The following is a 458,940-nucleotide window of genomic DNA, read 5'->3' as shown; positions in this document are numbered from 1 at the left end:
GCCCTGAAAGACCCTAAGGTAGCTATCTTCAGAGGAAAATTGGAGGAAAAGCGCTGGAAGCAGCAGTGAACCCCAGAGAGGGGGCCGCATCTACTGATTCTGTGCACTCTAATGATAAAGACTCAACTGGCAGAGATCGTGAAAAAGAAAGTGAAGACATCATCACCACTATTCCAGACTCTCATGCCAGGCCATGGAGCACTGGTAGATTTATTTCAATGGTTTTATATAGTGCTACTGGACCCAAGAGTATCAGAGCACTTTACAAGGATGGTGAACATAATGAGATAAAATTAACAATTAAGCGAAAAAGAGTTACAGTATGCTAATGCATTCAACAGGGCTAAGGGGGCAAAGAAACAGAGATAAAATTAAGTGGAAAATGAATATTAAAAGTTAGGAGAGAGAGGGGGTGAAGAGAGGGGGAGTGAGAAAATGAAGGGATTGAGAGGGGGTGGGAAGAGAAGTGGATAAGGGAAGAGAAAGGAGTGAACATGTGTTGATGAGTATCTCACAGACCTGCTCCTCTCCGTGTAATGCTATGACAGCATCAATGTTGATGAGGAGGTCTTTGATAGCAGCACACCAACCCTTGTTTCTGACATATATATAATGTCCACACCAGTGACATTGAGGACTTCGCCTACACTTCTCCTTTTGATGTTGAGTTATTCCTTTTTAGGGCAATCTCTTTCAATCATTGGTTGATGTCTTTGGTTAACCTAAAAAAGATCAATAACTGTATTATCAATGTAGCCATTTAGGGAAACGGCGGCAAGAGGATTGGTGGGTAGGAGATCAAAGTTGAGATATTTATCTCAGTTTATTCTTACACCAGATGTTTAATGGGCTTCATCAGGGTAGGTTTGTTTGCTCCGGCGATGCAAACACAGGTCAAGTGCATCTTTAACCCCCCTTCCCAACTTCTTCCAAGGCCTATGATGGTAGCAATTAACAGTTTACTCTTACACCAGATGTTTAATGAGCTTCATCAGAGGAGGTTTCTTTGACACCAGTGCATCAAGACCCCCTCCCCTGCTCCATCTTCTTCCAAGGCCTATGATGGTAACAATGTACCACGGTTTTACTTCGACAATGAATCTCATCACTACTGCCCACCCATACTCTGCCTCATACCCCCTCTGAGAGATGTAACAGGAAGAGGAAACCCTTCTATCAATCCGCCTACTACCAGAGATTTTTCGACTGATTAATTTACTACTTGTACTCTCACAGCACCAGCCATATCTCCCGTTAGATCCCCTCCAGTAGACGACATTGTCACTTTTCAAGGCCTTTTGTCAAGGGGTGTATATAATGTCTGTGAAGCCAGATGCTCAGCTTACGGTCTATCGTTTACTGGTGCTTCCCTCTTTGGGTCTAGCACATGTAATTCGGATCTAACACACAATACATATAATGAGCTGGAAAGTATTCAAAGGAAGCAGAAACTTTAAAAGGATAGGTTTCGAGGAGAAGTTGTTCTACCGCTCCCAGTACTGGTGCAGGGCTGAGACTCAAGATAACACCGGAGACAATGGCTTCAACCCCCTCAATGTTTCTTTTACCCACAGCCACACCGTCAGCAAACCCATCAGTCTCCGTGACAGCGATGACCTATTCGAGGATTTGGACAGCAGCAGAAGAGGTCTTCCTCTTTGGGGAGATTCTATTCCCAAAATCAACAATGAGGCATTCACTCCTACTCTGACACTTGTTGGGTGGGGAGGGGGTTATTACAAATTACTTAAAGTGGAAATTACAATTAACAAATATGTTCTTCATATCATACAGAAGGGCTATGCACTGGAGTTAATCTTCCTGCCACTGTTAATCTCTCCAAAATTAGCAGCAGCTTCAATAAGGTCAGAGCCTTAATTCGAGTGGTTGATAAATCCACATTCTGCAGAGCAAGCACTGCATTATTTAAACACCACTGCCTGGTTTTTACACCTACACATTTTTTCCCCAAAAAGTTTTTTATAGCACGAACTTGACCCGAAATCGGGTATCAGAGCACTTTACATGAGTTCTAGTTGGGTTACATGAAGACACATTCATTTTTGTTAGGCACGGGGAGATTACGTTTTGCCCAGAATCACATGATGTTGAGCGGCATTGCCGAGACTCGAACCCGACTCCCCAGATTTGAGGTTGACAGCCCTAGCTGTTAGGCTACATTCTCTCCCCCACATTAGCCACCAAACATTAGTGTTGTCTCCAGTTCAGGTCCTCTGTTACCTGGGAGTGGCACAGGACAAAGAAAGTGGTAAGTGTATCCGTTGGAGGGAACAACTATGTTATACTGCTGCTGCTCAGCCTGAGTGTCTGTGTGTATAGAATGTTGGTGAATGGAATGTGCTTGTGTGTGAGTGTCAGTTGGAGATGGGCTGAGCAGCAGTTAGGCTGCCCCTGGTGTGGTTCTCTTCCCTATAACATCTACTTGAATAAGGATACATGAAGATACTATTTGGAATGGACCCTATTTTATTACAACATATTTTGGCTACGTTTTATGGAAGAACCTACGTGTACAAGTTGAATGAACTACTACTCAAGGAAAGGGAACCCTTTTAGAAACTACAAACTGCGTACCTCAAGAAGCTGCCACCCCTGAGCCCCATCAGTGACCACTCCACCGGTCGCCCCAGCCCGTAAGTGCCAGCTTTTCTTTCACTTTCTTCCCCTACCCTCCTTTTTTTGGAATATTCCTGTCATGCCGCCTGCCTGTCCCACTGCTTGCCTGTCCTGCTGCCTTCAAAGAGGTATCGCTGTTTTGTTCTGGTACAGTGCCACCAGTGACTTCCACAGCAGTCCTGCAGCTACAGTGACCTCTAGACCGTTCTCTACCAAGATTGCCAGATTCTGCTGTACATGTTTTTGTATCACTGCTGTGTGAGAATTTTCCAGCACTATGCACATCTGTCCCTACATATCTCCACTGTTGTGATCAGCCTTCTGATTGTTGTTGCATCACAAGTTTCAAATATTTGGCAGCCCTGAGGAATTAACTCAACCCTAATGTGTTAACTACCACGGTGAGAATGTTTATTAACCCCTGTGACTTTTCCGAGACTGTCGTGGCAACCCACACTTCAAAGGTTTATGGAAAGCCACATGCACTTGGGTTATTTGTTACAGCATATCCATGGGAAGCTGAGATGCCATTGAGCAACTTCAAGCCGTTACTTGCGGCGGTACTTTTATATTCAAACTAAAATGCCTCCTATACCTAAACGCAAGTATATCTGTTAAGCTTTCTTGTCTTTTAAAATTCTGCTTGCACACCTTACCGTCCTGTTGGTGCCGCGCGCAGGAGCAACCGGAATCCTCTGTGATGTATTTGCACTCAACTGCCACCTGCCTGCATTAACGTACCCTTAGCCACCTGTCTCTCCGTAGTGCTGCGTGCCACCATATTTGGATTGGAAACAGCAGACATTTAACGTGGCCTATATGCATGTACTTTAACCCCTTGGCCACGGCGGTAATTCCGCTGGGGGGGGTGGGGGGGCCGCGCGGCGCCGCCATGCTCGTGACGGAACCACTCCGTCACAAGCCACGGGCGCGCACTGCTTGTGACTGAGTGGTTCCGTCGGGGCCCCGTCTTCTCAATTAAACAGCCACGCAGGTGCAGAATTGACACCACGTAGGCAGGGCGGCTGCGCCGTGACGGAACCACTCCGTCACCAGCACAGCGCGTCCGTGGCTGGTGACGGGGTGGTTCCGTCACCAGCACAGAAAGGGTTAATCTTATGCTTGACAACCACGTTTGTTTCCTCGTTTTACAATAAAGTTAAACACCAACTTAAAGGAACGTTGTCGCTATTCAGCAGCATGAAATTACAGGTACCTGTTCCTCCCTGTGCCCCTGCGAGGTGCCCTTCTGTTGGACTCACTCCAATTTTCCCTGTGCCCTTGGGAGCCGACTTTTCATAGAATCCTGTTCTCGCCAGTAACTTTGTTCTGTCATCGCAGGTCTGGAGTGCTTGTCTTGACTTCAGGTGAGTTGTCGCTCATCAGACTTTGCCACCTTTTCCACTAACTGTATCTGCTGCACTTTAAGATTTGTAATTTGTATTTATATAGCGCATTATCACCAACGGTCTCTAAGTGCTGAGAGAGAGGAGCCTGCTAAGGATTACTGGTGGGGAGGCAGTACTTTACTGTGTGCCCCATGCTTCCTTGAAGAGAATGGATTTGAGTAGTTTCCTGAAAGGAAGCATGGAGTGTTCCTTTCGGAGGTTGTCAGGGAGTTTGTTCCAGATCTGTGGGATGATGGTAGAGAAAGCTCTGCCTCCAAGGGATACCAGGCGAGAGCGGGGGCAGACTAACATCCTGGCTTCCGAGGATCGGAGTGCTCTCGTTGGGGCATAGTTGGTTAAGCCCTTTTTGATGTATTCCGGTGCCTTGCCGTAAACGGCTTTATGAGCAATGCAGAGGCCCTTGAATTTTATCCTTTGCCTGATGGGAAGCCAGTGAAGGTGGCGCAGGAGGGGGGATTCAGCTCAGCGTCAACCTGCAATTTCATTAATTGGATTGTCCTGCTTCTCCATTCTCCCTAGTGTTTTTTTTTACTCATTAAGTACACCTGTAAGGACCGATTTTATTTTTCATCATGTCATTTGATGTTGAAGTGTGCATTTTACAAATGTTCCTTGTGGAGCATATTTTCTTCTTGTGTTCATTGCCTTCTTCTGTAATGGCTGTGACTTTTTAATTTGTATGCTCTAGCAGTTCATTTTACTGACTGTGTCTTCAATGGTACCTGTTTTTTTTATTGCATAATGATTGTTGGGAACTGTGCAGTTAGTTGTAATGATGCTTCCCACTTTTACGTGGTTATGGGTTAGTGTTGTATAACCACCCATTGTAGTACGGTTTCTTTTCAAGTGCTTAGTATGCGTGTCTGCATGAGTCAGATTTGACATTCTGTTGTGCATTTACTTACGTTATATGCATTTTTCTTTCCTAATGTACATTTACCTTAGTCCTGTGTGGTGTCCCTTCCACACATCACAATCCAACTTTTTGTTAGGGTTGAGTTTTTCTGCTTGGTCCTTTCATGTTACATGCTAATCTACATTTTGCTAAGTTTGCTACCAAGTACGCCATTGGTTACAGGATTTATCATGATTTGTGTCATGCGTTTTGCATGCTTCTGCTCCTGGTGTTGCTTTCTCCCATGTTACGTGGTTATGGGTTAGTGTGGTATAACCACCCATTGTTGTACGGATGTTTTGGTTTCGGGTGGAGCCGCTTTTCTACACATCACAGCCCAGCGTTTGTTTGGGTGGAGTTTGAGGTTGGTGATTGCAGTGCTCTGTGTAGAGCATTTTCTACACCTCACACCCCATTCTTGTGTTGGGGGAGTTCCTTACATTTTAAGTCAATTGATGTGTGCTTGAGTGGTTACGTGTAGACTGTTTTCTACACATCTCACACTAACTCTGTTAGGGGAAGAGTTTTGCGTGCCTACTTTATGTGCATTTACTTTCGTGAATTCCCGGTTGCTTCTTGCTTTCGTCTATATGGCACTTTTACTCCCTTGGATGTCAAGGTTTCCTTTGCTAGATTTGGGTTTTTCCCTCGCACGTCAGGGTTTGCGTTGGGAGTCCTTTTGGTTCTGTGTGAAGCCCCTTCCACACATCACACCCCAATTTGTTGTTGTGGGAAGTTTGCTATACTTGACTTGTTTCTATGTTCTGTGTGGAGATATTCCACGCTTGCATACGTTTTTTTCTTGTTGGTTAGTTTTCTTTCACACTTTTATTGGTGGTTCTCTTGTGATTCTCGTGTTTGCCTGGCCAGCTTGCCAAGATCCTAGTATTTGGGTTGGTCTGTAGTACAGCAGTGAGGGGCTGCTCCTGGTGGGGCTCTCTTCCCTATAACATCGACTTGAATAAAGATACATGAATATACTACTTGGAATGGACCCTATTTTATTACAATAGTCTATCTATGATTTTACAGAAATATCACCAGTTATTGCAAGTTCAAAATCCAACAGCACAACAGTTCTCATCTTTCCTAGGATCGTGACAATGTATTTTTCTTTGCCCCCAAACCCAATTACACAGGCAGTTTCAACACTGAATGAATGACCAACAGCCCCAGTGAAAAGGCAGTTTAGCTTGGACATGTAATGTTGATTTGTCTTCCAGAGTCCCAAAAATGGTGGTGGAAGAAAAATAACCTTCTGAATGAGGCTCCTTTCCATCAAACGCTGGCGACACACAACATTCTGAAAGATGCCTCTCAGATCAGATGTGGTTTCAACCTGCAACATGTTGCTGTTCAAGGATTGTGGTCGGAAAAAGCAACAACTGTATCGTATCAATATTCTGGAGCCAAAAGTAGTGCATCTGGCACTGAAAGCTTTCATCTGGTCATTGACGACCTATTCAGCAATTAAGGTTTACCTCACTGCCATTAAATATAGGATGGGCCCCTTACAACTGCAGCGATAAAATAATTGTTGGTGGTCTTGAGGAAAACCTTCCCTACCTGTCCCCCCCACCCCCTCCCTTCAACAAGGCAACCGTCGCCTCCAAGAGATCTTCATATAGTTCTGACAAAATTAATGACTCCTTGTGTAGAACCAATACCCAATCTCTCCCCTGTTCTTTTTTTAAGTGATCCCCTTTCTGAAGCGGAGAGATGTTAATTCCTTAGATGTTACAAGAGTTTTAAGATTCTACTTAGACAGAACTTGAAAATTTTGCAAGACAGATCAGCTATTAAATTAGTGACCTCTCTAAACACATTGTGTCCACCAAGCAAACTATTGCTAAATGAAGAGTATCCTGCTTTGTCTGTTGTTACCAGCTTGTCAATAAACGTCTCCCTGGTAAACTTAGGGCACATTCCACATGAAGCAAGGTGGCTACTGTGGCCTGGCTGTGAAAGGTACCTCTAATAGAAATTTCTAAAGTGGCAACTTGGAAATCGATACATATATTAGCTAGACACTACTGATATTTTAGTAGGTCAAGCAGCTTTGAAGTAACCTTTTTGACCAATGTTGGTTCTTATACTGGTACTTACCTGATCAGTAGTGTACATGTTGTTATTGTTTTCTTATTAACAGCTGTGTTTGGGGTATAAGCTTGTTAGTCAATTCTATATTTATGATTGTTAGTGATGCAGATGGAAATGTTACTTGTAATCCTAGTTCTGTATCGTAGGTATCTTCCCTGAAGTCTCATACAACCATCTCATCGCCTGGCGTGGCACTGTGACCAGCAAGTATACATATTTGCTACTTTAAACAATACCCTTCAAAAAGACCTGGGGCTGTGAGGCAAACTGCCAGTACAGTGAATGCTGTGAGATGGAAGCTGCTGACTCCTTAAAGGAGCAGTGCATGGTTTTCAGCTTATGTACTCTTAACCTGACGGACATCTTTCCTACATTTCTCTCTCCTCAGGGAAGGGAAACGGATTACTGGAGATACTGTAGTACATGTCTTTCACTTAGTTGCTGCAGTATTGTCTGTGTACTGCGTAAAACAGATGTTTCTTTTTAAAGACAAATTCAGCAACAGCTACCATGTCCTCATTTGTAAGAAGATGTGACCAGAATTCAGAACTTTGAGGTGCTACCTCTTTATTCTTACATTTTACTACTACGTTCAAGACAGAAGTATTCCAGGGTCATTGCATCCAGGCTGGATTATTCTCTGGTTATTACTTCAGTGAGGATATCTACAGTGTTGAACTAGGATTACAAGTAAGTAATACTTCATCCTCTGATATATTTTTAATCAGCCTGTCTGGGTGAGTTCCAAAACACATTCTGCCAAGAAAAACAAAGTAAGCTTGCGAATAATGATATGGATGCCCTGTCCAGGTGTGAAGCCTAAAATAATGTCCAATTTCTCCAACAAATGTTTCCTTCATGGAAGCCAGAGCAATGTCAGAGAGAAACTGGAACGGTTTGTCAATGACAGCAGTGAGATCCATCTTTTAAGGGGAACTGCAAATTAGGCTTCAGTGAATTTCAAAGAACATCTGCCTAATGCAAAATTATGCTCAATTAACCCATTATACCACATATTATAATTAGAGTTTTTTTCCTGACAAAAATCCCACCGTGGACGAACTGAACAATGCAAACTAACAGAACTCGAGCGTCTCTTGGCACTTTTTAATGCATTTTTTGGAAAATTTATTTAGCATTTTTAGGTTTCGCCTGGCGAAAAGCTGCGCAAGCGAAAACTTTTGTTTACCAGTATGGATGTTCGTCCCGCCTCTGTTTCCCATTGGATAGCTCCATAAATGGACGCTAGCCATTGGGAAACAGAGGCGTCTGTCATTCTCCGAGGCGACTCGTGGGCGTTTCTGAGAATTTTTCTCATCCGGCCCCTTTGGACACGTCAGTGCGGCGGTGGGCGGGGTTTATTTTTTTTTGTCTTTCCGTGTTGTTTTCGTCTTTTCAGGAGTGCCTTCAGCCGGATTGGTGTTGTTTTTATTTGCGTTCAGGTAAGATGCATTTTGTTTACATTTTTTTAATTGTTTGTTTCTCTACTTTGTGTGTCTCGTTGCTGCCCCGTGTTGTGAATGTTTTGCTTTGCACGGTATGCTCCTCATTCCTGTCTTTCTGTGCGCTCTCGCCCCCGCCCCCCTCCGCGCAATGCCAGAGCTTGTTAGAATGGCTCCTTTGCCTTTTCTCGCACTCCTGTTCCCCTCACTTCTTGCACTCTTTTGCCCCCCAATCCAAGAACTTTGCGTAACATTCTGTCAGAGACACTTCCAAAAGACTCCTTTGCTCACAACAGCCGTGTCTAGTCTGTGTGTGTAAACTTTAAATAAATAGATTGATGAACAGGCTCCCAGCGCAGCACAATACAATCCTGCAAATGAGGCAAGATTGTATTGTTTACAAGCTCAGTGTCCTTATGCTGGACCGCTCGAATTGCCTTTAGTCAAATGTCTTTTTGTCCATTTCTCTTTTTGTGTGTTACTAGTGATGTTAATACGAATGTGGAGATGAATATAACTGCTTTTTACGTTAATGGGTGTTTTCTTGAGAAGGCCAAAGCTAGTTTCACTCTCTCCCTCCTTATCTCACCCCCTCCCTTCTTCTCCGCCAAGTCCTCCCCCGCCCCCATGCCCTCCCCACTGTCTTTTTTGCACGCCCCTTTCTCCACGTCAGACCTTATATATGCGTACATGTTTACATACCACTGCCTCCTACGTATATACATGCTCCTCATTCCTGTGTTTCTGTGTGCTCTCGCCCCGCCCCCCTCCGCGCAATGCCAGAGCTTGTTTGAATGGCTCCTTTGCCTTTCCTCGCACTTTTCCTCCCTTCTCATCAGCTTTAATCATGCTCCTTTGCTTGTACTTCCCTCTCTCTTATCCCCCACCCTTCTCGTCACCTCTGCTGGCATTCTCCCCTCACTTCTTGCCCAGTTCTTGTCCCCCCTCCAAGAGCTTTGCGCTACATTCTGTCTAGTCCTGTCTGTATCCCTGTGTGTGCACGTTGCTCTTCTCTAAACTCGTATGTGTGCATGTCGCCTGACTTATTACCCATAGACTCCATGTACAGGCCCCTTTCTTCTAATTGCACGTCACACCCTATTACATGCGTACACGTTTACATACCAATGCCTCCTACGTGTATACATGCTACTAATTCCTCTGTTTCTGCGCGCACTCGTCACCACGACATGCAATTTAATGAAGGACGCACAGCAGAAAGAGCATAATGTAGACACACAGAAACACCGTTTACATACTGGATTTATAAAACCACCAAAGCGCGTCCGTATCCTCATTAGCTACCAGACCCCAGGCAGACACGATTCATGCTCTTAGATCAGCTTCTCTCTCAGAAGTCGGGCATATTATTGCCAATTTGTGACGCTGTACAAAACAGCCAATAAGCTGACGTGCAGCTAGTGTTTGTGAAATATTTCAATAAAGGGCGCGGAGATGCCTTGGTTATTTTAGGACATAGACTTCTTTACTGTTTGTGTGTAAAGTGCTTTTAAGCTGCGCCATGTTTGATATTTATAGTTTTGGTTTTCCGTTATAAATATGGGACAGTAAGTACTGGAATCACTTATAAAAAAAATGAACTTTTTAAACTGCGTTCGTCGATCTGCATACCTTTTGGCTACATCAAAAATGTTGTTTTTGCCCACTTTAAAAGTATATGGAGAAAGTGGCTATCCTTGCACATCATGCCCCCTTAGCCTCACTGGAGTTATTCAAATTGTTTGCATGTGTCTCTGGCATGGCTCCCTGTTAATTATGTCCTTCACGTTTGCGGTTCATTGTACAACTAAGTGTGTGTGAACTTATGAATGCATGGATTGATGAACAGGCTCTCAGCGCAGCACAATACAATCCTGCAAATGAGGCAGGATTGTATTGTTTACAAGCTCAGTGTGCATTTGCAGGTCCGCTCACATGGCCTTTGGCCAAATGTCTCTTTTTATCCATATCTTTTCTTGTGTGTTACTAGTGATGTTAACACAGATATGTGGATGAGTTTAACTGCTTTTTACGTCAATGGGTGTGTCCTGACAAAGCCAAAAGGCCAAAGCTCGTTTTGCTCTCTCCCTCCCTGTCTCACCCCCTCTCTTTTTTGCAAACAAGTCCTCCCCCACCCCCCTTGCCCTCCCCACTGTCTCTTTTGCGCACACCTTTCGCATTTTTTCACGTCAGCCCTTATACATGCGTACACGTTCACATACCACTGCCTCCTACGTATATACATGCTTCTGATTCCTGTGTTTCTGTGCGCTCTCGCCCCGCCCCCCTCCGCGCAATGCCAGAGCTTGTTCAAATGGCTCCTTTGCCCGCACTCCCCTCCCTTTTCATCTGCTTAAATCAGGCTCCTTTGCTTGTACTTCCCCCTCTCATATCCCCTGCCCTTCTCGTCATCCCTGCTGGCATTTCCCCCTCGCTTCTTGTCCAGTCCTTGCCCCCCTTCCAGGAGCTTTGCGCTACATTCTGTCTGGAACAATTAGATGAATCCCATCTTCCTTGCTTTACTATTAAACACTACTATAGTTGGGGAATGTGGCTCTGGGTGTGTGTGTCTGTAGCTCTAGGTGTCTATGTGTGTGGCACTCTAGGTGTGTGTGTAGCTCTGAGTGTGTGTGTGTGTCTATGGCTCTAAGTGTGTGTGTGTGTGTCTATGGCTCTGAGTGTGTGTGTGTGTGTCTAGGGCTCTGAGTGTGTGTGTGTGTGTGTCTGTGGCTCTGACTGTGGGTGTGTGTGGCTCTGACTGTGTGTGTGTGTGTGTGGCTCTGGGTGAGTGTGTGTGTGGCTCTGGGTGAGTGTGTGTGTAGCTCTGGGTGTGTGGCTCTTGGTGTGTGTGTGGCTACGAGTGTGTGTGTGGCTCTTGGTGTGTATGTGGATCTGTGTATGTGTGTGCCTCTGGGTGTGTGTGTGTGTCTGTGGCTCTGGGTGTGTGTGTCTGTAGCTCTAGGTGTCTATGTGTGTGGCACTCTGGGTGTGTGTATGTAGCTATAAGTGTGTGTGTGACACTCAGTGTGTATGTGGATCTCTGTATGTGTATAGCTATAAGTGTGTGTGTAGCTCTGGGTTTATGTCTGTGTGTGTAGCTCTGTGTGTGTCTGTAGCTCAGGGTGTGTGTGTCTGTAGCTCTAGATGTGTGTGTGTGTGGCTCTAGGTGTGTGTGTCTATAAGTCTAAGTGTCTTTGTATGGCTGTGGCTCTGGGTGTGTGTGTGTGTATGTGGTGCTCTAGGTGTGTGTGTGTGTGGCTCTGGGTGTGTGTGTGGTACTAATTGCTGTCTGCTGAGCTTGTCTAGGTGTGTGTGTGTGTGTAACTCTGGATGTGTGTGTGTGTCTATGGCTATAAGTGTCTTTGTATGGCTGTGGCTCTGGGTGTGTGTGTGTGTAGCTCTGGGTGTGTGTGTGTATGTGGCGCTCTAGGTATGTGTGAGGCTCTGGGTGTGTGTGTGTGGTACTAATTGCTGTCTGCTGAGCTTGTCCGTAGAGTACAATATCACAGTTGCGAAAGATTAAGCTAATGACAATGTAAATAACAATAACATTTATTTATCTGTATTCAAAACTAAATCATAAATACAAATTTTAACATTTTCAATGCCAATAGCTCAAACTATTTTCAAAGGCGAAACCATTGCATTGTAAATGCTTGTTGCTTTTACAATTGATGTGAGGATGCTTTCAAGCTATATAGTCAATCCTTCATTGTAATTTCAACAAGAAGCAGGCACGGACTCCTTAAAGGTGTGAAAGTTTTTAATTTATTATTTTCCTCATTTGTTTTGTGCAAGTGCATGTCCCTGACTCGTTTCGACCGCACTCAAGGGGCCTTGATCATATATAGAGATCACATATTGAGTGTGTGTGTGTGTGTGTGTGTTTATAGACATATATATATACATATATTCCAAGTTCCTCATTTCTTCCACGCGTCCCTTGACTCAGGAAAAAGACGATGCGGACCCGATTTTGCTGATGCTATATTTTATTTTACTGTGTGCCCTGCACCAACCGCCACATATATATATCTTTAACCTGATGACAAGCAGGAAAATCAAGGCTGTCCACATCATGAAAGTCCTGCATCCGACCAGCCGGTTGTACATTTTCCCCACATCTCACTTACCTGAATGCAGAATGATGTATTCTGGTCTTTGCAATCCACGGCAACAACGGAGCAGCAATAGGTGAGAACATTCTGTTTGGGGCGGAGCCTAATTCACATGAACACTTAAGGCGCAGGACTCATACTAACATTTGTATCGATGGGAGCCTCCTGTTAACTTGGGCGCTGAAGAAGGCATGGATTTGCCGAAATGCATTCGCCATTTACATCGAAATAAAGAGGCTTCCTTTCTGTTCCCCCGTGTGGCCTCTACTCTTTTCGAAAGGAGGAGGTTTTTGCCATATGTGTATATATATATGGATATATATATGGATATATGTATATATGGATATATATATGGATATATGGATATATATATATGTATATGGATATATGTATATATATATGGATATATGTATATATATATGTATATGGATATATGTATATGGATATATGTGTGTGTATATGGGTATATGGATATATATATATATATGGATATATGTATATATATATATATGGATATATGTATATATATATGTATATGGATATATGTATATATATATGTATATATGTATATGGATATATGTATATGGATATATAGATATATATGTGTATATGTATATATATGTATATGTATATATATGTGTATATGGATATATGTATATATATATGGATATATATGTGTATATGTATATATATGTATATGTATATATATGTATATATGTATATGTATATATATGTATATATGTATATGGATATATATGTATGTGTATATATGTATATGTATATATATATATATATATATCTGCATATATATACACACTCACTGGAACAACCCCAAAGGTTACAGTAACGTTATAGTTAGGCTTAAGTTTCACTTGTACAAAATCAGTGAAATTTAGCCATTATAGTTAGTGAGCTAACTATAACGTTACGCCACTACAATGCACTGCTTATGACCTCACATATTACATCATTTATGACAAGGTCGGTGACTGAGTGTTTTTAAAAAGTTTGTGTGTTAAATATATACACCAATGTGTACTGGTGAATCAGTGAGTGTATGAGGGCCTGTTTGGATGATTCAGTGGGTGCGTGACTGACTGTATAAGTAAGTGATTATGTATCTCAGTGAATGTATGGGTGAGTGACTGGTTGTGTGAATGTCTGTATCTGTCAGTTGGTGTCTAAATGGCTGTATGAGTACATGAGTTTCTGTATGGATGAGTGATTGATTGAGTACCTCTATGGCAGTTTGAGTGTCTGTGTGGATGGGTGAGGGTGTGTGTGACTGCCTGTACGGATGAGTGAGTCAGTGGCTGTATTGGTGAGTTTTTTGAGAGAGGCTGTATGGATGTGTGTGTGTGTGTGGCTGTGTCAGTGAGTGAGTGCATGTGTCAGTTGTATATGAGTGACTAACTGGGTATGTGAAAGGCAGTATAGGTGAGTGATGGGGTATGTGAGTGACTGTATGGGTGAGTGTGTGCTTGTGTCAGTGACTGTATGGGTGAGTGAGTACATGTTAGGATCTGTATGCTTGAGTGTGTGTGTGTGTGTATCTGTATGGAAGAGTAAGTGGCTGATTGACTGTATGGGTGGGTGAGTAGGTGTGTGAGTAACTTTATGGGTGACTGACTCAGTGTATGAGTGGCTATATGGTTTTATGAGTGGATATGTCAGTGCCTATATTATTGAGTGACTGGGTGTATGATTGGTGCTGTGAGTGAGTTGATGTGTGTGTTGATTTATGAATCAGAGATTGGCTGTGTAAGTACTGGTATGGGTGAGTGAATGAGTTTGAGAATGGTAGTGTGAAAGTTGGAGTGGGTGTATAAAAGGTTATATGGGGTGTGAGTGGGTGCATCAGAGATTCTGTGGATGATGTCATCAGTGATGTATTTTGAGATGTCAACATTGATGCCACTGACCATGTCATGAGTGATGTAATATGTGAGGTCCTAAGCAGTGCATTGCGGGGGCGTGAGTTATAGTAAGCACACTAATTATAAAAGCTGAATTTCATGGGTTTCGTACAAGTGAAACCTGAGCCCAACTATAACGTTCTTGTAACTTTTGTATATTTCAGTACATTTAAAAAAAAAAAAAATTAAGTAGTCGTGTTTGCAGAATGGTGGAGAAAAGGGGGCTGGGCCTCTGACCAGCTCCCAGGAACCCACCTATGTAGGACTTGTAGGAGATACCAGGAGGGCATCTTGGTCCCCAAGGTCTCTCAGGAGTAAAGTGGACTTTGTACCCCAACCAGTAGTGCTCCAGGAGCAACGTTTGCAGAGCGGTGGAGAAAGGGTGCTTGACCTCAGAAGACCTCTTAGCAGTCACCCCATGTGGGCCAATTGTGGCCTTGGGGACCCCATCCCCTGGGGCCTAGCCTCTGTACTGGGGGCCCATGTCCTGGAGTCATTTTCATTGGGGACCACGGATGAAGCCTGACGGCATTCTGCTGTAGCCAGCGATGCTTTTAGACAGAGGGAGCTGCTGAATATGCAGCTCCCTCTGTCCAAAAAGGGCTGCGGGGCAGGTTGTAGGGCCCCCCCCCATATTTTTTTTAAATAATGGATGTGCCCCAGGAAAGTGGTGGTCCCTGGGGCAGCAGGTGAGCGGCCCTGCTCTCCTGCATATTATTACTGCCCCATGAAGGTGTTGGTCTATGGGTCTGCGGAGGGAGGCCATAAGGCCTACCCGCTCCTTACTTAAAAAAAAAATCTGTGCGCCCTGGGAGGTGGCGGTCCCCAGGGCCGCGGTAGAGCCGCGCGGCTCCCCCGTTCATAATTTTCATTTGCTGCCACGGGGAGGTGGTGGGCTGCGGGGGGCCAATTGCTCCCCCTCCCCCTGCATTTGTACTGTTCAGCGCCCTGGGGAAGCCTTGGAGGGTGGCCCCATGAGCCCCCCCTCCTTCATTGTAATGCCCCTGGGATTTGGCCTTCTCGAGGACTTCATAAACAAACATTGGCAATGCCAATAGTTATTGCATTTGCGAGAGTTCGAGGTATTAGTGTTGTAAATGACAATTACTTTTTACCCATGTGTTTTGGTTTGGAGTGGATGTATGTGGTATGGAGTGGAATTATGTGAGTTGAATTTGGAATTGTTATTTGTGGAATTTTGTCGGGGTGTTGTGGATTTGTGTAGTGGAATTATGTAGCATGGTGAATAGATAGTGGTGAGAGCTGTACAAAATAGAGAGAGGACTAGATGGTGTATGCATAAAGTGCTAAATAAACTCCAAACCGAGGAGCAGAAAGAGTGTGAGAGAAAGAAGGGGAGAGCAGGCTACAGAAACATAAAGAAGGCGTGCCTGTGTACGCAGAAGACACCCCGAGAAAAGGAGGAGAGTGTGGCATTGAGGAATAGAAATCTCGAAAAGGCATGGGAAAGAAACTGTGCTTGAAGACCTGAAGTCAACCACATAAGCGAGCCGGGAAAAGTGTGGGAGAGACCAAGAGAAAGTGTAAGAGAGAGAGAGGGGGACTGGTTGTTCTACCCAAAGAAACCTTTTTAGCCTCAAAGTAAGGCAGGTCTTCAGAGAGGCAAGCACCACCCACCAGCTGTTTGCCGGGCACTGAGGATGACCAATGGACCGAGAGAGGCATGTGAGCTGACAGAGAGCGCAAGGAAAGAGACAGGCTGTGCATCTCTTCCAGTTTCCGAGTATAAGTGAGAGCAGCACCAAGACGAGGAGGGAGGCGAGGGGTGGACGAGTGGAGAGTAAGAGGAGGAACAGGAAGGCAGCATGTGTCAGCAGGCAGTACAGAGAGGAGACCCGTAGTGTGAGGGTAGATGAGAGGGGGCAGTGAGAGTGCGAGATGAATGGGCAGTGGGAGTGTCATGGAGAGATGAGAAAGGCAGTGCGAGTATAGGGGAGAGATGTCAGGGTTGGTGGAAGTGATAACCTCTGAATTGACAGTAAAAAAAAGGGGTTGTGTGTCTGCAGCTTGAAGGTCACCTGCAGTTCGGCAAGGGTCTGGGGTCTGCTGTCTGCCTATCCCTGGGCCTATCGGATCCAACGATGCTGCACTGCTGGCACAGCTAATTATCCCTTCCTGTGAAGTTTACCCCTTCCCTGTCTACATCTGCTATAATCGGTGCTGGCAGTAGTTTTTTTGTTTTTGTTTTTAACACCACTAGTAGTGTTAAAAACAAACAAGCATTGAAAATGCAATAGGTCTCGCAATAGAAGAGTTTAACATTTTTCATTTTGCAAATAGATGAGTGGCGTTGCGTGGATGAGTGGCGTTGCGTGGATGAGTGGCGTTGCGTGGATGAGTGGCGTTGCGTGGATGAGTGGCGTTGCGTGGATGAGTGGCGTTGCGTGGATGAGTGGCGTTGCGTGGATGAGTGGCGTTGCGTGTGTGAGTGGCGTTGCGTGTGTGAGTGGCGTTGCGTGTGTGAGTGGCGTTGCGTGTGTGAGTGGCGCTGTTGTTTGAGTGGCGCTGTTTGTGTGAGTGGCGTTGCGTGGTTGAGTGGCGTTGCGTGGTTGAGTGGTGTTGCGTGGTTGAGTGGTGTTGCGTGGTTGAGTGGCGTTGCGTGGTTGAGTGGCGTTGCGTGGTTGAGTGGCGTTGCGTGGTTGAGTGGCGTTGCGTGGTTGAGTGGCGTTGCGTGGTTGAGTGGCGTTGCGTGGTTGAGTGGCGTTGCGTGGTTGAGTGGCGTTGCGTGGTTGAGTGGCGTTGCGTGGTTGAGTGGCGTTGCGTGGTTGAGTGGCGTTGCGTGGTTGAGTGGCGTTGCGTGGTTGAGTGGCGTTGCGTGGTTGAGTGGCGTTGCGTGGTTGAGTGGCGTTGCGTGGTTGAGTGGCGTTGCGTGGTTGAGTGGCGTTGCGTTGCGTGGCTGAGTGGCGTTGCGTGGGTGAGTGGCGTTGCGTGTGTGGCGTTGCGTGTGTGGCGTTGCGTGTGTGAGTTGCGTTGCGTGTGTGAGTGGCGTTGCGTGTGTGAGTGGCGTTGCGTGTGTGAGTGGCGTTGCGTGTGTGAGTGGCGTTGCGTGTGTGAGTGGCGTTGCGTGGGTGAGTGGCGTTGCGTGGTTGAGTGGCGTTGCGTGGTTGAGTGGCGTTGCGTGGTTGAGTGGCGTTGCGTGGCTGAGTGGCGTTGCGTGGCTGAGTGGCGTTGCGTGGCTGAGTGGCGTTGCGTGTGTGAGTGGCGTTGCGTGTGTGAGTGGCGTTGTGTGTGTGAGTGGCATTGCGTGGTTGAGTGTCTCGTCTTCATAAACGTTGGACAGAGTAGCGGATTGCCTCGTTGACAAAGGCCACATAAATTAGACAAACGGAAATCCAGGTAAGCACACACTGACACGGGAACTGAACAGAAAAAGACAAGCATGCACATGCATTAAAGGACATACACACAAGCCTATGAAAACACATACAATGCTAAACTAAAGCACTAGTTAGTCAGATGAGACGATATGCAAACCTTCTTTACACAGTAATCCCGCACCAAAATTAAATAGCAGGGCTAGATTTTCCTAGAGGTTAGAGAAGCTATGTGGCCTTTAATTGAGATAGATGGCCGCGTATGACAACTCCATGTTTGTTCTGGAGTGGTTTATTGTCCCAGGAGAGCCGCAGAGTCTCATGTGAAGCAGAGGGTTGAGGAGTGTCCGCATTTTGGCAGCCCCTTTATAACAAGCATGAGATGGGACCCGAAAACACTGGAATGAGAAGGGGCTGAAAGGAGCTAGTGACAGAGTTCAACTGGAGGAGAGGTGGGCAAAAACAATGAAAAGGTGGACAAGGGAGGAGAGAAGGAAAGGTGACAGAGAACTGCTGGAGGAGCAAAGAGGAGAAAAGAAATGCGACACTACGGGCAGGGGAGGGGGCGGAGCGGGTAAAAAAAAAAACAAGACAGAGGGAAAGGCAGATAAGGGGAGGGGGGAGGAGAAATGCGACACGGCGGGCAGGGGAGGGGGCGGAGCGGGGAGAGGGTGTGAAAGCAGCAGGGGACTGGAGTGCGGCTGAGGGAACTGATGTGCACGCGCTTTTAAGCTCAATGAGCATGCGCATTGAGCTTAAAAGTCACGGGCACTGCAAGGAATCGCCACGATTCCTTGCAAGTTAGTTAAAGAGTGGTTAAGCCCCAATAGTCTCGCAAGCTCGATGCGCATGCGCATCGACAGGCGAGACCTAAAAAAGAACTACTGCTAGTGCCGATTATAACAGATGTAGACAGGGAAGGGGTAAACTTCACAGGAAGGGGTAAGACCACTCCACGATAAACCACTTCTCCATGCACATTACCACTGCTTTTAGTGACCACACATACCTCAAGTTGCAATGATCTTTACTAGAGCGGCAACATGTGCCAGCCAGTTACAGGTGGCATTAAGTTTTGTGATAATGTGATTACAGCTGTTTTCACCACCAGGGCTACTGTAACAGAGTGGCTTTCCCTATGGGCAGGTATTACTAACTTTTGCAGCTGGTGGCATTTTATCGCTGGTGTGAAGACCAGGCACGGCTGGCACTATTCACTCCAATTGCGAATGAGGCCGGTTTTGTTTCTCCAGTTCAAGGCCTGGCTTTACATCACAGCTCTCGCCAAAACCTATTGTTAGCAATTCTTTAAAATGTACATAAAGCGGGCTTTGGTTGCGCCAAGTGCAGTATTTCTGTCTCACCCCATGCTATATGTTGTTTGATGGATCATTCCACCTCCTATGGACATCTTGAGTTACACTGCACTAGGGGCTATTTTACTTCTCAAAAGTACTTTGAATCATCATCATAATTATAGTTTTTTATACTGCAGCACACATTTTTTATGCTTTAGTCAGAACTATTACAAGCTAGTCCAATTGGCTTTGCCAGTGTTTGTTTTAATTCTCCTATGGCTTTCATTTCTTAGCACTTTTTAGTTCCTGGGCTGTATTTGTAAAGAGGTTATTTTATCAGGTAGTAGGTTCCATTTGCTTACAAGATCATTCCACCACTAGAGCTGTGTGGCCTCATTTTATATCCGTGGCAAGAGAGGGTACCATGTCGTGGTGAATCCAAATTGTAATAAAAAGTCAAAAAATTACCTTTTCCCATGTGTGCTCCAACAGGCACAATTGTATTTTGCCTATAGCAAAGAACCCCACCCCTATAGCCAATAGAAATTTAAAATGTGCCCCACCTTACCTTCCTGTCTAGCCGACTAGATGCTCAAGTTTGGCGAACTATTATGCAGCTTGCCTGGTGTGGTATGAGCATTTTTGCAAAGCTCATTATATTAACAAGGAATCCTCTTCATTCCCTTATTCCTGCTGCCTTGTTCTCACCGTTCTGCGCTTTGAGGCGCCCGCTGGATGTATTAAGTACTTCATATGGGACCAACAAAGGGAACCATGCCAATGGTATTCTGGATTTCCGATTTGTTGGACAGGCCTGGTTCCAGGTAAGTGTCATAGCAAGGGGGGAAGGGGGCGGCCTGCCCCGGACGGCACACGTTTTGGGGACGGCGACCTCCAGCCCCCACCACCTTTATGCAGCCACCGCCTGCTTGTCATCGCCTAACTCTAGTATACTCTTGTCTAGAGCCAACTTAGTGGCCAAATTGCAGCAGCAAGCCAGGCAGACCACACCAGCATGTAGCAGAGATGACTCACAGCACCACCACTCTCCGGCGTACCATTGGCAAGGTTGGGGCTCTTATCTTCCAACTGACCTGGTGGCACCTTCCGGCCCTAATCGAAAACCACCCCTACTCTCCATCGAGTCCATGAGCAGGATGGGAGGCAGTAGAAGTGCACCACAGGAGCACCTGCCTGAACCAGTGTGACACAGGCACACAGGTATGGTAAGAGCTCTCCACCATTGCATCATCTTGGAGGGTGACAAAAGGCTGCTCTACGGGCGAGCACTCCAATCATGTCAACTTCACACAGCTGTGCCGCCTCATTTCCTTATGATCCAAGGTAGTGTCCTTCACCTGTTGTGGAATTATGGTCCAACAGGACCCCCAACAGTGTGGGTGGGCTTCCTGTACCATCGGCAGTTCATCCTCAGTGCTAGTGACCTCTGGCAATGTGACCTTCGTCCACCAATGCCTGGTGTATGCTATACGGAATCCACGGAGGAACCTTCCTCCTCTTATGTCTCCTCACTGCTTCAAGCCCAAGAAAGCGGCCAAATAGATGTACACCACATAGGTGTATGCTTCCTCTTTTGGGATAACCTGTAGGGCCTGCTGTCCGCCTCTTAGGTTGCATCTTCCTTGGATTCTTCTTGTGTGTGTTGCATTAAAAGTTGTTACCTGATTTTTCTTTTCTTGATTTTATTTATTTATTTATTTATAAAATTTCTAGAGCGCACAATTACCTTACGGTGTCTCGGCGCTTGAGTTCACTAAGATTGCAAAAGGTTCCTACTAAATCTATTGGTTAAAAAGCCAGGTTTTGAGATGTTTCCGAAATATTAAAAGGGTTGAGCTCGGGGGGAGGAGCCTAGCTCGCGACCGAGATGGCTGCGTTTTAGCTCGGCTCCGTTCAACCGCCTGTTTTCTTCGATTATCCTGTATTTCTCCTGCCCCGGGAAGCCCTCCTTGCTGTGTTTCGGTATTGCGGACACTTTGCGGACACTTACCCGTTGCTCCGGTGATCCAGGGTGCTGTCGATCCTGTGCGGTGGTCCCGCTCGGAGCCTTCGGGGCGGACTGGCCTGGACCTCCTTGCAGCGACGGGACGTGACGGAGCGCGATGGTCGGCCCTTGCTGGCGCTGTGGATCTGGTTGCGGAGGCTGATGTGCGAATAGCCCGGCTGTGCCCGTTGGCGGACCCGACTGGCCTGGGCCTTGGGGTGCGGACGCTGCCTCCTGCGGGAGAGCCTCCTCATTTATCCGGCTTGGTCCCCCCTTTGTTCCCCGGCCCGGCTATTTTGGATTTTCCGCCCGGGCTCGGAGAACGGGGCCAGCGGCACGAGGGGGCCGACGAACATCCTTCTTCTGGTGGGTCTCCTTCCTGCCTTGGGGCGCCCTGCCGCAGTTCGGCTGACCTCCTTTTGCTTTGGTGTTGCTCCGGCCGGGGCCCCCGACGACCGAGGGCTTGCTGGGCTCCTAAGATGGCGGCCGACCCTGGGAGTCTCTGCCGGGCCTGGGCGAGCACTGGGGGCCCGCCACACGGCCCGGATGTCGGATCTTGTGAAGGGTTTCCTGCACTTCAAGTTGTCCTGTATGCACTATACTCCTGGCGGACTTCCGTGGCTGCGCCTGTTTCCCCTGTGGAGGCGGACCCACTTTTCGAATTATACGGGCCCCCGTCGTCGGATTTGGCTTCCTCGTTGCAGGGTACGGCTGGTGTGCTCCTGGTCTCTGTGCCTCCGGCGGAGACCGCATCCTTGGGTTGGAGACTCTCCGACGCCCTTCGTCGTCCTGCTTTGTTGCCTCGGCCGCTGGTCTGCGGTCCGTTTGCATCCTGTCCAGGCCTCGATGATCCTTTCTGTTTCTCATCGCGTCGGCTCCCCGGCCGGGGCGCCTGTGCCGACCCAGCTGGGCTTGCCTCGTTGGACCTGTCCTTAGAACTGTGCCTGCGGTGCGAAGGTTGTACCGTAACTTTTTTGTATCCTCCGTATTTTCTTTCACGTTTCTTCTCAGGACTGCCGCTGGATTTACTCCTGAACCCTGTGTCCCTCGTCGTTTGGACTTTGTTTGTTTGGATGATTACAACCTTGGACAAAAGCGGACAGGGCTGAAATGACTTATTATATGCGGTAGTCTTGTTTTTGATCTATGACCGACATGTGCTGTTGTGATGTTGCGTAACTTCGTGGGACTCCTGAAACTTATCCTGATATCGTTAACTTCCCGTGGGCTCTGCCTCTCCCCTTTTCACAGGTGGTGGGATGGTTGCAGATAATACTGTTTTTTCGCCCTCTCCCGTGTGTAATGTTCCCTCCTTTCCCTGGCCCTTCTCTTTTGCCTTTGTTTCTACCTTGTTTCTTTCTTCTATATTTCGGGTTCTATTTAGGGCGACAGACACGCTGCTGGGGGGTTGGCCGTAGCCTTCTGCAGGGGTGTAGGGTGGGCTTGTGGGGTGGGTGGGGGGGTCTGTTGCTGTTTTTGGGGGGTCTTTTTCCTCCTTTTTTCTCCCTTTTTGGTTCTATGGCCCTTGTGTATCCCCTCTTTCGGGGCTCTGTCTCGTCGTCTGTCCCCCTGGTGTCTTTCTGGGGTATTTTTCCGGTATCACGATGATTGTGATTTGCTGGGTGTGTTTTCTTTATTTTTAATGTCTATTTTGTACCGGGTTATTGTTTTCCTGTTTCGTCGCCCGGGGGCGGGTGTTTGGGTAAGAGTCCCTTCCTTTTCCTTCTTCCCCTTTCCCTTCCCCCCCCCCTTATGTGGGGTTCTCTTCTTATATTGGGGGTACGTTTCGTATTGTTTTTGTATTTGGGTCCTTTTCTGTGTTGTTCGGTGGGACGGGTGGTAGCTGCGGTGGGCGGGCATTGGACGATGTGTGCAGTGGCCTTTCCTCATGTTCGTTGTTTTGACCGGTGCTTATTGGTATGCCTATTTCGTATTTGTTTCTCCTGTTTTTTTACGATCGTTGTGTTGCTGCCCGCCGTGGCCCCACCCCTCTGGCTTGTTTCTCGGCCCGCCATACTCCTGAACTCCCTAACCCGTCCTTTTAAAAATAAGAAAACTACCTTTCTAATTCTTTTCTCCTGTGACTGCTCTAAGATGCTTGTTATTTCTCCTGTTTCTTTGCCTTTGTATACTGTGATACTCTGTGCATTGCTCCTGACATTCGGCTCTGTGGTGGCCAGCCCGGTGGGTTGTAGGCCCGTATTTGTGAGCTCTCTCTGTACAATAAAGGTTTTCAAAAAAAATAAAAAATAAAAAATAAAAAATAAAAGGGTTGAGCTCGATTTAATGTAAATTGGAAGCTTGTTCCACAGTTTCGACGCAGCCACTACAAAGCGTTTATCTCCCCATGTTGCTTTCGTAGTGCGTGGGATGTTTAGCAGCTGGGATGCCGAAGAACGTAGGGATCGATTGGGTGTATAGACACTGACAGATTTTTTTAAGAAATCTGGTCCAGTGTTCAGTGTTTTGTAAATAATGCACAAGGCCTTGAACTTTGTGCGACATCTAATCGGCAGCCAGTGTAATTGGCGGATGATGGGAGATATGGATGAAAATTTAGATGTGCCGGTTAAGATCCTTGCAGCGGCGTTTTGCACAAGCTGTAATTTGTTCAGGACTTGCTCCTGTGCGTTCAACAATAGACCATTGCAGTAATCCACCTTTGAGAGAACCAAAGTGGACATTAAGGTTTTACCTGTGTTAGGAGGTAAAAAAAGGAAGTAGTTTCTTTACCATTCTCAAGGTGTAAAAGGAGGCTGATACTACTGCGTTAGCATGGCTGACAAAAGTTAGCCTATCATCGAATAAGACTCCAAGATTCCTGACTTTTGATACCGGTAGGGGAGGAGCTCCCAGCTCTAATGGCCACCAGAATGGGGACCAGGACGGGGTCAATTCACCAAATAGCATGACCTCCGTCTTATCGGAGTTTAATTTTAAGCAGTTCTGGTCCATCCAGGTGCTAATCGCTCTCATACCATCCTGGAAGTTTGCGGCCACTGCTGCTCCATTTTTGTAGATAGCCAGGACTAATTGAGTGTCATCGGCGTATGATGTCAATCCAATGCCAAATGACTTAATCACCCTCGCCAAGTCCGACACATAGATGTTAAAAAGCGTCGGACTTAGCGAGGAGCCCTGGGGAACTCCACAAGGCAGGATGAACTCAGGCGAGTTTCTGCCAGGTGGGAGAGAGAATGGCCGAACCAGGTGACCCGGGCCCAGATGGCTAGAGCACTTGCAACTTTTCAAAACCAAAATGAGGGCCACATTGCCCCAACAGTGGAAAGGGGACTGACCTAAAGTAGCAGTCTTAGGGCAGTGCTGCTTCTCAAACGGCCAGTGGCAGTACTATGGCTTACAGTCCAATTTCAATGTGTTTGCGGTTTCAGAATCCAATAATTGTTTGAACACCTTTGTTGAAGGGTGCATTTTAAAACTTATTACAACGGTAAGGTTAGTAAAAAAAAATGGAGACTAAGTAAAGACTGTTTAATGGGTGGTGGAGGTTTCGACAACAACCTCAATATAAGGAAAACAGTATGGTAAATTGCACATTTTAAGATAAATTAGGCTAACCGCAGTGGTTATAATTTTGTTGGGTGCAAAGATTGAGTTACAGGGGATTATTGATTGTGTATCTGCCACAGGGAATTTGGGGGAAAGATTTGACAATTGTAATATTTAAAAGACAATGCTACGAGGCTATTAGATAGAACTGGATATGATAAAAATAGCACTCAGCTGAGAGATTTTGAGGGTTTATCCAAAAAATGTGTGAGAATGGTGTGGAAAATCATGCAATTAGGGAATACGAAGCAGCAGCTGGTGATGTTCTTCTGCCTGCAATGACTAACACCAGTAGAATGTGATGTACTATCCTTTGACAGAATTCAGTAATCCGCGTGAAAGCTCTAGGTGTACAACAGCAAGTGTTAGGCTTTCTTTTGATAATATGTAGAGTGGTCGAGATGAGAGCCTTTATGTGCTGCTGCTTCTGTGCCCACGACCATTTCAACCTGGTAACCTTTGTAAATAAATATGTGCAGAGGATGACTCGTGTGCCCTTTGGTTATAGACAAGCATATCTGCTGATACCAGTAATGTCTTACTCGATTGAAGTTATTTGTTGGTTGTGAAGTGATAAGTCTGAGCCAGGTCACATTAGAAGAGAGTTTCAATTGCTTCCTGCCTAGCTTTCCTTATTTTTGCCTTTTTACTTTAGTTCAAAAGCTAAACAGGCTGTCCTTGTCAAACATCAAAGGTGTTAAACAAGAACGACTTTTTTGTCATTAGTCACTGTGCTTCTACCATTACAATTGCTGCCACTTCCATTGATACCTTGATGTTTTGATGGTAGTAAGTAAGTAAAATATCTTTATTCGATTGTTTACATATAACAATCATAAAAGTACATTTCATAAACATTTAAACACGCAATAAAAATTATAAGAAGAATGATATCACATGGACACGAACACAAGCGGGATTACAAGGTTATAGTTAAAAAGAGATAAAAATACAATCAGTAGCAAAATTAATTAACCTTCCATGCTTTTTCTGTATTTAAGTGCTAGTTTTAAAAAGCTACATACAAATATAGTACATTCACTGTTTAACATTTGGAGGTAATAAAGTGCTGGTCTGATTTGTACAAAATGCAACTGTTTAAGTAAAGGTTTTAAAAACAGGTTACGGGGAACTGTATAATACGGACAAAAAAATAAAAAGTGTGCCAGATCTTGCGGAGACTTATTGCCGCAGCCGCAAGCTGGCAACACTTGTCCTCTATGTGCCCCACTTGGTACAGCTAACAATAGATGGATCATATCGAATCGAAACCTTGTCAACAAAAAGCGATCATATCCCGACAAAGGCCAAACTAGGTAGGGTTCCATACGTGGACACGTTTTTGTGAGATCCTGCATTCTCACGCTGTTTTTCTTATACTCGCTCTCCTCCCTCGCCAAGTGCCTGGATAACATAAAGGTGTTCTTCACATATATTACATCAGTTTTAGTTATTGTCTCAGGGGCTAGAAAAAGATCCAGCCGACTTAGTTCAAGGAGACATCTTCTAACGTATTTTATCCACGGGATCTTAAACCTCCCATCCCACTCTAGTGCCTCTTGCAAGATGTTTCTGGTGAGGGGTATATCTATGGTTAACCAGCTATTTAGCCAGCATAGCAAGGGATTCACAGCTATCCTATCACTTAGATAGGGCATACCAAGTTCCTCGTGAACAGAAAAGTTTGCCGTGCCCCTAGGTAGCCTTAGGACTTGCTTTAAAAAGTTATTTTCAGTGACATCAAGGGCATCTAAGGATTCAGACCCCAATATTTCACTCCCATAGCACGCGACTGCAATGCTTTTGGCTTGGTATAGTTTCAAAACAGCAGCCACCGGTCTGTTACCCATTTTCTTTGCAAAGTCCACTATTGCTGCATTTGCGCGCACTACCTCACCCTTTTTCTTTTGAATTGCTGGTGCCCAAGTTAATTTATGGTCGAAGAGGACACCAAGATACGAAAAGGTCTTGGTTGACGGTATTTTTTCGCCATTTACAAAGTGGGGGTATATTTTTTTGGACCTAAACCTGTCATCATTGCAACGGATTTCGAGTTGTTGATGCTCAGGCCTCGGGAATTCATAAATGCGAAGAAAGAGTCTAACAAGGTTTGAAGACCAATCGCCGTTCTGGAGATTAGGACGGCGTCGTCCGCGTATAGCAGGACGGGCACGCCCTTCCTTCCTATATATGGATAATCTGTACCAGTTTTTAGTAAGTGCTCCTCCAGTTCATTGATGTAAAGGTTAAAAAGAAACGGGGCTAAGATGCACCCCTGCCTAACACCCCGATTTATCCTAAAATCCCTGGTTACTTTCATATCTTGAGTATAACGGACGTTTGCTCTTGTGTCCGAGTGGAGATCAGCTAGAAAATTAATAAGGTTTTGCTCCACTCCCATTTTTTGCAGGACCTCCCAAAGCCTGCCTCTGTCAACGCAATCAAAGGCGGACGATAAATCCATAAAGGCCATATAAATGGACCCTTTTCTTGCCATGGTATATTTGCCGTTTATTAAATACAGGTTCAGACATTGAGTTATCGTAGAATGACCTGGTCTGAACCCGTATTGTATGGGCGACAATATGTTGTTTTCGTTGGCCCATGCTATCAGCCTATTTAAAATGATACCCCCCCACCACCTTGGCAACTGAATTAATCAGCGATATAGGTCTGTAACATGTTGCACTACTACGGTCGCCCTTCTTGAATACAGGCACTATGGTCGAGGACCCCCAGGATTTTGGGCAGCCAATTGAGATTCCGGCATTTATTACTGCAGTAAGAACTGGGGCCCATAAATGAGTATTTGATTTAAATAAATCCGGAGGAATGCCATCAGGACCAGGTGCTTTATTGCTAGTTAAACCCTGAATCCCCTTTTCTACCTCCCCTACTGTAAAACACAACAATTCTTCAGCAGAAGTTTTAGAAACAAAATCCGCTTGTGGCTCGTCACTTTTAAAGATTGTACTATAATGTGATATCCACTCTTCCTCGGGTATGTTAGTCCCAAGCGTAGAATTGCTGGGGTCATCAAACAAAGGCTTGTTTATGATGCTCCAAAACTTGGAGCTATTACCCAGAATTGCGGGGGCACACAAAGATTCCCAAATGCCTGCTTTCACTTCTTTTTTCCGAGCTGCCAGGACTGTCTTATATTTAGTTCTCAAAGTCTTTATAAGAACAGGATCTCTTGGGATAGCCTTAAGTGCTTTTTTTAGATTTCGTCCGGCCTTTGAGCATGCTTGATCAAACCATCTTGGTTGGTGTACATAGTGACCCTTCGCTGGTATGGTTAGCAATTGTCCAACTCTGTCAACCACAACGGAAAAGGCGATTAAGGTCGCTTCTGGCAAGATGGTAGGAGAGACACAAAGGCCTAATTCTTGACCACAGCTGGTATTGATTGAGCTGTACAAAGTGTCACTATTGACCTTTGACCATTTCAGACACCGATTTCCGTTTATTGGTTTTAGAGAGCCACAATCAGTCCGTGGCTTCCGGTGTTCAAAGATGCCTCCTCCAATTTAAATGGAAAGAGGATTGTGGTCACTGAAGATGCTTGTTTGTTTTTCAAAATCGGTCACTAAATCGACAAGATCTCTCGAAAGAAGAATGTGGTCTATGTAAGAACCGTTTCCAGATCCTTTATACGTGGAGACATCAAAAATGTAAGAATCCTCCGACATGGACATTGCAGCAGTTAAGTTCCTGTCATCGGTTAAGTTGTTGACGTAGGTGCCACGCGTCGAATGGTCAAAATGGAAACCAGACCTGTTATTACATCCTAAGAGGCCAATAGGTGTCATTACAGGATTGCCACATGGATGCGCATTGAAGTCTCCAGCAATGAGGGTGCTTCGAGGCAGACTTGCTGCTTTGGCTTTTAAGAAGTTGTCGATGGAGAATGTTACACTCCCTGTTTGGAAGTACAGCATTATAAAAATTAATGAGGGTGAGTGCCCTTTTACCACTCCTAAGCACCAGGGCTTGGAAATGTCTGTTATCAGATGCTCTATTTGAAACCTGGCAGATAAGTGCGAGGCTGATGTAAATTGCCAAGCCCCCCTTTGATCTTCCGCTGTTCGACGGGGCTGCCGGTTGAAAAAAACTTTGGAAGCCCTCAATATGTACATTTACATCATCCAGCCATGTTTCTTGGAAACACAAAACGGTATAGTTTTTTATATATGCCATCCATATTGGGTCATTAACCGTGGCAGCCAAACCAGCTACATTCCAGGATAAAAGTTTTATAATGCGTGGTAATGTATGGCCTAGACCTACTACCTGGGGCTTGTTTATGGGTGGAGGTATCACTTGATCCCCTCGATCAGTCATTGTGTCTGCTTGCGTTTCGTTGGTGGTAGATAAAAGGTTTGCGTCACTAAGGACTGTGCAATAGACTTGACTGGAAGGATGTGAGAGACTGCGCCCATTTAGAATCAGCGTGCTCTCTGATTGGTGTACTGATGGAACTGCCTTAGATGTTTCGCCTGCCTCTTGAATAGAGATATGTGTACACTCTAGGGTAGTGCTCACTATTTTATGGGAAAATGCTTCCCTATTTGGTGACTCAGGAGGGGTAGAATGGGGGGGCAAAGATACGATTTGTCAGTCAATCTCATCCAGATAGTCTGGAGCATAGAAAGCGTCAAATCTGTTTGAAATGGGAACCCCGTATTGCATATTTAGATGATGTGGGTATGAGTAGTACTGCTGTTGTGGGCGAGATAAAAACTCCCTTCTCTCTTGTTGTCTTATGGGATAGCTATTTAGCCTACTCGGCCGTGGGGGTTCCTGCCTATAATTAGTGAAGTCCATTAAGGTGGTTGGGCCATACGGCCATGTGGTTTCCCTGGGTTGATAATCAGCTATTGGCTCGAGCAACCCCCCCTGACCATAGGTTGGCTGTAATTGTGTTATATTTTGGCTAGGGTTATTAGAAGGGTAAAAATAGCTCAAGTCCATAGTGCGGATGAGACTGTTGGTCACACCGCTTTTCCAGCTGCTAATAAAACTAGCTGCACAACTGTCACCAAAGGTTACCACAATACAATCACCCTCAGTCGATTTAAATCTGGTTCCCACCCAGTCTACCCTTCTCACATGTGAAATATGACCATTTATATGTTTGGGAATCGGTCTATGGGTTGTCAGCCAGTGGCTCACCTTGTTTTTTAATTCCACTTGAGATTCTGCCCTCTCGCCCGCTAGTTTAGGTACTCCAATCATAACGATGGTATACAGGCTGGATTCAGGTGGAAGATTTATATGAAGTGGTCTTTTAGCTACCACCGGTTTTAACAATGTATTACCTGTTTGGTTTGTAGGTATACTCTGGTTACATGTTTTAATTTGACTCAATGGATCTATATGGGTTGGTGCTAGTTTGACCGGGGAGCTCTCGGCGGCCCATTCACATTCCTCAGTTTCAATGTCAGGTAAAATTTGGGCATTACTCAAAGTTGCAGCCACTATGTGGGATGGATTAACTCTTCCGTCTAAGATTTTTTCAGGTTTAGTAGGAGGGTTTTTTTCCTGACAAGTTGGCAAGTTTTGTTTGTTGACAGTATTATATGTGGCTTTCTTTGCCCGTGCGTTTTTAATGCTAGTTGAAACGAGGGAACTACTAGCTGATACAAAAGTAGAGGTTGATTGTGGTGCGTTCAATATTTTGAGTAAGGTGGAGGATGCATCATTTTGGGCCCTTTCAAATTTCCCTAATGCCTTCTCGATGTTTATAACTCTCTCACTAATAGGCAACAAGAGAGACTTAACTAGGGTTTCTAGTTCACCCAAGAGTAATTTATTATTTATCAGTGTGTGATCTGTCTGATCTGTGTGGTGTATAGACGTGTTTGTAGGGACTGTCTGCTCTTTACTCAAAAGCGGACCTGGATCTTGACTGGTTATAAATGGACATGGGGTCACTGTTTTGGAGGCAAGTTTGGCCAGTCTAAATGTAGACCAGATGTCCTTGGCTGAGTAGCGTTGTTTAGCCTTAAGCCGAGACATTTTTTTGACTAAAGATGTTTTTTTACTTCGTGTTCCATTACACCTAGTTGTGTTTTTTATCGCATGGCTTATTCCAGGGGCAGGTTTTGTTGTTATGGATGTTAAACCTCCCGCAGAGGGGGCCCCTGGTTCTAGATGGACTATGGGCGACAAACATGTGTTGGTACCATTTTCGCTGAGCAGCAAGAGACTATTGTCCCTGCTATTGCCTGTAGAGGGTATAGACAGGGCTATTGGTGTGTTGTCTCTTGTTTGGGGGCTAGGAAGCCCTGTAAATGACAACATTAAAATGGACTCTTGAGAATTCATTGTATTGTCCATAGTGTTGACGTTTTCGGTAGTATGTAAAGAGAGGTCCGGAAAACACATGTCTGGAGTTAGTGAGAGGCGTCTTTCTGAGTCCTGGATGGCATCCGCCACTACATTGATCGTTTTCTGTAGCATTAGATCGATAGCAGTTATTGTGGGAAGAGGGGTATTGGGGACATTTTTTATTCTAGTTGCAGATCTCGTGGCCACAGGGGTATTTCTATTTTTAGACATCTTAACCTGTTTTTTTAAGTCTGGCAATAATAATTTACCCCTTGTACATAGACTGGGATGGAAAAAATACAAAAGATCACCTTGGTTGATTTATACGGCGCAAAATATCTGGGGGGTTGCACCCCCGTCCTCCTCGGTCCCCTGAGGGCCAGCCCTTTGCCCGGGCTTCTCCCGGTCGCTCCCGCGCAGCGGGGCTCAGCTGGTTATTTTGAATGGTCTGAAGAGGACAAAGGGGGAGGAGCCTGCAGGGAGAGCTGCCCAGGTGGCTTCAATGAGGGCGGGCGGGCGCTCCTGGGACAGGTAGTCCTGCGCCTCCGCCTGCTCGCAGCCCTGCGGGTTTTGGTGATAGTTATTCCAGTCCGGTTTCAGGAAAGTTTACAACTGCTTCCCAGACGACGCGGGACCCGCATAGCGGGTACCGCTAGTTGCTGCCACAAACAGAGGGAAAGAAGGTCAGTTCCGCTGCCTCAGACAAGGTGCTGCCAGGAAAATGCTACCGAGGTGATGGTAGATTTAAGCACCCGGCTTCACAGAATCGCAGTATCTCTCAAATGCTTTCATTGGAGCACATTTTGAGGCTCGACAGCCCTAATCGCTTCTCAGCTTAAAATGTCTAAATTACATCCAAGGTGCCTGACGCTGCCGTAATAATATCCACATTTGTAAAGCGCACAATCACCCGTTAGGGTCTCTAGGCGCTGGGGGCGCGCTGGGGGCCGTCGGGAAGATTAAGCAAGCTATTGCCCAGAGTCACATGGTGCTGGGCTAATCTGCCGCCGGTGCCGGGGATCGAACCGTGATCCCCAGATTCCGGAGTCAGTCGCCCTGGCCGCGGCGCCACACCTCTTCCGTAAGCCTCTATCGTTTAACTCTGGTCTGGTTCTGTTTGCATTCCAAGCTGGAAGCACAAGTTGTGTGGGTGCTAGCGACTGTACAGTAAGCCTTGCATTTCCTTGTGCTCTGCTGGGACCTCATTTCCCATCAGGCAGTGCAGGATGCTTGTCACTGGCGGTCCTCAACGTTCTGAACAGGTGCAGCATCGAGCCTGAGATGGCACATTGCCTGGGTCGCATGCACGCCAAACCTTTTCGTAGAGGTTGCCGTCTGTGCACCTGTCTAAAACATAGTTAATTACCAGCGGCGAGGCTGCTCCAACCAACAGTGACCTGCTAGGTGATGGCTACTACTTAATACTTGGAACACCAAAGAAGCACCACAAATGGGTCTCCAGTAGACCGCAGTGGGACTTTCAGGATGCTGACATGAATAAGTCAGAATGGTGTCAGAACTTGCATGTTCCCTAATTCATCCACCTATACGCTCACCTCAGTGGTTTAAGCATCCATCCCAGAGACCTATGTTTAGCCTGTGTATCATTCATGCCTTAACTCTACATATTCTGTGACCAATGAAAGCTAGTACCAGTCTGCCCTGCCGTATCTGTACTGCGACAAATGGAAGACTAAATGTATTACCTTATATGAGAGAGGGTAACTTCTTTTGGTAGTGTTATATTGTCCCAGTTATGTGAGCAAGTTAAACATGCACTGCTGCTGCCCACTTTGTACCTGTCCTCCGACAGGAAACGCTTATCCTGATGCTGCTCTAGCTGTACCCATCCTATGAAGTTGGGATGCTGGCACTGTTTCTGCCCAAGGTGTGCTTGTTCTATGAAGAAGTTGTTTCCAGTGCTGTTATCCCATCTTATAAAAACACAAGGGATATTTGTAATGCTCTTGCATAACATTCACAGACCAGTCAGAAGATTTTGTTGGACCAAGGGCAAAAACTAGTTGAGGGGAGCCTGATCTAGAGACCCTAGTTTTAATCACAGTTTCCCAGTTTGACCAAACTGTGTGATCCTGGGCAATTACTTTTCTTCCCTCTGCTTCCCTCTGTGACATCACATTTGAGAGCACCTTGAAATAATGAAGTTCAGGATGTGCACTGAACATAAATCTTCTCTTATATACAGTTTAATTGACAGTAATGTTGCTTTTTCTATAACAGCAATAAAGGCCTTGTATAGGTGGCACAAGACAACTGACTTACCTCTTGGGTCACTAATAAAATTGTTCTCAGGGAAGGAGGAAAGCATGCGATACCCCATCAAGGAATGGAAATGCACAATGTCTAGACAGGAACCCTGGTTTCAATGTTAGCTTCCAAGCTTGACCATACAGTGTGACCCTAGGTGATTACTCTTCTTCCCAGTCCATCCGTTTCCATGAGCATCACATCTAAGAACACCTTTAAATAATTTAGTTTAGGATGCTCACTGTGGAATCTCTTTTGTGTGCGATGTAAAAGACGATATTGTTGCATTGTCTATAAAAATAAAGGCATGTATAGGAGAAACAACACAACTGGCCTGTCGCAGCAGCAATGTAGAGGGTCACTAATTCTAATAAAGATCACTTAGTGCTGTGATATAATCTAAGGTGCTAAAGTGGAACTATCCAAAATACACTTTTTATGTAAACGTTTGTACTGCAGTTATACATAAAGTGGCAGTCAGCAGCACTTGAAGTAGGACAGTTAGTCCGGGATGAGCTAAAAGCTGTGCTCAGCCGCCACAATGCTGCTTTTCCAGACAGGATGCATCATGCAACAAAGACGGGGCTGCACAGAATTATTAAACCCAGCCATCACTGCCTCAATACAAGTGGCCAACTGGAGCTGGTACTAAGGCAAGAGATGCTTTTGTGTTGGGTGCGTGGTTCGCAGTCTCGGGTCCTATGAACTTCTGCTTCCTATATCAAGTCAGCTTCAACTGTAGCTTGGCTGCGTGAGCGTACATTGTTTCATACCGCAGGGTATGATTATAGTGACTTACCCTACAGAACATGCTGCATGTTAGCCTTGCCAAAATCACATTGTATGTTCTCTCCAATGAATGGGGATGGAGGTAATGTGCCCAATTGCCCACCCATACCCCTGTTTGAGGCTGATGAACATGCCCTATGAAGCAGGGACTGGTTCGCAATCTTTGATTTAAGATACCTATATCTCTAGGGTAGACGCCTGACACCACAGGGGCAATATTCCAGTACCAAAATATGTTGATGGTAAAAAAGGGATAGGGTCCCTTGCTCTGTCCTCCTATTTTTAGTCCTATGGTAGGGAGACACCAGTGAACAACATTGTAACTCACCCATATACCATTTTAATATAGGCATGATAGTTTAACAATGGCAGAACATAAATGTTGGCATAAGTGACCTAGCCACATCCAAACTAGGGAACCCATAACTAGGATACTTGCCGCCAGTGAACAAGAGTGCAAGATATGGAACCCACTATTGAAGAATACCACCCTCGGTAGGAGAGTGTTCAGCATCCTAGAAGAGTACATCAATGTTATGTCAATTCGATAAGAGGTTTATGGGAATCATATAACAGTCTTTAACTTCTTTCACTCCCTCTTTAGTGTGTTAGCTATTTGTGTTGTTCCTGTCCTGTACATGTGAGAGAATCATGTTCTGCTACAGCCACCTGCTGTTAACTTATTACTTGTGTTATGGACCTTCATTGTGTTGTGAAGCTCGGTATAAAACTTTTGAAATTGCTAAAACTTGTTTTAATGAATGATGTGAGTGAAAGAGTAAACCCTCACAAAATGTGTGCGCAGTTTACTTTTGGATTTAGACATGAAACCAGCATTTTTTTTTTAAATGGAGTTGGCAATTTTGTAAAATTGTAAAACATAGCTGACAAGTGGCCAATTCTGGTATTTGAGCCAACAGTGCATTGAATGCGGATGGGGGGGGGGGGTGGAGCCCATGATGAAACTGTTAAAAGCAAAACGACAAGCTCCACAATGCAATAAGCTGTTTATTAAAAACATATATGATATCATCTGTCTTAGCCCCAAAGCACAGTGCTGAATGTGAACAAAAAAATGGTTCCTGCCTTTCTGCTTTTGATTGCAGACGTTCACTGGTTAAACAGCCCAGTGGGTGAGGGGACAGAGATAGCATTTCAGATGCAGATTCCAGTAATTCACTGCTAATGGGTTAACATTAACACTTCTTTGAAAAACTGTAAAAAGTGTCATTTACCACAAGAATGTGAGAAATCACAGTTTTCATGTCTAGAGGCTTGCAGAAAGGAAAAATAATATTCAGATTCCACTATTCCCGAACAATTCCTCGTCCTTGAACTTAGTGAGATTTGATGATGCGCTTACAACAGCAGTGCAAGCAGTACATGCTGCAGGAGCTGCCTCGCAAGGGCCTCTAGTGGTCCAAAAAGTCAGGTCTGGTGGCTCAGTGAATGAATGAATCCACCCCAGGGAGCAATATTTGACAAAGCCATAGGTTCCAATACCGGCGGGTCCTTTCGGCCATTCATTCTTCTTAGTTCAAATAAGAAATGCCACTGATTTGGGTAACAATAAGCATCTGTTATTTCAGTGCCACGGTGAACATATGCTTTCCAAATACTTATGTTGTTATGTAAAGAGGCCGCGTAGGCATACAGGTCCTATGAGCAGGGCTGTTTGGGCTCATGGGAACATGGAACGCTCCAGACTGAGCTGCAGTTGACAGTAACTACTTACATTCACTGTGCTAATTACCTTTATTGCCTTTCTTGGAGACTACTGCTCTATTACTCTATTGAGGTGCCTGGAAAATGTAGGCTAATATTGACTAAAATTGGTAGAGTAGGATTTTGGGCCATAAAGTATTAGCAAAGCAGGTACTATTCACACTTTAGTCACCTTTCTCGTTTTGGTCACATTTCCTCTCCCACGTGTAGTAGCTGAGTAGAACTCAATACAAAAGCAAATCCTTCCTTCCCCAAGACAGCTGGATTTCCACGGTTTATAGTTCACCAGAACCTGGTGGTCTGATTTTTAAATGCAACTCAAGAACTCCTTGTTGTTGATCCAAGCTAAACATGTGATGTATAGTAAAGCCTGATACCTCCAGGAAGTACAGCCACGTGATTGTGCCAGCTGGGTTCTACCAAAGGTTGCTCAGAGTTCTCCAGGGAGAAATGTGCCTTTATAAATGTCCAATCAATACCCGCCAACAATATTGAACGTTTGTAAACCATGTGTAATGTCTCATTGGGAATACTATTGGCTACCGAAACACGATTCGGACATGGTGCTGGCCCTGACTTCTTCCTTGCCATCCTTGAATCACACTCTTTTGTGAAATTGGATCATGCAGCAGGTCAGAATGGGGTGCTTGCTGTGCTTTTTAATGAAAAAAACTCATCAGCTTCAAGCCCATAATTCCACCATTATAGCATCCTTTGAATACTCGATTACTGTTCAACCGCTCAGCTAGCAAATATGTGACAATTTTACTGCAATAACATCGCCCACCCAAATTGGACTCAGACTTTGTAGGGGAACTTTTATATGTGTGCTTATCTCTCATTTTATCTAATTCTAAATTGATAATTTTGGATTACTTTAATTTCTGGTATGGTGATCCCAAGGACAAATTGGAATCAGATTTAACATCTGCTTCTGAAGAGATGGGTTTTCAACAGAAATCTCTACTGGCCACTCCAAACAAAGGACACATCCCAGCTTAGCATTTCATCAGGCGGCTGAAATTGGTCCAGTCACAATCAAGCTAGAGGATTGGTCAGGAAATTGCCTAATTACGTTTCATTTAGAAGCAGGTAGACAGATTAAGAAACATTAAGCAGCACACCAATACAGTATCATATGGTACTTATATATGGTATTTTTGTCATATGCTAATTACTAAGCCTTGACGTCGGATCAGTTTACTCAGATTACCACTAGGGAACACAGTTAATGGCATCATAAGGGTAACAGCCACCAAATGGTATACTGGTACAACAATACACCTTTTACCTGGGTTGACGAATTTGCACCAGTGAAAAAGTCAAAGCACAATTGTTCCAGTAAATAACAGCCACCTTGCAAGAAGAGCTCCATCTCTTTCCGGGCAATGCGAGAAGAAGGAAGCAAGGTTGAAAAAAAGACTGAAATGATCCTACCAATTCAGAACTGACTGTTGTGTCAAAAATGTATCCTTGTCTGAAGGACAAATAAAATGCTTCTGTGAACAGATTAGAGTTGCATCTAATTCCACAAAACCCCCATTTAATGCCTCAATAAACACAGCTAGCCTTAAGTCTCTCATTATCACTCCTGAATTTCCTAACAATTACAATAACACTATAGAGGATTATTTACTATCCAAACTAGACCAGATTCAGAAGTCAATCCCCACATCTGATGTAAGTCTGAAATCTAATTTGGATATAATCCCTCCTTAGCAATGTATAAAAGCTTCGACTTTAGAGTGCTCTTCCTAGCTGAAATTACGTAATTCATAAAGTGCCTAAATCCTGCTTTTTTGTAAGAGATAGCTCTACCCACAAGTTTAATCAAGAAAGACTTTAAGGTTTGAGCTCCACTCAGCAGGCTGAATGTCAACAACTCGTTGAGAAAAAAAGTGATCCCAGTTAATCTAAAAGAGTCATAGATTTTACTCCTATTGACAAACTCTGGTCTCGATGTACTTGTAGTGAATGAGCCACTTTAGTGGTCTGATGATCTGTGATGACCCTCGATCACCACCATTGTGAACTGACTTTAGTGTGCTACGTTACTTTAGCCTTAATGTAGGATGGTCTTGCATTAGAATAATCTTGCCAAAGAATAGAAGGTATGGGATTTCGAGGTGCAGAGTTGTTGGTGATGGTGCACACATGTGCTCCATAGTGGATACTGAGGGATTAAGTGCATAGTGTTATTTGAGTTAGGTGAATTATGACTTTAGCCTATTGGCTTTGACGTGGTCTAATATCATTCTGCTTTCCAAGTAGTAGAGGCCTATACTTGAGCAACTCCATATTCTAAACTACAGCCATCTTCTGAGCCTCTGTGGGTGAGAGGTTATATTTTAGATTACATGTGTTGTCCACCAGTAGCGAACCAGACAGGACCGGTTCTTATCAGGTGGAATGTGCTCTCTTCGTGCCGAGTCAGAGCAAAACGCTTGGCCAGCTGCTTGTTGTGCTCTTGATACGAGGTGGTACAGGAATCCAGTGAGAACTATGGGCGGAGTTAGCTAGAAACTTCGATGGAGAGCTGCATTCTATATTAGAGAAAGGGGGTCCGAGAGAGGCAGAGAAGCTGAGATGGTGAGATGCTGAGAGATGCAGAGATTCGGAGATGCAGAGATGCTGAGATGCTGAGATGCTGGTCTGGTGTTTTGGCGGTCTGATGATACATCACGGTGCAGACGTGCAGTCGTGTTTGTGCAACAGAGAGTCCGACCCAACCAGAGAGGGAAAGAGAGACGGACCCTTCTTCAGATGACCAGACGCCTAAGATTATGGTGAGGTGTTCCAGGTGTACTTATTGTATCTAACTATGCTTTTATTTTCAGGCTCTATATATATGTATGTGTTGATGATTGCTACTAATGTTTACTGTGATGTTTAGTCATTTCTTTCTTTGGTCATCCTATTATCATGTAATAAAGAAACCCTAGAGCATATCATTTGTTTGTATTCCTTGTGAGGGAAGGTCGGGACCCTTTTTTACCAAGTACTTACAGAGGGATGGGCGATTCCCCTCTAATGGGTAATTGTTGATACGGGAGGGAAATCGGCTCCCATCAGGGATGTCTAGATTACATTGCTAGGAGGAGCGTGTGCTGTGTACCCTCTCAGATAGAGAGGTGTTGTGACTTGCTCTGCGTACCCTCTCAGATAGAGAGGTGTTGTGACTTGCTCTGCGTACCCTCTCAGATGTGGAGGTGTTGTGACTTGTTGTTATTTGCGACCTCCTCAGCAATGGTCTTATATGTTGTCAGTGTTTATTCCTTTCTTGGGTAAGTATTGTGAAATGTGGTGTCTTTCTGGAACCTGAGAAAGGATGTGGTAAGTAAGGACCTGGTGACTGACAGAAGCACCAAAACATACAGAGAAGTAGGTCATTACAGTACTGGAGCCAAAAAAACTATTATCCAATTTGTATTACTCCCTGGCTGCTGAAGGCTTTTGAGGATGCAGCTGCAATCAGGCTGCAGGGGTATATTACGTCAAACTACATCTACAGCCCTGTTACATGTTCAGTAACATGTTGAGTTTGGTGGGTTTGAGGGGCCCATTACTGAACAGACTGGATAAGGTGGCGGGGGTTCAGGGACCTCCTTGAAAAGGCTGGATTATTTATTATCAGGACAAAAACCACGATTCAAAGTCTGTCAGGACTCAGCCAAGACCACTGCTGTTTCTCTCTCTTATTTATTGTATATGTTCAGCTTTAACATTTGTTTCTTGTTAATCTGGGTTTCACTTTTCAAAATTAAGCAGACGGCAGACAGATTGTGTTTTGTGTTTTCATGATTCTGCAGTAGATTGATTTAAAGTTTCTGAAGTCTTTTCAAACATTCAAAAATAGGTGTGCGATAGATGGTTGGTACGAAAGAGCTCTAGCTACCACTCAATTTGAGTCAGTGAGGTTGAAAGCCAAGGCAAAGATAAAGTATAATTTGAAGAAATTTGAAATCGGAAGCTAAAGAGTAAAATGGATTCATCTTAATCTTTGAAGGCAGAATTTAGTATAGATAATTTATTGGAGGACGCAATTGAATTAACACTGGTGTGCGCTGACAAAAGAGTATGCATTAGGAGCCAGTGATATGCTAGAGTCTAGCATATTGATTGATCTTTTATAAATAAAACTATATTTTAAAATTCTAAGGTTGAATATTTTTTATTTGTGAATTAATTGAACTATTCAAAAATGTGTGAATTAGTTTGATCTATATGTGAAGTTTTTCTATATTTTTGTGTATTGTTTTGAGGTTCAAATCATAGATGTTGCTTAGGCAGGGGTCCCCGTCTTCCACTAGAGGTTCACTGGGGGTCACAGAAATCATAAGGTCAAAAGCCTTGCCAAGTACCATGTATCAGGGGTTAGACCAACGCAATTTTAATGCAGATGTCCACAGCACTAAAATGAGTTAATCACGCATTATAGCTCTTGCACCCCTGAGCCTGAGGCCCTGTTGAGGCTGCATATTAAAAGCAGCCGGCGTGTTTTAAATTGGTTTGCTGAGACATGCCTAAGCTGCTGCTGCAACCGAGAGCACATGCATGGGCTGGGAGGGGACCGGAGATCTCTGTTGTTTTTTTTTTTTTTTTTTACAGGAAGACACAATATTTTGTCTTTCGATCATCAAGCCTGGCCTCATTGTCTCTGCGCAGACCAATCGGTCAATGACACAGGGTGAGTCCAAGGTGCTGAATAAACAACTACAGCCAGATGACCATTTCCGGACGGCACTGAAGCCCTCATGTGGATTGAAGGGCACCTTGCCTTGATTGTTGAGGTATTTCCTCTCTTTGCTAAAACCCCTTTCCCCCCGTTTTGTCTCCAGAGGTTAAGCATTGTAATTGATAGTTGTTTAACTTTGCAAACGAAAGGTGGTTGTTGGGAGGATACGTGCATCTGCAGTGACTACAGCAATTGGGAAACATTTGTTTAGTGCCACGAAAACACCAGGGGGGCAGATTTACAAGTCCCTTGTGCCACTTTTGCGTCACTCTTAACATGGGAAAAGTGACGCAAAAGTGGCGCAACAGGCTTGTAAATCTGCCCCCAGGTTAGCAAATCTTTGCTTATCCCTTTGTGAGCAGCAACTCCAAATTTGTAGGATGAAAACAAATACCTTATGTGAAACAGAGGAAACGTAGAATAGAATCACCCACTCACTAATTACAGAAGTGAATGGTCCATTAGGCGATATCCATCTACAGCATACAACTGATGTTTTCCACAAAAATGTAACATTTTATTATGTTCTGCTTTGCATTGTCCCTCCTTACATCCCAGTGATTCAAACGGTTTAATTCAATCGCTCAGGTTCATATATAGGAACTTTCTGCACACATAATGACATATGACACTGCAGTTTCTTTCTAGGAACGAATACCTTGCAGACGTGTGATTGATGCAACAGAAACCTTTTTTCTACTTCAACTTCCGCACTGGGTCCATCAAACAATCTTTTTGTGAATTTGTACTGAACACAGATTTTACACTATACCCATATAGGCATTGGTCCTCTCATGAATGTTTCTAGGTCGTATGAGGGGTTAGACTTCAGGATGTCCAAACCACAGTTAGCCACCTAATGAGGACCATTGGTTAGTGGGCAACTCACAAGATCGGAATGCAATTGAAACAAATTACTCTCAGAACCCTGCTGTAAATTTAAAGTATTGCAGTCGATAGACCCAACCTCCTGAAGAAGTTCATTCTAACCAGAATTATACACATTTAGGGGAATATTCACAATTAAATGTCGGAGCGCGGTGTTCCTTCAAAATTAGTAACACCGCACTCCCAACATTTTATTAATGCAGGGGTGTGCCGTATTCCCAAAAATATGACGTACCACAGTGTTTCCCCTAGCATTGCCTAGCGGCAGCACAGGCCCCCTTGCACCGTGTTGCAAGGAGGCCTGCGCATCAGGGGCGATTGTTTATGTGCAGGAAGGAACACCTTTCTGCACATAAACAATCTTTAAAGGTGATTTGCTTTTTCTATGTGTGCTGTAGAATGCAGCACACATAGAAAAAGCAAAATACGCCTTCCTAAGACCAGGTTTTACCTGGCCTTAGTTTTTGGCGCTGCCCCATCCTTGTAAATATGGGACAGCGTCAAAAAAGCAATGGGTGTTGCGGCGGAATGTCCACTGCAACACCCATTGCATGCCCCTTTTACGGTAAGTGAAGTGTGAAAAGGGGCCTTATATACAAGGCAGCGTTAAGCCGCTGCTTTGAAAATATGGAGAAAGGGATATTGGCTCCAGAACATCCCTAAAAATGATGTCTGGTGGTGATATCCCCTTGTAATTAGGCTTCTGCAGTGGCAAAACAGAATAGGAGAAGCAGAACTTGATGCTTTGAAAATAATCTATGACTATCTCTATTACACATCTAGAATTCAATACTAAATAGCACAATTTAAAGAAAGAACATCAGGACACAATACCAGACGCAGGCAAATTTTTATAAATTGGTTATTGTATCAATCATCCAAAATCGATGCATATAAGGAACATTTTAAGTAGCTCAGTTAGAATGCCAATAACAGAGGATTGTTTAAGCATTGTAGATTCCCACTATCAATGAAGGCAGGAAGATGGTTAAAAGGAGGAAAAACCTCATTCAGGAAAGTGTCAAAGGATCAAGTTATAGTCCTTTAGGGAAATGTCAATGAACATGGGAAAAGAACAAGAACTGGGAAAGTTCAGATTTAGTATCTCACTAAATCTATCCAAAGTTCAGTAAGAAAGTTCACTGGAAAAGAAAAATCCGAGCATTGAGTTCAGGTTGTCGGCAAGGAAAGAAGTCCAAATCGATCAGCATTTACTGCAGCAGCTGAAAAAGCATCCCAAGTCGTTGACCAAAAAAGTAAAAAAGTAAGAGACCTCCTCTGTTTGCGTCTCCAATCTACAACTCATCCTTCACACATACTCCTTTTGGGAGGTCGTCTTTATAGTATAGATGATGCAGTTGTGACATCAGCGATCGTCCCACAGTGGTCATTCCATTGTGGGGTCATCTTCTGTTTGTCAGGTACCTTTTGCTACTCCAGCATTGTTTCCCAAGTCAGCCATGAGAAACCATTGTCTTTGCCATCCTCACAGGTTAGTTACAAAAAGAAAAATGTATTTGTAGCTTCTTCATGGGTACAGACCAAGGAATGGTTCCCACCAATTCACCCACACACAAGATATAAGGCTTCATTCATAGTCTAAGTGTTACATTAGCCAGGAACAGTTAAAGCAACATATGAAAGTTCATTTATCTCGGCCATAAAATAATGTAGCCTAAGCAAGAAAATTTCAATGCATTGAAATTATCTTCTTTTAGTGAATCAACTCTTTAATAACTATTCAAACTATAAGAAAGTAAATAAAACGTTTCAAATAAACAATGAATAATAGTGTTGTCAGTAATTATTATATAAAAATGAACGATTCTAAATATGGCCTACTCATATGAATTTCAAACGTAGCAACATGTAAACTAATTCTAAAAATCATTATAACAAAATTGTTTTCATTAATATATGTTATTTATGATGTTAGGCACTTATACTTATCAAGCATGCAACCTTTATCAACATTGATTTACACCAATGTTGAGTTTGTGAAAACACTATGCAATTGAAATCAATAGAAATGCCAAACTTCTCATTAGTCTTCACAACATCTTGTTATTATTATTATTTGATTAATCCTACTGCTTCTAGCTAATCAAGCGTGCTTTTACAGTGCTGACAATTCAACCGTTTCTCTTTTTCTGTGGTGTTTTCCGTCAACCTGTTTAAGGTACATGCTGTATTTTCTGTATCAAATCTAGATGAATATGTCATGTAAAGAATAATCAATATCTTTGCTTTTACAGGATCATTAAACAAATCTTCCAAAATATTGCCAATAAGCACTTATTCTCATGTGCAGGGCATCAGGCATTTGTCAGTTTGTGAGCTGGGCCCCAGGTTGTGAAAAGGTGACTGGTTTCCGTGGATACCAAGTAATCCCAGCCTGGGCCCTGCTTGTGTACTTTATGTTCCACGGGCAGTTACAGTGATCGAGGAGAACCAGGCTGCATCCTGCCATTAAGCTCTAAAGCACTGTTTTATGTCATTGCTTTTTTTAATCTTCAGTTGTCGAAGTTGTTAAAGCTGTGCAAATTTTAGGTGGCAATTTACTTGTTTGAATTAATAATTTTAATCATGCTTATAGTCTTAACCAATTAATGAATAATAATGCACTTGAAACTATTTAATTGTTTGGTTTAGAAGTGTGATTAATAATTGAGTATTGTAGCTTAAGAGGTGGAGCAATGGATAATGGTTGATCTTTCCCAATATTCCTATCTGTACAACAGATCGACCCCAATGACACTCCCGCCCACAACTAGAGTAGTGTTCATAGTTTGGCGACATCCTTTTCAGCGGATGGGGTGGTGGGAACGAATCACTAGGGAGACCCCATAATGGCACAATCTTCTGTTTCCACAGATGGCAAATCTACAAGGCTTTGGGCAATGTGACCGAATAGGGATCTCATCGGTTGGAGAGATAGTACAAGGGTTGGTTCTTAAATCATTCCAAGACCTACAGGGTGAATAAGTGCTACACCATAGCCAATTTTATAAATACCTGCAGCTCTGTCACGCCATACACCCATACATACATGACCCCAGAGGGGTGGCCACATCCACACACCTTAAACTCATACAGTTCAAATACCTTGGGAATTGGGGGAATATCTACAAGCAATACCTGTTTTTTCTAGGGCTCACAGTGGCTAAACGGGACATTGCCAGAATGTGGAAGGCTGAAACACCGCCCAGTATCGGAGCTTGGAAACGAGGCATGGACTAATATGGGGCTGGAAATCCCAGTGTTCATAGCACGTGGATGCCCCCAGAAGCATAAAAAAATTGGCAGAGATGAGCTGACTATAGAGGTCTGCCATTGGAAGCACTGAATAAAGCTCACCGACCATCGGATGACAAGTCTATGGTGGGGGAATGCGTATCTACAGATAAGGGACAAACCAGGATTTCTACTTAATGAAGATGAGTGGGATTTTGGACGGGTGCGGGGTGCTTGAATGCATATTGTTTTATGTTTAGATTAAGTTTAAAATGGGGCATTTGAAGCATTACAGCCATGTTTGGAGACACACTATGCGACATGTACAAACTTGGTATACGACAATCATCGGTCCCACTGTGCTGGGCATTTCCAGTTTTTATTTTATTAAATACCAATAAAATGTGTGTTTGAAAAAACAATAATGGAGTATTGTTATGACACATTGTTGAGTGAGACACCATTTATTTTAAAATGGATGTCGTTTTTGGTGTTAGCTCCTCTTGCTCCCATCTCTGACCTCTACTAATCAGGGACCCGCTTCAAGTAATCTCTCCCACAGTTTCCAAAGAAGATAGAAGTGTTGTGATGCAAGAGGGGATATTGTATTAGAAAGCATGGATTGTAAATGAAGCTTTCCATTGTGTACCTGTTGTATAATTTTGAAGGATTTCTGCTGAAAGTTCTGATGAAGACGTGCCAAAGAACATAATTCTATGAACTATTGTTTGAGAAATGTTTCATATTATGTTGTACATCTCTGGAGTGTAGTTGCTGAGGTAACGGGTGGAATATTTTGCTTATCTTCAGAAATGGGTTAAATGTAAGAACTTTATTATTTACGTAGTTGTTTCTGATTTACCAGTGAGACCATACCATGATCATGCCATGCTGAATTTGCAGTTTATTTATTATTATGCATTACCTGTGTATAAAACCCCTTGGTGTTGCAGGTTCATGGGCTATTTTCCATTTTCCAGTTGTAATTTTTTATTGAACCAAAATTTTACAACCAGGAAGCAATGCAATAAAGGCAGTAGTAAGCAACATTGAGCGGTACAGTAATATATGGGGGAGGGTAAGGGGTGGAGGGAGAGTAGGGGGAGCAACGGGAGTGACAGAGGGGGTACAGGTCACCAGCGGGGTCACTGTTGCCAGCCATTCGCCCTGGCGCTAGACGCCGGACCCCGGCCACTGAGAGGTTCGCCACAAGCAACCCTCCTGATGGCATCAGTGGTGGGGCCAATGGCCGGAAATATCTCTGAGAGGGGGTTGAGGGGTTGGATGTCTGAGAAGGCTGTTACCCCAAAACTGGCCCCATGATGCTTGTTTCCGGTCCAGGGAAGACCTGACCTGGCAGTTTGGGCTGGACTGTTCCCATGAGGAACAGGGTCAAGACTGATTTGCATATGGCTGGGTATGGCAAGGTGAGCTAAACAGCGATAATGGATTCAACACGGATCTGTGACTGGGGGTGAGTATCTGAAAAGTGTTAGCACTCCATCCCTCACCTCCTTGTGTTTGCTTTACTTTAATTGCGCTGGAACACATTTAAAAGTGTTTTCTATTTATTTTTGATATTTGAAGTATTTACAGATACGTGCTAAAATAAGAACTTAGGTGATTTTGCTTATTTTTCTACTAGCTGGGACATTAAAATACCAGTAGTGCTGGTAGAAAACCGACTAGGTTTCAATCTTAGTACCACTACATCGTAGCTGCAAGGCCCAGAGAAGGGGGCCCCCTCGCCTAAGCTTTGAAGCACTATACTATATGACTATGAGGAGGGGCAGTGGAGGAGCACTACACCAGGGCCGCTTGGCCCAGGCAACGGGCACCTCCCCGGGCCTCACAGTCATAGTGTAGTGCTGTGAAGCCCAGTAGACGGGGGAGAGGTACTCAGGGGCCCTCCCCTGTGCTACTCAACACTGGGTCATTGGTGTGACCCACAGGGAGAACGGGGTACAACTACACTTGTTACAGCAGGTGCAGGGGCACTGAGGCACATTGAACACTGATAATTGCTATATTTTACCACATCAACAGCAGTCAAAAGGTGCCACTTTCCTTGCCTGCGCCAAGGCCCATGGCATCCTTGCTACACTAATGGTCCTCTCCCCTATGCCTCGCAGCACTCCACCATGGCTGCGAAAGCCAGAGGAAAGTGGCCTCTCCTCATGGACTCTCAGTCATGGAGAGTTTATAGTGAGGAAGGTTCCCACTGCAGATAGCAGCATAATGTCTAGCCAACAAATTAACAAGGAGTGGCAAGCCAAGGGTCTAGTTTGTCTCTAAGAGGCTGTCCACAAGCCGAGTCATGTACATGTTTGCCATGTTATTGGCGCAACAAAAATATGACAGATTCTCTTCAAAATTCAAAAAGTGTATTTAACATGTGAAAGAAAGGCATTTATTAAAAGTGATCGTTTTTAAACATGAACTTAGAAACGTTCATGCCCTCTGCCCTACTATAAGTCAACTAAGAGGCAAGTCAGTTGTCTGTACACCTTATATTTGCCCCAGGTTCCTATTACACATGGGACAACATCATAGTTGAATAAATCAAGTACAAGAGAGGTCATTGTACATCATATACCCCGAAATCATGCATGTCAATATGCTTTTATGTGGTAATTAAGACAAGCACTGGCAAAGCCAATAAGTCTTTCATACAGAAGGTATTGGCTTTGTCAATGTTTTTTAGGCATGTTGTACACCAGAGCCCTGCAGCATGGATGAAAGTTTAAAAAAATGAAGAATGTGCTACACCGCTTTTTTTTCATTCGTGACGAGGGATCCTGGGAGGCAACATGGAGGGAGGGGGAGGCAGCACAGAGTGTGGGTGGGGATGAAAAAAGCAAAATGATGTGACCAGTAATGTCCGCGTTATAGCACTTTTTTAGGTCGAGCAGCGTAGTCTGCTCAAGACCTTTTGTTGGCCGTATCTGGGAATGTGGACAGCAATGTGCCACGCGCTTTTCCTTTCCAGTTTTCACCGCGGGAGCGCGCCTCTCAGACGCGCTTGCGCAGACACGCACACACAGCCCCTGCTTTCGCTTGGCTTGCATGCTAACACGGCGCACACACACACAGCCAGCCCCCACCCCCTGCACACACACAGGCGCGCACATACGCTGCCGCCCCCCTGCACACACACACACACACACAGACACACAGCCACGCATGCATACACACGCACGCATACACCCGCCGCAGCCCCCCCGGTCGCCGCCACCGCATACATACAAGCGCACACCCCCCCCCCGCCCGCCCCACTTGCCGCCAATCTAAACTTCTGCAGCCTCCGCGGGGCTCTCCCTCGGGCATGGGAGCCCCGCGTCACCAGCACTGCTTCTCTCCGTGGGGAAGTCCCGCCCCATGGAAGGTTTCGGTTTCGCGCACGTCGCCCTGCCGGACTAACCATGCTAGCACGGTCAGATTGCGCTAATTGTTTTCAGGTCTGCGAGTGGTTTGACTAACTGAGCTACCGACTGAGAGTAAGTGAGGGCATGGCGAGTAAGCTAGGGAAGCGACTGAGTAAGCGAGTGGAGGAGTGAGTGTATGGCGTGAGTGAGCGAATCAGTCATTGAGTACATGAGGTTAGCGAGCGTGTGAGCATGGGCTGAGTAAGGAAGTGAGTGGATAGCTGGAGCGAGGGCACAAGGAACAAATTGAAGGACTGAGTACTTGGATGCGCTGACCGTGGAAGTAAACACCGCGATGGTGAGACAGCCGACGCCGTGTGTGAGTGACAAAGATAGTGAGGACATCGTTACTAAACGGAGGAGCGAGAGGCGCTAGTATCACTAAATATGAAAAGTGAACTACCTCCAGGCGCTGGCTGGTTTAACTGAACAAGAAAATAAAGCCGCAGGTTCAGGGGTGCAGGCGACAAGTAACCTCCCTTTGCGTTCTAAGGAGTGACTGCCATGCGCGGGAGTTCAGAGACGAGTCCCTCTGCTCCTCGTGCCCCGTTAGCTGGGCGTGGTCCGGCCCTTTATCACTGACATAAAAATGTTTTGCCACCTTAAAGCACCCGCAGCCGCCGAGCCTCCTCGAAGCGCCTGACCTCAGAGCGGAGACGCGGTGCAGGCAGATCAAGTCTGCGAGACTGCTGCAGGGAGGGGCGTCGGCCTGCTCACAAGCCCTACGCCTGCCCCTGTGCTCACTTCAAAGCTGAGGCACCTTGATGCGCCGGATGAGATCAAGGCACCTGCGTGTTTCCAGACCGTGCGAGGCGCCAACCGTGCCGCACGTGGGATCGCAGCAAGTGTATGTGGGGGACACCAGCGCTATGCGGGAAAACTACAGCGACAAAACGACATGTGCCCCATCTGTCTGCCCATCTATCTATCCACCCATCCATTCATCTGCCCATTTACCCCTCTGTCCATCCATCCATTCACACCTACATCCATACAAATGTTCATCCGTTAGCGTTTCTGACCGTCTGTCATAGATGTATTAGTGTTCGTATTCATGCATTCATCCAGCATGCAGTCTCATTCCAGTGTTTGTCATTGTTCCGCCCAGTCTGCAATATCCACCCATGCAGCCAAACAAACCGTAGTCTTGTGTCTGCTCAGCCATTCTGCAATTTATATCAATCCATCATTCAAACATCCATTCAACATGCTTTACCCATTCTGCCTGACCAGCTCTTCAATCAACAATATCTATCCCTCACGCCATCAGTTCATCCATCCAACCATGCGTGCAATATGTAGGATCGATCCAATGTGGTGTTCTGTAGGCAGTATGGACAATCTACCCTATCCACCCAATCAAACATCCGTCCGTCCATCCATCCATCCATCCGTCCGTCCATCCGTCAGTACATCCGTCCATCCATCCATCCGTCCGTCCATTCATCCATCCATGTATTCGTCCGTCCGTCTTTCCATCCATCCAGCCATCTATCTGTTCATCCAGTATGTAGTATCCTTCCAGACAGTTTGTCTGCTCTTTCTACAGTATCCATCTAGATGTCAATAAGCTGCACCAACAAACCCACCACATCTGGTACCCTTTGTTCAAACTACAAAAACCATCCGCATAGCCAATAAGCAATATACATCCACTCTGTCTGCTCTCTGGCCACTCCATCTATCCATCATCCCATCCATCCATTTACTCATCCTATCCATCTATCGCCCTCACTCTATCTATAGCCCTCACTCTATCTATAGCCCTCACTCTATCTATCGCACTCACTCTATCTATCGCACTCACTCTATCTATGTATCGCCCTCACTCTATCTATGTATCGCCCTCACTCTATCTATGTATCGCCCTCACTCTATCTATGTATCGCTCTCACTCTATCTATCGCCCTCACTCTATCTATCTATCTATCGCCCTCACTCTATCTATCTATATATTGCCCTCACTCTATCGCCCTCACTCTATCTATCGCCCTCACTCTATCTATCTATCACCCTCACTCTATCTATCGCCCTCACTCTATCTATCGCCCTCACTCTATCTATCGCCCTCACTCTATCTATCTATCGCCCTCACTCTATCTATCAAATGGTTAAAATAAGTTCTTCAATGTTTCAAGCTTTTTTACAAATGTCACAAAAAAGATGTTAATATTTCACTTCTGTTCTTGTATTTTCATCACAATAAAATACACTGAACATAATCACAAAAGTTGTTTGCAAAAGTTTAAGCTATTGCCATTACAAATTACAATAACTTTGATTTAAGTATTAATTATTAAAAAAAATAAAAGCCATTGTTATTTGTAATATCAATACATCCAAGTCACGTAAATACAACACATATTGCATTACAAATGCTATAGGTCTCACATTTGCAAAAGTTAAAACTATTGCCATTTTAAATGACAAAGCTATTAATTTCGCTATTTTCAAAACCAACACATAAATAAAAAAATTGTCATTCACAATACCAATAGCTCAAACTTTCCTAATGCGAGACCTATTGCATTGCAAATGCTTGTTTGTTATGGGGTGGGTGAGGCAACACAGACAACGGAAGGAGGGGGGTAGGTAGAAGCAAGGCAAAATGGACCTGAGAGGGAGTGTGGTCACAAGGCAAGACAAACATTGGGAGAGAGGGTGGTAACAATTCAACACAGTCAACGCATGGAGAAAGGGGAAGAGGGTGGGGGCACGCCAACACCGGAGAAAGGGAGCAGTAAGGGATGGTGGGTCTGAGATAACACAGACAAAGAGAGGAGGAAGGTACTATTCAAGCAGTAGAGAGAATGTTGAAAGGCATAGATGGTCATATAGTCCAAGAGGTGCAGGCAACGTCAACGCCATAAGCTGCTTTCAGAAACTGGAAGCCCAGAGCTCACCAACGGAATCTATGCACCAACTATGTAACTAGTGCATCTGGAGCAAACTTACAAAGCGCTATACAACAAGTGATGTGATGATGGTAATTCAATGATAGTGGAGGAGAGCTCACTGATTTCAGTGTTGGAATTATCCTGAAAAACACGGATGGTGTATGCAAAGGATGGACTTACGGGGAAGATACACAAAGCCTATACATAGGTTACCGGTGAGGAAATAGTAGGAGCATGACAACTGGTCCAGTGGTGGCTCTCTTGGAATACCCAGGGAGCTGAGAGAGTTTATTGAGAGAGGTTCTGATTGCGAGGACTGTTTAGTTTGAGAACCATGCATAAGCCGCATTACCCTTGGAGGGCATTTAGTAAAGTTTGTAGAGTTCCCCTGGCATATTGTATTGATGCAACTTTTGTGCTCCCAGTCCTGCTGAGGGCGACCTATCTGAGCAAATGTGTAAGAGTGAAGCAGGTGGGCAGGATCTAGATGGGGTGGCGAATAAGGAAACTGAGTTTATTGTTAGCACGAGTTTTCAAAATTTCGTAGGTGAGGTGGGCTAACTGACATACCTTTATTTGTTTGGGTAGTGCTTCTAGGAAGTGGGGAATAGGTATTTTGGGATTATAAATGGAAGGAGATTTCTTTTGTCACTATGTCACTTCCCTATCCCATTGCTTTCCCCATTAGGGTTCTCTTAGTTCTGTAGGTGTTATATGTGTTGCTGAAGTGACTTGATATAAATGTTTCTGCATTTAGCACAATCATTTTTGGGGTGGTCACCTTACCTCGTGAATAGGGATGAATTGTTATGCAGAGACTATATGGATGTGGCATGACTCTTTTGTTTTCAAATTAAAAAGAAATGATCTACACCTAAATAGTGTATTTATTGTGGGGGTTGGGGTTATGACTCTCACACAATGATTGGGGCATTCAAAATTAATTGGACGCAGGACTCTTTCACTGATATGGAGTGTGGTACCGGAAGCCATCACTGGAGTTTTCACTTGTCCAAAACTACAGATGCCATAAAGGCGGGTCATCATGGTAGAGTCATGCCCAGACACGAATCTGATAAGGAGTTACATGTTGGTCACAGAAACAACAGACACAATCAGCCTATGATGCAGCAGGTAGGGCGGACTAACAGTCACCACAAAAGCACAAGATGTATTCATGTAACACATGCAAATATCTACCAAGTATTTTCAACCTTTATGAAGTGCTACTTGGTACTCATTTCCTCTGACTTCTGCAGGTTGAAATGCTGAGTCAGACCCGCTAGGATTCTAGCTTGCAACATACATGTCACATGAACACACCTGCAACATGACCACTGGGGCAATAATCTACATCCCAACTGGGATAAGTCAAGCTCGCAACCTCTGTTAGGTGATGCCCACCTGCAGCCATTCACAAAGGGCACACAGGCCAAGTTTGCCTCCTCGCTCTATGCCAACAGAGCTTCACATGTTCAGTTTCAATTGCCAACCTTGTGTCTTCTGGGAGTTGTAGTTGTGCTTAGCATCCTTCGAGCCATTTGACAGCAATGAGATTTAACAGAGCAGGCCTGGGCATGGTGCGAGGCGAGAACTCTTGTGCCAATAACCACACATGGATAATGCAGGGGCTGCAAAGGCCTAAGCTCCCCTCTCTATAGTAGAGGCCAAGTTAAGGGTACTGAACACAATGTATACAAAACCTCTTGCCAGACCTATCTAGTTTACCAATTGGTTGTAACTCTATTACAAGTTTCAAATATACAGCATATTTGAAACTTGTAATAGAGTTACAACCAATTGGTAAACTAGATAGGTCTGGCAAGAGGTTTTGTATACATTGTGTTTTCTTTTTCCCCCTCCTCTTGGACCTTTAAGCAACAGCGGGTACCTTAGCTCAATAGCAAGGATACTGAACACACCAGGACACATGTACCATCAAAATGAGGGAATGGCTAGAATAAAGGGGATACTATGGCCCTAAAAATGTACTACGAGAACCAGCTGTGTGGAAAGTGCCTGTACGAAACTGCAGGTTGGCACAAATAAATCCACAACCAGTGAACACAATAAAGAAACGGTGTCTAATAACCTAGTCATTCAACAAAAAATATGTATTTAATTAATTAATTTAGTTAAAGCTGAAACAATACAAAGACAAAATCCCAGTACTTTGAAAGTACCAAGTGGGCAGGCAACGACACAGGATGGAGAAATGAAAAAAAAAACGATGAAAAAGAAAGCAACATAAAAAAAGAATGTACCTCCGTCCGAGCGTGGTCAGCAGAAGGACACTATGAAGAAATGAATTAGTACTTGGTCCACGATCCAGGGACGGGACAGACACATGAGAAGGAAGTGAACAATCAAAGGCAAGGAAATGAGAGTGATATAGAAGCCAACTAATGGTAAGTAATGGGCGGGCTCTAAGCCCCCTATAAGCGAACAAAATGTTTTGCAAGCGAGAGCGTGTGTGCTGTCTCGGGCGAAACCTAAGAAAGGAGACAGCCTGAAATATAATGTTTGCTTGGGGTCACACACTCTGGTCAAGTATCTCTCCTGTTTTACATCAAAGGTTATTGTTTATTTTTAATTCTTGAGGCATGAGGTTACACCGTGAGGTGGGCACACAGAACATATAAAATATGGGAAACATCCATAACAACGCGGGCATTACCCCGCACTGCTATTACAACACTGCTATTACAACGCAAGTCGTTACAACGACTTGCGCTGGAGGGCGCTGTAGGATAGGGAATAGTTTAATTTTCTATCCAACACCTTCCCTACTGTCAACGTGGGCTGGAGTTGGAATAGAAAATTAAACTATTCCACTATTCAGCGCCCCCAAACGCAAGTCGTTAACTGCGTTGTAATGGCATGCGGGGTAAAAGCCCGCGTTGTAATGCCGTACAACCATAAAATATCAGCCTGTTTTGGGCTTGAGGGTCCAAGGGAACCTCAGGCTGTGCCAGAGTCTGGGATATGGCTCAAGCTGTTAGCGGCTCACCCATCTTTACTAGTGCCCTGTGCATAATGTCATATCAGTTAATATTGTTGAAGCTTCCTACTACAGATGTCAGCATTACCGCCCTGTGCATAGGGTCATATCAATTCATAGTGATACCACTTCATACTACTGACTGCACCACTACTGTCCCATGCATAATGTCATATCAGTTCATAATGATACAGCTTCCTACTTCAGATGTCAGAACTACAGCCCTGTGCATAAGGTCATATCAGTTCATAATGCTGAAGCTTCCTACTGCAGACTGCAACACCACTGCCCTGTGCATAAGGTCATATCAGTTCACAATGGTACAACTTCCTACTTCAAATGTCAGCACTAGGGCCCTGTGCATAAGGTCATATCAGTTCAAAACGCTGTAGCCTCCTACTACAGACTGTAGCACTACTGTCTTGTGCATAAATCCTTAAGCGTTCATAGTACTGCTGCTTACCTGGTTTGGATTGCAGCACTACTGCTCTGAGCAAAGACTATAATTTCACTGTGCTGCAGCTTGCAAATTAAACTGCAGCATTACTTCATTATGCAGGCTTTATGTTCATGCTACAGTATTGAAATCATGCAAGCCTATACGTACTGCCTTACGACTTGACTTTATGAAGCTGTAGTTTCATAACCTGGATTGCAGCTATATTGCCCAATGCAGGTGAATATAAACATTTGCCACTCTATAGCTTCCCAACATAAACTGCATAAAGGTTGACAGTTCCACTACTCTGCAGCTCTCATATACAATCTATACTAGACCTTATCCTATAAAGTTGATTTTTAGCCAGTCTTATGTATTCAACCTACAGCACCCAGTATACTGGAACAAAGCTAAACTTGGTGCTGCTGGCCTAAAGCCACCCCATGTTGCTGCAAGGTAACAGCTGTGTTGCAGCACTATTTATATTTACAGAGATGCCATCTGTCTGAGAGGAGAATGAGCTTCTTCGTACTATTGTGCAACCAGACAATACATAGTAACAGAGAGTTGACACCATATATATCACCTGCAACGTGTCTTGTTCATGGAAAGGTCACTACATAAAGGAGTGAAGACTATCAAATGATAAGAATGAGCTGTTGGCTGAGTTTATAAATTTAAACATGTTTGTTGTAGGTTTGAATCTCAGCGTGGACAACTTACGCCTTCCATCTTTCCCAGGTTTATGAACTAAGTACTTGAAAGTGGAATGATGACACCTATTTTTTGGCTTCCAAAGACAGTTTCCCCAGTACTAAAACAAGTATGTTACATCCTCTGACCCAAGTAAAGAGCTACTAGAGATCTCCTGAAGCCAGCATTCCAGTGCTCCTTCAGCCCTTGTATGGAAAGAGTGCAAGACTATCTCACCCACAAGATTGTTGATGTCTTTTCACATCTGCTGCCACTGCTGCACACGGAGATACACATCTTGTAGCACAGCGGAGAAGCTGTAAGAGGCATCTCTCCTTAAGCTTAGTAATACTCTCTTTGCTTTACTGTAAGAACGACTCACTCAGACGTTGGCTCTGGTGCTCTGCCTCTCCTTCAGGTGCTCTGCTCAGAAGGCCTTTATTACTCAGTTTCCATCCCTTACATGGGACTCACAGCCATGATCCAGCACTGCAATACCCAGGAGAGGGGGTGAAATATACTCTGGAACCACTTAATTGTACGTCTAGACTAATAAGTAGTATTATACATTTTAAAGGCTATGGGGGTTGGTGTTATGGGTCTTGAAGCCATGACTAAGGGCACATGTTGTTAAAAGCTTTTAGCTTACATATAATTCTATGTTAGAACCTTCACATTTAGCAATGTAAGTTTGGGATGGAATTCCCGGAACATTAATCATTGTCAGAGAAAATCCTAAATAATAATGCTTTGATTATACAGCACACTGTTGCCTTTTTTCTGGGTCTCACCTGTGCTTTATGTCTTTGAACTAAAAAGGTAATCATAATAGCACTCACAGTTATCTCATTAGATCCCATTGCTTAAATTGACAGTCACTTGAGAGATGCCTTCAGTACAAGTCAAGCTATTGTCAACTGTTTTGTTTACTTTCATATATTTCTTTATCAAATATCATCCGTACCACCCACCTCACCTTGCAATATGTATCTGGGAAGCCGATGGCCATTTAGGGATTCCTACAAATTACAGCACGCCTCATTGAGGCCTGAAGAAATATGGCCACTTCACCCCACCCATTAAACTCCACAGGCTCCCCATGCCAGCCAGCACCACCTTCAAAACCAGCTTCATCATCTACAGATACATCATGAGCAGCACCCATGCTTACCTGGATGACAGGCTTACCATTTTGGGTGTTTCCCAGCCCACCCACAGCCAGGACATCTTCAGTAGGAGAAGAAAGAAGAAAACAAGACATTTTTCATCTGTGCACCGAGGATATGGAACATTTCCCCGTATCCCTCTGGATAGCACCAACCTAGTTCCAATTTAAGTTGCAGCCGAATACTCGCCTCTTTAAAGAACACTACGCCATGATGCAGTAACAGTGCAGAAACCAGCTAGCCCATCTAACACACATTGACCACTGCCTTTCCGTTAGGTTTGCAGTATATAAATGCCACATAATACATAATAATGTACTAACCTGGAAAAACACTTCTTTAACATTGGAGTAAAGATATACGTTTTGTAGAAACCTGATCTAAGCCTTTCTACGCAGTGTGCCTAATAAAATGGGTTTTCACTTCATACAGCTTTAAAATAGATGTTTTTATTTTATTAGGGCTATTATTTATGTTTTATTTTTCATTGATAGCTGCATCAGGAACGTTGCTTGTTGCAAAGTCGCTTCAGCAATTCCAGGGGTGTTGTAGGGAAAGAATAGTAATACATTTTATAGACACATACACACAAATATAAAATCCCAAATCCCAGAACATACATTTCAGGTAAGGGATAGTTTTAAACCTATGTCAGTAGTGAACTGGCCTAGACTAATACTTGGGCGTGCTGTAAAAGTTAACTGTGGGGTCTGCAGAAATAGGTGACAGTGCACATTAGTTTTAGGAAACACACATAAAAGATGCACAGTCAATTTAGCTGCACTGAAACCCATTAATAGATTTTAATTGTTTAAAGACTCAAACTTGACAGGACATCAACAATTAATACAGACGTCACAGAAAAAGCCAACACACTTCTATCTCTTAAACAACTAGAGGCGGACAGTAGAAACAGTTTTTGCAATATAATGGAGCACCAAGTATAGAGTGTTAAAAAGGGTGGATTCTGCCTTAACGGTAGCCTGATGAGAATATGTTAAAGTCAGATAGGCTGGGTTGGACCCATTGACGTCAAACATGAGATAATCACTCAATTCAATTCAATTCAATAAGCTTTATTCGGTTCGTATAAAAAAACAACATTAAAAGCACATAAAAAAATACATCAGCATCTATATCTATATACTACTATTATAAAGAGAGAGCTGAAACATTTGAGGCGGGTAATCTCAAGAAGTACAGCACCAATCACAACACCCAATACAGCATTCTAAAGGGGAGTTGCAGCAGATGGACATAGGCTATACATCTGGCCACCATATACATTACAAAGGTCAAACAACCTTAGGGGTAAAGTAGTCCCATGTGGGCGTTGGCGTTCTGCTGTCAGCGATGAGCGTGTCAAAGTAGCGGTGGACGTCTCAAACTACACTTTGTGGGCGTCACCGTTGTCAGAGGGGCCTGGCCCAAAACAAAAAACGATAAAATATGCGCGCACATTTACGCTCCATTACTGATACTGATAACACTCACAGTACTTGCAAAAAAAGGGGCGCGGCTTTCAAAAGCGCACTTTTCACTCAGCGCAACATTCACGCCTTTGTGGGTGTCACCGTTGTCAGAGGGGCCGGGGCTAGCATAAAGAAAGGGGCGCGGGTTTCACAAGCGTGGTATTTCACTCAGCGACACATTCACGCCTTTGTGGGCGTCAACGTTGTCATAGGGGCCGGGGCTGGCATAAAGAAAGTGGCGCGGCTTTCACAAGTGCGAAATTCACTCGGCGCCACATTCACGCCTTTGTGGGCATCAACGTTGTCAGAGGGCCCGGCCCAAAACTAGAAGCAATAAATAAATGCCCGCCGATTTCACAGTGCTAGCCCATTCACGCTCCATTATTGATAACACTCACAGTATTTGCGGCGGAAACAGAGACAAAGCTTCACTCATTTATGAGCCTCGTCGTTGTCACAGGGGGCAGGCATAAAGAAAGGGGCGCGGCTTTCACAAGCGCCCAATCACGCTCCATTACTCATAACACTCACAGTACTTGCGTCGCGAACAAAAACAAAGCTTGACTCATTTGTGTGCCTCGGCGTTGTCACAGGGGGCAGGCTTTCACAAGCGCCCAATCACGCTCCATTACTCATGACACTCACAGTACTTGCGGCGATAAGTAAAACAAACCTTTCGTCATTTGACAACCTCGCCCGCTGTCAGAGGGGGCTGCCCTAAAAAAAGGGAAGCGGCTTTCTCAAGTGCGGAAATGAAACCAAAAATGTTGTATACCGTGAAATCTTACAATAATTTGGAATTTAATATTACAAACATTGCACACATTACATTTCATTCCCGGACAACATCGGGACAGGCTGCTAGTATAAATATAAACAGCACTATACACAATGATTAAAAAGCGAGCAAAATATAGTTAAAACATCATGCTCTTCCTTGCATTGATCGATTTGAGGATGAAGGTTGCAGTAAAAAAACATATATCAGCTTCCTGCATAATAAAAATCAACTTCATTGCTTCTTCCGTAGTGAAAGTACCATATTTTATAAACAGTGGTTTTAAAAAAGTAATGCGATAATTCATATAAAGATCACATATAAGAAGAAAGTGCAGAGTGCTTTGTTTAGTGTGGGCATCGCAAGGGCATGGACAGACCAGATGTTGTTTAAGTCGTGGGAAAGATACCAGATGATGGACCAGCCCGAATCTTAATCCGGTAAGGACATATCTATGTGAAATTCTTGTCACCTGGCTTAAATATGTCTGGAAGCCTTCGTAGACTGAATAGCTATTATAAAACATGCAGGTTGTTAATTGCCCATTATGGCTCAAGCGCCTCTTAGTTCCATGTAACAGAAACCTGTTCCTCATTTCTGCTTTGGGCAGCGCAGCTGCAGCATTAGGGTCATCCAGAATGTTTAAATGAAAGACTTACTTAAAACTATATATAATATACTTCAGCCAGGGGATAATAAGACAATTATCCAATTGAAGGCCATATGGATCTCCAGATCAGTAGGGGCCTAAAAGCTATTAGGTCCGTCAGGTAGCTAATCCCAACTTCCCTGTGGATTAACTCTGTAGGAGCTGAAGATGGTAAACAGAGCAATTTTTTAAGGAACTTATTTTCCACTATTTGTAGACTATTATCAGGGTAATTACCCCACCCCCCACTCCATAGAGTGCAATAGAGGTGCATCTTGACTGAAAGATATGGGTCATGTCACTGATACGTCTATCCCCCAACTTGGCTGCAAATCTAAAAACACCGTGGACACTTTTTGCCCGGACATTCAAAATCTCATGTGACCATGTTCTGTCTCTGGCAAAGGTAATTCCTAGATAACAAAATTTGTCCACCGATTGGATTTTCTGTCCATCTATAAAAAAAGGATTCGATTTTTTACGACTATGGCCACATACCATGGTATAAGTTTTACTCGTATTAATCTGCACTTTCCTCTTAGATATAAAAACAGCAAACCTATCTATTAGCCGCTGAAGGCCAATTGGGGTCCTGGATAGCAGCACGGCATCATCTGCATAAAGCAGTACTGGAATTTCATCACCATTTGCCTGTGGGGAATCGGATTTTACTAATTTGAGCGCTGCGTTCACCTCATTAATAAAAAGAGTAAAAAGCAGAGGGCAAGGACGCAGCCCTGTCTGATACCACATCTGACATTAAATTTGGGGGTACATTCCCTCACTAGTCCCATACCGTACAGAAGTCTGTAGTCTTTCATAAAGCCGTGCCAAGAAATAAATTATAGACTCAGGAGCCCCAAGCTCTAAAAAAGTATGCCATAAAATAGAATGATCCACTAAATCGAACGCACTGCTTAAATCTGCGAAGCATAGGTAAAGGGAACCTTGCTTAGCATAAGTGTATTTCCCAACTAATAAATCTAAATTAATACACTGTTCAAGCGTTCCTCTCCCTTCCCTGAAACCATATTATGTATTGGCTAAAATCCCATTGTCTTCCACCCACTCTTCTAGTCTAACGAGTAAAGTCCTGCTCATGATTTTGATAGAGGAATCTAGAAGGGAAATTGGGCGATAAATTTTAGCAGCCGATTTATCCCCCTTCTTAAAAATGGGAATAATAATGGATTCTCCCCATGTAGGGGGAACTCCATCGGTTACTGCGGCATTAAAAACAATAGTTAGTAAGGGGCCCCATAAAGCTGGTGCAGGTTTATAAACATCAATTGGGACCCCGTCCGGAACCTGGGCCTTGCCTCCCTTACTGGATCTAATGCCTTGTTCCATATCTTCTAGTTATATTTAGCGGAACTATAGGCCAGTACTAAGATTAGTAGGTTTGACACTTGTATAGCTACTAGATTTAAAAATACCAGAAAAATGGGTTACCCAGGCCTCGCTGCTAACATTGGACATTAGTTTAGGGACCACCTCGTCTTTTAGAAAAGGGGAATTTACTGTCGCCCAGAACAGTTGGCAGTCTGAGGTCTCAGCAGCCTGTGTAAGTTTATCCAAGGCCTCCTATTGCAGCTCTTTTTTCCTCTGTTTGAGTATAATTTTATAATCTGCTCTTAATTTTGTTACAAGTGTCGGGTCCCTTGGACTACTTGCCAATGCCTGTTTTAGCTGAGAAAGTGACGAGGTGCAAGCATGGTCAAACCAACCCTTGTTATGAGTAAATTCCTTATTAGTGGACTAGAGTTAATGGCATTATTAATTTTGCTAAAATTCGTTAGAATCAATGCAGGCTCACGATTAACATGCAGATTATCATTTATCTCCACAGAACACTCATTAATAATATTTTTTAGCACCTTATCCGCATTCACCCCTTTCCATTTTATTCTTGTGCCATTCGGTCTATGTGGTTCAATATTATCCATAATTACTGTAGAGATTGCAGACCTATTTTCCCAAATTTCAACTATCAAGATAATACAATTATGATTGCTAAATTGGGATTCTACAATCCTGGGAGTGGTACACATAGGGATGATATTGGAAGATACCAGACATGATCAATAATAGTATTTGAATTTCTGCCTGTAAAAGTGGGGATTGGGTGCCCCATACCATCTCTAGCACATTGCATAATATCAAGATCATAGTCCGCCATAAAGGTATTTAAAGACTCGCCATATGAATAGTGGGGGAAGTGAATATCATCCTCTCCCATATCACTTCTTACCCCACAAACCCTTGTGGTAGACATAGGGCATAATGGTATATTAAAATCCCCAACCCAAATTAAATAAAAAATAACATCCTCCTCTGAACTTAACTGATCAATAGCATACTCTAGGTCCGTAACAGCTTTAGACCGTGAGCTATCAAAGATGGTATTATAAAAATTAATTCGAAGGACATCCAGGGCGTTTTGTTGAAAAAGCCAGAGGATCTGTGAATGAGACCGATGTTCAGATGCTTTTTCACTTCTATTGTCAGGCTCGTTAATAAAAGAATTAACAGGCCCCCCTTTGCTCTGCCGGCAACAGAACTCTGGGCTGGTAGGTCATACGAGGCGAACCCCTGCAGGCTAACCAGTTCCGTACACCAGGTCTCTTGGAGGCAGATGATATCATTGGATATAAGAAAATCCATCTAACCCAACATTTCCCTCTTTTGGGCCAGCCCAGCTATGTTCCAGCTAGCTACAGAGAGAGCTTTAACATGACGTATAATTCCTGGTTCTGTTGGTTTGGCCATATTACCTTCAGAAAACACCCCTTTCTCTGGGCTGGGGTGTCTTTCAATACATGAAAATATAACATTCTGTGAATTGGCCAAAACCACAGATCCCTGACCCACTATGTTTTCGGCCTCGAGTACATTGATCCCCCAACTGGGTTGAGCGGTGTTACCTTCGAAGATCACCCCTTTCTCTTGGCTAAGATGTTTTTCGCCATAAGGATATATAGCATTACGTAAATTGGTAAAAACCACAGATCCCTGTCCCACTATATTTTCACCCCCTAGTATGTCGATCCCCCTACTATCCGCCATATCAGTTATACGGCCGTCCGGGGCCTGTCAATCATTCTCTTCAAGAGAACTAAGGGGTTGAAACCGATTGGATACAGGTAACTCAAACATAGGCTTAAATGGTGGAACCCTGCTAGTTGTTTGTCCGTCCTGTATTATCCCTCTAAGGAAAGCCTGCTTTAGGTGGCTATAAAAGAAACCTAGTGGGTATAAAGAGGCACCCTGTTCATCTACTGGTAGAGCTGCGGCTCTATTCAGGGAAGTCCTTGCATAAAGTGGGTTTTTAAAATTAATAATAACACAGGGAACCCACAGTGGCGATTAAGCCAGTGCACCGTTTTATTTTTGAGTGATTCATGAGTTTCCACAGATGTCGGATTAATGGGGGGACGTTCACCAAGACTGCCACATATGGTGAGCAGTCTGGGGGTAGTTTAATTTTGCTAAATCGTTACCCTCCACTGGCACACTTTCTGTCTGGGTTCTAATCTCCAGCGTACTCTTCTTTCTGCCGATGTTTGAGTTACTATCGTCCTTTGTGTGGTTATTCCCTACCACAGGCTTATTAAGGCCTGGATGGTCTAAACTATCCACCATAACCATATCGTGGGCATTAGATTTGGTCCCCAACCTCCTATCGGTACCACGTACCTCTTCCGGTGTTACTATTATTCGAGTATTACTAATACTTTGGGGGCAATCAACATGTTTATCATTCATTGTTTTAAGTAGCTCATTATGGATTATCAATTCCCCACTTAACCTCGTGACTTCCCCATTAAGTGTATCAATTTTGTCATGCAATGGTTTTAAATATATTTCGATTTTAGTAACCAGGGCGTTAATAATCTGATTGACCTGTGCATCATTTAATGCCCCAGAACTAGCTGGTTGCTCTCCTACATTAGAGGCAAGGGTAGATTTTGATTCTTTACCATTGTTATTCACCCCCGTTTTGACTGGGGGGTTCCTACATCCCCTTTTCTTTCTTGTGGTGGGCACCTCATTATCAATCGACAAACAGGGGGTATCTCCACACTCAAGAGCCTGTGGTGTTAGGGCTACCTCGGCACAATCCGCGTTTTGTGTGATACCTAAACTAGAGGGATGACTAAGCTCTACAGAGGGTTCAATCAAGGTTACGAGAGCCGGCAGGCTACCTACGCCTAATGAGAGTCGGCGTTCGTCCCTATTGATTTCAACATTAATGGCACTCACTGCCTTCACAAGATAAGTATCAATGGTAGCACCTGCAGGCTCAACATGGGTTTTAAGTCCTTTACGTTTTGACATGACTAAAATTGCTTATACAGCAAAGCAAAATAATACATAAAAAATCCACAAACACAAAGCTTATTGTAAAAATTATACTAAATAAAATTATCAGGAGTTAAAAACACAGTCGGCCAGGTTCTGATGGCCTGTAGGAAATCCTTTGCCCAAAAAAGAGGGAGTATACTAGTTGATGTTAGGCAAACCAGTTACTCACAGTCACAGCAAGCTTGTCCGTAGGGGCACGCCAAAAGTGGGGGCAAAGAGATGTGGTCCAGCCCAGCCTCAGGCAGTCTCGGATGGGCTCAAACGGGCCCGCCCTTGGTCCGGGCGTCGCCCAGCGTGCACCCGCGCGCGTCCCGCGGGGCAGGAATAGCAAGATGGTTAAATCCTCCCGGTGATGTTGAGGGAGGGGCTACAACACGGCTCTCTGCCCCGCTGGCTCCTGGGGCGTGTGGTCCTGCAAGAATGCCCCCGCTACAAAGACGAAGCGTCTCCCACGAAACGGGAGTCGCGAGCAGTATTTGAACCTCCCTTGATGTTGAGGGAGGGGCTACAACACGGCTCTCTGCCCCGCTGGTTCCTGGGGCGTGTGGTCTTGCAAAAATGCCCCCGCTGCAAAGACGAAGCGTCTCCCACGAAGCGGGAGTCGCGAGCAGTATTTCAACCTCCCGGTGATGTTGAGGGAGGGGCTACAACACGGCTCTCTGCCCCGCTGGCTCCTGGGGCGTGTGGTCCTGCAAGAATGCCCCCGCTACAAAGACGAAACGTCTATGCAGAAGAACAAAACATTTTTTCTATGATTATCTCACCCTTATTCTGAGAACTAAAAGAAAAACACACAAGAGGGGGCTTGTGCTAAACATGGACATGGACATGTACACAATTACGTGTTTTGGCTGTATATTATCTGCTCAGCTTGCTATTTACATCATAAACGAATTTGTAACCAGTTTTTTCGTAGATTTTTTAGTATAAATACTACTGTGTGTAACCCAGCACTTCAAATTTCAGACTTTGGTGTCTTTTTGAGACTGGATGATTTTCCCAATTGATTGATTGATTAAAACCATATTATAGTGTAAAATTATTTTGTCTTACTTTATTAATAGATTTTTTCCTCCAAGAGGGGTTAACAGTTATTTAATGGCATTACTATTCATTTATGTTGTGTCTTGAGTATTGCCATACCTCCTTTCCTTAGTTACACCTTCCCTACTGCTCAGCCAGGATGAGTGCTGGAGTGCTTTGTGATTTAGTGGAATGCTGAATGCTTGGTGATGTCATGGAATGCTTGGATGGCTGGTGAAGTACTGAGTGTCATTTGGAGCATGCAGGCTGAACAGCAAGGAGGCTGCTCCTGAAGGGGCTATCTTCTATATACTTATCTACTTACCTGAAACTTACCATCTTGATAACCTGTCACTATGTCTCAATAAACCATCTGCACTTCATTTACCAGAAGAACGATTTAATGACAGAACCTGTGTGTTGTGGAAGATAGACTGTATCTTAACTTGCTGAAGAAACTGGAACTAAGGATCCTGAACCTTGAAGCAAAAGGAACACCCTGGTTAGCCCCATCAGTGTCCCTCATTACCTGGACGGCCTGTAGTCTGGGGCCTTTGACCTTCTTGACCTCAATGGACTTGATAAACTGATGTCAGCAAGCCTGCTTGTCTATGTGCACCAATGTGCTGAAATAAATTTCAACAAGTTGTGGAAGAACTAGGAGTTGCTGCAAGTGTACACAGAGCCTTCTTACTGAGGCAGCAAGAGCAAATAGCAGCATTCATTTTTAAAGAAATGGACAGTGTTTCTTTGTCATTACCTCACAGCCTGCCTCGTGCTCATTACATACAATTTGGATGAGGCATCTGCGGTGTTTATTTTGTAACATTTATGTGATTTAATGGCATCGAATTGGTTGTGAACTTTCATTATTTTTGTATTTGGTCTGGTAGTTTGCAGAGAGATATTGCTGTAATACTATTTGGTCATTGACAAAACTGGGCGACAGTGAGAATGGGTGGCTGTGGTAATATTATTCTTTTCCATTTTACTTTATCTGTGATGTCATTCTTAGAATGGCTATGTGTCTTTAGAATGTTGCTTATGTAATGGGAATGTTGATGTGACTTGTGTTCTAGATCAGAGAAGCGGTTGGAGCTGATCTGATCTAGACGCTTTTGTTTGTGCTCCAGTGGGTCCTAGGATTTAACTTAAATAAATCCTTATTTAAAACATATGTTGCCTCCTCCGCTCTTTACAGTGGCTTTCTGAGATCTACAAAACCTTCTACCTAGAAAGTCTTTGATTTAATTTTAAGCGTGTGCTTTTTTTTTTTTAAATCTGCACTCGAGCTTTGATGCCCAGCCAACTGACTCGCCATTTGTTCATGGCTTGAGCGTGTAACCGCGAGCTCAGGAGGACAAGAGCTGTGGCATGGTCTGCGCTTGGAGATTTCATGGTGGTAAGGCTCCCCCACTACAGAGGATTAGTAACATCACACAGGAGGAATTGTACTGATGAGCAACTTCAAGCATGCGCAGTTCAAACGCCACAGCCATCCATCTCGTGATGGGTGTTGTGTGGCACCGCGGTGAAGGAGATCTCGGCAGTGCACGTGGGAACGTTATCTGATTTCCCTATCTTCGGTCTTTCTGTCAGCTGTGTGGGGGTATGTAGAGTCGCCGCTCAAGTCGTTCACGCTGCGTGATGACGTAGCGTGAACGTCGGCCATTTTGGGATCGCGCTTCCCGAGCACGATCATTCGGGTGCCGGAGCTGTGTGAGGTGAACACGCTCGGCGCTCTGTGTGCGCAGAATAATTAACAAAGAACCTTGCTAATAATTACCAAGGCCTCTGTCCATCTATGAATAAAGAGTATCTTTACAATGGCGACGAGGTGAACTGGAGCACGACAAGGACCCACAGGGAAGAACCACTCGAACCTTGATCATCTCCCCACAGCACTCTCACAGGTCAGAGAGGCCGTTTGAGCAGGCTGCATTATTGGACAAGAGGGGGAACGCGCAGGGAGGCACACAGAGCGCGGCAGAAGCGGTTTATCATATGCAAGCACATACTGGATGTGGAACGGAGGCGCGAGGGGCACTACTGTGACAAGCCACGTGCTAGAAGGATGGCAGGGCATCACAGGCGTCACATTCTGCTAGATTACCCGGCTGGGTAGTAGCACTGGCGGATCCAGGGGCCACAGACAGTGGTGAAGAGGGAGATACCCGGCCCCGACCGGGCGGAGAAGAAGAGAACAGCGCACCGGGCAGCCCTAGAACCCAGAGCGTTGCGCCAAAAAGGCGGGAAACCATGTGCGCTCAATCATCCTCGGCGACGGCGCCGGTTCCATTCCTACCGAAACCAGGAGAGCCCCTAATGAAATGGGAGGACTGGAAAGAATACATCACCAATTACATTGAAGTCCTGGAGGAAGAGAATGAAGAAGCCTTCACGAGCGTCAGGAAAAGGAGAATTTTACTGCATAACTTGGGCCCAGAGGGGATCAGGGTGTTCAAGAACCTAGTACCCAAGCAGAGACAGTCGAGCGACGATGATGTGTATGCGCATGCCCTAGAAGAGCTCGATGAACATTACCGACCGGCGGTCTGCGTGTCTATAGACCGATACAATTTCCAGCAGCGGAAGCAAGAACAGAGCGAGTCTATTGATGAATATGTAGCGGCACTGAAGAAGTTGGCATCCACGTGTCAGTTTGGCGGACTCCATGATGATTTCATCAAAGACCAAATAGTGATGCATACGACAAAGAAATCGGTACAGGACAAACTATGGTCATGCGGTGACACCACGTTGAAAGAGGCGATTGCGATGGTGAAGAAGGCAGAATTGGCACGCAGATGTGCGGACGCGGCAAAAAGGGAAATGGCGGCAAAGCCCATGGTCAACAGGATAGAGGACGAAGAGCCAAAAGGCGGGAGCAGGAACACGAGCTCAACCTACAAAGGACCCAACAAGTGGCAAGGAAAGCCAGGCCCGCCAGGGAGGCAGGCGAAAGGAAATAAGTCATCATGCTACCGATGCGGCAGCTGGACCCACGAGGCGAACGACAAAAGGTGCCCGGCCTTCCGGGCTAAGTGCATGTTCTGTGAAGTGATGGGACATTACGAAAAGGTTTGTCGGAAGAAAATGGCCCGCAACACAGTGAAATTCGTTCACATGGACCAGGAAGATGGGGAAGGAAGAAACCAAGCGGAAGAGGATGAAATATTATGCATAGAGGACCAAGTTCTGAGTGTAGGCACCAGGAGATCGAACAAACCCGTGCTGGACATGTTGATAGGTGGCGTGATGATAAGCCTCGTGGCGGACTCAGGTTCACCGTATACGTTAGTACAAAGGGCAGTGTGGACAGAGAAATTCATGCCCCTTCTAGGCCCACATCTGGAACCACCGGACATCAGACCAGTCACATACCTGGGAAACCGCATCCCTATAGCAGGCTATCGACCATTAACATTTGAATTCAGAGGACGTAGCGCGAACTGCAAACTATATGTGACGGAGAAAGGCCCATCGGTACTAGGCTGGATGGATCAGGGAGATTTAGGCATCAAGCTGGACCCTGGCGGAGCAGTGCAGGTACTACTGACGGAACCAGAACAGTGACCAGACATGGAAAAATGGAAAAGAGACTTTCCCAAAGTTTTCGGTGGAAGAGTGGGGAAATTGGAGAAGTTTTCGCACAAAATCATCCTCAAGACGGATGCCACACCGGTGTCGCATAAGGTGAGGAATGTACCGATAGCTGTGAGGGAGGCGGTGCAGCAAGAGCTGCGCGACTTGGAAAGAAATGGCATTATTGAACCCATCACATGTGCGGAGTGGCTGGCCCCCCTGGTGGTGGTGATGAAACCAAACGGCAAGGTCTGGCTGTGCGTGAACCAACGCGAACTAAACAGAAATATCGTAGTAGAGAAGTTTCCGCTGCCCCGCATCGAGGAAATGCTGGCGAAGACCAAAGGAAAGAAATGGTACTCCACCATCGACTTGACGTCGGCGTACCACCAGATAGCATTACACCCGGAGAGCAGGAGACTGACATCGTTCATCACCCCTTTCGGATGCTACCAATTCTGCAGGATGCCATTTGGGCTAGCAGCGGCGGTCTTCCAAAAGCTGATGCACCGTCTCTTCAAGGATTTGGAAGGGGTCCAATACTTCCAAGACGACATTTTGGTCATGGGGAGCGATCAACAAGACCACGACGCCAAGTTGACCAAGGTACTGAGGGTGCTGGAAGACAAAGGGCTGACCGCTGAGTGGGAGAAATGCCACTTAGGCATGGCATCCGTCACCTACCTGGGGCACGAAATTGGAGAACTAGGGGTCACACCGAAGAAGGAGAACGTAAAAGCAATATGTGATGCCCCGCCGCCTGCTAGCAAAGAGGAAGTCAGGTCCTTCCTAGGCATGGCCGAGTATTATAGCAAATTCATACAGCATTTCGCATCCAAAACCCATCACGGATGTTGACAAGAGAAAAGACGGCGTTTGCATGGACAGAAGAAACTCAGAGGGAGTTTGAAGGCGTCAAGAAGGATGTGACTCAAGCCATACCCCTCCGAGGGTACGACCCACAGGGGCGGACAGTGGTAACAACGGACGCCAGTGACAAAGGACTCGGCGCAGTCCTTATGCAAGACAGAGGTGGAGGAGCGATGGAGACCCTCAGTTTTGCGTCCAGAGCCCTGACAGACACTGAGAAGAAGTTCAGTGTTATCGAAAAAGAGATGCTGGCAGTAGTTTGGGCTTTAGGAAGATTTCGCCAGTTCCTATGGGGCACAAGATTCCGGCTAAGAACAGACCACAAGCCATTGGTGCGGGTCCTCACGTCCAGTGGGCATGCGAGTGCCACCCCGAGAATAGTGAAAATGACTCTAAAATTGCTGGAGTATCGCTATGATGTAGAGTACATTCCGGGCAGCAGAAACAAAGTCGCCGACTATTTGAGCAGGGTGGCAGCAATGGAGTTAGCGGAAGAAGAGAAGGAAGAAGGGGATGAAATGGTGGCATTGATGGAGGACCCAGAGAATGTAATCAGCAACCAAGAATGGCAGGAAGCATATCTGGCGGACAAGAACCCCCAAGAAGTAAAAGGGTACGTCACAGGAGGATGGCCGGAAAAGAAACATCTGAGCGGAGACATGAGAAAATACTTTGAAGTGAGAGAGGAGCTCTCACTTGGCGACAAGGGAGTCTTCATGTACCGAGGGGACAAAGTGGTACCACCAGAAGGACTTGTCCCCAGACTATTAGCAATATTGCACGAAGGCCATTTAGGAATCGGGAAGACCAAACTGAGAACCAAACAGGGTTACTGGTGGCCAGGCATGGACACGCAAACGGAACGACATGTAAGGGAGTGTAACCAATGCCAACAAGCTGACAAGACCATGACACCATTGAGGCCGTCCATAGGAAAATTCGACACACCGAGGAATCCATGGGAAGAACTCTCCATTGACATTTTGAGACCCATCCTGGACGATCAAGGGACCCCTAAATACCTATGTGTCCTAGTGGAAAAATACTCGAAGTGGCCAGAGGTACATGTCAATGAAGAGATGGACACGGATACCATATTAAAGTTCCTCACCACCATCTTCCTCAGAGAAGGCATCCCCAAATTTATATTAAGTGACAACGGCCCGCAATTCACTTCAGACAAGTGGTTAAAATTCATGGAGAGAAATGGAGTCTGCTCCAAACACACGTCCATATATCATCCGGCAGGGAATGGACAAGTAGAACGGTTCAACAGAGTCCTGATGGGCTCCATCCAAGCAGCCATCATGATGGGGAAGGACTGGGAGAAGGAAGTGCTACATATGATATGGGCGTACCGCATCACCCCCACGGGAACGGGGTACAGTCCTTTCCAGATTCTTAGAGGAAGAGATCCATTTACAAAGGACAATATGGCGTGGAAAGACAAGGCGGTGACCAGTAAGTGGTCTCCGGCGGTAGTACAAGCAAATTTGGAAAAGGCCCAGAGAATATATTCGTAACACTACAAAATAGAAGAGGAATGTAAAGGACACACAGTTGGAAGAAGGAGAATGGGTGAGAGTCAAACTGGCCACACTTCAACGAAAAGGGGACAGTAAATACAGCAGGCCGCTCCAAGTTAGAAAAGTATTTGGCCGAGCAGCTAGGTTGAGTGATGGGAATGTGTGGTCCCAGGATTGCATGGCTCGATGTAACAAAATAGTGCAATGGGCCCCGGAGGCGCGAGAACCAGAAGTGATGGACCACGGCACATCGGAAAATGATACAGACAAACAGGAAGGAGAAGGGGACAGCACAGAACTAGGATCGGAACCAGAAGGCGGAGGTACCCCATGTGCGAACATTACAAGACGAGTAGAGAAAGAGCCAGTGGACAAGGAGAGAGTGTTGGTCCAAAAAGATAATGAGGCGGAGTCCAGAATACAGGGTGAGAAGGAAGCAACATCCACTCCGGTAAGGTGCACCAGAGGTGGGCGTTTGGTGGTGAGACCCTCCAGATACCGGGACTATGAAATGGGCGATGGGCTCTAAAAACTCCCATAGACGATGTTACTTGTTTGGACAAAAAAGGGGAGATATGTAGAGTCGCCGCTCTAGTCGTTCACGCTGCAGGATGACGTAGCGTGAACGGCGGCCATTTTGGGATCGCGCTTCCCGAGCGCGATCATCCGGGTGCCGGAGCTGTGTGAGGTGAACACGCTCGGCGCTCTGTGTGCGCAAAATAATTAATAAAGAACCTTGCTAATAATTACCAAGGCCTCTGTCCACCTATGAATAAAGAGTATCTTTACAGGGTACCGGTGAGGTCATGTCATTTGACACATTCTAGGCCTCGTAGGAGTTAAAGCTGGTGTGCACTACAAGGGGAAGTCTGAAAATTATTACCAAAGTGTTTGCTTTGCAGTTCAAGTCTGTATCTATTACTGAGGGTGAAGTGGATTTTATGTGCATTTTTTATTGTCATACAAAATGATCTCCTGTTGCCAGGATTTTAGAGGAATGTTTGATGAGGGATTGCTCACAAGGAGGAACTAAGAATGGTTTTGTGACTGTTAATATTTGCCATCCCATGTGTGCTGATGATGTTCTATTACATTTATTTATTTTTTACTCTGTATGGTGGTGTACGGGGTATGCCATTCGGATTTTCCTGCTTAAGTAGACACTAAATGCGGGTCTAAATTTACTGATATGCTGCATGCTGTATTGCATGCTGAGAGGTTATTTTTTGATGCTAACATTAATTTCCTGCCTACGTGTATTATGCCATGCTTGTGTTGTTCTCTTGAGTTTTAGCCCATGTCTTGTAAGGCGTGGCATGTGTTATGCTGAATGCTTGTTGAGTCATGTACTCTGACATGGGGTTGTATATCCTACTATGCTTTGCATGTCATGTGTGCTTAATAATTGTGTGTGGGGTAGGGTTGTTTACCCTGGTATTGAGTTGTAGGGTCATGTACCCTTGTGCTGTGCTGTAGGGCTTGGTGTACCCTAATGCTGTGTTGTAGGGTTGGGTACTCTAGCGCTGAGTTGTAAGTTATTTCTGAGATGTACGGTCGAGTACCTTAGTGCTGTGTTGTAGGATTGTCTACCCTAGTGTTGCGTTGCAAGGTCATGTATCCTGCTACAGAATGAAGTGCGGGTTGTAGGGTTGTGTATCCTAGTGCTGAGTTGTAAGGGCAAGTACCTTAGTTCTGTGTTGCAGGGTTGAATACCCTAGTGCTGCGTTGCAGGGTCATGTATTCTGGTACAGTATGAAGCGCGTGTTGTAGGATTGCGTAACCTAGTGCCGTGTTGAAGGGTTGTATACCCTCATGCTGCATAGCAAGTTTGTGTATCCTGGTACAGTATGAAGTGCGTTGCCTGATTCTCTTGTGGTTGTCAGGCTTACAGTGTGGGTTGCCTAAGACTCCACGTCCTTTCTGTTTACGATATGCTTGTATCAATAAGTTCCCTAAGGAAAGGGGATGGGTGTGATTTAATGTATTTAATGCTTTAGGAATGTTCTTTCAATTTTTGGTGACTTTAATATATTTAATGCTTTAGGAATGTTCTATTAATTTTTGGTGACTTTAATGTATGTAATGCTTTAAGAATGTTCGATCAACTTTGCATCTTTAGCCTTTTTGAATTAACTTTTCGATAGGTCAGCCTATGAATTAGGTTTATATGTAATCCTTTTGCTCTTTGTATTGGGCATTGAGGTATGCACCTGAGATTTTATGGGCACTTAAACCAGATAGCTGTGGGCTAGAGGATAGTGTCCGCGAAAAATTGCAAGCGGAATCCCTGTTGGTGAACAGTCACTTGGAGGGAGAGAGGGAGAGAGGCAGAGGGCCCAGAGGACCTGAGGACAGCCCCGAGCCCCCATAGGAAACGGTCTGAAGGTAGCGGTCTTTAATACGCGCTCCTTACAGAAACATCACCTCGAAGTGTTCTCCCTTCTACAAGAGGGCAACATCAATGTCTTGGCACTTACGGAGGCGTGGCTGGGGGACACTTCTACCCCTGACATGGTGGCAGCCCTGCCTGCTGACTATGACGCGGTCTGGCATAATAGACCAGGAGACTGCAGGGGAGGGGGAGTTGCGGTTCTGTTCAAAAAGAGCCTCACAGTTACTAAAATACTGGCAGATAACTGTGACAGCGCTGACATCCTGGCAATATAAATCTTTTTGGAATCATCCTGTTTCATACTGATAGTAGCATATCGTCCCCCCCCAGACCCATCCCTGACTTTAATGAGAGTTTTCTGGAACTCTTGTTCAATCTATGCTCCAGATACAAACACCTCCTAGTAGTGGGGGATTTTAACTATCACTGGGACAGGGCGCATAGAGAACCTGCGGAATCTTTATTTGAGTCAAATATGAGCTCTATGGAAATGGTGCAATTAGTAAACGGACATACCCATATTAAAGGGCACAAATTATATCTAATTTGGTCCTCGAAACCGCTGGCACAGATAACTGATATCAGTCCTTGTGCCTGGTCGGACCATTCGCTGATGAGATGCTGGGTCCCCATCAGTGGTCGAAGTGGGAAAATAAAAGTAGGGGAACTGTGGCTGGCCCGTCACTTCTACTGGCCCGTCACTTCTACTGGCCTGTTCACCGCTCCTGCCCTGTTCACCGCTCCTGCCCCGTCACCTCTCCTGCCCCGTCACCTCTCCTGCCCCGTCACCGCTCCTGCCCCGTCACCGCTCCTGCCCCGTCACCGCTCCTGCCCCGTCACTGCTCCTGCCCCGTCACTGCTCCTGCCCCTTTCACCTCTCCTGCCCCGTCGCCTATCATGCCCTGTCGCCTATCATGCCCTGTAGCCTCTCCTGCCCCGTCACCTCTCCTGCCCAGTCACCACTCCTGCCCCGTCACCGCTCCTGCCCCGTCACTGCTCCTGCCCCGTCACTGCTCCTGCCCCGTCACTGCTCCTGCCCCTTTCACCTATCATGCCCCGTCGCCTATCATGCCCCGTCGCCTATCATGCCCTGTCGCCTCTCCTGCCCCGTCATTGCTCCTGCCCCGTCACTGCTCCTGCCCCGTCACTGCTCCTGCCCCGTCACTGCTCCTGCCCCGTCACTGCTCCTGCCCTTTCACCGCTCCTGCCCTTTCACCGCTCCTGCCCTTTCACCGCTCCTGTCCTTTCACCGCCCCTGTCCTTTCACCGCTCCTGCCCTTTCACCGCTCCTGCCCTTTCACCGCTCCTGCCCTTTCACCGCTCCTGTCCTTTCACCGACCCTGTCCTTTCACCGCTCCTGTCCTTTCACAGCTCAGGCCCGGTTACTGCTCTAGCTCATGCCGCATCACCTCTCCTGCCCTGTCAACTCCCCTGCCCAGTCACCTCCCCTGCCCAATCGCCTCTCCTGCCCTGTTGCCTCTCCTTCCACGTCTCCTCTCCTGCCCTGTCACCTCTCCTGCCCCACCACCTCTCCTGCGCCATCACTTCTCCCTCCCAGTCACTTCTCCTGCCCAGTCACTGCTCCTGCCCATCACATCACCTGCCTGTCACCTCACCTGCCCCATCACCGCTCCTGCCCCGTCACCGCTCCTGCCCCGTCACCGCTCCTGCCCCACCTCCCCTGCCCCGTCACCTCTCCTGCCCCGTCACCTCTCTTGCCCCGTCACCTCCCCTGCCCCGTCACCTCCCATGCCCGTCACCTCCCCTGCCCCGTCATCTATCATGCCCCATCACCTCCCCTGCCCCGTCACCTCCCCTGCCCCGTCACCTCTCCTGCCCCGTCACCTCTCCTGCCCCGTCACCGCTCCTGCCCCATAACCGCTCCTGCCCCATAACCGCTCCTGCCCCGTCACTGCTCCTGCCCCGTCACTGCTCCTGTCCTGTTCACTGCTCCTGTCCTGTTCACTGCTCCTGTCCTGTTCTCTTCTCCTGCCCCGTTCACCGCTCCTGCCCTGTTCACAGCTCCTGCCCCGTTCACCGCTCCTGCCCTTTCACCGCTCCTGCCCTTTCACCGCTCCTGCCCTTTCACCGCTCCTGTCCTTTCACCGCTCCTGTCCTTTCACCGCTCCTGTCCTTTCACCGCTCCTGTCCTGTTACTGCTCTAGCTCATGCCCCGTCACCTCCCCTGCCCCGTCACCTCCCCTGCCCCGTCACCTCTCCTGCCCCGTCATCTATCATGCCCTGTCACCTCTCCTGCCCCGTCACCTCCCTGCCCCGTCACCTCCCCTGCCCCGTCACCTCTCCTGCCCCGTCATCTATCATGCCCCATCACCTCTCCTGCCCCGTCACCTCCCCTGCCCCGTCACCTCTCCTGCCCCGTCACCTCTCCTGCCCCGTCACCTCTCCAGCCCCGTCACCTCTCCAGCCCCGTCACCTCTCCAGCCCCGTCACCTCTCCAGCCCCGTCACCTCTCCAGCCCCGTCACCTCTCCTACCCAGTCACCTCTCCTACCCAGTCACTTCTCCTGCCCCGTCACCTCTCCTGCCCCGTCACCTCTCCTGCCCTAGTGCCTCTCCTTTCCTGTTACATCTTCTGTCTGGTCACTGCTCCTGCCCAGTTCACTTCACTCCCTGTAAAACATTGACAAAGGTGTCAAGTTCCCCACAGTACTCTGCTTGGGGAAAGCTCCTCTCTTATCACCAACTCTGATCTCACTGGCTCTTGATATGCTAAAGCCAGAGAGCAGCGCGTTGTCATTCTAAAGGGGATAATCGGCCTCAATTGGAATGACAATGGGCCTCCTCGGTCTGTGCAAACTCAGGGAGGGGCTGCTGCAGCCTCTGGATTTCAACAGAGAAGTGCGAGCAGCCCCTGGAAGCGGAATGAAAAAAGTTATCGTTTCAAAGTTGGACTATTCTTGCCTTCCGGGACGCTTTTTTGAAAGCAAGAAGTAGGGGAACGGACTGAACAATTTTTCAGTAGTAGGGGCACGCCGTGCCCTTCCGTCCCCGCCCACTTCTACCGCTGGTCCCCATGGATAGCCACCACCTCTGTGGAGGAAAGTTAGGCTATGGAAGAACGTCGAGGCAGATTCCTTAATCGCCTTACTCCACTCTATCTCCGTCTCTGTGCTAAGTGAGGATAACCTGGATCACAAATGCACAGCCCTGTTCTCCCGATTATGTCAGGCCTTTGATTCCTTGGCGCCTGAACGAAAAGAAAGGGTGAGAGATAAAGGGAAAGGAGCCCCTTGGTACGATGAGTCCTTAAGGGAAAAAAAGCAAATCCTTCGCCAAGCCAAGAGGAGGTGGAGACTTAGGTACGATCCATTAGATATAATAACCTATAAAACTCTCCTTGGCACATATAAATCAGCTATCCTAGGTAAGAAGGCAGCATTCTATGAAGCTAGGATTAGCTCGGCGGGAAACAAACAAAAGGAGATCTTCGCAATACCGAAGGAACTGAGCCAAAAAGGGGACAAAAACACGATGGGAGACTTGCCGACCTATGACAACTTCCAGGAGTTCTTCCTTCAAAAGGTTTGGGATATTGTCTCAGAAATCACCACAAATCCCGTAGACCTCAGTCTCCTGGACCAGCACGCCCCCCCCCCCCCCATGCCCGAGTAGCCAGCTGGCTAGCTTCCCAAAACTTGACCAGGCCACTTTAACCATAGTGGCCAAACAGACTAAGTCAGGCTCGCGAATGGACCCCTGCCCGCCGAGCCTCTTTTAAATGGCCCTGCCGGGAGTGGAAAAGCAGGCCCTGGAACTACTTAACGAGTCTCTAGATCTAGGCTATTTACTGATGGAGCAAGGATTCGCACGTAAAGCGACTTGCTTGGATCAAGAACCTAAAATATCATTAATGAAATGTAATCAACCTGTTCGTGTTACTAATATTGCACATTTTACATTACACGGGGTGTCCCAGTAATGCTTGCCTATGTGTTTACTTATCCTAAAATGCTTGCCACTAAAATGGCCGCTGCTTAGCGGGAATTTCGTCTGCGCATGCGTCGGTCACACTCACGTGACGTGACGTACTCGCAATTCTGGTGGGAAAACTTTGCGCTTGCGCACTAGCTTTAAAATGGCCGCTTTGTGTTCTCACATGCCGATGCTTGCCTTGCTGCTTTCTGCACTGCTGTTCGTCTTGCACTAACATTAATGCTATAGTTAATATAAAGTAAGGGGAGTCATATAGGGATTCCTGGTATACAGTGTATTCATTTATTTCTATGTTCTAAAATGTTTTCCTTTACTTTTCATGTGGCGAGTCTTTTGGGCCGGGGAGGTGTATGAAACCCCATCTTAGAAGTCCCTACTGCGCATGTCACCCTGGCAGAGGGAAGAAAACCTTGTACCAGTGGAACCCAGCCTGCTGGCAGCCACAGTCAAGATGCTCATGAGAACCGACCTGTGACCCAGCAGGACGAAGCCGAGATGTACTGCATTTTGAAACAATTGTAATAAAATCTGTGTGCACCATTGTTAGGTAGAGCACATATCCTGGGAACTCCAAATTCAATAGGCGGTCACAAAAGATGTAAATTGGGGCTTGTAAAAGTCTAATCCCGGTTGGTGTGTTGACCTGTCCTACTTGAGGACCAATCGAAATTGGGGATTCTTACACTTGCAACATTTGGAGGGTGGTACACTGACCCGAAAACAGTATAACTAGCCTAGGTTTAGCTAGAGAATTTGTCCGACTTGTCCGAATAGCTGACCTGTCACTGACCCAGCGCACTCAATAGGTGACTGATACAGAGAGCTGCGGAGCACTCTGTCCGTAATTTCCATAGACCCAAGCGGGGTTTTAAGAACCTTAAGTGCTGGCGGAGCACTTTGCTGGGGAATTCGATAACCCAATCAGGGTTCTGACTAATAGCTGCAGAGAGGGTGTAGCGCAGGCGTTGCTACCGAACTGCGGGTGCTGGTCTTTCCTTGATGGTCCTGTCCTGATCCTAATCTGGTTTTCCTGTCCTGTCCTGGGGTGTCCATTCTGCACCTGCTGGCCTACTGGCGACTGTCCTTCCTTGGGGGTTCTCCTGTCCTTAACTGACCCGTGGCCAGGGTTGGTCTTCACACTGTTCTAGGTAAATATAACGCTGGGGGAACCTATTCTGCATCCTTCATTCTTTTTTGCTTTCATAAAGACGTTTTCTTGCATATTGATTTTCCATGCTTTCCTTTTACACTGACAAATGAAAAAGTCTTACATTATAGTTGTTATACTAGCATGTTCCAATTTTCCCTATCCTTTAAGTACGTTCCTGCATACAGTTCATGAAATATAGATGTTCCTTTTTCTTTACCTTTCTTTAGCTAAATGAAATGATTGCTCTGGAATATTAGCGTGTTCTACTTTTACCTTCCCTATAGATACATGTTACCTTTGAGTTTCCATAGACTGACTAAATTCTCGGGCTTTGCCCACTTTAGAGGGGTATACAAACTGTGACATTCTAGCATGTTCCTTATTTTTCCCATCCTTTAGTCACTTCACGTCTAGTCTAGATTCCTAAAAATTCTTACTAGCATGTTCCCTGTTCTTACCTTCCTTTAGAGTCCTAAATGGTTGGTCTTCTTTACTTCCTATACGGATATGTGCTCTTTATAATCTTAGTTATTGACAGTTTACTTGCTGTAAATCTTATGCTTTCTGATCTTGATGAAAGCTAGATAAAGGTTTTAAAACTTCCTGAGTCTGTGGTTATTATATGGGTGCCAATAGAGTAATTAGTATTTTTTTTTGTATTTTGGTGTCTGCCTTTCTTTTAGAGCTAGCTCCCTGATCCATTGTGGTCATTAGGTACCCGTAACAGTGGCGTGGTAGGTCGGGTACATTGGAAATGAAATAGGAAGGAACAGGGTTACTGGTAGTAGAGTGTAAGGTTACCCGATTAATAAATATGGTAAATTGAAAATGTTTGGGCCCAATACGCATATGGTAAAATTATAATCGGGTGACCTGCGCGCACTATCATTACCAGCAATGTTGAAGGAAGCAAGGGTCACTCCCCTTTTGAAAAACCATGGGGCAGATGCGTCAGCCTTAAAAAACTATAGGCCCATCTCACAGCTCCCTTTTCTTGCTAAAATACTGAAACAACATGTCCTGAAATCTATTGCAAAATATTTAGATGACCATCATCTGCTCCACTCCAGACAAGCGGGTTTCAGGACACATCATAGCACTGAGCTGGTGATGGCGTCGGTGCTGGACGAGCTTAGAGTCCGAGCCGATAATAAACATCCGAGTGCCCTGATTCTTTTAGACCTGTCAGCAGCATTCGACACGGTCAGCTATGACATCCTGCAGTGCCGTCTGTCGAATCTGGGCATAAAGGGGCAAGCATTTCAGTGGCTAAGATCCTTCCTGACCAACCGCTCCCAAAGAGTTCAAATGGGTGAGCAGATGTCGACTTTGGGCTCCCTGACCCGTGGAGTCCCCCAGGGCTCTGCCTTGTCTTCACTCCTATTTAACATCTACCTGCAGCCCTTGGTGGAGGCGCTCACAGGCAGGGATTGCCAGGTCTTTAACTACGCTGATGACACCCAACTCCTGGTCCGTCTTGAGCATACCAGCCAGGTACAAGAATCAGTGAGAAATCTTCTCAGGTTCACTGTTAACTGGATGGCAGCCAATTCGCTAAAAATCAACCCGGATAAAACCGAGGTGCTTATTGTTCCAGCCCAAAATAGCCCTTGGTGTGAACTGTTCAGGCCCTCAGTACTAGGTGTGGCACCGACCCCAGTACCAGTAGTAAAGAGCTTGGGCTTGAAGATCGATTCCGATCTGTCAATGTCTAGCCAGGTATCGGCAGTGGTGGGTATCTGTATGGGCCTACTTAGGCAATTACGGAAACTTGTTCCACTCCTCTCCACTGCGGTCCTACAATCAATTGTATCAGCTACGGTCATCTCCCGGCTAGACTATGGGAATGCCATTTACTTAGGCATCCCATAGAAGCTATTGAGGAGGCAGCAGGTGGTACAAAATGACGCAGCCAGGTTAATTTTTAGCCTCCCTAGGCGTACAAGAGCTACCCCTCTACTGCATAAACTGCACTGGCTGCCTATTGAACAGCGGGTGCACTTTAAGAGCTTGTGTATAGCCCATAAGGCCCTACATGGAGATGCGCCAAAATATATAAAAGACAGAGTACAAAAATACGTGCCGGGACGGGCTCTGTGTTCCTCAGAGGCCTGTAGACTAGCCTCCTCTAGATACAACCTTAAGACCAAAGGGGGCAGAGCGTTTTCGGTCCTCCTGCCACGGATCTGGAACGACCTACCAGAGTCCTTGCGCAAGGAATCAGCCCTGCTCCCCTTTAGAAAGTTGTTAAAAACCCACCTGTTTAGAGAAACACTGACATCTGTTTAATCCTCCGTCCGGCAGTCATGCAGTGCTCTGCTCCTTCTGTGGTATTGGGTTTCAACAGACCTACATACTCTGCAAAAACTCTCGATACCTTAGAATAGAAGTTGGCACGGAAACTGAAAATGCAAAAGACAAGTTTATTAAGACCCCATGGGGCGGTGATACAATCCTACAGCACCCTTCGCAATGCAAGAAGTACCACCCCGAACATCGGTGCATAGCTCCTTTTATACAGTTTACAGGAATGCAAGAAATAGGCGGTTCACACTTTATACGACTTTAGGTACATATAAGGGCATTTTTGGAACACAGCCAGCTTGTGGGAGGAGTTTAGTACCACTGGTCAGTTTGGAGAACATTCCTAAGCAGTGACCGATCATTAACCTTGAAAGCCCGAATACGCATGTGCATGCTTGACCATTACTAAAAATAGCCTGTTGCTGGGCAGATCAAATGGCCATAGGGAGAGAGAAAGGACAAAAGGGCATGCTGACCACGAGGTAGCGCATTCACTTAAAATGGAAGTCTGTAATACAAAATGGCCTCCAGAATATAGTCAAGCTAACAGTGAAAGTTTGTGTAGCTGAAGCAAATGCTAACCCAATCGCTGTCAAATTACGACAGACGGCCCTTTTAGAATTTAGCTGAAGCTACCTCATATCTGAAGTAATCAGGATGTTCATCATCAATATTAATCAACATTATGTTTGTTATTTCATTGCCGATCATTTGCTCATTTTTGGCAATAGCTCGTTTGGACGGAATGCAAGTGGTGATACATACAGAGCATAGCGTAGGGCCACATTGGATACATAGGCAAAGGAAGAAGAGTATTCCAATAAAGATACAAAGAATAGTCAATAGTTTCCAACCCCAGGTACTAAGCAAAGTCCAGAACCAACTTGAAAATGTCCATGTATCATTTTCGGGGTGGATTTCAGCAGCAATCTTATGTAACTTAGAGATAGCATCGTATACAGAAGGCGAGTTGTCAGGAACGTATACACAACAACTACTACCGATGATGCGACATGCACCCCCACAATCAGCCAATACTACATCTAGAACCATTCGGTTCTGAAGCGTCACAATTCTGGTAATTTGAAGCTCCTCAGTTAAGTTCCCTAAATCGGAGGCAGTTTGATTAGCAACAGCTTCCACAACACGTTTTAGCCGTCTTATTTTTCTACTATTTAGGGCTGCACCGACAAATGAAAACAGGCCTAAATTGAAGTCAACATATTGTTGTAGAGAAGTATCCGTCTGATCAACATCTTCAATATTTAACGTCCTTTTAACTCTATTCAGTATAAAATCGTGGTATAGCACAAAATCATTGTGGTACATGGGAAGGGCAATAAACACAGGGGGTAATACAAAAGATATGTAGCAGGTTCCTAACCACCCAATAGGAAGGCGGTGATAGCCCTTATTTCCACAAATAAAATAAGTATTACGTGATGCTACAAAAGCAATATTATTTGGTGAGTCAAATGCTAGAGTAGTAGTACATTCACTTTTCCCTACTGGGATTGTACCTTTATTTCTTACACAAAGATCAGCTTTTGCTTCAATAACTGTAATCACAAATAAACTAGACATATTCACAGTTCTTAGATTAGAAAAAATACGGGGTATAGATACATTGTCCGGTCGATATTCTTCCCATTCAAGTTTAGTTCCTTCTGCTTGTGGGTAACCATCTTTGTCGTTATGACAAACTTTATTAAGTCGGAAAAGAAGTCCACCTTTTGTCGGCCATCTCAAGGTGAAGAGGAGAGTGTACCAGGCGTTGCAGGAGCCATTATGAGAAAACGGAAGGGGAATAAGTGGAGTTCCTCCTTTCTTTTGATGTCCCGGCAACATTCCACATACCCAACAGTTTGTTGTGTTAGTCATGTTGTGGGTGTGGTGTAGAATTTGGATGAAACTGTTATTCAAATAAGTTTGTCTATGTCTCTCTTCATGATAAGGCAAGGTAAAATGAAAATGCTCAGATGGAACTGGAGTGGTAGGCAGCAAATATTTTCTCACTGGGACCATTCGTTCTACGATCCAAGCTATTACTGCTATCAATCAATCAATCAATCATGCCATTTGTATAGCGCACTACTCACCCGGGAGGGTCTCAAGGCGCTTGGGGGGAGGGGTATGCTACTGCTCGAACAGCCAGGTCTTGAGATGTTTCCTGAAGGCGAGATGGTCCTGGGTCAGCCGAAGGTGGATGGGGAGGGAGTTCCAAGTCTTGGCAGCCAGGTAAGAGAAGGATCTTCCTCCGGCGGTGGCTCTTCGGATGCGTGGTACGGCTGCGAGGGCGAGGCTGGTGGACCATAGCTGGCGGGTGGGCGTGTAGAAGGTCAGGCGGTCGTTGAGGTACTTGGGGCCCAGGTCGTGGAGAGACTTGTGTGCGTGGGTGAGGAGCCGGAACGTGATCCTCTTGTCGACGGTGCAGGTTCCTCAGGTGGCTGGAGATGTGGCTGCGTCGGGGGACATCCAGGATGAGTCGGGCGGAGGCGTTCTGGATGCGCTGGAGTCTTTTCTGTAGCTTGGCTGTGGTTCCGGCGTGGAGGGCGTTTCCGTAGTCCAGTCGGCTGGTGACGAGTGCCTGGGTGACAGTCTTCCTGGTCTCGGTCGGGATCCAGCGGAAGATCTTGCGAAGCATACGCAGGGTGTTGAAGCACGATGAGGAGACGGCGTTGACTTGTCTGGTCATCGAGAGGGAGGGGTCCAGGATGAAGCCCAGGTTGCGTGCATGGTCGGTTGGCTTGGGTGCAGTGTCCAGGGCTGGGGGCCACCAGGAGTCGTCCCAGGCGGAGGGCGAAGATCCCAGGATGAGGACTTCCATCTTGTCCGAGTTCAGTTTCAGGCGGCTGTCCTTCATCCACTCGGCGACATCTTTCATCCCTTCGTGTAGGCAGGTTCTGGCGGTGTCGGGGTCTCTGGTGAGGGAGAGGATCAGCTGGGTGTCGTCGGCGTAAGAGATGATGTTGAGGTTGAGGTTGTGCTGGCGTGCGATGGCTGCGAGAGGTTTCATGTAGATGTTGAAGAGGGTGGGGCTGAGTGAAGATCCTTGCGGGGCGCCGCAAATGACTTCGGTGGCCTCGGAGCGAAACGGGGGGAGGCGGACTCTTTGTGTTCTTCCGGTGAGGAACGAGATGATCCACTCCAGTGCTATCTCTTGGATACCGATGTTGCTGAGGCGCTGGACTAGGGTGCGGTGGCAGACCGTGTCGAACGCAGCGGAGAGGTCCAGGAGGATGAGGGCCACTGTTTCCCCCTTGTCGAGCAGGGTCCGGATGTCGTCGGTGGCTGCGATGAGGGCGGTCTCGGTGCTGTGGTTGGCTCTGAAGCCGGACTGCGAGGGATCGAGGGATCCGTTCGTCTCGAGGAAGGCGGTCAGCTGTCTGTTGACGATCTTCTCGATGACTTTAGCAGGAAAAGGGAGGAGCGAGATGGGGCGGAAGTTTTTGAGATCGGTGGGGTCCACTGTAGGTTTCTTCAGGAGGGCGCTGATCTCGGCGTGCTTCCAGCTCTCCGGGAAGGTGGCGGTGTTGAAGGAGGCGTTGATGATGTTCCGGAGTTGGGGTGCGATGGTGGAGTCGGCCTTGTTGAAGACGTGGTGTGGGCAGGGGTCGGTCGGTGATCCGGAGTGGATGGTGTTTATCGTGCGGGCTGTGTCTTCGGTGGTCACCGTGGTCCAGGTGCGAAGGGTGGCGGTGGGGGGCGTTGGTTCGACGGTTGGGTGCGTGGGTGGGGCGCCGAAGCTGTTGTGGATGTCGGCGATCTTGCGGTGGAAGAACGAGGCGAGGGAGTCGCAGAGGTCTTGTGACGGAGTGATGTCGGTGAGATGTGCTCCTAGGAGGTTGTGGAATCAACTTAAGCTAGAGGATTTGCACCACCTTCTAGCGGAAGATCCGTTGGGTCCACTGGTAGATGTTGAGGACGGGTATGACCGCTTCTGCTCCTGGACTACCAGGGCTCTCGACACTCTGATTCCTATTACATCAACTAAGATCAGTACTAGAGAGTCGAGCCCCTGGTACGACAGTGCCCTGCGTGCCTTGAAGAGGGCCTGTAGGCGGGCTGAAAGAGCTTGGCGAAAGACATATGGGGCCGACTTAAAAGCTGCATATGCCGCATCTACCAAGACTTACCATCGGGCAATTTGCCGAGCTCGGGCAGCTTATTATGCTGCAGAGTTTCGTTGCAGCCCAAACCCGTCGAAGACCATCTTCAAGGCCGTGAAGGATTTGGTAGCGAAGCGAACTTCCTCCGCAGTGGTGAGTTCTATCTCCCACTGTGAATCCCTGGCTGCTTATTTCCTGGGGAAAGTTCAAACAATCTATCAGGCATTCCCTGACACAGGGATCGACTTGGGAAGTTCTAATGCGACACCACATTCCACCACCCTACTTTCCTTTCCCCCTCTTCCCCTAGACGGGTTTGACAAACTCGCCTTGCGAGTTAAATCTGCCTCCCCATCCGACCCAGTTAGGTCTGCTCTGTTTAGAGAGCAGGCCTTTATGGGGCGCACTGCGGTGTGTTCCCTTGTCAACCTATCTTTGGAGACAGGGGTGGTTCCAACTAAGTGGAAACAGGCGGTGGTGTCTCCCATCCTCAAGAAGTCTTCCCTTGACCCTTCCAAGCCCGAGAACTATCGACCCATCTCGTTGCTGCCTTGGCCGGCGAAAATCACAGAGGCCCATGTCAACTTGGCCCTGTCGGAGTACCTCACACGAACTAATGCCCTCGACCCCACACAGAACGGCTTCCGTGCTGGCCACAGCACGGAGACCGCCCTTCTTGTGATGGTGGAACATCTCCGTGCGGTGCTGGATGCTGGACAGACGGCGGCGCTGATACTGTTAGATCTCAGCGCCGCTTTCGATACCGTCTCGCACAGCATCCTCCTGCATCGGCTCGAGGAGATAGGTGTCGGTGGACTGGCCCTGCAATGGTTCCGCTCCTACCTTGGCGATCGTTCCTTCTGTGTTTCCATCTCTCCCTTCAAGTCCAACTTCCAACCACTGGCCATGGGGGTCCCACAGGGGTCCTCGCTGAGCCCCACGTTGTTTAATCTTTACGTGAGACCGCTAGCTGATGTCGCGAGGCAGTGGGGCCTAACATTGGTCTCATATGCCGATGACACACAGCTGGCGGTTACTCTCAGCGGGGACGCAGAAGTGGATGCCCCCAGGTTTCAGGATGGATTGAAGGCGGTGGCAAGCTGGCTGACAGGAAACTGTCTCCAGCTGAATGCCACTAAAACAGAGGTTATGGTTGTCGGTAGGGGAGCGGAACTTTGGGGTGACCAATGGTGGCAACGTGAGCTGGGACCATCCCCGGCGCCGGTCCTGGAGCTGAAAAACCTGGGCGTGTGGATAGATTCGGGCCTGACTTTTGTAGGGCACACTAAAAGAACAGCGGCTTGTTGTTTCGGTCTGTTGAGAGGCTTAAGACCTGTTCTTAAGTACTTTGATGCCCCAACTAGACAGCTTGTAATCCAGGCTACTGTCATCTCTCGCTTGGATTACGCGAGTTCCCTTCTCGCCGGGGCCAATCAGGCCGAACTTACTCGATTACAACGAGTACAAAACGCCGCAGCCAGGGCAATCGTCGGCCTCTCTAAATTCTGTTCGGTCGCGAATGTTCTCCGTTCCCTACACTGGCTCCCAATACGGAAGCGGATTCTTTTTAAGATACTCTGCCTCGCCTTTAAGATCTTGAGAGGCATGGGTCCTGAAATATTGTCTGGCTCTCTTCTCTTTTATGTCCCTACGCGCACTCTTCGCTCCCAGGGCCAGGCCCTGGCGGTAGTTCCCAGATATAGGCTTTGCCGTATGGGTGGCCGTTCCTTTGGAGTAAAGGCGGCATCAGCTTGGAACTCCCTCCCGGTGGAACTGCGCCTGTTAGAAGATCTTATGGCTTTTAGGAAAGCCTTGAAAACATTCCTGTTTTAGTTTTTTTACCCTCAGTATGTGCTATGTATTTAAAGTGGTCCTTTTGGCTCTTTTAGCTGTGTTATGTTTCTCATGCTATTCCTCATCAATGCGCCAGGACGCTCCTTAGCTGGAGTAGCTGCGCGCATAATAAAAATCTATAACATAACATAACATAACATAACATGTCGTTGGTGCCGGTGCTGGGGTTGGAGAACTCCTTGACGATAGTGAAGAGCTCTTTGCTGTTGTGGGTGTTGTTGTCCAGTCGTTCCTTCAGGGATTTCTTCTTGGTGGTGCGGATGAGCTGGTGGTGCTTGCGGGTAGCGTGTTTGAGGGCGGTCATGTTGTCGGTGGTCCGGTCGAGGAGCCAGGCTTTCTCGAGGGTGCGGCAGGTCTTCTTGGAGTCATTGAGGTCGTCGGTGAACCAGGATGCCTTCTTGCTTCTGGGTCTGCTGGGAGGGTTCTTTAGTGGCGCGAGGTCGTCGGCGCAGGCGGTCAGCCACTGTGTGAAGTTGCGGGCTGCTTCGTTGGGGTCCGTTGTGTTGGCGGGTGGGCTCTGGCTGAGGGAGGTGGTGAGCTGGTCTGCGGTGATCTTGCTCCAATTCCTGTGAGGTACCTGTTGCGGGTGGTGGTGGGTCGTGGATCTTTTGAAGCTGAAGTGGACGCAGCTGTGGTCGGTCCAGTGGAGTCCGGTGGCTTGGCTGAAGGTGATGTACTTGCTATTACCACTATTGTAGAAACAAAAATCACAGCACCAAGAATTTTCTTATTTCTCATTGTATTAAGTGCCATAGTCTCAAAACAAAATAATCAAAATAAAGCTAATAAAAAAAATGAGTGCTGAGCCCCGAGGTTGCCGCTGATTTCTTCTCCGAGATTCAAGACGGGTGTCTCTACACTGGGCAGAACTGATCCCCCCCTTGATATTCTCGGCTTCCGTTTTCACAAACCTCAGGGCGGTAACTCAACCAGTCTCCCACAAAACAACTGCTTTTCTCGATCGAAGATTATACTTCGCTGCACCAGAAACAGTGTGATCCGGGAAGGCTTCCTCAGATTCGCTGGGCGTAGTGGCTGGGCTCTTCTCTGAATCCAAGATCTCTCGATAATCAGACAACACAGCAGGATTCACCAGATCCGGAGAGACACGTCGACAATGAGTAAAATGCACCCACCGCTTCTTGTTCGTAATTCTCACTGCTGTTCGGGTCGTAAGTAACACTTGTTCAGGACCGCGCCATCTTGGCTCTAGGCTGCTGGACCTCTCAAATGCTCGGACCATCACGTAGTCCCCGGGTCGGAGATCATGAGCCCCTCCGATAGATTTATCTGGGAGCGTTTCTCGAACCTGTTGATGAATAGAAAGTAAATCATTTGTTAATCGTGCCAAATAATCATTCATCATTATACAGGGCACATCATGTACTGAGCGGGGCTTAGGAACTCCCCAAATATTCATAGGCCTCCCAAACACCACTTCATAGGGTGTGAGGCCAGATCGAGAGTGTGGTACTGATCTAATAGACAATAATGCTAGGGGCAGGGCATCCGGCCATTTCAAAGACGTGGATGCCACGATCTTTGCTAGCTTCAAATTCAGAGTAGCATTATATCTCTCCACCAAACCTGCTGACTGCGGATGAAACACAGCATGGAATTTTTGTTTTATCCCCAATCCTTTCAGGATGTACTCCACGATCTTTCCAACAAAATGGGGGCCATTGTCATTCCACAAAAATCTACAAACACCATATCTCGGGAAGTACTCCTTGATTAACACCTTAGCTGTTGTCAAAGCTGTATTGTCCTTCGTAGGGTAGGCCTCTACCCATTTACTGAAGGCACACACCCCCACTAAGACATACCTAAGATTATTACAGCGTTCAAGCTGGATGTAATCCATCTGTAGTACTTCAAATGGTGCAGTCGGTGGAGCGAACCCTCCTTTAGGAGTATAAGTCCCTTTGGCAGGATTGTATTATAAACATATCAAGCAGGTCTGCACTACTCTCTTAGCCGTGCTGGCAATCTCAGGATGCTCACAAACTCGTGTAAGTAATTTGGTAATTGCAAGAGCTCCAACATGTGCCAGCCCATGTGTAATTTGAACCATTGCTTGCAAATAAGCAGCAGGCAATTTCCATCTCTCCATATCTTTGCTACGCCAACAGCCCTCATCATCCAACACTCCTTCTGTTGCCCAGCTTGTAAGTTCTGCTTCGGAAGCTGATTTCTGTATATCTAATATTTCCTCTCTGGCGTCGTGCCATCGCTCAGCCTGTGATTTCACCACATACATAGGAGAGACATTCTTTAACATTGCAGTCTCTCGCGCTGTACGGTCTGCAAAGGCATTTCCTTGTCCTATTTTATCTGTCACCTTTTTATGTACACTGCATTTAACTATCGCTACTTTCTTTGGACATAATAGTGCATTCAGGAGATTGTGTACTAACTCTCCATGCATGAATTGCACTCCATGCGAAGTCAGAAACCCTTGTTCCTTCCAGAGTAGGCCAAAATCATGCACTACTCCAAAAGTGTAACGACTATCAGTGTAAATATTTACACATAATCCAGCACTTAGCTCACATGCTTTCGCCAGAGCTATCAGTTCAGCTGCTTGGGCCGATTTTTGCGGTATGCGAGCTGTCTCTACCACTGTCTTAAGTGTTGTGATTGCATAGGCTGCGGAAGTCGTACAATCTGGCAACTTTAAACATGATCCATCAACCCACAGTTCCCCATCTACATCTGGAAGTGGTGTATCCTGTAACTCAATACGGCCCTTTGTTTGTTCTTCAGTCAGAAAAACACAATCATGTTGTCCTTTCTCTCGGGACTCAGAAACAGGATATGGCAATAACGTAGCAGGGTTCAAAGTGGTGCACCTCTTCAGTGTAATATGTGGCGCCAACAGCGTTAACTCGTATCCTGTTACACGAGCACTAGTTAAATGCTGTGTTTTCGTCTGGTTCAATAAGGCGTCTACCGCATGGGGCACTAACACCAACAATTTGTGTGACAAAACTATTCCCTCACTCTGTCGTATAGACACTGCTGTTGCTGCAACTGCTCGAAAGCACCCAGGTAAACCTCGTGCTTTAGGATCAAGTACTGCTGAGAAGGTCGCTGTTTATCTCCGTGGGTCTGCACTAAAACTGATAATGCGCACCCATCCTTCTCGTGTACATATAATGTAAAAATCTTTGTATAATCTGGTGTACCTAACACTGGTGCAGAGCAAAGGGCCTGTCTCAATTGTTCAAAAGCATTCTGACATTCATCTGTCCATTCAAGAGGAGTTGGTGTATTTTTAGACAACAACGCTAACAAAGGTTTTATTATTTTTATTTTTTTTTTAAAACCTTTATTGTGCAGATGAAGCTTACAAATACGGGCCTACAACCCATCGGGCCGGCCACCACACTGTATTAGCACGTAAACCAGGAAAGAAGCTCCAGCGGGTCTCCGAAATAACAGATGCAATAAGGTGAGGCAGAAAGCCACAAGGAAACCACCATGAGTAGGAAAAGTGAAGGTTAATTTTATAATACAATAGGGTGAATAGCAGGAATAGTGCAGTCATTAGGGTCCAAAAGTCTGTGGCGGGCCGTCAGCAAGCAGTAAAACAATACACAGCGAATTTCAAAAAGAACAGCCATATTATAGCAGGGGCAAAACGTAAGTCCCACATCTGCAAGCAAGTCCAACCACTGCCCAGCGCCCACCCGTTGCTACGAAAATACGCAGCAATACATAAAAAGGAAGTCAGGATTGCAATACAAAGAGCCATCCGCTACATCAACCCAAATAAAGGGAGAAAGAAGGGGAAAAAAAGGGGGAAAGGACATCAAGAAAAAGGGTAGAAAAAACAGGGAAAGGAGAACGCGGCACCACAGCATGCGCCCCTTGGCAAGCAAAGCATACAAAAGAAAGGGCTAGCCTATGGAACCGAAGGAAATAGGGATTAGTGGATGCACAATGAACATCGGAGGCAGGGAGATCATAAGGCCCACGCCGGCAAAAACACCCCAGGAGGCCTACATGTAGACGCAGCGTCCAGAAAAGAGGATACATAAGAGCCATAGAACCAAGAACAAAGAAAAAACAAAAAGACAGACCCCCCCCCACCCACCCTACCCTGCACCCCTGCAGAAGGCTACGGCTTACCCCCCCAGCATCGTGCCTGTCGCCCTAACAGGAAACCCGAAATATAGAAGAGTCAAAAAGTAAGGAAGAAACCACATAGGCAAAAAGAGAGGAAGGGGAAAGGAAGGGAAAAAAAAAAAAGGGAAAAAATCTCTAGTGGGAGAGGAGACACATAATCAAAACTATCAGCTCCCAACCCCCCGTTCGAACACATTTTAGATCCCACGAGAAGATGAAGTCATTTCAAGAAAAACAGGCACCAGGAATATGAAGAAGAATCGATCATACACGTACAGCTGCAAGGTGGTCATCGGCCATACCACGAAGTAATAGTCCGGCGGCACAAGTGCAACTCACCCCTGTCCTCGTCTGTCCAGTGCCATAGGCACAGAGTGCACAAAGAACCCGAACATGAGGGGCCAGAGGTGAAAAGCAGGGATTCCAATCGTCGATATACCACACAAGTTAATAGCGGCTTCGGACCGGATGAACAAGAAAGGACAGCAACAGCAGCAGGCAACTCAAGCATAGCTCCGCCGACCAAGGGGAAAAAGTCGCCCCGGTGAAACAGTTACAGGATCTCCGCTCGGCAGGTCGAGGCAAAAAAACACCGGGAGACCCGGCGAGACAGTCCCGGACGGATCTCGGCTGGAGGCCCTCCAGTACTTCCACCACAGGGAAGAACTCCTGACGATACAAGGCAGTAGGCATCTGTACGTCCAAACAAGCGGTGGCCCCGGTGTCTTCAATTTCCAGGAAGGACTCCGCAGCACACTGAAGCGGTGGAACCGCACACGCAGGGGACGGCCCAACGAGCCCGGTACCAAGACCACCATAACAACAGGTACAGTCATGGACGCACGCCAGGAACACAAGGCGGCGAAGACGTCGCCAACCGTAGGCTCACCTTTACGGTATTCAGCAAACGTGCCGTGCAGCCAGCCGATGTCGCCATCTCCAACTGGGCGTAGATACAGGGCACAGGCCGCCATCTTTTTAGCCCGGCGGGGCCTCGGCAATCTCCGACCCCAATCCGGCCACCGGCGGGGCTCGATGAAATCCAGCCGGCAACAAACAATGGAACCTCCAGGGCAGAAAGGCGGACCACCAGAATATTGAGGCAGCCGGCGCCACCGACCCACAGGCGCCGCCCGCCAAGACCGGGCGGAGGGTTTCAAGATGGCCGGACAGGAGAACAAAGGGGAGACGAGTCGCCCATGCGGTCAACCCCCGTCCGCGGAAGGCAGCGCTCCACCACCAGGCCCCGGACAGCCAGACCAGGCCCGGTCAGTCGCCACCGGTCCAACCGCACAGTGGCCGCTCCGGCCGACCCCACTCCTCCACCAAGGGGTTGGCCCCGGCGCTCCGCCCCGTCCGGGCGCCGCAGACGAGTCCCAGGCCCGCCCGCCCCGGAGGCTCCGAAGCGAACAAGGGCACAGCTCAAGATCCGCGGCACCTAGGATCATCCAGAGCAGACGGTAAGTGCCAGCAAAACGTCATAGTTCCATATTCCATCAAATAAGACTTTTCGGGGCAGGATAAGGCGCAGGATAGGTAGTGCAAGCAGGAAAGTTGACGGAGCCGAGCTACAACGCGGCCATCACGGTCGCGAGCTTGGCTCCTCCCCCAACAAAGGTTTTATAATGTGTAAAAATCCTAATATCCACTGCCTGCAAAAAGACGTCAGACCTATAAAGGCACGAACATCTTTCGAAGTACAAGGAACTGGTGTGTCTAAAATTGTTTGAATTCGATCTGATGTCAATGCACGTCCCTCCTTAGACAGAAGATGACTGAGGTAGGTCACCTTTGGTCTACAATATTGTAATTTCTTTCTCGAAACCTTGTGATTTTTCTCGGCAAGGAAAGAAAACAGGGAGAGAGTACTCTCCTCACATTGTTCATGCGTATCTGCTGCTAACAGAATATCATCAACATATTGAATAAGAGCCACTCCAGACTGTAGTTTAAAAGAATCAAGCTGCCTTTTCAAAGCCTGACTGTAAATACTAGGACTTTCTGTATAGCCTTGAGGAACTCGACAAAATCTGTATGATCTATTATTTAAAGTAAAACCGAAGAGATACCGGCTGTCAGGATGAATGGGGATCGAAAAGAAAGCGTTTTTTAAATCAATGACAGAGAAGGTGGTGGCTGTGGGTGGGACCAAAGTAAGTAAGGTAGTAATATCGGACACCACAGGATATTGGGGCACCGCAATCTTATTAACTTCCCTCAAATCAATGATAAAACGGTAAGTCCTAGTGTCTGTATCTTTCTTTAGAATCGGAAGAATAGGGGACTTCCTCTACCACTCCTACAGCAATCAAGTCATTTATAATATGGGTCAAAGCAACTTCACCTTCTCTAGGGATTTTATACTGTGGTACACGAGGCAAAAACACTCCCTCCTTTACAGTGATATGTACGGGAGGGATAATCATCTGTCCTACATCAGTATCAGAAGTGGCCCATAAGGTACTTGGAAGGGAGGCTAACACATCGACTTCCTGAAGAAGACAAGTTCTTTCAATCTCTGGGTAATTCTCATTCAAAACAACCCGCACCCCTTCAGGGGCGCAGCGTATGGTTGCTTGAAAATACTTAAGCATATCAAGTCCCATAATATTATCTGGTGTATTTGGAGACAACAAGAATGGACATGGGGCAGTAAACTAATCAATGTGAAATAGAAGAGGCTGAGACAATGGGCTAAGGGAAGGTGTTCCATCGAACCCTATCAATGTAATCGTTTCGCCAGACAGGGGAGCCCTTGGAACCAATTGTTTGGACAGAGCACTACAAGTAGCTCCTGTATTGACCAGAAACTGATCAGTACAACCCAAAACATGCGCTGAAATATATGGACCCCTTTGATCTACTGGTACTTCAACCGATTCCATACCCCATCCTACGCAATCCTATGCATACGTATTATCCTGAACCTCAGAAGACTCACCCTCAGCTATCTGATACTGATTCCGTCGATCAAAAGTATTATAGTCAGCCTGACAACGACCCCTAGCTTCAAACCTACCGCAATCCCTCGCTCCACCCCTCGGTCCTGAATAACTATTCCGAAACCTATTATTCCCTCGACCACGCTGAATACGCTGTTCTCGAAGCACCGGACAATCTGAAAGCCAATGTCCAAACTGTTTACAGTATGCACACTGATCTGTAGAGATATCAGAACGGGAAGAAGGCGAGCCAGAAGACCCACGTCTACCCCTATCATTTCCCCTCGGCTGCGTAGCGTAAACCTAAGCCAACATCACCTTCGCCTTCAAATCTTTCGTCTTTTTATCACTACTTTCCTTAGCCTCCAATTCCTGTCGTTCATAGTACTGAGCCATAGTTAGAAGAGAAGCAGGAGTTGCAGTGGTCCATGAACTTTCACTAGCCTTTAGACGCTTTGCAATCTCCGGTAGGCTACTTACTTATCAACAAACAAATGCCTGCCCGTGTCTTCTGTTAATAATTGACCACTGTAATCATGAAACGCTTCCTCGAAGCGCGTTAAGAAATCAGAGACTGATTCATCTGGCTTCTGTTTACAAGAGGCCAACATCGTCCAATCAATCTTTTTGGGAGGAATGAGCGTTTTTAATTTATTCAAAATAGCCGCTGGAAGGTCTAAAATTAATTGACATGGTTTCCAAGCGGGTTCCCTATCCAAATCGGCCTGTGCTAGGTCCCTCCAATCAGCCCCTAAAATCTGTCGATCATCAAACTTACGAATTGCCCTCCACATATCGAGAGGCAATATTAACCCAAAGAAAAGATCAATATCAACTAATGTCATAACACATGAAGAAATAGCTCCATCTACTCCTTCATAGAAAGCTGCCGGATTTTTGCGCGGATCAGGCAAAGCATTTTTAAACGCCATGACATACGCTCTATTCCAAGGAGTATAAACCCAATTATATATGAAATAACTTTTCGAATCCGCAGACAATTTATTATCATCTGTACCTTGACCTTTGGGAGGAACATACAAAGGCGCAGCTTCTCGCATAGGCATAACATGAACTGTATCACTCTTATCTGCTCCAAAGATAGGGCACTCCCTGGATTCAACCGTCGATCCAGACGCAGGCGAACCCGATGTATTTTTCAACGTCCGCAATCGTAACGTCACGTCCCGTAGCTGAACCAGTCGCCGGAAGAAACCATCTGCTTCTACAAGAACAAAAACACCTTTACGTACATTTTCACAACCAACTGCTATATCCTTAGATTCCAACTCAGATGAATACTTTCTAAACCGTTCAACAACTTCTTGCCCTAAATGTTCCAGAAAATACAATTTCTCTTTTTCAGACCACGTACGCATACAATCGTCAACCTCTGAAATAGAAATAACATCAACGTTAAGTTTACGAGCCATCCCGCGTAATTCCGCAGATCGAGCAGTAGTAAGCATAGAACGGGTATCTCTCTTTTTATCCTGGTCCGTAGGTGAATCAGAATCCACATCCGGGGCCGTAGGCATAATATACGGAAGCGGGCAACAATCTAACAATGAGAAATCATCAGATTCATTAGTAAGGACAGGATAAAGGGAACGTCGAATAGGAAACTGATCGTTAATTTGTAAATTACTCTCCCGTATCTCCCTATCTTTCTGGTCCTGTAGTTCCTTATCCTGTAGCTGTAAAGCTTTAACGTGGGCAGCCTTTCGCTGCTCCTTGTCCGCCAAGGCTTGTTCACGCTTCATCCGTTCACGCACCGCGTTCTCCCACATACGCACACAATCAAACATATCCTGTTTAGACCTGCGCTGAAACAAACACTGCTCCACATACTGAACCTTTCGTAAATCAAATGACCCATGTAGTGGCCATTGCAATTCAAGATCGGCCTTCGTATATTTATGCCATAATGTACTATACATAATAGGGGGAAGGCCAAATTTTATGTACATTTCACGATTAGGTGTTCCCTCTGGGGGAGCCGGCTGAGATTCATTTAATCGATAACTGGTACCCTTTCCAAGACAGCACATTCCTCGGAGTGTGCTAAAAACAGGCATGTCAAAAATATCACGAAAACGTGATATTGCACCAAGTGGCACTTAAAATGTTTTACATATGATGCGCCGTTCAAACAAATACAAAGTCAGAGAAATATCTCTACACATTACCTGCCTATGTGAGGTGCACTCCACATATAATACAAATCATAGAACCAAATGTTAGCTAACTCAAAAAATCCAAAAAGCCACAGTAAGTGTCAGTAGACTACCTTACCAATCCAAAGCTTACCAAATATTCCAAACATCCAGGTTCCAACTGCCAAGTTCTTGAATCGGCCAAACGGTCACTGCACAGCTACCCAGCGATCAGGATCTCAGTCGAGGACCGGCCCCACCTGGAAGGTCACGTCGGAAGGAAAGGAAAAAACACAGTGGGTGCCAGGACACGGGTCACTCAGTGGCAGCGCGCGTCCAGGGCGAGTTTCCAATCCTTCGTCACGACCAATCCTTCGGGCATCCGAGTCGCCGATGAGTCCCTATTCGGGCACCAATTTGTGGTATTGGGTTTCAACAGACCTACATACTTTGCAAAAACTCTCGATACCTTAGAATAGAAGTTGGCACGGAAACTGAAAATGCAAAAGACAAGTTTATTAAGACCCCATGGGGTGGTGGTACAATCCTACAGCACCCTTCGGCAATGCAAGAAGTATCGCCCTGAACATCGGTGCATAGCTCCTTTTATACAGTTTACAGGAATGCAAGAAATAGGAGGTTCACACTTTATACAACTTTAGGTACATATAAGGGCATTTTTGGAACACAGCCAGCTTGTGGGAGGAGTTTAGTACCACTGGTCAGTTTGGAGAGCATTCCTAAGCAGTGACCGATCATTAACCTTGAAAGCCCGAATACGCATGTGCAGGCTTGACCATTACTTAAAATAGCCTGTTGCTGGGCAGATCAAATGGCCATAGGGAGAGAGAAAGGACAAAAGGGCATGCTGACCACGAGGTAGCAAATTCACTTAAAATGGAAGTCTGGAATACAAAATGGCCTCCAGAATATAGTCAAGCTAACAGTGAAAGTTTGTGTAGCTGAAGCAAATGCTAACCCAATCGCTGTCAAATTACGACACTTCTTTTAAGCGCTTAGAGACCAGTGGTAATTTGCACTATATAAAAATAAAATAACATAACATAACATATTGATTCTGTCAAAGGTTTCCCTACGGGAAGGAGATATGTTTTGTCTTGGGTGTTGCCATACATCTTTTCCTTAGTTACACCTTCCCTCCTGCTCAGCCAGAATGAGTGCTGGAGTGCTTGATGATGTTGTGGAAAGTGGAATGCTTAGATGCCTGGTGAAGTGCTGAGTGTCAGTTGGAGCATGCATGCTGAGCAGCAAGGAGGCTGCTCCTGGTGGGCAGTCCTGCCAAGTACCATGCAAAAGGCGTTAGACTAACGCATTTCAGTGTGGTGCTGCGCATCACTGCACGGAAGTGCATTGTCACGCATATGCAGGTGTCCCAGCTGTCACTAAAAGCGCTGCAAACTAGTGTGTTAGTGTAGCAGTTGGCGGTGCGCCGCCCGTGGTATGTGCACGCTGCTCCTACAGGATTGGGGCACGAGCTGCACAGCCGAGCTATGGCGCTGGCAGTCTCACTACAAAGTATCTATCATTTTGTGCGGTGCCGCGCTGCTCTGAGAGTCACACAGCCTGATATCATTAGGTAGTAGTGCCCAATGGCTGCCAGAGCGGGGAGCTTGTATGGGAGGCTACTGGTTTGCAGGCTGCGGCACAGGCCGCAATCTTGGCGCTCAGCTTTCAGTGTTGCCTGCTGCTCACAATGGGCTCACTGCGCCGCTGTGGCTGTAATATTATACTCTTATTATGGGCGGCTAATACATTATTGCTGAGCCCAGGGAGAGAGTTGTCACTGAGTCATGAGACTGACCGTCTGTCACAGTGACCAGTTGCAGCGGCTGTCCGGACAGACGAGATGAAATGAAGACACTTGTCAGCCTGGACTAAAACAGAGCGGCAAAGCAAAAAAGATGCCGGTGGAGTGTGGCTCCCAGCCTGAGCCTGCTGCCTTGCAGAGCCGCCACCATCAGCCAAGCTGCCTGCAGTGCTGCTAAACTCAAGACCAGTAAGTAGGTGCCAGCCACTGCCGCCCACCCGGGTGTGTGTACTGTCAATGTGTTAATAATAACACAAATTATTTATTTCCAATGTTGCGAAACAATCTATTTACATCGGATTCCCTTTCTTTTAGGCCTCATTATGAACGGACTAGAGATAATACTTTCTGCCGACTCCAAGCACAATTTTTTTTTTTTGTAATGACTCTGTCTGACATTTTTGTTGATTCACCTCATGCACTTTAGCCATTAACCCTTTGAAACAGGGGCGGATTGGCACTGCGGGCACTCGGGCATGGGCCGAAGGGCCGGTGTCTCAGTGCACTCTGTGGGCGGGTTTTCCCCCTTTGCCAGTCCACAGAGAGCACTGACAGGGAGAGGAAAGCAGCTTCGCTGTGCGGCCGGCCGTTCAGCGATGTTCAGCTGTGGCCTCTCCTTGACCCCCTGCCAAGCAATCATGCTGATGGTGGGCTGGGGAGAGGTGATTGTGTGCCTGAATCGGCCGCCCAGGGGGCCAGGTGTTGCTCAGGCCTATTAGCCATTTTCACATCGGCCCCTCTTGGGCCCACGCAGCCCAGAATCAGTGCTTACATTAGTCCTCGCCTACAGCCCTTCTCATTCTGGGCATAGTGGGCGAGGAAGAATGGGTCTCACTATGAGGGCCAGGTGATGTGGGGAACTCGCACCATCTTTACGTTAGCCTCCCCCAACTCCCATGGATGGCCCAGAAGCCGTGTTTTTGCTTCAGCTCCTCTCCTACTACACCATTGCCCTGAGGCAGTAAAGGGCTGGGGAGGGCTGAGTAATTTACAAATAGCTGGGGCCTCGCTGTTTTTCAGGTGCTCCTGCGCTGGAGGGCTGGGGAATAATTTTTTAAGAGAAAGGGGCCTTCCTGTTTTCAGGTGCTCCTGCACTGGAGGGCTGGGGAATAATTTTTTAAGAGAAAGGGGCCTTGCTGTTTTTCAGGTGCTCCTGCGCTGGCGGGCTGTGGAATAATTTTTTAATAGAAAGGGGCCTTGCTGTTTTCTGATGCTCCTGCGCTGGAGGGCTGGGGAATCATTTTTTAATAGAAAGGGGCCTCTCTGTTTTCAGATGCTCCTGCGCTGGAGGGCTGGGGAATAATTTTGTAAGAGGAAGGGGCCTTGCTGTTTTCAGTTGCTCCTGTGCTGGAGGGCTGGGGAATAATTTTTTAAGAGAAAGGGGCCTCGCTGTTTTTCAGGTGCTCCTGCGCTGGAGGGCTGAGGAATAATTTAGTAATAGAAAGGGGACTCGCTGTTTTCAGGTGCTCCTGCGCTGCAGGGCTGGGAATAATTTTGTAATAGAAAGGGGCCTCGCTGTTTTCAGATGCTCCTGCGCTGGAGGGCTGGGAATAATTTGGTAATAGAAAGGGGCCTGGCTGTTTTTCAGGTGCTCAGCTTGTAGGACATTGTCACCTTGGCCCTGTGTCCTTCCCAATAACAATATCCTCCCACTTACATTCCTTGTGTGTTTCATGAAAGGGCACGCCCACGAATGTGGGCCACGCCCAGCAAACGTGGGCCACTTTTTTCGTCAGTGCCCGGGCCAAATTGTGATCCCAATCCGACCCTGCTTTGAAATAGTCTGCTTTCTTCCTACAAGCACCACGCAGATAACATCACTTTCTGCATTATCATTGCATCTCGTGCCTTCCACTGCATGAAGTAGCAGTCTCGCAGTATGACTGTTATGATCAGTTTTTAGCTGCTTCCCATTAGCACACTTTGGCTCAGCGACTTTTTAGACTTTCAGTTGCTTAACCCCTTGCATGCTGATGACGGCCCCCATCGGTCATGCACTACGGTGCTCGTGTGCTGATGACGGCTGGGGGCCGTCATGAACCCGCCCACTCGCGATTTTGCCGCACATGCGCAGAATCGCGGCAGCGTGCAAGGGGTTAATGGAGTGTAATTTCTAATATTTATATGTTTCACTTGTCTTTATTGCTTGATTTTTCTCACAAGAGTGTCACTCCTAGTAATTGAAAACTTAAAAGAACGAACGCGCCATGCTGGCCCTGCTGAGAAGAGCCGCAAAAGCACAGATATGACTGGCTTCCAATAAACTGTTACAACGGGCGTTGATTTGGCTCACACAAGAGAGTGTCACTCCTAGTTGTTGAAATGTCACTCAGAAACTGTCACACATAGGATTATGAAACCTGGGCAGCTATGCCAACGGTGGAACTATCTTCTATATACTTATCTACTTACCTGAAACTTGGCATCTTTTTAACCCGTAACTATGTCTTAATAAACCATCTTCTACAATCAACTCTATGGCTACCTGCACTTCATTTACACATAAAACAATAACAGGTATGCAAATTAGAAGGGTCTCGCATATTCCCAGTCTGCCCAGGGCCCCACAAATCGTAGAACCGGTCCTGCTCTTAGAGACGAGGGTCACCCTTACGAAAAGACACTCGACATAAGTTTTTATATTTCTGTAGTTGCCTATGACCAATTTTACCTTGTTAATGAATGTCATTGTGATGTTTCTCACCAACAATCCCTATTTCCAAGATGGCAGCCACTAGCACACAGAGTCAGACTTCAGGAGCATGCGCTGCCTCCACTAGCGTTTCCCGTCTTTTATGTCAATGGTGTACCAACAGTCAGTTCATTTTTGTGTGTGAGCCACGTGACCGAAAGGCCACCTGCAGTCAGAAGTGCAATCACATGATTATGAAACGCCTGAGAGATTTGATTGGATGTGCTTTTGGTCACGTGAAGGATGACGATTCCCGTTCCCAAGAGAAACAAACATGGAGGCCGTGTTTCACGAAAAAGTGAGTCCCGGGAAAAAAGAGTGGGAGGGACGGAATGGTAATAGTGAGGGTCTCTTATGTACTCTTCGGATTCCAAAGATGAATAGGGCGGGATCGGGTTTGACCTTCTGTAGCAGTAATATTGCTTCCAGTCAGAGTTTCTACCCTGCCGAGGCAAAGCTCTTACCCTGCAGCATAACCAGCGTCCCTTTTCCCTACTCTGCGGTAACACACACTACTTTATATTGGGCAGGCTTCTCCTTCTAACATAGATACATACCTCATGCCGTTGTTCCAGAACAGTCCTCCACGCCACATTCAATTTCTCAGGAGGTACTTTGCCTCTTTGCATCAAATATTCTATATGCCACCTGTATTATTGATTAATACTTCAAAAGAAACTGTGGTATTTTGTAGTAGCGACAGGTGAATGCATATCCTCTAGGTGCAACCCCTCCATCCAATCCCGTTGTCCCCGTGCACTGTCACGTGGGTTTTCTCTCCAAATATGCATTTTCCGTTTTTCTCTTAAATCAGAATTAGATATCTGCCAAAAAGCCCGATTTAGGGGAAGACCACCGCTTTTAGTCCCAAGACGGCTTTATTTTATTGGTATCCCACCTAAAATCTCCGCTTCAATGTAAGTCAATGGGGCAAATCAGCCCCCACCCCCCATTTTTCCTCAAAACCTTCCACTTACCGACTTCAACTTTGGCGTATATTTTAAGATTTTTTTCTAAACATGTTTTTACAATAATATACCAGACTTGCCACAGAGTGACCCATGTTATGCATCATCAATTACCCTTTAGGGTTTCCGACAGGTTGACTTCTACCTCCTAACTGGGTGTGTTAGACCAGGGGTCTCCAACCCCTTATGTATTAAGAGCTACTTTTGATAAATTAAAAGTATACCTTGCTAGTAATATTTTTAGTGTTGTTATTGTGACCATATCAGACATGATTGCATTAGTACCAACCACCTCATGCATGCAAGATTGTCGGTAGTGATCACCTCACTGCATCAGGCGGGGTTGTTAGCAGTAATGTGTAAACGTCTTTATGAAATTGAAATGTCTTTATGTTGATAATGTATCACTGCCGTGCCCCTGGCTCCAAGGTAATAATATGAGTAATAAGCAATGCAGCTGGAATTATGTAGTAGGGAAGGGCCACATTTTGTGGCAGGGCTAAGTAAACTATGCGGCATGAAAAGGCAAAGTATGAGGTGTAATGCGGCACAATTTCTGATAGTATTATTTCATTATTGTTTCTTTTTTACACTTGTTAACACTGTCTGGTCATTGTTTGTATCCCATGAATACCAGTTTTAACACCCAAATATATCAATAACCAACAGAAATGTGACCAGTTAACCTTTGCAGAGAGTCTTCCACTACACAGCAACTGTTTTGCTGTTTTTTAGTAACTTTTGAAGTAGTTTAATTAGAAATAATTTTTCTTTGTTAAAGTCAGAATATTATGCAGCCGGTGATGAATTATGTGGCAAATGCGATAAATCTATAATTATGTTTAAAAGGCAGCAGCCACAGAATTGCATAATACCAGTGTAAAAAGTTTCCCAAACACCACATAATGGATCATTTATATATCGGCTTTAAATATATTTTGCAAATGTAACCATTTTTCTCCAAACATCAGCTTCTGAAAAAGCACACCTTTTCCTCTCAAATACAAGATTTTCAATGTTAGTATACTTACACTCAGTGCTTACAATTAGATATAAAAGTGCAAGTACTCACTTTTGACAGTGCCTGTTTGCTCTTGGGAAGTAACCATACTCTCCCATTGAATGTATTGCAGCCTTGCTGAGAAATGTTTGTATTCTCCTTTTCTATATGAAAGAAGTTTAGGTACTCTGCCCATACGGGCCCATTTAAAGCACTGCTTACATTAATTAAACCAATGAAAAGTGTGTAATTTAGCAGGTTGTGTTGCACACAGAAGAATTACTTACAGGTAGCTGGAGAGCTATCAGTAGTTCACAAACTACTCTGTGTTAGATATTGACCCATTACACAGTAAGAATACAATTTTCTTATTGAATGCAGTAAACTTTCAAATTTAACATCAATATGCACAATACTGATGAGATGAACTTGTAGCGTAACTTATGTTTATCATTAAACACCCAATAAAAATGTCTTTATTGATTGATTAGTGAGTGTCAGTCTAAATTGTGCTCGATATAAACCGCAAGTTAATAATTTCTTTCTGTGATTACATTTCCATACTGGGTATTGTGTTTATCGCTTTCTAGATTCTTAAAATGCAAGTATTGGGGATTGATTATGATTTTGTTTATGACGCAATGCCTCAATATGCTGTTAAAGTGATCCTTTTGTTATGTATTGAGCATCATTGATAGGTTTAGGGTGGCTTTAGATCATTTCTTATTATATTTCTTAATGCCCCAACCATCTCTTCGTGTTGTTGCACTATGGCTTAGGGCGTCAGAACCTTTGCCGCATTTCTGCGTAGGGTGACAGTTTCGACTTCTGATCAATGTAGTTCATTCTTCAGCCAAATTTTTAAAAAGCATTTGCAATGCAATAGGTCTCGCATTTACGAAATTCTCTTAAATGTGAGATCTATTGCATTGCAATTGCTTGTTTGTAAAAGCAGTCATGCAGCACTTTTACTTCAATGTCAGCCATGCCCCTTTCCTTAGACGAGCCGCGTCTAAAGAAAGTGATGCAGCCGCCATTATAGTGAAAGCGCAGTATGGGGCACTTTTACAAAAAAAAAGCATTTGTTGGTCAAGTTGACAAACAATGTTTTGGTAAATGCGCCCCATGCCGCGTTTTTACTTTAATGGCAGTTGAGCCCATTTCCTTGCACGTGGCTTGTCTAAGGAAAGAGGAGAGCCTGCCATTGAAGTAAAAGTGCGGCATGGGGCAGTTAAAAAACCCAGAAAAAGGTCTAAAATAGTAAAAAAAGAAAAAAACATGCGCCTGTGTTCGGCGCCGCAAATAAACTTTGGTTTTGCTTTGTACGCCCTAAGTTGGCAGGGTATGCCCAGACGTGGGTCCCTTACTCACTTTGCCACTGGATTCAACCTGGCCTGGCTGATGACAGCTGATTAGCCAGAAACCGGTCCCAGGATGCTTGTTTCTGGTCCAGGGAAGACATGGCTTGGCAGTTCGGGCTGGACTGTTCCCGTGAGGCACAGGGTCAGACTGATTTGCATATGGCCATGTTTGAACTGGGGTGGCAGAGGGAGCTAAAGCATGATGATGGATTAAACCCAAATCAGTTGACTAGGGTTGAGTGCTTGCAATTTTCAACACTCCGTCCATCATCCCCTTTGGTTTTGCAAATAAACAAAAGGCACGGCAGCCAGTGTATGAGCGTGGCGTGCCGTGGATAACAAAATTTCAAGAGTTGTGGGAAAGCGTGTCACCATTTAAGGAAATAGTGCTCAGAGGCTGTAATTAAAATCTAGCGAGTAACAACACGGAACATTTTGGCGTCCTCTTGGGAGGTTACAAAATGAGACAAGGCGGTACTAAGGAGGGATGCCTAAGCCTATTGACCAATGAAAATCCACAGTTTCGAAAGGACAATAACAAAAGTCAATTGAATATGTGGGCGGAGAGTGAGCGGAGCCTAAAGTCCATCCCTGAACACAGCATGCCTCGCAGAGCAGCGCATGCACTACCCAGGCTCGACCTATAAAGGGATGGTGTAAAGGAAGTGCCACCTTTTATGTGGTTCACACTCACAATTTAAACAATCTGTTTTTGCTGACTGTAGAACTCAGTGGACTTTACACCCCCTGACCAGGAATAAAGTGTATTTTATCCCGCATTAAGCATGGTTAAATCAGCATAACCCTAATTTTCATTTTTAACTTACCTATAAGTCCCTAGAATGTGGTACAAAGTGTACGCAGGGTTAGTAAGTTAAATGCTACTACTGATAGGCAGCACTATTTGTGGCTTTCACTACCATTGCAGTTTATTTTATTTTTATTTTATTTTATGTTCTTGTATAGCGCAAGAATCGACCCCTTGCGAGGTATCTCCGCGCTTTGCTCGCAGGATGGAGTAGTTGCTATAGAACAGAGAATGTGGATGAACACTGATGTTTAGAAGTATTTAGTCTTCCTGGAATAATACAGTTTTTAATTTCTTCCTGAAAGAGAAGTGATTGTCGGTTTGTCTGAGGTCAGCTGGGAGGTTGTTCCAGAGCTTGGGCCCTACCAAACATATCTTCAGGCCTGCCATTGTAGCCTGACTGGGGCGGTTTAAAATCTGTAATCCCGCTTGGCAAAATAAGCCTTTTTGACAGGTCTGAACCATATATATATATATACATATATATATCACCCTAAGTAGGCCTTGTAGCCCATAAAGATGGGTGCATGCTAATTAATAGTAGGACTTGTAGAAGTTAATGCAAAGCATTTCCTTACTGCAAAGGTATTTTCACTATGGTTAGGCTGGCTGTTCCATAGAGAAACTCTGGGGTGCTCTATTACCTTTAATACTGCTATCTTTGACTAAAAAACAACTAGACATTTCATTCTTAAACTCTTTGTAATATGTACTGAAAGCTCCATTGACTAGCGAAGTCAGATTTGTAACAAATAATGATATCCTTTCCTTGCTGAACGCCACTGGAGGCTAATTTGCAGGAGCCTCCAGCTACAGCCCTCAGAGTGCTCAAGCAATTTGAATGAGGTGTGAAAACTGACCCCAGAAGAGACATAAAGGTCTAGGTGTGGGGAGGTGTTTCTGTTTCTCTGGCAGGATGACTGTGTACAGTGGCCAGGAACTTAATTGACTTCTTAGGGGCTTCCCCGTCATAGGCAGATGTCAGATGACACCTGGACAGGCCCCTTCCTTTGTTCACCCATTCAGGTAGGCTCCAATTCCAGTGGGGAGGGAGCTGACCCCAGGATTGGTTTGAAATTACCACAGAGGAGTGGGCGCCTATTTACATGAACACACTGCTGGGGTGTAATCTTCATAAATAGTGGTTCTCATTGGTATCATCTATACAGTTTTCCAATAGCCAGTGAAGTCACTGTATGCATTTAATTCTACTATATTTCAATAATTTCAATATATGACCAACACTCACTAAAGTGTTATTAAAATCAATTTTGATCAACTTTTCAAATCAGTAGACAAAAAGAATAATATTGGAAAACACGCTCATAACACACAGTAAACAATGCAGACAACTATTTTGTGGATAAGCCTGTTACAAGTTTATTGATGATCCAATTTAGGTTAGCTTACGAACGACACAGGTGTGAGTGGTGAGTTCACAGAACAGCAGACATCCATCCTGAGAAAGCTCCAGCAGTCCTGTTGGGTCTATCAACACCAATGCACTGATGTGTGTTACAGCTTATTAATATTGAGTGGGTTGCTACCCATATCTTTTTAGATGGAACCTCCTGAAAGGTTAGAGCATAACCAAAGTCAGTCTCCACAGTTGCTTATGATTCCAGCTGTCCCTTCAAGGAGTAACGAGCAATGTCACATGACCTCATTTATTTATTTATTTATGGGTTTGTACCGCGCTAGAATCGACTCCCGTAGGAGTATCTCTGCGCTCTTGCAAGAGACAGACCAAGAATGAAGGACAAAAGAACTAGGGAAGGTGCTAAAATTGGAACAGAAAAGTCTTTAACAGTTTTCTAAAAACCAAATGGTCCGTACAATGCCTGAGGGACTCGAAGTTTATTCCAGAGGCATGGTCCAAGATAGGAAAGGGCCTTTCCACCCTGTCTTGCCCTTCCCTTCTGACGGTGGGAATTTGAAGAAGGGACTGATTACTGGAACGAAGGGTACGTACTGGGTTGTAAGGGGCAAACTTATCCGCCAGATACGCAGGGCCCAGGCCTTGTATGCCCTTATGGACAACACAGCAGGTCTTGAATTTGATCCGTTGGCGGATCGGCAACCAATGGAGTTTTTCTTGCAAAGGTTGTGATGGAGATCTAGGTGGAGCATTTAGAACTAACCTTGCGGCCGTATTTTGTACCACCTGGAGCCTACTAAGTAGGCTATCATTTGCTGAAATCAATAGTCCGTTGCAATAATCCAGGCGGCTGAGCACCAAAGCCTGAACAAGGGTTTTCCTGGTTGTATCTGGTAGAAAGGGAAACACTCTTCGGAGTAGCCCTATTATATGGAAACAAGACCCAGCTGTTTGGATTACGAGAGCGGCGGTGAGAGTCAATGGCTGTCGGTCTGAGTATTTTCCCATCACGCGCGGGACGCGACAGGGTTGCCCCCTGTCGCCCTTGCTCTTCGCGCTCTATATGAAGCCATTCGCTCAACGCCTCCGAGACAATGTGGCCATCCACGGAATTCGATTTGGCGCCGAAGACCACAAGGTGAGTCTTTATGCCGATGATGTGATCCTTTCGCTCACCCAACCTCATTCTTCGCTACGGCACCTCTCCCACGAGCTCCGGGAGTTCGGGTCGGTGGCTGGCTTCAAGGTCAACTTCCTTAAATCCCAAATCCTCAACATCTCTGTGCCGGAGGCGGAGGTCCGCGATCTGCAGAGAGACTTCGACTTCCAGTGGGTTCATACGGACATCCCTTACCTGGGAATTCGTTTGGCGCCCACGATCCCTCAGACTGTTGCCCTTAATTACCGGTTTCTGATCGAACAGACAGCCAAATCGGTCTCGATTGGTCCCGGTTGCAGTTGGCCTGGTTCGGTCGCCTGGCGGCGATAAAGATGACGATCCTCCCGCGCATCCCTCTACCTCTTTCAGATGTTGCCCTTACGCCCCCACCGGGGGAACTGAAGAAACTGCAGAAGCTGCTTACCACATTTTTGTGGAATCACAAGCGCCCACGGGTGACGTTCGCCCGGGTTACGTCTCCCCGTGCTGAGGGCGGTCTGGGCTTTCCTTGCATAGAGGCTTACTACCAAGCGTCGTGCCTGCGTTACATCCTTGAGTGGAACAGGCCACTGTCCAGCAAGCATTGGCTCTTCATGGACCAGACTGTGGCAGGCCGCAATATTTGGCGCGAGCTATGGCTCCTGCGTAAACACAGGGCCTGGGGCTTGTACTCGTCACCGGTCACCTCCCCGACAATGGACATCTGGGATCGGCTGGCGCGCAGGAAAGGGTTGGACTACCTTCCCGTCGCCTTTGACGCCAATTGTGGACAACCCGGAGTTTCCCCGGGATGCGCTTCGCCGGTGTTTCAACGCTGGAGAGAACAGGGTTGTAAGAGGGTGGGCCACCTCTTCAATTTGGAGGGGCTGATCCCGTTCTCCTCTCTCCGTCGAGAGTACTTTGATCTGCTTGAGTCGGATGCTTTCCCTTATTCACAGGTCGCTCACTGGGTCACACTACCCTCTAACGTGGCTAACATGTCCCGTCCCATGACGAAGCTAGAGCGCTGGGTCGTCTGTAAGAAGGACGACCGCAGACTCATCTCTGAACTTTATGCATTGATTCTTGCGCATCCGCGTACACCGCGCACTAAAGCGCAGGTTTGGTGGGAAACGGAGCTGGGCAGCCCGCTGACTCACAAGGAATGGGATAAGGTGCACTATCGTGCCCATCACACTGCTACTAATGTGGGCGGAGCCGAATCTGCCTATAAAATGGTATCCTACTGGTATCCTACCCCGCCAGGATCCACGCGTGGAATCCCAGATGCCCGAGTCTCTGTTGGCGGGGCTGCGGTGCGACGGGCACCCTTACGCATTTGCTCTGGCACTGCCCCAAACTGGTGCGCTATTGGCAGGCGGTCCTGGATGACGTGGACAACGCATTCGGCATTACATTTCCCAGGGCCCCGGAGCATGTCCTGCTAGGCTTACCACACCCTAAAGCGTTCCCCTTGCGTTCCCTGCGCGGTAGGCAGATAGCCCTAGCTTTATTTGCCGCGCGCCTAGTCATCCTTGCGCAGTGGCGTTCCCCTGATGCCCCTGACCCGAGAGATTGGATTAGACGACTGTGGCTACTGCTGGGTATGGAAAGGCTTTAGCTTTGTGTGGATGGTAAGGGAGAGACCTATGCGAAGCTGTGGGAACCATTCATACACTTACTGTTGCGAGATTTGCGAGAGGTAACATGCCCCAAATTCTTGCAAATCCTGCAGCTTATCCCGCTGGAACCGGTGAGGGCGGGTTCCTAGGGAGAGTGGGAGGGTTTAGCGGGGGCAGGGAAGCGGGTGTGGCCAGAGACGGTGACACAGGCAAGGCTGATGCGGAGTGGGGTGGCGGGGGGTGGAGGGGGTTTGTGGTGGGAGGGGGTGGGTGGGCCTCTGTTTTCATGTTAAGTGTTTGTGTTTTCTTTTCTACAAAATGCAGTATCAGTCCGAGACTTGGCCGCCCCATTTGGCCACTGGTTTATCCTCGCCGGATCGCCCTCCGGGATGTAGACCCTATGTCTGTGTTTATGGGTTGTCGGAAGATTCTCTGCCGGCCGATGGATGTAGGCAGCCCAGCTGTGTTGAATGCTATGTCGCTGCTCAATAAAAAACGTTTGATTCTAGAGAGAGACCTTGGTCTATCCGAACACCCAGGTTTTTCACCACCTGCTTAGGGCTGGGGACGGGGCCTAGATCTATGGGCCACCAGTCTGGCGTCCACAGCAGTGTGGCATTCCCAAAGAGCATTACCTCCGTCTTTCCTACATTGCATTGTAGGAAATTTGAGGCCATCCATTGCGAGACCGCCTTCATGCCTTCTGAAAAGGACTGTTTCACCACCGAGCTAAGTGACTTAAAAGGGAAGAGGAGCTGAGTGTCATCGGCATATGACACTGGGATGAATCCGTATGATCTCATGAGGTTGGCCAGGTGGGCCACGTAGATGTTAGAGTGTAAGGCTCAAACATGAACCCTGTGGCACCTCCTTTGTAAGCTCTACAGATGCGGATTGGACGGAGCCCATACTAACGCACCGTGTATGACCCGATAAAAAGCTCCTCATCCAGGCTAGCGCCAAACCCTCAAGCCCCACCTCTTCCAAACGGCTGAGCAGAATGTCGTGTGATATCGTATCAAACGCTGCTGACAGATCCAATAGCACCAAAATCATCGAATTCCCCTTATCCTGGGACATTCGGATGTCATCTGTCACCGAGAGGAGCGCTGATTCGGTGCTATAGTTTGGCCTGAAACCAGACTGGGAATAATCCAGACCTCCAGTTCGCTCGACAGATGGATGTTGACGTGCTTTTCAGTTAGTTTGCTCAGGTACGGAAGGAGGGATATGGGTCGAAGGTTGGACAATTCCGTCCAAGGGATGATGGAGTTCTTACGGATGGGTCTCACCTGATCCATCTTCCACTCTTGTGGTACCCGCCCCTCGGAAAGGGAAAGGTTGACAAGGGACTGCTGGAGGTTGGTCACCTCCCCGCTTCCATGAGAACTGCTCTCATCACGTCCCTGCTTAAGCCTGGGAAGCCTGCTTCCCACTGCGATTCCTATAGACCCTTGTCGCTATTAACTTGCGACGTGAAGATCCTCGCTAAATTGATTGCGACGCGCATAAGTCTCCTACTACCGAACCTCATACTTCCGGATCAAGCTGGGTTTGTCCCAGGCAGAGCGACGTCACACAACCTCCGCACCTTCTTCTCGGTCTATGACTCTGTCCATGAGGACTTGCCAATGGCGGCCATCTTCTTGGATGCCACTAAGGCGTTCGACTCCCTCGAGTGGGATTATGTATTCCGTGTGCTTGAGCGTATGGGCTTTCCTAATATTTTCATCTCCTGGATCAGGTTGCTGTATACACGTCCGGTAGCCAGAGTGCTTATTAACGGGCAGTTATCCCCAGAATTCCCTGTCTCCAGGGGGACTAGGCAGGGTTGCCCCCTATCCCCGCTCCTGTTTGCCATAGCCACGGAACCCCTCGCTGCTAAACTTCGCCAACATCATCGGGATCGCGCCCTACGGTGTTTTCAGAGGCAGATTCTCATCTCAATTTATGCGGATGATATTACACTCTATGTTCGCCGCCCGGATGAGAATCTGCACCCCATGCTCAGAGAGCTTATCCGATTCGGGGCCCTCTCTGGAGTGCAGATTAACTGGAATAAATTGTGTATCTTCCCACTCACTGCCTCTACACATAAATTTCCATTGGAATACCCACTTACCTAGTGCGAGGGGGACTTCAAATACCTGGGTATACAAGTAGAAAAGGATAGGGAGACACTCATTCGTGCCAATTATGGCAAGGTGATGGATAAAATCGGTGACAATATTTCCCGGTGGATAACCATTCCCCTGTCCATGGCTGGGAGGGCCTCCCTAGTCAAGATGGTAATACTCCCTCAACTTCTGTATTTATTTCTGAATATACCTTTTCATCCTGGTGCGTTCTTTTTTAAGCTGCTGTGTTCGGAGTTGCTCAGGCTGGTTTGGGGTGGGAAGACGCCCAGGCTTAAATGGGAGGTCCTCACCAGGCCGTACTCGCAGGGTGGTTTCGGGGTTCCTGATTTCGAGCTTTACTATCGAACTGCCCAGGCCCATTTCGCTTATTTCTGGGTGCGACAACCTAAATACATGCCACAATTGGCGGCTGAACACTGGCTAGCGCACCCGACGCCGATCGAGGGAGCGCTTTTCTCCCCAGTAGAGGGTAGAGACAAGACCCCAAACACAGTCCTCAGTACAGTAACGGCGTGGAATACTATTAGTTCAAAACTTGATTTACAGCTGATATACGCCCCCTACTGCCCCTATCGTACCACCCACAACTGCCACTATTACAGGAAGCTGGCTTTCAAAAGCTATTGACAAAACTCCATGTTCACACGTGGGGCGACCTGTACAGAGATGGTACTTTCCGCACCAAGGACCAGCTCTATGAAGGGATACAACCGACGCCACTAGAAGTCTTTTATTATATACGACTCAGACATGGTTTGCAGGCTATTACACCTGATTTCCCACACGAACCTCCTGTATTACTCCCTTTACAACATATACTTCAACTTGATAACCCCAACAGGCTTGTCTCCACGCTTTATAGATCGGTCCGCGCCAATGTGGACTACGCTACGTTGCCTGCTAGGGAGCGGTGGGACCAGGAGTTATCCGTACCCCTTACGGATACACAATGGACATTTTGTCTGCAGCAAACAGAACGCATTTCCTCCAGCAGTAGGTACAGGATTATACACTATAAATTCGTTCACAGATTATATTATACGCCTGCGCGTCTGCATAGATTTCAGCTGCGCTCTACTGACACATGTGACAGGTGCGGGGCTCCAGGGGCAGATTTCCTGCATCTTGCGTGGGACTGTGCTCATGTACACCACTACTGGGATTAGGTCTTTCGGGCACTCTCCAAGATGATAGATGTGACAGTGGAGCCGTCCCCGGTGTTGGCTCTGCTGGGCTATGTCGAACCACTCCAGGCGGCCCACCGCAAATACGTGGTGATGGCCCTGCTATTGGCCAAACGTAGAGTAGCCTGCAGGTGGGGAAGAGGAAGGGCGCCCAAATTTAAGGAGTGGATGCGGGACATGGTGTACTGCCAGGAACAATTACACATTTACGCTGAACTGCTACCCCCCACTTCCAGACCCACTGACATATGGGCCCCATTACATTGCTATTTGATTACCGAATCCCCGCTGGCTGGTGAGGATTAAGGTTTGGATTCTGGGAAGTTGCGTTGATGATCACTTAACTTGAGAGGATGTAGGGATATATCAAGTAGCTGTGAGTTCCGTTGCTGCTGTCGTAGCCCCCTTCCCCCCTCCCCCCTCACCCCGTGCCCCCAATCATTGTGCCCCTTCGCTGCCCCACTTGTTGACTTACTTCGGTGGGTGGTGTTATGGTGTTAACTACTCTTTGCTTTAGCCGTAGGGGATCCGCTGGTCAGCTCACACGGCATGATGACTAAGTACGGCCTACTTGTGTACCTCATTCCATGTACTGCATGATATGACTTTGCTACCCCCTTTCTCAATCACATCTCATGCTGGCGTTGGATGTAGTCACGCCATTCGGCTGCACACATGCCCCTCTCTTTATCGGACTGGGTGATTGCACAAGTTTACGTTACTACCAAATGTTTACAAAATGCAAGACGAATTGATATGCTTATAACACATTTGTACTTGTCCATCAGCCGATGTTTTATCTCTATAGAACTGCTTATGCTGATTTATGATTGTCTTTATTATTACTGCTGATTGCACCGATGGCGGCCAGCCTCCGGGTTGTAGGCATTACGCTGTGTACCCTTGACAGCACTTAATAAACGTCTTGAACTTAAAAAAAAAAAAAAAAAAAAAAAAAAGGTTGACAAAGGACTGGATCATAGGACTGAGTGATCTGATGGGGATCCACTCTTGATTTGACCAATAAGAGTCTCCACCTCACCCAGAGAGGCAGCAGGGAACTCAGTGAGCCTGATGGAATTAGCGGCCCTACTCTTCTGAGATGGCAACAAGGGACAGCTCGTGGGGAGACTCGTATTAATGATTTTATCATAAATCATGTCTATCTTGTTGGTAAAGTATAGAGAAATATCATCACATAATTGTTGTGAAGACAGGTCAAGGCTCTCTCAGGCCGTAGGTTTGGTAAAAGATTGGAGAATCCGATACAAAACCTTGGGGGCGTGCCCGCCTTGGTAAATTGTGAGGCAATAAAGTTCTTTCGGGCCAGTCTGATGTTCTTATGATATGAAGCCAAGGCGATGTAATAGCGTTTTTTAGCAATCTCAGAATGGGATGATCTCCAAGTCTTTTCTAGCTTCCTGCAGGCCTGTTTGTGGGAGCGTAATTGGTCAGTAAACCAGACTTCCTGCCGTTGTGTGGGGCGCAGCTTGCATAGTTTCATGGGATCTATGGCGTCCACCGCGGTGGAGGTGGCAAGATTATATTTAGATAATGCCAGCTCAATATTATCAGAAGCTGTAATTCGGGGTTCAACAAATGTCTCCTGAAAGACCTTCCTGAGATATTTTATACCACTGTCTACGCAACAGGGGGGGAGGTGGGGGCCGTTTACTAAGTTTGGTCATGCCAAGCATGGCGAATTCGATTACAAAATGATCGGTCTAGTTCACCTGTGTAGGAGGATTACACTCAATCATGGAGGAGTTGGACAGATTCATGTCTAGTGTGTGGGCGGCAGAGTGGGTGGGGCCCTTATAATGCTGTGTTAATCCTAATAGTGATAGATCAGCTAGAAGGGACTGAGCCTCTGCATTGTCGACCAGATCACTATGCACATTAGAGTCCCCCAGCAATAAGAAGTCATTGCCAGATTTAATGTGCGGGGCCAATGCTTCGACTAATGAGATGGCAAAGGTCATACAAGGGCCCGGAGGGCGGTAGACCAAGGCCCCTCTCCAACTAGCCTTTGTGGAAGTATTGATCCTAAAGATCATTAGTTCCATATTGGCGGAACAGCTGCTATCCAGTATGGAAACAGTTATCCCACTTTTATAAACTATGGCGATACCTCCGCCAGTTTTAATAGGTCTGTCCAATCTCACAATTTTATATCCTTCTGAAATACCCAGAGTGATTGCAGGGACAGAGTGGGGCTTCAGCCACGTCTCCGTCAAAAAGCACAGCTCAGGTTGCACAGTGGAAATAAGATCCCAAACCTCTGTGTGATGTTTTGGCAGGGACCTAACATTGCAAAGCAGGCTCTTCCACCCTTTCGGTATATGTGTAGTAACCAGAGGGGGGGGGGGACTGAGGACTGATTGACATAGGAGGTCTGAAACTGACCATGCCGGCAGGAAAATGGACCTTCCGGACATGGCCAAGCCTCCCTAGCGCAACCTTTGTAAAGGGGCAGTCCGTAAGTCTGAAAGTTCCTGGGTCGAATACCTGACATGCCTAGGTGCGATATTCTCCCAGTCCGGAAGATCAGGGTTCATGGCCCCTGGCCCCGTCGGGTCGCGGACAGGCGCAGACGGGCTTCTCTTTGGCTTGTCTTCGGCGCGTTTTCGACACTCTCGCTGCGCGCTCGTAAAAACACGAGGGCTAAATAGCCCTTCACTTGCAGCAACTAGAGCGGTAACCGCTCCAGTGATAGGGCGGAAGTACCTGGCTCTCCCTGTCCCACCCTCCGCTCTACGGTACTGGCTACCGAGTCGGACCGGGGCGGGCAGGAGTGAACACTGAGCAGACGCTTCCCTATGTGGTGAGTGCCAGGACCCCCTTTAATATTCCCGTATGGCACAGAGGTCTTTATCTAAAAGCAGTAACACACAAATTTGTCACCTTGCAGTAAGCGTTTTTAAAATATTAAAAAGTGGAGGAGGAGCTACGTGCGGATCCAAGATGGACGCGTGAGCAGAGAGCTCCCGAGACCCCTTCCGCCACCCTCATCTATCCTGGAACAAATCCTGATTTGGACGACGGGTATTTTTTGCTGATGCCCTGCTGATATCAAACGCTTTTTCTAAAACTCGATTTGGCCACCGGGAGCCGGACTTGCTGCTCCTCATACTTTGAGGCCTATGGGAGAGGCCATCCGGGTGATTGAGTTCCCGAGGTACCCAGGTGGCAATTGAACAACAACGGCTGGAGAGAGGCATCCGCTGCCCCTGTGGTACTTTCGGTTTCGATTTTGGTCACTGTTGACGCCAACTCGCTCCTGATTGATGCTGCTGGCCGTCAATTCCACTCTGGTTGTCATTCCTCGACCTCTTGCCATCACAGGCTTGTCGTAGAGGGCATCATTTTGACCAGATTCCAGAGGTCCTGTCGGAGCTCGTCGCCCATCATGACGGGCAGGACGGACTCTGAGAGGCACAACACCCGAGGCCCGAATCGTGGAGGGGCTGTTCAGGCACAGACTATAGATCGCTTTACCCGCCCGAAGGTATCCCCGGGTGGACCGAGCAAGGCCCTGGGGGAGTCTGGTGACGATGCTCCTGCGACTGAAGAGCCGACTCTGACGGATGTCATGGACGCCATTGCCAGTATCCAGACTGCGATGGGTCAGCAATATGAAACTCTGGCCGCTAAGTTGGACACGGTGGCAATCGAGGTCAACCTTATCAGGACGGACTTGGGGAAAACCAATGAACGGGTTAAATCCCTGGACGTCAAGACAGCGAGCCTGACTACGGATGTCTCGGATCTTCAGACCGAGGTCCGCGATCTTCGCATGGCCAGAGATTCGTTCGCCCGTCGGCTGGATGATTTCGAGAGCAGGGCCAGACGCAACAACGTCCGCATCGTAGGTGTTCCGGAGAACTCTACAGACTCGCCTACGGACCTTTTGGTGGAGGATCTTATTCGGAACCACTTGGCACCAAAGGCCCTTAGTAATCTTTTTGCGGTGGAGCGTGCTCACAGAATTCCAGGTGGGAAGCCCAAGCTCGGTGCCGCTCCGCGGCCCATAATAGCAAGGATTTTTAATTTCCCGGACAGAGACGCTATCCTGCAGGACTCCCGTACCACTGGTCCCACTAAGTTTGAAAACGTGTCGATCAGTTTCTATCCGGACTTCACGCAGGCGGTGCAGAAGCAACGTATGGGCTTTACGGGGGTGAAGAGACGTCTCAGGGACATGGGACTGAAATACGCCATGCTTTTTCCGGCTCGCCTGAGGATTGAACATAATGAACGTGCGTTTTTCTTTGATCGGCCCGAGGTGGCCAGTGACTGGCTTGACGCCCTGCCGACGCAACACTCCAGCCTGGAGAGCTCGAGGGGCGCCGAGGGCAGCTTGGAAGAACAGGAGTAGTGAGTCTGTGCCGACGAGCCATTTAGTTGGACGCTTTGCAGTGGCTTTGTGATTGCGATGTTTCTACGTTGTAGATACCCGGGGGTGGAGGGATTCGGGACTCTTCCTCCTCAGGGGACGTTTTTCTCTCTCTTCTTGTAGGTTAGTTTAATGGGGCGACAGGCACACTGCAAGTTAGGGTGGCTTTTTGGTCTACCGCAGGGGTGCAGGGTGGGGGGTTGTGTGTTGAGGGTTCCTTGGGGGGTGGTGGGGGGATCTTTTCTTGTTTGCTTGTTACGAGGCTTCGATTTGGTCGCTCTTTTATCATTTGTGCCTGCGAGGACTGTTTGTTCCTGTCGGGGATGGGGGGTAGGGGGCTGAGGGTACTGAGCTGGAACGTTAATGGTCTTGGGGATAGGATAAAATGGGGGATAGTTTTGCAATACTTGAAGCGACAATCCCCGGATATCGTTTTACTGCAGGAGACGCATCTTGTAGGAAATACGTGCCATGCATTGAATAGACGAGGCTACCGCTTGGTGGCCCACTCTGGATTCACCACTGGGTCGAGGGGGGCTGGTATCCTGGTTAGAAACTCCCTCCCCCTCGAAGTGGATGATAAGGTGCTAGATCATAGGGGCCGCTATGCCGCTGTTGTGGGTCGCTGGGAGGGGAAGACGATCTCCATTTTGTCTGTGTATGTTCCACCTGGTCTTCAGTCCACCACGTTTTCTGATTTGGGCTGGGTGGTCCTGGGACTCCCCGATGGCTTGCTGGTAGTGGGTGGCGACTTTAATTCGGTCGTCAGTGGAGACGAGGATCGTAGTCCCCGTAGAGCCCTCCCCGTATCGCAGTTATGGCTGGGGAATTTCTTGGACACTGGGATTAGCGGATTGTTGGAGACAGCTCCATCCTGGACAGCTCCAATACACCTTTTGTTCAGGGGCTCATGGTAGTCTCTCGCGACTCGATTACATCCTTATACCGGCGGCACAGATGGTCTCAGTGAGGGAAATTAGACATTTGGCTAGGGGGATTTCGGACCACTCCCCACTCTGGCTCGCTATTGACGTGCAGCTGGAGTCCGGGGGTCGGATCGCTCCTATTAATCCGTGGCATCTTCGTAACCCCAACATTGGTACGGAAGTGGTTAAATGTATGGATTACTATTTTGCTGAGAATGAAGGGTCAGTATCCTCCCCTGTTTCTTTATGGGAGGCATATAAAACCGGGGTCAGACTCTCTCTTTGATTGCCAGCGAAAGGAGGCGCAGAACTATGGAGGTGGTACGTCTGGAAAATGATATCTCTGAGTTGGAGGAGCGGATGGAGTCTGGAACTACGCCTGGTGGCTTGCACTCCCTTGCGCTTAAACAGTCTGAATACAGAGCTCTGGTCACTGATGCGGCTAAGGCGATGAATCGTGAGCAGCAGGGGCGCCTATATGATGTGGGTGACAAGGCGGGGAAACTGATTGTTTGGCTTGACAGAAGGGATAGATTGAACCGGGTGGTTCCCGTGATTGAATGAGTGGATGGTGTGCGAGTGGTGGACCCTGTTGAGATAGTGGAGGTCTTTGCCCAGCACTTTCGGAAGGTTTATGCGTCGGTCTCGGACAGGCCCGAGGAGGACTCGCACCTGTTGCTCCGAGATATAACGTTGCCTAGTCTGTCGGACTCGGATAGGGAGCTTATGGAGGCGGATTTCTCTACCGATGAAGTAGCGCTCGCTATCCGTGCGCTTCGCTCGGGAAAGGCCTCGGGCCCGAACGGTATGCCAGTCGAGCTGTATAAGCTGTGCCCCGACAAAATGGCGCCATACCTTCGTCGGATGTTCTTGGCGTCGCGAGATTTCGGGCTTCTTCCCCGGGATCAGAGACTGGCATCCATTGTGGTCATCCATAAGGATGGAAAGCCTCGCGAACAATGTTCGTCATATCGGCCGATCTCGCTTTTGAATGTGGAGCCTAAGGTTCTCGCTAAGATCTTGGTGAGCCGAATGGTTACGGTGATTGGCGATTTGGTGCACCCTGATCAGTCCGGGTTTATCCCCCACCGTAATACCGCACTTAATCTTAGACGCCTCCATGGTGCCCTGGCGAGGGCGGAGTCTCTTGAGGAGCTGGCCATCTTGGTCTCCCTTGACGCCTCGATGGCCTTTGACACGGTGGAATGGCCTTATTTGTGGGCTGCCCTTGCCAAGTTTGGTTTTGGTCCTAAGTTTATCGGGTGGGTTAGGCTTTTATATGAGCAACCGCTGGCACAGGTGGTGGTTAATGGACGGGCCTCTGACCCTTTTGTCCTTGGGCGTGGCACGCGGCAGGGCTGCCCTCTGTCGCCTCTTCTCTTTGCGCTCGCTCTTGAACCCCTTGCCGCATGGCTCCGCTGGGAGCCCTCGCTCAGGGGCATACGGTGGTCCCCTACCTTCGAGGATCGGGTGTCGCTTTATGCCAACGATATACTGTTATACCTTACTTCTCCCCGTAAGTCATTGGGTGTTCTGTTTGACGTCCTGCGCTCTTTCGGGAAGAACTCTGGTTTGGTTATCAACTGGGCTAAATCCTGTATTTACCCGCTTGCGGGTGGACAACCGTCTTTGCCCCGTTTCTGCCCTATACCTGTGTTCAGTGGTGGGTTCAAGTACTTGGGGATCTACATTTCTATGGACCCCAGGGTACGATTTGAGCGGAATCTACTGCCTCCGCTTGCCCGACTTCGGTCGGATGTAGTGGCATGATGTGGATTGCCCCTGTCTCCTTTAGGGAGAGCGGCCCTGTTTAAAATGATGTCTCTTCCCCGATTCCTGTACGTCATCCAGAACACGCTCGATTTGCTTCCGGCCGCCTATTTCCGTGAAATCGTGGGCCTTCAGAGGAAATTGGTCTGGGGTGGACGGCCGCGTATAGCATTGGCGAAATTGACTTTGCCATGGTATGACGGTGGTATAGCTTTGCCGAATGTTAAGCATTATTATTGGGCGTCACAGTTGGCTGCTATTAACCATGCCATGTATGGTCCTGTTCCTAATCCCGCCTATGATATGGATAGGTGGCAATTACCGGGGGGCGATTATAATAGAGAGCTATACTCCAGGACCGCCAGGAGCAGTCTGACGGGCCCTACTGCGGTGGCGATACGTGTATGGGATAGTGCAACATCCTCAATTGTTTTGGAAATAGTGCAACATCGGCCACGGGCTGGACGGATAAACTGACTAGGGCGGCTCCCCTGTATGCAGCTGAGAGACTGGGTGGTTTGTGGTCCTCGAGGGGATTCGATAGATTGGACCTTATCGGTATTAGCAAAGTGGGTGATCTTTAGGCCGTTGACAGAGTCAAAACTTTTGATGAGCTGAAACAGGAATATAAGCTGAGTGATAGGGAATATTTCCGATATCTTCAGGTCCGCCATGCACTTGCTTCGGTTTTCCCTGTTGGTACTTCGATCCCTGAGTCTTCTCCCCTGGAAGATAGAGTGCTGGATGGACATGTCCCTGACAGCACTATCTCCCTCATATATAAAAAACTTATTAATGCCCGTTCGGACCTTCTTGTACAGCTACGAGAGGCATGGACTGGTGACGGTCTAGAATTAGATGATGAAGACTGGCAGGCTGCAATCTCCTCCCCGAAAGAAGTCGCTATTCCGGCGCGTCTCAGATTAGTGCAGCTCAAGATTCTACATCGTATCTATGTCACGGGTCCACGTTTGATCCATATGGGTTATTCTGTGGATGGGTTATGTCGGCGTGGATGTGGTTTGCTTGCTACCTTCCTCCACATTATATGGGAATGCCCGGCGGTCGTGGTTTTTTGGAATCGTGTGCATGCGGTGATGGGAGAAGTGACGGGTGTCGGGTTACTCCCCGAGGCCAGACGCTGTTTGCTGAATGTTTGGGAACCAAATGACTGTACCGTTGCTCAGACTCAATGGGTCACGCTGGGCAACATGATTGCAAAGAGAGATATCGCTCAACTCTGGAGGTCTCATAGGGCACCATTGGTATCGACCTGGGAGGAGAACATGAATTGGTGCATGTTTAGGGAAAAAATTGTGTACATCTCCCGAGGTAGGCCCAAGAAGTGGGGGAGGATTTGGGATCAGTGGAATTCGTACCGTGGAGAGATCTGTGACCCTCTCTTTGCTGAGCCCCCGGACCTTCCGAGATCTCCTGGACTGTACGTTCCAGTGATTTGATTTTCTGTTCTTTGTAAAGTGCTATTCACTCTTGGTCCCCGCTCCCCGCCTCTACTACTGTTTGATGCTTGCTTTTCGTTTGTCTCCCCCCTATCGTACATTGCAGGCCTACTATTGATACTTTTGCCTCTATTCTTTTTCTTATGTTTTTTTTGTTGTTTGTATGTAATAAAACACGAAAACCTTTTCTTTATCCTCATCTGCCAACTGCTCCGAATCCCACCATACTGTTACGCTGCCGAACCCTCGGGCTGTCGGCTGATGAGCTGTGTATTGATCTGATTCTTGCTATTTCATATGACTGGCCGGCCTTGATGGTTGTAGGTCTGTATCTGTATTCTTTTTCCAAAATAAAGGTTTAAAAAAAAAAAAAAAAATATATATATATATATATATATATATATATATATATATATATATATATATATATATATATATATATATTTATTAAAAAGTTTGGCACCATCGAGTAAAGCTCTTCGTTGTCTGTCTGTTTGCGAGAAGCGGATTGGGAGAGACACTGCCACCGTCCTCCCTACCGCTGTTGTAACTTCCAGTGACTTGAGGAATTCCCTGGAGGCCGTTGTGTTTGCATAAAGCTTTAGGATCGCCCTGTATCTCTGCCAATCCTAACGGATGACACTTCGCGATACCCAAGGCTCCAGTAGGGACAAACTGAGAAATGGTGAGGTTGACTGAAGGGACAGCCTTTCAGTCCTTTTCAAACTAAAAGTAGGCTAATGGTGCACAATGATACATGTATGGTTTCTGGACATAGCCTGAAAATAATCACGGGTTAAAGCTGAGAAATCCCAGAATGTGTATGTATATATAATATAATGTTCCATAAGGAGTATGTTTTGTCAGAGCCCCTCCTTTTAAGTTTGAAGCCTCCCAGATAGCGCAGCAGTCTGGCATAGTAAAGACCTGTTGGGGACATTCAGAAAGCATCTCTGGGAATGCATTCCACCTGTTCCTTACCATTGGCTTTCTGGATTGCAACTCACATTTTCTGGCTTCGTCCCTCCCAAAGAGCAAAGCCTTTTCACACTACCGCTCCTTGTATTCTTCCATGAGTGCTCCTTTCTGTAAACAAGCCTGTAAATCTTGTTCTTATCTTGTCACATTTGCTGTGCATTCAGAGACCGAGGTCAAATGTCATGCTCTGCCTCTCAGGGAGCTTGGTGTTTACTTTTCTTTCTCTGACTTCAAAGTGAGAGGATCTTGTGCAAGGATTTGTACATTGTATAGTTTTATTTGTAAAACTGTATCTCTTGGAAATATGTTATGGTATGTTAACCCATCTTATATAGCGCAACAGCTTACTCAGCAAAGAGGCGTCCCGGTGCTGTGAGCAGCAAGACACAGAGGCAAAGACCTAAGCCGGGTGGAAAAGGTAGGTTTTGATAGCCTTCCGAAACATCAGATGGTTGTCCAAACAGCGAATCTGGGAAGGAAGGGAATTCCAAAGTTTAGCCGCTAGGCTACGAAACAACAGTCCACCGGCATGTACAGGTTTCACCTAAGGTACGGTGTCCATGCATTACCTCGTAGAGCCCAAGGTGCGCCGAGGGGTATAAGGCACTAACAGATTGGCCACGATCCCCGCGGAGGAGGTCTTCAGAATTTTAAAGGCCAAACAAAGGGCCTAGAACTCGATACGCTTGGCCATAGGTAGCCAGGGAAATCGTCGAATGGCTCCGGTTGTTGTGCAGCTTCTAGGGAGCCCAAGCAGGGCTCTGGCTGCCGCATTTTGGACTCTTTGCAAACGTTGACCTCCGCCTTATTAGCCCCCCAAGTAGAGTGAACTGGCATAGTCCAGTCTTGACAAGATAGCCGCTTGGACAATTGTTTTGTCGAGTGGACTGGTCAAAATACCCCAGCAGGGGTTTCAAAACCCGAAGTATGCCAAAACACGTACCAGCCACTTTCTTGGTGTGAGCCTGAAAACTGAAGGTTGAGTCCATCCACATTCCCACATTTTTTACCACCAACTTAGGGGTGGGTGGACATTCAAGACTATCCGGCCACCAGTGCTCACTCCAGAATTCTGGTCTCTCCCCACCAGCAACACCTCAAATTTATTGGCGTTGAGCTGGAGGCAGTTGGCGGTCATCCCCTATGCAACTGCCGCCAAACCGTTCTTAAACTTGGGAGCATCGCGTGTAGTGTCGGCGGAGAGGACCACCACCAATTGCGTGTCGTCAGCATAGGAGACAATGAAAAGACCCCAATCCCTGGCCACCACAGCCAAAGGTTGAACATACAGATTGAACAGAGCGGGACTCAGAGCAGAGCCTTGCGGCACACCCTGTCTGATAGAGTGGGCACGAGAGAGAAAATGCGGAGCGGTCACTTGAAATGTTCTCTCAAGAGAGGAAATATCTAACCCACTCTAAAGCTGAACCGACGAGTCCGGCCTCTGCCAGACGCAGTAACAGAATCTGGTGGGAGACCGTATTGAATGCAGTGCTGAGATCCAACAGAATCAGTGCCGTTGTCTTCCCAGCATCCAGGACGGTCCGCAGATGTTCGGACACAGCAAGGAGAGCAGTCTCAGTGCTGTGACCTGGGTGAAAAACATTCTGTGGAGATCCAGGATACCGTGCCTGTCCAGAAATGTCGTTACAGTGGAATTAATATGTGCCTCTGTAATCTTAGCCGCCCAAGGTAGAAGAGAAATCGGACGTTTTTCCAATTTGACTGGATCCAGTGAAGGTTTTTTAAGAAGGGGGACCACCATAGCCTGTTTCCACAGCCTAGGGACCACAGCGGTGGAGAGCGAGGCATTAACCACCTGGCACAGAGGTGTCAAGAGAACAGGCAGCGAGTTCAGGAACTGGTTAGGCTTAAGAGGGTCTGCAGGTGAGCCAGATTTGACTTTGCTGCATAGCATACAAACTCATCTTGAGAGACCGAGGGAAAGGCTGTGAGAATGTGGGTGGTAGGGGTGTGTGTGTATAGGACTAGGATGGGCCGAACCTGGAGGAAAGGATCTGTAGATAGTTTACACTTTCGTAACAAAAAAGTAGCATATATTTGTCATTTCAAATGAAAATGTGTTATATGTAATAGCAGTGTGCTTCCACACTATGTATACTCCATTCTGCACCCTTTCTAATTTGCACCACTCTACTCTATGCCAATGCACTCACCACCACTCTACTCTACATCACTCTACTCTACTCTGCACAACTCAACTCTACACCACTTTAATCTATGCCACTCTGCAACACTGCTGTCTATGCCAATACACTCTGATCCAATGCACTCTATGCCAATGCACTCTACGCTGTACCATTCTACTCTGTGGCCCTACACTCTATGCAATCCACCTCACACAACTCTAATCTACTCTGCCCCACTATACTTTCTGCTACTGCACTGTACACCACTTTTCTCTATGCATTACACTCTAGTGCACACTCCCCTGCACCACTCCACTCTACTCCGAAACAATCTACTCTAAGCCACTGCACTCTGCGCTACTTTCTTCCATTCTCCAACACTCCACGCCACTCTTTTCTATGCCACTTTCTTTCTATCCCGCGCCACTGCACTCTACGTCACTCTGCACAGTTCTGCTCTGAAAAACTGCACTCTTTCACTGAACTCTACGCCATCGAACTTCACGCCATTCTACTCTCCACTGCTGCATTTTTGGGCAATGCACTCTATGCCACTCTACTCCCCATCACTCTACTCTACTCTACTCCACTGCACTCTGTCACTGCAGTCTGCACCACTCTACGCCAATGCACTCTCTGCCACTCTACTCCACTCTTGTCTGACACTCTTCTCTATGCCACTTCACCACTCTACTCTACATGACTTCACTCTATGCACCACTCTAATATACACCTCTACATTCTACGACACGGCATTGTACCCTGCCGAATTCTATGCCGCTGCACTCTGTGCCAATATTCTCAGCAACTCTATACCAATGCACTCTACACCAGTCCATTCTACTCTACGCAACACCACTGTATGACACTGCACTCTACTCTGCACCACCCAGTGCTACTGCACGCGGCACCACTCTACGCCACTATTCATCGCCAATGCACTCTACAGTCTACACCACTGCACTCTACTCTGCTACATTGCACTCTACGCCACTCTACTCTGCACTACTGCAATCTATACCACTACTCTGCGGCTCTATACTCTACTCTGTACCACTCTACATTACCATACTATATGCCCTGTACTCTGCACAACTTCATACCAAGCCTCTGTATTCTACGCCACTCTACTCTGCACCACTACACCACTGCACTCTACTATGCAACACTCTAATCTGTGAAGCTGCATTCTGCGCCACTGAATTTTATGCCCCTCTACTGTACTGCACTGTACGCCATTATACTCTACAACACTCTACTCCAGTGCACTCTATTCAATGCCTCTCCACTGTACACCACTCTACGCGACTCCATGCCACTCCAATACACAACACTATGCCAATGCGCTTTAGTCTGCTGTTTGCCATTCCAATATACACCACTCCACGCCACTCTTCTCTATGCCACTAACATTTAGCCACGCTGGTGTATAAAGTGGTTAAAACACATTGGAAAAGCCAGTAGCTCTTGCATGGGCGCGACCTATTGTCTTTGCCAATGCTTATTATTTTCCTGACCGTATAGGTCTAGCTATTCTACCACAATTAAATACATTAATCCTCTTTACAGACAGTAGCAGCTATGTGTGTAGATTCAGCATGGTACATCTCAAAAGTCTGTAAATGCATGTAAAACATGTATAAATCAGCTAAATAAAATGGTTTAATCTTTACTGTACTGTTAGAAGGTGGTCTGACACTATGAGCTACCCGGATTCTTCGCTTCATGAGCACCTAATTGTTGAACTTTTAGTGTGGGGGAGCCTCATAAGTTGGGACTCACCCACAGTAAACTCAGGATGAAAGAGACTGCATGTGGATTTTACTGGTGTCCCCCTCGCTTGACCAGGCCACTGCGCAGCAGCTGGAGTAACGGACACCGGACTGGTTACATGCAGACACGTGTACATGCGTGTGCACATGTGTAGGGGCTGTGCAGGGGAAAGATTCCTAGCGTGCGCAGCCAAGGAGCAGGTGCAGATAGACTGGTGTGGCAGGACTTATGCAGAATGGGGTGGTGACGTGGAATAGGCTTTATACACTGGGAAGAAACATGCCAAGGGAAAGTCAGTGTGTTTTTACTGTTTTTCACTTCATTATTTCCCTTTGGGGATGTGGAGCCCATGGGCTAGAGTAACTTTCATAAGGCCTACAGATTCCAGACACGCACTAAAGTCTCCTGTAACGGACGTGAGAAAGAGTATTCTGCAGAGTCCAAAGTCATATTTGTACTAGTTTTGGTTCATCCAGGACTGTCATATTTCTCTGAGCCAGACATAACCAGACAATGGTTGAGGGCTGACCTCAGCAGGTTGGATTGATAACCTTTCTTCCACAAGCTAAGGCCTCCTCTTCAGGAAGATAAGATGGGTGGGGCTACAGGCTCATCCATCAGCAGCTATCGCTGGGTGCCAGGCACAAGGCTGCACCAAGGAGGGAAGGCAGCGAGGGGGAAGGGGCTTTTTCAGAGACCATGTGGCCAGAGACCCTGGACGATGCCATTTTGAACAAACCCAGAGGCTGGACAAGAAGGAGGGAGCAGGGGCTGGGAAGTGATGTCGCTGCTTGATAGGACAAACAGAGACTTCCTACCAGCCCCTACTCAACTTTTAAAAAGTGCTTCCACAGGAAGAGAAGGTCTCTCTGGGGTGTGGTCTGCTGAGGCAGAAGGTGCTGGAGCCTGGCAATGGGCAGTTGGAAGGAGGAACCCCCTGACTGCCCCCAGGGCCCTGAACAGCACCAGGAGAAGAGTCCAGGATCGGTGCGCAGAAGCAGGGGCCTCTGCGCAGGGAGAAGAGATGCCCAGGAGAGCCAGGTGAAAGGCTGGCACAGAGAGCCAGTGAAGACGCTCCCTGCAGAGTGCACCCTCTTGAAGACGAGGAGAGTGAGGGAGAGTGCTCCCAGTAGCTGGGGAGCGCCACCAGGAGCAAGGAGACGCGAAAATGGAAAAGATCGGACCCCCAGGGGCTGAGATATGACCCCGGATGGTAGGCGACCATTGACTTTTCCTGAGACCGGCAACGAAGCACGTGGGGCTCTGCTGTCGGTCTGTAATGGCCCCCGGGGAGGGTCATGTCCTGGGGGCTACCCCCAACGAAGTAAAACCAGGGTGCCCCATCGCGCACCTTGTGAAGGTGCCCCGCGGGGTGCCAGGAGCGCACTCTGGCCCCTGCTGAAAACTGAGAAGAGTTGCAGGGGGAGGGGCCCGGGATCCCAACTCCGGGCCCCATGTGTGATGGAGGAGGCGGGGAGCGCCGTCGCACTACCCGCGAAGAGGTCTTTAGGGGCCCGGGACCCCATCCCCGGGCCCCGAAGCAAAGCTGGGGAGCGCCATTGTGCTCCTCGTGAAGATTTCCCCTACGGAAGGGCCAGGAGCCCACCCTGGCCCCCGGCGAAGAAGCGCAAGCAGGGGAGCATGAAGGAGGAGGAGGGTCCCGGCACCCCATCCACGGGCCCCGGAGAGGAGCCAATCAGGGAGCGCCGGCGCGCTCCCCGTGAAGCAGGTGAGGGGCCCGGGACCCCATCCCTGTGCCCCGAAGCGGACGAAGGTTGCGGGAGCGCAGTCGCAACCCCCGTGGGCATGAGAAGCCGGCGGAGTCTCGTGCGTCCGCAGACCAGAACTGTGTGGCCAGCTCCCGCGGCAGCACGCGAGGGTGCTGGCCGGCCGGGGGAAAGCAGGGGATAGCCGGGGGTGGGCTCCCCAAGCCGCCCTCCAACAAAGGAGGTAGGAGGGGGTCCCAGGTGGGACTGGGAACCCGGAAGAAGCATGTTGTGCAAGGGGCCTGGGTGGGACCGGGCCCCTGAAAATTGCCATAGATGGCCGGGGGTGGGCTCCCTGAGCCGGTTTACTCACCTGGGGGTCCTGGCTGGACCGGACCCTCCAACGAGGCATGGACGCGGCAGAAGACCGCCAGCACCACCAGCACGGCTCTCCCCGGCACAGCGGGAGACCTGCTCATCAAATATTCACTGCAAAAGAGGAATCGCCCCATAATGCATTGCAGGCCTGGACTGGCCTGCGAGGAAAAAACTGCTTTTTCTCTGCTTGTGGTGGCCCCAGGAGGACGGGGCCACCACCACATGAATGCCAAGGTGCAGGGGGAGCTGCAGGAGTAATGCAGTCTCCCCTAGCATGATTGAGAAAAGTCCGACCCTATGTGTCCTGGGGACGTCAAAGAAATAACCCCTCAAGGGCTCAGCCAAGAGTCATCTGCATCACCATGGCTGGAACTTTTGTTCTACAGCTGGGGGTGCGCTAGGGACTGCTCAAGGAGTGAAGGGCTGGGTTAGGGGTGTCTGGAGAAGGGCATCCCCTGGAGGTGAAGACATGTAATTGCACCAGAAATATGTTTACTAATGGTTATTTCTTTTAGAGGGACTGAAGTTCACAGTGTCTATTGTGAAGTACTTGATAAAGGTGATGTCATAAGCAAAGTGGGGTTATGTTTCCAGACATGCCTGCTATGGTCTGGCTGTATATGCGTAATCTTATGATTTCATCTGTGATGCCTTTAGGGGCTGTAATTGCAATGCATTCTAATGATACCCAAATGTGATGAGTACCCTCATTCTAAAGTGATGCTTAAACATGCATTCTTGCTGATGCGCTTAGGTGAAGAATCCAGACTGCTAGCCCTTAAGATGTAGAGGTGCATACTTCATGGTCAGTAGGAAACAATCAGTCAGGGTTGTGTGTCACCAAGGCAGGGTTACCTATTCTAAATGCCTGTTGAGATAATGTGGTGAGTCGCCACTGGGATGGTGCCAGTGCGCAGGGCCCTCGCTCCAGGTTATGTTCAACTAACTGCATTGGGGCAAGATGATGTGCATACATGGGAGTGATGGTAATAGACCCCACCCCCGTGGGAGGGGTGGAGATGTTATGCAATGTCACAGAATAATTCCAACAGCTTATGTATATTTGTAAATTGGTGCATAGTATTGAGTAGTGTGTGTGTTTAATAAATGTGCTCTTACTTTTATAAAGCAAAGTACAGACTGGACAATCAAATATTGAGTGTTATATCTGCGCACCTGCAAATGGCCATTACTAGCCCACACCACCTCCCTTGAGTAAGCCTCAGACTGCTCTGCGACACTACCCTCTGAGAGTCAGGCGCTACAATTGGGTGTTTGGTTCCCAGTGAAGGACAAATGTAGTCATGTTATTTGTGCAGGCCTCACAGATGCTGTCTAGTTTTCCAACATGTACCATGTGGCATTGGCCTGTTTCAGAATACTTTCCATTGGCTGGAGTAATGGCACACGCCCAGCACAAGTCGGCAAAGAAAACATGTTAAATTTTGCTGTGACCTTTTGCAGTATGACTTTTCACGTTGCTTTGTTCTGTATCATTATTACAGATGCGCTTGCATGAAAATCAGTATTTTATCTGAGCTGAATATATATGACTCTGCCTTTGCTTTTGGATTTAGAAATAATTAAAACCTGAGATAACAGGGTGAAAAACCTCAGTTGTACAATATATTCATCTTAGATAACAACTTCTGCTCTGTGAGTTAATATTACTGCTATAAAGGTCTGTAGCAGTCTCATCAATGAACCCATAAGAAACCGGTTAGATACCTATAGCCTGGCTTAACCTTTTATCATTCTGAAGTTGAAAAAGCATGTTTAACTTCTAAACTTCAGGGAAACTAGAAATAAGCAGTAGGTGCCTTAGACGCTTATTGGTTATGTTATCAGTTTATCCCCTCTTACATTAACTTAAGATTGATATCAAGTCCCCCATCAAAGGTTTCAGTTTTCTGCCTCAGAAGTAATCTATTTCGACAGGACTTAAAAGTTCTTATATATTTATATAAGAATTCTGTAGTTTAGAAATATTTCATGTCGGTCAGATAATAATTCTATACATTAAACCAAGCCCTATTTTCTTCATCATATTCCTTACATTAACTCAAAAACACGCCCCTTCTTCTGCTGTGGGAGAGTCATGGAAAACTGGGCCTTGCTGGTAGTTCACTAATACTTGAGAAAAACCTACATTTGGCCGCTGTGTGGGAGGGCTGCCAATGAAGAGTTGCTATATTTCCTCCTTAAAGATTCCTTGGATGTGTCCAGATTGGAGTCAGATAATATACAGTTGATTCTACAAATACACAGGAAGAGCCTAAAGTGTTTTTGAAGGCTAGCAACCAGACATTTGTTTGCCTAATGATGGTCATTGTAATATCTAGTATATTGTGTATCATGTCCTCTTCTCTCTTTTTTTTTCTTTCTTTTTTACATCTTTATTCATCATTTTTCAACAAGTTCATACAGTGTATCCTTGGTGCAACAACATCAGCTGTTACACTTATAAGGTCCCAAAAACGAGACCTATTGGCTATGTCAATGCTTTTTTTGTTAAGCTATAATATTCCGCGCAACAGACACCTAGTCGTCTCGCACTAAACATTTTAATCACACAATAACAATGGACAAAGAAGGTAGCTTAAAACCCCTATAAGTATATACCAATCTATTTTTAGTCAATCAAAGTGTCTTCTTGGTTCATTCCAGATCAAAAAAACAAGCTTTCGATTTATACAGCCTCGTGTGACCGGAAGAACGCTTCGAGTCCATCATCTCCTCTGACAGAATTTGCACATCTGAGGCAGCATCAGTAGCAGCTGTTGCAGCGCGTTGACATATCTGGAGGGTCTGTTCAGAGATGCAAAGACAGACTAACCAGGCACAGCCCCACAGCTAAAGTTGCAATTACTGTCAGTGGAAAGAAAAAAAAGTTATTGTTTAAAGAGTTATATCTCCAGCTAACAAATATTAATATTGGAAGCTGCCCCGAAGTGAATAATGCATGTAATGGTCCTATTAACTCAAATGTCGGCGGGTAGTACATTTATGACTCGGCCCACACTAGAGAACGAAAAATTGTTGGCTGGGTCTTTGCAGAGAAGCACCAAGACAAAGGAAGGAACCGAATAGCACGATATTAAGGAAACAGAAGGGTGCTTTTGAAAAGCATCCTGCATGAGCCTTCTTGGGTCCATGCTGACTGACAATTTCTGGCTTTTCCTTCCATTTTTCATTAAAGGCTGGCATAAATGTGCGCTTCCCGGCAACATTTTAGTTTCAAAATCATTCGCGTAATCTCCTCTGCACAACTAACGAGATGCTGTACTTAATTCTATGATTTGTCCTGCTGCTCAGCATGGAGATTACTTCGCGACGGCGCGTCACAGTTGAAGAGATGCGGTTTCACTGAACTTCAAGATGGAACCCACGATAACAAGTGGCCTTTGTGAGGTTAGAGAATGGGTGACGAGCATAATCTACATTTTTGGGGGGAGTTTTACATAGCGCAATCTTTGTCTGAGACATAAGAGCGCTTTACAGATAGACTGATTACACATTTTATTTCCGGCATGGAAAGTTTTTCTGGGATTTACAGAATGCTGACCTGAGACCAGGAGACAAGTATCCAAACCTGGTTCCGCATATTACATGGTGAAGTTGGCAGCTGTAGCAACTAGGCCACAGTGCCTCAAAGAAACCGCAGATCATTTTGGGCTTGAGGTTCCAATAGGACCTCGAACAGAGCTAGAGTCAGCTATCTCGTTCAAGCTTCCAGTGACTGGCACATAGTGCGCAAGGAACCCATCACTCTAGAAGCTTAAGTCGGGCTGGTAAACTGTGTCCCACTAGATAGAACATTAATTAGTTACAAGTAGGCCTCCTCTGTCTGAAGACAAAATTCTCATGATGATCACATGTAGGGAAAACCATAACAGAGAAAGAAACAAAAAAAAGACGAATAACGAAATTTGGGGAAAGCACATAGCAGGGGATGAACAGAAAAAAGTAAACATGAAAGACAAAGGTATGAGGAAAAAGTACAGAAAAAAGATCGTCTGGTAAGAGGTCAAAACAAGCATTTACAATGCAACGGTTTCGCCTTTGACAAAGTTAGAGCTATTGGCATTGCAAATGACAAATTGTTTATTTATGTGTTGGGTTTGAAAACAGATAAATAAATGGCATTGTCATTTACAATGTCAATAGCTTAATCTTTCGCAAATGCGAGACCTAACAAAAAAAATTACATTTGGATTTGAGGTGTATGTGGGGGGGGGGCAAAAATAGAAACTTTAGCGTTTGATAGTGTGCGTATCACAAAGCACAGTTAAAATGTGGGAAATAGTTGAATTAATCTAATGTCAAGAGTTCTAAAAGGCTCTTCGACCCGTAAAGAAAGGCAAAAACGCCAAGACATTGAAATAATAATGTTAGAACAAAAGCAGTGATGTAATTCTTAAGCAGTCCGAAGGCAGGTGTGAGCAGTTAGCCAATTTGTTTTCTATGTTATAAATCTCGGTCTCGTCAGGATATTCTCCGCTTTGTTACCGGTATTTTCTTTTTTTTTAACTACAGGTACCAGAATGCAAATGGAATCAACTCAGACTGGCGCGCGGGGTAGGCATTACATACCTACTCGAAAAAGCGAGGTACATAAACAACCTCTGCGAATGTAAACACGGTGTATCACAAAGGGAGAGGGGATTAAACACTGCGGTTCTGCAGATTTAAATACGTTTCCAAAACTTACTCTTGTGCTTGCCGCCTCCCCAGGACTGCTTGGCCAGGCTGGGGCTTCTGATAATAGCCCTGCCCGCAGACTTCAAGGCGTCCATGACTTTCCCAGGAAAGGCAAAATCTCAGCACAGGGAGCTAGCACTTATCAGCTCCCACAAACTTTTCCAGTCGGAGTAGAAGACTTTTCGCGTCGGTGGGCCTGGGAGGAGGTATTTATGTAAATATGTGCGTCTCATGACCGCTGGCCCTGCCTCCCGCCCCTCCACAGCGAGCGGTGAGTGAGGGGGCGGAGTTGAGCCCGGGGCTGGAGCAGTACACGTTGAAAAGTAGCATAGGTGGTACATTTCACAGGCAGGGCGTTGCCGAGTAAGGGAGTAGCGCTGGTAGTAAAGTGTACAACCGGGAGTAGCACACGCAACCAGCGAGCCTCTTGAAACAGGTCGAGGGGCGCATGAGGGAACTGGCGGAGTCAGTGCAACTGCTGGGCTTCACAGGTTGGTCGTGTGCAGGCAGCAATAAATAATAATAAACTGCAAAATTAAAATGAAAACAAATACTAAACAAGAAGCACGGGCCCACGGACGGGGGGAGGGGGCGGGAACGGGCCCACGGACAGGGGGAGGGGGCGGGAACGGGCACACGGACAGCGGGAGAGGGGCAGGTTAACGGGCACACGGACAGCGGGAGGGGGGGCGGGAACGGGATAAGAAGAAAAACTAAAAAATGCAGCTTACCTGCAAGAAAAGTGAAATGTCGCAGCCCACCCCTCGCAGGAACGCCCACGAATCTGCTCGCAGAATGACGAGCAGATCTCTCTTCCAATGGCTAGCCTCCATTTATGGAGCTAGCCAATGGAAACAGAGGGCGGGACAAAGCCACACAGTGTAAGTCATTATATTTTGCCTGCGCGAAACGCTGCTTGCGCAGCTTTCGACAGGCGAAACCTAAAAAGCACGCGCGGCAGCAGGGGGAGGGGAGAGAGGAGGGGGCCTGGATTCCCTTGTGGGAGCGAGCAGCAAGGCGCGATAATTGCTAACATATGCCGCCCCTGCTTGCTCCCGCAACGTGCACGTGTTGCCATTGAAAGCAATGCAACGTGTGCACGTTTTTGGCCTCAAAACCGTCTCGATTGCTAAAGGTCTTTTTCTTATGCATCGCAAGCACGACCAAAAAAGAGCTATAACAATAAAAGAGAGACATACAATGAAGGGAGGAATGTGAAAAGACATGACATACCTCAAAACATCAATAAGGAACATTCGGCGTCATACAGCTGTGCAGATGAGTGAACGAATATAACATATGGCAAAAGAATATATGGTTAATCTGGTTCAGCGTCCATAGAATCGGCCATAGACAACAAACAATTCTGTATTGACTTCCAAATATCTTTGGGCCTGGATATGCCTGACTGTAGGGAAGTATTCAATTCAGATTTAGTGTTATAGTAGGACAAGTCTTTCAGCCACGCTGCCACTGGGGTCTGGGGGTGCAAGCACCCCAATGAACCGAAATTTGTTATTTAGCTAAAAGTAGAGCAATAGCAGTAAAACTACGTAGCCCCAGTGGCAATGGCTTAACATAACCCAATTAAGCCACGAGGGGGGCAGCAGAAAGTTGTTGTTTGTTCATAAGAGACAGAGTGGAATAGATGTCCTTCGAAAAGGGTGCTCTCACCCCACAAGTCCATGTCAAGTGAGGGAAGTCTGTATGGTACGCCTGATATTTCTGGCCCCGGTGGGATCTAGTAGGGTCAAATTTCACCAGTGTGTTGGGGGTAGTATTGGCTCTGTGGAGATAATTATAATGTAATATTTTATGCCAGTGGTTGCCTGAAACTACTTTAGTCCTCATGTAGCAGTAATACCAAATCTTATCCGAAATAGGGATACCCAGGTCACGTTCACACGCAGCCCTGCCCTCTCCACTCTGGCAGGCTTTAATTTCAAGGATCAACAGATCTGGGTTTAATCCATCACAGTTGCTCACTTTGCCTCTGGATTCAAGCAAGCCTGGCTGAAGACGGCTGTAATGCCAGAAACCGGTCCTAGGAAGCTTGAATCCGGTCCAGGGAAGCCATGGCTTGGCAGTTCGGGCTGGACTGTTCCCATGAGGCACAGGGTCAGACTGATTTGCATATGGCCATGTCTGAACTGGGGTGGCAGAGTGGGCTAAAGAACGGTGATGGATTAAACCCAGATCTGTTGACTGGCTGTGAGTGTTTTGATTGGTTCAGATGCTCCGTCCATCACCACCCCCTTTTGTACCGCTGTGTTCGCCATAAGTTGGCAGGGTATGCTCAGACGTGAGTCCCTTGCTCACTTTGCCACTGGAATCAAGCAAACCTGGCTGAAGACTGCTGTAATGCCAGAAACCGGTCCTAGGAAGCTTAAATCCGGTTCAGGGAAGGCATGGCTTGGCAGTTCGGGCTGGACTGTTCCCATGAGGCACAGGGTCAGACTGATTTGCATATGGTCATGTCTGAACTGGGGTGGCAGAGTGGGCTAAAGAACGGTGATGGATTAAACCCAGATCTGTTTACTGGGTGTGAGTGTTTGATTGGTTCAGATGCTCCGTGCATCACCACCCCCTTTTGTACAACTAGTAGTGGCAAGCGTCTATTACATTGGGGTAATATGATGGCAAGTGGGAGATGCAGTAGTTATGTCCGCTCGGGTTTAAGGAATGGCATCCGGGCATCTGGGTGTTACCAATAGTAAGCGAAATTTCGTTTGGTTATGTAGAAATAAATTTGGAGGTCAGGGATTCCAAATCCACCGCTGTCATAGGGTGGAGTGAGGACTTCCCAGCGGATACCAGGCCGGGAGCCGGCTCATGTATGCCGAATGAGCAACCCACACAGGGAGGTGAAAAAAGGTGCTGGTGGGGGCAATGAGAATATTAAAAAAAGATAAAGAAAGCAAGATAAAACAACTATTTATTTTTTTAATTCTTTTTATTGAACACAAAAATGACAATACACAAACTGAAAAAGGGACCGGTGTGCCATGGGTAACTGCTAACCATATGCGGAGAATAAAGACTTCCACTTAGTATAGAAAATATAAAGGAGAACATATAGAGGGCTCAGGCGACATCCAATTCCTCACGGACAGGATCCAGAGCAGGTGGTGCACAGATGTCCCCACGCTAAGCATTCCAAACATCCCAGATCTTCCCCCACTTACGGGGTCTCCCCCTGGCCACATACACAGACCTCTCCCGGAACATACACCAGTCAAGGTCCTCCATTCATTTCCCAAGCTGAGGAGCTCGACCAGCGCCCCATAGTTGTGCGATGTTGCGCTTGGCAATCATGCAGGCAAGAGTGACCCACAATTTACCATGACTCGAGAGATCAGAAGGTTCCCAAACATTGAGCGGGCAACGGCTTGCTTCCAACGCAATCTGTACACCCCACACCTCACTCATTTTCTCATGTATCTTAATCCAATAGTCACGGATCTCTGCACACTTCCACAAGATATGCATAAACGTTCCAGTCAACCTACACCCTCTGCGACAATCCGCATTCGTAGCCAGCCCCATGCGCAACAATCCGGGGCCCGTAGTGTAGGAGCGATGAAGAATCCTAAGCTGCACCAGTCGAAGTCTCATAGGGACCGCTACTACTCGAGGGGAGGACACAGCCTCCCTCCAATCTTCCTCATCCAGGACCAAGCCTTCGGCGACCCATTGTTCCCTAAGTTTCACCAGGGGATCCTCAGTATGGTTGACCAGCTACCTATAGACCAAGGAAATCGCCTTGGTAGGGAGGTACCCATCTAACAATCGGTCCTCTAGCGGGGAGGCTACCGGCGGCATCACATCACGAGGAATAGCCGCCGCCAGCACATGCTTAATCTGTAGGTAACGATACCGTTCGCTCTTGTGCAACTGGTGCCTGACCTGCAGTTCCTCAAACGTTACAATCCCATCTTTGCCCCACAAGTCTCGCACCTGCGAAATTCCAATTAGATCCCAGCTATCAAACCCCTTCGATTTCCACAAGCCACCTAGCCCCTCCGAGTTCCACAAAGGCGTAGCCATAGTTATTCAACCCTCCCATTTAAGAGCACGATTGGCCTCATGCCACACTGGCGTCGCCACTGACGGCGGACCCACCAGAGGAAACCTGCCACGTCTAGCATACAAAACCCTAGTGTACTCACCCCCTGGTATCTGGCCGCGGTCCATAGCAAAGCCCGGGTCAACTGGCGAGCCGTAAATTGCATGGTTAATAGGAGCTAGTTGGGAAGCCCAGTAATACTTCCTAACATTAGGCAGACCAATCCCTGCGTCGTACCAGGGTAGCATAAATTTAGAGAGTGCAATCCGCGGTTTCCCCTCCCAGAGAAGGCGGCGCTGCAAAGATTCAATCTCGGAGGGGGGTACTGAATCGAAGGAATTCTGTAGAGCGTACAAAAAACGTGGGAGAGCAATCATCTTAAATAAAACCGCCCGACCCAACAAAGAGAGCGGCAACTTCCTCCATCTAGCCACATCGCCACGCAGTCTGGCCAAGGGGGGCACCAAAATTGCGCTAAATCTCACCTTCGGATCCTTCGATATTTGGATTCCCAGGTAATGAAAGCTCACCAATTCTACCTTCACCAGACAGTTCGCTGGTACCCTATCACCGCTCAACATGAAGAGGACTGACTTCGCCCAATTAATGGCAAAGCCCGAGTACCTCCCATAAATAGCCAAGATGTCCAGGAAAACAATCAAGGAATGTCAGGGGGAGGTTAAATACATAAGAGTGTCGTCTGCATAGCGCGAGATTTTATCCTCCCATTCCGATGTCCATCGCAGCCCTTTAATTGACCTGTCCCACCGTACCCAAGCCGCAAGCGGCTCCAGGGCCAAAGCGAACAAGAGTGGTGAGAGGGGACAGCCCTGACGGGTGCCCCTCCCCAACGGGGAATCCCGGGACTTGTGATTGTTGACGACCACTCGGGCCAACGGAGCAGAATAAAGAAGACAAACCCAACGAATAAATTCGGGACCAAACCCCAGCTTCTACCATACTGAGAAAAGGTAGGACCACTCTACCCTATCGAAGGCCATGGTGGTGTCCAACGACAAAAGCACCGCCGGTTCGTGGATGCGGGAAGCACCCGCCACTACTCCATGCAGCCGACGGAGATTGAGGGCAGTGTTCCGGCGTGGCCTGAAACCAGACTGATCCGGATGCACCAGCGTTGTAATAACCTTCACCAATCGGGCAGCGAGCAATTTGGCCAGCACCTTAGGCTCCACGTTTAAGAGGGAAATCGGTCGATAGGAAGGGCACTCCAAACGAGGCTTACCCTCCTTATAAATTACCACAATATTTGCAATGCGCTGGTCATAGGGCAGTATACCGTTATCTCTACTCTCAACATACATATCTTTCAAAAACAGAGTCAGTCGGTTGGCGTGCAGTTTATACAATTCTATGGGGAGACCGTTCGGGCCAGAGGCCTTCCCGGAATGAACCCCCTGATGGCAGTCGCCACCTCGTCATTCGTAAGGGCAGAATCCAGAAACTCCCTATGCTCAGCGGACAGGACGGGCATCGGAATATCCCGTATCACCTCAGCGTTATCTTCCACAGTATAGCCCCCGGGCGACGTGTAAACCTCCTCATAATACTGGGCAAGTTCATCCACTATCATCTGTGGATCCGTCGTGGCACCCGAGCCCGCAATCCGCAGCTCCGGCACCAGACTAGACCCCCAGTCACCCCTCTCCAACCACGCAATCAGTTTTCCGGCCTTATCGCCGTGTTCGTAGATTCTACTCTGGGAGTTAGCATGCTGCACCTTCGCCCATAACGGGCCAGGTTCTTATATTCATCCCGAAGAAGCCCGAGGCGGTGTCCTGCCCCCGGGTCCCCACCAGAAGACACCTCCCCCTCCAAGGCCAACAACTCCACCTCTATCCTGTTGATCTCCGCCCTGCTCTTCTTCTTCTGCCCGGAGATTAGGGAGAACGCCTCCCCCTTAACAACAGTCTTATAGGCCTCCCATAGGGAGCATCTTGAATCAACCGTCCCTGCATTCTCTCTGAAAATAACTATCAGTGACACGCACCAGTTCCTGGGGTCTTTCAAGCGCCATGCGCTAGTCAGGGCTACCCTAGCCACATCACCCTGTCCCATTTTTAGTTGAAGCAAGATCGGTGAATGATCGGACACTCCCCTTGCCAAATGACACACTTCCTGAATGAACACCGCCTGGGAGGCTGGCACCAATACAAGGTCAATCCTCGAGAAAGCGCGATGCGCCGCGGATACATGCGTGTATTCTGAGTCACCGGAGTGTCGAAGTCTCCACCCATCAACCAAACCAGCAGCGGAGACAAAATCCGCCAGCCACCTACGGGAAGGCAATAGCACACGGGAGGGATGTGTCAGAACCGCTAAACTTGGTGCAAGAATTTGTGGACTGTTCGCTACAACCAGGGAACAGGAGTTCTCAAATCAAACTACATGGGCGGAACTGGTCCGCTCCAGGAGACAGAAGATGGCACCCGATATGGCCGCCCACATAACACCAGAGGTTAGCGGTCTAGTCTGCGAGGCCGCCGCTGCAGGGAAGTAGGTGAGCGGCGCGAGCGCCTCTTCATTGACGCACTTCACCGAGTTTCTTGACCCGTTAAGTCGTTGTTGCCAGCGCAGTTCTTCAGAGTTCCCAATCCCCCTTTTCCAGTGAACTAATTCCCTAGATGAGGAGTCCGGAGAGTGTTTGGTAATATTTACAGCAAACGTGACGTTTTTTAGTCTTTAGTCCGAGTTGCAGTTAAACGCTTGAGGAAGCTGAGGAGATAGAATTACTGAGTCACCGCTTGTCCAAGTGAGGAGGTTGACGGCCTTCCGAGTTCCCTTAGCAGAGATATCAGCGACACCAGAGCTAAGTAAAACTAAATATTGTTGAAGGAATTTGTGAGAAATACTTACCCAGTACAATTCGAGTTGTTAAAACCTGAAAAGAGAAGTCAGAACATTTATTCTATGAGAACCATGAAAGACTGAATGAACTAATTATACGTCACTTGTAAATTCTGTAAATACCTGACAGGAGAGATAGGAGAGGAGTCGAGCCAAGGATAGGAAACCTGTTAAGGAAGAAAAGAATCAGTTACCTGTTGAGAGACATTTAATGCAATTACAAATCTGAATGTAAGGCGAACATTACCTGGTTAACAGTCCAGAATCCAGAATAAGAAAACCTGTGAGAGAAAAGAAAACAGAGTTCTTTGAGTAGACATGTAGGAGGAAAGTCAGCAGTTTCAGGAGACCGAGAGAGAAATGCAAACCCCCAATTAAAAAGGTTACTCTTCAGATAGTGAAGTAAGTGCACTTACTAATAATCAAAATAAAGACCACAAGAATAAATAGGCAGATGAAACTAATGTTTGTTTTCTTCTATAGTGACAACTAACTGTTGAGAGAGACAGAATTCATTATTAAGAGAAGAGAAGCGAGGTCCCGGAGATAAAGGGTGGGTGAGATAATCCAGTAGGGAAAATACTGAGTGGAGTGGAAGTATAGGTAGTAATGTTATGTTCATTTTCAGGTTCCACTAAAGAAAAGACGATGTCTGCGGATAGCTGACTGAAGGAACCATTCCGGACCAGTCTCTTCTTTGTTTGTTATTTTATCCAATGTCCCCCTTCGCTCAAGGTAATGATCAGAAGGTTCTGAACTAGACCTACTGGCATTGCCGAGTGGGATTTGGGATTTTAGCATCTCTGTTCCCGTGCAAGATTTTGGAAGCCATATTGAGCATAAGTAAGTTCTGACAGAGTGAAGTGCCCACGTTGCCTTCGCACCTGAACAGAGATGGCGGAGGGAATAGATGTAGAATCCCTAGGAACAATCCTGGATGCAATACAGAAGGAGCTAGGAGCGGTTAGGGAGGAAAAATTGAAATCTTAGGCAAGAAGTAGTCAGTGCCAGGAGAGAAACTGCGGAATTAGCGCAAAGGCTTAGGTCATCCAGTAGTTTGGAAAGAGAAGCTATGAATCCAGTATTAGAAGCCACTAATAGATCAACCACCCAAGTAATTCATTCCCTATCCCCAGTCATTCCTTTGGTGGCTCCCGAAAGATTTAATGTAGATCCCTAGAAAGCACAAATATTTCTATCACAGTGCTCCTTACATTTTATGTGTCGCCCTTCGATCTTCCCTGATGCGCAGTCCAAGGTAGCTTTCATACTCTCGTATCTAAGTGGAGACGCAGCTTCGTGGTCAATGCCTCTGGTCTCCCGGGAGGACCCTCTACTAAGAAACTTTGAAGAATTTAAAAAAGAATTTCTTCGGATTTTTGACAGGCGACGAATTTCCCAGGTGGTGGATAACGAACTACTCGACTTGCGACAAGGGAATCGAGACCTGATAGCGCACCTGGCTCAGTTCAACAAGCTGGTGGTCGAGACTGATTGGCCTTAGAGCAAGAGGGCCGCGGTGTTTTATCGTGGGTTGAAAGATGAATTAAAAGACACGCTGGCACAGATTCCAAATCGCCCCACTGAGATTTCGGCACTAATAGATTTAGTCCTGGAAATCGATTTTCGTCAAGGAGAAAGAGGAGAAAAGAAGAAGGATTTTCGAACAATTACCCCAAGGTTTGACAGAGCTCGATCAGACAACACCAGAAGTGCCGAGAACCAACAAGGAGCTGAACCAATGCAGATTGGAACGATCAGAGGCCCCCTAACCAAGGAAGAGAAGGACAAGAGAAGAGTTGGAAATTTGTGTATGTACTGCAGATCCGGGGGGCATTTCGTTAGAAATTGTCCTAAAAAGCCCAAAAGCATCTACAAGCCGAAGGAAAACTAGCGGCACCACCTGTGGGAGGAGTTGAACAGGTGGATGCTGATCCAGAGAAAACTCCAAAAGAACATCGGGTGGCAAACACGCTACAATCGGCGGCTCCACATTTGAACCAGTCCATGGAAGTAAGATTTCGAGAAACCATTTTGACAGAGGTGTCAGTGATGATCGACTCTGGAGCCACAGGAAACTTTTGCGACTTGAGATTTGCGGCTAAGGTGGGCATTCGAGCGATTAAGAAGGATAGGAGTGAACCCGTTCGGGCGGTGGATGGAACCAATCTTTCGTCAGGAGCAATTGTGAGTCATACGGAGGTAATTCAATTGATTTCCGGTGATAGACATCGGGAAAGAATTCAGTTTAATCTAATAGATGCGCCACAATTTCAATTGATTCTTGGTCTTCCATGGCTTACTGAACACAACCCAACAATCAACTGGAGTTCCAGGACTGTTGTGATGAACTCGAAGTATTGCCATGAGAATTGTTTTGGTGCAGAGGAAAGATCTGTTGAAGGTAATCCGGCCCTATCTCTATGCTCCATCGGTCATTCCATGTGCGTAATAAATACTACAGACGTTCCAGAAGAATATAGAGAGTTCCAAGACGTGTTTAACGAAGCTGAGGCAGAGCAGTTACCACCACATCGAGTCTATGACTGCAAGATAGACCTGGAACCGGGTTCAAACTTGCCATGCAGTCGTGTCTACGCGCTGACGGAAAAGGAAAACCATCATTTGAAAGAGTACTTGGATAAGTACTTAGCAAATGGGTTTATCCGACCCTCCCAGTCTCCAGTCTCGTCTCCATTATTTTTCGTTCCGAAGAAGGAGGGAGATTTAAGGACGTGTATCGATTACAAAGCAATCAACAAAATTACTAAGAAGAATCTATACCCATTGCCATTGATTTCAGTACTTTTAGATCAAGTTAAGGGGGCCCGAATTTACACAAAATTAGACCTGAGGGGCGCATATCATTTAGTCCGAATGCGTGAAGGTGATGAATGGAAGACGGCATTCCGGACAAGATTTGGGCTTTTTGAATACCAAGTAATGCCCTATGGATTATGCAACGCCCCGGCTGCCTTCCAGCACTTCATCAATGACATCCTGAAGGAATTTATAGACCAATGTGCAATTGTGTACATAGATGACATCTTGATTTACTCATCTGATGTGTCAAGACACCATGAGCAGGTAAAAGGGGTCTTGAGGAGATTACAAGAGCATAAGTTATTCGTGAAATTGGAAAAATGCGCCTTTGATGTGTCACAAGTGGAGTTCTTAGGGTTTGTCCTCTCGCCTTCCGGAATATTGATGGACCAGAAAAAGGTGGAAGCAGTGATGAACTGGGAGTCTCCTGCAAGTGTCAAAGAAGTCCAAAGCTTTATTGGATTTGCTAATTTCTACCGAAGATTTATTGGAGAATTCTCCAGGAAAATTCTTCCACTTGCCAAACTACTGAGAAAGGGAATCAAGTTCGAATGGACTCAAGAGGCCGAGGAAGCCTTTCAATCGTTAAAGACGGATTTCACCACAGCACCAGTCCTGTTGCATGCTGATCCAACGGAACCCTTCTATGTGGAGACAGATGCGTCAGATCAAGCAGTGGGTGGAGTATTGTCCCAACGACATAAAACCACGGGACAGTTACACCCAGTTGCTTACCGCTCTAGGAAATTAACTTCAGCCGAAATCAATTACACTATCACGGAGAAGGAGTTACTGGCCATTAAGGATGCCTTTAAAGAGTGGGGGCATTACTTGATGGGGGCTCAGCACCAAGTGACGGTGTTTACAGATCATCGTAATCTAAAGTTCTCAAAGTCTGCCAGAACCCTTACCCCAAGACAATTGAGGTGGTCTTTGTATTTTGCTGACTACGATTTCGTGATCACATATCGTCCAGGAGCCCAGAATGGGAAGGCAGACGCCCTGTCCAGAATCGGTACGGAGGCCCAGAAAACCCTTACAGAGAATCAACCAATTATACCAAGTGCAAAGATCCTTGGAGCGACCACCTCTATCAGTTTAGAAGAAGATGTTGCGAAGGTCATGAGTCCAGAGGCTATGCTGGATTGGGCAAAAGAAGATCCAGATAGAGAGGTTATCAGGCAACTACCTTACCATCGAAAGGCCCTGTACATCCCCACAGCCGAGTTGCAACAACAAATCATGCGGGAATGCCACGATGATAAATTAGCTGGTCATAAAGGAGAAGCTAAAACCGAGGAGTTGATAAAGAGACACTATTGGTGGCCAAGGATGACTTCAGATATAGAGAGGTATGTTAAGTCCTGTGAGATCTGCGCTCAGGGAAAGTCTGAACGGCAGGCCCCAAGGGGCCTTTTACAGCCTTTGCCCACCCCTCCGTACCCATGGCACACAGTCACGTTAGATCTCATTACAGATTTACCAAAGAGTCAGGGGTTTGACACAATCTTAGTGGTGGTAGATGCCTTTTCCAAGATGGCCCATTTTACTGCTCTAAAGGGGCTACCTTCCGCCAAACAGTTAGCCGCCCATTTCAGCTCACAAATTGTGAAGATACATGGAATACCGAAGGTAGTGATCTCGAACAGTGGTTCTCCGTTTGTGTCTCATTTCTGGAGAGCCTTTATGGAAGGGTTAGGAACTGAGATTAGATTCTCCACTAGTTACCACCCAGAGACTAATGGGCAGACAGAGAGGGTAAACCAGGAATTAGAATAGTATCTGCGACTATACCTTTTAAAAGAGGAGGGAGATTGGTCAGATTATTTGTGGACGGCAGAATTTGCCCACAATAATGCAAAGAACTGCTCGACAGTTTATTCCCCCTTTTTTCTAAATTATGGCAGGCATCCACATGCAACGATTCGGCAAACTGATATCTCAGTGCCAGCAGTTAAGGAAGCTGTATCACATTTGCATCAAACACAGTTAAGGGCAGTAGACAACCTTACAAGAGCCAAAGAGAAGTATAAGGACTATGCGGATAGAAAGAGGAGAGAAGGGCCAATTCTGAATATAGGAGATTCAGTCTGGTTGAGTACTAAAAACTTGAGACTAAAAGGTAATCGGAAATTTCAGCCTAGATTTATTGGCCCCTATATGGTGGAAGAAAAGATTAACCAGGTCACCTACCGAATAAAATTGCCATCTAAGCTAAATATTCATCCAGTCTTTCACATTTCCCTACTGAAGAAAGCTTCCAAAGACCTTAGAGTCAAAACCCCTCCGAAACCAATTCAGTTAGAGACAGGAGTTGAGTTCGAGGTAAAAGAAATCTTAGACTCCAAGAGATCCAAAGGGAAACTGTATTATTTGATCGACTGGAAAGGTTATGGTTCAGAGGAGCGATCATGGGAGTTAGAAAAAAACGTCCATGCTCCTAGGCTAATTAAATCTTTTCATCAACGGTTCCCCACAAAGCCAAGAAGGAAAGGAGCTACCTTGTTGGGGGGGTACTGTCAGAACCGCTAAACTTGGTGCAAGAATTTGTGGACGGTTCTCTACAACCAGGGTACAGGAGTTCTCAAATCAAACTACATGGGCGGAACTGGTCCGCTCCAGGAGACAGAAGATGGCACCCGATATAGCCGCCCAGATAACACCAGAGGTTAGTGGTCTAGTCTGCGAGGCCGCCGCTGCAGGGAAGTAGGTGAGCGGCGCAAGCGCCTCTTCAACGACTCACTTCACAGCGTTTCTTGACCCGTTAAGTCGTTGTTGCCAGCGCAGTTCTTCAGAGTTACCAATCCCCCTTTTCAAGTGAACTAATTCCCTAGATGAGAAGTCCGGAGAGTGTTTGGTAATATTTACAGCAAACGTGCCGTTTTTTAGTCTTTAGTCCGAGTTGCAGTTAAACGCTTGAGTAAGCTGAGGAGATAGAATTACCGAGTCACCGCTTGTCCAAGTGAGGAGGTTGATGGCTTTCGAGTTCCCTGAGCAGAGATAGCAGCGACACCAGAGCTAAGTAAAACTAAATATTGTCGAAGGAATTTGTGAGAAATACTTACCCAGTACAATTCGAGTTGTTAAAATCTGAAAAGAGAAGTCAGAAAAGTTATTCTATGAGAACCATGAAAGACTGAATGAACTAATTATAAGTCACTTGTAAATTCTGTAAATACCTGACAGGAGAGATAGGAGAGGAGTCGAGCCAAGGATAGGAAACCTGTTAAGGAAGAAAAGAATCAGTTACCTGTTGAGAGACATTTAATGCAATTACAAATCTGAATGTAAGGCGAACATTACCTGGTTAACAGTCCAGAATCCAGAGTAAGAAAACCTGTGAGAGAAAAGAAAACCGAGTTCTTTGAGTAGACATGTAGGAGGAAAGTCAGCAGTTTCAGGAGACCGAGAGAGAAATACAGACCCCCAATTAAAAAGGGTACTCTTCAGATAGTGAAGTAAGTGCACTTACTAATAATCACAATAAATGTAAAGACCACAAGAATAAATAGGCAGATGAAACTAATGTTTGTTTTCTTCTATAGTGACAACTAACTGTTGAGAGAGACAGAATTCATTATTAAGAGAAGAGAAGCGAGGTCCCGGAGATAAAGGGTGGGTGAGATAATCCAGTAGGGAAAATACTGAGTGGAGTGGAAGTATAGGTAGTAATGTTATGTTCATTTTCAGGTTCCACTAAAGAAAAGACGATGTCTGCGGATAGCTGACTGAAGGAACCATTCCGGACCAGTCTCTTCTTTGTTTGTTATTTTATCCAATTTCCCTCTTCCCTCAAGGTAATGATCAGAAGGTTCTGAACTAGACCTACTGGCATTGCCGAGTGGGATTTGGGATTTTAGCATTTCTGTTCCCGTGCAAGATTTTGGAAGCCATATTGAGCATAAGTAAGTTCTGACAGGATGCCTGTCAAGCTCACCATCCATCACAGCATTAAAGTCTCCTCCTAGCACCATATTACCAATGGGCAAAGTGAAAAACACCCTGCTCAGATCACGAAAGGTATCCACCTGCAGTGCCAGAGGGACATAGATAGATAAGAATGTGACAGTCCTACCCTCCCAGATCCCCGAGATGCCAACATGGCGGCCCCGTTTATCAGACCACGTCGCCTGGATGGCGAGAGGAAAGGAGTTTTTCACCAGGATCCCCACCCCCCTAGATCCAGAAGTAAAACCTGCGTGAGCCACCATTTTGTAGCCCCTCGATGAAGTGCCATGCAGCGCTTGCCCATAAGATGGGTCTCCTGTAACAAGACCACATCTGGCGAGCGCCGTCTAATTAGTTGTCCCACCATAGTACGCTTGATCTTATCCCCCAAGCCATTCACGTTCCAACTGAGGACGGAAAAACCCAAGCCCATTCTAGCGGAAGCCATACTTATCTCTCAAAGGTTCTGAAGCATTCCATGGCACCCATAGCAGACACAGGCCACATACAACGAACAAACCAACAAACAAAAAACCCCAAAGCCCAATCCCCCAACCCCCCACCCTGCACCCCTGCATGTAGCATACACACATCCCCAACTAGCAGTGTGCCTGTGTCCCCAAGACTAACTACAGATATCTAAACGTAGAAAATGGAGGAGGACCTTACAACAGGCCGCCAGCCCCCACCATCCCAAACCCGACCACGTTCCCCCCCGAAATTGTACTAATGGAGTTCACAGACCACAAGAATACCAGGGGGGGACAAAAAACGCCCCAATCAAACCAGCAACACCACCACCAATGTTAAGTCGGCACAAGCACAGGACAAAAAGTCACTGGTCCTCGTTCTCTGCCCAGGCACCTCCCTCTGATTCCGGTCCCCGGACTCGGTCTAGCCAGTCCGCCGCCACCTCGGGATTGTCAAAAACCCAAGTTTTTCCTTTGTGTTCGATCCGGAGACGAGCCGGTAACAACATGGAGTACTTCATCTCCGAGGCCCGCAGCCTCCTTTTAATTGCCATGAAACTCTGCCGCTGTTTCTGCACCAACTGAGTGAAATCGGGGAAAAACAATAAGGAAGCGTTCGCGAAATTCCAGCGGGCCCGAGGACCGTGCTGCCTGCAGGATAGCGTCCTGATTGCGAAAATTCAGGATCCGTGCTATCATGGGACGAGGAGGCGCCCCTGACTTCGGGCGGCCGCCAGGAACCCTGTGGGCCCTTTCCACCGTAAAGAAGTTGCTTAGGCCCTTGGGCTTGAGATACTTGAGGATGACATCCTCCACGAAGAGATCCGGGGCCAGGCTCTCCGACTTCTCCGGCACTCCAAGAATGCGAATGTTATTGCGCCTCGCTCGCCCCTTATACTCATCCAGCTTTCGATCAAATTGAGTCCTGGCCGCTCTGAGGTCTCTCACCTCCCGCTGCAACTCCGACACATCGTCAATGAGGCTCGATATTTTGATCTCTAGCGTCTTGACCTTCTCTGTAGTTTTCGTAAGATCCGCTCTTATGAGACCCACCTCGATTGACACGGTGTCCAATTTAGTGTCCATCTTACCCAGGGAAGACTGGACCCCGGTAATCGCCGCCATTAGGTCCTTCATCGTCGGGTCCTCTCCGGCGGGAGCACTCTCCTGACCCCCCACCGGGGTACCCTACGCCTCGATCGGGGAACCCTTGGAAAAGTTGTACTTGTCCGATTTGTTGGACTAAACCTGTCTGGTATTCATAGACGTTTTCGGCAGTGGCTTTTCAGGGTCCCCTCTTGCCGCCATTTTCGCCTCCGATTCAGGCACCACCTCCGCCGATCGAGCAGGGCCCAGTCAATGTTGTCACCAACGTGGATCCAATCCAATCTAGCGCGGTGCGCTCCGTCCCAACAGGCGTCAGTACAAGCAGAGAGTAGGGGGGAACCGAAGGCACCCCAGATGTGACGCAGTGTCTGCAGGCAGGGCTCCGACCGAGCTCTTCCGGTCTCGCTCGCCGATGTTGTCGAACTCCAGAGCGGGCAGCGCTGCACGCAGGGACCCGGCGTCGGCACCAGTAGGCCCCAAAATTGCAGACGACGTTGTTCTGTCGCCGAAGCACTCAAATTGTCCAGAATTTCACCTAGTGGTTAAGGTGCTGGTCCCCCACCCGATGGTAGGGATGGGGCTCAGGAGTATGTGCCGGACGGCAAGTCAGGATGTGGCGGCCGGCGGAGCCGGTGCTCAAGCGGCCATCTTGGTCGCTGGCACGGCTCCTCCAAAAAACAACTATTTTAATGCTTGCTACGCGTCCAGCCATACCCATCAGAAGTCAAATCCAATATCTCCACTTGTGTTTCAATTTGACTAGAGTGTGCCCATAGTTGCATTGACTACCTCTGAATGCTGCCTGTGGATATGGATGCCCAAATACCTGGAGGAGTCTAATGTACCATTATAAAGGGAATTCAAGGCCACAAGGCACAGTGACATCTGTAAGTGGGAACAAGTCATATTTACTCCAGTTATTATGCAGACCAGAGTAAATGCGCTTTAAGAGGAGCAGCTCTGTGATTGTAGCATTGAGGCGCAACTGGGTCATAGGGTCTTGGTATGACAAGCAGATGAAACAGATTGAGAAAGCCATTAGGCAAGCCTAGTTTTGAAGGAGTGGCGTGGAGAAAAGACCATTCAAGTAAATCGAATGCATTTTTGGCATCTAATATTGCGATTGCTAAGGGGACGGTAGGATAAATTTGATTGATCACTGCGAATAAAGTGCGAAGGTTAATTCAATTGGAACGGTGTGGTACAATGCCAGATTGCTTGTGGGAAAATATGCGATCCATTAATAGAGAAAGGTGGATAGCCACAACCCTGGCCAGGATTTTAGTGTTGAAATTTATAAGGGACAATGGATGATGCATAGAGCAGTGGAAACAGTGCTTTTTGTGCTTGATTAAAACAGTGATGAAAACTTCCGGCAGCGTGGGGGGGGGAGCCACGTTCAAGAGATTTATCAAACATATCTAATAAATGAGGGACCAGAAGTGGTTTATAAGCTTTGTAAAAGTTTCTAATGAACCCATCCAAGCCGGGACCCGTGGATCCGCTCAAGTCCACTATGGCCTCTGGGAGTTCATCACATGTGATGGGAGAGGTGAGGAATTGCTGTTGGCCGGGTTTAAGCACACAATGGCAACTTCAGATAAGTAGTTGGCCAATGCATCTTCACCGATACCCGGGCGAGACGTGTAAAGTGCCTTGTAATAGTCTCTGCCAAAATGTTAGCGTCATCAGTGACTTCTGTGCCATCTGACTGCTGCAAATGAGTTACATATGTGGCGTGTTTGGGGTCACGAAGCAAACAAGTCAGTGTTCGGCCGGGGCGTTCGCTCTCTCCATACCGGAGCACTCTAGCATACTTTCCCAGGTAAGCGACCTCATGTTGGGCGAGTGTAGGAAAGTGGATTTCTGTTACAGTAACCCCCCCACTTTTTGCCATATTTCTGATGCACTTCGACTTGATGTGCCCTGGATCCCTGCTAATCGGGTTCCCAGGACCTGTGTTCTTTCCCAGAACTGTACGTTTGTTCCCCTCGATTGGCAACTCTCTGGCCACATGTAAGTCCCTTGAGCACTGTGACCAGGTAAGGCTTCTACAGCCTACCACACATATTGTGCCACCTTTAGAGGTCCTGTACCTTAAAACACACACTGCCATTGCAGGCTGTGTGTTTTGGTGCAGAGAGAAGTGAAGATGCGACATGGCACACATATGTTATGTTATGTTAAAGGTTTATAGAGCGCTCACATCACCCTGGGGCATTGCGGCGCTATCCAGAAAGACATATAGCCTAGAGGTAGATAGGAGAGCAGATAGGACTGGCCCGGATTAAAACAGGTGTGCTTTCAACTGTTTCGTAAAAACATTGTAGCTTGTTGTTTTCCGTAATTCCAGCGGGAGTTGGTTCCAGTACTTGGGTGCCAAGAACGAGAATGGTTTACCTCCCGTCCGGACCAACCGAATACGGGGGGGTGTGGAGCAGGTCCTAGGCCCTCGATCTAAGGTTCCTGCTTGGAATATATTTACGTAATTTATTCCGTAGGTACACTGGGCCAGTATCGTTAACTGCCTTATATGTTAAGCAACAGATCTTAAAGCATGACCTTTTTTTTACTGTCAGCCAATGTAGCTTCTTCAGAAACGGAGCTGAGGGTGAACCTGCCGGTTGGTTAAGGATCATTCTAGCGGCGGTGTTCTGCACCACCTGCAGTTTGGCCAGGAAAGTCTCTCCGACTTCCGCCAACAGGGCGTTTCCATAGTCAAAGCGAGAGGTGACCATTGCTTGTACTAGGGATTTCCGATAGGAGACGGGAATGTAGGGAAATATTTTCCTCACCAGTCGGAGGGCGTAATAGCATGAGCTTGTCATAGAGATTTGGGCTTTCATGTTAAGGGCTTGGTCCAACTTTAAGCCTAGGCTCTTTACTGATCCTCTAGGGGAAGGGGATGTGCCTAGCTCCTGTGGCCACCAGTCCTCTGACCAGACATCTGTTGCTTTCCCCACCAACATCAGCTCCATCTTGTCCGGATTCAACTGGAGACAATTTGCTGTCATCCAGTACGCAATGATGATCATGCCTTCGGCAAAACAAGCTGTATCAAGGGAGGAGTGCGATCCGATGTTAAAGATCAGCTGTGTATCGTCTGCATAAGGGGCAATAACAAAGCCTAATTGCTCCACAACCCTGGCCAGTGGGGCCATATAAATGTTAAAAAGAGTAGGGCTCAAACAGGAGCCCTACGGGACGCCTCTGCCCCGGAGCCTTTTTTTTATGTATAAGGCCCTAGCATCACTGTTTGGAATCGCTCTGACAAGAAGTCGATCAGCCATTTAAGTGCTACCCCGTTTATTCCTGAGGCCACGAGTCTCTCCGCCAGCCTAGAGTGTGAGATGGTGTCAAAGGCTGCGGAGAGATCGAGTAAGATTAGGATTGCTGAGCCCCCTGCGTCAATGGTTAGTCTAAGGGAGTCTGTTACTTCCAGAATTGCTGTCTCAGTACTAAACCCTGGCCTGAAACCTGATTGCGAGGGATCTAGGAGTTGGTTTTCTTCAAGGTAAGTGCTGAGTTGGCGGTTAATAATCCCTTCCAAGATTTTACTCGAGTGGTAAGAGGGAAATTGGTCTATAATTTCCCAGTATAGAAGGGTCCGCCGCAGGCTTTTTCAAAATAGGGCGAACAAAAGCTTCCTTCCATGATGATGGAATAGAGCCGGTAAGTATTGACCGATTAAAGATGTCAGTGATCGACTGGACGCTGCTAGTTGCTAGGAGTGTTATAATCCTAGGAGGGCAGATATCCAGTGGGGACCCAGACTTGGCCATAGTCAAGCCTTTCAGAACCTCCTCTGTTGTAATTAATGTAAAGCTGCTCAGGGAGCATGCTACAGTTCCATCCTGTTTCTCTAGCATACTAAGTACCCCCTCATTATGCGGGGTTAATAGGGGAAAGTTCTCATAGATTTTAGCGATTTTATTATGAAAAAAGTGTGCTAAAGAGTCACATAATTCCTGTGTGCTATGCCTGCAACCCACTGCCTATGGTTTAGGAAAGACATCCCTCTAGCTGGGTGCACTATACCACTGGGGAGGGTACAGTTGCATGAGCACTGTACCCCTACAGTGTCTAGGTCCATTCTTAGACATTGTCAGTGCAGAAAAGCCATAAAAGAGTATATAGTCTGGGAGTTTGTCATTGCAAACTCCACAGCAGCACTACAATTCCTTGTTGCTGATCATATTTTCATCATGTTCTAGTATATGGAAGGAGATGTTAAAAATGGTGGACTAGTGGAGAGGAGCTACGCTAGAAAACAAGATGGCTGCTTAGGCTCCCGGTTCCGCCGACCTCCTTCTCCTGCCAGACGATCCTGACGATAATCCTGTTTTTACGCCCGACCTCCGCGTGGATGAACCGGTGTACATTCCGATGGTGCAATCCCGGGAACTTAACCAGCTTGGTAGAGGGAGTTACGTCAAGTTAAAGTTTGTGGCCTAGTCCAGCTGGAGAGCCGGGGCCTCGAGTACTGGCCCAGCCGGATTGCAGTTGAACAACATCGGCGGCGGGAACCAGGCAGGGTCCGGTCTAATGCAGTGGAGGTCGTTTTTGTCCGATTTTGACGGCGGTCATTCTGATTGACTAACATTGAGGGAGAGGTGACGTGGCACGACTGCGGCTGTGGGCGGAGGTCCCTGTCCCGTGTACCCGGTTTGCCGCCGCTGGGGTTCGGTGAGTCGGGGTCTTCGCTTGCGACGGCGGAATACAGATCGCTGCCGCGGAGAACGATAAGTCACCCTCCGGCGCCGTCCGTTCCGCTCTTGTCTGTTCCCCCGGAGAGGCCGTGCCCTCTTGGGGAAGTGAATATGGTCGATACTGAGCGAGGAGAGATGGACCGGACAGAGCGTGAGCCGTCGCTGAAGACAGTATTGGCTGCCATTGGAGCACTTCATTCATGTGTAGATGCCCTGGTTCACAAAATGATTGCGGGCCTACTTGAGACGGGGTTTGTGAGACCGGACTCTGCACCACTGCAAGAACTGCAACCAGCTAAGACTCCCATGATGACCATTTTGACTCCGGACGAGGACCTTGTGCGACAAGAGGTGTCGAAGTCCTTGGTCAGTGCTTTGGAGCATCGTGAACCTGGTGCCCCGAACGTATTGTTACGCTCACCATCACTGCTGACAGTGGGAGAATTGATTGGCGTTCCCTTCCCGGAGACTACAACAACATCTTTTCCCTCTCTGATTACAGTACGGTTGTGGATGAAACAGCATTGGGACTTTCCATCAATGAGGTAGCTTTTCTGTGCGGATGGGTTTCTTAAAGACTTAACGTTTTTGATTTGTCTCGGACTGAATTTTTTTGGACTCTTTTCGCACTTTGATTCTCCTGTGGACGCGGTGGTACCACCGGGAGGGGCTCGCATGATAGATCGGAAGGGCCAAGGCTGAGATCGATTGACTGGGTTTGATACTATTGCCTTAATGGATGTGGGATTTGTTATTGTTGGACTCACGGGAGGATGGGCGGTGTGTTACAGCTCCCCCTGATTTGCTTTTTATGTATTTTCGGATAGAATTGTGTTTTCATCGCAGGGGTTGCTTGTTTCTGGCGAGGGGGAAAGGGGACCGGGAGCCCGTACGGAAATGCCCTTCCCCATTTTCTATTTTTAAAACCTAGTTAGTTGGGGCGACAGGCACACTGCTAGTTGGGGTTAGGCGACAGCCATATGCAGGGGTGCAGGGAGGGGGGGGATGGGTTTATTGTTTTGTCTTTATTTTCGTTTTTATGTTCAAAATTCGATTGATATCCTGATATTGGGTGCCTTCCTGAGGGGTTATCCTGTTTGGTGGGTGGACGGGTCCCAGGGGTGGTTGTGTTTACGAAATCTTCTACAATGTATTGCCTTTAATTGCTGCTAGTTGGTAGCGGTCGTTGTTTTGCCCACAGTTCTATTGTGTTACGCTTTCCTGCCACTTGAAATTGCCATATTTTCAAAATCCTGTTCCCATGGGTGGTGGACTCATGAATAATGTTGATAAGGTTGGACTGATATTTAATGTATTTTACACGACCGCACGCCACTTCAATCTTGAGATTCAGCTTTCACCTTGGGGATTTTCCGTCTATTACTAGCCATATGTTTGAATAACTGTTGCTTACTCCATGATGTAAGGCATCTGCCGTTGGTTTTTCTTGTTTTTTCAATAATAAAAAGATTTATAAAAAAAAAATGGGGGACTATTGTGCCACCTATGACTCTACCTCCTGGACAATTATAGGTATGTCTGTATCCCCCCACTGTTGATACTGCCCTCCCTACTATGTTACTTATTGAATAGCACTTTTGTTTTTGATAAGGCATCTTTGCGTTTTTTTAAGTTGTTCTATTTACAATGCAAATTAAAGTAGATTGGTTGTAGAACCAGGGATTACTCAAATGATGCAAACGATAAATAAGTACCATGGAACCTTTGTTCACATATTTTGAGTACAAGTAAGCATGAGAATTGCAACAACTTAACTAATGGAAAACACCTCAAAGTGAGCCATGCTTGTGCAGGACATCAGGATCATAGAGAACCTTTATGAATTTGTCAGCGCTGGCGAGACACTTTTATGGGATTTTGTTATTATTTCTTAGATTTGAGGTGCTCAAGAAATTCGCAGGCACCTTCAAAGTTCTATGCATACTTGAAGTTTGATTATCACTCTTAATTTTGACAGTGCCAAATAGAGGCCTACATGGCCATCACCCTATTCTTTTTTGAGGAGCTGGACCCCCTTTCTTTTCAGTTGTATGGATCGATCTAGATCTTAAAAAATGTAAATCCTGATGTTCAGCTAGGATTGCCCCTTAATCTTTACTGGCACACTTGCCAGCTCTTAACCTTGTCTGGTGTTGACCAAGTCCACAATGATGGTACCAATTCCACCAAAGGTTCCAAATTAACCTCTAGTAGGAATCAATCAATTTCACCTCACATGCTATAACTATGCAGATGACACACAAATACTTGTTCAACTGGAATGCCCCAAAGACATTGGAAACTCGCCAATTTTCAGTTGTCTCAGAGCTGTGCATCAATGGATGACTTGGAGCCGTCTCAAATTGAATGCTTCCAAAACGGAAATACTCCAGTGTGGCGATTGGAAACATTTTGACCCACTTGCCGCCTGACCTGATGAACTGGGATCACCGCCTAAAGTATTGAAGGAAGTAAGAAACCTCGGAATCACCATGGACTCCAAGCTATTGATGAAAGCCCAAGTGGACAAACTAGCAAGATCAAGCTTTGTTACTATTAAAACTGCAATGAATCTTCCCCTCAGTTGGGATTGCCACACAATGTCCAAACTAACAGCTCCCTTGTTCTGTCCAAACTAGATTATGCCAATAGCCTCTACCATGGATCACCTTTAACGACAATGAAAAGACTACAACGGATTCAAAACTCTGCTGCCAGACTACTCTTGCATATCAAACCGGGAGACCACATCTCCCGTTCCTTGAAAGCCCTGCATTGGTTACCGGTTGCCAGAAGATCCTTGTTCAAGCTGCTTTGAATCACCCACAAAGTGATCCATGGAATAGGACCACTTTTCATCAGGAGTAAAATCACCAAACACATTAAACATAGGAACCTCCGCTCAGAGTGGCACCTCACCTCAAAATACCAAGATACAATAAAAAACCATGGGTGGCACATCCTTCTCTGTTCAAGCAGCCAAAATATGGAACTCTTTACCCCCCCCAACTTAAGATCCACCTTATCTTCAGAAAATTACTTAAGAATTGGCTCTTGCCCACATAAGCACCATACACAAACAGAAATATACAGCATATCCCTCTGTATATAAGCATGTATTTGTACTAGAGATATGTATCTATCTATATATGTATTGCTTTGTATAAACATGTAGAATAATTATGTTTAAAAAAAAAAAGAAATTAAGTACAACACTTCAGAACCAGAGTTTATTGAATGCATCTTTAATCTACATATACTTACTTACTTTATGCATCTATATACCTTCCATGTACTTGGATCTACATATTTATTACTTTCTTCCCAAAAACTCCACAAAAAAAGCATATTCAATGCACTACCCTATTTCTCACCCTATACCTCTATCAATAACTTTAATCCTCATATACTTAATTCCTTTATGCATCTGTATGCATTATCTAGCTGATAGACTCACCAGCTACACCCCCCCTCCAGATCCCTGCGCTCGAGTACCAAAGCCCTCCTTAGGGTACCTAGGATTAGAGGAGTAGGGTTGGGAGGAAAGGCCTTCTCTTATCGTGCTCCGTCTTACTGGAATACGCTTCCCATTCAATTGTGAGAATGTTCTGACTACCTTCGCTTTAGAAAGCTTCTTAAGACTGCTCTTTTCTAGTGACTTGTCCTCCAACCTTCTGACAGCAGTGTCCTTTGCGCTGAGATACCCCTTCGGGGGTGATTTAAGCGTATTCTAAATCCCTTAAAATAAATAAAATCTAAACTTTCCATGTACTCATGGATCTATATATTTATTAATTTCTTCGAATCCAGTATATCCAATGCACTACCGTATTTGTCACCCTATACCTCTCTCAATGTAGCCTCTGCTTCCACTCTCTCATTCATCTCAAACCCCATACCACTACAATGATCTCCAAAATAGCCCTTTGTAGACTCCCCCTACTGTACCGCTCCTTGCACCATCTGACACTCTTTTACTACACTGATCCCCCAAAACAAGCCTTTTTAAACTCTTACCTCTGACTCTTCCCCTCCACACCCCTTTTTACTCATCCCTAGCCTCCCCCTACTGCTATGCCCTCCCCACACCAACAAAAGTCTAAATCCTTCACTTTTCTATTCCTCCCCTATCTCTTTAAATCAAAATAACAGACTAACATGCCCACTTCTCAAATTCACTATACTAATTCACCACTAATCCTTTATGGGTTCCAGAGTGACTGACATTCCGGTGTGAAGCTCTAGTCAATCCCATGGGCTGTGTTGTGGGGCTATCAGATTTGGAGTTGCTCTTACTGTACCGACTGCTTTCTGGAGGAAGGGCAAAACAGAGGAGTGGGCACATTGGAGTGGGTATTTCAATTGGCAGCATACCTCAAGAACCAGCTTCAAAGACGGACTCTAAATCACATTTGGTGTGTGGAAATGGACTATAAAAAGGGGAGCACCAAGTGCACTAATTTTTCATCTCTCAAGTAGTTTGTTGGGTTTTATATTGAGGAGAAACGCCCCTGCAAGACTTGTACCTGTGACCAGGATTGGGGGCTAAGATCTACCAGTCTCCGAGCTAGTTTAGTGGACTACAGCCAGGGATATCTAAGACCACCTATCCTGGAGCCTGGAGCACCAGGCCCAGCCTTCTTTCCAAGGCCAGTGTGCCCTGTAGGAAGAGAAGAGCGCTTGGAGGGAGGGAGGGAGGGAGGTCTAGTGGGGGACCCTGGCAAGTGGATCCCTGTATTGAGGTGTGAGGAAATGGCTGATTCACATATCAGGCCATTGTCCGTGTGCATATTCATGTCGGCAACCCCACATAACAGAGGAGGCCACCATAAAGAGTGCATGGCTGCTGTGCCTGTCGGGCCATAGCCCTTGTGCGACTCCTAAGACTCAGACTGCTAATGGAGCCTAACCTGAATGTCTCCTATTATGAATGAGGAATGCCAGTTAACATATTTTCCCAGGATCAAAAAATTTGAAACCAGTTCATGGGTTCGAGAGCATTATAATTAGGTTGAGTAGATTATTTGTCACACGACCTGCAGCTCTAATAACATTTTTAAGATTTTTAGGTCTCGCCTGGCGAAAAGCAGTGCATGCGCTGCTCTCGCCATGAAGAGGACCTTTTGGAATCGATTCAGGGAAAGCTGAGTGCACGCGCATCCAGATGGACAAATATGGCTGCTCTCGCCATCCGCTAAGCATGCATGCGTAGGTACAAAAAAATGCACGTGCATGTGGACAGCCCGACGCCATCTTTGCCTACTTTCATTAGCGTAGGGATGTACACACGGGTGCCCATTTTTTGTCTCTACGTGTGGATGGCGGATTGCTTTCACTTTCCCAGACAGGCTGTACCCTGCAGTTCCCCCGGGGCACAAGCAGGCATCCACTTCTGTTTTTAGGTCTCGCCTAGCGAATGCAGCGCTTGTGTTGCTTCGCCTTGGCGAGTCTATTGTTGTGACTTTCCTTAGCGAAGGGAGACAAACCATATGCGCGCACGGACAGTCGATGTGCGCGCGCGAATGGCGTCTCCTCTGAAGGGGGACAGGAGATGTGCACTCCGTACGCGTGCACATCTCCTGTCCCTGCGTGACCACAGCGCGTGCATGGCGCGCTGCTATACTTTTCCTAAGGCTGGGTGCGTTTAGCTTGTCTAAAATGTATTTTCTTTTGTTTACCATCACCACTGTTAAGTTGCGGCAGCCACAATGGTTGGTCCTGGATTCTGCCTTTGCTGCTTGCGCCACAGGCAGGATTGTTCTAAACATTTTAAGCAGGCGACTAGCAGAAGATGAAACTAGCACATGTGTGGGAGAGGGGCAGTCCCAGCACGAGAGAGAACCAAGGAAACTTACTATTATAGATAAGCTCAAGGAGGCCAGACGGCGAATGAGGAGTCTCTGGGGGCAGGGAGCCTGGGAACGAGAGGGCCGGGGACTCTGGAGGTCGGAGGCAACGTCTAATGAGAAGAGGAAACACCGGAATGGGACATGTGGGAACCTAGCAGCAGGGAAAGTGATTCACATGGAGATCCAGATAAATACACCGCAGACCAGGGGTAATCAAGGGCTCATAACGGGGCTGATGAAATGAGGCAGAGTCGGCCCGTGTACAAAGACACAGCAGCTGCCTCAGGTGAGGTGGAGGGACGCAGGGTCAACACCCCCCCAGTATGAAATGTCCAGCGGAGGCACCCTCATGACATGCAGCTCATCCCTATAGGTTTGCCCAACAGCTCTTAAGATCCACCCTCTCCATCCCCGATTCGGTAAGCACAGCCATGAGAAAACTCTCATCCTCCAAGCAGCATCCATCATTTACAATCACTCAGAGGGACGGCTGTCAACTGCTACCTGTGCAAAACAAAGCCTGCCAACAGGAAGTGCCAATGAGTCATGTGCAAAACATGTGCTATACCTAAAAAAAGCATAACAAACCCAAATATTCGACATCGCAATTCTTCTCTGGCTTCAAAACGGAATACTGGACCTCATCCTCCCCCCACCAGATTGGTCTTTATAGGGCTGAGCAACTGGAATTAAGCTATTGTGCGGTCGAGGTGATTTTCACACATATATTTGCCACATCCATAAATGCTAATTTTAATGAACACAAAAAATAGTTTCTAGCTCAAACAGTTCAAAAGTTACTAAAAATACAACGAAACACGCCTCGCTTCGGAAAGCCCTTCGCATAGGTTGACAAGTTAAATTTGTGTTGCTTATTGCTATATTTGGGTGTTAAACTTGTACTAATAAGGTGCAACCAATGCCTAGACAATGTTCACAAGTTTGAAAATAACAAAATAATTAAGTAAGATTATCACAAAGTGTGTCACATTAGAACACATAATTTGCCTTTTCTTGCTGCATAGTTTACTCAACCCTGTCGCATAATTTGGCCCTCTCCTGCCGCATAATTCCATTGGCCCTGGGTATTCGGAATTAGGGAAATGTCCTAGATGTTACAAGCTCAAAAGTCCAGAAGGGCTGGTGAAGAGCCAATCAAATATAATTCCCTAGCCCGTCCCCAACATTCGGAGTCAGCGGCCTGTATGAAATCTTCCCATATCAGGGGCCATTCCCAGGGCACCGCAGGTGTGGGGGTGTCCCTTCCAGGGGTCCCAACTCTTCAGGGGGGCATCTAGTCTAAGGACAATGAGTATTTGTGAGATACGGCCCCTCGTCACATTCTGGGAAGGGGGGTTATTTTGTGTTACGCCACTGCCCTATTTGCTTGTAGTTCACCTTGTCGAGATAGCACTTTAAGGTTTAAGCGCTAGATAAGTCACCAGGATACACATACAATATGCAGAATAAATATGTATCAACACAACCTGGAATATTTCTTGTCCTGAAATGTTGCTCCCTGCTGGCCTAGTAGCGGGCAGAACTTGATGCTTGGCAGAAACTCCAACAGGCTCAGTGCTGCGAAGCGAAGGTATCGACGAGCTTGCTGAATCACATCAAAGCCCTGCTCTTGGCCGAAAAGGAGAATGCAGTTACTCGCTCAGCTCTTGATGCCCCCGCCCTACTGAGACGTGCTGTGACTGCAGGTCTTTGGACTCCTACCGACAGGTGTACGCGCTCAACAAATATGATAGATACTGCGGAAACAGGCGAGTGCCTGGCGTGACCCCTTATAAGTGCTGTGATCTTGGACAGAAGCGCTGATACCGCCCCATTAAACAGGCAGGAGCAGGGAGAAGTAATGGTGCCTCCCGGTAGAAGGGTTGCAGATAAGTTCTAGTACAGCACAACAGAACTGTTTACAAGTCCAGCTCCGGTTCAATTGAAAGCGTTGTACTACCTCAGAAAAAGACACCTCAGAGAAGACCTGGTACTATCCCCGTTCATGTTTGCAGGAGTCAGGAGCAGTACTGGTACTGTTCTGTTAATGTATTACAAATAATACATTCACTATCCCGTAAAATGTACCGCTGTGCGACAAAGTGTTAGTAGTATCTAATATCATTGACGACGATATGCTGTCACGGTCCAATTAAACGTACGGGAGTGACGAGAAGAAATAAAGTGAATGTGCCAATTACAATTTTTCAGGTATTCTGGGACATGCGGATACTGTCCCATTAAAGGTATTGCCGAGAAGTACATGCACTGTCCGAATGCGTGAAGCTGGAGAAGTGCTGGTGTTACTCCCTGATAGACCCAGTACAGAAAGCGCTTGTACTGTTCCAGTGCATGGTTTGCACGAGTCCAGAGAAGTGATGTCACTGTATCATAAAAGCATCGCAGATATAAGAGGGTGCAATGCACAGAATTGGCTGTATTGCTAAAAAGAAGTGCAGATTCTGTCCCATTAGATGAAGTATTGCGAGAAGCGTCGTACTGTGGTTCCTGTCCCACTGTTTTGCAGGAGTCCGAATACGTGGCGATCCTGTCCCGTTAGCAGATCCACAGAGTTGCTCCCAGTTCAAAGTCTGTCAGTGCTGCAGAGAGGGGCCGGTTCTGAGACTATGGCACTTGTGGCCCATTCACAGCATCGCCCGCTGTCGCCTCAGACCTTCCTTTCCTAGCCTTCTCAGCCTCTCTCCCGACTCCTACCCACCTTTCAAGGGCGCTGGAGAATCATCGAGTTAGAGGCATGCCTCCGGCTTCTGCTCCTGCCCCCGCCGCCCCGTCACCAGGAAAGGCAGTGAAATATCAGCGCCCTCCCTTCCTCCAGCCTTCGATCAGGGGTGCCTTGGGCAGCAGTGGTTCCTGCCCTATGGTGGCACACTGGCTCCCCTCTGTCACTTCTCCTTATCTTCGGGTGTTCTCCTGGGGTGCATTTCGCTAGACTGAGCTCAACCCTCTTCCCTAGATGGCTTCTGAGTCCTTATCCGCGCGAGGCCCTGGCCTTCCAAGGATCCCAGAGCTGCACCCCTCTCTCAGCCAGGCCACTTGCCAATCCCCAGAGGCAGTCTCCATGTATGTATTTATTCAGAAAGCAGAGGGGGCCCGCCTCCTCCCCACGACTCACGGGGTGCCATTGACGGGGCACCTCTCAGCTGGAGTACTTCTTATAGGTGTCTGCTCGGCTCTTACACATCAGGTGTTGGCCATGCCAGGGGTCCATGGGCGCTGGGCTATCATTTCCCTTATTTATTGTAGGGCCTAATTGAATGCAGCACTATAATAGGAGGCATAAGCTAAAGTTGTTAGATTGAGGGAGGAATAGGTGGCAGAGGCGCCACCCCCAGAGGGGTTCAATGAGGCATCTTCCTCCCAAGACTTGTAATGCGCCCTTTGGTCCTCTCCAACTTTTCCATCAGTGAGTTACTCCCCCCCCTGTGTTTACCTTCTGCTCAGGGATTATGGCAGTTGCTAGGTAGAATGATGACGGCGCTCCTGAAGATATGCAAAACAAGCATTGAAAATGCAATAGGTTTCGCCTTTGATTAAGTTAAAGCCATTTGCTTTGCTATACAATACCATTAGCAAAGCAAATGGCTTTAACTTAATCAAAGGCGAGACGTATTGCATTTTCAATGCTTGTTTTTTAAGGTAGTGGGACTGATGCATTTAATTTTGGGGTTTTTGTGACGTGAGGTGAAGCTTTTAAATTGTTCCCATATGCCCCATCCCAAAACTGTTTAAAATATTTTTATCACGCCCAGTATGCAAGCATGTACAGTTGGTGGTTTAGACTGTTGTGCTTCTTAGCTGGTCAAAAGACGTCCATTATGCAGAAAGAAGCCCCCAGCCATTGCCTGCGTCATGCACATGGCAGGCCACGTGCCTGTCAGTCGAAGATTGCACAGTCAGGTAAGGGGGTGGCAGTACGTGCACATGGTCAATATCAGGGATGTCATATCATAAACAACTAAGGAGTGACTCAGTGAACACATAAATACTCCGTGAAACAGAAAATAAGTGTAAGGGTGTCGGGTTTATCAAAAGGCCCCAATCCGGTTCAGGTAACTGCAAGATTATGCAAAACAATAATCTTATTAACCAGGAGGGTGCAACCCAGTAGACGTGGGGTATTCACACCCAACTGGGAAGGGCAAGTAAACCTCTGTGTTAAAAGGACCCTCACTCACCACTAGTTGGTGACATGCTTCATCATTGGGTCCCCGCTGGGGTGGCCAAATGCCCCCCCAGCGTGCTACAACGCCTGATTTACAGCAGAGCGGGTTGGTGGTGAGTGTAACAGTGGTATAACTCAAAAAAGTGCAAAATATGTGTGTGCAGAATTAAAAAATACGGTTGAAACCCAACCAAAATATTTAATGTGGGCCAACCTGTATTAAAGTTAAAAACGTGAAAGGAGGACACCAATAGGTTCTAAATTATGAGACCTGTGTCCTTAATTGGTATATAAGGTCAACATGTTTCTGCTGCTAAAACGCAGGATCGCACAGCATTCGTCAGGACCACAGAAATAATTGCTCTCCAGTGGTATGTGCGCACTAAGGCACACCCTCCCGTGAGGCACTGAGTGTGAAAAAACGAAAAAAATATTTACATTAGCTGCAATTACTCACAGATATTGCCCGTGCCGGCTCGCTGTGAGACACAGCAGCCAAGGATACCTGTACAGGAGAGAAACAAAGAACACACTGACACCCAAAACACAAAACAGACCAACATGTAAGTCAATACTTCAGTATATGACTGGGCAGTATGAGCAAAATCGTTTGGCCATCGTGTCCTTCCCACCTTAAATAAAGTGGCCGGATGTAGTCCCCCTTAATAGATAGAAATTCAATATAGAGGGATGTACCATTGTTAAATTCACAATAGAACTGTGCATTTAGAAATCATGGAACCGAAGATGCAAGGTTCCAGAAACATAGAAGATTTATTTACATCTACTTAGCCCAGGCTTACCAATAGCGAGAGGCTGTGAATCCCTTCCCCATCACACATTGTAATGGAGCCGGGTATTTTAAAACCAAGGTATTGCGCAAAGACTTAGAAACAGTAAAAGAAACCTAACTAGGAGGATCTTAAAATGACAACACGCTATCCGGAAGGTTAGCGTTACCAAAGAGTATATTACACTTACAAACAGAAGGAAGGAAATTCACTTCCTGGGACAGGACGGCGCGGGCATTATTCACGGGTGTCCAGTCCTAGTATGGAGGAAACACGAAGAGTTAAAAATCCCTCCGGAGTATTCGAAAAACAGGAAAAACCGCATGCTAGTAAAGCGGTCCAGGAACTTAGTGTCACACTCGCGACTCCCCGCCTGAGACCTACTCTTCGGGAAAGCCGTCCGCCCGGAGGTGGAGAGACACGACCGGCGAGCTTCTTTTAGCAACAGAGTTGTTCCGGCCCCGTGACCAGCGAGCCCGTACGTGTGGGGGTGTGGCCGGGTGCGAGATTAGGTTCTTAAAGAAACGGAGTCCTTACAGTGACTCGCACGGGGCGCTGGTTCGAGACTCCAGTCTTTTCTTTGAATAGCCATAAACGGGGGAGACACAACCCGGAGCTCATATGCAGTGAGGCTAAATCCAGAAGAGACTATTATCAGGCCCATATTATGATTGTTTCACAGTACAAAGGTGAGAAACAAATGTATTACAGGTAGGAGGCTAACGTGTTGGTTAAACGGTTAGCAAAGTAGTCAGTGCCCTACATTAGTACTGGGGTGGCATTGTAGATCATAAGGGGTGTTTCGATTACAACTCGGGGTTACATATCCTCCTACAGGGATATAATTGATTGTAAAAACAGAACCAACCGGGACAGACTTATAGTTAGCAGAAGTAATAACCGGTATCATTAACGCCTTAAAACTGAACCCCACGGAATATCATCGTTAAGTCCAATTTTATTGGTGGACAGGCGATACACCCACCGTTGTTCCTTCTCAAACAACTTGACTTCCGATCCATTTGCCAGATGTTCCAAGATTGTCCAGCGCATGTCTTTAGGGGTATGCTGTTTTTCCAAATAATGAGAACTCATCCTGGTTGTTGTTTTCCTGCAGCGTATATTGCTGCGATGTTCTCCTATTCTCAGTTTGATACGCCTGGACGTCATTCCAACATATTGTAAGCCACAGGGGCATGTTATTAAATAAATAACATTGGCCGTATTGCAATTTGTATGGCAACGCTGGTCCCATCGTTGCCCATTGGTCAGATTCAATGATTTTGTGTGCGTGGTAAGGTGACATATACTACAATTCCCACAGGGGAAATGACCAGTAATTGCTGGTAGGCCCCAAGCATTCAGTACAGTGGCAGCCGGCATCGTTGTTGTTAAGTCCAAAGGGCGCGTGTGGACCAAAGAGTCCTTCAAGCTTGTGGCTCTTTTATAAGAAAGGAGTGGTTTGTCCCACTTGTGTTTATTACTGGTTAATATCTTCCAGTGTTTGGAGACACTCTTACTCACTGCATTAGATAGTGGATTGAATGTTGTGACACATGTTAAAGGGATCTCGACATTTTGAGTCCTTGTAGTGATATCCAGAAGTGTGTCTCTCTGTTGTTTTCTTGCCCGTTTTTGACTGTTGGTGATGATCCTCAGCGGGTATCCTCTATTTTGTAGCTTAGTTGATAAAACATCTGCCTGCTGTTTGTAGTCCGGCAGGTTGCTACAATTCCGGCGTAGCCGTAAAAACTGGCCGTAAGGAAGATTCTCCCGCAGGGCCCTCGGGTGATAACTGGTGTAATGTAGCAGATTATTCTTTGCTGTGGGTTTTGTGAATGTCGTCGTCTCCAAATGAGTATCCTGTCTTCTGATAGTGACATCCAAGAATGTATGGTGTCAGTGGAATACTCATGTGTAAACTTGAGGTGCTGGTCACACGTATTAATCCATACAAAGAAATCCAATAATATGTGCTCTTCCCCCTTCCAGATCATTAGCACATCATCGATATAACGTTGCCAAAATATGATGTTGGCAACGAAAGGATTTGTTGGGCCCAAGATGTTGTTAACCTCAAAATCGAACACGTACAGGCCTGCCACCGAAGGGGCAAAAGTGCTGCCCATTGAGGTACCTGTGGCCTGGAGGTAGATCTTGCCCTCATGTTCAAAGTAATTCTTCTTGAGCACCAAAGTGGCACAGTCCACAACAAAGGGACGTGATGTTGTGAAGTCCCAAGGTGCATTATCCAAAGCCTCTTTCACCACTCTAATGGTCTCATCCTGTGGGATACAGGTGTACAGGCTTTCTATGTCCATTGTGACAAGAAAGCAAGGCTCCACAGGCAGAATGATGGTTCTCAGCATGGAAAGGAGGCTCTTTGTGTCCTTAAGGTACGTGCTAGTGGACTCAATAATAGGTCTTAAGAAGAAATCGCAATACTTAGAGAGAGGTTCCAGAAGGGAACCGATCCCTGAGACGATCGGGCGTCCTGGTGGGGGCAACACATTTTTATGGGTCTTAGGCAGTATATAAAAATATGGCACCCTCCTATCCGATGTCACCAGGAACTCAGCCTCTTTTCTCGAGATCAAACCATCTCTCTCAGCTGTGGAAACTAATTCACAAATTTCTTCATATAGGTCTGCTGTAGGGTCCTCAGTGAGCAAGACATAGTTAGTGGCATTGTTTAAAAGACGCTTACACTCATTGTCGTAATCCGCTTTATCCTGGATGACGACGCCACCCCCTTTATCCGCACTCTTGATGATGATACCCTTGTTCTGTTTCAGGGACTGTATAGCTTGAAACTCAGCTGCAGTCAGGTTCTTAAAAGGTGTAGGTTCTGGTAACTGTTCCACTTCTTGGAAGACTGCCTGTTCAAACGCCAGGATCTCCGGTGGAATCATAGCTGGAGGGGGAGTGAATGAAGACTTCAGTCTAACATCAGTATCGCTCTTGGATATTTGGCTTGGCTCATTTTCTTTGCTCTCAAAAAAACTCTTTAGTCGCAATTTCCTAAATAATTCATTCAGGTCACAATGTAATTTGAACCGATCTAATTTGGGAGTTGGAATGAAGCCCAAACCTTTCTCCAAGACATCCTTTTGGCCTTAGATAAACTATAGGAAGAGAGGTTGGTGATCAAGGTTTCGCACTGCTTGGGCCTGCTCTCTGTTCCCCTGACTTGCTCCGGATGTTGTCTCCCACTGCCTCTGGCTGAGCCCAATGTACCTGTACATTGCCCTTCTGTCGTACCCTGCCCCGCCTGCCTCTGTCTAAAAAAGGAAGCGGGTAGGGTTGTGCATTGAACTGGGGGTGTGGAACAAAAGGTGCATTCCAGCCTACCATGTGTGGAAAAGGCGGCTGGAAGGCATTCTGATGATATGGAACCATCCCAGGTTGTGGGTAGGGGGGTTGCCAGCCTTGAAAAGGGTATTGGGGTTGGTGTTGGTGTTGCTGCCCACGACCTCTACCACGTCCTCTTCCACTCCCTCTTCTGCCTGTGCTATCATTACTAGACCCACTGGTATTTGAGTCTACCAAAGTGTCAGAATTGTATCCTGATACAGGTGAGGGTGTGTAGTCAGGGCAAGAGTAGGGGTAAACCTTGGCATATGACCAACGTTTGAGGTCCTTTTGTAGTTTTTGGGACTTGGACTGACCTAGGTTTTCTTTGAATTCATTTTGCTCTTTGTTTAGTTCGTCAAGCCTTTTCTTATAGCCAGTGATGGTTGTTTTTATGTGGGCTTCAGTGGTTTGGATCTCTATAAGGAGAGCTTCTGATAACCGTAATGCAGTTTTTATAATCAGAATCCCCCAATCCCTGGTGCAATGCCACGCAATCTGCGCCCATTCCTTCCGGAACATTGCGTCTTCAAGGAATATTCTAGGGGCGTTAGAAACAAGTAGTCCTTTTGGTGCTGCATTGTTATTAAGATACTCTTTAATCATAGTGCCGTGTAGGATGGCCCTAATACGGCTACGTTTTAAATCGCCTAATTTCTCCCAGTCACCTGTCTGGGATATAGCATGTGCTAGAAGGGGATCGGAAAACAGCGTGTCGTCACCAAGCAGAGCGTCAACCTCTTCTTTCGAAAAGGAGAGGCCCTGTTCCTCCATGATGGTTTTAGCAATAAAAAAGTCTCTGCGAAAAAAGGAACAAAATAATCTCTCACAGCTGTACGCTGCTCAAAGATCCAACAAAATCAACAAGAGAGAAAGGGTGCGAGTAATCACTCCTATGCCCCAACCAGGTATATCATAAACAACTAAGGAGTGACTCAGTGAACACATAAATACTCTGTGAAACAGAAAATAAGTGTAAGGGTGTCGGGTTTATCAAAAGGCCCCAATCCGGTTCAGGTAACTGCAAGATTATGCAGGGATGGACAGAAGCACATCGGTCATGGGGAGAGTAAGTGCTGGTGCAACTAAAGTATACGTCCTATGTTGGTGCCCCGCCGCGCGTATGTGTATGGATTCTCCTGTGTTCACGGCGACATCAATAGTGCCTACACAATCACAAGTGACTTGAATGCGGCCGATATTTTAACTGCATTGTGATATACACACGCTCTTCACACAAGCTTCTGAAAACCACCGCTCACAGCAATGCACAATCCATCATGCCGACCTACCCGAAGGTGCACCGGCAGATATTTTTTCATGGCGGAGGCCTGCTATTTCTTTGGGACCGCCACGAGAGGCTTCAGCTGCTGAGCTTGAATCCGCTTTGTTCCTGCAGGTATCAAATCACAAACGTCATGAATTTCAGCCATGGCAGCATGTGTTCCTAGACGTGCAGGAAAATACGGTTCGTGGAGCGCCCGTTGGTTTCAGAAATGGAATATTTTTCTGGCGGTTGGCATGCCAGCATGCCCACAGTGTGATCCCTTCAAACAGTTGCTAACCCTCCCAGCATCTGCACACGTATGCCCTGAAACCAATGCTTAATTCGGGAGGCCATTTCAGCCTGCAACACGCAATGGCCCTGCCAATGCTGACAATGACAGTACCAACATAACATCTAATCATCACACTCCCCCAAGTGTAACAATTCAGAGTAATTCAGGCCACACACAGATATAGTAATGTTGTGAGAGGATGGTGTTAGTCATTTTCAATGCCATTTCACTTAATGTGCACAGCTGTTGTGCTATTCTCAGACATCGCCACCATGTGGTGGACTGTAACAGGAGCCGGTGCTGACAATTAAGTTCTGGTAACCAGCACCGGAAACCATCGGCTCGCATTAAGCACTGCCTGCCTGTTCCTTTTCCTTGCCCATTCTCTTTCATTTACCCTCCCTAACTTTTATTTCCAAAAAAGTGTACTGCCTCATCTATAGTTTTTTAGGTCTCAACTGGCGTTGAAGCGCGCATGCGCTCCTCGCCTGCGAGAGCTATAGTAAACAAGTAAATTTCGAGAAGATAATCAACAAACAGATTTGATTAGGTATTTGAAATCAAAACTCAAAATAATGCCCTTTCAGTGTAGTTTTATCCACCACCCCATGTTTAATTGTGACACTAACTTCTTCTTCTGAGGCACTTCTTTAAAAATATACGTTCTCAACATTTGCCAACTTTCAAAGTATACTCTAAAGCGAAGGTGACTCGATGAACAGCACAGCGAGCTCTGTCAAAATATTTAATTTTTTGTTAAGGGACTGAAGGTTCCCAAAGTTCCCCCAAACGAGGAACGGAGGGGGGGCAGGAACCAGAAACACAAAGACCCAACAACAGCCTTTTCATTGAGGTATACAGAAATAATGCTTTTAATGTGCATATCGTAAACAATGTAATGGCGCTGCAGCTAAACGTTCGTAAACTATGTAAAGAGAAAAACATGCGTGGACTGAGCTCTATTAGGACGCACACAGGCCACAAGCAGGCATTTCATAAACCAGCCTCTCCCCGAAGCCCGGCAGAGAGCGTGGGCTTTAGTGAGCCTGCTTCGGGGCAGTGGGCAGCCGTCCGAGGTGACGCCGCATAGACTTGCCACATAATCCATTTTATGAGGTACACAGAGAGGATGCTTCGAACATGCATAAAATAAACAATGTGCTATGTTAACAAGCATTAAAAATGCAATAGGTCTCACCTTTCATTAATTTAAAGCCATTTACTACACAATACCATTAGCAAAGCAAATGGCTTTAACTTAATCAAAGGCGAAACCTATTGCATTTTCAATGCTTGTTCTAAACCTGGGGCTTTTTCAGAATTTTCTCTTAGTTGCCCATAGGTGTTTACTGTGTTATTTCTGCACGTCTAACAAAAACAGTGAAATCTAATTTCCAGCAGGTAATTGTCTACGAATAATTATATCTTGGTTGGTGAAATTTGATTGTCTATTAACAGTTCCTTCTTAAAAGATAAAACCTTATTCTCATTAAGGCTCATGAAATAATGTGCATAAAAGTTGAAACACCTTTTAAGACCAACGATTTTAGTCTTTCATGCTGAATTTTATGCAATATCTGAAGTCACCATTGCTTGAAATCTGTTATACAAAACAATTCTGAATAACACAGGTCAATTTATCCAATGTTGGTTATAATTTGTGCTGGAATTACATCTTTCTTAAAATGCCCATAAAATGAGAATGAAGGTGTGAGTGCGGTCTTTGAATGTTGTGGACAAAGTGAACTTAAACTTCCCAGGGTGTTGTCTTTGATAGGTTAGCCAACCAGCTAAAACAAGCACACTGCCAGTAGTGTGGGTACCACCTGGCTTTTTTTCTGTAGGTGTTTCCTTTTCAGATGCACAAAAGGGTTTTCAGATGCTGCATTCATACGTTGTCAAGGTTAGCCACTTTTGTAGGTAAATACATCTTACACTTGGGTCTTTCTAATTCAAAAATCGTATCATGTTCACATCAGAGTTTTCTGCAGATCGCTGAGTTGACGTCGATGGGAAAGTAGGTCTTGGTCTTATTGCCAAATGCAAATTGAGACCCTTGAGTGAAAGACCTTTTAAAGTCAAAAAGCCCAAATTGGTTGGATTAACAAACCAGTTTATTAAATTGTTTCCTATTTCTAGTTTAATTGGATTTATGATCTCCTAACAAGAGTCAACAGCAGTACAGATACTGACCGACTTGAAATAGTTGTCATGACACTTTGAGCAGTTGTGAATGTTGACTTGTACTCACTAATACCAATATTTCGGTTCATGCAAGTGTTAGTGCGCAATCTGATCCTTATTGTAGGCAACAAATAGTGGTACACCATTTCTTTAGCATACTTACGGACAACCTATAATAAAATTTTTCATTGTTAATGAAAAAACGAGTTCATGAAATAAGTGTTTTAGTTAACAGTATGCTTATGTTTTTGTATTCCAATACAGCAGGAGGGATCGTTGTGTGCACAGCACTGCCTCAATAATTTGTTGCAGGGAGAGTATTTCAGTCCTGTGGAATTGTCTTCTATTGCACATCAGCTCGATGAAGAAGAGAGGATGCGAATGGCTGAGGGAGGGCTCACAAGTGAAGAATATCGAATATTCATACAGGTAGGGGATATGAGCTTTCATTTAATTGTATTGTTAAGTTAGTTGGTACAGTCTGGCAACTTTCTGCTAAATGTTGTCGAACAGGAAGTGTTTATTTACCCAACCATGCTATAAGGTTTTTCACCTCTTTAAAACACACTTGTCTTCTTAACAAGTCAATGTCCTCTTCCGTATTCATCTGAAGCAAAGCAAATGGCAAATATTTTTGTAGAAACACTGTGAAAGGTTACCCCTTCTATGATTCAATCTAGCAATCTGTTGACCAGTCACATACTTAAGGGGGTTACCATGTGCCACGGTGACATGGAGTGTTTTTGGAATTTTACGGTTGAACGCCTTCCTCTAGCCACCCTTGAGACTTTTGCTTTCTTATGGTTTGAGCAATAATATGTTGGTAATAGATGTACAAGTCACAAAATATCTAATTAGACTACACTGTGCACTGCATCATGTAGATTTCTCACCACTGCACTTTTTGCAGGCCTAAACTGCCCCAATACATGCATGCTCCCAGTGTCTGCATGAGCCCTGCCAAAATGTACACACCATGCCATTCCTGCATACCTCCATTGGATTTTTTTCTCTGTCACCACAGAGGCCAACCCTGTTGGAACATGTTGCCTGTGAACACAGCAATCACATTATTCCTCCCTTCTGCCACACACTGAATCCACTTTCATCTTGTCCATTTTCCTTGAACCCTTGACACTCCTCTCCATCTCCGTTTATGAACCACAGCAGCATACCATCCTCTTAAAAATGCGTCACCAGCACATGATGTGCACACCATCACTTCATCCCAATGCCCTTATAACTGTTCATTGCATAAGCATTCAATTGCTCCAAACCCACATTAATCTCCAGGCCGGGTACTGTGGAAAATCACTGCCATTATATTGAAGTGATTGAATGGTGTGGTAGCATTTGTATAGCACTTTGTACTCCTATGGGATGTGACTGCGCGTACCTTCACGTAGAGCAAGCTACACCGTGTAGAGTGTGTGGTTGAAAAGATAATGTTTTGGGGTTTCTTCTATGTAGGAAGGGTTTTCATATCATGTGTGATAACCACTGAGTTGTGGTTGTTATATAATGGGACTCAGCACCTGGAAGTGTGATGGAAGAGAGTACATGAGAGAGAGGAGAAATTATAATTCAAATCCGGCACAAACTGATAAGCAGCATCAGCATAGCCGTAGGGACATCAGGATGCTATGAGTGTACTTATTAAACAAACATTGTCCATATCATTAGGTCTGGCTTATAGAGGAAAGTGCCTTTTGTGTTGAGGCATGCAATTTATCATATGTGCACTCTGTCACTCATATTTGCACTTATGTATCAATTCTTTCATCCACTGACTTATTCTTGTATTCATAATCTGATACATCTGCAATAAAACATGCAGTTATCTAAACATGGTGGGTATACACTTGCATTTGGGAATGATTAGTATCTGAACCTAATTGTCTGCAGTTCATTGAACTGTCTAGCTATAGCACTGGATGAATCTCAGCACCTCTGGAATTACACATGTGGAGACATCACCCTGCTTATTCAAATGGGGATACTAGATGATTACATCTCTTCTATGTTATGGATCAAGGAATTCAATTACCTCGCTTTTGCCACAAGCAACGCTGTGGTTCAGGTGAGGTGTCCAGTGTCTTGGTAGTGCACTGGTGTCCTAAGTTTCAATATATTTGTTTTGTGCTGTGTCCAAGCAGGATCCTTCAAGTTGTGTGTTGTTGAAGTAAGCTTGCAAACCTCTCCTGCTCTTGGTGGCAGGACGTGTTCCTACAAGTAGTACCTTTTTGGGGACTTGCTTTGAGTGCCAGTTCCCCTTGGCTTTTGAGATCATACACTCTTTAGACTACATGCTTAGTACATTGGCTCAATTTTCTGCTCTCAGCCACATGCCTTTCTGTCTTGATCTCTGTTAATCTCAGTTATTCTATTTCTACAAATGCTTCACACCTCATTTCATAGATCACTGTCTCTCCTCCGATAAAACCCTATCGCTGCAATGAACAATACCCAAACCCCTCCAGCCTATTTATCTATCTCACCAACCATTTGTATGAAGTTAACTAGCCCCCACTAATAATCACCCTTAACTGTTATTAATTTGAATATAAATCAAAGAAACGAGTAAATGCATGGATTTTCATTTTTTTCTTGAAAACAAATTACTAATCTCAATAACCAAAAATGCCACTGGATTGACCACTAGCCTTGAGTTCTGCTACTCACCATACAGCGCTTCCACTCTGTCAGGAGTAGTGAGCGCTTTGTTAAAACAATTACAATAACAAAACTAAACATAGCACTGGGTGCCCTTTTTGCAGAGGTATTGTAAATAATCTGGCATTGTTTTAACATTTCAGCATGACTGCCACCTTAAGGAGAAATGTATTGGTTATCCTTGAATGATAAAACAATAGCACATTATGGACAATAGCATTCCATTACTGTTTCCGGGTTTAGATAAAGTGACCATGTAACATGCTGTTCACTGCAGATCAAATGACCGGCAAGCAAGCGACCTGTTAGCACTGTCTGGTGAGCTGTAATATCTTCTGAAGGAACATTAAATTAAAAAGAGGAGATACCAATAAAAAATGGAAATTATAAAAGCAGAAAATGACAAACCAATGGATTGATCAACCAGCCTTAACATTGAAGCAAACTCATTTTAAAGTGGTGCACACATGTGATCAGAAAATGCCATCATTCCTAGGACAAGAGAGCCTACGAGAGAAGTGGTCTGACCATTACTTCATGCAGTCATGGATGGAAGCAGAGTGTAAACGACATTAAGAAGACCAGTGGCTCAATAGAGCACACCCAATGGCCCTCTATGTATCACATATTTTATTTATTACAAGAACCTGACAGGCAGCTAAAGAGAGATTCCAGCAAGAATTATTACAATGCAAATAATCTCCCTCTAGGGTTTGTCTGAGGCTGCAGACAACACCAAAGTTCTTCCCAACAAAGATAATATGTGACATTTCATGTAAGAAAATACCTATCTTTAGGTTTTAATATAGATTAATAACAATTCACCCTTAAATGCTTATTAACTTTATCATATGCTTTCTGCATTAAATATTTCAGACCTCCTGGTTTTATCATAACTTGTCATAATAACCATATTAGACCTGTGGCATCGGAAATATTTTTCCTAGTGAACCTGTCAGGCCTAGAGCTGTTATCGTTGGCTTATCGCCATAACCAACTCTGGCCCCCTGTACAAGGCAACCATTTGCATACAGTTATATAATTCAATAAAATACAAAATTGGAGTTGACAAAGCAAAAGGCTCTTTCTTCTAAAAGGGCCTAACCTGGGTTCTGATCATGCAGATACCCACGTTCCATATCTACTGTTGTCTGAGTGGATAACCAGCAACACAGCCCTTTCTTACTATGTTAATCTGTGAAATTCCATGTAACAAAATACCTATGTGCAGGCTTTATTTTAGAATAATATCAATCTACCCTCAAGTATATATTTAAGTTAGCATTGTCTTTTCACAGTCAATAAGTCAGTCTTATTGCCTTTATCGTAACATTTCATTAAAACAATAAAACCTATTGTCACTATAAGTAACTCAGACCCACTAAATTGGTCACCTTCCCACAAGGCAACCATCTGGTATGCTGCTATAAAATTACGAATACGTACAAAATACAGTTGTGAAAATAATATAAAATTCATACCAACAGAGACCAATAAGGAGTACTATTGTGCAAATATTGTATTTCCATGTAGGAAAGTGGGTTATCGGTTGGGCTAGGTTTGAGACCTCACTGTGTAATAATATCACCAATCTTTATCAGGTCCAGATAAGTTTGTATGAGAAAACCCTAATCTCAGTCCGGAGTAGCTGTGGCACAGAGCACTCTGGCTTAATCAAAAGAACCAGTATATAGTAGTACTAAAACAGGTAGTAAGTAAGAACACTACACAATAAAATTACAACACCAATTTGGAAAAATAAAGTATATTATTATCTTAACCGCATGCGTGCGGGCGGAATTCCGCTCGTACGCTGACATTTTCAAAAGCGCATGTTACGTGACGAGCTGGGCTCGTCATGAGCGTGCGAGGAGGCTACCTCATGACGAGCCCAGCTCGTCATCAGCGTCGAAGGGGTTAAAATAGGCAAAAATTGACATTCTATTGAGGGAAACATGAGATATACATTTTCAAAAGCAACTAAATATTTTTTTTTAAAATGCAATAAATAGTTGTAATTGGTTGAACCGTTCTTAGCCAACAAGCTAGTACAACTACATCTCTTAATTTGGGTAGGCCGCAGCGGGGACCACTTTGGTTCAGGGAGACAGTCACCTGTTGCTTACTGTGATCTTAGGGCGCCCAGTGTCTTTTTGTCCTCCAACGTGGTCCAGCCAAGAAGTGGTCCTGATGCTGGGATGCAGGATGGCAGGGTGCTGAAGAGCTGCAGTGATTTTTCATGGGGACTCTTACGGGGTCTACAAACTTCAGGGATCATCTCCGACCTCAGCAATCGATCTCACACAATGCATCAAGGGAGTCCAGCACAGGGCCAGTTGCCACAGGTCAACCTGTCTCACGCTTACAGTGGTCTCAGTGTTCTTTACAGGTGACTAAATCTTTTTCTTATTTGGGGTGGGGGGGGGCAGAGAACACTCTGACATCAGTTACGGCATCAATAGACCTTTCCCCTCCTGGAGTAGATGCCAGCCTGTCTGTCTACACAAAGGAGATGGGATGCGAAGGTGTGATCGTCTTTTGCTTCACTGAGGTAGGAGCATCTTTGAAGCTTGGCCCTATGTAGCTGCCCAGTAGTCCTCCTGCTGGAGGAGGTCACACGTCCTCCAACTGGCACTTCTCTGTGTTCCCTGTTCCTTAGAGCGCTTTATACTTCCTAAGATGGGGCAGTATGCTGTATCTGGTGACAACTGCTGCAGATAGACCGGAAAGGCTACCCGAGGTTTGAACAACAAAGCATTGACTTTCTAAAGTCACCTCCCTATTAAAAGTTACCTTAAAACCATTCTGAGCAACTAGTTAGGTGTAATGTAACAATGAATTTGATAACTTGGGATCTTTGGTAATCCGAAATAGAGATTAGTGCAGTGGCTTGTGAAAATTCATGCAAGTCAATGGAACCAATGGCCTCGCTACAGTGAAAACCACAATTTTGTGTTTTTACTGTTAGGGCTTGTTCAACACGAAAAGAACATGTCCATCTTTTTAATATTAAGCACCCTTCCTGGTGGTCTACCGAGGCTTCCTTAGGAGGAGTGGATTATCAATATTAAAAAGTAAGGGTTTGACCTGACATAGAGGGTGTATTTTGCCTTGTCGAGTTGGCAGGTTTAAAGCTACTCGACTGCAGTGGCAGGCCTAGTACTGTGTTTTCACCATGTTACTATAACGGTGGCACAATTAAGTGCTGCAGTCCAATGGTGACATTTAACTTACTAGCCCTTGGTACCTCTTGTACCATATACTAGGGATTTATAGGCTAACAAATGCATTTCACAATAAATAAGATAGTTCAACTGCCTTTGTCATACCATTTCATAATAAACAGACTAGACCTATGACATTGGGATATAACATTTCCCAGTACATATCAGACCTGTAGCTTGCCATTATAACCAAATCAGGCCTACAGCTGTGATTGTAAGCCTTTCCACAAACCACACAGTCATAAAATTAAAAAACTATACACAATTTCAAATGGCCAAAGAAAAATACTACCTCTCCTAAGGGGGCCTAAGAAGGATCATCACAGAGCAAACCTTCTGTATCCACAGTTTGTCACACGGGCTAACAAACACCACAATCATTGCCAACTACAGTAATCGGTGAGAGTCCATGTGGCAAAATTCTTATCTGCAGACTTTAATTTAGAATAATAATAATTCACACTTAATTGCCTATTAACTTTAACATAGGAGTTCCACTATAAAAATAACAGGCCTACTGCATTTATGATACATTTCATATTAAACAGATCAGGCATATGGCCATGATCATTGGATTTCCATCGTAACTCAGACCTCCTGTATCGAATATAAGTCAACATGTGGGCGGATTCCAAGACCTCCTTTGTAGTACCCCTCAAAGATATTTTTGTTTGATTGATCACATTATGTCAAGCCAGACCTAAAAATAGGATTATTAGCAAAGGTCCAGTAATCCAAATGGAGACTTGTCAGGCAGAAAATCCCAAACATTGAAGAATGGCATGATCAGTAGTCATCCCCCGTTTTGTTTTATTTATAGATGTCTTTTTCTAAAGGTAGAGCTACAGCCAACTGAATAAATACACGACATGAAGGAGGAAGTAAGTGGAAGAGCAATCTGAGCTGGCAATCTCAGGAGACACCTCACAAACTTCAAATGGCCCAGATTTCACCTACTTCTGCTAGGCCGAAGCAAGCCATAATTTTGAGTAAGGTTTAATTCCCCAACCACCACACGAGCTCCCAAAGGCAGATGAGCACCAGTAAGGTGAGAGCCCTGTTAGGGTCATGACTCACTAGCCAGACTGGCATCTTGTACATGTGAGGTTGAAATGAATCTCTTGGCAAATTGCTGCCCTGACATCTCAAAAGCCAATTGGCCTGCCTGTTTACCTGCTTACCTCATCCGTCCATGTGAGACCCCATACATCTGTTAGATCACAGAGACTTCTGTTCATTTTAGTTCATATGATGGGGAATCATCCAGAATTTCTTAGAGGACCGCTCCCACTTTCTTTGTTACAAGCAAATGACATTTCAGGTTAGAAAAAGGCAATGTGGTGACACGAGACTTACGCTGCACCCATTGTTAAACTACAACAGCAGCAATACTCTAATTTGGTGGCTCTCATTGTGTTCAATATATGATTATATAAATCAAACATACAGGGCTAACGTTTTCACACTACACATGTACACTGAATAGACACAAACACTAACCCCACATAAAATGCACTTTACACACCACATGCCTTACCTCGGTTTCAGGCATGCTGTATGATCTACAGCAATGCAGCAGCACAAAAGAGGCCATGCCAGGATCAGAAGTGTGCAATACAAATACAAATACAATTTGCTTAACTTTAGTATATAAAATCTACTGCAGTGGTTATACACTCTCCCTCTAGTTTGATGTAAGTTAGTTTCCCAAGGAGTGCAGTATTTGAAGGTAAAGCATTCCTGAAGGTGTATTTTATGATCACATCCATTTCAAAGTCTTCATTTCTGCTTTTGTGGTATGTCTTTCTATGCTTAAAATTAGGTCCTGCTTCCAGTAGTATTCCCTTCACATAAGTAACCGAGCATTACCTTCAAATTCACCTATAGTTCCTACCATTTCACTTGTCCACAGACATTCTGACCGAAATGTTTTGCACTGTGCTTAAACAAAACCATGCATAAATGCCTACACAAGTCTGTCTGGAAGCAATTTGTAGCATATACCAATTAATGTAATTGAAGTAACCTAATGTGTTTTGCTGATGTTTTTTTCTTTTAAACAGCAACCGTCTGGAAATATGGATGATAGTGGCTTCTTCTCTATTCAGGTGAGCTAAATGCCATTGTTATTTTCTATATGTCATTGTAATACCACTTGTAATATATTTTGCACGCTCATCGGAACATGTGGAGTAAGGCAGAAAATCAGATGTACCAGAATAAAGTACTCACTTACTAGGTCTCTCCTGAGACCGCTCCTGCAGTGTCGCTAACAAGACATTTTGTTTACTTATAGGGGCCTTAGAGCCCGCCCATTGCTTACCATTGTTTGGCTTTGTTGCCACTCTGTTCGTCCGCTTTGGTCAGTGTGTCCTGGCTTCAGTTTCTCTTTGTGTCTCTGTACTTCCCTTAGATCCCTTCCTTTACCAGTGCCCTTCAACTGCTCTGCTTTTGGAGCTCCTTTTTACGGGCTCGGCGACGTCACCACGAAGTGGGGAGGAGCTGCGAGCCGTATTGTTGCGAGTTTCTCCTTCGTGCTGGATAAATTCTTCTTTGCTTGTGCATTTTCAGTGCGCTATTTTATTATCTGAATAGTGATTGGTCGTCGCGGGGCTGTTTTTTTAGTAGTCTTGATGCGATAGGGTATATGTAATGTTAGTCGGCCATTTTTGGCATATTCTGTGCGGTTTCGCGCACGGCAGACCATTAATTTTAATTAGGAGCTGTCAGAGTGCCCGTGTAATGCAATCCAGATGGTCTGAGCGGTGAGCGCGTTCAATGTAAAATGACGAGAGGCGAGGCTCACAGAAGATGACTCGTACGTGCTCGTCCACACTGTCTTTCTTCTTTTTTGTAGGTGGCGTTCGCTTTCGATCACTTGCATTTCTCATCTCTTAAAGGTGCTGGTGGTATGGGGAAAAGATAACTCCGCATTGTGAGATCAATCACTATTTGCAGGGCTCACCTAGTGGTTCGTTTTTCCGAGGTCGATTAATCGAATTTCATGCAGTTGGGTAACAATGACAACTTTAATTCAGTTTGTGGCGCACCCATCTACTTTAGAAGCAGGTAGGCTAGCAACTTTGTTTAAAGACCGTCTCGCTCCGTCACCTGCAGGTTTCAGGAGAGGGCCAGCGTCAAGCGCCTGGCTGTAAGTGAAGCGTAACAAGGCGCATGGCCAGGGGCAAGTGATGAAATATTAACAGATTTCTGTTGGAGTGCTTATCCTAAAACGCTGGCAGCTGCTCCGGGAGAAGGAACCAGGAATATATTATTCATTTATGGCCAGAGCGCGCCCCGTGAATTGAGCTGTCAGATACATAGCGGTGACAACATGTCTGCCCCTGTAGCATGCGCTCATAAGAGGGCGAATAAAAAGGCAAGCATGGTCTAAAAATAGAGGGATTGTATCGCACATCGGAATATTTAATTTATATTGGCAATATTACCTGTATATGGCCCCATTTACCCTACGTCAGCCAGGAGAACCTGCATTTGGGTTCGGGCCTGAATGGAGCCTTTCTACCTTATGACATTTTAAGATGGGGACAGCTTTTCTGTTTGGTTTCATGTGGCAAACCGGTATAGAGAATTAATGTAACTCTGTGCTTCACCGTTTTCTGCCCCGTCCCGACAACATTGAGTGCTCTGTCAACTAGCTCTGCTTTTCGCGTTAGAAGATCAACAAGCATTGGCAAATCCTAAAGGTCTGGCCTTTAACACCTGACTTCAGAGCTACTTGCTATGCCGAGGTTTGTTAGCTTTGGCATGTATTATAATTCTTTCCCATTCCAGGATTCGCCAACGTGTTTAAAAGCAATGGAACAGCCATGTTGGAAAGGTAGAGAAGAATAGCATAGGCTCAAAATATCTTTGGAAAGTTTTGAGGAGAGGTGTGGCGCAGAGGTCAGATCGGCTGACTTGAGAACGCAGAGGCCATGGTTCGATCCCGGCGCCGGCGGCAGCTCAGATCAGCATCATGTGACTCTGGGCAACACCTCACTCAATCTCCCCTAAGCCCCCCACCACCTTGAAACCTTAAGGGGTGATATGTTTTCACTTTACAAGTATAGATTATTATTGTTATACTTTGACAAAACATTTCGAGACGGCAATCCATGAGTGCACACACAGACAGACAGCCATCTCAAAATGTTCGTTGTAGGTGTATAAGGACAATTATTCAGCGATGGTGCCTGTGGACCTGTAGACGTGCACACACGGGGAAGCCATCTTGAAAAAGTAAAGCAAACAAAAAATCAAAGGTGGCGTCTCCAGCATCCTTGCACATGTACTATTGCTCCTCTTGGAGTGCTGTATCACTTTTTGTTCTGATTAATAACAAGATTAAGATGTCCTGTGCAGGCCACAGTACCCGCATAAGGCGTGGCAGTCTGCAACCAGCAGTTGTGGCCCGGTAGCAGAGTCTGGGTTCCTGCCAGGCACTCACAAATGAGAAAAAATATGTTAAAAAGGATAGATGTCTTTTGTCAAAAGCCACATATTATCCCACCCCCTGACATTGGAGGGTACTGATTTCATGTAAGATACCATCATTCGCTCAGAGGGGAGTCAGTGGCAGGAGAAGGCTGATCCATTGCTCCATGCTGGGCACTGTGGTGAGCCGAAGCAGAGTTCCAATAACTATTTAAAAAGATCAATAGATGAAAACATCTCCCACAAAGATGTAAGTATATTATACATAGTTTAACAAAAAATAGTCTGGACAGTCTGAAAGGGCAGACATAAGCGGTGGATGGAATACTGGGAATTATTCTGGAACACATTCCATTCAATCATATTGTGCTCATTCTGCAATTAAATACAGTGACCAGCACATGCCGAGCAGACTCGGGGTTTGGGCTTTATTAGTCTTCCTTAGTGAGGTGCAACTTCAGTCACTGTGACACAAGATGAGTCCGATGTCTGGGTACCCCCATGTCACTGAGACGGACTGGCATCATTCCATTCCACCTATTTTTTGCTCATGGTGCTATGATAGAGAGGGCCGAACCATATGTAAATCCGCCTTGGCCCATCCCTAAAAAGGGGCAGCCTGGAAGCATTTGCTAAGCCACATCTCTCCTGAATAGTAGGTAATCTGCCTCGGAGTGCCAATTTAAGGGTCTGAGTCTAGCAGAAGGGATGTGAAATGCCAACCGTGGTGAGCGATACCAGAGCTAGCTCTTCTGAGAAGCTGGCGCTGGTGAGCAGTGTGACAAGCTGGCACTAGTGAGCAGTGTGACAAGTGTGACAAGCTGGCACCAGTGAGCAGTGTGACAAGCTGGCACCAGTGAGCAGTGTGACAAGCTGGCACCAGTGAGCAGTGTGACAAGCTGGCACCGGTGAGCAGTGTGATAAGCTGGCACCGGTGAGCAGTGTGACAAGCTGGCACCGGTGAGCAGTGTGACAAGCTGGCACCAGTGAGCAGTGTGACAAGCTGGCACCAGTGAGCAGTTTGACAAGCTGGCACCAGTGAGCAGTGTGACAAGCAGGCACCAGTGAGCAGTGTGACAAGCAGGCACCAGTGAGCAGTGTGACAAGCAGGCACCAGTGAGCAGTGTGACAGGCAGGCACCAGTGAGCAGTGTGACAAGCTGGCACCAGTGAGCAGTGTAACAAGCTGGCACCAGTGAGCGGTGTGACAAGCTAGCACTGGTGAATAGCGTGAGAAGCTAGCACCAGAGAGGAGTGTGAGAAGTTAGCACTGGTGACCATTGTGAGACAGTCGCACTAGTGTGTTGTGAAAGAGGTTGGCAGTGGCACCGAGCTGTAAAGGTGCCACTGATTTCGAGCACTTTAGGACTCCGGTCCATATCCTACATTATATGAAATCTTAGTAGTGAGTTATTTTGCACTGTGACCTGCACAAGAACATTTAAATATCCCTGGTGAAAAAACACTGTACATAAGAAAAAAATAAAATTGAACGGACAAACCTGTAGAATTTTAATTGTGCCATCAAATGTTTTGAAATGCCATACAATAAAAGGCAAATAACAAAGGTTCGGGGGTGCACAGCTAAGGTGAGTAGGCGTGTTTAGAAACCAGTTACAAAATTCAGGGTGCTCGCGAAGGGTGGTGTTGTCCGTCAAAACACCAACTCATAACACTCGGGTTGTGTATGCAGGAACTGCAAGTACATCCCCTTCAGTGGCACACCAGGAGTGATCAAGAAAATGATTCAATGTTCGATTACTTTATTTCTCATAATTTTCTTCAGTAGTTATTAGCAATTTTTGACTGATATTGACAGCATATCAGAAGACAGCGTATGTTAGTTAGGTTAACTAATGAACTCTTTCCCCAATGCATTTCGGGCGGTGAAGCCCTTGATCACGGAGAGCTGTGGAGGAAGGCAGAAAGAACGGGAGTCAGAGGGCGGTCGATTGAGGTCGTGTGGGGAAGGTTACCAGTGCTAGAGGTGTTGGAGCTTAGGGGTCGTAGATAACTAAAGTGCTCGATACTATTGTGAGGGTACGGGGTGTGTGAAATGGAGTATTACCGCGAGTGAATTATAATTTACAAACTAACAGCGAACACATTCATAGTTAGTTAATGCTTGCATGCAAACTTACTTCATGGTAACGCGTAGCGCAAGGAAACGCTATCTGCCGACTCGTGGGCTCGCTGTCTGCCACTGAAGGGGATGTACTTGCAGTTCCTGCATACACAACCCGAGTGATACAATAAAAGGCCCCATTAACACAGTACCCACAGAAAAAATCTCAATTTTGTTCCATACCAGTTACCTGGGCCCTGAAAAAGCTCTACTGAAAGTTACAAATCTCATTATTCATTCTGTGTGTTTGTGTGTGTGGGGGCGCGTGTGTGATGTATGTGCTTCAAACCTTACTATTCATTGTGTGTGCGTGCGTGTGTGTGTAAACCACAGAGTGTATGTCTGTGTGTGTAAACCTCTGTGTGTGCAGTGGCACCAGTGTGTGGTAGATGGCGTTGTGTAGCAGGTGTAGTGTTATCAGTGTTACTTAACTATGATTGTGCAGCAGGTGCAGTGGCACCAGTGTGGCGTAGCTATCATTGGTGCAGCATGTGCAGTGGTACCGGTGATTGGTAGCTACCATTGGGGGACCTGGTGCAGTGGTAGTGTTGCTTAGCTATGATTGTGCAGTAGGTGCAGTGGCACCAGTGTGTGGCGTAGTTACCATGCGTGGAGCAGGTGAGGTGTTATCAGTGTTACTTAGTTATGATTGCGCAGCAGGTGTAGTACCACCAGTGTGGCGTAGCTACCATTGTGCAGCAGGTGCAGTGGCACCAGTGCGGCATAGTCACACACACCACCAGCCATCAGTGCACGCGTCAATTGTTAACGCATCCACAATTAACTATTGTAGCAATCTCAGTATGCTACACTTTACTTTTAAACATATTCATGTAAAGCACAGCATGCCACCATTGCTACAATTCAAATCTAACTCACATAATTGCACTACACACCACATGCACACACTCCATAACACATGGGGAAAAGACATTGCCATTTACAATGCCATTAGCTCAAACAAATCCGAGCCCGATTGCATTTCTAATGCTTGTTTCATTTAGTGAATGTACTCCATAACAGTGCTTGTGTTTGCAGGCCGTCTCCACCCTACCCCGCCGTCCATTGTTGTTGCTTGTACCTGCCCACCTCCTGCTATATGCCACCCTTCCACCCTCTTCCAACTGTCCCTCGTGTTGCTTGCCACTCCTGACCTCGTCCCGCTGTCCGTGTTGGCCTGCCCCAATCGACATAACAATGAAAGTGCTTTTTTTCAGCTTTATTTCTTTTTTTGTAGTTAAGGTACGGTGCCCTGCCATGTTTTTGCATGCTCCCTCTAGCCCTCCTGCCCTGCATTGATTGCTTGCCCCTCTCATCCCATCACAAAAAGAAATATTGACAGTCAATGGCAGCTGTGTGACCTGTGTGAGAGAAAAAAAACACAAGAAAAAAATCGTTAGACGGTCAGCGGAAACTGTCTCGTAGTACTTGTAATTTTTTTACTTACCTTCGGCCACACCGCAGTGGCACTGCTTTACTACATGGCTAAAAACAATTTGACAAAGCCAATAGGATTGTTGAGTCTGCTGCATTAATGACCTAGCAGCCAACCATAAATTCTGTTTCTTGTTTCTGATCTTTCTATATACCTAGCTGTGGCAAAAAAGTCTGCGTACTTTAAATGATATATTCATTCAGTGTGCGCAGTTTTGCCTTCGTCATTAATTAGTCTTCCTTCAGCTGTAACGATGATGCCAAGTATTTAAGTTCTAAAAGGTCACTTAATTAAGCTGAACATTCAGTTACAATTAGCTCAGTTCTACAATTAAAATGGCCGCATAAACCACTCTCAAAATTTTTATTATTATAGGAAAGCTCTTCCTTTGAATTTTTGAACTTTGTAATGACTGTGCTTTTGCGATGTATTCTCTGTTTCATCCAGGCGTTAGTTCGATAACGCGATTGAACATAAACAATGTTCACATTTTGGGAATGATGTCTTAAGTGTGAAAGGTAAATTACTACATTGTCAGCACACATTTTTTTAAAAATATGATCTCTTCAGAGTGATACAGTAAACAGTGTTTTGCAGTTCTATTTTTGTTCTTACATTTTTTTTAAGGTGGTTGTCTATCCAAATTTACATTTTTATTTCTAGATTTTATGTTTACAGTCTACCTAATTCTTGAATCGGAATATTATAGTTTCCTTTTCTGTGTTATTAATCTCTTAGTTGAACTCCAAATGTTCTTTTAAATATCGGATAGTGCTGAAGATGTAAGGTTACATTACGGCAGGTGTATCGTACAGTATTATTGTTAGCCACTCAGGGTTAATGCAACCATGTAGTTTCTAGAATACAAAAGGTTAAATGTATCAAACTTGAAAAATACTGCTTGACTTGGCACAAAAGAGGAAAGAGAATATCTTGAGCAGCTTACCTTTGAGGAAAACAAGTGCTGTTGCTGACATGTCCACTTGTTCTAGCCGAGTGAGGAAAATGAATGCAGTCTTGTGGGACTGGGTGTAGGCCGGACTCGGTTTGTACCCGTACACCTTATTAATTTTTTTAAATTTTATTTTAAAGAGTTTTATATAGCGTGAACAAGATCACATATGGGTAACAGAGCACATTACATATTGGCAGTTCAGTGGGAGCACCCCGTGGTAATCATAACACAATTAGAAAAGAAAACAAGCATAACAGATCATGACAAACATAACAGATCTTAACAAGGGAATAAAAGAACTACAATGCATCTTAAGGTGATTGGAAGCTAGCCCAAAAAAGTTTTCATCAGTAGCTCTTTGACTTCGTTTTTGAAGGTAGCCGTTGACTTATTAAATCTTATTTCAGTTGGCAAGGCGTTCCAAATTCTTGGTGCAATACCCGAAAATGCTCGATTGTAAGATTTGTTTTTATGGAATTTTGGTGGCTTGAGCAGTAAGGTGCTAGTCTCTAGAGGAGCGAGAGGCCCCAGAAAGCTCAAGTTTTTGTGCAAGATAGACCTGGGTGTTGAAGTGTAAAGCTTTATGCGTCATGCAGGCAATTTTCATATGAAACCTTGATTCATAAGGGAGCCATTTAAGAGATTTCAACTCTGGCGTGATGCGATGTTGGCGTTTGCCGCCTGTAATGAGCCTTGCAGCGGAGTTGAGAGAGGCCCTAAGTGGCACGGTCTTCACTCTAGGAAGGCCGTAGGGGGTAGCACTAACATAATCCAGTTTAGAAATCACTAGGGCTTGGACTGCATTTTTGAAGTTGCTTCAGTTTATCTCGGACAGTTGTGAGAGGGAAATGAATGGGACATAGTGATCATGCCATTCTCGTTCCCACTGTGCTATTGTATCATATCCGCAGCTAGAGAAAGGAGGTGAGTGGTGTGTTGTAGGACTGTTTCCTGGTGCTAGTCAGTTGCTATCCGCATTGCCTACCCTGCCTGCTCTCATCTTGGCAGACAGGGAGGAGGAGATGTAGTCGAGTCTGTTTCCTGCTTCATGCAGTCCCTGCATTAGTTGCCTTCTCAGCCCTGCCTGACGCACTGTTTTCGGCTGGTATGGTGAGAAATGCAGATGAAACATGATGTGACTGCTACCCCGTACCAAGTGGCGAGATTTGAACTGTATCTGTCCTCTTATTACATGATTGTTATAAATGATCAGATTTGAGTGTTTTTTTTTTTTTTTTAGGTCCAGCGTTAGCCAAGACCGTTTTGATTTTAATAAAAATATGTATACTTTCATACAGGGACTTAGTCAGCCCGCTTCATCCATTGGTTTGCTGTAGTATCATTAACATTTTGCTTCAGCCTACTACAGCAAAAAGTATGGAACAGAGTCTGCCCAATTCAGCCATTATCTAACCTGACTGTGAGAGATGGTAGTCTGCTCTTGCACAATGTGTGCATTCACGCAATTGGGAGTCCCCTTAAGTGTCTGGTACTACTAGTGCAGTGTGTACGCTTACCTCAGAAATAATATATATTTTGGCTTTTAGACAATGCTACTTTTCAGACAGTGCATGCTTTTTTACAAAATCATTCCCAAATAAGATGAGCATTGGCAGAGCTAAAAGGTCAGCATCAGTGGCCTACCTATTGGTTTTGCCAGTGTTTGTAGTTTATTACAATCTCATCTGATGTTTCAATGCAATTGTAAAAAGTAAATAATTGACATGCTTTTACAGAGATTTGTGTTTACCTCAATTAAGGACTAATACATTCGACCAGAAACGAGATTCAATTTGCTGAAAAAAATCCCTCTTTTACTGCAAAGAGGTACCAATGGGTGAAAGAGTTTACTTTCTAAAACCAATAATGTGAAGTAGAATCCTTGCTTAATGTCTGACTTGTATTTTGTTGCCCCTCTAATCCGTTCCGTAAGCGTTAAACAGTTCAGGGCTCGACTTCATAGTATTCTACTTATTGTGTCTGTAACTAATTACAAGAAGTGTCATACTTGTGTAGTCGGAAAAGGTGGAGAAAGTAATGATCTTTGTGTACCTATAGTGGGCATGCCATGGGAGAGGCAGCCAGGGTTTTTAAAGTTATTTTCTGTTTATATATTCCTTCTATTCTTCCGTTAAAGTATTGGGACATTTTGGGTCAAATTTTTGTAGTTTTTTTTTACTTGTTCCCAAAAGGGTGGTAACCAAAAGTGGAAATGAATCATCAAACTTGAGTATAATGGAGAATCACCAAGCTATCAGTGCTAACTGGGATGTGTCTTACTATCTCTCCGAAACTGGACCAAATACAACCCTTCCAGCAATTAACTCTCAGTGATAGCAATCGTGGCCAGTTGCAGACTTCATAGGGAAGTCGGGTCTGGGGGGATGGGGGCTAGAGCTCAGGATTGGCAGGATGCACAGCAGCAAAATAACTGACTGTCCAACCCAGTGCTTATTTTTCAAGAAAGAAAAGTACTTTAGAACACGCTAGGAAGAATACTACCCTTAAATATCAGCAAAAGCTTAACTTAGTCTCCTGGGCCCTGCTGGGCTGTTCTTCACCTGTGTCTGCTATCTTTTCCTGCCCATTCTCCTCACACTTATGGTGTAGTTGGTGACCCCCTATGTTTAGGGCAGTAGGTTGTTTCCAGTTCAGGTGCAGATTTCTCCTCCCCTTAAGATATATGCGCTCCTGCGCATCTCAGTTGGCCACTGGGGACAGTCAAATAGGCCGGGATGGTGATCCCCTCAGAAGGCCTGATTTCAGTGAAGAATAGGTGGGCCCTACGTACAGGTGGATCACCTTTTGGAGAGGCCATGCACAGGCCTATCTCATAGGCAACACAGCCATTATCTTCGGGGCAGTATGGCCATGCACAGGCCGATCTGGACTGAAAAGCAACACTGAGGCTGACCACCCCCTTAACAGTATGGCCACTCTGAGGCCAGGTTGGTATCTGGTCACAGCCCCGATCTGGCTTTGTTGATCTCGGGTCAAGTGCTCCTGGTTCCCACTTCCAGAGAGACCGTTGTCCCACAGGTACCAGGGTTTACACTCTTGAAAAGGAGGGATCAGGGACGCTTTAAGGTCCAGCATATGAGCCTCAAAAAACACTTATAAGAGAAGGAGTATGCAGTTCCTATGGGGGAGGAGAAGGAGGAGGCTGGGTTGGTCCACACCCCCACCCTGAAGTGGAGGCAGGGTGACTCCCAATTTGGGAAATAGGGCCCTCACACACCTGATTGGGTGTCATTCTTCATCATAGGGCTTGCTCCTCGTCAGGTCATCACTGCAATGCCTGACGGGCACCCTATGAGGGCTGCTCTTTGGCAGAGATCTTTTTCCCAAGGCGTTGGGTGAAGTGCGGGTGTGGGGCCTCGTGGTGTAGATGTGAACAAAGTGTTTCGTGGGGTTATTTGTGGGAGGATCAAATGAGGTGAAGTGGTGCTCTAAAATGAATTTAATCTGTGAGCCCACTGGCCTCAAATAAAAACAAGGAGAATGTCACCGCTGATGTAATGGTCGGAGGTGGCTAAATGTAAATGGTCAACATGTTTCTCGCCTAAAGTGTAGGTCATCATGTGGCGATTCGTCCGGACCCGAAGTACTACACTATCTACACAGTGGTTGGTTACTCAGAGGTGAACCAAACACTCTACAACCTAGCATTGAGGTACCTTTTCAATGTGTATAGAAATTGGACCAACCAGATTAAGGTTGTGGTCAAGTTCAATCGACTAGCAGGCAGAGAAATGCATGTTACAAAAAAGTGAACGTCCTGAGTTTTATCCTCCCACGCATTACCTCGCTAAACACTCTGTCCCCATCTACACCAAGAGGCCCCACACCCGCACTTCACCTACCGGCTTGGGAAAAGATCACTGCCAAAGAGCCCCTCATAGGGTGCCTGTCAGGCATTGCAGCACCGGAATGACGAGGAGCAAGCCCTATGATCAAGCATGATACCCAGTCGGGTGTGTGAGGGCCTTATTTCCCAAATTGGGAGACACCCTGCCTCCACTTCAGGGTGGGGGTGTTGACCAACCCAGCCTCCTCCCTCTCCTCTCCCATAGGAACTGCATACTCTCTCTCTTATACCAGGGTTTACACATCACATCTCGACATCTTCTTTAATTCCTACCCGAACTGGGGATCTGCTGCACCTCCCTCCTCCTTGACAGTGACTCCTTATGCTGGGTTGGCAATCTCCTTCCCACTTTCAATGGACAGGCTGGCTTTTAGAAACTTCAGGACAGGTGTATTGTTCTTCCAGCAAAAGATCAGACTGGGGTATGTCCCCTTATCTTTACCCATAAAAGAGTGAGAAGATGGTATGATATCCACACACCTTTTCCCTAGCAAGATCACCTCAACCAAAAATGAATGCTTGGGTTTGGATGCCGACTCTCAGCCCCTTAGTTCGACTCATTAACATCACAGATAAAAGATATTAGAAGACACCTCCCTCACGGTTTAATACTGGTATGTTTTATCATTGATGCCTTCTCGTCTATGTAAGGCAGTACCACACATCCCTTCATCTATGAGAAGTTGGCTGTCCGGTAGGCACCAGCTCTAGTTGCATAGCAGCCCTTTCAATACTCCATTGAGAACTTCCTTCCTTGGCCATTGACGACTTAAACTGGAACAACAAGTGGGGAATTTGATTTTTCACTTTTATGGGCTATCAGTTTGGACTGGGACAGAAACTAGGCCCGGGTCCAAAATAAAAGTGGCCATAATAAGCATATCAGGTAGTTAAATAGTGCCCCACGTTTGCCCATTGGGCAGTTTTGAACGTGTAAAAACACGCTGTATTAGGTGTTTTTCAAGGTATGGAAGACTGCATGCATTTATGCGTGCTGCAGGCAATGATCGCAGTAGCAAGGAAATCAAAAGTAAAAACATGGTCACAAGATCATAAAACAGGCCCACAAACTGAATGGTTTTACACTGACCAGTCAGATGAACTCTTCTCGTGCTGCCAGATTACCTTGTTCGACAACGTACACAACTGGTACACAGAAGATGTGGATACCCTGTCTGCAGTTTACAGACTGGTGTGTACTGGATCTCCTTTCACGTGTCCTTTCCAGACTGCTCTCCATGCACAGTATTTGTGTTGAATAATGCTTCTCAAAGCATGGTTGTCTCGAGCCTGGAGCACACATGGAAGAAGCAGAAAGAGGTGTGAGGTTCCGGCAGCTGCCTTTGACCAGCCAACTGAAAGTGTTAACATGCAAAGACAAAAGACTTCTCTCTTCTATCCACACTTCAGTGCTCAGGCCTCCTCCCTCCAGCTTCTGGAATGTCAACAATACACTTCCACTGTTCTGAGAAAGCAACCTCACCGTCCTCTTGCGCAAAAGGCCAGCCCAGGCGTATCCAAAATGGACCAGTCAGTGCTTCAGTACTCTGGCTCTCACACACACACACACACTATATGTACCATGTAGACTACATATTCAAACGCACAACATACATGTGGGATGCTCAAGCTGGAATTTGGGTAAGAAGATGAAAGCAGAAAACTGAGTTGGCCAGTAGGCCTTCACTGTAGTACACAGATAACAAGCATTTGCAATGCAATAGGTCTCGCATTATTAAAGTTTGAGCTATTGGTGTTGCATTCTTTAGCAATGCCAATAGCGCAAAGATTAATAATGCGAGACCTATTGCATTGCAAATGCTTGTTTATGTGAGGTTCATCTGACAATAAAGAGGTGCTTGTGACTAAGGCGTGCGGGTCCCTGGTCCTCCTGAGTTGAACCCTCCTGGGGAGATGACCACTCCTGGACTTGTCTGTCACCCCCCGGCAGTGAGGAGCAGTGTGCACGTACGCGCGCACACACACACACAAACAAACATAAGGTCAGTCCGACGCGCTCTGCAGCAGCGACACCTCTTCCCGCCACTATTACGTGAACAGGTCAGGAGTGCCCGTCACACACTCTGAGGTGCCTGGACGCTGTATGAAGCCACGGGGGAGGTGGGCCGGATACAAACGCACACACACAGGCGTCCCGCTAATGTCCTCGACGCGCAATGCCTGACCCTACTCCATATTATGCATTGTCAGGACAGGAGCCCATGGGATGCCACACATGAGCGCTCCCACAATCACAAATGAAAGATGTCAGGTTGGCGACCGCCCTCTCCCTCCTGCAGGCCTCACTCCGGCCAGCAGCACAGTGGGGTGTCACCTGACTCTACAGCACACTGCACCATGTCTTGTGCCCTCAGTTCAGTGTAGTGTAGTTCCTATCTTCCCAATAGGCTCTGCGCATTGGAATAATACCTACAGCAGTAAAGGCATAGGCCAGACGTTAACTAGGTCTACTACTGTCGATACTAGACTTAAAGTTTTGGGTTTGCCAGCTTAGCTCAGAGTTCACTAGAAACTTTCTCGAATGTTCAAGGAGGACTTAACTTCCCTGATTAGACAAGAAGGGATTTAGTTTCTGACAACCATAGAACATGACAACTTTGCTCTCCCCTAATCAAGAGTCAATCTCGAGAGTCGTGTGAACAAAAGGCAATTTATTTTACTCAGTCAGTACGTGCATTCTTAGTCTCATCAGAATGTATAGAAAAGGAAGAGACGGGCGTGTTCAATAAAAAGGTGTTATTTATTGATCAGTCTCTTTTCTCATACAAGAGAAATGGATCGATATTATTGCAATACTTATAGTTAAGTAAAGTGCATACATTAAAAGCAATAGTATAAAATAATACTGTAAAAACATTGATATGGTTTCTAAGCCATAAGATGTTTTAAAATGAATAAAATATATTACATACACATATACATTTGACTAAACGTACTCAACTGGTGTTTCTAGATACGCCTACCCCGTGTACCTGACCTAAGTCTAATACGTGGGCGGGAATAGAAAGTTACAGTTTAAGTTAAGTTTGTTTTTGCCAAGTGAATAACTAAAGAATTCTCTGTGAGGGGTTATTCAGTTCTGTACCTGGAAGTTAGGATGAATGAGGAATGGTATCTCTCTCTCTGGTCTCGATATTCCAGGCGGCCTGCGAGGGCTGCCCAGAAACGCCGGTGCTGGATTCTCGGCAGGAGAAAGCAGCGCGTCTCTCAGCGCGTCAGAAAGGCGGGGCTGCTGCCAGCGGGGTCTGCTCTGCTCTCTGCTTCGGCAAGTATGGCTGCTCCGTCTCGTCACCACGCGTGTCTTTGCATATGGCAAGATCGGTAATATTTATACCTTTAAGGTGCCGAGATTGACGTAAGGATGGACATAGATACGTCAATAAAGATGTCATACGACTCGGTGAAATCAAAACAATGGCCGCAGGGTTTTGCCCAGGTTGTCATAGGTTTGATTTGTTATGAGAACTCCGTATGCCTTATCAGGGGCTGGAGGAATATCGCTTGTCTAATTAGATCGCAAGTGTTATGACCTAATCAGATAACACGTTCCTGTGCCGTAGTGTGACTGCGTCAGATAACGGTATCTGCATCATGGGGGTTTTCTGCCTCATGGGCTGACTGCTAGTTAACTTGTTGGTTTGTTTAACTAGAATAGGGTCAGGAATAGGGGGATCGATTCAGGACCTATAGGAATACATGACACCCACTCCACGCTAACTATGGACATATTTACTAATCTAGGCATAGTATAACATAGTACAACATACTATAGAGTAGTGTGTATACCTTACCACCCCAAAATACATAAATGCATTTTAAAATTTTCAAATATACTGAAAAATTGCAGACATATATATTGTATGCACTCAAGCTGTAGAATAATGCCAAAGTAATCGCATTTGTATACATTATTGCTTGTATGGTATATGAGAATTACACATGAAATGGTTTCTTAAATACAGAAAAAAGTTTCGAGACCATTCCATCACAGAATAAAATATTTATGAACATGCCAGCGGGCAGCTAATGTCTATAAGCTATCTAAAATCTAGAAACCTTAGTTCTCTAAGAACAGTTCTTACTTTAAGCAGAAGATAGTGTCCCGAAAAATATGCAAAAATATGTTGGGGCTGCTGAAAAATTGCTGTCCGTGAACTGGAGCGAAATTGTTCATGTGACTTTATTTTTAAAGTTGAAGGCCGAATTCAGGGAACGCCGTGTGCGGGCTTGTTCAAAAGTCTCTATTTCTGTTCGGGTGAGAACATCATATCATTTAGGCTTTCGAAAAAACTGTCAACAGCTTCCTGGGAAAGTTCCACTAACTCGGAAATAGGTGTAATCATGCATTCTTGCGCATGATTGTCTCCATTGACATTCTGATTCGCATTGCTGACAGAAGGTCGTACCTGTTCGATGCTGCTTTCATCTTGAACTTCACTACCCATCAATCGTAGTGGTGAAGCTTCCACGAATGCCGTCATCAGGATTGGTAGCCTTTGAGGGCAGCACAAAGCATGAACCTTGATCGGGCTCAACAATGTTTCTGCATCCATCGGCGCATCCGATTGTAGCGTCAGACAGGTGTCTAACACGCATTCTTCTCCGCATAGCAGACACCTCAATACAGGTAAAACACATCTTTGCCACATTGGTCGAAATGATAGAAACCAAGTCATGTTCAGGTCTCTAAGCCGGGAGAGTCCCAGGATTTTTGATATCCGGTCCCGGTATCCAATGGCTAGGATTGTTTCTTCCCTTGTCGCAAGAGTTTTGTCTGTGACATGGGTTGCCATAACGAAAAATAAGGACTAAGAATAGGATTCCTGCAATTAGTCCCAAGATCAGGGGAAGTCCGCCAAAAATCGAATGGACGAAATCTGGAAAAATACCCAGTATGGCTTTGAATGGTGTTAATGCCATCGAAAATACTGTCTTAAATACCTTTGAGACCCCATTGGTATCAGAAATATTTAAGATTTCATTCAGGATTTCCGCGAAATGTACGGGGGAATTAGTTGATAATAATGTATGTATCTCTGCAGTCGTCCTTGCGACTTGTAGATCATACGTTTCTTTTGATGACGAGAGCCTGGTAGGCGTCTGAAGAAGGACTGTTTTCATTCTGCTTAAAGTATCTATTCGAATAGAAGTAATTTTCAAATCGGGCCATGCCCTTGCCTCCCTGTCTGGGAAGGAGCTGGGGAACAACGAGCGTCCACAGCACTTGACCTTCGCAGTCGTAGTTACTAGATAAGGAGTCCCGGGCATAAGACTACAACATCTGCGGTTTACAATAAGAATGTAACTCCCATTATAGAGTCTTTGAAAGAATGGTTCTATTTCTGTTGCAGGTGCGCCTTGCTGGTGACATGAAAGGTTGTATGAATTCCCTTCACAGGCTCCATGCAAACTAATTCCGTTACACAGAAGTGTGCCACTTAGTGACATCGCACAATTGTTGCCACTAAGAAACACTTTCTGTCCTTTATTACTGACACATGCATGTGAATAGGGCAGGTTCCATGTTGTTTTAAGGTACCCCTTTCCCAATTTCTCGTACATGCCAGCCTGTATATATTTTTGGCAGTATTGAAACCTGAAGGTTGAGATTGGAATATTTATTATCCCATGTATTATCCATTCACTGACAGGTCGTTCTGACATTGTCATTGGTAATCTTTCTAGTTTTTCAATGCTCAAGATTGTATAATCAGCACCCTTTTGTGCCATACCGATTTGTCTATCAGTAAGGTTAAAGATTTGGAATAGTGACGTTGTGTTGATTAAACGCCAAGGCACATAGCCTGAACGCAGATTTTGTAACGTCCAGCCAAGCTGTACAATAGAACGCAATTGTGACTGACCGTGTTGTAATAACAGTAAGTCTTGCGATAATATATCGATTGCTGACGACACAATGCTGTCCAAAGAAAAAATTCTGGAGGACAGAGTCATTAACCCATTGTCCACTACAGAAAGTGATTTTTCCAAATTAATACGGTCAATTTCCCGTATTCTCTCTGCTGTTTCAATTTGAGTAACCTTCCAGGCCTCATTGTATGCTGCATATACAGAGGCTGCTATGAAACGCTTTTGACGCTGTTTGCGTGGTCCCAAAGTGAAATCACGCAAGTCAGCACCATCAGTAAGTAAAGTTAGGTGTTGCTTAATTTCTGCCAGTGTGGAAGTTTGTAGCCATTGGAGGCATAATTTGCCCACACTGTAGGTTGTTATTATCCCTGGGTGATGTCTTTGAGGATATCTAGGGTCTGGCCTGGTCATTTTGAACCCCTGTGTTTTGTTCAGGAATCTGTCTTGACAGTTATTAGTATCTGTGGGCCAGATCAACCACTGTTTCCAATCAGGATGTGTTCTGTTTTGGTTTAATATATGGTTTACGTCTATCTCTTCATCTGTATCAGAGTTATTGCTAAACATTGTTGGCTTTGGAATAGACGGTTTATTTAAATCTTTGATTTTGGCTAGGCCAAGACAGGTGGTTTGTTGAACAGTGTCATTTAAAAATATCATTTGTTCTGGGATCATGCAGGCTCTAAACAAAGCTTCTATACCCTGTACTTGCCATTCTTTTGTACCCCAAACACTTTTCAATTCAACATTTTTGTCCCAATATTCAAAACCAAAAGTATTCATTTTATCAAAGAATGAGTCTGAATATAACAATTTTGTGTTGGTTATCATGGTCTTGGTTCCTGTCTTGTTCGACAATTTAAAATAAAATGTTTCAGCATTACTTGTGTTAAAACCTGAAAAATATGAATATTTGTCGTAAACGGTTCTTGAGCTCCCTTTTGGAGGTGTTGCACAATGTTCCCATTGATTATAATTTAAAACATTTCTAGGTTGTGCAGATCTATGTAAAAAGTGGTTACCATAGTGGTTATAGCAATACATACTGTCATAATTTGTAGAACCCTGCAAATAATCATGTTTGGTAAATTTAGCAGACATTACTAAGTCAGACATCATATTATTAATGCTTTCGAAGTCCCAATCATCAGCAAATGAGTTTGGTTTTGCAAAGTCACTCAATGAGATCTTAATTTGGTGTGGATATTTCAGGATCTCGACCGGACCATAAATTTCATAGTCAGTGTTGTCCCAGGCTACCCCACCAGGTATCGGATTGGCTGTGAAGTTGGCTGAAGAAAGTTCTCTTTTCTCGACGTGTGAAGATGTGTGTGGTTTGAGGATCAAGTTGATTTTCTGACTTGCTGTGTCCATTTTAGCATATTTTCCCTCAATGAAGCGTCCCAAAGTTAGTATCATGATGAGCCAAAGTATGAGGATAAATGCACCAAAACCCACCCAAAATTCAATCCATGGGGAAATCAGATATGTTTCTTTCAGTTGTGTCAAAAGTTCCTTAGCTTTGTCTTTAAAGGATTTTGATGATGGCTGTGTCTTTGATTCAGTGAAACCTTCAGAGGAATCATCGAAGTTTATGAAGTAGCCGGATGCAGTTCTGTCAATTGTTCCAATTGGTTCATTGGTTGTATTTTCACTTGGTACTTCATTATAGATTGGTGTGTCTCTGCTAAATGTTTTTATTTGGGTTTTCAGAGGTCTGAGTTCTATTGCATTGCTGCATAGTCCTTGTTCTTCTGTAGGCGTTTCGAATGTGATGAGCCTCTTCGTTAGAACCTCTGTACTGGTAGCAAACCTTGGTGTTCTGCTACTTATTGGGAGTCCACTTGGCCTACTGTTTGTTATCGGCCACATGTTGTGGTTTTACCAGGTCGATTGATACAACTCGGTTCTCCTTTTTTCCAGCAAGTGGCGGTAGTACAACTGATCTTGTCCCGTTGACAGACAAGACAGGAACTGCTTTTCTGTAAGAAGGCCCAAATTCCTTCTTTACCGCGATCTTTTCCCTGACTAGATCCCCGACTTTTGGAATCCAGACAGGTCTTGCTGGGACAGGTGGTGGTTCTTCAGTGGTTGTTGGCTGTTGTTTCAACTTTATGTTGCTCAGGTCTTTTCTTGTTTTGTTTAAGTCCTGCAAAATAGCCAAACGGTCTTTGATATCAAAGCTTTTTTCTTTCACCACTGAAGTCTGACTATCAATGTCAGAGATCATCATCCTAGTTCCAAACAATAATTCGTACGCACTGAATCCCCTCAGAGAATTTCTTGGCAAGTTATTGAGACTACGTTGGACACTTATTAGATGTTTGACCCACCCAGCTCCCGAACCTAATACCTTCGCCGTTATAGATTGCTTTATGTCACGGTTTTTTCTTTCAACAATTCCGTTCCCCTCAGGGTGAAATGGACAAGAGTACCGCAATTGCACGCCCATGCTGACCATGGCCTCCTTATAAGCCCGAGAGCTAAAAGCAGGACTATTGTCCGAATGCAGCATGCCAATTGCGTATGTGCCGATAAAGACTCGCAAATCTTATATAACAGTTCTGGCGTCAGCCGTTCGCTGGGGCCACATCCATATGAATCTCGTGCATGAATCCACTGCGACCAAGATATATTTATAGTTACCATCCCTTTGTAAGGGACCGCAGTGGTCTAGATAAACACATGCTAATGGTTTATCCGAGATTAGAAGGGGCGTCTGAGCTGGACGTCTCACCGTTGATACTTTCATTCTTTGACATATTTCACATTCTAGAACATAGTTCCTTGTTTGTCTTCTCATTTGTGGCCACCAGTATCTCTGTTTTAATAATGATACTGTGGCTGAGACGCCAGCATGTATAGAAGCAAGCCCTTCGTGTGCCGCTATTATTAGTCCTAACCTATGTTCCATGTTTGGAATTGCCCTATCCCCCACTCCAGGGATTCGAGCAAAAGGAACATTGTTTGCATCAGTTATGTATGAGTATTTTACTGGAAAGCCTTTAGGGAGTGGTTCTATCGAATCCTTTTCTGAAGCGCTGACAGCTTGTAATATTTCGCTGTCTATTTTTGTTTTTGACCGGGTGACGGCAGCTACGGAAGCCGTTTGCACCGCTGCCTTCGCGGCCTCATCAGCCAATGAATTCCCTGCAACGTGAACGCCATCACGTTGATGACTGAGCGTATGTATCACGTGAGTCTTTGGTAGTTCTTTTTGTAAAAGAACTACTTGTTCCCAGAGCATTTTATGCTTGATTGTGCCACCTTTCGCATCCTTGAAACCATTCTGAAGCCAGTTCTGCAAGTATTCATTGTAAGACTGAACGCAATAATACGAATCGCACACTATGAGTGTGGGGAATTCTCGATCGGTATTTTCAAGCGCCATCTTGAACGCCAGTAGTTCAGCTCGCTGAGCTGTACAATCTCCTAAAGATTGTGTTTTAGTGGTTGCTGGTTTAAATTTTCCTTCGTGCCAGCGACCTTTAACGATCGCGCACGCAGCACTGTAAGCTTGCTTACCCCCCACTGCGGGTTGTGCTGATCCATCTGTATATATTATACATCCGTAGTGGTCTAGAGGCAGAATTTCGGTCGGCGGAGGACATTCAAATTCATATTGGAGAAATTCTTGTGTTTTTAAGTAAGGATCAAATTCGTACGCCACGTCTGTTGCAGCAAGAGAATTAGCCCATTGTATCCATCTCGGATGGAGTGCTTTAGCATTTGGAATGCTTGCCTTTGTTACCGCCTCTAAGGCTGGTATTGGTGTCACGATTATTATTCGTTTACCTTGTGCCAGGGCTCGTTCTTTTGCTATAGCTGTCTGTGTTGCCGTAAGAATTTTTTCCGTTGGGCTAAATTTCATTTCAGCCTTAGTGTACAAGTGTGATTTAAATGCAATTGGTACCTTTTCTCCTTCATTAGAGGTCAGGTATGTGAATCCGCATCTCCCTGGGATGACTCGAATCACAAGATTGCGTGTGTTATCACGTGTTTCTAATTTTGTTTTAATTAGCATGTCTGTTTGTAAGGATCTCAAAATTTCTGTGTGTATTTGAGTCCAATTGGATCTTTTAAAATCTGGTTTAATTAGATCATAAAGGGGTTTGACCCTTTCTGCGTAGTTTGCAATGTATGTTCTTCCGAAATTTAGGAAGCCTAGAATCGACTGTAAGTTTTTTAGTGTTCTAGGTGCTTGGAGTACGGCACATTTCTCTAGGAAATTGTCAGCCAGGCTTTTGCCTTCACTTGATAACTCATATCCTAAGAATAGGACTGTCAGATGGGCAATTCTGGATTTTTTAAAGTTGAATTTGTAACCCTCTGCAGCGAACCCAAGTATTATGGTGTTCACTCTTTTCAAGTGAGTCTCCAAGTCATCATCTGTTAAGTAAATGTCATCGACATAAGATAATGTTTCATCATCATATAGTTGAAGTAATTCTGTTACTCTCGCTGAGAATACCCCCGGGCTGTTCTTGTACCCCTGGGCTAACCGACAGAATTGTTTTTGAGTGCCATTTACTGAGAATGCAGTTAAATATCTGCTCTCTGGTGCTATGTTTTGACAAAAGAATCCATTGGAGATGTCTAAGGTTGTTTTATATTTTTTGCGCACTATGTTATTCATTAGTGCAGCACTGTGTGAGTTTTGCACTGCAAAAGTTTTGCAACATGTTTTAAGGTGTCGGTAATCCAAAACTAGACGATATGAATTGTCTGGTTTGGAGACCGGAAACAAAGGGTTGTTCATTTGTGAGGTGCAAGTTTCAATCACCCCCTGGTATTCTAGCTGATCTAGTATTTCATTTACCTGTTTTTTAGCTTCTTGCTTAATTGGGTACTGCCTTTGTGCAGTAGGTTGTGATTTTAACTGGATTTTGTGAGGAGGGGAGTCCTCATCCCATCCTACATGATTTTTATATAAAGCAGGTGCTAGAGCCACTGCCCACTTTCTGGCAAGTGTGTTTTTTTTATGAATTGGAATTTGATTTGAGAAGGCAGGCATAATTACTTCTTCGCCATGAGGGCACTCCCTGACAAACTCTGGTGGCCAGTCTTTTTCAGCTAGAAGGATGTCATAACCCTTGGAGAGGTTATCCCAAAATAGTCCCCTTATTTTCCTAGTCTTATCTCCCTCTATACGTAATGTTATCTCGTATATCTTGTGAGGTTTGCTAACCCTGGTGTCCGCAGTTTCCACTTGAAGATATTCATTCGTGTCCACTGTCTCCAGATGATTCATAAGGACTTTGCGAGCTATGCTCACTTCTGCTGCACTGTCTAGCATTGTCTGAGCCCACTCTCCGTTTTTCAGTTGTGTCCTCAGTATTCTCGGCATTGTTAACTACCTTGATACTGGCTACCTTCTTTTTTGGAAATTGTAATTTCTTTTTTAGCTGAGCAGGTTCCTTGTCTTTGGACTTGGTGTGCTCTTCTCTCTGTTCTGATCGTCCTCTTCTTTCCGATTTCTGCGAGGAATTCTGAAAAGATTGAGAGGGACGTGTATCAATGTCTTGATATCTATCAGGTTTTTTTATATTATCCCTATTTCTAAGGTTATATCTTTTCCCAGAGGGGTCACTCTGAGGTGACCTGTGTCTTTGGTTCGGAGATTTTTCTCTTCGCCTAGGAGACCTTCCTCGGGACTGGAATTTCTTCTCTTTAGGATTGGATTGTTTGTTTCCATCCCAGTTCTTTTTTGGTGAATTATTATTAAAAAATATTTTTTCTGGACTTTCAGTCAGTTGCGGTTTTACTGGTATTCCACCTAAACTATCTCTGCCTAGTTCCTCATAGGATTTTTCTATGATTCTGGCAATTTCAGCTGGTTGGTCTGCTATATCTGTCTCTTTTAACCTCTGGCGGATCGCCACGTTTGCTGCTTCACCTTTTATGTTGGCTAATAGTATAGCCGAGACCTGCTTGAAGTCTTTTAGTAATTTCATACCAAGAGTTAAAGCGGGTTCAGGACCATATTCGTCTTGAATTTGTTTTAGCACATCTGGTATCACCGAAATGGATGGAACACCGTGCGTTTTTGTGTAGATGGAAGCAAAGACTGTACCCCAAGTGTCACAGTCCTCAATGTGTGGTGCGATTCCCATAGGAAGACAGATAGTCAGAATCCTGTGTTTTTCTAGCGGGGTGGTGTCAGGAAACACCGCCTCTATTTGGGTAATTTTCTGTGCCAACCAGAATGGTATTTGTTCCCGTTTAGCCGGTACTTTACCTAGGCAAGACTGGATGTTCTGTGGTGTAATTTTATTTGTGTTCCCCTGGTGAGGGGTCAGCTGTGGAAGTTTAATCGCTGGCTGAATTGTTGAAGTCCGCATCACATACTGTACTAATTGTCTATGAATTTTTATTAATTGTTTTAGCTGTGTTAACAGCTCTGCTACAGACATCCCATTGATGTCTGGGTGTGGTGTGTATCCGGCTAGGACCGGCCACGTTGCTCCTGGTCTACCTAAAGGACCGAGCCTGGTGATGTGATTGTTATGTTTTAGGGCGCCATCAAATAAGAGCAAATGCTCTTGGAATTTGAGTGGTACTTCCACCTCCTCGAAAGGAGTGTACTCATTAGGAGGTTCCTCTATTTTGTAATAGTGGAAGTACTTTGTTACAGCATTTGCTGCTGGAAAATGTATCCATGAATAATATACCTCTGTCTGCCGATATTCGTGTGCCTCAATTATGAATATGACTGTGCCACCTCTAGGTGTCAGTCCATTTTCTATAAGTTTCAGGGTTATAGATCTCCTTTTGATGACCGGGATGAGTATTATATCCCCGTCCGCATCTAGTGCTGCAGCATCAGCCGCTGCGAGTTCAGCTGCTAATCTAACTGCCTCTCTTTCTTCTTCATTGTCTGACATTTTACTGTCCTGAAGGTTATTTTGTTTGTTTGCAGATCAGGTTTCTTATGGAAACAAAGATTAGATGCACAATATTTTGGAACAGTCTATCCTTCAACGTTGACTATACCAAGAACCATACATAGGAGTTCCCTCCTGCGAGGTCTGGCGGATATAACCTTTCACCCACTCCAGACGTCTTTGGAGTATTTGGGAAAAGGGGTCTGAGTGAGAAAGCACGACTGAGTTACTCTAAATGTCTTACGTTAGTTTTATCGCCCTTTCCAAACGCGTTGGGCGCCATGTAGTGTAGTTCCTATCTTCCCAATAGGCTCTGCGCATTGGAATAATACCTACAGCAGTAAAGGCCTAGGCCAGACGTTAACTAGGTCTACTACTGTCGATACTAGACTTAAAGTTTTGGGTTTGCCAGCTTAGCTCAGAGTTCACTAGAAACTTTCTCGAATGTTCAAGGAGGACTTAACTTCCCTGATTAGACAAGAAGGGATTTAGTTTCTGACAACCATAGAACATGACAACTTTGCTCTCCCCTAATCAAGAGTCAATCTCGAGAGTCGTGTGAACAAAAGGCAATTTATTTTACTCAGTCAGTACGTGCATTCTTAGTCTCATCAGAATGTAGAGAAAAGGAAGAGACGGGCGTGTTCAATAAAAAGGTGTTATTTATTGATCAGTCTCTTTTCTCATACAAGAGAAATGGATCAATATTATTGCAATACTTATAGTTAAGTAAAGTGCATACATTAAAAGCAATAGTATAAAATAATACTGTAAAAACATTGATATGGTTTCTAAGCCATAAGATGTTTTAAAATGAATAAAATATATTACATACACATATACATTTGACTAAACGTACTCAACTGGTGTTTCTAGATACGCCTACCCCGTGTACCTGACCTAAGTCTAATACGTGGGCGGGAATAGAAAGTTACAGTTTAAGTTAAGTTTGTTTTTGCCAAGTGAATAACTAAAGAATTCTCTGTGAGGGGTTATTCAGTTCTGTACCTGGAAGTTAGGATGAATGAGGAATGGTATCTCTCTCTCTGGTCTCGATATTCCAGGCGGCCTGCGAGGGCTGCCCAGAAACGCCGGTGCTGGATTCTCGGCAGGAGAAAGCAGCGCGTCTCTCAGCGCGTCAGAAAGGCGGGGCTGCTGCCAGCGGGGTCTGCTCTGCTCTCGGCTTCGGCAAGTATGGCTGCTCCGTCTCGTCACCACGCGTGTCTTTGCATATGGCAAGATCGGTAGTATTTATACCTTTAAGGTGCCGAGATTGACGTAAGGATGGACATAGATACGTCAATAAAGATGTCATACGACTCGGTGAAATCAAAACAATGGCCGCAGGGTTTTGCCCAGGTTGTCATAGGTTTGATTTGTTATGAGAACTCCGTATGCCTTATCAGGGGCTGGAGGAATATCGCTTGTCTAATTAGATCGCAAGCGTTATGACCTAATCAGATAACACGTTCCTGTGCCGTAGTGTGACTGCGTCAGATAACGGTATCTGCATCATGGGGGTTTTCTGCCTCATGGGCTGACTGCTAGTTAACTTGTTGGTTTGTTTAACTAGAATAGGGTCAGGAATAGGGGGATCGATTCAGGACCTATAGGAGTACATGACATCAGTGCCAAGAATGGTGAACACAGGCGCACATTAAAGGCGTCATATCTACCGCCCACCACAGCACCCGTGCCAGGCCTCCGACCACAGTGCACATCGCACACTGCGTCTGCTAATGCAGCGGATAATAAACACACGGGCTGTCAGTGTCCAGCCTAGCACCCTCGTGACGTCACTGCACCCCTATGCACACACGTCTCCGTGCCATGCTGCACAGTGTCTGCAGCCGGCATCAGTGCCAATAAAGGCCCTCGGCCGGATCCCCACCGAGTGTGCAGGACAGTCAGCAGCCATCAAAGAAGCACAGGGGCAGCTGCACACAGATGCACAGGCACACAACCTAATACAGACATACGCCTCATGGATGGCATGTGAGACCCTCTTCTCCATCAATGCGAACTAACACCCGCTGTTGCAGTGCAGCCATGTTCTTGGGCACAGATAGATGCACACAAGGGCAGCGCGCACCGAAGATGCAGTGTCAGCCCCCTCCCTGGCCTCCAGTGCAGCAGGTGGGGGGGGTCTGTTGATGCACGCCGGTCAGAGATGCATCATTAACCGCATCGGTGCGGCACATTTTCCCGCTGTGCGCTGAAGTTTTAAAAAAAACACCGGTTCATGACGAGCTCAGCTCGTCATGAGCGTACCAGAGGTGTACCTCATGACGAGCTGAGCTCGTCATCAGCGTCGATGTGGTTAAAGCAGAAGGGGGGCACGGGGGCTTGCACAACCTGCAGGAGGCATCAGTCTCACACAGCAACAAGGGGCTTCCACCAGGCGGGCAGAGCAGCATGAGCCCATGCAACCTTCAGCACCACTGCCCTGCTCTCTGCCCACCCATTCTCTCTTGCCCATAAATGCGTCACAGCATCACCTGCCCGTGCAAGCTTCAGCACCACTACCTGGCTCTGCCTTCCCTGCTCTCTGCCCACCCATCTTCCTCACCCGCCCTGTCTATGGATGCATCACAGCAGCACAAGTCTGTGCAAGCTTCAGCAACACTGCCCTGATCTGCCCGCTCTATGCCCACCCGTGCTCTCCTGCCTTTGTATGTGTCACAAAATTTAACAAGAAGACCTGGAATCCTATTTCTTTGCTTTAAAGACAGCACACTATATGATTTTAGTGGTTCGGGTTATTTATTTTACCCTTTATTCAATATTTTAAGAATTATTTTGTGGAAATTATCTTTTTTCAGAGAAACACATGTATTCAACAAAAAATAAACGTTCAACATTTATGACATTATTGTGTTTAGACGATATAAAACATTAATACTTTCACAAAAACTCATGATAAACAACATGTAGAAAAATCAAAGACAAATTAGACCCATATACATCACATATATATATATCAGACCGCACATCAACTTTCTTAGTGCATGTATATATGCACAAACAAATATTAAATGTCCAAATTCATTAAATCCTGATTTCTAAGAAACAATCTATTTGATTTAATTCAAAGGCATAAATTAACTATGTCTGCCGACACGTATCTAGCCTCGTTTTTTCAGTTACGGGCTTTCATCAGGGCTTCTTACTGTGAATCATATTGGCCATATCTGTATTTGTTTGTGTCACAGCAGCACGATCCCGTGCAAGCTTCAGCACCACTCCTGGATCTGCCTGCTGTCTGCCCATCCATGCTCTCCTGCTCATGGGTGCGTCATGCAGCACGAGCGCGTGCAAGCTTCAGCAACACTGCCCGGCTCTGCCTGCTCTGTGCTCACCGTGCTCTCCTGTCCGCGTATGCGCCACAGCAGCACGAGCCCGTGCAAGCTTCAGCACCACTACCCTGCTCTCTGCCCCTCCGTGCTTCCCTGCCCTTGGATGCGTCACTGCGCCTGTGCAATCTTCAGCACCACTACCCTGCTCTCTGACCCTCCGTGCTTCCCTGCCCTTTGATGCGTCACTGCACCCATGCAATCTTCAGCACCACTACCCTGCTCTCTGCCCCTCCGTGCTTCCCTGCCCTTGGATGCGTCACTGCGCCCGTGCAATCTTCAGCACCACTACCCGGCTGTGCCTGTTCTCTGCCCACCCGTGCTCTCCTACCCCGGTGCGCGTGCAGGGAGGGGAGGTGCGAGAGTCTGGCTGATGCAGACTTCCTCTCCTTCACAACAACGGATGTGAATGAGATGCCGGCACAGTTGACATAGACGTGTTTGCACCATCTCCAAAGCATAGACAGGATCCTCGTCACAGAATCACACGCAATTTCGTCCACAAGAATGTGCATTTTCGAGAGCAGAACACATGCATCACAAACACAGCCGCCCAACGGGCCTACCCGCCTCTGCTTGCTCCCAGACCTTCCCTCACAATGAACAACGCTCTAAACTCCGCCCCAACGTGGCCAGCCGCCCCAGGAATGCCGTGCCTCTAATGCACGGGTGATTCGACCGCCCGCGGCCTCTCCAGGGTTGAGGGAAAGCGCGATACCTTTAAAGCGAAACAATCAAAAGACGTGAGCGTGCAATACCGAAACCTGTCGTGGGGCGGGACTTTTGTTTTCTGCTGGAAGCCTGCGCCCACGGAGTGGATGGCCAGAGGAGCAGTGATGACGCGGGGCTCCCATGCCCGATGGAGAGCCCCGCGGAGGCTGCTGAAGTCCGGACTTGCGGCGAGTGGGGCTTGGCGGCGGCGGAGGCGGAGGATGGTTCTCTGTGCGCTCGTGTGTGTGTGTGCACGGCGGGCGGGGGGGTGGTGGGGTCTCTGTGCGCTCGTGTGTGTGCGCTCGTGTGAGTGTGCGGCAGGGGGTGTCTCTGTATGTGTATCCGTGCGTGTATGTGCGCTCGTGTGTCTCAGTGTGTGCGCTTGTGTGTGTGTGTGTGTGTGTGTGTGTGTGCGCGCGCGTGTGCGAAAGCCGGGGGAGGTGTGGCTGTGTGTGTTGGAGGCTTTCAAGGGAGACAGGAGATGGTGAACGTGTGCGCGACCTGATCCGATTACGGCAGGCTGCGCGTGCACATCTCTTGTCTCCTCTTGCCTCATTGTAAGCAAGCGGATGGCTATAGGTCTCGCTGCGACATTGCTTCGCGATGCGTCGCAGGGCGAGACCTAAAAAGGTCTGATCACAATATGGATTCACAAAATGTGGTATGTTACCACCAGAGGTCTATGTGATAAACTCACAACTGAGACAGTAGTCTGAGGGCATGCTTTGTGCGCCCCACCAGGCTGCATTACAGTTCCAGAACCTTACTCCTTTCAAAAAACAGGGCTAGGCCTCTGCGCCCACTCTTGAGCAGAATGTCACTAATACAAAATTCAAAAATCAGGATGCCAGATACTTGCAATCAGGCACTCAGGCATGGGAACATGATTGTAAACGTTGCAAGGGCCCTTTCTCGTCCCATCAGCGGCGTCCAGGAAGCTAGAACATTCTATTTTCTTGATTACCAGTTGCACTTAGATAAGCAATAGTCTCACAAAGGAAACAGAGTATGTAAAGCTTAGTATGTAAAGAGAGTTAATGCTGAGGTGGTGGTGTGGATAGAGTTTAGGTACAATTTGCTCATGCTGCTATTTCCCAACTCTTGATAATGCGTAACATTGCTAGACATCCAGAAAGTATTCATCGATTGCTGCTCGTTAGATGTGACTTTATAGCTGTTTCCACGATAGTTCGCATACAACCAGTTCAAGTTCACTACCGTCAAAATGGTTACATAACAATAAAATGGACATGGTTCACTATGCTATTATTTGTGATATCTGCACATCACTGTTGTGCTCTAATGCTTGTCTTTTCAAGTTTTGACAATAAAAAGTATCTTTTTTCATTATGCATGTGTTGCTTTATTCCATGAGAACCTTTAGTTAACATTTATTTATCTGGACTCTCTTGAATGATATTATTGTCTTGATGCTGCAGTATTAAGTTTGAATATCATAGCCTTTACATTTCATGTTTTTCAAACAAGGAAGGAAATTTGAATTTGCGTAATAGTATTGCATTGCTAAAGTGTTGCTGTTGTTTTTGTCTAATGTTTTTAAAAGCCATGGTTGCTTTGAGTTACTCTTGTGTGCCAGATTTTAATACACTCATGAAAAAGCTACTTCTTTTACAGGTGATCAGCAATGCCCTGGAAGTGTGGGGTTTAGAGTTGATACTCTTCAATAGCCAGGAATATCAAAGCCTGCAAATCAATCCCATGTAAGGCACTTCTTTCAGTTCCTTCCTTTTATTCTGTAGAAACCGTGTGTCTATTGAAAAGATATGCTATGTGGGTTCAGGTGTTTAAGTAGACTAGCAATAAGTTTAAAGTCTTACACGAGAAATAAGGAGACTGCACCTTTTACACTTAGCGAGTACTGTTTGTTAAATTTCATTATATAATTTGTGTAGTTTGTGACTGTTACAATAAAATGCAACTAATAATTAAACATGGGAGTAAAAATTATTTTCTTATAGGCAGCTCTAATCGTCCCAGTTGTGCATTTGCAATGTAATACTACATTTTGTTTGAAAAATGTGCATCTTCTTATTACATCTCTTGGTGCTTCCACTAACAAAAGTGGCAGCAGTTCATATTCCATTTTGTCAGACATTAATAGGAAAGAATTAGCCAAACATTTAGAACTGTAAACTGCTGGTAATGGATATCATTACCTATGTGATTTTTACTTGTCAGATTATATATGTAAGAAACATGTTTGTAAATTCTTACTGTGACATTTAGGTGTTACACCTTTTGCTTTTTTTGCTTGATTGGTGTTTGAATATTGAAATCCGGGGAAAAGTATTTAAAACATTGAATTGGATTGGATTGGATGCTAGTTACTCTTACGACGCCAGAAAATAGGACATGCCTACGGGGGAATGCGCTGCTCTGTTTTCACTGGAAAATGTGTTTTTGCTTGTGAACACGATTGGGAAATGGCATAGAGTTATCATAGAAGATATAAAGTACCAAAGACAGTTGCAATTGTTCCCAGTACATGGCTGAAGGTTTTGTTGGTGTGGAGGTAATCTTCACAAAGGAATAATGCTTTATAGGTATTGTCTAGGCATCGCTTGCGCTGTCTCTTCAAGACATGCTGTATTCTGGTATGGACTTGAAGCCCTGCCTATTTTCGCCCATCTTTTCAATTGGCTCATATTACTGTCCTTTCTAAATGGTTGCTTTTGATTCGTGAATAGGTTTAGTAGTCCCTCCTTAGTATTGCCTTTTCTCCTTTTGTGACCTCCCATGAGTTACATGCGTCATTGCTCAGTATGTTTTATTTACAGTCTGTGAGCACTAATTTCTCATAGACTTTCCTTTGCGTGCCGCTGCAGGCAAGACATGATCTCCCGCAACTGCTTTTTAGGGCTTGCGCCCTGCATTACACTGCGCAGAAGTGCTCGCGCAGGCGAGAGTCCTTTTGTCCGGGGCTCTGAAATGGACCCTGGAATTGTACACGCTCATGTGTGTCTTTTTACCTTTGTGGCCTGGTATTGGCCTTTGCCTGCGTGTTTTTTTTTTTTAAGCCAGCACACAGTAGGCCAAAGGCGGGCGCATTGCTCCGCCCATGGCCTATTGGTGTCTATTATGCGCATTCTTGCCATATGGTTTCACTTTTCGTGCCCAGACACGGTCGTGATAATTGAAACCATATGGCTCTGGCGCGCGCAGTACGCGCGGCTTTCTATGGATTACTGGAGGCTGCAAACACATTTCTGCTTTCCCCCTTTAACATAAAAATACAAGGAGCGCTGTTGTGTATTTTTGTCCTGCATCCTACCTCATCTCCCACTCTCTCCCTCCCAAAAAGCACAAGTTAGAGTAGTCATAAAAATAACGATTCCCTGTGTTTTGGGCCACCAGCAAGATGTTTGTGTTAAAATCGTCACATGTACATCCTTTTAGCCAGTAATAAATATGAGAAGGATTGGTTTAACACTAAGTCTTCATATGTTCTGGGGGTTATGCACGCCTCTTTTAGCCTATATTTAAATGTTCATTGACCATTCAATAGCACTTTTTATTCAAAATGAACTCTCCTCGCCGTTGTTCCAATCTCACCTACAAATGATCCTACCCACACAGCTGACTTTAGGTCTGAGAGCGCGCGCAGCTGTGGAAGGGCTCCTGCTGAGATTGCAAGGGAAGCTGCCTTCATCGCGAGAGTGAATCAGTGATTCGCACCAGTCGGTGCACCCAGGCACTGTGGTACGGCGGGTTGGGAGCAGTGCAGGGCGATCTCATCCGAGCCCTGACAAGCGTGCCCGAGGACTGTGCTCTACCCTTTCCCCAGTCCTTGGGAGAATAATTACATTTTAGCTAATGTGATGAAAGCTCAGTCCAGTAAACAAGCTGGGTCACAGTTGTCCTAACCCAATGTGCGTTGTGACCTGTGCTGGAAATAACATTTCCATGGGCACGCTAATCTTCTTTTTTTTTTTTTGTTGGTCTTATTAATTGCCTTAACTCGTGTTATGATCCTAATGGCAGTTCGCCAGGTTCTTTTAAGTTTGTTCTTTTAAGTTTGTTTCTTCAGTCCCAGTTTTTTTTGTGTATGACCTCGCCATTTCATTACCATAATGTAATTGCGCATCAAAGTTTGTGTGCGCTTAAGAAATAATGTTTATTGTTATTGCCACTGGGTCCCCACGAACTTTCCTACGGTGCCCATCAAAACCGGTGATTCGCACAACGCTTCTTACTCTTTCTTTTATGTATGCATGTTTATATTGCACGAAAATGTTGAGTCCATAGAAACCATATGTACGTAACATCTATATAGACCTGATAATCAAGGCAAAGCTAGTTACCCAGGACACTTCTCTGTAAATTCTGTACTTCTAAAACGCCTAACAACCAATCACATTACTGGTCATATTCAGGGAGTCGTCTCTGAGTGAAAGTGGCATATTAAGCGTAAAGTGTCCTATGAATGACACAATTGGCAGAATTGCAGCTAATCCTAGTACCCTGTATAGAATTGTGAAGTGCTGATTGGCTGTGGAGTCCTCACTTGCCTCTGTGTTGTGTAAACACTGTCTGGTCATGTTCCGACTCAACCTCGGTGGTGGATGCTCAAAAGTGAGTCCGACCCGGACCAGGCACTAATCTGAAGCTGGGCTGTGAGTTACTCTGGGCCCAGTAATCCTTTGTTACTGCTGTCATTCCCATTCTGGGAGTGAAGAGTGGGGGCGGTCCGGAGGCAGTTGCACTTTACAGCATGGCTGACCTCATGTGGTGAGAGTGAATGATGGTCAGACCCGGGCTGGTGTACTTGTGGATTTCTGTCATTTGTCCTGTTCCAAATACTCTCTGCAATTTTGCTCGTGGATTGTGAGCTCTGCCGGAATTGGTGTCTGTCTTACTAAGCATGGCCGTGATCCCAGTATGGTATGGGGCAGCAGCGCTCTGAGGCATGCGCAGGAGCGGTGTTTGAGGTGGTACACTTCAAAGTCAGTCGGCTGACCGTCCTGTGACAGTAAGGGGGCGATGCGTTGCAGGTCTGAGCTTGTATTGGCTGGTATGCTAGACCTGTAGCAGTGGCCCTTGAGGTTTCCGGTGACCTAACCTGCTTGGTTCAAACTCCTGGATTCTGCTGCAGCAACTACCTCCTCTTCCCCCAGATGTCTCCTGCAGGCTGTTATCGGCTTACTGGTGAAAGAGCTTGAGTTCAGGGCTAACGGTGACTCAGCAGGATGGGGGTTGTGCGAGTAGAAGGTGAGCATGTAGTGTCGGGATAGAGTGAGTGGCGTATTCTTGCAAGATGAGGGTGCGCCAGTGAAGGGTGAGTGGTGCATCAGTGCTGGGTGAGTGTCGGAGGGCAAAGTCAGTGGCTTGTGAGTTGAAGATGAGTAGTGTGAGTTGAAGATGAGTAGTGTGAGTGAGTGCATGGTGAGAGTTGTGCGGGCAGTGTGTGAGAGCAGGGTGGGTAGTGGTGAGTTAAGAGTGAGTGATACATGAAGGTGCAAGGTGAGTGTGGGTGCAGGAGTGAGCAGTCTGTGAGGGGTGAGTTAGATGGTTTATGTGAGTAGTGTGTGAGTGTACTTTAAGAGCTCTGAGTGCAGGGTGGCGGGTGTGTGAGTAGTGTGAGCAGTGTGCCAGTGCAGGGTGAGTAGTGCATGTACAGGATGAGTGATGCAAGTGTAGAGGTTTGTGAAAATCACATAGTCTGCTTTTATGCAGTAGCCTCATGCTACAATGATGATTCCCTTGACAGACAATCATTTGAAATGCAATAGGTCTCGCAGTTACGCAAGTTTAAGCTATTGGCATTGTAAATGACAATGCCTTTTATTTATGGTTTTAAAACGAATGTGCTGCCTAGGGATCACTTGAAATAGATATAAAGTCCTGTAAAAGAACCACCCCCCCTACTTTTTTGGTCCTAGTCCCTCGAATGAATTTGTTTTGGGTTACGACTTAGCGCTATATAAAAACAAGCATTTGCAATGCAATAGGTCTCACATTATTAAAGTTTGAGCTATTGGTGTTGCATTATTTAGCAATACCAATAGCTCAAACTTTAATAATGTGAGACCTATTGTCCTGCAAATGCTTGTTTTTCTTTCCAACCAGCACAAGCCTTTCTTTATGCGTCGCTCGCCATATTGAGGTTAACAAACAAATGCTTTTCATTTTTTTTTTATAAAGCTCCGTGACGTCACGCTTCAACTTTAAATAATATATAAATTTTTTCAATACGCCACACCGTGCTGCAGATTTAACATGGTGGCCGTGCACCTTTCTTTTGTGCTACGCTGCTCGCCTGAATCAAGTTTTAAAAATCCTTACTTTTTTTTCAACAGCTGCAAAATGCAGTTCTTTAACTTTAACAGTGGTGCCCATGCGCCCTTTTGTCAGCAGTTCGACGTCGCCCACTTTCCCTTCGTACGTGACCCCATTGATGCTATATGCGTGCCTTGACGTAGGTAGCTCCAATATCCCTAGAGCCCCTGTAGACATGACGTAGAGCGCCAGAAGGTTTGTTTACTTTAGCTGATCCTTCTGCCTTCATCCGAACCTCTCTCCGAAAGCTTGTTGCTCTTGTTTTGGATTCCTTGTGGCAGCTTAAAGGCATTGTCTTTCAGGCCATCTCACTTATCAGTGGCACGGCTTTTCGCTTTAACTCCTCTGCCCCCTTCTATTTCTTTGCAACTGCAATACATTCCTCAGTAAAGATGTTTGTTTGTAAAAAAGAAGTTGCTCTGCCAAACCAGTTGTGAGTGGGCTAACCCATCCCGTAGCAAGGGGTTCACAGGATCTACACCATTTTGTAGCAGGGGATTCACAGCACCTGAACACATGTTACAATCCTCCGACATTGTTCATCCTTGCCAAAACTCCTCATATGCGTAGTTTAGCTGCGGTCGCATGGCGGCTGCTTCGGTCTGAGACCAGAGTATCACACCACCCCTCCCTTTTCGCAGTGTGGATTGCAGCACTGCCTGGCTACACATCGGCACCTGAGAGCCTGCCCCCCCCCCCACAGGATCCTCGCTCCGCAGTGGCTGACAGTGATGGTGAGTAGCGACTGATGGGCTTAAGGTTGGTGCACAGCACAGTAAAAAATGGTGTTCTCTGCACCCCTTTTGTGAAGCCTCTATCTGATGGAGACTACTAGCTGCAGATTCCTTCACGTAGAATTATCCCCAGGCATGAGAGTGGATCCAGAAAACTTTTTGCCACAGCATCCCTGCGCGCCTGGGGGACGTCATCACATGACTCTGCCCAGGCGTTGTCCGCGTACGTGACGTCAGCGAGGTCACGTAAGTCCCACCCCGGCGCGCCTACGTCAGTTTTTTCCTTTTCCGCATGCAACGCGCATCCGGTTAGTGGTCTGGCCTGTTTAGGCCTTTCCCTTTACGCTATTGCGTGTGCGTGGGGACAGTGTGCGAATGCCTTCGGACTTTAAGACCTGCTCGTCTTGTGGTCGCCTGATGTCGGCGACAGATCCTCACCCAATCTGCATGTGGTGTTTGGGGGAACACCACAACTCCACTGATTGTGAGGCGTGCCAGCAGGTGAAACCGAAGTCCCAGCGGGAGCACCGGATAAAACTTCTCTCGGCTCTCATTTCCAGGTCGGCGTCATCACCTCGCCAGGCCCCTGCGGAGGATTCCCGAAACCGGTACTACCCTCGTCAACATCGTCCCTCTCCCAGGTTGCAAGAGCGTTGCTCACCTGTCGGTAAGTGTTGTTGTTTGTCCCCGAGGGTCGGTTCCCGCTCTGTTGGGGGTACAGGCTTTCCGCAGGTGGTTGGACCCCGCGTGTCGTCCCCTTATCCGCCGTTTCCCGGTGTGGGGGCGTCTAGAGCCCAGATGGAGACATATGTGGCGGCCTTGCAGGCCTCACTGGCTTCTCCTCCTCCTCCTTCCCCTCCTGGGACCTCAGCGGATCCCTTGCAGTGTGCGGGGCCCTCCGTGGAGTCGCTGGCGGGTCCGGCGCCGACTGGCTCGGATCCAGTTTTGGAGGATGTGGTGCCGTTGGGGTGCGGCCCTTCGGCGGTCCCTCCTTCGGACCACGGCACCTCTGCTTCACTGCAGACTCCTGCGGGAGTCCCTGTGTTGCCGCGGGAGGTCGCCGGGGCTCAGGACGCACCCCGAGCCGCTCTCGGTCCTCTGGACAGGCGTCAATCTTGTCTGAGGCAGAGGTGACGCCGCTTCGGCGCCGGCTGCTGCTGGCCCTGGCGGCGCCACAGGGGTCGGCAGAGGGCCCCTCTCATCACGTCATGGGTTGAGGCATCGCGGGGGACTCCTCGTTCTTTCCCGGGGTCCCTCACATCCCTCCACGCAGGGGGCTGCCTCGTCGGAGGTCCGGTCAGCGTCTTTTCGGTGCTGCTCCATCGCCGCCCAGTGCCGGACTCCTGTGCCGTGCGCTGTGATGGAGGCCGCCCAGGCGTCTCCCCCGGCGCTGGACAACGATGTCCTGCCTCAGATTGCGGATTCTGCAGCGCCAGGCCGACGTTGGGTCATTGACTCGTCTTCGGATGCCTCCTCTTCTCCAGAAGTTCGGCGCTTACTGGTTTCATCCTCGCTGGAGACAGGCAGCCGCGTTGTGGCTTTTTCCCCGATGTCGTCTAAGGGTGGCTCCACGCCGTCTCCGCGGTTGCGGTCTTCGCCGGAGGAGCCGCAAGTCCCCCATTCCTCGGTCCCTCTTCCTTCTTTCCTGTCCTGGCCCTTCCTTCCTCCGGTTGGCTTGGGGGACCCACAGAGGCGGGTGCGGCCTTCGCTCGCGCTGTTTCTACGGCTGTGGGAATTTTGCACATGGGTGATCCAGCTACCCATTTCCCCGCGTATCATCTTCTAGAGGTTCTCCATCAGGGCTCTGGTGGTAGGGAGCTGTTGCTTTCCTTCGAGGGTTCACTCCATTCTTCTCTTTTGGGGACTTGGGGCCGTCCCGCCACGGGGGACTCGGTGCCCCAACACCTTCTACACCACCACCATCCGGCGCCGTGTGATCCGGTGTGTCTCTCCCTCCACCCCTCTACCAGAGGCCCACTTTTGCAGAGTGCCTTTCCCTCTCTGCCGCTGCTGTTGTCTCCGCCGTCACAGGAGGCACGCTGGCTGGACTCCTGGGGGTGCAATATGTTCTCCTCAACCAGCGCAGCTCTGCTGTGGTTTTGGCTAGGACCACCTCTTGCTTGTGGGACTTGGCGGAGTCCCTTATGTCTGCTGCTTCTCAGGAGGGTGCCTGTGTTGATTTGAGGCATCATGTGTTGGATGGCTGGGAGCTGGCGGCATGTATTCTTCGGTCCGCTCTGGACACCTCGGAGGTGCTAGGTCGTGTCATGGCTTCTGCGGTTGCCCTTCGTCGGCATGCCTGGCTTCGAGACAGTGTGTTCCTGGAGAACGTTTGGGAACGACTGGTGGACCTTTCTTTTGATGGTGTTCTCTTGTTCCACGCCCTTGCGGACTCGGCCATTCAGAGGTTCTTGGCGGGGCTTCTTCCTCCTTCTTCTCCCCCCTCAGCGACCTGTGAGTTGATCTAATTCTTGGAGGTGTTCTTCCGTTGGGGCGTTGTGTGTTCTGTGACCTTCGTGACCACTTGAGTCCTCCTTGTTGGGACTGTGGTTCTGTTGGCTGCTGGCCGGCCCTTCTTCATTTTGCTTTGAGTTTCTACACCATGCTGGCCCTGAGACTAGGCCTTCTGTTTTTCTCTTTGGCTGCTTGACAAGCCTTCTGCGGGTTTTCCGCAGGGACTTTCTGTTGTCCTCTGCTGCAGAGGCTTTTCCCAAGAGGTTGCCAGGTCTTGGGACATAACATGCCCTATGTGGGGCAGAGGTAGCTGTTATATAGCTCTGTTATGTGCTGGGGAGTTGTGATCGCCTTCGGGACTCTGTTCTCCTTGGCGTTAAGGTATGTTGCAGTTGCAATCCTCTTGCTGATGGCTTGGGTTGGCTTTAGTTGTGCCCCGGGGTGTCCTTCTCCGGGGTCACTGCACTGTTCACCTGGTCTGGCCTGCTGTGTGCGGGTGGGCGTCTTGGCTCTGCCTGATTCCACTTCTTTTTGGACTGTGGGTGCAGACCCCTTCCCTGGAGCTTATCCGGACCCTTCTCGCCTTCTTGCTCTCGGTCTTTGGCTGGCGCCTGGCTTGCCCTGAGAGCATCCTTCCGCGGGGCTCTTGGCGTCTGGCTGCACTTGCTGGTGCTGACCTACTGTTCTTCTGCACCATTGTGCCTTCCTGGCGATTTGTTGAGACAGTCATCCTTGCCTTGTCCGCTCCTTCCAGTGGGCCTTGCTCTCTGTTCTACCTCTCCTTCCTGTGGGATGAGATGGTCACTGAGTCTTGTTCCCTTTTCGGGTGCAGTCTGTCCCTGCTAGGCGCTGGATGGTTCTTCCTGTGTGACCTTGAGCTGCCCTTTTTGGCTTCCGCCTGCTAATTGCGGACGGCGCAATTCTGTCTGGTCTTTGCCTTCTGGCTGGGTTAGGCTCTGCTGCCCTCTTCACGGGTGTGTTTCCAGGAGGGGGAGGCTTGCCTTTGCTCTGCCTCCTTTCCTTGGAGTCTCTAGGTTGCTCTTCTCTTTCGGTGCTCCTCTTCCTTGTCTTGGCCTGGGAGAAGGTTTTGCCGCCTCGTATGGGCGTGGGGTACTTTGGCCTCCTTTCGCCTTGCCTTGTTTCCTCTGCTGTGTGAAGACGGGCTACCCCTTGTCTTCTTTTCCCCACATCCTCTTCGGGGTTGGTGGTCCTCTGCTTGCGGGTGTTCCCCTTGCCTGGGGCTCCTCATCCTGTCTTTGGGACTCGGCCCCTGTGGGACCCTCTGTTATGACCAGGGTGGTGGGGTCCTCTCGCAGACCCTCCTTACACCTGGGTATGGCTAGGGTATCTTCTACGTGAAGGAATCTGCGGCTAGTAGTCTCTATCAGATGTACGAGTTACTTACCTTTGGTAACGGTGTATCTGGTAGAGACGATTTTAGCCGCAGATTCATTCACGACCCGCCCTTGCTCCCCGTTCTGCGGGGACTTTCTGCACCTGCCTCCATGTGGGGACTTTGCCTTCTTTGAGTACATTGTCTCCCTCTTTCTGACAGGAGGTTCGTCCTGTTTATTTGTTCCTTTTCCTCCCCTTTTGGCATATTGAAGGATAGGTTTATAGGTACTTCGGTGCAATTATGCTCTGGTTGCTCCAGGTTGGAGCCTACCCTCCACCCCTCACCCCCTCTATTACTAGGGTTCTGGGCCCTCTACTATCCTTTAGGTTGGGGTCTTTTGGCCGTGCCTCTGCCCTTTGTTCCTTATGAGGGTTGTCACACTCTGTGATGAGGCTGTCTTGGGGCTTTGCCGTTCCTGGTTTGTCCCAAGCTGATTCCCCTTCATTGTAATTGGTTGGGTTTGTGGTCCTGTATATGTTTTCATGACACTTCTCATGTCTTCTTGAATCCGTGGGGGAGGGGGGTAGGGGGGGCGCTATCTTTGTGCTGGCAGGGTTGTTGTTCAGGGCTAAGCTCTGTTCTTTATTCTTTTCCCTGCCTGTGGTACTGCAGTGTTTGGCACCGCTTTGTGGCGCGGATAAGTTCTCCGAAGAAAACTGACGTGGCGCGCTGCGGTGGGACTTATGTGACCTCACTGACGTCACGTACGCGGACAATGCCTGGGCGGAGTCGGGCGATGCCGTCCCCCGGGCGCTCAGGGATTCTGTGTCAAAAAGTGTTTCGGATCCAGTCTCATGCCTGGGGATAATTCTACGTGACGGAATCTGCGGCTAGAATCGTCTCTACCAGATACACCGGTAAGTAACTCGTACTTCGAGTTTACAACAGCGCTGTTGACATTAAGCACCACATCTGCTGTAACAGATTAATTTAGCAATAGCTTCCTTAGCTACCAGCGAGCGCATCACTTACTTTTGCATTCACCTTGCAAAATGTGCCCACGAGTCAACCCTTTGTGGTTTCCTGTCTGCTATCTGCACGCAAATGCCAGAAGAGCTATGCCACATTTGTAGGGAAGGTGTGGTTTTCTTCAGCTTTGGATGAAAATGGCCTTCTCTGTCTCTGTTGATCATAATAAATGGACGAACCGCACTTGATTGGCAGGCTTAATCCTTATGGTTTAGAGGCCCCCATCTGGTCTCAAAACAGTTAATGTTTAAAAGGAACTAAACACATTTTCCACTGGTCTGTTTTTATGAAACAGTGAGACTGCCGCCTCTCTTCCTGTTCTTTTATTTTGCTAAATGTAACCCATGTTGACCATCAAGCTTTGTAAAGGGAGTCTGGAGAAGTACGGAATGGGTAAATGTTGTCGTAGAATGCCAGAATGAAGCGCCACAGTGCACTATTTTTACAACATTTTTATATTATGATTTATTTGATGCTTTGTTTTTTTGCACACTGGTACTGTTTGTTTACCCATCTAGAAATTCTAGCCGCAATAGTGAATAACTTAGCTCACTAATATGCTTAGGTACTGTTAATGCTCGTCTGAAAATCTATACCTTTACTCACACTAGAATTACTTTTGTGGGTGATGTGTGTCTAAGAGCTTGTGATGCTGGTGTATATTTCAATTAATAAAAGCTTCTTGTTGCTGATTCAAAGCTTGCCTTGGTTCTGCCTCCAGCTATTATATATTCATGGGATGGGTCGGTGGTCTGTATCTAGTTCCAAGGGGACATATCACTTAACCCTCCACCATGTTTGGCAGAAATCATTGGCTGCCTGAATGGAGCAGGAACGGAAGGCAATGGAGAACGTCTTTTAAAGTGTCAGTCTATTGATCACCTTGGTTCATATGGGTGCATACTTTGTGCTACATACGATTGCCATCAGTTTTGTGTTATGACTTCTTTGACGTTTTGTTGATTTCGCGTGCTGTTAATGTTTGTTTACCCATCCATGTCACACATGTGCTTGGGTACCGTTAATTTTCCCACATTAGAATTACTTTTGTTTTGTTGGTGATGTGTGTGTGTGTAGGAGCTCCTGATGCTGGTGTAAATGTCAGTCAATAAACCTATTGGCCTCATGATGTTAATTCAAAGCTTGCCTAGTTCTTCTTCCAGTTATTATATTTTCATGGGATGAGTTAGTGGTCTGCCTCTAGTTCCAAGGGGACAAATGTCAACATCACTTAGCTTACAAGAATCAAGGCTGACAGTATAAGAGGCCCTGTTGCTGCCAGCCTTGCTTCTCGTCAGCAACAACTATAAGTACAAAGTTTTTGCACTGCTTGCAGGTTTTCAAAACACATAAATAAAAGGCATTGTCATTTACAATGCCAGTAGCTCAAACTCTCACAAATGCGAGACCTATTGCATTGCAAATGCCTGTTATTAATATGCATGTGATTTTACTTTTTAACAACTGAAATCCTATTAAAGATACTCAAATGGCCATTTTTGGTTTGTGTATAGTATACAACCTTATTGTCACGAGGTATGTTGTTAAGCAAGTTGAATTCAGTTCTACAGATGTTTACAAGATAGCATAATTTGGTGTCTGTTGTCTTCTTTCTCTGTCTAGTGATGAAAGAGCATTTATTTGTAATTATAAGGAGCACTGGTTTACAGTTCGAAAGATAGGAAAACAGGTAATGAATATTTTTTTTAAATCATTTGCTTTGTCATGAAATAATTATTTTACTAAGTTTCAACTAGTTTATTCCCGTGTCATGGTCATTTCAATAAGGTAGGTTGTCCTTTCCATTGGGTGAACGTGGAAAATAGTGGAAAGCTGAAGGAGTGCAATGTTTATGTTCCACTGACGTTTCATAGTTGCAAAGAGGTTTAATTAAATGGATTTGTTTTTTAGGTATCGCGTAACCGTGCGAAAGCGCGGTCTCGCCGAGATCTATTGTCAGCAAGTCTTCTTTCCAGGAAAGGGGACAGGAGCTGGCCGCGCGCTCGGAATTGAGCGGGCCACGCGCACGTGAACGCGCTCGCTTTGGCCAGCTCCTGTCTCCTCTCCTGGAAAGCTGTACCACACAGACACACCTCCTCTGCTTACGCATGCGCACACAGAGACACACACGAGCACACCAACACACACGCACGCACACACACATACAGAAACTCCCCCCGCCGCCGGCCACCACCGCATACATACGAGCGCAACCCCCCCCCCACCCCACTAAGTCCCACTTACCGCCATTCTAAACTTCTGCAGCCTCCGCGGGGCTCTCCCTCGGGCATGGGAGCCCCGCGTCACCAGCACTGCTTCTCTCCGTGGGCGCGTGCGCGGGCTTCCGAAGACAGAAGTCCCGCCCCACGAAAGGTTTCGGTTTCGCTCACGTCACCCAGCCTTCTTGCGCCGAAGTAACCGAAGAGCTGTAATCTAAACTCAACTCACTCGACCTCGCTGTGTGAAGCTGGTCAGACAGGAGTGCGCCTTTAATCCTATATTACAGCTCTGCGAGTAAAGTGCTCACTGCTGCAAGTCACACAGGTCTGCATCCCAGAAGTGCTCACTCAGCCCTTCTTCCTTACCGGATCGATACACTGAGCACTACTAAAATAGTAAGAACAGCTGCTGTTTACGGTGCCATAAAAAGCAAAACTGAGGGCTAGGTAGCATTGTGTTTCTCATGCAAAAACAGAAAGCTCCTAGAAATAATCAATGATAAGCACTACCTACACAGAGCCATAGACGCGCCCACGAACGCCTTGCCAACGTTCACTTAGTTACTGAAAACACTACAACGTGAAAGCAAAACAACTAGAAATGGCAAAACGTGGGAATTTGAGTGGAAGCTCGCTAACTGACAATTTGCATTACAACTGACAAATTAGCCGTTGTCCAACTGAATACGACGGAGGGCGCGGCGATTCCACAAACTTGTTACACTGAAATATGAGGGGGGAAAAAAACTTCACAAATAGGAAAATTCATTGACTGACATGAAAATGCATTTCTGACTCCTAAATAAACAAACGAGACAAGCTGACCAGTCCTAAGGCAGCATAAACAAGACAACAGGTGGACTTCCTGCAGCCCTCGTCTGTGAGCACGACTGAGCAAACTGGGCAGTTAAGCATTTATTTACACGCATTTCCGTTCCTGCAGCGCTAACAAGCCATCTTCTGAGCGCTTGAACTCGAAGGAAAAATCGCTGATGAAAGTAGTATAGAGGTAGAAAAATAGTCACATCGAATTTCTTCCCAAATTGGTAAAGGCGGCCTCCGCCACCCTCCCAAAAAGCTACGCAGCCCTTCATCCTTGCTGCACTTTCAAAGCTGCACGCGGAACCCGAAAGGAGCGGAGCTGTGCACTCAGTACTCACGGATCTCTTCAGCTTCTTCCCCGGGGGGGATTTGATGAGCCAGCCTGTGCAGACCATTTACAGAAGTCACGGAAACATAAGGTAACCCATCAGAGGCGACATATATGCTCTATTTTCCCTGGCGGGGGCACTACGTAACATTTTAGCCCAGTCCAAATAACTTCAGGGGTGATACAATCTGCGCACCCACAAAGCTGCAAGGGTAGGATTTCTAACACTTGTGTTTAATATTCACGTTTCTAAGTGGATTCTGCTGGGGTGGGTGGTCGCCCACTTTTAAAGGGCTCAACTCTGCTCTACCACACTGCTTTCAAGGGCAGCATACTCTTGCACACACTCACTACTCACCAATTCAAAGTTTGCTAAAAATTTAATGCAACGCATTATCATACACAATGACAATAACTCAAACTTTAATGCTGCGATACCTATTGCATTGTAAATGCTTGTTGTTATTTGTGTTTGTATCTACATTGTATAATTCAAAATTACAAAACAATTTCTAACTATCACAATTTAAGAGCTAAGCAAATAAAATGCCTAGTTGTGAATGATTTTGAGGATTATTTACATTCTTTATAAATCGCATTGTGCAATTTGGGAATAAGAATAGTAGCCATGTTATTAGTTTATAACTTATAAATACTATCATAGCTCCATTGTGAGGCATGCTTGATTGTGCAGCATTTCAATAAATTAGGGTCCAGTGAATTAAGTGTGAATAGCTCATTCTCCACAGATATTCTGTAACTCAATTTTGCCCAACATGGACATTTTCTGACAGTGCAAAAGTTGTAGTGATTCTTACTTACGATTGGTTTTCAGCCAGCAACATCTGTGAGTAAATTAAAATGTGCACACAATTGGATACTATTTTCTCGTGCTTTATTACATAAAATGTAATATTGCTTGTAGAGGAGAAACTCCTTAACTCGTTAATATCCCTCCCAATCTGGTCCATCGATTCCCAGACTCTCACCGTACCAAAGTGGCTTGTTTGATACGGACTAGGCATGGCAGCGAGGATGCATACATCTTTGACATTGACTCCTTTAACTGTTCTCTAATAATGTGTGTGGTTGCTGAAATTGATTTTCATATTCAGAGAATACTCTAAGAGCATATTTTATGTGCCAACTTCTGATTGGCATGGTCCAGGACAGGCACATTCATGGCCAAGGAGCTAATCTCCGTTTGCTGTCCAAACCTACTCTTATTTCTGAGCCTGCGTTCAATGGCAGGGTCAAGTCCCAGTAACCTACAACCTCTCAGTCCTGCTAAACAGTACCAATTATTTCATGCCCACTCACTTGTTTGGAGGAATATGTATCGGAGCAAATTGTGGACGGTAGTTGCTTTTCTTGTACCACGAGGTAAGAATTCTTCTGGACCTCATTGGTACCCAGTCTTACTCATTCAAATTAACTCAGTACAGTAGTATCTGCTGTGTAACCCTATGTGAAGAAATGTGTCCATCATGGGAAACTCATTGGCTTACTCTAACCACTCTAATCATGGCCAAATCGAGGACAAGGGTGATCCAATGAATTACGTCACAATTGAGCAAGAGAGAGGAAATGCAAATTTGTCCTGCCTTCTCGATTCTTTGTAGGATATCTAGAACGCCCAATAAAAAAGATCCTCTGCTAGCTCCTTTTGGCTCGGCTCCTCACCAAATCATTCTGACATCAGTGCCAGTTTTTGCACTGTACCTACAATACCTGTCCTGCTAGCACTGACTTCTCCAGTACCGAGCCTTCTAAAGTGTATTCCAAGATTGGGTTCAGCTTACTTTTTGGGCTTTTCCAGGGCTTTCTGTACGCTTGGGGAATACTCCAGTTGACTAGACCACCAAGCAACCTCTGAACAAGAAGCTGCATTGGCAAAACTGAATTCCATATTGCACAGCTATACTAATATGAATAAGCTTCCAATAAAGAGGTAATTTTATGTTCTGAACAAGTCCGAATAGCCGTTCTCATTTAGAAGCTGACTGTTAAGGTTGTTACTGAAAGGGAAACATTTAATTGTTGAATGCCCCTCTGAGATTTCAAAAAGAAAGTACACAAACTACCAAGGTGGGCTCTACATGGACAAAGCACCATCCACATTATAGACTATACTTAACTTGTATAGTAGGCGCAAGTCCAGCATGCCAAAATTAAATAAAGCTGTATGTTTCAAAAGGGAAATTGACACTGAAGACTTAAAAAAAAAAGTGGGCTTACGCTGAACAGTTGAATGTAGTTCCATATCTGGCAAGTATTGGGACTGCACAATCTGACCAACCCATTGGCTGAGTGGGACTTGTGATCTTCAGGAGGCCATAACTCCAATTCGCATAGTGTGTGGTAGTTTGACTTCACATGACGTGCCCAAAACCATCGTCCTATGATGTGGCCCTGTGGCAACCAACACCAAGAGGTAATATGCAAAGAGTGTTAGTTATTCACAGAGGTTATTTACAGTGGAATTAGGCACGCGCTGTAGAAGCTAACCCATACAGATCTATACATACTTTTTCACTCATTCTTATTTGTTTGCTTAATATATTTAAAGCTATTGCTGTGATGTACCAAAACAACTTCATACAACTTACATTTCAGAAAAATGACATACTATGTAGCACAGGCACATAAACCAAGCCACCTACTTCTACTCTGTAAACTAGGTAGACTCATCTTGCATATGGCTCAACAAAACATTACAAATTGCAACCAACCGAAATGATACATATTTTGTTCCTGTATATTGAAACCATAGAACCATGCCAGTTACCAACTTTGTCAAAAGAGCAGCTTGATTAACGTCCTTTACTACTTGTGCTTCCCTATTGACGCATACATATGTCATAAGTGTTTTAATGCATGCCTCTAGGATGAGTGAGGATGTAGCGCAGGTGTTAGTGGTTGTATGTTTTTGTATGTGTGTTGTGTGTGCATACACACATTTATGTCATGATCAGATTTTATGTAAAACAATTCTATAGCACTGCTGCACATAAAAGGTATTAGAATAATTTGCATAGACCAGTTGCAAAAGTTACCATATCATCATCTTTGATGAACCAAGCATTTGAGAGGTTAGAACAAGAAGCATAGGTTACAGAAAAAAATTCTAATGAAGAGGCAAAAGGTAGGTTACACTTGAAAATAGACATATTATGTAACAGATGTCCCAAGGTGTGGTCCAAACGTATTTTCATATGAACACTGTGCACCCCTGCGCAGGTACTTTTCAAAATTTTAGTGATAATGATAAGCTGAAACACAGCTCAGCCATGAGCCCAGGCAATTAATACACCAGCATCTCCACTATCAACAAATGGAGTTGCTCCCTCCACGTCTGCTCTTTATATTGATCTCTTATATACTCTTGTCAAATTTGCTGTCTTCGCACTGTGTCCCCATTTGGTTGTTGGTGTTGCTATGCCCTAAATACATGTTTGTATGTGAATGTAATATTGGTCCTCTTGCTTCAGCATTAATAAAATATTCTCTGCATTCTTTCAGTGGTTTAACTTGAATTCTCTCTTGACGGGTCCCGAGCTAATATCAGATACTTACCTTGCACTTTTCTTGGCTCAGCTACAACAAGAAGGTAATATGATAACTGTGCAGCTAAACACACAGGAACCAAAATAAAGTATTGCCACCTCTGGTGAAATTAAAAATCAGACATGATGTGTTGCAATTCTGGATATGGTCGCTTGATGGAACTTGAGTGTGTTAGCTAGGATTGAGCTTGGTAAACTGTACTGCCATCTATTTAGTGTACCTGCTAGGTATACATAACTTTGAAGTTAAATAAAACACTTCTACAGGAAAGCATCTGTATACAAAGGTGTTCGTGTTGTGCCCCTCCTTAGTGAAGAAGCTCAAATATACAAAATGTTGATAATCTGCTAAGTACTTCGTAGTAGGAACCCATCCAGTGAAGCTCTGGAATTCCATTGAATCCCATCTAGAGATTATCCTACTATGTTCTAGTTTAATGTTCCATACTGGACAACATGTGAACACAAGTATATAAAACACAACATACTGTCTAGCCATAAAGAAAAAGTAAAATTCAAAGAAGCACAAACTAAAAAGAAGAGAAAATAACATTATACCTAAACAGTGCTCAAGAGAGAATTTTATTTACATACTACACAACATATATCTAAAAATAGTTAGTCCGTCAACCTGCACAATCTTTCCTAACTAATCTATACTACTATTATAAAGAGAGAGCTGAAACCCTTGAGGCGGGTAATCTCAAGAAGTACAGCACCAATCACAACACCCAATACAGTATTGTAAAGGGGAGTTGCTGCAGATGGGCATAGGCTGTACATCTGGCCACCATATACATTACAAAAGGTCAAACAACCTTAGGGGTAAAGTAGTCCCTTGTGGGTGTTGGCGTTCTGCTGTCAGCGATGGGCGTGTCAAAGTAGCGATGGGCATCTCAAACTACACTTTGTGGGCGTCACCGTTGTCAGAGGGGCCTGGTCCAAAACAAAAAACGATAATAAAATAGAAATGGGGAATGTCATGGGGATTAGCATCCCACAATATTTTCTTAAGAGACTGCCTGCTTGCCACTTCCCTTTGTGTACTACTTTTTGCTATCCTATTTATTCTCTCTGCTAATCCAGGCCTGTTGTGAATATACGTTACGTTACGTTACGTTAAAAGTATTTATACCGCGCACGTTCACCAACGGTTTCATGGCGCTCTTGACAAAATAAAAACGGTGACCAGGGAGAAGGAGTTACTCGAATGCTGACTGGAATAACAGGGTTTTTAACAATTTGCGAAAGCAGTTATAACTGGGGCAGAGACGGAGTGCAGTTGGAAAGGAATTCCAGGTGGAGGGAGCCAAGACAGAGAAACTCAGCCCTCCATGCTTTTTCCGTCTGCATTTAGGGACCACAAGATAATTAAGAGATGTTGAGCGGAGATCTCTGTGGGGAACGTAACGAGACAGGCAAGATGAAATAAAGACAGGAGCAGAGTCAGAAAGGGCTTTGAAGATGGTACATCCAAGCTTAAAGGTGCAGCGCTTGGAGACAGGGAGCCAGTGAAGGTTGCGCAGAAGAGGGGTGACGTGCTGATGTTTCGGCTGGTGGAAGATCAGACGGGCAGCCTGATTCTGCACCAGTTGCAGCCGATGGAGGTGGAATGCTGGAATCCCCACATACAGAATATTAGCATAGTCGAGTCTGGAGGTGATAAGAGCAAGGATGACTAAGATCAAGGCATCTCTGGTAAGGAACCTGCTGATTTTACGAATCCGCCTTAGATGGAAAAAACAGGATGAGGTGACTGAGTTGATTTGTGGTCTCATAGAGAGGTCTTCAGAGATGATCACCCCCAGACTCTTCACAGTGCGCACAGGAGTAGGAGCCATCCCCAAAGATGAAGGCCAAAAGGTGGAATTCCATGGATTAGAGGAGCCTCCCACTAGTACGAGCTCTGTTTTTGTGGGGTTCAGTTTCAATTGACTGTGAGACATCCACTCAGCAATGGCCAGCATGGTAGACTGGAAATTAAGACAGGAGGAAGGAAGAGAATCAATGGGGAAGATTAACTGAAGATCGTCCGCATAGTTGAAAATTGTGGCCGGGGTATTGCGGAGGGAGGCTAAGAGAGGTTGTAGATACAAATTAAATAATAAAGGTGATAGCGCAGAGCACTGAGGGACCCCGCAAGTTTAAGATGAGTAGGGCGCAGAGAAAGTGGACAGATGGACTGCCTGAGATCGGTGGTCGAGGAAAGATCTAAGCCAATCGAGGGCCACCCCCTGGATGCCAGCATTGTTGACACGGTCGATCAAAATAGTATGATCGACCGTGTCGAATGCTGCCGACAGGTCCAAAAGGACAAGGACCTGTGGGTTTTTGTCAGCACCTTTCCTGAGGGCATCCATGACGGCTACTATGACCGCCTCGGTGGAATGGAGGGGTCTAAAGCCAGCTTGTTGGGCATCCAGGAAGGAGGATTTCTCGATAAAGGAGCTCAGGCAGCGGGTGACATATGTCTCCAGGATTTTCCCCAAATAGGGGAGGAGGGAAATCGGTCTGTAATTGCTTGAGATTGTGGGATCGGCGTTAGTTTTTTTTTAAATGGGTAAGACGGCTGCCTGTTTGAAGGAGTGAGGGACTACCCCAGTAGCTAGAGAGTTGTTGAGCAAAGCAAGTGGGGGGCCAGGACAGGCCAAGAAGGCGTCCCTCAAGATCTGAGGGGGGCAGCAGTCATTAGGGGAACCTGAGCTGACTTTATGGAGCAAAGAAGAGAATTCTTCTAGTGAAATTGGCGGGAACTCTGTCAGACGACTAGTGTTCATAGGGGGGGGAGGTGGGGATAAGGGAAATGAGGGGGGAAGGATATTATTTTTAATAGTTGTAATTTTATCAATAAAATAAGAATTGAGGGAATCACACAAGGTTTGGGTGGGTGGGGGTTGAGGTGTGACCCTGTCAGGCAGAGAAAGCTCGTTGATGATGGAAAAGATATCTTTGGCTTTGTTGTTGGAGTCCATTATCTTTTGGGAAAAGTAGGCGGATTTGGCTGTCAAGATCGATTTTTTGTAGGATTTTAAGAAGTCTATGTACACGAGTCTGAGTTGGGGATCGTAATTGCGCCTCCAGCGGCGCTCTGCCTGTCGGAGAGCAAGTTTGTCCGCTTTAAGTTGGTCAGAAAACCACCGCTGAGCGTCGTGAGGGCGCTTGGCTTTAATGGTTTTAAAAGGGGCAACTTTGTCGCAGGCAAGAAGTAGCCATGCTTCAAGGTGAACAGCCTGGTCAGCCACCGAGATCGAAGGTGTGGGAGAGGTGGAGGCCAGTGAGGCGTAAAAGTCGGTCAGATTTACTTTTTTCCAGTTACGAGCAGAAAAGTTCTTGACAGGGAGGGGGGGGCAGGATACATGAAGGTAGAGAAAGAAAGATATAAAGCAATGGTCAGACCAAGAACAGGGGAGTACGGAGGGAGGGGAGATGTCGAGATTAGACGTCCAAACTTGGTCGAGAATATGGCCCTTATGGTGAGTGGGGGTATTAATGTGCTGGTGGAAGTTCATACTGGTTAGAAGGTCTGTAAACTCTATGGAGGAATGGCTTTCGCGGGCATCAGATGGCCAGTAGTTGAAGTCACCAATAATCATGATGTTAGCATGATTAATCGCGAGTTGGGAGATGAGATCGCCAAATAGTTGATGAAAGAGGGGCATGTGGTTAGGAGGCCTGTAAGCAAGGACACAGACAAAGGCAGACTTAACAGAGGAAAATTTGAGAGAGAGGCAGTCAGTTTTGGGGATAGGGATCACAGTCAATTCTGAGAATTTGTGTTCGGAGCGGATAATGGCCGCCACCCCTCCACCGGTCTTCCCGGCAGGCCGGTTGGCTTGCATGATATAGTAACCTGTAGGAATTGCTGCGAGGATGTCAGGGACTGAGTCCTGAGTTATCAACGTTTCAGCTAAGAGGAGAATGTCGATGGCGCTCTCGTGTAGTAGTTGAAAGATCTCAAGCTGGTGACTAATTAGAGAGCGGGTATTAAGATAGTACACCAGTAAAGGGGTGGGTTTCTGAGACATGGAGGGGGAAAGGGCTAGGGAGGTATCGTGATGGGGAAGGGTTTCTAGGGCAGGGGTGTCAAAAGGGACAAGGATACCACAGTCCTGGGCAGCCCTAACAGTGCGGGCAGAAATAGGCCCTGAGGAGTTAAGACTTTGGAGATCGGTGGAGGAGTAAGTATGGGAATGGACATTACGACTGAGCCCTGGGCCTGGTCGGCCGCGGACGGGCGCAGACGGGCTTGACTTGTGCGCGACTTGGGCGCGAAGTCGGCGCTCCCGCTGCGCTCGTCCGCTGCGCTTCCACCATACCGCCATTATATACTGGAAGTGAGGGAGCACTAGACCGCTAACCTGCAATGAGTAGGTGCAGGGCGGAAGTGGTGTCACGAGCAGGAAGTGACGCTCCTCTAGCTGACCCTCCGCACAAACGGCACAAAGCCGGGGCGGAACGGGGCCACGAGCGAGTGAAAGTGCAGGTAAGAAAGGTCTTTGCAGTGTCACAACGTAAATGCACACATAAGGCTTTTAAAATAAAGTTTTCAAACATGCTATTAAAATCAGCAAATTTTAAAATAGAACAGCACCCACAGCAACACACATCCGCAGCCTAGATCGCCGCGTTTGTATAAGGGCGTCATGTGATGCCCAGCATCCACATAATTCCAAAACTCTCATTTCTGCAGAGCTAAAGCACACTTCAGTGTCCATTTTAATGGTCTTTGGTATGCCATTCTTTGTAAATACTATATTTAAAAACTCAGATACTACTCCAATAGTCACAAAACACTCGCACTTCACTGTGGCCCATTTAGGTTTGTAGTCCTCTAACATCACCATGAACCTCTCTGAGGCTAAGAGCAAATCAGATGGTCTAACTATATCCATTCTTAGTTTGAACCTCAGCTGATCTGGGACATTGGCTGAAGACCCTAAGCATTCCTAACACTCCTGCTTTACCACAGCTCACACATTGCAGGTAACCACTTACCAAATTCTCCATGTACCATCCATTCTGGGCCATCACGATCACTCACTTATTCTGTCCTTTGTCAGATTCCTCTCTAAATGCCTGTTGTATGCGAGATTAGCTACTTTTTCTCTGATTTCCAAAGGTGGGACCTTCCTCAACACATTTAAAAAATGTGTAACTCATCTTTAACATTCCAAAACTCTTTCTTACTATCTGACAATATTTACTTTTTTATAAGCCATAAATATATTTATTCAGTACTTTTTGTTTTAGGGCTGATAAACCCACACAAGGTGAAAAAGTGCTGTGCAATACGTTTCATTTACATAAAATATCTTGTCATTCACTTTAGTACAACAGAGACATTCTATCAGTCAAACAAGTCAATAGTACAAGATAAGGTGAACAGGCTAAGAGTAGTGAATTTATAGGAAGAAGAAGGATGCAGAAATGGTAAGACAATGATCCGCCTATGTCGGATTGAAACTAAGACATGTGCAGGCCTGAGTAGGGTGTGATTGAAACATGTGTTCTGTTAAACTTCAGCAAAGATGAAGATAAAGCTTCGTTAAGAGAGAGAAAAAGAAACATGGAATTATTAAATTCAATTTAGTGAATGATCTTTAAGCCTGGGTTGGAAAATTGTTAAGAGATTTACAGCACTACACATCTGGTAGGAGATGTGCTGCTAATTATTCACATTGTTCATAGTTCTGAAGTGCAAATTGCTATTCTGTAAGCTTTATAGCACAGTCAGCACATATCAATGCAAACAGATGCTCCTTCCGTGGCTATGAGACCTAAGCTATGTTTTGGCTTTACTTTGAAACTAATATATTCCTTAACTAAACATGTGCTTCTCCACATTAGTTCATAGTCCGCACAGACGGACTAAAACAGGCGAATCTTTGGTTGATGGAACATTGTTATGAAGTGGAAGGACATTATATAAGAAATAATTAGGTAGTAGATAGGTGCATGGTTCTAAGTTAGAGTTTTATTAATTCAAAGGTACTTATTTAAAATCATATAGTTTGAAGCATTTAGACAGCATCCCAAAAAATATCATGCACACAGTTTTGAAGTGATTTTATAAACCTAAAAAAAACTATTAAAATGGAGTATGAATTTCCCTTCCAGACATGCATGCCTAACAGCAAGCTTTTACCTGTCTGTAGGCTAAAGCCTCTTTGGGCCATACCAAAAACGTGTATGATGTCCGAATGATGGGGCTCAACATCTGCAGCACCCTCAAGCTTTACTTTACAGTATAAGAGGTGTGTTTTAATACTGAACTGAAGCTAAATGTTTTTCTAAACCTGCTTCTTAAATTGAACTTTGTCTCCTCTCTTGAACAGTAGATTTCTCCTTTTATAACTTATACAAATGCCAGAGAGGGGCTTCTTCTCTTTTGCCTATCATAAGAAGAGTGATGGAGATGGTTACTTAGAAAGCAAGTTTTAGGATGCATTTTCAACGTCAGTTTTTTTTAATGTTTAAATTAAAGTAGACTGAGCAGGCTTAAAGTATTCTGGTTGAGGCATGTACGGCTCTAGATACTCATGCTTTGCATAATCCTAGAGTTGGGTTTGGATGTGTGCATGTTGTTTCTCTTCTAAGAGCCTTTCGAGTCACTAGTAGTCTGACTCTGTGTCTTACTGGCAATGCTCATGGTCATACGCTCCATTGTTAGAGAGGGTTCTGACGTGTGCTCTTCTGCTCCGATTCAACACCTTTGTGCTGCGCTTTTTCTCAGTTCACACCTGCTTTCTGTTGGAATTATCACTTGCGGGCCACTCTCATCTGTTCGACGTCTTCATTTCCGTCGGAGCAACTCTCATTGGCTGAGGCCCGTGTGGGCCTTCGGAGTTTTACTTCGGTTTTCAGGCATTTCCCCCACTCCATGTCCGCTCAGTGATGGAACGGACACCTTTTGTTCCTGTCCTCGGTGTCGCGCTAAGTATCCTTGCACCGATCTCCACCAGGTCTGTAATCTGTGCCCCTCCCCTGAACACGACGAGACCAGCAACGAGGCTGCCACCCCTTTAGGTCCACGAAGACTTTACAACACCATTGACGTCTTGAAATGTCTTTAAGGAGCACAGACAATACACCAGACTTTTTGGACCCAAAGACATCCAAGAAGAACATTATGCACAGGCATCTGCTGGGTACGAAGGGACCTTCTCCCCCGATGACAGCTCTGAACTTCAGATGCAAGAACCAGCAGTGTGTATTGTGCCCCAGCACCTTCACATCGACCCTAGCAATCCACCACAAATGGTCGACCTCCTGTTCAAGGCTGACCTAAACTTATTGCTGGGCCAGCACTGCCTTTGGGCCCTGGTTGGCACTGACTGTCATCTTTAGACACGCCCAGCCCTTGCTGTGCATCAGAGAAACCCTTGAAGCTGCCTGATTCGGTGCTGATCACTCCTGCGTCAGTCAAGTCGAGCTTTAGAGCTGAAAATTTCGGCATCGAAACACCGGCCACTGTCGGCACTGAAACCTGCAGCATCTGACCCAAGATCTTCGGAGCCGAAAATATCTGCATCTGCGTCTGAGTCCAGCAAAACCACCCATGGATCGGGGTCTGCAGACAAAGACTGCAGGAAGAAATAGACATTTGACAGAAGCATATTGTGATCATCCCTACACAGGCCGTAAAATTACTCGATCTCCACACACTGGTGGTCAACCCTCCAAAAGGCAGCTATCTTTTGAAGCGACTTTGGACTTTCCAACTCCGCCCAAACAGAAAAAGAAGACTGACAAGGCCACAAGTCCTCTACACATTAACCCACCTCTGATACTGGTTTTATATCGCTCTCCTTCATCACCTGCTTCACCAGCTGTCCCTGTACCATATTCACCAGAAGGGTCATCTCATTCTGACATGGGGGGGGGGGGGGGGGGGGGAATGACGAGTGGCATGCTATGGATATCCCTCCAGAAGATGACCCATGGGATACTTATGACACTGACCCACCAGCTGATACAGAACCTGTTCTGTACCCTGCAAAACCATCCCCTCAGGGGACACTACTATATATCACAACTTTATTGGTAGGGCTGCCACCTTCCATAAGGTACAAGTACACAATGAGCCCCTAGAGGAACACTTCCTATTTGAGACACTTTCTTCTACCTACAAATACTAAAGGGTATGCTCCGGTACACCTCTTACATATTCAATGACACTTTAAGATCTAGTGTGATAACACCAAGGGTAGACAAAAAACACGTCCCCTAATGACCCTTACATACTTTAGTGGTAGCAATGCATGCAAAAGAGCCAATTCTCAAACATCTGGCGAAGCCCCTCCACCAGATAAAGCGAGCAAGAAAATAGATGCAGCTGGAAAACTGGCAACCGCACAATCCGTTAGTCACTGGTGTATCACAAATTCCATTGGCCTTCTCTCTAGGTATGATGGAGCCCATTGGGATGAGATGGGGGAACTTCTCCAATATCTCCCAAACTAACTCCAAATACGAACCTATAGCCTCTGAGGGAATATTGATTTTCAACACCCCTATATGTTGTAGTCTCACCTGTGCTCCTTTTTTTGCATGGTTGCCTAACACTTTTTGCCTGATGTTGGATACTTCTGGACTAAGTGCGCCCGGGTTTCCTGCTAATCATGTACCCAGGGCCAGTGATCTTTCCCCAAAACCGTACCTTTGCACCCACATTGGCACTTCTCTGGCCTACATACAAGTCCCATGTAAAAGGTACCAAGGGCGTTGTAGCCAGAGAAAGTCTCTGAGGGCTGAAGCATATATTATGCCAACTTCAGAGACTCCTCCTCTGACGCATAGACACTGCCAGTGCAGTCTGTGTACCAGGGGGAGACCCTAAAATTACAAGGCGACATGGCACACATCCCTGTGTGCCATTTCCACCAAAACACTGCCTGTGGCATAGGTCAGTCATCCCTTTAGCAGGCCTTACAGCCCTAAGGCAGGGTGCACCGTATCACAGGGGAGGACACAGTGTCATGAGCCCTGGGCCCCTACAGTAAATGTTCTGTTCACAGGCATTGTAAGTGCAGTAAAGCCATTTTAAAACCATGGGCTGGGAGTTTGGCACCACAACTCCACAGCTCCATGATGGCTTTAATGAAGACTGAGAAGTTTGGTATCAAACCTCTCAGCCCATTAAACTCACACTGATGCCAGTGTTGGATTTAATGCCAAATGCACTCATGGCATCTTAGAGATGCCCCCTGAAAAACGACCTGATTCTAGTGTCCTGGATGAGTGGCTGCTCGCCAGCTGCCTCTCCCAGGCATGTTCCTGGACCCCAAGGTAGAGAGCCTCCCGCTCTCTGGGTCCAGCGTATAGTGTGCACAGAGTCCAGTGGATCCCCAAAGGCTTACAGAGATAAATGTAGATAACACCTTATTCTGCATTTGTGATAGTATGGGCTTAGCAGTAAGGCGTTTTCAGAGGGTAGTGTTAAGCATTTATTGTTCACACTCAGGCAAGAAATGATGTCACACACTCAAAGACTTAACTCAGACCAATTATTTGTATAAAAAATATTTCTTTAGTTGTATTTTATTTTTAGAACCGAGCTGGACTTGGTAGAGGTAAGAAAAGTTGTACTTTCCAAAACAGGTTGATAAGAATATGCTAGCTGGATGATATTGGCTTTGTCACAGGTTTGTAAAACATTTGAAGATAGTTGACATTATGTTGTAATTACTTTGTGATTACCATAGACTACTTTTGGACACTCAATCAGCGACATCTCCACATAAATCACCTAAAGTTACTAGCTGTTCACCTAGCGCTGAAAGCCTGCCTTCCTCTCCCAAATAGCAAAGTAGTCCTTATCAAGTTTACTTGTTAACCATATATAATCTCGGAAAGCATGTGAGATCAAGTCCACTCCTTTAGCCCAGACCATTTGGAGGTGGGCTCTTCAATACAGCATTTACCTGTTAGCGTATTATTTCCCGGGAGTGGACAACAACTTTGTAGCTCTCCTCAGCAGGAGGCACCAACAAGTCCACTAGTGGGAACTCCACCTGAAAGTCCTCGTCCAATACTTCCATCGCTGGTGACAACCACAAATAGATCTCTTTGCTACAGCAGAAAATGTCAAATGCCCAGACTTCCCCTCCAGGTTTCCACACTCACAGTCCAAGCACAACGCACTTAGGATGAGTTGGTCAGGGATATTTATGTACGCTTTTCCCCTCTCTCCCACTGCTTACGTTTGTGGTTCGCAAATTTCAGCAGACATCTCTCACCCTCATCCTGTTGGCTACCACATGGACACGACAACCATGGTTCACCACACTCCTCGAACTGTCATTAGTTCACCACAAAACACTGCTGAACAGGCAGGACCTTCTCACACAGAACCATGGAGAAATCAGACACCCGGACCCCAGTTCCCTCAATCTTGTGATCTGTCTTCTGTAGTCCTAGAATTTGGTTACCTCATCAATCTCCCACAGCAATATAAAGACCTTCTTAAGGAGGCACGCATGTCTGATACTCTGGTCTTTTGCACTGCTAAATGGAAAAGATTTGTTCACTATTGTCATTCCGAACACATTGATCTCTTAGCAGCCACAATACATTGTCTGCTACTTATTTCATTTGCACACCTCTCGTTTAGCGTTTACATCTCTAAGGCTAAATCTAGCGGCGGTAACCGCATACCTACAAAATATGCAACACACTTCCCTATTCAGTATTCCAGTCATCAAAGCCTTCCTGGAAGGTATTATAATAATCATTTCGCGTAGGGTGCCACCAGCTCCCCCAAATGGAATCTCAATATTGTATTAAGATTGATGGACCCTCCATTGAACCCCTCCACTCCTGCCCCTTCCAGTTTGTATCCTGGAAGGTAATCTTGCTGGTTGCTGTCACTTTGCTTAGACGCGTCACTGAGCTTCACGCGCTAATTTTAGAAGAACCCTTCTTCCAAACACATAGGGACAAGGTTGTACTTCGCACTAACCCCAAATTTCTTCCAAAGGTGGTCTCACAATTCCACCTTAATCAGTCTTTGTATCTTCCTGCCTTTTTCTCCCAACCTGAAAGGGCTTTGCACATGTTAGATGTAAAACAAGCTCTCATCTAGTGACAGGACTAAATCATTTAGGAAGACACATCAACTATTTGTTGCTTTCTCAAAACCTAACAAGGGATAGGCTATTTCTAAAGTAAGCATTGCATGATGGATTGTTTAATGCATCCAGACTTTTATTCTAAAGCGAAAATAACCTTACCCATTCCTCCTAGATCTCAATCCACTCATAACAAAGAAGCCTCAATTACCTTCTTCGGAAATATACCTTTAGCTGACATATGTAAAGCAGCTACATGGTCCACACCAGATACAATTGCAAAACACTACTGTGTAGATGTACTGGCCCATTAACAAGCCAATGTGGGCCAAGCAGTGCTACGTACGCTATTTCAAGCTAACTCCCACAGGCTAAACCACCGATCATGGAGGAGGACTACTTTACAGTCTATGCTAAGCATGTGTATCTACAGCCTTGCATGCCTCGAATGGAATATGTTACTTTTCCAGTAAGCATCTGTTCATGGCATGTAGTGCTGTAGATGCATATGTGAACACCCTCGTCCTGGGATGCCTATGCTTTTTAGTTACTTTTACTATTTCTCACAAACTCATTTCATATGGACATCTCTATATACTTTGCTTCGCTTCATGTTTTATCCTCACCCACCGTACGTGAAAACAATTTTTACAGTGGAGTCTTTGACCAGGCGCATTACCAGCAAGAGGAGGAGTCCCACTACCTGATGACTCGAAAAACTTTCTTTGAAGAAAAACAACTTGCGCAAATCCGAGCCCAACTCTAGATGGGTGGGTTATGCTAAACATGTGAATCTGCTGCACTACTTGCCATAAACAGATGCTTACTGGTAAGTAACATTTTCCTTCTCCTCTATATCCCACCAGGTATGTCTAAAGTTTCAGAAAAGATGACCCATGTTGTAAAATATATCTATATTCTGGCTTATGATGGTTCTCAGTTTCAGTTTTATTAGAGAGTTAGACTTGAATTGTGTTTACTATTTCATCTAAACATAACTTAATGTTTGGGATACTGAAAGAACGTGACCGTGGCTGTATTTTTGTATACCTCCTTGTGTTCTTTGTTTTTTTTTTAAGACCTGTGTCCATGACGTGTTTTTGTTATTCTGTGTTCTAGAATGGCTTATGTTTGACTGTAGTTCGAAATCTGAGATTGATGTACTATATCCTCCCTAGGTTATTCTATATTTGTTATTAAGGGTAACCTCCCCGATTGTGAGGCAGACCAGTTGTTACAGATGATTCGTGTACATCAAGCTCAGCGACCAAAATTGATAGGGGAAGAGATGGCACAATCTAAAGATCAGAGGTAAGGTTAATAATAAAAAATATTTGGTGACTTGCGCAGGCAAATGTGCCACTCCTGCTCACATATGTAGTGTAATACATCATCTGGTGTATGGTTTATGGTCTCTCATCGCATAATTGAATTTGTTTCAACGAAGGTTCTCCAGTCCTCTTAGAGAGCAATAGAGCCACGTTGCAATACTTTATGCTGGAATGAGAGCTCTGCTGGGACTGAGGAAGTTTAACCCTGTCTTATAATGTTTGCACCAGCTCCATTTGCTTCTCAATGGCCAGTCGTTTTGCTTTAAGGCCATATGTATGATACATCACATTATTTTCAGATGCTACATTTAAGCAGGAATTTCATCATCCATAGACCCCCAATGATTTTTTAGTTCTGTAGGCCACCTGAGTTGTGTCCTCCATATGTATAGGCAAAAAAAAAATGAGGTGGAAAATCCTTTCTTGTGCAAAGTGTAATACTGTGCAACTCTGTGCCACTGCATCATCGCAGTGAACCATCGCACCGTAAATTTCAAGAGAGTGAAATCTGTCTGTTCACTCAGTAACATCTTAAGTTCTGGTGCCATTTTTTCCCCCCCAACAGTTGACAGCATACAGTCAACTGCGGCAGCAGAACAGGAGAAGGACCACACTGTGCAAATGCAGGACAAAATCGCCCCCACCCCTGGCCTATTTTATTGAAATAAGTCCTTTATTGCTTTAGAGCCAATTTAGAAACCACTGAGTGGAAGGCATAGTTATTTCAATTTTTTTTTTTCTTCTTTTTTTTTTCTTAAAAGCAAGTGTTTTGTAGAAATAGTGTTAGCCATATTGCTTCACCCATCAAACTAGGTAGGGACACACTCTTTATCTCTCCAAAATTAGGCCACTATTTCAACCATGAAAAATGGTAACGAGCATAATATAGGGAGTACGGGATCTGCTTTTGATTTAGACATGCGATGCTTGTCTGGTAATTTCCGCAGCAGTACAATAGAAAGAGGAAGTCTACTGTTGCTCTATGTTCTGAAGACTACCTTCAAGGTAAACATGTATAACTTATTTTGTTTGAATTGCAGACTGTCTAATAAATATGGATTTCAACATAAAATACCCAAGATGTATGTTTCAAGTACATTTTAAGATACCTATTGCACTCAAGAATGAGAATTCATAACACTTTTGGATGGTCAAATGTGTACTGATCTAACACGCACGCACACAAACTGACCCAAATGCACCTAGGCACCACTCTCATAGAAAATACTTGCACACAAGTCCCTCCTTCCCTTCCTCTTTCTTTTCTTCTCCCCCGTTTCCGTACCTTCTAAGCAACAAAACTTAAGCTGACTGTAATAAAGTAAATGGAGATTACCTATCTTTTGCTAACTGTGGAGTCCCTTTTATTAGTCCTGAGTAGGCCATGGCAAGCTGTTCTACTTTGTCATTTAAGAAGCTTAAAGTCAGTTGTAAAGTGTGTAGCTAGGGCTTGAATAGGACACAGTCTTGAGCTGATGGTGAGCAGTGCCCGCTGAGACATTTTAGAGGAGCTTGTGATTGATGGAGGAGGATTTACACCAGTATTGCCTACTTACGAGCCATGAGGTCACTGCTCAGCTGCTCGTGAAACCAGAATTTTTCAAAAGTGCAAAGAATACCCTCAATAGGCCTTTCCCTCAGTGTTTCTCAGGATCATCAGGATGTTATGCTGTTGGGAGAGTAATTATATACTGCAGATAATTATTAGCTATAAAATAGAATTGTGATTGTTTTTGGGCGTATAGGCCCCGTCAATACGGCATGATGTATATTGGGTCCAACATAAGAAACGGACTGGATATTTGGAATTGATAACCATATCATAATATTTCACTTAAAGGATTTTGATTGTTGTTTGAGGACAACAAGTTTATCACAAGATTTAGAAGCACAACATCAATATTTATTGCAAAGAGGAAATGATCTCCTTATAGCACCATACTCTTTATTTGCTACGAGAGATTTATGAATGTCCTGAAGAAGTTCGGTTCGCAGAACGAAACGCGGCGGCTGTGGCTTACTTATAAAGAAAAATAAAAGCATTTAAGAAAGAATCACATTCATCTCTTCGATATGGACTCAATGTGAAATTATCTGATTTTACTTATCTGGAAGGTGGTGTAACTTCAATATAAGAGATACATAAAATAGAATGTTGTGCATATTCTAGATGTGCGTGTCCAATTTCCTTTTATCACATATATTTCAGTGAAATTTGAGAATAGAACCAGGATAACTGATAGTGAAGGATGTGGAGGAAGGGTAGGACATGAGGTCCATTATAACCAGGGCTCCCTGTTTTCACTCATTTTTACAGGAAACCATTTGTTTTTATGTTTGTATTTATTTTTAAATGTAGATAAAAATGGAAATTAGATTCTTTTTTGAGTGATGATTCTAAATGCTGTCAGCCGTGACTGCTTGAACAATATCTGTGTGGATTGATAAGGGGTTATAAGTTAAAATAAATTTAATAAAGAGTCTTAAACAACAGTAGATGTGCAAAACCTTGATACTAAACATTCATGTTTTCATATACTTGCACTGATTTATCATCTGTGGGTGTTCATATCATTGAAACCCATCAGGCGTTCAAGCATGAATCCAAATTTCTCAGTTACATAAATGTGAAAATATACTAGTTTCAACTTAATTTTTGACAAAACCCATAATAAATATAGATAAATACAGATAACATTAGCAACAAATAAATATGTTTAAATACAGACGGAAATGTCCCAAAAAGAAATACCATAAAACTGGCATCCCTAATTATAACCCTTCTCTGTACAACATGGAAAACTCCGAAGAGTTCATGCTCTCTTAGATAGGATGTATACTGATATTAATGCTTGCTTGTGTTTTTTTTAGCTTTCTACTGCAGTTTTGATGCTTAGTGCCATTATAAAAACACTTGTTATATTACCCTACTTGGTAGTACTCCTCCTATGAGCCACAAAAGGATAAAAAGACTTGAACTCTTCACCATGATTCAGACATCTGTCCCCGCATCACAGATCTGAACACTGAGCCTTTAAACCATCTTACTGGCTTATTCTAGAGAAATAATCAAAGGTAAAAGGCAACATGTCGCCTGTTTCAACTTTGTATTACATTGGTTATAGTAAATACGTGCTGAAATGGAAATAGTAATAATCTTACACAGAAATAGTCCTCATTGGATATTTTAATGTTTTGCCCTGTAGAGGGGAAGAAAGGAATACTGATTCACACAGAAAAGCCCAAAAAGGATTTATTGTGAAGTAGGAAATTTGGCTAATTTATTATCAGTTGTAATAATATTTATAAATATATATATATATATATATCATGCTTGAAAATTATGGATTTATTTAAATAAATTGCATTTTGCACTGTATTTACAGCCAGTCTTGAGAAATTCTGGGGATATATTCTTTACACAGGATATTGATTTTACCCACTTGGGTTGTATCGGGTCAATTCCCACGCCAATGTTTTTTGATTTGAATGAATCAATGAATTTGAATGAATTTCTGTCCAACGAGGGTTGTTTAATAGCCATGATATTATCATATTAAGTACTTTCTTTATTGATTCTAATATTGTATTATATTTTATCTTGCCGTTTTACTTTCTGTAATAAAAATGTTTATCAGCATGTTCTAGTCTCAATATGAATGATGAAATGTCAGGCTTTACAAACTAGCGCGTTGATTACCACGCACCCAGTATTTTCTCTGTGTTTAGTAAATCTGGCTGTTGTTACTATCAATCATGTAACAGGGTTCTGCACACTTGCACTTTAAAAATAAACTGCTGCTTTAATAGCGTCATGTGACCAAGGCCTCTGGGCAGGCCAAAACGTTATGCTGGTGGCGAAATTAAAAAACGAATAAATTATTCACCTTCAGCCTGGGTCGGCTCTCGTTTCTTGTCTCCGGTGGAGTCCTTTTCGAGGGAGGTCTGCTGGAGGTGCTGGTTCGAGGATTTGATTGATATATATATATATATATATATATATATCTCTCCTACTGGCGGTCGCCAGTAGGTATATATAGTTAGGATTTTTTCTCTATGGGATTTTTGAAAATTCTATGTCTAATAACTTTGGCGTTTGTGGACGGAATTGGCTGAAATTTTCAGGAAAATGGAACATTTTGTTTCTGAGCAGCCCCTGAAAATTTGGGGGGGTTTCGTCAAGGGGGGGCCGAGAAAAAAGGGGGGTCCCAAAACGCGTTTTTCCCATGTTAATTTCCATAGGGCGGTTGGCCTCACTTTTAGCCCGAACGGCTGAATGGATTTGCACGAAACTTGGCAAAATTGTAGGGACTGGTAGCCCGATGTGCCTTTGCTAGGTCTCAATATATGTGCTCCAGTGGATTTTGAGAAATTAACGTTCAAAAAAAGATATATATCTGTAACAGCGCTCCGGGCAGCGATCCGGTTCGCGTTACGGAGCATTGCGATGCGAAGCTGATTGGCTCTCCGGTGTCTGTAAACATTCCAAACAGTCCGTAGCGGCCGCCATCTTGTCTCTCGGTAGGATCGAGAGACAAGAGGAGGCCAAAGCGAAGGGGCAAATGACCATAAGGGGGCATAGTAGATCCTCCCAGACCCCCTAGGTTTGATGTGGAGGCTTTAAAAGGGCCCCGCGGGGCAAAAAAAACCAGAAAAAAAAAAATGTTTTTTTTCGTGGGGTGCGCCCGGTACGCGTAACGGAAAGCGGACTGGGGAGCGTACTACAAGGAAACAAGAATGATTGACTTTTAACTTATTGTATGTTTATAGACTTTTTATTTTATTTTTTTGCTGAGTGACGTCTCGGCCTATCTCCACGGGATGCAGTCCCTACCATCTCGGCGTTTAAGCCCAGGGGGACGTATTTCTCATGAGGGGTTGTTCCTAATGTTTCTATTTTAGCGAGGTCAAAAAGAGATCCCATTAGTGGCCTACTGATTTTGCTCGATCCCTTTTGTTTTTTTACACGTTTTTTCACTATCTGCAAAGACTAAACAGAGTATTGCGACTCTGTGCTTGTTTGTAAATAGAGAATGAACCAAAGAGAACCAATTCTAAAACAGTAAATGCTTGGATAACAATCAATCAAATGGAGAGAGAAGCAGGCACGACGGATTACAACGGGGGCAAAGGCCTGCGTTAACTACCCTTCACTATCTGCAAAGAGAGAGTACTCCTAATAGAAATGAGGGGGGGCAGCATTCAAAGCAGATCAGTGTGCATAAACACGAAAATGTTTTTACTTACCACGTACTTGACATTCGACAGCTTATGATATTTGCTATTAAAAAACCATTGAAATTCACTGAAAAAACCATAGGTTAGAGACCATATATAGTTAGGAATTAGCATTTAAAAAACCTTGAAAATTCACTGAAAAAACCATAGGTTATACACCATATATAGTTAGGAATTAGCATTTAAAAAACCTTATTTTACTCACACAAAACCATTGAAATTCCATATATAGTTAGTTGCACTCACTATATATCGCGCACCCGCAATCCACTGCTGATGATGTCACATATTACATCATTCATGACATGGTCAGTGACATCACTGATGACATCACTGATGACATCTCAAATGACATCACTGATGACATCTCATTTGACATCATTCTTGTGCTAATACGATAAACCTCTTCAGACTCTAATATAACCTTAGATACACTCAGTGTATACAGACACTCACACACTGTCACTCATCCATGGAGTTACTCACACACCTAGTCAGTCATGCAAAGAAACAATCTCACCTCCATTTCCTCAACTATACAGTTATACACACCTTACTTATTCAAACATATACTAACACATATTTACTCTCTTATACAATCCCTGATACAAGTTCACAATGATCCATACAGCCACTCACACATTCACTAGCTCTCATGCACAGTTATTTATATATGCCAACTCTCACATGTACTTTGTTTTACATATGTACTTACTTTGACATGTAGCACTGAGATATCCATTCACTCACCAATACACTCATGCACACAGTCAACCGCCCATACAGGTGTTTCCACATGCACTCTCGAACTCATACACCTAGTGAATCAACTGCTCACACATCTATGCACAGAGTCACACACCTCCCAGCCACCCCCACACAAACTCAATCTCCCATACAAATACTTGGGCAACCAATCAATAACACATATAGCCTCTCGTATAGCTAATGATCAACACATGCAGCAGTTTACATCACAACAGACATACTGATGCACACATTCAGACAGTTTAGTCACTAACCCATGCATTTAGTACGACACATTTATTCACTCACTCATACAGTCAGTCACGCACCTACTAAATCCTTCATCCAGACACTTATACATCCACTCATTCTTCAATATATCAAACATATTTAAACTTTACAGAAACACACAGTCACTGGATGATGTTATCAGTGATGTCATTTGAGATGTCAAATGAGATGTCATCAGTGATGTCATCAGTGATGTCATTTGAGATGTCATCAGTGATGTCACTGACCATGTCATGAATGATGTAATATGTGACATCATCAGCAGTGGATTGCGGGTGCGCGATATATAGTTAGTGCAACTAACTATATATGGAATTTCAATGGTTTTGTGTGAGTAAAATAAGGTTTTTTAAATGCTAATTCCTAACTATATATGGTGTATAACCTATGTTTTTTTCAGTGAATTTTCAAGGTTTTTTAAATGCTAATTCCTAACTATATATGGTCTCTAACCTATGGTTTTTTCAGTGAATATATATATATATATATATATGTGTATATATGTATATGTTTGAGGCATGTGTGCTGTAGATACACTTGCTTTGCAAAAATCGCAATCTAGTGTTGGGCACGGATGATTACAAATTGTTTTTATTTCAAGAAGTTTTCTTCGAGTCATGAGGTTGTGTGACTCTTCCTCTTGGTTGGTAACACTGTGCATGGTCATCAACAGCATCCTCAGATTGTTTTTTTCCACCGACTGGTTCGGATGTAATCTCTCATGCTCCTTATCCGCCACTGCAAAAAAGCCATGGCGTGTACCGAAAGACTGAATCGGAAGCCCGCCCTTGGCAACAGAAGCTCGGCCTACAGTAGGGGCCTCCACATCTGGGCCTACAACGCCTCAACAATCGGGATCGGGACCAAAAGAAAAACTGGTTATTATGTATCCAACAGTAGCTCGGCCTAAGTCGAAGCTCCCGCCACTGAAGTGTTTTACTTACGGATTGAAGACTCCACCGGAACCGATCCTGATGTCATGCAGGAAAGATTCCACCCAAAACAAAAAAAACACTGTAGATTCAACCTGGAACTAAGAAAATTGTGCTTCAGCCTGCAGAAACCAGTTTTCAAAGAAACAATTAACTTTCCTGGAGGCTTTAGATGCTCCTCTCCACCCTCCAAAGAAAAAGGATGCTACAGGAAGCCCTTAGCACATTCCTACTCCAATAACATCACTTGCATCCACTCCCAACACCTCAGTCACCGACACCATCTGAGCCAAGTGACATATCTCCTCACTCACTCATAATAGATGATGAGTGGGATTTACCACAAGACATGCACCCAGGGGATGCTTGGGATGAATTTGCTGCCAATTCTCAAGGGGCTCCAGACCCACTAGGTCATCACCACCTGATGAAGCTTCTGCGTATCATGATCTCATAGCAAGGGCTGCAGCTTACCTTCATGTTCCATTCCATAAAAATACAATAGAAGTGGATTTTCTTTTTGACACCCCAGGGGGGGGGGGCACAATACCTACCACCCTTAAAGGCATGGTATGGCACACACAGGCAACATTTTTAAGGACCCTGTCAAGGCGAGAATTAGAACACCACATATTGACAAAAAGTCAAATAGTCTTGTCTAATGTTAGATAAAGGGCCAACTCCCAAACTTCAGGAGAGGCGCCACCTTCAGACAAGGAATCTAAATTGATAGATGCTTCAGGAAAATTGGTAGCTGCTAAAGCGTCTAATCATTGGCGCATAGTTAATAGCGAGGCCCTATTAGCTAGATACGATAGGACCCATTGGGACGAAATGGAGAGACTCCTCCAATACCTCCCAGAGGAAAACAAAAAAAGAGGGCAGGAAATTGTAAATGAAGGTAAACTTATACCTAACAACTCCATAAAGAGTTCCTTAGATGCAACTGATTCCGCTGCTAGGGAGATAAATACTAGCATTCTATTGCATAGACACACATGGCTTTGTATCTCTGTATTCAAGCCCGAGGTTCAATAGGCAATCTTATACCTACCATTTGACGAGGGACACCTTTTCGTACCTCATGTGGACGCAGCCTTAGAAAAGATGAAAAAGGACACAGGGTCGCAAAATCAATGGGGGCTTTGCAAACAAACACATATCATGGGTCCTTTCACAGGCTTGCCTGTAGGCAAGGTGCAAGATCCACCTCCTCTTGTACAGGGGCAGTATATAAAAATCAGGGGTAAACCTCTAGTCCAAAAACATGTTACAGAGGTTCCTATAGAAGAACCAGATTTTAAAGGAAGAGGTCGGGGAAATAATACCCATACCTCAAACAATGACAGTGACTTCTTAACCATTCCCCCAGGCCACTTAACACCTGTTAGTGATTGTCTTCAAATCTTTCTACCAATCTGAAACTCAATCACAACAGATCGATGGGTGTTAGATATTATCCAACATGGCTACTGTCTGGAACTAGTTACAACTCCTCCAAATATCCCACCTCGCAAACATACATTATCAATACAACATCCAATTCTCCTTCAACAGGATAATAGCAGCTCTGTTACAAAAAGGAGTAATAGAACCAGTTCAAAAACAACTTTAAGAAACAGGGGTACACTCGCTATACTTCCTTATCCCCCAGAATGATGGGTCTTTACACCTTATTCCTGATCTCAGACCACTAAACCATTACATTATATCAGAACACTTCCATATGGTCACTCTTCACGAAAGTCTTCCATTGATACAAAAGGGAGATTTCATGACCACCCTGGGTCTAAATCCTAACACAGTGTTGAAACCCCATCGGCATGAAAGTACAACCACACTCCTTTGACACTGGCATGTTTGGAGTGGAGGTCAACATCGAAGAGTCACCACACTTCAATCTCAAAAACAAAGTCTCAGCCTCTGCTGACAACTATGTCAAAAACATGAGATTGGTCTGTACTGTAAAGGCTTGCATATATCCTTGATTAAAGGCATAGAAAACCTTTTATTCGTCCAGACACAGGGAGGATTGCTGCAAAACCTCCAGCTCCAGGCCTCCTTCCAGTGCCGAAGAAAAGACCTCTGGTTGTTGAGGAAGAGCCTTACTTACCTCCTCATCTACCACCACCAAGCCCCAAAAGGATTAGGCACATTAATACAAGCCCCACTTTGCTTCCCACCTCTCCCTCTCCCAAATGCACCTCCTTCGTCCGCCTCCTCTTCTACAACCTCAGGCTCCGCCACCAAATACTAAAACACTGACTCTGACAAAGGGAGCTTTTATTATCCTTATAATATAGGAAAAGCCATTTGGGCCATGGAAGGGAGGTGAGGGGGTTTATGAGAGTGGAAGTATTGAGTAATTAGTGGAACCCCATTCCCCCCACCCCCATCACACTACACCTGCCAGGGGAAGAACCACCCTTTCCCTGACACAGTGGGAAAATATTACATCAAAAGGGTGTGCCTTCTCCACTATTCAGGAAAGGTTCTGCTCAGAATGTCACACACCTCCCTCCCAGGATCCCACCCTGCGTTTCTGTATCTGGAAAATCGGATGATAATGAACAGCAGCAAAGATCAATGCCTAGAATACACTGAGCATACAGCACAAACTCGGTTTTACGATCAAGGTGAAAAAGTCTCCAACCCCAGCAAATTCAACCCTTAGTGTCCATACTAAAAGAACAAACTAAACGCACAAGCAGGCCATGCTTACCGAAACACATAGAGGGTGATGGACTTTCTGCAGCCGCTGACTCACTTTCAGACACAATGTTCCATACTGTAAGAACTGTACAAGAGCTGTGCATAATTGCTCCCTGCATGACAATATTACCCTATGCACCCTTTTCAGGTATGTTTGGTCAACAGTGGGCACAAGCAGAAGGCCATTGGGAGGATCAAGCACTTAATTGTAGTAAGCTGACACTTTATATAGTATAAGAAAAAGAGGTATATTGTGTAAAGAGTCCAGGTATCCCTAATAAGTGGAAAGGGGCTTGCTGTAGCAATTCCAAGGTGCTCTCTTAGGGGATAATGTGGTCGAGCAGCCTTAGGCTTATCAGAGAGGAGTGTTGGACATCTGCAATACACACAGGGTCAGTAAATGGTACACACGACTCAATAAGGAGATCCACACCAATTTATAAAAAGAACACTTATCTTTATATAATATTTGGCACCTAGATAATTGAAATCAGGCAAGTACGTTTAGAGATGGAAATGTTTGTTGTTTTCTAAAAGTGACACAGTGTAATTTCTGAAGCTGTGATGTTATCCTATGGAGGAAAAGCATATACTGCACACAGGTACTTCACAACGACTGACGGGAACAATCTTCAGGACTTAAGGTAGTATGGGAAAGGGTTGAAAGGAGCATCAGCAGGTCACCTCGGGCAGCTCAAGAGCGGGCGGTGCAGAGGTGCAATACAGCGTCTGGTGCCCGTGTAAGTCAGTGGGGATCGGTCCAGTCACAGTCGCTGTAGGCAGGGACTGGAAGGCCAGTCAGGCTGAACCACAAAGTGTGCTTAGGTCGGACGATGCTCTGGCATGCAGGAACACCTTTGATCCTCTTCTCCATGGGCTGGGGCAGGTGGGTGCAGAGGTTTTTTAGGAGTCTGTTTTTCATCATCTGAGACATTCACGTTACAGGGGGCCAGCACCGAGAGGCTGCAGGGTCCTTACGGAAGTCCAGAGTTGGCAAACCCAAGGTGTGCTTCATCTCTGGAGCGCCTGGGGTCCACGCATGTACAGTTGGCCCACTTTGACTCTGGCTAGGCGGCTCAGGTGCAGTGGTGATTTCCGGTGTCCGTATTGGCGGTCCAGGGTCCTCACAGGTCTCTTGGGGTGCCTGCACGTGTGCAGGGAAGCGGCTCCACTACCCCACAGGAGTTCTTGGGTGCTTGGAGAAAGGCTGACAGTCCTCCTAGGCTTTTGGAGGTACAGCAGCTTTAGTCGACTTTGACGCAATAGTCGAGGACAGCAGGCAGGCCGTCAGGGTTGGCGCCAAGTCAGTAGCTGCTCCTCTGGTCTTGCTTTTGCGGCTCTTTAGTGTCAGTCTTCTTCTTTCAGGTCAGCAGGATCTGATTTCCTGGTGCTAGGGGCTCCCCTAAATACTAGATTTAGGGGTGTTAGGGTACTATTGGGTAGTAGTGACTGGGATTCTATTCCAGTACCCCCCAGCTTTTGCCAGCTTTCTGATGCCCTTTGACTGATGTGCCCAGGGTCCCTGTCAATCAGGTTCCTAGGGCCTGTGTTCTTTACCAAAACTGTACAATTGCTCCCACAATTGGCATACCTCTGGCCCCCCACATATAAATCCCTTGTAAAAGGTACCAGTGGTATCAAGGGCCTTGTGCACGGAGAGGGTCGCTTAGGTCTGCAGCATGTATTGTGCCACCCTAAAGGAGAGGGGGGAGGGGAGGGGAGGGGGGGAGGGGGGGGAGGGAAGAGAGGGAGGGGAAGAGAGGGGGGGGGAAGAGAGGGGGGGGAAGAGAGAGAGAGAGAGAGAGAGAGAGAGAGAGAGAGAGAATGAATGAATGTGTTGTAGTGCAGCTAAACTTACAGTCGACATGGATCACCTTCCTGTGTGCCAGGCCTAAACACCACTGACTGTGGCATAGGTGATTCATCCCTCTGGCAGGTCTCACAGACCTAAGACAGGGTGCACTATACCACCGGTGAGGGCATAGCTGCATGAACAATATGCTCCCACAGTGTATGAGTCCATTCCTGGACACTAAGTGCAGTGAAGCCATTTTGAGAACATGAGCTGGGAGTTTGTTGACACAAACTCCACAGCTCCATGATGGCTTTACTAAGGACTGAGAAATTTGGATATCCAAAGTCTCAGCAGAATAAACCCACACTGATGCCAGTGATGAATTTATTATAAAATGCACTCTAGGCATCTTAGAGGCGCCTCCTGTAAAATGACCCAACGTCTAGTGTACTGGCTGACCAGTCCCTGCCAGCCAGCCACCACCAAACAGGTTTCTGCCCTCATGGGATGAAAGTCTTTGTGCTCTTGTGGGTCAGTAACAATGCCTGCTCTGGGTGGAGGTGCTTCTCACCTCCCCCCTTGTAGGAACAGCCTCAAATGCTCTCACCATGTGTTATACTGATTTGGGCAGCTCCAACTAGTGGAGATGCTTGCCCCCTGTCCCAGCCCCACCTTATGACAGCAGGACATGTGGGAAAATTAGTGAGCAGAGTAGGAGTGTCCACCTTGGCATGGCACACCCGTTGGGTGGCCAGGAGCTGGGGTGAACCCCTCTCTTGAGAACTCTCCATCTTGGTTTGGGGAATTAAGCCCAATAGGAATAGGGATGTGCACCTCTCCGCAAAGGGAGGGGGCACCCAAAGGTGTAGTCACCCTAAGGGACAGTAGCCATTGGCTACTGCCCCCCAACCTCAGTAAAGTCTTTAACTTTAGTATTTAAGAGCTACCCTGTACCTTGTACCTTAGATTGGACGAACTAAGAAGAAGAACTGAAGATCGTGCAGCAGCGAAGGAGGAAGTCGACGACTGACTTGGCCCAAGCCCTACCGGCCTGTCTCTCGCTTCAAGGACCCTGCTCGTAGAAACCGGCGTGTCTTGCAGCGAGCAACCTCCAAAAACCCCAGAGACATGAGCTTACGTGTGACAAAGACTCTTTTCTCGCATGGACATAGGATTTGTCCAGTAAGAAAGATACTCAGGGACTCCGGGTCCAAGCAGATCCGCAACACTTGCACCACTCTGCACCCGTCGCCCACAGCCCGAGTCCTGGTAGCCCAATGATCCAGTGACATCTCCAGAGAAATCCTGACCTGAGATCCAGCGTTGGATGACCTCTCCTAAACTGCACCACGCTGCCTGCAGCCTATTCCTTAAGGGTCCAACAGACCGGATCCGGTGAGAGAAACCCAACTCCTAAAGATACCCCTGCACCCTTGAGTTAGTCATTGAGTGTGTGTTCAGCCTTGTATGAGTGTGTACAACAAATGCATTCACACTACCCTCTAAGTCTAGCTGCTCAGATCAGCTAGCACTAAGTTGAGAGTAAGGTAATATCTACTTTATCCTCTGCTATACATTTGGGGACTTACTGGACTCTGTGCAGACTACAAGTAGCCAATGGGTTACTTACCCCTGGGGTTACTCTACCCTTATATGACCGCTTCCTGTGGGAAGTGGAGAAAACCCTGCCCCAGAGTTCTTAATTCTGCCATCACCATGATGGCAGATGTTTAAAATATGCATTCACATCAGGTAACCCACCCTAGGGGCAGAACTAGCTTGAGGGTGCACACGCCATGCCCTGACAGTGAAGACACACAATTGCTGTTTTCAGTGTAGCAAGACAGGTGGCCCCATTGGCTAACATGGAGTTTGAAAAACCACTGCTCTAAGATTTAACTTCGATATTACTCCAAGGTATCAAATTAATAGTTACATTAAACCTGAATCATTACCTCCCGTCCCTCCCTCTTCTTCCTTCAGTACAATTGAGGCCCGCCTCCCACCCAGACCCACCCCCAGCATAAAAACTCTGCCCGCCCCCACCTCCACCTGTTTTTTTCTGTCTTCCTAGTGAGACTTATATTTTCAGCTCCTCCCTGTGGCGGTGCTGGGGAGTCTTTGGTCTGGTTCTCTGCTAAGGTGATGCCCTCTGCAGCGTTCTCCTGGTGGTGCCTCTCCTCCTCATCTCCCTTGTGGTATGGGGGCAGAGCGGTGGCTCAGGAATCCCCAGCGGTGTCGGCGGTCCTCCTGTGGCTGGGGCTGCTTTTCCGGATCGGGCTGCGTGGCTGCCTCCTCTTGGTATGCTGTCTTCCCGGCAGCCAGGTAGGAGGGGGTTGTGCTAGTTTTTGGATTGTTTTCCCCTTCCTGCTTGGGCGTTTCTCTTGCCCTGTGGTACCAGCCTTGGTGCTGTACCTCGGCAGGTATTCCTCTGCCTTTGGTGGCGCTGTGTTTCGCTGGGTGGGGTTTGTGTCCTGTCTGTGCTCATGATTCTTTGGTGGTGGCCTTGGCGGTGTCTGCCACTGGGTCGCATGGGGTTGGTGGGGGCGTGCTGATGTCCTCTTCCTCTGCCGCTGGGTCTCCGGTCCCCCTGGGTCGCCCGAGCTCCGTGGGGGGTGTTCTGCCTCTCATGTCTGAGGATGGTGCTAGACTTGATTGTGGCTGCTCTGTCCTGTGCTCTGGGGTTTGGTTGGTGCCTTCTAGGTCCCCTCCTCATCCAGTGGGTCCTGTGGGCGACTGGTTCCTGTCTTGGTCCTTGGATGTTGTGGATCCTTCTCCCGCCACTGGCGCTGTCTGTGGCTCCAGGGTGGTGGGCGTTCAGGGCGTGGGTGGCTGGACTCCTGTGTTGGTCGGCAGGGGTTTCCTCTTTCCTGCTGGCAGGGACTGAGGGTTTCTTTCCTTGGTGTTCCCGGCCCTCCCGGTTGGGCTTGCCCTTTGGTCCCGGGGTGGGGGTTGGTGCTGTGGGAGTGGGGTCCGTTGCTCGTACTGGTTGTATGTGCATTGTGCTTGTGGCTTTGTCCGCTGTGGTACTGACCAGCTGACAGTTGCTTGTCGGTTGCCTGTGGGGCCTGCCGTGTGCGATCTCTCCTCAGCCCTGCACTGTGTTGGTCCTGAATGGTTTCAGGCTTCTCTACACACTCAGTTTGCGTCCGGGGATTTCACTTCTGTGCTGAGCGTCAGTCTCTTCCTCCAGTGGCTTTGCTTTTTGGTAGGGGTATCCCCTTTCCTCCTATTGTGCTGTTGGACCCTGTCCTGGCCACGCTGCTTGGTGGGTCTGATATTCTGCTTGGATGCTGCCGTGGCGCTGGGGGCTGGCCTGTTCTCCGCTTCTTCTGTGCCCTCCTTGGTGCAGGGTTTCATGGATTTGGCGGTGGTAGTTCGTGGTGGCTGGGTGTCATCAACATGGGCCCTCTGCATGCCTTGCCTTGAATGCGGCATCCTGCCTTTCTCACGTGCCTTGAACTGGGTCCTCTCCGTCGTCCCCGCTGTGGGTGTCTCCTCCATATTTCGGGTGGACGCGGTTTTGACCGTTTTCTTCGCCCTGGCTTGCTGCCTCCTTGTTTGAGTGCCCTGTTGGGTCCCTGTCACTGCTGTCCGGTCGGTTCCCTGACTGTGGTTGGTCGTCTTTGGCGTTTCCTCCTCAGTGGCTGCGGAACATTTCTGTTGGCGGGGTCCTGGGTACTGTGGGTCATGGATACTGGGTCGGCTTGGTGCGAGTTCCTCCGTATCGGGGGTTCGGCTGCCTCCGGTGCCTGTCTCCGGTTTCTGCTGGGTGGCTCTGCTGGACTGGGTGTCCTGTTTGCTTACCACCTGCTGGGTTCCAGTCGGTGGGGCTAAGGTCTGGGGCCCGCTCCATTCTGTTGTTAGGGCTGGGGTGTCCAACGGCTTGGTGCCTGTCCTGGTTCTCCTGGGGGTCTGCTCCTGGATTCGGCCCGATCCCTTCCATCTGTTGGCACTTCGGGCCGTCTTTCCGCGGTCCCTGTCTGGCGGTTTGTGGCGTGCCCTGGGTTTTGGGGAGGCTTCTCTCCGCTTCCCGGTCGCCGCTGCTTTTCTGCGTGAACCTGCGGTTCTCTGTGGGGTATGCCCATTTCTGTGTTGCGTCCTTCCCCTTCTGCCTTGGGCCTTTGCCCCGGGTCTTTCCGCATGTCCTGCCGCTCTCGTGGCTCTCCTTCATGCGGCGGGGGTTTTCCTTCTTCCTTCTCTGGTCATCCACTTGCGGCATGCGGCTGGAGTGTCTTTTTGCTCGGTCTGTTCGGGAGGTCCTTGGTGGTTCTTCGGGAGATCGGGTTTTTGGTGACCCGGGGAGTGTCTTCTCTGGTCCCCTCTCAGGGCAAGGTGTTTGTCGGGGCTTGTCTTCAGACTGTGCTCAGCCCCGTTCCCTTATCCAGCGGGTGCCTGGTCTCTCTTCCTTGGTGGGTTCGGGCCTTGTGGTCCCGGGGGCTCCTCAGGTGGTCCTGTGGCTGTGGGTGCAGGGGCGCCTGGCTTCAGTGGTGTTTCTGGTTCCCTGGGCTTGTTTTCTTCTTCTCCGCCTGTCCGTCTGGCTCCTGTTGGGTTGGTCTCCGGGGTCTGGTATCCCTGCTGCCCTTGTCGGTCCGTCCCCAGGGTGGGCTCTCCTGGTGGCTCGACCGATGTTGCCTTCTGGCTGGGTGTTCGCTCGCTCCTCCGGCTCCACTTGTGGTGGCTTCAGTCACCGGCCTGTTTGGGGCTTGGCTGGGTTCGGTTCAGGTTCCAGTACTGGTTCCTGCTGCTCCCCCGGGGGTCCTCTTGCTGGCGGCTGTTGAGGTGTTTGGGCTTGCCCTGGTGCTCTTTCGGGGCTCTCTGCGGGTGTTGGCTCCGTCTGTCATTCCGGTGGCGTGGTCCTCTGCCACGATCAGGGTGGGTCCAGATTCTGGTCCTTGTTCCTTGGTTGCCTGTGTCCCTGTTTCTGTGGACTCTGGTCTGGGTGCTGGGGCTGTCGGCTCTCTGCCTCGGTGGGTGACCTGTGTGCTGGCAGTTCTGTTATGCTGGGTCCGTCCTTCGTCCTGGGTTTTCTCTCTCCTTCCCCGAGTCTGGTCTGTTGGGGCCTCCCTGTGGTGGTCCTGTTTGCGGCACTGGGGTCGGCCATGGTGGCCCGGTTCTGGTCTCTGGACTGGGGTTCCGGGACTTTGAGGGGGGGGTCGGCGGTCGGCGACTGGCCCTTGGGCTCCTTGTTTTCCTCTCCTGTCCGGGTTGTGTTGCTCTCGGTAGAGGTTCCTTCCGGTGACTCTGTGCCCTTTGGTGTTTCGAGCCCTTCCCCAGGATTCTGTGCAGGGTTTGCGCCTGCTGCCTGGCGGTTGTGCGGCTGAACTTGGCTGTGTTGGGGGTTCCTGTCCTGTTGGCGGTGGCTTGCAGGCTTCCCATCGCTCCTCCTCTTGGCTGTCCTGTGCTTGGTGTTTGTGGGCCTTTTTGGCCTGGTGTTCTACTCTGGGTGTTGTTCCCATGATGCTGGCCTCCTTTTGGTGTGGCGGTTCCCTCCATACTGGGGCTCTTCTGGGGTTTTCGGTGGCCCCTCTGCAGGTGCAGTGGGCGCCTTTCCGGCTTTTTGGTGCTCCTGGCTTTCTTGCGTGTTGCCTGGGGTCTGTTGCCTGGTTGTTTCTCCGGGTCTGGTGTGCTTGTTTCCCTGCCCTGTCTGGTCCTTTCCTTCAGGGTCTTTGCTGCTGGTGTTGGATGTCCTATCTGGTCCTCCCTTTGGGCCCCTTGGGGGTCTTGGGTTGCGACTCTTGACTTTTGGGCCTTGTTTTTGGTTGCGGTCGCCCCTGCCTCACGCTTGGGGGTGTTGTGGGCCCTGTCTTGAACGTTTCCCTTATGACTGGGCTGTTTGGATCTGTTGGTTTTGGGTCTGGTTTCGTCCTTTGTCTCTGCGGTGGCTCAGCGTTTTGGCTCTGTCACGGTTTGATTTTGCCTGTGGTCTGTCCTGCTCCTTCCTTGGGTGTGGGGTCTCGTTTGCTCGGTTTGGCTGTCCGGTGGCTTTTTCTGTGGTGCCTGCTGGTTGTGGAGTCCTTCCGGTTGGAGGTATCTTTGTTTGTTCGCCACGGTGTCTTGTCCTCTTTGCGAGTCCAGGGATGTTGAGCTGCTGTGTTTGGGGCACCGTTTTGTGATCTTTGTCACTCAGTTGTCCGTCTCTGTTTTCTTCTGCTTGCTATGTCCTCAATTGTACTGAAGGAAGGTGAGGGAGGGACGGGAGGTAATGCATCAATTTCTAGCGATAATGGCATTACTACTAGTCCTACTCCCTCGCCTTCCTTCGACGACCCTCCCTTCCGATGCGGTTCAACTGAGTGCTAGCTCGGCTTGTTTATGTACACGTGGAGGTGGGGGCGGGCAGAGTGTTTATGCTGGGGGTGGAACTGGGTTGGAGGCGGAGCCTCAATTGTACTGAAGGAAGGCGAGTGAGTAGTACAAGGAGTAATGCCATTATCGCTAGAAATGGATGCATTTCTGAGAATGGATTTAAGGTAACATTTAATAGAAAAGTGTCTTTAGAAAGTCAAAGTTAATTGCTGACGGGATGAGGAGTGACACCCGACCCTCTCCCCCCACTTTCAACAGGATGACTACCGGGCAGTAGCTCCAAATGGCCCAGCTTCATATAGACTACTGCCTCAGTAAAGCAATAGGCAAATAGCAACACCTTTGTCTGCCCGCTCTTTTGTGTAGGCAGACAGGCTGGCATCTCCTTCAGAATAGGGAAAACCAGTTGCAAAATTGGTTGCCCAGGAGGAGTTGCTCATTAGGCTGGGTACACACCAGGGGTGTGCCTAAGGGTTCTCACAAGGGGTTTAGGCCCAGATCTCTGTACTCGGGTGAATGTATGACATTATTCGGCATTCTGTCCATCAATTGTTTAGGTCTCGCCTGTCGATGCGCATGCGCATCGAGCAAGCGAGGCTATAGGGGCTCATCGACTCTTTATCTAACTTGCAAGGAATCGTGGCGATTCCTTGCAGTGCCCGTGACTTTTAAGCTCAATGCGCATGCGCATTGAGCTTAAAAGCGCGTGCACAGCCGCCCGCATTCCTCCGACACCTTTGAAGTGAAGCTTAGCTTCACTTCAAAGGCCCGGCTTCCACGGCCGCCAGGCCACATCAAAGGCTTCCCCAGCACTGCCCCGCCCATCAATCACCCTCCCACTGCCACCCCCCTCCCTCTCCATATGGTGCGCTCTGCCTCAGGCCTCTGAGCCGTCCCTACGCTCCCCGCCCACCCCCATCCTTCACACCCTTTGTCATTACTTCGGCCCCGAGCCCGAGCCACCCCTACGCTCCCCGCCCACCCCCATCCTTCACACCCTTCGGCACCACTTTTACATGAGAGCTAGTTGCATAGTACAAGAACACATTGCCTTCTTAAAGCCGCAGGAACATCAACGAATTCTCCCACAGTCACAGTATAGTGAGCTGACATTCTAACTTGTACCTGGCTTTCTAGCTTTTCGCTTGCAGCTCTGGGCATTACGCCACATTCTTGTTATCTCATTCATCCTCCCTGGCTGACCCACATGCATGGCGCTCCTCCTCTCTTTAGATGCCGTCATCCTCCTCGCACTTCAGTCTCCCGCCACTCAGCTCGCGCCCCCTCTATGAACGAAGATGTTTACGGGCGTCGGTCTGAAACAGGCAATTGTCTTCCAGCTCCCGTGTTCTTAAACCCGGACATAGCGCAGAGCTGTAAATAACAGAACTCAACTTTTCAGAGAATATTTTGATCAATAATGTTCGTGTTTGTCTTCAGGCCCTATTACTTGAGTCAGAATGTGGCATAACGGCAAAAGCTGCCGACTTTGGAACTGGGAAACAGGGTTCGAGTCTAGGCGTCGGCTCAACATCCTGTTGTGATTCTGGGCAAATCACTTAATCTCCGTTGCTAACAAAAATGTGTTCTTGTGTAATGCAACTTGTGCTCGTGTAAAAAGCGCTCCTATACCATCGCGTCGAGTTCATGCTATATAAAACTGCAAAAACACATGAACACTCGGAGACGCAGAGCTGTGCCAGGGCACTGACTCAACTTTTCCTATTTTTATTTTTATTTACTTTTGCCCCTTGCCTCCATCGGATTGCTTCCACGAGCCTTCTTCCGCCAGTAGTTTGAGACTTTGTTAATCACGTCTTAGCTCGGCCTCATTATTTATCTCTCGCCTATCGCCTAATGATATTTAGTGGTAGCCCTCCGCTCCTACCTTACAATTAAACTTCAGCTACAGCCCCGTTTGTCCGCTCCTGCGGACTCCCTGCTGTGTGCCTCACTTGAAAGCGCTACTGCTGTATGTGTTAGCACATAAAAACAAGACCTGTTCTCTTTACCAGTGCTTCTTTTAATAGCCTCGTATTCTTCATTTTCCAGGGTCTGTTTGCCTTAAATTACTATAGTGTTAGAGTGGTCTAACAACCCCATCTCATGAGCCGAAATGGATAGAGCCACATGGCGGCAGGGCTTGAGAACCCTGCGCTCTGGCAACTTGACGAGCGAGGAACTGGTCAGTATTACAGAGAAATAACATTAGAAAGGCCAGAATGCTTCTGTGGGCAGGTGTGTGGAGAAATGCCAGGGCCGGGTCATGTGCCGCTCAAACCCCACAGCATTTTATTTTTAGCTCATTCATCCTCCCTCGCCGACCCACATGGCGCTCCTCCTCTCTTTAGATGCCGTCATCGTCCTCGCACTTTAGTCTCCCGCCACTCAGCTCGCGACCCCTCCATGAACGAAGATGCTTACGGGCGTCGGTCTGAAACAGGCAATTGTCTTCCAGCTCCCGTGTTCTTAAACCCGGACATAGCGCAGAGCTGTAAATAACAGAACTCAACTTTTCAGAGAATATTTTGATCAATAATGTTCGTGTTTGTGTTCAGGCCCTATTACTTGAGTCAGAATGTGGCATAACGGCAAAAGCTGCCGACTTTGGAACTGGGAAACCGGTTCAAGTCTAGGCGTCGGCTCCCTCCTCTTTTGGACACTCGCATTCAGGGGTAGATTCAGCCGAATTTTTTCTCTCCCATTTTATTTTCATTCTTCCCCTTTTCTCTTCCTCCCATCTGCCCCCTTAACCAATTTAGCTCCCTCCTGATTTCTTTACATGCACCTGTCTTTTGTTATCTGTTTCTTTGCTCCTCTCACTTTTTTTCTCTCCTCAGTTTTTACCATTCCTCCCCTTTCAATAATGTTTCCATTGTCTCTTAACTCACTCCTCCCGACCACTTACCGTCCCCACTTCCTTCATCTCCCGTTGGACCTTCCCCTCTCACTCCTCCACATTTTGTACCATTCCCTCCTCAATTTTTGCCTTTATTTGCGTCTATCCTTGGGTCCCCCCTCACCCACACTCGTTTACCTCCTCACTCAGCTCTTTTCTATATCTCTGTACCCTCCTCTATACCTCGCTCTCTTCTTTAGCTCTCTGTGGCTCTCCCTCCACCACCCATTCTGTTACCACCTCCTCTGTGTTTATCCCAATTTTTTTTTTCTTGATATGCCTTGTATATTGAGTTTGATTATGTAAACATACAGTAGGTTGATCCTTCTAAATGAATAGGTGATAACTGTCATGTTAAAACCAGTTGTTTATTTATATCTATTGCGTAAAATATATGCACTCTCTTTTTTAAAGTTACAGTTTCCCATATATGTATAAATTAACGAATGTATTGCTTATGACTTCACTGCAATATTCATTGGGAAGAGAATTACATCGCTATGGATACTGTTTTGGGGGGACCACATAATTACACTCCACATAATTACACTGGGCACAATGCAACATACACTCCAAATCCCACTCAGTGCCACATAATTACACCCCACATAATTACACAGCACTCAATGCAGCATACACTCCAAATCCCACTCAGTGCCACATAATTACAATCCACATAATTACACTGCACTCAATGCAACATACACTCCAAATACCACTTAGTGCCACATAATTGCACGCCACATAATTACACTGCATTCAATGCAACATACACTCCAAATCCCACTCAGTGCCACATAATTACACGCCACATAATTACACTGCACTCAATGCAACATACACTCCAAATACCACTCAGTGCCACATAATTACACGCCACATAATTACACTACGCTCAATGCAACATACACTACAAATACCACTCAGTGCCATAGAATTACACACCACATAATTACACTGCGCTCAATGCAACATACACTTCAAATGCCACTCAGTGCCACATAATTACACACCACATAATTACACTAAACTCAATGCAACATACTCCAAATCCCACTCAGTGCCACATAATTACACACCACATAATTACACTAAACTCAATGCAACATACTCCAAATCCCACTCAGTGCCACATAATTACACGCCACATAATTACACAGCACTCAATGCAACATACACTTCAAATCCCACTCAGTACCACATAATTACATGCCACATAATTACACTACGCTCAATGCAACATACACTCCAAATACCACTCAGTGCTACAACACATATTGTGTTACAAATGTTATAGGTGTCACATTTGCGAAAGATAAAACTATTGGCATTGTAAATGATAAAGCTATTAATTTCGCTATTTTCAAAACAAGCACATAAATAAAAAATGTGTCATTTACAATACCAATAGCTCAAACTTTCCTAATGCGAGACCTATTGCATTGCAAATGCTTGTTTTGCATTTGTCACCCTCAGTGGGACAGGTATGCCCAGACGTGGGTCCAAACAACAAATGTGGAAGTAAAATATTTGGAGATGAATAAATTGGTGAGTACAGTTTCTACAAAGTGTTCAGGGCTTCTCATATTTGTGGACTCGCGGTCCTAATTTTTAATGGCAACTGCTCTCAGGATGCAAAGGAAACAATTGATGGGCGGAATGCTGGACAATGCAAAGATTCACCCCGAGTCACAAGGATCTGGGTTTAATCCATCATTCTTTTGCTCACCACACCACCCGTTTAGACCCAGCCATATGCAAATCAGTCTTGACCCTGTTCCTTATGGGAACAGTCCAGCCCCAACTGCCAAGCCAGGTCCTCCATGGACTGGAAACAAGCTTCCTGGGACTGGTTTCAGGGTTTCACCCTTCATCAGCCAGGCTAGCTTGAATCCAGTGGTGTAGTGAGCACGGGAGATCAGGCTGAACTGATCCTATTGGGCACAGGATCAATACTGATTTGCATATGGCTCTGTTCAAACTGGATTTACATAGGAGCAAAACAACAATGGATGTAGGCCCAGATCTCTGTACTGGGGTGAATGTATGACATTGTTCTGCATTCTGTCCATCAATTGTTTTTGCATTTGTCGTCCTCAGTGGCACGGGTATGCCCAGACGTGGGTCCCGTGCTCTCCATGCCACTGGAGTCAAGCTATCCTGGCTGCTGAGGGGTGAAACCCCGAAACCGGCCCTAGCATGCTTGTTTCCAGGCCAGGGAGCACCTGGCCTGGCAGATCAGACTGGACTGTTCTTATTGGGCGCAGGGTCAAGACTGATTTTCATATGGCTGGGTTCAAACTGGAATAGCATGGTGAGCAAAAAAACGATGGATTTAGGCCAAGATCTCTGTACTGGGGTGAATGTATGACCTTGTTCTGCATTCTGTCCATCAATTGTTTTTGCATTTGTCACTGCTCTCCGCAGGCGCTCCGTCTTCTCCAAGCATTGGGTCAGAGTAGATGTGCTATCCGCCAGGCCAGAGATGCGCTCGTCTGCTGCATCGAGATGGTTGCCCTGATGCTCCAGACGTTCCCCCATGAGGTCCAGTCATGAAACAATGGTTCGTCTAAGTGGGCATCAATGGCACTGAAGCCAGTCTGCAGCTCCACTACAATTGTTGCAGCGCCATCTGGGGGCTAGAGAGGATTGTGCGGTGCCATGACCGCCCTCCGTATCGGATTAGGATAGTAGATTTGATGCTGTCAAATGTACGTTTTCGTTGCTTGAGGTCCCCACGCCCCATGGTAAGTAGACCTTCGGAAATGTGAGCGGTGTACGGGGTAAGCAGTAGTAATAAAGAGCAATTCAACCAGTCTACCCCTTAGGGCGGATCCAAACAGAACACCATTGGGTCCGCAGTGAAAAGCAGGGGACCCAACAGTGGTGGGGTAGCCGGGGTGGTATATCAGAATAATATTTGGATGCGGGGAGCGATCAGAAGAGGCCTTGTCAGACACTTATGGAGTAAGTCAGTTCCTAGGTATAGTGAGGACATAAGAATGCTCCACAGTAAGACAGAACAATCTGGGAGACAACCTCAATGAGAGAGGCCATGAGGAGGGTGCAGCTCCAAAATGGTGTCTGCCAAGCAACAAATGGGGGTAGGGAGGGGGGTGGAGAGGCGTAATTCACTTATTGGAGCTCAGGCAGGTAATAGCGGTAGCGGAGCCCAGGCTTTTATCCTTTCTTGTGTTGCTGATGATGCAGGCCGGATATGGAGGTGCAGCGGCGGTAGCACATCTCCACTGCACTGATGAAAGTCCGGAGACGACGCAACATCAGTCCCATGCTCCTGTGGTATGCGGAGGCCGGACCCCCCATGGTATGGCGATGCCGCAGAAGGAGGCGATGGCGTAGCCCGCAGAGGGCTGAAAGGAACAGCAGGCAGGGGGGCGGCAAGATGTTGGTTGAGGTCTACCGGAGTGGATTCAGTCTAGTCCCGCACCGGTGCCCCAATGGGCCAGGTTATAGGCAGGCAGGGTCCACCGGTGGAGATGCGGGCAGCAGCAAGTTGGGGTGGGAGGCCGGGGCGAGGAGATGAGGGGGCCCAGCAAGGCTCAGCAGACTTGGCCTCAGGCTCACTCGCGTCCCCTGTTGTTACGGGGGCTCCGAGGCATGCTAGGCCATACTCACCCCACCCAGCACCACTGCATCAGGAGATCACGGCGGATGGATGATCGGCGGGTCCTTCTCCTCCCAATCCCCCTCTGCAGTCTGTTTCTACGTGCCCCTCACCCTCTCCTTTGGTGTAGCGTGCAAAGCTACCAACCCGACCAGCAACTCTGCACCCAGACCCTCAAGGGCAAAGACCTTGGCTCCCTTCCATCTTAAGTCCTGAAGGGGATTCCCTGAAACCTATTACAAGTAGCTGCATGCAGTACCTGCCTTTTTCCCCTATAGGAAAGGATTAGCTCATAAGGACACATTTAAGTGAACATTTTACTTTCCTGTAAAAATCAATATCTCAAAGTACTTACTCGATAACAAAGTTCTTGGTGTTGAAATTTATATAAAAGTGTGTTATTTTTTCTAAATTGGTCTCAGACTTATTCTTGAGTGTGTCTCTCATTTATTGCCTCTGTGAGTACAACAAACTGGGAGCACTACCCTCTGATAAGCCTAAGCTGCTTGCCCATTCAGCCAATAAAGAGAGTATTTGGGTTTGTTACTTGTGCCTCTCTAAACCAATAAGGGTCGCCTGAACTCTCTACACGGTTGACTTCATTTTGGGTGCACTATATAAAGAGCCAGCTTCCTACAAGCCCATGTGGGAGCCACCAGAATGAGAATGAGGATGAGAGACACTTGCCTGAGCCTCCGAACCAAAAACGGAAGAAGGAGGCGAAAGAGGAGAAGTTAAAGCATAGGCAAATATCCCTGACCAACTCATCCAAAGTGCATTGCCTTTGGATAGGGGGGTGTGGAAATCTAGAGGCGAAGTTTGGGCATTTTGCTTTCTCTGTGGTCACAAAGCGGTCTATTTTTGAGCCCCTCCACTTGTGGAAATAGGGGAGGAGGACTTGAGGGGGGGGGGGGATGAGGACTTGGGGGTGGAGTTCCCACATCCAGCTGAGGAAGTCGACAATATTGTTGTTCTTACCTGAAGATGTACCGCTAACAGATGGATTTTGCGATACATTGTACAGCGCCAAATGGTCTGAGAGAGGCGTGACAACTGTAGACAGTGTGTCTTCCACACCCCCCCCTCATGCTTTTTGTATATAGTACATGGCAGTCATATCGTCCGTTCGGACTAACACAACCTTGCTAGACGACGACGGACGAGGAAGTTGCCAGCGGCTCTCCTGCTCCTGCTCTTGCTCCGTTCCACGCTATACGAGATCTCCCAATTTTCTGCAGCATTCCCGCAGCTTCTGCTTGCTTCTGCCCCCGCCTGCCCGTCCCTTGCCCTCATTAGCGGTCAGCAAGGGGGCTGTGGCCGTGGGCTACTGAGGGCTGCGGGCAGCAGTATTCTAATGCTGGTGGCAAGGCGATATAGGCTACTGTGTCTTCACGTTTTGCTGTACGCCGCAGCCAGAGTCAGAGTGAGAGCGAGGAGAGAGAGAGCGAAGGTGAGCGGGCTCCAAAAACGCCGCCGCATCCAAGGGACGAGGAGAGCCAGAGAGCCACAGACGGGGCTGCTGCGGTTTCCCACTTGGCCTCCACTTGGCCAACTTGCATGTCGCACCTGAAAAGAATCTCCACACTGAGGTATCCCGACTGCCCGGGAGCCGCGAAGTCTGTGTAGCGCGGTAGGAACCGCTGATCAGAAATTACTGATCTTTTGTTGATCACTGCCAATTGACAAGCACGCCTGAAGCTGCGGGGGGACAATTACAACGCAGCAGGAGCTGAGCGTCCGCCCATCGCGGCAGGGGCTGCGAGTTGCTTTTGTTCCCAGTACGGTGACAAAACCTTTGCTGCCTGCCTGCCTGGTTGTGTAATGCGGCAGAAGTAGCTGAGCATTTGCTGATCATTTGTCATTTACCAATTTGCCATCTGGTCCCCACTTGCCAAGCACGCTCGGGGCATTTACAATGCAGCAGGAACAGGAGTCGTAAGACCTTCCCCTTTGCCGCGAGTCACTTTTTTAGCACGGTGTGGCAAAGACTTTTGTAAAACGTGGCAGGAGCCGCGGAACAATCATTTTTCATCACAGAAGGAGTATAAATCTTACAGAGAACACAGGTGAGCTGTGGGAGAGAACATGGGGAAGACCGTGTGAGCTTGATTAGGCTTGTAACAAATTCCCAGATACCCCGAGCCGAGCCTATATCCGTGCCAACGCACTAGCACCTGGGCCCGCTCCAGAGCCAGTCCTCCGCGACAGGAATTGCTCCGGCTTCTATGCCCTGGACTAGCAGCATAGAAGGGAGATATCTCAGGACTTTCAGTAAAGGTAGGTGGAGGCTATTGAAGGGCTGAATAGTTAAAGTCAACTGCGAGCCAGAGTGCACTGATTTCTTCACCTTCATTCCTACAAACAGTCCCATTCCTTAAAGTAGCCCAGTAAGCAGTAAGAGAACTTTAATTATTTGTAATGCCATCTAGGAGTTTGCTCTCAAACGTAAAAGCGAAAACAGCAACAGGCTCAGAAAGTTGTTATCCGAGCCAGAGGAGCCCCCTTAAGCTCCATAAAACTATTTGCCGTAGGAGAAACAGGGATCACCTTTCTCATCTGAAAACTTGTCCATCGGTGATGTCAATGTTTACAAAAGGAGTGAGGAAATCCAAGCGAGGGAAGGGGCTACAGGAGGAAAAAAAGGAGGTTTTGGAAGATGAAGTGATGGACACCCATGTAACAGAAAACGGGGAGGACAGTCAGTTCACTAATTTGGAAGTTAAGGTATCTGTTTACCCTGCTGTAATTATTCAACAGAAAAATATTGGTGGAAAATCAGTACAGCCTCCAGGTGAAATTGATGCCTTACAAATAGGAAGGGAGGGTAGCAATCTGGAAATGGAAACTGATCTGTCGGTGGGCGAAGTAGAAGGCCCCCCGGAGAATAGCGTAATAAGAAAAGGACTCACTCCATTATCTCCATTGGCAGGATTGGTATCCCTCTTTGATAACTCAAGAAGTATGAATAGAGTGGAGCCTGGGTTCTTGCCGACCAAATTGAGTGAACTGTCGTTAAAAGTGCAACAGCGGATAGAACGTAGCTGCAGCTCTGGGCTGGTAAAAATGGAGGATTATACTCTACCGGACATTGCTAAGCAAATGTAAAGGTATGAAGAACTAACGGCACAGCTGAAAAAGACTGGTGCCTTGGAGATGGATCCAGAACTGTCTCCGGTTTTAACAGCTGCTCCACCACATATGCCTACTTTGTAAGGTAGTACACCAACTAGTTTATCCCATGCTGCTGATTTATTAGAACTTTCTGTTGAAAAGATATCAGGACTATCATTAGATAAGGGGGTAGAGAACATTATGAATTCTATCCAGAATGTGCGGATAGGGGGGGGACTCTGGAGATTTTTTATGCATTAAAGAGAATACTCTCCGCAATTTTATCTCTGTTGGAAAAAAGTACAATAAATACTGATCATATATTGGAAGTCCTCTTGCCTATACTGGTAGGCGTTCAAGAACTGAAACAGATCAAGCAAGCTATAAAGAACTTGGAAAAGGCTCCTGGACTACCCAGCCATGTATGTCAAATATATAATAGGATGCCAAAAAGTGGTACTAAATTTGTGGACGTGGAAAAGAATAAAATGAATGTGGGAACTGAAAGTGTCTCGTGTATAGGTAGCCCAATTATAAGTTCACCCCCAATTAAACTACATGAGAGTGAACAGCTTACCAGCCGTGGGGAAAAATTTTAATTATCCACAGAAGTATCCCCAGTACCTCACCCATTAGGAGTTTACTCTATTTTTAAAAAAGGTAGTTCAAATAACCCAAGTCTACAGTTAACTGAAGAATTAGCTAACACCTTAGATAGTGTACCCTTAGGAGAAGTCCCAGTAGTGAGTGAAGGTAGCTTTAGAAATGATCGTAGAGGGAAGAAGATGATTAGGAATCGACGTTTCCCTAAACGAAAACAGAAAAAAATACGGTTCCTTCCAGTAAATGAGAAGTAAATAGTACAAAATCTCCTTCTAGTAGAAAGGACACAGGGACTTTGGGGCAATTTAGATTGAATACGGGTCAAAAGAGTGGGCAAGAAAATGATAATCGGTCAATCTGTTCAAATCCGGTGCTGATTGCCCCACCGTGTCAAGAGGGCCAGGATGAAAGTGGGATAAACAAGCAGAGACCCAATATCAATATTAAGAAGTGTAATGGATAATTTATGTGAACCTGTAGTAGATCAACACGTAGCTTCAGGAGGTGCCACACTACATCACTGTGGGCAGGATATTTTCCCAGCGAAGTCTGAGTCCAGCCAGGGGACAGTTGGGATGGGGAACCCAATTACAGTTTTTAACAGTAAAGGGGGTGAGCTAGAGAGGGATTTGGTCTTAGGGCAGTCTGGTATTAAACCAATAAGGAATACCGGACCAGAAGTCTGGCAAGTGAGCAGGACCTTAATCTTTGTCTCCCTGTTTGAAACCGATCCAATGTTATTGAATAGAAGTGCCCTCCTTCAGATATTAACCAAAATAGAGGATTTGGGGTTAATAACTAGTAAAGATATTGAGTCAGTCTATTTAGACTGGAGGAGCGCTCCCCCAAGTACTAGAGCTACATTTTCATCAGGGGTAGTGTCAGCACTGGTTATAGCTAATGCAGACTGTTTTAGGAAAAGAGGTATAGATGTGATCCTAGCGTACCCCCTTGCCGAGTTCCATCAGAAAGCTTTGGATCGATTCATCAGATGCAAGGGTATGGATTCTCTAATAATAGGGTTGTAAATATCCCCATAAATTTGAAAAGATATAGAAACAACGGTAGGAAGAAACCTGGGTGATAGAGAAATTAATATTTTAGCACCTGAAGTCCGATGGCCCCCAGTGCTAATGGGGAGGATGAGGTAGCAAAGTGGAGTTGGGTTGCAGGTACACTGCATGGTTCAAAAACATCTATCACAAAGCCCGGGGGTAGCCAATTGGGAAACATCATATCCTGGAATATGGCGGGGGTAGGAACATCGAGTCATAAGCTTAAATCATTAGTAGAATTAGACCCCAAGATAATCTTCCTCCAGGAAACGTGGTAGGGGGAAGAGTTTCAGTTTGAGAATTTCTATGTGTACTGCAGTACAGTAAAAAAATCTGTAAAAGGGCACGCAAGTGGAGGTTTAGCTATTTTACTTAGCTGTGACATAGTATGGGATCCTGTAATCTATAAGCATCCATCGAAATGCTGTATTGGAGCAAAGCTGAGGATAGGTGAAGATAACTTGGGGCATGCGATTTTTCTTTTATTGGTAAATGTGTATATCCCCCCAGGAGAGCGTCAAATGTACTGCTCGACTCTATTTGCACTTTTGTGCAAAGATTAGGTAACAATGAAGAATGCTCACGTATAATGACGGTTGGTGACTTTAATGCCAAATTATGCAATAGTGCAGTCATGTCTTTTTCCAATCCGGAACTGGAGGAGGTATGGGCTATCCCAGATTCTGTACTGCTGGTTCAATTAAAGTCGGATAAACGAGGCCTATTACTTTTGCAAAACCTTAGAAGTTTAGACCTTGTAATATTAAATGTTAGATTCCCGGAGGACACCCCCGCAGCTTACACCTTTCATGGGGCATATGGTCACTCTCTAATTGATTATATGGCGATTTCCTTTCAATTATTTAATGCATGTATCCAGTTCAAGGTATCTGCCACAAATTTGAGTGACCATAATATTTTAGTTGCAAATATGGACATAAAAATTGAAAAGCCTGTACTTTGGAATCAAAGGAATGAAAATGTCTCTTCTAATCGAAATAATGGGTGTACCTGCTGGTCAAATAATTTGCTCCCAAATTTTAAGAGGGTTTTTGAGACTATTGCGTTTAGTCCCAGTCAATAAACACCAGTTCAGAGGTTCGAAAGAGTCTTGGCTGTAATTAGAACTTTCTGGGGATACTAGCAAGTATTGGGCACTGATCGCAAAATTTTGTGATGGGAGAGAGAATCAAAACCCATTTTAATCCCAGAAGCAGAATGGTCCATATACATTTACCAGCTCTATGCCTTAAACCCCATAGTTGGACAGATCAAAGAGGTTACTTCCGTTCCAACTATGGGGGGTGATTATGGTGCACCAACACGCATGGAGATTGTAGGTTACATCAAAGGGGCAAGATACTCTAGTGCAATGGGCCCAGGTGATGTACCAGTAGCCATAATAAAACAGGATTGTGAAGAATGGGCAACATTTTTGTATCCGTTGTTTGTCCATTGTTATACCTATGGGGATATTCCACAATCCTGGAAGGGAAATATATTAGTTCCATTATATAAGAAGGGTCCAAAAAATTGCCCGGACAGTTTTAGACCGATTTTCGCTCCTGGACGCTACAGGGAAACTGTTTGCAAAGAGTATTCTCACTCATCTTCAAGAATGGGCGTTTGGAAATAATTATATCCCGTTGGAACAAACAGGATTCCGTAAGAATAGTGGCACACTGGATAATGTTTCTATTTTGCAAACTTTAACTGAAAAATATCCAGTAAGTCGGGCTGTGCCGTTCTACTCGGCTTTTATAGATTTCCCCACAGCATTCAATAGGGTAGATCGAGGGAAGCTGTGGAGGAAATTGGTCGCTATGGGGATACCAGGGAATCTTTTAAGATTAATTATTGTTCTCCACTCTTCTACCTGGACTAAGGTTTTATTGGGGGGAACACAAATTCTCTCGAAGAAAATAGTAACCTATAGCGGGTTGAAGCAGTGTTGCCTTTTGGCCCCTTTACTCTTTTCCATTTACGTTAATGATCTGCCAAGAAGAGTGGGGCTTAGTAAGGGGGATCCCCCTAAATTAGGAAATTTAAAGTTGAGCTGTCTGTTATATGCAGATGATGCGATAATAATGGATTTAACTCCAATTGGGTTGCGAAGACGACTTGCTGAGTTAATTAGGTATACAGAAGAGTATTATTTAAAAATTAATATTTTAAAAAGCAAAGTTATGATTTTTAGTTATCAAGGTTGTAAGGTCAGAAAAAATTTGAATTGGTGTCTGGGAAAAGAAAAATTGGAAGTAGTAAAATTTTATCCATACTTAGGAAAAATATTTACAAATAGGTGCTCAGCTAATAGACATATGGATCATTGCAAAGGTAAAGCGATTTCACAAGCTTTTGCAATTAATCGTCTGTACACACACTGTGGGAAAAGATATTTCTCATACATTATTTCAGTTTATAAAATAAAGATTCCACCAACCCTGAGCTATGCCAGTGAAACAATAGACGCACAAGAGTGGGCCAAATTCGAGAAAGTGGAAGGAAAAATCTGGCGCCAAATATGTAATTTGAATTGCGCGGCACCGATTGCAGTGCTTAGGCTCGAATTTGGTCTCCTGTCTACATATGTGCTATCAATGGCCGTGTGCTTAAGATGGTGTAATACACTGATAAATAGCCCTGAGAATTTGCTAAGGGTAGAGCTGTACAGAGAAATATTTGTATATATGAAGGAAAATTAGGAATAATTTAAAAGCATTATCAATGTTTGGTTTAGATAAGGATGGGGCAGTGGTTCTTTGCAAAACGGCCTTGAAGAGTATACTTAAGGAAACAATATACGTGGGTTCTAGTAAAAGAGATATTACAATGTGCTCAGCGAACAGAAACATTGATTGTATTGTGGGGAGTAGTATCGTCAAAAATCCCCAACCTTGTGTCTTATGGAATCAAACATGGAGTGCGTAGGGTGATTTTGCTACTGAGATTGAATTTACTCCCCCTAATAATCGTAACAGGATCTTGGGGAGGGTATTCCCAGACATAAAAGGTATTGTCAGCTATGTAATTCTTGTATACAAGATTTGAATCATGTTTTATATGTTTGTCCCGCATTACATTCAACACGTCGTAGACTTTTAAGGAATTGTTTTTTAAAGTACAATATTACTACAGCAGAACAGGCCTGAATTTGCCTGCTGTCCCCCCCATCTGAACTGATGTGCATAAACATTTTTAGTTTTTTAAAACAATTTTTAAACATATATTAAGGTCGTAAAGATCTTCTTAAACATGTATGTTTACAGCACCTGCACTTTATCTTGACCTTTCGATCTTTATGACCAATTAGTTATGTTTACAATTGTGTATGTGCACTTTTACAAAAAAAAATCATGCTGCTAGTTACTGGTTGGTAAAGATCTTTTTAGAAAGGATGTACAGAGCACTTGCACTTTTTTCGACCTCATGACCGATTTATTATGTCTAAAATCAAGCATGTGCACTTTTTCAAATTATTTTTGCTGCTAGTAACTCATTCTTAGGATTCCAACCACTTTAGTAAATTTGTTTTGCTGCTAAGTTATCTTGTATTAGACAATTTAAACCCAATTTATTATGTTGGAGTTAAGCATGGGCATCATTATGAATTTTTTCCTCTAGGTACTGTCCTTTAGGATCCGATGCACCTTACTAAATCCTTTTTTTGCTGCTAAACCATTGTGTACTTTATATTGAAAAAGGCGAGTGTATGCTATTGAACTACCTTGCACTGTTATTATTCTGCTGGTTGTACAGTACAGTTTAGTGAATAGATAAATTATCATCCATTACGTCCATGATCTAGTGCTGTATAGTAAATTAAACATTTTGGTATTTTATAATAATTTTTTTATTGAATGTTTTAGGCTAGTATTAGATTACAAACTCAAATAAGTTAGTAAGAATCGAAATTTGCCTAGCTAGTGTAACGGTAAGTTTCAATTCTATTAAGGACACGGAGGCGAGGGGAGGCGAGGATTATGCTTTTCTTTCTCCGCCATTTATTAACAATGCAAAATCACAGCAGCCCAAGAAAAGCTCTTACAGGAACAAAATTATCTTTTTCCAGAAAACTTGAGAAAAAACATCAAGTATCATAAAATTAGCACAACGTCTCTGCAACAAACTACAAGTCCCAGTAATCCGACTTGTAAGGACCCGAGGATAGTCCCTTCACAGTGTCCATAATACCTAGATAGGAAGTCCCCTCTCTCTGTCCTTCCTCTTTCTTCGCGAATTACGCTTCATCTTCACTGGTCCTTCTTGGCACCGTCATTTCCTAGTGGAAAACACAAACGCGTCCGCGTTGTACACAAGATGTATGTCATCAAACAGAAGCAGAGGCAACCTCAGACATGAATCCAACAGTACAGGAAACTGGAAAACCTACGTACTTACTGAAATACGGATGGGACGTCACATGTGGACGATCTGGGCGGGATAATCCTCGCCTCCGTGTCCTTAATAGAATTGAAACTTACCGTTACACTAGCTAGGCAAATTTCGATTCTATGGCAGGACCGGAGGGTCGGATTATGCTAGTTTAAAGCTTACTCACCACCAAACTGGCAACATCCACCACTGGTTTGAAGTAAAACTTCTTGAAAGTGGACTTTGAGGACCAATCCACCGCCCGCATCAAATCTTCCAACCGTGCACCCACTGCAAAAGCCTTAAAGGCCATGGCCCCTCTGGCAGAATGAGCTCCGAAATGTTTAGTATCTATACCTGCCTCCTGCATGACCCAGCGCACCCACCTGGCTATAGTGGGGGAAGAGACTGCATGGTGTGGTTTTCGCAAGGCAATCAACAACTGACGCTCGCCCGGAGGGCGGAGATCCCAAGTGATGTCCTCATACGCCTTCAAGCAATGCACTACACACAATTTCGGGACATCCACAAAAGCAGGATACGTAATCGTCCTGGAGCCAGATTTCGTGTGACGGCCAATTGTAAAGGTGACGCCATCAGGCGAAAACACCCGTGCGGACACATCCAGCGCCCGTACATCTGACACTCTGCGGCAAGACACCAAACATAAAAGCATGGCCAATTTGGCCGAAAGTTCCTTCAAAGACAAGTATCTATTAGACTGCCAGGACAGAAACAGGTTCAACACTACATTCACGTCCCAGAGGACGGAGTAACAGGGCTCCGGCGGCAAGGACAACCGGATACCTCGTAAAAGCCTGCATACAAAAGGATGTTCACCCACAGGCGAACCGTCCACCGGCAGATGCACAGCAGAAATTGCTGAACGCATGGCATTAATCGTGCGATATGCCAAACCCGCTGTAGCCAATTCGGCCAGAATATTTAGGATGGGAACCACTCCTGCGACCAAGGGATCCAGGTCTCGTCGAAGACACCAACGTACCCACTTAGTCCAATCGGATTTGTAGCGCTTCGACGTACTGGGAGCCCAGGCCTTTGACAAAAGTCCTTCAGTCGGTCGCGAAAGCCCTGGGAGGGACCAGCGTCCCCTGAAAGCCTCCATACCATGAGGTGGAGAGAACCCTGCACGAGGAGGTGATGAGGCTCCTGATCCGGGCTGAGAAGCAGGTGAGGAAACTGGGGGAGTAGGATTGGAGAATCCCAAGAAAGTTCCAGAAGAACTGGAAACCACACTTGAGACCTCCAGAGCGGTGTCACTAGGACCAGCTCTCCCCCTTGGCGGCAAAGCTGAGCCGCCGCCCGTATCACCATGGAGAAGGGAGGAAACGCATAAGGAGACTCCTGGCTCCAGTCCTGAAGAAATGCGTCCGTGGCTTCCGCCGCCGGATCCGGTCTCCAACTGAAGAATCTCGGAAGTTGATGGTCCAATCGAGACGCAAAGAGGTCTACCGAAAAAGGACCCCAAAGGCTGTTCAGCCACTGAAAAACCTGAACATCCAGTTTCCACTGACTGAAATCCCGAAGATATCTGGAGTGCCAGTCCGCTACCTGATTGGACTCGCCCGGCAAGTACTCCGCTTGCACTGACACATGATTGTCCAGGCAATAGGTCCAAAACTCCTTCGCTAGGTTTGCCAGCGCACGAGACCGAGAACCTCCGAGATGATTGACATAGCGCACGGCTGAAACATTGTCCATCTTCAGCAGGACGCACGACTGCACTGAATCCCTGGTGGAGCAACGTACGGCAAAGGACCCCGCCAAAAGTTCCAGACAGTTGATGTGCAACTTCTGCTCTTCCGGCGACCAGGCGCCGCCTGTGGAGAAATCTCCGCAGCGTGCGCCCCAACCGACCCTGCTGGCATCGGATTCGATAACCAGATCTGGGACTGAACCAAAAATCGCCCGACCATTCCAGGCCTCCATGTGTGAAAGCCACCACGTCATCTCCTCCTTCACCTCTTCCGAGAGAGGAACCACTTGATCGTAGGACAAACCCCTGCGCAAGTGAAAGGCTTTGAGGCGCTGGAGGGCCCTGTAATGAAGGGGCCCTGGAAAAATAGCCTGAATTGACGACGACAGAAGGCCAACCACTCTGGCGATCTGCCTCAAGTACGTGTGGGACTTCCCCACCGTCTGTCGCAACACATGCCGGATCTTGGACAACTTTCGAGCCGGCAAACTGAGGTTGGCCTCGACAGAATCTATGACGAAACCTAAGAACTCTATCCGCTGAGAGGGAACGAGAACTGACTTGGCCTCGTTGATAATGAACCCCAGCCTCTGCAGAAGCGACACTGCCAGTTGCAACTGTACCCGCAACCTCTGAGGGCATTGATCCAAAAGCAAAATGTCGTCCAAGTAGACGATGAGTCGAATGCCTTGTCCGCGCAAAAACTCCACCACCGGATGGAACACTTTCGTGAAGCACCAGGGAGCGGAAGAAAGACCGAAAGGAAGGGCCACGAACTCGAACACCTGTCCTTTCCAAACAAACTGTAGGAAACGGCGGTGCGGGGGATGAATGGGTACTACCAGATAAGCGTCCTTTAAATCCAACCGCACCAACCAATCCCGCGAAAGAAGGATATCGCGCAAAAGATGGATCCCTTCCATCTTGAAGTGGCGATACACCAGCCACCCGTTGAACTCCCTGAGATTGATAACCGGACGACGGCCTCCGCCGGGCTTGTCCACAAGAAATAGGTTGCTGATGAACCCCGAGGGATGGCGCGTTGAACGACGAATGGCCCCTTTGCGAAGCAGTTCCGCGACCTCTTCGTCTATCAACAACGCATCGGACTCTGAGAACACCATTGGAGGAGGGGCACTCACCTGAAAAGGCTGATCGTAGAATTCGATATGGTACCCGCGGACGGTTTGTAACACCCACGCGTCCGTGGTAAGATGTTCGCCAATGCGAATCTGTTCCGCAGGAAGCACACTTACCGGTAGCGGGGTTGTTTCCGGAATTTTTTCTGAAGCCTCGACCTCCAAAGCGCTGTCCTCTTGTGGGATAGAAGTTTGTATAGTTGGCAGATGTATTATACTGCCCTCGTCCGGAGCCTTGCCCTCTGTTGCCGGCATTCTGCCCGCCACGGCCGGTCGCACGGCCCCTGCTGCGACCAGCCCCGGAGGAAAAACGCTGCTGGAAGACGCGCTTAATGCTGGATTGCACCTTATCCAGTGAGGTAAAAGTTGAGACAAACTTGCCCAACTCCTTAATAAAGGGCTCCCCAAAGAGACCTCCCTGGGCAACAGCACCCGCCTCCGAAGAGGCCAAATCCCCCAGCTTCGGGTCAAGCTTAATTAAAAAGGATCTGTGGCGCTCCGTCGATAGGGCGCAGTTGGCGTTACCCAAGAAAATAATCACCCTCTGCGCCCAATTTGATAGCACCTCGGGGAAATAGTGGCACCCGTGACCTTGGCCTCCTCCGCCATATCAAGGATTTTGGTGATGGGACCCACAGCGTCCAGCAACTTATCTTGACAAGACCGCCAAGAACGGTCTATGCCCTTGGGCGGGTCCTTCATGAACTTTGCCAAAAAGGTCGCCATCTTGGCATCGAGGTCTGGTGTCATGGCCACTTTGCCTTCTAAAGACGGTCGAGGGCATTCCCCCGTAAACATCTCCTGGCCTCCTTTTCTAGTGGCTTGCGCAGCCGGCTCGCAACGAACTAGGCCACCTTGTCGCCCGGGGCCCACGCAGCTGACCGCGGATGAATTATCTCATCCGGATCCAGCATGCCCGAGCTATCCCGAGGCAACCGAGCCCGAAGGTCGCCAGGAACGTTCAGACTCCCCATCCTCATCCGAATCCGGGGAATCCCTGTCAGGCGAGGAAGGGGCAACCTCAGAAGGCGTCACCGGGACAGGGGCAGAGGGCTGCTCCACGGGGGGCGCGGACGCCATAGCCAAGAAAAGCGTCACGAAGACGCTCGAAGGCGCCCTTATCCACCCCTTGGGCACCCACTGAAGACCCTTCTCTGCAAGATTTCTTCGGGGCTGGGGGGTCCTCCCCTGAAGGGCCTGGGAGGTCAGCGCGAGCTAACTTGGCGCACTCCTCCACAATGCGCGCCGAAAGGCGGTCCTCCATAGGGCCAACCACCTCAGTCACACACCGGTAAATGGAGCTATCAACCGCTTGATAGAACTCATCATCATTAAGGTATGAATGGGACTCCTCATAGTATTCATCCTCCATGATCAAGCCACCTTAGGAGCCAACACTACTGTGATCGCAAACTAGAGACCCCAATGGGTTCACAACACTGCCACAACTGAGTGGAGGTTAACAAGATTTGAGGCAGACCAAAGGACTGCACAACTTTCGGGCGGCAGGGACTGACAGCAATTAGGGCACACCCAGACCCCACACAGCGCGCTGACCCACCGCAAGGGACCAGGTCTGCCCCCACCCCCCACAGCGCGCTACCACACCAGGAGCTATGGAGTGCTGAAACCGGCAAAACCCGGATAAACGCGGTAGAACCGCAAAACAGACCCTTTGAAGGGCGTTCAAATATGACAAAATGAGGGCTACAGACCCAGACAACACCGGGCGTAAGTGAGGGGACACGAGGGCAAGGCTCCGCGTTCGTTGGTTTCCTCAGCGCGGCTCCTATGAGGAGAAACCGCGCCGAAGACCAACGAGACGCCGCAGTGCCCTCTAGCGGCCAATACACGCCGCGCAGCAAATTTGGAATAAACGTCGCGAAAGAAGCGGAAAACCGCTCCCGCGACGCACTCGAGGCTCTGAAAGGCAAAAGCTGTGTCAGCGCACCAACAGAACCCCAAAATACACACAGTAAACCCTCCCCCTGAGGCAGAAACACCACATCACCCCAGGAGTAAAGATAAACACTTAACTGGCTGCGTGAGCAGCGAAGAAAGAGGAAGGACAGAGAGAGGGGACTTCCTATCTAGGGATAATGGACACTGTGAAGGGACTATCCTCGGGTCCTTACAAGTTGGATTACTGGGACTTGTAGTTTGTTGCAGAGACGTTGTGCTAATTTTATGATACTTGATGTTTTTTCTCAAGTTTTCTGGAAAAAGATAATTTTGTTCCTGTAAGAGCTTTTCTTGGGCTGCTGTGATTTTGCATTGTTAATAAATGGCGGAGAAAGAAAAGCATAATCCGAGCCTCCGGTCCTGCCGTAGAATTCATGTATGGCAATTCGATTATTTAAAGTTCACCCCTTCTCGAATTTGAAAATTCCAAGATCAACTGCTGCTGCTATGTTCATTCGTGCTTTTAAATGGAAATGACAACTTGAATTTATATTGGAAAATTCTTGTGGAATGAAATGTGTTTTAAGATGTATTTTTATGTGGAATTCTGTGGAATTCTAAATCATAATAAAAATTGAATTGAATTCAATTACAACCTTGCCTATGAGGTGAGGTAGCAATGCTTTCAGTTGTAGGTGAACAGCTTTAAGCTCTATGTACCGGATATTGGTTATTAGGAGATTTTTATGTTTGGTGTCCCAGAGACCCGGAACAGTTAGATTATGTAGGCTAGCACTTCACCCTGTGAGGTATGCATCTGTTAGCACGACCTGTGGAACAGGGGCGATGAACGGCCACCCATTTAACAGGTTTTGTGTGTTCCACCACTGCAGAAACTGATGGGTGTTGCTGTCTACCAACACTAGATCATCCAGTTGACCCTGTGACTGAGCCCACTGTGGTGCCAGGCATTCTTGTAGAGGACTTACGTTGAGTCTCGCATGAGGCACTATGGTGATGCATGATGCCATCATCCCCAAAAGACGCATGAAAGTTTTGACTGTTGAGTATTAATTGGCTTCCAGTTGAGGTAGCAGTGTGGGAAAAGTTTGGATTATGGCTGCATTTCTTTTTTAATCCATTAAAAAACTACAAATTCATCAAAATAACACGATACAAATATCCAATAATAAAACCTTTCACGATCACCATATAGAGCATAAAAAGCGAGTTGAAAACAGGTTACATGGTCAGAAGAAGAAAGGATAACCTTGGATTAGACAAACATTAGAGATCAGATACAGTATTCTTTTATCATTGACTAGATAATAACTTAAGTGCCCATAAAACAGTAAAATGTAAGTCCGGGTAAAGCTGTGAAAGTATTGCAAAATTAAGGCTACTATTGGTGTTTTGGCATACCATAGATCAAATGCGACATCGCCTGCCAGGTCTAAAACGAGCTAAGGTGTCTATAATGCATTAGGACCAATACATTATGCAAAAATATCAACATATAGGCCGTAATTAATGTTTTGTCCTGTTGACTGACCATTTTTAGCAAGCATTGACATAGCCAATAGGTCTCACCTTTGGGACTTTATAAGTTTTCAGATAGAACTATTGGCTTTGCCAATGTTTTTAAGCTATGTTGTAGAGAATTGTGGCTGCTGTACAGTATGTCGAAAAGCTAAAATAAAAAAAGTGTAATTTGCATTTTTGATACTTTATGTATAACCAAGAAGACATTATGTACCACTACACAACCCTATTAAAAAAACAATAAACATAAAACATGTCTTCTGTTATTTTTGACCTCGAAATGCTGCAACCTCTTCCTGTCTGTTCTAATGCTTGTTATAGGAAGGTAGAGATAGAAGAAAGGCACAGTGAGGGAGAGAAGGTGGGGACCGAGATTGGCAGTTTCCCGCGAGACCAAGGCAAATAAGAAGAGAGACAGATGACATTAAGCTATTTAGAAAAGAAAAACAGGCAGCAAAGGTGGAAGGTGCACGGTGAGTGAGGCGTTAACTAAATATACAGAAAGGGGTGACATGAAGGAAGATGCACAGGCAGATAGGCAGGCAGGGAGGGAGTCATGCATACCTTGAGTGAGAGAAAGCCTGGCAGGCAGGGGAGGGAAGGCAGACAGAGAGGTGGGCCACAACAGTCATAGAAAGAGCAGGGACAGATTATAAGGAGAGGCGTGAGGGAGGCCCTCAAGCTGGTCTGGGGGGGGGGTCAGATTAAGTGAGGGAGCAGAGAAGAGAAGAAAGGGAAGGGTATGCTTGTGGGAGGCAGAGAGTGAACACTAACAGGCATAGATGCAATAGACAACGACGGAGAGAAGTGCTCACAGAGAGTGAGAGGGAGGGTTTGGAGAGCGGCATGTAGCCATACAAAGGCAAAGAGAAACAGGCTTAAAGTTAACCCCTCGTACATGACTATAGCGAGGAGTTTATAAACCGGCAGAGGGCGAACAGGTAAAGAACAGAGAGGAACAGAGGGAAAGAGAAACAGGCAGACAGAAAGGCAATGAATGTAGAGAGGTTTTGATGGGGAGACTGCGCAGAAGAGGGACACTGGTGGACAGAACGGGGCAGAGAGGAGTAGAGGTTTCTGAAGGTTTGCTGTTCAATCCTTCAACATAAAGACTCTGTGAAAACATCCTAAAAATATTCAGTGAATATAAAACAGCCAACAAAAGTGTTAAAATGTTAAGAAATAAGATAACTGAGTTAACATTATAGCTCCTAAAAATGGGAATTAGGATGCTACATCCCAAAAACAGATCGTGGGCACATCCACTGCCTCCCTTTAATTACCAAAGATGCAAGAAAAAATTAATAATTTAAATAAACTTTTCATTCAGATCGTATCTTATATCAGAGGAGGGGGGTTGGGAGAGGAGGCGGTCATTCCAGCAATAGATTTGATGTACAGTTTTCAAAGGAAAACCATTGACAGATGGACAGACCCCTCTCAATTTGACATGTTTGTCTCAAACCCCTACAAGTGATGCATTTTAAATACACATTGTAAATATGGTGTGCTCAGTTTACCCGCCGAAATTTGAGAACAAAAGGTAGGTGGGAGTGCGCATTCAAATTCATGTAGCCATTGTCTCGCGTCAGGTGAAATGTAAATTCTCCAGATGACGGATGGCAGGACAGATTAATAGCAACAGAAGTGGATGAAATGAAGTCCAATTGTAATACGATACAAGGAGATTGAGCAAAGTGAGATATAATTTGTTCAGGCTATGTGTCATTGAGCTGTGCCTTGAGCGCTGCTGTTGCTATGACTGGAAATGCAGGTGACACCAGGATATGGTGGCACACCTCCGTACTCCATCCGCCCCAACCAAAGGGGGTCAGCGAGCTACAATTTACACAGGCGGGAGTTAATAGCTGTGGAATCGAGTCTGTGACACTTGTTACAGGCCATTTCCTGCTGCCTGAGCATTAATTTACCCAGCTGTCACAAGCAGCTTCAACTTTTCATGCGCCACCCGAATTGGGGGGGGTGAAAGGGGGATGCTGCCAGGCAAGACACCAAATAAACAATTGAATATGGGAATGCATTATCTTATTGTGGCACTCCCAGAACTGCTTTCACTTACCTGATGTACCGATGGCTGGATCCAGTAGTATGCCTCTCTCAGCAGCCTATCTGTGAGCTGGGGCATCCTGCAACAATAATTTACCCTCTCTTCACCACCCTTTTCTTTTCACCATGGCTCTCTGTGTTAGGACGCCCATTAACACCCAGCACAAGCTCTTCTTGTGAGTGCGAATATTCTGGCGAACTTCTGTTCTTTCCCAAGAAATGGTTCTGTCGAGATGCAGACCATAATGTGCCCCGGGCACTGCTGCGGTTATTAGTTTTATTATACTGTAACAAAAGCGCTTTTGTCTGGCTTGCACTTCTGAAGATGAAAGGGGCCAAGGGTTGGTGACCCCATGTGCGCTTTGCAATCTGCCCCAGAACAAAAAATACCAGCTCCGAGGAACTGCACAAACACATGTTTACCGTGTAGATTGACTGCACTGAGATTAGGGGCCATGCACAGAAAAAAAAAACATTGCAGGTTTTATAATCATATTTTTATCAGGCCAAGTGAAAAAATCTTTTAAGTCGTAGGAATGCATCAAATAGGATTGTAGCCCTTAAATTTCAGTTTGTCACCAGTCATGCTCAGAATAAAAGGTCCCTTGATCTACAATTAACAATGTGATCATTGTATAGGCAGTAGTTAAAAACAAGCCGAGTTTAATTAAGTAATATAAGTTTCCTTCATGCACAGGATCATAGACTTAAGGTCAAAAAGGGGCCAGCAACCGCTTGCCATCTTACATGCGCGTGCTTACAGTGAACAGTGTTGTTCCTTCTAAGAATGTACAAACAAATGTAGGCATTGTACCTTTTTGTAAGTGAAAGTGAGTGGACGATGCAATCATGCCCGGACTGGCCATAGCGGGCACCGGGCAATCCCCTGGTGCGCCGCACGGGTGGGGGCCGTTTTTGGGCCCCTGGGGGCCCTTTCTGTTACAGGGCCAGTTCTGCAGCATAGCTGTAAAATCGTCCCTGTACGAAAATCGGCCGAAAACCGGCCCTGCCAAAGAGCTCGGTGGCACCTCCAACCCCCCCCCCCGAGTGGGTAGGGGGGCCGGCCGAGCACTTTGGTCACTGTGGTTCACAGTCCGGCCCTAGATGCAATGGATGAATTGAGTGATTTAATATGGGTGGATGACCACTCTGGAGTGGCCCGTGTGAACGTCTGTCAATAGAAAAACTCAACAACAGCGGCTGCGAAAGCAAGACCATTCAATGTAAAAAAACAAGCACTTTTCAAGCACTCGTGGCGGCATCCACCTTGCTCGCTCCCGCAAGGTGGATGCCGCCACAAGCGGGAAAGTGCTTGAAAAGGAGCAGACCGATTGCTAAAGGTCATCCCCTAGAGCAGTGCATGCGCGCTGCCTAGGCGAGACCTAAAAAGATGCTAAAGTGTCTATAGTGCAATAAAGTGTATACAAATGTCAACGCATACAACATTAGTTACAATTTCTGCATATTAGGGCAACCTTTAAAATTTAAGCTCTAATTTAAAATTCAGTTGAGATGGGTCGCCTAGACTTTTTCAAACTTCTTAATCACCCTCCCAATTCGCAATGCATACAAGCGCTCACTATTCCTAACCTGCTTCATTTTCCGAACCCATTCACGTTTTGCTAGTACCAGATCTGATTGCCATCTCTGAAGCATGAGTGACCAGGTGACCGCCATAGCAATATATAGTAATTTAACCAAGTTATCAGAGAGATGTAAGGAAGGGTCATAGACAAGGACTTTCAGCCAATTGTTGGGGTCTATTGTGATGAAACATTCAGCCTCCAGATGACTAAAAATGTAATTCCAGAACCCCTGAATTGACGGGCACTGTGATATAATATGCGTCCAATTGGCTATCGGATGATTTAAGCAGCAAAAACACTGACTGGATTGGCTGGGGTAAAACTTCAATTAAAAAATATGAGGTTCTATATAGCAGCCATTTGCTGAAGAATATCATCCGGCGCCAATTAACTCCCCTTAATGTTGTAAAGTTAAGTTTATTTAATGCGGACCTCATGCTTGCTGTCACCTCCAAACCGTTGTGTTTTTCCCATTTTGTTATTTCTTTCTCAGAGAGATCCGAGCTCCTCATGGGGGCTAAAAACAAACTCCACTCCCCTGGTTTTCTGACTGTGATTTCTTCAAAAAGAACATATGCCTGATTTTTACGTTCATTAATCTGTAACAGATCCAGATTGTTAAGGAACCTGATAAGAATATTAAATGACCCGAAAAGAAGGAAATCATTCGGAATGAAATCATACTTTTCGGAAATGTTTAGCCACCTATCGATCCTTATAAAATCAGAGATCTTCCGAAAGCCGGTCTTAGCCCATTTTTGAATAATTTCGGTCGATTCTCTAGCCCCAAATACTGAATGAGTTCGGATAGTTGAGTTGAAGAGTTAATTATTGGAATTGTATATCTGACGTTTATAAAAGAACCACACTTTAACTATGCACTATTGTGTGGTTGTTCTAGCACGCTAACAAGCTAATATAGGACAGGCTATGCTCATATGCTTTTGCAAACCACTGCAATGTCCACTGGTTAGCCACCGCTTTTGGAGGACACTGTGCTACAGTCACACATGCCTCAAACAGATTGTTACTTACCTTGAAGGCATTTGTTCTTGCATGTAGTGCTGTAGATTCACATGTGCCCACCCTCCTCCCCTGACACCTATGGTCATTGCAGCTCTTATCTATGGTTTCATATGCGGGGGCGTGGCCGGACCAGCCAAGATGGTCGACGTCTCTCAGTGAGGCTCCCGCTGCCGGCCGGTGACCGCGGCCTCAAGTGCCCTTAATACTTGTCCTATAGCGGCATAGTGCCCACCACTGGTTCCCGAAGACTGCGGGAGCATGCCGCTGTGCCCTGATCACGGCGGAGTGGAGTGGCGGGGACGCAATCGCCATATCTGTTGCCCCGGCGAGCGGCGCATCTAAAATGGCAGATCGGCGCCGAGGCTCAGCGAACCTCTGAAACTACCCCCGGAGCCATTCCGTCGAGCGGAGCGGGACCTGGAAGAGGACGATTGAGGGATGTGCCCGGCTAGTCCTGATGACACCGAACCTCGCGGAGGGCCTAGGTACGGCCCAACATCGGCGCAGTGGGAGCCCCTCCCGACCCGGCCAGCGGCCACCGATCCCGCGCCATCACCCTCGAGACGACGTGGTCTGGCGAGGCGAGGGGAGTCTGGCCGGCACCACCTAGGACGAGTGCCCTGCGATAGTGAGGTGAGGTGGTGGGGGAGGCCTGGACCCGGGGACCCAGCAACCCAGAGACTGCAAGGGATGCACCCAAAGCTGGGGGGCAACCTTCAAAATCCCCAGGAGGATCTGTTCCGAGGCACTGGCAGGGGGGGAACAGCACAGCCTAGACGTCGTGCCCGCAGAGCCCTTACAGCACTCCGCTAAAAGTGAGGGAGGGTCACTCAACCCGTCCGCTCCCTCCCCCACTCCGCGACCAAGCGATCGGCACCAGCAGACGGACACCGTGCCTGCGGTACGCCTGGGAGTGAGGGGGACGCCGGGGCCCGCTTTCCCCTCCATCGGGGACACGACGGTGCGGACAGGGCCGAGGGTGTGTACCAGCCACCTGGGCTGAACATCGCGGTATACGTCGGGACCAGAGGCGGGCGTGTGCCACCGGGGTCAGCGATGCAGAGACTGAGGGAGAGGTGACCCGCGCTCATAAGATACGGGTGGGTGATCCCAGCGACCAACGATTGACGGCGGACACTCCCGGGCGTGGGGAGCTTGCGGCGGCACCGGTTGCACCCTCCTGCTAATGCCCGGCCGGACGGCCCACAGATTCAGCACGCCCGGCGCCCGCGGCAGGAGGACCGCTCCGCCCCCCCACCCCCGACTCAAGCCCTATCCATCACACCCCCGGTACCGTGAGGGGGTGACACCTCGGGGCTTTCGCGATTTGGCCTGCCACGGGAGAGCGCGCCAGCGTGTCGCCACCCTTGCGGCCGCCGCGGACCCCTTACAGAACCGGACCGGAGTAAAAACCTCCAACCATAACTGCCAGCAAGGTAACACATCGGGTGGTAATCCCCCTCTCAACATGGGCCACCCCCAGAAGACGCCCGCCCAGACGCTGGCGGTCACCATGCCCCGAGATGACCCTCCCAAAGACAGCACCATGTCCAAGAAACTCGACCAGGTCTTAGCGGCCATAGAACACTCCAGAGTGGCGATGGAACACAAATTTGACACCCTAGCTACGGACATTAACATCCTACGAGATGATCATAGGAAGCTGGCCGACAGGGTGTCCCAAGGTGCAGCAACAATGCAAACCATAGAACCGCAAGTACAGCAACACCACCAAACCTTGAAGGAGCTTCAGACCCGGATTCAGGCCCTAGAGCACAAGACAGATGATTTGGAGGGGCGCTCCCGCAGGAGCAACATTTGCGTTATGAATCTGCTGGAGGGAGCGGAGGGGGCTGACCCGGTCAAGTACATAACGGACTGCATCACAACATTCACGCCGGCGGCCGAGCTGACCCCCCACTTTTCCATCGAACGGGCACACCGTGTACCAGCGCGGAAACCAAAGCCAGGCCTCCCTCCCCAGGCCCTTCCTACTGAAACTGCTGCACTTTCGGGACCGAGACACCATCCTCCGTGCGGCCAGGGCACGGGGACGACTACAGGTCGAGGACAAACAAGTAATGTTATTTCCTGATTATTCCCAGGCCGTGCTACGTCAAAGAGCCACCATTCAAGAGGTCAAGCGCGCCTTGCGTCTACGGAAAACCCAGTACTCTCTCCTGTTTCCGGCCCGCCTCAGGATTGTCCACGACGGGGGCGCGCACTTCTTCTCGAACCCCGGAGAGGCGAGCTCCTGGATTGAACAACACCTTCCACACCAAGATGACACCCTGCCCGCACGGAACGCCCCTGGTGCACGAAGGGGGGGGGGGGGGCGACGATCGCGGAAACTCACCCTGACACAACTGGAGGAACGGCCCAGCCCCTCGGGAACAGGCTCCCCAGATCTGACACAAATCATTGCTGAGCGCCAGAAAGCACTAAGAGCGGTGGCCGCCATGGGCGCCGGGAGGACAAATTCGGACACAGAGGAGGGTCCCCACCTATTCAGCTCGGAGGATGAAGGCAGCGACGCACCTGAATCCCGGGAAGGCTAAGTGACACCTGCCGAGGTGACCCCCCAAACAGCGGACACTCTGCTCTAACGAGACTGCTGCGAATACACGACGCTCAGATGGACGGATAACGTCTGGGGGAGCTGGGACACAGCGAGAAGTGGCCCTATGACACTAGCTGAGCTAAGAGACCTATTGACTATTGGCCACCGCTGGGGGGGGGCGCCGGGACCTTGGGCCCCCCCCGCCCGGCCGACCCTGGAGTCCGATCAAGCCGCATTCAGTGGACACTTCACCTTCAAAGACCGCGTGGCCGAGCCGGCAGTGGCCACAGAGATGCCCTTCCGCGACCCCACAACTACGAACTAAAGTCTTATGCAACTTAGTTTGGACGCGTTGCCTCGTGCAACTGGTCCCCGATGTTAGGACTGTTCCCCAAAGTTACAGTTTTCTATCCCCTTACCCATTTCATTCCTTTTTCAGTCATCCCCATGCGAGAGAGAGACACACAGAGCGGACAAATCAAACTTCGGGGGCGGCGGGCAACAAGTGGGGCTGGACTGGACGGGGGGCACACACGAGAAGAGTGCTCGAATCACGTAGGCACCACATGACACACAAACTATTGAACACGGACCTCAAGGTCCTTACGCTCAATGTCAGGGGCCTACATACAGCCAGCAAGCGGTATTCGGTGTATGCATATGTGAAACGCCAACAAGCCCAGATAGCCCTCCTACAGGAGACACAATTGACAGTGCAAGAAGTATGTCGATTACATAAAAAATGGCGCGGAACCCTCTGCGCCACGGGGTATTCCGCCTTCGCAAGAGGCGCGCTCATATGGATCCGACCAGGGATCCCCTTTAAGGAACACGCCAGGATCGTAGACAGGGAAGGTCGTTATGCAATACTGATAGGTCTGCTAGAAGGCCAGTCAGTCCTTATAGGGTGTGTATATGCCCCCAACACAGATCAGGAACAATACTAGAACGCCCTGACTGGTGTCCTGGCTCACCACGCAGATATCCATCGGCTCCTGGGAGGGGACTACAATTGCGCACTAGACCTGCACCTCGACAGATCTCACACTCAGCTCACCAGCACACAAACAAACTGGACGCTTCCGCCAGTGGTTGGATCACTGGTCCCTGGTGGATGCGTGGAGAACATTGCACCCAGCCGAACGACTCTACTCCTTCCATTCTATCCCACACAACTTGAGGGTGAAACTAGATAGATTCTTATGCACCACAAGTCTGCTGCCCAAGATTAGACACGCGGAGGACATGGGAGAGTACTGTCAGATCACGACGCGCATGTACTTACCCTTCGATGGCGGCCCCCGGTCCCAACGTGGAAACTCCCCCAGGAATGTCTTACTGATCAAGCCTTTCGGCACGCGCACAGCGAATTCCTCCGGGACCACTTTCTACACAATGTGGACACAGCCTCCTCCAGGGCCATAGAGTGGGATCCTCCAGGGCCATAGAGTGGGATGCTTAGAAAGTTAGCGCCAGGGGTCACTGCATCCAACAGGTGGTGGGAGTCCGGCGCACACAAGAGTGCGCGCTGAGTGTAGCGGAGAATTCACTGGCGGATCTTTCTCGGGACACAGACCAATGGGGCAGCCACGATCACACAGCTCACAGCGGCAAAACTAGCGCACGCGGAGGCCATGAGGGACTTGCGTAAATGCGACCCGAGCACACAGGGAGGGCAACAGAAAGGGCACGCTTTTAGCCTGGCTGACTAAACCAGACACGACGACGACGCCCGTCACGGAACTTATGGATTCACAGGGCCACTTAAAACACTCCCAACTCGACATACTACACATCTTCCGTGACTATTACGCCACAATATACCGCACCCCGACACCAACGACGTTGCGCGACCTACCCCAATTCTTGGGCCCGTCGAGCATGCCGACTGTATCTCCGACAGATGGGAAAGACCTAGATAGTGCGATTACACCCCCAGACATAAGGGGTGCTATGACCTCGCTAGCAAAAAAGAAAGCGCCGGGGATGGACGGCTTTGTTAGGAAGTTGGTCCGGTCCGCTTTCTATGGCCATGCTTTGCCATCACATGACCTGCCTTGCCAGATTTAATGCCGGCCCTGCCCATGAACCAGTGCTTGGTATCTTGGCGTTTTGGGTTTCAGGTTCTGGGTTCTTTGACTCCCGTTTTGTTGGGTTCACGGGCTTGTGTTCCCTTTCCAGTTTCCCCTTTTTTGGTTCCTGTTTTCATTGTCCCTCTATTGGATCCCTGTCCCCCTTTTCTTTGTCCTGTTTTTTGACCCTGCCCTTGGAGCTCGGTTTGGTGATTATTTGTGGTGTTAACGAGGGATTGCTGGGGCTCCAGCCCCCTTGGACACTTACCCGGAGAAGAAACGCGGCGCATTGGGACTTCCCAGGAGAAACGACAGGATCCTCTCGGAAGACGCTGCGTGATTGCGCTCGGCTTCCGCATCTGGTGTAACCAGTCCACATCGTTGTGGGCTGCTTGGTCGCTTTCCGACGCGCTGCAGAAACAGAAGAGCGCGAATCCGTGTCGGACGCTGTGTTTTGTTTTGTTTGTGTCCTACTTGTCCCTGACCCCTATATTTAGCACAAAGACTGTCCCTAGGGTTTTTTTTATGCCCTTTGTATGGCTTTTTCCCCCTAAACCCGTTTTGTAATCCCTGGGAAAGGAGTGCTTTATTAGAATTCTCCTCTGGACAAAGAAGCAGCTTTTGGGGAAACATTTGTTTTTCCTGCTACCTGAACTTCCTGAGGCCAATCCTGTCTTGATAACAAGTAAGGAGGTTGTGTATTCTATATGGCAGAGTGTGGTCATGGATTAAGGAGGGAGGCTGTTTAGTGGGTATTGGGGACTTAAGAAGTAATTGTGTATATTACTCCTTAGGTACAGAAGCGTGGAGGTGGTGGCAAGTGTTTTGGTCTGCTGTCCAGTTTGGGGTGAAGCTTTCCTGACGTCTCTTTCCCTTGTTTTGTTTTCCCACCCCCTGTCCTGGGCTCATGTGTTGTCTCATGGTTATATATCTTATGAGTGACATTTGAGTCAGGGTAGTGGATTACGCCATACTACGTTCCTGCAGTGTTTGGGCCGGTGGAATCCAACAGGCTTCCCCCTGGAATACCTTAAAACCTTCGTGCCCGACCTCGCACCCCACCTGGCATCCTGGCACCCCACCTGGCCCTAACCACTGGCATCCTACCAGCCTCATTCCGAGAGTCGATAGTAGTAACTTTTCCAAAGCCCCACAGGGACCCCACACTCCCGGCCTCCTATAGGCCTATTACACTGCTGAACGCAGACTGGAAGCTTCTGGGGAAGCTGTTGGCCAACCGCTACAGTCAAATTCTCCCAGCGCTGGTACACCCCAACCAATGCGGCTTTGTCCCCCGCCTTAACACCTCCCACAATTTGTGCCGACTATTCCACATACAGCATGAAAGCACGGACCGCTTTCCATCCGCGGCCTGTCTGATCTTCGACTTAGAAAAAGCTTCGACACCCTGGCCTTGCCCCATCTGTTCGCTGTCCTACGGGCCATCCAGATAGGCCCCACCCTGTTGGCATACACCCAGCTTCTGTATAGAGGTCTGACCTCCAGGATCAGAGTTGGAAAGCTGATCTCGGCCCCGATCCCGGTGGAGAGGGGGACCAGGCAGGGGTGCCCTCTCTCCCCTCTTCTGTTTGCACTGGCTGTGGAGCCCCTGGCCATCCGCTTGAGGCGAGAGGGAGAGAGTTGGGCCATCCCGATCGTGGGTGCGTTCCACTGCGTCTCACTTTACGCGGACGACCTACTGGTCTACGTCCATGACGTAACGGGCGATCTCGCCCCCATTTGGAGCGCCCTGCAGGAGTTTGGAGATATGTCAGGTCTCTGGCACCTCATGATTTACAGATAGGCGAGCAGACCCTAAAATGGAGCTCGGCAGGCCCTAGATATCTGGGCGTGCGATTGTACCATTCCCCAACGGACCTATATGAGGGTAACCACCGTGTCGCCCTGGCGAGCCTGAGGTCCGCAGTAGGCTTCTGTAAGACTCTCTCCCACTGGCGCCCATGGGGAAAATAGCCATAGCCAAAATGGTCATGGTGCCCAGTCTACTGTACCATTTTGCTAACCTTCCCATGATTCCGCCCCGGGCCTTCTTCCGGGAACTGGACACACTCCTCACGACGTTGATATGGGGGGACGGACGACGCAGAGTTGCTCTCCGTACTCTACAGCTCCCCACTACGTGCGGAGGCCTGGGCGCCCCATCCTTCGAATCCTATTTCTTAGCGGCGCAACTCCAGTGGCTGTCCCATTGGACGGCAGAGAGGCAGATGGGAGAGACGGTCACTGACGCTGGGGCACTACCTCTACTCCCTCTTAGGCGACTCCTGATGCCGGGCTCCAAGCCGGACCATACCCACCCGGTGCATGTCGCCGTGGCCCGTAGGTACATGATGCGCATTCACAGACTGTCCAAAGAGCGACCACTATACTCACTGTTGCTCCCCCTGGTAGGCTTCCCTCGGAAGGAGGGGTACTACACCGACAGAGACCTGCAGACGTGGACGGACTGTGGGGTATCAGAATTGGAAGCCCTATTCCAGGAAGGACAACTGAAGACTTTCGAGCAATTGATCGAATGGCACGACCTTCCTCCCGGACAATTCCTCACGGACAGACAACTGATAGACAGCAGCCGGACATATTGGGACCCACGGGCGGGTGAACCCCTTACACACCCTGTACTGCACACAATACTGCGTATGGGCGCGGGCAGTCACCTGGTGACATGGCTCTATAAGGCCATTTGGGAACTCTCCGAAACTCCACTAGATAGGCTACGACAGTCCTGGGAGGACGACATAGGACGGGTTCTCCACGACACGGAATGGACACGGGCGCTAGAGTACCCAAAAAAAGTTTCCCGAAACGCCCATTTAAAAAATATACAGTTCAACATTCTCCACCGAGCCTATCTGACACCCGACAAGTTACATAAATACTATCCCGACACGGAATCCCGCTGCCCCCGATGTCTGACACTGAATGCAACCTTTCACCATATGTTCTGGGACTGCCCGTTCCTGCAAGCATACTGGAACAAGGTGCTCCACACACTAAGCGAACTAGTACACCTACAAAATGTCGCCACCTGGGAAGCTTGCGCCCTAGGCATATATAAGAGGAAGAAATCCGAGAAGCTACAATGGCGATTCGCATCCCTGGCCATCCTCCTGGCCAAACGAAATCTAGCCATGCACTGGAGAGCCCCAGCTGGGCCCCCGGAGGAGGCCTGGGTGGGAGCCGTCAATAAGTGGGGCGCGGCGGAGGAGGAGGAGGTCCTAAGAGATGAAGAGGTCAAAGGGATGCGCGAACACCCTATATCTATGGAATGGGCGCAACTACTGATACAGTTTAAGCATGATACGTCAGCCCAAGACGCCCCAACACCGGTGCAGACCCAAACTGATAGCCTGCCTCGAGGCCCCAGCCCATGCACGCAACCAATACCACACACATAGCGCCCCTGTGAGATACCCGACACGGCGCGACAACACACCCAGAGGCGGAGGTCCATAACTACGGCCTCGATTTCCCCCCCCCCCCTCCTTATGGTTAGCGCGAGCCCCCCCCCCCCCCATGACATGCACTACCGGGTCTCACCGGATGCTGCTTGCCAGACCCTCGTCCTACAGCGCTATGACCTCTGCGCTTGCTGCTGCCCTCCCCCTCGCGCCGCCCTCCTCTGCCTCTCTCCCCTATGCCCCGCGGGGGACGTTTCCCCCTTAACACCCCCCCCCCCCTTGGATCCCAGTTCAACCTCAGTCTGAAAGTTCAATTCCGTCAAGCTCGCACATGACACCACTGCGGGCATTAGTTACACAGGGTGGAACGCAGTCAGTGGATAATGGATCCTTGCAACCCCAAGATCACACAGGCCACGGAATCAGGTGCACAAAGACATGGCATTCACTTACACGATAGCCTACTGACGGACTCAGGATTTCCCTACATGACGGACGTGCCCAGGAGACATAAGTTATCCTGTCGTCATTGTATCAGAATTGTATTGTCATGCAATGATCGCATCCTTGTTGATTGTATTGTGACCTATCCTGAACATGCAGAAAACCCTAATAATTTTTTTTAAACATAATCTATAGTTTTATATGCATGGACATCTCTTTATTAATACTTACTTATACTCCGTTCTTACCCTCCTGCAGGGAAACAAACTAACAATGGAGTCGATGCCCATGCACACTATTACCAAGAGGCGGAGTCCCCTTACCTTGTGACTCGAAAGAGCTTCTTTGAAGAAAAACAACTTGCATACATCTGGACCAAACACTAGGTGACAGGAGTATGCAAAGCATGTGAATCTAAAGCACTACATGCCAAGAACAGATGCTTACAGGGTAAGTAACATAATCCTTCTTTGCCAAGATCTGAAAAGATTGAGTAATTTATTGACATCCCATATTTGAGGAGTATCTGGGCTCTAGGGGGAACGTAAGATGAATACACCTCATAGATTTGCATACCCACGGATGCTCACCTACCTGATAACTTTGTATCGGGATGTGTCCTGCCGAAATAGCTGACCTAAGTGTATTCACTGTTGTATAGGCCAGGCCTTGCGCTGCCAAAGAAGTTAAAGAAATTCATGACCTGGACAATGTCTGACCCCAGGGATCTTCACCTTGTAGGAAGCTGGCTCTTTATATGATATACCAGTAACTGGTTATATTGTGTAAAGAGTCCAGAGATTCCCCCAGAAGTGTGGAGGGCTCAATGCAAACCCAAAGTGCTCCATTTGTGATAGTTTAGTCGAGCAGCCTTAGGCCTAACCTAGAGGAGTGTAAGACATTTGTTATACACAGAGTGACTAGTAAATAACAAACGACTTAACAAGGAGTTCCACACCAATCTTACAAAAATAAGCTTCTTTCAAGATGTATTTAACAACCAAGATGTACGTTAAAAGGTAAGTATTTCTTCCAATAAAAATACTTTTCAGTTTGACAAGTGGACACACTGCAGTTTTTCAGTTTAGCAATGTTAACCTATACAAGGAAAACAAAAATGCAGTTTTGAAGGTAAGTACACAACTTATAAATCCAGTCTTAGGGGTTTCAGGTCAACACCAGGCAAAGTTCAAATGAGTACCAAGAGTGCACCACCAGCGGCACAGGGGTGGCCGGATGCAGAGGGCCAACACATCATCAGACGCCCAATGCAAATCAATGGGGTGAATTGGTTTTGGAGAAAGACTTCAGGCTTGGGCCAGGAGGCTGAACAAAGAAATCCCACAGCTGCCCAGGTAAGTTCTGATGCTAGGGAACATAGGGACACCAGGGGCTTCGGGTGCAGGAGTGTCCTTTTGCCTCTAGAACAGCTTACAGAGAAGGTCGCGGTCAAGGAGAGTCTTCGGATTGAGGCTGCAGGCATCGAGGTAGAGTCCGGCAGGGGGTCAGCCCACGGTGGACTCTGGCTCATAATTACTGGGGAACCTTTGCATGACTGGCGGACCACTTGGACTCATGCCGTGGGCATCTGGTGCAGAGGTGGGTCCGGAGGCTGTTTTGCAGTTCATCAGAGCAGAGCTCTTCAGTTTTAAGGTTGGTTTCTGCTTGGGCAAGCTGGATGTTCACAGGAGTTCTTGATCCTTATAGAAGGCAGGCAGGCAGGCAGTCCTCCAAGGGTTTTGGAGGGCGCTGGGCCTGCATGACAAGTCATCTTTTGTAGCAAGGGTGAAAGGCAGCAGACAGGCTGGCAGAGCTGGTGCCAAGTCAGTCACAGGTCCTTCTTTCTTGCTGTTTTGGCTCTTTGGCGGCCAGACTTCATAGGTCATCAGGAGTCTGATTTAAGGGTCTGGGGTGCCACCTAAATACTAGATTTAGGGGTGTTACAGAGGACCGGTAGGGACCAATGGGGTTCTTGCCTGGGCTGTCTACATGTTCTATTATGCTACCCTCCTGTGGGAGGGGGGCATAATCCTAGCCCTGATTGGATAAGTCCCACCATCTTCAAGATGATGTTCACTGAAAAATATGCTTCACTTTGCCTCCAGCACCTGAGGGGTGGAGTTGGCGAAGGGGGGCACACCTCCTATTCTCACCTAGTTTTTGCACCGGTTCTCCTGCCATAACTCAACTGATTGGCCTTAGTGGAATTCTCCTTTTGAGGAGCCCCTCGCACTTCAACCTCTCTGGCCTCTCTTCAAGGAGAAGAATTCCCCGTAATGGGACTGGTCCTGCCTTTGGTTCCTACGATAGCCTTGGCCTTATAGGCCATATGAGGAAAAGCGGCTGGCCGAGTTCCCCCTGCCACAGCGGGCCTCTACAAAAATTCAGGTGTGAAAGATTTTCCTTATGGAAGTTTGTTTCTTTGTCAAGGGACGTGCATGTGGAAACAAACTTTCAAAACTCCTTTAAAAAATGTTCCCCAAATAATCCCCCTGGGGACACTGCCCCCGTTTCTGTGGAATGCCAGTCACCCTGCCAGTCACCCTGCTAGGAGTCAACTTTGTCAGGTTCTCTCCTGATCAAAGTGCAGTTTGTGTTCCCTAGAAATATTACTGTGTGTTTCACCCATCCTGAGAGGACTTCCTGCGAGCCTGGATTTCCTGATGGTATTACCTCTTCCTCAAGGTCCAGATTTTTATTCAGGGGCCCACCTACATCAAGGAGCTTGTCCTTGCTCAATCTCCAAGAGCTGTCTATGCCCTTCTTAGGGTCTCAAAAGTCTTTTGCTAAAAACGTGGCCATTCTGGTATCTATATCTGGTGTGGGAACCACTTTTTCTGCCAGGGAGGGTCGTGGACATCAGCCCGGAGATGGGCTCGCTCCTCCTTCTCAAGGAGTTTGCAGAGGTGGTTCGCCACGTATTTGGTTAATTTGGTGGAAGGAGACCACTCTGCAGATCGAGGGTGAATGAAATCATCCGGATATTACTTACTTCATTTTCATCAAGTGAGGCGCTGGGGTCGTGCTAGTAGATTAGCACCGAGGACTTGAAGGGCTTGCCTCATTTTTTGAACCCTCATGGGAGTCATCGTCATCCCCATCTAGGAAAGAAGGGACAAAAGCCAGCTCATTTGAAGTTGGCCCAGTAGCTCCCCTGTGTTACATCAAGACCAGTAGAGAGAGGCCTGGAAAGGAATGGCTTCTTGAATTATTCAAACGTGCTCAGATCAACCCCTGCGTGCACGGCGTTACGTAGTTATGTAGGTGCTGCGAGGAAACCTCTGAGGTGTATCTAGAGATATATTCAGGGGGACAAGGCAGGAATAGGCTATTAGAGCCAGGCGCCTCTCTGATGGCACTATCACTGATGCTACAACCTGATGAATTGAGGCATCTACTGCCTTGCCAAAATTGTCATGAGGGAATACTGATATTGACTCCTCTTCCAAGTATTCACCCTCCATTCTTGGCTGCATTCTGTAAATGCCTTTATATTTCAGCAGCACTGTTAGGGGCTGCAAATATGGTACTGGAGCAAGGCAGTGAATATGGGCGCGCTACATAATGCGCAATGGGCCAAACTCAGGGGCTAATAATACACCCTATATAGATTTTTAGGTCTCGTCCACGCAGCACACAAGCGCTGCTTAGGGGGACCTTTAGCCATCGCTCAGGACTGTTACCTAAATGCATGCATGTTTTCTATTCCTTTGTATTGCAACTCGTGCACTTTTGGCGTTTCCCTGGCGTGACCGAGCTGCGGCCCATCTGTTTTTAATGATCTTGATTGCGCTTTCAAAACAGATGGCGCCGCTGCTCGCTCCCCCAAGGGAAACGACAAATGTGCACGAGTGGCAAAGGAACCCAATGCAAAACATGCACGCGTTTAAGCAAAAGTAAACGCTGTGTGTGTCTGGTCCCTGTTAGCATGCAGAGACTTCTTGTTGTTTCTAATATTCGGCCTCTTTCTGCTCTCCCATGTGCCCCCTTCGAGATCCTCCTCTCCTTCCGCATTCTGCAAGCACCCTCCTACCCAATGGTCGTCCACCACTACCACCATGTCCACCACCCCGTCCACCACCCCGTCCACCACCCCGTCCACCACCCCGTCCACCACCACCCCGTCCACCACCACCACGTCCACCCCCTCCACGTCCACCCCCTCCACGTCCACCCCCTCCACGTCCACCCCCTCCACGTCCACCCCCTCCACGTCCACCCCCACCACATCCACCCCCACCATGTCCACCCCCACCACGTCCACCCCCACAGCATCCACCACCACAGCATCCACCACCACCACCACGTCTACCACCACGTCCACCACCACGTCTACCACTACGTCCACCACCATGTCCACTACCACCACCACGTCCACCACCACCACGTCCACCACCACCACGTCCACCACCACCACGTCCACCACCACCACGTCCACTACCACCACGTCCACCACCACGTCCACCACCACCACGTCCAGCACCACCACGTCCACAACCCCCACAACCACCACAACCACCACCTCCACCACCACCTTCACCACGTCCACCACCACCACGTCCACCACCACATCCACCACCACCATGTCCTCCACCTCCACGTCCACCACCTCCACCACTTCCACCACCTCCACCACTTCAACCACATCCACCACGTCTTCCACCACCACCTCCGCCACGCCCACCACCTCCACCACATCTACCACCACCTCCACCACGTCCACCCCCACCACGTCCACCCCCACCCCGTCCACCCCCACCACATCCACCCCCACCACATCCACCCCCACCACGTCCACCCCCACCACGTCCACCCCCACCACGTCCACTCCACCACGTCCACCCCCACCACGTCCACCACCACGTCCACAACCACCACCACCATGTCCACTACCACCACCATGTCCACCACCACCACATCCACCTCCACAACGTCTACCACCACGTCCACCATGTCCACCACCACCGCGTCCACCACCACCGCGTCCACCACCACCGCGTCCACCACCACCACCGCGTCCACCACCACCGCGTCCACCACCACCGCATCCACCACCACCGCGTACACCACCACCACGTCCACCACCACCACGTCCACCACCTCCATGTCCACCACCTCCACCACCATCACCTCCACCACCACCACCACGTCCACCACCCCTGACAGGTAAAGTGTCACTGGAGGGCAGGGGTAATAGGAGTGTCAACCCCAGCTGTATATGGGACATTTTAGGATGCATTGGGTGCTAGAAGACTGGAATAGGGGCTAGAAGTATTACACCAGTCCCAAGATATATTTTGAAGAGGCGCAATGTCACAGGGGCTCCTGTAAAAGCACTTGCAGCATCTCTACCTCACAGTGGCACTGCACGAGCCACTCACTCAAAACAAGCACTGGCGTTGCCAATAGGTCTCGCAGTAGGAAAGTTGGAGCTATTGGTTTTGTAAATGACATTTTATATTTGTTTTGTGATTTACAATGCCAATACTTTTAACTTTAGCAAATGTGACACTTTTAGCATTTGTAATGCCACATGTTTTGTATTGACGTGACTTAGATGTATTGATATTACAAATAACAATGGCTTTTTGAATATAATACAAATGTAATGGTTTAAAAGCGATTCCTCCACGAAAATGCGACCATCAACAACATACTTAAACAAGAGATAAGTAATATAAACTTAGAAAGGGAAGGATTTTTTCTGACTGGAAATTACTGCGTAAACCTGGCCCTGCACAAATGAAACAATGCAATGCTGTTGCAAGGTTTGCACGTTTGAAGTTGGCAGGGCACAGGCGCAGCTAGACACCCATTTCTGTCAAAATTACTTGCTGAGATTTGCTTTGCCCTTCTGTTCAATTGCGTGATAGGGGTGCCTGTGAAACAAGACGGAGGGAAGGCAGAGAAGGGGAGGGGGAGGAGAAATGCGACACGGCGGGCAGGGGAGGGGGCCGAGCGGGGAGAGCGGCGATGAGGGTGTGAAGCAGCAGGGGCCTATGAAGTGAAGCTAAGCTTCACTTCAAAGGCCGTGAAAGTTTATAGCCCAAAAGCGCTCCACGAAAATGCGACCATCAACAACATACTTAAACTCAGCAGTCATTGAGAACCTTAAGGAACAAGAGAGAGGACCTAATGAACGAGAGGATAAAATTAAATAAATGCACGCACGGAGACAAAGTGAAATAATGCGTCACCAACACGTACCTGATAATGCAGAGCGGCCGGGAACCTGAGAGTACGGCCAAACAGCCATGATTAATTAGGGGAGGAGAAGCCGAAGAGCGCACGCTTTGCGAAGCCCTTTGATGTGCTGTGCGGCCGTTAAAAAAAAAAAAATGCAATTAGGAGGGAGGGAGGCTGATGCGCGTGCTTGTTTGGTCACGTGATTCACGTGAACTCAAACAAAACCGCTGCAAGAAGCCCTTGGTTTGACGAGGATTTTGAGCACTTGAATTCTCGCTCCGCTCAATGCGCTTGCGCGCATTGATAGGTCGCGAGACCTAACAAGCATTGGCATAGCCAATAGGTCTCTCCTTGGGACCTTATAAACAAATTTCATTGCGCGCATTGCATCGCCTTTGTGTTCTTATACTGGGTGATCGGGTGGGTTTGGGTGGATGCTTGGTTCTGACAGAGGAGATGGTCGGAATAGTGTAGATAGTAGGGTTACTAGGAGGTGCAAGTTGAGGAAGGGTGGCGTTCAAGGGCTTGTGTGAGTAGAAGATGTTTGCAGACGACAGGTTATGCTTGGCTATAAAGGAGTGAGGGGGCGAGGTGCATCTCGTGGGAAGATGAGAGTTTACCAAAGGAGTTGAGGTGTATGGAAAAGTGGAAATCTTGGAGCTTAAAAGTGAAATGGAAGCTACAAGCTGGGAGATGGAGGTGATAAGAGAGCCTAGCTTATTTTTCAGGGAGAGTAGGGCAGAACACGGAAGGTTAGGTGGCTCGATGGAAGCAGGAGGGGGTGAAATTGGTGGTGGAAGGGAAGGAGAGGTGGGGGGACAGGAGGAGAGTTGGGGTATAGGGTTCATAGGTGGGGAAAGGTGGAGGTTGAGAGCGGATGCTGGTGTATCAGAGGTGAAGGGAGAGTTGTCTTTGTTGGTGTTGACAAACGGACCGGAATGAAGGACATATTTAGAGGGAGATGGGTGTGGATCAAGGCGGTGGGGTAGAAGGAGAGGGGAGGACTGTTTGGAGTCATAGGAATGTAGGAGGTTAGGGAGGAAAAGAGGCGAGGTGGTTGGAGAGGTCCTGCCAGCTAGGAGAGGTGGCTGTGAGGGAATGGGCATCCGGCCGTGAGGGGGGTAGGGAGATGGGGAAGTTGAAGAAAGGAAATGGCTCTGCTGGGCCAGAGGGAGAGAGATGGACAGGGTTACCACAGGGGGAAAGGGGTGTAGCACACCATTGCTGGAGGAGCGGGGGGAAGGAGAGAGATGCAAAGGGTATGTGGAGAAATTGGGGTAAATAGCGAGGAGAGGAGGGGGTAGAGAAGAGGGGGAGAGGGAGGAATAAGGGGAGCGTAAGGAAAGTTAACTAGGGGAGAAGGTTGCTGGAGAGGTGTTCTAAAAAGGGGGGAGGTAGGTAGGAATAGGGGGGAGGAGATGAAATTGGAATGCTGGGACGATGCAGATTGAACGAGGAGCGTATTAGCTAGAGGTAAGGCTGAAGTGATGAAGGGGGGGCATACTGTGAGGGGGAGGAATGGGGGGGAGGGAACGGGGGAGGGAAGAGGTTGTCAAAGAGAGAGAGAGACAGGTGTCTTTGCCTTGGATCATGACAGTACCGTTGTTATAGAGTGAGATAGTGAGGGAGCCATTGAAACACGCAGAGGTGGACATTTTTAGTTGTTTCCCATGAGGGATAGAGGAGGAGGAGGTGACATTAAGGGAATTATATAAACTGGTGGACCAAGAGGGGGTGTCGTGAGTGAAAAAAATTAAATCATTTTTGAGCCTCCCAAAATGACTATTGTAAAATTGATCAACAAAAAGGGAATCAGGGAAACATTCAATAGTGTTATGCTTCAGTTGTTTTATTGAAGCTTTAGTCTGGTCGGGAGGATAAATGATTTTGTAGCAATTAATTCCAGCCTTGAGGTGACCATGTTGGGAAAATGAGGAGGAAGAGGGTGGGGGGGATATGAGAAGGGTGTTACTAGGAAAGCGGTGATAAGGAGAAGTATAAGGACATAAAGGGGGCACATATTCCAGACGTCGGGTGAAGATATCCGAACTAATGTGCCATCCGGGAAGTGAGGTGATTAGGAACAGGTTGTTACTTTAGAGCAGAAGATGATGGGGGGGCTAGGCAGTCTCAAAGATTCCGCTGGTATTAGTTGGGCCCTTCATTTAGGTATACAGGATGCCACCTGGCACTGGATAATGTTTGCAAGGGAATAATTTACATATGGCAGAGCCAAGTGGACCACTCTCAGAACCATCACAGGGTAAATTTAGTAAAAGTTGAAGCTTCTCCTTCATGAACCCTGCCCATTCTGGGGGAGGAGGCTTGGCACCTCGTCCCAGGATGTGCATTGTGTCAGGCCCCCGAGAGTGGCAAGCTCTCGACCCAGGGGTCCAGAAACATGTCTGGAGGTGGCAGCCACTCAGTCAGGTCACTGGGAGTTGGTCGAGTTTCAGGGGCCATCTCTAAGATGCCCTCTGTCGTGCATTTTACATTAAATCCCACACTGGCATCAGTGTGGGTTTAATGTGCTGAGAAGTTTGATACCAAACTTCTCAGTCTTCAATGTAGCCATTATGGTGCTGTGGAGTGTGTAATGACAACCTCCCAGCACCACATACTCTTAATGGCAGCACTGCACTCATAGTGCCAGGAATGGACCTGGGTACCCTAGGGGAACAGAGCTCATGTACAGTACCTGTACCCTCACCACTGGCATAGGGCACCCACCTAGAGGGGTGACTGATGTATGCCAGGGCAGTGTATTGTGGGCATGGCACACAGGGATGTGTGCCATGTCGACTCTTTGTTTTGCTCTGCACCCAGACATACAGCCTGCCAAGGCAGTGTGTGTGTGTGTCAGGGCACAGGGCCTCTAAGGGTGGCACAATAAGTGCTGCAGCCCTTAGGATCGTTCTCTGGTCACAGTGCCCTGGGTACCTAGGGTACCATTTACCAGGGGCTGACATGTGGCCAGAGATGCCAATTGGGTTAAGCTTCAATGCAGTTTTAGGGAAGGAACACAGGCCCTGGGTACCTGATTGGCAGGACCCCAGGACACACTCAGTTTAAGCACATCAGCAATTCAGGAAAAAGTGGGGGCATACCATGCAAGAAAGAGGGCACTTTCTCACACAACCCTCCCCCTCCCCCCAAACGAAAGATGAGACTCACCTTGCCCTAGGGAGTCTTCATTGTCTAAGTGGAAGAACCTGGAAAGTCCATCTGCATTGGCATGGGCAGTCCCAGGTATGTGTTCCACTTTAAAGTCCATTCCCTGTAGGAAAATGGACCATCTGAGTAGTTTAGGATTTTCTCCTTTCGTTTGCATTAGCCATCAGAGAGGTCTGTGGTCAGTTTGAACCAGGAAGTGAGTACTGAACAAGTATGGCCTCAGCTTCTTCAGGGACCAAACCACAGCAAAGGCCTCCCTCTCAACACTGCTCCCTGGGGAAAAGCCTTCTGCCTATAAAAGCAACAGGTTGGTCTTGGCCTTCATCTTTGGTCTGGGATAGGACTGCTCCTATCCCTAGCTCAGAGGCATCAGTCTGCACTGTGAACTGCTTGGCATAATCTGGAGCTTTTAGAATTGGTGCTGAGCACATTGCTTCTTTCAGGGTGTCAAAAACCTTTTGGCAACTAACTGTCCAGTAAAGCTTCTTGGGCATTTTCTTTGAGGTGAGTTCTGTGAGGGGAGTCACAATGGACCGATATCCCTTCACAAACCTCCTGTAGAACCCAGTCAAGCCAAAGAATGCCCTGACTTGGGTCTGGGTTGTTGGAGCTGCCCAGTCCAGGATGGCCTGGATCTTGGGATGTACGGGCTGTACCTGGCCTCCATCAAAGAGGTGGCTCAAGTACACTTCAGTGCCCTGCACTATCTGGCATTTAGATGCCTTGATAGTTAGGCCTGCAGTTTGCCGGGCTTTTAAAACCTTCCCAAGGTGGATCAGGTGGTCCTACCAGGTGGAACTAAAGACAGCAATATCAAGATAAGGACTCCAGCCCCGCAGGGACTTGATACACCAACCTCTGGAAGGTGGCAGGGGCATTCTTTAAACCAAAGGGAATCACAGTGAACTGATAGTGCCCATCAAGTGTGGAAAATGCTGTTTTCACTTTTGCTCCAGGGGCCATGCCAATCTGCCAGTACCCTGCAGTTAAGTTAAATTGGGGACAGCCACATTTCTATCAACTCTTCTGCTCTTGTGATAGGGTGAGCATCTGTCTTGGTGACAGAGTTGAGCCCTCTATAGTCCGCACAAAACCTCATCTCTCTCTTTCCACCCTGTGGATGACGTTTGGGAACCAGAACCACTGGGTTGGCCCAGGGGCTCTCCGATGGTTCAATAACCCATAACTCCAGCATTTTGCTGACTTCAGCTTTGATGCTTTTCTTGACTTGGTCTGACTGTTGATAGATTTTATTCTTGACAGGTGCATTGTCACCAGTGTCCACATCATGGGTACACCAGTTTGTCAGACCAGGGGTCAGGGAAAAGAGACTAGCATACTGTTGAAAGGCTTGCTTGCAGTCAGTCTGCTGTGGGGCAGAGAGGGTGTCTGAAAAGACATCTCCCTCTACTGACCCATCATTTGGGCTGTAGGAGAGGAGATCAGGGAGAGGTTCACTCTCTGCTTCCTGTTCCTCATCAGTCACCCTCAGCATGGTGATGTCAGCCCTTTCATTCTGGAGCTTAAGGCGGTTCACATGGATAACCCTTTTCGGTGTCCTGCTTGTGCCCAGGTCAACTAAGTAAGTGACGTCACTCTCTTTCTCTAGGATAGGGTAAGGGCCACTTCATCTATCTTGGAGTGCCCTTGGTGCCAATATCCCCAAAACCCACACCTGCTGCCCAGGTTGAAATTCAACCAGTTTAGCTTTTTGGTCATACCAGTGCTTCTGAAGCTCCTGGCTGGCCTCGATTCTTGGATGCCTTTTCCATGTACTCAGCCATTCTGGACCTTAGGCCAAGCACATAGTCCACAATGTCTTGCTAGGGCTCTTGGAGGGGCCTCTCCAAACCCTCTTTCACAAGACAGAGTGGTCCCCTCACAGGATGACCAAACAGAAGTTCAAAGGGGGAAAACCCTTCTGTGGCACTTCTCCTTGAGCGAAAAGCAGGCATGGCAACAGGACATCCCATCTCCTCTTGAGCTTCTCAGGGAGTCCCATGATCATGCCTTTCAATATCTTGTTGAATCTCTCAACAAGGCCATTGGTTTGTGGGTGATATGGTGTAGTAAACTTGTGCTATACTCCACACTCCTTACACATGTGTTTCAGGTAAGCAGGCATGAAGTTAGAACCTCTGTCTGAAACAACCTCCTTAGGAAACTACCCCGGTGAAGACACCAATGAGGGCCTTGGCTACTACAGGAGCTGTAGTAGTCCTACATGGAATTGCTTCAGGGTACCTAGTAGCATGATCCACTACCACTAGAATGAATTTGTTCCCTGAGGCTGTGGGAGGTTCAAGCGGGCCCCCTATGTCCACACCTACCCTTTCACAGGGACCCACCACCATAGGCAGTGGTATCAGGGGGGCCATTGGGTGGCCACCTGTCTTGCCACTGGCCTGACAGGTAACACAGGAGCTGACAAACTCCTTCACCTTCTGGTGCATCTGGGGCCAGTGAAAGTGGCTAACTAGCCTTTCCCAAGTTTTGGTTTGGCCCAGATGTCCAGCTAGGGGGATGTCATAAGATAAAGTTAGGAGGAACTCCCTGTACTTCTGTGGCACTACCACTCTCCTGGTGGCTCCAGGATTGGGGTTTCTTGCCTCAGTGTACAGTAATCCCTCTTCCCAATAAGCTCTGTGGGTACCACTGACATCTCCCTTTGCTACGGAAACAGCTTGCTGCCTCAGGCTTTCAAGAGTGGGGCAGTCTTGCTGACCCTGGCACAGCTCTTCCCTAGTGTGCCCCCCTGGACCCAAGAGTTCAACCTGGTAAGGGTCAAACGCCATAGTCTCAGTTCCCTCTGGGGTGTCCAAGTCCTCTCCCTGAGGAGAGGGGTTCTGATTTGTTTGCTGTACAGAAGCTGGTCCCCTGGTCTTCTTACCTTTTCTCTTGGTGGGTTGGGCCATACTTTCAGGCTCCAATCCTACTTTTTCACCCTGCTGTTTGCTCTGTGCTCTCGTTTGTACACACACCAATTCAGGGATACCTAGCATTGCTGCAGGGGTTTTTAACTCAACCTCAGCCCAGGCTGAGCTTTCCAGATCATTGCCAAGCAGACATGCAGCTGGTAGCTTTGGAGAGACCACTACCTGTTTCAGGTCAGTAACCCCCCACACCAGCCTAATGTCACCATAGCCATCGCATGATTAGTGGTAACACTGTTAGCATTGGTGACTTGGTAAGTACGCCCAATCAAATATTGCTCAGGGGAAACCATTGTGTCTCTCACCATAGTGACACTGGCACATGTATCCCTCAGATCTTCTATCCTAGTTCCATTGACCTAAGGGTACTGTAAGTATTTCTTTAAGTTGGGTGGCTACACAGCTAGAGGGGCAAACTCAACTTCCCCCTCTGAAACTAGAACTGCTTCAGTGTGCATCCTGATTTGCTCTGGGCACACTGTTGATCCCATCTGTAGACTTGCTACCCCAGAAGTAGCTGTAATTGTTGAACTAGGGGCCCCGTTGTGAGAGCAAGACTTGTCTACAGTTAAATGTCCCAACTTCTTACAGTTGTTACAATAGGCCTTTGCAGGATCAAAGTTCTTTCCTTTGTAGGGCTGAGGCACATAGGGAGTAATTTGAGATCCACCCCCCTGTACAGGTTTTTGGGACCCTTTGGAAGACTCAGACTTTTTATCTTGGGGATTCTCACCACCTTTCCCTTGGGGAGGTTTTGTAACCACCTTCTTCTGGTCACCCCCAGTGGTTGTCCTTGACCCAGTGGTCTGCCTTCTTTCCCAATTCTTGGGTAGAAATTAGACCTAGGTCTACCAAATGCTGATGTAACTTTTTATTTGTGCAATTACTTAGTATATGTTCCTTCATAAACAAATTGTAAAGTCCAGAAAAGTCACGCACATTGTGTCCAGTTAACCAACCGTCCAGTGTCTTCACTGAGTAATCTACAAAATCAATCCAGGGCTGGTTCTGGGTTTTGTGAGCCCCCCTGAATCTAATTCTATACTCCTCAGTGGTGAGTCCAAATCCCCCAATCAGAGTCTTCTTCACAAGGTCATAGGACCCTGCATCTGGCCCAGAGAGGGTCAGAAGCCTGTCTCTGCAGTTATCAGAGAACAGTTCCCACAGGAGTACACCCCAGAGAGGTTCCTTCACCTTTCTCATGTCACAAGCCCTCTCAAAGGCTGTGAACCATTTGGTGATGTCATTACCCTCCTCAAATTTAGGGACAATCCCTTTGGGGATTTTAGGTTCATACGATTGCTCTTTATCCTTATTATTTGTATTGCTGCAACCATTGATGGGTGCTAAACCCATCTCTTTCCTTTACTTTTCTAGAGCCAGGAGTCTGGACTCTAGTTTTAATCTTTTGGCCAGCCTTGCTAAAAAGCTGTCCTCCTCACTAGGGTTGTCCCCAATGTCCTCAATGAAGCCTAAGCCACCTGTGTGGCCTCTAGGTCTCCAGGTGTTGATGATTGGAGTCAAGGGTATGGGGGCCCTTTCCTCCCTAGGGATGATTGGAGGGGGGTCACTATGCCCCTGATCCACCTCCCTTTATTCCTCTGACTGGTCATCACCATGTTCAGAGGGGTGGTCCTCGACATACTAAGCCAGGAGCTCCTGGATCCCTTGTTTGGTTGCATGCAGGCCCATTGGTATATTTTTAAGTTTACCTAAGGACCTTAACTCCTTGAAAGACAAGTGTAGATAAGGGGTGAGGTCGAGCTCCCCAACCAGGTCCTGCATATTAGTATTATTTCCACGAGTAGCTGGGTCCTTTTGAGACATTCTAACAAAACGTCCTAACCCCTCTACCCTTGACTACAGTGACTTTTATTATTCTAAATCTCTAAATGGACTTTAAGCAAGGCCCTGACAAGACTTTTAGTAGTTTGGAAAAAAATGCCAATTTAAAAAAATCAGAATTCTGAGGGCAATTTAAGAGTTCTGTCGTGTGACCAGATGGTAACCAAGTAGTCCAACAAATGCAAGTTTGTATCCCACCTCTGATCCACCAATGTAAGAAACTGGCTCTATATATACTATACCAAAGTAAGGTACAGTGTGTATAGAGTCCAAGGGTCTCCAGAGGTTTGGCAGAGGTTAAAGTTAAATAGAACCTTACTCTAAAGTGGTAGCTTGGGTTAGCAGTAAGGCAGTATCAGAGGACAGTGTAAAGCATTTGATGTACACACTCAGCAAATGGTCTCACAGACTGAAGGACTAAACTCTAGGCCAATTGTTTGTATAAAAAAATATACTTTTTTATTTTAGAACCACAGGTTTGCATAAAATACTTTCTCAAAATAAGAGTCTGTTGTTGAATACTTTCAATGAACAAAATGGACTTTGAATTCATTAAGGTACAAGGGTTGCAATAGGCAACACAATACTTTGTATATCTATAACATTGAGCTCAATGGGATTTTTAAGTAAACTGAAATAGAATTACTTTACAAAAGTTTTACTTACTCGGGGCTAGATCCTGGATTCAGCCCTGGTGCATTTCATGTAAACAGTTGAAAGAAATAGTTTTTGTTAAACAGGCAATTTTTAAGGAATATTTGTATGTTGCAAAAATCGACACCGGAGAATTTCAGGTAAAAAACAGGCAATATTATCCTATGGAGGGAAATCAGGTTATCGGAAAATCAGTTGTAATAACTTTTTTGTCAGTGCTGGGCACCTAAGTCCAGCACTGGGATCTCTTCTGAGAACAGATGAGTAATTTTGGTTTCGTTAATCGTATGATTTTTAGTGAATATTTCAGTTTCAAAACTCGACACTTAGAAGAATTTTCAAGTGAAAACCAGTCAATGTTACCCTATGGAGAAAATTTAAGTTATCGGCCGAATCTGGGAGACCTCTGAGTCTTGCCCCAGGACCTTAACTCTGCCAGCTGAGTACTTACATTCAGTCAGGTCACTGGGAGTTGATCGAGTTTCAGGGGGCATCTCTAAGATGCCCTCTGTCATGCATTTTACATTAAATTCCACACTGGCAACAGTGTGGGTGTGATGTGCTGATACCAAACTTTTCAGTCTTCAATGTAGCCATTATGATGCTGTGGAGTTCGTAATGACAACTTCCCAGAACCATATACTCTTAATGGCAGCACTGCACTTATAGTGCCCAGGAATGGACCTGGGTACCCTAGGGGTACAGGGTTCATGCACCTGTACCCTCACCACTGGCATAGGGCACCCAGCAGAGGGGTGACTGATGTATGCCAGGGCAGTTTTTGTGGTCATGGCACACAGGGATGTGTGCCATGTTGACTCTTTGTTTTTGTTCAGCACCCAGACACGCAGCCTGCCAAGGCAGTGTATGTGTGTCAGGGCACAGGGCCTCTAACGGTGGCACAATAAGTGCTGCAGCCCTTAGGATCCTTCTCTGGCCATAGTGCCTTGGGTACCTAGGGTACCATTTACCAGGGGCTGACATGTGGCCAGAGATGCAAATTGGGTTAGGCTTCAATGCAGTTTTAGGGAAGGAACACAGGCCCTGGGTACCTGATTGGCAGGTGCTCAGGTCACACTCAGTCAAAGCACATCAGCGATTCAGCAAACAGTGGGGGCATACCCTGCAAGAAAGAGGGCACTTTCTCACACATAGCACCTATGGTACTGTTCCTATTTCCCTTCCTCTTTCCATTACTTCCTCCCTCTTTTCTTCTTGCTTTTTTAGTGTTGTCGTCCCGAGTTGCATTGTCCAGTTTGTTTTTTTAATCCATTCTTTAGAGGGTAACGGTTTTCTCATTTTGGAATCTCCCCAACATCAATGTTTTAGCAGCCTACGGGTGCTAGGCTGTATTTTCAACGGAAGCTGATGAGGGAGTAGCCAGACTAGGAAGTGAGGCTGGTGGGTGAATGTCTTTGTCACAGATGGGAAGCAGGGAAGTGACGAGCCGTGAGTGAAATCAGAAGTACATTCATTCAATCTGTCGTCACCAGGAATGCGTCTAATCTGTGTTCCTGCATGCAGTGAGCGTGTTTGTGTATTTTGCACAGACTGTCTTCACCTTTAAATGCATGCGGGTTTCTTCCAGAGCACCACATAGGATCGGCACATAAAAGTGTTTGAAATGAGTACATTGCCTGCTCCCGCCTCACTTTACCACGGAGATTTTTGCTGAGGGAAATGCAATGAAGCTTGGTCAATTCAGCTTTCACCCAATACAAACAATTCATGCGGAGATTAAGGACTCTAAAATGAACATTTGATTAAGTGGAAATGCACACAGAAAAGTAAACCTAATTCTAGAGAGAAACGAGCTGGAATAAGGCCGATGGTGAAGGATTTGCGTGCAGTATCCCAGCAGTCCTAGAGGGAAATGTTTCTTCCTCGTCTCTAATAAGAGTTTAGGCTCGTCTGTAAACATGTATTATACATAGTGCCAGCAGCAATTGATATCCTACACGTTAAACCCCAAGATGTACTTTTTAATGGCTCTGAATGGTACATAATGAACATCATTCTCATAGGAAGGCTGTTTAAAAGGCAATCTGTCAGAGGAAGTCACTGGCCAGAAGTAGGTGGAATAACAAGAGGGGCTTCTCTCCAGGGAACCTGACCTTCTGCAACACTTCTATCCAGCTATTGACAAATGTGAGAACATTTCTCCTTAGAGCGCCATCAACCTTGATGTAGTTTGGCGAGGTGGTAAGGCGTGACCAAGCAGGAGGTAGTGCACTCCACCATGCCCCCATCGCGGATCCCTGCCGGGCGGTCTCGGTGAGCAAGAGTGCCTTCCAGGGCACCTCCCAAGACTAAGCATTAGGGGTTTATATCACCGCCGCTGGCCCGGTTCCTGAAAGGAGAGAACGGCGCTTTATGTGGAAAAGTCACCGCCGCCGGCCTGAGAGCCTCTGGGCGCTGTGGTTACTTCCCCGCTGACGTCAAGGAAGAGCTGCGCTGGAATTGGCTCCATCGCGAGACGTTGCCTAGCAACCATGGACCTCATCTGCTACGAGAGCCGTGCTGGACCAGGAAGTACGGAGGAGCCCGGGGAGCCGCTGCAAAGCGATCAAACAGAGACCACTCACCCAGGTAACCGCCCCCACCAGTCGGCAGAGCAGAGGCGGGTTACCCTTGTGAACGGGGAGCGTGAGTCTGGGGTGCGGGTACCATCCTCGGTGCACGGGCACTTGGAAACTGACTTCCTCATTTGTGTAAAAATTGCGCAGACGCCAGTAGAATAGTCTGGGCTCCCCGCCCATAAGAAGAGGGTGATTTAAAGAGCTGGCAGCAACGGTGCACGCTCGCGCCAAGTGACAATTGCCTCTAGGTGGTACAGCGAACTCTGGCAAGCTGCATTCATTGCCATGACAGTGATAGCTTCACAAGATGTCGTCGGACTGTCCACAGTCCGTACGGACACGCGCATACTGTGTGCTTTGGACAAATGGCGAGAGCAGCCATCTTTGTCCATGCAGACGCGTGCATGTAAGCCTTTGGGAGAATTGATTGCAAAAGGCACTCGAATGGCGAGCACAGCACATGCGCTGCTATCGCCAGGCTAGACCTAAAAAACATCTGCCTCGTGGAGCTGGAAAAAAGAGGAAGTCAGACAAGCGGTCGCTCGTTTTGAGGGACAAGAGACTATTGGTTGATTTAAAACTTTTGTAGTTCCTTTCCGATGGGTTTCTGGGATAGGTAGTTTATATGAACAATGTTAAAGTAAGCTGGAGTAAAAATAAATGTCCTGACAGAATTGAATTGCATTACTGAGTGGGGTATCAGTTTGGGTGCAAAATGTTTGTAAAACCAATTGGCGAGACCATCTGCTCCTGCGACTTTGTTAGAGTGTATGGCCGATATTGTATTTAAAACCTCTTTTCCAGTGATTAATTCCTCCAAGCTAGTTCATCAATTGCTTTAAAGAGGCCCCTTTGAGATAGGACTTTATTTCGACCACTGAGACAGGTTCTGCACAGTAGAGAGCTCTGTGTTTGGCTTAATATGTGAATATACCCTTTGCGTTGTGGTCACTTGGGACTCCTCTGCTTGTTTCTGCATGATCTAGTTAACTGCCAGCGTTCATGAGGCCGTTTTCCTTCTCTCTATATTAGATCTGCCACTGCACATCTTTATATTGTAGAGATTGTATGATGATTGGACTAACATCATACTTCAATACAATTAAGGGCATAGCAAATGCTTATGTGGAGGTTTCTTTGAAATATCTTCTTTACAAATACTGTGATCAGAATTTATGTATTTTAATAAAATCCTTTTAACTTGAAAAAAAAACATTGTAATCTGTGAATAAAATATGAAAATAAATGTTCATTTTGTTTAGTTCAGAAACATCCAAATTTTTTCACAAGGCCTGCCATACTGGACCACCATTGGACAGCCCAAGTCTAATAGCATCCTTCACGAATGAAAATGAATAAAATAAATGCAATTGAGCCCAATGAGTCGAGATCTTTAGATTTTCTGTAGCGTTTGTTTGATTTTGTGACGTTCTAGAATATTGACCAGTTAGAATTTCTGCTGTGTTCACAGGCTACAGATGACTGACCTGGACCAAGCAACAGAAACCTGTCCACCCTATAGTGAAACTAATGCACTAGATGAAGACGAAGAGAATCTGCAAAAGGCCCTTGCCCTGAGTCGTCAGGAAATTGACATGGAAGATGAAGAAGCGGATTTGCGAAGAGCCATCCAGCTTAGCATGCAAGGTATGCCATTGTCATTAAGTTTCAAATGTATTTGGGGAGAGGAGTTGGCCTAACGGCTAGGGCGGTCGACCTCGAATTTGGGGAACTGGGTTCAAGTCTTGGCAGTGACGCTGAACATCCTGTGATTCTGGGCAAATCAATTAATCTCCCCGTGCCTAAGAAAAAATGTATGTGGCCTCATGTAATGCAACTGGTGCTATGTAAAGCGCTCTGATACCCGATTCGGGTCAAGTTTGCGCTATATAAAACTCTGTAAAAATAAACGTAAAGATCCTGATGCAGAATTGTATATCCTTTTATTTGAAACATGTTGCAGAGGTTTTCTTGACCCTTTCACTGCTGGATGTTCGCTTACTTCTGACCAGAGATTTTTTCAGAAAGTCTGGGTTAGGTTGTTTAAACAACTCCGATCACTTTGATATCTTTGTGCACCCATCCATGCATGCTGGTTTTTTTTTGTGCATATTCAGAAACTTGTATAGCAGCAAACCCTCATTAATATCTCCTTAGAGCCTGAAGGTTTAATAATAAACGTGAAGTTATTTTTATTTTTAAACTAATTTACTTAATATTTTTGCTGCGCTTCTCAAACTGAGAAAATTCTGCCAGAATGGCCTGAGTCCTGAAACACTGACTATGTTTGGGTTTTTCTGGGAATTTAGTCTATAAATCAGTTATGTAAAATTAGCACATATCATGAAATTGTTACAAAAGCACTCTTTTCGGTGCACAGTTCATTTGATGACCGATGCCAAACTCCGAATTAAATGAAAAGTATAAAAGCTATCTAGTTCCTAAATCTGCATTGCCTAAGGAATCTATTAGTGCAATCCAGACCTTGCTGCATTGACTGGCTGGCAGGTAAAAAAAAACAAATCTTAGAATGGAGTTTGCCAATTGTTTTGCAATTATTTTCAAAGTGATAATTCCCTTCAGTCTACCTCGTGGAGGAATATGTCACTGTCAATCCTTGACCCCATCTGTGTTCTTCTAGGTCCACTGAATGTGGTTGCATCAGTCATGCCTGTGTATTCTGTGGGCTCTGGGGGGCTGCAGGTGATAAACTGGGTGCTTAGCATTAATGACATTTGGAAAACGACTGAAAGCAAAACGCTTGTTTAGGGTTACTGTTATTTAGTCACTAGTTTGACGCCTTGGCTTTTTGGCAACCTACAACACCCATATATTTTCCATAACTGCATATTCTACGGTGGGTGCCAGCCCCCCCCCTCGCCCTGACTGGCTTTCTGGTAGAACATTGTGAACATGAGGATTCTCAGATTTTTAAACTTTTGTTTCAAAACATGGTAATTCCCTCCACTCTCCCTCACACATGAACATGCCCCTCCCTGGGCTTGACCCTAAGTGGTTTTGCTGACTTACCGGACATGAGAGTACCAGACATGTATGTTTTTTTATGGATTGTGAGTACTCGCAGCAATAAACAGAGCACATTGCATTTGGAAAATGTGGAAATCTACTGAAAACAAAGTGCCTCGTACATATCTGTGAAAAACACATATTTTGAGTAGCCAGCGATTTTGTAGAATAGAGCATGAAATGAAGAACTGAATACCGACCCTTCCCCACTCCCCATCACCACACATTTTAGTCACAGAGGCCATTAACAGATCTACTTGGGAGGATTCCTAGTTTGTACGCAAGATAAATACAATATAGATACTTTTCAAAAACAATGTTTTCTTTTAAATGAAATAGACATACCTAATTATATCGACCTTGATAAAAGCACGATTGCCCCATAGTTGACTGAATTCCAGTTCCATGAGGGTGAATGAATGAATGAATTTTCTTTGCGTGGTTACTCAAAACCATTACAATAGAAAAGAAGAGCACTACATTTAAAAGGGTGGTTTACTGCTTGCGACATCCATTTGCAGGAGCTGCATCAAAAAATGCCACACCCAGTATTTATTTATTTATTTATTCAGAGTTTTATACAGCGCGAACAAGATCTTTACAGATATCAGAGCGCTTCACAGAAACAGGGGTTGACGATAGCATGAAGGTGACGCAACATAATATTGGTTTCAAATATAAACTTCAGTAGCATGATCGGATAGCAATCAAGTTCTAATAGAATGACAGTAAAAAATCAGATAGGCTAAAATAAAAGACGATACTGAGTCTTACATACAACTACGATATAAATCAGGAGAACTTATGCTATAAGTATCTATAAGTTACAGGGAGCAAGGGGAAGGGGCCTCGATATACAGTAGGCTAACATGAATAGTCTAATAATAGATATTTAGTGAGTAGCATAAAAGGATCGACTGACCATCATGTAATTGTGGCAAACAAGAGGAATAAACAAATCTAGATCATGCAAATATGACATTATTTGACATTAGACAAACGTGAAACCAGTAATACCCAAGCGTCACGAAAGTCACTGAGGAACAGGCATTAAAGTTCAGGTGAACTTAGCCATGAGGATGGCTTTCACCTCTTTCTTAAAGAAGGCCGAGGAGGTGATAAGCCTGGTTTCGGGAGGGAGAGCGTTCCAGATCCTCGGCGCCATTCCTGAGAAGGAGCGTTTGTATGTTTTTTCCTTCCGGAATCTGCGAGGTTTCAAGAGTAGATTTTTTGAACTTCTATTGGATCTCGACCCTCCTGATATAGTTAGCTTTTGAGTGAGGTAGTTAGGTGCATTGTGGTGTACAGCCGCGTGTGTCATAACAGCAATTTTCAGTTGTATTCTGGCTTCAAAGGGCAGCCATTTCAGAGATTTCAAGTCAGGGGTTATATGAGAGTGTTTTCTTGAGCCCGTAATGAGTCTCGCGGCAGCGTTCAAAGAGGCTCTTAGGGGTGCAGTTGTTGCTAAAGGGAGACCACTGAGGGTCACAATTCCATAGTCTATGCGGGGGATGACGAGGGCTTGTACTGCATTTTGGAAGTCTTTGGCTGGGAGAAAGGGTTTCAACTTTCTCAATGTGTTGATTTGGAAATTAGCTCCTTTCGTTGCTTTGCTAATGTGCTGTTGCATGTTGAGCTTTGCGTCAAGTGTGATACCTAAGGATTTCGCGGAGTCCACGATGGTGGGCCGGACATTGAGTGCTGTTAAGTGGTTGAGCCAAAGTTGGGTGGTGGTAGATTTCGCAGGGGGTGCTATCAAAAGGAACTCCGTTTTCAGAGCATTTAGTTTGAGGTGGTTGTCGGCCAACCACGATTGGGTCTTTGTGAGAGTGTAGTTCAGGAGTTTGATATCATCCGGGGATTGTACCTTTAGGTAGAGTTGAGTGTCATCGGCATACATATGAAAGTGTACATTGGATGCTTGGAGCAAGGAGGCAAGTGGTTCCATGATTAGGTTGAACAGTGTGGGTGAAAGGGAGGATCCTTGTGGAACGCCTAAGTCGACTGGCACAGGCGAGGACAACACATTGTTGATCTTGAACTTCGGAGTCCGGTTATGTAGGAAGGAAGTGAACCATTTGAGAACAGTCCCGGATAAACCCATTCTAGTGTTTAGCAGCTCAAGGAGGTTCTCATGTTTGACCGTGTCGAAAGCTGAGGAAAGGCCTAGGAGGATGAGGAGGCAAGAATCATTGCGATCAAGGATTTGGTGGGCGTCATCAATTATGTGAGTCATGGCCGTTTCCGTGCTGTGTTTCGCTCGGAAGCCTGATTGATGGGGGTTGAGGAGATCAAACTTATCAATGTGTTTTGTTAGTTGAAGCTGAACACATTTTTCCAGCAGTTTGGCCAAGGTGGGGATGTTTGTGATGGGACGGTAGTTGTTTAGGTCAGACGGGTCAGCTGTGGGTTTCTTGAGTATGGGCGTGACTTGCCCCACCTTGAGTGAGTCAGGGATGAGACCTTGTTGAAGGGAGCTTTTAATGATTTTAGTCCAGAGTGGGAGGAGCATGGTGGTGAAGTCTTTTACCGCGTTAGCAGGCAGGGGGTCTGTGAGGTGATTAGAGGGCTTCAGGGTTCCGAGCAGTTTGAGTATTGCATCTTCTGAGTAGATGTCAAAGGAAGCCTACGATGCGCTATTTTTTGGCTGAGCGTTAGACATTCGGATGTGCACAGGGTGTTGGCTTACATCATTGAGGAGATCATTTCTTATGTTGTCGGTCTTTAGCTTGAAGAAGGCGGAAAAGTCTTCACTGTGTGGGATATCGCTTGTTGGATTGATTGATTGTAGGTGTTGCGGCTTTGTTTGACTTTTGACTAGATCTAACAATTTTCTTGGTCGGTTTTTCGCTTGGTCAAGCTGGAGTCGAAAGAAGTCGGATTTCGCACGCTTGATTTTCCTAAAGTAGGCATTTCTCTTGTTCTTAAGCTTTTTGCGATGTAGTGATGAGGGATCAGTTCTCCAAGTGCGCTCTGCCGATCGCATAGCTCGCCTGTCTTCGTTGAGTCTGCCGTCATACCAGGGGTTCGAACTCTTGGTGGAAACTCTCTTTAGTTGCAGTGGGGCGGCTTCGTTGATTATAGAGGTCATGGAGTCAAGGTAGAGGTCTGTCAATGTTTGAACATCAGAGACGCCAGCAGGGGGAAGGAGGAGCCTGTAGGTGTGGGGAGGTAGGGAGTTAGGGTTGAGATTCTTCATGTCCCTTTTCCAGATCTTGCATTTGGTGGGTTGAGCCAGGGAGGGTTTGATTTTTTCATTGATAAAGAAGGTGATGATGTGGTGATCTGACCAATCACAGGGTTGGATTGACCCCAGTTGGGTAGAATCCTCTTTGGCGATGATAAGATCGAGTATCGAACCTTTATCGTGTGTTGGGCTGTTGCATATTTGGGTGAGGTCAAGCGCATTAAGGAAAGATTTAAGACTGTTCACCACTGTGTCTTTCTGATCGTTCCAGTGGAGATTAAAGTCACCCAGGTAGATTTGAGTGATCTGCCGACCGGCGTTGGAAGTAATAGTGTCCATGAGTTGTTGAGAGAAGATGAGGTTGTCCCCCGGCGGGTGATAGATGAGGTGTAGAGCACATACTGGTTTACCCTCACTGGAGATATCGAGGCAGAAGAGTTCACAGGAGGTGAGGGAGGGGGAGGTTACTTTGGTGACGGATAGATTGCTCCTGAAAATGCATGCTATTCCCCCGCCCGTCTTGACAGACCTGTCGAGTCTGATGATGTGGTAATTGGGGGGAACTAATATATCCATAATGGGCGTGGAGGCTTCAGTTAGCCAGGTTTCCGTCAATATGGCTAGGTCAAGATCCATTGATGTGACGAGATCTGCAATGTCGGAGGAGTGTCTCTGGGCCGATCTGCAGTTGAGAAGGATGCATTTGAGTCTGGGGTGAGAAGGGAGGTCGTGTGTTCTAGCGATAGGGGGACTCTTCTGAGGTTGTTTGGGACAGAGCTTCTGATGTTTAGTGTTGGGTGCCTAAGGGGATTTGGGAGAATAGTAGGTATGGGGAGTATGGATCTGAGATATTGTTCTAACCTATGGACCCAATACAAGACAGGACAGAGCACCATAATGTCAACCGTAGTTTAATTTCCAATTCCAAATACAGGGATACCACAGGGGTCCCAGGCCCAAACTTCAAAAAGGTTGTAAAATTAACTTTCAATTATCTTTAGTATCCAGGCCTCGGTAGATCTCCAGAAACCACACACAGCTGAGACTCCAACTTCTATCTATATTCTTGGACGATCTTCCTTAGTGGCTAGATTGCCAACCTTGCAATCCAAGCAGTGTTGCACTAACATGTACTTTCCTCTTTTGTGGTGTATTAGGCCCGCCCTTTTTTTAGCCAAATTCTCTCCCCTCGGCCTGCCATACTTCCAGTCATTGAACCCTTGATACTATCATCCGAGTTCTGTGCTTGAGAGCCTGGCTCTACCATCTGACTCAAAACCCACCACTCCTCCTCAAATACTTTTTTTTGTGTCTGCTCATGTAGGCCTTCTGATAATTTAGCGGCAGAACTCAATGGTGTCCATCACCCATAGAGTTGTAGTAGGACTTTCTAGTCCCTCACCAAACTATACATCTTTTCGCCTGTATGAGCGCAGGGTGTATACATTTATTATCACATTTTCTTTGATTTCAGTTTTGGTATAATGCCAATATAAACACATTGTTTTGGAGATTGCTCTATTGCGATCCCTGTTGCTCCATATATTCTAATTCTTAGCAGTACCTCCAACCACTAAGTCAAAATTTCAACACAAGACTGTGCTAGGTGTATAAAGGGGGCCCATCTATCCAGCAACTATGACAATTAACCATTCTTAGTGGGTAGATTCCGCTTTGTTTTGTCAGGATTAGATAAGTATGATGCACATAATAAAAGGGAGTCAAGTTGAATCTGACGTTGCTCGATATTTCTTTCACCAAGGCACAAGTCATGGCCATTTCTTATTGGTAGAGGTGATTACTCTATTTAACTGCAGATTGTGACTAAACTGCAGTTATGTAGCAAGGGTGGCACCTGGTTAAAAGTCTCTTGTCCTGTTTGGAGATGGAACGGAGACGTTACAGACATTTTGCCACCTGCTGACATGCAGGAGCTATTGCTGAACGTTTCTGGATCCATTCTGGTGCCTGGCTAGATTCACAATGTGTTGAATCTCTGGTTTAGATAGTGTATCCTACTGAGTTTATTGAAGGTAAGCAACTTGTTCTTCACACTACTATGTATTCTACTCTTTGTTATGGGGGACTCGGAGAAGACTTATGTTAAGCAGACGTTTCGGATAAATTGATCGTCTAGCTGTAAAGTAAAAGTAGTAAATTTAATCACATCACCTACTAGGCAAAAAAAAGGAAACAGCCTGCCTATAGGTCAGAATTTCATGGCCACAAATCAACCTTGTGACTAACTGTATGGACCTCTCCCTCCTCTATATATCTTATGCTTTCTTTCTCTTTATCTGTTCCTGTGTCTTTATCTGTTCCTGTGTCTGTTGTTGATGGGATTCTCCTACGTTTATTTATTTATTATATTATTTTTGCATTATTGTCATATGTTTTATGAACTTTGTCCCTGCAGTCCTTCTAAATCATCTAATATCATTGGTGTTCCCTGTTTCTCCTCTACATGCAACAAAATAAGCTATCAACACTATTGGTGCACAAAAGTAGGTGGTCTTCATGGGTTGCATTTGCATCATCTTATCAAAAGAAGCTATCGTAACAACATAATTTGTGGAGTGTCTTGGCAAACACCTCAGTATTTGGGGAAATTACTCCCCTCCATCTAACTCTTTGAAGTGGGTCAGAGAGAGAGAAAATCAGGAGTCACAGCTTTATGAAACACATTTTCCTTTTCTATTTTGGTATGCCTATGCCAGGACAGCAGAAGAACATATCCAAAACAGTAGACCTCTTATCATAGACACCAGCTTGTGTTTGTTTTTTAGAGATATCTTGCACTGTAATAGTTTTAAGACAAATATGCTTACATTTTAGCAGGCAGTATGAGGTGTTTGTCAAACTTTCACATGTGTCCTGTCCTATAATCACAGTGCATACAATGGTGATATATTGCCTTCCATTGCTGCAATGGAATATGTTACCCTTTTTGGATCATCTGTATTTCATCACCCAATTGATAGTCACTGACACATACCAGACAGTTGGTTTGATCTTTATAAAGATAATGGAACAGTTGATCTTGAATCCTGACCTTTAATAATGACTTTAAACTCCAAATTATTCCTCATATTTGGAAACTCTCATCCAAGTGCGCCTCATAATTCTGTGACAACGGGCCAAACATTTTACCAAAGACTAGTGTTGCCCATCATCCCATAGTTGAACTCAAAGCTTATTAATTTGAATTGCAAATCTCAGCTACAAACTTGACTCGTTGTACAGAGATCCTTCTATGACTTTGACCTCTAAAATTTCAGTGGCTAAACAAGCAAACCAAAATGCATTCCCTACAAGATTGTATTAGTGTATATAAAACTCTTGGGCAGATATTGGCTCACCATTGCTGCCAGAAAACTAGAATTTTGGAAAGAAAGAATGTTTAACTCCATGAAGCACTTATACCGAATCCTTGTCGAAAGGGTGCTCCTTATACCAAATCCTTGTTGAAAGAGGGCCCCACTTTCAAGCCATGTATTGGGAAATTTATACTGATCAGATACACATTCCAGGTGACTACGCAACCTGAAGACCAGTCGACATTCAATTCCCAGTCTTGTTAATTTTCTTGAAAAGGAAATTGAGACCATATTATGGAAATAAAGAAAACTGATTCTGCATTGTATGATCTTCATTGATCATCATAAATATTAGAAAAATCCCTCACTGGATGTGTGAATCTGGAAAGGCTTAAAATTCAGTGTTTGCTCATATAATAATATATGCAGGGTGTCAATGGCCATATGAGGTGTTGTGCCCTTCAGCAGCCTATCAAGACAAGTTGTTTCCAAAATGTAGACTGTAGAACGCTCAGAAGAGTCCATTCACAAACTAAATTACAGACTTGAAATGTAAAACAAGTAAACTCTGTGTTGTTGAGGAAAGATTGCAGCTGCTAGACTTATATTGTAAAGTGGTAAAGAAAAAGATTGCTCTGCCTTTAAGAACCCAGGGGCTTCCCCTTCCTATAATGCACCTCACTGGTAGTTGCCTCTATCAGTCAGTTTGTTTTTCTGTGAGAAAGATTCAAGAACACCTTGAGGTTTCCACACCTCTCCTCTTTTTTTTTTTAGAAGATTTTGTATCCAAAACAATTGGTTCGAGGCATATGGGCTGCAGACCACACACTTTTGCATTAGATCACCATCTGGTGGTGGGCCCGGATGATTACACTTTGTTGTTGTCTTGGAAGAGTATTTGTCTGCTGGGTGACTCCTCCCCTAGACCGTAGTGCATCGACTCCATCCTCAGATTGTTTTTTTTCCGCTATCGTGCTCGGATGTGTTCATCGTTTGGTCCCGTTACCGATCTCTTTACGAATCCATAAATCTACAACATCAAGATCGTCTTCGACACTGATTCCGGTTGCCTGCATCGAAGAGAGGATCCATTTCTCCATTCCAGCGCTCGTCAGGGCCGTTGGGCCCAACTGCGCCATTGGGCCTTTGGCTCATGGAAAGAACACCGTTCAAGAAGTGCCCTCAGTGTGGACACAAGTTTCCCCACACCGACCTGCATGAGGTTTGCAACTTGTGCTTGTCTCCAGAGCACGAGAGTCGAGACTGTGAGGCCTGCGCTTCGTTCCGGTCCAAGAAGACAATCAGGGACCGTCGAGCTCGAAGAGCTATGGAGCAGTCATCGTCAACGACACCAGACCTCATCATAGACGAGGCACTGATCGAAGTAGACGTCGAAGAACAGCAAGAAGACGTCGCTTCCGAGGCAGAAGGGTCTGCTTCCTGAGATGAGGATCGATCCGAAGATGATGATCTTCTTCCAGCTGGTCAACAGGTCATGAGTAAGAGCGTCGACCCTGTTCACACCCCCCATTCCTGGACAGGCTTCGGTTCCACCCCCACCTTCGGGTCCGGGTGTACACCGATCGAAAACTTCTGATGCCCCGCCTTCGAGCTCGGCAGCGAAGAGTGTTAAAAAGCCTCCGGTCGACTCGGGCTCGAGTCAGACCGTCGGTCCTGAAAAACAGAAAGTGCTTAAGCCAAAGACAGCACCGTCACCAAGATACCCTTCGATACCAAGGGTTACCGAACTGAAACCGAAACCAAGTTCGGCACCAAGAGACGTTCTGAAACCAAGTTCGGCACCGAAAGAGGTTCCAAAGGTTACCGAAACAAAAACTACTTCGGTACCTAAAAAGTCAGACCCGAAAGCGGTTTCCATAACGAAACACATTTCGGCATCAAGAACAGACGAGTCTAAACAAAGCTTCGGATCCAAAAAGCGTAGATCCAAGCAAAAAGCAAGATAAATCTTCGGAATCGAAAGCAATAACCATTCCAAAGATAATAGACACTGTAAAAACTAAACCTGATGGCTCCAAACCACATAAATCGACACCGACGAAAGATTTACCTGTAGAAGATCTTTTACAGCCTGATGTAAGGCAAAAGACTCTGAAAATTCATCCACTAACTGGACAAATGTATACAGTGCCTGAAAAGAGGAAAATGGACTGTCCTAAAACATCTCCCGGTCCTCCAAAGAAGCATATTCAGACTTTACCCACAAGACCTCCTTCACCACAATTAGAAATACTAGATATTTCTCCTGCACACTCACCAGTTAGTACACATAGTATGATACCACAGGAGGAGGATTATGGGGATACATACTCTCAACACAGTTATCAACAAATAGAGGACGTTGATGGCCCAGATGATATGGCTGGGTCATCAGGTGACCCATGGGAAGATTACAATGCTCCAGATGCACCAGATCTACCACAAGACGAGGCATACCTGTCTAGACCATCTTCACCAGATGTCGCCATTGGGTTCACACAGCTCATCCATAGAGCAGCTACTTTTCATGGAGTAGACCTGCATACAGATCCAAAAGAAGAGGATTTTCTTATAGATACACTGTTAACATCACATAAAACCACTACCGCACTGCCAATACTGAATGGAGTGGTAAGACACGCACCAGAAATATTTAAAGACCCAGTCAGGGCCAGGGTAATTAACCCCAGACTGGAAAAGAAATATAAAGCGGCTCCCTCTGATCCAGCATACATTAAGGGACAGTTGCCACTAGATTCGCTGGTAGTGTCATATGCGAGAAAGAGAGCCAATTCGCAGTCAACAGGGGATGCTCCACCCCCTGACAAAGAATCAAAGCTTCTAGATGCCTCAGGGAAGCGCACACTATCACAAGCTGATAAAATAAGGAGGATTGCTAACACTCAAGCTCTGTTAGCAAGATACGACAGAGCTCATTATGATGAGCTAGAGTCTCTCATGCAACACCTGCCAGAACAATATAAGGCTAGGGCTGCTGATTTAATACAAGAAGGCAAGGTTATAACTAATACCTCCATAAGATGCACACTAGACACTGCAGATACAGCATCTAGAGCAGTAAATACAGGAGTACTGTTGTGCAGGCATGCATGGCTAAGCATCTCGGGATTCAAACCAGAGGTACAAAACAGTATACTAAACCAGCCATTTGACCAACAACATCTTTTCGGTCCAAATGTAGATAGTGCGCTAGAAAACATGAAAAAAGACATGGATACTGCAAAATCAATGGGCGCTTTACAAACACAAGCCCATAGACCTTCCTTTCGTCGCTCCTCCTATAGGGGTGCATCAAAAGGCTTCCAAGCTGACAATACCTCCTCTACTTACAAACAGACCAACCAAACCTCACCCAGTAAGGGATACTATAGAGGAGGGTATAGAGGAAATAATAATAAGGGCAGAGACAGAGGCAACAACAATCGCAACGTCTCTACTCCCAAACAGTGACTACCCTTCATCCCCCCCAGACCATTCCACTCCGGTCGGGGGAAGATTACAACAGTTTCTACCTGTCTGGAACTCCTTCACCACAGACAGGTGGGTGAGACAAATAATTTAGTCAGGGTATTGCCTGGATCTCACTTCCACTCCTCCAACAATACCACCCAGGCAACATCCTTACTCACAAGAGCACCTATTACTACTAAGGCAAGAGGTAGAATCACTACTGCAAAAGAATGCAATAGAACCAGTACCAAGGGAACACCAAAACACAGGGTTTTACTCCCTTTATTTTCTCATACCCAAAAAGGACGGGGGTCTCAGACCAATTCTAGATCTAAGACCCCTAAACCAGTACAAACATTCAGACCACTTTCATATGGTCACATTACAACAAGTTCTACCTTTACTAGAAGAAGGGGACTACCTTGCCACATTAGACCTCAAGGACGCCTACTTCCACATTGCTTTCTCATTCATCAGTCTCACAGAAAGTACCCAAGATTCATGCTAGAAGGTCAGCACTACCAATTCAAGGTGCTCCCCTTCGGAGTGACAACAGCACTTTGAGTATTCACAAAGTGTCTAGCGGGAGTAGCAGCACACTTAAGAAGGGACAACATTCATGTATTCCCATATTTAGACGACTGGCTAATAAAATCCAAGTCATACAACCAATGTGTACAGCACACGCATCAAACAGTCTGCCTGCTGCACAAGTTGGGGTTTACAGTAAATCAAAACAAGTGACATCTACAACCGTCCCTATCTCAGCAGTACTTGGGGGCCACGATAGATGCCTCCAAGGCAGTAGCGTACCCCAACTTAATAAGAATACAAGCTATGCAGTATCTCATACAAAAATTCCAAGCACAACACTCACTACAAGCTCGAGTGTTCATGCAGCTAATAGGAATGATGGCATCTTGCATTTTCATAGTGCCATACGCAAGGCTACAAATGCGCCCCATACAAGAATGCTTGGCAGGTCAGTGGAATCAGGCTCAACAAGAGATAACAGATCTGGTGGTGGTAGACGACCGGACGCATCGCTCTCTGCAATGGTGGAACACCAAAAATCTTTCCAAGGGCCGGCCGTTTATATAGCCAATAATACTGACCACAGACGCATCTCTCACGGGATGGGGAGCGCACTTACAAAGTCACACAGTACAAGGAATATGGACAATGAAACAAAGAGTACTTCACATAAATTATCTGGAGTTACTAGCAATCTTTCAAGCTCTAAAATCATTTCAACATTACATATCAAAAAAGGCTGTACTAGTCCGGACGGACAATATGACAGCAATGTATTACATTCAGAAGCAAGGAGGAACACACTCCCTACAGCTCTCCCGGCTGGCGCAGAGCATTTGGAGATGGGCCATTCCTCAAAACATGTTCCTGCTCGCAGAGCATCTACCAGGAGTTCACAATTAATTGGCAGATCTGCTAAGTCGTCAGAGACAGCAGATATACGAATGGGAGCTTCATCCTCAAGTTCTTCAGCCATTCTTTCAAATGCGGGGACAACCAGAGATAGATCTGTTTGGCACACAAAGCAACTCCAAATGCCTAAGCTTCGCCGCCAGGTACCCACTCCCATTATCCAGAGGCAATGCGGTATGGATGAACTGGTTAAACAAATTTGCGTACGCTTTTCCACCTCTCCCACTAATTCCATTAGTGGCACGTAAACTAAGACAACATTCTCTCACATTGATTCTAATAGCACCAACGTGGGCGAGACAGCCATGGTTCACAACGCTACTGCAGCTCTCTGTAGTACCACACCACAAACTAAAACTCTCCCCACATCCACTAACACAGAACCATGGAGAGATTATGCATCCAGACCCAATTCAGCTCAATCTAGCGATTTGGCTCCTGAGGTCTTAGAGTTTGGATATCTAAATTTACCTACTGATTGCATGGATGTCATTAAAGAGGCAAGACGTCCTACCACTAGAGCATTTTATGCGGCAAAATGGAAACGATTTGTTGTATATTGTACAAATAACAATGTTAACCCTTTGGATGTTTCAATACAAAACATCATATGCTATCTATTATATCTGCAAAGATCTAATTTAGCATACTCTTCAATTAGATTACATCTAGCGGCTATAGCGGCATATCTCCAAAACAGACAACATTTGTCATTGTTTAGAGTACCTGCAATCAAAGCGTTTATGGAAGGACTTAAAAGAATAATTCCTCCGAGAATACCACCTTCTCCAGTCTGGAATTTAAATATTATTCTCACAAAACTTATGGGTCCACCATTTGAACCATTGCATAAGTGTGAGTTACAGTTTCTTACATGGAAAGTTGCCTTTTTAGTAGAAGTTACATCACTATGAAGAGTGAGTGAGATACAGGCATTAACAATTCAAGAACCATTTATACAACTTCTTCATAATAAACTGGTTCTCAAGACAAATCCAAAGTTTCTGCCAAAGGTCATTTCACCATTCCATCTCAACCAATCCATTGAGTTGCCAGTATTTTTTCCACAACCGTAAACAGTTGCAGAAAGAGCTCTTCACACACTAGACATAAAAAGAGCAGTTCTATACTACATAGATAGGGCAAAACGTTTTCGTAAAACTAAACAAATGTTTGTGTCCTTTTTGCCTCCACTTAAAGGCAATCCGATTTCAAAATCAGGCATTGCCAGGTGGATTGTTAAGTGTATTCAAAATTGTTACCACAAAGCAAAACACACTTTAACCATTCCTCCTAGTGCTCATTCTACCCATAAGATAGGAGCATCTATGGCATTCTTAGGAAACATACCATTAGATGCTATCTGTAAAGCAGCTACATGGTCCACTACACACACATTTACAAAACACTATTGTGTAGATGTGCAAGCAAAACAACAAGCAAGTGTGGGCCAGGCTGTACTAAAGACATTATTTCAAACTACTGCAACAGATGTGGGTGGCCGCCGCTAAGGGAGAAACTGCTGTGCAATCTATGCAAAAGTGTGTGGTCTGCAGCCCATATGCTTCGAACGGAAAATGCTACTTACCAGTATGCATCTGTTCTTGGCATGTAGGGCTGCAGAACCACACACGCCCACCCGCCTCCCCGGCTACCTATATCTGTTCCAGTATTATCTTATTTAGATACACAATACATGGTCATACTTATCTGTAATAATACAACTCCATCATTTGCCCAAATGGCGAAAACAATTCGAGGATGGAGTCGATGCCCATGCGCACTACGGTCTATGGGAGGAGTCACCCAGCAGACAAAAACTCTTCCAAGACAACAACAAAGTGTAATCATCCGGGCCCACCACCAGATGGTGATCTAATGCAAAAGTGTGTGGTTCTGCAGCCCTACATGCCAAGAACAGATGCATACTGGTAAGTAGCATTTTCCTTTTACAGTTTTGCCTGATGTCTACAAATAACACCTACTTTTTATGTCACAGTGCTTTCACATTTTGTGAAGTGCTCTTTCTTTGGCAGGATAAATGCAGCCAGAAATCACACAAGGCTTGCTTGCTTACCATTTTCCCATTCTACTACAGAATCTGAGTTCCGACAAAAAATTCCAAAAGGACATTAAAAGACAGAAGGCATCAGGCTCGGGGGTAAGTTTGAAGATATGATGGCGAAGAGATAGAGGAGGAAACAGGGCTAGGAAATCATCCAGTCCGACCTCTCAGGCTGTCTACACCTCAAAAGGATTTTCTAAACAATCTGAGGATGAGAGAATGAATGACAAATAACACCATCATTGCCCCCTTTCAAGACTGCATTCCCTTTTGGTATAGTAGATCTCGATGTTGAAAGCCTTCGCACCAACATGTTCACCATCGAATTCCGACATACCTCGACAACAAATACATCACTATCGTTGTCGAAGAGTCCATGATTGCTGTCAGTACCTTTGTCAATGACAAAAAAGGGCTGGTCGTCAACACCATCGCCAGCAATGTCAGTCTTCTATGATATTTTTTCTGCTTCATCAACACTATTTTTGCATTCAGTCCATTCATCCACAATCTATTCTCCAGCACAGAACTCTCCTTCAGTGACACCCAGGTCAAATCCAAGAATATCAATGGCTCCCTTTACACCTACTCCTAAAAAGAGACTGCAATTCTGAAGAGATCACTCCAAAACTACTGGGTGTCCTATGTTCTGTTATTCCATTAGGGGACCCGCTACAAACTTTTGGGCCCTCTCAACATTCTTCCCCCACAGCCTCGCACCACACTATTGCCGGAGTTGCCAAGGCCAAAACCAAGAATGGTGTCAAGGTAGATCACAATGTCACCATTAGGAAGCAGATCTGTATGTGTTGCGACTCCTGCATCAGCAGCACCACAGGAAATACTAATGACACCATTGCCAGAGAAAATTAGCAGGAGGGCACCATCGAGATCTAGGTTACATTAAATATCTTGTAACCGGTATTATTTATCTTATACACTGACTTCTACCTACTTCACCTGTGAGAATCTCTTCAGTGGATGACTTAACATTTCACAATGTTTTAGTGAGAGGGACGAATAAGTTAAGCCTTCCATTGGAAGCACATCTAACAATTGGTCTTAATATTGAGACTGTAAAGCCATGGCCATCTCCCAGACCTTTGTTTACTTTAGTGTTGGGACCTCGTGATTGCTGAAGATGCATTTTTTACCCCGCCTACTATTATAGCAGTCATTTCAAGACTACAAAAGAAATACAAGCAAGCACAACAGGAGCCAGAATCCTGAGCTCCAACCCTAAACTAAAGTCTGTGATTGTGATTTTAGTTCGAAAACGTGACACATTGGCCCCAGAGACTTCTCCACCTGAAAGAGAAAGTAAAACAATAGATTTAACAGGTAGAGAAATGTGTAACACAGCGCCATCTGCATTCAAGAATGCAAATGCTACAGTGCTTCTAGGTCGATATCACAGATTGGTCTGGGAAGGAATGAGGTCTTTCATGGGCTACCTTCCAAAGCACCGACAATAAGACCTTATGGAAATTATGAATGAAGGTTTCCTTGTGGCAAACCAGCTTATATGTGCAGCTGTGTATTGAGTAGAATTACCTGTTATGGGTTATTTCTATGGGGTTTCATTCTGCAGATCATCCTGGTTGAGACTAACTATGCGAAGCCTATGCACAACAAAATATTATTAACCTTTTCTGTGTCACAACATTGTTTGGTCAACTTACTGAGGAAGAAATTATAATTATGAAAAATGAAGCAGACCCTCGAGACTGTGGGACTGGAAGAAAAAAACGTGTGCTTCCAACAATAAATAACTAAGGAAACTGGATGTCCGTATAGAGTTGAATCCCTGCGCTGGCCATACCAACCACAGCAACATCTAGGTCAAAGGTATCCTACAAGACAGTTTGATTCTAGAGGAAGGCATTCCTCCAGGAAAATAAATTGACAACTGTAAGAAAGTGCCTCTTTTTGAATGGTTAGCCCCCTCTTTTTTGCTGGTTTTGACATGTTTTCAAATGTAGTGCATAGGGTCCCTGCCAACCACGTGCCCTGTGCCAGTATTACTTCCCTAAAGCAAACTTCCAATCGGTACTGCTGCCCCTTTAAGTCCCTAGTAACTGGTACCATAGGTACCTGGGTCCGGAGAACTGAAGAAGGTCCCTTGGGACCCGCACCTCACTGGGACCATGCCACTGTCCTTGCAACCTGCATGCCCCTGTGAGAGAGAAAACAACAAAGTCGACACAAAACCCTGTCTGAGTGCCATGCCAGCTAACACAACCTGGCAGCATAGGCATGTCACCACTCTAGCAGGCCTCACAGCCCTAAGGCCGGGTGTACTATACTACAGGTGATGGCATATCTGCATGAGCAGATATGCCCCAACAATATTGGGCACTATTTCCCAATATTGTAAGTCCCAGTGAAGCCACAGGGAGTACATGGGCTAGGAACTCTACAATTTGAGTTCCACAACACCATGATGGCTTTACTGAATATAGGAGTGGGGTACCAAACTACTCCTTTCAATAAATCCACACTGAAGCCAGTGTGGGATTTATTGTTCAATGTACCCAAAGGGCACTTCAGAGGTGTCCCCTGACTCCCTACCAACTCTGGTGTGGTCTCTGACCGGCTCTAGGCAGCCAGCTACCATCAGACATGTTTCTGGACCCCTGGGTGGAGAGCCCCTGCTCTATGGGACCGGAAACAATGCACATCCTGGGCACGGGCGTCATGCCTCCTTCCCCTGGGATGGGCCAGTGCTCAAAGAGGGAAGCTTCAGAGGCCTGCAGCCTTTCTCATGCGACCTCCAGCCTCTGCTGCTAGCAGCAGATGGCAGCCCCTGGTTTACACCCCCACTTTGGGTGGTTAAAACCGGTGGGAAAACTAAAAAAGATTGGTGTGCCTACCTCTGCCAATCCCACCCCCAACGTGGGGGGAGGCGAGGTGTAGCACACTTTTAAGTCCCTGCCATCTTGAGGATGGGGGGACCCCTCCAATCAGGGCTAGGTCTATGCCCCGCCCCAGGAGAGTGCCATAATAGAGGGTGTAGTCACCCCAGGTGAGGTGCCCATTGGCCCTACCTGCTACTCCCCTTAAACACCTCCTAAATTTAGTATTTAGCGGGCTCCCACAGACCGGACCCTCAGATCTTCCCCAACTTAAGAAGAAAGAAGACATCCTGCAAAAAAGGCAGAAGACACCAACTGCCATGGCCCTTGCCCTACGTGCCTGTCTCCAGCTTTGACGAAACATACAACCTGTCTTGCAGCATGACCTTTAAAACCCCTGTGAGAACTGCTGGTTTCAATAAAGACTCCCAATCTCCAAAGGACAGCGGACCAGTCCAGAAGAAACCGACTCCAAAGACTCTGGATCCCGGCAGATCCGCGTCTCCAGCCCACTCTGCACCCGATTCTCGCGGCCCGAGTCTGAGTAGCTCACCTGTGCAGTGAAGATCTTGATCTGGTGTCCAGCGTTGTCTGACCTCTCCTGCCCTCTAGGACAGTGCCTGTAGTGTGAATCCAGAGGCTCCCCCAGCTGGCTCTGTTAAGATTTCGACGTCCAAAAGTACCCCTGCGCCCGAAGCCCCTGGGCCTTGGTGAGCAGAACTGACACTATCCCTACGACCCCCTACATCCAAACTTACCTCTGCTTTCATTGGTCTTCCTCCTGCAACCTCTGATGCCACGCCTGCAGCCTTTTTGCCATCAGGAAAATCCTCATTGAAAAGCATTGGATGCACAACGTCAGATTTGCACCCTACACCCGTCTGCCCCAGTGCCGCTGGTGGTGCATGTTTGGTGCTGCTTTGTGGACCCCCCTGTGCTCGGCTAACCTCCAAAGCTTGGCCCCTGCAACTGATTTACCTACCTGCAAGCAGTGTGACTCCAGCCACCCCCTCTCGCCATTAGAAAGCATTGGTTCAATCTCTGATTTTGACCTCTGTTCCTAGCCGGCCCTGTGCAGCTGGTTGTGAAGTTTCTGTTACCTATCTGACCCTGGCACTTGCTGACTTTTGGCTCTGAAGACTGAAATTGTAAGTTCGATACTCACCTGTTTAACCGCAGTATTGTTTTCCCCAACAGGATAACATTGGACAGTGTGGAAAAGTTTCTAAGTGTTGATTTATAAACGTGAAAAGAATTTTTAATTAAAAACATACTTAATTTATTATGAAGACCTGGGTCTTAAAATAAAGTACAAACAAAGTATCATTTTTTTTTTTTTTTTTTTTGAAAACCTTTATTGTACAAAGAAAGCTCACAAATACGGGCCTACAACCCACGAGGGCTGGCCACCACATGGTAGATAACGTAGTAAACGAAAAACAAATTCTCTACAGGATATGTCACCAAGAACACAGGAGAAACAACAAAAGGTATCAAGCAATCAGCAAGAACAGGACAATAAAAGGTTAATTTTCTAATGCGGGGCGGGGAAACAGAAGAACAATGGGCCGTGCAAAAAACAACCAGGGAGGGGCCGCGGCAAGCCGCCATCTTATGATCACAGAATGAGAAAGGAGGCCATACAAACATAGCTATCAAAGAGTATAAACATGGTCTGAATATAAAGAAACGACAATGGCATCAATCAAACCGCGCCTACCCGTCGCCGCCCCCACCCAAATTGAGGAGACACAATCAAAAAGGCCCAAACAATAAAAGACAATACGATACGCACCCCAACAGAAATAAAGGGACCCTCAATAAGGAGGAAAAAGGGGGAAGAGGGAAAAAGGAAACGAAAGAAGGGACTCCCATCAAACCACACACCCCCAGGAGTTAAAGCAGGATAAGAGAATCCGGCGAGCGACGTAGCAAAAAGTTGAAACCGAATTATAAACGAGCCACAATCAGACACACACCGGGCTACAAAAGTAACAGAAACTCCCCAGGGGGACACAGGAAGAGACGGAGTCCCGAAAAAAGTGAACACACAAGAGCCATAGAACAGAAAAAACGGAAATAAGGGAGGAAAAAGACCCCCCAATATAGACAGACCCCCCCAACCCACCCCTAAAGCCCACCCTGCACCCCTGCAGAAGGCTACGGCCTACCCCCCCGCAGCGTGCCTGTTGCCCTAATTAGAACCCGAAATATAGCGGAGCAAAGTGAAGTCGGAAGCCAAAGACAAAATTGGGAAGGGAAGAGAAGGAAACAAGGGATGGGAAACACACACAGACATACACGGGGGAGGGCCGGGAGACAGGAGTAAAAGCACCCAGCCACCCGCCTGAGTCGAGGAGACAAGTCCCGGGGAAGTCAAAGAACATCGGGTTAAAGTCCAGGAGTACCAGTCAGTCACACAGAACCATACCGGGACAGGTTGACCATCCAAATCAGTGCAAGACTACCGCACACAGATGCCAGTATACATCAGCCCTGTCCTTGTTTGTCCAAAGGGGAAACGGTCCGGGCCAGCGAGGACCAGGCTACGAAGAACAGGAGACAGACAGCAGAAAGATCCAACGGCAGTCCGGAAAAGGCACGTGGAGTGGAACACGGAAGATCCAGGAAAGTCACGAAGTGTAACAAACGATGCAGGCACAAGTCCAAGGATATGTCCAGAAAAACTGACCCATCTGGGCCAGCGCAGGAGGCATCGCCGGGCAGCAGCGGCAGAAAGGAAGCGGGAGAGTCATGAAGGCCTGGCCAAGCAAAATCCAGCTCCCGGGTTTGAGAAAAAGAAGGTAGCGCAGGAGGAGGAGGCTCCATCAAGTTCCATACAGCAGCAGACGCGGTCGTAGCCGGGGCCAATTCCGCCAGGATAATTCCAGCCGCACCCCGCGGCGGCACAGTCACGTCCGGCCATGGGGGCCCCGGAGGCCCGCCGCGAGGAACCATCTCCGAAGCTAGGACAGGCGCGGTCACACAGAGCCGCCAGGAGAGCAGGGCGTCCAGGACCTCCTTAAGTGTAGGAAAACCTTTACAGTAGCCGGCACCCGGGCCACGCGGCGGGCCTCCAGCGCCCGCCCAGGCCCGGTCAGGATACCCGGGGTCGGTCGCCATTTTGAGAGTCCGACAAGGCAGCGCGGCTGAAAATCTCCACCGGGGCGGCAGCAAAGCAAACAAAGTCCCGCCGACCGGCAACAGAACACCCCGGGCAGGAAGGGGGGCCACCAGAAGAGGGGGACTCGCCGGCCACCCAATGCCGCCGGTCCCGTTCTCCGAGTCCGGGCGGCAAAATCAAAGGGAGAGCAAGCCGGACACACGAGGAGCTCCGACCACGGAAGGCAGCGCCTCCACCACAGGCCTCCTCCCCGCGGGAATCGGCCAGGAAGGACCTCCGGCCCACACGAACAACGGCCTTCCGACCACCTCCTCCGCGCCCCGGAGGGTAGATCCGCAGGCTCCGTCCGGCCCGGGAGCCGGCAAGAAGATCCAGGCCAGTCCGCCTCCGACTCCCAAAAACAATCGGTGGCACTGCACCGGTTCCACAGCAGCCAGGATAACCGGAACAAGAGGTAAGTGCCTGCAGGGCGTCGTAGCACTACCACACAGCAAACAGGGCTTCCCGGGGCAGGATTACAGCAGGATAATTGAGAAAACACAGGCGGGCGAACGGAGCCGAGCTAAAGCGCGGCCATCTCGGTCGCGAGCTAGGCTCCTCCCCAAACAAAGTATCATTGTAGAAAATTTCGCTGGATCTGCTTCTTGTGTTGTGTCTTTTATTGATTAGGTGTGTGCAATAAATGTCTTTCACTCCTGTGTTAGGCCTAAGGATGCTTGCCCAAATTACCACTAATAAGGCACTTTGGGTTTTGCATTGAGCCCTGTACACTTTGAGGAACCCCTGGACTCTATGCACGGTATTACCACCTTGTGATATCATATTCAGGGCCAGCTTCCTACAACACCTCACCACTGCCACTCCTCCCGCCACCCTTGTTCGCAACTTCGGTGGGGGTCGAGGGGTGTAGTATTTTGTCACTTGACAGATTGGACTGTCCTAACAATTGATTAGTGGGTAATAAAAAGGGAGTCCGGGTTACTCCTAAAGGCCAGACCATCACCCTGAGCCCACCCCCCCAACACCAACATCAAAACCTACAATAGTATATTTGGGAAAGGAAACCTTAATCTTGTTGAAAAAATGTGCAATCAAACTGGTACAGAAATGTCTTTGAATAGACTCTATTTCTTGGTTTACAGAAAAAGGCTGAAACAAGAGAACAGACAAATACTGGACTTACATTTTACTAAACATATAAGTAAAAAGGAAAACATTTGAGATTCTGGTGCTTATTGAAATATTTCCCTACTTGAAAAAGAAAAATTGGCTGTGGGCAATAGAACTGCAAGATACATGCTTTCACATTCCAATAATGAAACACAGAAAGGATTTGAGGTTTGTTGTCACCTTTTAGAGATTTGTAGTCATCACTTTACACTTCCAGTATTCAGTACTGAGACTGGGACTGAAATCGCCCCCCCTCCCCCTTCACATTCTCAAAGCACATGGCAATAGTAGGAGGACATGTGAGAAAAAAAGGGCATATTAATCTAACCCTACTTGGATGACTGACCTCTAATAGCTCACAATCCTTCAAAACTAAAACAAGATTTTCTGGAGACAGTCTCTCTTTGGAACAGACTGGTTCTCCTTATAAATAGGCGAACAGCTGTAGAATCACTAGTACAACCCCATCCTATGGTGGGCCACAATAGCTACCATCAAAGGAAAAGTGTTTCCTTTAGAGCATTGGTACTCACAAACTTTTTCTCAGGGGCCAAAATTACAGTCTGACTTGTGGCCGAGGGCCGCACAGATGGGCCTGCGTGATGGGGGCGGTGGGAGAGGCGGGATCAGTAGGGGCAGGGCTACTGGGGTCAAAGCATGACTAGACAGTGCTGTATTTCGAAATGCGATATATGTGTGTATTTAATCCAAATAAATAATATCAATATTTTTTTTATATTGGGGTCTGTGTGTTTCTGACCATGGTTTTCTATCTTTGCCTTGTTTTGACAACAACCCGGTTCCCTGCTTTTTGGCCCTCAGTTGCGCAGACACTTGGACACACCCTTCATTAGTCTCTCAGAAGACACAACTCATACCCCTATGCCTATTAAAGTCGCTACGAACAACCTCATACCCCTATGCCTCTTAAAGTCGCTACGAACAACCCTCAATGGGTCTGTTGAGTGTTTGCAGTACCAAGCCCCAAGATCATCCAGCAAAACTCAGAAGCGTAAAAGCAAAGTGCATTGATAGAGGTAGGTTTTCTGTCCTCTCTCCAGCCCGCTGTGCACACCCCAGCTCATGAAACTTACCACATGAATGTAATCGCAGGCAATACAAGCATCAGTGACAGCAGGCAGCCATATTCTTAATGGACCGAGCCAGTACATGCATAAATGGCCCCATGCTGTAATGTGCATGCTTGGGCCCACTCAATACATGCATTCATGTACTTGGGTTGTAATGCAATTTAAAATGGCACAATGTCTGGCATAATGGGCAAGAGATGTGCTGTGTCTCACACTGCCGTCTCCTAGTCAATGAGCTTACCCAACAATACAGCAGAGGTATTGTAGTGTCATCTACAAGATGACTATCATCTCAGGTAGGTGCATATCATTTAATAATAATGCATGTATCAGGCAGCACGTCTACTGCTATTCTTCCCTGTACCCCACATTCAATTACTCTACTCTTAGGGTCTGCTGTGATCCTTGGTTTTCACTCTGTCCCTGCATTCTGACTCTGACCCTACCTTATGACTGTATCATGCTTGCCATATTCCTCTACTCTACACCCTCATCCCACCACTTTGGCCTTAATAATTTCCTGACCCATCCTGCAGCCTGGCACTCTGTCACAACTTTACACTTCTATTGTTTTACCCTCAATGTACAGCACTTGTTATGCCTCTCCTCTTACCCATGGTTATTTCCTTATCTAATAAATGCCCCTCACACTGTTCCTACCCCCACTTTCCATTACTATCATCACAATCTACTCCCAGTGCCTCTTTGCTAAGCTCATAAGCTTCCTCTGTCTAACTCTCCACCTCATTATTACACCGCTCTTCACTCTGCTTCTACTCATTTCCTGGCCCTTCTATTTCACTATGCTCACAGCCTGTCATTTTACACCTACTCTGGCCCCAAGTTCTTAAACTGCATTCTCTCTCCACACCTTGACGTTTTAATGCTGATCCTGCTCTCCCTCCACCCCTATCTGGTGACACTCTTTTGGTGCCACATTTGTCTACTTTTTTCAGCATTATTTCTCTCACTCTCCTCATAAGCTATCAACCTGCCTACCCTCTAAGTGTGCCCCTAACACCTCATCCTATGCCTAACCTTGCACTGCTCGCTAATGCACCACTCTGCGCCTACCCTCTCATTGTGCCCTATTGCGTCACTCAGCGCCTACCCACTCATTGTGCCTGTACTCCTTCACTCTGCTGAAGGTTCACCCTATTGACAAGACAGTCCTGTGTTCTTCCTGCAGTTCTGCTCTACACCTTCACTCCACTGCTTCCCTTCACTCTGCTGCTAGCTCATAGCTGTTGGTTCCATTGTTGTTGTACCCCTCAGTATTTCCTTGCCCATGTCCCTGACTTAGCACTCACCTTCCATATATATCGCTCAATATAGTCCTTATGTGTAAAGCTGCCCATTCTGCCTGTCCTTACTCTGCTCCTGCTCCCTTACACTCCTCATAACCGGCAATACCCTTACTCTGCGCTCATATTTCACATTGCTCCTATTCCCTCGCTCTCTTCTGTTAAACCCTAACCTTTCCATACCTCCTCACTGCGCTTCTCATTCTGCTTTTATGCTTTACTCATACAGTCTGCCAGTACCTACGTTTTCCTTTCTCTCCCCCTTCCCCTTACCTATACCATCTCATTCGGCCTCTGCCTATTCATCTCTTTGTACACACTGTCCTCTCAGCTCTGACTCTACCTAATGAGTGCCAAAACCAATAACTATTTGCTGTTCAATTCTGCAGCATAAAAGACCTGATGCTACATCTGTGCCATGACTATAAATGAAAACACTTTCTTGAGTAATGCACAAAGCAAGTTGAATAGCCTGTAAGAAATGTGGGGAAGCTGGGATTTATACATAACTCTCCGGCTGTTGTCAACAGTGAGCCTGTAGGTATCTCATGGAAAGCCATGCCATAGAACAAAAGGCTAGGGCATTGCTGGATCCTCGTTTTATTAATTTAGTTTACACCACGTGCGGCATTGAAAGCCTGAGCAAGGAAAGGCCGGGCTTGGCTGAAACCTAACTCGGGCCATAAAAACATAAATTTAATTACAGAGACAGCTGATTTAGCAGCACCAATGGAGACATTAAAGAGGCCACACTGTGAGCAGCATGCACAGAGGCGCAACTAGAGTCAAATTTCAGGGGGGCTAAGAAATATTTTCGGGGGGGTCCTGATTCTTCAAGAAAAAGACAAAGTGGAGCTGCAGGGGCTTTAATCAGGGAGGGTGACATCAAAGCCTCATTAACAAACAAAAGGTCTTAAAAAGACCTGTGAAGTGCTCGGGTGCGGTGGTGTGCGCCCGGGAAGCTCTCATCCCGTGACGTCAGAGAGGCAGGGGGCTCCGGGTGAGAAAATGGTGTTGAGTCCGTACATGCTGTTTTTTATGGGGGCCGCATGGAGTGACCTGGCGGGCCGCAACTGGCCTGCGGGCCGTACTTTGAGTACAGCCGCTTTAGAGGAATGATTGTTATTTATCAAGATCTGGTGCCATCTATTGCTAAACAGTGACACTCACTCCTATCCTCCATGCTGTCTGCAACTATGTTGTCCCAGATGCAAAGTTGCAGATACCGTTGCAGAACTAACTTGAAGACCAATGGTCTCAGAATCTGGACATTTGGGACGTGAAGCTGATTCTTACAGTACCAGCAAAACACTCTAGTGTGGTGGTGCAGATGGAGGTATCTTTTACAGGGAGTTCCAATCCAACAGGAAGCAGCACTAGAGACTCTTGGACTCAGATGCATCACTAGTAGGATGTGGAGCACATCTCGATGATTTGCCTGTCTGGGGTTAGTGGGCAGAGAAAGACAAGTTGTATCAAATCAACTACCTAGAATTACGAGCAGTCCATCTAGCTCTCAAATCTTTTCTGCCATTACTACAATCAACCATCAACTGCATTCAGTTAGAAGACAACACAACAATGCTCCAGCTTAATGAACGCCGAGGCTCAAGATCAACAACTCTTTCACTGGAAACGCAAACAATTTGTCACTGGGCTTAAGCAAGAGGTCTAATGCTGAAAGCAGTGCACATTCTGTGAACACAAAATCAACAAGCGCATTTCCTCATCAAATTGCAAACACAACCACAAATGGGTTTTTAGATAATGAAACCATGCAAAAACCCGCTCTCTCTGTCAGTTTGCAATAGATCAATACAAATAAACAATGCTGAGATTTTGCATCCAGTGTCCTAGAGCTGAATTCAGTGAGGGATTTTTTTAAATAGACTGGTTGAAAAAACTTCTCTATGCCTTTCTACTGACTCCACTCTTTCAGCAGTGGTATTTAAAAAACTCAATCAAGGACGGTTCTGATGGGACTTGCTGAGGCAGTGGTGGTCCATCTTCAGATGTCATTTGGACCTCACAAGAGTCTCCCACACAAACAGAATCTACTCACCAAAACTTCAGGGACAAATTCAACATCCCAATATTGCAGCATTGAATTTTGCAGCATGGCTCCTGAAATCAGAATGTATGGGCACCTAAATATCCTGCCTGCTTGCCTGGAGATTCTGAAGGCGGCTAAACACTTCAACTAGATCATGTTATGCAGTGAAGGGGAAGAGTTTCCCTCATCCTGTCTCATTTCAAGACAATATTCTAATTCTTACATGTTGCACCTGACATAGTCGAAATTAGAGTTTTCCCCTCAAAATGTTAATTTTGCTGTGCTTACAATTTATAGGAAACCCCCAGTTCAGATTAATTTTTTGTCGATACCTGTAGTCCAAATCTTTTTGGAAGTTCAGAAGAAAGTTTTCTCGCCAATAAGGAAATCACCACCGCCTGGGGAACTCAGTCTGGTTTTGTGTAGCTTAATGTGTTCCATTTTTTATTCAAAAACATATCTACATTGCAATATTTTTCATGGAGAACTGCTTTTTGGTAGCAATTACATCTGCTAGTGGAGTAAGTGATGTTGAAGCACTATCAGCGATAGATCCATGCACAATATTCCATGCAAATAAAGTAGTCATGAGGACACATCCATCCTTCCTACCCAAAGTAGTTTCAAAATTTCGTATCCATCTCAGTATCTGTATGTTTATCCAGTCCATCCGCTCCATTAGAAAGATTTCTGCATTCATTTGATGTTGGAAGGGTACTCCATATTTACCTAGATAATACAAATGCACTTAAAAAATCTAACCAATTCTATTTTTAATTATGGACACATCACACCAGAATTAGTCTCATCTAAGCAATTCCCAGATGGATTGTGGCATGTATTTAAGTTTTGCTACAAACCAAGTCAAAATCTCTTCTAGTAAGATCAAAATCTCATTCAACTAGAGGGAAAGCAGCAACAAAAGCTTGACTTGGCAATGCTACCTTAACCGATACCTGCAAAGCTGCATATGGGAACAGCTAAAGGTTTTCTTCATCTGCATTGACCTTTTTGTGTGTAGTTTCTCTAGAATGCCCCATCTCATTGGCTTACCTATATCCATACCTTTGTTGCTTGTATTTTATATCTTTAATAGATGTCATGAAAAGAATGCCTAAAATTCCAAGTACAGGCTAATGCCATGCAAAATCTTGTTAGGGGAAGTGTGAATAAAACTGCCTGTAATCTTTCATCACTGTAGGAAGCTGACTCTTTATATAGTTGACCAAAAATAAGGGAAATTGTGCAAAGAGTCCAGACAAACCCCAAAGGAATTACAGAGGCATGAATGATGCCCCAAATGCTCTTTTGAGGTAGCGTCGGCGAGCAGTTAGGCATATCTGAGTGTAGTGCTAAGCATATATAGTACACACAAAGGCAGTAAGTGAGGCACACATCTAATAAAGAAATCTGACCCCAATTTATAAAAAATAACCCATACTTTTATATGAATTTAGATACCAAGATCGGAATCAGGCAATTACCTTTTGAGCTATAAATGTTTACAATTTTCAAAGGTTGATGCAGTTCAATTTTGTGGAGCTGTAATACTATCCTATGGGAGGAAAACATATTCTGCATTCGGGCTCTTAACAGTGACTTTTGGAACTGTTCTCTGGGACTTAAAGTGAGTATGGGGCAAGGTCCAAGGCCACACCAACTGGTCACCTCGGGAGGCTCTGGGGCGTCTGGGTGCAGGGGTGTGTTACGGTGTCGGGAGTCGAAATTACTTCAATAGGGACTGGTCCGGTCAGAAAGAGGCTGTAAGGTGGGACTGGGGAGCTGGCCAGGGTAACCCCAAGAGCGGCTTGACCCTTGAGATCCTCAGGTACGTAGGGACACCGTTGGTCCACTTCCCTGCTGGCTGTGGGGCTCGGGTGCCATTGCTTTTGGCAGGTTCTGTTCTGGAGTCACTTACGGTTGGAGGGGGAGGCCTACAGAAAGATCAGTCAGCCGAGGTCTGGAAGTTCAGTCTGTGCAAACTCAAAGATGGGCTTAGGTCCTGTGGGTTTGGGGACCCTGTTGGCACTGTCACCTCCCTTGGACTCGGGCTGTGGAGCACGGGAGCATAGGTACCTTGAGGCGCTGGGTGGCAGCGGTTAAAGTCTCACTTCTTTGTCTTTGTTGCAGACTGGCCAACAGGGCAGCTGGGCCACTCACAATGTGGTTCTCTGTGTCTTTGAAGTCCCTCAATGTGCAGGTTGGCTTTCCTTGGCATTGGTGTTCGGTCTGGACAAATCAAGCCTTGCCTGCTGCAAAGGGGCTAGTACCCTAGGAATTAGTGTTGTACGGTTTCAGTCGGTCCAGGTGTCTCCACACTCAGTGAGGACGGAAATGACCTGTAGGAGCATATTCTAGGTGGCTGCTGCGCCAGTAGTCCCCGTATGCAGTAGGTCGGTGTACCGTTTGTTGATTCTTTAGTACCTGCGGCTGAGGGGGAGTAGCTCCTCTACTCCAAGGGGGTTTCTATGGCAATTGGCAAAGTACTTGTAGCCCTCCAGGTTTCTTGGAGTCTGCAAAGTGGCAGAATGAGTAATTTGCTCCACGAGGGTTGGGTGCAGCAGGCAGGCTGGCGCCAAGTCATTTGTGCTCCTCGGTTCTTGTGTCGGTAGTCTTCTTTGTCCACTCCTTCTTTTGTGTCTGTCGCAATCTGAAGTCTTGGTATTAGGGAGTCCCCTAAATACTCAATTATGGGTTGTTAAGTAGAGTGCAGTGTAGTAGCCACTGGGCTACTTACCCCTGGAGTCACTACACCCCCTAGAAGATCACTTCCTTTGGGGAGTAGGCATCACCCTATCCCAGAGTTCCTAATTCTACTACACACAAGATGCTGGAACTACACCCCCTAGAAGATCACTTCCTTTGGGGAGTAGGCATCACCCTATCCCAGAGTTCCTAATTCTACTATACTCAAGATGCTAGAACTTCTAAATTTGTTTTACTTCATGCTTCTTCACCCTAGAGGTGTGTCCAGCCTGGAAGTGCAACACGCCTCCTGCATATCTAATTTTCCCGCCTGGGCCAAGCAGCCTACGATGGTGGACGTGCCCTGCTGAGGCTCCACAATTGGGCGAGCGTATCGCATACTCTACAGCGTCGATTCTGGCAACCAACCCGACATCCCAACGTCAGAACACACAGGGCATCCCACGGTGATCAGTCCCATCGGAAAAATAGCAGGGCTGCAGAACACACCGCACTGTTACGGGACCCGACACTTGGCGGCAAGATGGCACCCACCCGCGCCGCCATCTGAAATCCAGAGATCTGGGCCTGAACTATGAGGGGCATCCCGGAACGCGGATCACGGGACCAGCGAGACCAGGATTTAAAGGGCCGAAGAAGCTGACGTGCCCGCCAACAGTGATCAGAAGCTGAGGCACCAAAGAAGGGAACGGGCGCTGCGTGGGTGCCCGGAGATCCACCGTGTGGGGTGCAGCGGACAGAGTACGTGGGACACATCGCGCAGGACACAGCTGAGCGCGGCCAGGAGATACTCTCCAGGCGGTGGAAGATCTGAGACATCGAGCCGTCAAGACGACTCCCTCCCACGGGCCGACAGGGACCAGAGAACAGTCTGGGCCAGGTCTGCCTGACCCCAACATGGCACCTGGTGAGCGCGGCGGTTGAACCTCCCGGGGGAGGGAACGAAGATCCAGGCCTGCAGGGAGTGGACTACACTGGCTTTGGGACGGTGAGTGGTGGAATCCCTCCCCGGGGCTGCCTGATACCAGGAAGGAGTGTACATGGTGTCCCCACACCGCTGGGGCCCAGCTTGATTAATGCCAGACCCTGGGATGGAGGCTGGCATCCCGCTTGGCCTGAGGCCAGCCAACGGTCACAGAGAGAGCAACGCCACACACGCCTACTCAGCCCCATAGAATACAAGAGGGCTGCCTTGGACTGGGCCCTCCTGGCCACACGAGACGCCTGGCAACTGGAGTGACGGGCGGGGAAGGTGAAGGGGACCCACGGTGGATACACCCTCCAAGCTGACCCACACGGCGCCAACCTAGGGGCGTGGCCTGGGGTCGGCATCCCTGGATCAGACAGAGCACACCCAGGACTTGTATCAGAGGAACAGAGGCTCAACAAAGCGTCTTCCAGAACCCGGGACCACTTCACACCACCCCACACGAGACGAGGCACCCCTGGAGACACGATGGGGAAACCCAGTGCCACGCAAACCTTGACTGTGCCGGAGACTGCGCTGGAGAATATGCCGCAACACAAGACCGGGGTCAAGCTCGCCACAATCCCGTCCCCCTCATCCATATCGGACAAGCTGGACCAAGTGTTGGCGGCTATTGAACTCTCCAGGGTGTCTATGGAAGAGCGGCTCGGCACCCTGACGACCAACATAAGCCTTATTAGGGACGACCACCGAAAGCTAAAGGGGGGAAGATCGTGGCTGACCTACAACCCACAGTTAAGGAGCAACAAACAACAATCCGCGATGTGCTGTTCCGTCTATCCACTATGCAGGAACGAATGGACGACCCGGAGGGACGCTTGAGATGCTCCAATATCCGGGCGCTGTGGCTGCCAGAAGGAATTGAGGGGGCAGACCAGGTGGGGCACATGGAGGCGTGGGTGAAGTTCTTAACTCCGTCTGCCGACCACTCTCCCTGCTTTTCCATTGAGCTTTAGAGACCGAGACGCGGTGCTTAGAGCGGCCAAACGATCAGGCCCCCTCCAGGTCGAGGACAAATAGGTAATGGTCTTTCCTGATTATGCACAAGCGGTGCAGCAACAGAGATTGCTATTCCTGGAGGTGAAACGATGGCTAAGAGCGAATAATATTCAGTATTCCCTGCTATTCCCAGCCAGACTCAAAGTTATCCACAACGGCTGTAGTGAATCAGCCACTTTAGTGGTCTGATGCTCTGTGATGACCCTCGATCACCACCATTGTGCACTGACTTTAGTGTGCTATGTTACCTTAGCCTTAATGTAGGATGGTCTTGCATAGGCCTATTTCTCTTCTGTTCTATACTCTTGCTGTTTTTCAGTAGAATAATCTTTGCCAAAGAATAGAAGGTATGGGATGTCGAGGTGCAGTGTTGTTGGTGATGGTGCACACATGTGCTCCATAGTGGATACTGAGGGATTAAGTGCATAGTGTTATTTGAGTTAGGTGAATTATGACTTTAGCCTATTGGCTTTGACGTGGTCTAATATCATTCTGTTTTCCCAGTAGTAGAGGCCTATGCTTGAGCAACTCCATATTCTAAACTGCAGCCATCTTCTGAGCCTCTTTAGGTGAGAGGTTATATTTTAGATTCCATGTGTTGTTCACCAGTAGTGAACCAGAGAGGACCGGTTCTTATCAGTAGAATGTGCTCTCCCGATGCCGCAGTCATAGCAAAACGCTTGGCCAGCTGCTTGTTGTTCTCTCTTGGTACGAGGTGGTACAGGAATCCAATGAGAACTGTAGGCGGAGTTAGCTAGAAACTTCGATGGAGAGCTGCATTCTATATTAGAGAAAGGGGGCCTGAGAGAGGGTGAGATGCTGGTCTTGTGGTTTTGGCGGTCTGATGATACATCACGGTGCAGACGTGTTTGTGGAACAGAGAGTCCTGACCCAACCAGAGAGGGAAAGAGAGACGGACCCTTCTTCAGATGACAAGATGGTGAGGTGTTGCATGTACACTTATTGTATCTAACTAGGTCTTTTATTTTCAGGCTCTATGTATATGTATGTGTTTATGATTGCTACTAATGTTTACTGTGATGTTTAGTTATTTCTTTCTTTTGTCATCCTAATATCATGTAATAAAGAACCCTTGGAGTATATAATTTGTCTTTATTCCTTGTGAAGGAAGGTCAGGCCCCTTTTTTACCAAGTACTTACAGAGGGATGGGCGATTCCCCTCTAATGGGTAATTGTTGATACGGAAGGGAAATTGGCTCCTAGCAGGGATGTCTAAATTCTAATTATTCTATCCAATACATTGCTAGGAGGAGCATGCGCTGTGTACCCTCTCAGATGGGGAGGTGTTGTGATTTGCTACGTACCCTCTCGGATGGGGAGGTGTTGTGACTTGTTGTTATTTGCGAGCTCCTCTGCAATGGTCTTATATGTTGTCAGTGTTTATTCCTTTCTTGGGTAAGTATTGTGAAATGTGGTGTCTTTCTGGATTCTGAGAAAGGATGTGGTAAGTAATGGCCTGGTGACTGACAGAAGCACCAAAACATACAGAGAAGTAGGTCATTACAAACTGCTCTGCTATATTTTTTGCACGCGCAGAAGAGGCGCATGACTGGGCGGACCAGCACTGCCCGCCACTATCCGGGACAGAAAACGCACGAGGGCAGAGGCGCAGGGCGCCACGACCCAGGAGGCGCAACTCTAACAGGGGGCAGAATGACGAGAACACCGCGGCAAGGAGCCCCACTCTGGACTCCCCGGATTTGGAGCAAATTATGCAGGTACGCTCTACGGGCCGTGACGGCATTGCAGGCCTCGCCGCCCTCCGACAACATGGATAGAGCCCCACACCTGTTCTCATTGGCAGAAGAAGTGGACAGTGACGAGACATCGTCTAAGGGAGACTCAGTCACGCTACCCCAGGTCACCCCCAGACAGCGGATCTCAAAAGTTGATGAACATGCAAAGTGGCTCCAGGGAGGCTACTACCGATGCGCTGTGCGCAGCGTCCCACAGCTGTCTGGATTGTCAGCAGCACCTAGTCGATACGCCACTAACCTTTAGATACATCCAGCAGGAACGATGTCGTGAAGAGTAGTCCCCCTCTTCCCTGAAACACCACCCCTTCCGCAATGCAATAGATCACAGGGCGGGAGAAGGAGCACCCAAGGGAAACAAGGGAAAGGGAGAAATCAAAAATGAGGAATCCGGTTGCTTCACAGGTCTGGTCAAGATCGTCTGCCTTCTGTGTGTAATTCTGTATGTGAACGGAAATGCAAGAAGAGGTGAGACATGCACTATGTATACCAGTGGTTTCAATAACTATAAAGGTGTGACTCTCACACTGAATTCTATACCTGAGTATTTGTGACATTCACCAGAACTCTGACACACGAAGGGTAATATTCCATAAGTGCTCAGACTAGTACAGTATCAAATACGGCTTCTCCAGTACCATAACAGGACAATCCCTTATGTATTTGATAGTACCTTAAACACAAAAAGTGCCCTGGAAAGCGGCTTACAGGAAATGATGACTGCTGTAATATTTCGCATGGAGAGCGCCTTCATGCTCTGTCTCCTACTCGCGGATGTAAACAAATAATAGCCAGGAAAGCGGCTTGCAGAAAATGATGGCCGCTGTATAGTACGCGAGGAGAGCACCTTTATGCACTGTCTCCGACTCGCGGTTTAAAACAAAGAACTGCCAAGGAAGCGGCTTGCAGGAAATAATGGCCGCAGTGCAGTACGCGAGGAGAGCGTCTTTATGCGCTGTCTCCGACTCGCGGATGAAAAAAAAGAACTGCCAGGGAAGCGGCTTGCAGGAAATAATGGCCGCTGTGTAGTACGCGAGGAGAGTGCCTTTATGCGCTGTCTCCGACTCGCGGTTGAAAACAAGAACTGCCAAGGAAGTGGCTTGCAGGTAATAATGGCCGCAGTGTAGTACGCGAGGAGAGCGCCTTTATGCGTTGTCGCCGACTCGCGGTTGAAAACAAAAAACTGCCAAGGAAGCGGCTTGCAGGAAATAATGGCCGCTTTAACAATCCGTGAGGAAAGCGCAGGGAAGCGCGGTCTCCCCACTCACGGGAACACTAGAAAAGAAATGTACCTTCTGTCTACGGCAATGAAACGGTTTCGAAAACTCCAAGAGAAACGGGTCCTCATTCACATGTACGGCTATCCGGGAAGTTTGTCAAGCACTGACTTCCTCAATGGACGAGGCTTATATCGGAACCGGTCCTGCCTTCTTGGAATCACATGATCTCTCTTTCCTGACCAGGTGCCCCAAGGCCTTCTGGGAACTGTAGTCCCATATGTCAACCTGTGTGATATGGATATGTGCTGTAGATCAGAGGCAGGTGTTGTAGGTGTCTTGTGTGTGGCGGCTCCCTGAGAACCTGCAACCGCGACAGCAGCAGATCGGCGCAGGGCAGCCCTACTAACAACTTCTCGGCCCCCTACAAAACCGCAGCTCTCCCAGGTTACACATGCAACATCGTCCTGACACTTCCCGGGACCAGACGACGTACACTGATCCTTCACAAGTCCGTCCGAGGACCAACCTCGCATGCAAGCATCACCACCCCAGGGTTATTTTTTTACGCTCTCTTCCTTCAGGAGAGCCAGTTTGGACGTATCGCCCCGGCGATAGGTTCCCAGTATTGGGACTGTTTCCCGACTCCAGTTCTTAGTTCACCCGCCCCATGTACCATGACCCCTTCTTAACTCCCATATAAAGGGCGGGGGCGTTCACCCACAACTCCACACAGCTCCGCGAACACCCCCCATTGGCAAGGGATGGGAGGACACACGCCTCCGGAGACACAACACTGCCGCAACACAACACATCCACCATGACACACACAGACTTCACTTTTTTAACCCCAAATGTCCGGGGGATGCACACAGCCAGGAAGCACTATGCGATATATGCATATGTTAAACGCTAACAAGCGCAGATCATTTCCCTCCAAGAGACCCACATCACTCGTGAGGAATTGAGCAAACTCCAGAAGAAATGGCGTGGCACATTCTGCGCCACAACCTACTCTGCCTTCGCACGAGGAACGCTGGTCTGGATTTGGCCCGGAATTCCCTTTCGCGAAACTGGTAGAAGGGTGGACCCCAATGGCCGCTACGTGTTGCTGGAAGGGTTGCTAGATGGACAGCTCATCCTCATAGGTAGTATCTACGCCCCCAACATAGACCAGACACCTTTCTGGGGGACCCTAATAAGCACCCTGGCGCGGTTCACATCCTCCCCGTGGATACTAGGAGGGGATTATAATTGCTCCCTAGATCTTGCACTAGATACATCCTACCCCCCCCCACCAAACACTCCCCAGCCCACTCACACACGGTCAGACTCCGCGCTTGGGCTGCCCACTGGTCGTTAACGGACGCATGGCAACATACACACCCGACCACCAAAATCTACTCATTTCATTCTATTCCCCAACAACTTGTGAGTCCGATTAGACCGCTTCATGTGCACACAGTCTGTCCTCCCGCGCATCCGACAATCGGACTACTTGGGAAGGGTCATAGCGGACCACGGCGCACATGTCGTGACTCTCGCATGTCGCCCTCCCACACCACCGATCCCTACATGGCGCCTCCCCAAGGACTATCTCATAGACCCGGTGTTCTAACACGAGCAGTCAGAAACCATCCAACACTACTTTGCTGAAAACACAGGTACTACACCAGCCAAATCACTAGAATGGGACGCTTTCAAAGTAGTCTTGCGGGGAGCATGCATCCGGCAAATTACAGGAGTGAGGCACACACTAGAGAGGACGGTAAAAACCACAGAACAGCAAATGGCGCAATTATCTAATACAGCAGATCAGCGGGAGCTCACTCCCGCGCAACTGGCGGAGGCCAAAACCAAATACGAGGAGGTGTGTGCCGACCTACGACGATATCATTTTCGCACATACACCACTAGAGTCCACAATGAAGGGAACCGTGCCGGCACACTGCTAGCTTGGCTCATTAGACAAGACATTCTAGCGCAACCGATCACCGGCATTCGAAATGCCGTTGGGGAGATAGTTTACACACAAGCTGACATTTTATCTGCCTTCCCGATTACTACACCATACTATACAAGTAGTCGATTCAGGACATGGGGTACATATTCGAAGTATGCTGACCACAGACACCATAGCCCAAATAACAGACGAGAAACGAACTACATTAGACGCTCTACTCACAACGGCTGAGATCAAATCCGCCATTCACCGCCTGGCCTAAAACAAGGCTCTGGGACATGATGGTTTCCCCATAGAATTATACTCCACATTCTCTCAGCAGCTGGTCCCGCAGCTAGGCGCCGTCTTTCATAAAGCGCTGGAGATAGGGTTGCTCTCTTCATCTATGCGGGAATCCGTGCTGGTAGTGTTCCTTAAGCCCGATCGAGATCCCCTGCTTAGGGCCTCCTATCGCCCCATCACCCTCCTGACCACAGACTGTAAAATACTAGGGAGGATCCTAGCGGACAGAATAACAGAGGTACTCCCCAGACTGATACACTCGCACCAGAGTTTATTCACCCCTGGGAGAAACACCTCCCAAAATATACGTCGGCTGTTCCAGGTCCGGATGGGGTGCGTGCGAGGTTACCACGTGCGGCATGCCTTGTACTGGATCTCAAGAAAGCGTTCGATACCCTAGCATGGCAGTATTTATTTGAGGTGCTCCGGAGGGTGGGCTTAGGGCCCCAATTCATAGCATACACCCAGCTCTTGTAGACTGACCTCACCACACAGGTTAGAATAGGTCGCCACATTTCATCCCCCATTTCGATCATGCGTGGCACACGCCAGGGATGCCCCCTGTCCCCCGTTATATTTGCCTTCACCTACTCGACTTAACCTCCCCAGACGTCGCCTTCCTGACGGAGACCTGGCTGAACCCCGCCTCAGCACCCGACATAGCCATAGCCGTCCCGGAAGGCTACAAGATCACCCGCAAGGACCGCACCAACAGAGCGGGAGGAAGAATCGCCATTGTCCACAGGAACACTCTGAGTCTCGACCAACACCGACGACACCCTCAGCACCGCCGAACACCTGCACTTCCAGATCCACACCGATCCCAACACCACCCTCAGAGGAACCCTCATCTACAGACCACCCGGACCCCGACCAGAGTTCAGCGACTCCATCGCCGACTTCGTCAGCACACACGCCCTCGCCTCCACGGACTACATCCTCCTCGGGGACCTGAACTTCCACCTCGAGAACAATGACGACACCAACTCCACCACCCTGATCGACAACCTAGCCAACCTCGGACTCGGACAACTCGTCACAACACCCACCCACTCCGCCGGTCACACGCTTGACCCCATCTTCTCCGCAAACCCCCACGTCTCCTTCAACCATACCACCGAACTTCACTGGACAGACCACCGCTGCATCCACGTCACCTTCAAGAAACTCACCACGCACCACCGCACCCAACAGATGCCTCACCGCTGCTGGAGCAAAGTCACCGAAGACCAACTAACCACCACCCTCGCCCAGAGCCCACCCGCCGACCATACCGACCCTGACACCGTCGCCCGCAACCTCAGAGAGTGGATTAATGACTGCGCCAACACCCTCTCCCCGATCAAGAAACCCTCCAACAATCATTACAACAAGAAAGCCAGCTGGTTCACTGAAGACCTCCGGGCCTCCAAGCAAACCTGCCGAAAGCTGAAGAAGATCTGTCTCAGTGAACGAACACCAGACAGCCACGCCGCCCACAAGAATGCCACCCGCAGACACCATCACCTCATCAGATCCGCCCAAAGGGCCTCCTTCAAAGACCGCCTAGACAACAACGCGCACAACAGCAAAGAGCTCTTCAACATCGTGAAGGAACTCTCCAACCCCAGCTCCAACACCAACGACATCCCACCCTCGCAAAGACCTGTGCGACTCGCTGGCCACCTTCTTTCACCGCAAGATCACAGACATCCACAATAGTTTCAACGCCATGCCCGCCCCGACAACCACTGAGACCTCCGCCCCCACGAGCACCAACCGCCTGCTCTACTGGACCAACATCAACGACGATGACACCATCAAGATCTGGAACACCATCCACTCCGGATCTCCATCAGATCCATGCCCACACCACATCTTCAACAAAGCCAGCACATCCATCGCACCCGATCTCCGGAAAGTTATCAACACATCCTTCGAGACCGCAACCTTCCCGGAGAGCTGGAAGCACGCCGAGATCAACCCTTTACTCAAGAAACCCAAGGCGAACCCCAAGGACCTCAAGAACTTCCGGCCCATCTCCCTGCTCCCGTTCCCGGCAAAGGTCATCAAGAAGACAGTCAACGAACAACTGACCCGCTACCTCGAGGAGACCAGCATCCTGGACCCTTCCCAGTCCGGGATCCGCAGCAACCACAGCACCGAGACTGCCCTCATCCCCGCCACCGATGATATCAAGTCCCTGCTAGACAACGGAGAAACGGCGTCCCTCATCCTCCTGGACCTGTCAGGCGCCTTCGACACGGTCTGTCACCACACACTACGAACACGCCTCCACAACGCTGGGATCCAAGAGAAGGCCCTGGACTGGACCACCTCCTTCCTCTCCGCCATAACAGAGCGTCCGCCTTCCCCCCCCTTCCACTCTGAAGCCACCGAGATCATCTGCGGCGTACCCCAGGGCTCATCCCTCAGCCCAACCCTGTTGTACATGGCACCGCTCGCCCACGTCGCCCGTCGGCACGACCTCAACATCCTCTCCTACGCCGATGACACCCAGCTGATACTCTCTCTCACCAAGGATCCCCACACCGCCAAAACCAACCTTCACGAAGGAATGAAGGCCGTTGCTGAATGGATGAGGAACAGCCGACAAGCTGAACTCGGACAAGACGGAGGTCCTCGTCCTCAGATCAAACCCTTCGGCCTGGGACGACTCCTGGTGGCCGACCGCACTGGGAACCGCTCCAACACCCACCGACCACGCACGCAACCTAGGGGTCATCCTCGACTCCACCCTCTCCATGACTAAACAGGTCAACGCCATCTCCTTCTCCTGCTTCAACACCCTCCACAAGCTCCGTAGGATCTACAAGTGGACCCCCATTGAAACGAGAAGAACAGTCACCCAGGCCCTTGTCAGCAGCAGGTTGGACTATGGAAACGCCCTCTACGCAGGAGCCTCAGCCAAACTCCTGAGACGGCTCCAACGCATCCAGAACGCCTCTGCACGCCTGGTCCTCGACACCTCTCGCCGCAGCCACATCACACCCCACCTGAGAGACCTGCACTGGCTCCCGATCAACAAGAGGATATCCTTCAAGCTCCTCACCCACGCACACAAGGCACTCCACAACACCGGACCAACCTACCTCAAAAGACGGCTCAGCTTCTACACTCCCACCCGACAGCTCCGCTCCGCCGACCTCGCCCTCGCTACAGTCCCCCGCTTCCGAAGAGCGACCTCAGGTCGCAGATCGTTCTCCCACCTCGCCGCCAAGACCTGGAACACCCTCCCCATCCACCTACGACAGACCCAAGACCTGCTGACCTTCAGAAAACTCCTCAAGACCTGGCTTTTCGAGCAGTAGCCGCATTCCCCACCCCAGTGCCTTGAGACCCTCACGGGTATGTGGTGCGCTTTACAAATTATATGATTGATTGAACCATTGGTGGCAAGCCTACGAGAGGTGGGCAAGTATTGGGGCATTCCGTTGGGAGGCCGCATTCATAGCGTCTCCCTATATGCGGATGATCTCCTCATCTATGTAAGAGATATCACGGCAGACCTCACCACTCTATGGACTACCCTTGCAGACTTCGAGAGGGCCGCAGGACTAAGGGTGAACTGGGATAAATCCTCTATCTCCTGCACTGAATACCCCACACAGAGAAATCCGGTTGGGAGATGCCACACTGGCATGGACAGGGGACGCCCCGTGATACTTGGGTGTCAGACTCTATCATGCACCTCGGGACCTCCTGGAGGGCATCCACTACCGAGCCCTTCGAGGGCTTAAAAGCCAAGTTAGCTTCTGGCGGACCTAGCCCGTGGCTCCCATAGCCATGATTATGGTGCCATGCGCCTATACTACTTTGCTAATATTCCGGTCACCCCACCGCGGTCTTTTTTCCAAGAACTAAATTCATTACTAATCTCCCTGATTTGGGGAAAGGGCCGATGCAGAGTGGCCCTGTCAGCCCTGCAGTTGCCTCGTGATAAGGGTGGGATGGGTGCCCCTTCCTTTGAAGCCTATTTGTTCGAGGCATATGAGCTGCAGATTGTACACTGTGCATTAGATCGCCACCTGGTGTTGGGCTCGGATGATTGCAGGTTGTTGTCTTCTTGGAAGAAGTCTTTGTTAGTCCTGGTAGGTGACTCCTCCCTTGGACAATACTGCGCATGGGCATCGGCTCCATTCTTAGATTGTTTTTTTCCGCCACTGGGTTCAGATGAAAGTTTCTCCGCTCCAGCTAGAAAACGACTTTTCTGGAATTTCGACACACAGAACTTCCTAAAACTTCAACAAACTACCTTCGATATCGAATACAATACTTTCCGACGCCAGCGTTTCCATTCTGGTCATCGAAGTGGGCCGTTGGGCTTATCGACGCCGTGCGGCCTACACCACATGGAAAGAACTCAGTTCAAAAGATGCCCGGTATGTCAAGCAAAGTTTTCACATAGCGACCACCACGAGGTCTGCAACCTCTGTCTGTCGCCGGAACACGACAAGTCGACCTGCACAGCTTGTGCATCCTTCCGATCGAAGAAAACCATCCGAGATCGGAGGGCGCGTCGACACGAGATGAAGAGGTCAGCTCCAGCACCGTAAGATATCTTCGACGACGAGGTCCGCTCGTTCCCGAAGAAGACTAACCTGATCTCCAGATCGTATCAGAGGCAGACGACTCAGACGACTCCATCCCATCGGGTCAGCACGTGAGTACTATTGCCCCTGCACCACATACACGGCCCAAACAGAAGGCAAAGGTCAGCACTCCGCACAAGATCGACCATTTACTTCGAAAGCCCCGCCTTCGAGCTCGTCTCCGAAGAAATTAACTACGCCTTCCGGTGCCTCGACACCGAGCAAGTCTCTTCCATCGGCATCGAAACATAAAGATGCCTCGGCACCGAAGCCAAAATATCCTTCGGCTCCGAAGACAAAAATAGTGCCGACACCAAAACCAAACACTGTTCCGGTACTGAAACCAAAAGAAGCACCGGCTCCGAAGCCGTCCACTTCTACACCTTCGGTGCCAAAAAACACAAAGCCTGATTCCGAGTTGCCCAAATCCTCGAACATGCCTACGAAGCCGAAAACGACCCCTTCGGCACCGAGAACTACGCCACAGGATGTTACACCTCCCAAGGCTAAAGAGACCAGGCAACCTACGCCGGCCCCGAAAAAATCGACGCCCAAGAAGGTTGTACATGAGGAAGAACTTTGTCTACCAGATCCTTGACTAAAGAAGGTATACATAGACCCAAACACAGGTCATGTAGGAGCCACGCCTCTCAAGAAGAGACCAGCAGATACACCACCCACACCTGTGGTTCCTGCCAAGAAAAAGGACTGTGCAACCTCTCCTATGCACTCTTTCTCTCCTATACCTCCCTCTTCTCCTGTTCCTCCTCACACATCACCTCAAATCTCTCCTGTACATTCTCCAGTATCATCACATTCTCCTCAGTAGAATGATGATGAATATGATTTGGGTGGAGGGGACGATATAGAAGAACCTAGTTCATACCCTGTAGACGAGGATATGTGGAATTTTCCACACACTAAAACTGTGTCTATGTGGGACTTTACAAACCCCCAAAATGTGCCTGACAGTCCTGAGCCACACTCCTACCCATCAAAACCTTCCCCTCCAGAGGATACTATTGGGTTTGGTCATCTGTTAAACAGAGCTGCTGTATACCATGGTGTCTCCATGCATTCAGAGGAAGTTGAGGAAGACTTTCTCTTAGATACCTTTGAGCAGTCTCAGCGGTCAGCTCAAATTCTTCCTATGATTAAAGGGGTGATTAAACAGGCTCCAGAGGTCTTTAAAGACCCTGTACGTACTAGAATATTGAACCCCAGAATTGAGAAAAAATATAGACCCACAGATCCAGTCTACATTAAAGGACACCTACCACTAGACTCATTAGTTGTGTCCAATGCTAGGAAGAGGGCCAATTCTCAAACTTCTGGCGAAGCACCCCCACCTGACAAAGAATCCAAAGTCATTGATGCGTCAGGCAAGAGAATAGCTGCGCAAGCTTCAAACATGGCGCATAGCAAATACACAGGCCCTCCTCTCTCGCTACGCTAGGGCTCACTACGATCAATTAGAGAAATTGCTTGAGCACCTACCAGATCAGTATAAAGATCAAGCTACTGACCTCATACAAGAAGGCAAGTTAATATCTAATGCCTCAATAAAATGAGCACAAGATGTCGCAGACACCGCATCTAGAGCTGTAATTACCAGTGTCATACTTAGGAGACATGCGTGGTTACGCATTTCAGGGTTTAAACAAGAAGTGCAAACCATCATTTTGAACCAGCCATTTAATCAGAAACAATTATTTGGCCCAGAGGTAGACACTACCTTAGAAAAAATGAAGAAAGATACAGACACTGCCAAGTCTATGGGGGCTTTACAGTCCACACCAGCTAGAGGCTCCTTTTGTCGCTCCTTCTACAGAGGAGGCTCCAAACAAACTGGAGCAGACACTATCACATCTTTCAAGTCACAAACTTCCTCTAATAAAGGTTATTATAGAGGAGGATACAGAGGCAATAATACCAAGGGAAGAGGTCGCGGTAACAACAAAAATCGATCCTCTTCCGCCACTAAACAATGACTTCCCTACGCTCCCCCCACAGCATTCCACTCCTGTAGAGGGCAGACTAACACAGTTCCTGCCTGTCCGGAACTCCATTACAACAGACAAGTGGGTAAGACAGATTATCCAACATGGCTACTGCCTAGAACTTACAGCAACCCCCCCCACACATACCTCCCAGGCAGCGTCCAATGTCTACAGATCATCAGACTCTGCTTCGACAAGAGGTTCTGTCACTTCTACAAAAGGGTGCTATTCAGATAGTTCCTTTAGAAGAACAAGGAACAGGGGTTTACTCGCTGTACTTTCTAATTCCCAAGAAAGACTGGACACTAAGGCCAATTCTCGACCTCCAGCCCCTCAACCATTACACACAATCAGATCATTTTTATATGAACACTCTACAACGAGTGCTTCCACTGCTGCAACAAGGCGATTTCCTTACAACACTAGATCTAAAGGACGCCTACTTCCATAGCCCCATACATCCTGCTCACAGGAAGTATCTAAGGTTCGTACTAGAAGGACAACACTATCAGTTCAAAGTCCTTCCATTCGGAGTGACAACAGCACCGCAAGTATTCACAAAGTGCCTAGCAGTCGTAGCAGCACATCTCAGGAGACAGCAAATACTTGTCTTCCCTTATCTAGACGATTGGCTCATAAAAGCCAAGTCATTCAGTCAGTGTGTCCAACACACAAATCAGACAATTCAAATGTTGCACGACATAGGGTTTACAATAAACTACATCAAGTCGCACCTGCAGCCTTCGCACGTTCATCAGTATCTAGGAGCTACAATAAACACGACTACAGCACTAGCTTATCCCAGTTCAGCCAGGATACAGAGCATTCAAGCCTTAGTCACCGCTTTTCAACACCAACAGTCTCTGCAAGCCAGGGTGTTCATTAGACTAATAGGCATGATGGCATCTTGCATCTGCATAGTACCACAGACAAGATTGCAAATGTGCCCATTACAAGAGTGCTTAGCACAACAGTGAACCAAGCTCAAGGTCAACTAACAGACCTGGTGTTGGTAGACAGCCGCACACATCGCTCTCTGCAGTGGTGGAACATCAAAAACCTGACAAAGGGGCGGCCGTTCCTCGAGCCTGTTCCACAAGTTGTGCTCACAAGACGCATCCCTCAGAGGATGGGGAGCCCATCTCTTAAATCATACAACTTAGGGTCAATGGAACACTCAAAAAAGACTGCTCCATATCAACCATCTAGAGCTGCTAGCAATATTCTTAGCACTCAAGACTTTCCAACTTCAAATGCAAAACAAAGCTGTCCTAATCCGGACGGACAATATAACAGCCATGTATTTATATACAAAAACAAGGGGGGACACAATCTCTGTAACTGTCCCAGCTCGCACAGAACATTTGGAGATGGGCCATTCCTCAGAACATACATCTGTTAGCAGAACACCTTCCAGGAGTTCACAATCAGATAGCAGATCTGTTAAGTCTGCAGTCACAACAGATTCACGAATGGGAACTGCATCCACAAGTTCTTCAGCCATTCTTCCAAAGGTGGGGTCATCCGCACATAGATCTGTTTGCCGCCCACGAAAATGCAAAATGCCCAGCCTTCGCCTCCAGGTTTCCACACCCATTGTCCGAAGGCAATGCGATATGGATGCACTGGTCAGGCAGATTTGCGTACGCTTTTCCGCCTCTCCCACTAATTACATTAGTGGTGCGCAAGCTCAGACAACAGTCTCTCAAACTGATCCTAGTAGCTCCCACATGGGCACGCCAACCGTGGTTCACCACACTGTTAGAACTCTAGTTCCACACCAAAAGTTACGACTGACTCCATCCCTGTTAACACAGAACCATGGAGAAATCAGACACCCAGACCCGCACCAACTGAATCTTTCGATCTAGCTCCTGAAGTCTTAGAGTTTGGTTATCTAAACCTACCACCAGACTGTATGAACATTATTAAAGAAGCCAGGAAAACCACTACCAGAGCGTGTTACACCGCTAAATGTAAATAATTCGCAATATATTGCAAAAATAATCAAATTGATCCCCTGGATGCGTCCATCCAGAATATCATTTGTTACCTTCTACATCTACAAAGGTCTAATTTGGCATATTCCTCCATACGCCTGCACCTTGCAGCAATTGCAACCTATTTACAAAACAGGCAACATCTATCTCTCTTCAGAGTACCTGCAATCAAAGCGTTCATGGAAGGATTAAAAAGAATAATCCCACCCAGGTTACTACCTTCTCCTGTGTGGAACCTAAATATTGTCCTTACAAGACTCATGGGACCCCCGTTCGAGCCTCTACATAAATGTGAACTGCAATTCCTAACATGGAAAACTGCTTTCATTGTTGCCATTACCTCTCTCAGAAGAGTAAGTGAGATACAAGCTTTCACTATACAAGAACCATTTTTTCAAATACATCCAAACAAAGTGCTTCTTAGATCTCATCCAAAATTTCTTCCAAAAGTCATCACTCCTTTTCACCTAAATCAGTCCATAGAGTTACCTGTGTTTTTCCAAAACCCGGACTCTGTAGCGGAAAGAGCTTTACACACATTAGATGTTAAAAGAGCTCTCTTGTACTATATAGATAGAACTAAATCCTTTCGAAAGACAAAACAACTGTGTGTCGCTTTCTCTCCTCCGCACAAAGGCAACCCCATCTCTAAAGGCGGGATTGTGAGGTGGATTGTAAAGTGTATACAAATATGCTATATAAAAGCTAAACGTGCATTAACAGTTCCTCCTTGAGCGCACTCCACTCGCAAACTAGGAGCCTCTATGGCTTTCTTAGGAAACATACCCCTAGAGGACATTTGCAAAGCATCAACATGGTCTACACCACACACCTTCACTAAGCACTATTGTGTTGATGTGCAAGCCAAGCAACAAGCTGCAGTAGGCCAAGCTGTCCCTAAAACTCTCTTTCAAACGACTGCAACGGATACAGGTGACCACCGCTAGGGGAGATACTGCTACACAATCGATGCACAGTGTACAATCTGCAACTCATATGCCTCGAACGGAAAATGCTACTTACCAGTATGCATCTGTTCTTGGCATGTAGAGCTGCAAAGTTGTACACGCCCTCCCGCCTCCCCGGGACTTGTATCCGTTCCAGTTTTCATCTTACTTAGATGCATACGCATGGACATCCCTTTTTTCTTTACTTCTTCTAACTCCATCATTTCCCATCATGGCGAAAAACAATCTAAGGATGGAGCCGATGCCCATGCACAGTATTGTCCAAGGGAGGAGTCACCTATCAGGACTAACAAAGACTTCTTCCAAGAAGACAACAACCTGCAATCATCCAAGCCCAACACCAGGTGGCGATTTAATGCACAGTGTACAACTCTGCAGCTCTACATGCCAAGAACAGATGCATACTGGTAAGTAGCATTTTCCTTTGGCAGCGCAGCTACATTGGATGTCTCGCTGGACAGCGCGTCGCACCCTCCGGGAGACTGAATCCCAGGACGGACAGATAACGGTCCGGAACTAACCCGAATGCCCCTCCCAGGTAATCAAACCCAACCCTGCCCACCCACTATTGGTCAAAGTGGCCAGGTCCTGCACCATGCGGATTCACTGTCTGTCCAAAGGGACACCCATGTATTCCCCATTACTACCACTAGCAGGCCTCCCCAAGGGACACGGGTACTCACCGCGGGAGAGCTCAGGATTTGGACTGAACACATGCTCACCGAAGCTTAAGTCCTATTTACCGATGGCCAACTGATACTGTTCACAGGCTTGGCCAAAGAGAGCGGGCTCCCGGTCGGGTAATTCCTGCTGCACCGGTAGCTGGTAGCAGACTGCAGACGGACCTGGCACCTTGGGGACGGAGAACACACGACTCGCCCGGTGTTGCACACACTTCTACACATGGGGACTGGCAGACACCACGTCACATGGATTTATAAGTCCATTATGGAACTTACACACACACTACTGATGCTATTATGACTCCGTTGGGAGGAGGACTTTGGCCGACCCCGCCACGATAGAGTGGCTAATAACCCTAGAACACCACAAAAAAGTGTCCCGCAATCAAAGATTAAAAAATGTCCAGTTTAACGTGCTACACCATGCTTATCTCACACCGGCACGGCTGAAGCGCTTTTACCGGACGTCCCGCTTTGACTGTCCCCGATGCCACACTCGGGACGCCTCATTCATCCAAATGTTTTGGACATGCCCCTCGATACAAACCCTTTGGGCAATGGTACACACTACAGTACAAACAGTCACTGGTCTCTCAGATCTTCACACATGGGAAGCATGCACCCTGGGCATCTTTAAGCGCAAGAAGCGTAAGAAGGTAGAAACCAAATTTGCCCAATAGCAGCTTGGTGGGGGGCGGTAAAGAAATGGGATATGGCCGAAGATCTCATCCGGCAGGAGGAGGCTCACGGCATGCGACGGCAACCTATTTCATTAGAATGGGCGATGCTCCTTCATGACTTCAAGCAAGCACACACCGCTAGCAAAGAAACCCCTCTAGACACCCAGACGGCACCAGGGCCCAACGTGCACTGACCCTTCCAAAATTCTCCCCCTTCACACTAGCTCATTCCCCAGGCCTCCGGGGACGGCACCGTTAGTAATGGTTGAACTCATTGCCTGCAGTTTGCATGACATGAGTTGTGCCCCACCAACCCCCACCCCTGCCCCCCCCCCCTCCCCCTGATCCATCACTTTCCGAGTTATGAATCCCCAGTTCAATTTAGAACCTGGATTACCATTTAACACTACCCTATGTAAGGAACAAAGGACTAGTGACTGTCATACGGTTATGGGAGACACGATACCCTTTCCAACATTATCTTCAATGGTGTTTTCCGACCTCTCCATTAAGAGGCGGAGGGGCGCTTCCCCCCGCCAATAGACACTCGGCTATTTAACGCAGAGATGTTAACAATAATTGTAATGCCACAACAGATGAGTCTAATTATTGTATGACATGTATAATTTTAAAATCCAATAAAAAGGTTTTGCAAAGAATGAAGGCATTTATAAAAAGAAAAAAAAATCTAATATTTCCACCTGTCCGGGGGCCAGATGGGCTCAGGGCAGGGGGTGGCATCTCCCCTGTCTGGGGAAGCCTTGGGTCGCATATCAAAAGCAGCAGAGGCCTTTGAAGCCTCCTGCCTTGATATGCTGATTTTCCAGCCTTTCGGGAGGGGATACCACCTCCGAAGGGGTCAGCAACTCATCTGTGCAGGCAGGCTGGTCTGGTCCAGTCAGCCAGCTTACTAGAAGGCTAGTATGGTTAAGGGGGCACCTCTGACGTACCCTCTAAGTGCCTGCAATAATAAATACATCCCTGGAATCAGTGTGGGTTTATTAATACAAGGTGTTTAATACCAACCACCATATGTTTCAGTGAAGCCATTATGTAGCTGAGGAACTAGTTCTGACCAGTGCCCAGTACATATATTAAGATGGCTTCCCTGATCACTTTTACTATCAATAATTGAATTGGCTAGCATAGGGCCATCAAAGAAAAACTAAAGGGGATGATGGGACAGAGTGTTGAACATTGCAAGCACCCACCCCCAGTCAACTTATCTGGGTTTAATCCATCATCCTTCTTTAGCTCACTCCGCCACCCCAGTTCAGAAATGGCCATATGCAAAAAAAGTCGGACCCTGTGCCTCATGGGAATAGTCCAGCCCGAACTGCCAAGCCATGTCTTCCCTAGACCGGAAACAAGCATCCTGGGACAGTTTTCTTGCTAATCAGCGGTCAAGACTGATTTGCAAATGGCTAGGTCCAAACTTGAATGGCATGGTGGGCAAAAAAACAATGGATTTAGGCCAGATCTCTGTACTGGGGTGAATGTATGACATTGTACTGCATTCTGTCCATCAATTTTTCTTTTTGCATTAGCATAGGGCCATAGCTGCTCAGGCAGACATGTCCTCACTTGTAATATAATGCGCCCTGCCTTAGGGCTTGTAATGCCTGTTGCAGGGGTGACTTACACATATTACAAGCAATGTTAGGGGACATGGCACACAAGTGTATGTCACGTCATGTCTTCACTTTTTAGAGCACCTTGTTACGCAACCTGCAGTGGTAGTCTATATGAGTTGTGCGCTGGGTCCCTTAGAATGACACAAAATATTCTGTAGCTTTTCATGTTAATGTTTTTATAAAGCTCACTATTAACCTGAGGTGTCCTGATGCTAGCGCCAAAGAATCAGGAAACAAGGGAGGGGCCTAGTTGCAAGCAGGCCAGGAATAGAACAAATAGAGAGGCAGCTCATTCCATTCCTTGGCTGTGCCAATGACAAAAAGTCTTCCTCGCCAATTCGATTTGTTAAATCTAGGAACAATCAAGGTTCTTGTGCCGGATTACTGGAGAGTTCTATTGGGTATGTACAAAGTGAATTTCTGTCTGAAATGAGCAGGGCCAGTATTGTGAGGAGCCTTGAAGGCTGTACACAAGTATATGAACTTGATCCTCTTCCTGACTGGTAGCCACTGAAGTTCCTGGATTACTAATTTAACTGAGAAGAATTTGGGAGTATCAGAGAGGAGTCTAGCAGCGGTATTTTGAAGCACCTGCGGCTTATTTAGAATGTTGCTGCTGCATGTCAAGAAACAGACTGTTGCAATAATCCAACCTTGATAGGATAATAGCTGACACAACTGTTTTTTTGGGAATAAATCGTAGGATCTTTTTGATCATCCTAGGAATGAAAAAAGTAGAGGTAGTGTGGGAATTGACCGGTTATACAAAGGACTCCATGATAACTCCCTGTTTTTTAACTTTTTTTAATTTTAGGCAGTTGCTCATTTGTGAGCTGAGGGCAGCAGACCGTTAAGAAAATTACTGCCAGTTTTATTGTCCTGGTTTGAGACTGAGATGACTATATGCGTGTTGTCTGCGTATGATGTCAGAACGAACCTGAATGATCTAATTAGGGCTGTCAGCGCTGTAACATAAATATTAAACTGGGTTGGGCTGATGGAGGGGCCCTGTGGGACCCCACAAGGAAGAGAAAAAGGCTTGGAAACAAAGGAGTCCAACGCCACAAACTGTGTCCTCTTAGAGGAAAGAGTGCATCAGGATGGGCCTACCCCCTGTACGCCAATCAATGCTAAGCGGTCCAGCAGGAGGTTATGGTGGACCGTATCAAAGGCCGTGGAGAGATCCAATAAGATCAGGTCAGCCTTACCTCCAGAATCTAAAGCCTCTCTGATTTCTTCAACTGATTTAATCAGGGCTGATTCGGTGCAGTGGCCTTATCTGAAGCCGTATTGTGTGTCATCTAACAAACCATTGTCCTGAATAAAAGATGAGAGTTGGAGATTCATGTCTTTTTCGACCATTTTTGCTGGCAAAGGAAGCTGGGAAATAGGCCGTAAATTGTTACGATCGTTGAAGTTAATGTTGGGGTTCTTAAGTAAAGGAAATATTGGTCCTATTTTCCGGGCCTTGGGAAAACACCCACTTTTGAACATGGTGTTGAACAAGATGGCAAAGTTGTCAGCCATTAGTTCAGACACCAATTTAAAGATAAATACTGGGCATGGGTCAAGCAGGGAACCCGACTTGGCCGTGAGCATGAGGTCCATGACCTGGTTAGAGGACAGAGAGACACAATTGGAGATGGTAGGCTGGAGATCCAGGGAGGTCATCACCTGACCCTGTTTAGCTTGGATGGGGACTTCAGATGAATGCGCACTAGGGCTGTAAACATCAAAATATGTGTTTATAATTTATTCTGAAAATGCCTAGCAATACTATCGCACGATGACTAATTGCTGGAGACTTTAGGCGTTATAAGAGTTGTTAATTCCCGTACTGAATCAAACCGTTATTTGGAAGAATGTTAAGACCTCTCTATTTGTTTGGTGAAGGACGCAGCTTTTTCCTTCACTAATTAGGCCTTGTAAGTAGCGAGGCAGGTTTTAAATTGGTCTTTCTCTAGATGTTCATAGGCTTTATGCCAAAGTCGCTCTTCCCGCTTACAAATTTGTTTTTGGACCTTCTTTAGTACTATGCCCCAGGTACCACTACTAGGGACTTACAGAGGTGCTTAAGGCCTTGTCACTTGGGGATCAAGTGACCAAGTGGCTTGTTTTAGGGAGAGAATGCTGACACTGTGGACCTGGTTAGCAGGAACCCAGTGCACTTCAGTCAAAGGTGCATCAAATATGAGGCAGAAAGTGGGGAACTACTGCAACAAAAAAACTGTGTTGCAGCATGAATCTTTTCTGGATACGCATGATGTGCATTATTCCACCAGAACTCTTCTAAAAATGTTTATCCTTCTACTCTTTTTTTGTTGTTTGTTGTTGGAGGGCATCGACGGACCTCCATTTGGTGTCCTATTATGACGTTGTTGCACTTCCCCTGGAGGCTCCCACCTCTGGTCGACCTCTTCAGATAATTTGTTCCCGACGCTGGGCCTGGGTGTATGCTGAAGGAGCTGCAACAATTGGGAGGAAGCATTTCTCAAAAAATCAAAAAAGCTATATTAAACGTCCACTGAAGAGAAGGGAACATCAGAACAAGGTACCGGAGAAGTGAGTACCCTCTTTGAGTAAGGAGAATACGCATGCAGGGGGCTTCCTTTGCATGGTAATGGAAAAAACGCTGTTCCAGTTCTGTAAAAATTGCCATCAAAAGTTTGCCCAGAAGAACCAACATCCGGTCTGCAACCTCTGTCTGCCGGTACACCACTGAAGTGAGGACTGCAACGCCTGCTTGGCGTTCACCCCAAACACTGGGAGGGTGAGAGACAGACATAGAAGAGCCAACAACAACATGCAGGGCCAACATACACCCCTGTCTTTACAAGACCTGTTTCTCTCAAGTGACGAGGAGGAGAACATCGCAGAAGGCGAGGCAGAGACCAACATCAAGATAGTGGACAACTAAACACAAGCGGGCAAGACGACTTGTCAAGAGGTAAGAGAACCATTGTCCTCAAAAAAGTTAGGAGATTCCTGAAAAACAGACTTTAAGACTCAAAGGGAGCCTTGGTGCTTTAAGACTCGAAGGGAGCCTTGGTGTCAAAGTACTCTATGACCGCAGCCGCACCCAGCGACGAGTACCCTCAGATCCTTTGAAAAGGACACTGCAATAGTAAAGACCCTTGAAAAATCCAAGACTGATAAGGACGGTCGAGGAAAAGATACATCAACGTCGAAACAGGAGTGGCAAAATCCGAGATACTGTTTTCCATTGGCACCGTCTACAGAAGACTCTTTGAGAACACCAGAAATTCTCGATGCCGAAAAACAAGCATCGGTGATAGACAGGAAGAGGAGAAGCCTTGAGGTGGAAATAACTAGTTTTTTACAAAAGAAAAAGACATAGAGCCGCCCTTAACTCCTGAACCCCAGGAGGAGCAGGAAGAGGAAATATTCTATGAAGAGGAGGAGGGACATATGTACATGGGTTCTGGGGCATCAGAATACCAAGAACCATAAAGGCAGGATCTCGAAACAGATTCCCCGGAGGAGACTGTCGACACATATCCTTTAAGGCGGTCACCAACCGACAATATAAGGGCATATAATCAGGTGACTAAGAAAGTAGCATATGGATATTTTTATTTAAAAACACTTCTGCCGGGGCGTGGCTTGAAGCGTCAAGATGATGGACGCACTCTAAGAGTGCTCTGGGACCCCCATCCATCATCCGCCTCTCATCCACCGTCAACAGCCGCAACTCACCTCTCCTGGCTGTCCGCGGTGCCTCCTGAGGTCGCGGACTCAGCTCCGGTCCCCTACGCGTCCTGATCGGTGCTCTGGTGGCGCAGGGAGGCGCCTCTAGGCGCCTCTTCCACCGGCGGCCTTGTCGCCACGAAATGGCGGACCGGCAGCAGCCTTGACCTCGGGCCGGCTGACAACTTTGGGCGGCCCGGCCCAGGCCTACGGCGGGGCAGGACGGCGCCTGGGGCCCTTCGCTTGCCCCCAACGTACGAATCAGTTGAGCTCTCGGCGCAGGGGCTGCGGGCGCTGCGGGAGGGAAGGGGAGAGGAGATGCGGCACACTTCGTCTGCCGGCCCCCTGGGGGGGCCATGGTGTGGCTGGATCTCGGCCGCCGTGGTCTGGTGGCGGTGCGGAGGCCGGGGCTGTCATCGGGCCCCCTTGTGTAAACCTCCTCCCCCTGTGACTGTGCTCATTGAGGCGGTGACGGACGCCCCCTAGACCTGACGGGGCGCCGTACCTGGGCCACTGGCATTGCCTGAGGGGTGGTGTACCCGCGACTTGGGGTCCTTTGATGGGGCCTTGCAGCTCCCCGGGGACCGGCCATCTTGTCGGGTGGCGGGCGGGAGGCGGCCTGGTGCCCCCGCCCCAGCAGCCTTCATCTCTCTTCTGACTCCTCGCCGGGCTCTGGGCCTGTCCCCACGGGTCGCCCTCGCTGTCTGCCGCGGAAGAGGTGGCAGCGCTGAGTCGGTGGGGGGGCAGGTTGGGGGTTCAGCCATCTTGTCGGGTGGCAGGTGGGAGGCGGCCTGCTGCCTCTGCCCCTCCTCCCTCCTCAGCCTTCATTAGTCTCACCAGGGCTCGGGCCTGTTCCCTCGGACCACCCTCATTGTATGAACCGGCCTGGTTGCCTCCGCCCCCCCAGCCCTCGCTGTGTTCCTGCCTTGCGCCCACAATACTGGCCTAACCCTCTGAACCGCCCCCCTTGAGGGCCACGGACCTTCCGGTGGCGGGTGGCATTGGACGCGGGCCAACCCTCCGCCTGCCCTCCGAAGACGCAACTGCTTCCCTGTTGCTGGCGGGACGGGTGGGGGGCCCCTGTCGCTGGTACGCCGCTTGTGGCTGTGGATACTGCCTTTCTTTGGAGCGCCCTGGGTGGACCCACCTCTGACCCTGAGGTGCGGCATCCCTCTTCCTTTTCACGGAGGGCTTGGGGGTGGAACTGAGTGCCCGGACCCGAGTAGAGACGGCCTGGGTGTCCGGGGACCCCCTCCCCTTTGCAGGACCGCTGTGTTCTCCCCTTCCTGAGCCCAGGCTGAATCCTTCCTTTGGGGCGGAATCGCACCCAGCAGGAACCCTGCCACTCCAGCCCAAACCACAAAGGACCGATTCACCACGACAGACTGGGATTCTGGAGGTGGGGCTTCTAAGGCCCCAGCCTCTGCAGGGGATGACCTCTCTCCACCATTCTCCAGGCGATAGGTGCCTTGTAGGCTTCCGTCGAGACCAAGATCGGCGAGGTGAGGGTGGATGTAGCTCTGATCCGCCAAGACCTGTGCAACGCTACGGCACGAATCACAAAGGAGGAATCCCGCATCTCCACGGCGGAGGATGACATTGGCCAGCTCAAAACACAGGTGGCCCGACTCCAGACCCAGACCTCGGAACTCCACCGGCGGGCAGAGGATGCCGAAAACAGATCGCGAAGAGACAACCTGCGCCTCATAGGCTTTCCGAGGGCACGGAGAGGGGTCACACGGACACCTTCGTGGAGGAATGGGTGCGCTCATGGATGCCCAACTAGTCCCTTTCGCCCTGGTTTGCTGTTGAGAAGGCGCATCGCTCCCTGGCCCCCAAGCCTCCCCCCGGGGCTCCTGCCAGACCCATCCTCCTGAGGGTTCTCAATTTCCAGGACAGAGATGTCATCCTCCGGGAGGCCAGGGCCCAGGGCCCTCTGATGTTCCAGAACAGTAAAAGTATGGTCTTTCGGGACTACACCAGGGAGGTTCAGACACAGCGTCGAACTTACGACGAGGTCAAGCAGAAGCTCCGCAACCTGGTTCTTCGGTACATTCTTCTCTTCCCGACCCGGCTCAGGGTGGCCTTTCAAGACAAATCATTCTTCTTCGATACCCCTCAGGCAGCATGGACCTGCCTCACGGAAGACCGCCCCCTCCTGAAGCAGCCGACCCCCCCCCTCCCTCCTCAACCCGGCGGGCCCCCCTGCAGCCCCACCCGGCCCTACCTAAACCTCAACAACGGTGGTCCAGGTCCCGGAAGAAGGACCGTCAGGGGGAGGCGTCCCGTTCTCCGGGTGTGCCGCCTCCGCGCCCTTCTTCACATGCTTCAACTCAGAGGTCCGCCACTTCCAGCCCTACTAACTCTCTGATCAATTTGAGCCGTGTCCCGGACGCCTCCAAGGCTTTGCGCCCCTCCCTGTCCGACTCAGACCTGTCTAGGAGCCCTGTGCTTCATAGATCCGGAGAGGATGGGGGGGGGGGGGGGTTAGAACTGGGGCACAAACACGTACTCTTCACCTTGTTCCCAATAAGGCACCTGTACATAAGAATGCCGACCAACCGATACAGCAGGTGCAACTTATCTTCACTGCGACCAGGGCTCGGTGCTCTGTTTCCTCTTCCAACTCATGGACTTGCATGTTTATTCTGGCCGCATATTAGCTCAAACGTAATTAACAGCTGTTGACACATCTTTTATCTGGCTCCATGGATGGGGGTCCTTCTCTGCCACGTTCTAGTTTTTAGCCGCCTACGGGACACTGTTTATTGTTTTTCTTGGTAGCACCTCAGGCATGTCTGCCACGGACGATGATACCTCACTGCATGATTTTTACCCAAAGCCAACGGTCAGGAAACAATGCTTCTCTTGGGACCTGGGCCGATCTCGGCGTACACTGCCTCCTCCACGCTCTTCCCATCCTAATGACGTCCACCTTGCATAGACCTCTCCACATCCTCTTGTGGAATGTCAACGGCCTCCTAGACAGCATAAAACGCACTGCTGTCCTTCGGAGCGCTCAGCGACACACGCCAGATATCTTGTTTCTACAAGAGACACACCTTATGGGCACCCAATGCAACTTCCTCGCCCGGTACGGGTTTGACAAGGTATGGCATTCAGCTTTTACACAGGGTTCCCGGGGGGTAGTCATATTGCTTCGGAGGGGCCTCCCCTTTACCCTGGTACAGGCCAAGACGGACTCGCAGGGACACCCAGTTAACCTGCTGTGCACTTACATACCCCCCGCTAACATGGCCGTGACCCTTCGCTGTCTTACACTCGTGGTCTCCTCCTTTACACACGGTCTGACTGTTGTCGGGGGGAGACTTAAGCGCTGTTCTGCAACCCTCACACGATGCATCAGGTGCTCCCTCAGCTACCCGCATTGCCTCGGCCAAGCGCTTGTCCGACTGGTCCTCTGCCATGGGTCTGTGCGATGCGTGGAGGGTCTGGAATCCCCGCAGAAAACAATGTACCCATACATCGGCGGCCCATCATTCCCACTCTCGCATAGACCTATTCCTACTACCTGCCCCAGATTGTCAACTGATGTCCGGGGCCTCCATTTTGCCCAGAGGCATCTCGGATCATTCCCCCGTCTTGGGAACCCCCCTACTGGTACCCATACGACATGGCGGATGAACGCCTGGTTCCTGCAAGACGCGGATTTTGTTGAGTCCCTCGAGCAGAAGCTAAGGCATTATTTTTCAACAAATACGTGCTCGGTCTCTTCGTTCGGGACATTATGGGAGGCCGGCAAGGCCACCATGCGAGGGGTGGATAGAGGTTTGGTTCACACGAAACGCGCGGAGCGGAACACCCGGCTCACACAGTTGGAGGCCCAGGCGGCGCAGTTGGAGGGGGGCACTGGCGGGCGTGGACGGCGATGACTCTGAATGCCGGCTTAAACTGATCCGGGAAGAGATCTGCCAGATCTCACTGGAGGCCGCTAAAATGCTCTGGCGTTCCACGCATATATGGCTGGGGCGATAAAAACGGTAAACTACTTCACAACTTAATGTCCTACTCAAAAGCCAACCGCATTATCCCTGAGATTTGTGATGTGACTGGGACTCATCACACCACCCCCCATGCCATCGCCCGAACTTTCGCGGACTACTACGCTGCCCTTTATGCGGCCCGCCATCCTGCGTCCACTTTGGCTGACTTGCTATCTGAAACTGGGACTCACCTGCCATGCCTTCCCCAAGCTGACTCGAAGACGCTTGATCTTCCCCTCACTTAAGAGGAAATACACGGGGCCATTACACTGTTGCCCGGCCCAGGGCACCCAGCACTGCATCAGTCTGCTCCACCTTGCCCTGGCGCACCGCCACCACCTTACCCCGTATCTCGCTCTGCTTTTAGTGGATTTCGAAAAGGCATTCGATATGGTGGACTGGAACTACCTTGGGGATGTGTTGGAGAGGATGGGTTTTGGCTCCCCGTTTCGGCGCCTTGTCCAAGTCCTATACTCCAACCCCACGGCAAGGGTCCTTATTAACGGCATTCTTTCAGAGAAGTTTCCCATTCGGAGAGGCACTCGGCAGGGCTGCCCGCTCTCGCCGCTTTTATTTGCCCTAGCAATGGAACCCGTGGCCTCCCTCGTCCGTCAGGACTCTCTCATACGAGGATGGGTCTGGGACCCATACCAGACCGATAAGATCGCCTTGTATGATGATGACGTCCTCCTCTTCCTTGCAGACCCGTAGAGCTCAGGCCTGAGATGCTTGGACGCACTTCTAGCCTTCGAAAGGGTCTCCGGCCTCCGGTTCAATCCGGCTAAGTCCACTTTGGTTCCCTTGCATCTCTCCCGGGCATGATTCGATTGGCAGACGACTATCCCCCTGCGCAGGCAATCGTTTAAGTACTTGGGGGTGTGGGTCGCTCTTCTTCCAGAACTCGAATGGGCCCTGAACATCATGCCCCTGGTCTCTAAGGCCAAGGCGGACCTCAAGAAATGGCAGTCCCTGCCCCTCAATCCCCTTGGCAGGAGCGCTCTTTTTATAATGATGGTCCTACCATGTTTTCTATACATTTTACAAAATGTCTCCCTTCATCTCCCTGGGAGTTGGTTCCACAAAACGGACAGTGCCCTTACCCGGTTCCTGTGGGGTGGTGGAAGGTCGAGATTGTCTCTGGCGCACTGCCGCATACCCCCTTATGACGGGGGCATGAGAGTAACTCATCTCCACCTATATTATTTGGCCACTAAGCTCATTGTGATCCATGACTGGTTCGTGGGTGGCTGGTCCGATCCAGCATACCGGGTGGAACTACGGGCCATGGATTTCCCACAGCTCCAAGCCTTCCTTTATGGGACCCCCGTGCCGCAAGCCCTTCCACCCATCACACCAGCGGTACTTATGGCCTGGCGCTCAGCCCTACGCCACACGAAGTGGGATCGGAAGCTTACCAGACAGACGCCTTGTGGAGTGGTGCTTGGCTGGTGGAGGTCTCGTCCCTTGAGAACTTCCGCCGATGGGACCTTATCGGAATTTCGCTGCTAGGGGAAGTCTGGGTAGGGGACCACATTCGTTCTTTTGCAGACTTACAACACCGTCATTCCCTCCACTCCTCCCAATTTTACAAGTACCTACAGCTACGGCATGCCCTCCAAACACACATTCCGTCTCCCACATCCCTTCCAGAATTCAGTCTCCTGGAAGCTCAAGTGATGATGGGGAACTTAGGTAGAGTGGGGGGTGTCGCAGATTTACCGCTCCCTGGTAAATAATGGCCCTGCTTCCCTAGACCTGCTGCGTGCCCGCTGGGAGGGGTGGCTGGGCCCCCTGGAGGATGTAGTTTGGAGAGATGCCCTTATGGCTCCCAAGACCCTGATGACCTCTTCCAAGCTGCGTCTAGTCCAACTCTACTACCTCCACATGGCATACCCACCCCTGTGTGCCTCTACAGTGTCCAAATGCGACCATCCCCGTCCTGCGCGCGATGCAACCACGCTCCTGCAGATTTCCATCATATGATATGGTAGTGTCCCACGCTTGCACCATTCTGGGCGGGGGTTGAGCTAGACCTCACACAGACCCTGGGTTAGAAGGTTCCTCATGACCCGTTACGTCTGATCCTGGGGGGTGTTAGACGGCTTTGATGGCTCCAGGGCAGATGAGCGCTTCCTCGGAAGCTGTGGCGGTGGCGAAACGCGACATCACAGCGCTATGGGCTCCGGCCAATCCACCCACTGTGCGAAAATGGAGACGGGGTGTGGACTGGTGCGGAACTCAGGAGGAGCCCCTCTTTGAGGCCTGGGGCCGTCCCGAACTTTTCGGTAAGATATGGGGCAAATGGTTCAACTTGGTGCCCTGAGCGACACGAACCCGTCCTGTACAACTGTTTGCCTGCTGGTGCTCTACTCATTTCCAGTGTGCTATAGGAATCACGGTCGTCCTTCCTTCCAATGTACTTCACCTCTTTATCATGTATGATTGTGCTGCCATTGTTTTTGTGATGGGTTTTCAAAATACCAATAAACTGGATTATCAACAAAAAAAAACCCTCTTCTGCCACACATTCTAGAAACCAATTTCTCCCTATGTTACCAAGTGTGTTAGATCAAGGGAAAGAAGTTTTTAAGGAGCCTGCCACATGTAAAGCAGTTACTCCTCGAGCAGAGAAAAAGTACAAATACTCCTGTAGGGACCCACGTTACATTAAGGGGCCAGTCCCAGCAGATTCTATAAACATCCACTGCTAAGAAAAGAGCAAATGTACCAACCACAACAGGACCTCCCCCAGATAAGGGGAGTAAGGGGATGGAGCTCATGGGCCGAAAAGTAGAGGGAAGTGTAGCAAACCAACGACACATTGCAAATTCAAATGCGTTGCTCAAACACCTTGGCTATCAACATTGGGAAGAGATAAGGGAGTTAATATAATACCTACCACAACAATATAAAATAAATAGCAGCCCATCTGGTAAAAGATGGCAAAAATTTCTCCAGCACATGTTTAAAATCAGCCCTAGATTCTGCAGATACATCAAGCAGACAAATGTTGTTTGGTATCACAAAAAGAAGACATGCCTGGCTATGCATTTCAGGGCTCAAACCAGAAGTTCTTAACAAAATCTTAAATGCGCCATTTAATGGAGTACAACTCTTTGGAAATGCAGTAGATGACACCCTAAATCAATTGAAAAAGGATAATGAGACGCCAAAATCAATGGGGGCATTACAGTTCAACTGTAATATGCATAGCGGAACCATCCCTTCAAGAAGTACTCAGGAAGAGAGACTTTCCAGTCGGCAGCTCCCATCAAACATACCATCAAAAATATCAGGGAGGAAATCAATCATATCAACAACAACATCAACAAAGTTGGCAGTTCCAGCAGGGAAGGCAGTCCTCTTGCGGATGTCCAGTCAGAAGAGGACAACCACAAAGGGAGGAGCCCCTGCAAGCAAGTGACTTACTAACATGTACAATACACACTAGAACAAGATCCAGGAGTGTGTTAGCAAGGGAGGAGAAAAAACGAGAGGCAGACTTACAACACCAAACATTCCTACATCCAACACGAGTAGAAGGCAGGATAAAAACTTTCATTCAGGAGTGGGGAAGATCACTTCAGACAAACGGATTTTTAACCTGATACAATACAGATAATGCATAGAATTATACAGGACACCTCTAGACAAAGGACCAAGGAGGAAGATGCATTCCAGGGAAGAAACAACACGTCTACTCAAGGAAATAGAGGAAATTTTGGCAAGACTCACTACAATTAGTACCAAAAAAAGCAATAACCAAAGAAAATTAGTACACATATTTCCTAATTGCAAAGGTAGACTGGACACTGTTTTATCTTGGACCAAAGGTTTTTGAACAAATTTATAAAAATGCAAAGATTCAAGATGACAACCCAGCAAGAGGTAATACCACAGCTACAGGCAGGGGATTACATGGCAACAATAGACTTAAAGGACTCTTATTTACACATTCCCTTCAACACAAACCATAAAAAAATTCCGAAGATTTGTGGTAGACAAAAAACCACCAGTTCAAGGTGCTAGCATTCGATATAAAATCACTACCAAGGGTATTCACTTTCACTAAGTGTCTAGCAGCAGTAGCTTCATACCTTCGAAGGAAGGGCATACGTGTTTATCCATACCTAGACGACTGGCTGGTAAGGGCAAACTCATACTAAAGATGCAAAGAGCATATTCAACAAGTGATGGAAAGACCAGGATGCAGTACAACACATCAACATCCTGGAACTAAAAACAGTACTCCCAGCCTTAAAAGCCTTTCAAAAAGAGCTATGTGGAAAAACAATACTGGTACAAACAGACAACCCAACCACCATGGTTTACATAAATAAACAGGGTGGGACTCCTGTCTCTACTGCTGTGAACATTAGCACAAGAAATGTGGAATTTGACGATTTAAAGGAAATGGAGATCTTAGTAGTCCACCTACCAGGGATGGACAGTGTCGAAGCAGACCGACTGAGCAGACAAGCTTCATGGTCTGACGAATGGGAAATGAATCAGTCAGTACTCCCGAAGATCTTTCAGAAATGGGGAACACTAGGGATAGATCTGTTTGCAACACCCCAGAACGAGTAATGCCAGCGCTTCGCCTCCAGACAATATTGCCACTAGTCCATGGGGATCCACTGTGGATAGATTGGTTAGGGAAATTTGCGTACGTTTCCCCCCAATACCACTACTTCAGAAATGCAGAGCCAGCAGCATGACTAAGTACTTAACACATCTTATAGACTGTAAACTAACCTATGCATCTTTAAAGGTTCACTTAGTAGAAATAGTGGCGTACACAAGAGGTCACATTGAAAGGAGTTTCTTCATGACACATATGAATTAACTTTTCCTAAAGTACTAAAGACGGCCGTTTTCGAGGCCATATCATCACCGCGCAAAGTTAGTGAATGACCAGCACTGACCTTCAAGTTCACAAAGACCGAATCGTCATGAGAATCGACCCACAATTCATGCCAAAGTTTATCACATAGTTCCACATGAACCAAAGTATACAGATACCAAGTTTTTTTCAAAGACCTAAAACACATGCATAGAAGACATTACTGTTGGACCCGGCCTCATGGCGTGGTCCTACCCCTCCCGCATGGCGGGCCCAGGACGACATCGGCCCTCCACCCAGCATCGGGCGGCCCTTTTGCCCGACACTGCACGCCCCAACATTGCTGGTCCGGTCACCATCCCGGACCCCCCCCCTGCCGGCCTGGCCCCATCGTGGGCCCCTCACGACCTAAGCACGAGTCAAGTCAAGTCAAAAAGCACTTTATTCGATTAAATAAAAATCATAAAAGTATACTATACAAATACATAAAAACATCATACAGAGCTGTTAATTACTGTACATTTAAAATTCATTAGCAATACATAAGGATTGAGCTAGCACACAGAATTTACACAATTATCAGTAATATTTCATATTTCATTATAAAATATATGTAGAATGAACCAGAACCTGGAAATTAGATCGTACTATCAGGTATAGGGCAAACATTTACCCCAGCTATACTCGTCTGGAGTCTCTTCCGTCTAGCGCGGATTGATGCAATAAAAAAATTGGCTACACAGAACATCACCCGATGATTTTCCATTAATTGAAGAAACAACAATGCAGGTTTCAACTGTAAAAACCCCATTTCCCTTAGGAGGGGCTTAATATATTTTGCCCTACCTTCCGAGAAGAAAGGACAAAAAAATACAAAATGTATCAAATCCTGATCGGAGAAATTATCACATTCGCATGGTACATTATCCATTGGGGTACACCACTTCTCATAAATACCCAGCAGAAAATGTGCCTGATTAAATCTGAATTTGGTTAGCAACCAGCGGTGATATGGACGAGTAACAATAGTCAGATATGGTTGCACTGACATTGAAGTAATCAGCATAAAATTTGACCTTACTGTAGGTTTAGAGATTTCAATCGACTCTCTTTCCATTTCTCGGATCTTAATAAAATTAAGTTTTACCCAGTTGATATCTTCTTTATTCAAATTTTCCGGGTTTAAATATAGTTCTGGTCGACCCAGAAGTACTGCGGTTGTTTTAATATAGGCCAACCATTTAATATCAGCCACTCTGTCCCGCCCCAAACAATCAATAATAATCTTATGGTTCAATGTAAGTTTGGGGTTAAGCCAAGTTCTAATCCATAGTAAAAGCGGCGCCATGCTTAACATGTCCGCAATATATCCCATTCCCAACTCTGAATGGACCGCAAAAGAGGATGTGGATTGGGGGAGGCCCAGGAGGGATCGCAAAAATTTATTTTCCTCTCTCTGTATCAAAGATAGATCTTTATAGCCCCAGATTGCGGCCCCATACCTGGCTATGGCTATTGTTTTGGCTCTATAAATCGCCAAAATTGCCTCAGGAGGTTTCCCACCCAATCTTTTCGCAAAGCCTAGTACTGCAGCAGATGACCTTTTCACTGCCACTCTTTTATTAGTAACTTGGGGGGCCCAGCTACCCAGATCATCAAACACTACACCAAGATATGTGAAGATTTTTACTTTTGATATTACTGAGCCATTACAAGAGAGGGTCTTGTTGTTATTCCTGCCTTTCCCAACGAACATCACATGCGATTTCTCTACATTTATTACAAGGTCCAAATTTCGCATAAAATTCCCAAAGGAGTTTAAAAGACGTTGTAAACCTATGGGTGTCCTCGACAGCAGCACTGTATCGTCAGCATATAATAAAACTGGCAATGGGGTACCCCCCATGCACGGGACATCTACAGATGCTGCCGTCAGATTTGCACCCAATGAATTAATATACAGAGAAAATAACATTGGGGCCAAAATACAACCCTGGCGTACTCCCCTCCCAGACTTAAAATCAGCCGTACACTTCCCCTCTTGTGTCATGCGTATGGCCGCTGTCAGGTCTCTATGCAATTCAGCCAGGAAGTACACCAATGCCTGATCTAACCCCATATCCAGTAGCATGGTCCACAGCTTTGACCTATTGACTAGGTCAAAAGCTGTGGACAAGTCCATAAACGCCAAATAGATTGACCCCCTTGAGGCCACAGTATATTTACTGACTATTAGATGTAAGTTGAGGCACTGATCCTCAGTGCCTCTACCAGGTCTGAAACCATACTTTGCGTCACACAAGATGTCATTATTAGTTGCCCATATTGAGATTTTAGCTAAGATAACCTTCCCTAGTATTTTAAAGGACGAATCCAACAAAGATATCGGCCTATAACATCTTGCGTCCCCCCTCTGGCCCTTCTTAAAAATTGGGACTATAATAGACCGTGACCAGGTTTTAGGCAATCTGCTTTTATCAATGCTGGCTATATTAAAGATATTTGTGAGGACGATTGACCATGTGGAAGAGTTGGATTTATACATGTCTGCTGGTACCCCGTCTGGGCCCGGGGCCTTATGAGCAGTTGTGTCCTCTATAGCCTTTTGGACTTCTTTAATAGTGAATCTCAAAGGTAACACTAATTGTTCACTTACTATTGGTACAAATGGGTCTATCGGGAGGCTGCTACCATATATCTTTTCAAAGTGGTTCAGCCATTCCTTTTCAGGTATATTCAGTTCCAGCGGGGAATTTTCTTTATCACTGAACAAAGGTGTATTTACAATTTCCCAAAATTTGGAGCTATCCCTCAATGTGGCCCTATCATAAAGTGAGTCCCAAGCGTTTTCCTTGATCTCCTTCTTACGGGATTCTACTATGGTTTTATAGTTTTTCCGTAGTCTGGCCACTACTTGTTTGTCCCGGGGTGACTTTTTTAATTCTGCCAATAAATCTCTATGGGCCTTAGAGCACTTTGCATCGAACCATCCATGCAGTTTTTGCTCCTTGGGTTTCGTCTTAGATGTTAAATTCGAAGCTACTTGCTGGCAGATAATTTCAAAGGAAGTAATAATGTCGCCTCCAAACCTAAGAGGGTCCATACAGGTGTTGATTTCATCACCCACCTTCTCAGTAAGTTTAGAAAAAAATTCCTCTGGAATAATTTTACTCCACTTGACCCGTCTCCCCTGGTCTTGGGCAACTAACTCCATACAGGGAACAATCTTTGTGTTGGCAGAAAGTATTGCTAGATTTTTGTTACATAATTCCATAACCACTGGGTTATGGTCACTAAAAGTTGTTTGCACAGCATTATAAAAAATTACATTTTGTAGCAAGCCTGGTGACACAAATATAAAGTCTATAATAGAATTTGAATCCCTTGCACTATATGTGGCTACCCGGTCATTGGTGTTGATAAACTCTGGCTCAGATAAATCGACATCTGACAGTAATTCTTCTAGGGCAGCCCCCTTTATAGAGTGTTCAAAGTGTGAGTGGGGAAGACAATCCATATCTGAGTACACCCTATATTGACAATTTTGCTGGCACAAATGTATATTAAAATCTCCAAGCAAGATTAAATGAACAAAAGTGGTTTGACTCTCCTTATAGATAGTTAAAAATTTTGCTAATTCGTTAATATTTTCATTACAATGCGTACCATGTGGGGCATTATAAAAGTTAACATAAAGGATTTTGACATTGTTAGGTAAAGTTAATTCACAGGCTAAAAGGTTATGAGATGTAGTGCTTACGATTTGCGCGACTCCCCTGTGTTTAACAGAGATTAGAAACATGAGCCCACCTCGATCTCTTCCCTGAACTGGAGCCCTGGGCAGCTTTAAAATAGGAAGAATACCCGTCCAGCCAGAAGTTACATTCCCTATCCCAGGTCTCCTGGAGCGCCACCACCTCATAGCCCTTTAATTGTTCCAACCATATTACATCGTCTCTCTTTGAGCGGAGACCTGCAATATTCCAGCTCGCGATTTTAACAGTCTCCCCACTTTCCCTAACAATGGTGGTAATACAATGAGTCTGGTCTGTATCATCAACATTACCAGGCAGTCAATCATTTTCATCTAAATGAGACAAGGCAGTGAATCTATTTGTTAGTTCTAAGGTAGCCCTATTTGTAGGTCTAATGGGGTCAATATGACTAGGGGTAAGGTTTGGTGTTTGCAATGCCCAGGATGACAGCCCAGTACCCCCTCTGATGGCACCTTGCTGCTTTTCCTTGCCTAGGGGTAGTTTGGGGATAGTTGGCCGTGGGTAAAAATAACCAAGTGGTACAGCTCGAATCCTTCCAACCTTTATATCCGTTGCATCCCAAAATAAACGGGAGCCTCATGGGGTCTGTTAAAATTAACTATAATGCAATCACCGGGAAGGTTTTTTGCCGTATACCCCAACCAGTCAACTCATCTCCCCATAGTAATGTGAGTGGATATATCCCTTGGCCCTGAACAATTTTCATCACACCACGCTTTTATATTTGCTAATAGGGTACACTGGGACTCCACCTCCCCTGGGTTCAAGTGCGGAATATTTACTAAGACAGCAACAAAGGGGGTTGCCTCTGGTGGTAAATTAGTACGGGGCTTCCCCCGCAGCCTCCTTTCTCCCTGTAACTGTTCGCTTTTATGTACGGTGGTTTTCCCAGCTACAATGTTGACCTTATCCCCAACTTGGGTCAATGTCAAAGGGTCGGTGTGCTCGGCCAAATTGATGGTGGTTTTTGGACATACTGGCACAGGGGGGATTGGAGGGAGAATTGGGACAAGTGGAGTAACAATCCCTATCCCCTCCATTGGTGTTTCATGTTGGACAATGGGAGCAGGTATAGCCGGAAAAGCCAAGGTTGAACATTCAGGTATTTTAGGGCATAACATATTTAGCCTATCACATTTCCCCACTATTTCCGAGACACAATCTTTCAAAGTCTCAACAATGTCATTAGCAATCTGTACAAGGGTGCTTTCGATTTTATCTGTGAACACTTTTTCCACCATGTCCCTAATGCCTTTTTCAAGTCTCCTAGACGCGTAACGTGATGTAGCAACCAGCTGCGTGAAATTCCTTTTTGATCTCTTTAGTCGCCTTTTGGTGCGCTTAATAACTGGGGTTACAATGTCTTGTGCGTGACTTTGGTAATCAACTGTGCCCAACAAATTTGGTTCTTCAGGAACCATTGCAGTACATTGGGGTTGCAATATCAGATCCTTAGCGGTAATAATCTGAACAGAGGGCTCTAAAGGTATAGCTTGTCTCCCAGACAGTGGGGGCACCGGGTTATCCAATAGAGGTGTGTCTAACCCCAGTTCACGTTCTGTTGCTGCAATCTCCTGGTTCAGTTTCCCCACAGCAGAAGTTAGATAGGACATAATGCTAGCTGAAGTCGGAGCTTTTCGGGGAACCTTGGATTTACCTGCCCCACCGGTAATTGATGTTTGGAGTTTGCGCTTACCCATGTTGGAGTTGAAGGATTTAGGGGGGTGACCGTCCCGTCCCTCTTCGTCCCTAGACGGCCACAGACGGCCCGCCCTCTGCCCGGGCTCCGCCCGGCGTCGCCCGCGCGCGTCCCGCGAGGCGGGAGGGACTTCCGGTCTTTATGCGCCTCCGTGCGTTGTGTTGGGCGTGTCACCGCCGAGGATGCTGGGGGCTGTAGTTCCCTTGCCGCGTGGTGGTCGAGCGGCGGGCGTGCAGCCCAGGAACCAGCCCAGCGTCTCCCCCAGTGAGCAGGCAAGTGTGAATGCCCCAAATCGCCTTCGAGACCCCCGCTCGCCTGCAGGGACCTCCGGTCTTTATGCGCCTCCGTGCGTTGTGTTGGGCGTGTCACCGCCGAGGATGCTGGGGGCTGTAGTTCCCTTGCCGCGTGGTGGTCGAGCGGCGGGCGTGCAGCCCAGGAACCAGCCCAGCGTCTCCCCCAGTGAGCAGGCAAGTGTGAATGCCCCAAATCGCCTTCGAGACCCCCGCTCGCCTGCAGGGACCTCCGGTCTTTATGCGCCTCCGTGCGTTGTGTTGGGCGTGTCACCGCCGAGGATGCTGGGGGCTGTAGTTCCCTTGCCGCGTGGTGGTCGAGCGGCGGGCGTGCAGCCCAGGAACCAGCCCAGCGTCTCCCCCAGTGAGCAGGCAAGTGTGAATGCCCCAAATCGCCTTCGAGACCCCCGCTCGCCTGCAGGGACCTCCGGTCTTTATGCGCCTCCGTGCGTTGTGTTGGGCGTGTCACCGCCGAGGATGCTGGGGGCTGTAGGTCCCTTGCCGCGTGGTGGTCGAGCGGCGGGCGTGCAGCCCAGGAACCAGCCCAGCGTCTCCCCCAGTGAGCAGGCAAGTGTGAATGCCCCAAATCGCCTTCGAGACCCCCGCTCGCCTGCAGGGACCTCCGGTCTTTATGCGCCTCCGTGCGTTGTGTTGGGCGTGTCACCGCCGAGGATGCTGGGGGCTGTAGTTCCCTTGCCGCGTGGTGGTCGAGCGGCGGGCGTGCAGCCCAGGAACCAGCCCAGCGTCTCCCCCAGTGAGCAGGCAAGTGTGAATGCCCCAAATCGCCTTCGAGACCCCCGCTCGCCTGCAGGGACCTCCGGTCTTTATGCGCCTCCGTGCGTTGTGTTGGGCGTGTCACCGCCGAGGATGCTGGGGGCTGTAGTTCCCTTGCCGCGTGGTGGTCGAGCGGCGGGCGTGCAGCCCAGGAACCAGCCCAGCGTCTCCCCCAGTGAGCAGGCAAGTGTGAATGCCCCAAATCGCCTTCGAGACCCCCGCTCGCCTGCAGGGACCTCCGGTCTTTATGCGCCTCCGTGCGTTGTGTTGGGCGTGTCACCGCCGAGGATGCTGGGGGCTGTAGTTCCCTTGCCGCGTGGTGGTCGAGCGGCGGGCGTGCAGCCCAGGAACCAGCCCAGCGTCTCCCCCAGTGAGCAGGCAAGTGTGAATGCCCCAAATCGCCTTCGAGACCTAAGCACGAGGCCGCGCCCGACTCCATCTTGGGCCCACCACGTCACGACCACGTGGCTCCGGCCCCGGCCCAGGCCCAGCGAAGCCCAGACATCGAGGCGCCAAGATCTACCCAGGTGGTCGAGTGGCCACTCGACAGATCCCGGAGGAGGGGAGTTTCGATGACCCTCCAACCGTCCCCGGACGCCTGGTATCGATCGCCCCCCGGCATCCCTGGGTGCTGGCTCCGCCCCCCTGCTGGGTGTCTGGACACCATCTTCCCGGCCCCTCTGACCCCCAGGCGCGAGGGTCCGGACATCAAAGGACTCCAGTCCTATATCTGGGCCAGCCCCGGAGTAGGACGGCAGTTGTATCCTGGACTGGAAAGCCCTGCTGACGCTGTCACGGCCGACCCCAGAAGAACTCATTTCCTGGAACCTGAAGAGAACTTGAGAGCCTGCTGGCGCTGCCGCGGTCCACCTTTGTCGAACCAACTTGAGAGCCTGCTGGCGCTGCCGCGGCCCACCCTTGCCGAACCATCTTGAGAGCCTGCTGGCGCTGCCGCGGCCCACCTTTGCCGAACCATCTTGGGAGCCTGCTGGCGCTGCCGCGGCCCACCTTTGCCGAACCATCTTGAGAGCCTGCTGGCGTTGCCGCGGCCCACCTTTGCCGAACCATCTTGAGAGCCTGCTGGCGCTGCCGCGGCCCACCTTTGCCGAACCATCTTGGGAGCCTGCTGGCGCTGCCGCGGCCCACCTTTGCCGAACCATCTTGAGAGCCTGCTGGCGCTGCCGCGGCCCACCTTTTCCGAACCATCTTGAGAGCCTGCTGGCGCTGCCGCGGCCCACCTTTGCCGAACCATCTTGGGAGCCTGCTGGCGCTGCCGCGGCTCAATCTCTCGGAACCCCCGGCTCGAGGATTGAGAGCTGTGCGCAGGGTATCCCTTCATACACCCCAACCGAGACTGTCCCGCTTCCCTGACCCCCCTTTTCGAGACTTTGCAGACCCCTCGGTCTACTTGTACATATCGCTGGGAACCAGCGGCCTTTATTTCCTGATAAAGTTTACGAACTCGACTTCTGGTGTGGTGTCCATTTGTAGTGTGGGGTTACTCTGCTGTGCGATCCTAGGAGAGGGCCCTCACCCAGGAGGCCTCTCAGTAACGCTCGGCTACTTCTTGACGGAGAGGTGGACCTAGGGGTGGTTAGTCAGACATCTTCTGCCGCCCCCGGGGTCGCCTTTCTAACATTGGTGGCAGGCGACGGGATCCGAGCCGACGCAGATCGTACAAGAGAGTAATTCGCTTACTACCGAGAAAAACACACCTCGACCATGACTACTCAGGAAACCAGACCGACAGCGGAATTCCAGAAAGAAAAGATGGAAGATTACAGCCACTAGGAATTAAAACAATTCTGCAAGGACCTAGGCATCGCTACCACGGGCCTCAACACCAAAGAGGATTTTAAATCAGCCCTGCAAGCCTGGGCGCACGCCGATAACGCGCCGCCCCAGAATGAAGATAACCCGGGCCCGAACGGGCGCCCAGAGACCGACGCGAACACAGCGGGGGAAAGACCCGCAAACCTGGCCACGGGCCTCCCCCACGGAGACGCCCGAGAACAAGAGAGGAACCGGCTCCACGAGTTGGAGCTCGCCCGACTCCGACAAGAAGGAGAGATACAGCTGGCAGACAGGAAATTAGTCCTCGAGCAACGACGGCTAGAAGGAGACCTAGAGGAAAGGCGAAGACAACGAGACCTCGAAGAAAAGAAACTCATGCTCGAGCATGAGCGCGGCCTCAAAGAACTGGAAATCAAGGCCAAGACAACAGAAGCCGGCACCGCCGGGGGTAAGACCTCACCCCCGCCGGTGGACACGAAGGTGCACATACCCAAGGAGGTCGTCAAAGAATACTATAAGAACGACGACATCCAACAGTGGTTCAGAGCCAACGAGGTCGCCATGACCGCCCATCGAGTACCCCTCAAAGACTGGGGCGCCGGCTTATGGGGAAAGTTCATCAACGAGGGGAGAGACGCCCTGCTAGAGCTCCCCGACGCCGAGATGACCTCGTACGAACACATGAAGACCGCCCTCCTCACTCGCTACGGACTCACCCCCGAAATGTACCGGCAGCGATTTCGAGACTGTAAAAAAATCCCCGGTACCACTTGGGTGGAGTACGTGAACTTTTACAGCAGAGCCGTCGAAGGGTGGATCAGAGGCTGCCAGGTCACCACCTACCAGCAGTTGGTCGACCTCATCCTATGGGAGCATCTTTCCAATAATTGCTTCGTCGAACTCCGGCAGCACCTCCTCGACAGCAAATTGACAGAGCCACGAAAACTCGCTGTTGAGGCGGATAGATGGGTGAGCAACCGAGTTCCCCGGAGTCCGATGGGAGACTACGGCCGGGGATCCCCGGGGAACCACCGACCCCGAGGCGGCGGAGGAGGCCAGAGCAGGGGCCGAGACACCCCCGCGGGGTCATCCCCTACCTCCCCGTCGCCATCCCTGGGTTGGAGGGGAGGCCCCCCAGCCAGGCCCGGGCCCCGCCCGAATGTTACGTGCCACAGATGCCAGCGACAGGGCCATTATGCGAACGACCCTCTCTGCCCGATGAACCAGCGACCCGGCACCACCGGTCCCCCGAGCCGCCAGATCGCGGCCGCTGCCCTGAGTGCAGAGGGAGGCGAAGAAGAGGGCGACGACACCGAGCAGGCCGAGTGGGACCCCGCAGCCATGATCTTAGCATGCCTGGGTGATCGAGACATGATCCCCCGAGACCCGATCCCAGGTAACACCCAGAAATACCGCCAATGGGTCACCATCAATGGACGCTGGGCCGAAGCCCTCCGGGATACTGGAGCCAGCGTGACGGCGGTCCGCTGCCACTTGGTGACCCCCGAACAAATTCTCCCCAACGTCTTGTGCCCAGTGCGGTCGGCGGACAACTCTGAAAGTTTGTGCCAGATGGCCCGCATCCCCTTCGAGTGGGGAGGGGTGTCGGGCATGCTGAAAGTGACTATCCGAGACGATGCCCCCGTGGACTGCCTCCTCGGGAACGACCTGGAAAGTTCCCTCTGGGCCGGCGTAGAGCGGAGAGAGCATCTGGGGATGCTAGGCCTTCCCGAGTGGGTTTGTGCGACCACCCGCTCCATGTCCGCCCGGGCCTCCCCCCCAACGGAGGAAGCCCCGATCGAGGAGCCGGAGTGGCCCGCACCTCCACCGCCCGCCTTTCTAACAATTTCTCACTCTGGACCCTAGACTTGCACTAATAATGCATTACATCCAAAAACCAAAGGCTGACAGGAAAACAAAACAGTTCTTTGTATCATTTACAAATAGTTTTCTAGGAAGACCAGTTACCTAGAACACAATTGCAATATGGATAGCTCAAACTATTCAGTTGTGCCACAAGCATGCTGGAGAGACATTACAAAAAGTCCAGGGCAAATTCAACAAGGAACAAGCATTGGCATAGCCAATAGGTCTGGCCTTTTGGACCTTATAAGTGTTTAGCCATGCAAGACTTGATGTTGTTGCACCAAGGATATTGTGCTGGATAACTAAACACTTATAAGGTCCCAAAGGCGAGACCTATTGGCTATGCCAATGCTTGTGTCTACTCGCAATTAACTGTCACTCAAATTGTCACACATACACCACCGAAATGTCACACACATATATACTGAAAATATGAGAATGTCACGTATACGCAAACTGAAAACTTGGCAGCTCTGCTGAGCCTCTTCCTACCCACTGGTGCTGGAGGAAGGGAGGACATTCTGGCGCTAGGATTCATTTAGACAGATCATGTGATAGGATGCAGGGGTTAAAAAGTTTAGCTTCCAGGAAAATGTGCAACAAGCCACTCCGTAATCACAAAGTAGCCATGCCTGGCTTTTCCTACGTGGCAACACTGTCTCAATTACTGTTTTGGGAGCCTCTCCCAACCACAGCATATGCATTTAATGAGATCGCCAGCGTGAGAAGGAACAGGGATTTAGGTCAGACCACGTACTTTTGTAAAACAAAAATCACATAATTCCAAAGATTTAAACAACTTGAAGATTTTTCGTACTACTTGACAAACTTTGTAATAGTTGTGCAGAGGTTGCATCTGTGTAATCCATATTTTACTCTAATGCCATGAGGAGCCAAATGTTTACATAGAAATCTTCAATTACAGGTGACAAATCAAGATTTTGATTGTCAAGTTTATTTACAACATTTCCATTGTGCACCTTTGGGACTGAATCTCTATTGGTTTACATGTTTGGATCTTCATTACACTAACGTGATTTTAAAAAAATTGGAGAATAGGATATACTTAGGCTTTCCTGTTTTCAGTTTCTATTTTTGGTAAATTCTGGTGGGTATTTTTCAGTGTTTTCAATCTTAAAAAACAGTCGTTATCAGTGGTTACACATTTTCGCGTCACTAAAAACAACAGAAAAAGTGTTTTTCCGGTGTTTATGGAACGTTTTGCTTTTATTATTGCTTGCTTTCTGCACTGAAAGAACATGGTATATAGACAGTGTACTTATAGTGTATATGAGGTCCACATAGATTTTTGCAAATTAATCGTATTGTAGTACACCATACAATACTTCTTCAGTGAGTCTTTGGGTCATGTGCGCTCGCTCTTTCCTTCCCATGTAATCTTCTATGAAAAGGCCCTCTCAGCATTCATAGCCCCTTGGGCTGAAAACCATCAGCTAAGAGACACAGTTGGGATGACTCTTTCTTTGATGCCACATAAAGCACGAAATGATAAATATTTGCGTTTTTGTTCCTGTGCATTAGAAACCAGTGCACCAGAATGGACTAAAAAGTCAATAGCATCCCTCATTAACTCTTAAGATTGTAAAGATGCTTTCAGCATACCATCTAACAAGTGGCAATGATCTCCTACAGGGAATCACTTCAGCTCGGGTATCAATTTTGACAGGTCATCACACAACTTTTTTTTATACGTAGCTGAATCACTGCAAATACAAACAATATCACTCCAATCTTTGTTGAACTTGGAAAGAACCTTTTTTGCAGAGCATTACAAGTGACACTGCGTTCAATATTTTCCAAAATGTGTGGTGTCATGTTTTCACCACTATCCCAGATGCTTGGTGATGTATATACTTGTCACTATACCTTGCATTGAATGTTTAAAGCCTGAGGTGTTGGCAATTCACCTACTATCAATACTGACCCACTAGAAACTATGGTCTGATGTATTAAGGGATTTTACCCATTCTCTGTGGGTAAATGTGATGACACATATTAGGAAAGATTTTTATGAAACCAGACATTTTACCTATCAGTGAAAGAATCAAATGCAGCCAAAATATCAAATATGAGTTTGATATTTTCTGATTCTCTGCAGTTTATAAAATAATTAAACTAGACCTAAAACATGAAACTAAACCCTGCATCTTTAGACCAAAGGCCACACAACTGAAAAAAGTAAAAGGAAGAAGAAACAATATTTTAGTGGCATCCATAAAGAACAAAACTCAAGCAGAATAATGTTAGCCAGTCTTCTTTGCTGCTAGCTTGTATAACAAAGTTACATTGTATTGACACCTTCAGGAAGAAGAAAATGACTCTTTCCCTCTCTTTTTCCTTTCTTTGAATGGCATTTAGTTTGTGGTTGTGCAGGTGTTTTTTCAGTGTTTATATGTTTTCACCGGTGAGGGCTATTTATCTTTCAGTGAGGTTTTATCAGTTATTATAGGTTTAAACCTAAAAACCCACAGCCTAGATGTACTCTAACTGGAGATATGTTTGGGCTATTAAAACGTAGAAAATCCATAGCTGAATAACTAAACACTTGCAAATGAGTTGAAGAGTTATAGCAATTTACCTCAGATTCCAAGATCATCTGTGGAAAATTATGAATAGAGCTCTGGACTCAATTCCTGCAGCAGAGCTGTGCCCACCACAGACCAGATGCCACCATTCAAATCCCACCAGCCAGAGAGGCTAAGCAAAAAAAGAAATTAGACATATCTCCCTAATGAACTACAAAAATGATGCCTCCATCTAACAACGGCCAACCCCAGGCCAACTGCATAAGAGACTCCTCCTTTCAACTCTGACTGCTCACTCTAGCCAACTATGGAGGAAACCGTAACATTCAACACTGACTTCCCATCCATGCCTGCTACAGAAGACACTCTTTCATCCAACCCCATCCACCAACCCAAAGCCAACTACATAAGAGACTCCTTTAACCAACTCTGATCACTAACTCAGGTCAACTACAGAGGAGACTTCATCAACCAACGATAACCTCCTGTTCGAGGCATATGGGCTGCAGATAGTACATTTATGAATAGATCGCCATCTGGTGTTGGGCTCGGATGATTGCACTTGTTTTTCTTCTGGAGAAGTCTTTGTCGTCATAGATGACTCCTCCTCTTGGTGTTAGTGCGCATGGACATCGGCTCCATCCTTAGATTGTTTTTTTCCGCCATCGGGTTCGGATGAGGATCGAAGCGCTCTGGACCGACTTCAATAAAGACGGTTATATTCGGCGCGTAACCCTTTCCAATTCAACGGTATTGTTATCGAACGCGACTTCAATTCCATCTCGACGCGTTTCGAAGAACGACGACTACGAGAAGACCAGCTCGACGTAGTCCAGCCCGGAGTCCATGGAAAGGACTCCATTCAAAAAATGTCCAACGTGTGGTGCTAAGTTCCCACACAAGGACCTACACGAAGTGTGCAACCTCTGCTTGTCCCCTGAACACGAATCCAGGGACTGTGAGGCCTGTGCAGCATTTTCTTCAAAATCGACGATTAGAAACCGTCGAGCCCGAAAACACGAGGTATCGAGAATGCAGTCACAAGCAATCCCGGAGCTGTTCGAGGACCAGCACCCAGAACAGGAGGGAGAGGAGGTCGAAAACCGTGAGTGACGACGTCCCTTTACCAAAGAACAGACCCCGCACGGTGTCGACCCCGCCCTCGAGCCCGGTCAGACAACCGAAAAAAGTTTCCGACGCCCCGCCTTCGGGCCCGGCAACGAAACCGAAACACTCGGTCTCCCATCATGGTGGTTCCGATAGACGACCCACATCGACACCGAAGCTACATGTCAAAGAAAGCTCGAAGTCGAAACAGTCCATGTCGACACCGAAACACGTTTCGACGTCGAAAACACCCTCGACACCGGGGACATCGTCGACACCGAAAACATCGGATCCGAATAAAATCTCGGTGCCGAAAACACAAATGGACAGTCAGAAGAAAAAACACCTTTCGGACCCGAAAACTGCGGTACCGACACAGGAATATAAAACAGATCCTAAACAAAAGACTCTGTTTATTGATCCACAAACTGGCAAGGTAGTCACAGAACTACCTAAAAAGAGGAAGAATGAACAGTCGGACGACAGGACTCATCCGAAGAAGAGAACAATGGGGACAAATACAACTCCTCCCCATTCTCCAAAACCTAGAGACACACCCTCTTCTCCTCTTCCTCACAATAGGCCAAATATTCCTCCCACACGACCATCTACACCTACAACAGATGTAGAAAGTGACACAGGGGAGGGAGAACATCCTGGGGATGATGAAGACACAATCCCAGAGGAGGCAGACCCATGGGAAGAGTACAATGTAGGGTCAGATAACGATAACGACCCTGAACTGTATCCTTCAAAACCTTCACCTCCTGATGATAATACTGGTTTTGCGCAACTCATTAATAGAGCAGCAAAATACCACAAGGTAGAACTACATGCAGAACCTCAAATAGAGGATTTCTTATTAGAAACACTACCTACTACACAAAGAACATCAGGAACACTACCAATGCTTAAGGGCCTTCTCACTCACACATCAGAAATATTCAAAGACCCGGTGAGGGCTAGGGTACTGAACCCAAGGATTGATAAGAAATATAGAGCAGCTCCAAAAGACCCAATATTCATTAAAGGGCAAATTCCTCTAGACTCACTAGTAGTCACAAACGCTCGTAAGAGAGCAAACTCTTTATCTACAGGAGAAGCTCCACCTCCTGACAAAGAGTCTAAGCTAATAGATGCCTCTGGTAAGAGAGTAGCATCTCAAGCGGCAAACAGCTGGCGCATAGCTAATACACAAGCACTACTTGCAAGGTATGACAGAGCGCATTATGATGAATTAGAAAAACTCATCACACATCTCCCTAACGAACATCAAAAGAGAGCAGATCAACTCATACAGGAAGGGAAGTTAATTACTAACACTTCAATCAAGTGCGCCCTAGACGCGGCAGACACTGCAGCAAGATCTATAAACACAAGCATCATGTTAAGGAGACATGCATGGCTCAGGGTTTCAGGGTTCAAACAAGAGGTACAAACATCATTACTGAACCAACCTTTTGATGAGAAAACACTTTTCGGCACAGGGACAGATGAGGCCTTAGAAAAGATGAAAAAGGATACGGAAACGGCTAAATCAATGGGAGCATTGCAACAGCCGACACAAAGAGGTTCCTTTCGTAGGTCCACCTATAGAGGAGGATCCAAAAATACAGGTACAAGCCAGCAACAAACCTCTTTTACACCTACATCACCCAGAGGTAATTCTAGAGGTAGTTACAGAGGTAACAACAACAAGGGTAGAGGTCGCGGAAACAACAACAACCGCAACTCTCCAACCCCAAAGCAGTGACTTCATACAGCTCCCCCCAGACCATATAACACCGGTCGGGGGACGCCTATCACGGTTCCTACCTGTCTGGGAAAACATCACATCAGACAAGTGGGTGAGACAAATTATCCAACATGGTTATTGCCTGGAACTCACATCTACCCCACCAAACATCCCCCCCAAACAACGTCCAATGAAACAAGATCACCTGACACTGTTAAAACAAGAAGTACTATCCCTACTAGAAAAGCATGCCATAGAGAAGGTTCCACAGCACCAACAAGGAACAGGAGTATACTCCCTATACTTCCTAATTCCCAAAAAGGACGGGTCTCTAAGGCCAATACTGGACCTGAGACCTCTCAACGCATACATAAATTCGGAACATTTCCACATGGTCACGCTCCAACAAGTACTTCCTTTACTGAAGAAAGGGGACTTTCTTTCTACACTGGATCTAAAAGACGCTTACTTTCATATCCCAATTCACAAAGCCCACAGGAAATACCTCAGGTTTGTGGTAGAAGGACAACATTATCGGTTCAAAGTCCTTCCGTTTGGTGTCACAACGGCACCAAGGGTGTTCACAAAATGCCTGGCAGTGGTGGCAGCTCACCTAAGAAGACAACAAATACATGTCTTCCCATACTTGGACGACTGGCTAATAAAGGCCAAGTCACAAGAGGAATGTCTTCAAAACACACAAAAGACAATTCAGCTACTACACCAGCTAGGGTTCACAGTGAACTACACAAAGTCACACCTACAACCAAGCAAGGTTCAACAATATCTGGGGGCTACTATAGACACAGAAAAAGCCAAAGTATACCCCAATCCAGTCAGAATCCAAACAATGCTTACAATCATTCAAAGATTCCAGCCACAACACTCACTACCAGCAAGAGTGTTCATGCTGCTATTAGGGATGATGTCATCCTGCATACTGCTAATACCATATGCCAAACTACAAATGCGTCCGCTACAAGAATGCTTAGCGACACAGTGGAATCAGGCTCAAGGACAGATTACAGATCTGGTGTTGGTAGACGACCGCACACACCGCTCTCTGAAGTGGTGGAACACAACAAACATTGCCAAGGGGCGGTCGTTCCTAGAACCGATTCCACAGGTGACAATAACAGCGGACGCATCGCTCACAGGATGGGGAGCACATATGGAGAAATACACAGTACAAGGAAGGTGGAGTGTGCAGGAAAAAAGACTGCACATCAATCATGTAGAACTACTAGCAGTGTTTCTAGCATTGAAAGCCTTCCAAATACATGTTGCCAACAAAGCAGTCCTGATCAGAACAGACAACATGACAGCAATGTATTATATTCAAAAACTGGGGGGGGCGCACTCTCTCCAACTATCCGGACTAACACAGGAAATCTGGAGATGGGCCATTCCTCAAAACATCTGTTAGCCGAACACCTACCAGGAGTCCAAAACCAGATAGCAGACATCTTAAGCAGACAGTCGGAACAAATACACGAATGGGAACTGCACCAACAAATACTGCAGCCATTCTTCCAAAGATGGGGACAGCCAGAGATAGACCTCTTTGCCACTCATCAGAACGCAAAATGCCAAAGCTTCGCGTCCAGGTACCCACACCACCTGTCGCAGGGCAATGCGTTATGGATAAATTGGTCCAACAAATTTGCATACGCTTTTCCCCCTCTCCCACTAATCCCATTAGTGGTCAGGAAGCTGCAACAACACTCAATGACCATGATACTAGTAGCACCCACGTGGGCAAGACAACCGTGGTTCACCACGCTCCTGCAACTCTCACAAGTGCCACATCAAAAGCTAAGAATTCTACCCATGCACCTTACACAGAACCATGGAGAAATAATGCACCCAGATCCCACACAACTGAACCTAGCGATCTGGCTCCTGAAATCCTAGAATTTGGGTACTTAGATCTACCCCCAAATTGCATGGAGATAATTAAACAAGCGAGACGTCCCACCACCAGAGCATGCTATGCAGCTAAGTGGAAGAGGTTTGCTATACACTGTACTACTAATAATATCAACCCTCTGGATGTATCAACAAGGGAGATTATTTGCTACTTACTACACTTACAGCAATGTAATCTCGCGTACACATCTATCAGAGTACATTTAGCAGCTATAGCAGCGTACCTACAAAACAGGCAGCATATATCACTGTTCAGAGTGCCAGCGATAAAAGCCTTCATGGAAGGCCTTAAAAGAGTCATTCCACCAAGATTACCACCTTCCCCGGTCTGGAACCTCAACGTAGTACTCACCAGACTAATGGGACCACCTTTCGAACCTATGCATAGGTGCGAGATACAATTCCTTACATGGAAGGTGGCGTTCCTTATAGCCATTACCTCACTCAGGAGAGTAAGTGAATTACAGGCATTGACAATACAAGAACCATTCCTACAGTTACACCAGAATAAAGTGGTTCTTAGAACAAACCCAAAGTTCTTGCCTAAAGTAATTTCAGCATTTCACATCAACCAGCCAGTGGAGCTACCAGTCTTTTTTCCAAAGCCACAGACGGTAGCAGAAAGGGCTCTACATACACTAGATGTCAAAAGAGCCATTTTGTACTACATAGAAAGGACACAAAACTTCAGGAAAACTAAACAACTATTTGTAGCATTTTCCCCAACACATAAGGGCAATCCTATCTCTAAAGCAGGCATCGCTAGATGGATTGTAAGATGTATACAGATATGTTACATTAAAGCAAAGAGAACATTAACTGTTCCTCCTAGAGCTCATTCTACACGAAAGCTAGGAGCATCTATGGCATTCTTAGGGAACATTCCCCTAGATGACATATGTAGAGCAGCAACTTGGTCTACACCACATACATTCACAAAGCACTACTGTGTTGATGTACAGGCTACACAACAAGCCAGAGTGGGCCAAGCTGTATTAAAAACTCTATTTCAAACAGTTGCGACAGACACTGGTGACCACCGCTAGGGAGGTAACTGCTGTACAATCTATTCATAAATGTACCATCTGCAGCCCATATGCCTCGAACGGAATATGCTACTTACCAGTATGCATCTGTTCTTGGCATAGAGGGCTGCAGAGTGGTACATGCCCTCCCTGCCTCCCCGGAAACCTGTGTCTGTCCCAACATTATCTTATTTAGATACATTTACATGGGCATATCTTTATGTATTATACTACACTACTCCATCTAACCCTACTATGGCAAAACAATCTAAGGATGGAGCCGATGCCCATGCGCACTAACACCAAGAGGAGGAGTCATCTATGACGACAAAGACTTCTCCAGAAGAAAAACAAGTGCAATCATCCGAGCCCAACACCAGATGGCGATCTATTCATAAATGTACCACTCTGCAGCCCTCTATGCCAAGAACAGATGCATACTGGTAAGTAGCATATTCCTTCCAGGCCAGCTACAGACAAGACTAGATCAATTCCCACCATCTACATGAATGATTTCCGAAGATACAGCTCCATCCAAAGCTCACTGGAAACCCGGGCCAACCACAAAGGGGAAGCCTCCAGTCAATTCTCACTATCCCAACAGGCAAACTTCAGAAAAGTCTTCAACTAACTAAATGATTCCTTCTATCAATTTCCACTTCCCAGCAAGGTCAACTACAGAAAAGACAACTGCAATTAACAAACACCGTCCAGCTAGTCGACCATAAAAAAAAATTAAAAATTGACTTCTCCAGCTCTCACCACTCATCTGAAACAACTACAGATGTGATGCCCAGATCCAACGCCCACTGCTCTCATATTGGCCAGCCACAAAAGAGAGTCCTCCACCCAACTATGAGTGTCCACCCGGCTCCTCACAAAAAAAGACTCCACCACCCAAGTTTGAGCGAGTACCCTGCCAATCACAGAAGTGATTACTTCATTGGCCTTTCACCACTGTCACTCTAAACAATCTTGAATTGCTATACAGGTCTCTCAACGGATACCAGCCAATCACTCTTCTGTGAAGACTGTGCTATATATAAATACAAAGACACACTCTATGCATAAACCACTGGATCCCACGAAACAGAAAATATGTATAGTGACTCTTCGCTGAGGGGGGAAAAAAACACACGGGCAGTGTGAGAAAACCAGCAGCAACAAGAACATGATAACATGGTAACCCATCATTTGTCTTATTTGAGCTCTGGAAAGAGACAAAAGCGGCAGGATGCTCAGAGCCAAAGTGACTGTTCTACGTGATTCTCCATGCCAGTTAGCTGACTATCCATTTCACAGCATGAGTGACATCTGTCGGTAACCAAACCAGTAAGGGTCAGATTCTACTATTGTTGACGAAAGCCAAACAAAGCGCAACTGTTCACACCTCGAACTAACTTGATAGGTGGCAGAGTACACTCACTTCAAAGGAGCGAATAAGGTAGGGTGGGAGGTTGGGTTGGGGAGAGGCGGCAACATTGTATTAACCCAGCAGGGAACAGAGGCCCTTGGCTCAATCTGATAATGCTGAGTGAGGACGTCATGGAGACCGTTTCAGATAAATTCCCTAATTAACAATTTCAGTTAACCAAATAGTGACTTTGCATTCGTTTCAAACCAGCTTTAATTACAGTTAATAGAACAGGAATTTAGAGTGCGTGTCGGTGCGCGGTTCGGTCACTTGACGTCATACAACCGTGACAAATGGCCAATACCCACCATCGTTGGGAACGGGACATTTGCATTGATCTGTGTTTTGCACCAGCAGCAAGAATATATAACACGGGCAACTGTAAAAATAGAAAGTAATCACCACAATGCTAGTATTTTCTGACACCGCTGCGTTTTAGGTCTGTGTTCACAGCGCCACTGTCGAAAGACCTACTATTACCGATGTTTTAATATATAAATATATTTGCCTTTGGCCCCGCTTATAAGACTAAATCTCAGCCTCTCTCGCATGGTATTGTTTGGTGTATCAGTTAACCTCCTGTGAGTTTTTTTTTTGCATTACTCTGCATGAAGTACTATTTTGCATTACCAAAGTACTCTGAATCAACACAAGTTAAATGCTTGACCTTGCGTGTGTACTGTAAATAAAAAGCATAGTTTTTTGTCTCTAATGCAGACTTGTATAAATGTTTTTGGACTCAAGCAAGAATCAAGCCAGACCTATTGGCTTTGACAACGTTGGCTAACTTTCAGGTCATTAAGGATGTGCTCACTGAGGGAATGCCGTGCATAGTGGTCAAGGAGGGGCAGTTTAGAGCTCGCTGCTAGCATAGGCCTTGTATTACCAGTTTGATAACCAAGTTACTCGTGTGTACGAGCCACGTCTTCATAAAAAAACAAGGAATTCAAGGAATGCAGTGTCCCGCGAGGCCATCTGTTTTGCATTATCGCGCACGCGTCTGGGCACGATAATTCAAAACACAGGGCGCCTGTGCGGGTAACCGGATGCATTAGGCCACATGCACAAGCATGTGGTGAGCTTTTTGAAGACCCCTTACTATTAGTCTTACCAGAGCAGCGCATGCGCACTGCGCTAGGCTTGACCAAAAAAGGGAGCAACCATTGCCTTTTTATCAAACACGCCATTACATAGTATGGAAGCAAGATGGTCATCTGTGGACACGTTCACAAAGCTCTATAGTGTAGATATTCGGTTGAACAAGGGCTCCTCTTCAACCCAACCACCACTGTAGTAACAAACCGCTACAAAATCTATGCACAGATTGTGAATCAGAATAAGGGTGGCCAGAGGCACAACTAGAGCCAAATTTCAGGGGGGTGGGGGGTGGGAGGGGGGCTCTAGAAGGGGTGAAAAAACAACAAAGCCTCATTAACAAGCAAATGGTCTTTTAAAGACACCTGTGAAGTACTCTGGTGCGGCTGTGTGTGTGCCCGGAAAGCTGTCTCAGCCCGGGCTGCCACACACGACGGGGGGCCTTTCCTTTGAGCCCAATGGTTGGCTGCCCATTGCTGTGCAAAAAAATAATGTTTTGCAAACCAGAAAGTCCTTTCACTGGCAGCATGAGTGAAATTGAAATGCATTTGCAGGTTATTTCATATCTTTGCTCAGGCAAAAATTCTACATTGATGTTCGTTGTTGGGGAGTAGAATACTATTGACAGGAACAATACTAGGCAAGAAACAAGATAAAGCACTTATAAAATAAAGGAAATATGATTCTCATTTAAAACACCGTCACACTCTGACAACATTGGCAATAACCACAGCTTAGAGATCATTAGAGATCATTTTGTGGCGAGTATTTTTTAAATGTCCTAATAATCAGGACAATAATATGTACAAATTTTCGTTTGAATTAGTGCAACTCAAGGTAGGTACGCTTTTCGTTTTAGTACTGGTGCAGGGTGGATTGAGTGTCACAGTGCTTATTGCTATCGCAATTGCATGTTCACTCTAAAGAAGTCCTGTACACACCAAGACGTGGATCAAATTGTGTATTGTGCAAGTTACAAATTGTTACATAAAGTGCAAACCAAAAACACTTGATGCATTTCGGCCAAAGTCTTTCTCACAGGCAAGTATTTTGCTTGTCATTTCTCCCTTTCTTTTATGTTCAAGTCATGTTACTCCTGTCAGTCACTGGATAACACCTAGTTTTGGGAGATGTTGTTCATTTTCTTAAAGTACTTGTGGAGCATAAAAACGTTTGCTGATCTTTTCTCCCTTTCTTTTATGTCTACATCATGTGACTCTTGTCTGTTGCTGAGAAGCTCAGGATTGTGTGATGTGTAGTCAATTTGCATGGTCAACTCATCTAATGATATTGTGGTAAAACCCACCGAAATGTATATCGTATCGAAAGTCATCACATTATTGAATAGACGCAAGTCAACATAGGAACTCACTGGAGTGATTTGATAAATTAACATCATCAAAATCCAACCAAGAATTGTTCAGGATGGACATGAAAAGGACAACTAATTAGTAAACATAACCGCCAAACATAAAATCTGCCAGTCACTCGGGTACTGTTTGTTTTGCACATTGCTCTAGCACTTTTATACATCTCCCACTATACATGCCTGTAAGAAAGACTTTAGTTGACAGTTGACATGCGTCAGGTGTTTTTTTATTTGCACTTTATGTAACAATTTGTAACTTGCATCATTTGAATACCTCTACACTTGTGCAGATGTTCGTTGCAATAAGCAAGGATTGTGCTAACCATGTAGTTTATGTAGATGTGTTCTTCTTAATAAATAATACAGAATAATGTGTTCTCCTTTTCACTGTTGATGTGAGTTGTATTTTAGAATTCGTGCTGTGCAGACTCCATCTAGTAATGAAGGTAATTTATGTTTAATGGACCACGTGAATACTTTCTGTGTCCCAATAGAAACACAAAGGCTATTCCCTCACTAACCAAGAGACATAAAGGACTTCACCACAGTTTTTCAGTTTTATTTTCATAGTACAGCATAACTATATTTGAGGCATCCCTACCTGCTACGAAGTATTGTTGGCCCAATCTTACAAGGCCTGTTTAAACAACTTGTTTCTGGATAAAAATCTTTGTTTAGAACTTCTACACATGAAAAACAAAATAACTTGACATAAATGATATGCATATTCACAGAGAATCCCCGCTAATAGTTAGACCTTCCGGCAGTCTAGTAAAATGTCACATGTGGTGCCCAGATTACAGGTGCACTTCCCTTTGGAATCAATCATAGCTCTTTTTACCCTGTCGTTAGCATAACCGGGGTTAATACCAATCCTTAAACTTGGTATTTCTCTTCTAATCCAACCACTGGGGAGTACATCTATATCTGGCAACTGCTGTTCATTTTGCCAAGAGTTATCCATGAAGCGTACATATTTTTTATTGTTGATCGAGATCTCGAGAAATTTCTCCCCCTAGTGTCCTACGTTCCATCTTCATTTTGTAAATTATGTGGCCACAGCTGACACTCATAACTCTACAGGCCTTAGTTATGGTTTTGCTTGCCCCCTTTGCCCACTTCAGCTCACTCTGCAATATCTCATTTCTGCACCACTGTGATATTGTGTACTCTTCCCCACAGCCCAGGCGCTGCCAGAATCTTAATAGCGCAATACATGCCATTATTATCTCAGGATACCATTCCATTCTCCAATCCTACCACCTGAACTATTGACGACCTGGGTAATGATAATAGGTTTTTCTAGCATTTCACTTCTTCAGCGTCCCACCTGTTTTTACCACTTAAATATAACAATTCTGCTCCATATTAGAACTGGGGTGGTATCAGGGCTGTGTAAGCTTTTAGAACAGGTCTGTCAGACATTTCTCCATAATCTTTGTTAAATCTTTTCAGACCACTAACAAAAGCGAGGGCTCTTACTCTTAATGCATCCAGATGAATATGCCATTTTAAGTTTTTCTCGAACCACATCTCTAGGTACTTATATTTGTGTACCTTTTCCAACTTCATGGAGCCCAGGACCCAGCCAAACCTTATTGTTTTATTTACCATAGCTCAATACCTTAGGTTTTTCCATGCTTACTACAAGTTTTTTGAGGCTACAGTATTCATTAAACATATTCAACTTTCTTTGCAGGCCTATCTCTGTTTGGTCTATTAATATGAGATCATCTGCATAAAGTAAACCTGCATTATGTTTTCTATCCAGCTTTGGGCTAGCACCCCTCGCAGCTCCCAACATTGACTGTAAATCTGCTATGAATAGGGAGAAAAGTAGGGGGGCAAAACAAAACCTTGTCCTAGCCCATTTCCGATTGGGATTTTCTGCGATTGGGTCCCCTCTTTATATAGAATTACCTAGGCTCAAATATGGCTTTGTAGCTTTTGGATTATCATCAGGAGACCTTTGGGGATCATTGTATCTGATCAACGTCTCCCACAGTTTCTTAAGATCCACCAAGTTAAATGCTGCACAAAAGTCTGCGAAGCAGCAGAACAGACTGCCCCTCTGCTCCATAGACTTCTGCGTAATGGACCAGAGAGCAAATCCGTGATCGGCTATAGAATGGCCCTCCTTAAAACCGCCCTGTTCAGGGGGCACAATCTGATTTACTTCTGCCCAATCTTTGAGTCTTCCCAAAATTATTTTAGCGAATACCTTTTCTCCTACATCCAGTAGGTTGATAAATCTATAGTTCTTCAGGGCTTTTATATCTCTCCGTTTATGGATGGATCTTATAATTGCCCCTCTCCATTTTTCTGGGATATGACCTAAATTAAGTATACCAAAGAACAATTTACTTCTGCTCAATCCTTGAGTCTTCCCAAAATTATTTTAGCGAATACCTTTTCTCCTACATCCAGTAGGTTGATTAATCCATAATTCTTCAGGGCTTTTATATCTATCTGTTTATGGATGGATTTAATAATTGCCCCTCTCCAGTTTTCTGGGATATGACCTAAATCAAGTATACCAAGGAACATTTTTTGAAAAGAATTCTGCCCACCAATCCGGCCTGGTCTATATAATCACTGCCGGGAGATTGTCTGGGCCCTCTGGCTCGAGTCAGGGTTAAATTGGCTATGTTTTTCTTTAACATTACATGTTGTGAAGAGATCCTTAATGTCCTCCTTAATACCGGGCCATATTGTAATTCCCAACCTCTCTGGTTCCACCCATTTCCATATATTTTCCTCGGTTACCTTACCAAATCGACTTCTGTTACTACTCAATGTAAGGACCCCTGTATTTTACCACAGCTTTCTTGAACCCACTTACAAAATCCTTTTATATCTTTCGATTCTATTGCTACCAATAGTTTTACCCAACAACTCTCTTTATATGTTCTTTTTTTATTTATGATGACCATTTTATATCTTTTCCTTAGTTTCTGGAGGTTGCGGAGCGTCTCTACGTCGTACTTTCCCCTGAGTCTTCTTTCCCCTTTTCTCATACTTGCTTTTAATTTACGGCATTCTTCATCAAACCAGGTCTTCTCTTTGCCCTGGTTTCTCTTTTTCCTACAGTCACACAATCTATTTATTTTAATTTTGACCCTTAAGCCTTCCACTAGTTGGCTAATTATATTTTCTAACCATTTAATATAATTTATTTTTGGGATACTTCCTAGTGTTTGGCTCTGCTGAACGGCGACTAGTTTTTCGATATACTCCTCTGATATGCGAGTTGTGAGTCGCCTTGGATAGACCATAAGTACGGGGGGACTATATCTCTTTGGGTTTTTTCTCCTAGTATTTCCATTTTTATTGGTTAGTGATTGCTTCCCTCCACTCTTACCACCTCAAAGCCCTTGACTAAAGTTCCAGACATGCAGAAACATAATCTATAGAGCATAATTGTTGGCTTAACTTAAATGTGCGATTCGCTGGTTGATCTGTCTCCATTCTGCCATTTGTGCATACTAAACCCATTGAGCCCAGAATTGTTCCTAGAGTCATATCATGTGCTGCCAAATCAACCCTAGGAAAGTTGGCATTGTTTATTGTATACAAGGACAGCAACTCCTTGCACCACGGGTCAATCCTACCGGGATCAAAGTTCTTTAAACATTTCCAGTTCTGGCATATATTCCTTTTCTTTACCCTTCTGTATATAAACATTTACAATGACATTACCTTCGTGTTGTGGGTCAGGGTCCAACAGGAGCACTCTACAGGCTGTCGCCCAATTACATTTTACTTCCAGGGGGTCTAACTTCCTAGCAATTTTTGTAGAGATCAACGTTATTTGCCCACCAGATGGTCATCGAAATTGCCTCTTCTTTGCTGATTCATTCTGTTGGACAAACCCTTGAATCATTGGGGTCGCACAGCCAGGTTTCCTGCAGACACATGTTCTCATTACCATTAATATCTCCTTTAAAACTTTCTAATATCATGATTTCTAAACCCATTAACGTTTCAGAATAGTATAGCCAGGCTGTGCGGCAACCCTACCTCTAAATCTAATTTAGTCAACCATTTTCCGATGCACATCTATTAGCCACGGCTCGTCTCTTTTGTAGCCTCTTATGGTGATTTCAAGATCTTCCTTAACATCCCAACACTAATCGATCAGCCTTAGCTGCCTTGATCCCAACCTTGCATGATGCAAAATATGTGGGGGGTTTTGGTGATTACAGTCTAGCATTTCTGTCCATTGTACTACTCTGATTCCTTCTTTATGTAACTCGTACTCTACGTTTACAAGTGCTTACTTCACCAACCATGAGTATAGCAAAATTTCAGTTACTTTATTCCCCAGTCTGTTTACAGTAAATCCCACTTGTATGAGATCTTCAGTGCCTATATTCCGTAAACTTTGACAATTAGATAGAGAAAACAATTGTGACCTCTTTAGTGGATTTAATTTCCTCACTTTTTAGGTCTCGCTGGCGTTGCAGCGCGAAGCGCTGCCGCCAACGAGACTTATAGTCGCCGTGTTTCCTCCCAAGGGAGACAGAGCTGTGCACGAGCCGATTCTGGTCTGGGCACGAGCCGATTGTGGTCTGTGAACGAGCTTCACAGTGGAACAGCTTGTGCGCGTTAACTCCAGAGTGCTCGTCTCCGGAAGACGTGCTGCACCCAAGCCCACGTCCAGCTTGTGCGCATTAACTCCAGAGTGCTCGTCTCCGGAAGACGTGCTGCACCCGAGCCCACCTCCAGCTTGTTCTAATAACAGACGCGTTTATTGCGCGTTACAGCAAGGACGGTATGTTGCGTCTGGGCATTTCGGTGGTGCTCCTTCGGGGGTTGCTACAGCCCACTCTGAGAACTAGCGCTGTTGCACAGTGGCTGGTGAGAGAGAATGCCGGGTCTCCACCCGCCCTCGCTCCATTCTGTCCCTGGGAGTACTGGGGGCAGCGGGCGCAGTTGCTTTGTTCAGTCCGGAGGCTCTGAGGACTCGACTGACAGCACTAAGCACAATGATGTGGCTGACGAGAAGTGAGTACATGGGAGGTACCATTTGTACAGGGTGGTTGTGGGCGCGTCCACTGTCAAGGAAAACAACGTGCTATTCCAAAAGATATATAAAAAGCTTGCGCTGCCTCACCTTAAGCGCGAGACGCCTAACTTGATTGAACCGCCGCGTGCGAGGATAGACGGTTGAATGTAAAGAGACGTTTAGTGTGCGTCTGTTTCCCCATGTGACGTGTGGGTGTCTCTTGCTCTTCAGCAGGGGGCGAGGCCCGAGGCCTAAGGGATTGGCACCCAGGGCGTGGAGAGCCCATGCATGTCTCGAGGCTCAGTCTTTATTAGTAGGAAGGCTTAAGGGAAAGCGTGGCAGCCGCGCGCCGTGATCCTGTTATTCCGCTGCTCGGCGTGTATCCGGCAAGGTCACCACCGTTGACGATGAGTCACCGTGCTCTGGTTTGAGATGGTGCACGTGTGAGAGAGTAGTTCCCTGGCGGTCCACTGACATCTGAACATAGAACTATGCAAAGTGCTACCACCATGTGATAAAGGCATGCTGACGGTGGTTATCTATGGTAACTCTGCCAGTAGCCTCTGTTCCCTACAGCCCGTTACTATTTTCTTCTACAGTTATGATAAGGCGTAGTTTGGGTGCTAAATACATGTTGGCCATATTGTAGGACTTGACATACTTGTGTGGGTGGGTACCTTTGTTATAAGGGCTGCTGAGATAATCCTGGCATGTTGACTTCCACTGTGTGGCCTATTTGCACGGGAGGGAGCTTCTTATACATTTTAGTGCCGCCCCCCTCCCAGTCATTTGAGCAGCTTCATCGAGGAGTGATGTGAATGCGGCCCGCCACGAGATACCGCGATCTATGTACGTCATGTAAAAAGATCTGTCAATTACCACACTGTGCAGGTCCTTCGGATGTGCGTAAACCGCTTGTTTTTTTAATATCTGACGTGACCTATTTACAATTATTTAAAAATGTACCTAGAATGAGCTTTGACTTCACACAGAGGCGACTGTAACTTTATGCTATTTTAGTTCCCATTGCAATGGGCGAGGGGCAGTTTTACATTTGAAAAGTATACTCGTTCATCCCACTATTTGCCACATACAGTTGTCTATGAATTCTAGTAAAAAACAATCCTTCTTTGCTACTTTTTCCTCTCTTTGCCAAGTCCAGTTGGGCTGGGTTCAGTGCGGCACACACCATGTGTGCGTTCAAAGCCTGTGTTTACCGGCATAGACACATTAAAGACAGAACCAATGACTTTGCTACTGCTTATTAATTTAGTAAAGCGCTAACCAGCACAACCAGTTAAAACTGTTTTTCATTGTATGTTAAAAGCACTTAGCAAAGCTTTTAAAGTAATTGGGGGTAATTAACTTGTGCAGTGTCAGTTATCTACAAAAGATGTTAAATACAACCGTAAGATACACCCTTTTGTTTACTGGAAATGAACCTATTTTCTAGTCCTAGCTGGTGTACACTTATGTGTATTATAAATGCATTCTTTGTGTGCGCCCATATGCATCATATTCACGTTGATTAGTTTGCTCATCACTGCGAAATTGCACTTGTATTTCAAGAAAACATTCCAGGCAAATATAAACTTTGACTCATATCTTGCATGCAAGAAACTTGTTTCTCTCCTGCTTTCCACACCTCTCTCTCCTTTCAAACCCCTCTGATGCTCCTCACTCACCTAGGCCCTTATCCCCATCACTTCCCAGAATGGATGGCAGGTCAAATAATATACCCTGTTAAAACCACACAGCTGTTTCATTCCTTACACCTAGCCCCTCGCTTTAAAACAAGCATTTGCAATGCAATTAGTCTTGCATTTACGCAAGTTTAAGCTATTGGCATTGTAAATGACATTGCCTTTCATTTCTGTTTTAAAAACAAAAATAAAAGGCATTGTCATTTGCAATGTCAATAGCTCAAACACGCGTAAATGCGAGACCTATTGGATTGCAAATGTTTGTTTTTACTGCCTTTCCCATGACACATTAGTTCAAAAAATAACCACAGATCCTGTCTGATCGATTTTCAATTTCTAGTGGCTCCCCCTTCGAATCCTCTCTCCTTTTACCCGATGGGTCCATTTCCTTCCCTCTCCGCAGTTGGTCTTTGTGGGCTCTTATTCCTCTTTGCCCACCCATTTCATTGCTCATGTCCACATCACCCTCTTCCTTACTCATAGGGTATTTCTTGGAATGTATTTTTCTACCCTTAGGTTCCCCCACTTCTCTCTCCTTCCTCTCCACCTTTTTGGGTTACAAATAGCTGTTACTCCTGCAGGGGTATTTTCCCCTACAAGCTTTTTCAACAGCCTTTATTGAACACTTATACCTATTTTCTACAACAAACTCCTTTTTTTACTGTTTTAAAGTAAGCCCCTTCTTTAGGCCTTTCCTCCATCTCCTTGTCCGCGGTATATAAAGCTTATAGCTCATTGTTTCTCCCTGTCTCTTTATGGTCATTGGATATTGGAATACAAATATGCTTTGCTCCTCTGCCTGCATGGGGTGCCATTCTTCTCCCCTCCCTGCAGGGATTTATCTTCCCCAGATTATTTATCCCCACCAACTGGCCTAACTATAGAGGGCATGAGGTCTTTAATTTGTTTAAGTTCCCCCCACCATAATTTTTATACAGATCTTTTTGGGTTTTTAAAAAGTAATTATTTATTACTGATACCTCCAGCAGGCCTTGCAATGTCTTTTGCAGGATCAACATGGTGGGTGGGGGTGTAGAAGCGGAGTCTGCTGTTTAGGTAGGCTGGTCCGGTGTTGTGGAGAGCTCTCTGTGCGTGGGTGAGGAGCTTGAAGGTAATCCTCTTGTTGATGGGGAGCCAGTGCAGGTCTCTTAGGTGGGGGGTGATGTGGCTGCGGCGGGGGATGTGGAGGAACAGGCAGGCGGAGGCATTTTGGATGCGTTGCAGTTGTTGTAGGTGTTTGGCTGGGATTCCTGCATAGAGTTGTTGCCGTAGTCCAGCCTGCTGCTGACGAGGGCTTGGGTCACCATTCTTCTGGTTTCGGTCGGGATCCACTTGTAGATTCTGCGGAGCATGTTGAGGGTTTTGTAGCAGGAGGAGGAGATGGCGTTGACCTGCTTCGAGATGGAGAGGGAGGAGTCGAGGATGAATCCTAGGTTGCGTGCGTGGTCCGTGGGCTTCGGTGCTGTTCCCAGTGTGGTTGGCCACCAGGAGTCGTCCCAGGCACAGGGGGTGGGGCCGAAGATGAGGACCACCGACTTGTCCGAGTTCAGTTTCAGACGGCTGCTCCTCATCCACTCAGCGACGGCCTTCATTCCCTCGTGGAGGTTGATTTTGGCGGTGTGTGGGTCCTTGGTGAGGGAGAGGATAAGCTGGGTGTCGTCAGCGTAGGAGTTAATGTTCAGGTCGTGCTGGCGAGCCACTTGTGCGAGGGGGGCCATGTAGACGTTGAACAGGGTCGGGCTGAGGGATGAGCCCTGGGGTAAGCCGCAGATGATGTCTGTGGCTTCTGATCGGAAGGTGGGAGGCGGGCTCTCTGGGTTCTGCCGGAGAGGAAGGATGTGGTCCAGTCCCGGGCCTTCTAATGGATTCCGGCTTCTTGGAGGCGTGTTCTTAGTGTGTGGTGGCAGACTGTGTCGAAGGCGGCTGACAGGTCCAAGAGGATGAGGGCTGAAGTTTCGCCGTTGTCTACTTGGCACCTGATGTCGTCTATGGCGGCGTTGAGGGCTGTCTCGGTGCTGTGGTTTCGTCTGAATCCGGATTGGGACGGGTCTAAGATGTTGTTGTCCTCGAGGTGGCGGGCCAGTTGCATGTTGGCAATTTTCTCAATGACCTTCGCCGGGAAAGGGAGCAGGGAGATGGGCCGGACGTTCTTGAGGTCCCTGGGGTCCGCCTTGGGCTTCTTGAGGAGGGCATTGATTTCGGCGTTCTTCCAACTCTCAGGGAATGTCGCTGTCTCGAAGGAGATGTTGATGACCTTCCGTAGTTGGGGTGCGATGGCTGCGTCTGCTTTGTTGAATACGTGGTGTGGGCAGGGGTCTGAAGGTAATCCTTAGTGGATGGAGTTCATGACTTTGCGTGTCTCGTCTTCATTGACGTAGGACCAAGAGGTCAGGTGGTTGGTGCAGGTGTTGTTCGCGGGAGGGATGGGGTCTGCCGTAGTCAGGGCTGTCGAGGTGTTGAAGCTGTCGTGGATGTCGGCTATCTTGCAATGGAAGAAGGTGGCCAGTGAGTCACACAGGTCTTGCGAGGGCTGGATGTAGTTGGTGTTGGCGCTGGGGTTGGAGAGTTCCTTCACTATTCTGAATAGCTCTTTGCTGTCGTGTGTGTTGTTGTCCAGGCGGGTTTTGAAGGACGATCTCTTGGCTGTTCTGATGAGTCGGTGATGTCTGCGGGTGGCGCCCTTGTGGGCTGCGTGGCTGTCCGGTGTACGATCGTGGAGCCATTTCTTCTCCAGTTTCCGGCATGTACGTTTGGAAGTCTGGAGCTCTTCGGTGAACCAGGTGGCTTTCTTGCTGGTGTGGCTGTTGGAGGGTTTCTTGAGCGAGGCGAGGGTGTTGGTGCAGTCGTCGATCCACTGTCTGAGGTTACGGGCAGCGGCATCTGGGTCTGTGGGGTCGGTGGGTGGGTTCTGGGCGAGGGTGGTGGTCAGCTGGTCTTCGGTGACTTTACTCCAGCAGCGGCGAGGCAGTTGTGGGGTGCGGTGGTGCGTGGTTGGTTTCTTGAAGGTGAAATGGATGCAGCGGTGGTCGGTCCAGTGGAGTTCGGTGGTGTGGTTGAAGGCGAAGTGGGTGCTTGTGGAGAAGAGGGGGTCAAGCGTGTGGCTGGCATAGTGGGTGGGTTCGGTGACTAGTTGTCTGAGGTCGAGGTTGGCGATCAGGGTGGTGGAGTTGGTGTTGTTGTTGTTCTCGAGGTGGAAGTTTTGGTCCCCAAGGAGGATGTAGTCCGTGGAGGCGAGTGCGTGGGTGCTGGCGAGGTCGGCGATGGAGTCACTGAACAGAGCCCGAGATCCAGGGGGTCTGTAGACGAGTGTTCCTCTGCGGGTGGTGTTTGGGTCGGTGTGGATCCGGAAATGCAGGTGTTTGGCGGTGTTGAGGGTGTCGTCTGCGTGGGTGTAGACCTGGAGGTTGGACTTGTGGATGATGGCTAAGCCTCCTCCAATTCTGTTGGCGCGATCCCTGCGGGTGATCTTGTAGCCATCCGGGATGGCTATGGCAATGTCGGGTGCCGAGGATTCGTTCCACCAGGTCTCGGTCAGGAAGGCAACGTCTGGGGCAGTGGTGTTGAGCAGGTCCCAGAGCTCAACGGCATGTTTGCGTGCGGAGTGGGTGTTGAGGAATATGCAGCGAAGGTGGTTGGGTTCGGTCCTTGGAGGTTTGGTGGTTCTGTCGCAGGTGAAGTTGCAGGTGTGGCAGTAGAAGGGTCCGTGGGTGCGTTTCGGGGCGGCCCGGAAGCAGCGGTGGTCTTGGCCGGTGTTGAGAGCGTGGAGGGTGCTGGCATCGTATTGAACTCCTTACTATGAGAATCACAGTCTACCCCAATCCCCTCACCCTCTCCTTCTGATTCTCGATCTCCATAACGGGGGGAAGAGTCGAGGTGATAAGGATAGTCTTGGGTCCAAGAGTGACTTGGCTATATCGGCATGAGTTGGGGATAGTGAGTTCAAGTCCAGAAATACCAGACTGGCGGATGTTAGATGTTTTCCCCACCCAGCTGTAATTCTGTTAACGAAAGATTCCTTTTTAAATGTTTTAAACTTCTACACATGAAAAACAAAATAACTTTACATAAATGATATGCATATTCACAGAGAGTCCCTGCTACTAATTAACATCATGAGAAACACGCATTTGCAATGCAATAGGTCTCGCATTTGCTAGAATTAGAGTTATTGGTATTGTAAACGAAAATGTCTTTGTTCAATGTGTTTTGGTTTAGAGTGGAGCGGATGTATGTTGTTTGGAGTGGAATTATGTGTTTGAATTGGAGTTGTTCTTTTTGGAATTGTGAGGAGTGGATTTGACTAATGTGTAGTTTATTACTGTAGTGGCATCTTTATGTGACATGGTGATTAGATAGAGGTGAGAGCTGCACAGACTAGATGGAAAGGAAGCTAAAGAGGGATAGGTAGTTTGTGCTTGAAGTGGTGATTGAACTCTAGATAGAGGAGCAGAAAGAGTGAGTGAGAAAGAGAGAAAAAAGGGTAGAGTAGGCTATCAATGCATAAAGAGTATACACAGAAGAAACCCTAAAAAGCGGAGGACAGCATGGGTTTGAGGGACGGAAATGTTCAAAAGGCATGGGAAGGAAATTGTGCTTGAAGACCTGAAGTGAACTAATATGAGAATGGCGGGAAGAGTGCGTGAGAGAACGAAAGAGGTGTGAGAGAGAGCGACTGCGAGGAGCGAGAAGAGGGGGCACCCAGAGGGTTGGGGGGAGAGGTAGACTTTTGCACAATGCAAGGTGGTACAGGAAGGTACCATGTGTGAGTAGGCAGTATGGAGAGGAGATAGGGAGTGTGAGGGAGCGTTGAGATGGGTAGTGGAATTGCGATATGAGAGAGGGTAGTGGCAGTGTGATGAGAGGTTCAGTAGGTGTTAAGTGATGCTGAGGAGATGTTGTAATGTGCTGAGTGTTGCTGAGATGGTGCAAAGTGATGCTGAGATGATGCTGCGCAGGTGACGAGTGATGTTGAGGGGGTGGTCATTTAACATTTAAACATTGCTAAGAATCAGAACCTAGAAATCTGAAAACATCTTTCATTTACATAATGCAAATTGCCAAAGTGCATAAAGAATGTAATCTAGTGACTAGTAATGTTGATGGAGGACAATGAGAATATGACTACAAAGTGTGTTCTATGTGGCATGTAAACTGTGCATGAACTTGCATCCAATCAGAACTTATTAGAACAAACACTTCACCTTCCTGTCGTATTGTCACATTATAGCGCCACATTACATTATGACTTTTGAAAGCTCTATCTGCTATTTGAAATTTTAGACTTAAAACACCAAGCCCTCTTTACATGTATGTTGTACTGAGCCTTGAAGATGCATTATAAGCGCTACTTCATATCCCTCCAACATTAACATCAAAGAGGACGACTCTAACTGATAACAGATATTTAGGGGCAGATTTATGAAGGCCTTGCGCCGCCGGTGCGTCACTTTTTCCCATGTTAAAAGTGACGCACCGGCGGCGCAAGGCCTTCATAAATCTGCCCCTTAGACTTTTGTTTGTTTCAAATAATTCCGGGTTTTCCAGCCTCACCCCAGAAACAAGCAGGAGTGTGAAACACATAGTAAACCATTCATCTTGGCATTAAAGTTAATATCAGGGCGCATGAAGCTGCATATTGAGCAAGATCACCTTCCTTGACAAGGCAGCCCTGAATAGCGGGCAGTGTTAAATGAAAGCACGAGGCTGCAGTTCAGAATGTCAAATATGCAGGTCCGTGTTAAAACTTAGCAATAACGCAGTGCGTTTGTAGTACTGACATTGACTTATTTCAAGATCCTGTAAGGTATAAACAGGGTTTGCGTTTTTACTTATTACAGATCTTCCAATGAGTCGACGTTTTTCTATTTTCATTAGGAATTGTTAATTGATTAAGTCCTGCAGACCACTGTTTTGTCAATTTAAAATGGAGCTGGAAATATGCATGGCATCCTTTGTGTCACATTTACATAATTAATGTGCAATTAATCGCTTCCTCCTTGTGCTCCGAGCATGTGATCCCGTCTTCTCTGCAGTATCTAGGTTTTACAGCACAGCTCACCTCAAACTCGGGTGGACATTGTGCAAGACTGTGCTGTTGTGACGAGTTCGCCTTAACTTTAGTTGAGGAGCTTCTTAAATATCTCTGCCTTTGATGTACTTTCATGTACGGAAGCAGCGTGCAGTAATCATTGCATGGGATGCAAATAATGTTTGCATGTTCTTAAAAGATGAATCTAGCAGTGACTCTCTCTCCCAAGAAGCAACGGGCGGGTGGTGGTGGGAGGGGGGGGCTCGGGGGGGAAGAGACGACAGAGATGGGCACTAAAACGAGCATGTAGCAATGCAATTTAAAACAAGCCAGGAACATATTTTTTTTTCAAATCGACCGCATGTACGGAGAGACATAAGAAAAACTTAAAATATACATTACAACTAATACCGCATATGTGTTGTAATGACAGGAACCTCAAACACTAGCGTTAACACAAACTGTCAACGCACAGGCATCTTGACCTCTTGTTATTTGTAATTAAGGGGTTACCAGTGCATCTCCCAAGATGTACATATACAATTCGCTGAACCACTACGACCACGGACATGTTACTGGACTAAGAGTAGAGATTGTAGAACAGAATTAAACTAGAGACGCGAGATGAGAGATAACCTGGCACACATATTAGAACAAGCAAACTCACCGCCGCAGCCCGGCTTCAACAGGAAGTCAGGCAAGCTTTGTTGGGACGGGGGCGGGGACGGACAAAAACAGGAAGCAGGCGCTCCTCTGGCCGCTGGAGGATTTCCATGTTAGCTAGCGGGGCTCCCGTGCTCATGGTGAGCCCCGCGGCCCCCGCCTGTTACCCGGAATGACCCGCTGGCTGCCGAGGGACACGCAAGAAGAACCTGGTGAGTGGGGTGTGAGGGGGATGTGTGCGTGTGTGTGTGTGTGTGTGTGTGCACGTGTGTGTATGCGTGTGTATGTAGCACGATGACTGGTTGGGGTGGGGGGGGGAGGTGGTGTGTAGGCGAGTGTCTGTCTGCCCGTTTTCGTGTGTGTATGCATTGTGCCTGCGTGGGTGTATGTGTGTGTGATTGAGAGTGAATGCCAGGCAGGGGATGTGCACGGCGACGTGCGCGCCCTCGAGAAGTAATCTGACACAGCGAGGCGCGTGGGCGATCGCTGTCTCACATTCCCCCAGACACGCCAGCAAAAGTTGTCTTCGCAGACAAAGCAGGCTTTGCCTGCTTTTTACGTCTGCTCGACCTAAAAAGGAGCATTGTGACACATTGAAGGATTCGTCACTTGTAATTCAAGGCACACACATTGGCACATATACTACACAATATATTTGTTTATTTCTAGGAGGTGTTCAGATGGATTTTCGGGAGTCCAAGTCCGAAAATATTCAACAGTCTTCTATCGCCAGTCAGCCAGAATCGTTGTCTTCTGAAGAACTGCGTAGGAGAAGACAAGCCTTCTTTGAAAAGTAATAAAATGCATATTTACTCAAATATTTATTGATTTTATTATACCGTGTATGTTTTGCAGACCTGCCTTAAACGTGCGAGTTGTGCTTGTAGCTTAAAGGGAAAATAGTTCCCACTGCTGCTATAGCAAAATGTTTGCTCAACATTTCATTCTGGCTCTCCTACTAACATTGTGTGTGTTTTTTATTTTATTAATGTTCAATTGCAGGAAGTTACAGCAGTTAACATCGTATACAATATTGATAGCATGTCCACGAGTCATGATATCTCTAAACGAAAACTGCCTGAAAACAATGCAATAATAGCTTTAGGGAGTCTGGAGCAATGAAGAGGTAATTCGTTTGTGCAGATTGAACAAAACGTTATCAACTTAAGCAAGCATATAGTTAATGGTTAGTCACATTAGTAATCACTAGTCATAATGCAGGGGAGTCAATTGCATGTTTATCTATAATGGCATGTTGAAAAGCAAAGTGTAAATTAAAGTGTGTCTTGTGCTGCTGGTGTTTACTTAAAATGTCAGCACCATCGTCCATTTTCAATATGTTTAGAGGGTGTCTGCCTGTCTCCCATCAACAGAGTAGGTTTCTGCTTCATTCTCAGCAGCGTTGAACACTTTACTTCTCTGGTTGTTCATCTTGAACACAGGGTGTGAATACAGTAACAATAATTCTCAAAAAATGGAGGACTTTATAGTTATTCACTGGATAACTCGTGGTTATGGGAGATGTTAATCATTTTCTTAAAATGCTTGTGGAGCTTGAAATATTTCGCCAATCTCTTCTCCTTTTCTTTTTGGTCTAAGTCATGTGACTCCTGTCGGTTGCTGAGTAGCTCAAGACTGTGGGAGATGTATTTAATTTTCATTAAGTCATCAAGCAATATTGTGGCAAAACTCACCAGAGTAGATATTAATATCGGAACTTTTCACTTTATTGAATCCCACTGGAGGGATGTGATAAATTAACATCATCAAAATGCAACCAAAAATTGTTCAGGATGGACATAAGGAGGACAACTAAATACTAAACATCACATTCGAACGTTACATCTGTCAGTCACTCTGGTTCCATTTGTTTTGCACACTGCACTAGCACTTTATGAAAATAGTCTACATCTCCCACTATACATGCCTGTGAGAGAGCCTTCAGTTCAAAATGCATCAAGTATTTTATATTTGCACTTTATGGAAGACATTAATGTAACAATTTGTAACTTGGACTATGGTTCTTCATATTAAAATCATGAAATATGTTGTGAATGCAGTAACAATAATGCTCCTAAATGAAGTACTAAACAATTAAATAATCGATTGGGTTTGCTATTTATTTGCCTAAAGGAAAATATTGAAGGTTTAGGAAGCAAATACAACATCTAGGACAGCCAGCATGTAATGCCCCAAAAAGTAATCTGTGCATTATTATTCCTAGTTGGAATTTTTTGATGCACTCATTCGTGAAATTGTAATTTTAAGGAACTGAAACACGCTAGACAGGTGCTGTGCACAAGTAGGTCCTCTAAATAGACACTTATGTGAACATTTTGAATACATGGAGGTGTTGTACATGTCCCACTTTTTTCTTCCTAGTTACTCCACTCTTGGTGACAAAAGCAAAGGGAAGCAGTGTGCTGTAACCTTGCCAGTTAATATTACACAGTAGATAATGGTAAAACAGGAACAGTGTTCCATTAATCCTGGATTTCATTTTATTTTTTAAAGCGCAGGTACCAAATCCTTCCCTTAGATAGAAATTGTTACAAAAGAATTTTCAATTTACTTAGTTTTATGTTAGCGGTTAGATCAGTTTATTTTTGTGTATTATAGGAAAAAGAAACATTTCTACATTTTATTTATTCTGAGATGGGGTATGAAGTTTTAATTTGTAACAAGTCAATTTTCATGTTGACCTGGTGATGTTTTTTGATGCCATACGAAGCATAGAAACTGCATTTTTTTAAATTATTGACTGGATGTTTCTGTAGAAATAATGTAGAGCCATTGCTGCAATATTTTCTACGGTTATGGTCTTGAACACATTTTTTGTATTGGTTTAGTAACATTGTCCGTTGTATTCAGGCAGCAACAGCAGCAGCAAGAACAGACCGAGGATCTACATGAGAAGCCAACTACAAGTTCAAATGCACTGGGAATTGATCCAGGTATGGTGTTCTTTTCCTACTGTGTTCCACATTAAAGTATCCTCTTTTGCATCAGATATACACGTCCATCTTCTATTTTGTCTATGCCTTGATGTAACCTCGTTGTTTCATCTAGTAGGGTAAGAAATGTCTACATGTTCATGGCTTTTAACCAAACGGTCCATTTTGCTATCTTGGGAGTTGCATTGAAGACAGCAAAGTTAAAGTGTTGACATCTCGAATTTAAGTAAAATGTTAGCAATGTCAATTTATTAACTTTTTATAAGCATCTTTTTTGTGTTAGTCTCGTAGTTGACTGAGAGATGTTACATGCTGGCACAGTGGTTGAAATTGGCGGGATCTGGTGGGAACATACTTTTTGATTTAGCATATTCTGTTTCTATACTTAAAAGGAAAACACATTCCAGAATGCAGGCTGGCATTTCCATTGCTCGTGTTTGCTCCCTATCCTTAAATAAAGGATTCATCCATTAATATGGAGACTATTCAGGCAGCCTCAAACCATTTCAACTTCTTGATGTTTGATTGCTGCCTGCCTGGTAACAGTGGCAAAGTAGGGGTGTGTGGTGGAAACCAGTGGTTTTGAAATATCCGCTCTCCTTACCAGTGCCACACGCATTCTACCACATGCTCATCACGGAGCCGTAAAATAACATTAGAAAGTAAGTGGTGCCTCTCTTCGGTTAGCAGAACTAATTGTGTGACTGTGAAGTCCCAGGAAAAGGAGGAGTCAGAGATGGTCACGCTTGCATGTTGCATAGTCAAGTGATGAGGACACAAGGAGATAAGACCAGAGACTGTAAGAAACTGGCTCTATATATACTACACCAAAATGAGGTATAGTGTGTATAGAGTCCAAGTGTCCCCCAGAGGTAGGCAGAGGTTAAAGTTAGATAGAACCTTACTCTCTGATTGTGGTAGCTTGGTCAAGCAGTAAGGCAGTATCAGAGGACAGTGTCTGATGTACACACTCGGTCAGCATATGAATTCACACACTCAAGAACTGAACTCTAGGCCAATTGTTTTTGTATAAAAATATACTTTTGTTTATTTTTTAGAACCAAGCAAGCCTGGCACAGGTAAGCATTAAATACTTTTCAGTAATAAGTTACTGGATATAGAACAGTTTGAAAATGCAATAGAAATTGTACTTTGTATGATTTACAGGGGAGCAGTAGTATGCAACACTTAGCAAATACAATACATTGAAATGGATAGGCTTTTATAGTAAATTGCAGGTAAGTTACTTTTCATGTTACTTTTCTAACTCCGTGCTGGATACCTTCATTCCGCATTAGGACATTTCCTGCAAACAGTTGAGTAAACACGTTTTGGTTATTTGTGCGATTTTTAACGAATATTTTTTGATTTCAAAATAACACACTTGGAAACTTTTTGGACAAAAAGTGTCAATGTTATCCTATGGGAGGAAAACAGGTTAACATTTCACAGGTAAGTAAACGACTGTGGCAGTTAAGGTACTGGAGTTAGACTCAAGGGTCCCCCAGGGTCAGTGATGCACTGTTGTTGCACCCTCAGCGGCACTAGGGCAGCCGGGCGCAGAGTGTTGAGCCCCAATGTTATTCAATGGGGGATAGGGAGCCTCGTTGGTCGCTGCTGGCAAGCAGGCCACTGGGTAGTGGGAGCAAAGCTCCTAGGGTTAAGGTCAGGGCGAATGGGGAAACAAAGTCGCACAAAATGTGCACCCTCCGTGGCACTGGGCCGGCCTGGTCCAGAGTGCTGTTTCGACGTAGGGCGCCCTGTTGTTTTCTATGGAGAACCTCCGGTTTGTAAAAGCACTGCAGGCAGGGAGACAAAGGACTTCTGGGTGCGACCACCACTTGGAGAGGTAAGTTGGGAAGTTAAGGGTTGGCTAGGCACTGTCGTTTTGGGCACACAAGGCCGTGGGGCGTCTGGTGCAGGGGTGCCTTTTGGGGTCGTATCTTCTTGCCAGCTCCTGGTCGCAGTTAGGGGGCCTTCTGGATTTAGGCTGGAGGCTTGAGGCTGGTCTGGGTTTGCCGGATCTCGGGTCAGGATCATTGGGGTGACCTCGTGGTGTTTTTCCACTTGAGCTCAGGCCAGGTTCAGCTGGTGCCGAGTGGGCTGGATTCACGGTCTCTGGCTGGCACCAGAAGCTGCAGTTTGAACAAATCCGGTGTTCATGGGAGATGCAGTCTTTAGAAGTGAAGGCAGGCAGGTCCTCCGGGTTTCTTGGGGTTGCTGGCTGCTCGGACACACCGGGATTTCGTAGGAGCTGTTTCGAGGGGGAGACGGGCCGGTAGGCGTCGTCCTCTTGTTAGCTTTGCACAGCTCTTCATTCCTTCTTCTTATCTTCTTTCTTGTTTCTTATCTGGATCTGAGGAAGCAAGGTTCAGGGTGCCCCCTAAATACTAAATTTAGGGGCGTTACGGGTAGGTAAAGGGCAGGGACCAATGGGTCTCTTCCTTGGGGTGGGTACACCCCCTATTCTGCCACTCTCCAGTGGGAGGGGTGCGGGAGCCTGTCCCTGGTTGGCTGAGTCTCCCCATCCTCAAGATGGCGGGACTCAAGGTTGTGCTTCACCTCCCCTCCCCCACCTGAGGGGTGGAGTTGGCACAGGTGGGCACACCTCTCTACCTCACTTGTTTTTCCCACCGGTTCTCCCACCCAAAGTGGGGGGTAGAACCAGTGGGGACCAGTTGCTGAAAGTAGCAAATGGTCTGGAGAGGCGGCATGCCTTTGAAGCTTATCCTTCGTGAACCCTGCCCATCCTGGGGGAGGAGGCTTGGCACCTCGACCCAGGATGTGCAGTGCATCAGGCCCCATAGAGCAGCAGCTCTCGACCCAGGGGGTCCAGAAACATGTCTGGTGGTGGAAGCCTAGGCAGCCACTCAGTCAGGTCACTAGAATTTGGTTGAGTTTCAGGGGGCATCTTTAAGATGCCCTCTGTTGTGCATTTTACATTAAATCCCATACTGGCATCAGTGTGGGTTTAATGTGCTGAGAAGTTTGATACCAAACTTCCCAGTCTTCATTGTAGCCATCATGGTGTTGTGGAGTTAGTAATGAAAAAATCCCAGCACCATATACTCTTAATGGCAGCACTGTATTTACAGTGCCCAGGAATGGACTTGGGCACTGTAGGGGTACAGGGCTCATGCACCTGTACCCTCACCACTGGCATAGGGCACCCAGCTAGAGGGGTGACTGATGTATGCCAGGGCAGTGGTTTTTGGGCATGGCACGCAGGTATGTGTGCCATTTCGACTCTTCACTTTGTTCTGCACCAAGACACGCAGCCTGCAAAGGCAGTGTGTGAGGGTTAGGGTACAGGGTGGCACAATAAGTGCTGCAGCCCTTAGAGGCCTTCTCTGGTCACAGTGCCCTGGGTACCTGTGGCACCATTTACCAGGGGCTGACATGTGGCCAGAGATGCCAATTGGGTTTAGGCTTCAATGCAGTTTTAGGGAAGGAACATAGGCCCTGGCTACCTGATTAGCAGGAGCCCAGGGCACACTCAGTCAAAGAACATCAGCAATTCAGCAAAAGTGGGGGCATACCATGCAAGAAAGAGGGCACTTTCTCATAGAGACATATTGGAATACAGGCAGAAAAAGGACAGAAACAGACCAGAATGAACATACTTATTATTAAAGGTTATACAAAGTGCAGAAAATAATGCGATACATAGATGCAGGGAGGAGATAATAGCCAGAGCTGCCGAATTTGGAACTGGGAAACCAGGTTTGAGACGTAGCGGCTGCTCAATATCCTGTGATCCAGGGTAAATCACTTAATCTGACCTTTTGTAACCGAATGTGGTGCTCATGTAAAGTGTTCTAATGCCGTTGGGTTGAGCGTGCACTATATAAAAATGTTTTAAAATACACCGCCACACAAAAAGCCATGTAATTGCAAAGAGGCTGTTAGGGGTTAGATACAATCTGGTGGATAGAGAAAAAGGCTGTTGGTGGCAGACACAGATTGGCCACATACAGGAATGGATAGAATAAAAGAAGCAGCAGCAGACAAAGAGAGAGACCGGGACAGAGGAAAGCATGCTTGAAGCTCTGTATGGAAACTTTGACTCGGCAAAAAGAGTTGCACCTTGACCTGGATATCCACTGAAAATAACAAATGCAAAGAAGAGGTAGACATGCAGATTAGTGAGACAGCAAGCCACAAAAATAGTCCCTGCTCTTTGAGAAGGGCGGGCATGTGATAAACAAGCATTGGCATAGCCAATAGGTCTCGCATTTGGGACCTTATAAGTGTTTAGCCATGCAACAGTTGGTGTTGTTGCACCAAGGATATTCTGCTGCATAACTAAATACTTATAGGGTCCAAAAAGCGAGACCTATTGGCTATGCCAATGCTTGGTTGTTTTTTGTTGCTGTTTTGTTTAAGTTGCCAGATCTACAATAGCTGCACGTGGTTTTTGTTAACAGTTCTTTGCATCAAATGAACTTGTTTTCATTGCTCTGAATGTTGTTTCCATTCTGGTTGTAGGAAGCAGTCATTCCCGGGGGTGTGGGAGCTGCCTAGCTGTGCACATGCGCCAAAATTTGCAGATGAGAAAAAGCCTGGTGCAGGCGCAATTTACAAGTGTGGAGTGAGTGAGCCCCAGGCAGCATGACTCACTCACACATAGGAGTTCATGCACTGCACCTGCATACTCCGCATGATTTAAGGAAACTCAACCCACTCCCTCCCTAGCATCGAACACATATTTACCAAGAAACTCTGAGAAGAGCCTGCCTGCTGCGATGGTGGTGTGTGTGCCTGGTGAAAGCGTGCACTGAAGGCTGGTGGTGTGTGTGCCTGATGAAAGCGGGCTCTGATGGCTGGTGGTGTATGTGCCTGGTGAAAGCGTACACTTACGGCTGGTGGAAGCGTGCGCTGGTGGTGTGTGTGTCTGGTGGAAGCGTGCACTGACGGCCGGTGGTGTGTGTGCCTGGTGAAAGCGTGCACTGACAGCTGGTGGTGTGTGTGCCTGGTGGAAGCTTGCACTGACTGCTGGTGGTGTGTGTGCCCGGTGAAAGCGTGCACCGACCGCTGGTGGTGTGTGTGTGTGCCTGGTGAAAGCGTGCACTGACTGCTGGTGGTGTGTGCCTGGTGGAAGCATGCACCGATGGCTGGTAGTGTGTGACGGCTGGTGGTGTGTGTGCCTGGTGGAAGCGTGCACTGATGGCTGGTGGTGTGTGTGCCTGGTAGAAGCGTGCACTGACGGCTCGTGGTGTGTGTGCCCGGTGAAAGCGTGCACTGACGGCTGGTGGTGTGTGTGCCCGGTGAAAGCGTGCACTGATGGCTGGTGGTGTGTGTGCCTGGTGGAAGCGTGCACAGATTGCTGGTGGTGTGTGTGCCCGGTGAAAGCGTGCACCGACAGCTGGTGGTGTGTGTGTGTGCCTGGTGAAAGCATGCACTGACGGCTGGTAGTGTATGTGCCTGGTGAAAGCGCACACGTACGGCTGGTGGAAGCGTGCACTGGTGGCTGGTGGTGTGTGTGTCTGGTGGAAGCGTGCACTGACGGCTGGTGGTGTGTGTGCCTGGTGAAAGCGTCCACTGACAGCTGGTGGTGTGTGTGCCTGGTGGAAGCATGCACAGACTGCTGGTGGTGTGTGTGCCCGGTGAAAGCGTGCACCGACCGCTGGTGGTGTGTGTGTGTGTGTGCCTGGTGAAAGCGTGCACTGACGGCTGGTGGTGTGTGCCTGGTGGAAGCATGCACCGATGGCTGGTAGTGTGTGACGGCTGGTAGTGTGTGTGCCTGGTGAAAGTGTACACTGACGGCTGGTGGTGTGTGTGCCTGGTGAAAGTGTACACTGACGGCTGGTGGTGTGTGTGCCTGGTGGAAGCGTGCACTGATGGCTGGTGGTGTGTGTGTCTGGTAGAAGCGTGCACTGACGGCTCGTGGTGTGTGTGCCATGTGAAAGCGTGCACTGACGGCTGGTGGTGTGTGTGCCCGGTGAAAGCGTGCACTGATGGCTGGTGGTGTGTGTGCCTGGTGGAAGCGTGCACTGACGGCTGGTGGTGTGTGTGCCCGGTGAAAGCGTGCACCGACAGCTGGTGGTGTGTGTGTGTGCCTGGTGAAAGCATGCACTGACGGCTGGTAGTGTGTGTGCCTGGTGGAAGCGTGCACTGACAGCTGGTGGTGTGTGTGCCTGGTGGAAGCGTGCACTGATGGCTGGGGGTGTGTGTGCCAGGTGAAAGCATGTACTGGCGGCTGGTGGTGTGTGTGCCTGGTGGAAGCATGCACTGATGGCTGGTGGTGTGTGTGCCTGGTAGAAGCGTGCACTGACGGCTCGTGGTGTGTGTGCCCGGTGAAAGCGTGCACTGACGGCTGGTGGTGTGTGTGCCCGGTGAAAGCGTGCACTGATGGCTGGTGGTGTGTGTGCCTGGTGGAAGCGTGCACTGATTGCTGGTGGTGTGTGTGCCTGGTGAAAGCGTGCACTGACGGCTGGTGGTGTGTGTGCCCGGTGAAAGCGTGCACCGACAGCTGGTGCTGTGTGTGTGTGCCTGGTGGAAGCGTGCATTGACAGCTATTGGTGTGTGGGCCTGGTGGAAGAGTGCACTGACCGCTGGGGGTTGTGTGTGCCTGGTGGAAGCGTGCACCGACGGCTGGTGGTGTGTGTGCCTGGTGGAAGCGTGCACCGACGGCTGGTGGTGTGTGCGCCTGGTGGAAGCGTGCACCGACGGCTGGTGGTGTGTGTGTCTGGTGGAAGCGTGCACTGACGGCTGGTGGTGTGTGTGCCTGGTGGAAGCGTGCACTGACGGCTGGTGGTGTGTGTGCCTGTTGAAATCGTGCACTGACGACTGATGGTGTGTGTGCCTGGTGGAAGCAGGAGCATTCACAGTGATAGAAGACACAAATTAAACTGACCAGGAGGGAGGGGGAAAAGGGAGGGGGGGGGGTAGTGCAAGCAGAGGAGCCTGATTACAGGAATAAAAACACAGATGGCAGCTGTGCACGTGCACAAGCTCGTGAACGCAAGCTGTTGGCCAGCAAAAGAATTTGGTGGCACTTTTAAAAGCCACTTACTAAATGTCTTGAAGAGACAGCGCATGCGCCGTCTCAGGCGAGACCTACAAAGGAAAGTAAACACACAGTCACCGCTGATTTCCGTTTACACACGTTATCCCTGCTTTTTGTCTGGACTTTACTTGTAGGATTCTTCAATCTCTTTCAGACCCATGCATATAGGAACAAAAGTCAACAGATAAAAACGTAGAAGCAGAACAAGATAGAGCAAAAGGAAGGAACATTGAGAGAAAGCAATAAAAAGAGATAAGAGAAAGCAAGAGTAAAGTAGTGAAAAAGGAGAGTCATAGAGAATTGACCGAAACAAGCAGGGACTGGTGGCTCAGTGGATTAGTGTATCCATTCTGGGAATCTGTGCTTGACTTCGTGGTCACATTCGCGAATCCCAATGGCTCCACTCAGCTTTTTCAATGGATAAAAGAGACCAGGGGAGGACTATCTTCGAGAGAGTTGAGTGAGTGGCGTTGCTCGACCATCAGTGGGGAGGATGAGAAGGAAAATTTTGTAGCTACTAAATGCTGGTGATAAACTAGCAGAGGATGTTTTTTTTTTTTATTATTAATTTGAGGGATTGGTGCAGGAACTGAAATGTCCTGTGCATGTGTTGAGCAAGGAAAACCCTCACCCTGAAGGTACAAGCCTGGCCAGTTTTTGAAAAAACAAAACAGTAGTGAACGCAATAAATAAGCCAAAAACCCAGGGAAAACTCACATAAATTATTAAGTTAAATGTTGTGACAAATGACCATTATTAATAGAAACCAAACATGTTATTTGTATACAAAATAGTATTTATAGTTTATTTATAATCTTTTCTTCATTTTTGTTGGAAAATTCTTTTTATAAAAAATGCATATATTCAGTAAAAGATTTCAATAACATACATTTTATAATTCAAAAAAATGTGAAGACAAGTTAGAAACAACAGAGGAAAAAAGAAAGAGAACCACAAATGACTAAATTGTTGGGTTGGGCTAGTGGAGTTAGCAAAAGCGGTGGATGGGAACTCTACGCGCGTTTCGGCTATTGCCTTCTTCAGGAGTCCGTCATTTGCAACAGGACATAAAACACAACACTGAAAAACATATAAAAAAGGCAATGTCACAAACTGTAATATTATATCATTGTTCAGTTTTCTAAATTCATTATTTTGGTCCCTGGGCATAGGTCTGATTATTATTAAGGCAAAAAAAAAAAGAAGCCAAGCCTGGCCAGTGACATTGATGGGCATGAGAAGGTGGGAATATGTTTGCATTTGGATGCTTATGCTGGTTGGGTGGTTCTTCGACTTAGGTGCCCATGTGTTGATCTTCGTGCAACCATTTGCCACAGTTGCGTCTGTAATCACATGTTGTTGTAGATGGAAATGGTATTCCTTTTGGTGGTGTTTTCACTGACATTTTGCACGCTGGGTATAGGAACCATCTATTTTAAAGAGCCAGCTTCTCAGTTTCGTCCTGAAATCATGATAGTTGAAATCTTGTCTTTTCTTTGGAGGAAGGGATTTCAAAGCTTTTGGGACCTGATGAGAAAAAAATCTTGGGGAATTCTAATCGGAGAGTTGTGAAAAACCTTAGATGGTGAGAAGGCACATGCCGGGAGAACATAATAAATGACTAAGGGGACATTGTTGTGTAAGGGTTTAAAACAAATGCAAAAACTTGATTGGAGGGCAATGTAAAGCTGAAATGTGGCTTTAAAAGGGTGAGTGATTCAGCAGGTAGAACAGTTAGAAGATGGTGGGTTGTACCCGCAATGAGATCAAGCTATAGGGCATTTGTATAATTAAGTATACAGCAAGTAAGTGCTTGAATGTTACAGTAAAGGTTTTTCTTTTTCACAGTTTGCCGAGACTTTAGATATGTTTAGATATCTGCAGTTTGAAATAGAGCAGGTCATCCAACAGGACTCCCAATATTCTTCACAGTTGTGGTGGGGGATGTACATTGGCCCAGAACATTGGGCCACCAGCTGGGCGCCCATACAGAAGGATGGCTATCTAGTACCATGACCTTAGGTTTTGCCTTAATTAAGATTGACATTAGTGGATATCCAGTAGTCTACTACCCTGAGATGTGACTGGAATTGAGGCGAGATGATTCAATATTGTTGTCAAGCCTGTTAATCAGTTGAGTGTCATCCGCATAGCTCATAACGTCAGATAGTATATGCCAATAAGCTTAGCCATGGGAACTATGTAGAAGTTGAAAAGCGTAGCGACGATCCTCGGAGGAATGCTTAATAAGACAGAGCCCACCGTCCTTCTAAAGGCATGTTTTAATGTTGTCTGATTAGGTTTGTGATAAAAAAAAGACTGAATCCATTCTAAGGTGTAACTTCTGATTTCCACCTCTCCAAGCCTTAACACGAGGATGTTATGATACACAGCGTTGAAGTCTGCAGAGAGGTGGAGGAAGGAAAGCAACACAATGTGCACATTACTATGAATACCCCAGATTGTGCTCAAAGCCCGTTGTGCCCATATGTTTTGCTGCTGAGTTGTAAGCCCTCCAGGCAGCTCCTTGTCAGGCATCCTTCTGGCGCAGTGCAAAGGCCAAGTGCTGCACCCAAATGTGGCCTTGCTACAACTTCTAGCCCAGCACTTGAGAGGCTAGATTTGGCAAGTATGATATAGCGCTGGAAGTCCTTTGTGCTTTGTGCCAGATATCCTTCTTCAACAGTTTTTTATTGCAGCAAATCAGCTGTCTTTATCTGATGGCTGAAGAGCATTCTATAGACCGCTTGCCATGGATGATCTTAAACATCCTCAAGTTTGTTCTGTTTCTGTTGGAGAAGGGAATGGATACAGGCACTTTGGATGCTAACTGTTGGCCATGCCAGCTTGTATTTTCTTTTTTGACCAATGATTAAGTTTTAAGATGGTTTAGCTTCTGAAGCAATTGAATAACTAGTATCAATGTATTCTTAGAAAGCATTTCTGGAGGACGTTAATCTAGTCTGCAAGTTTTCATCTGGGGTGCTGTTTAAGTTCTAACATAGTCGTTCTTTTTTTTTTTTTACAAAGAAACAAAAATCAAGTTGCAGTCACCTGCAAAGACTGATAGAATTACAGGACCTCTCTACCTCACTTCTCTATTGGTGTATTTTCTAAATGAGAGATGTAATTGGAACTGTCATTTTTGGCCAAAGTTGTATTAATGGCATTCTTTCCAACTTTTAAACAGTTGAAAGAAGAGAAACCACATTGTCTCAATCCCAGAAGAACTTTTAATCAGTATAGTCGGGGAACTACTGATTTACACATCAACAAAAAATATGGTGTTTCCCCCTGTTGATCCTACTGTGTGTGAAAACAAAGAACATATATATATATATATATATATATATATATATATATATATATATATATATATATATATATATATATATATATATATATATATATATATATATATATATATATATATATATATATATATATATATATATATATATATATATATATATATATATATATATATATATATATATATATATATATATATATATAAACAAACAATCCAGCTTCCACAGAAAACTCCATGGACGAAGGCACGGACACGAGGTAATCAAGATGTGGCAAATATTTATTTCTCAGGTCCACCCTCAACCCCTGAGATAAGAGATACGCGTTTCGGCTTTCAGGAAGCCTTTTTCAATCTGTTTGGCGCCATCATTTACATCATATATATATAGCCCTTCCCACTTAAGGTAAGTGTAGACATAAATAACAGACTCATAAATATGCATCATACATTATCCACCCACCATGATTGTATGCTCTCTAAAATAGAGTATTACCACTGGGGCAGGTAAACCAATTTATGCATAAGAAGAAATACATTAATTGCACCGTGCAAATCAACAATTCTACCAATGTTGCTGTTTACTGTGAAAGACGCCTATTTGAATAGTTTTATCTGCCACAAGTGGGAATGTTATGGATATTAAACGCCGTGCCGCCAGATCTTATCTCATATGTCACTTTTAAATAAAAACGAACATAAATTAAAATGTTAAAAGAACAATGCTGCTATTTTACACATTAGTCCAAATCAAGTCCGCCTCGAATCCCAAAGGATTAATAGCCCCGATAAAATAAACACCGTTCTCATGTCACCGTACATCTGTGATGAGAATGCTGAAAAGTGATATAATGTTACGAGTTCGCACTATATCAGATTAATAATCAAGCAAGCAGGGAAACACATTGCTGGCATCCGCACCTCGGGGTCAGGTCACACTCCATGTGTGAACTATCGACATAAATGTCAGCCTCTGAGTCTGCGCATAAGACTACATATCCCATAGTGCTGCTTGGTATAACGTGATCCAAGATGGAATGCAAAAACGTAATTCAGTTCAACTTGTAAAGATTAACACCGCAGATGAAAATAAACCGGACTGGAGGCAGGAAATGTCATGGACTTGAATAATAGGCAGCAAAAATGAGTTCAATTCAAACACAGAGGTTGAAGGGGATCGATGCATAAAGATATGTACGCCAAGACTGACCTCACCGCTTCGGCGTTGGCTACTGCAGTGCCCTGTCACCAACAAGTGCCAGTCTCCTGGGTGAGGCATTTCATTCTGGGAAGACACAGATCCTGTGCTGGCAGTTGTGAAAACCGCCCCGCTCCAGGACCCTAGTCTCCCACCGCTGTCATCCTCATTCCTTTTACTGGCTGTCTAGTTGGGGGCTCTCCCACTAGTACTCCCGTACTCCTCCAAGAAACAGCGGCCCGAAGGGAGAGCCACAAACGACTGGTGGTCCGTGAGCAGCGCCAAGACCGCCTGCGCTGCAACCAAATGAACAAACAATCCAGCTTCCACAGAAAACTCCATGGACGAAGGCACGGACACGAGGTAATCAAGATGTGGCAAATATTTATTTCTCAGGTCCACCCTCAACCCCTGAGATAAGAGATACGCGTTTCGGCTTTCAGGAAGCCTTTTTCAATCTGTTTGGCGCCATCATTTACATCATATATATAGCCCTTCCCACTTAAGGTAAGTGTAGACATAAATAACAGACTCATAAATATGCATCATACATTATCCACCCACCATGATTGTATGCTCTCTAAAATAGAGTATTACCACTGGGGCAGGTAAACCAATTTATGCATAAGAAGAAATACATTAATTGCACCGTGCAAATCAACAATTCTACCAATGTTGCTGTTTACTGTGGAAGACGCCTATTTGAATAGTTTTATCTGCCACAAGTGGGAATGTTATGGATATTAAACGCCGTGCCGCCAGATCTTCTCATATGACACTTTTAAATAAAAACGAACATAAATTAAAATGTTAAAAAAACAATGCTGCTATTTTACACATTAGTCCAAATCAAGTCCGCCTCGAATCCCAAAGGATTAATAGCCCCGATAAAATAAACACCGTTCTCATGTCACCGTACATCTGTGATGAGAATGCTGAAAAGTGATATAATGTTACGAGTTCGCACTATATCAGATTAATAATCAAGCAAGCAGGGAAACACATTGCTGGCATCCGCACCTCGGGGTCAGGTCACACTCCCCGATATATTTTTTTATTTGTATTTTTTTAATTTTTTTTAACATATTTTTTTTAAAGGGAAACATAGTACAAGACATGGCATCATATCACATCCCGACTGGCATATGTAACAGTGCAAAGCAGTAGCCACCCCCATATAAATGAGTTAGTGAACATCTGTCTCTAAATCAATTTATTTATTTATTTATTTTGAAAGTTTTATATAGCGCGGACAAGATCTTTGCAGATATCAGAGCGCTTTACACAGAAGGGGTACATGAGGGAGCATAGTCAAACAAGTAAGTCAGAGGAGCATACAGTACAGATAAGTGAGGGCAAAGCCAATCATGTAAATCAATAATACAAGTGATACAAATAATCAACGGGGTCAAACAAGTAGTACAGATCGGTGTATATTCTTTAAGGAGACCGAATTAATAGTTCAGGTGTATTTTGCCATGAGGATAGCTTTTACTTCTTTCTTAAAGAGTGTGGTGGAAGAGATGAGCCTAGTTTCGGGAGGGAGTGAGTTCCAGATTCTGGGTGCCATTCCTGAGAAGGAGCGTTTATAGGTTTTTTCCTTCCGGAATCTACGAGGTTTCAGCAGAAGATTGTTTGTGCCTCTAGTGTTTCTAGCGCCGCCAGAGATTGTCAACTTCTGGGTGAGGTAGCCGGGAGAGTTCAGGTGTACCGCCTTGTGAGTCATGCATGCGATTTTCAGATGGATTCTGGCTTCAAAAGGCAGCCAGTTCAGGGATTTCAAGTCAGGGGAAATATGAAAGTGCTTTTTTGACCCAGTGATGAGCCTCGCTGCAGCGTTTAGAGAAGCTCTTAGGGGTGCGGTAGTAGTTAGAGGGAGTCCGCAGAGGGCGACGCTGCCATATTCTATTCGAGGGATGACTAGTGCTTGTACTGCGGTTTGGAAGTCATTGGCTGGGAGGAAAGGTTTAAGTTTCCTCAGGGTATTGATTTGGAAATTCGCTCCCTTAGTTGCCTTGCTGATGTGTTGCTGCATGTTGAGATTGGTGCCGAGGGTTATGCCTAAAGATTTTGCTGAGTCCACGATGGTGGGTTGGACATTGAGTGTTTTCAGAGCATTGAGTTTGAGATGATTATCGGCCAGCCAGGATTGGGTGCTTCTGATCGTTGAGTTCAGGAGCAAAATGTCAATCTATATACTATCAGCATCCATCCGCTAGGGAAGGACCAATTCAGAAATAGTCAGACTCACTTCTTGTCACAGGATGCAGGTATTTGTACAGCAAACAAACCGTAAAACTAAGCAGCAACAGTGGGTCTCTAGTACAGCAGGCAGAAGATGGATCAAAGGTAGGGGGTAGGCGGAGGGGTGGAGAAGGCAGGAGGGAAGGAGGGACTGCGAATCAACAGTCTCAGTCCCTGCATCAATGAGTACTGGCAACCAGCCATACCTGCACTTATCCAGGAACATACCGGAGAGATCTCCCTACACACTCACAAAAGGATCTGCTCCTCCTGCATCCTGGGTAACCATGGGAGAGGCACACTCCAGCGGTCATGCCTCCAACTCACCTCAGAACACAAAATCCTGTTCTGCATTCTTCTCAGTGTTCACCGCTCGTAACCTTCTTCCTCTGCCACTTACCTTTAACGGATGTCCGCCATCCATTTCCGGGTGGGTGGCAGACTGGACTGTGTACAGTGGATAGCTATACGTCGCTTAGCCAGCACCAGTCCAATTAGCGTAAACCAGTGCCTCATCTTAGCCCCTTTTTTCGGGGTTGCGAGCAAACAGACAGTGTGCAACCGAGGTAGACACCTGAATACATGTGATCTCTTGCAGTACTCTCAGGACCTTTGCCCAGTAACACTGTAGTTTGTTACATTCCCAAATCATATGGAGACAGGTCGTCGGATCTGTCCCACATCTGGGGCTGACAGCCAAACGCGACGAGTGGATCCTATGCCGCCTAGAAGCGTCAAATAAGTGTGATGCAAGTGGTAACACTGGGTATGTTTCAAACCATGTGTTACTAGTCACTTCTTGGACCTGAGCACAGGCTCTTTTCCAGGCCCCCTTCAAAGGTGGCTCAGCAAATCATCCGTCCATCTGTCTCGAAGCCTCCGTCATGTAAATCTGTCGATCCCCTTTGAGAGCTTTGTAAATATGGGATATCAAACCCCTATTGGAGCCAGGATCCAATAGGAGTTATAGTGTCCGAGACTCCAGAGGCACGTCTGGGAACTCCGTCCAGATCTCACGAGCCATACGGGACATCATTGTACATTGAAGAAACTGAGCCTGCTTCAGCTGATACAGATTCTGTGTCTCCCCCATTGGCAGGAAAGTGCAGTTCAGATGCAGATCCCAAGCCAGGGATAATCATTCCACTCAAGAAGCTAGAAAAACCAGCATGTAAATGTTAGTCCTACAGACCCCTTTTGCTTCTGAACTTTGATTTCAAAATCCCTGCCAAATGAATAGCCAACCGTTTAAAACTTATTATGCCCGACCTGATGAGACCGAACCAGTCTGGGTTTATTCCAGGCCTTTCTACAGCTCATAATCTGCACACTCTCTTTATCCTGCTGAAATGTGGATCCGGTTCTTCCTGCTGTTGCTGCCTTTTTTGATGCCTCTAGGGCATTTCATTACCTACAATGGGAATTTCTATTCAGTATACTGTGCAAAATGGGTTTGCCTCAACAGTTCCAGGGCTGGATTATGATTTTGTATTCTTCTTAGGTGGCAAGATTTCAAGTAAATGGAGTCACTGACTGCTTCACCTATTGCTGTCTCACGAGGCTGGGCTGCCGTCTCTCTCCTCTCCGCTCTTGCACTGGAGCCCCTCGCTCAAAAGCCCAACCAACACTATTCAGAACACACGCTTTGTTATACCAGCCACTATGTCCTCATGTTTTTGTGTGCGGATGATATGACCCTTTATGTTAGGACCCCCCTGGATGCCTCAACATGACCATGAGGATACATCAAATTTGTTGCTGTCGGGTGTAACAATTTAAATCTGATATTCCCTCTCACTACTAGCACACTTAGATTCACACCAGACTTCCCGCTGAAATGTTGCAGCAAGTCTCTAAAATACCTGGGTGTATGGGTCAGTCAAGGTATGTATGTGGTCAAGAGGAAAAACCATGGTGTTGTGATGGGACCAGCTTCCTGAGCACATTACGTGCTGGATGTTGCTACCACTTTCTCTCACCAGACAGAGTAGAGCTTACCAAGATGGTCATCCTCCCCAAAGTACTTTGTTTGTAAAAATAGCCAGTACACTCAAGGCCTTTTACACTTGCTATGAACTCAACTGACTAAATTGACATGGGAGGGCAAGCAGCCCAGAATTAAGTGTAAGACACTCATGTTACTCTTTCATCAGTTATGTTAATTTGAATTTGAATTTAAAAACATTTCTAAAGCGCTCGTGTACTAAGCAGTTTCTTGGCGCTAGGGGCAACAATGGTAAAAACAAGCAAAATAGAGAACAGTGGCTAATCATTGAACGCTTGCTGAAACAGTAAAGTTTTTAAGGCCCTGCGGTATTCCATGTAGGATGGCAGGAGTCTTATTGAAGGGGGGAGTGCATTCCAAAAGGTGGGGGCCAGAACTGAGAATTTCTGACCACCAGCCCTTTTCTTCTTAAAACGCGGTACTGCCAGCAAGCCCAGAGAAGAGGAGCGGAGAGCTCTCGGCGGGCAGTAGTTCGTAACGGCAGAGTTGATAAATGCCGGGGCGGTGCCTGCTCGAGCTTGAAAAGTGAGGCATCCCAATTTAAACAGTGCCCGCTGCTTAATAGGGAGCCAGTGGAGGGCTTTCAGAAGGGGAGTGGAGTGATGTGACTTAGCCAGGCCATAAACCAGGCGAGCTGCCTGGTTCTGGACCAGCTGAAGCCGGTGAAAAGCGTATGCGGGAGCACCATTAAGGACGATGTTCCCGTAGTCGATTTTTGACAAAACCATGGCCATTATGATCAATTTGAGGGCGGGGACAGAAAAAAAACGGGATATTTTCCTAATAGTTCGTAGGGAAAAAAAACAAGAGGAAACAACTGAACTGATGTGTGAATGAAGTGTAAGTTGGTGATTAAGAGTGATGCCCAGCGTTTTAACTGATGAGGAAGGGGTGGGAGGGGTACCTAAGGAAGGGGGCCAAAAAAGGGGTGACCAAGGATTGGCGACACCGCCCGTCAAGACCAGCTCCGTTTTGTCCGGATTTAATTTCAGATGGTTCGTATTCATCCAATCGCGGATGAATAACATCACGGACTGGAAGCTGGTTTGACCTGGCGAGGTCGAGGACAAATCAAAAATAAGTTGGAGGTCGTCAGCGTAGTTATACACCGCGACCTCCATGTGCTGCAAAGCAAAAATGAGGGGAAAAATATATAAGTTAAAAAGTAAAGGGGAAAGGGAAGAGCCCTGGGGGACCCCACAGGTAATTTCACGAGAAGGAGCGGCAAATTCTGCCAGATGGACAGCCTGGGAACGGTCTGACAGGAAGGACTCCAACCAGGCCAAAGGGGGGCCCTCGATGCCCGCCGACTTGACACGGCGTAAAAGAATGGAGTGGTCCACCGTGTCAAAGGCGGCGGACAGATCTAGTAAAACGAGGGCCTGGGGCACGTTGGAGTCCAATCCCTCCCTGAGTTGGTCCAGAACTGAAATAACCACCTTCTCTGTGGAATGGCGCGGGCGAAAGCCTGCTTGGCAGGGGGCAAGATAGTTGCTATCCTCAATAAAGGAGCTTAAGACCTGAGTAAGATGGGACTCAGCAATCTTCCCTAGGAAAGGGAGGAGGGAAATTGGCCGATAATTGGCCGGGACTCCAGGGTCTGCCCCGGGTTTTTTTAGGATGGGGATGATCGTAGCAGCCTTGAAAGGAAGAGGGACAATGCCCTGTTCAAATGACTCATTTAGTAGGGTGAGGGCAGGGGAGGGGCAATCTAGGAAAATCTGACTTAATATACGTGCTGGGCAGATATCAGCGGGGGAGCCAGATTTCACCCGTCTGAGAAGAGGGGGAAGTGAGTCTAGAGTCAGAGGGGGAATATAGGCTAAAGACTGGCTGTTGGTTGGGATGGGGCACTCACAAAAGGAGGGTGAAGGGGGGGGGGGGAATATTTGCCTTAATGGTAGCCACTTTTTTTATAAAGAACTCATTAAGGGAATTGCACAGAGTCTGTGAGGGAGGAATTTTTTGCTGCGTCCTGTCGGAAGCCGCCAGCTCATGGACCATTGCAAAAATCTCTCGAGGCTGATTCTCAGCCGCCAGGATGCGTCCAGTGAAGTAATCTTTTTTAGCGGCTAAAATATCACGCTTATATTCAGACAGAGCTGTAACATAAAGCTGCCTGGCTAGAGGACAGTAGGCACGGCGCCATGTTAAATGCTTATATAGCCCAAACAGCTACTCACTCAGAGTTTCCCGGGGTTTATAGCTACAGATAAAGTTAATTCCAACTCATATGGATTCAAAACAGTCACGTATTTAGTTGTCTGTGGAAATAGGGCAGCGAGGTGCAGGATCTCAGGTATTACAGCAGATTGTTCCATAGCTTAGAGCCGAGGAATGGCCTTCAGGGTGGTGTTGAAGCCCCTGGTCCAGAATTACACTACTTGAGTGCTCAGGCTCGCTTTGCCTATTATTGGTTTCAGCCATCCCCTTACTTGACACATCTTACAAATGAAAAAGACGTAGAGGCTCCGGTCCCTCTACAATCGCTAATTGTCACACCTTCCTCTTGCCGCACCCACTCAATAGCCACTACAACTTGCACATTTGCCACATGCGGTAAGTTCATCTACTCTTAATTGTCACTTAGCTATCATCGGCTCCTGCCAGTAATGCACAAAGCTAAAGCTATAGCCCAGCTGACTAACAGAGGCCTGCTACTTTGAAGTGACCTGTGTAGTAAGGGTCCTTTCATTACACTAGCGTAGTTCATGAGAAATTCCCCTTATACCCCTTTAGATGCATTTATGTATTATCAGGTGCAGGAATCTAGCACAAAGGCTGTGCCCCAATTCCCCTCTGAGCCTGTTCCTTTCCGAACTTTGGGGACACTTTTCAACAGCCATCTCCACTAAAACTCTAATCTCAAGTCTGTACTGAGCAGCTCAGGAAGAACCCCTGTGGTCACTCAGGCCAACGAGATGGGGCTGGGAAGAGGACTTTGGATTGGAGTTGTCAGAGGAGTTGTGGAGGTTCTGCCGTGCTCAGACTGGCATGATATTTCGTAGCAGCTTCACATCACTCATTTAAAGTTTCTCTAGAGAGCATACTGTGCCCCTCTTGCACTGTGGAAGTTTGGCCTAAAAGAGAAATCCACTTGTGAGAGATGTGGTATGTCTGAGACTGTTTTTTGTATTTAGCCTTGCAGTACGGTAGAGTGCTTGCATGCTGGATCAAAGTGATAACTACACGGTCTAATACGGTTGATGCGGAAATTTCCTTAACCCATAAGATCGCTCTGTTTGGGTGGGTAGCAGGAATATCCACGCCACATAAGATATTTGTTGCCTTGGCGCTCCTGCTGGGCAAGAGACAGGTGGCCTGTTGTTGGGGGAGAGGAAGGCCACCTAAATATAAGCAATGGTTTAATTCCCATCTATGCTACAGTGAACCATTGGAACTATTGCCAAATTCATGCCACCCACTTGTAGACCCAGAGACATATGGAGTCTGCTGCAGGCTTACCTACTTCTTCCCCTAATTTTGCACTCATGGGAACATCTGGCTGATGCCGTTGGCCCGTCCGAGACCTGCGAATCAGCTACTCTGAACCTTATACTACGCCTGTCGCACCTTGCAGCTGTTTCAATGGAGGATCTATCTCTCTTTTGGCGCATACTTGGTGTTAATGTTATGTTCAAGGCATATGAGCTGCAGATTGCACACTGTACATAGATCGCCACCTAGTGTTGGGCCCGGATGTTTGCAGTTTGTTGTTGTCCTGAAAAGTACTTTGGAAGTCACGAGATAGGTGACTCCTCCTTAGGACCACATTGCGCATGTGCATCGGCTCCATCCCCAGATTGTTTTTTTCCGCCATCGGGCTCGGATGTGTTTCCTGCGCTCCGGTTTGGAACAGATTTTCCTTCGGCACGCAATACCCCTCACCCAGTTCGACGGTATTGTTTCGATCGCGCTACATCGATGCGATTCTCTACCAACTTCTAAGTCTTTGATTCCGTTCGTCGACGAAGGCCTTCGGGCCTACCTAGGCCTTACTTTCTGGCTCATGGAAAGGACGCCATTCAAGAAGTGTCCTCAATGTGGGTTGAAGTTTCCCCACACCGACCTACATGAGGTGTGCAACCTTTGCCTTTCACCGGAGCATGAGGCCAAAGACTGTTCGGCGTGTGCCTCATTCCGCTCCAAGAAAACCATTCAGGACCGACGAGCTCGAAGAACTATGGCTCGCTTGTCAGCTTCGATCCCCGACGACATCTTCGAAGAGGGCGTCGACGTGCCAGAACACCAGCATGCCGAAGAGAGTATCGGATCCTCAGATGCCGAAGACTACGACGTCGAGGGCATCACTCCAGCTCAACGGTAAGTAAGACCGTCGACCCCAACCCTTCCTCGACACCCTCATAAAAAGCTTCGGTCACACCCTCACCTTCGGGCCCGGGTGCACATTGAGGCACTGCTTCCCACACCCCGCCTTCGGGCCCGGCAAAGAAGCCCAATAAGCCTTCAGGCGGCTCGGACTCGAGCCAGCCTATTCCCGTTGCCAATCGTATACCGACACCGAAGAAGAAGCCATCTTCCTCTACTACGCCGACCGTTGCTCCGACACCTAAGCACACGGCGCCGAAGACTGGCAGCGGTTCATCAATGCCGAAACCGCACTCGGAGCCGAGTAAAAAAGCACCAGATTCACACACATCGGAGCCGAAAAAACACCCGGAACCGAAAAAACAGGTTCATGTAAAAGACATTTCGAAAGGGCACACCCCTAAGCCAAAAGACCCGACACCAGCTACCGACTCGGTGCCGAAAAAACCTACGGAGCCGAAAACTTCGACGCCGAAGGATTTGCCCTACTCAAAAGAACTTTTTACACCGGATCCCAATCAGAAAACTCTTGTACAGGATACTAAAATCGGACAATTCCCTCTCAGCTCCAAGAAGAGACCACTTGAGGCGCCAGCACCTCCTCCCCCTATAAAGAAGAAAGACATTGCATCCTCTCCATTAAGGGTCCCTTATCCACCACCTCCCCATACTGTTCCTCCTTACACCTCCTCCACCACATCATTCACCTACACCATCTACTAATCCAGATGATGATGTAGACACAGATTCTGATGACATAGGTGGGGGTGCACACGACCCAGCTGGGACCAATAGTCCCCCTCAGTTACCTAATCCATGAGATGATTACAACACCCCTGATGTGCCTTACGTCCCTCAAGATGATGTATACCCTTCCAGACCTTCCCCACCAGAGGACATTATAGGGTTTAACCTACTAGTCCAAAGGGCTGCACAATATCATGGGGTGGACTTACACACCGATGCAGTGCAGTAAGATTTCCTATTAGACACTTTTGATAACACACAAAGGTCTACTGCCATTTTGCCAATGCTTAAGGGTGTCATCAAGCACTCAACGGAGGTTTTTAAGGATCCTGTCAGGGTTAGGGTCCTCAATCCTCGCATTGAGAAAAAATATAAAGCTGCCCCTGCAGTTCCAGTTTATATTAAAGGTCCAGCACAATTAGATTCTCTAGTAGTGTCTAATGCACGTAAACGTGCTAATTCCCAAACATCAGGTGAGGCCTCACCACCAGACAAAGAATCTAAGCTCCTTGACGCCTCCGGCAAGCGCACAGCGGCACAAGCAATTAACATCTGGTACATTGCCAACACCCTAGCGTTGCTGGCAAGATATGACAAGGCACATTACGATGAACTAGAGTCCATAATGCAGCACCTACCAGACAAATACAAAAACAGGGCTAATGAACTTATACAAGAAGGTAAAAATATCACTAATACTTCCATTCGTTGTGCGCTAGACTCTGCAGATACCGCCTCAAGGGCAATCGATACCAGCACCCTCCTACGTAGACATGCCTGGCTACGTATTTCAGGTTTTAAACCTGAGGTACAAAACTCCATCCTTAATCAGCCATTTGATGAGACACATTTATTTGGCCTAAATGTTGACGTGTCTTTAGAGAAAATGAAATAAGACACCGATACAGCAAAATCTATGGGAGCCTTGCAGCAGCAAACTCCCAGACGTTCCTTTTGTCGCTCATCATACAGAGGCAACACAAGAGGCTACTCCTCAAAGTCCCTCCACTTCCTACAAAATCCCTGGTCAATCCACATTCACTAAGGGCTACCAGAGAGGGGGTTACAGGGGTAACAACAACAAAGGCAGAGGCAAAAACAACAACTCCCGCTCTGCCTCTACCCAATGACTTTCTTCCCCTTCCCCCCCAACATTCTACTCCTGTGGGGGGAAGACTTCAACAATTCCTGCCTACCTGGATCAACATCACATCAGACAGGTGGGTGAGACAAATTATTCAGTCAGGTTACTGTCTAGAACTAACATCTACCCCCCAAACATACCACCCAAACAGCGTCCAATGTCACAAGAACATCTATCACTGTTAAAGCAAGAAGTAGTATCTCTGCTAGAAAAAAAGTGCAATAGAACCAGTTCCTCTGCACCAACAAAACAAGGGGGTTTACTCTCTATATTTTCTGATTCCAAAGAAGGACGACTCTCTAAGGCCTATTTTAGACCTCAGACCGGTAACATATACATACAGTCGGACCGTTTTCACATGGTCACACTTCAACAAGTCCTTCCGCTCCTGCTGCAAAACGACTTCCTGGCTACTCTAGATCTCAAGGACGCATACTTCCACATTCCTATTCACAAGGCTCACAGGAAGTATCTCAGATTTGTAATAGACAAGCAGCACTATCAATTCAAAGTACTCCCATTCGGAATCACAACAGCACCAAGAGTATTCACCAAGTGCTTAGCAGTAGTGGCAGCGCATCTACGAAGACAGCACATCCATGTCTTCCCGTACCTCGACGACTGGCTCATAAAAGCCAGCTCATAGAATCAATGCGTGGAACACACTCATGCCACCATCCAACTGCTCCACAACTTGGGGTTCACAATAAACCACACCAAGTCTCATCTACAGCCATCCAAAGTACAACAGTACCTCAGTTCCACAATAAACACCTCAACAGCGCTACCTTATCGCACTCCAGCAAGGATGGCCAGCATGCAAACTCTTCTAACAAAGTTTCAGCTACAACACTCCCTCCCACCACGAGTGTTCATGCAACTCATAGGGATGATGGCCTCTTCCATCTTCATAGTACCCCATGCAAGACTTCAAATGAGTCCGATACAAGAGTGCTTATGACGCCAACGGAACCAGGCTCAAGGTCACTTAACAGACCTAGTGTTGGTTGACGGTCGGACATCGCTCTCTGCAATGGTGGAACACCAAAAACCTTTCCAAGGGACGACCGTTCCTAGAGCCAGTTCCTCAGATAATCTTGACTGCGGACGCATCCGCTCTCCGTCATAATGAGCCCACCTAGTGCAACACACCATGCAAGGCAGGTGGACACTGCAACAAAAATTACTCCACATCAATCATCTGGAGTTACTAGCAATATTTCTAGCACTAAAAGCTTTCCAGAGGCAAGTAGCAAACAAAGCTGTGTTAGTCCGCACAGACAACATGATAGCAATGTACTACATACAGAAGCAGGGAGGCACACACTCCCTGAAACTCTCAACTAGTACAGGACATATGGAGGTGGGCTATACCTAAAAACATATTCCTCCTAGCCCAGCATGTTCCGGGAGTACAAAATACTATAGCGGATCTGTTAAGTCGTCAAACACAACAGACCCACGAGTGGGAACTTCATATGCAAGTTCTTCAGCCATTCTTTCAGATGTGGGGACAACCTCAAATAGAACTATTTGCCACCCACGAAAACGCAAAATGCCCAAGCTTTGCCGCCAGATATCCACACCCACTGTCAAAAGGCAATGCGATATGGATGAATTGGTCAAACAGATTTGCGTACGCTTTGCCACCTCTACCACTCATGCCACTAGTAGTACGCAAACTACAGCAGCATTCTCTAACCCTCATCCTAGTTGCTCCAACGTGGGCCAGACAACCGTGGTACACCACACTGCTACAACTGTCTGTGGTACCGCACCAAAAACTGCACCTGTCTCCACACCTCTTAACACAGAACCGTGGAGAGATCAGACACCCGGACTCAGCTCAGCTCAGCCTTGTGATCTGGCTCCTGAAGTCCTAGAATTTGGAGATCTGAACCTTCCTCCAGACTGCATGAATGTCATTAAAGAAGCTAGATGTCCAACCACTAGGGCATGTTACGCAGCCAAGTGGAAACGATTTGTCATATATTGTCACAACAACAATATTGATCCCCTAGATGTGTCTATTCAACACATCATAGGATACTTACTGCATCTCCAAAGATGTAACTTAGCCTATACGTCTATTAGACTACATCTTGCTGCAATAGCAGCACATCTGCAAAACAGACAACATCTATCTCTGTTCAGAGTGCCTGCCATTAAAGCATATATGGAAGGCCTTAAAAGAATAATTCCTCCCAGAGTTCCACCTTCGTCTGTGTGGAATTTAAACGTTGTTCACACACGGTTAATGGGACCTCCCTTTGAACCCTTACACAGATGTGAATTACAATTTTTAACATGGAAAGTTGCTTTCCTAGTAGCTATTACTTCTCTGCGGAGAGTTAGTGAACTACAAGCACTAACCATCCAAGAACCCTTCTTGCAAATGCATCAAAATAAGATAGTTCTACGTACTAATCCAAAATTCCTGCCCAAAGTCATGTCTCCATTCCATCTCAATCAATCTGTGGAACTGCCCTTTTTCTTCTCGCAACCACAGTCAGTAGCAGAAAGAGCTCTTCACACATTAGATGTCAAAAGAGCATTGCTATACTACATAGAAAGGACACAACCTTTTCGTAAGACAAAACAACTTTTTTGTGTCTTTCTCACCACCACACAAGGGTAATCCCATTTCAAAATCTGGGATAGCTAGATGGATTGTCAAATGCATACAGATGTGTTACCTCAAAGCTAAACATACGTTAAATGTTATCTCCTAAAGCCCACTCTACAAGAAAAATAGGGGCTTCATTTGCATTTTTAGGGAACATTCCCCTAGATGACATCTGCAGAGCAGCTACATGGTCTACACCGCACACATTCACAAAACACTATTGTGTAGATGTGCAAACAAAAGAAAAAGCTAATGTGGGCCAGGCTGTTCTCAAAACATTATTCCAAACTACTGCAACAGATAGGGGTGGTCGCTGCTAAGAGTGGGTACTACTATACAATCTACGCACAGTGTGCAATCTGCAGCTCATATGCCTCGAACGGAAAATGCTACTTACCAGTATGCATCTTTTCTTGGCATGTAGAGCTGCAGAGTTCCACACGCCCACCCGCCTCCCCGGCTACCCTTGTCTGTTCCAGTATTATCTTAATTAGATACAAATTACATGGGCATCCTTCCTTTTTCTTGCAAAACTCCATCATTTCCCTAATGGCGAAAATCAATCTGGGGATGGAGCCGATGCCCATGCACAATGTGGTCCTAAGGAGGACTCACCTATCTTGTGACTTCCAAAGAACTTTTCAGGACAACAACAAACTGCAAACATCCAGGCCCAACACTAGGACAGATGCATACTGGTAAGTAGCATTTTCCTTTCCCTATAATGACCTGCCTGACTTTTGGGCCACTAGAGGTGATGGGGATATATGTGGCTTCCCTTTTCATCCCTGGCATTATACTCTAATTTACGGATGTGTTATTACCACCTGTTGTACAGTTTGCTTGCAAGTAGTAAAGGAAGAAAAGAAAAACTAAAAAAAACTTCCATAAATCAACCACACTCATCTGCTGAGCTGGACTGCAACTCCCACCTGTCCTCAGCGTACTCAGACCCAGAACCAGTGATCATGCTTTCTCCATCTTGGATCCTAAAGCCTGGAACGACCTGCCACTGCATGCCAGTTTCTGGATTCTGAAAGAAACTGAAAACTTGGCTGATTTTCTAGGTTGGGCCCTGGTTTGGCCAATGCTGCTCCATCTTTCAGCACCAGGAACTGTACTAGGTGCTCTTCAAATACTCATAACAAGAACCATTTTTTCATATTCATAAGGTAGTATATATGGTAGATTGTCGCACCAACCGCAAATTTCTGCCAAATGTTGTTTCACCTTTCCATATGAAGAAGAGCCCAAATCTCTGCCCAAGGTTGTTTCACCTTTCCCTGTGAACCAGACTATTGAGCTGCCTTTTTTCTTCCCACAGCTAGAATCTAACATAGAAAGGGCCCTTCACACTCTGGATGGCAAGAGAGTGCTTCTGTACTACACTGAGAGTCTTTTAGAAAATCTGCTCAGCTTTTTCTAGCCTTCACCGAACTTCATATGGGTGGTGCTATCTCTAGAGCTTCCATTGCCAGGTGGATGGTAAAATGCATACAGACTTGCTGTGCCAAGATTAAGCGCACATTCCCTGTGCCCACTAGAGCCTACTCTACACACAAAAAGCGCACAACTCTAGTATTCTTGGAAGAAATCCCTATAACGTATATCTGAAAGGCTGCTGCTTGATGAATGCCGCATACCTTCAGCAAGCATGACTGTGTTGACGTTCTTGCGCGTCAGTAGACTTTAGTTGGAAAAATGGTCTTAAGAACACTTTTTCAAACATCTCCATCATCAGCTTGATAGCCACCACTCTGGAGAGGGACTGCTTTATCGTCTATGCCGAGCATGTGTATCTACTTCCTCATGAATGAAAAATGTTACTTACCCTGCAACCATCATTTGTAACTTGCAGTGCAGTAGAGTCCTATCTACCCACCTTCCTGCCAGGAAGTAAGCGCTGATCACAGATATTTTTAGCCTTTACCTTTTACTATGTACAATACACTGTCTTCAACACTACTCTCCACTTACACTACTCTCATGCTGAGTGGAAAATAATACGATGTGGGTGTTGTTGGTGCATTGTGGACAAAGGGTGGAGTCATAACCGGTCTCGTGACTGTAACTACTTCGAAGAAAAACGTATTGCAAACATCGGATTCAACACTAGCTGGCAGAGAATGTGAATCTACAGTACTATATGCTAAAAACATATGGTTACAGTTAAAGACCGACATTCAGGGTAAGGTGGTTTTGTTACGAACCGACAACATGATCACCATGTTTTACTTGCAAAAGAAAGGCAGCATAGACACTATTCGACTGTCCGCATTAGCTCAGCTAATTTGCCAATGGGTAATCCACCCCAAGTAAATTGCCTGACAGAAGCCGGGGTGGACAACAAATTTGGAAACCTGCTCAGCCAGATACAGCAACAAGTCCATGAGTGGGAACTACACTCAAAATTCCTATTCCCTTGCTTTCGTCAGGGACAGTGGGGGTGTCCCAGGCAGACCTCTTCTCCACATGCAAAAACTCAAAATGCCCAAGCTTTGCCTTCCGGTTTCCACCTCCCAGTCCATGGGCAATGCTTTGTGGTCGAACTAGTGAGGGACCTTTGCATACAGTTTTTCTCCTCTCCCATTTCGACTGTACATAGTAAGGAAACAGTGACAAACATCCCTTATCCTCATCCTGGTGGCCCCCATGTGGGCCGGACAACCATGGATCTTGCATAGATCATACATCACCGGACCCCGGTTGGAGCGAATGGGGCGAGTGGAGAGTGTAGAAGGGAATGTGGGAGAGCCTGGCACTTTCATGTATATTCTTTGGCATTGTGGGGTAATTCAGGCATTCTGGACGAAAGTTCATGATGAGATAAAAGAGGTACTGGGGGAGGTTATACGTCCGGAAGCTCGGAGGGGTCTACTGAATGTGTGGGAACCCACGGATCTTAGTGTGTGCCAGAGGCAATGGGTCACGCTTGTGTACATGGTGGCCAATTGAAATATTGCTCAGCTTTGCGGTGCGAGACAGCCGTCTTGTATTTCCAGATCGGCCGAAGACTTAGACTGGTGTATGTTTATGGAGAAGTCTGTGTATGTGGCCAGGCGGTGCCCGGAGAAATGGGGGAAGGTTTGGGGGGCGTGGAGCAGCCACTGTGGAGAGATTGTGACCCACCGGAGCCACAAGCGGATTCGGAGGCGCAAGAATCCATATGATCCCATTACATGCAAATAGTCGTAAGTGATTCTGTACATGTGGCACGCGGACCTATACGATAAGAAAATTGTGGTTCACCTAATGCGCTTTTGTTTTGTATTTTTTGTTATTTTGTCAATAAAAAGAGTTTTTAAAAAAGGCTCTTGAAGTAAGAGGGCTTGTAGCTCACTTATACGCTTAACGGCTGTTATGGCTGCTAAGAAGGTGACCTTAGAGGAAAAAAACTGCAAAGGGCAAGAGTGCAATGGCTCCCATGAAAGCTCCATAACTCTGTTGAGGACGATGTTGAGGTTTTTGATTGGGACAAGTGGCACCATAGGTGGAACAATATGCTTAAGGCCCTGTATGAAAGCTTTAATAACAGGGTTATCGAATAGTGTGGAGTATTCCCTCCTCTTCAAATAAACAACAATAGCGGCTAAATGTTGTTGAATCAAGGTGCAAGCTAGCCCTGACTTTTGCAAGCGTAGGAGGTAGCTAACGATGGCTTGCACCGTAGGTGTGAGGGGGGTTCTGCAGTTCAGAGCACTGCAGTGAACAAGCCATTTCCACGTAGCAGAATAGCAAGTGTGTGTAGTGGGTCTACGGACTTCAATCAGTATGTCCATGCTCTTTTGAGGCGAGTTGAAATAACCAAACTCTAGGAACTCATGAGCCCTATTGCTAGGCTGAGGGTTCTGGTGTTTGACTCTGCCCTGGTTCTGTGGGAGACAGTCTGGCATATTAGGAAGCTTCTTGTGCAGGGTAATGGACAATTTTATAAGGGTTTCGGGGAGGAAACTGCCTCCGCCCAATCCTCGTCATCTAATTCCAACCCGTCTGTATTCCACTGCACTCTAATACGTCCCAATGGGTCCTCCAGATTATTAACTAATTTCTTATATATTAAGGAGATAGTATTCTCGGGAAGGTGCCATCGAGTACTCGAGCTTCAAGAGGAGAAGCTTCCGGGAGCGTGGCGCCCCTGGGTACATGGGTAAGGAGAGCATGCCTCACCTGTCGATATCGATAATGTTCATTGTCGTGCATACTATACTGTTACTTACGAAAGACAAATGTATGTATCTTGTCTCCTCATCATACATCCTTTATCTGGGTGATCCCACTTATCGAACCCCTTGGTTTTCCACAAACTCCCAAGTTTCTCCGAATTAAACAGGGGGGTTGCCAATGTCAATCTTCCCTCCCACCCTAAATATCTATTAGCGGCGTGCCACACCTGCACTGCATGTGCGGTTGGGCCTGTTAACGCGAATCGCCCTGGCTTAGCGTACAAAGCTCTATTAATATCTCCACCCGGCGCCGGCCCACGATACATGGCATATCCCAGGTCCCCAGGGGGACCATAGACCACATGGTTCACAGCTGCTAATTGCGACGCCCAATAATACTTTTGTAAATCTGGGAGTCCAGTACCCCCATCATACCACGGCAGGGTTAGTTTGACGAACGCTATTCGGGGTCTGCCGTCCCAGAGAAGCTGTCTCTGGAGCGCCTCGACCTCTTTGAAATAAGAGACAGGCACCGGGTTCATTGAATTCTGTAGTACATACAGAAATCGGGGCAGGGCCATCATCTTAAACAGCGTCGCCCTTCCAAACAATGATAGTGGAAGGGCTCTCCAGCGCTCCACATCTTTCTTAAACCTGCACAAGGGGGAGCCAAAGTTATTGGTATATCTCAACTTCGGGTCCAGCGTTATATAGATACCCCAATACTTAAACCCTACCGGCTCTATCTGAATGGGGCACGACTGCAGAATTACTGGCGGTTCGCCCACAAAAACAAAAAGCACCGACTTCGACCAATTGATAGCAAACCCAAAGTATCTACCAAAAATGGCAAGCACATCTAGAAAACAAATCAAAGACTCCCTGGGGTTGGTAAGATAGAGCAATATATCATCGGCGTACAACGAGATTTTATCCTCCCAGTCCGATGTCCACCGCAAGCCCCGTATCGATCGATCCCACCTGACCCACGCCACCAGCGCGAAAAGTAGTGGGGACAGCGGGCATCCCTGTCTCGTGCCCCTCCCCAGTGAAAAATCGTTTGATTTACAGTTATTTTTTTTAAATATGTTTATTGAGAATTGCATAGTAAAATACAGCAGGTATATATTTCAATGACATATGTATGTAAGAAAAGGCGAGCACTATGGGCTCTGCTGTAGCACATTTTGGTAGGAGAAGAATTTTGTAAATAACAAACAAAACAGGCGCACGTCAGTACACATGTGAAATAAATCTGATAATATTAGCATTTCTTTTCACAAAAACGAGTCATAGGAATAAACATGCATATCCTTTAGACAAGGCACATTGTAGTGGGCCAATCCCTTAACGATACGTTCAGAAATAGGTGAGAGCATATCAAATGTTATACCAGAATTTGGCTTGAGCAGAAGGAGTCGTGGTCTCAGGCTCATCTTAAACACAGTATGGTGCCAGCGTGGCCCCATGCGGTACATTTGCACAGTCTCAGTGATGGGGAACTACAACCCAGTATGTCTTAGTTATGTGTCCTGGCCATCAGGCTCAGATGGGAGGGATTCCGCCCTGTTCCGCGACCATTGAAAGAACGGCTCCCAAATATCCCTTGGTCGCGAGGCAGTTGGCATCAGATCCCAATATGCTCCTAGTTGTGTGTGGCCATATGCCACATCAGTCAGCCAGTCTGCAAATTTAGGTCGGGCTCTAAGCCCCCATTTCATAGCCACCTGACGTTTAGCATATAACCGTAACAAGGCATGCAGTTTTCGACTTTTGGGTTCCGTGTTTGCCACCCACCCAAGGATGCCATGGAGCGGGGAGGGAACATCCACTCTATGCAGAATTTGGTTTATGGCGACAAAGATTTCCGACCAGTAATCAAACAAAGCAGAACAGTTCCAGGCCACGTGCAGACAGGAAGCCCCTTCCTCCCTACACTTCCAGCATTTGTCATCCTCCCTGATACCCATGCGGTGGAGAGCCAGTGGGGTGCGGTAGAACCTGTGGAGAAACTTAAAGTGTATTAGTCGAAGTTTGTAGTTGGGGGAGAGTTCCAACAGCTGCCTACAACAGAATGACCATTGTTCATCAGTTAAGGGCGTCTCAAGTTCTTCATTCCACAATAACATAGACTTAGGCACCACAATTGGGGATTGCTCCTGCATGGAGTTGTACAAGCGAGACACTAGTTTCTTCCAGGATGCCCTCGCTAATATGTTTTGGAGTGCGTGTAGTTGCGGCGGTTCCTCTGGGAAGAGGCCCCACAGTGCTTTGCATGCAGACGTAAGTTTGTGATATGTGAACATGTCCCTGAAAGACAAGGGCTGGCTCTCCTCCGCAACCCGCAGATCACGGAACATGCCATCTGGGTATATATCAGCAAATGTGCGTAGTGTAGAGCCAGCAATGGATACATCTCCTCTGCTCTCATCTAGACATGGGAGCATTGGGTTCTGCTTGAGGGGGATCGCGGGCGTGTATAAGAGGGGTAGGGCCGCACGCTTTTGCAGCTCGTGCCACGTCCAGCGAAGCATGTTGGCTGAGTCAATGTCCTGTGTTGGCCTGGGAGTCTTGCAGTATAAAGCCACCCCCAGAGGCAACGGAGCCACCGAGTCTAATACTACCGCCACATGTGGCTGATAAGGCGTGGGGTAAGTCCAGAAGTGAAGATATTGGGCCTGTGCGCACAGAGCGTACAGCTGCATGTCTGGAGCTCCCATACCACCCTGCCTCAGCGGTAGTGTCAGCAATGCCCTTGAAATCCTGGCCTGACTCCCAGCCCATACCAATGATAGTAGATGCGAGCGCAAACATGTGAAAAAATGCTGTCAGTGGGATGGGTATCTTTGCAAACAGGTAGAGGAATTTGGGCAGTACGATCATTTTTGCTAATGCAATTCTACCAGCCAGAGATAGAGGGAGTTTCGTCCATATTGCCACTTTACTTTCAAGCCAGGTCACTGCTCTACCGAAATTTAGAGTCCAGAGATCCTGCAGATTACGGCTAATCTAGATGCCGAGATATTTAACCTCATTAGCTTCCCAACGCAGAGGGTAGTCAGAGTGTACTTCAGTAATATTGTCAGTTAAAGGAAACATCACTGACTTAGACCAATTTATAGAAACACCTGATAGCCCCCCCGAATTTAACAAATTCTCTCAGCAATGGATTCAATTTCTCAGCTGGGTTAAGCACATACAGAGTAACGTCATCTGCATATAGCGAGATCAGCAGGCTCCGAGTGCTGAAACCTATACCTCTGGCGGTATGATGCTGCCTGATTCTGGCCGCTAATGGCTCCATGGCGATTGCAAATAGGAGAGGGTACAACGGGCAGCCTTGCCTAGTGCCTCCTGAGATTAGAAATGGGTCCGATATCATGCCATTAACTCTCACCCTAGCCTTCGGTGAAGTGTAGAGTAAGCAAATTTGATTAATGAACAACGGGCTAAACCCATACGCTCCAGTATAGTAAACAGATATGGCCATTCAAGAGAATCAAATGCCTTTGTGACATCTAAAAATATCGCTGCTGCTTGCACATCCAGATGCAGATAATGCAATACCGAGAACACAGTTCTCAGGTTGTGCGAGGTTGCCCGGCCTGGTATGAATCCTGATTGGTCCGGGAGGGCCACCATTGGGAGTAAAGGTTGTAATCGATCTGCTATTATTTTCGCATATATTTTTACATCTACATTTATTAGTGACAATGGCCTGTAGGAATCCAGGCATTGGCTGTCTTTGTCGGGTTTTAGCAAGGTTAAGATTAGGGCTTCTCTCATAGATTCCGGAAGTATTCCCTCCTCTAGAGCCTCCGCAAACACAGCGTGTAGCCGTGGGGCAAGTTCTTCCACATAGGTTTTATAAAACGCGGCCGTGAGGCCATCAGGTTCTGGAGCTTTATTCAGCGGGAGGGCTTTGATAGTGTTAGCGATGTCTTGAATTGTTACTGGCTGGTCCATATACTTTCTATGTGCGTTATTAAACCATACTAGCGCTATGGACTCCAAATACGACTTGAGAGCATCTTGTGGTGTACCATGCGTGGACGCCTATAGATTCGTGTAGTATGTAGTGAAGGCCTGCAATATCTCACTTTGCCCCGTGATCGTGTCTCCAGTTGCGTTAGTAAGTGTGTGCACATGTGTGGGTGGTGTGGAGGTATTGATCATTCTGGCTAGGGTCCGACTGGGCCTGCCGCCCTCTCCATATCTACGAGCTTCAGCCTGTTTCCCCCAGAATTTTGGTTCGCGCCCAGCCTCCTCAGCGAAGTCCAATAGGTTCGCTTTTATTTGCGCGGCTAGGTCAGGTGTGGGATCAGCACAAAATGATTGTTCATGTGTTTTAAGCTCTCTCTCTATTACAGCCAGGGTGTTCCTAATGGCCTTCAAAACCCCTGCCCTACGCGCAATACATTGCCCCCTTATAACCACCTTAAAGGCGTCCCATAAGACTGAGCCCGTAGTAACGGATCCTTCATTGTTAGCAAAATAATCAGAAATGTCACTCCTTATTTCTTCAGTGAAGGCTGCGTCTTGAAGCGCATGAGGTGGGAGTCGCCAGGTGAATGCTCTAGTTGGGGGTCCCTGGAATTTCTAGCTCTAAAAGACAGAGGGCATGATCAGATAGTGAGCGGGCTAAGATCCCAACGCCTACTGTCCAGGTGGCCACGTCTTGTGACACCAGCCAAAAGTCCAATCTAGACCAGGCGACGTGATGAGCAGATATGCATGTGCCTGCCCTGGTATGTGCATTTCGAGACAGCTATATGTCGATAAGTGAGCCTTCGTTAATTATGTCACTCAGTGCCTGACTGGCGTGTGGATGTAGTGGTCTGGATGTGCCCTTTCTGTCTAGAGAATCACACAACACTACATTATAGTCGCCTCCCCAAATAATTGTCGGGCAGTCTAGAATTGTGATCTGCGCCCACACTTCCCTGAAAAATTCCGGATCTTCTACGTTTGGCCCATATATGGCTGCTAGCACCACACTCTTGCCAAGTAATGTTCCATGTAGCACCACATATCTGCCATCCTTGTCACAGGTCACAGCATGTTCCCTCCAGTCGATACCTTTTCGTAGAAGAACAGACACTCCTCTGGCGTAGTTCGAAAAGATAGCTGAGTATGTGAATCCCCATCTTGAGTGCCTGAGCCTGGGAGAGGATGTGGAGTTAATGTGTGTTTCTTGTAGGAAGCATATGTCTATGTGGTGTCTGAGTATGTAACTGTGTAACAACCTTGCCTTTCTGCCATCATTCAAGCCTCTTATGTTCCATGTTAGAACCTTAGTCACACCCATTTCGACATGCCTATAGTAGTGTGTGTGCCTACGGATTGACCCATGATAGAACGCTTTACATCAGGAAAAACAATCACATTAAAGTAGTACTGACATCTCGCCAAACTTCCCCTGTATCCAAACCTCCTCCCTCCCACACCAACCACCCAATTAGGTTGTGTCAATACCCCCCCCCCCCCACAACGCCAGTGGCGTTAGAACAGTGAAACTTTTGAAATGTGGGAGACACCCCTCGGGGGCGCGGCATCTCAAGCGTACACCCCTGTTTGCACAGGGTGGCTGTTTTGTTGTTGGCTGTTTCACTGACATTAGGAAATAGCCAAAATCTGGCTAAAGGGGTAGATTTCAAATGAGGTAATACGCATTTGGGACAAAATAGGGAAGCAGTTTGTAGCCCGCAGCTCTGCTATCAAGAACGACACACATCCGAACAACAAGCGTAAACTGACTATTTCAGGCGGTCATCTATAACAGTACCTGTGAGGATTGAGGCCACCCCCAAGCACAGCAATCCACGATGGCATAATGTCTTTAGTCATTATCACTCAGTCGACCTTCAGCACCCTCCTCAGTAGGAGCTCTCCTCTTGGACTTGGGCCCACACACATGTTTCGCAAATTTTAGAGCAGATCGAGCATCAAGGAAATGATGTGTGGTACCTTCGTGCACAACCCTTAATTTTGCTGGGTACGTGAGGGAGTATGGGATTTCCGCCTGGAGCAACAGTCTCTTGGCAGGCAAAAACTCTTTCCGGGCCGCTTGCACCAGAGGTGTGAAATCCGGGTAAAAAGAAATGTTATTACCTTTGTGAGTTATCTTCCCTTTCTCCCTCGCCAATCGTAATATTAAGTCCCTGTCCTGGTAGTTTAGCAGTTTCACTAGGATCGGTCTCGGCGGGGCCCCTACCGGCGGCTTTTTCCCCAGTGTTCTATGAGCTCGCTCCACAGTGAACACCGGAGATAGGCTAGGGTCAAATAAGTCATGTAGCAGTTCTGTGACGAAGACTTCCATTTTCCCCATTGCTGTGGTCTCCGGGATCCCTGTAATTAGAATATTACATCTTCGAGAGCGCGCCTCCAATTCGTCCACCTTGGCGCATAATGCTTCAATTTTCTTTTCCATACTGGTGATGTGTGTTTTAGTGTCCTGTTGAAACTCACAACATTCTGTGTGACGATTTTCAAGGCTATCGAGACGCGTTTCATGTGTTGTGACCTGTGACCGTACATTATCCAATTAGGTCGTCATCGCATCCAATTTTGCGTCTATGCTCCGAAGACTTGATCTCACCTCCAGCATTAGAACAGCGACATCCATCTCAGGAGGTACCTCTTGTGATGACCCCCCTGCAGCTGCGGGGTCTGGCTCTGCCTGTTTGTTCTGTCTCCTTTGCTCAAACGTAAGCTTTGGCTGGCGGGGGTCGCCCTTGCCCATGGTCGGATACGAGGATTAGCTGTGCCCCCAACCGTCCTGCGTATTTACGAGACCGAAGCACCACCGATTTCCAGGCCTCAGTGATCATGAACGGGGCTCAGCACTGACTGGGTAGTACAGGTTAACCAGACCCTGCAGCTTTCCCCCGTTAGCGCCACCCTGTCCACGTTGGGGCCGCCAATCGGGCAGGTGTGCCAGGTCGTGTTTCTCCAGCGGGAGACGCCACGTCAGCGTGCAACGACCCCACAGCAGCAGAGAAGGCTCTCTGTGTATGAGGCGCAATCAAGGGGGCACCCGAGCTCAGGCTCCCCATCCACTACAGTCCTCTGTGATGGAGTGTAGACTATGGGTTGCATAGGGCATATGTGCCGAGTTGCAGATATCCGCGCAACACCCACGTAGAGCAGCAGTCATCCACTCCGCTCTCAAGGATCCACTCAGACTCAACAGGGCAAAGGCAGTTACCGACTATGAGGCCAAGCGGCAGCCACCACCTCAGCCCGATCAAGCTCAGCACCAGCAGTTTCCGGCCGCCAGCCTAGTGCGGTGTCCCGCTGCGGGGGTCTATCATGCCAGCATATACTCTCCCGTGTCCGCCGCGGTCCCAATTTTGCCCCTGCAGCCGGCACCAAGGGCTTAGGATGACTGGTTGGGCCGTTCTTCCGATCGCGCTGTCTGACGATTCAGTCCAAGCCAAGATGGCGGCTCACTGCACCAACGTTCTGCCCAGTAGAGTGAGTTTTATGTGCATAAGGCACTAAAGTTCACAAGGATGTCGTATAGTTATGGGGCAAAAGTAACGCTCACAGGGGCATCGACCCACCTCGACGTGCGTAAGCTTCCGGCTGTCCCTCGCCGCTTCACCTACTCGTCGGGCGGGCCTCTTCAACCCCGGCCTTGATTGGCGCAAGACACCCGGGTAGACATCCACACCTGTCGGATCGAGCTATGGGTCGCTCCCGGTCAGAGCAGCCAGAGCGTGTATCACCGGTTCCGAGCACGCCAGGGCTTCAAGAAGCGGGCCGATTTCTCCCCAGATCTTCCGATGCCGCTTTCACCAGGAATAATATGGTTTCATCACGAAACAGCCAGGATTTTGACTGGATAATTACAACAGCCGGCGGAGCTCGCTTTTTAGGCGGCCATTTCACTGCCCGGTCGGCCACGCCCCCGTTTGATCTACAGTTATTAACTACCACCCTGGCCAGGGGATTAGCGTATAATAGCCATACCCACCCAATAAACTCTCCTCCAAAACCCAGCTTCGCCAGAACCGCAAATAGATAGTTCCATTCAACCCGGTCAAACGCCATAGTGGCGTCCCAAGACACTAGGACCGCCGGCTCTTGTATCCTCGAGGAACCCCCAAGAATCCCATGCAGTCTCCGTAGGTTCAGAGCCGTGTTACGGCGCGACATAAAGCAGGACTGATCGGGGTGTATGAGGGTTGTGACCACCTTGACAAATCTGATAGCCAGCAGTTTTGCTAAGATTTTGGGCTCTGCATTAAGAAGCGAAATTGGCCTATAAGAGGAGCATTGCGTCCTGTTTTATGAATAACCACTATATTTGCCACACGCTGGTCGTATGGGAGCTGGGCTTTCTCTTTACTCTCCAGTAACATGGCACGAACATACGGGGCAAGCTTCTGAGCATTCAACTTATATAACTCTATCGGTATCCCATTAGGACCAGTCGCCTTACTGGATTTTATCCCCCTAATTGCCTGTGCCACTTCATCATCCGTGAAGGGGGAGTCTAAATAATCCTTATCCTCTTCAGATAACCCTGGCATGACAATATCTTTGATCATTTCACTGTTCTCAGCCTCTGTGAACCCTCTACCGGCGGTATATACACCCTTGTAATACGCTAAAAATGTGTCAGCCACCGCCTGTGGTTCCGTAACTATGTCTGAGTCAGTCCCCTCTACCTCAGGTACCAACCTTGACGCCCGCTCCTCGTGTTCAATCTACGCTATCAATTTACCGGCTTTGTCCCCATGTTCATATATTCTGCTCTGTATGGCATCATTTTGAGCTATTGCTCTATCCCTAGCTAAGCCTTTCTATTTATCCTGACGTAGCTTCAAATTGTGGATGTCCTCCGGTGCTGATGTTCTAGCCACCCTCTCCTCTAATCTCACCACTTCTGCCTCCATCTTAGTCACCTCAGCCTGACGTTTCCTCTTCTTCCCCGCTACCAAAGATAAGACCTCTCCTCTTGCTACTACTTTGTGCGCTTCCCAAAGGGTCTGCGCTGATTCAACAGTACCGACATTTTCCCGAAAATAGCGACCTGACATCTGAATAAACTCCTTCTTAATGGCCGGATCTTTTAGTTGCCATGCACTAATAGGAGCCACTCTGCCAACCGCCGTCTGTCTAAATGCGAGCTGTAACCATAGTGGATCCCGTACCTCCTGAACAGTGGCTGCCAACGCCGCCGGCAGCAATATATAATCTAGTCTGGACAAACTCTTGTGTGCCGCTGATATGTGGGTAACATGCGTCTGCGTGTGGTTACGTACTTGCCAACTATCTACCAGTCCCAAAGTCTCAAGGAAGGTCGAGAGCCATCTTTGCGATGGTTGAAGTACTCGCGGCAGATTTCTATCGGCCTCTCCGTCTAGTACCGCATTGAAATCACCCCCCCAATACCAAATGGCCCAGGGGCAAGGTAAGAAACACAGTACTCAGGTCTCGAAAGGTATCGGACTGTAGACCAGGCGGCAAATATATTTACAAAAAGGTGACCGCCCTCCCCCGTATTTGTCCCGACACACCCACATACCGACCCCTCTGATCCAATCATGTTGACTGTATTGCCATAGGAAAGGAATTCTTTACCAAAACTCTCACCCCTCTGGAGCCAGTTGTAAATCCGGCATGAGCAATAACTTATAGCCCCCTTTATGGAGGGCCATGTAGCGGTTACCCACAAGGTGTGTCTCTTGCAATAGTGCAACATCTGGGGCGTGCCTTCTAATAAGCTGATTAACAATCCCTCGCTTAATCCCGTCCCCCAGACCATTCACGTTCCATCTTAGCACCTTCATCCCCGATCCCTGACTAGCCTGCGTCATCGGACCCACACCACAAACCTCTGATCACCACATTCTCACCTGATGCAAAAAGAAAGGAAAAACACGCCATAAAACCACTCCTCCATCCCCTAACAAAAGGAAAAAAGAAAAAGAAAACCACTACTGTGCAACAACTTTCCAATCCCTCCTCCCTGCACCCCTGCTCGCGGCTTCCGCCAACCCCCCACTTGCAGTGTGCCTGTCGCCCCATTTCTAACTAATCAACTATCTAAAAGTAGATCTGAGGAGGAAGTCAGAACCCCGTATCCCCGCCCCCAGGATGTCATACCTTGCGCCTATTATAACTCACAATCTCAAGGAGCATACCCATAGAAATGTCTCATACGCGGCCCCTCTCGCCACAAGCCCATACATCACAAGCCACGGCAGTACTCCTCATTCCTGTGAGCCATCTCCATCTTCGCCGCTCTGTCCCCGGGGCTTCCCCCGGGGGGGGGGAGGGGGGCGGGGAGAGTCTCTCCAACCTGTCTGAACCTATTTCCGGATTGTCGAAGAACCAAACCTTTCCTTCAACCTCAACTCGTACCTTGGCAGGAAACATCATGGCATATTTCAAGCCTCTGTCTCTAAGCCGTCTCTTAACACCGAAGAAACTTTGCCACTGCCTCTGGACTGTCTGAGCAAAGTCTGGAAAAAAGGTGAGGGTGTAATTCTCGTATTTCCGAGGGCCCCCCGATCTGGAGGCCTGCAGGATAGCGTCTCGACCCCTAAAGTTGAGCACCCTCGCGATCAAGAGCTTTTTTTTTAATGACATGGTTCTCTTGTAGGGAATTTCCATTGATAGTCCTAAGCACTGAATAGTCCCGCCCACTTGCGGTAAACCCAAGCACTTTTTCATAATATATCTTCTTAAGTGTACATTTTCTTCTTTCTTTAGGAAGGCCTGCAACGTTTACGAAGGAAAACGATTATGTAGCCAAATGAAATAGGCTACAATGGCTCAATTCTTTATCTTGTTCTTAAAAAAGGGCCCGGGGGAAGTGTATGTGTATAATTTCATGATGTTTTAAGAAAACCGCATAAATCTCACAAACCCTTTTTTATGGATATGAAGGAGAGCAGGACAGTGTAGCCCCATAGGCTGTCATTGTAGAAGTTAAAAATAGAGACTGTGCCTTTTAGAACCCAGGGACCACCAGAATCCCATCATGCTCAGCAGGTGGCAGTTACTTCAGTTCTTTTTGCCAGCCCCTGCTGATCGCACCCTGGATCATTGAGCTTGGCCAATTTTGTTTTTTTTTGCCCCACATTTTCGAGTAAATCTTGTTGACAACTATTTCACTCAGCGTTTTTGGTCTCTCCTTGTCTTTTTCAATTTTTTCCTGACAAAAAATTGAAGTATTTTTGATTGAAAAATGCCTTCTCTATTTGACAAATGCCCAGCCTGTGGGAGGAAAAAGGCTAAAACAGACCCTCATGAGACTTGTATTTGCTGCCTCCCAGAGAGACAAGTTACTGAGTCTTGTAACCACTGCAGGAACCGCTCTAGCTGCACCCTGAAGGACAGGGAGACAATTCGCCTCCATGGTACAGAGGGGTGAAGAAGACAATCGACTCAGTTTGAAGATGGGACCTCAGGGTGAGGAGAGGGTCAGTCCTCTACAGAAAAACGCCATACAGACTGGTCGACATTGAGAACTCTCAACGCTACAGGAGGCAAGGAAAAAGGAGACATATTTATTCATAACCAGATTCAGAGTATTCCAGTACATACTCCACTTCTTCAAGGGTCAAACCATGTTCTCCTTCACCTGCACTAACCCCTCTTCCTCTACCTCCTCTTCGACCTCCGCCACCACCTCCTCAAACACCTCCAGTGCTTCCTACACCAGCACCAGCCACTCCCACACTGCGGGCCAGATCTCAGTCCAGATCGCGCTATCATTCAATCTGCCATCTTCATAGCCCGAGGCACTCATCTTCCAGGCGCTCTTGGCATCGTCACTATTTACAACGGTCTCAGTCTAGACATCATACCATGGATATATCTTCCACTTCTACCAGACGGTACTCTCCAAAATTACTCTCCAAAATTTTCAGATTCCCCACCTCAGAGATCTTGAAGAGGGGAACTGCAAAACTCAATCTTGCTATATCAACTTCAACTCCTACAACATCTGCAATCTTTGAGACACTTCAACACAGGTCAGCATCAAGATCATTCCTGCCACTAGTGCCAGGTCTCCTAGAACTGGCTATGGATCTTTTCTAACTCCAGCCTCGGTTAAACCAGCTCCATTGAGGCTTCAAAAGAAATATCGCCCAGAACAAGATCCTGCTTTTCTCCATATTGACCCATCTCCAGACTCCGTTATTGTGGTAGTGGCAAAAAACCTCATTGCCACTAGCCCCACTTCCACAGTGCCTCCCTATAAGGAGTGTCAAAAGTTACACTTGGTGGGTAGTAAAGTTTGCAACATTGCAGCAACCACAATTAAAGCAGCTAGTTCAACTGAACTTCTTAACGGTTATGACTGGGCACTGTGGAGTCCATACAACAGTTTGCAGAACATCTCCCTAGAGATAAACGGGAAGACTTAATGGAAATCCTAAATGAAGGATTAATAGTTTCCAACAAAATCATTAGTGCTGCAGCAGACTCTTCCGTATTAGTGGAACATGAGTTCTGCCACGGCGTCGCTCTGAGAAGGCATTCTTGGCTCTGCCTTGCATCCCTCAAAACAGAGGATATTGAATCTCTCATTCTCCAGTACTACCCTCTTCGGAAGCCACACTAATGATGAGATGGCAGAAATAAAACTGGAAATGGAGACTCTGAAGGCAGTCTGCTTAAAGAGACCCAGAAAGCAGAGGAAATATTTCAGGCTCTACAAATGCTGTTTCTATTCTCAAAGCGTTCAAACCCCTCAGAGGCAGCAGGGGTGCCAACAACACTACCAACGGACTTATCAACTTTACCAACAGAAGCAGACTAGGGGAAGATCCACCCAGCAGGAGGAGAACAATCATCAGGATCAAAACCCTGAATTACTACTCCCCCCCTCTACTGTTACCCACTCCGATGGGGGGGAAGCATTTCTCGTTATATGGCAGAGTGGCAAAACATAACACAAGATTCCTGGGTTCTGAATATTGTGCAAAATGGATATTGTCTCGGGTTCACCAGTCCTCCAGCGTCCATACCGCCGAAACCGTCTAGTTTCCAACGCCCATTGCTACGATCGAAAGTCAACATCCTTTAACAAAAGCAGGCAGTGGAACCTGTTTCTCACAAGTAATGAGGGACAGGCAGTTATTACAGATACTTTCTGGTGAAAAAGAAAGACCAAAACGATTTCAGACCCATACTTGACCTCAAAACAGCTAACAGATGGATTCTGTGAGAAAAGTTCAGGGTAATGTCTTCACATCACATCTATCCCCAATTACACTGGGGGATTGGCTCTGTTCCATCAACCTTCAAGACGCATACATTCATATTCCAATCGCCAGAAGGCATTAAAAGTTCTTGAGGTTCGTAGTGGCTAATCAAGGCGTCAACGTCTCCAGAAGCTCAGCTTCATTACAACTGGACTTGTAGTCTCCTCCAAAGGTTAGGGCTTCATGTCAACCTCAGCAAGTCAACGTTCATTTCAGTTCAAACCTTACGTTATCTGGGAGCCTCTATCGACCTATTGCAGGCAAAAGTGTGCTCTTCATTGGAGAGATGCTTATCGATCCTTCAGAAGTGTCATTTTCTCATGAAAGTCTCATCTAACGGTGGGAACACTATTGTTTCTTCTCGGCGCAATGGCCTCCTACATCTTCCTCACATCACTTGCCCGTCCACACATGCAACCTCTGCAGGAATGTTTCGAGGACCAGTGTAACCAACTGATCGACAATTGGAAAGACAGGATAAAACTATCCCTTCATGCGAAGCTGTCCCTGAAATGCTGGTGCTCCCCAGCCAACCTGCTTCAATGTATGCCATTTCATCAGGAGATTTCTCCTCAAACAATAGTGACAAATGCATTACTACTGGGATGGGAAACCCACACGGTTCACCTCCAAATTCAGGGCAAATGGTCACAGCGAGAGATGACATATCACTCTCCTCTAACTACGCGCAGTCCATCTGGCGCTGATGGCGTTTTGCCCATCATTCAGAACCCAGTCCCTGCTCGTTCAGAAGGACAGTACAATCACCATGTACTGCCTCAACAAGCTGGGAGAAAAGAGGTCCAGGCCCTTGTCACACATGGCCCAAACAGTCTGGAAATGGCTCATGGCCGGGTATCTGACTATCACGGCAACTCACCTTCTAGGTGACTAAAATGCTCAGGTAGACTCTTTCAGCAGAGTTCTGCAAGAAAACCACAAGCTTGTCTTATAAAACAACGTCATATAAAACATTTTCAAACTGTGGGGCACTCCAGCCATTGACTTGTTTGCCACCACAAAAAAAAATCAAAGCTTAGCCTCCAGGTACTTCCAGTCCGGGACACTGGGGAATCCCCCATGGATTAACTGATCTAGCAAATTATTCCTTACTTACTACATTTGGCAAAATCTGGTTTGCAATTCTCTTCTATAAAGGTTGACTTGGCAGCTCTTAATCCTCACAGAAAATGTCCTTCACAAATCCCTTTTTTTCAAAATACCTGTGATCAAGGGTTTTAAAGATTGGTTGAAGAAGTCTTCCCTCCCACTAGTCGTCCTTCACCTCCCTGGGACCTCAATGTAGTCCTTCACAGCTTATGCAGGACCCTTTTGAGCCCATCCACAAGGTATCTCTACAACATCTGTCATAGAAAACTGATATCCTCGTGGTGATCACATCAGCCTGCAGGGTTAGTGAGATCTAAGCATTATGCTCTCATGAACCATACAGTTTTTCACTCTAGCAAAGTGGTTATGAGAACTCACCCGAAAGTGCTCCCTGAGGTTATTTTGGATTTTCTGTTATTCAGACCATATCATTACCAACATTCTCTCAGAATCCCTCTACTCCAGCTGAAAGATCTCTTCATTCTCTAGAAGACATGTGACATCCTGCTATATTGCTGCTATATTCAGGAATATCTGTATGCCAGATATTTGCAAAGCAACCATGTGAAGATCTGTTCATACATTTATCAAGCACTATTGCCTAGACCCTGATGCTAGAGCAGACGCTCAAGTAGAACAGGCCTCCCTCAGAAATCTATTTGCTTAAATGTCTACCTTAGTTCATCCTCTGTCTTCTCCACTGCTCTTAGTAGGGATGGGCTTGCTACTCTATTCAGTGCTCATGACTATCAATAGAAATTCCCTACGAGAGAAGGAATAGTTTCTTACCAGTAACTCCTGTTTTCTTGTTGTGAAATTTCCAGTATAGTCCGAGACAACCCTCCCTCCTCCCTGATAAAGTGAACAGAGGTAACCATGGGATAAAAATATTATCATGCATCGCCTCAAAAAGAACTGAAGCAACTGCCACCTACTGAGCATGAGGGAATACTGGTGGTCCCTAGGTTCTTAAAGGCACAGTCTCTATTTTAAACTCCTATAGTGACAGCCTATGGGGCATCACTGTTTTGCTCTCCTTCATCTCTATCAAACAAGGGTTTGTGAAAGAGAGTTATGCCATATTCTTAAAACATCATGAAATTATACACATATATTTTCTCCTGGCCTCTTTTTTGAGTAAAAGATAAAGAATTGAGCCATTGTGGCGTATTCCTATATGCTGCATAATCATTTTCCTTCTTAAGGGACTATGCAGGCCACTCTGAAGCAAGGCGGAAATCTACACTTGAAGAGATAGATTATGAAAAAGTGCTTCAGGGTCCCCACACATGTGCAGGACTACTTAGTGTTCATGAGTATAATGGAAATTTCCTACGAGAGAACAGGAGTTACAGGTAAGAAACTATTCCTTATCCTTAAAACCAACCCCAAGTTCCTGCCTAAGATAATCTCCCTTTCTCATTTTTATCCAAATATTGCGTTCCCAGACTCCGTCTCCCAGCTTGACTCAGTAGCAGAGAAAGCATTTCACACACTTAACGTCAAGTATGCTCTTATATATTGCATAGACAACCAAGTCCTTCTGTAAAACACAACAGCTTTGTTTCCTTTGTGCATCTTCATAAAGGTCATCCCGTAGCTAAGGCAGGTATAGCCAGGTGGATCGGTAATTTTATCCAGACTGGTTACCTTGAAGCCGAAGGGACCCTACCTGCCCTTCTCAGGCCTCACTGCAATCTCAAACAGGGCACTACTATGGTCTTTCTTGGGAATATACCCATTGCTGACATCTCTAAAACTACCATGTAGTCAACTCCACACACCTTCACAAAGCATTACTGTGTGGCTATTCTTGTTAGGCAGCAGTCTAGAGTGGGTCAAACTGTCCAAATGACTCGGTTTCAAACTTCTGCACCCGCCACATACTTCCCACCACTTAGGCGAGTACTGCCTGACAGTCTATGCAGAGCATATGTATGTACACTACAGCCACACATGCTACGAACTGATTGTAAGGATCTGTTCATTGCATGTAGTGCTGTAGTTTCGCATTGTGCCTACCCAGAAGCCATATATCTTCAACTCCCATGATTATTTTCTACTCATGGTCATCATACTATCCTGTTCACTGCTCCATACCTACTCTCACCTGTCGGGCGGAAAAATAATCTGTAGTCGGTGCCCTTGCACTTTCACCACCAGAGGACAAGTCACAGAGAACTTGTGGCTCTAAAGACTTATTCAAAGAAAAACAAGTTGTAACAGTCTGAGCCCAACACTTGATGGTAGGAGTATACAAAGCATGTAAATATACAGCACACATGCAACAAACAGATACTTATAGGGTAAGTAACATAATCCTTTCTCCTCATCAAAGGGAACGTGTGCTTCATTCTCGTTTTCTATTTGATATCATTTGGATCTGCTTCTAGAAAACAACAATTTTTTTGATAGCCACTTATCGGTAGCTACATGGTTTTGTGGTGCAAATCAGATGTACATATAGATATGGAGTAAACATCAACCATTTCATGAAATATATCTGGAAAGAAAATATAGCGTATGGAATGTTTATAAAAGCAATGCATTATTGGTTTCATATTCCTTTTAGGTGGGTGAGATGACAAAAATGTATTGGTCAAAGTTTTTTTTATTCATATAGTGGGTTTGTAAGTAAGCTTGACTCGTATTTCTTTCTTTCATAAGGAGCCTGTACAAGTAAAGAAAACATGAAGCAAGAAGACACCAAATTGCTCCTGAAAACTGGCAAAGACATATCAAAGACCGAGGACAAATGATAAAAGAACTGTATTTTGTACTATTAAACACTCGTTATCAGCTTTATGCTGTTCCTGTGTAACCAGAGAGCACAGGTGTTCCAGATGTATATTTTAAAACTGAATTTACAAACATTTGTTTTTTCAAATGCTTTTATGAATGTCTGATTAAATGTCCGAATGTTACTGTCTTTGTTTTGCTCAGAAGCAGCTTTCAATCTAGCACCTTAAGGATTTTTTTTTATCTTGCGTGTTTTTGTTTCTAAGGAGGGAACAAAGTGAATGATTGAAAATGAGTTTATTTGTTGCTGGAGAGAGGTTGTGTTTTGATACTTGAGGAGAATGTGAACAGGAGGTGATCGATGTCAGATTAATATATTGCAGTGAAAAAAATCAAGTTAGTATTTGTCAATGGTGCTTTTCATCCTGTTTACATAGACCTATTTCTGCAATATATTGTCATGGGTACAATATTGAAACTTTTCAGCTTGATAAATGTATTTTCAAGAGAAAGTTTGAAGGACTGTATGTGTTAAGAATTTTTCACAGCGTGTCCAATTCTTTAAGTATCTAAACGTGTGTGTTTTTTTTTAAAAGAAGCAACGCTGACTTCATCTACTAAATGGGGCAGATTTGCAAGGAGCAGTTTTCCTTGTCGTTATCAGACTGGTTTTAAATTTGAGATCTAACCTATCAACAGTAATCTCTTAGTTCCACACTTTACAGTGTTAATTCTGACTACCTGTAAGTTATCAATGTTTCCTCTAGGAGGGCATTTTTAATTTGACTTTCAGAGTAAAAGAGATGTTGTTGCCTGGTGTGCACCTGTCTGAAAAACATTCTACATCCCCACGCCACAACCAGTTGAGTCAGTGTATTTGTATTACTAAACTTTCCGACCTGTTGAACTTTAATATGTAACCTCCGTTAGCCTGCTGCACATTATAGCATCCGTGAGCAAGAAAGAGTCGTCATTTAATTTGAAGAGGTTAGAAGCGTGGAAATGAAAATACAAGTGACTATAAATTGTACTGTTTTGGTTAAATGCTAGTGCATGAACTTAATTGAACACTGTAAATATTTTGATAAATGGGACACTAGCAGGAAGGGCACCGTAGAAGGTCCGAAATCTGCTACATGTGTAAGATGTTAAATAATTTTATGAGCACACGCATTCAAGAAAATGTGGGTTTCACAAACAGTTGAGCATGCTCCATTTCCCCATCCGTTATGATCAGGATCTTGGCTATGATTTAAACGCCTTGATTTATGTGCATTTTTCTGGATTGTGTATGCAGATACATGTGCCATGCATTCTGTTTTTTGTGGGATCTGAACAACAGTAGCAAAATCAGTGAATAGATAACAATTCACCTGTTAACCCACTGAATATGGGTTGTCAGATGTATATGTTTCTACGACCATGCCCGTTCCAATTATTTATTTTTGGAAGTATGGACAGGTTTCAGTGCTGTTTAACGAAATGGCATTTAACTAATGGAAGAATAGACGACTTTTTCTTATGTTATTATTTTCTGTTTGTTTTATTGGGGTGGATGATCATCTTTTAAACTACAGTGGATCTGCCCACTGTATTTATTTGATGTCTCCTGATTACTCTTGGGGAATTCTGATCTGCATAATGCAATAAGAACAAAAACATATGCTTGCCACCCACCAACAATGAATAAATACTTAATAACATTGATAATTGCCTGTACTCGTTCATATAAAATGAGTTCATAGGACTTTGTTATGCATGTGTTTGTGTATATGTGTCATAGTGGGAAGTAAGCAAAGAGTATGGCTTGCCTGCAAGAGCTGAGTACTCAATAGGTCTTTTGGGGCAACAACTTCACTGCAAGGCTTTGGAAAGCTGTAGCACCCTGCCCTTTCTTCTGAACTGCCCTGTTTTTCCCCTCCAGTATGTTTGACAGTCATTTGATACTATTGGAAATTAACCATGATATTTTTGAACTTGCCACATCAGATCTCTGCTCTGATTTCGTGGGGCAGCCAAGGTTTTTCCCTAAATGGATACTTCCCTCTCAACCCAGACTGTGCAGGACTGGGGATGGCAGCAATAAAATTATAGTGCTTTTTAGGTCGAGCCTTGGCAGCGCATGCGCTGCTCTGTGAGACATGCTGTATTGAGGTAGGGACATGACGTTCCACCCACTTTGGCTTGTGTCATTGTCCACTGTAAACTGTGGCTGTTTATTAGTCAGAAGACTGAGTAGTCCATCCTTAGTACGGCCTTGTCTCATTTTGTAACCTCCCATGGCAACACCCCCTGTTACGTGTGTTGTTTCTCAGTAGGCTTTAATTAGAGCCTCCAGACACTATTTTCTGAAATAGCGTTGTCCTGGCTGCTGTTGCAGGCAGGACACGCTCTCTACTAACCCTTTTTAAACAAGCATTGGAAATGCAATAGGTCTCGGATTTATTTGAGTTTGAGCTAATGACATTATAAATGGCAATGTCTTTTCGCCATGTGTTATGGAGTGTATACATGTGGTGTGTAGTGGAATTATGTGGGTTGGATTGGAATTGTAGCAATGGTGGCATGCTGCGCTTTAGAGGAATATGTTTAAAAGTAAAGTGCGCCATACTGCGATTGCTACAATAGTTAATTGTGGATGCGTTAACAATTGATGTGTACACTGATGGCTGGTGGTGTGTGCGCCTGTAGAAATTGTGCACTGATAGCTGGTGTTGTGTGTGCCTGTAGAAATTGTGCACTGATGGCTGGTGGTGTGTGTCTCTGGTGGAAGCGTGCACTGCTGGCTGGAGGTGTGTGTGCCTGGTGGAAGCGTGCACTGACTGCTTGTGGTGTGTGTGCGCCTGGTGAAAGTGTGCACAGACGGCTGGTGGTGTGTGTGTCCGGTGAAAGCGTGCACTGACTTATGGTGTCTGTGTCTTGTTAAAGTGTGCACCCACGGTGTGGTTGCGTGTGTGGTGGTGAGTGTGTGGGGGTGAGTGTGTGGTGGTGAGTGTGCGGTGGTGAGTGTGCGGTGGTGTGTGTGTGTGGTCTTATGCGTGTGATGTTATGTGTGTGGTGGACTTAGTTCGAGTTTTCGTACCCTGCACACACACACTGCCCCTGCACACTCAGACTGCTCACCCTGCACACTCACACACTGCTCACCCTGCACACTCACACACTGCTCACCCTGCACACTCACACACTGCTCACACTGCACACTCACAGACTGCTCACTCTGCACACTCTCACACTGCTCACCCTACACACTCTCACACTGCTCACCCTACACACTCTCATACTGCTCACCCTGCACACTCACACACTGCTCACCCTGCACACTCACACACTGCTCACCCTGCACTCTCACACACTGCCCCTACACACTCTCACACTGCTCACCCTACACACTCTCACACTGCTCACCCTACACACTCGCACACTGCTCACCCTGCACACTCACACAATGCTCACCCTGCACACTCACACGATGCTCACCCTGCACACTCACACAATGCTCACCCTGCACACTCACACAATTTTCACCCTGCACACTCACACAATGCTCACCCTGCACACTCACACAATGTTCACCCTGCACACTCACACAATGTTCACCCTGCACACTCACACAATTTTCACCCTGCACACTCACACAATGTTCACCCTGCACACTCACACACTGCTCACCCTGCACACTCACACACTGCTCACCCTGCACACTCACACACTGCTCACCCTGCACACTCACACACTGCTCACCCTGCACACACACACTGCTCACCCTGCACACTCACACACTGCTCACCCTGCACACTCACACACTGCTCACCCTGCACACTCACACAATTTTCACCCTGCACACTCACACAATGTTCACCCTGCACACTCACACAATGTTCACCCTGCACACTCACACAATGTTCACCCTGCACACTCACACAATTTTCACCCTGCACACTCACACAATGTTCACCCTGCACACTCACACACTGCTCACCCTACACACTCTCATACTGCTCACCCTGCACACTCACACACTGCTCACCCTGCACACTCAC

General features: G+C 46.8%; 1 protein-coding gene across 2 annotated transcripts; it reads left to right on the top strand.

Moving 5' to 3' along the window:
• The first annotated feature begins 100,276 nt into the window (after positions 1–100,276).
• ATXN3 (ataxin 3) lies at positions 100,277–456,607 on the top strand. 2 transcript variants are annotated; one of them, XM_078660070.1, is made up of 11 exons: positions 100,277–100,395; positions 170,102–170,266; positions 177,798–177,842; positions 207,029–207,114; positions 218,867–218,933; positions 224,135–224,222; positions 236,426–236,558; positions 308,589–308,764; positions 406,760–406,883; positions 408,962–409,044; positions 454,826–456,607. In XM_078660070.1, the coding sequence occupies exons 1-11, from the start codon at positions 100,372–100,374 to the stop codon at positions 454,915–454,917; spliced, it is 1,083 nt and encodes a 360-aa protein (XP_078516196.1). In that variant the 5' UTR covers positions 100,277–100,371; the 3' UTR covers positions 454,918–456,607. The 2 variants fall into 2 exon arrangements, with proteins under 2 accessions (XP_078516196.1, XP_078516197.1); XM_078660071.1 differs by lacking the exon at positions 406,760–406,883 and having other exon boundaries at positions 454,826–455,087.
• The last annotated feature ends 2,333 nt before the right edge of the window (positions 456,608–458,940 follow it).

Source organism: Lissotriton helveticus, chromosome 9 (genome assembly GCF_964261635.1).
Source record: "Lissotriton helveticus chromosome 9, aLisHel1.1, whole genome shotgun sequence".
Classification (NCBI taxonomy): domain Eukaryota; kingdom Metazoa; phylum Chordata; class Amphibia; order Caudata; family Salamandridae; genus Lissotriton; species Lissotriton helveticus.
Note: the sequence above shows the minus strand (reverse complement) of the source record. Positions and strands in the feature narration are given on the sequence as shown.

Bases quoted from the DNA above. Each gene is read 5' to 3' on its own strand.
- ATXN3 (XM_078660070.1), top strand. From the start codon at position 100,372: ATGGAGGCCGTGTTTCACGAAAAA. The intron at 218,934-224,134 runs GTAATGAATATT...GCATTCTTTCAG, and splicing joins TTCGAAAGATAGGAAAACAG to TGGTTTAACTTGAATTCTCT. The intron at 406,884-408,961 runs GTAATAAAATGC...CGTTGTATTCAG, and splicing joins AGACAAGCCTTCTTTGAAAA to GCAGCAACAGCAGCAGCAAG.